Source organism: Balaenoptera physalus (genome assembly GCF_965194825.1).
Source record: "Balaenoptera physalus genome assembly, chromosome: 9".
In the NCBI taxonomy this organism is placed as follows: domain Eukaryota; kingdom Metazoa; phylum Chordata; class Mammalia; order Artiodactyla; family Balaenopteridae; genus Balaenoptera; species Balaenoptera physalus.
The window spans coordinates 58,862,662-59,355,385 of record NC_138888.1 but is presented as its reverse complement, the minus strand read 5'-3'; the positions used below and the strand labels follow the sequence as shown (position 1 = coordinate 59,355,385).

Genomic DNA, 492,724 nt, shown 5'->3' with positions numbered 1-492,724 from the left:
GGCAGGTGCCTCTAACTTAACTTCAAAGTAGGCTGAGAGATGTAGGGAGCATGTAGCATGACTGATTAACACTACTGTCTGCTACACTGCAAATCATAGTCAAGAAAGTTTGAAAGGCAATAGCTGAAGAAACACCAGGCCACAGACTACTTACAGAAGTTCAGAATTTCTTAAACTCTCTGAGTTTTTGGTCAGCCTGATGTCTTTCAGAAGATAAGGATACTGCAACAAAGTAGCATAGTTCAATGTTTTTTTCCTGTGTGCCCCTGTAACACTTGGTTTCTACCACTAGACTAGCATTCTGTTTCATAACTAATTCCGCACTCTTCTTCCCACAAAACTGTGAGCCCCTTCATTTTTGTATCTTCATTAGTTCTGGGCATAACACTTACTAGGCACAGCAGATACTGGTATTTGAACCTGACTTATACAATGGTGGTGGGGGGGGGGAACGGGCGCTGTGTGCTTAAAGGAAAAAGAATATAATATTATGGACAAAATTAGGTTGAAAAGTGAGTGCAAAAGAATGAAAGAAAAAGAAATCACAACAAAGTACTAGAGCCTTGGAGATGCAGGTCGCTTCCTTCTGTGAACTTATAGGCAATTTACCAGAAATGCTACATAGAAATGCTTCCTGTGTGCAGCTCGGTTTCTGCTTCCTACCCAGCACTCCAAATGTCCAGCAGCCTGCAGTGCACACAGTGGCTGTGCAAGTCAGGGGCATGAAGCTTAGGCTTCATTAGTTTCAAAGTAAATCGTCTCTGACGGACCCTATAAATGTAGGTTGAATTGAACTGACTTGAACCAAAAGCTAATTCATTTTAGGATATCTCTTGTGGAATAGAGCAATTTACAGAGGCTGTTAGAATGCCTAGATACCTCACCTTACCTGGATGCAAAAGATGATGAGCCATGTTATTTTGCTTTTTTGTTTTCTGATACTTTAAAAAAAACTTTTCTTTATGATTTTAGGAGTATTATTTCTCAGTCCTCGCTACCCACATAATTTAAACTCACTGAAATCAATCAATCTTGTCCCTTCTAATTTATGCTTTGTGCTTTTCACATAGGGATGTGAACAGTAAATTCTTGATACTAATACTGATTATCTTGGGACAAGAAAGTATTTATCATTTATCTTGCAGTGCTTTCTCCAGCAGCATGAATACTATTTCTTGGAAACTAGAGCCTAGAAATTTGGCAGCTTTATCAAGCTTACTTAGCTAGTTAGTGTCAAGAACAGCTAGAATACAGTTCTGATTCCCAATGCAATGAGCTTTTCACTCAACTATACAGCGTCAATAAAACTGTGATGACTAAAAGTACTGTAGACACATCATTCTAGGGGCTTCCCTGGTGCCGCAGTGGTTAAGAATCCACCTGCCAATGCAGTGGACACGGGTTCGAGCCCTGGTCCAGGAAGATCCCACATGCCACGGAGCAACTAAGCCCATGCGCCACAACTGCTGAGCCTGCGCTCTACAGCCCACGAGCCACAACTACGGAGCCCACGTGCCACAACTACTGAAGCCCACGTGCCTAGAGCCCGGGCTCCGCAACAAGAGAAGCCCCTGCTTGCTGCAACTAGAGAAAGCCCATGCACAGCAACGAAGACCCAAAGCAGCCAAAAATAAATAAATAAAATAAATAAATTTATATTTTAAAAAACCCCACATTATTCCAGGTTCCTAGTAGAGGTTTCTCTTCCCAAACACTATTATTGGAAACTATCCGCTCACTTTTAATTAAATTACTATTGTAATTTGCTTTGGTACTAGTAGTCTTTATTGTGAAAATGTCCTCTACTCTATCTAGTCATTCACTGTGCCTCCCTTTATTTTAATTCATGAATATCTGTATTTGTTGACGATGGCTAAACCTCTAACTTATGGTAAACATACTAGTTAAGAACTCAGTCTCTAAACTAGACTGATTACTTGAACCTTCAAGTAATAACTCTGCCACAAACTAGTTGTGTAACTGTCTTAGCTTTGACTGCTATAACAGATACCATAGATTGGATGGCTTAAACAGAGACATTTATTCCTTATAATTCTGGAGGCTGTGAAGTCCAAGATCAAGCTGCCAATAGATTCAGTTTCTGGTGAAAACCAGCTTTCTGGCTTGCAGGTGGCCACCTTCTGAGTCCTCCCATAGCAGAGGAAGAAAGGACACTGATCCCATCAAGGGGGCCCCACCCTCATGACCTCATCTAAACCTAATTAACTCCACAAAGCCCTTCTGCCAAATACCATCACACTGAAGATTAGGGATTTAACATGTGAATTTGGGGGCGACACATATGTTCAGTCTATAAAAGTAACCGTGGTCAAACTACTTAGCCACTCTAACCTCAGTTTCGTCATCTGTGAAAACAGGTTTAATTGTAGTTCCTAAGTCATAGGGTTCTGATGAGGTTTAAATGAACCTTAAATGAAACTAAAATAGTGCCTGGTACATGGTAAGAGCTCAATAACTCTTACCCTTTACCTTTTTTTTAAACTCAGTTTTTATTATTTAAAACAACTTTAGATTCTACAAGCTGGACTATAAAGAACTTTGTTTTCAGAGTTGGAAAATAGTGCTACTCTGATGCAAAGAAAGATGTACTCTATCTCTTAACACTAACCCTTAACACCTTAATGCATTTGTACTCCACAGGGAAAATAACCAAATGTGCTGATTTACAATGTGCCAGTTTACTCATACCATTAGTCATTTGTTCTGCCCTGTACACTCCTAGGTTTGGAATACCCAAACAATTTGGGGGATTCTGGAATTCAGTTAGTCTGATTTCAGTTAGTCTGGAATGGCTTTTGAGAGAACACAATGTGTCAGTTATAAATGTTAGAGTCAGAGCCCAAATATCCCTATTGTCTGAAAATTCCCAGGACCAGGAAATGGAACATTTCCAAGAAGATCATCCAGAACAAAAAATGGCTGAATAATTAATAAACATTTTAAGCCCAGTCAAGGTGAGCCAACTAGGGAAGCTTGTCTGGATTGTGATTGTAACTAAAAGTTTACACCAAGTTATTGTATCATTTTGCTTAAAAAAGAAGGTATTTAAGGAAGGGAAATTTGTGGAATATATAACTGGAGGTCAGGAAGATCAAATTTGGCAAGGTGTCTGTTTGTTTATTACCATAAACTTCGTGATGTAAATAACAACACGGATTTATTATCTTAGTTCCAGTGGTCAGAAGTCCTAAATTCATGGGTCTCACTGGGTTAAAATCAAGGTGTCACTAGGGCTGTGTTCCTTCCTAAAAGCTCTAGAGGAGAATCTGATTTTCTTGTCTTTTCCAGCTTCTAGAGGTTGCCCACAATCCTTGGCTCATGGTCCCCTTTCATTTTCAAAGCCAACAATGGCCAGTTGACTCTCACATAGCATCACTCTGACACTGACTATTCTACCTCCCTTTTCTACATTTGAGGTACCCTGTGATTACAACATTGGGCCCACCTGGATACACTAGAATAATCTATTTTATTTATTTTTTTTAATAAATTTATATATTTTTGGCTGTGTTGGGTCTTCGTTGCTGCACTCGGGCTTTCCCTAGTTGTGGCAAGTGGGGGCTACTGTTCGTTGCAGTGCGCGGGTTTCTCATTGCGGTGGCTTCTCTTGTTGCAGAGCACGGGCTCTAGGTGTGCAGGCTTCAGTAGTTGTGGTGCACAGGCTTAGTTGCTCCACAGCATGTGGGATCTTCCTGGACCAGGGCTCGAAACTGTGTCCCCTGCGTTGGCAGGTGGATTCTTAACCACTGTGCCACCAGGGAAGTCCCAATCTCTTTATTTTAAATTCAGTTGACTAACAACCTTAACTCTATCTGCAACCTTAACTTCCTTTTGCCATGTAACCTAACCTAGTCACAGGTTCTGGGGATTAGGATGTGGACATCTTTGGAGGGGGTGCGTTATTCTGACTTCTGCAGTGCCTTCAGATTGTTCAAAGGCTCTGGCTCACGGAGTTAAATATCTAGGCTCTTCAAGAGGTATGTGCTTAGAATAGAAGTGAATGCCTCAGAGTGATATAGCTTGATAGCACTAACTCCTATTGATCTGATTGTATACTTACCAAGCAATCTTCCAATAATAATTTGGCTTTTCACATGGATTTGCCTATAGAAATATAATACTCTGAGCAGTGAACGAAAGTATCTGATCAATTTGGTAATTATTATTATCCTCACAGATTAATAAATTTATATTGGCCTTTTAATATATGAATTTCTGTGTGTTTGATTAGTGTGTGTCCAAACCTAAGAGATGGTCTAGACTTGATAAGCTGGCAGCTCAGGTTTCTGAACCTGTAAGAATAAAAGGCAGATCCTCTGGGCTTCCCTGGTGGCGCAGTGATTGGGCGTCCGCCTGCCAATGCAGCGGACGCGGGTTCGGGCCCTGGTCTGGGAGGATCCCACGTGCCACGGAGCAGCTAGGTCCGTGTGCCACAACTACTGAGCCTGCGCGTCTGGAGCCTGTGCTCCGCAACAAGAGAGGCCGCGACAGTGAGAGGCCCGCGCACCGCGATGAAGAGTGGCCCCTGCTCGCCGCAACTAGAGAAAGCCCTCGCACAGAAACGAAGACCTAACACAGCCAAAAATAAATAAATAAATGTATAAAAAAAAAAAAAAAAAAGGCAGATCCTCAGACCCTGAAGAAATCCATCTGTCTCAGTGGTCTTCCCAAATGATTGAAATCTGACTTTAATATACTTTTCTCTTCAAACTGATACTCAAAATGGATCTCATTATCTGGCTGTGGACTGAATGCTCTCCTAACTGCTCCCATCACATCCTTTATCCCTGGAACACTGACCAATTTCCTTCCATCTTTTCAGTCATTCTTATTTCAAATCTGTATATTTTAATTAGATGCTTTTGATTGCTAATGTTACTTCCAGAAATTTACAGTTCACTATAAAAAGAAATATGGATTGACACTAGAATTGTAACTGGAAAACTATACAGGATTGAGGCATTTTTTTTATTGCCTTTTTGAGCTAAGTTTCATTTTATACTTTTCTAAAATTGAAGTATAGTTGATTTACAATGTTGTGTTAATTTCTGCTGTACAGCAAAGTGATTTGGTTATATATACATATATATACACACACATATATATGTGCACATTCTTTTTAAAAAAATACTTTTTCCATTATTGTTTACCATAGGATATTGAATATAGTTCCCTGTGCTATACAGTAGGACCTTGTTGTTTATCCATTCTATATATAAAAGCTTACATCTGCTGACCCCAACCTCCCACTCCATCCCTCCCCCAACCCCCTCCTCCTTGGCAACCACATATCTGTGGTTCATTTGTGTCATATTTTAGATTCCACATATAAGTGATATCATATGGCATCTGTCTTTTTCTGACTTATTTCACATAGTATAATAATCTCTAGTTGCATCCAAGTTGCTGCAAATGGCATTATTTCGTTCTTTTTTAGGACTGAGTAGTATTCCACTGTATATATGTACCACATCTTATTTATCCATTCATCTGTTGACAGACATTTAGATTGTTTCCATGTCTTGGCTGTTGTGAGTAGTGCAGCTATGAACATAGGGGTGCATGTATCTTTTTGAATTATAGTTTTGTCTGGATATATACCCAAGACTGGGATTGTGGGATCATATGGTAGTCCTATTTTTAGTTTTCTGAGGAACCTCCATGCTGTTCTCCATAGCGCCTGCACCAACTTAACATTCCCACCACCAGTGTAGGAGGGTTCCCTTTTCTCCACACCCTCTCCAGCATTTGTTATTTATAGACTTTTTAATGATGGCCATTCTGACTGGTGTGAGGTGGTACCTCATTGTAGTTTTGATTTCCATTTCTCTAATAATAGCAATGTTGAACATATTTTCATGGAGGCATACTTCTTTCTGTATGTTTTCTCTGTTTCCTTGTTCCCAGCTAGCCTGTATTATCTCCCCATTCTGTGTCTACTTCCTAGTCTCTGCTCATTGTAACTTTAATTTTTGTGCTCTTCAGCTTTTCTCTACATCATGAACTTTGAGCTTCACTTCCACTCTACTTCATTCTCTATTTCTTTTGTTTATTTGTTTGTTTATATCGATAGAGGTCACACACACAAAATATTTTTCTGGGACTCTACACAGCTAGGGGCAGTCCTGATTAGAATTACCATGATTGGCTTGGAGGATGGTCCTTAATCTTGACTGTATTTTAGAGTTACCTGGGGGGTTTCTAAAACATTGTATTTCTCAAACTTTACTTCCAGACCAAAAGCTTCTGTAGAACGAATGTACACATACATGTATTTATACTCCTGTGTACTTATTTATGTTTAAGCAAGCAGAAAAACGTGGAAGAATATGCATCGACATTAAAATGATAATGAGATTAGTGGGATAGTTAGAACAGGGCCACTGCTAAGATATGGGGTCTTGGGCAAAATTTTTTGTGGGGCCTCTTTCTATATTAACATTCTGATTAAAAGATGTTCTCCACTGGAAACTGTAAGGTTAAAAACAAAAAGAACTGTAGAAACATTGTACTCTAGTTTGTAAATTGGTTTCTCATAAGAATATAGGTTAACAATTCTGAACCCCTGCTTTACATGTATGCTGAGGTTGAACAAATAAGTAAATGGATAGCAGATAATGGGAGCCAGGTTTCTTACTGTCAGAGAAAGAAGTTACACACAATCAAGGGAGGAAGGCTAGACTGAACTCTATGGTAATGAATGAGAGTCAGAGATCACAGAATTAACTCTGTTTAGCTTATTATATAAACAGACAGATATATATTTGTACACATGGATTAGTATGCATATATATATATCTCCTAGTCTGCCTACTGAGAGAAACTAGAAGCAGTGACACTTCAATTGCAAGGAGCTCGCTCACACCAAATCTTGGTTTCTAAATACTATTCTCCAATAAAAGGAACGCAGGATCCTTGGAGAAATGGCTAATTCTAAGGCTGAGCAGGGAAAATACAAGATGATCCTGAGTCACACTACCAGTAAGGAAGGAAGTGCTCAAAAATACAGAAGGATGGAAATATATCAAAAGGACACAGGAGTCAACCTGAAAAAGACCCCAATAGCCTAAGGTGGAAATATTTGAGCAATAACAACAACAAAATAATGTACTATTATAACCCAAAGAATAAAGTAAATATCCTGAATCCATACTGATACAAATATTTACTTCAATAAATAAATGGGTAAAAAGAGATGTCTTCCTTAGTGAAGAATGTGTGGCAGGTGTGTTATGCTTATGAGGACAAGGCTGTCAGACTGAGAATGACAAAACCAAAAGACAGGGGAAAAAATTGGTTCATTGTGGAATTAACCCACTCTCAAGAACCTGCCTCCAGACTTCTTGTTATGTGGAAATAATAAGTCCCTTCATTTGTTAAACAACTTTCAGTTGCCATTTCTGATATCCACAGACAAGATTATCCTAATTGACACTGAAGGAGAGAGAAGGATTAGGACAAAAAATGTGGTGTGGCTGTAAGCACAGAGTTTCCCAGGGCAGGAGGAAATGGCCAATCTTGTACTGACTCTGAAATCTTATTTGCTCTGGGAAGACCTCCAAAACAAGTTCCAACTGTTGTTCAGATGCTCAGTTGGGCACTTCCATCACATTAAACTGCACTGATTTTATTTGTTCTACTTCTCAGAAAATAGAATAAAACTTATTTGTGACTTGAAATTAGGAGGCATGGATTATACTTTTTATATATTCTTTGAGGAAACAGCTCCAAAACTTTTCTGTTCAAAGACATTTAAAATGCTGAAAAGGGGAAAAAATAGCATGATCTCTTTAAATTTGCAACTTAGAAAAATTGTAGGAACTGAACTTGGAAAATAATTTTTTATGTTAATTATTAAAACAATGGGAGCAGGAAAAAAATGGAGAAAGAAAAACATTACCATATTTTTCTTTTCCTTTTTCTCTTTCTAATGTGATAGGAGGAAGGAAATCAAGGAATACAAAGCATAGTGAAAAGCTTTAAATGACCTTATGGAAACTATCTATTTAATAAGAGATGATTAGTGGCAACCCTGGAGGCAAGAGATTCAGGCATCCATGGCCAGTAAGAGAAATGCCTTGGGTAAGCTGATTTAAAAGTTTTCCTTGTGGGACTTCCCTGGTGGCGTAGCAGTTGAGAATCCACCTGACAATTCAGGGGACAGGGGTTCGATCCCTGGTCCAGGGAGATCCCACATGCTGCAGAGCAACTAAGCCATGTTCCACAAATACTGAGCCTGCGCTCTAGAGCCCACGAGCCACAACTACTGAGCCCATGTGCCACAACTACTGAAGCCCGCGTGCTCTAGCGCCTGCGTGCCTCAACTACTGAGCCCACGTGCTGCAACTACTGAAGCCCTCGCGCCTAGAGCCCATGCTCCGCAACAAGAGAAGCCACCGCAATGAGAAGCCTGCACACTGCAACGAAGAGTAGCCCCCACTCGCCACAACTAGAGAAAGCCCACAAGCAGCAACAAAGACCCAACACAGCCAAAAAAGAAGTTTTCCTTGTGATAAACCATAATGGAAAAGAATATAAAAAAGATATATATTTATATCTGAATCATTTTGCTATACAGCAGAAATTAACACAGTATCATAAAATATTTGAATTTGGTGAGCTCATGCTCTTTTGCTCTCTCTCCGTACACATTGTACATTTAATAATGATTAGAAACACTTAATATGAGCAGTCTTTTAAACGCACATTTTTGAATACAGAAATCCTTATTCAGCTGGTGGGTAATCAATTCTTGATCTTCTATCTCCATAAAATCAAATTCAGCTACCTGAAATCATAGTTAATAATAGTTACATGTACATATTTTACTTAATCCTATTAACATGCCTGTTAAGTAGGTATTATTATGCTCTTTTTATGGATGGGAAAACTTGGGCTGAAAGGTTAAACAATGAGCCCAGATCTACAAATGTGGTATGGTGGAGCCAGGCAGGATGCAATACCAGTCTGTGAGTCTAGAGTGGGTATGACTTCTGTATTATACCAACGGTGCCAAGAAGGAACAAACCAGAATAACAATACCTGCTGGGCCTACTTTCCAATGTTGGGACCACACATGGAGGCGGTCTTTGGAAAACGTGATTTGTTAAACAAATGAAAGTCTTTACAGTCTCAAATTCTAAGTTCAAAGAGGCCCATTTGATAGTGAACCCACTCCTTTGGAAAAGTCAGCTCAACTACTGCTACACAGACTTGATTATAGTGTAAACCAAGCTCAACAGCCCACCATAAACCTAGCTAATAACTTCATCCCTTCATTGGATTCTACTTCTCTGAACCTATTTCTCTGAATTTTTTATTTGATTCTATCATCCCTCCACACAAACTAATCAGCTTCTTTTCCAAAGTCATTTTCTGGAGCTGAAGAGAAGAAAGTATATTATGACATTTTGACATCTTAAAAAATCTTTCTGGCTGGAGAGAGACTGCCCCTATCAGGGCTAGCCAATTCTTAGAGAATGCAAAGGGTCCAACGAGATGCATGCCTCTGATATGTAAACTAACGAATCCAGAGCCATCCTACCTTTGCAATCTGGCCCATACACCCCTGGAGGCAATATTCCTCTGCCTTAATCCTCATAGGGCTAGGTGCCAGGCAACTAGGGACCACCCCTATGACAGGGACAGAGTAAAGGACAAAGTAGTGATTAAATAGTTAATCCCCCTAGGGAATCGTAAGTAAAGAAAAAAGTATGGAAGACCCCTGGAAGTTAATGATCACTCAAGAAAGCAGGTTTCCTTAACAACAAAACCAAGCAGACTCACTTAGCAACAAAACCATGCAACAGAAGCATGAGACATGCCCCAAAACAATAAAACGGTGGTGGCATGAGACCCCCATCCTGCCCAGCGAGGTCAGTAAGTTAATGATTCCTAGGACATGCTCCTCTGCGCACACTAAAGACAAAAATATAAGGGAGAGGTGACGTTATACTGAAATTTGAGATGATTTACCATATTTTAGTATATGTTACCGCCTTTTTGCTCATTTCCACTGCGCCATGACAGCCCCAGTTTGACCATGTAGGGACAAGAAAACTCCCCTGCCCAATGTGGAGGAGGAACTGATGATGGAAGCTTGATGTCTACTCAAGAATGAGGAGGAAGGTGGTCTTCTTCCCCTTCCCACTTTTCCTTTGGTTCTCAGGGCAGCACTCCATTGCCTGCCTGCTTGTAAATCTCACAAGTGTCCTATACTAATAAACTCTTTCCTTACCTGTCACTCCACCTCTCGCCGAATTCTTTCTGCACCAACACAGAAGAACCTACGCTCAAGTGAGTCCAGAAACGCATTCTGTGGTTTCAGCTATAGCCTAAAACTCAAGGAAACTATTCAAACTAGCCAAACCTAAATTGTTCACCCTGCCCTGCCTTACCTTTCTCACAGGAACCCTAATAAAAAGTCTGCCCTAAACATATTGCTCACTCCTGCCTTTGCTTCATGATCGAGATCTGGTGTTGCTTCTGTGGCCCTGTGTGGTGAGCCGCCCCTCTTGTTTCTAGGGAAATTGTGAGTAACATTAAACTTTTCTTTCAGTGGCACTGACCTCTCTGTGGTGTCACTCAGTCCCCTTTATAAACAAGACCTAGGCACAGAACACAGGCCAGCAGGTCTTCTCAAAGCCAGAAGCTAAAGTAGCTTAAGAGGAAGAAGAGTACTTAGTATTATCAAATAATGACTTCCACTTCAGGGCAAGGTTATCAGGATATATTTATTTTATGATTCTAATTCCTTTACTTGGCAGATTTTGATCTATGTTAAAAGAAAAAAAAAACAGTGCAGAGTTCACATGACTTAAACTCACAATGCTTCTTTGTGAGAAGGGAAAATAGGACTTGATGTTAATTAACCCCAATATTCTTTTTGTTTGTTTCTAATCATTGAACTGCTTGGGTACTCACCCCCCTTTTATTCACCTTATTTATTAAGTCTTTGTCTTCTTTGGGTGTTCTTCCATGAGACTAGAATGACAGAATATGTTTAGAACTTAAAAGACAATGCTGTCTCCTCAGTATGGAAAATATACTGAACATCTTAGTTCACTTAGGCTGCTATAACAAAATACCATAAGCTGGATGGCCTGAAAACAACAAACATTTATTTCTCACAGGTCTGGAGCCTGAGAAGCCCAAGATCAAGACTGGGGACAGATTGATGTCTGTTGAGAACCTGTTTCCTGGTTCATAGACAGCAGTTTTTCCCTGTGTCTCTCTTCACATGGCAGAAGAGGAAGGGGTCTCTCTGGGGTATCTTTTATAAGAGCACCAATCCCGTTCATGAGGGCTCCACCCTCATGACCTAAGCACTTCCTTAAGGCCCGCCTCCTAATACCATAACATTGGACATTAAGTTTCAACATACTAATTTTGGAAGGATGCAAACATTCAGACCATAGCACTGAATACCATGAGAAAGTAGGTAATTTGCCCATTGAACACATTAAAGAAGATCCCTTCAATCATCCCTAGAGACACAAGAGGGAGGGGATAGTTCTGGTTTTATCTCCCTGGTCCTGTTTTCCTTTCCTGTCCTTTTGGAGGTGGTCAATGGGAAGGTTGTTCAGAGGCGCTGCTCTTGATACCTGATTTTTTTTTCATTCATTCAACCAACTGGAAATAAAAGCTTGCTGAGGCCAGATGCCTCGTTTGTGTTGTTCACTTCTGTATCGGTACCTGGCACATGGGCACATAGTGGGCGCTCAACAAATACTTGTTAAATGAATGAACCATTCATTTTATTGAGCTTCTGTGTGCCGGTACCACTCTAGGAGCTACGAACAGGGAGGTAACGACTACACCGCGGTTCCTGTTGAGGCGGGCACTAGAGAACAAAAACAGACGCGCTAAGTGTTCTGCCTAACGGAGGGAAAGAACTCCGGGCTGAGACCAGCGCAAGGCGGCGCTGGGTGGCGTGCGCGTCTGCAGGGTCTGGCCTGGCGCTCCTCTGGCTCCAGCGGCGCGGACCGATCTGCAGCGCCAGCAACAGACCCGGGAGCTGCTTGACTGCCAGATGATTCCTCCCGACGGACTAGCGCCCGGGCGTTCCTCTCTCGCTCCCAGACGCTTCCCGGTGCTCCGGGGTTTGGCAGCACACACCTGTCGTCCCAGCTGCGGCTCAGGCCTGCGGGACTCCAGGGAGCGATGCTCCCGCCATCCCCAGGCTGCGAACCAGAACAGCGGCGGAGCCCCCAACAACCCCCCAAATTCTTCACTGCGGCCTCACCTGCTCCACTTTGCGGGTTCCGAGCCCTGGGAAGTGCGTGGGGCGCAGCCTAGAGGGCAGCGGCGGCTCTGCACCGCACCGCGCTTCTTCCCGCCGGCCCGCGCCAGGTGCAAGGGGCCGGGGGCGGTTGTGTTTCCGAGAGGTGCTTTCACTTCAGTCCGGGCAGGGTCAAATCGCTGCTGTGAGGCTTCCTCTTCTGGCCAGGGTTAGCTGGAGCCAGAGGAACCCTCAATGCTTGGGGGCCAGTCTCACGGGCGGAATTCCAGAGAGAACTTGAAATTCCTCTTGTGTCTTAAACCCTCAACAGCTGCAAGAGATCTGGAGGAGGAAGCGCGGCTGCCGCGTCGGAGCTGGCAGGGGGACGCAACGGTAGTAGCAGCAGCCAAAAGCTGGGCGGTGTGTGTGTCTCCTCCTGCTCCCAGCTTTTTGCCAACCTGCCCGTCCTCGGACACTCGGGAACGTACTAATCATCTTTTAATTAAGCAAAGAGCTCTGAAACCCTCTTACTTCTGCCCGACACCCCCAAACACTGCCAGCTCTGCCACTGTTGTGTAGTGAATTCGGGGGGGGGGATGGGAGGGAGGACTACCAGAAGAGTTAAACTCCCACCGGGAATACTGCATCTGTACCCTCTTGTCACTTGTGTCTTACTTAAGGATAATGTTGGACGTCACCTGACAATTTCAACATTTTCACCTACAAAATTTTCCAAAAGAAAAGTCTTCCGTCTTGGTAAGCACTCGTTCTTGTGTTTCATAATATACAGACTCATACTGCCTGCCCACTGTGGGCACAGGAAACCAATCACTACCTTTTACAATCACAGTTTCATCAATTTTCTGTATTTTCCCTTAGGATATGAATATTTATATCGACTACAGGTTTATTCAGCTGTAGTTGTAATTCTTTGACTAAATGGATTTAATTTTACATTCAAACTTTTTTAAAAAAGTAAACAACAATCATGACAAAAATAGTGTTTGGAGTCTTCCTGGTCTTCCTCCAGGCAGCACCAAGCCCTTGACTTTGGTCCATTTTTTTCGAAGTATCAAAACCTGGGCCAGACATGAGCCTGGGACCATGCAAGTGAATTGGACAACATTTCCTGTGCGTGATCGTGCCTTTGTAATGGTCACGAAGCTCTCCAGACATCGTGAAAACTGTCTGCGTAACAATTACCTTGCAGTGCTCCTGAAAAAGTGGGGAAAGATGATATTTGACGGGCCTGGGAGGGCTTAGCATGATGCTTGTCGAGCACAAGTAGAGCTGCCCCACGGTACGTGCTCATTACAGCATGAGTGGTGCGTGAATTAACCTAGGGTGTTCACACCAAGAGGACGGTTACTCCAACTTTTACAGACAAGTCTGAGCTCCTGCTTCTCTTTTATTATCATTTATGTCTTTATCAGTAAAAAGCATTTAAAGGAATTATTATAAAAGGCTTCCTACCTTGGAAGTCCCTCGCCAGCCCGGTACAGTCATGGCGGCACCTGCCTCGCTCCGATTTTGGTACCCAAGTCCCCCAAACCCCCTCTAACCTTCATGGAGCTATGCGACCGCGGGACCCCGAGGCCCGGCTCGGTGCGCCCTGCGCTGTACAGGTTAGCTGCGCTCGGGGCTGGGGAGCGTGCGGGGCGCAGGCGCAGAGCAGGATGCGGGGCGCGAGGGCCGGACGGTGATTCCGCTCAAGGAACGGGAGGGGTCCGCAGACCAGCTGCCCAGCTCCGCCCGCCCTCAGCCTGCAGCTCCAGGCCGCGCGCTTCCGCCACTGCTTCTGTTGTCGCGCGCGACTTTCCAGGAGCGCGTAGTCCCAGGGCCACCGCGACGGAAGCCGACCACTAAGAAGGCGTTAGGGCGGCGTGAGACGTCCACGGGAAGAGGCAAAGGTCCAGCGCGGAGGTCTGGGGTGAGGCTTTCCTCTTCGCCTGCACGGGAAAAGAGCCTGGCTCGCCGGCGGGTCCAACCCCAGGAGGAAAGCCGAAGGACTCCGGCGCCGGGTCCTTTCCAAGCCCCGGGAGGAGACCAGGGCGTTCCTCCTCCCCGGGGCGCCGGACGTGGGGCAGAGGCCAGACCTCCCGTTCTTCTGCGCCTGAGTCCGGCTGTCGGGTGGAGCCCTTCGGGTCACCAGGGATTGGGGCGTCCCTCTTCGGCGGCCGGGGAGCGGGCCTCGGCCGGACCCGCAAAAATCCCCAGCGTTCCTCCTCCCAAAAATCCCTCTGCGTTTCTGCCGATGCCCGAGGTCAGACAGTTTTTCCAGGTGGCTGAAGGACCACATGGGGGAATTGATGGAGTCTCACGTTTCATTCCACTCTCACGTCTGTGTTTGTCAAAGGGCGCATGTATAGAGCTTTCTGAACCGGAGCGTCACTTTGACGGAATAAAGTAAAATCTCATGCCTTGAGCAATAAATCATTTCTTGTCGGAGTTGACCCATTTAGTCATTGGAAATCCAGCTAAATGCATTGCTCCAGAAAGAAAAATCTTTTTGAGATTCCAGAGTTCACTGTAACATTTGGTATGGCCAGAATGTAGAATCGATTGTTTGAATATATTTTCTAAGAGTTGCAATGTTGTTACAAATTTCTAATTAGTCTTTGAAAGACCAAACAATGCCGAAAGGTAAATTAGTTGCAAGCACAGGAGGGAAACTACTAGTTAGAAAAATTAGTTAAAACAGCAAATGAAAACTGGTCCCTTTAATTCTCCCAGCAATTTTCTTTCTTTTATTTCAATCCCTAGTTTGCAAGAGGAAGAAGAAAAGCGGAATACCCACATCTCACGCTTAGATTACAGATGTTGGGACTTCCCTGGTGGCGCAGTGGTTAAGAATCCGCCTGCCAATGCAGGGGACACGGGCTCGAGCCCTGGTCGCAGAAGCAACTAAGCCCGTGTGCCACAACTACTGAGCCTGCGCTCTAGAGCCTGCGAGCCACAACTACTGAACCCCGCATGCCTAGAGCCCGTGCTCCGTAACAAGAGAAGCCACCGCCATGAGAAGTCCGGACACGGCAAGAAAAGTAGCCCCTGCTCTCTGCAACTAGAGAAAGCCAGCTCCACCCAACGCAGCCAAAAATAAATTAATTTTAAAAATTTTTGATAGATTACAGATATTGTTGTTAAGTTACTCAAACACCCATTTCTTTTTTCTTTGATGTGGAGGTCTAATTGCCTAGGCTTAAAAAGTTTGGCAGAAACCTTCCTTAGGACAGGACTTTTCAACAGTAGAAGCCCCGGTTCGTTAAAATTTATATATCTAAGCTAAACCTTCCTTGATTTTCTCAGATGGAACAAATATACCAAGCAAAATAGAACAAATCTACCAAGCCTAATTCGGAATATGTTTTGGAAGGAATAAGTTTATGATGCTGAGAGCAAAAGGTGTTCTTTCCTCTTCAAGGTAACACCATTTTATGCAAATATCTTCTTTTAAAAGGAATATTTTAGTTGGCCAGATCTAAATATCTTTAGTCTTTATTTGGTAATAAGTAAATTTATTAATAAATTTGATTATATTCTTTTTAAAAATATTTATTTATTTATTTGGCTGCACCAGGTCTTAGTTGCAGCATGCGGATCTAGTTCCCTGACCGGGGATCTAACCAGGCGCCCTGCATTGGGAGCACAGAGTCTTAACCACTGGACCACCAGGGAAGTCCCAATTTGGTAATATTCTTGATTTTGATTTTCTCCCATGTTTATTGTCTTGGGTGCTGAGAATAGGTTAGGGCTTTGAATAAATCGCAACAATCTTTAGTTCACAGATTCTTTCCAACTTGGAAGAGGGTGTAACTTTCTTCCTGAGATTAAGCAATATTTACTCTTCTTTTCCATACGTTATCTCCTTGGCCTTCCATTGTAATAATGGGAAGCCTTGAAAATTGATTCTCCATTATATAGACAGTATGAAAGAAGTAGGAATGGTTTCAGTGGTCAACACACATACTAAATTTACTTTATTTTCCTTGTAAATATTATATGGAGTCTAGTTAATCCTCCACTCTCATCATCTACATCATGTAAAATAATCAAAATTAGAATTTTGAGGGTAATGCTATCCAGCATTTAAACAATATCAATAATTTAAAAAAATTTTTGGTTACCTGGTCAATTTAGCCTTGACTGAGTAGCTATGGTTCCTTAAAATTGAATAAAATTCAAGAAAATGTACCTTGTATCTTCAGTATTTTCATTTGTAAACATTTTGTCACATTTTATAACTCTTTAAATATTTCAGTTGTTTTCAAGTTACACCTTTAAATTGTTTTTCTCTAAAACACACCAAGATCTTGAGGTGTTTCTATAGAGGGATATTATTGGAAATAATAACCTGCCCTGAATTTATGCCTGTGCTTTGATGACTTTAAAGTGACTTTGCATGGGATTCCCCCCGTTTTTGGTATAACTTATGTGTTGTAATGAGAAAGGAAGTATCTCTCTTTTGTTGGACCATAAAATATCAAGATCAAGGAAGATCAAATGTGCCTAGACAAGAGGAATGAAGAGGGGAACAGAAGTAAGAACCTCTCTCTCTGAGATGGTCACCCGTTCCAGTATCAGTAAGTATAAATTCAAGACGTCCTGTGGGATTTTATTTAATTCAGCAACCTAGAACCTAGAAGAGACCTATTTGTTTCTATATATATATCTTTTATTTTATAAAAGTATATGAAGGTTGGGACCTGGAATCTCTAGATGTCCCTTTGGTTCTGAGATCCTTGGCTTCATGAAACACAATACAAATGGCTTTTAGGAGTTGCCTAGTAACTACGTTATGTCAGTGTTTTGGTAAGGCTGTGTTAATGGTTGTGAGTTCAGCAAGGCTTGGGAGAAAAATTAATGATTGCTCAGAGGAAATGATCAGTTCAAACTAGACCATAAACTATCTTGATTTCAGACCCCAGAATCAAAACTCTTTATATGAATGCATCTAAAAGCTCATTTAGATCCTGGTCACCCAAATTGACTGAGGCCCCAGTGCTGCTTGCAGGAGAGCTGATGGGCCATGCAGGTCAGCCTCCGTCCCTACAGCAGGGGACTGCAAGGGATAGGGTCAATCCCTCTGACTTCCAAGAGGAGGCATGAGAGGACCAAGATGAAAAGGGGACATTGCTTCTCTCACCTCCTCCCTTTTACATTACACTGGAAGAAGCTTGGTGAGATGGAGAGGGCAGGCTGCACCTCTCATTGGTTATATGGCTTTGAGTAAGTGTGGCTACCTCCTATGCCGCGGTTTCCTTTTATAAAATAAAAGAGGTTGGACTAGATGATGGTTAAAGCCTCCAGTTTTGTGATTTGATGAGAGATGAGGAGGAATAGTATTAGGGATTGAATTGTTGAGCCTGTCTCCCAATATGCTACAAGTTTTCACGGATATATTATCAACCATCCTGATGTAACTCTTAATTAACTCAGCAGTTGTCCCCTCCTTTTTCTTGCACCATTAATATTTTCCTCTTTTGTGAATTATTACCATCATTGTACAAGCCTGCTGTAGTATCTACCAGCTGTTCCAACTGTTAAAAAGTCTTTGATCCCATATCCTCCTCCAGTTTCTACCATATTTCTCTGATTCCCTTTATAGCAAAAATCATTCTAAAAGTAGCTTATAATCACTGGCCCTGCTTCCTCTTCTCCCATTCTTTTTTGAACCCCACCCCATCAGACTTTCACCCCCACCAGTCCAATGGAAACTTCTGCCAAAGTCAGCGGTGACCACCATGTTGCCACATCTAATGGTCAACTCTTAAATCCTCAACTTACCTGATCTCTCAGCAGCATTTGGCAGAGATCATAATTCTTTTTTCTAGAAACTTCACTTGACTTCCAGGACACTACTCTTTTAGTTCTCCTACTTCACTAGGGGTTCCTTCTGTCTTCCGTGCTCACCTCTCTGACTTCTAAAAGTTGAAGTGCCCCATGGCCCAGTCCTTGGATTTTTCATTTCTATATGCGCTCATTCCTTTAACAAGCTCATCCATTATCATTATCATGACTTTAAATGCATACTGTACACTGATGACTTCCCCATTGACTTCCCAGTATCTACACTGACGACATCTCTAGCCTGACTGCTTTTCTAAATTCTAAATTTGTATATTCCAACTTTCTTCTTAACTTCTCCTCCACTTGGATGCTACTGGACATCTCAAATTTGATATAAACTCGTGTTTCTCCCCAAGTTTCTGCTCCTTCAGTCTTTTTCATCTTAGTAAGTGACAAATCCATCCTAACCATTTACTTATGCCAAAAACCTAGGACATACCCTTGGTTTCTCTTTCTTTCACATCCTAACCCAATCTTGGTGGTTCCACCTTAGAAACATCTCCAGAAGATTGCCTCTTCTCATCATCACCACCACCCTGGTCCAAGTCACCATCATCTCCCCTGGATGTTCTAAGAGTCTCATAATTGGTCTCTGCTTCCACCTTTGTCCCCTTTAGCTTATTGTCCATATTGCAGCCAGTGTGATACTTCTAAAGTAAAATTCCAGTTGTGTCACACCCCTGTTCAAAATCCTATAATGATTCCCCATATCACCAGAGAAAAATCCACAGTCCCTAACATGACTCAAAAGGCCCTATATGAATTGGCCCCATTATTTTCTCTCTAATCTCATCTCCTACCACTCTCCCCCTCACACACTCTGTTCCAGTCACACCAGCCTTGCTATACCTGGAGGTTACTAGGTACACCTCTACCTTGGGGCCTTTGCACATCCCCCAGATACCTCACATGGCCTTCTCCCTCACTTCCTTTGAGTCTCAAACTTTATCTTATCAGACAGACCTTTCCTAGCCATCCCATAAAATAGCACCTTCCTCCAGTAGTCTTTCACCATTTGCTTTGCTTTATTTTTTTTTCATAGCACTTATCATCTCAGATATTATTTATTTATCTAAAGACAGAACTGCTTTAAGATTGGTTAACTCAGTGTCTCAGAATGGCTTAATGATAAGTCTCTGGCCTCCTTACCATGTTGGTTTCTGTCCTCAGATCTGTTTCCTCATGATTGATTGTAACTATTCTAGGAATCTCATCCTCACGCATTCAAAGACAGAACTAATGGGGCTCTTACCTTTTGAACACCCTTTTTAAGATCAAGATACACCTTTCCTATGTATCTCTAGAAAACTTACCCTCATGTCCTTTTGGCCAGAATTGTTTCACGTGCACATTTCTAAACGAATCACAAGCAAGAGAAAAGGAACTGCCATATTTGATGTAAACTAATCTTGACTCACTCCAAGATTTGATGTAAACTAATCCCAGTTCCTGGGATTTGGAGGGACTTAGCATTCTATAAAGAACTTGACCACTCAGTCTCCCAAGGCAATAGAAATAAAAGCAAAAATAAACAAATGGGACCTAATCAAATTTATAAGCATTTGCACAGCAAAGGAAACTGTAAAGAAAACAAAAAGACAATCTACGGACTGGGAGACAAACATTGCTAATTATTAGAGAAATACAAAACTACAGTGAGGTACCACCTTACACTGATCAGAATGACCATCATTAAAAAGTTTACAAATAACAAGGGCTGGAGAGGGTGTGGAGAAAAGGGAACCCTCCTACAGTGTTGGAGGAAATGTAAATTGGTGCAGCTGCTATGGAGAACAGTATGGAGGTTCCTCAAAAAACTAAAAATAGAATTGCCATATGATCCAGCAATCCCACTCCTGGGCATATATCCAGACAAAACTATAATTTGGAAAGATACATGAACCCTATGTTCATAGCAGTACTATTTACAATAGCCAAGACATGGGAGCATTGTAAATGTTCATCGACAGATAAATGCATAAAGAAGATGTGGTATGTATATACAATGGAATACTACTCAGCCATAAAAAAGAATGAAATAATGCCATTTGCAACAACGTGGATGGACCTAGAGATGATCACACCAAGTGAAGTAAGTCAGAAAGAGAAAGACAAATACCATATGATATCACTTATATGTGGAATATAAAATATGACACAAATGAACTTATTTATGAAACAGAAACAGATTCACGGACATAGAAAGCAAACTTATGGTCACCAAAGGGAAAAGGGGGTGGGGGAGGGATAAATTAGGAGTTTGAGATTAGCAGATACAAACTAATATATATACATATATATATATAAAATAGACAACAAGATCCTACTGTATAGCACAGGGAACTATATTTAATATCCTGGAATAAACCATAATGGAAAAGAATATATAATACACACACACACACTCACACACACATATATATAACTGAATCACTTTGCTGTACACCAGAAACTAACACAACATTGTAAATCAACTATACTTCAATTAAAAAAAAAAAGACTGAAAGAATACATTTAAAAAAAAGTACTTGACCATTTTTATACTCAAAAGTACTTGACCACTTTTTTTTCTTTTTTTAAAAAAAATTTTTATTTATTTATTTATTTATTTATGGCTGTGTTGGGTCTTCATTTCTGTGCGAGGGCTTTCTCTAGTTGCAGCAAGCGGGGGCCACTCTTCATCGCGGTGCGCGGGCCTCTCACTATCGCGGCCTCTCTTGTTGCAGAGCACAGGCTCCAGACGCGCAGGCTCAGCAATTGTGGCTCACGGCTAGTCGCTCCACAGCATGTGGGATCTTCCCAGACCAGGGCTCGAACCCGTGTCCCCTGCCTTGGCAGGCAGATTCTCAACCACTGCGCCACCAGGGAAGCCCGACCACTTTTTTCTATTAGCAAAAAAGAAGTAGAGGCAACGGCTGTCGGGTGGACATCTTAATAGTGTTTTCCACACTTGTGATCCACCAAAACCCTCGTTTTGTTGGCCATCTCTTATAGGTTGTGCTCTCACATTTCTAGGCAGCTGATCATTTGACTCAAGGCAGTTCCCCCATTTGTCTCTGTTGTATTTAATTGTATTCACTTACAGGATGTTTATCTATTATCTGTTGCTGAATAGCTAACAACCGTGAAACTTAGTGGCATAGAACTACTGTTTTTTTGCTCTCAGTTCTGCAGAATTTGAGCTAGACTTATCTGAATGGATCCTTTGCTGGTGTCACCTAGGCTTATTCAAGTGGCTGTAATCGTTGGTGGGCAGCTAGGGGCTGGGTCTCTCTCTCCACGTGATCTTTCATTTTTAAGGAAACTAGATCAGCTTCCTCACATGGTGATCAACAGTGCACCAAAAGGGCAAGCTCCAATGTGCAAATACTTACCAAGTTTCTGCTCGTGTCACATTTGCTGATGTCCCATTTCACAGAACAAGTCACATGGCCAAACCCAGAGTTTTTGTGAAAGGACACTATTCAAGAGTATGGATACCAGGAGGTTTGGTTCATTGGGGATGATGACGTAACAGTTTAGCACAGGAGATGAACCACTGAAGAGAAAAGAAACATCACGGAGGAATTGTGAAAATCCAAGAGCCATTCTTTTGGGTCTACTATACAACTTCTCTCAGCTGTGACTGAGTGAAATGAGAGGGCCAAGTCTGTAGAATAAAACTTTTGCTATGTATGCTTTATTATATATTTTTAAAATTAATAAGATTTAATTATCTAAAACTGAATTCAAATATGGATGAAGGCAATAGAATCAGGGACAGGATAAAAATGAAGCATCTTCCTAGATATTTTACATGTACAAAAGCAACCAAGCTTTGTCCTAATTTATTCTCTGTCTATTGGTTTTATTTTACCCAGAATCATTGGGTTGTGAAAATGAAAGTCAAGTCATTATTAAAACAAGAACCAGAAAATTGTCTTCAATTTGTCAACTTCATTAATAACCTGGCTACATTTACTAAAAAGACATGTCCTTTCTGCTCTGGTATAATTATGAGGGAGTAAGCAGCTTCTGATTGCTGTTCTTTTGTTAAACCACTCTTTTTGTGGCCACTGAAATGTCTGTTAAGTCACCATAGAAGAGAAAAATATTTGCTGAATTATATTTTCCTTATGAAGTACTAAATCCAGATGCTGTCTTGGCAGAATCCATCTCTCCCCATGTTTTCAATCTTAGTAATCAGCACATCATTTCATCTGTCTCTGTTGTTCAAATGTAAAGAATTCTTTCTAACAGCATTTCTCTCTCCATCCCTCCCTCCCTTCTCTTCCTTTTCCTCTCTCCTGCCCCTTTATCATCTACTTCTCTCTCCTAGTTTCTCTTTGTTATTATTCCTCTCTCTCAAATCAACTCAATTCTTCACATGATTTAAAGTGAAACAGCTGAAATTAAATAAAGTCCTCTGTTGTCACCATCAGTGGTAAATTATACAGTTATGTCCTTTGGTTTGATCTTGGAAACCAGTAAGAGTATCTCCTTCATTGTTCATTGATGGGAACCTGTTTTTACGTCCTGCACTTAACACAGTTTTGCATTTGTTGCTTTTCCCTGAGAAGCCTAAAATATGTCACACAGCTGTTTGATGTTAGGAATAAATAAGTAAATTTTGAAATATAAGAAACTGAGGAAGATAGATGCTGTGCAAATAGTCAAATGTCTTTTATTAAACAGCTACTAAAATATATTTAAACTTTGGCTCAGCTGACAATGTGCATAATTTATACCACAGACCAAAAATCCATGAATGCATGGCAGTATGGTACTGGATTCAAAGGATGTCTTAATTTAAAAAAATTAAGTGGCAGTTTTCAGGAGAATGGTTCCTGTTTTAAAATAATTTGAAGTTTTGTTTTTATTGTCCAGGTATTTTGAGTAAAATAAAATCAATGGTGTTTCAGTTTAAAAGTTTTATTTATTTATATATCTCTTGAATATAAAAATTGACCCAAATTACAAGTAAATCTAAAAAGGCAATTCATTGATAACAAACACACACACACACATACACACACACACACACACACACACACACACACACACACACAAGCCAAAGCCCCAAAGGAGACAAACCAACATCTTCCAGTTGTCCGTAGTACCACTGAGGAATTGCTTTCAGCTGTGAGTAATAAGACCCTCTTCCCTTCTCCTCTTCCTACTCCTCCTCTTCCTCCTCCTCCTCCACACACATCCAAAGTAATGGTTTAAAGACATCAGTGTTCATTTTCAGCTAAATGAAGTCCAGACATAGGTAATCCAGGTTTGGTGTGGTGGTTCCATTAAGTCATCTGGGATCCTGCTTCTTCTATGTTTTGTTTGGGCACGCTCAGCACATGGCTTCCATACACAGGGTCATTTCGTAAACAAAAATGGCTGCTGTAGTGCCAGCCATTGCATCTGCATTCAGGCATGAGGAAAGGCAAAAGGGGGCTGAGTTGTCTTCTTAGTCTCAGATAACACTCTGCTTACATCACATTAACCAGAACTTTACATAACCACATCCAGCTACAAAGAGGCTGGGACACACAGCCTTTGTGCCACAGCACTGTAACCAGCTGGAATGGAATGTAATCAGAGTTCTCTTAGAAGATGGGGAGAATGCATACTTGGGAGACAAATAGAAGACTTTGCTACAATGAATAAGGCAATGTAGTGAAATTGCTTATTATTATTATTACCATTATTTTTTCTATCAGAATCTATGACTGGGAATATCCTACTTTGTGACTCCATCCTTTCCCTGTTTGTAAGTCGAAACACTTTCTCAGCCTTCTTTTTGCATCTAGGGCATAGCAATGCAGCTTAGAATCTAAGTCAGACACCACCACCCAGGACTTTAATTTGAAAGTAAATAATGTGTAAAAGCCAATGCCTACGTGGAATCCATTTTTGTGAAGGTAGCAGCAGAGAGCACACTTCCTGAGGCAGCGGTGGCAGAGGTTCACACCAAGAGCTGACAGCACAGTTTGTGGGGCCTGTGTCCTGTGTATGGGCTGTTGTATCTCCAGTGGAGCCATCCAGTGGCCTAATTTGGGTAGTTTTCCTGGGGAAGTAGCCTCCAAGTTAGGCTTCTGGTATTGCTTAGAATCAAAACCACCACATATCCTTTTCTGCTTCAACCACTAAGACACGGTTTCTGATGTTTGTACCTGGATTGGTTTGCTAGAGTGGTTGTAACAAAGTACCATAAACAGGGTGGCTTAAGAAACAGAAATTTATTGTCTCACAGTTCTGGAGACCAGAAGTCCAAAATCAAAGCGTTGGCAGAGTTGGTTTCTTCTGAACAACCCTGGGTATGAGGGAAGGATCTGTTTCAGGCCTTACACTTTGGCTTGTAGATGGTTGTCTTTATGTTCATATGATGTTCTCCCTATATTCATGTCTGTGTCCAAATTTCCCCGTCTTATAAGGACACCAGTCATACTGTGTTAGGGCCCACCCTAATGGCCTCATTTTAACTTGATTACTTCTGTGAATTCCCTATCTCCAAATAAGGTCACATTCTGTGGTACGTATGAATTTTGACGGGAGCAATTCAACCCGTGACAATACATAAGAACCTTCACTGATGAAGGTATGCCTTAGGACATCACGTTAGGGGCACAGTACCCCCAAACTCAGTAGTAGTACAGAAGACTCTCCTCCTCCCTGCTGCCTTCTTTCCTTCTATTGGTCTCCAAAACAGAACTGCAAGACTTCAAAGGTCAAGGATGGATGTAAAATAATTCCACTGATTTCTTTCATATTTTTAATTTTTTTCTGGCTGTGTTGTACCTTTGTTGCTGTGCGCAGGCTTTTCATTGCGGTGGCTTCTCTTGTTGCGGAGCTCGGGCTCTAGGCACGCAGGCTTCGGTAGCTGTGGCTCGTGAGCTCTAGAGCGCAGGCTCAGTAGTTGTGGCTTACGGGCTTAGTTGCTCCGTGGCATGTGGGATCTTTCTGGACCAGGGCTTGAACCTGTGTGCTCTGCATTGGCAGGCGGATTCTTAACCACTGCGCCACCAGGGAAGCCCCTGATTACTTTTAAGGGAAGGTATTTGTACCAATAGAATGAATGTAGGCCATTTATAATTGACTGAAGTGCGGAGCACATTTGGTGGTTTCTGTTTTAACTGAGAGTAGGAGAAAGAGTTTTATTTAGTGCCATGGGATTAACATTTTTGACTGTGAGAGCTTTGGACACTGTGCCTGTGGGTTCCTTAGGCCTGGTGGGGCACCACTGTAGCTGTGAAGATTCCAGATGGCCATTTAGATCACAGACTCTGCAACTCAACACATTCCCTCTGGCTCATCCCTCGTACAGCTTCTTAAAAGATCACAGAACCAAAGAACCTATTTTTTTCCCCACGGATTTCAGTGGGCTATTAGCAACATATACATACCCATCGCTTGCCTCTGATCTCTTCTGCCCTACTGTTTTTTTTTTAAATTAAATCTTACTTTAAAATAACATTTTATTTTGGAAAATTTCCAGCACATACAAAAGTAGAGAGAAGAGCGTCATGAACCCCATGTTCCCATCACTCAAATCCAGCAGTTATCAATTTATGGCCAATTTTGTTTCATCTATACCCAGTGGTTCTCCCTGGGGGTAGTTTCGACCCTCAGACATTGCCAGACATTTTGGCAATGTCTGGTGTCATAATTAAGGGAAGGATTCTATTGTCATCTAGCAGGTAGAGGCCAGGGATGGTGCTAAACATCCTACAATGCACGGGACAGCTCCCACAACAAAGAATTATCAGTCCAGAATGTCGATAGTGCTGAGATTGAAAAATCCTGGTCTATACCTGTACCCGCTGCCCCCAACCTTAGAATTACTTGAAGCAAATCCTAGACATCATATTTAATCTTTAAATATTTCAGTGTGTATTTCTGAAAAATAAGGACTAAAAAATTAAACATACTACAATTACTCTACTTGTAATTAACATTACTCTCTCATATCATTAAATATTTAGTCAGTTCTAGGATTATCAGGGTGGAATCTGCAATGCCTTTTATGGCCTAGTCTTGAAAATCACACACTGTCACTTCATTACAAACGAGTTACTAAATCTGACTCACACTCAAGGCTCCACCTTTAGAGGGGAGGGTTGTCAAAGAATCTGTGGACATATTTTAAAACCATTATATCCTTTAAGTCTCTTTAAATCTTTTTACTCCCCCTCTCTTTCTTATTTCCCCTTGCAACCTATTTGTGAAAAATAAAAACAGGTCATTTGTCCAGTAGAGCGTTCCACAGTCTATTTTTCTGACCGTATCCCCGTGGATTTGTTTATCAAGTTCATCTGTCTTCTCTATTTCCTATTATCAGAGAAATCAGATACAGGTTTAATTTTGTTTGCTTGCTTGCTGGTACTGACAAGTCTGTTTCACAGGCGTGTTGCATATTTCCATTCGGAGGCTTGCTCTTTGTGATGCTAGTCATCATTGAAGATCATTGCCTGCATCCATTATTCCATGAAGGGTTGCAGAACAATAATATTTGAATTCTTGAACTCTTCATTTATTAGCTGGAATATGTCTATAAAGTGAGGCTTCCCCTCATGAATTATTTGTTGCCCTGAGATATGCATGGCTATATCTTATGTGACTGCCTGCCTAAGTGGCCTCTGGTGTCAGAAGTCCTGCTCCATTTAATATATCATGTACAATTCCCAGCCTAGCAGTACAGTACCATAAGTATCATTAAAAAATATTACTAACTAACATTCTTGAGTACATCCTCTGTCCTGAGTTCTATGCTAAGCACTTTCCATCAACATCTCATAATCTTCTCAACAACGCTGTGAAGTAGGTCTCCTTATTACTCATATTTTACAGATGAAGAAACTGAAGAATAGAAAGGTTCCTTTTGCTAAAGGTCACACGGTTAATAAGTGTCAGAGGCAGGATTTGAATCCAAGCAGTCTGACTCTAGAGCCCACTCTCTCAATCACTAGGACATCCCATGATAATTTAATGATCCTCATGGAGAAGAGCAGATATGTGATGTCAGTTAAAACTTCTGAATATAATGTGGTCAAGTGAAAATAGACTGGGCTTTGAACTCAGAAGGTGTGGGAGGAGTTCTGTCTATTATTTGTCATGTGACTCTAAGCAAGCTGCTTAACCCCTCTGAACTTTTCTCATTGGTAAAAGATAAATAATAAAATCTACCTCACAAAAAAAATCTAACTCATAGTGTTGTTATGATGGTTAAACCTAACAGCCTGTTTTGTGTTGGGCATATAAAAAGTTATAAAAATGTATGTGTGCTCAATAATAAAAAGACAACACAGTTAAAATGGGAAAAGGATTTGCATAAATATTTCTCCAAAGAAGATAAACAAATTGCAAGAAGGACATGAAAAGGTGATTGGGCATTAGTCATTTAGTCATTAGGGAAATGCAAACCAAAACTACAATGAGATTTCACTTCACCCCCGCTAAGATGGGTATAGTAAAAAAAAGGTAGATAATAGGAAATGTTGGAGGATATGAAGAAACTTGAACCCTCATATACCACTGGTGGGAATGTAAAATGGTGCAGCACTTTGGAAAACAGACTGTTGTTCAAAGAGTTTAACATAGACCCAGCAATTTCACTCGGGTACATATCCAAAAGAAATGAAAACATATACGCACACAGAAAGCTGTGTGCAAATGTTCATAGTGGCATTATACATAACAGCAAATTAGAAACAACCCTAAGGTCTATCAGCTGATAAATAGATAAATAAAATATGATATATCTATACAATAAAATATTATCCATACATAAGGAATGACATACTGATGCATGCTACAACATGGATGAACCTTGATAAATTATGCTAAGTGAAAGAATTCTGTTGCAAAAGACCACATATCATATGGTTCCATCTATATAAAATGCTTATGCTTACAGCATAAGCAAACCTTTGGAGACAGAAAATGCACTGGTGGTTGCCTACACCTAGGGAATTTGGGAACATATGGGGAGTGATAGCAAATGGGTATGGGCTTTCTTTTGGGGAGGGGAGATGAGAATGTTCGAAAATCAGATTGTGGTGATGGTTGCACAATGCTGTGCATATACTAAAAAAAGAACAACCCACCAACATTGAATTGTACAATTAAATTAAATTGGTTAATTGTATGGTATGTGAATTATATCTCAATAAAACTGTTTAGGAAAAATGTTTTGTATATATGTATAAAAACGTACCTTTCGTAACCTTACCTAATTTTTATGTTGTGATCATATATATATTTGAAAGCTTTTCTGAATGTGAATCCCTACCATAAAATGAAGTCCCTACTATAAAATTCAAACATGCTTTCAGGAAACTAAAATGTATCACCATTTGGTCATGGACACAATAACGTGAGCACGAATAACACAAGTGATGGCATCGCATTTTCAATCAAACACATAATTCGTGGTGACATTAGGAGAGTACACAGGATCCTACTAGTGAACCTACTAATTGTTATTCAGAGATGCTGGTTATGAACCTGAGTTTGATTTTTAGTTGTGACATTGAGCTGGGTATTTAAATTGTTTTGTTCCTATTGCTATCATAATGACCACTTAATGAACTTCCATCACTCACAGGTTGTCCTAGAGATTACACAGGTACCTGCTAGGATAGCTTCCTCCCATTATGCAGCACTGGGTCATGGGTTAAAGGAATATTCTGCGTCTCCTGATCATAGATTTACGTGTTCTTTCTTCAGGAGGCGGGCTCGCTTGGGGAGAAGGGGTTTTAGGCCTGTGGAGGAACTGAAGAGAGAAAAAATGTTTGACTTATGGCTCACCAATGGGGATTGTTCATCTGTCACATGATCATCTTCTCGGCCCAGACAGCCTCCTTGTAATTGGAGAACACACCTTCCCACCAGGCAGGGAGGGGAAGTGTCCCTAGAGATGGTGAGTTTGGGAACCTAATTTTGAGTAGAAATTTCTTACAAAAACCACTAGTTATTATTCCTTCTTGAGGTCCACACATCAACTGTTTTTCTTTTCTCCCTCTTTTTTCTCTTGCCCCACACAGATTTTTAAAATATTAAATCTCAAAATAATTTTTAATTGGAAATACATTCTTTTTTCTTGGGGGGTGGGGGGAGATACATTCTTATGGTACCAAAATGACACCTAAAGTGAGAGGTCCCCATCTGTCCCCGAGCTTAGAAACAAGGAAATTCAGATAGTCCGTGTTCCCCTTCACTATTCTTTTGTGTAGTGTTCATCTGTCATTTCTGGCTTCCCTGCTCCTCAGGGGCTAAAAGAGGCTGTCACTGCTCTCTTCTTAGACAACTGTCCCAGCCTCAACTCAATGATTTTCAGCTTTTAACAGGCCTTGTCTCCTTCAGCCCAGAAACCCAGCAGCCACCTTGGAGTGGAGATTTACAAGAGAATATACATCTATATACACATCTGAATGTATAAGAATACTTATCATTATGCCTGTGTTTTAACATAGTGTGTGTATATTTTACACATACATCAGCAAATATTTTCATTGACTTATTTGGGTGTGAAGTTCTCTTTAACATACAAAAGAAGATACTTTTGTTTCTTTTGACTTTTTCCCCCTATTCAAATACCAAATTGTTCTTATTATTGCCCCAAGAGAGGTTATGTTCTTTGGGGGTGGGGATGGGAGGCAGAGATGAAGAGAAAGAAAACCGAGCTCTTCAAGGGCGGGGGGAAGGGGGGAAAACCGTCTGGGAATCTCAAGAACATCTTTATTTCGGCTTTTAACTCTCCGCCTTACTGATTAAAGAGTTCAGACCCGCTCCCCCACCCGCGTTCAATTATCCCCCAGCATCTTTTCTCAGAAGCTGTCACCACCACTTGCTGAACCACAGCCCCATCCTGAGCCATTAGCCCGGTTCTTTTCCTTTTCGCTTTGCTTTCCTCAGTTTCTCCCTGCAAGCTTTATAAATCTCCTTTGGAGGAGGAGTGTCCAAGCGGGTGGAAGTCTGAACACAATGCAACCTGAGAATTTCTGTCACTCTCTGCATATGCTCCTAAGTGCTTTAATCCCAATTAGGGGCGGCTGACACACGGTCCTATTCATTCCCATCAGCTCTTGAATACATTTGCCTAGAAATGAACTTCACAAATAGAGGCGCTCCTAAATGTGCCCAACAGCAAGGAAAATCGAATTGAGTGCGGGCTCATTCGGCAGCGGCAGGCAGAGGAGCGTTGAATGTGAAGGTGCCCCGAGACATTGCAATTCAGCAACACAGCTCGCTGACTTTTCTTTGCACCATGTCAACCGAAAGAACCAAGAAATAAGTTGGGGAACTCCGGTTAAAAGGCAACTTGAGAGGGACTCTGAATACTTTTATTGAGCCGCTTCCAGTGAAGGACTTAAAAAACAACAAAAAAGACACCACAAAATCCACCAGCGGCGTCCCGGCTGAGTCCTGGGCGCGCGTTTGGAGCCTCCGGGCCGCGGCGCACCCACCGGCCTCGCAATTAAGGGGAAAATGGCCCCGTCGCCGGCGTGTCATCTGGTGGCGTTCCCAGAGCCCGTCGTCGCCGCCGCCCTATTCAGACCCGGCCTTAATGTCCCACCCGCGCCTCGGGGGCCGCGCAGCTGGTCCGCGCTGACCCGCCCGCCCGGCCGGCGCGGACACCCTCGGGGGGCGCGGCCAGGCCACCTCCGGCCCAAACTCGGTGGAGACCTAGGCCTCTGCCTCCGCCCGGGTCTCGCCTGCTGTCCTTGACCCCGTACCGCTCCCTCCATCCCGTGGTTCGGGACTCTGCGCGCCGGCCAAGGAGTGGGGTGGGGTTGGTGACTCCCTAACACCCGAGTCCTTAAGGCCAAGCGCCACGGAGGGGGTTGAGCAGCCAACTCCAATGCCCTGGGGAGCCGAAGCCCAAGGACTTTGAGCCCGGGAGACCTGCAGCTCAGCGAGAAGTCCTGCGGGGCCTCTTTCCCTCTAGGCGGAGCCCAGCAGGGTCACACGTGCGCGGCGCGGCAGCGTTTCCAGCCCGGCGCTCGGGCGCCAGCAGGCGCGGGCGGGGGCCGCCCCCTGGCGCAGCGGCGAGGTGGGACTGGGCTCCAGGCGGGCTGCCCCTGTGGCGGAAGGGCCGCTGCTCTCCCGCGCCTATACCTGTTTAGGGGCAACCTGTTACCCGCGCGGCGGCGTTGGCCGCGCGGTTACGCGGTGGGCCGCCCCCAAACCCTGTTGGCCCCGCACCTCGGCACAGAACGGATTTCGCTTTAACGGGGCCTCTGGACGTCCATTTTCAGTCCATAAAAAAGCCAAGAGGAATGTTTTGATTGAGTCTCAACATTGTCTTTGAATAAGGCTGAGACCATGTAATTAATGTGTCTTTTTAATAAGGGACAATACGGCCGTTCAAGCTATTTAATTTCATTTAATTTTCCATCCCATTTGCTGCACAGTCCGCTTTTACTTTTAACACCCAGCCTTTCACGGCCCATCTTGCTCCACTGGGCACATTAGATTGGTTTCACCCTTGCTTTTTAGGGGAGAAAAAATAAAAGAAAATGTGTTCCTTTCCTCCTTTGTGGACAATTTATTTCACTTGGGGAACTTCAACTCTGAGCCACAGGACAGAATAAAACTGGGCGAGCTGGTGTGAATGCCTCTGGCGCAGTCCCTTTCTTCTGGTGGGGCTGGGAACCAGCCACAATTGGCTATATTAATAAATAACTTTCCTCACAGTCGGCCTTTACATGGTCCTATTGACAAAATTGTTCGCGTGTCGTTCACGCTTTTTCACTCATTAAGGAGGGCCGGGGAGGAGCCCCGAACCCAGGCCCCGCGCTCGCCCCTTCCCGCTCGCAGTGCTGGTAATTTAAACTGGGTGTCATCCTGGAGTCGCCAGGCCAGAGGTTAGAGGGACATGTTCATGGCTTAAATTTATTGCCCTCCAACTCTTCAGAGCGGCTTCCTCTCCTCCCCTCCCCCGGCTTTTGCCATTCATGGGCAGCTGGATCAAAGGCTCCCTCCTCTCCGTCTCAGGCAGCCTTCGCGGCCCGAAGAGAGGCAATTGGAGGGTTAAGAAGAAAAAAAATCAGTGGCAGCTCCCTCAGAAAGTGGCCCTGGGCACGGTGTGGATGCACGGATAGAGGGACCGCAGCGTATGGTCGCCCGGACCCGCCGAGCGGCTCTTTTCTGCTCCAGCTGCCGCGCCTACACAGGCCTTGGAGTTACCACCTAGTGGCCATCCGTGTGTCACCGCCCCGCCTGACTTGTGATGCTTAGACTTGAGACCCTTGACCTGGCTTGGATTCCCCTATTAGGCAAACCGCGAGTTTTGGAGCGCCCCTAAATTCATTCGCTCTACAGATCATTGCTGTTGACCTTCGCACAAACGCTAGTGAATCTCAGAATGGAAGCCAAGAGTCTGCATCATCATTCCCATTCTACGGATTAGGAGACTGAGGCTCTGAAGTAATTCCCCGAGGCTTGAGTGACGGAGCACAGACTGAATGACCCCCATTCTCTTGACTTTGTCCAGTACTGCGAACGCAGGTCTCCACCGAAGGGTGCCACACGTAGCTTCTCTGAGGGCTTCGTGGGACGAACTGCTAAATTACAGGTGTCGCCACCTTGCGTTCTGCCGCCCTTGTTAATCAGAGTTATCCCCTCCAGTGGCCTAAGAACCGCAGTTTCGCGGGCAGAGCCTGGTGGAGATTTCGGCGTGGCGGCAGCGGGGAGTCCTCTGCTCATCTGTACAGTGGTTGGGCCTCCAACACCAGGCCCGAACACAGAGTCATTCAGTCCTCTCCAGGAATACCACGTCGGGCTCGTGTCCCGGTCCACTGGATTTGGGAAGTGGCGCTCGGGGTGAGCAGCACGTGGCAGGTGAGGGCAGAACTGTCACAAATATCTAATGAATTTGATCACTCGGCTAACTTATGAAAATAATTGTCCCCACGCAAATCGGAGGTTTCCCTAAAAGAAAACGAGGAACATTCTAGTTTAGCTCCAAAGTACTCGTTCTCCTAGCTTACGAACTGGGCTAAAGGCAGAGGTTATCAACGCCCACCTCGCCCTCTTTTCTGTGACCTTTGCTATAGTGCTTTTCCTTTTTTTTTTTTTTTTTAAGAAAAGTCTGGTGTGTTGGTTCTGGGGAAATTAGCCCCAAGGAATTCATCCTCGTTTTAAACTTGAAAAGCGTGCAGGACTTAAGAGACACCGATGTAGAGAACAAACGCATGGACACCAAGGGGCGGGGGGGACAGTGGCGGGGGATGGTGGTGGTGGGATGAACTGAGAGATTGGAATTGACATATATACGCTAATATGTGTAAAATAGATAACTAATAAGAACGTGCTGTATAAAAAATAAATAAAATAAAATTCATAAAAACAAAAAAAGCGTGCAGGACTTGAGTCGTCGGTTGGCGTGCAGGGGAGACATGATTAAAAACCCAGCCCGCAGAACCCCTCTTCAAACCTCGGGTGCGGTCAGGGCACGCGAACCCCCGCAGCGTCCGCTCCTGCGGCCTCTTCCCATTCTCCAGAGAAAGTGCGGCCCTGGGGTGCACCCGGGAGCAGAGATGAACAACTGACCTCGTCTCCCAAAACTAGTCCGGACGCTTCATACTTCGGGGCGAAACTGGACAGAGGGAACGGTAAAGCGGTTCTAAATAGAGGACTGGCCTGAACCCAATCGCCTGAAATGGTAATACGGCCGTTATTTAAAAAGTGTAGGTATTTTCTGGTGTTTTCCCATCAAGTACCTGCCTAATTTCTGTATGGCACACGCCAGAAATCAATAGAAGTTAACAAGTCCTCCAAACAGTCCCCATCTCTTTGTTTAATCTCCTTTACAATAAAGCCAAGGGGAGAGAATTAAAAATCTTTGAAGTAGACCAAGGCTCAAAGGAATCAGCCAAGTAGACTTAAAGTAGTCACTTATTTCCCAAAACTGGTTTGTCGGTGAACAATAAAAGGAAGTAAAATTTATGGAGAAATTATACAGTGGATTTGTCACTTAAAATATCGTAACTGTCTCGAGGACAATGCCCCATGCTGAGGATTAATGGTCACGCCGGACCTTTGATTCACCAGCGCCTTTTCTTCGCCCTTGACAAATTGGATTTTTAGGAATGGGAAGGTCGCCTGGACCATTGTGCGCCAGCCATTCAGAGGCCTCGATTATGCAGGGGGCTGAGGGAACCACTCCATGTGACCTTCTCGGGTAGGACTCTGCAGCTGCTCTGCAGCGCAACTCTCTCACCAAACTCTGCGCCCTTGCGCTAGCGGTGCCAAAAGGCGCCCGCCCAGATTGAAAAGGCGCAGTGCATGCCCGGCCGCGTCACTCCGAGGGCGGAGAACGCACGTCGGGGCGCGGCTCGCCAGCTAGCGTGCGGCTCAGGCTCTGTCGCTCGCGCCCTGCCGAGGACCCAGTGCGCCCGAGCGCCTGCCTGGCGGCGGCGGCGGCAGCAATGCACGGAGCCGCTCGCGCTACGGCCACCAGCGTGAGTGCCGATTGCTGCATCCCGGCCGGCCTGCGCCTCGGGCCGGTGCCTGGAACCTTCAAGCTGGGCAAGTACCTGTCAGACCGCAGGGAGCCCGGGCCCAAGAAAAAGGTATTAGCCATTCCAACCTCCGCCCCCTGCCGTTCGTTCGCCTCCCCTTATCCCCTCCAGGAAATGGGTGGATAGGGCTAGCGGAGGAAAGGGGTGACTGAGTCGTTACCTGCCAATTCTGTCAGTTGGAAGGGGACTCCGATCATTTCCCACAAGTCGCACTAGCCGAGAGCTGGACGTGGGCCGGGCTAGGGGAGAGGACGTGGCTGAGAGCGGACAGTCCCCGGGTGGGATGCGTGGGGCTCTTTACGTGCCGGGACCACTCGGAACCCCCGATTTCCCCGGAGCGTGGGGCGTTCTTCGCAGAGGCGCCCCCCTCCTCCCGCCGCATCTCTCCTCTCTTGGCAAATGTGCCTTTTCTCTTTTATACAACTCACAGGCGCTGAGGACTTTTCTTACCTTCTGCCCTTCAATGAGCTAATTTGAGGCTTAAATTTGCCTTCAAATAATTTGATCTCATCGTCTCCGAAAAATTTATCCTTGGGTACTCTGTTCCTAGAACCTCCCCAGGTGTTTCCTTCCGTGGGTGTCTGCTTGCGGGTTCGGGGTGAATGGAGAGAGGGTGCGCCAGGTGTTGGCTCTGACGCAGACTCCGAGGACGAGGAGCGCCCACCCGCGAGGGGCACCGGGGCTGAGCGCCTGCAGCCGGGCTCGGAGGGGCCAGAATCGCAGTTGGGAGGCGTCAGGGCCAACCCGCCCGCTCCGACTTCCCAAACAGCGTCGCGAACCCCGACCAGAGAGAGGTTCTAACGGGCCCCCGCCCGCCCCGAGGCGTCTCAGCGGGCGAAGGTCGGCCAACTGCCACCGGGAATGAAGGCAGGAGTCCGGTGGCGTGGGCAGGGGTGACTGGGAAGAGGACCTTAGACTACAGCTTTCTTGTAAGGAACTGCTCCGGGCCCGGTCGACGGGACCCGCATCTGGCTCCTCACGCAATCATCCTCTTCCCCAGAGTAGTATAGCCGGGCTCGCCTTGTACCGCTCCTTCTTCTTTAAACGCGCTTTAATTGCTTTTAAATGGCCGGCCAGCGCGCGGCCGCTTTGTTCAGACAGTTTCGCCGCGGGGCTCGCGGGCACCTCCGCGTTTTGGTGCGGTGCCGCTGGAATGCGGAGGCAAGAGAGGGGGCGCGGGACACCCTGCGTTCTGGGACTGACTTAGAAACGTCTCTAGCCTGGTATCGGGGCTGCCCTTAGAACCGCGAGACGGAGAGCTGGGGTGGGGGTGGGAGACGTCTTGGCACGAGATGTGCTCAGGCACTCGGGCAGGATGCTTTCACTCCTCGTGCTGTCAAAGTGGGACAAGACGGGCGGGGTCGGGGGGGGAACTGTTATACTAGTCAGCCTCCCCTCTTCCTCCCTCCCCCAAGCAAGGGTCCTAAGGACTTACTCTCCTCCCAGCAGCCCACAGCGGTCTGGCCAACATGAGCACAACCATTTTCCTGAGTCGGCTGGGGGTGGAAGATACACTTGCCCTCTGGGTTGTGGGCCTGGCCGTGGCACGCGAGAGAACGACCACTCCTTGTGTTGCAGGTGCGCATTGTGAGAGGGGAGCTGGTGGACGAGTCGGGGGGCTCCCCCCTGGAGTGGATAGGGTTAATCCGGGCAGCCAGGAACCCCCAGGAACAGACTCTCGAAGCTATTGCAGACTTACCCGGAGGACAGGTACTGTGGGCTCCCCCCCCTCCACTGCCAATTCTATCTACCAAACTGTCACTGATATTAAGAGCAAAGCACTTTAGCTAGAGGTCTCATTTAAACGTCCCAATAACCCTATAAGGCAGATACTATTATTTTCCCGGTTTGAAGAATGAGGGAATTGAGGTTCAGAGAGGTCCAATAGTTTTCCCAGCGTCACACAGAGTCAGGGCGGGGAATCGAACCTTTCCTCTCAGTTGTTTTTTGACCGATTACCCAGGAAATGACAGCAAGCTGTACTGTTCCTTGCGTCCCAGATCTTCTACCGAGCGCTGCGAGACGTCCAGCCAGGGGAGGAGTTGACCGTGTGGTACTCCAACTCCTTGGCGCAGTGGTTTGACATCCCCACGATTGCAACTCCGACGCACGACGAGAAAGGTACCGCCTCTGAGAAAGCCGTCGGGTGAGCGCGGGTAGGCGAGAGTCCAGCCCGCCTCCGGTCTTTGGGCCCGTCCCTAGACTTGAAGGGCCTTTTTCCTGCGCTGTGTAAAACTGAATTCATACTCCCTGTCGGAGTGGGCAGGGGCGAGGTCATCACTACCTCCTTTAAATCAACAGTAAATGATAAAAACAGACCATAATAATCTGACTCTCGATGGCAGGGAAAAAATACTCTTCGTGAATTTCATGCGGGTCATCCTTTCTGATTGCATACCCAAAGAGACAGTTATTTACTCACTTAAGAATCAATAAAGATGCTTTAACGTAGTATTAGGGTAACCACCTCATGAGCTCCAAAAAGTGTAACTCAAACCTGGAATGCTTTTGAAGGCGAGGGGCATCTCTTCACTGGTTTGGAGGAAAGTAATGTATTTCTACAGCATTTTAGAAGCATTACGGTACTTACAGCTGGTCAGTTGGCAGGTACTGAGGCCCTTCCATTTAAATGGTATTTATTCGTTTCCCTCTCCCTACTTAAATCGAAACTGGGATGTATCCCAGTTTCTTCTCAGATTTATTTGACCCCTTCCAAAGCCAAGAGCGGATTTATGCAAATTAAGGTGCAGTAACTAAAGAGAAAAACATTTTCAAACCTTCCCTAGAACACTGAGGAACACTTGCTGTGGAAAAAGGCTGGGAGGTGCTAAAATAGTTAAGATCTTGAGACTCCTTGTTATTGCACAACACTTCCATGACTTTCTTTGTTCTTTGCCAGTTGTTTTTGTTTGTAATTTCTCCTAAAGACACAGTTATATTTAAAGTCAACATCATGGATGCCGTGAACTATTTTAACACATTCTCCTGAATTTCCTGCTCAATCTCATTCCTTTAGAAATAAAGATCTTAATACAAGTGTGGGACTTAAACAATTAATGAATAAGAGAATGAAGTTAATTCAAAATGATGAATCACTTCACTTCAGAGTGTCACTGTCTTCTGTAAACTAATTCTATTGATTTTGTGGGTAGATCTGTATGTACAGTATTCATAAAAGTTATCTTAGTCTGTTCCTTGCATCACATTACATCCTCTTGTCAGCTTCTTCCAGTAAAAGGGAAACATGACAAAAGCCCCATAGTGGAAAACTCTCAAATCTGCCAATATAGAACAATTCCAAGGACTCTTGGCCTTTGGGGGCCAGGAATTTTTGCACAGAACACCCTTCTTTAGACACTCTCAAATAGTACAAAAGCAACTTTTTTGAGTGGTGGCCCTCATGTTTTCATTTCAGTCAATAGAGCCTATAAACATCATATGGTCACAGATATCAAAAGAGACACCATTTTCCTTTTGGGGAATGTGTGGGTTACTTTGAACCCTGACTTCCACAGCTTTGAGGTGCTTGAAATCTTGACCACCTTAGAGTTAACATCCGGGAGAGGAGGCAGAATCACTTATGAAGTGTGTTTGGTACTTTTGGCATAGGTTGGATTTCAGAATCCAGAGAACATGTCAGTTCATTAGGATAAACAACAAAAAAAACCAAACACAGTGAAACAGAAAACATACATTTGCTTAAACCTTGAAAAGAGGAAGAAATAAGTAGGGATGGCTGCTATTCTTCCAATATTGACTAACCCCAGTGGGTTTCAATTCCATAGTAAGATTAACAAAAATACTCTTTGTTTTAGGAACAAAGCTTACTTGGCTTTGCATTGAGCTGAGTCACTCTAGGGCAGCCTCTGAAAATGCCCTCTTTAAAAAGGGGTGATGAGAGGGAGCTTCTGAACTTAGCAGAAAGAAGGTTACTTAAGATATTAAATCAACATACCCACCAAGAGAACTCAGGAAGTCTCTTCTTTCTCTCTTTTTATGAAGATTTATTTTACATGGCTGTTCAATACAACAGAAATATTGAATTGATTTTTATTTAAGTCTTCCATAAATAATTAGGATAGGGCACATAGGCAAATCCTCTTCCCTTCTTCTTTTTCATTCTGCTCTACCTTGGCTTCAGCTGGAATAATCTGCTCCTTACTTGAACTTCCACCTTAGTTATCTGGGAGGACTACTTGCTTTATACAAATTCAGAAGCAAAATACATGAAGGGAGGAATATCTGAAAATTCCCCCCATTGTTGTTTCTGTAGTAATGTTTTAGAAGTTTAAGCTACTTGTGTGCAAGGAGGAAAAATTTAAATTTCCCATTACATTTAATGAAACTGACATTTACTTTGGATACTTCCTTGTGGCTCAACTAACTTCTTTCTCATAGACATCCTTCCCTTCAGTATTATCGATCAACCACAACACTTAAAAAGACACCCAATTGCAAGTTCGCTGTTCTCTGTAGGGATGTAACATGACCTTTTTGAGAGAAAATTAACTTCTACCATGTGATCAAAATCTGTTTCATACATGTGTCTTTTGATTGTGTTCATAGACCCTAGCAAAATTTAAAAACAACTAATGTTAATAATATTAAACACACAAAAAAGGTTTGATGCCAAAAGCATGTATATAGTCCCTGATATAAAATAGTGCACTTATCAAAAGCTGAGTATATTATTCACACACACACACACACACACACACACACACACACTATATTTTCCAAGGACTTTACTAAGCTTGGATTTGTGCAGCTATCTAGGAGTTAATTAATTACCAGGTGGAACAACTGACAAGATAATGCAACATCATCCTTCTGTTTTTAGAATATCGGGACATAAGACTTTTTCTTTTCTCCCATCAAATTAAACGGGGTTAAAGAGGAAATAAAGATACAAATAATTTTGAAGAATAGCAAATCATAGTCCCTATGTGGTCCTTCAGTTGGTCACGCTCCAGGAAAACCTCAGGCAAAGTGTTTAAGGCTGGGAGGGGGTGGGGAGGGTGGTTAGTGGACATAAAAGACATTGTTCTATGAAAAGGAATGATTACATATGGCCCATACATACAGGATATTGTCTCGCCTGGTAATGAGGCGCTCACGACCATTAGATTGGCCTTTGTTCAGTTTACCCAAACTCCTTGACATACGCCACCTATTCTGCAAACGCCAACAGATGGGCCCAGGCCCAGCACAGCCCCAAACACTTGATTTAAAGCAACAGCTGCTCTCGGCTCTTCCCTGGCCAGCCTGCCTGAGCGCTGCCCTCCCAACGAAGATTTGCTCGCATGGCCCGGAGGAAGTCTTCGTTGGAAAGGCCCAGGTCACCCCTCTCGGCCCCTGAGTAGTCTCAGAGGATGGAGATGGTGACAAAGTTGGCCATTTGGGGCTTCTCGGAGTCCTCGCTACAATGGGGCTACCGAACTCACTTATTCGCCGGAACCCAAGAATACTCCTGCTTCTCCCCATACCGCTGGTCAAAACCTGGGCTTTGCCTTGTGCGCGCTGGCTCTTTCTTTCTCTCTCGCTTGCTTGCTTCTCACCGGGTCGCTTTTTCACTTTTTCTCGCCCAGGGGAGGAGCGCTACATTTGCTGGTACTGCTGGAGGACGTTTAGATACCCCAACAGCCTTAAGGCGCACCTACGTTTCCACTGTGTGCTCAGCAGCGGCGGGGCCCGCGCCTACCTGCACCACGAGCACACGGCTCGCCAAGGTGCTGCCCCGGCCGCGGATGGCCTTCGCCTCTCTCCGAAACCCCCGGCGCCAGACTTCGCTGCTGCCGCCCCGGCGGGCACTCTTCGGGCCCACCCGCAGGTCCCGCCGGCCCTCCAGGCTTGCGGAGCGCGGGAGAGCATCAAGCGCGAGGCCTCCTCCGCGCCCTCGGCCACCTCGCCACCCCTGGCCAAGTGGGGGCCGTCCAAGAAGGGCAAGGAGCAGCCGGAGCGCATCCTGGACATGAGTGGTGCCGCCCGGGGACACGGCCACTTCCTCGGCATCGTGGGCGGTTCCCCAGCGGGGGGCGGCGGCTTGTCTTTCTATCCTGGCGTGCGCTCGGCTTTCAAGCCCGCTGGCTTGGCCAGGGCAGCCGCGGCCGAGCACTGCGACCCCTACCGGGAGGAGGGCGGCGGCAAACCTGGGGCCAGCCTGGCCTTAAGCAGGCTGCTGGGCGGGGGCCGGCCGGGCGGACGCCCGGGAAGCGGGGAGAACCCAGCAGCGGGCGAAGCGGGCCACCACCATCACCACCACGGGCACCATCACCACCACCACCACCCCAAGTGCCTGCTCGCGGGGGACCCGCCACCTCCTCCTGGCCTGCCCTGCTCCGGGGCTCTGCGCGGCTTCCCTTTGCTCCCCGGGCCCCCGGAAGAAGCTTCCGCCTTCAAGCACGTGGAGCGCGCCCCGCCCGCCGCCGCCGAGCTGCCGGGAGCGCGTTACGCGCAGTTGCCCCCGGCGGCCGGGCTGCCCCTAGAGCGCTGCGTGCTGCCCGCCTTCGACGCGGGAGGCCTCAAAGGCTACCCGGGTGGCGAGTGCAGCCACCTGCCCGCCGTCATGCCGGCCTTTACCGTCTACAACGGGGAGCTACTCTACGGCTCACCGGCCGCCGCCACTTATTACCCGCTCAAACTGCACTTCGGCGGGCTGCTCAAGTATCCGGAGTCCCTCTCTTATTTCAGTGGGCCCGCGGCGGCGGCGGCGGCGGCGGCGACGACGACTGCTCTGAGCCCGGCCGAGCTGGGCTCCCTGGCTAGCATCGACCGAGAGATCGCCATGCACACGCAGCAACTGTCGGAGATGGCGGCCGGGAAAGGCCGCGGCCGCCTGGACGCGGGAACATTGCCCGCGGCCGTCGTGGCGGCGGGTGGCAATGGGGGTTGCGGCAGCGGGGGCGGCGGCGCGGGCAAGCCCAAGACGGGCCACCTGTGCCTCTACTGTGGCAAGCTGTATTCGCGCAAGTACGGGCTCAAGATCCACATGCGGACGCACACGGGCTACAAGCCGCTCAAGTGCAAAGTGTGCCTGCGGCCCTTCGGCGACCCCAGCAATCTCAACAAGCATATCCGGCTGCACGCCGAGGGCAACACGCCCTACCGCTGCGAGTTCTGCGGCAAGGTGCTGGTGCGCCGCCGGGACCTGGAGCGCCACGTCAAGTCCCGCCACCCCGGCCAGAACCTGCTGGCCAAGGCGGCCGACGGCCCGGGCGCGGAGCCTGACTACCCCCCGGAGCCGGGGGAGCCCAAGAGCGACAACGACAGCGACGTGGACGTCTGCTTCACCGACGACCAGAGCGACCCTGAGGCCGGGGGCGGTGGCGAGCGTGACTCGTAACGAGTCTTCCCGGGAAGCGGGGAGTGTGGGGCCGTGAACAGAGAGAAGAAGGGCTTCTGTTCTGGGAGAAGAGGAACTGCTGGTGGTGAGAAGAAGGGCCCAGCGGACAAAACCGGTTTGTTTTGGTCGGGCGCCGCATTTGGAACGGTGAGAAGTCGCTGGTCCGATGCTGAAATTGTGAGCAAAGGTTTCGAGGTGGCTTGAAAAAATCTTGCCTTCCGAGCATCCCGAGGGCCGCGGGTCCCAGCGCGCTCCAGGCCCCCGGACTCCGCGGATAGGCTCCGTCACCCCCCAAGCCAGGCGGTCTGCTCTCGAGGTTTAGGATCACATTAATGTGAAGCCACAGCGCCCTCGAGGGTGCCGAATTTAACCGCCACGTATTTTTAAATTGTTCTTTTTTGTGGAGAAAATTGTGCCTTTTGAAACGACGTTTTGTGTGTGTATTTTACATTAGCATTTCACTGCATAGGCAAAACAGTAGTCGCAATTCGGTAGATGTGACATCCATACACTTGTTTCCATTTCATCTGTTTTCGTGTCAAAGACTGCGCCTTGCTGCATTGAAGATATAGTGGTAGCAGGTGTACAAATTGGTCAAGTTGCAATTATTTATAAGAGAATAGTGACAAATGTAAAATATCTAAAGCATGAATCTAAGAGCACGCAATATATAATTTTAAAGAAGATGTCCTATTTGGTAGAGTACAAATGTGATGTATGTTGTTTTATAATGAATGATGTACAGTGGATTCAGTATTTTCATCTTGGTTCCAGTTTGTGCAATCTTTAATAAAAATAAAGATAAGAATGAGAGTTTGTTCACTTAGCAATTTCAGCAGATCTTTTAAAGAAATGGCTTAATTTGAAAACGGTTTTCAAGGAGACTCCATAATACAATAAATCAGAGGACACTTGAATACTTCAATTTTTCATTAAATAAATTTTAAGTACTGTTGTAATAGGAAAATATACAATTTTTAATACGTGCATTTCACAGGCACCCAGCTAGCAGGCAAAACAATTGTTTTCTGAAACCATTGTTAATCATGCTAAGTGTTTTCATCTTTATGGAAAAAAGCTAATGACCTTCAAGGAAAAACACACCCACACACAATATTTCTCATCAAAAAGAACTGTGGAACTGTATAATCACTATTTCTTGTTACGTACACTTCGACAGAACTTCCCATGGGAAGCAAGAAAAGGAAACTTGAATAGTGCTTTTATGATTTGTACACTTTAATATTCATTCAACAAATACTAAAGGAGGATCTATTTTGTTGGAGGTGCTGATCTATCTGCTTTATGTAGGTCCCCCGCCTCCCATGTACACCTTTCAACAATCTCCTGCTGTCTGAATGGGTCCCATTTTACAGAAGAGAAAATATACTCTTCAAGGTCACTACTGGGAGGCCTGTAATTAGAAGGCAAAGTTAGAAGCAGTGACTTTATTTATGGGTATAAAAAATTAATGGTAACTAATGGAAGGATATCACAAAGAATATAATTTTGTGGGCTAAAATTGGAAAACACCTCCTCTACCTCCCATTCCCTCTCCCCACATGCTCTCTGGGGTTTCACTGCAGTTACTAGGAAGAGGAGGACAAGTCACACTCCTCAGCTAAGGGTAGGTACCCTAACAGCCCAGGTCTGCAGCGCTCTTCCCAGAGGTTGGTGGGAAGCGTCTAGTGGGTCACCAAAGGGTCTTGGATATGACCCTGATGATTTAACTCAGTTAAAAATGTCCTTTATTTTCTGCATCCTGAGTACTGTGGCAGTCTCCAACCTGCTGTCTTCCATTTGGGAACACGGCCTCAGTCACTGGGTGGCAGGCAGGGACTTTCTCTAACCCATCGCAGCAGGAGGCACGGGTGGGAGATGAAGGGCATCTAAGTTCTATGGGCTGTGATCAGCAAAAAAGATTTCTTCTATGGGAAAACTTATGCTGGGAATTATAGGCTTTTTAGTGTCAGCTGACCTGAAAATGTTTTGCTTTGTAAAAGAAAGCCCAAAGAGAAACAAAATATATGTGTGGATTAACATTTACATATGGTGACAATGATACTACCATTGATCCTTATGCTATTTGCAATTCTTTCTTCTCTGCAGAGGAACAAGGTTTAGTGATGGCCTTGCCACACAGAATTGGAAGTGAACCCAAGCATCTGCCAGTTCAGCCTGGGCTCCAGGAGCCCAGGGCTTATCACTGCCTACTTAGTATTATGGTCCTGCCCTTTGAAGCAAAGCTTAACACCAAATCCACACTTACAGAGAAATATTGGAAAACTTTTCTGAAATCAGATCGTGTAAGTTCTCAAGGAAAGTGAGAAAGGCTGCCCAGATTTGAAACACAGGAAATTTTAACAGCTATAAAAGTCATGTTTCCTTCTCCCATTTCTTAGCTCAGTACTCAGTCCTATAACTTGTGTGAAAATAGCCTTTAAAGAAATAAATTAAAAATAGTTTGGAAAGGAAATACATTTAAAATTGATAAATATTTAATAAAACAACTCCAGCCTTCTGTTTTCCCCTTTATAATTGATATCTACTATGTTATTAGAAAAAATTCCAATATAAAAATGAAAATTGAATACAAATTTGAAAGGCTCTCAATCGTAGATAATTCATAATTCTCCGTAGGTTGCCTCAGATAACCTCTGTATTTGTCCGCGGGTGTGCACACTATCATACATAATTAATGCAATTATTTATTTTAATGACGAAATCAAATCAGTGATATACAATCAGTAACAACATTACTTATTTTAAGTGGTTCAGTTGACAGTGTTTCTCAGGTCACTTCCTTCAGTCTCCTATCCCTTTCTCTCCACTCCCAGCCCGTAACCCTCAATCCTTCTCATCCTGATATCCGCAGCTAACTGTGAAGGTTACACTAAAGCCACTGGAAGTTCCTGAGATTTTAACTGAATATTTTGTAACAAAAGATTTTTTTTAAAAAAATTATTTTTGACTGCGTTGGGTCTTCGTTGCTGCGCGCGGGCTTTCTCTAGTTGCAGCAAGCGGTGGCTTCTCTTGTTGCGGAGCACCGACTCTAGGCGCGCGGGATTCAGTAGTTGTAGCTCGCGGGCTCTAGAGCGCAGGCTCAGTAGTTATGGTGCATGGACTTAGTTGCTCCGTGGCATGTGGGATCTTCCCGGACCAGGGATCGAACCAGTGTCCCCTGCATTGGCAGGCGGATTCTTAACCACTGCACCACCAAGCAAGTCCCAAAAGATTTTTTAAAAAATAGGAGAATTCATACCTTTTAGAAGTGAAAGACTCTAGGTTGCTTAGGTCTAGTTAATTCAGACATGAAAATGTTTTGCTAACCTGGATAAATTATCCAGACATGGGTTCTCGGCTTGCCTTCTCTTCTCACTTGCTTGGCATCTTGGGCCAATCTTTCTCAATTTCCTCATCTGTAAAACAGGTTGAAATGAGCCATAAGGTAGTTGTGAAGACTGAATGAGTTAATTCAGTTAAATTCCTTTTAGAATCAAGCCTGACACACAGTGAGCTCTCTAACAGTATTTACAAACCTCTAGCAACTCTTTGTGGTTTTATTTCGAAGACATCAACGAACGAGATAAAGGGAGATGACCTTTCATAAGCATTCGCATCTTTTTGCAGCGCACTCGCTATCCCCTTTGTTCACTTCTAGCCCCGATAAACTCTCAACAATTTCAGTAAAGGGACTTTCACACTTTTGCTAAAGAGAAATTTCTTCAAGCTCCTTATTAATCCATCTTTCCATTTAAAATTCAGAAACTGGTTCAAATGGTTCATAGTGGTTACGTGAACGGGAAGAAAAATGTTCTTCGTCTGTTGTCACTAATTTTTGAAATGCTTGGCTGTGCTTGCGGTGAGCCATGAGTTTTAGTAGAAGAATGCAAAGGAGGTGACCGTGCGTACATGTCCCCTCCTGAGCGGAGCAGAGAGCGGAGTACAAGGCAGGAGCTGCAATTCCCCAAGTTTCTACTCTGGGGAAAGTTTATTTACCGTCTAGAGTGAGAGACGAAGGCGGGCACCGGCGGGCCTCCAGATTAGAACTGTAGCTCGCGGTAGCTGGAGGAGAGCTTAGTGGTACTGGTTGCGGGGTTCCAGAGCCGAGAGGGCGGTGATTGGCTGCTCCCGTTAGTTCGAGCGCTCCCATTGGCTCATTCCTTGGAGCCAGGGTTGCTATTGGTAGCGGGCTGGTCGCGCGCGAAGATCCGGGCAGGCTCGCGAGAACCTCGGGCCCAGTGGCCGTGTCTCCGCTTGGGTGAGTGTTGCAGCGTCGGGTTTTGTGTGTGTGTTTGTGTGTCTGTGTGCCTGTGTGTGTGTGGCGCTCTTGAGACTTACAGCTTCGCTGTCCCTGGGAACGAGGGTTTCCAGGTCTGGGTTCCGGGCAGAAGGGTGGGAGTCTCGCCGCGTTTAGGTGTACAGTCCGGGAGCCCAGAAGGGAGAGAGACGCGGGAAAACCCCCGCGGCGCCCAGCAGGCGGCCGAGGGAGTCCCAGGCGCCGAACTAGTCCTAGTTTCGGTGTCCCTGGCCTGCGGTGGCGGGGAGCTGCGGCACCAGCGCTGCGCGCCCTCGCCATCTGCTGCTTCCCCAAAGGGAAGAGCGAAGAGGCGCTGGCGCCGTCGGGAGGTCAGACGTGACCCTTGGCCACCCAGGTGTGGGTTGTGAAGGGGAGGACTCAACAGACGGCGGGGCCAATGTGTTTAGTTCCAGAAGGAGTGTGGCACTCGCTCTGGGCTGGGTGACCTTCCTACAAAAGATGAAAGGAGCGCTTCTGTCATCTGCGACTGTAGTTTAATTCAAATTAGGTGTAACCGTTGTAAGACAGACAACTTGTTAATGCCTTTGCCTTGCAAACGATCCTAGGGCCCTTCAAAAAGTGACCGAGATTGGGTGGTCTCTATGTATGCGTGTAAACCCCTTAAAGACACTGATTTTATTTCAGTATGTTTTAATAATTTCAGTTTTAAGCATTTCATGTAAGATTAAAAACTAAAGCACAAGTTGGTTAAACAATATAAAAGTGATAGCATAAAAGATTATTTTGGTAATTCGAATCAAATAGATTGAGAGGAACGTTTTCATATAGAGGAAACTTTATTAAAAATAAAATATATCTGATATCCAAATATCATGAATATTCCTCTCTTTTTTTTTTGGTAACCACATACACTTTTGCATAATTCAGTATTGTAGGAAATGGTTTTCTATACCTATTTCCTATTTTTGATGTTGGCAGTACAGGAATGTTCCTGGAGGTTAGGTTAAGTAGAGAATGATTTAAAATCCAGCTTTTCATGGCAAGTTGTATTTGAATGGGAAACACTCAATTCCAGTGATTTGAGTAGAAAGCCTTAGGTGGAAATGTTTTATGTGACAGGAGATACAGTGAAGAGAGTTGCAATAGCAGATGGCTTTACATAAGAACGTAGTGAAGGTCAAAGATAGTTTTTAATCCTTTTTTTAAATATCCCTGACAACCAGCAGAAAGATAAGATTCTATACTTGACACTGAGCAGTTGATTCCTGAATTATCACCTTAAGGTAAAATGAGACATGACCAGGTCAGGTTTAAGCTTACTAGAGTGCATTGGACCATAGCAGAACACATCTGTTAGCAACAAAATGCTTTCAGGTATGCTAAAAGTCAGTCCAATGAGAAATGGGTCAATGCAGGATGTCGCATTTTATAAGCTTATTTGTGATTTTCAGAAAGCTGGAGAAAGAAATGCCTTAGCAACCAAGAAGACACAGAGAAAAGAAAATCCATTAGGGGCTTTATAGGGTAGGCTTTCTTAATTATTTAAAGTTAACATGCTGAAATGTGAGCTCAGGCTACTGGCTTTGCATCTATAGGTGCTTATATATATACTGTGCCTTATGTTTGTTTCCAAAATCAATGTGTGTATTACTGTCGTGAATTGGTAGCTTGGGACTTCCTGATATACATACTGGCCAGTAGTCTCCTTATAAAGTGAGAAAAAAAAAATTAGCTTTGCCTTGAGAATGTTTTGGGAGAGAACTCATTTCATTACATCTTCATTATCTCATTTAATCTTTGTAGCAACCTATTTTACAGATAAGGGAAATGAAGCTTATGTTGTTCAGCCAGCTAGAAATAGTCGTAGAATGCATTCCTAGGCTTGTCGAATCCAAGCCTGACTCTCAGCATTCTATATGTCCTCTTTAAGACACTGTCATCTTCTGTAGGAAGTGTCCAGAAATTCAGTTTGAACCCTTTAACTGGATCCAGTGAATGTTTTACTAGGACAGTGATGCAGTGAGCTGAAAGAACAATGGTTCCTAGACTTTTTCAGCTGGAACTAGAGTTAAATTAGAGACCATCTTTGCCTTGTTATATATTTGAAATTATTTGAATTCTGGTAAATCCCTATAAGTCTGGGTTCAGTTTAGTCTAACCTGGCTTGGTCTTGTTAAACACAGAGATGTATCTGTAGGGGTGAGTCTGGAGTGTCCCACCTGTGATCCTGAGGACCCTAGAAAGGAAGGTATGATAATTTGATTCTGTTGAGAATTTCAGGACCAACTATGCATTGCCAAAGAATCACCCAATTCCCAAGTAAGTCCCTCAATTTTTCCCAGTCTCCTAGCATCCCTTGGGACTGATCACCTCTGGTGTACTTCAGTCAATTTTCAAATTTTTCACATGTAGCAGGCTAGATTCCTGGGAGTCTAGGCCATGCAGGGTGCAGGGGTGGAACTGGGCTGCCCTGAAGCTGCTCTGCTGATGGTAGAACCAAGGGTGATCAGAAAGAGAGAAATACAAGGGCAAAATCAAAATAGACTTCCAGGCACATTACCATCTGGAAAGAGCCAGGCTGAGGCAGAATCTCAGTAGATACAAGGCAGCAGAATGAAAAGCAGAATGACACCAAACTAGAACAAGAAGGTTGGGATAGAATGAAGGAGGTGGAGAAGGAGTGAGACCTTGAATGACTGGAGCCTGGATATAGGTATTTTCTAAAAAATTAATTTTGGTTTTTAAATAGGTAATATGCTCACATGTTCAAAGATAAATAGGTATAAATAGGTTTATATTTAGGAGTCTTAGTCCTCCCTCATTACTGTGCACTCCAGTCCTAGAGGTAATTTCAGGGGTAGATTTATTGTGAAGCTCGCTGGTGCGAGCTCCTTCCAAGATTTGTACCTAATTTTGTCTTCTTTTTCTTAAAGTGGTCCCCCCCCCCAAAAAAAAGGTACAAAATCTGGATCTTTACTTTGTAACTATTTACTTTGATTTCTTGTATACTTCCAGTGTTTCTTTTATAAGTATAAACACCCAAGAATGGATGTATTCTTATCTTCCTCTCTTTCTTAAGCTTAAGATTTTTTCCCTGTACCTTTTGGTTTTTTTTCTTTTAGTAGTATACTCTGAAGGTCTTTCCATAGCAGTCCAAAGAGAGCTTCCTCATTCTTTTTTCTTTTCTGCTGCGTAGTATTCTAGGGTGTAGACATTCATAGATTATTCAACCATTGTTTTGTTGATGGACAAGTGGGCTGTTTTCTATAAAGAATGCTTCAGTGAATAACTTGTGCTAAGTGATTTTGTAGGTGTGATTCAGTTATTTTTCAGAAGGTGTCACTACTCTGATTATAGTGGGGAGGTGGTCAGTGAGGACTGAGCTGGCCAGGATAGTATCAGAACCAGACCAACCTCTAGGAGATGACTGACTGGCTGATTGCTCAACCGGCTCCTTTTCTCCGTGGTTAGAAAACTCAGAGTACCTTTAGCTCTTGACCATATTCTTCAAAGGGAGACAGCAATGGGGCTTCCATCCCATTCTTGTGTTCTCTTGGGAATTTGGCAAAGTATCCTTGGGAGACCTTAGCTATAGGACTGCACTTCTTCAGGCCAGGCAACATGGAAATCCTAATGTTAAGCTAACTTGGAAAACATGTGTTTGTATGTACTTGCATTTGAATCTTTAAAGTTCTTTTCTATCTACACTACCCTCAATTTTTTTTTTTACCCTCAAATTTTGATTTCCCTATGATGTGTATTATTTAAAAACACCTTGTGCAAAACCATCTTTGGGATTATGATTCACATCTGTAACTGGATGACTGGAGTGTGGGCCTGTGGTAAGTAGCAGGTACAGAGCACAACCCACACCAGCTGTAGAACAGCGGCAGGCACTCCAGTAGGGAAACAAACGAAGGCAATTGAGATGCACTTGGCCGTGGAACAAAGATGAAAATGACATTCACTTGTAAATGAGTTTTCTGTGTTTGATGTAAACAGAATGACATGTATTTTGCAGGAAGACATCTATGACCTTAGGATAGTTGTTGAATTCATTACCTGGGTTTGCACATGTTTCTGACATTTTATCATTATTGGTGTATCTCATGTTCTAACAATCTCTAGGTTTTTAATTTATTTAGAAACCTTTCCATGATTTTCTGTCCTAGGAGATGGTCTGAGAGTTCTGTGAGATGCTTATCACCAAAAGGCTAAGTGCCTTGCAATAAAACTTGAATCTGGCATCTTGCGCTTAGGTAAGGGAATGGTTGAACTTACAGAGCTGAACTTAGAGGATCAAGAGGAAGAAGATCATCTTCTCAGCTTTGTCTTTCATTGCTAGCTGTGGTCCCCAACCTAGACATTTCCTCAAACATTAGACTTAGATGATTGCTATGTGGCTTTGCTTTCTGACCCTCATTCATCTTTCAACCCCTATTTAAAATCTCCCCTGTCCTCTGTAGTTTTCTCTGACTGTCCCAGCCCATGGTGGTCTTTTCCTCCTCGAACTTCCACAGCAAGTGGTCTATGGGACTTATGTGTCACTTATTTTGTCAAATGCATATATTGCACACAGAATATGTCATTTGCTTTATTTATTTATTTATTTATTTATTTATTTATTTATTTATTTTTGGCTGTGTTGGGTCTTCGTTGCTGCGCACGGGCTTTCTCTAGTTGCGGTGAGTGGGGGCTACTCTTCGTTGTGGTGCGCGGGCTTCTCATTGTTGTGGCTTCTCTTGTTGCGGAGCACGGGCTCTAGGCGCGCAGGCTTCAGTAGTTGTGGCACATGGGCTCAGTAGTTGTGGCTCGCGGGCTCTAGAGCTCAGGCTCAGTAGTTGTGGCGCACGGGCTTAGTTGCTCTGCGGCATGTGGGATCTTCCCAGGCCAGGGCTCGAACCCGTCTCCCTTGCATTGGCGGGCAGATTCTTAACCACTGCGCCACCAGGGAAGCCCTCATTTGCTTTTTAAAATATCCCTGGTATAATACTTAGGCATAGATATTCAACAAATATTTGAGAATTAATTGATTAAATACTCTGAATTTCTCATTCTTCTGAACACTGTGTTGAAGCACTGAGCGCCTGCTACATACCAGGCATTGTACTGGTTGGGGACATAGGATGGTTAAGATTGTCTCAGGCTGCTGGTGGTCTACTGGAGGAAGCAAAGGCAGGAACAGAAATTGACAACACGATGTGCTGGGTATAATGATGGAGATAAGCACAGTGGGAGGACACCTCTTTGATCAGATAAAGAAGAGGGTAAGGGCGGGAAAGGAGTTAAATAGGCAAAAGCTTCCCAGAGGAGGGGGCGCCTGAACTAAGTCTTAAAAGATGGGTAGGAGTCATATAGGTCAAGTGTAAAAAGAGATGGAAGGACATTTCCAACAGACAGAATAGCATGAGGGAAGAGACTGAGTGGAGAAGCAGCACGGATGGATGTGAGAAATTCCAGGCAGTGCAGCGCTGCTGGTGGGCAGAGCAGCGAGCAGGCAGTATTGCTGAGAGACGAGGATCCATGTGTGAGGACGTGTGGTGCAGTGGTCAAGAAGGTATTTCTGGGCTTTGGAGTTAGGCAGAGTTAAGTTTGCAATCCTGGCTCTGTATCTTCCCAGCCATGGGGACTTGGTCAAATGATGTAACTTCTGTGTGCCTCAGTGTACTCATCTGTAAAATGGGAACAACAACGGCATTGTGTGTAAAGGCTTCTTGTGAGTGTTAATTGAAGTAATGTTTGCAAAGTGCTTAGCACAGGGTAAACATTCAAAGCGTGTTGGCTTATTGTTTTTGAGAGACTGGACAGTTGTGCAGGGGCCATAAAAGGAGGGTCTGTGGAAGATGTAAGGCATGCGGACAGATGGTTTGCATTGCAAGAGAACTGTGTTGGAGGCAGGGAGACAAGTTAGGTGGCAGTTGCATTCAGCGTTTCAGGTGACAGATGATGTGGGTCATTGGGAAAAGGGATGGAGAGGAAAGGATAGAGTTAAATATCTAGGAGGTAACATTGGGAGGATTTTGTGACTGGATGGGGGAGTGTGAGAAAGAGAGAGAGTCAAGAGTATTCATGATAGGACGGTTACAAAGTGTTCAGTAGTGTCACACTGTCCACGGGCTTTTGGCAAATGCACTTTAGGTCACGATGATCTTAGAGGTGTTCTGTTTTGTTGACAAATAAAGCCTAAAAAAGAAAAGAAAAAAGACCGATGCATTTAAATATATAAATTATTATAAATAAAGGCAGCAGTTGTAGTCCAAGGAAGATATTAGTTTTCCCAATAACCGAAGGTAATAGCAATATATAAATAGCTCATTAAAATTTTTGAGAAAGCTTCATGATTCCAGTAATTAAATCGCAAATGATAAGAATTAACCAAAAAAAAAAAAAAAAAAAAAAAAAAAGAATTAACCAAGTTTCTGGTAAACAAAGATGTACAATCATGTTCTTTTTCATAGAAATCAGACATGCACATGAAAAAATCCTTAAATATAAAAATTAGATAAAAATTTAAGAAAATGCCAGTAATCTTCTGAAATTGATACAAGTACATTTTACTGATGTCACTAAAGCTGTTTGTCCAGCAATGTGGATAATTTGCCAGGGCTATGTATCGATATATGGAATCAGAACTCATTTCTGAGGATTTATTCTAGAGGAACAGTTTAACAAAAGCATGAAGCTATATATGCATGTGGTTTTTCACTGCAGCAATAAATCCTATAGAAAAAAAAGCAATGAAGTATTCAAATTAAGATATGGTTATTTAGGGAACATCAATATGACATATTATTAAGTAATGTTAAAAAATAATTGTTAAGATAAAACAGTGGAAAACTCTTAACGAAAATCTCAATATTAACTGAGAAAAGCTGAAGACGATTATGATTGCAGTTATTCCAGAATATGCATTTGTTTAGATAAAGACTGGAAGTAATATGCAAAATATGAAAGTAGTTGTGCTGGGCTTATACATATTCTCACGTGCACTACCCTGACTTTTCCAATTTTACTTTAGCAAGTCTAGTTCTGTGACGTTATTTAATAATTGTTAACATGTTGGTATTTTTCATTGCTGAAGTAAAGTCCATTATAGTTATCATGACATATTACCCCTTCATAGTTTAGTGTGCACTGAGAACATTTTCCTCCATAACTGTACTATCATATCAAACAAGGTTAATTCCTTAATATCTAGTACTCAGACACGTTTATTTTCCCAATTCATATTTTCTTTTTAAAAAAGAAATAACTTGATCAGTCTGCTCCGTCCAGTGGAATTGTTCACTGCTGATTGGAGAGTGGCTGGGTCCCAGGCCCCTGGTGCCATGGCAGTGAGTGTCCCCAGGCTGGCGGGCTCGGGGCGATGAGCTAGCTGTCAGCCCTCTGGGCCTCTCTGTGTGGAGCCCTAGGAGGAGGAGGACAGCTGGCTCAGAGAAGGTCGGCTCCATCTGCAAGTAGAGCTGCCTCTTGTTTCCTGCCCTCTGCTCCCGGGAGCCGGGGGCACAGGCTCTGAGACTCTTGCAGCCAGCTGGCAATGAGGAGTGGGAAACCAGCCAGCAGGTCTGTGCTCAGGGTGGGAAACTTTGAAACATTGTCTTCGTCAAGGCAGTTGTGGAAGGTCCTAAGATTTCACACAACCCTCCCTACTCTGCTTGCTGCTGCTGGCTCTGAAACACCTGGCTGAGTTGCTGATTTACCTTCTCTATGGTTTGTGCAAAGAACTGTCTCTTTTTTTGATTATCTGGACCTTCTGAATTAAATCAGGCCTTAAAAAAATGACGATGAGGGATATGACTACCTAATAAAGTTATCAAGGCTGTACGGTAACTTGATAAACCCCAAACAAACAAGCAACCAAAAAACATTTCACTATGGAAGTTTTCTAAAATTTCCCAAAGTTGAGGGAATGGTAAATTGAGCCTTCCGATGTTTTACCAACCTTGTTTCATTTGCTTTTGCTTTGAGTATTTTAAAATAAATTCCCAGCATTGTATCAGTTCACCCGTTAATACTTTACACCCACCAGAATTGACAGTTTTCCACTAATATCATCTAATACCCAGTCCATGTTCAAATTTCTCCAGTTTTCTGAAAGATGTCTTTTTAAGGTTGAATATGTTTGAATTGGGATCTGAACAAGGTCTACTCATTGCATTGATTTATGGTTTTAAGGTCCTATTACATTTATAATGGCTCTCCCTCTCTCTCCCTCACCCCCACTCCATCGCTTTCATTTGTTGAAGAAATCAGGTCATTTGTCCTTTATAATTTCCCACATTCTGAATCTGCCTTCTGCCGGGTTGTTTCCCCAGTGTGTTATTTAACACCTTCCTCTACCCCTCATATTTTCTGTAAACTGGAAGTTACAGCTAGAGGACTGATTAGATTAGGGTCCAGTGTTTTTATTTGGGGGAGGGGGCAAGAATAATTCGTAGGTGATGCTACATACTTATTGTATCACATCAGGGGGTGTGGAATGTGTGCGTGTCCCACTTTCAGTGATGTGAAGATCGCTGATTGGATTTAGGTGTAGCCATCATCTTTTTTTAAAAAAAATATTTATTTATTTATTTATTTGGTTGTGCTGGCTCTTCGTTGTGGCAGGCAGGCTCCTTAGTTGCAGCATGTGGGCTCCTTCAGTTGCAGCAGGCGGGCTCCTTAGTTGTGGCATGCGAACTCAGTTGCGGCATGCATGTGGGATCTAGTTCCCTGGCCAGCGATGGAACCCGGGCCCCCTGCATTGGGAGCGCGGAGTCTTAACCACTGCAGGGAAGTCCCAGGTGTAGTCATCATCTTTCCAACTAATGGTTTCGGCAGCCATTGATGAAACTTGCTTAGATCCATTCTTCTGTTAGGGGTGCAAAATAGTGGTTTTCTAGTTCTACCATTCCTTCTGCATGTGCTATTTCTTATGTTATCTTTTAAATCTCAGGTCTCTGTAGCTGATTGCATTAGCCAGTTCACTCACACTTCCCCTAGGAGCTGTGGCTAAGTTCTTGGCACAGCTGTACGCTGGCTGCTGTAATTCTGATGCTGCTTTGAGAAATAGCCTGGAGTCAGAGGGAGATTTCCTCCCTTCCTCCTTTCTCACTGAAAACTGTAAACTTTTGAGGTAATGACAATTATGAACAGTGTCAGCTTCATGCCGTGGCATAGTTTTGATGTTCGTGTGGCACGCTTTGAGAAGAGCTGAAAGGACGGCTTGATGAAAATATTCTCCTCTTCTCTGGCTCTAGTGTCTGACACCCCCAACAGTGGTATTCTCCCGTAAGGGCCTTCTGCAGACTCGTGAATGGTAACCAGGTTAAGGTATGACATTACCTGGGAGTGAGGATGGGACCAGCACATGAATGAACCTATTGGCAGGAATTTGTTTATCTTATTGTTAGCTGCTTACCACCTGTCGTCTCTGTAGTTGAGTCTGGAGCACATAGCTGGGGATGGAAGGAACTATTAGCTTGGGTGAGGGAAGGAGGTTTCTTTTGGTACAGATACTGTGCATACCTGGGGCTTGGTTCAGGTTTTTCTGTGGGGGTCTCCAAGGATGAAGACTGTTGAGGGGGTTGAAGGCAGGGGAAGAAAAAATGTTGAAAGATGTGAGAAAACAAATCATTGCTTTGTACTTTCGTTGAGGATGACTCTGCTTAAGCCCTTGAAATAGCCTAGAAAATAAAAGCAAGACTCTGTTTCCTATTCTTTTCTTGACTACCATGTTGTCTGGAAAGCATGAAACAGAGGGATACTAGGGTCTAGGGGAGTTTTCCTTACAGGTAAGCAGTAATAAAGAACAAGAAGTTTGAAGGCGGAATTTAAGCAAGATGGAGGGCTTGAAAGAATATGTGAGAAATGGGAGGAATCACTTTTTCAAAGGTGGAAAATAGCAGATTGATCCCTTTTGCCGAAGAAGAAAGTTCAGTTTGCTGTTTTAAAGAAATGGACCATTTTCCCTTTCCACCTATTCGACAACCAGTTCTAAAAAGGAAGTTTCAGTATTTTTATCTTTATGATAATTTCAGAAACAGTAGCCCATTTATTCCTAATAATGTTACTGAAAAATACCAGTAATTATATAATGACTGCAGAAATCACATTTTTAAGTAAATGAAGAGGGAAATGATTTTTCTTGTTATATGTCCCCAATTTATTTGTAATTACCAGCTATAAAAGAACCTTCCTGGTATGCCTAATAACCACCTTTTGTCCTTGCATGAAAAGTCGAGGTTTTTTTATTCCAGGTTTTGTTCTGCTCAGCTTATTTCTGGCTGGTTGGGGAGACAGAGGCAGCTGTTTTATGACACGTCTCACAGGCCTTCCTCAGACCAGGGAGCGTATTGCTCTGGAAACCAGCTGGCTGTGTTCTTCGCCTGTCAGACCCAGTGCAAGCAAACAGAATTTGGGCAAACTAGTGGAAATCTGTCTGTACATGGAGAAGTGGCTCTTGATCAAAAAACGTGGTATCTTTATACAAATAAAAATTGGGAAAAACACCCTGTGCAAAAAACAAACAAACAAAAAACAAACAAAACACTGTATCTTTAAGCCAACAATTTCTAATTACCTGCAACTCTTCTGATTGGCAGATAATAACACATCTTATATAAACATGTACTTTTTTTCCCCATTAACTTTGGCTTCATTGGTTATTTCCTCCTTTATAAAACATCCTTTGAAAACAAGGCAGAAGGGCTTCCCTGGTGGCGCAGTGGTTGAGAATCTGCCTGCTAATGCAGGGGACACAGGTTCGAGCCCTGGTCTGGGAAGATCCCACATGCCGCGGAGCAACTAGGCCCGTGAGCCACAACTACTGAACCTGCACGTCTGGAGCCTGTGCTCCGCAACAACAGAGGCCGTGATAGTGAGAGGCCCGCGCACCGCGATGAAGAGTGGCCCCCACTTGCCACAACTAGAGAAAGCCCTTGCACAGAAACGAAGACCCAACACAGCCAAAAAATAAAAATAAATAAATAAATAAATAAATTGAAAAAAAATTACAAAAAACAAGGCAGAAGACACAAAACAGAGTTTTTTTTTCTGTTCAGTGACAGCATCAGGTGGTTTTATGTCTACTGTCTATACATAGCAAGAGCAATAATAGAGTAATAATTTTCCTTTTATTTAAAAACAAACTTATAGCTTTTTCTCCTTTCATAGATTTATTATCTATAGCTAGCTAACATAATTTATTTTTGTATTTAGTATGTTCAGATATCATATACCATAGTATCTTTATTAAATTCTTCCTAATATTTTCTAATTTTTCACGTGAAATAATATTGATATGTGGGATATTATATATTACAGTATCTTTGCATATGTATATGCATTATTATTTGTAAAAATAAAAGCATGTGTACATGTATTATAAAGTCTGACTTTCATTCATCTGTGGATTCTTCTGTTCACTCACTGATTCACTCATTCATGAAATATTTGCTGAATGCCTGGTTAATGCCAGGCATTGCGCAGTCACAAAAGCTACAAAGACATGGATGGTCAAAAGATCACCTTGGCTGCTGAGTGGAGACAGTATTGTGGAGTGAGGCAAGAGTGGAATCAGGAAGGCTATGTGGGAGGCTGTTAAGGAGTACACAGTTTGGGAGAGGACCCAGGCAGGTAAACGACGATTTCAGAAATACGAAGTCTCACAGGAGTACAAAAAGAAGGAGTGATTAACCAGTTCTCAACTCAGTGTTGATACTGATTTATTTTCAGAGTGAGATGAGGGAGGCTTTCATTTGTTCCACGTGTATTAGATGGCAGGATGGATCCCAGGGGTCCAGCATGCTTGTGGAGACAGTGCTTGGGAGCCTGGGCAGGCACACATTTACCTGCTTCAGTGTGAAATGAGTAGGTGACCCAGAGAGGGTTCCACTTGGTCTCTTGTGTCCTTGGACACAACATGATGTCACTGAGGCACCTCATTACTGGGGAAGGAGTAGGACTGGGTTTAAAGATGGCAAGATGAGTGGGGCTGATGGGGAGTGCAGGGAAACTGAGGCATGGACTGATATTTGCTAATGCTGTTACCTCTGCTTCACATGCTTGTTCCTTAGTGTGGAAGAAAGGTCCAGCTCAAATGTCATCTTTTTGGTGAAGACTTCCTGGATTTTCCTTGCAGTAGTAATTATTTCCAATGCCTTTTGTACATATCTGTATTACAGTATTTGTAACACATCTTTTTTTTTTTTTTTTATAAATTTACTTATTTATTTATTTTTGGCTGAGTTGGGTCCTCGTTGCGGTGCGTGGGCTTCTCATCTCGGTGGCTTCTCTTGTTGTGGAGCATGGGCTCTAGGCGTGCGGGCTTCAGTAGTTGAGGCTCACGGGCTCTAGCGCACAGGCTCAGTAGTTACGGCACACGGGCTTTGTTGCTCCATGGCATGTGGGATCTTGCCGGACCAGGACTCGAACCCGTGTCCCCTGCATTGGCAGGTGGATTCTTAACCGCTGCGCCACCAGGGAAGCCCCGTGTAACACCTTAAATCCTCATTTATGAACCTGTCATCTTTACTAAAATGTGGGCTCTTCTAGGACTGAAACTACCTATTGTTTTTTATATCTGCAGTGGCACTTATAGCAACAGAAAGATAGTAGGCAAGTAATACATATTTTAAAAATGAAATTAATGAGTCAGTATGTGGTTATTCTGGCAAAGTTTTTTCTACTGGTTGGTAACTCTTTGTTTTTGTTATTTCATTTAACAAATCATCATAATAGCAAACAGTGTACCAGACACTGTTCTAAGCCCTTTATACATATTAACTACTTTGATCCTTATAATTATCCTGTGAGTTAGGTAATGTTATTATTCTCCACTTTGCCGATGAGAAAACTTAGTAAGTCATAAATTTATGTTTGTTTCAGCTATTATTTCTTCAAATAACTTCTCCTCCCCTTTCTCTCTCTTTTCTTCTTCTGGGACCCCTAGAATGAGAATGTTAGTATGCTCAGTGTTGTCCAAAAGTTCTCTTAAACTGTCCTCATTAAAAAAAAAATTTTTTTTTATCTGTTCAGCTTTGGTAATTTCTACTACTGTCTTCTAGTTCACTGACTGTTCCTCTGTATCTAATCTACTTTTGAGTCCTTCTAGTTTTTTTTTTAAAACTAGTTATTATATTCTTTTTTTTTTTTTAATTTTTATTTATTTATTTTTGGCTGTGTTGGGTCTTCATTTCTGTGCGAGGGCTTTCTCTAGTTGTGGCAAGCGGGGGCCACTCTTCATCGCGGTGCGCGAGCTTCTCACTATCGTGGCCTCTCTTGTTGCGGAGCACAGGCTCTAGACGCGCAGGCTCAGTAGTTGTGGCTCACGGGCCCAGTTGCTCCGCGGCATGTGGGATCCTCCCAGACCAAGGCTTGAACCCGTGTCCCCTGCATTAGCAGGCAGATTCTCAACCACTGCGCCACCAGGGAAGCCCTAGTTATTATATTCTTAATCTCTGTTTGGTTCTTTATATTTTTTAATTCTTTGTTAAACTTCTCACTGTATTCATTCATTCTTCTCCCAAGTTTGTTGAGCATCTTTATGATCATTACCTTTAACTCTTTATTGGGTAGATTGTTTCTCTCTACTTTGCTTATTCCTTCTGGGGTTTTATGTTGTTCCTTTGGAATATGTTCCTCTGTCACCTCATTTTACCTAATTCTCTGTTTTTATTTCTGTGTATTAGGTAGGACGGTTATGTTTCTCAATCTTGGAGAAGTGGCTTATATAGGAGATGTTCTATGGGACCCAGCAGCACACTCTTCTCTAGTCACCAGAGCTATATGCTCTAGGGGTATGCCCTGTGTGGGTTGTGTGGGTGCCCCTGGCCCAGTTGGCTGCCAGACCCTTCCTCCTGCACAGGCTGCCGGCCTGCTGGGGTGGCAGGGCCAGGTCCCTGTGTGGCTGGCTGTGAGGCCTGGGGGGTCCTTAGACTGTTGCTGACTAGCTGGTTAGGGTGGGTAAACCCCCAGTGCTAATAGGCTGGAGGGAAGACCCCAATATGGTGCTGACTAGCACCAGTGTCCTCATGGTAGAACAAGTTCCCAAAAATGGCAGTTGCCAGCACCTATGTCCCCAGGGGGGAGTCCTAGTTGCCTCCTGCATCTCTGGGAGGCTTTCCAAGATCAGTGAGTGGGCCTGAGCCAGGACCCTTTCAAATTAGTGCTTCTTCTCTGGGTCTCAAAGTGTGTGAGATTTTGTGTGTGTCCTTTAAGAGTGAGTTTCTGTTTCCTACCTTCTTCCAGCTCTCTTGTATGCAGGCCTTGCTGGCCTTCAAAGCCAGGCATTCTGAGGGCTTATCTTCCTGGTGTAGGACCCCTGGACTGGAGAGCCCTGTGAGTGGCTTGGACCCCTTGATCCTTGGGGAAACCTCTGCAGTCTTGATGATTTTCCCATTTGTGGGTTGCCTATCTGGGGGTTTGGGTCTTGTCTATAGTGTATCTCCACCTCTCCTACCTATCTCATCATGGTTCCTTTTTTTATATCTCTAGTTGTGGCAGATCTTTTCTGCCAGTCTTCATGTTGTTCTCATTAATAGTTATTCTGTACATGGTTGTGATTTTGGTGTGCTGACGGGAGGAGGTGAGCTCAAGGTCTTCCTACTCTGCCATCTTGGCCATGCTTTGGAAAAGTTTTTTTTTTTTTTTTTAAATATGGATATTGAAGTCCCAAAGAATGACGAAAGGAGCCAAGGCAGAGGAAAGAAAGTAACCAGGTGCCAAGATCGTGGGAGGAAAGATCTGGCGGTTGGCAGATGACACTTAGGAGGAGATTTAGAGGGTGGTACTGAGGCATGGCATGGCTTTCCAAGAGTGTGGAAGTGGAGTTGACCTGATGCAATCCTGGAGAATACTGGAGAATGCTGTCCCCATATCCCTAGAAAGAGGGAAGTGATTGTTCTACAGTAGAGAGATCCAGGGTCTAATCAAGGATCACGTATAGAGCAATGGAGAATAGAATGCCCAGAAATAACCATCATGTATATGATTTTGACAAAGATGCCAAGACCTCTCAATGGTGAAAGGACAGCCTCTGCAACAAATAGTGTTGGGCCAATTGGAGATCCACATACAAAAGAAATAAGTTGGACATTTACATTACACCATATACAAAAATTAACTCAAAAATGTATTAAAGACCTAAACATAAGATGCAAAACTATAAAATTCCTGGAGGAAAACAGGTGAAAATTTCTTCACTTTGGATTTGGCAATGATTTCCAAAAAGGACAGACAACAAAAGCAAAAATAGGCAAATGAGACTACATCAAACATAAAGACTGCTGTGCATCAAAGGACACAATCAGAAGATTGAAAAGATAATCTATAGAATGGGAGAAAATACTTGTAAATCACATATCTGATAAGGTGTTAATAAAACATATGAAGAATTACTACAACTTAACAACATTAGCAAAATAACCTGATTAAGAAATGAGGGAGAGGGAGGAGGAGGAGGGAGGTGGTGGCAGCGTGGCGGAGGAGCAGGAGCAGGAGGGGGATGGAGAGAAGTCTCCTGGGTGGCATGGTGCTCCTGCTCCTCCAGGTGCTGCCCAGCCCCCTGTCAGCCAGGGCTGAACCCCCGCAGAGCCTGTGAGCCACAACTACAGAGCCCACATGCCACAAATACTGAAGCCCGTGTGCCTAGAGCCTGTGCTCTGCAACAAGAGAAGCCACCGCCAAGAGAAGCCTGTTGCACCACAACAAAGAGTAGCCCCTGCTTGCCGCAATTAGAGAAAGCCCGCATGCAGCAACGAAGACCCAACGTGGCCATAAATAAATAAATAAATTAAAAAAAAAAAAGAACGAAGGTCTTGAATGGACATTTTTCTAAAGGTGATACACAAATGGCTGATAAGCATACGATAAGATGCTCAACATCACTAATCTTTAGAGAAGTGCAAATCAAAACCAAAATGAGCTATTACCTTGTACACATTAAGATAGCTGCTATCAAAAAAAAGCAGAAAATAACAGCTGTTGGTGAGGATGTGGAGAAATTCAAACCCTTGCATGCTGTTGCTGGGACTGTAAAATGGAGCCAACCACTATGAAAAACAGTATGGCAGTCCTTTGAAAAATTGAAAATAGAACTTCCGTATGACCTAGTAATCCAAATCCTAGGTTCATATCCAAAAAAATTGAAAGCAGAGCCTCAAAGAGATATGTACAAACCCATGTTTATACCAGTATTATTCACAAAAGCAAAGAGGTGGAAGCAACCCAAATGTTGATCATGAGATGAATGGATAAACAATATATGGTTTATATACACAATGGAATATTATTCAGCCTTTAAAAGGAAGGAAATACTGTCACATGTGATAACACGGATGAACCTTGAGGACAATATGCTAAATAAAATAAACCAGTCACAAAAAGAAAAATACTTATGAGTCTACATATATGGGGTATGTAAAGTAGTCAAATTCATAGAAAAACAAAGTAGGATGGTGGTTATCAGTGGCTGTGGGGAGGGAATAGGAAGTTGTTGTTTAAAGGATATAGAGTTTAGTTCAGCAAGATGGAGAAGTTCTGGAAGATATGCATGCTATTTATTGTATAACAATGAGAATATATTATACTTAATGCTATTGAACAGTAGAATAAAACTTGATTATATAGTACATTTTATTTTATTTTCCAACAACAACCACAAAATTTAAAATGTAGACAAACAAAGAAACAAAAAACCCTCCAGTCTTTCTCTGGGCAATATGATCTTGGTACAGGGACCCACCTTGTAATAAGAGTACCACCTTGAGTACTACAGTATCAGTTATAGTTCAGGAAGACCACATGAAGTTTTTCTTTTCTTAATTTTAAGAAAAATCTTCTCCCCATTTAATAATGGAAAAGATGCATCTGTCTTTGAGATAGAATATTTAAAAAAAGTAATACCTGATTTTTTTTTTAAGATTATGTAGTGGTAGAGAAAATGAAGAGATATTAGGGAGTCCAGGATGGGTTCAGATATCTGGATTAGCAAGTTGCAAAAAAAATTTAGTTATAAAACACTGTCAGTTACTTATGACATAAAGAAAAAAAGGAAGCTAATGAGACATGGATATTTTCATATCCTTAAAAACTTCATAATACAATTTCTTATGATTATCAAAATATCTTTAAAGCTATTTATTAAATAATATGCATATCTTCCAAAATGGAATTTCCTTGATTTATTTCATTGATTCAGTTAATAATATAGAGAAGATTTTCTACTATGTACCCCTTGTAGTCCATATAGCACAGTCTAATACATCTTTAAAAAACATTTTTAAAAAGCTCATTCTTTTAAGTCAGAAAAGGAGTACATATTCATTGCAGAAAAATCAGAAAATTCAAACAAGCAAAAAGAAGACAATTAAAAAATGCCCACAGTGTCACTTTACCTGGTGAAAAACAGTGTTAATGCTTTGGTCTGTTAGTTTCCTGACTCTTCTCTGTCATGTATATGGACAAATGTGATTTTATATAAAAATAGACTTTATGTACTTTTGTAATCTACTTTTTAAAAACTTAACAATAGAGTTGGCCCTCTGTATCTGGGGGCTCTACAGCCACAGATTTAAACAACCAAAGATCAAAAATATTTGAAAAAAAAATTCCAGAAAGTTACAAAAAGCAAAACTTGAATTTGCTGCACGCTGTCAATGTCAATTATTTACATAACACTTGCATTGTGTTAGGTATTATAAGTAACCTAGAGATTATTTAAAGTATACAGGGGGAGAGATATACCATGTTATTGGATTGGAAGAATCAACATTGTGAAAATGACTGTACTACCCAAAGCAATCTACAGATTCAGTGCAATCCCTATCAAACTACCAATGGCATTTTTCACAGAACTAGAACAAAAAATTTCACAATTTGTAGGGAAACACAAAAGACCCCAAATAGCCAAAGCAATCTTGAGAAAGAAAAACAGAGCTGGAGGACTCAGGCTCCCTGACTTCAGACTATTCTACAAAGCTACAGTAATCAAGGCAGTATGGTTCTGGCACAAAAACAGAAACATAGATCAATGGAACAGAATAGAAAGCCCAGAGATAAACCCACGCACATATGCTCACCTTATCTTTGATAAAGGAGGCAAGAATATACAATGGAGAAAAGACAGCTTCTTCAATAAGTGGCGCTGGGAAAACTTGACAGTGACATGTAAAAGAATGAAATTAGGACACTTCCTAACACCATACACAAAAATAAACTCAAAATGGATTAAAGACCTAAATGTAAGGCCAGACACTGTAAACCTCTTAGAGGAAAATATAGGCAGAACACTCTATGACCTAAATCACAGCAAGATCCTTTTTGACCCACTGCCTAGAGAAATGGAAATAAAAACAAAAATAAACAAATGGGACCTAATGAAACTTCAAAGCTTTTGCACAGCAAAGGAAACCATAAACAAGATGAAAAGACAACCCGCAGAATGGGAGAAAATATTTGCCAACGAAGCAACTGACAAAGGATTAATCTCCAAAATATACAGGCAGCTCATGCAGCTCAATATCAAAAAAACAACCCAATCCAAAAATGAGCAGAAGACCGAAATAGATATTTCTCCAAAGAAGATATACAGATCGCCAACAAACACAGGAAAGGATGCTCAACATCACTAATTATTAGAGAAATGCAAATCAAAACTACAATGAGGTATCACCTCACACCGGTCAGAATGGCCATTATCAAAAAATCTACAAACAAATGCTGGAAAGGGTGTGGAGAAAAGGGAACCCTCTTGCACTGTTGGTGGGAATGTAAATTGATACAGTCAGTATGGAGGTTCCTTAAAAAACGAAAAATAGAATTACCATACGACCCAGCAATCCCACTACTGGGCATATACCCTGAGAAAACCATAATTCAAAAAGAGACATGTACCACAGTGTTCATTGCAGTACTCTTTACAATAGCCAGGACAGGGAAGCAACCTAAGTGTCCATCATCAGATGAATGGATAAAGAAGATGTGGCACATATATACAATGGAATATTACTCAGCTATAAAAAGAAATGAAATTGAGTTATTTGTAGTGAGGTGGATGGACCTAGAGTCTGTCATAAGGAGTGAAGTAAGTCAGAAAGAGAAAAACAAATACTGTATGCTAACACATATATATGGAATCTAAAAAAAAAAAAAAGGTTCTGAGGAACCTAGGGGCAGGACAGGAATAAAGACGCAGACATAGGAAAAGGACTTGAGGACACGGGGAGCGGGAAGGGGAAGCTGGGACGAAGTGAGAGAGTAGCATGGACATATATACACTAACAAACGTAAAATAGATAGCTAGTGGGAAGCAGCTGCATAGCACAGGGATATCAGCTCGGTGCTTTGTGACCACCTAGAGGGGTGGGATAGGGAGGGTGGGAGGGAGACGCAAGAGGGAGGGGATATGGGGATGCATGTGTACCTATAGCTGACTCACTTTGTTATACAGCAGAAACTAATACAACATTGTAAAGCAATTATACTCCAGTAAAGATGTCTATAAATAAATAAATAAATAAATAAATAAAGTATATGGGGGGATGGTCACAGTTGATATGCAAATACTACACCATTTTATATAAGGTACTTGTAACCAATCCCTCATGGACACCAATGGACAATTGTATATTGCTGATATTTTTGAGTCCTAGCAGTTCTTTCAGCAGACGTTATGAGCCTTCTTTGCCAAGTAAGGGTAGATGGGCACTGGAATTGTGATATTCAGACATCTTAAATTGATCTTTGACCAAAATTCATTCACTGACGACTTGTCTTTGATGGTGTTTAATCTTATCAATTTCAAATGCTTCTGGCAAGAATGCATAAGGTCTTAGTGGTCCTATAGGATTCACTGTGTCTCATTTCTTTACTCTCTCTCTCTCTTTTTTTTTTACTAAAGTCCTGATTTTCTGCCCCCAAATGTGCTCCTCCTGCATTTTTACTTAGTAAATGGCATTTCTTTCAGTTACTCAGGTCAATATTTGGGGGTCATCCATAACTCCTGTCTTTCTGTCATGCTCCAGATCCAATCTGTAAACAAATTATGCCAGCTTTCCCATTTCTTTTCTATGCTAGAAAGCGGTTCATTAATTTGGGCTCTGCTATGAAAATTTCTGAGAAGTTGTAGCAGTTTTACTGCTCCACACAATCTCTGTATCTCATCAGATCACACTACACAGTTTTGTTGGGAAAAGGATGATGGGAAAGACCAAAAGGGCCAGGCCGAAGGATAAAACCACCAAATAGCTTTACAGAGATGTCAGCTGAGCACACACGTAGGAGCATCAGGCAATGGACGTGACATTCCAAACGACATGTCATTTTCCCCCTCTATGCACTGAAAATGCTTGTTTTAATTGATAGAAGATAAAAGGTGAAAGAATACAATGCATAGTAACTCATGTTAAAGCTTATAGGTAAAAGACTGAATTCTTGTGTGAAATAAATGGCTTTCCACTTAATAAACTGGATTTGTTCCAAGGACGTCTTTTCATTGACGGAGCAGGTGCAGATGAAGTTTTGAGAAACTTGTGCAGCATTTTTTAAAATAAAACATTTAATTAACAAGCTTGAAAACCGTGGAGCACTTGAAGTGGGAATAAAACAATTGTTTTATATCAAACAGTACAAATCCAATTTGTGAATACAACTCTGTTGAAAAGCTTTAAAATATTAATAAATTGATGCGGGCTTTAAGAAAGAAGTTTTGATTTTCTTTCAAGGTTTTCCCTTGAGACAAGTTCTAAACCAGAAAAGATGTTCAAAAGAAAGCAAAAAAAGTATATTCTTTCTGAAGGTCCAAAAGCTAATTTAAAAGAAACAAGATGAAAAGGATTTAGAATATTTATAAGCACCAAGAAATATCAAATAATCAAATGCAAACATATCTCTAAATGTGGATTTCTTTTGTTAAGGTTGTTTGGAATTGCAGTTGCTGTCATGACTCTTTAATAACTTGTTTCTAGCATTTAAACACAACAGATTTGAAAAAATAATGTAATATTAAAGATACGTGTTGTGTCCCAAGGGACTAAACCATAAGGAGATCTGTAAAAGTTATGTAATAAAAAGAACTTTGAGAAAGATACCATTTCAAGATAGGAAAACTTCAGTTAAAGGTTTAAAACTCCTTTACGTTAAATTTTCCATAGAGCAATTTTTTCTGATTCCAGCCTTTTCTGTCAAAGGCTCTGATAACAGCATGAATTGTTGGTCATACCAGATTTTGCTCTGTGTCATGGTGTTTGCTGGACTCTCAGGTATTGGTTCTTTAATGACTCTGGTCGGGTTACCTGCCCTGCAGAGCAAGCTGGGTAAACCCTCGTGGTGATAGCCAGGCCTTGTGGCAGAGTGTCCAGAATTGACAGGCCAGCAGTATGTCTTTCCTTTAAAGCATCTCCTGTTGGAAAAACACAGCAAATAAAAATCACTAAACAGCTTCTGGGAAAGTCTGTCTGCACTGTGGGGACCTAATGAGATTAAAGAGAAACTTGATTCCTTTCTCCAGGCTCATTCCCCAGAAGTGATCCTGAAATTACCAGAAGAAAATTAAAGGTACATAGGATGATGTTTCCCAAGGCGCTCAACAGAAAAAGGCGGAATAGCGGTCACCATCTATAGAATCCTGGGTATTCAGTAGTCCACAAACCTGTTGAATAGCTCTTCTCACTCTTCATAATATCAAATAGGTTAAAAACAGATAGTGGTTGAATAAGAGATGATGTTCTGATGTTCCTTTTACAAAAACTAAGAATCTTGATTCCAAATGCTTAATTTTCCATGTCTTGAAATTATAATACTCGACTCAGTGTATTAATTTGTTTTTGTTTAGAAAAAGAAAACAACCATCAAAGAGGAAAAACAAAGCCATGAATAGAAAATAGAGGAACTAAACAGCTCAGCACATAGCACATTAAGCATTCTGTGCTAATAAATTATGTTACACCATGCTCACACTTAAAAAGTGCTTCATTTTCTCCACTGCATGCTGCTATTACTCCTCTAAATCAGTGCCTTATTAAGCTGCTCAGTTTCACTTCCCTTGTATTTCACATGGGGTTTAAATCTTTTGATCTTTCTGTAGCATTTTGCCTTCTGATTCCTGATCCTCTTCATTCAACCTGTTGGCTTAATTATTTAGCCTTCTTAGTTGTCACCCTCTTCTAGTCTCAATCAGCCTTTCATCTTTTTAGGTGTCCTAAAACATCTTAATTCTTCTCACTAACCTTTCACTGAGTGGAACTTTTTATATATTAGCGGAAGCCACAGAGATTAAGGATAATTTTTACTTACCTGAAAAAAATCACAATATTTATCTTTTCTTTTGGTATGTCATTACCAGGTAATGCAATACAAATATCACGTCACAGTTTCACGTGTCATTGTTAAGTCTTTGCTAAGGATATTATCCACCATGTGGAAGAAGCATAGAGAATTTTAGAAATTTTGCAACTCTTAACCAGAAATTAAGAGAGAGACCTTATAAGGCAGTCTCCTTATGGACCCTCCATCAACAGGACTTATTTACTAATGTTTGAGGATGTGATGGAGGTCTACATGAGGCATCTGGCAGAACTTTCATCGCCAGGGTTGATTTGGCTGAACCTCTCCAGGCTATTAAAGGCGACAATATTCAAAGATAGAAGAGAACAGCACTTTGGTCAAGCACAGATATATGTAAATACTGGAAAAGAATTGTAATAGAGGTAATAGAATATCGTAGTAAATATATATAAACTTGACAAATTATACTTAACCTAAGTCCCAGTTTCCGTACCTACAAAATGAGAAAGTTGATACTAATAGCTGTCTTATAAGGTTGTTGTGGGAATTAAATGAGTTGTTAAATATTAGTGAAATATTTAGATAAATGGAGCTTATTGTTAAATATTAAAATATTTACAAAATTCATCATCATGTCTTCTTAAACACAGTAGGCAGATAGAATCCTCCCTCTTTTTTTGTGGTTGAGTTATAATACATAAATAACTGTGAAACCCTTAGGAACCTCTGAAATAGGTTGAGATGTATACTCAAACTTTAAATGGCTCCAGATAACTGTGCTTAGTTGATTTTTTTGGTCTCCCTCAAGTTGTAGATGTCATTTTTGGTTGCTGTCAGTATTCTCTTACTGCTTCTGCTATGCTGCTGTATGTTGTATATCATTCATTCACTCTATAGACTAGTCCTGTCGAATAGCCACATTTGTAATTTAAAATTTTCTAGTAGTCAAGTTAAACATAGTAAAAAGAAACAGGTGAAATTATCTCTAATGATTTATTTTATTTAACCCAATATGTAAAAAGTATTATCATTTCAACATGTAATTAATGTACAAATATTATAATGTATTTTATATTAGTTTTTTCATACCAAATCTTTGAAATCTGATGTGTATTTTACTCTAATAGCACATCTCAATTCCAGTGCTAAATTTTTATTAGATACTTTTTCTTTACTTAGATTTCATAAACTTTAGAGTTAAAAAATAGATTCACTTAGCCAAATACATTTAAAAGTTTCCCAATGAGCAAATTATCAGTTTTTAATTAAAATAATTAAAATTAAATAAAATTGCACTAGGCACATTTCAGGTGCTCAGTAGCCATATGTAGTTGTGACTGTCACATTGGTCAACACTGCTTAAGATGCTTATGGAGCCCCTACTATGGTGTATAAAAGGCATTAGACTAGAGACAGGGCTATAAAACATGGTGCCCCTGCCTACCTCAATGTAAATCAACTCTACTCCAATTAAAAAAAAAAGGAATAAGGGAGTTGAGAGGAGTACAAAATACAGCAAATGGTCTGAGAGTAGTAGTTCTTTGCCTCTTCCTATAGAGTATTGTGACTTTATGGCTGAAAGGACTTTTTGGATTCTTTTTGACTTAGTATCCATGACCAAGGTGACTGAGGTTCCTGACAATCTGACTTCTCGATAGTGAGGTATTATTTTATATTTGTGTGTGTCACATATACAGGGCTGTGCATGATTGTTATAATTAATATACTTTTCATGTTCAAATAAAGCATTTTCTATTTAAACTGTGGCTTTAAACAAATAGTCCAGTATTTCCCAATGTGCAGATTTTCTAATGTCAAAATGTATATGTTTGCCAGTTAGTCAATCTCCCTATCTATATTGTTGTTAACTTCAGAGTCCTATTTCATTTCATCCCTTCAAATAACTAGCTTTTCTCATTATTTTCTGCTATTGAACCCACTGTTGCACAGAAAAGTTGATTTGTTAATTAGTTTAATCGCCTCTTCTCATAATGGCGGGGTAAGATTGGCGGAGGAAGCTTGTTATCAATCCATGCTACTAGTAAGCAGTAATTATAGATAATGATGCTTTTGTCTTGTCAAATTCTGAGGATTGTCTTGGACTCCTCCTCACTGAATTAGCAAATGGACGGTCATGTTGAATTCTCCTCTGGTTTCTTCCCCTAACTCATCCCTGACTCTCCCCCAATGAAACAAAATTGCAGCTTGTTAGGTGGAAGCTCATTTGAAGTCTCAATTTTCTTGAGTATTTAGCTCTCATAGGGAAGTGCCAGGTGCTCAGTCGTGGCCACCGCACTTGCCTTTGGCTCAAGGTTCTGACTCAACCGGCATCCTACAAGTCTTTGATTTTCCTTTTGCTTGAAGAGGCAGCGGTTGTCTTGACAGCGGAGCTAAAGCTCTGACCTTGTACTTTGATGCACATTGTGGTACAATCTAATAATCAAAGTCATTTGTCAAGAAACGGAGTGTTCACACTTTTCTATGAAGAGATTGGAATAAACAGCAGATTTTTTGTGGATATGAGCCAGAAAAGGCAGCCACCGTCACTTTTGAAATGTGTCTGGAGTGCAGAGCCCAGAGTAGGTCTTAACCAAGACCATATCTTTATATTAGTGCTTCTCAACCAGGGACAGTTTTGACTCCCAAGGGATATTTGGCAATGCCTGGTGATATTTGTGATTTTCATGACTGGAGAGGGAAGGTGCTACTGGCATTTAGTAGGTAGAGGTCAGGGGTGCTGCTAAACATCCTGCAGTGTGTAGGACAATCCTTCACAATAAAGAATTATCTGGCCCCAAATGTTGATAGTGCCATGGTTGAGAAACCCTACTTCATATGATTATGAAGGGACCACTGTGGCATATTTAATCTTCTCCCTCCTCAACAGTTATTTATATGGTTTGGAGAATAGTTGATTCAGTAGAAAAATTGGTATTGCAAAGAGAATGGATTTTCCATGCCCTGCTATGGGGACTCTTTATGGATAAAAAATAAGGAGTAAAAATGTAAAACAACCCGTCTTCCTATAATTAAAGTAGAAACTCATTTATTGCCTAGTGTTGCAGAAGTGTAATGGAACTAATATGCTAAACTCTGACATGCTTCAGAATCACCAACAAATTCCTTAATAGATCTGCGTTCTTCACCAGCAGGGAGAAATTACATGGTCCATGAATGTTGTAACTAGGTATATTTTGACCAAAGGCTGCTTACATCTTTCACTTCTTGAGATTAGATTACATCTGGGGAAAATCCTAATGTTTTGTGTGACACCAAACTCAGTCTAATTCTGAGCAACTTGGAGAAGTTCAGATACGAATTTATCTCATGATAATAATGAGTTTGTCTGAATAGACCCAATTTCTAGCGGTCTCTTGGACTGAGGTGGATCTGGAGCTGTGTGCTAGGATCTCTTTGGAACTGACAGTTACTATCCAATATATTCTGCTGACCAGTGCCATAAACACCAGCTTCTTGGCACTTACCTGTCATGTGCAAATGGGATGACGTAAATAAAAATATTATATATCTTCATAGATCAATTTAAGAGAACAATGATAACTCCACAAAGAAGACATTTCTAACAATTTGAGTCTTTCTCTTGAGAGATGTAACATTTGATTTCTCTCACTGAAAATTTTCTGGCAGTGGCTATATGATCATATGTGGGTATTATTATTGCACTGAGTTGAAAATTGTAGTACATGATTTCTGAAGTCCTTTATAACCCTGAGGTTCTCTGATTCAATGGTTCTGTGAGTTTATCCTTAAGAACTTACAACTGTGCTGCCTCTCAATTCCCAACTCCCCATTCTTCTACATACAGTTCTTCCTAATTTGGTCTCATCTATTGCTGTTTCCATAATCCACCAAATGAAACCTCTGCTAATATCTTTTCTGTCCCTTGCACATGCCATGCTCTTTCAGTCTCTCACTCAGAATGTCAGTCTCCCACTTGGAATGTCTTCTGCTCTTCCTTCAAAGCTTAGCTCAAATACTACCTTTCATGAAACTCTTTCCTATTGTTCTAGCTTAAATTTATTATTTTCTTATTTCTCCTACATTTGCAATTTGGATTCTAGAATATGGGGAAATATATCAATGTTTTCATAAAACTAGATGTATCAGCAGTTTCTACTGTAACTTCTGTAGAAACTGTTGGTATATCTAGTTTCTACTGTAACTTCTGTGGTTTCTATGTTTACTTCTTAGGAAGGAATTCCTCACCTTTTCACAGGGAATGACGATGAGACTATTTAGCACTTGACTGTATGTTGTCTTTTATAAATTCTTGACTCTAACTAGTCTCTAAGTTTCCAGAGCCTATGTTTGCTTTGGTTCTCCTTTTGTGCCTTTTACAGTGCTGCAGTCATAGTAAGCAGGTAATAAATGACTACTAAATTAAATGAAAGACAGTGGAACTAGGTGACCTGGTAAGCATGATTGGCCAGTGATTCCACAGAATAGGGTTTTCTGCTAGAATAACACATGCCAGCGTGCTTTTGAGATGTTCTGTTCCGTTGTATGGGTAATTTGGGAGAAGATTATGTTTTAGTTCTCATTTTCATTGTCTTTTAAGAGCAGAATGGGAACAGTAGAGAAGGAAGAATAGAAATGGTTTAGGAAGAAAAGAACAGGGCTGTCAATCTTTTCTGAATCATAGCAACTTTTCCCCCCTTTTCTTTCTAAGAAATGAATGGCAATCTCAAAATACCAGCCTCTACCTCATTTTTCCTGCCTCTGCCTTTTGATATTCTCAGAGCTAGGGCCACTGATGCCTCTCAGTTTTGTGCTGAGCCTTAACCACGTGAGCCTGTTCTTCCAGAGACAAGGAATGTCTATCAACAATGTGGCCGTGCCATTGTGTGCACCTTCCTGGCTTTTGGATTTAGTGACTACTTTGCTGATCATCTTTATGACTTGGCATCCTAACCATGAGCTTTGAGTGCCAATTTTGCCTTGTAGATAAAGTTCTCTCCTACCCAGTGTTGGTCATGATTTCTGATGAGTACCATGGTTTCCCTTGTAGAATTGTAACTCAGCCCTAAAGCTTAGCCTGGTGACAGGGACCCTGTTGTTCTTTACCTTGTCCTTTTGGCATTGGTTGTCTTTCAGGCTTGGAGATTTCCTTTGTATCTGACCTAATTATTGTTGTCTAGTGTACAGGGAGAGTCACTTGAGGTCAGTTCTGCATTTCCCTTTTCACAAATGTTACCTGGGGTCTAGATCTCCTTCTGCCTCTCACAGTTAGACATAGTGTTTCACTGGCCTCTTTAGCAGCTAAGTCAGTTTCCCTGAGTGCCTGAATCTGGTGCATAAGTTTCGAGTTGGTGCATAAGTTTCGAGTTATGTCTGTGGTTTTTTTCCCCTAACTCTGGTAACTCAATTATTTGCACACAGCACCTGGCTTGAATTGTGCTTTGAATCACTTACTAAAATAAGGGGGAATTGTTTTAGTCTGTGTTATCCAAGATTTCGTGGGATGTTAATAGATGTTATTTGACAAAAAAGTTTCCATGGTCAAATACTTTTGGGAAACACTGAGTTAAACATAGTTAGATAGAATTCTTAACTGAAATATGATTTTCTAAGTGGAAGGAGTAGCAGCATTTTCCAGTTTTTTTAACCATGGAGCCATTTCTTTCAGGAACATCTCTTAACAGCTCAGGGAATACCAATGATCCTTATAACACCCATTTCAGTTTGGACTGTTCCTTTAAAGAATAATCATAAATTTGGTGGTGGGATGAATTGGGAGATTGGGACTGATATATATATACACTAATATGTATAAAATGGATAACTAATAAGAACCTCCTGTATAAAAAAATAAATAAAATTAAATTCAAAAATTCAAAAAAAAGAATAATCTTAAATTTGGGCAATAGCATTATACCATATTAGATCATATTAGGTTTTATAGGCAGAGAGTAAAGCTGGTTCTGTGTAAATACAATGGCAATCAAGAACAAATTACAATTCCCTATCAAATTACCCATGACATTTTCCACAGAACTAGAATAAATAATCCTAAAATTTATATGGAATCATAAAAGACCCAGAATTGCCAAAGCGATCCTGAGGAAAAAGAACAAAGTAGGAGGCATAACCCTCCTAGACTTCAGACAATAATACAAAGTTACAGTAATCAAAATGGTGTGGTATTGGCACAGAAACAGACATATGGATGAATGGAATAGAATAGAGAGCCCAGAAATAAACCCATACATCTGCAGTCAATTAATCTTCGACAAAGGAGGCAAGAATATACAATGGGAAAAAGTCTTTTCAGCAAGGGTTGTTGGGAAAGTTGGACAGCCACATGTAAATCAGTGAAGTTAGAACAAACCCTCACACCATACACAAAAATAAACTCAAAATGGCTTAAAGACTTAAACATAAGACATGACACCATAAAACTCCTAGAAGAGAACCTGGGCAAAACATTCTCTGACATAAATTGTACCAATGTTTTCTTAGGTCAGTCTCCCAAGGCAATAGAAATAAAAGCAAAAATAAACAAGTGGAACCTAATGAAACTTACAAGCTTTTGCACAGTAAAGGAAACCATAAACAGAACAAAAAGACAACCACGGAATGGGAGAAAATATTTGCAAATGCTGCGACTGACAAGGGCTTAATCTCCAAAATATACAAACAGCTCATACAACTCAACAACAACAAAAAACAACCCAATTGAAAAATGGGCAGAAAAATAGACATTTCTTCAAAGAAGACATGCAGGTGGCCAATAGGCACATGAAAAGATGCTCAATATTGCTGCTTATTAGAGAAATGCAAATCAAAATTACCATGAGGTACCACCTCACACCAGTCAGAATGGTCATCATTAAAAAGTCTACAAATAACAAATGCTGGAGAGGGTGTGGAGAAAAGGGAACCCTCCTACACTGCTTGTGGGAATGTAAGTTGGTGCAGCCACTATGGAAAACAGTATGCAGCTTCCTCAAAAAGCTAAAAGAGTTGCCATATGATCCAGCAATCCTACTCCTGGGTGTATATCCAGACAAAACTATAATTCAAAAAGATACATGCACCTTTATGTTCATAGCAGCACTATTCACAATGGCCAAGACATGGAAACAACCTAAATGTCCATCAACAGATGAATGGATAAAGATGTGATACATATATACAGTGGAATACTACTCCTTCATAAAAAGAACAAAATAATGCCATTTGCAGCAACATGGATGGAACTAGAGATTAGCATTCTAAGTGAAGTAAGGCAGAAAGAGAAAGACAGATACCATACGATATCACTTATATGTGGAATCTAAAATATAACACAAATGAACTTACCTATGAAACAGAAAGAGACTTACAGACATAGAGAACAGATCTGTGGTGGCCAAGAGGGAGGTGGGGTGGGGGAGGGATGGAGTGGGAGTTTGGGGTTAGCAGATGCAAACTTCTATATATAAAATAGATTAACAACAAGGTCCTGCTGTATAGCACAGGGAACTGTATGAAATATCCTATGGTAAACCATAATGGAAAAGAATATAAACAAAGAATGTTTATGTATGTATAACCAAATCATTTTGCTGGAATTTACACAGCATTGTAAATCAAATATACTTCAATAAAAAATTAATTAAAAATGAATAAATCACAATTAAGCTTGTTCTATGAAAATAACCTCTGTTAAACAATATACATATTTGTACTTTAATAATCTATACTTAAGCTAAGTATAAGAATCGATTTCATCATAGCAAAAATGCAAGGAAAAAATCTCTAAGTCAGCTAATGTCTTAAAAATATTAAGACCAGAAACTCTTTCTGTTTTTGATCCTTTTGTTCCTCTGACATAGGAATGAAAGCCCCCAATACTATTTCTCTCTTAGAAGGTCCTAAAACTAATCAGGGGTGCTTCCTGATGGAAGTGATTTTAGTACCCTAAATATCCATCTTTAATCTTTTAATTTAACTTTCATTCAGCACTTTTTTTTTTTGGAGATGTCTGCTCTGTACCAGCCCCTCTTGCTTCTGTTTGAGCTCTGATAAGTTTGCTATTAACCTAGATTTTTTTTTTGTCTCTTTCCTCTTGAGAAAGGGACAATACATGTATTTTTTTTTCTTTATGAATCTTTACTATATAGGTGAAAATTATAAAACAACTAATATTTACTGATAGTTCGGGACAGTGGTTTTCCATGGCTAATGATTACCATGGACAAGTTATGTGTCAGAAAAGAATATTAGGACAATTACATTTAAGTGAAATATGTATCATCTGTTTTTTCCAAAAACTGTGCTTGCTGGGTGGGGCACAGAGATGAACAGAGACAAGGAGAAGTAATTCCCTCTCTCCATCTATTGAAGAAATCTGTAGCCAAGTGGGAAGACCTTCCTTCTCAGAATTAAAAGAGGAGATATCAATCACAAAGGCTGGAAAACAAAATACATCAATTGGTTGTAATTTAAAAGAGTTGTCTTTCGTGTCTTTATGTGACCCATATGGCAGAAACAACGCACATAGGAAGAAGAGATTGATGACAATCTGCGTAGATTAAACATTGTATTTCAAAGGTGGAAATCAGTCCTTGTGTATAATATATTCTGTATGTTTGTTTGAGGGCAGAATTGTTCACAAATATGCAAAAGATTGTGCTTGGGTAAGGTGAATAAAATAAAAAGATGATATAGGACATTAAACCCTTTTCACGTTTATGGTCAAGTTAGAGGTCTGAGGAAATTACAAGAGAGCCCAGCATTAAGCTTTCCAAGTCATGTGTCTCCCTCCTCTAGCAGGACGGAGATGATGAAGAGCTCGCACCACACTCCTAAAGAAGCTTCCTGAAGCTCAGGAAGGTGCTCAGTCAGTGAAAGGCTTGGCCCCCACCTCTCAGGGTCAGAATTTCAGTGAGCTATTTACACTCTACCCTGTGACAAAACACGTACTTTGTCTTAACACGATGATTTGACACAGTTTTTTTTGATGAGCAACTCTAACGTCATGCATTTTTTTTCCCTTTTGTGTAGAGCCCTTCCGTTAAGCCTTTGAGTTTTCTGTGTAAAGGGGCTTTGGAAGCAGACAACGTGAATTCCATCCCTAGCTCCACTGCTCTCTGGCCATGGGACCTTGGGCAAGCCACTTAATTTCTTTGAGCCTCAGTTTCCTCATCTGTAGAACTTAGATAACAATACTTTCCCTACTTATTTCATAGGATTGTGTAAGGATCAGGGATACAATATGTAAAAAAGTGCTTTGTGAACACATTTGAAGTACAATTATGACGTTAGAACTGGAGAAATTATATAGAATTCCTCCATCATATGTCTCCTAAGGATCTCTTTTCTCTGTCTCTCCAGCCCCTACTTTAGTCAAGCCCTCATCATTTCTACCCTGGACTGACTATTAAACTAAACTCTCAATTGCTTATTTTGTTTTCAGTTTGGTTTCACTTAAATCTATTTTTTAAACTACCACCAGAGCGATCTAAAACGTAGATCTCATCATCTACTTGTCTGTAGGGCCCCCAGTGACTCTCCAGTGCCTGAAGCGTAAAACTGAAACTTCTCAGCCTGGTGGACCAAGGTCTTTGTCATTCTTTTCAACTTTATTTCTATTCACTGCCCCCAGTGCTCTTTTCTGCTCCAGCCATACATAACTTCTTGCAGCCATGTGTAGCTACCCATACCTTTCTGTCTTTGCACGTGCTGTCCCTCTGACTGGATGTCCTTCACCCATCCTACATCTAACTGTTGGGTTCTGACTTACCCCCCAGGTCTCAGCTCAAGGTATATCTTCTGGAGGTTTCCCTTGTCCTTCCTCTCCTCCAGGAAGAGCTGAGTGATGCCACACTTAACCTGTCACACCACATAGTAATAACATTGTATTCATGGGAATAATGATAGTACCTGCTTCATAAGATGACTGTGCATTAACATTTGTGATCCTGTCTGTAAATATTTGCCATTATTATTAAGAATTATGGCTATCATTTTGGGGGGAGAGGAATGATACAGATATACTGGAATCCCATTCAGAAACCTCTTTCATTGCATTTGGAGAAGGCTTCTGGAATTTGGTTTTTATCAGAAGTCCGTTGCCAGTGACAATGGCACTATGTTAGTGAAGCACACACTATATATACCAATGGAAGTTAATGCTCAACTCAAGTAATAACATATATTTAGTTATATCTATTATTGTATTTCTTGTCACAATAATAGAAATACTTCCCCTCATGTTACTTTTTCTTTTTTCGTTTTTTCCCCTTCTCTTTTAGATGTCAATATACAAGTCTGTTTTAATTCTCCTGGGTCTAGTGGGAGGCTTGTTTGTTTCACGGTCCACACCACTGGAAATGTCAGAAGACAGAAAAAAAAAAAAAAAACCAGAAAGAAGAGAGGGAGGCAGCAGATTTCGTAGGTAATTACTACTTTTGTGATGCTGTGTGGCTAAGTGGTACATCTATTGCTGTTTCCCCTGAACTCCCCTACTTGGATCCACGGGGAGTTATTGTTGTTTGCAGGGAGCTACTAGACTGACCACTTCTTAGTTCTTTCTTCTTTACAAAATACAAGGAGATGATGAGAATGATACTCAGGTGTGGATGCTCTCAATACAGTGAGAAAAAATGAAGTCGACTATAATGAAAACAGATGTGAATATTTTTCAGTTTTGTTTTATGAGAAAATACAGGTAATACATCAATGAATCAAATAGATTACATATTTTAAATCATTACTAATAGATAGCAATGTTATTATTTATTAAAATTATATTCTTAGAATTGAAATCATAATCATAGAACCCCTGGTATATGAACTTTAAAATATTAAGTTTTATAGTAATGAATAGAGAGCTTGCCAGGGAAACTACATTTCAATCTTCTCCCAACTTTGTATTTTTAATGAAGGGAGCACTGATTGTCAGTGTCTATTTACATGTCTTACCGTCAAATGTACTTATGCAGGCAACAAGGATTGTCTTTCTGATTTCTGAATACTTGGTTCCGATCACTCTGCTGGACACAATGCGTTTATTGTACTGATGATTGTAAATGGCAACATTTTTCATTTTTTCTAATGTTTTTGATAAGATTTCTAAAGACAATTTTTATTTTTACCTCCCCTTCTTAACAGAGTGGAGGATATCTCTTCGTTATTGTTTAAGTTGATGTGCTGAAAATTGTCACTACCTATTCTTGAAAAAAATTTATTTATTTCATTACTTTCATTAACCTAGGCAAAACCAATCCAGCCATTTCTCTAAACTATTATGTATTTCACTCCAAATATCACTTTTAGGCTTAACTGGAAATCTTGTCTCATTAGTCTTATATAAAGCCATGTTATTGTAGTTCCTGGCCCACAGGCATTACTGTATATTGGTAGCATTAAATCATAAAAGTGTTCTTCAATTGAATGACGTAAATGGAACCTGCTTGAAAAAATAAGGGCTTTAAAATAAATCTTTAGTTCTTGAATATTACTGCTGAATAACTTCAGAAGTAGCTGGATTGTGGTGATTTATATATATGTATAAACATCAAATTGTATGGCTTAAATATATGCAATTTAAATTTGTCAATTATACCTCAGTAAAGCTGGGAAAAAATCTAATTAAAAAAAGGATCATATACACGACACTCAGAGTATGTACAGGCATATAGGAGTAGGCTGGCAAAGAGAAAAAAAAAAAAGCCTTTCCTCTTTGAACTGAAACATTTATGCTGAGAATATATTGAAATTATGCTGCAGTGTGTTTTGTATATATCAGTCTACACTAGTGGACACTAGAAAGCAGATGACTTTCTTAGAGACATTTGCTTTTGGGCAGAGCTTCTCAGTGGATAGGAATATAGTGATTTTTAGTTTCTTTCCGTATCACAGATTTTGACCCAAGGTCATATGCCTTAGAAAAACTTAGAAAAATTTTGGAAGAACTCCCCAAATCCCTTTTAAACCTCTCTGAAAGGATAATATATTTACATTATTCCATCTTAGGTGTCTGCAGGCAGCTTATTTTATGGGAAAAATTGTGTTTGGGAGTAGATTCTTATTTTAATCAGGCTATTTTCTTAACCTCAGATTAAAAAAAAAACTTTAAAATGAGCATTATACTATTTATAGCAATGGTATATTTTGTTTGAAAAACTGAAAAGTTATACAAATATAAAATAATAAAAAAATTGTCATCATAGAAAATTTCAAACATGTGCAAAAAAGTGGACAAAATAGTATACTGAAGCCCCAGGCCTTCATTTCCTAGCTTCAACAATGACAAATTCATGGCCAATCTTATTTCAGCTCTTTAAGTCATTTTGAGAAAAGGGTCTCTTTTCTGCTATCCATTCTTTCTTTACTTGTTTAGCAGTCACAATTTAACAGTGATTTAAAAAAATGTACTTTGTATATACAATGGAATATTGCTCAGCTGTAAAAAGGAACGAAATTGGGTCATTTGTAGAGACGTGGATGGACCTAGAGACTGTCATATAGAGTGAAGTAAGTCAGAAAGAGAAAGACAAATATTGTATATTAATGCACATATGTGGAATCTAGAAAAATGGTACAGATGAACCATTTTTTCTGCAAGGCAGAAATAGAGACACAGACGAAGAGAACAAACGTATGGATACCAAGGGGGGAAGCGGGGGGCGGGAGTGGTGGTGGTGGGATGAATTGGGAGATTGGGATTGACATATATACACTAACATGTATAAAATAGATAACTAATAAGAACCTGCTGTATAAAATTCAAGAAAAAATGTACTTGGTGAGGCAGCAGTAGAGAATATTTTAGGAACTTTCTCTGTCCTTCTTGTCCTCAGTTATTTCAGGTGACAATTCAGTTTTCTTGTAAAGCTATGGTTCAGCTGGGGGTGTGTGGCCAAAACCTTTCTTGTGGCTCTTTTGGTTCTCCTTTGCCTTGATGATGTCCAGCGGCTGATATCCAGCTGTTTTCCAAAGGGCATGATTTAGGTCTTTAGGTGACACTGAGCTAAGATACAGCCTTACAAAAGTCTTGGCTGTCCTTTCCCTAGTGCCTGTCTTTGCGCAGAGAGTGAAGACTGGTACCCATGGGGCAAGTTTGACCCTCAGAAACAAATGTACTGCCCTTCCAGGAGGAAGCATAGGAGCATTTTGCATCAATCCTCTTTCCAACTTTTTGACAAAAATAATGAACAGTTGAGGGCTTTGCTCTTAAGGAGACACTTCCTTCCTAAGTACTGTCTCTTTGTGTCTTTACTGTCTCCGTTGTGTGTGCACAATGGAGAGAATAGCTCAGGAGACCCTTTGCCTAGCCTATTATGCTGTTATTCCATCTGTCTGTGGAAAACCAGAAAAAAAAAAAACCAACAAAATAAACTGTGTTAGGTCTTGCCTTATGGCAAATTCTGATCCACAGTTGCTGTTTTCCCACACTTACTTAAGCTTCTTTGCACATCTACTGGCACAAAGGCCTGAGGGCTTCCTTCTAAATGTGAGATACTTTTATACATCCGGGCCCTCTGGCCTTGCCTCTGGCAGATGCAAACAAACAAAAGGCTGCTTGGAGCTGACTTCCAACAGTAGAAACTGGTTCCTGGCCAGAACAAGAGAGCCATATTAGAACTGCAAGTGTGTGCAGCTACTCATCTGGAGATTGGCAACATTTTGTAAATTTGGGGGTAATATATCTATTTTTATGTAATCTTTTGAAATGAATTAGCAATAAAGAAAGAGCCTCATTGGGGAAAATGACTAATTTTTATGAACGCCTATTTAAAAATGTAATGTGATTTGAAAATTGATGAACAGTTCCAATAAATTTGGAGGAGGTACTGCATATTATCATGGTACTTACAGAATGCAAAAAAATACAGGTTAATGTATTACAAACAATGCTTTATTTTAAGTTACACCGAGTCTAATTTTGGCTTCCACTGATGTAGTGTTGTAATCATCTTAGCTCATGTATCAACGACCAGATTGTGCCTGGAGAATAACTTCATGGACAATTGAAATTTTAGGAAAAATGGAATATGCATATGGCTCTGGGTTATCCATGGCTTCTATTTCTTTTGGCTATCCACCTTCCACCCAGACATAGGATGGGCAGTCAGCTTCTAGTTTGAAGCTTGATAAAGAATAGAAGAAAACTGAAATCAATGGTTATATTTGAAACTTTTGGGAAATTGAGTTTGAAAAATTTATCTGTTTTTAGAATAAATAAGAAACCAAATCATGTAAGAATATTCCCCTCCCCCATGGCTAATAGTTGTGAAATGTATCTCTTTCTACAACTCCACATTTTTAAGATACTAACCCTTTATTAAGGGGAATGAGAAAACTGAGAATTTCATTATACAAAGTGCATTAACTGAACATTTTGAATAGAGGAAATCAGTAGATGTGGTTGAGAATTTCTAGACTTTGAAGAGAAATAGGATAGAGTAGAATGGTATAATTAGGTAAATCTTTTTCTCTATTCACGCCTGTATTCTTTCAGTTCACATAACTTCTCTCAAAGTTAGAGGTATTTCCATTAAGAAGATCGGATTTTCCATCCGAAAGATGAGAAAGCAAGGGGGAGTAAGCTTTCCATCTTGGCCTGTCTTCACTGTGGCTGGTCTACAGATGGCCACCTTTGAGTTTAGCTCCATCTCCAGTGCATTTAGCCGTGGCCCGTGTGGTAGGGTCACTTGCCCTGCAGTGTGAAGCAACTTGTGTGCGATCAGTCGGCAGTGGCTGCTTTTCTTACAATGGAGCTCTGTGTAAAGCAGGACCCAGAAAATTAGTGGAGTCCACTGTGGTTTGTCTCTTACAGCTTTATCTCCAGCTCCTGTTGGCTGACTTTCCAACCTGTTCTGCAATTGGCTGTGATTTTTCTAGTGCTGCTGCTTTTCCTTATTTTTCTTTCCTCCAAATTAATTTATGTGCCCAGAATTTTTAGAAGATTTTCCTTAGGGCACTTTTGATCCATAATTTCAATTTAATTCCATTTGGAATAAAACTAGATGAACTATTTAAAATTCTGGTGCAGTCTTGCTTTCTTTTGATATTTCAATCTAGTGAAAGGTGGGTGACTGGATAATAGATATCTGTTAAGATTTCCTTGGCAATATTGACATGTTAGTGTGTTTGATTGCACTACTTAACTTCCCATTCCTCCTGCCCAAGGATGCAGGTCACTTGATTGCAGCTGATTCTTCTTGGCAACTGCCACTCTGTGGGGTTTCTGGGAAGCTGGGAGCAGACCATGCCCAGGGTTATCATGTATTGTAAGGGGACTGACAGCTGTGAAGCCAGCATATGGTTTCAGAGACTGGTATCTACCATTTACATCGTGGGTCGCTAGATACTGGCCAACTAACTGGTTCAGGAATATCCAGTCACCTTTCAAGAAATTTAGCCTAGGTTTCCCAAAGTATATGCTATGAAAAAGGGCTTTCAAGTAAGTTGACAAACTACTGCATAAGATACTATCCTGTTAGAGATTTATAATGAATGTTAACATAATAACTACTCTGAGAAGTCCTTCAGTAAAGAAGCCTGTCTATCTGTATTTAATTCAGTATTTTTGAAATTTATTTGACCCCAGAACCCTACAGGTAACCCTTATTTCCTAACATCTTCTGGAATTTGTATTCAAAAGTAATACATTAAAAAAATTCTGAGTTAGCTATTTCTTTTCATGATAAAATACATTTTGCAGGGAATTCTCTGGCGGTCCAGTGGTTAGGACTCAGTGCTTTCACTGTGGGAGCCCGGGTTCAATCCCTGTCAGGGAACTAAGATCCCGCAAACTGCGTGGTATGGCCAAAAAACCCCAAACAAACAAAAAGACAAAACAACAACAAATACATTTTGCAAAGCAAATTTTCTCTCTGTTGTTATGATGAACCTCTTGTACTGGGTGCTAATTAGTCAGCAAAAAGAGTTCATAGTCGTGGAGGTAATGTAAGTTGTATGTTATTTCTGATTTAGGTTGTCTTAATAGAGATCTTGATACTTAATGCTTTGAATTTTTTCCAAACTTTATTCTGCCCGTTTTACGCAGAAGTAAGAATGTGACTATGGCGGTGAGTAAAGGTGGTGGTGGATGAGTGAAAAATGAGATGCTCTCATTCTTTCCTGATAAGCCAGGACTTTCAAATGGAAAATCACCTGGTTGAAACAGGAGGGAAGGGGGCAGGGCACAACCTTTGAAAGAATGACATAGCCTGAGGACATGACATAAACTGATTAGAACCAAATGGGTCCAAGATGGCAGGCAAGTCAACTTCCACTAGACCTTGAGCCTCAGTATATGCTCATTGTGGCACATCAGCAAGCTAAATGACACACCCACAGGCACCATGACAGTTCCAAGGCCGAGCATAAGGATCAAAAAGTGGGCCGTGGCCTGATTCCTGGAAATCCCCGCCCCTTTCTGAAATAGCTGGAATACTCCTCCCACTCATTAGCCTATGAAATTACCCACCCCTATGAAAACTGACAACCCCATACCCTGGTGCCTCTCTGGCCTTCCGGGATGGCCCACACTCTGTCTGTGGAGTATGTTTCTCTCTAAATAAATCCACTTCTTACCTATCACTTTGTCTCTCACCGAATTCTTTCTACAATGAGACATCAAGAACCTGAGCTTCATTAAGTCCTGAAACCAGGTGTGTGATCTCAGTCAGAAGACTGTGAGTTTTGGCCGGGTTTGAGTCCCCGCACGTGGGTTCAAGTTCCAATCTGAGGTACACAGTTTCACAGTTAGTAACAAAAGTGCCATTACCAGCAAAATGTGCTTCAAGATTCAGATTCCACAGTGTTTTATTGTGGCCCATCCAGTCCAGGGGTCTTTCTTGGCAAAAGTATGTCTTTTTAAATTTAATTAATTAATTAATTAATTAATTAAGTTGCACTGGGTCTTAGTTGCAGCAGGTGGGCTCCTTAGTTGCAGCTCACCAGCTCCTTAGTTGTGGCATGTGAACTCTTAGTTGTGGCATGCGTGTGGGATCTAGTTCCCTGACCAGGGATGAAACCTGGGTCCCCTGCATTAGGAGCATGGAGTCTTAACCACTGCGCCACCAGGGAAGTCCCAAGAGTATGTCCTTTTTGACAAGTTAGTTATATAATCTGAGTGACCATCCTAACCTCCTGTTAGTCATGAATTTTTCTGAATTGGTTTATATTTTCAGTCTGTTTCTTAATGTGCTAGACTGAGCTCATGCCTTCAATGGATGAAAGTCAGGGCCATGTCTTCTGTCCCTCTTCCTCCCCCTCTTCAGAATCCCACTGCCCCCTGGGGCCTTCAGAACCTTTTTGACCTTGCCCTGCTTCTTCACAGTTTCACTGTTACCCATGCCCTGCTGCTGCTCTAGACAAATGTTAAGTGTATTGTCCATGGATATTCCCCTGCCTTATTATCTCTGTGTCTTCCTAAGCAAAAGTTATTGGGCTGGTCAATTCATTACACGTTTATCGAGCACCTACTTTTTGTTCAGCATTGTGTTAGGAACTGAGGAAATTAAGAAGAGTAAGACATAATCCCGGCACTTTCAGAGCTAATAATCTAGGGGAGACAGGCAAATACATCATTTTAATATAATGTGATGTGTGATGATAGAGGTAGCACAGTGTACTATGGAAGTATAGGGAGGGTTGCCATACCTAGCCTAGTGTAGTCAGGGAAGGCTTCCTGGAGGAAGTAATCTGAACTGAGACTTGAAGGACAAGCAGGAAATAACTAGATGAAGAGGGACATGGTATTGAGGGCAGGTTTTCCAGGCAGAGGAAAGAAGGACATAGGCATGGAGGTATAAACTACAGGTACTTTGGTACTGCTGAAGTATGAACTTTGAGGCCAAAGAAAGGCTGAAGATACATCTCTGTATCCTGTTCACACATAGACTCAACTCAGGCTAGATGACTTCCTGGAAGGTGGTAGGAACAACTTATCTTTGTCAAGACCCAAGGGTGGCAAGGAGGAAAATGATCTTGTTGTTTAAAATGATCACAATACAGAAAGTTGAGGGGATGTGGGTGAGACTCTCCATTCCCCTGAAATTTTCCTGGCTTTCGTCTATATTTGAATAAGGTATATTTCCTGGTGATGATTCGTCCTACTAGATATTAAGCTAAGGAACACCTGGAAGGCATTATCTTATATCCAAATACTGGACACAGATATCCTGATGGTAGAAAATGAGGATTGAGGTTAATATGTCATTTACATAGTTAAACCATTTATTCAGCAAACATCTTTTTTCATGGGCAGGCATCGTCTTTGGGGCTGTGTGTATGTTGATGAACAAATCAGGTGATTCTTATCCCGTTTCCCCCTGGGAGTTTCTTATCCACGAGGGAAGGAAGAAATTATAAAGGTAATTATACTTGTGTTATGCACAGTAGGGGATTCTAACTAGGATGTGAGTGAGAGTGTGCTTAGCAATGTTATTCTCAAATATAGTGGCGGTCTGAGCACTCGTACACACAAGAGAAGACATCAGCTGAGTGTTACCCTTCACACTGGAGTAAAAGCTAATAACTCTGAGGTCACACTCATTAATGTTGGGATTTCCTAGTAAAATGTGGCATATAAAAGACTATCGCGGAGCAAAATCAATCTTAGAAATGATCATTTTATGAGTCAAAGCAAGTTGCTAATACGAAAACCAGACATAAGTCTTTTTACCAAAGCCCAGGAATATTTTAACCAAGGGCTCCATCTGTCAGTAGGGGAACTGCAGTGTGGCATCTAGGAGGTTAGGTAATGTCGCCAGAAGCTCACTGTGACAAATGACTGACCCCTAGGGCCACCAACCCTGGCTGCCTGGTGCTCTGCTTGACCCCTGCCGAGTGGCTCCTATTCTCTCACTTCCGACCGGACCACTCCTCTAGCCCGAGGCAGGTATTTTCATTATGATCTATAATAACGTCGAATGGACTTTATAATTGAATGAGGATCATACACTGGAGACTTTTGATGGGCTCAGCTCATCAGGATTTGAAGAGGACTGTACGAAGGAGAGTGGATGGTGGGGGACGGGTCTGAGATGGCAGCCGTGGACCGCACTTGCTTGCTTCTCGCTCTTCTTCTGCGGCCATTTGCTGAAGCAAATCAGAAGCAAGGGGTCTTATCAGTTTTACTGCGGCATGGATTATAAACAAAAATTTGTGTGCTTAGTGACAATGATGAATGAAAGCAGGAAAAAATTCCTGGTTGGAAAGAGCAGCTTGCTGTGTGCACTATGTATAGAAGTCAACTCTCCTTGGATCTCAGGATTCTTCCTCCTGGTCTGTCATGGACACCACGATCTGTCTGGAAGCAAGCAGTGTCTGCCTGGGTAGGGAGTACTGGTGTGAACAGGGAAAGGGTGAACCTACATGTCCTCACCTTCTTCCCCTAAGCTAATTATTGCTTACATTTTCTGTTGATCGAATACTTACCCTATTCACCAATGAATGCTGAGGTACTTTCCAATGAGGCTGTTACATACAATATTGTGAACAATGAATAAGGTTTAATGAATTGCATAGTTGAAGGGGAGGGGAGAGAGAAGGGTTGAGCAAACGGGTGTGTATTGGGTGAGGTGAAAGAATTTGTCATTGTTCGGTCAACGTAATTATCTTCTCTAATAGACAGAGGCTGTGGAGGCATCATCCCAAATGGAGGAAGAAACTGAGGGAACTCCCTGGTGGTCCAGTGGTTAGGGCTCTACACTTTCACTGACGAGGGCGCAGGTTCAATCCCTCGTTGTGGAACTAAGATCCCGCAAGCCGTGTAGCGCAGCCAAAAAAAAAAAAATTGTATCTGATATAAGATGTGGGTTGTAACTTGCATTTCATATGTATCTATCCGGATTACTGGGAATTAACAACATCATACTTGATTCATTCAGTGCCCTCAATACATGTTTGTTAAATTACTGGAGTGCCAGCAGAAAACTAATTTCTTGGCTACAGCCTAGTTTGAATATCAGACACGTGCAACAGTTAGGAAACCACTGCACGGGAGATGGTCCGAGGCAAGGTATGGAGATGGAATTAGGAAGTATGTGGAGACTACACGAGGAAGCAGAGGATTCCTTGGGAAGCAGTGCCTGCCAGGAAATGGCAAGCGTGAACTCTAGGACAGTTGGGAGAAGGCTTCAATAGTAGACAGCTCCTTCAGGAAATAAGGAGCTCCTGCAAGCCCTTGGTCAAGGAGTGACACAGTAGAGTAGAGCATAGAGTTTGCGGCCTTTGAGGGCAGAACAACATTGACAAGATGGGGACAAGATGGAGACTCCATCTCCAGAGCTGAGATGGTGGGGTCAGAACGGGAGCATGGCTACAAATGTGAGATAGGTTTCAGATGAAGTATTGGAAAAACGTGGTGAAGCATTAGATGTGGGGAGGACGGGAAAAATGCGAGTCAGAAATAACCACCAGTTAGAAATCATGGGGTTACAATTATAGGGTTCCAAAGAATAAAAAAACCCTTCAGTGAGGGCCTGTGTAGGAATTGCTAAGGGGGTTTCTCTGCAATTAATGGCAGTTCAGATTACGATAAGAGAATGGAGAAGAGTGGCCTGTGACAGCGTTTTTGTGTAGGAGTCTTTCTTGCTTTGGGTCTGTAATGGAGGCAAGAAGTGCTCTCCTTTAACTTAAAAGAGCGCACACAGAATGATTCCTACTTATACTGGGGCTTTTTCTTCAAAATTTAAAAGTGTTTCCTCAGGAGATACAGAATTGTAGAAACAAACTTTGGAGATTTCTCAGAGTGGTGCTAGGAAATGACAAGTGAAAAAGTTCAGTGTTTAACCAGTTAGCATATTTAGTATTCATATGAACGGTTTTCCTTTGGAAATCCCTGGTTGTGCTCCCCTGGCAGCAGGACTGTTGACGTCAGCGCTTGTCATTCGAAAGCTGTGCGAAGTAGAGAAAGGACTTGAGGACACGGGGAGGGGGAAGGGGAAGCTGGGACGAAGTGAGAGAGTGGCATGGACATATATACACTACCAGATGTAAAATAGATAGCTAGTGGGAAGCAGCTGCATCGCACAGGGAGATCAGCTCGGTGCTTTGTGACCCCCTAGAGGGGTGGGATAGGGAGTGTGGGAGGGAGACGCAAGGGGGAGGGGATATGGGGATATATGTATACGTAGAGCTGATTCACTTTGTTATACAGCAGAAACTAACACACCATTGTAAAGCAATTATACTCCAATAAAGATGTTAAAAAGTAAAATAAAAAAGATAAAAAAATAAAATGCAAAAAAAAAAAAAGAGAAAACTGTGCGAAGGATCCATAGGAACCCGTTTAGGATCATCAGTTCCTAAGGTCTGGGTCAGTCTAGGTCACCTGCTCTTCTCACAAGATATTCGAGCTTTTTCTTGAGGTTTATATGATTTGTCACGTTATTAATTTATTATTGGGTAACTGGGAAGTAATTCCACCATGTATACATTCTATTAATTCTGTAATGCCCTGTAAACCATATCGTGCTTTCACTGTCATTCGTCTGAGGGAGCAGACAGAGTGTCGGTGTGGTTACACAAATAGTTACAACACGCACGGTGTGCCTTTTAGTCTGGGTGTTCCAGAATAAACGGAAGAGCAGGTGGTGATTTTCTTATACAAAATTTAGTAGCCAATTTTGGTACCTATTCTTACCAAAACGTCTCCAATCATGGAACTCTTCTGATTCTCATTGCAATGTAAATTCATATATTGTAATATTTGTTTTGAAAATTTATATACTGGCTCACCATATGAACATGTTCTCATTGCCTACTCAGGCCTTTGAGCAATTTTCAGTCTTTTGTTAGCAAATAAAGGCCCTCAGACCCTCCTATTTTGAGCCCCAAGTTTACCAGCTGCTATCCACTACTGGGCCTCATTAGAGGCCTGCTGCTCTGCTGAGAACCACACCACATGCTACACCCTCTCTTGTCTACATATTAGCCTGTTGCTGCTCCTTAAATTACCTGGTACAAAAGCTTGCTCTATTTCTCCACAGAGAGCTACCACTCCTATCCAGTTTGAAGAGGTTCTATATCATGATCTCTCAAACTAATTAAGGTTCGTGGGCAGGCCACAGGTTGCTACAGAGGAACTTTCCTGAAGACTGATAGCTATGAGGCTTTTTTTTTTTTTTTTTTTCTTTTGGGCAAAAGATTATTGCTACTGTAGCTTATGTTCAAAAGTCTCTTTTGAAAATAAAAAAAAATGCTTTCTTGTTTTTAATCTAGGTAATATAATTAGTTTTACATTTCAAAAGTTATTTCCTAAAGGAAGTAGACTGTATTAATTAAGAACATAGAAAATAAGAGATTTAAATTTTTTTCAGGTGATGGAGCTAGTAAATATACTGGAAATGTATTTCCATGAAGATTTATTGGAAATCATAGGTTGCATCTGGTATTTATGTTAATTGGGCAATATTTATTTTTTAAAATGAAGAACATTACATCTTTCTAACTTTTAAGAGGGATTGTTTGTAATTCAGTGGTTTAAGAAAGGGATTAAATAGTGTCAATTTCCTTATGTCAAATAACCAAAAGAAAATTTCAAAAAAATTTCAGGATTTCTGGGAAGAGAATTTTGATATTTTGGTTACAAATTCAGAGAGAATAGTGAAATTACAGGTGTTCTAGAGTTTCAGCAAAATGAATTGACGAAAATGTGTCAGCACGGAAGATAAATTGCTGAGTGATTCTTTATTAAAAAATTATAGTTTACAGAAAGGACTACTTTAGGTGGTAAACTCCTCTCATACATTCATAAATAATGCAATTGACAGAAATTCTACTCACACATTGATTGCGTTAGGTAGGAAGGTTTGAATTAGGAAGGCCTGGTGTATCAACCTCCTTTACCTATTGACATGTCTTTCAAAATAGTATTTGTTTTTTGGCCATGTGGCATGTAGGATCTTAGTTCCCGGACCAGGGATCGAACCTGTTCCCCCTGCAGTGGAAGTGCAGAGTCTTAACCCCTGGACTGCCAGGGAAATCCCTCAAAATAGTATTTTTGACCTCATTTTGTTGATCATGAGTTCTGCTTATTCATTCTTTACTTCCTCCTTTTGTTTCTTCCGTCTGTCCTTTGTCTTTCCATATTTCTGGAGAATCATATTTCTTGCTGAAATAGAGCTCTTATATTTCCTCACCTGCTAATTTTTTAGGGGAATTTCATTATTGACCTATTTCATCTCTCTTTTCTCCCTTATTTCATCTCTTCTCTAGTAATGCCTTCCTGGTCAGCCAGGCTGGTCTTTCTGGACACTCTCTTAGCCACTATAAGGGAATGAGAATACCCCTGGCTACCCAACTGTGAGTGTTCCAGGTAACTTTTTGAATGAAATATGTGTACTTAAGTTGTGAGTATGTACAGTAGGGATACAGTATTTGACTATGAACACTAAATGAGGATACAAGCACCAGGCATTATGTCATTACAAGGGGGAAATGTCTGGTTACTCAGCCTATATAACTCACTTACGGTATAAAGAATTCCTGAACCTAATTAATTTACATGTGTAAATGAGCAGATGATTGTGTCTGCCTACCACTGTCCTTAGAACTTCAGAGAGATAGTAAATGCTTTGGATGAGCAGGAGAGTAAAGAATATTTAGGTTAATCAAATCACATCACGCAAGCTTTTTCTATAGCTGCAAATAAACACTTTTTAAAGTAACTTGTGGGCAGGCACAGGGATTGTGGCAGCTTCACCTGTGACTTCAGTGCACACAGCACTTTGACAAGCATTTGTTGATCAGAAATGAACTCTAAGGGGCGTGTTTATGGAATCTGATGTGTCTTGTGGCATGGATGGGTAGACAAGGAGAAGCGATGGGGCATCCTCCCCTTGGAAGATGATTAATTAAACAGATATTTATTAAGTACTTACTACGTGGCAGGCATTGTATTAGGTGCCAGAGGGACAACAGCAAAAAGACAGACATGGTCCCTGTCCTCATGAAGCTCCCGGACTGGTTGGGGAGAGAGACAAATAAACAGAAGATTGCTCTGTGCGTTAATTGGAGCTGTAATGGCAGAGAGCAGAGTGTGCTGAGAGCACAGATTGGTCCTGCAGGTAGTAGAAATCATCCAAGCGTAGGCTCGACTAGAGAAACAAGCCTTGGGTTTCTGGCCTTCACTCTCCTACCGGGGGTTTTGGGGTCTGGAAACATCAACATTCGTCTGCAAATCTCCTAGAAACAACCACTGTGGTAGTTATTTCAGGCAGCCACATAGGGACTTCTCTGCTCTTTTTAGCTCACCAAGCCCTAGGGCAATTTTATCTGTTTGGTGTGTGAGTGTGTGGTGTGTGTGTGTGTGTATATATATATACGACACATGTATTTTGCTATGCCACTTGAAAGTAAGTCATAGACATCGTCCGACTTCAGTATGCATCTCCTAAGATTTATTATTAAGGTTTATTTTCTACATAAATCGTAATAACATCATCTCTAAAAAAATTAACAGTAACTTGATGAAATTATGTAGCATTCAGTCCATGTTAAACTTCCCCTAGTTGTTCAAGAATGCCTTTTATGGCTAATCTTTGTCCCCAACCCTGAACAAATATCCAATTAAAGTTTACGCATTACGATGAAAAGTGTTCTATCTTTCTAGTACCTTTCTGCCCAGCAAGTAATCAATATCTTATTTTTTTTTACCTGTCAGATCTATGTTTTTTCCTTTTGCTATATATGTTATATATCTAAAATAATATATAATACTGTTTTGTGTTTAAAATTTTACTTAAGTGGTATTATAGTTTATGTATCGTTCAACAGTTTTTCTTAACTCAGTGTGTTTTCAAGATCTATCCATGTTAACACACAGACATCTAATTCATTCATTTTTAACTTCTATAAAATATCATAATTTATCAATTTCTCTATTGAAAGACATTTCGTTGTTTTCGTTAGCAAAATTATTTTACCTTTTCTTTTAGCATTAAATAGAGTGTCAATTATAAAATTAGAAAGGCATTTTTGTAGGTCAGTTAACTTCTCAGTAAATCTCTCCCTTTGCTCAAGCCCTTCTGAGTCTTCTTCTGCTGTGAACTTGTTTCGAGTTTTAGAACCCGATTCCTTGGCAGCCCTGGCGTCAGATGGCAGCACAGCCTTCTTTGCCTCCCAGGGACCTCTGCAACCACATTTCTGCTGATGCTGTAGACCAGAAGTTCTCAAGTCTGGCAACACATTAGAATTGTCTAAGGAGGTTTAGAGTAGACTGATGCCTACGTCCTACCCCCAGAGGTCCTGATTTATTTGATCTGGGGTGGGGCCTGTGCAGCCACAGTTCAGAACCATGGTTGATCATTATGGGAGGCACACAGGGTCTTACCGCAAGAAATTGGACAGCTGGGCTGTATCTTAGTTCTGGTGCCTTACATTACACTGATGTTGTTGACACCTAGAACCAAAGAACGCTGCAGAAGATAAATGGCTACGTTTCCCTCACCCACTAAGCTTTTGGTTCTATTCCACAATTATTGAAACTCTTCCATTGGAATGTGGCAGACGGAAGAACTAAATGTCTGGTTTAATTTAATACATTTTAATCTAATGATTTATCTCAGGGTTCTAGGATTAAGGGAACGTTTGTCTCTTCTGAGATATTGATATGTTCCTGTTATTAGATAATGAGAGAGATATCATAGTTAATTATTATTCCCTTTTTGTCTTGGCTCTCAGGAGATTTTCTAGGAGGGAAAACATTTATTGAACCATACAGTGTGGCCTGCGCTTTATCTACATATCTCATTTAATCCTTTAAGTAACCTTTTGATGGTATTATCCCATTTTACATATAAGAACATGGGGGTTCAGGGAAGTTAAGTAATTTGCCCAAATCTGTAGAGATAGCAAGTAGAAGAGTCTGGGTTGGAAACCAAATTTGCCTGATTCCAAAGTGCAGGTCCTTTCCATGCTTCCACTGTACCCAGGAGGAAGGTATGTAATGGTTTCCCACGGTGTCCTTTGCTCTGGCTGATCAGTGCCCCAATCAAAGCCCAGATTCCTGATTTCCAAGAGTCTGTGCTCCAATCTGGACAGCATGGGGGGAAAGGTCTCGAGAGCAGAGTGTAGTTGGGGACAAGGACACCTGCTGCCACACCTCGGTGTAGGGTCCCCCGGGTCATCACCACAGTTCCTCTCCTGCACGACCCTTTCTTTGCTCTCTCCAGCAGAACTCCTGGGGTGTGTGTGGCTTTCTCCAGTACTGCAGGCTTCAGGTCTCTTCCTTTTCCCCATGGCTTTGTCCGTGAGGCCCTCTGCTGTAGGCTTTTTTCCAGTGCATATTGCATATTTCCCTTGCATTTTAGCTTTTTCAAGATATTACTTGGTGGGATTGATTTAGACTAGGAGTTTGGGGGAACTTGGGAATACAAAACGATTGGGGGTTGTTGGCTGCAGGAATGCCAGTGGTCTTGTAAAAGGGGAATATGTAACTTATTATGTCAGTCTGATGAATGAAGGACCAAGGACCCTTTTGTGGCAGTAAGTGCTACGAAGGAGAAATCTAAGAATTAGCATATCTGAAAGTAGGGATTGAACAAGGTTGGGCAAGTCCTTACATGAAGGTACAAACTTGTGCAGAGTTGTTTTAGAAAAAACTCTTCTTACATTTCAGCTGATGTGAGAAGGTAAAGCACGATGCAGGTAGGTCTGACAGGCTTCAGTGGTTGGTTTAGAGCTGACGATGATGCCAGCTTAGCCAGTATGTTTGATTAGATAAGACCTTGGAGTAAAGTAAGTTCTTATAAAGGATAGGGAAGTGGAGGGCTTAGGGGAGTGTGTCCCTGGAAATGTAACCTAATTTAAAGTGGCAAAACAATGCCACCTTAATTAAACCATCACAGTTTGTCTCTCATTGGCAGACTGATGAGAGAGAGAGGGTAAGAGAGGGCAGAGTGCTGTGATTTGTTTAGGTGCCTAGAAAATTTGGAATGGGACAAACCAAACCACCTGTGAACAGAATGCCCTGCTTGTTCTGGCCAAACCCTTGAACAAGATGTTGGCAGGGAATCCAGGTGGAGAGAACAGGTATGGGGGCCATTCGGGGGATTGTGGGGTGCTGGAGGGTAAACCCTGTTGTTGCTCGTGGCAGGAAGTTTCCTGCGTCTCTCCCTGTTAATGCAGATGGTACACAGAGGGGTTTGTATTGACTATTTGCAGGGTTGTTTGCAGGCAAAGATGTGTTTTCTCTGCACGCCTCCCTTCTCTGCGTGGGATAAGGTGCTTCAAGCAAAGGCAGAAAGACATTGGTTATCCAAGCTCTGGCAGGTTCATTGGGTTTGGATGGGAAACTGCACACCATATTTTTGAGACTTTCCTTTTTAATCCTTCTCCATGGAATATTCTTATTTTCTTCTAGGCAGAATATCTTTTAGACCTGGTTTGATTTCTTGGAGGCCTGGAATCTTTACTACGGAGCTAATTGAAGTGAAGCATTCTACCACCCTTGACTTAATGCCTGACATTTTTTCAGGTCTGTGGAGGGAGGTTGACTTGTCAGACCAGTTCCCAGAATGTTAGCTCATGATGTAGGATTGCTGCGTATGGCAGCTGTTATGGGCTGAATTGTGTCCCCCTCAAATCCGTATGTTGAAGCCCCAATCCCCACCCTCGCTTCCTCATAATGTGTCTGTATTTGGAGATAGGGCTTTAAAGACATGATTAAGTTAAAATGAGGTCATTAGGGTGAGCCTTGATCCAATCTGACTGGTGTCTTTATAAGAAGAGGACATGTACTTACTGCTATGTTTAAAATAGGTAACCAACAAGGACCTGCTGTATAGCACAGGGAACTTTGCTCAATACTCTGTAATAACCTAAATGGGAAAAGAATTTGAAAAAGAATAGATCCATGTATATGTATAACTGAGTCACTTTGCTGTACACCTGAAACTAACACGTTGTCAATCAACTATGCTCCAATATAAAATAAAAATTAAAAAAAAAAGAAGAGGAAGTTGGGACACATGGAGAGATACCAGGGATGCACGCACAGAGAAAAGGCTGTGTGAGACCAGAGCAGGAAGGCATCATCTTCAAGCCAAGGAGAGAGGCTTCAGGAGAAACCAAACCAGCCGACACCTTGCTTTTGGACTTTTAGCCTCCAGAACTGTAATGGAATAGATTTCTGGTGTTTAAGCCGTCCGGTCTGTGGTTCTTTGTTACGGCAGCCCTAACAAACGAATGCTGTAGCTTATGTATTGATTTTTTACCCACCTTTGAAAATGAGTCATTTCCTTATAGGCTGCTGGTCAAATTCCATCTAACACCTTGTCTTGCCCAGTCTTGTCTAATTTCTATTACCTTAGTGAACTAGGGCAGCTAAATTGTTTGTTTTTTTTTTTTTTGGTTTACTAATATTTTGAATTAGGAAAACATTTAAAAATGTTTCACTGTAGATGACTCCAAGCATATACAAAAGTAGACAGACCATTATAACGGATCCCCATGCACTCACCACACAGCTGCAACAGCCTGCAAATCACAGCCAGTCGGCTTCATCCACCACCGCGTCCTTCCCCCTCAGATCACCGGAGAGCACGTCCCAAACGTGATACTTCCTCATCTGCAGATATCTCAGTACATATGTGCAGAAGACAAGAACTTAAAAAAAAAAACAACCAAATATCATTATCAACAGCTAACATTTTAAAACGGTAATTTCTTAATATGATAAACATCTATCCAGTGTTTAAAATATATTTCAATTGTCTCATAAATGTAATAATTAAAAAAAAAACACTGTTTCTTTGAATCAGGATCCAAATGAGATCCATATGTTGCAATTAGTGGATATATCTCTTAAGTCATTTTTAATCTACAAGTTTCCTCCTCCATTGCTTTTTCTTCCTGTAATTTGTTGTTTGAAGAAACTGCTTTGTCCTATAGACTTTCCCATGGTCTATATTTTGCTGGTTGTGTCTCTAAGGTGTTAAGTAGCTTGTTCTTCTTCCTCTGTATTTTTGGTAAATTTTGAAGTTATATCTAGAGGCTTGATCAGATTCCATTTCAATGTTTTTTCTTTGTGACAATACTATTTCATAGAGGTGTTCTTCCATTAGGATGCACGTGATGTTTGGTCCTCTTGCTTTGTAATATTAACAGCTGTGGATGATTAATGCCTAGGTCATTAGTTCATTAGGGATTGCAAAGTGGTGATATTCTAATCCTATCAATCTTTTAAAAATTAATCCATTAGGGGAATTATAATTGGGTCTAATACTTTTATAAAGAGAAACTTCCCCTCCTCTACTATTTGGTACCCAGTGTTGAAGAAATTATTATAAGAAAGGCACTTGATTCTTTTCCAATCGGTTTTTACAGTGATAACCTAGAATCCTCTAAAGATGACTGATTTAAAGTATCATTAGGAATTTGTAATTCTAAATACATTTGATGTGTTTCAATCTATTGCAATTATTATTCTTATTGGTGTTCAAATTGTCCCACCTTTGGCCAGTGAGTCATTTCAAGTTGGATCCTGAGTTCTCTTTACGTGGCCCTAGTAGTGTCTGATAGCTTCTCTTCTATCTGGTAGGACAAGAGATTCTAGACTTATCTTACATTTTTTTCCTGCCCTAGACTTGGAAGGAGTACTGGATTTTTTGTGCTACTGGTTTGGTCATTGTTTTGGGGGCTCTAAGAGTGTTTAATATTTCTTCTCTGAGACATCAGTAACAGAAGCTTGTATTATGAGCCCAGGCATTGTGAGAGTCATGTGGTCCATATTCTGAAGTTCTAAAAGCCCTGTTCCTGGGGTAGAGCCAGGGCTGACGCTGGATGTTCTATCCCTTTTGTCTGTTATTCCAGACAAATCCCATCGAAAAAGAGTGACTCTAATTACCTGGGTGATCATGAACACAATTTGCCCTTACATTTAGTTTCTTTCATGTCTTTCAGAGCATTATTTGGTGATTTCATATGCTGCCTAATCTAGCACAAAATATGTGTGATCATTTGGGACTAGTTTTATCATCATAGTTTAAATAATTAGGTCTAATTTTTTCAACCATACTGTCATAGACATTTGGGATACAGTGGTTACCATATATATTTCCCATTCCAGAAGTTCACTATGTGGTGAGGAAACAAACATTAATGACAATCACAATACAAAGTGGGACTAACTTATGTACACATGTATACAGAACTGTCAGATCACTAAGGAATAAACACTCAGCACTGCCTGGGATGGGGTCAGGGGAGGTTTGCCAAAGGAGTAGCATATGTGCTGTGTCTTAAAGGATGAATAAGAATTTTCCAGAAGGAAAATCAGGGAAAGACTATTATAGGCACTTGTGGTACATGCTGTTGTTGCTTATTCAGTAGCCATTCTTCTTCTTTCCCTCTTCCCATGAAAGGCTGGGAATACCAGGAATTTACTTTCTCATATTTCCTTGCAGCTGAGGGTGGCCATATGATTCAGTTCTGCTCAAATCTGCTGGACTGGGGTGAGGTGTGCTGCTGGAAAAGATAGAGAAATGCCAAAGGGAGGCTCCTTCTCTTCCCTTCTTTTTTGGAATGTGCCATGTGAGTTCATGATTTGGAGCAGAGGCAGCCACCTTGTGGCCATGAGGCAGCAAACCTGAGGCTGGAGATGCCTGCTGAGGATGGCAGAAAGTGAGGAAGGAGTAAGCCACCTACTTACAGCCTATTTGTGAAAAAGTTAAATGTGTTTCCTGTTAATCCACTATTGGCTAGGTATTTAGTTACTAGCACACAGAGGTAGCTTATGTGATTCAGTGTGGAAACTATATTGTTGGTTACTGAATTTGCCAAATAAGTTGTGTGACTGTGGGGCGTACAAATAGAGACTAAATGTGGGTTAAAATATACAGGGGCTTCATCTCAGGCTTTTCTTCTTGAAGAGTAGTTCTCTTCTATACTAAGTGAAGTAATTTCATGTCAGATTTGCAGATATCTCAATCCTCTACTGTAGAACATTTCATTTCCTGAAGCTGAAAACTTCCAACATGTCAAGATATTTCTGGGACAAACAGTTTTTGGAGTTTCTCAAGTAGAAAGGGATGGGAATGTTGTCATTCTATATTGTATCACTTTGAAGGGTGAAAAACTCTAAGGTTTAGAACTGACTTGGGATTTTCAATGAATATTGCCAGCCCTTTGCAACTATTTCCCAGAAAAAAAAAATCTTTTCTTTTGCTTTAGCTATAGTGATATTGAAGTACTAATGAGTAGTTTGTGTGGTCTTGAATATTAGTCCTCAGCTTTGCCAGTAACTGAGGATGTGGGTAGTTCGCAAGTGTGAGTTAAAAATTTGAAAAACGAAACAAAACAAACAAAAAACCAAACAAACTGGTAAAGGGAAGGTACACATCAATAAATAAAAACAAACATTGTTTATCTAATACATACTGAGCATTTAATATATGCAAGGCACTTTTCTAAGCTCTTTATAGGTGTTAAGACATGTAATCCTCACAGTATTATGAATTTTCACTAGCCCCATTTTATAGATGCAGAAACCGAGGCCCAGAGAGGTTGACATGTCCCAGTCACACAGTTGTCAGTGGAATAGCTGGAATTCAAACCCATGCAGTCTAACTCAAGAGACCATATATACAATGGAATATTACTCAGCCATAAAAAGAAATGAAATTGAGTTATTTGTAGTGAGGTGGATGGACCTAGAGTCTGTCATACAGAGTAAAGTAAGTCAGGAAGAGAAAAACAAATACTGTATGCTAACACATATATATGGAATCTAAGAAAAAAAAAAAAAAGGTCATGAAGTACCTAGGGGTAAGACGGGAATAAAGACACAGACCTACTAGAGCATGGACTTGAGGATATGGGGAGGGGGAAGGGTAAGCCGTGACAAAGTGAGAGAGTGGCATGGACATATATACACTACCAAACGTAAAATAGATAGCTAGTGGGAAGCAGCCGCATAGCACAGGGAGATCAGCTAGGTGGTTTGTGACCACCTAGAGGGATGGGATAGGGAGGGTGGGAGGGAGGGAGACGCAAGAGGGAAGAGATATGGGAACATATGTATATGTATAACTGATTCACTTTGTTATAAAGCAGAAACTAACACACCATTGTAAAGCAATTATACTCCAATAAAGATGTTAAAAAAAAAAAAAAAAGAGAGACCATGTTCTCAACCTCCACATTCTTTTTTTGTTGTTGTTGTTGGCTGCATTGGGTCTTCATTGCTGTGCGTGGGCTTTCTCTAGTTGAGGCGAGCAGGGGCTACTCTTCATTGCGGTGGCTTCTCGTTGTGGAGCATGGGCTCTAGGCGTGTGGGCTTCAGCAGCTGTGGCACATGGGCTCAGCAGATGTGGCTTGCGGGCTCTAGAGCGCAGGCTCAGTAGTTGTGGCGCATGGGCTTAGTTGCTCTGCGGCATGTGGGATCTTCCTGGACCAGGGCTCGAACCCGTGTCCCCTGCATTGGCAGGTGGATTCCCAACCACTGTGCCACCAGGGAAGCCCCTACATTCTTTGTCTAAAATTTATTTTACGGAAATATAGTTGAAATCAATGTTGTGTTAATTTCTGCTGTACAGCAAACTGATTCAGTTATATATATATATATATATATATATATATATATATATATATATATATATATATATATATATATACACACATTCTTTTTCATATTCTTTTCCATTATGGCTTATCACAGGATATTGAATATAGTTCCCTGTGCTTTATTGTAGGGCCTTGTTGTTTATCCATTCTATATATAATAATTTGCATCTGCTAATCCCAAACTCCCAACCGTCCCCCACCACTCCTCCCCCTTGGCAACCACAAGTCTGTTCTCTATGTCTGTGAGTCTGTTTCTGTTTCATAGATAAGTTTATTTTTGTCATATTTTAGATTCCACATATAAGAGGTATCATATGGTATTTGTCTTTCTCTTTCTGACTTACTTCACTTAGTATGATAATCTCTAGGTCCATCCATGTTGCTGCAAATGGCATTATTCATTCTTTTTAATGGCTGAGTAGTATTCCATTGTATATATGTACCATATCTTATTTATCCATTCATCTGTTGATGGACATTTAAGTTGTTTCCATATCTTGGCTATGGTAAATAGTGCTGCAATGAGCATTGGGGTGCATGTATCTTTTTGAATTATAGTTTTGTCTGGATATATGCGCCAGGAGTAGAATTGCTTGATCATATGGCAATTCTATTTTTAGTTTTTTGAGGAACCTCCATACTGTTTTCCATAGCGGCTGCACCAATTTACATTCCCACCATCACTGTAGGAGTCAACCTCTACATTCTTGTGCCTCCCAATATGGATTTATATTTAAGAGAAAAGGATATATATTTAAGAGAGCAGGAACAAAGAGAAACTCAGCATTTAAGATACAGTCTATGGTTTGGGTTTCCAAAGGGTGTGAGGGAGACCTGTTTTTCTTGAACTCCCCAAACCCTTTCATTTTGTTATGGCACTATTTTATTAATAACTGCCTTAACACTTGGGCCCTCTTTCTTGAGCTGTACAGTGGCACAGCTGTGTAAGAAGAGCAATTAGAGTTTAACAAAGAGATGCTAATTGTTTACAGATACATCAGAAGAAAAGATTTTAGAAGTTATTGTCATAGTTGCTGAAGGCAGGATGAGAGTGGCGGCATATATTTGTAATACTTTTATCTGGTATCCCAAAGCAAAATGTACTATTAATTGCAATTGGCTGAAAATTCTCTGTATAATCTTGTTTTGCTACAAATTCAGGCTTTTTTTTTTTTTTTCTGTGTATGCAGAGTGATCAACTTTTCACAGCTCAGTGAGAGCAATAAAAATTTGGCCATCCTTAGGGAAGATGGGAAGATCTTGTATCAGAATTGAATTTTCTATGTATGAGGGGTTTTGTTTGTTTGTTAGCTAATAACTGTCATGAAATAGATTACGTGGCAATTTAAAGATTGTCAGTCATTTCTTAAGCAAAATTAATGTTCTCTTCTACCTATATTTGTCAGAGATATTCTATATATGATATATTGAAAGAATGGAGAAGAACTTGGAGTATTTAATTCTTAGCATGAGTGGTTATTCTGAGATTTTTTAAAGAAAGGGTAATGGTTCTTAGGACCACTTCAAGTATTCACAATACCTTTGTGTGTGTTAAAAAAGGTGTACCTTCTGAGCTCACAAATTATATAAAGGTTCCTATTTAGGAGGATAATTAGGAAAAAAGGTGCCACTTCCCATCAGTGATGACACAAGGCTTGCAACAGAGTAAGGACTAGATTTCACTTCCCATCAGTGATGACACAAGGCTTGCAACAGAGTAAGGACTAGATTTCAAAGCACTTCTGCATGGGCCGCATGCCTTTGTTGAAGATGCAATCAACACAGCTGTATGTGATGGCCCTGGTAATCTTGCAGACAGACAGTTCAATAAAATTATGAAAGGGCATGATTTTATTTACACTGACACAGTTATATGATTTTACACTAAGATAAAATTATAGATACTACATATGTCTTCCAGTAAGTGGGCACCTTTTGTTACAGGCACACATTTATAAGACTGGTCAACTTAAAAAAATGCACAACGTGAGATTTGTGAGTTAAGTTTTATTTGGGGCAAAATGAGGACTGCAGCCCGGGAGACAGCATCCCAGATAGCTCTGAGAAACTGCTCCAGAGAGGCAGTGGGGAAGGTCAGTATATATGTGATTTTGATGAAGGGGGGAATACGTGCAATCAAGCACATATTTTTTACAGAAGGTTTCTGCTAGTCTCGTGCAGGTTACTGCTAGTCACGAGGAGCTGACGTCACCATGAAGGATTTTAGTGCTTTTCTAGATATGAGAAGGTGCAAGAATTGGGCTCATAAAATTGGCTCCTGAAAATGTCTAACTATCTGAAGACCTGTTCTGCCAGTTTTTCCCAGAGCACAGAGTGCCTCATTTCTGCTCACCACCCTGAGCTCCTTTCAGGGGGTGTTGAAAGTCAGCAGCTGCAGCAGCACATGATTTAATCCTTGTAGAGGTAGATGGCACGAGCCAATGGAAAATGCCAATTCGTAGCTGACAGACTTAATTCTTTAAAGCACATTTAATAGCAGTGTATAATTTCTCAGATTTGCCTTACGACTCACCCTTTCATATACGAGGCATGTTTTTAAGAAAAATGTGAGTAACTGGGTAGCTCTTGTACATAAGGTATTGTTCTAGGTGTGGAAATTTGGGGGCAGATGCAAATTAATGAACTTCATATAATTATTTTCCTTAATTGTTCCCTATAGCTCAAGATGCCTTGGTATCCAAATGCATTTTATAAAATTGAAAAGTTTTTATCTTCTTCACAGCTCTTGAATAAGGACTGGGGTAAGCTTGGAATTATTTGGGATATCATGAATTATTGTTAGTGGAAAGAGAATATTGAAACTAAAATCTCAGTTTAGCAAAAGCTTTCTGCTAGACTTTTCTTGCTCCATGAAACTTCATTAGAGCAAGATTTTCCTACATCTAAGATTTCATATACACATAAACATGTACCTATGTATATATACTTATAAAATATGTATAACATATAAAACATATATATGTCTGTCATAATTGAGTGGTAAAATTCTTTATTTTTAAAATAAATTTATTTATTTATTTATTTATTTATTTATGGCTGCACTGGGTCTTCGTTGCTGCACACGGGCTTTCTCTAGTTGCGGTGAGTGGTGGCTTCTCTTGTTGTGGAGCATGGGCTCTAGGCACGTGGGCTTCAGTAGTTGTGGCATGCAGGCTCAGTAGTTGTGGCACACAGGCTTAGTTGCTCCGTGGCATGTGGGATCTTCCTGGACCAGGGCTCGAACCCGTGTCCCCTGCATTGGCAGGCAGATTCTTAACCACTGCACCACCAGGGAAGTCCCTAAAATTCTTTATGTATTCTAGCACAAGCCCTTTACCAGAATGTGTTTTGTAAACACTTGCTGCCAATCTGTGCCTTGTTTTGCGTTGCATTCTTGCATTTACAGTCTAAGTATATGGTGTGTTACAAATAGAAGCTGAAGAACATTTGCATGATACTGGCATTCATTTTAAAAATGTTTTATTATGGAAATGTAAAAATATACATGAATTTAGAGAGAATACAGTAAAATTCACCCTTAGATATACAGTTTGATGAGTTTTAACAAATATAAAGTCATATAATGCATTTAAGATATGGAATAGTTGCATCATTCTCAAAAATTTCTTTGTGCCTTTTTTGTAGTCAGTCCTCTCCCACTTCCCCCAGGCTCTGGTAACTGATTTCTCTCCTGTAATTTTGTTTTTTTCCAGAATGTTATAAAAATGGAATCAATCCCTTTTTGGTGCCGGAAACTTATTTTATTGAAGGGTAGTTGATTTATAATATTATATTGAGTCTGTATTGTGAGCCAGAAGCTGGGGATACAGTGGTGAGTAAGAAATAAGTGAATAAGTGAATATAATTTGGAGATACAGTTGACAGGACTTGATGTTAGATTGGATGTAAAGGATGAGGGAAAGTGAGGCGCCAATAATGACATGAGAGAAGAGGAAGGAGGGGGAGTCAATAAATAGTGAGAAGGCCGTGGGCCAATGGATTGATCTGCATGTGGTGGGAGAGTTGTAGAGAAGGGCCCTATATCAGAGTGAGCTAGAAATGACTGGTTGTGGTCCAAGAGAGTAATATTTGAATTGAGGTTTTTGGAGGTGGTGCAGTTTCTGGTAATGACAAGGTCTGGAGAACAGCTGTGGGCATGTGTGGCTGAGAAGCCAGAGTGTTTATGGTTCACCCAAGTGGGTGTTGAAATCACCACTGATGATTTCAGAAGTGAGGTTAAGAGAGGAAGAGTCTAAGCCAGGAGTGAACATCTTTTCTGAACGGGAGGATTGAATGGAAGGTCAATCGATAGGGGCAGAGCCGAATACTTTGGGTGTTAGAGAAGGAGTTTGCAGGGGTTGGGGGTGGATGACCTTGGAAGTGACATTTAGGAACGAGGAGAATCCTTCCCCATACCTGGTGCCGAGTTGTGTTCTCCTTAGAGAACAGCAACTGCATGCTTGGGAGGGCTGCGGGAGAGACAGTATCCTCAGAAGCAGGCAGGTTTCAATGAAGGCAAAGGGGCGAAGGGAGAGACTTTGAGGAATGGTTGGGAACCCAGTGAAATCTAAGTTGTTGTGTGATAGATGAGTCTCTTGCTCTTGTGAAAGGTGGGAGCTCATAACACTTAAGTGTTACAAACATTTTCGTTCCATGGATTAGAGCAGTGCCCTGTTTCTGACGTCTTGGGCTTGGGGGAGTCAGGCGAGAGGCAGAGAGCCAGTCCTGGACCCAGTTGTGTTTCTCCTGAAGCAACAACGCTTTGTGCAGGCCCCGCGGTATGCATTTCTGCACCGCTGGCGCGTGCCACCTGAGGTCAAAAAGGGCCTTCAACAGCACGGCGCTGATATGGGCTCCAGATTCTACCACGGCTGCAACAACCAGGTTGCTAATTAGGCCCAATTGTGAAGGTAGTTTTTGTGCTTTGGACACCTGTCCACTAGGAACTGGACTGAGACCACCAACTCGTTTCCCACAGGTCACGGAACAGCTGTCAGATGGTATAATTTGGTCGAGTTCATTTGGAGCTGCTTGCAGAAGCTCTCTGAGGCATTATGCTCTACATAATGTGCATGATTAATGCTTGTTTATTTGGACAATCCTGTGTTGTAACTAAAGTGGTGGCCTATTTTTTGCCAGTTATAATATACCATTCCATTCATGGGATGGAGTTCCATTGAGGGTATGAAGTAGAGTGATAATGTTCAATCTATTTATTAGGGAACCAACTAATTGCAGCCGTTCTGCAAGCTGCTTGCTCATTCGAGTGATGATTCTGTGCTTAACTCTTCCAAGGAAGGGATCTGGGCTGATTTCCATTCTAAAGGGTACGTGGAAAACATATCTGAAAGCAATGGTCATTTTGACAGCAGGGATGTCTTACTCTAACTGCCTTCTGTAGGACAAAGAATGTAGCATGTTTTCTGTCCTTAGGGGAAAGATTTGCTGCCTGTCAACCTCGGCCCTCATTGCCAGCCAAGCACACGTTGTTTGCAGCGTTAGAAACCTTTGCTTTGTACACTCCAGAAGCTGTACCACACCACTGTCCCTCTCCTTCCCCGATGCATACACACAAGCTTTTTTTTTTTTTTTTTTTTTCAAACAAAAAGGGCATTGAACTGGAAATCCTAATTCAGGTTTGGCCTCTGCCTCTAATCAGGTGTGACCTTGGGCAGGTCACCTAGGCCTTTTATTTTGCCTTCTGCACAGTGTTGGAGCTGGTTAGGTGGTCTCTTGGGTCCCTTTCAGCTGCACCCTCTTGTGGCTCTGTGATTGTATTTAGTTAGTTGTGTTTTAGTTAGTGATTGTATTTGGTTACATGGCAGCAACTTTCTGGATGTTGGTGCTGACTCAGTCTTTTCTTCTCATGTCTTATTCCATTAGACTGCTTCCTGGGTGCGAGGTCCTCAGGTGCATGCTAGTTCAGACGGGGGAAGGTATATTTATGTTATTTGCAGATATTTTGTTTATCCTGAATATTCTTTAGACAAGAGTACGTGTTTGGCCTGTTTTGTCTTCACTTTTGAGCCTTTTCCTCCCAATGAGTAATATCTTTATCTTTTAACTTTCTGCTTTCTTTTCTTTCAGGAAAGTTGTGATATCAGTTAATTAGACCATAGTGAGAATTTGAGTTAGTGTGTTTCTTCTGGGGATATATATCTATGTGCATAAGTTTTATACACACAAGCGTTTGTAATCTGTTGAATGCTGATTATATGCCTAATCACTGTTAGCCACTTCCATTCGCTTAATGGGTATAACAATCTTGGGAACGAGATCTCATTTTATAAATGTAGAATCTGAAGCTTAGATAGTTTAATCAGAACCCAATTCTGACTGACCGCACGTGACTTTAATGGTGGACAGAAAGACTTTGGTATTGTTAAGGGGCTTTCAGACAGCACACAGTGGCAGGGTCTCTGGAACCCCTGGCATTAACCCTATAAGCCACTGTCTCTTGAATACTTTTGACTTATGAATCCCTTTCACAGTCACTTATCATCTGGCAAATCCCTTTAAGAACTTCAGGGTTTTTTTGTTATTATTACATGGATATTCTACAGAAAGGATTTTAAGTGAAAATGTGTTAATTTTGAAGAGTATATTATTTAAGATTAGATTATTAAGTTCATTTATAACTTAATCCTAATGACTATGTTATGTAAAGGAAAAATTTGACATCTTTCTTCTTTATATGTGGTACCTGTGTATAAATTTACTTTAAATTAATCATGTGACAAAAGGATGATTTATTGACCAATAAGTGACATACTACTTTTGGCTTAAGGTATTGAATATGTATTTACTTGTATATGAAAATCTAACTTTATCTTAAAGCATCAAAATAGTTAAAACTGGGCATATATCTGGAGAAAACCATAATTCCGAAAGATACACGCACCCCAATGTTCACTGCAGCACTATTTACAATAGTTAGGACGTGGAAGCAACCTAAATGTCCATTGACAAGAGGAATAGATAAAGAAGATGTGGTACATATATACAATGGAATATTACTCAGCCATTAAATAGAATAAAATAATGCCATTTGCAGCAACATGGATGGACCTAGAGATTATCATACTAAGTGAAGTAAGTCAGAGAAAGACAAATATCATATGATATCACTTATGTGGAATCTAAAAAAAATGATACAGATGAACTTATTTGCAAAACAGAAACAGACTCACAGACTTAGAGAACAAACTATGGTTACCAAAGGGGAGAGGTGTGGGGGAGAATAAATTAGGAGTTTGGGATTACCATATACACACTACTATATATAAAATAGATAATCAACAAGGATCTACCATGTAGCACAGGGAACTCTGCTCAATGTTCTGTAATAACCTAAATGGGAAAAGAATTTGAAAAAAATAGATACATGTATATGTATAACTGAATCACTTTGCTGTACACCTGAAAGTAACACAACATTGTTAATCAACTACGCTCCAATGTGTTGGGTTGGCCAAAAGGTTCGTTCAGTTTTTTCCATAAGATGGCTCTAGTAGCCCTTAGGTGTCTTTAACTTCATTTGAAACAATTTTTGTAGATTATATTGTGACAGCTGTCATATCAGCATGCATTTAAAAAAACTTAACAAAATTGGTGAATTTTTGTGTAGCCATTTTAATATTGAAGATGGGAAAAAAAGCAATATTTTCAGCCTATTATGCTATATTATTTCAAGAAAGGTAAAAACGCAACTGAAATGCAAAAAAAGATTTGTGCAGTATATGAAGAAGGTGCTGTGACTGATCTAACGTGTCAAAAGTGGTTTGCGAAGTTTCATGCTGGAGATTTCTCGCTGGATGTTGCTCCACGGTCAGGTAGACCAGTTGAAGTTGATAGCGATCAAATCGAGACATTGAGAACAATCAATGTTATGCCACACGGGAGATAGCTGTCATACTCAAAATATCCAAATCAAGCACTGAAAAATTATTTGCACCAACTTGGTTTTGTTCATTGCTTTGACGTTTGGGTTCCTTCTTGACCGTATTTCCACACATGATTCTCTACTTAAATGTAATGAAAATGTTCCATTTTTAAAACAAATTGTGACGGGCAATGAAAAGTGGGCTGTACAGTGATGTGGAATGGAAGAACTCGTGGGGCAAGCAAAATGAACCACCACCAACCACACCAAAGGCCAGGTTTCATCCAAAGAAGGTGATGTTGTGTATGTGGTGGGATTGGAAGGGAGTCCTCTATTATGAGCTCCTTCCAGAAAACCAAACGATTAATTCCAACAAGTACTGCTCCCAATTAGACCAACTGAAAGCAGCACTTGACGAAAAGCGTCCAGAATTAGTCAACAGAAAATGCATAATCTTTCATCAGGATAATGCAAGACCACACGTTGCCTTTGATGACCAGGCAAAAACTGTTATAGCTTGGCTGGGAAGTTCTGATTCATCCGTCATATTCACCAGACATTACACCTTCGGATTTCCATTTATTTCGGTCTTTACAAAATTCTCTTAATGGAAAAAATTTCAATTCCCTGGAAGACTGTAAAAGGCACCTGGAACAGTTCTTTGCTCAAAAAGATAAAAAGTTTTGGGAAGATGGAATTATGAAGTTGCCTGAAAAATGGCAGAAGGTAGTGGAACAAAATGGTGACTATGTTGTTCAATAAAGTTCTTGGTGAAAATGAAAAATGTGTCTTTTATTTTTACTTTAAAACCGAAGGAACTTTTTGGCCAACCCAATAAAATAAAAATTAAAAAAAAAGACTTTTAGTGGATACCCTAGAGCAGCAGCCTGCAAACAACAGCCTATCACTTTTTTGTACAGCCTGTGAGTAAGACGAAGAATATCTCATGACATGAAATTTATTGAAATTCAAATTTTATTATTTATAAGTAAAGTTTTATTGGAACACACACACAAAATAGATAATCAACAAGGACCTACTGTACAGCCCAGAGAACTCTACTCAGTATTCTGTAATAACCTACATGGGAAAAGAATCTGATAAAGAATGGATATATGTATATGTGTAACTGAATCACTTAGTTGTACACCAGAAACTAAGACAACATTGTAAATCAACTATACTCCAATGTAAAATAAAAATTAAATAAAAAAACAAAATAGATAAAACTCCTTTTTTGACTGTTAAAATTCTTATATTTTGGACTTAAAACTATTTAACCTGTATTTAATAATTTGAATTTTATTTCTGAGAGATAAAATAAGAGAGAATGCTTTAGCCTGCTTTCTCTAAGTTTTCCAATTCAAAGAGCACATTTATGGTGTGACTAGTCTTTATTTCCTACAAATGCAAAGACAAATTGATAGTTACTATGTTTTATCCCCTTGACATTAAAAAAAAATTTTATAGACACCTTGATGTGCTTTTTGAGAATTATGAACAGATGGTTGCAACTTATTTATTGGGTAAAAATCATCTTTGTACAATTTCGCTTTCATTTTTATGCTCCTTATATCAACTTATTGTATTCAATGGCAGTATCCTTTACACTTGTTATTAATGACTGGTTTTTATTTATAAATTAAATAATATGTGACTAAGATTGAAAGTATCTAAAACTGAGTAATAGTCAAAACCTCAAGGTAGCAGTTGGTGTTTAGCTACATGATAAATGGCTAACTAGGACTTTAGCAACAGTATTCACTATCCATCTTCCTCATTTGATGCATACTCACAGGCTCTCAAATCATTCTGTTTTATTGGGGAAACGATTTAGATTAATATTTTATGTATTGATATTCTTGCAAAATAGAAACAGAACTGATGCCGTTATTGTCTTTAAACTCTAGGGGTTTGAAAAATATCGGCTGGGAAGCGCCACTGTAGTCGGCCTGTATTTTACTCAGGTGTAAGGTAAGCCTGCTGTGCAGGTGGATGTGAGATGAAGATCTGGATACAAGCGTGGAGATTTCCCCACCTCCCAGTTTCATTTTTCTCTTCCTCTTTCTTAATCGGCTTACATCTCCCAGGGCGATCAGGAAGAGACTAGTGAGGCAGGGCCAGTTGTAGTCAAAGCCTCTTTTCCTTTCCTGCAGCGCAGGGAGCCCAGGTTGCACTCTGCTGCCCCAGTGCCCACTGGCCTGGCCTCTCAGGCAGCCCTTTCTTCTGTACATCCTCTCCCAAAGTCCTCTTTCTGCTTTCCTAAATGAGAAGCAATCAGTCAGGTAAACTGATCCTAAAGAAGGTACTTATAGCCTCAACACATGCTATCTGAGGACAATATTTTAATCCAGAGAAATCTCTCCCAAGGTAAGAAGTGCGTGTCTGTGGCCAGTACTGTCCCCAGACCATAAGGAGAGGATTCTGTACTCTGCATCTGTTGCTTTAGATAGCCCTGCTCTCGTCCTCCTCTGGCCTTGTCCGTCCCCGCCAGGATGAGGAGTTTTGCGGGGGCCAAGCAGATGCTCATCCAGCCCCTGGTTCTCTCAGGAATTTCCTTTTTAAATAGCTGGGGCCTACTTTTAGGGTACGTACAAGCCTTTACTTTGGTTCATTCTACCAAGGGGGGTCCCTGCTGTTATGTAGTCCGAAGGGTGGCCAGGTGACTGTGTGGGGTGATGGAGGTCAGAGCCTGGACCTTGTATATGTGAGACCTGCCCGGTCTGGGTGTGTGGAGGGGCGAAGTGTGGCGAAGAGGAGGGTGGGCTGTGGGCTGGGGGTCTGCTCTCCTTTCAGCACCACATTCTGGTACAGAGTTCTGAGGAGTCTGAGAATTCTAAATTTGAACTTGGCCTTCCAGGTTGTTTTGCTGTTACATTTAACTAGATGGGAATATAGAATATATTTAATTTTAGCAATGTGTTAGCATGACTTAAAAGTTTTAAGTATTTGGACGTGTGGTATGTGGGCCCCCATTTGTACTCTTACCCCGGAGCCCCACAATGTTAGGGGGGAGCCTGTCTGTAGAGACAGGGAAAGGCCAATCCCTGTGGTATTCCTCACCTGTCATCACCTATACATCTCCCAGGGGAGGGCAGACCCCTTTCTTCCCATAACGGAAAGCAGCTCCACACACAGACCTAGGTCAGGACAGGGAATCTTTGGTAAGAAACTGGAGAACTACTGAAGGACAATGATGAATCTCCTTTGTTGCTTTTGGAAAAATATATGCATTTCAATTTAAGTGAAAATAAACATATTTTGATATCTTTTAAAATGTTCATTTGCAAAAAATATCTGTTCTGAAACAACTACAGATTTATACAGGTCTTCCCTGACTTACGATAGGGTTACATCCCAATAAACTCACCATAAGTTGAAAATATTGTAAATTGAAATGCATTTAATACACCTAATCTACTGAACATCATAGCTTAGCCTGGCCTACCTTAGATGTGTGCAGAACACTTACATTAGCCTACAGTTGGGCAAAATCATCTAACACAAAGCCTATTTTATAATAAAGTGTTGACTAGCTCATGTAATTTATTGAATACTGTACTGAAGGTGAAAAACAGAATGGTTCTACAGGTACAGCATGGTTGTAAGTGTATAGGTTCTACAGGTACAGCATGGTTGTAAGTGTATAGGTTGTTTACCCTCGTGATTGTCTGCCTGACGGGGAGCTGCGGCTCACTGCCCCTGCGCAGCATCACATGAGAGCTCTATACTGCATATCGCTAGCCCGGGAAAAGATCAGAATTCAAAATTTGAAGTATGGTTTCTACTGAATTCGTATTGCTTTCACACCACTGTAAAGTCGAAAAATCGCTAAGTCAAACCATCTTAAATTGGGGATGGTCTGTAATTTTTTTTTAAAATTAATTAATTAATTAATTAATTTGTTTTTAGCTGTGTTGGGTCTTCGTTTCTGTGTGAGGGTTTTCTCTAGTTGCAGCGAGCGGGGGCCACTCTTCATCGCGGTGCGCGGGCCTCTCACTGTCGTGGCCTCTCTTGCTATGGAGCACAGGCTCCAGACGCGCAGGCTCAGTAGTTGTGGCTCACGGGCCTAGTTGCTCCGCGGCATGTGGGATCTTCCCAGACCGGGGCATGAACCCGTGTCCCCTGCATTGGTAGGCGGACTCTCAACCACTGCGCCACCAGGGAAGCCCCCGTGGTCTGCAATTTTATTTTATTTCTCTGATTAAGTTTCATGGTTTACTTTCTTGAACTTGTGGCTGTGTTTTTGAGCATGTTAGGTATGAAAGAATTGAAATTTGAATAGATGTGGTTTTCTCTGAGCTAAAAAAATTTAAATTGTTAATCTAGATATTAAATGGTTTCCCATCAAAAATTTGATGCAAAATATGGTGTAACAACCATAAAAATGTTAAACCCTTTTTACTCAGTAAGTCTCATATCTGAAAATCTAAGTCCATTTGGGCTGCTATGATAAAATACCAGAGACTGGGTGTCTTGTAAACAACAGAAATTTCTCGCAGTTCCAGAGGCTGGGAAGTCCGAGATCAAGGTACCGGCATATTTGGTGTCTGCTGAGGACCTGCTTCCTCTTAGACCATCTTCTCACTGTATCCTCACATGGTGGAAGGGGCAACAGAGCTTTCTTGGCCTCTTTTATAAGGGCACTAATTCCATTCATGAGGGCTCTGCCCTGTGACCTAATGAGCTCCCAAAGGCCTCGCTTCCTAATACCGTCACCTTGCGGGTTAGTATTTAACATATGAATTTTGGGAGGACACATTCAGTCCATGGCACTATCCTAAGCAAATTAAATTTGTAATTATCACTTGATTATTGCTTGATTTGTAAAATAACTTGAAATTGTTATTAAAAGAATGGGAAGAATGTATTAGAAAAAAATTTCTCAAAATATTTTAAGTAAAAGACAGTACAAAATTCATGTGCGTGTGAAATATGTGAAAAATATGAGAATATATTAAAAAAGGCTGGAAGGAAGCATAAAATACAGTGATAGTTGTCTTTGAGTTAAAGAATTATGTATAGAGATTTTCTGTTAAGTTTTAAAAACTAATATATATCAAAATTTAACACACGAATAGATTAAACATTCAGAAAGTTCTGCAAGGTTTATTAAATAAAACATCAGTTCCCTTCAATCTTCCCCCCTCCCTTTTATTATCCTGTTGTCTGGAGGCAATGACTTCGTTGTTTTTTTTTTGATATTTACCTCTATATCTATGAATAGAATCCTTATATTTCAGCTTAAACACTGTCTATAGTCTTACCAAGGAGGAATAAAAAAATCTGGCCAATTAATTAATTAAATTTTGTGAATGGCCGCCCCTTCAGCTACTTACCAATCCCCCCACTCCCAGCCCCAACGTAGTCATTTAAGATTTTTGGTTAGGCCAGCATTCACTGTTTATATTGTTATGACCACGTAAACAAATATTCTTCACAGTTGAGCCATGACATGATACATGGTATCGTGATTATATTTCCTTTTTGGTTGTACTCTGTTTTTCTTGGAGTTGATCATTGTTCTCTGTTTTCATTCATTTCACTGTCTGTGTACTCTTCACTAATTTATGCCTAATCCCTTCACCGTAAGTCTAAAGTTTCTCTCAATACTTTCAAAACACATCATGTGTTTTCTCTGTTTTGTCTTCTTGAAGAACTTCTCTCCTAGGACCTCTGTACTGACCTTAGGCCTGTGTGCAGATACCTCTTCGTCCTCATCTGGGGGACTGCCTCTCTTCTTTCTTGAGGTGGACTTCTCTTTCCAGAAGTGTATGTCTTCATTTTGGAGGAGCACATCTCTCAGCGGCTTCCTGAGAAAGTTCATGGGAGGTTTATTTTTGAAAGCTTGTATATATATATGAAAGTATTTTATTTACCTTTCCTACTTTATTGATAATTTGGCTGAGTGAACCTAGATTGGGACTGTGTTCCTCTTAGAAGTTCAAAGGCATTTCTCTATTACTCTATAGCTTCCAGTGTTAATGTCAAATAAATCTAATGCCTATCTAATTTCCTCTTCATGCTTGTTTAATCTTCTTTTTGTTCCTAGTTTTCTGAAATTTCTCACTGATATGCCTTGAGTTTTTTTTTTTTTAATCCATTGTGTTGAGCACATAGTGGGTCCTTTCAGTATGAAAACTTTTATCCTTCAGTTTGGGGCGTTGTTCTTGAATTATTAATAATAATTTTCTCCCCCTCCATTTTCTATATTCTTTCTTTTCTTTTTGAAAAATTTTATTTATTTTTGGCTGCAGTGGGTCTTCGTTGCTGTGCGCGGGCTTTCTCTAGTTGTGGCGAGCGGGGGCTACTCTTCGTTGTGGTGCGTGGGCTTCCCATTGCGGTGGCTTCTCTTGTGGAGCACGGGCTCTAGGAGTGCGGGCTTCAGTAGTTGTGGCACACGGGCTTAGTTGCTCTGTGGCATGTGGGATCTTCCCGAACCAGGGCTTGAACCCATGTCCCCTGCATTGGCAGGTGGATTCTTAACCACTGCGCCACCAGGGAAGCCCTCTATATTCTTTCTGAAACTTCCATTATTTGAATATTGGACCTCCTGGACTAATTTAACCTAATATTTTATATGTTTGACTTTTTGTTCTACTTTCTGGGAGATTGTCTAACCTTTGAGTCTCAGTCCTATTGAAAATTTCATTTCTGCTATCATAATGTTTAATTTCAAGAACACTTTTCTTGAAATTTCTTTGAATATTTTTTTTTATAGCACGATGTTCTTGTTCTGTGGATACAATATTATATTCTCTGACTTCTCGGAGGGTACTAAAGATTTATTTTATGCTTACATTTTTAAAAAAGAATTCTTTAGTGTTGTCTGTTTCTCCTGAGTTCCTTTGGTTTCTGGCTTTCCTCAGTGTTAGATGGTTCTTAACAGTCCTCTCATATTGAAAACAGGGCCACCACAAAGCTGACCAGAAGCTCTGGGTAGGGAGGAAGAAGGGCTTGTGGCTGTGTGGGCTTGCCTTCTGGGTGATCTAATTCAGCTTTTTCTTGGGAGGAATCTTTGGCTGTCAGTATCTTTCGGTCTTTTCTGTTAGGTTGCTCAGATTCTCTGGAGAAGAACCTTCCTGTCTCCTGCCTCAAGGAGAGAAACTTCTAGTTGTTAGCATTTTCTGAGCTGAGTGGGGGAAGGGGCTTGGGGGCTTCACCTTTCAGTATATAGACTTAGTCCCTCATTTCTAATAGATATTTCTGTCCGCAACTCTGCCCTGTGTCCCTCAAAGCAGACAGAGTCCCCCGGTTCATCCTCTCCATTCTTCTACTGGGATGGGAGGGGGCAGCCCTAGCTGCAAGGAGTGAGAGGGGAATCCAAGGTCACCTTCTTCCTAAACTGACTTAAACCCACTATTCTGGTTTTAGCCCCTCTTCACTCTTCTTTCATTGGTATCTGTTCCTCTAATTCCTGAGTATGTCTGCAATTCTGTGATGCAAATCTGTGTACATTTTGGTTTCTCCCTCTGCTAAACTAAGTTTCAGCTTTCTCCAGTCGAATAGGTCAGTTACCATTCATCCATTCACTCTCCAGCTTCCAAAATTTTGTTCATGTTCTATTCTCTTTTGTTGCCTTTGTTTTGTTGGGTTATGCTTTAAAACATCTCTTTACTCTCATTTTATAGGGTTTCAGATAGAGTGGGGATAAACGTATATATTCAAACTTCCATCTTTAATAAAAAGTCTGTATTTTTCTTTCTTTTACTACTGTGCAAAATTTCTAAAATATGTTTTAATTTTATGTGTTTTATATTTTTATCTTTTTTTTAAGAGAGGTATTTTAATTAATTAATTAATTAATTAATTTATGGCTGTGTTGGGTCTTCGTTTCTGTGCGAGGGCTTTCGCTAGTTGCGGAAAGCGGGGGCCGCTCTTCATCGCGTGCGCAGGACTCTCACTATCGCGGCCTCTCTTGTTGTGGAGCACAGGCTCCAGACGCGCAGGCTCAGTAGTTATGGCTCACGGGCCTAGTTGCTCCGCAGCATGTGGGATCTTCCCGGACCAGGGCTCGAACCCGTGTCTCCTGCGTTGGCAGGCAGATTCTCAACCACTGCGCCACCAGGGAAGCCCCTATCTTTATCTTTTAAAAGTAATTTTATTTTCAATGCGTAATATGGATAATACATTCACATGACTTGAAATTCAAGATATAAGAAGATACATGGTGCAAATCATCCCTGACCTCCAATTCTCCTGCAAGGAAATACTAGTGTAAATGTTCTTGGGTACGCTTCCAGAAATATTGTTTATGTATATGAGCAATTGGCAATATTTTTATATATTAAATTCCTCTTCAAAAGTACAAAATTAATGCTTTTTTTTTTTGGCCAGGGACATGAAAATAATACAAAGTTTGACAATGAAGGAGGTTCTTAAGAATGTATTGGACACTTCTCTGCCTCCCCCCTGATTCCAGCCACTGCCGTGCTGACCAGCTCTGAGTGGGCGTCAGCCAGCCTCACTCGGGTGCCTCCCAGCAGTGCCTCACCTCAGGCCTGTGCAGTGAGCGCCTCTTGCTTCCTGTCCGGGGTTTCGCTGACACCTGCAGGTGGGAAATCTTAGGAAATCCTGTAGGCGCTTGTAAGTGTCCATGTGCAGGTACAGGAAGCCCTTGGGGGCAAACCTTGACCAGGAAGGATGAGAGCTGATGGCTAACTACTTCCTTCTCTCATCTCCCAGCCTGGTTCTCACATGCTCTTCATAAGGCTTCTTAGACATTCCCACAGGGTCACGGAGGACAGTGGTCCAAGCCGAGGCCAACTAGGAGCTCATCGTTGGAGTGGCTTCCCGTCCTGTCCTTAGCTGCCCTCTCCTGCGTTCTGCAACCTGGGATCACCTCCTAATTCAGCTGCTTACACTTAAGCCTTTGTTTTAGGTTCTGCTTTCAGAAGAACCCAGGCTAAGACAAATTAAAAACTCTTTATGATGCTACTTTTTAAAATTTTAAACAGAGTGTTTTACTTTATTTATTATTATTGTTATTATTATTTATTTTTGGCTGAATTGGGTCTTCGTTGCTGTGCACGGGCTTTCTCTAGTTGTGGTGAGCGGGGGCTACTCTTCGTTGCGGTGCGCAGGCTTCTCATTGCGGTGGCTTCTCTTGCTGTGGAGCACGGGCTCTAGGCACGCAGGCTCAGTAGTTGTGGCTCGCGGGCCCTAGAGCGCAGGCTCAGTAGTTGTGGTGCATGGGCTTTGTTGCTCCGCGGCATGTGGGATCTTCCCAGACCAGGGATTGAACCCGTGTCCCCTGCATTGGCAGGCGGATTCTTAACCCCTGCGCCACCAGGGGGAGTCCCTATGATGCTACTTGTTATGAGGCACTTTAAATAGAAACCAGTACAAAACTACTGTGAGAAAAAACTTTGGCATGAGATGCCTGGGGTTCTTTCTCCTATCAGGGAGGCCTGTGCTAGTACATGTGCAACCACACTGGTCACAAGTTATCCCAGAGTAACTTCCAACAGTTTTTAAAAATAGGTAATATATGTCCATGGTACAAAGTCTAAAAGTACAAAAGTAAATGTAGTGAAAACAAAGTCTCCCTCCTTTCCCCTCTCTCCTCGCCCTCCCAGTTGCCCTTGTCAGAGTGCACAACTGCCTCCAGTTTGTTACGTGCCCTCTCAGAGAGATGTTCTAGGCACATGGACACATGTGTATTCACTGGACAAGTATTTATTGATTGAATGAATAAATATGTATATACGAATATATGTTATTTTCTTTGTAACTCTATTCTGAAGCTTGCTTTTTTCACTGAGAAATACCACCTGAGTCATTTTGATTACTAATAGCTGATAGGCAGAGTTCTCTGATGCTAACAGTGGTGACAGTCAAATAATTACAGCCTTGGGAAACCTCTATCTTTCCAATACTTATCTTGCTGAGGGGGCTGAGATGGGAAGGGAGACTACCAGGGAAACAGGAGAATAATTTGAGGATATTGGATCTCAGGTAGGGATTAGATCCCAACTTCCTTTAATTAGGTGCACTTAATGGGACCCCCCAGCCCCTTGATCAGTCCATTCTGTAGGATTCACCTTAGATGGGACCTAAACCCCAAGCCTTGGAAACCTTCTCATCCACCCACCCAGCGAGCATTTGGGTATGGGCAATATTTCTCTCTCCTTTCTTTCATCCTCTTTAATCTGTGTTGCCACTCTTCCAATAAGGACATTTGTAAGTCGAAAATTGGAATTTCATTAATAGCCAAGACATGGAAGCAACCTAAATGTCCATTGACAGAGGAATGGATAAAGAAGTTGTGGTACATATATACAATGGAATATTACTCAGCCGTTAAAAAGAAATAATGCTATTTGCAGCAACATGGATGGACCTAGAGATTATCATACTGAGTGAAGTAAGTCAAAGAGAAATATAGTATGATATCACTTATGTGAAGAATCTAAAAAAATGATACAAATGAACTTATTTACAAAGCAGAAACAGATTCACAGACTTAGAGAATGAACTTATGGTTACAGGGGTGGGCTGGGGAGGGATAGTTATGGAGTTTGGGATTGACATGTACATACTGCTATGTTTAAAATAAATAACCAACAAGGACCTACTGTATAAAAAAATGGAGAGGGAAAAAGAGAATGATCTAGATGAGATGAGATTGACCATGTGTTGATAATTCTTGAAGCTAATTAATGGATTCATGGGGATTTATTATACTACTGCTTCCAAAAAAAAAAAAAAAGAAAATTGGAATTTTGGACCTGTATAAATAGTTGCTTTAGAATTTTAATGCATTGACTAAGCAAGGAGAATCCAACTGACTCTTCCACTTCCTAGAACTTATAGAAACTTTAAAGGTCATTTGGACTCCCAAGTAAGGCAACTCCCTCATATGCGTCCTGTTGATTTAGCAGCAAATCTAAGACTTGCATTTGGGTTCTACTAAATTGCAGGAAAGGAAAAGATAGAAATAAGGCCAGGTGATTTTTTTTTTTAGAAATGGGACAAAGGAAATGTATTAACCTTTCTTTTAAGATTTTGGTATTAAATAATGTCCCACTGGTCTTTGAGTAAAGATGCCTTCTGTGCTATTACGACTGCCTTAGCTCCCTCTTAATTAAAGTTCACTGTGCCCATTTCACCCCATCTTTAGAAATTAATTCCTGTAGTAAGCTGAAATAAAAGATATAACATTTTATTATTACTATTATAATAAAAATAACTAACATTTATATGGTGCTTTACAGCTTATAAAATGAATGTGAATGATTTCATTCAGTCCTTATATCAACCTTGTATGGCATGGCAGGTTGTATTTTCTGAAGATGGAGAAACTATATCTCATCCCTCATGCTCTTCTTATAATTCATTGTTGACATGTCTCCATGAGTCAGTGGGGTAGAGCTTTGTAACTACCTCTACCTGTAGCATATGTGGAAGTGACATGATGTGACTTCCAAGGGCGGATCATAAAAAGGCAATGTTAAGAACACTGAGATTCAGAGGCTGCCTGAAAGTCTCATCAAGGGGCAGAGTTGGGTCACATACTCATGTCTTTGGCTTTAACTCCCATGATACTTGTTCTTCTCTCTGCTGTAGGTTAAGGCACAGTCACACACACAATTCATATTTTCTCCCTTGATTTTAAATAAATTCGAGGGTGGGGGTGGGAGCGACTTCTTTCCTTCTAGAGCCCTAGGATTCTTGTCCACCCCATACCTCTACCTGCACCATAGCTGGCACAGCCACTGTTGCTCTGCTCTGTGACCCTTCGTCTCTCATTCTTACAATATTTTCTTTGGCTCCCCCATGTCTCTGGCTTTAATCAAGCTTCAGAAGTCATGTGGTGACACTACTTTAAGGCTGTCATGGGGAAAGATCTTCCTGAAGGGGAGAGGAACATTTTGCTGTATTATGTGGGCTGCTCATTTAGACCCATGATAGTCTGGCACCTGTGTCTTAGTGAAACAATTCAGTGAGCTTGTAAATGGGCAGAAAGCCAGTCTAGCAGATGGTCACGAGAGAAGGGACCACGTACTGTGTGATCATCAAGTGTGCTTGCCCAGGGCAGGAGTCCCTGCCAGAAAGGACCAAATGCCTGCCCTTAGAACTGAAGTCTTATTTTTATAAGAATGCCTGAAATAGAAAAAAGGTGCCTGGAAAAAGATGAACAAGAACTACAATTGTTTTTTAAATTTGAGCTGGGAACATGGAAGAGAGGTGAGCTACAGTAAAAGAGATCTTTTGGGAGTTGAAGTGCTTGGTCATAAGATACTCACCGTGGAGCTCTCTTTCCTGGGTTGACAAGAGCTCACCATGAAACAAGAGAGTGTGGATATTCACTGCACATGCACAGAGTTGTACCCCAGGTCCATAGCTTTACCAATGGGATGATTCTGGAAACACCTGAGGCAAGAGTAGGCCAATGTCTGTGGCTCACCTGTCTGCAAACAGGAGTTGTAGTGGATTATCAGGCAGTTATGCTGGGAGGCTCATTGAGACCCTGGCGGTAAAACACCCACCGCCAGAGCCCCCTTCCCTTTCCTCTGTTCTTTAGCAGTCCAGAAGCCCCCTAGTTCAGATCTGCTTAACCCTCTTCTTTCCAGAAAGCTGAGCCCCCTGCAACAGTTTTGAATGTCAAACACCCATGATACCATAGACACTACCAATGGATTTTTCTTTTGGAAAAGTGTTTATCCCCATTTAATCTGCACTTCAGTAGGTATTCATTTATTCCTTCCCTTTTCCAGAAATTATTTATGTATCTTCTCTCATATAATAAGATAATATGCTTCGTGGTGGTGGAGATATAAAGAGATGTAAAATCCATTTTTAGACTTCAAAGACTCTTCTATTTAGGAAGGAAGTAAAATCATATTGAGGTATGTATAAAGCAGGATGTGAAAGGGCTATAAGAAAGTTAGAACAAAATACAAGGGATAGTAAGAGGAGAAAAAGAGGAACAGGTCACTTGCCCTGTATTAGTTTCAGCCATGCCTGTAGGAATAGACAGTGTTTACAATAGACAGTGGCTGTTAATTGCGATTTCTCCTTATAAAATACATGGGCATTGAATATTTAGAAAACATAAGTAATCAAATGGAATGAAATAAAAAATTTCCTTTAACTTCATCATCCATAGACAAACACTCTGCCTGTTTTGATACATACATTTTAGTCACTTCTGCGTGTGTGCACACAAACACATATACACACACACACACACAAAATGGGATCATATTAGGTATTCTGTTTTGCATTTTTCCCCCAATTGTGTCCACCTTTCTAGGATATTAAACATTTTACAACATAATTTTAAGTGATTGCCTAGTATTCCATTGTATAGACGTACATCTAACGAATCTTCTGTTTTAGGGCTTTTAGCATGTTATCCTGTATTCCCTATTTTAAACATGCTGAGTAAATGTACTGGTAGCTATATCTTTGTGCATATCCATGATGACCTGAGGATAAATTCTGGGAAGAGGAAATTTTGGGACAAAGCAAATCTACATTTTCAAGGCTTTAGATACTTCTGCCAGATTGTCATCAAGAGAGGCCACCTTTAGTTGCACAGAAGTCTGATGTCCCTACATTTTCAACAACACTAGAAATTTACCACAAACTCTGAACATTTAGTAGGTAAAAGATGCATTATCACTTCTTTTCTTTTATTGAAAAAATTAATTAATTAATTTTTGGCTGTGTTGGGTCTTCATTGCTGTGTGTAGGCTTTCTCTAGTTGCAGCGAGCGGGGGCTACTCTTCATTGCGGTGCGCGGGCTTCTCATTGTGGTGGCTTCTCTTGTTGTGGAGCACGGGCTCTAGGCGCTCAGGCGTTAGTAGTTGTGGCACTCGGGCTCAGTAGTTGTGGCGCACGGGCTTAGTTGCTCCGTGGCATTTGGGCTCTTCCTGGACCAGGGCTGGAACCCGTGTCCCCTGCATTGGCAGGTGGATTCTTAACCACTGAACCACCAGGAAAGTCCCATCACTTCTTGTCTAATTTACATTTCTTTCATTACTAAGAAGATTGGGTAAGATTTCCGATAGATTTTTGTAAAATTGACATAGTTGCACTTAGAAACAGGATCAGTGTTTACGAGGCATCAGTAAGAATGCAGTGCATTAAAAATAAGCTGGGGCAGACTATTTCATTTAACTTTGTTAGAGTTAGTAGATAAATTGGTCAGAGAAAATATGGCAGGTATAGTCTAATTGTTTTCTAGCCTGGCACTTGACATTAATATATCTTTAAAAAATTCTTGCTATCAAAAATAGAGAAATATGGGTTGCAGGACATTTTCATTTATTGGACTTTTACCTGCCTGGGTGTCTACCTGTCCACTACAGGGAGGTCTCCAGGGGCAAGCGTCAGGACTCTGTCCTCAGACCCATCTTTTCAGTAGTTCTGTCATTGCCATGACGAAGTCATGCTGATTAAAGTCAGAGATGATGTAAAACTGTCATAACAAAATCAGAATCCAAAAAAAGCATGACAGGGAAAAAAAAAAAAAGAAACCCTTAGCACCCATTGCGCTTAGAGGATGGGAGTTGAGTATTGTGGTTTGGTAGCAGCATGTATTTTTAAGAAGTCGGCATTTTAGTGAAATCAGTATGTTTTGAATCTGCAGCGTGATGTAGCTGGGAAAAAAGTGAAAGTAACAGAAGACCGCATTAATAGAAATAGGAATACACTTACTTTTAGCAAGTGGGAGGAGAGAGCACCTTACCATATGGCCCTGGCCAGACCCCATTTGGGAGAATGTCTTATATTCCAGTTTCCACATTTTCAGAAGGCTGTGTGTCCCTCTCTCCTTTCCAAATCTCAGAAGCTTCCGTGCAGTCATTCTGTGTGTTTGGGCCCATAATTCAATGCCCTTAACGGGAAAACCTAAGGGAAACCACAGATAGACTTTATAATTTTGTTATGCATTTCAAGGTTTCAAGGCCCATCTTATTTGTTAAATAGGATATGTACATGATGATTGTTTTGTATCTTTTAATTTCTGCTACTTCCAGGGATCTAGAGATTTTTTTTCTTCAAGAAGAATTCCCTCTCAATGTTTATATATGTTCATATAAATATCAAAATGGTAACATTGTTTCTGTGGGGCATAGGGACAGAGAAAGAACAAGGAAGATGATTAACTTTTACTTTATACATCTTTGCTTACAATGTGCATGTATTAATTTCCTTTTTGGGGGAAAAAAAAGATTGATGAATTACTTTTTTGAAAAAATCACAAAATTATAAAAGTTGGAAATATAGTGAAAATAACTTTTTAAAAAAGTCCTGAACCATTTGAGAATAAGTTGCCAAACTGATGACCCATCATTCCTGAATACTTTAGTGTGTATTTTCTATAAATAAGGGCATTTCCCCACATAACCACTATACAACCATCAATATCAGAAGATTAACATTGATAGATAACAACATTGAATGTTCATACAATATTCAAGTTTTAGCAATTGCCTCAATAATGTCTTTTATAGCAAAAACCTTTGGTTCAGAATCACATGTTGCCTTTAGTGTCATGTATCTTTAGTCTTCTTCAGTTTGTAATAGTTTTTCAGTCTTTCCTTTCATGACCTGAAACTTGTGAGGATTATAGGACAGTTATTTTGTAGAATGTCCCTCAATTTGGATTTGTCTGATGTTTCCTCATAATTAGATTCAAGTTGTGCATCTTTGGCAGAAATATCAAAGATATTCTTTGAAGAACGGTGACAGTGTTCTTCCTACTGCATATTATTGAGCGACACACAATTTTGATTATCACTGGTGATGTGCTCTTTAAAAAATTTTTTTTAAATTGAATTATAGTTGATTTACAGTGTTGTGTTAGTTTCTGGTGTACAGCAAAGTGATTCAATTATATGTATATATATATGTATTCTTTTTCATATTCTTTTCGATTATGGTTTATTATAGGACATTGAATATAGTTCCCTGTACTGTACAGTAGGACTTTGTTGTTTATCTATTTTATATATAGTAGTTTGTATCTGCTGATCCCAAACTCCTAATTTATCCCTCCCCTACCCCTTGTCCCCTTTGGTAACCATAAATTTGTTTTCTGTGTCTGTGAGTCTGTTTCTGTTTTGTAAATAAGTTCGTTTGTGTCATATTTTAGATTCCACATAAGAGTCATATCATATGATAGTTGTCTTTCTCTGGCTTACTTTACTTAGTGTGATAATCTCTAAGTCCATACATGTGGCTTCAAATGGCATTATTTCATTCTTTTTTTATGGCTGAGTTGTATTTCATTGTATATATATACCCCATCTTCTTTATCCATTCATCTGTCTATTGACATTTATGTTGCTTCCATGCCTTGACTATTGTAAATAGTGCTGCTATGAACATTGGGGTGCATGTATCTTTTCGAATTAGAATTTTCTCCAGATATATGCCCAGGAGTGGGATTGCTGGATCATATGACAACTCTATTTTTAGTTTTTTAAGGAACCTCCATACTGTTTTCCATAGCGGCTGCACCAATTTACATTTCCACCAACAGTGTAGGAGGGTTCCCTTTTCTCCACACCCTCTCCAGCATTTGTTATTTGTAGATTTTTAATGATGGCCATTCTGACTGGTGTGATGTGATACCTCATTGTGGTTTTGATTTCTATTTCTCTAATAATTAGTGGTATTGAGTGTCTTTTCATGTGCGTATTGGCCATCTGTATGTCTTCTTTGGAGAAATGTCTATTTAGGTCTTCTGACCATATTTTGATTGGGTTATTTGTTTGTTTTTGTTATTGAGTTTATGAGTTGTTTGTATATTTTGGAAATTAAGCCCTTGTTGGTCACATTGTTCGCAAATATTTTCTCCCAGTCTGTAGTTTGTCTTTTCGTTTTGTTTATGGTTTCCTTTGCTGTCCAAAAGTGACATTCTCTTTGATCACTCAGTGATGGTGGTGTTTGCCAGGCTTATCCATTATAAAGTTACTCTCGTCCCCTCTGTGATTAATAAATGTTTGTTTGGAGGTACTTTGAACCAAAGTAAATATCCTGTTCTTCTTCAAACTTCCAACTTATTCATTCATTTATTTAAATATGTAGGAATTTTTAATGTCTTATTATTTAGAAGGCTAAAATCCCGTACTATCGTGATTTATTTTAATGTCCAAATTATATCTAATTTGGCCAATGAGGACCCCTTCAGGGTCGTTTCTCCGGTCTGCTGACATTTGAATACAATATTTCAAATGTGTAGACAATGCAGGAAGGGATTGAGGCTGGAGATTGTGGCCTCCTGAGTGACTAGATTGGAGCTCATTATGCAAATGTGCGACTTCTTTGGGGATTCAAGTTTTAGAGCAGTGTTTCTCATGGATCACCTGTATTAGAATGGCCTTAAATCGTTCTTAAAAATGGAGCCTCTGTTACATCTAATACCTCTGATTAGGAATCTCAAGGGTAGAAGCAGGGACTTGAAATGAAAATTTTAAACAGTTTTCTCAGGGCTGTCATAAACATTCTCAAGTTTGAGACACTAAGAAAGGTAAACAGCACAGCCAACTTGCGTAGAGTATTTTTTTCTTTAAAATCTTGCTCTTTTACATACTGTTTTTCTTATGTTTTGGTTATGTGTTTTTTATTCACAAAGAGATCTAATTTTGACGATAACAAAGAGTCTGCCCTCTGAGTGTGGTACCAAATTTGAAGAGCTAACTTGTAAGCATATGGCTATTCGACCCACACTGCCATCTAGTGACAATTCTTTCAATTACAGCTAGCTGCAGCACAAGTATTTGAACTTAGGGGAGTTTATGGCTAGGCAATTCGTCTTATTCAAATGAATCTGCTTGCTGAATAGATGCTGTTTTAAGTGTAAAATCCTTTCCATTCACAGTTACTAGTCTCACTGTCAGTGGACCATGGCATTATGTTACAAGGTTGCTTAGTAGGTATTTAGACTTTTTTGATTTTCCCCCTTCGTGTATGTTGTATCTGTCTGTTAGGCCATTCTGGTGGTGATTGATTGTAATTTGCTTAGAACATCTTGAATATGAACCCTAGGTGCTTTCTAAAAATTTTATCTTTAGTAAGTGTAATGACTTTTCACTGAAATCAAATAACTTATAAGAATAAATCTTTAGATACTTTTTATTAATTTAAGGGGGAAAATATTATGACATTAGGAAAATTTTGAGGGACTACCTACTAGATTTTAATAAAATTGAAACATATGAATTAATATTAACCTTTATACATTTTACAATAAACTTAGAATAGTTTTTATAAAATTGTCTATACTCTTGCAATATTAATATCGGTCTTAAAAACTTCTAAGGTATGTTAGTGGTAAATTAAGGGGGTATTGAAATATTACAGACCCATAAACTTAATATTATCTTGTGGTTATGTAGGTGAAAATACCTATGGTTATTATTTAAGATTTATTAAAATATTCACAGATATGGTTACATAGTCATATTTATCAATCTTAGTCATCCTATCACTTTCATATAAAGTATTTCTAATGAAATCTCAAGTGTATTTCATTACTCATATAATTGCATTTTCAGATATTTACTAACAAAACTGTTTAAGTTTTGGGTGATAAAATATTATGCAATCTTTTTTTATAAAATTGTTGGACCTAAAAGAGATTTTTAAAAATAAATTTATTTTATTTATTTATTTTAGTCTGCGTTGAGTCTTCGTTGCTGTGCGTGGGCTTTTCTCTAGTTGCGGCGAGCGGGGGCTACTCTTTGTTGTGGTGCGCGGGCTTCTCATTGCGGTGGCTTCTCTTGTTGTAGAGCACGGGCTCTAGGCACGCGGGCTTTAGTAGTTGTGGCTCGCCGGCTTTAGAGCGCAGGCTCAGCAGTTGTGGCGCATGGGCTTAGTTGCTCCGCGGCATGTGGGATCTTCCCGTACCAGGGCTCGAACCCGTGTGCCCTGCATTGGCAGGCGGATTCTTAACCACTGTGCCACCAGGGAAGTCCCTAGAAGAGATTATTTTAATGATGGCTTCTATTATTAAGATTTGGCCGTTAATTAGTCTAATATTAGAAAAAAAGTTTTGAACAACAAAAAGACAAGGGTAAAGGAATTTCAACAGGAATAATGAGATGAATGTTTATTACTTCTTTATTTTCGTTTAAAAAAATTTTTTTAATTCATTTATTTGGCTGCACTGGGTCGTAGTTGAGGCATGAGGGACCATCGTTGCGGCATGTGGGATCTTTCGTGGCGGTGCGCGGGTTTCTCTCTAGTTGTGTCGCGCGAGCTCCAGAGCATGTGGGCTTAGTTGCCCCGTGGCATCTGGGATCTTAGTTCCCCGACCAGGGATCGAACCCGCATCCCCTGCAATGGAAGGCGGATTCTTAACCACTGGACCACCAGTGAAGTCCCTTTATTTTCTTGTAATAACTGAAATTCCTAAACTTTATTTTTATTGTTTCTTTTGATTTTAATAGTAACATAAGATCATGACTTTGTATTGTTCACTGCTATATCCCTGGCACCTAGAAAATTACTCGGCACATTGTAGGTGCTTAATAAATATTGGTTGAATGAATGAATGAATCACAAATGTTCAAGCAGTATGGAGTAGAACTCTTTAATTTAATCCCATAGAGATAATCACTGGTAACAATGTATTGTATATTCCTGTAGATTTTTAACTCATACATTTACCTGTATATGATTTTTTGAAAAGAGACTACACTCTGTGTATTTTGTGCAACGTTATCTTTCACTTAACAGTATATCTGTGCCCGTACATTTGGTTTGTTATCAATGTTTTTCTTTGCAAATATGGACTATGGTGCAACAAACATCTGTGTATATGTATCTGTGTATACAAACATCTGTGTATATGTGTGTGTGTATGCATGTATGCAATTGTTCAGCTCAAGGATATATTCATGGAAGTGGAATTGCTGAGTAAAAAAGAATGACCATTAAAATAACCAATATTACTAAATTCCCCTCCAAAATTTTGTAACAATATGGCAGTCTTTTCCCCCCAACACTTTTGCCAATAATGAGTAGAAATTTATCTTAACTGAAATAGAACTAAATGGAATAATTATTACTTAATCTGATGAATGACATCTCAACTCTGAACATTCCATGTTAAGAAAAACATTTCTGATGGCAAGATGCTTAGCTTCCTTCATAGGGGTTTATTTTCTATGGTGGACTAACTAGTAAATTTGTATTTATATAAAGTTTTACATTATCAAATAGTTTTTGATTGTTTAAGCTTTAACGGATATAAGTTTAAAAGCTCCACAATATAAAATAATAGTTCACAGGGCTCACATAGTTTTAAAGATTATAGTAATTAATTTTGCACATCAATTTTGCAAACTCAAACTCTCAGCATAAATGTTATTTTGCAAATGACATTTATTTAATTCTTAGATTATGTAATTTTGAGGAAGAAAATTTTGCATTTTTATAAAAATAGTTAATTATTAAGAAAGATATCAGTCTTACTTTTCAATCTTACTAAAAATCAGTAACGTTGGTAACATTTATACTTATTATTCCTATTTCCTGTTTTCTAAAATATTGAGCAAGTAACACTAAACTGTAAGAAAAAGGTACAGATAGAACTAGACATTTTTGGTGTGCTTATTTTCCTGGCCTTGCAGTTCGGTGAGAAGGGCGACTGGAACATTTGCATCTTGTACTGCATAATGAGACCAACGCAAAATGATTGCAGCTCATGTAAAAGACAGGGTGGCATGTTTTCAGTTTTAATGGGGACACATAGAAAAGTTCCAATTCTTCCTGACATTTCTTATAGCCAAATAAACGTGGTCTAGGTTGGAGTGTCTATTATGAAAATAAGAGGGGAGCAAATCAATTATATTTCAATGACTGAATAGCCAGGGGTCCTCATTAAAATGATGAGAAAGATTGCAGTGTTGCTTTCCTCCGTGTAGCTGATGATTAAGTTGTGTAAGAATGACATGGCCTTTTGGAGCACAAGCCAGAATGTGCCTTAGTATTTGGAGCCAGAAATTGCTGACCCCTCCCAGAGTGAAATGTGTACCACCTTGAAAAAGAAAATTATTTTTTCTCTTATTGGATGATGGACTTTGGAATGATGTTTGTGAAACTTGTTAAGGTTATTGTATAAAACTGTAATTTGTGTTTTTCTGTAAGAAAGATACCCTTTAATAAAGTAATGATAAGGATACTTTATGTTTTCTTTGGTCAATCAGATCTAGTTTACTGGAGCAATGTTTATAATGGAAGTAAATGAATGTGTTTAAGAATATTTCGTTTATAAATCCACTGCTATTCTTTTCCTTTTATTGTTATTTTATTGTTTTTGGGCCACACAGCTTGCGGGATCTTAGATCCCCGACCAGGGATTGAACCCAGGCCCACGGCAGTGAAAGTGCTGAGTCCTAACCACTGGACCGCCAGGGAATTCCTATTCTTTTCCTTTTAAAATTGTTACTTTTTTTGTTTTTTTTGAGGTGGGGAGGTATTAAATACTCCAGGGAAAATTGCTATCCCACTTGCATGCAGAGACAATATAGCTTAATGTAACAACATAACTTAAGAAGAACAAAGCCATTGCTTAAGAGAACAGACCCTTGCTTGGTTTTTATATTTTTTAACTTTTGAATTTAACAGCTTCAGATTCTAAGACAGGTCTCAGAAATCAAGATACCAATGTAACCAAACTCCTCAAGTACATGTGTTGCGTACATGTTAAGATACATAAGCCCCCAAACCTTCATTTAATTCAGTTTCTAACATTGTGTATTTTTTTTTAAAATTAGAGATGATCTACAAAATTTGCAACAAGACTCAAGCTCATGAAATAAAGTGATTGTGTTTTTAATTCCTCAATAGCAACAAAATGAACAATGATTGCATTTTCTAATATTATCTATCTTTTCTCAATCAATGAATTGTATTTTAATCTATTACCTATGGTTTGCATATCATCCGAAAAAAGAAAGGTGTCAGTATTAGAAACATAAAGAGCACTAAGACATGTTAAAGCTACATCAACCTCAGTTGGGTGTTTCAAATAAGTGGAAAAAATTCTATCTACAGTCAAACTAGATAAACAGTGAGCTTAGGATTTTTTTGTGTACATGAGTGCATAGACTTTCTCTGTCTCTCTGTCTCTCTGTCTCTCTTTTTTTTTGCTAACTTGACTGGTGAACCCAGTAAAAATGGTAAAAGCCACTTATTAATCTAGATGTGGCAAAAAAAAAAAAAAAGAACTGTCGCTGAATTTTATTCTCAATTAGGTTTCAAAGTATCATTTCTCATTAAAATTACCTAAGATAGATGTTCAATATTTAATATTATATTATGAACGTCTTCATTACTTATGGTGGTGTTGGGGGAGTTATAAATTTCAACTGATTTAAGTTTTGGGATTGCTTTTCCTGGTTCAAGTCAGGACTCTTTTATATTGTACTGTTATAATTTCACTTCTATTAAATAACCACGCTGCAAAGTTGACTGCACTATCAAGCACGTTTCAAAATAACAGAGAAAAGCAGGGTTATCATGATGGTTTTTTTTTTTTTTTTGGTGGCTATTCTCACGTGCAGTTCACTGTGAAAGAAAGAACACAATGGATTGCAGCCTGGATTGAAGGAACCCAATTATGCGCCTCTCAAATACACCACAGAATTTAGCAGTGCACAGATTTTATAATATTACTCTGTCGTGTAGTTTTCATCAAATTTATGCCTTGACCAAATAAAATCTGAAAAGTGTATCTCTTTTGTATTCAAAGGCAATAAAATATTTATGTAAAGCATTAAAATAGGTTCCTTTTCATGACTACATTGCTTCTGGTTTTAAAATATAGATGCTGTTTCCTTTACTGAGAGAAATGGCATAGAATCAAGTAAATTGATATAGAATCACTGTCACAAAAGTGCTGGTTTAAGGGTAGCAAGGACAGATGCAAAATCTGTGTTTCCCCAAACCACCCACAGTGTGTATTATACACATACACACTGTGGCGGATACAGCCATATCTAAAACAGGTCCAGCCTCCCCTGGTGCGGTTCTCAAGCTGTGTCTCACAAGGGGAACGGTGGGGTAGGGGGGAGGGATAAATTATGAGTTTGGGATTAACATATACACACTATGGTATATAAAACAGATAATCAACGAGGATCTACTGTTTAGCACAGGGAACTCTACTCAGTACTCTCTAATAACCTATATGGGAAAGGAATCTAAAAAAGAATAGATATATGTATATGTATAACTTTGCTGTACACCAGAAACTAACACAACACTGTAAATCAACTATACTCCAATATAAAATAAAAATCAAAAACATAAAATAGGACTGATAAAAACCCCAAAAAACTACACAAATTTTGATTAGCATGTGAATGTATTTTTCAACAGCTGAGTTCATGTGTGACACTGTCCTGTGATATATGTAAGGAAGGAGCATTGAATTGAAACAGGATATAGTGTGGTATGCAACTTGCTGTGAGTAAGGGTAAGAAGCATGGTTCAGGGTCAGGCCAGTGCCGTGTTCATCAGGACACGTGAGAACCTTGCCTTGTGACCATATGATAGAGGGTCAGGGCAGTAGGTATCTCCACCACAAAACAAGAGCATCCAAAAGGAATAAAGTAATACAATGCAATAACTGTGAATGCATGTTTGGACACTATAGATAGTATGTTGCGTTAGTGATGGTTTGTAATCACTACTGTCTTGTTTTCCTGCTCTTTGAGTCAGCCTTGCTCTGTGCTGCATATCATTTTCAAGTATTAGAAACCATTTTGATGGGAAGTGTTCTTTATAATGATACAGATAATCCCTGACTGACGATGGTTTAACTTAATGATTTTTCGACTTTATGATGGTGTGAAAGTGTGCATTCAGTAGAAACCATGCATTCAGTAGAAACCATGCTTCGAATTTTGAATTTTGATCTTTTCCTAGGCTAGTGATATGCACTGAGGTACTCTCTTGTGATGCTGGGCAGCAGCAGCGAGTCTCAGCTCCCAGTCAGCCATGTGATCACTGGGAGGGGGCTGGGGGAGGAGGTGGGGTGGGGAGGTAAACAACGATACACTTACAACAAGTTTGCTCCCATGCAGGTAAACAGTGGGTACACTTAAAACAATTCTGTTCCCGTACAGCCATTCTGTTTTTCACCTTCAGTGCAGTATTCAGTAAATTCCATGAGATATTCAACACTTTAATATAAAATGGACTTTGTCTTAGCTGATTTGGCCCAACTGTAGGATAATGTGTGTGTTCTGAGCACATTTAAGGTAGGCTAGGCTAAGCTATGATGTTCAGTAGGTGAGCGGACTTAAATGCATTTTCAAACTACGATATTTTCAATTTACAACCGGTTTCTCTGGCTGTAACCCCATTGTAAGTTGAGGGAGATCTGTATAGTCAAATAAGTCTTGGAAACAAGTAAGTTGAACAGGTTTCTTTATTGCAGGATTTCCTAACTTTTTAAGTATTCCAACATGCCTTTTGATTCTGGGTAAGGGGTTTCGATTTTCTGAAATTATTTAGGCCTAGACTCCTTCTTTTAGGAACAAGTGGTTTTTGGTACACAGTTGGGGAACTGATTAGAAAAGACTGAAGTCTCTCCTCTTCTCTCCCTCTCTCCCACTCAACAAACAGCACTGGTTGGGGGGGAAACTAACATTCTCCTGGTATTCAATACTTAACAGTGGTTCTCAACCCTGGCTTCATGGTAGAATCACTTGGGAAGATTTAAAAAAAATTTTTTTTTATTGTAGAAAACACATATACAATTTTTACCATCTTAACCATTTTTAAGTGTACAGTTTAGTCGTGTTCACTATGTTCACATTGCTGTGAAACAGATCTCCGGAACTTTTCATCTTGCAAAACGGAAACTCTATACCTGTTGAATTACAACCGCCCTTCCCACCTCCCCTCAGCTCCTGTTATCTAGGAAGATTTTTAAAACAGATCCCAAGAGCCTCCCACCCCAGAGATTCAGATTTAAGTGGTGTGGGCATAAACATTTTAAAAGCTCTCCAGGTAATTCTATCGTGCAGCTAGATTTGAGAACCATTGACTATCATGTTTTTTAGGTGTTTGTTTCATTTAACCCAAATACACTCGTGTTAAGAGCTGGAGTGCTGGAGTTAGAGCAATGAGTAAGTCACATTTGTTGCTGTCTGGGATACAGTCCACCACGGAGACAGGAAGGCAGTTGGTGACAATCTCGTGCTAAGTGCCACAGTGGGCGGTGAATAGGGACCCCAGGTAGTATCCAGGAGGGACTGACCATCCAAAACAATTTCTCATTGTGCTAGTATTTACAATAACCTGATGCTGAATATGGGCAGAGCCTAGGGAAGGAACTTAATACACCAGGGTCACTGCACAATTTAAAGTTTGAGATGAAGGAAGACTATACTTATAAATATATTATCTCAGTTTTAGACACAGCATTTTCTACCTCTGATACTTATCGTAGGCTTTCTAATATGTGGTAATTTAGTGCTTTTTCGAATTTGAAAACACTTCCTAAATTTTTTTTAGTATTTTTAATGCATTATTTTAACATACACACACAACTTCAAATCCATATTGAGAAGTCAACCATGGATATGATTATTAAGTTGAAAACTTGTCCTTTGATGTTGAGTTTCTTGAGTCATACTGATGATGAAACTAGAAAAAAAGGAAATATTCTAACTTAATCCGAAATTTTTATTATCTATTTTTGTTTTACTATCTTACTTTCATTTTATGGATAATATTACATTTTCCTCCAAATGTTAAAGATTTAAAATACAAGGATAAATCTTAGCATATGCAGTTACATGCCAAATATTTTTGCTGGGAAATTAATTTACTATAAAAAGGAACCATAACTATCTCAAAATGACCTAATGCCAACATGAGCTTTCCACCCTGGGTATCCTCAGAATAATTGGCCTTTTAGTTGATTTGACTAACTGACAGCTAAGCCAGTAATAATTACCTATGGCATGCTTTACTTTTGATTTTATATTAGAATACTCTGCTAATGAATGAATGTATAGTATCTTTAAACAATTATATTTGACTATATTTAAATGCTTTTTTCTTCATTTAAATAATTCTCTATGGAAATATGTTCACACATCAATAACTACAGAGGAGACTTTTTAATTTAATTAAAAGAAGAGCAGCACACCCATGAGCCCTCTTTATGGTTAAACAGTTGTGACTTAAAACTGTATATTAATTTTGTCAATTTATAAGAATATCATTTCAACTTTATGACAAGCTTTCAGGTTTATTTAGGGACAGTCACTATCCGTAATACTATACTCTTAATAACTTGTGCTTTATGGTATTCTCCAGTAAACAGGGAATTCTAACCATTTGGAATCTTTTATTCATTTATAATAAGGGTTTTTAGTAGTAATGTTTGCTCAATAATCAGTAGATCTAAACTGAGCCTCGTGATTGGTCTTAGCTCAGTAGAAATGCCCTGCAAGGTAATCTGTGGACTTACTATATTGTCTAAATCAGAAGTGAGGTAAGTTGCTTTGAACAAAAAAATATTGGGCTGCTATTATTCATAATGATTCTATTTTATTATTTTATTTCATCAAAATGTTATTGCAGTTGGGTATTTAATAGTGCTTTAATGTTAATTTGTCACAAGTGATTTTTATGTTAAGTGTAAGTTTAGAAAAAATGGTAACTGGAAAGAAATTTCAGATCTTAGGAAATGTATTGCTTACTTCATTGAAATCTAGTTCTTGACAGTAACTGTGATGGTAGATATAAAAAGACAGCATTTCTATAGAAATTTGAATGTTACTGAGAAAGCAAGTAACGCAAGACACAATTTATTGAGTTTAAAAGTCACAGGAGGGTTCTATATAAATGACCACCATGTTTGTTTTATCTAGTTTTCCCTTAGGAGTGGTCATTTTAAATTTATTTATTGATTATAACAAAATATATACTATTCTAGGATATGAAGTTTGATAAATAGGAATTAAATGATCATATTGTTTTGAGGCATTCTTTGCTATGAGTATGCATAGATTTATAGATTTACACAAACATTATTATAGTTATATTTCTAAATGTGTGTGTATTATACATACCTTAATATTTTTAGTGTATTACTAGGCTGTGCCTTATGACAATACATTTTAAACATGTTCACCCTATCATTTTATTACAAAGTTGTCTTTGAAGATGTATGTAGCTAGAAAAATTATAATATTCTTTATACTTATTGATTTAATTTTAGATATTTAGAATGTGTAACAATGTTCTCTCTATGTATTTTATATTGTCTTATGAATCATAGGCTCTTGGGTTTGAAAGGACATTTCCAATTACCCAATCCAGTGGTTCTCATTTAGGGATGATTTTGTCTCCTGGGGGACATTTGGTAATGTCTGGGGACATTTTTGATGGTCACATCTGAGGGGCTGCTACTGGCATCCAGTGGGTAGAAGCCAAGGATATTGCTAAACAACCTACAATCCAGAGGGCCACTCGCACACAATGATCCAACCCCAAATGTCAATAGTATTGAGATTGAGAAACAGTGAGCTGGTCCAGCTACCGTCTCTTATGTAGTTCATCTTTCATGTGAGAAAATAAGTTCCAATATTTAGGAAATCAACAAGTCATAGTTATAGAATATACCAGAGGATGTTTATCTCATTTTCCTCTTCCTTAATATATATAAATAAAAAAGTGTTATGCATTTGTTTGAGATGGAAGGTAATGAAATTTCAAGACAAGATTCCAGATGAATATTCTTTTCAAGGTGACCATTTTAGGAAGCTAAAAACTTATTCTAGTGATGCAAATATCTCAAAATGTTTCTAGAAATGCCTGAAAACAATTTTAGGAAGCACACAAAAAATCAATGATATCTTATTTCAGTATAAAATTTGGTACTGATTTGACAACTTGTTCCATCAAATTTGGTTGTCAAAGATGTGTGATTTTCTCTAGACCAAATCCTCTTGCAAAGACTGAGATTTGCCACTGTTGAAGAGAGGGAAGAATGTTCCAAAATATTTAGTGCAATGGCAAATCACTGCAGTAAGTGCAGCCTCCTCAGACAACTTTGTGTAATGCTAACAGAATTTCTATTGTGCAAGTTCTGAGTATGATTGGTTTTTAAAATCTAATTCTATTTTGTACTTTTTGTATGTTCAAATATTTTTTATATAAATACATAAGGCTGTCTATATTTATGCATATATTCTATTTTTTGCTTACAAATTCAGTGTTGTTTTAAACCTGCAAATCAAAAGTATGTTATTATTATTTTTTAAAATAAAATTACAAACTGTGTGAACCTAACATATATAAAGATCTTCGATATAAAAATTTAATTGTTAGGATCTCAATCTCATAATCTTATGATAGAACATTTTTCAGGGTGATAATGTTTGAGTTTCATGTATCCTATTCTTTAAATAATATATTTAAAAATGTACTTGGAAAAAAATAACTTCTTATGGAATACTTGAGAAATATAAATAAAAATAAATGACGTTAGTTTTAAAATTAATTTCATTTATATTCTTATGATTATTGGTAACTTGAGTAATGTTTCTTAAATATATAATTGTTTAATTTATTATTTTCCAAAGTCATCAGGTTATGAATCTATATACTGGTGTTCAAATATGCAAGGAAAGAAATAAGAAGTTCTGAATCTTTTGCCTTATTCACTAGGATGTAAATTCTTGAATTGGGGATGAATATAAAAAGTATTCAAATTGCTACATAATGATCATTATCTATTGGTATCTGAATGTGACTAAATTTTTCACTTTTCATTAGTAAGCTCTGGCCTTGAAAAATAGTCACTGAGTTTCTTGACAACTTTCTAGAGGAAAAAATTCTGTGGTAGTATTAGTGGGTAATTGAATCATTTTCAAATAACATAGGATCAGTATCTGAATGTATTATAATGCATTCATATGCTGCTCCTAAATACGAATGTTATCATCTTATTGTAGTCTTCTTGGTTTTATGCCTAAAATTTTAAAAATAGTAAAATTATTTTAAGTGCCTTTAGTGTACAGTAATTTATGTCCAAGATTATCTAAATATATAGCTTTTAGATGGTACAACGTCTGTTTATTAAGAATTCTTCACAGAAATAATGGGTATGAAAGAGACATGAAATAAACATTTTTTTGTTGACATAAATATATGTGCAATGAACGTTTCATGATATTAAAATACAAGTGCATATTTGTATTTCTAACATCTTACAGTGATACATAGAAGTTATTGGCATTTCATAGCAGTTCATAATAAAAATATGAGATATTATAATAAAAATTTTCATGAAAATTGTCTTTGAAATAAAAATACCAATGAATTGATAAGTTTAAAAATGAAACCACCTCTAAGTATATAGAAAGCCAAACTAATTAGATTTTTGACACATTTTCTTAAACTCTCAGGTGGCTTTAACCCTTCCATGGGATTATCATATGTAAAAAATGGCAAACTAGAATTAATTTAGCAGTTTTGACTTTGACGTGTGAGATGATTCTAGGAACAAAAGTTTGAGAAGGTGTGATAGAGAGGAAACTGACAAGTTATAAAGTGAAATGTTAAAAACAAAATCCCCAAATCATTATTCACATGGGGAGAAATTTCTGGAGAAGTGGCCTACGTTCAAAGGCCAGCTAGAAAAAGAACTAAATCTTTAGATGATCAGTTGAATCAGTCTTGTGCGCCAACAAACTATCTGGGCTGAGTGGTTACCCTTTCCCTGGTTGTAAGTAAACAAGGTGAAAGGTGAAAAATTCCATCATAATTATTTTCAAGCAACTGAGATCTTTGGAGTCAGAATCCAAGGTGATTATGCTTTTCACTTTATATCAACATGCTTTTCTTCTAGTGTAGATACAAATATCCTTTATCTTGACTGTCTATCAGGACTTACTTTTTTTCGTGAAAAGTTGAGTTTGGGAAAATGTGAGAATTTGTGGAATCATAGAAACATTCATATTATATGAACTAAGCTGATGTTAGGTAATCAAAGCAATTTTGGAAATAATTATTTAAAACGATATATCAGAAACTGACTTACAGTGTTTGTAAGGAAACATGATATATTAATTCCAGTTCTGTTCAAGCTCCATTGGTGCAATAATAATCACTTTCCAAAACCAGTAAAAGAGGCAGGCTTCACTTGTTCCTTGTGTGATAGCAGACCATTTACCTCATTCACATGTAAATTCGTTTAGGTCAGTATCTGCAGGTCAGAGGTCTGCTCTCACAGTGTATTAATGTATTTCTGACACCATCATTATATGTTATCATTGTAAAATGAGAAAAGATCATATTTATTATATTATTTCCCAAATGTGTACGATTAATATCAAGAGCTTAAAATAGAAGACCATTTTCAGATTTATCTTCTTTCTAGAAAAGTTAGAAAATTGAGGCAACTTTTGCATTTCCTAAAAATGAAAAATATCTAGACTTTCAAAACCACAAAAGTTCACCTTTTCATACCTTTATTTTTTTATTTTATTCTATTTTTCATATCTTTAGACCTTTAAGAATCTTAGAGCAACAGATTTACCGAGTTTTAAGGGATGTGATCCAATTCCCCATCTGGTGCTTACATCCCCACCACAAACTTACAGTTAAGGGGTTGTCTGATCTTTGCTTGAACACTGCCTGTGAAAGGGAATTCACAACTTCTTGATGCAGGTCATTGTATTTGGGGGCACTTCTTATCATTATCATTTTTCTGACTAAATCCAGAATTATCCAAATGTTAAGTATGCAGTCTCAAGAAACTGACATTTCTAGGCAAAGGAGGTCCTGAGTGAGGGAATATGATATTTGCCACATATGCAAACAACTGGCAATCAGGCTGCCAGTCATGATTTCCATTTCCAGAAACTTCATGAAGGATTTCTATCTAGACTGAGTTATTTTTCTGAACAGAATTGTAGAAATGGCATAGCATTTTTTGTGTACTCCAGTGTTGAGCTGTTATTTGTGAGTTATCTTTGATAATTTAATAAACGATTGTGAACATTAATATATGGAGAGTCGCATCATTATCTTGTTTTTAGTAATTTATATCTTAAACACAGCATATGATACATTTGCTCACTCATTGTATATTTAGATATTTTAAACAAAATTCAAATTCATTGCACATTAGCCTGAAAATTTATGTGAGACTATCAAACATAAATTTTTATGTTTGTACATTTCACAGTGAATGTGGAGAATTCTGTAATACATTTTTCTGACCTTTATATCCTTTCCGCCACAGACTATTTTATGCTAATGTTTGTCTACTCCCTTAATTGAAATTCATTTTCTGTAGTAAAAAGAATTCAGAAATTTTATCCCTGCATTCTTAAATAAACTGGAGTAAATAAACTGAAATACGACTTTATGGCTAGAACTGTACATACAAAGCAAATATATCTGTACGTACTGCTTACCAGCAGCATTGATTACTATGCAGAAAGGGAATACACACCTTGAGGAATATGTGCATCTCTATCCCCACACTGGCTCTTGCACTGCTGTGTAGCTGCACCAGCATTGTGGTGTGACAGAGATGTACAAGGTTGAATACTATGCCTCATCTCTCTCTTCTCCCCTGAACATTTGTTGTATAAAACTGCTTTGTTTCATGGTTTGATCTAATCCTAATTTTTAGACTATTCATTGAAGAACATCTGTGAGTAATACTGATTTCTCTTAGAAAATTGATCTCTGTTGGAATAATGTTTGTAGTATATTATATATAGTGTATGGTAATTTCATAGCAAAACTAAAACTAAAATTCAGTACAAAAAACTGCACATGGCACAGAGTGAGATGGTTACATCAAGTTTGGAATTCGTTATCAAACTCCATCAACAAATGTACACATAGCAGTGTGATACTAATGCAGCAGAGGGAAGACAAAGGGTACAAAATTTTTAACCTCAGATTTTTTTTCACCAGGCATATGTAGTACTTATCAGAAAGTATGCCAGAATTGTTCATGAATCCTCTTATTTGTCATGTAAGCAGGAAACTTCTTGTAAATCTTGTCATTCTATATAAGTTAAAATTAGATTTAATAAAGATAGAATATTTTTATTTCCCTAAGTTTTTATTTTGCGAAATTTCAAATATAATGAATAATTGAAAAAATGGTAGAATGAACACTTGTATTCACCTAAATTCAACAATTGTTAACATTTTGCTACATTTGAGCATTCTGTTTCTGTATTTTTCCCTCCTCCTGTCTGTCCCCCTCTGCCTATGTCCCTCTTCTTCTCTTCCTTCTCTCTCCCCCTATGCCCCCTTCTACCCTCCTCTCTATATATTTAAAGTAAGTTGCAGACATCATGACACTTGCATCTTCTCGGAAAAAAGAAATTCTCCTAAATAACTTTAAAACCATGATCATACTTAAGAAATGAACAGTAATTCCATAAAACAATCTATTTCGTATTTAAATTTCTCCCAATTAACTCCTAAATATCTTTTATAGCTATTTTAACTTTTCCCTGACCCAAGGTACAGTCAAGGCTCATGCATTGCAAGGATAGACTTTTTTCCCTTGATTTTTGTTGAGAGAAGAAATAATTTTATGATAAACTCTAAGTGAGATGATGTTTTGTTCTCAGATTTTGAACCAATTACACATTTGTACCCTGATTTTTGTAATACTGTGTGAACTTTGACAATATACCAAGATTTTGCTATCTTTCATAACATCTTTAGCCTGAGCACAAAATTACCCAGCAGAAGGGTGCCGCATATGGAGCCGATCACAGAACAGTGGCTTAATAGAGTTAGTCGTGTGACCTGCCAGAAGTTGACCTCATTTCAGAATTCCATTGGAGCATGATACATCCAATTCCACATAGAATTTGAAAAACATGCTAACATTTATGGTAGTTCTCATTTTGACTTTGGTTCAAATAATCGAGTATAATGATTTTATACTTTTCCAGATACTATTTCTACTTCTACTACTACATGCAAAAAAAAATAAAAATAAAGAGAGAGAGAGAAAGAAACTGTTAAACATACAGGTGAAATGGCATTTATTTTGTAATGAATTTTGCCACAATGTCTGGGTTCCATTCTCCCAGAGATATTATGAAAGGATCTATATCACTTTTTACTTTCTTAATTTTCTCAGTTACCTTTGCCCCACTTCCCCACACCTGTTCTCTAATGCCTGTCTTGAATGCCGCATCTTTCACAACCATGGGTGTGGTTTTATTTTATCTTCCAGTGGACTTAGACAGTGCTTGATCTTTATTTCTGTTAGGGTTCCATCACATCATCTTCCGGTTGTGTACATAGACTTTATCAAGCTGTTTCTTGCTCTTATCTCCCATATTGCCTGGTGAAGGAATGAATTCACTAAGCATCTGCTCTTTGCTAGCTGCTGCCCCTTCATTCTACGTCCCTGAATAAATCTATGTGATGTAGACCAGAGCCCTCCTGTTCTACATGTAGATGTATTTTTGATATGTTCATGGTGGGAGGTGAGTTCCATTTCCCCTGCTCTGCCACCTTTATTGATCCTCCTAGGTCTCTAAATTCTTGAATTCCAAAAATATTATGATTGCGGAGGCTTGGCTAACCCAGAATCTGATGGAGTAGGCTGGCAGGCTGGAGATTCTGGGAAGAGTTGCAGTCCAAAGGCAGTCTGCTGGAAAAATTCCCTGTATATATGAGTTTTGTTTTTTTTGTTCTGTTTCTTAGATTCTACATATTTGTGAAATCATTTGTCTTTCTCTGTCTGACTTATATCACTCAGATAATATTCTCAAAGTCCATCCATGTTATCACAAATGGTAAGATTTCCTTCTTTTTTATGGCTTGGTAGTAGTATATATGTACCACATCTTCTTTATCCATTCATCCATTAATGGACACTTAGGTTATTTCCACATCTTGGCTATTGCGGTTAATGCTGCAATGAACACAGGGGTGTGTATATCTTTTCAAATTAGTGTTTTTGGTTTTTTTTAGATAAATACCCAGAAGTGGAATAGCTGGATTATGTGGTAGTTCTGTTTTTAATTTTTTGAGGAAACTTCATGTTGTCTTCCATAGTGGCTGCAGCAATTTACATTCCCAAAAATAATGTACAAAGGTTACCTTTTCTTCACAACTTCTCCAACACTTGTTATTTCTTTTCCTTTTCCTTTTTTTTTTTTTTGATACTAGCCATTCTAACAGGTGTGAGGTGATATCTCATTGTACTTTGATTTGCATTTCCCTGATAATTAGTGATGTTAAACATCTTGTCATGTGCCTGCTGGCCATCTGCATATCTTCTTTGGAAAAATGTCTATTTAGATCCTCTGCCCATTTTTTTTTTTTAAATTATTTTATTTATTTATTTATGGCTGCGCTGGGTCCTCGTTTCCGCGCGAGGGCTCCCTCCAGTTATGGCAAGCGGGGGCCACTCTTCATCGCGGTGCGCGGGCCTCTCACCACCGCGGCCTCACTTTGCTGTGGACCGCAGGCTCCAGACGCGCAGGCTCAGTAACTGTGGCTCACGGGCCCAGCCGCTCCGCGGCACGTGGGATCTTCCCAGACCAGGACTCGAACCCGCGTCCCCCGCATCGGCAGGCAGACTCCCAACCACTGCGCCACCAGGGAAGCCCCTCTGCCCATTTTTTAATTGGATTGTTTGTTTGTTTGCTTGTTTTGCTATTGAATTGAATTCTTTATATATTTTGCATATTAATCCCTTATCAGATATATGATTTGCAAACATTTTCTCCTGTTCAGTAGGTTGCCTTTTAGTTTTGTGGAAAGTTTCCTTTTCTGTGCAGAAGATTTTTAGTTTGATTTAGTCCCACTTGTTTGTTTTTGCTTTTGTTGCCTTTGCTTTTGGAGTCAGATCAAAAAATTCAGTGCCAAGACCAATGTCAAGGAGCTTACTGCCTATGTTTTCTTATAGGATTTTTAATGGTTTCAGGTCTTACATTCAAGTCTTTAATCCATTTTGAGTTAATATTTGTATATGGTTTAAGAGAGTGGTCCAGTTTTGTTCTTTTGCATGTGGTTGTCCAGTTTTCCCAATGCTGTTTATTGAAGAGGCTGTCCTTTCTGCATTGTATTTTCTTGGCTCCCTTGTTGTCAGTTAATTGACCATGTATGTCTGGGTTTATTTCTGGGCTGTCATTTATGTTCCATTGATCTATGTGTCTGTTTTTATGCCAATATTATACTGTTTTGGTTGCTGTCGCTTTGTAGTACAGTTTGAAATCAGGGAGCATGATATCTCCAGCTTTGTTCTTTCTCAAGATTGCTTTGGCTCTTCAGCGTCTTTTGTGGTTCCATACAGATTTTATTTTTTTATAATTATTTAAAAAAATATTTATTTATTTATTTTTTGGCTGCATTGAGTCTTAGTTGTGGCACGTGGGATCTTCGTTGTGGTGTATGGGCTTCTGTCTTGTTGTGGTACGTGGGCTCTCTAGTTGTGGCACACAGGCATAAGGGATCTTAGTTCCTCGACCAGGGATCAAACCAGTGTCCCCTGCATTGCAAGATGGATTCTTAACCACTGGACCACCAAAGAAGTCCCCACTTTTAGCCACTGAGTGTTATGTTAGCTGTGGGCTTGTCACATATGGCCTTTATTATTATGAGGTACGTTTTCTCTATACCCACCTTGTTGAGAGTTTTTTTATCATAAATGTATGTTGAATTTTGTTAAATGCTTTTTCTGCATCTATTGAGATGATCATATGATTTTTATCTTTCATTTTGTTAATGTGGTGTGTCATATTGGTTGATTTATGGATGTTGACTCATTCTTGCATCCCTGGAATAAATCCCAGTTGATCTTGGTGTATGATCCTTTTTAATGTATTGTTGAATTTGATTTGCTAATATTTTGTTGAGGAATTTTGAATTTATGTTCATCAGACACATTGGCCTGTAATTTTATTTTTTGTGAAGTCCTCGTCTGGTTTTGGTATCATGATAATGCTGCCCTCAGTAAGTGAGTTTGGAAGCATTTCCTCCTTTTCAGTTTTTGGGAAGAGTTTGAAAAGGACAGGTATTAAATCTTTAAATGTGTGGTAGAATTCATCAGTGAAGCCACTTGGTCCTGGACTTTTGTTTGTTGGGAGGTTTTTGATTACTGCTTTAATCTCCTTAATAGTAGTTGGTCTATTCAAATATTCTATTTCTTTATGATTCAGTCTTGGAAGATTGTATGTTTCTAGAAATTTATTTCCAGAAGTTCTTAATTTTGATGAAGGTCAGTTTATCCATTTTTTTCTTGTATGGATTATGCTTTTGGTGCCTTATTTAAGAAATCTTTGCCTGTACAGAGGTCACAAAGATTTTTCCCTCTATGTTTTCTCACAGAAGTTTTACAGTTTAAGGTTTTATATTTAGGTCAACAATCCAGTCAGAGTTAATATCTTATATGGTGTGAGGTATGGATAGGTATGGATTACAGTTCATTTTTGCATATAGATGTCTGATTGTTCTATTATAATTTGTTGAAAAGATTATTCTTTCCCACTGCATTTCTTTGCACCCTTGTAAAAACTCAATTGTGGTGTGGGTCTGTTTTTTGATTCTGTATTTCATTCCATTGATCTGTCATTGTACTATCTTGTTTATTGTATTGTTGTAGTAAATTTTGAAATTAGGTCATGTTAGTTCTCTAATTTTGTTCTTTTTCAAAACTGTTTTGGCTGTATTATGTATTTTGCATTAATATGAATTTTCGAATTAGCTTGTCAGTTTCTACAAAAAAGCCTTCTTGGATTTTGACTGGGATTGCATTAAATCTATAGATCAATTTGGGAAAAATTGACATTTTAACAATATTGAGTATTTCAACTTATGTACATGGTGTAACTCTTTATCTAGGTCCTCTCTGAGCAATGTTTATAATTTTCAGTGAACAGGTATTGCACAACTTTTGTTAGATCTCTCCTTTAGTATTTCATATTTTTGATGGCATTGTAAATGACAATTTCATTGTAAATGAAATTTTTTTCATTGTAAATGAAATTTTTTTTCAGAAAAAATTTAATTTATCTATTATTCTTTTGCTAGTGTATAGAAAGGCAATTAGGGCTTCCCTGGTGGCGCAGTGGTTGAGAGTCTGCCTGCTAATGCAGGGGTCACGGGTTCGAGCCCTGGTCTGGGAGGATGCCACATGCCGCAGAGCAGCTGGGCCCTTGAGCCACAATTACTGAGCCTGCGCGTCTGGAGCCTGTGCTCCGCAACAGGAGAGGCCACGATAGTGAGAGGCCCGCGCACCGCGATGAAGAGTGGCCCCCGCTTGCCGCAACTAGAGAAAGCCCTCGCACAGAAACGAAGACCCAACACAGCCATAAATAAATAAATTAATTAATTAATAGAAAGGCAGTTGATTTTTGCATCTTGAACTTGTATCCTACAGCCCTGCTAAATTCACTTATTAGTTCTAACAGCTTTTTTGTAGATTCCGTCTTATATAGGCACTCACATTGTCTGCAAATAAAGACAGTTTTAATTTTTTCTTTCCAATCTGGATGCTTTTTCCCCTTCCATCTCTTCCTCCCTTCCTTCCTCCTTCACCTTTTTTTTTTTTTTGTCTTTTTGTACTGGCCAACACATCCAGTACAATATTGAATAGAATGGGGAGATAAAATGTCTTGTGTTATTCCTATATTTGGGAATAAACATTTAGTCTTTCACCATTAAGTATGATATAAACTGCAGGTTTTTCATGGATGCCCTTTATCAGATTGAGGAAGTACTCTTTTATTCCTACTTTTTTGAGTTAAAAAAAAATAAGGAATGGATGTTTTGTCAAATGCTTTTTCTATATTTATTGATATATATCTATATCTCTATCTTAGTGTAACTATATACAGTTTATTAATATGATGACTTTTATTAATTTATGAATGTCTAACCAATCTTGCATTCATGGAATAAACCCCATTTCATCATGATGTATTAACATTATTATATATTGTTGAATTCAGTTTGCTAAATTTTTACATCTCATTTGATGAGGGATATTGGTCTGTGATTTTCTTTTTTGGAAACGTCTTTGTCTGGGTTTAATATCAAGGTAATGTTGGCCTCATAGAATGAATTGGGAAGTATTACTTCTTTAACAATATTCTGGAAGAGTTTGTGTTGAATTCTTCCTTAAAATGTTTGGTAGAATTCACCATGGACCCTGTCTTTTTAGGAATATTTTAAACTACAAATTCACTTTTGTTAATAGAGATAGAGTTATTCAGGTTATCTGTTTCATCTTTTTTAAAAAAAAATTATTTATTTATTTATTTTTGGCTGTGTTGGGTCTTCGTTTCTGTGCGAGGGCTTTCTCTAGTTGCGGCAAGTGGGGGCCACTCTTCATCGCGGTGCGCGGGCCTCTCACTATCGCGGCCTCTCTTGTTGCGGAGCACAGGCTCCAGATGCGCAGGCTCAGTAATTGTGGCTCACGGGCCTAGTTGCTCCGCGGCATGTGGGATCCTCCCGGAGCAGGGCTCGAACCCGTGTCCCCTGCATTGGCAGGCAGATTCTCAACCACTGCGCCACCAGTGAAGCCCTGTTTCATCTTTTAATCATTTTGTTCTCACACAAGTTTTTAACTGATACATAATTCACATACTATAAGTTTTACCTTTTTAAAGTATACAGTTAAGAGGATTTTAGTATATATACAAAGTAATACAACCATCATCATTATCTAAATCCAGAACTGTGATTATTACAAAAAGAAACCCCATACCCATTAGCTGTTAGTTCCTATTTCCCCCTTCCCCTCCAGCCGGTGGAGACAACTAGTTTACTTTTACTTTCTGTCTCTATGGATTTGCCTATTCTAGAGATTTCAAATAAATGGAATTATACAACATGTGACATTTTTGTATTTGGATTCTTTCACTTAACAATGTTTTCAGTGTTCATTCGTGTTATAGCATATATCAGTACTTCATTCCTTTTTATATCTGAATAATATTCTATCATATGGATATGCCACATTTTGTTTATCATTCATCAATTGATATGCATTTAGATTGTTTCTTCTTTTGGGCCCTACAAGTCTCAGAGCAGACTCTGTTCATTTTTCTTCATTCTCTTTTCTTTCTGTTCCGTAGACTGTATAATTTCAATTGATGTAACTTCAAATTCATTGATTCTTCTGCCTGTTGAGCTCTTTTGGTAAGTTTCTCATTTCAGTTATTGTGTACTTTTCAATGACAGAATTTGTATTTAGTTCTTTTAAAAAGTAATTTCTACCTTTTTATTGATATTCTCTCTTTGGTGAAACATCATTTTCATACTTCCTTTAGTTTTTTTAGACATGATTTCATTTAGTTATTTGAGCATCTTTAATATAGCTGATTTAAAGTCTTTGTCTAGGAAGGTCAATATCTGTGCTTCCTTAGAGACAGTTTCTACTCAATGCTTTTTTCCCCCCTCCGTGTGAAATATTTCTTGTTTCTATTGGATGTCTTGTAATTTGTTGTTGTTATTGAAAATTATACATCTTAAATAATATAATGTGTCAACTTTGGAAATCAGATTTACCCCTGCCGTGCCATCAGGGTTTGTTATTGCTGCTTGTTTAATGACTTTTATGAACTAATTCTGTAAACTCTGTATTCTTTGTCATGTGTCACCACTGAAATTTCGACTCAGCTTAGTGTTCAGCTAGTGATTGAATGGTGTTTTCTTTAAATTCCTGGAACCAATAAATCTTTGTCTTTCCTGAGGGATTCTGTGTGCATGTTGGGGCATACCTTCAACACCCAGGCAATTTACAACTCTGCTTTAGCCTTCACTTCTTGCATAGAGTCTCAAGGACAGCTAGGGACGAGAGCTTATGGCCTTCTCAGGTCTTTCCTGAGCATGTAGACAGCTCTGGGCATGTACAGAGCTTTATACATGTGCATGGCTTTTCCAAAGCCCCCTGTATTAGTTTGCTAGGGCTGCTGTAACAAAATACCATAAAATGAGTTTCTTAAACAACAGAAATTTATTTCTCTTAGTTATAGAGGCTAGAAATCCAAGATCAAGGTGTTGTCAGGTTTGATTTCTCCTGGGGCATCTCTCCTTGGCTTGCAGATGCCTACCTTCTTACTATGTCATCATATGACCTTCTTTTCTGTGTGTGCGCATCCCTGGTGTCTCTTCCTTTTCTTACAAGAACACCAGTCATATTGGATTAGGGTCCCACCCTTATGAACTCATTTAACCTTAATTACCTCTTTTTAAAGGCCTTATGTCCAAATAGAGTCACGTTCTAAGGTATTGGGGGTTAGGACTTCAACATAAGAATTTGGGGGGCGGGGCTCAATTCAGTTCATAACATCCCTTATGGACACATCATTCCCCAGCTTTCCCTTTTAAGTGTTTTGATTAACATATTGCTTGCCCAACTGTAGTCTAACTTCATCAGGCAGCCATGATGTCAAACTATTGTCACTTATTTTTCTCAGTAAATACCCCTGGTAAAAAGGCTGGTTACAGGACAAATAAAGACAAGATCCCTGTGAGTGGGGTCTTCCAGTGAACCACCAGACAGGTAAAATAATTCTTGAGAATGAGGCTTTGGAGGAACTCCAAACCTCTTTTGTCCCCCTCCACTGACTTCCAGGTGTGATTGTGGGCTGTTAGTTTTCAAGGCTACTGGAGAGAGGTGGAGGGAAATACAGCAAGTTAAAATGCTGCAAAGCTCACCATTCTTACTGATATTCAGCCATTTGTCTTGAATAATTGCTCTGCAGATTGCTACAAGTCTTTGGTTAATTGCCAGAGTTCTGAAATGTTGATTTTTGTGTGTTCTTGTTGCATTTACAGAGGAGAGAATTTTGGAGGTCCTTGCTTCTCCATTCCCACTAATGTCCTATTTCTTTTGAGTGAGCTTTTGTAATTTGTGTTGTTCAAGGAGTCTGTCCATTTCATCCATGTTGTTGAATTATTGGCATAAAGTTGTTCATAATATTCCCTTATTATCCTTTTAGTATCTATAGAATTAGTAGTGATTTCACCTCTCTCATTACTGTCTTTTGTATTTTTGTTACTGATCAGTCTGGCTAGAGGTTTATCAATTAAGAAAATATTCTCAAAGAAGTAGCTTTGGTGTCCTTGATTTTTTTCTATTATTATTTTTTGTTTGGTTTATATTTTATTGATTTCTCTCCGATTTTTATCATTTCCTTTCCACTTACTTTGGATTTAATTTGCTCCTCTTCTTCTTCTCCTTCTCCTTTCTTAAGAAACCTGTCTTATGAGATCTTTCTTCTTTTTTCCAATGTAGGTGGTTATTGCTTTAAAATTTCACCTAAGTACTATGTTAGCAGCATCCATAAATTTAGAAATGTTGTGTTTTCATTTATATTTAGTCTAAAATATTTTAAAATTTCCCTCTTGATTTCTTTGATCCATGGTTCTTTAGTGTATTATTTAGTTTCCAAATATTTGGGGATTTTTTTAGACATTTTCCTGCTATTGATTTATAATTTAATTCCATTGTTGTTAGAGAACATACTTTACTTGATTTGAATCCTTTTATATTTCTAATACTTGGTATGATGGCCCTGAATATGATTTATTTTGGTAAAAGTTCTGAGTGCACTTGAAAAGAATGTGTATTCTGCTCTTGTTGGGTGGAGTGTACGGATGTCAGTTAGGTCAAGTTGTTTGCTAGTATTCTTCAAATCTTCTATACCTTACTGTTTTTTCTGTCTACTTGTTGTATCAATTATAGAGAGAAAGGTTTTGAAATCTCTGATAGTAATTGTTGGTTTGTCTATTTCTCCATACAGTTTTATCAGTTTTTGCTTCATGTACTTTGAAACTGTTATTAGGTGTATAAATATTTAGAATTTTTAATATCTTTTTGATCATTCGACCATTTTATAATTATGAAATGACCCTCTTTATCTTTGGTAAGATTCTTTGTCCTGAAATTTACTTTGTCTAATATTAAGATAGCTACACTAGCTTTATTTTGATTAGTGTTATCATGATATATCATTTTCCACGCTTTTACTTTTAACCTATTTGTGTCTTTATATTTTAAGTTTGTTTCTTGTAAGCAGCATATAGTTGGGTCTTATGTTTTTATGTAATTCGACAATCTCCGCTTTTAAATGGGGTTTAAACTACATTTAATGTGATTATTGATATGATTAGGTTTAAATCTATCTTTTTAAACAAATTTAAGTTTAATTGACTTACAATATTATATTAGTTTAGGTGTAAAACATAGTGATTCAAAATTTTTATGGATTATACTCCTTATAAAGTTATAAAATATTGGCTATATGCCTTGTGCTGTATATTATATCTTTGTATCTTATTTATTTTATACCTAGTAGTTTGTACCTCTTAATTCTCATCCCTGTCTTGCCTCTCCCCCGACTGCTTTTCCCACTGGTAACCACTAGTTTGTTCTCTGTATGTGTGGGTCCGTTTCTATTTTGTTGTATTTATTCATTTGTTTTATTTTTTAAGATTTCACATATAAGTGAAAACATATAGTGTTCGTCTTTTTTTGTCTGACGTATTTCACTAAGCATAATACCCTCCAGGTCAAGTCTACCTTTTGCCCCATGTATGTTTTTTTCTTTTTTTTAAAGATTTTGCAACTTGCTTTTATTTATTTATTTATTTATTTATTTATTTATTTATTTATTTATATTGAAGTATAGTTGATTTACAATGTTGTGTTACTTTCAGGTGTACAGCAAAGTGATATATATATATATATATATAGATATATATATATATGAAACTTTTTCAGATTCTTTTTTCTTAGAGGCTCCATGTGTTCTGTATTCCCTTTTCCCTTTTTCTACTGTCTTCTTTTGGATTAAATTAAATTTCTAAATGACTCAGTTTTATCTCCTTTGTTGGCTTATTAGCTATTGTTTTTTTGTTTTGTTATTTTAGTGGTTGCTTTAGAGTTTACAGTACACATCTTTTACTTATCTTAGTCTACCTTCAAGTGATATTATGCCACATCATATATAGTATAAGAACCTTGTAATAGTATACTTCCATTTTTCCCCTCCTGATTCTTGTGCTATTGTCATAATTTTACTTTGACAAGTCTTATGTGCCCCAAACTACTTTGTTATTATTTTTGTTTGAACATTCAATTATCTTTTGAAGAGATTTGAATAATAAGAAAAAAACTTACACATTTATCCATGTGATCACTATTTCTGCTGTTCTTTATTCTTTGCATAAACCCATATTTACATCTGGTATCATTTTCCTTCTTCCTGAAGGACTTACTTTAATATTGCTTGTAATGTGGATCTGTTGGTAGTGAATTCTTTTAGCTTTAGAATGTCTCAAAAATTTTTTTTCCCTTATTTTTTGAAAGATACTTTCATTGGGTATAGAATTCTAAGTTAACAGCTTTTCCATTTCAGTGTTTTAAAGATGTTGTTCCACTGACTTCTTGCACATATTGTTTCTGATGAGAAATCTACTGTCATTTTATCCTGTTTCTCTGTATGTAATGTGTCTTTCATCTCTGATTGCTTCTATCTGATTTTCTCTTTATTGCTGGTTTGGAGCAATTTGATTATGAAGTGTCTTGGTAGAGTTTTCCTTATGTTTCTTACGCTTTGAGTTTTTTGAGCTTTTTGAATATGTGGGCTTATTGTTTTCATCAAATTTGGAAAAATTTTTGCTACTAGTTCTTCAAATATTTTTTATGTTTTCCACTTTGGAGTCTTAAATTATGCATATATTAGATTTATTCTGACTTTTCCACAGCCAACCAATATTTTGTTTATTTTAAAAATTCCCTTTTTGGGACTTCCCTGTTGGCGCAGTGGTTAAGAATCCGCCTGCCAATGCAGGGGACACGGGTTCGAGCCCTGGTCCAGGAAGATCCCACATGCCGCAGAGCAACTAAGCCTGTGCACCACAACTACTGAGCCTGTATGCCACAACTACTGAAGCCCATACGCCTAGAGCCCATGCTTCAAAACAAGAGAAGCCACCGCAATGAGAAGCCCGCGCACCGCAACGAATAGTAGCCCCCACTCACCGCAACTAGAGAAAGCCTGCCCACAGCAACAAAGACCCAACACAGCCAAAAATAAATAAAATAAATTAAAAAAATAAATAAAATACATAAAAATATAAATATATAAAAAAAGAAAAAAATAAAATTCCCTTTTCTGTTTGTGTTTCATTTTGGATTATTTTTATTGCTATGTCTTCAACTTCTCTAATCTTTTCTTCTACAAGGTCTAACTTATCATGATTCCCATTCAATATATTTTTAAATCTCAAACACTGTATTTTTCATTTCTAGAAGTTTTAATTTTGGCCTTTGAAAATATCTTCCATTTCTATAAATCTTTTTGAACATATAGAATCAGGATAAGCTGTATAATTTGTGGGTCCTAGTGAAAAATGAAAATGTAAGTCCCCTTGTTCAAAATTATTAAAAATTTCAAGATGGTGACAGCAGAGCATTAAATGAAAGGTAGGGTCTTTCTAACATGAGGTTGGTTCTGTGTGACTGCACAGGTCTCATGGTCATGAATGTGGCCCTGTGTGGAATAGAGTTATAAGAACTGATTTAATGTTCTTGTTTGATCATTCCAATATTTGTGCCAGCTCTGGGTTGGTTTCAATTAATTGATTTTTCTCTTCATTTGAATATCTGGCAATTTTTGATTGAGTACCAAACACTGGATTTTACCTTGTTGGGTGCTGAACACTCTTATATTCCTATAAATATTCTTGAGTTTTGCTTTGGGATACAGTTAATTTACTTGGAAAGCGTTTACCCTTTTATATTTTCCTTTAAGATTTGTTTGGTGGGAACAAGGATCCCACTTGTCAATGAAGGAGTGGTAGCAGGTGTCAGGTGCTCTAAGGTTATTTACTAAGATGAAGAAGGTGTAGCTCCACTGTAATAATATGGTGGAGTAAATAAGAAAGCATAACTAAAATACAAGGCAGAATACAAACAAAATACTATGGAATATCAAAGAGAAAGTTATCAGTTGGTGGGATTAATGAAAAGTGGACATTTGAGAATGACTTTGAGGGATGAGTAAGGTTTAGTCAGATGTGGCTGAAAAGGGTAAAGGAGGTTCCAGATGGAGGAAACATTACAAGCAGACACAATTTTGGGAGGTAGTGTATAGTCCAATATGGCTAAAGTATGTGTATTCATAAATACCAGCAAATAAAGACTCTAATCTTTATTAGCCTATCTTTCAATGAGTGCTGAGGCTAGATTTCAATGTTCTTCCTGTCTGGATCTTCATTATAGGCTATTTTGGAGTTAAAAATCAAGACATTATATCATTATGACTGACAATGAGTGCTCTGGAGCTGGATATCCTGTGTTGAATTCAAATCCTGGCTCCACATTCATAAGCTGAATTCTGGTTAATTTGCTCTATTTAAGCCTCACTTTCCTTACCTGAAAAAAAAAAAGGGTATCATTCAGTAACACTCAGGGGTTTTGGAAGATGAAATCAGTAAGTAACTATGCAGGTAGACTTTACACATGCTTGCACCAAATATTCTGTATAACATTATTTTGTCATTTGCGTATGGTAGCACTAATGGCAATTCTGTTTGAGTTGCATGGTGTCATACTAAACTTGCGCTTTTGAAAGTACCTGTGATGGGAGTGTTGGGTCTATTCCTGGGACTTGATGCTGACTCGTGGCAAAGTTTCGTTGCTGCTACTGTTGTCTACTGATGCATGTGATGAAGATCAGTGGAAAAGGTCATATGAGCATCTGTTTGTCCTTTTCATTTCATTTTTTATTACCAAATAGTAGTCATTGTAGAGATTCATTAACTGAGTTTATTTTCAACATCAGTAAATTCTGCAATTTACAAGAGGCTGTGTTTAAACCAAACGTGTAGTAGCTAATGTATGTGATGATTTCCTATTGTTTGGATTATTTTATGTTTTACTTATGTTTTATTGCCATTATTTTTCAAAATTGTTTCTAGTATTAAATATACTGACTAGCTTGTTTGAAAGCTCTTAAAGGAACACCCAGCCTTTTCTCCATTTGGACCTGTGAGGTGGCCATGAGAAGAGGCATTTGCTTCCCCTCCTGTGGGCATGGGAGACAGGCCTTCCCACTGAGTGAGATGTGCAGTGAGTCTGTTCTGGTTTTGGTAGGCCAGAGTTGGAGGGGCCCCAGCTTCTCTTAGGAGATTGCTGGACCTCAGAGGGACCTGTATCTGTTGTTGAGATTCAACATCATCACTATATATTGATTTATATTAAAAAAAATCTAATCCCATTACCCTAAAATAAATTCTGGTATTTTTGGGAATATTTCCTTCTAATTCTTTCTCATATTCATATTTGAAGATAATTTATTATTTTTTGATTTCCAAATAATGTAAATTAATTGAAGAAAATTTGGAAAACAAAAGCTCAAATAAGAAATAATACATATATGAAGTATAATATAAATTAAGATCACTGTACATACTAACTTGTAACCTAATCTTTTTACTTTATATGTTGTCATTTCTCCACTGTGTATTATATACTTTATGAATTTAATGGAAAAGAAAGCAAATATACACTTTTGTATTTTTCTTTTTCAATAAAAAAATATGGTTTCTGGGTAAACCATATTTCTAGGTTACTTCCTACTCTTTATAAGGTGTAATTAATGCTAGTAATGCAACAGAATGGCTGTGCTATAATATACATAAACATACTCCTACTACTTAATATTTAGGTTCTTTCTAATTTTATGTTGTTTAATAAAATAAATAACAAAGCAAAAAGTTTAGATAATATCACAGTTGCATATATGCTTTTTATCTTTAGTTCCATTTTCATATGAAAAGAATGAGAGCTTCGTTGTTGGTTGCTAATCTGCATTTTAATAGACAGTTTTTAATTTTTAAACAGAAAGTATATATGTCAAATGTTATGTTGACAATTTAATTGACCATAATTGTCAAAATTGCTGGTTATTAATTTATTTTCAGTTTTTGTGTGTGAAAATGTAAACCTGCACAAGTGCCATGGTCAATTACGGCACGTTTGATGTGACCTAATTAGTATTGTGAGGAATCAACACATGGAAAAGCAAATGGGGACACATGCTAGGGACAGAATTGGATGTGACATGAATACTAATTTTGGCTTTATATTGTTTTATTCGTTAAAAATCCCTCTTCTATAAAAGAAGAGGAAACAGAACCAGACAGTTATTGAATCCTTATGTGGCAGGGGCTGTGTAAGGTGATTTGTGGGCATTTATTTAATCCTTATGAGTCTATGGAGGCAATTATCCCCATTTTACAGATAAGGAAATAGACTCAGTGAAGTGAATTGAACTCCCCAAAGCTATATATCCTGTATGGAACAGCTAAGATTTCAATTCATCCCTCTGGCTACAAGGTAACCTCAGTAATATTTTTTTCAATATTAGTTTTAATGGGATAATTAATTCCACCCAAAAATTTTAAAAAGGAAGGGATTTTCATAGGAGAAAAAAACATATTTTTTAAGAACCCAGATATTAGTAGATGAGATATTGTCCCTGATCCCTAGATGGGATATCATGAAAATAAGTCATAGCTCTTTGAGAAAAGCTTCATATTCATCAGAAAGACTCAAGTTTTCCTCTAAGTGACAATTCCTAGTATGATACCAATACCACATTTAGACCTGGGCAGGTGGGATCCCTGCCCTTGGCCCTTGGTCTCAGAAGGCCTGCTGCTTTGGTGTGCCTCCCTGGAAATTTTCTAAGTCCCCTTCCAGGTGACTCTCGCATGTGCTCTGTCCCATTTCTTCCTTCAGGACACTTTTTAACCCTTTACTCCCTCTCCCTACACCATCTACATATGAGGTGACCAGATGTCCAGAGGAGCTCTGGGACTTGCATCTACAGGGTCATCTCCAGGCCCTGGGGTTGGGCCTTTTTCCAGGAAGGAGGCCTGGCTAGTGGGAACTAATTTCCCATCTTCCTCTGGCTGGTATGGTATTTCTTTCACAAGGTAGTGCTCAGTGGGCATGGAAGGAGTTCAAGACTCTGGACTACTGATAGCCTGCTGCCAACTCTTGGACATGTATGGACCCATGTGTCAGTCCTCATCTGTGTACTGATTGCAGTGCTGTCTTCGGGCTACATCACCTGAGGAAAAGGGTGGCAGGGGTAGTGGGGTAGTGGCAGGTATCCTATAACATATCTGTTCCCTGAACCTGGCACCCAGGTGGTGACTACATTTTCTGCGGGCTCTGTGCTATGTGTCAGGCTGTCCTCCTGGGGGTGATCTTGCCTATCTCCTTTCAAGATTGTAACTCTGCAGTGCTAACAAGCCCTTCAGGAACTCTGTTCCTTTCATGTATGCTTGTTCATTTTTTTTTTAGATTTAACATATAAGTGAAATCATGCAGTATTCGTATTATTTCACTTAACATAATACCCTCCAACTCCATCCATGTTGTCACAAATGGCAAGACTTAATTCTTTTTTTATGACTAATATTCCATTGTGTATATATGCTGTATCTTCTTTATCCATTCATATACTGTTGGGCACAAGATATGGGTTGTTTCCATATCTTGGCTATCGTAAATCATGCTGCAGTGGACATAGGGGTGCATATATCTTTTCAAAATAGTGTTTGCATTTTCTTTGGATAAATACCCAGAAGTAGAATTGTTGGATTGTATGGTAGTTCTATTTTTAATTTTTTGAGGAATTTCCATACTGTTCTCCATAGTGGCTGTACCAGTTTACATTCCCACCAACAGTGCATGAGGGTTCCCTTTTTTCCACATTCTCACCAACACTTGTTATTTGTTGTCTTTTTGATAATAGCCATTCTGACAGGTGTGAGGTGATATCTCATTGTGGTTTTGATTTGCATTTCCCTGATGATTAGTGATGCTGAGCATCTTTTCATGTGCCTTTTGGCCATCTGTATGTCTTCTTTGGAAAAATATCTATTCAGATTCTTTGCCCATTTTTTAATTGGGTTGTTTGCTTTTTTGATGTTGAGTTTTATGAGTTTGTTGTATATTTTGGATATTAACCCCTTGTCAGATATGTCATTTAAAAATAAAATATCTTTTTTCAATTTAGTAGGCAGCTTTCATTTTGTTGAGAGTTTCCTTTGCTGTGCAAAAGCTTTTTAGTTTGATGTAATCCCATTTGTTTATTTTTGCTTTTGTTTTTCTTGCCAGAGGAGACATATCCAAAAAAATATTACTAAGACCAATATCAAATAACATACTGTGTTTTTTTCTAGAATTTTTATGGTTTCAGGTCTTACATTTAAGTCTTTAATGCATTTTGAATTTATTTTGGGGCATGTGTGAGAGAGTAGTCCAGTTGATTCATTTGCAAGTAGCTATCCAGTTTTCCTAGCACCACTTATTGGAGAGACTGTTTTTTCCCCATTATATATTCTTGTCTCCTTTGTCATAGATTAATTGCCCATATAAGTGTGAGTTCATTTCTGGGCTCTCTATTCTGTTTCATTGATCTATGTGTCTGTTTTTGTGTCCATACTATACTGTTTTGATTACTATAGCTTGGTGGTATAATTTGTAATCAGTTTTTTAGTCTCTATTTCATTTATTTCTACTCTGATCTGAAATCTTTTCTTACTAACTTTGGGTTTTGTTTGTTCTTCTTTTTCTAGTTCCTTTAGATGAAAGGTTAAGTTGTTTACTTGAGTTTTTTTTGTTTTTTTTTTTTAGTTTCCTGAGGTAGACTTGTATTGCTATAAACATCCCTCTTAGAACTGCTTTTGCTGCATCCTGTAGATTTTGGATCATTGTGTTTTTATTTTCATTTGTCTCCAGGTATTTTTTTGATTTCTTCTTTGATTTCTTCAGTGATTCACTGTTTAGTAGCATATTGTTCAGCCTCCATGTGTTTGTGTGGGGTTTTTTTTGCCATTTTTTCTTGTCATTGATTTGTAGTCTTGTAGCATTGTGGTAGGAAAAGATGCTTGATATGATTTTAGTTTTCTTATGTTTACTGAGACTTGTTTTGTGGCCTAGCATATGATCTATCCTGGAGAATGTCCCATGTGCACTTGAAAAGAATGCATTCTTTGGATGGAATGTTCTATATAAATCTATTAAGTCCATCTTGTTTAATGTGTCATTTAAGGCTAATGAGTCCTTGTTGATTTTCTGTCTGGAAGATATGTCCATTGATATAAGTGGGGTGTTAAAGTCCTTTACTATTAATGTGTTACTCTTAATTTCTCTGTTTATGTCTGTTAATATTTGTTTCACATATTTAAGTGCTCCTCTGTTGCATACATATATATTTATAATTGTTATATCTTCTTCATGGATTTATCCCTTAATCATTATGTAATGTCCTTCTTTGTTACAGTTTTTGTTTTAAAGTCTGTTTAGTCTGACATAGCATTGCTACCCCAGCTGTCTTTTCATTTCTATTTGCATGGGATACCTTATTCCATCCTCTCACTTTCAGTCTCTGTGTTTGTCTTTAGATCTGAAGTGAGTTTGTTGTAGGCAGCATATATATTGGTCTTGTATTTTGTTTCCATTCAGGGACTCTATGTCTTCTCATTGGTGCATTTAGTCCATTTACATTTAAAATAATTATTGATATGTGTGTACTTATTGCCATTTTGTTAATTGTTTTCTGGTTGTTTTTGTAGTCCCTTTTTATTCTTTCATTCTTCTTTTGCTCTCTTCCCTTGTAACTTGATGACTGACTATCTTTAGTGTTATGTTTGGATTCTTTTGTCTTTTTTTTGTGTGTGTATCTATTATAGATTTCTAGTTTGTAGTTACAGTGAGGTTTATATATAGCAATCTGTATACATAATTATTTTATGTTGCTTATCTTGTAAGTTCACGTGCATTTTTATAACTCTGCTATTTTACTCCCTTCTCCCCATATTTACGGCTTTGACATAATATTTTATATCTTTTTGTTTTGTGTATACCTTAACTTCTTATTGTGGATATAGATGATTTTACTAATTTTGTCTTTTAACCTTCTTTCTAGTTTTATATATGATTGATTTACAAACTTTCAATGGCATTTATTTTTAATGGAATACAATTTGGCAATTTTAACTCTGGCTTTCCTTTTTTTTCATGTTTTCATGAACAGAGACTTTCCACCCATCATTAAAGTAGCATTTGTTGTCCTAGATGGAGGGTGGATTCAACCCAGAACTAAACAGTATTTTCTAGCTCTGTCTGAGTTCCAAAAAAGCATTTAAATGCCCACAGCAGAAATAACAGATGGAAAGCCAGTGTACTATTGCTTTACAAAAGTCAGGTCCTTGAGAGAGAAGAGGTCTTTAGAATTCTGGAAATTTAATCTTCAAATTGAGCAAATTCTATTGGACTCAAAAGAGATGAATTTCTTCAGTGAGTGCGTGAGTGGAAAGGTTTTTTTTTAACTTCTTATGAATGGAAGGCGTTGTGTTGTGACTAGATATTAGATACCAAAGGACAAGAACTCTGACTCCACAGCTTGGAGGATGGAGGAACAGGAGGAACTTTCAGTCATGGGGAATGTTACTTGACCACCCAGGATATTGCCAGTGTCAAAGGAAAATTCAGAGAGCTTGACTTGATATAAATATTTTATTGAGTGAGAAAGAAACTGTTTGTGAATAGAGAGACTTCAAACCTGAAACTGTTATGAAGCTCAGAGGCATGGTGTTACAGGATGGCTTAGAAAGTGAAAATGAAGAGGTCGTTTAACCTTTACACTGATTGGTTATTACAGTGAGTATTTCCAGATGACAGAGGATCAGTTAAAAGTAATTATACAATTTTAGGAAGATGACTTAAGTTTTGCTTATGATTATCAGAGGCATTAATACAAAATAAGTTTTACTTATGTTCATGAAATAAGCTAGATTAAGATTCGTTTATGTAGCTTTACTGGTTTTGTCTGCTTGGGGATCATCAAGCCTCGTCTCCATTTAATTTTATGTTAACGCAAGCCAGGGAAAATCTGATGTATTGAACACCCGAATTTATCTCCATTCTTTCCTGACCACATCTTCTTTCCCTACCTTCATGACATTAATGAGTAAAAGGGCATAAACCCACAAATACAAAGAGACAGGGAGGATAACCATAATATATTGAGGATCTCCAGTGGAATATCCGGAAATTTCAATGACGCTTGTCTCCAGACATGGGCTTTTAATTTAGTTTTAAATTATCTCTCTCTTAAATATGGATATCCAAGAATCAGAGTCATTTGAAGAATGCCTCTAACATATATGACAGTGCCAAAACATGAAAAAAGAAAAAGGAAACTCTGAGGAGAAAGATAGTGCAGAGGACAGAAGAAAACTTAAAAACAAATTATAATTATTATTCTCAGAGAGATGATATTTCATCACTGAAACAGAACAAGGTGCAATTAAAAAAAGGAAGATTCACTAAAAATATAATACAAATGAACTTATTTACAAAACAGAAACAGATTCACCGACTTAGAGAACGAACTTATGGTTACCAAGGGGGAAGGGTGGTGGGGAGGGATATATTGGGAGTTTGGGATTAACATGTACACACAGCTATATTTAAAATAGATAACCAACAAGGACCTACTGTATAGCACAGGGAACTCTGCTCAATACTCTGCAATAACCTAAATAGGAAAAGACTTTGAAAAAGAATAGATACATGTATATGTATAACTGAATCACTTTGCTGTACACCTGAAACTAACACAACATTGTTAATCAACTACACTCCAATATAAAATAAAAATAGAAAAATAAAAAATAAAATCCATGTACTTTGAATGGAAAAAAAGGAAGATTCAGAGTATAAGAAAGAGTTCCCATCAGTTAAAAATATTATATAGATATAAAAATTTCACCAGGCAGGTTGGATGATGAAGTTGAGTATGTCTCCTGATAAGGAGAATAAAAAGACAAAAGAATCAAAAATTGGAGAGAAAAGAGTAGTAATGGCTGGAAACATGTATAGACAAATAGGCCAGAGGACCTCAAATTCCAGTCTCTCAAATACTAGTGTGTGGGGAAAGCAGCTAAGTGATCTTCTGTCTCCTTCCACCCCAAAGACTGCTGTGGGAATGGCTGAGAGAGTCGATACTCCCTAGTGGGGAGCTGTGTGGTTGGAAGGAGTTGGATGAAGGCTGTGTGGACTGATGCCTGAAGGTTGTGTCAGGATTGAGGACATTATTAAAGATGCTATGAGCAAAGATGCTGTGGTCCAAATCTAATTAAGACAATCAGTGGAGGTCAGATAAAACAGAGGTTGGCATGGAACTGGACATCCTTCCCTCAGCCCCCCATATGGTAATGTCATGGAAGCCACTCCACTACCCAGATGCCAACAAGGAGAAAAGAAAGAGAAGGAACCAGCGGCTGGGTGGTAGTAGTAAAAACTTTAGAGGCCAAGTTTAAATGGGAAGAGATTGGGTTACTTTGAATTGGCCAGTATGTGTTTTTCTGTTATGAGGTAGAAATGGGGGCTAGAGAACTAAGATAATAAAATTATAGTGGTGTACAGAAAGTTACTCTGTCTCCACCCAACTTTTGTACTTGAAGACCATACTGATGACATGGTCACTAAGGAAAAAGAAAATAATGCACATGGGTATCATGCATGTATAATTAGTAGAAGATAATCTTCCTTTGTTTCTAATAGCAAATAAACATTAACTTTTTTTTTCTAACCAGCATTCTACCTCAATATTAACCAGTCCAGACAATTATTTTAATATTCAGAATACACAAAAGCACATATATTGTGCATCACACACGGCTGATGGTGTAGTTTTTATTGAGTCGTTATCATGTGCATGTAACATCGTAGTTACTGAAAAATGGAATTAAATGATCCTGGTTTTCAGGAATGTTATGACCAAGAAGATAGGCAGTAACTTGTGTTAAACAAGAGTTGCACACAGTAGGAATTCAGAGGAAGGAGAGAGTTTCATGGGCTTGGCTATTCAGAGAAACTTAATAGGGGGCAGGGGACTTGAGCTGGGTGGATGTGGAAGACCAGGGAGAACCCCACAAGGAATGACAAATTGGCTTCCACCAGTATGGCAGTCTGGAAATCTTTGTTGAGACACATTCTGGGGTGAGTCTGGTCTCAGTGGGGAGAGTGCTGTGGGGAACTAGTGATGTCCTCTGGGTGGGATAGGGGAGATGGACGGGTACGAGCATGCATTGGCACCTGTCCTTGGGATAGGCAGAGAGGTGAGGGCCAAGCATTCTGTGCAGGTGATATTGCAGTAGCAGAGGTGCTCATTTCGAAATATGTATAGTGTATCCTGGAACCGTCAGAGGGTTTTCCTGGGTGGAGTAGTGATGCTCAGTGAGAAGGACCATGTCAGGGCCAGATGGAAGGTGCCTTTGAAAGCCAAGTCAAGCAGTTAACCCTTCATTATCTCTAAGTGATGCAGAACCATTAGGAGAATGACAGGATCAAAATGGGGGCAGATAGGATGAATGGAGTTTGAAGATCTGAAAAGAATTTGAAGCAGTAAGAACACTCAACTTGGGGAACGAAAAACTGATAAATTTGAGTTTGTCTTGTATGTCTTTGTGATCTTTGTCCTTGAAGTGTTCAAAGTTCTTTAACACCAATTTGCTAGAAGTTCAACTTATCCCTCTTTAGTGTTTGGAAACAAATTTCTGCTCCTAACTAGCTGTGTGACGTTAAGAAAATTGCTTAATCTCTCTGGGGTTTAGGTTAAATGAGCTGGTAAAATATAGTTTCTAGAGCCTCTCCTAGTGTTAATATTTTATCCAGTAACATTGGTAACTGGTGACTTGGTTTTCTTCCCCATCTCTCCTTCAGAAATAGTTTTCTCAAGAATCAATCTACTCATTTTGACCACGAGGAGGTAGGTTTATTTGCTTGTATGTGCTCATCTCAATTAGCATTTGTGATATTTATAATTGAATCCTTAATGGCAATCTAAATCTAAAATGGTAGTAAACATCTCTGGTGATAATGTTCTGTGCATGTATATATGATGAATTTCATAATTTCCAAACAAATTTGAGAAACATGATTTACTGAGTCCATGATCAGTGTTTCAAACACAGCTTCATTTCCTGGCACATGAAATGGAGAGCACATTGTTTCCCCTGCCTTAGGTACCCCATTTTCATACCTCTATTACTACAAAAGCGGAACCATTTATTTTGCCAAAGGTTTCTCAGAGAACTAATTATAACATCAAGTGAGGTGGTGTTCAGAACAGGCTGAATGATAAATAATGAGAAAAAATAATCCAATAATTATTTAAAGTAGTGGGTGTTAGCTTCCACTCACTCTGATCTGATGATGGTGGTAGCTGGGAAAAGCTTCAAAGTAACAATACACATTCAGCCATTGATGATATTTTATTCTTCCATTCAGAGTTTATTTCATTACAAAAGTCCAGTGGATTTCGTCTGTTTTTCGATTACCCCGGCCACTTACTTGCGGGTATTGTGCACGGTTGTTTCACGTGTGCTGCAAGCCCTCTGCACTATTATCCCGGTTAACAAAAGGCAATTATTAAATTCTAAAAAAGCTTTAGATGAAACTGCCATGACAATAGGCATAAGTAATCAGGGGTATAATCACGTTCTGCTGGAAAGCTGCACCCGTAGAATGAACAGGAACACAGGGTAGTCTTTGAAGTCCGTTCTCGTGTAAACATCAAATGGCTCTGTAGGGTTTTTCACCACAGGTTTGAAGTGTAAATGTGCCTCATCAGGTCTGGGTCAAGAAATGACTTAACGGTCCTCAGTTTTAGTGGGAATATATTTGCAAAATACATCATTTTCCAGCTTTAAGGCCAAATCTATTAAGGATGTTGGAATATTATGCCTTTTCTGTTTGTCGAATAGAAACGCGTCACAATATTCCTTGTGACACAAACGGGTTTAGTGCGAATTGAATCACATGCTCAGAAACACAGCAACTCAGAAAAGGAGCCCGATTAATAGGCAGTGTCCATCTTGTGTCCAGACGTGAGCTGGACATGGGTTTGTGTCGCTGTGTTTCTGAGGAGAAGCATTTTTAGAAGCAGCTGTGTCGTGATACTGTTAATGCCTGGGGAAATTCCTGTGTTCGGTGAGAGGGTGGGACTGGAAAGTATATGCTCAGGTAACTTGAAGGCTGCTTTTTCTTACTAAAAAGCAACCGTGGCAGAGTCTAGGCTGTGCCCTTATTGCCGGGAGTTACGATAGGCCTAGATAAGTGTGAGCTGGAGGATGCCACAAACCTCGACTGTCTCATAATGCCTCCTTTTGCCTGCCTGACACAGAGTCTTCTACCTCCACTGGTGGAGCCGTTCCTTCAAGGCAGGGTTTCTCGGTGTCCTCATGACGGACAACCTGGGCTGGATCCTTTGTCGTGGGAACTGTTCCGCGCACCGTGAGGTGTTTAGCAGCACCCTTGGCCTCTACCTGCTGGATACCAGCAGCAGCTCCCCATCCCACCAGCTGTGAACAATCCTATCTCCACACATTGTTAAATATCCCCCAGCAGGAAAATCACCCTGGGCGAGCACCACTGCTTTAAGAGAATCTCAGGCACTCGAGAAAGAGTCCCTGTTCAAATGCAAACATGTCACATGGTAGGAAAATCCACTACTCCAGCCGAAAACACCTTAACACCCATTAGCTGCCTGATATTCTAGCGTAAGAGCCGGGCCAGGAATGGGATGTGAGTCAGGCTGACGAATGGAATCAGGAAAGTCCAGGGCAAGGAAAGCGTGGTGGTGGAACACTGCTCCAGGGATCTTGTGCAGCCTAGAAATTTCATGCCAAAGTGAGAGAAGTGAGATGGCCAACGTGGGGAGAACGGCATCAAGAGAAGTGAGGAGTCAGCCTGCCGAGGGGCCCTCTTTACCGCAGACCCTTTACAGGCAACGGAACAAATGTTGGTCAATTTGCAAAATTAATTTCTGCTGCCATTTATGTTGCTGCTTCCCAGACGAAGGCAGAGCTGAGTAGATGCAGCAGCCTGCCGTTCGCCCTGAGTTGGAGGGGGTCGCGCAGTTTGAGCTGTGCAGGTGCTAAAGAAAGAACTCCTTTACCCCTGAAGAATGCAGGAGCCCAGGGTCCGGACTTTCATACTCGAACAATTCCCTCCACCTGCTGCGGGTCCACGGAGCCTGCAGTCAACACGGCGGGGGCAGATCTGTCCTCTTGAGTGTGCTGATTAAAACCCTGGTATTTGAAAGTTTACCAGGGACACACACTTACACAACAAAGAATGAGAACCACTGGCTTCGGGGCTGCAAGGTAAACGGTGACTATTTCAAAACGTGGCCCGGCTAGACGTGCCTGGGACATAGACTAGCTCGGGGTTTAAATGAAAACAACTGAGAAATTCTGGATTCCCCCTCCATTTTTCTTCCTTCTAACCGCTAATAGAGTTTTTCATTCTATTTTCAATGGTTTCCCCCTTACCAACCTCAGTATTTGGAGTATTTTAGAAAGTATAGAAATAAGCAATTAAAAATACATACTTGTGTTCTGGTCTACTCTTCTCTTGTTCTTACCACCATCATTTCCAGTCTCTTTTTTATTCACGTTTCCTCTCTGTTCCCATCTCCTCTATATTGTCAAATTTTTCACTGTCTTCTGCTGTTTCCTTTGTCTCTACTTTTCCAAAACTTGAAATCACTTAGTCTCCATCCATATGGAAACTGGCGGCCCAGGTTTTTGGGGACAGTCTTAAGTTCAAATACCATATTATTCCTATGAGTACCTTTGTACCTGTCAACCATGGTCACAACTTCTTGTTTGGGACATGTTGTCATTGTATCCATCTGAAATGTAAAGTACAGGGGAAGGGGACTGCCAAGTGTCATGAGGAAACTCTTCGGGAATGATGGAAATGTTCTATTACCTGATTGTGTGTGGTGGTGGTTATACAGCTGTATACATCTGTCGGAACTCATCAAATGTACCCTCATTTTTATGAATGAATTTTTTTCCACATCCATTATACTTCCAAAAAAAGTGACTAAAAATATAAAACTAGAAACAACATGTTGATGACCGTGGCCACCTTGCCACTAAAAGTTGCCAGGTGGAGTGATTTTCCTTTGTGCATTCTCATCCTTTCAGGCTTTTCATCTTTTCTGAGAATTAGTGTGTGACCTGTGATGTCCTCATTTTTCCCCCGCCAGCTCAGAGAGCAGGCCCCAGGACATCTGCATGTCCCTGCTTTCAAAAGAAATCAGAGTGTATGCATCAGAGTGGCAAAGGATAAAACAAAAATGCAGTGATTTCTGACCAAGGCCTTGTAAATAATAACGTCTTTTAACACAAGTGTCAGTGATAAAAATATCCTCAGTAATCTTGACCTGCAGTCAGATGCTCTACCACTGAGCGATACCCCCATCTTGATCTTTTCAATCCAGCTTGACCAGCTGCTGAAAGGTTGTAGCAGCCCACAGACAGATTCTGCGATCTGGAGGTGCTAGGGTCCCCTCTGGAGCCAATCACAGCCCTGGCAGCTCTGGTTATAGAGCTCCTCCTCCCCCCACCCCCCCAGAGGAACCTGGAGAATCTCCTCCCATCATTAAGGCTGTGTGTACATATAAACTCACTCATGCATTCCAGGGACAAGTGAACCGCACTAAAGGAGGAAAGAAGGAGGGATTACTTAGCACCTTTCCCTTAGTGAACCTCCAGCCACAGTAAAGAATGTCCATCCCTTTTCTTTTCTTTTAAATTTGTTTTCTCCCCAGCTTTACTGAGACAGAATTGACATATAACATTGTGGAAATTTTAAGGTTTGCAACATAATGATTTGATATATGTATGTGTTGCAAAATGATTACCACAATATAGTTACACCCATCACTTCACATAGTTACCATTTTTGCGTGTGTGTGTGTTGAGAACATTTAAGATCTTTTAGCAACTTTCAAGTACATAAAATACAGTATTGTTAACTGTAGTCACCAATGTATTATATCCCAGGAATTCATTCATTTCAGAACTGGAAGTTTACCTGGAAGGGTACCTTTGGCCACCCTTACCTGTTTCCCCCATCCCCTCGCCACTGGCAACCACCAACCTATTGTTTCTATGAGTTCAGTTTTTTTTTTTTTTTTTTAGATTCCACATAAAAGTGAGATTATACAGTGTTTGTCTTTCTCTTTCTGACTTAGTTTACTTAAATAATGACCTCAAGTTTCATCTGTGTTGTAGCAAATGGCAGAATTTCCTTCTTTTCTAAGCCTGAATGATATTCCATTTTTTGTGTGTGTGTGTGTGTGTGTATGTCTCTGTGTGTGTATCACATTTTCTTTACTCATTCATGCATTGGCAAATACTTAGGTTGTTTCCCCTGTCTGTACCTTTTCTTTTCTTTTCTTTTTTTTTTTTAACTTTGGGTTTATTTATTTATTTATAGTTGTGTTGGGTCTTCGTTTCTGTGCGAGGGCTTCCTCTAGCTGCGGCAAGCGGGGGCCACTCTTCATCGCGGTGCGCGGGCCTCTCATTATCGCGGCCTCTCTTGCTGTGGAGCACAGGCTCCAGACGCGCAGGCTCAGTAATTGTGGCTCACGGGCCCAGTTGCTCCGCGGCATGTGGGATCGTCCCAGACCAGGGCTCGAACCCGTGTCCCCTGCATTGGCAGGCAGATTCTCAACCACTGCGCCACCAGGGAAGCCCTGTACCTTTTCTTAAACCCTAACCCTTTTGGTCTCTTCTGTTGGTCTCTTTTTTTCTCCCCCTTTTGAAGTTTGAGTTTTTTTCTAACTTTATTGAGGTATAAATGATGAGTAAGAATTATGTGTATTTAAGATGTAAAACTTGATGTTGATATATGTATACACTATGAAATAATCACCACCATCAAGCTAATGAACATATCCATCATCTCTGTGTGTGTGTGTGTGTGTGTGTGTGTGTGTGTGTGTGTGGAGAGAATACTTAAGATCTACATTCTTAGCAAATTTCAAGTATACAGTACAGTATGATTAATTATAGTCATATTGCTGTACATTAGATCTCCAGAACTTATTCATCTTGCATAACTGAAATTAAGGGGGAAATGGGGAGATGTTAAAGCTTGAATTTTTACAGTGCCATGAAAAAACAAATCCTAGGGCAGGGATTTTAAGTAAGAAGGTCATTGCCTATATCATTTAATCTGGTATTTATTTATTCCTAATGAAATACAACTCTGTAACAGGAATGCCAATAACTTTCTAAATACATTTTTTATTTTCATTAAGAAAGCAAATAAGTCTCCTTGTAGAGAATTGGGACATAAAAAGAAGTGTAAAAAAATGATGAAAACCACCTGTATCTCACTATCCAGAGACAATCAATGTCAACATGTTGATATCTTTCCAGGTTCTTATTCCGTGCACATGAGTAATTTTTTTTAAAATTAGGTAAAATTAATTTTGTATTTTATTTTTTTTCCTTGAGCATTTTCCCATGTCATTAAAAAATCTTCAAATATATACTTTTTAATGTCTTCATGTTATTCTACTGTATGAATGTATTATAATTTATTTAACTACTTTTTTATTTTTAGATATTTAAATTGTTTCAAATACATGAATGTAATGAATAGTTTTTGGTGATTTGTTTTCCTTTTATTCATGTAGGTGACCCTTTGGTAGGTATTTATTTTTCTAAAAACTACATTTTAATGTCTACTTGTACAGTATACTTCCAAAACTTATTATAAAATGTCACCTTGATTTAATTTTTGATTTCAGGATAAATATAGTTTGTTTTTTATAACATGGAAATTGAGATTAGTGCAAGGAACAAAAAGAGAGGTACATGCTGTTAAAGATTATATGATTTAATATTAGAGCTCCACCTACTGGTAGATTTTAAAATGGCATAGCACAGACCTTTAGCTCTCATTATCTATGAAGTTACTCGAATATTAACTGTTGCTTAAATTCTTTTAGTCTGCAGTAAGGCGATTGATAACAAGAAAAATGTCATAGCTTTAGCTTATCATTGTTAACTACCTGTATAAATGAAAATATCAATATTTTCAGTATTTTAACAGGCTAAAAAATGGAACATGTTTTTAGATATATAAAATGAATAGCTTAATAGACAAAGAATAAACTGAAAATAATTTGAAAAGTTAGTAAAATATCTATGGTGAATGAAGTCACCAGGCAAAGATAACTTTGTGGGTAAGTTCTAACAAATCATTAAGGAATAGATAATTCTATGGTATTTAAACAATTTCATAGCATAGAAGTTGGAAATTAGCTCGCTGATTAAACTGTAATATCAAACTAAACAAAGGTATACCACAACAAAGAAAACTCTGGGCCACTTTCATTTAGGAACATAGTCCTAAAATTAAAAAAAAATTGATGTATGGAATGTATTGATAGTGGTATTTAAATAATAATAAGTAATTCTATCTGTTATCTAATATTTCACAACATACCACCCCAAATTTAATTAACAATCACTAACAAGCTATTAATTCTGTGGATTGGCAGTTTGTGCCAGGATCAACGAGGCGGTTCTCTTGCTAGTTTGGCTGTGGTCACTCACGTGGCTGCAGGCTTCTGGTGGCGCACCAGGGCTGGTGGCCCAAGGTGCTCTCCATCACATGTCTGGCAGTTGGTGCTGGCTGGCTGTTGGCTGGGTCTCTCTCTCCATGCGGTTTCTCATTCTTAAGGGGGCAGCAAGAGGGTGAGAACAGAAACTGCAAAACCTCTGGAGGCCTAGATTTGGAAGTCACACAATGTCCTGCTGCATTTGGTTGGTCAAAGCAAGTAAGAAGGTGGCCCAGTTTCAAGGGATGGAGAAAGAGACTACCTCTTAATAGGAAGGATGATAGTATCGCCTTGTAAGTGGTGTACATGTGTACATATAGGGATGGGAGGAATGGTTGCAGCCATCTTTGAAAACAGCCTACCAAAATCATTAAATGAGTTAACCTTTGTAAAGCGCTGGCACGTCATGTTACATAAGTATTTGTCACTGTAGTGATCAATACAGTTAATTCCAGGAATGCAAAGAAAGTTCACCATTACAAGAATCCACTAATTATGATTTTTCTGAAAAAAAATCTACCTCTTAAAAAGGAGCTAATATAGGTAATATAGGTAGGTATCTTCCATGAAGGAATTTCAAAGAGAAAAGAAAATCCACTACTTCCCCAAGTTTTTGAGCTTTGAAAAATTATGGTGACTTTCAGTCGAGATGGTGTATTGCATAATTCTCTTTATTCCACAGACACAGGAATAGTTGAAAAAGATACTTTAAAAATTACAAAGTACATACACAGGCTTAAAAACAAGAGGAGGACAAGAGGAGAACTCAATCCAAGCTTTCTCAGGTTAATAGAGCTGAGAACTGGACCTCATTCCCAATTGGAAAACTGGAGCTGAAATCATTATGCCACATTACCTGGGTTGCAGCTAGAAATGGACCCCTGCCTATAGCTCCCATAGGCCAGAGAGGCATCTGAATCAAAAGGGGGAGGACGCCTGCGCTTCTCGTGTGAAAAGCTTTTGAGATTGCTTTGTCCATAAATGGGCAACATCTCCAACCCTGTAACATGGCCTATGCCTGGGCAGCCCAGTGGGCTCGGCTGTGGCAACTCGAAATCCAGAAGAAAAATTTGAATGGGATAAAAATTCCCATGTAAGACAAGAACGCAAAGCAAAATTTCAAAGAAATCCGTGGTCATGAGGTATTACCATGGCAGTAATTTTTCTTAGGGATAAATTTCCTTCTGATGACAACCTAAAATTATTCATTTACTTATTCAACATACGTTATTGAGCATCTACTATGTACCAAGTACTGTTCTAGTGGCTGGGAGTAAACAGTGAACAAAATACACAGAAACCTCTCTCTTCATAGAGTTTAGATTCTAGTGGGAGTGCTATGAGGAAAGAAATAGTTCAGGAGTAATGTGGGTAGAAGGGTAGATAGTTATAGATGGACAGACAGATGGCTGGGTCGGAGATTCACGAATCTCTGAACCCCTGAATCCTGTCCTGCTCCAGATGCTTCTCCACTTAAAATCCTAAACACCAATTATTTTTTCTTTCTTGTTCAACTACACCAGTAAAATGAAGATGAAATAAAATATAAGGAAAAAAATGTGCTTAGTATCTTGATCTCTGTTAAAAAGAACAAGCTGACAGGACTGAAAGTCAGGAGGGGACATGGTTTGAGTTATGTAAGGAGAGTAAGAGACCCCTAGGGTGGGCCAGAGAAGGAAAAAAATTAATAACCCTTTAGGCAGTTTAGATATTGGATAGAATTGGGGGGTTCGTGAGTACAATTTCGTCAGTTTGTAGCAACTGCAAATTTTTCTAGTTTAAAAAATACTGTCAGGCTCTTCAGTTTTAAAAGCGACCCAACCTGTGTTCATGAGTTTTCCGTTTTGCTCAGACTCAGTCCAGGTGTGCACTGAGCAATCACATTTTCCTTTTCTAATTATATATGAACGTGAAATAGGGTGGACAGAAAGTGGATGCAATGGTAGGAAGCTGCCGTGCCCTTTTCCTTTTCCTTTGTTATCTCCTTGCTCTAAAGTTTTTCCGTTGGAGGAATTGCAGTTTAATTATCTCCTAACATTATTTTTTGAGGGAAAAATTGTTGAACTTCATTTACTACCATGATGCTTACTACTCTATCCTGATTCTCCTCTTATGACTGAATCTTCTTAATGGGCAGCTCTTAATTTTTTGGGGGGAATCAAATACCCCATTTTGAGAATTTGATTGCATGTATGAATTCACAAATATACATACATGCATATAAATATACATATTTATGCATACAATTTTATTGTATGCTGCCTAATGAAATACATCCTTAGGAGCTAAGGGTATGAACCTCTGTCTTAGTTCCTCTTCCTTTGTTCACATATATTAATGTTAAGGTTCTCAGGGAGAAACCTGTTATTGACTGTCTCTGTTTCCAGTTCCTCTTCCTATGTGCCTTTACTCCTAATGCTTCTAACTCTCTCCTATAATATAGACTTCCAGATTTACATTTCTAGTCCTGACATCATCTCGGAGCTTTGGAGCCCTCTATCCACTGCCAAACCAGCATTCCCACCTGGTTGTCCAGTGTGCAGCCTGATGGATACATCCTGTTTCTTCTCAACCTGTCGGCTGGCACCACCATCCCCTCCAGAATCACCCAAGCTGGAAGCCTGGATATTGTCATTGATTCTTTTCTCTGACCCCCAGTGTCCAACCAGTCGCCAAATAATTTTGATTCTAGCCCCTGAAGATCTCTCCATCCACTCTTTCCTATTCCCTTCTACTGCCATTGCCTTAGTTCAGGTCCTCAGCCTCTCTCCTGAATTATTGCATTCAGCCCCTGGTCTGGCCCTGTCTCCAGATCTCCCTCCACACTGTTGCTAGAATTGTCTCTAAAAATGCAAATCCAATCATGTCACTCCCCTGCATAAAATCCTTAGTGGTGTCCCATAACTTCTCTGATGAAGGGAAGTTCTGCATCTTGGTAGTCAAGGCTACCAAGCTTAGCTTGTCTTGACCTGTTCAAGCCCACCTTTCATTTCGTTTTCTTTCCACCCTTCCCTTTCCTGGGCAGCCTCCCCAGCATAGTCTCATCAGTATGTGAGTATTTGTAGACCCCTGAACAGGCTGGGTTTTTTCACACCTTTGGGCTTTTACACATCCTGTTCTCTTTGCCTGGAATCTGAGCCCCGTCCACATGTATCAATTTTGCAACTTCTTTTAGAAGTTTCAGGGCTCAACTCAATCTCCTTTGAAATTCTTTCCCTCTCTCAGGTGGAGTCATATACGTCTCATCTCTGCTGGCTCCAATCTTGTACATCATTTTATAATTTTACATGTATTGCGGGGACTTCGCTGGTGGTCCAGTGGTTAAGAATCCGTCTTCCAATGCAGGGTACGTGGGTTTGATCCCTGGTCTGGGAACTAAGATCCCACATGCCACGGGGCAACTAAGCCCGCGTGCTCTAGAGCCCATGTGCCGCAACGAAAGTTCCTGCGTGCTGCAAGGAAGATCCCTCGTGCCGCAACTAAGACCCGACGTAGCCAAATAAATATATATATAAGAAAAATGTACGTATCTTGCATTGTAATGATTTCCTTACTCAATGTCCACCCTATGAGACTGACAGCCTCTTGAGGGCAGAAACTGTCCACCCAACCTTTCTTCCCCAGGACCAGGCACCATGCAGGAGTTCAGTAAATATGACCTTGAATTGAACAGCTAGCTCTATAAGATAAAAGTTCCATGGGATGTCCCTTATACAATGTTGAAGTACAGCTCGGTCCCTCAGTTAACCCCCATAAGAGCAAAACCAGTTTCTATGTAACCCTATCTATCACTGTTGGTACAAGAACAGATAGGATAATAGACTAATTCGTACACTCCAGTCAACCACTCTGTGTGTCGCTGACAGGACAACCTGCCCCTTCTTGTTTCATTTTACGGGTGTTATCATAGCTAAATATTATGCAGTTGAGGAGAAATCACTTCAAATAGCCGGAGAGATAAGGCTTGGTAATTTTACTGAAGGATTTATTACTTGAACTATGCAAAACTACTATGAAATGTTAGCAAATAACTGGGCCTTAGGGGTGATAATTACTTTCATTCTACAATTGCAGATTATGTAAAATAAAAGCAGCAGAAATTGCAGTTTCAGATACTAACATAACAAATAGGAAGCAGGGCTAGGTAAATAAGTTTCTGCCCTCAAAAGCTAACGGTTGGGGATAGTGATAACAGTATTTTGAACTGTGAGCCAATGACTTTTGGCATACCTGCTTGACAAAACTCCCCAGCAGAGCATACCACTGACGTTTATCAACCTTTTAATCTATCCCTGTAATCCCATCTTTGAAGGCTTTTAAAAAACACTTTATGACCAATTTGATATTAAATGTTATAGTCTCAGTTGAATCTAGCCTGTCTCACCACCCAGCCCACTTGTTATGTCTATCTGTGTTAACTTCTGGAAATCTAGGAGTATTCTGTTTTTTTCTTTAATATTTCAGAGTTACAATATCCTTTTGGATTTAATAATAAGTTTTTCCTCCCATGTCACACTGGTAGTAAATGAAAGCAAAGCTAGGCTGAGTGTGAGTGAAAAGACATCAATGTCTTACAAGGAGTTTCTACCCACACGTAAAAGTATTCTGTTCAAGGAGACTATGAAGGTGTTGTTGAACTGTTGATACACTGCAAGAATTCTCTCTTTTGGAGTCTGGAAGATTCTATAGTTGTAAGAGGAAAACTGTAGTGAGAATGAAACATCTGTTCTGTCCTGACTCCTCCACTCCTTTCCTATTAACTCCTCTCTGGAAGGTTCTTCTTGTCAGTTAGTTACTGAAAGTCTCTGCCTGCAGCAGAAACCCCGAGCACCCTCCCCTGGAGAGTCTCAGTAAAACCAAGAAAAACGGAACAGAACCAAGAAACAGATGCTTGCATACTGAGGGGACACATCAACTGCCTTATGACAGTGATCTCAACTCTAACTTCCTGTCCCTTAAACAAATCAGTTTTCCCAACCTGTTCATTGACATTTATTTTCTTCTTTGTTTCTTTTCCTTCCCTTCCTTTACATTGTCAGTCAGTTAACTTACTGAACTGCCATCATCATTTCTTAGTTAAATACCACCCAGAGAATTTCCTGGTTCATCCTGAGAAAGTTGGTCCTCTGTCCCTTCTCAGGCACAGCTGAATCTTCTCTCTTGTGACAGGCTCAGGCCACAAGTCCCAAGAAAGAATACTTTGTTCCTGATGACTCACCTTTTCCTCGCATGTGATCTCTGATCTTGTTTCTTCCTTGGGTAATTTTCTGGGTAAGTTTTCTTTAGGACCTACTGATATTCATGGTCATTTTATTACATCTGAGTGATTTTTACTTATATGTTGGCAATTTTGACTGCTTACCAGACATAGTGAATGAAGTGTTTGGGGGTGCTGAGGGTTTTTGCATCACTTTGAATATTTTTGGGCTTTGTTCTGAGATGCAGTTAAATTACTTGGAAACCATTACATCCTTTAGAACCTGGTCTTTAAGGTTTATTAGGCTAGTCTAGAACAGTCTTTAGTCAAAGGCTAATTGGGCCCCACTACTGAGGTAATACCTGTTGGAGGACTTCACCTGATGCCCGTGTATAGGAGGTCTGTCCACTCTGGCTGGAGGTGGAGGTGGGGAAGGGGAGAGCGCGTGATCTATTTCCGGTCCGTGTAAGCTCAGGGAATTATTCTGCCTACTCCTTTCGAGTGGTTGTTTCCTGGCTTCTGGGAGTTTCTTCCCACACCTAGGCTGATCAATACTCAGCCGAAGCCTCCAGGGGGACCCTCTGCAGATCTCTGCAACCAAGATGGGGAGGGGCCGCCCTAGAATGGGGGAGGGGCCAGCATGGGGAGAAGGGTGCTACTTCTTGGCAAAGGAGATCTTCATGGTGTTGTTCTGGGTGATCTTGAAGACCTGCAGGGTTTTGGGAGGGTGCCGAGAGGTAACTTTGGTTCCTTAGAGTTGAACAAATGGCACGACGGGCGGGCTTATGAAATCAATGAGGTGAAGACACCCTGATGATTTTTGTCTGAGTCATAGAACTTTTAACCAAAATGAAAATAATAATTTTGTATAGTGAACTCAAAACTATATTTAATATTGTAAATGAATAGCGTAATTTAAAGAAAAAAATTTCCACTTACATATAATTGGTATCTCACGTATTCATTTCCCCGCCCCCCCCCCACCCCGTTTTATTATGCTTTCTCAGTCTTTGTTTTCTTTCTACTCAGAGACTCTGATTCTTTCCTCTCATATGCTGACTCAGAGGAAGTCCCCCGGGACTTATCCAAGGCTTTGCTCTCTGACTTGGGCACAAGGCTGCTTTATGACAAACAGGGATCTCCACTGTTGTGCCTCCTTCCTCAGGCTCCCTAATTCAAGCTGCCACCTCTCAGGGAAGAAGTGCCCGGTTCTGCACGCGCTGTCACTTCCTGTGACATTCTTCGCGCCTGGTCATTTAACACCTCACGCTCTCTCCCCATACAGTCACTTTGTACACAATCCCGACAATCGGACTGACTCTCACTACTATGAAAGTAATTCCAGATGAAAGATTTTTGTAATTAAGAACAATAGATCCGTTAAGTTGCTCAGTGTAGTTCATTTTTAAGGTTCTGATCTGACCCACTTTTAGAATTCTCATTTAAACCAATTTGTTACTTTACTTTCTTGGCTCTTCAGATTTTTCACAGAAACTCAAATTCCTTCCATATAGTAGTACTGATTGTCCAAGGTCTTGTATCTTTGCTTGACCTCTGTTATTGTTGACTTGCTCTCTGACTTTCTGATTCTGAGGCAGCTACAATACATTTATCCCCTACAATACATTTATCCCCTTCAAAAAGCTATGTTGAATTCCTTTTATTACCTTTATAAGATGTAGGTTCTCTTCTTTCTCATACATTCTATTTTTCACAACATTACCACTTCTCTGCTGATGGAAACTTTAAAAAATTATTTTTAATTTTTATTTTTTCCATCTTGTTGAAGTAAAATTGACAAATAAAAATTGTATATATTTAAGGTACACAGTGTGATGTTTTAATATATGTATGCATTGTGAAATGATTACCACAACCAAGATAATTAACATATCCATTACCTCATAATTATGATTTTTTTGTGTGTGGTGGGAACATTTAATATCTACTCTTTTCGCGAATTCCAAGTATACAATACAGTTTTATTAACTATAGTCGCTGTGAGGTACATTAGATCACCAGAACTTATTCATCCTGCATAACTAAAATTTTGTACCCTTTGTATTTCTGTGGTATCAGTTGTAGTGTCATCATTTTCATTTTTAATATTTATTTGAGTCTTCTATCTTTTTTTCCTAGTTTAGCTAAAGGTTTGTCAATTTTATCTTTTTAAAAAATCCAACTCTTAGTTTCATTGATTTTTTTTTTTCTAGTCTCTATTTCACTTATTTCTGCTCTGATCTTTATTATTTCTTTCCTTCTGCTAACTTTGGGGTTTGTTTGTTCTTCTTTTTCTAGATCCTTGTGGTATAAAGTTAGGTTGTTCAATTGAAATTTTTTTTTTCTTAATGTAGGCATTTATTTCTATAAACTTCTCTCTTAGGACTTCTTTTACTGCATCCCATAAGTTTTGGTATGTTGTGTTTCCATTTTTGTCTCAAGACATTTTTTATTTCCATTTTGATTTCTTCCTTGACCCACTGGTTATTCAGGAGCATGTTGTTTAATTCCCACATATTTGTGAATTTTCCATCCTATTATTGATTTCTAGTTTCATAACGTTGTGGTCAGAAAAAACACTTGCTATGATTTCAGTCTTATTGAATATGTTGAGACTTCTTTTATGGCTCAAAATCTGATCTATTCTGGAGAATGTTCCATGTATACTTGAGATGAATGTGTAATTTGATGCTGTTGGATGGAATGTTCTATACACATCTGTTAGGTCCATTGGTATATAGTGTTGTTCAAGTCCATTGTTTCCTTATTAATTTTCTGTCTGGATGATCTACTCATTTTTGAAAGTGAGGTATTGAAGTCTGCCACTATTGTTGTCACTGTCTATTTCTCCCATTAGTTTTGTTAATATTTGCATTACATATTTAGTAGCTCCAATGTTGGGGGTATATATACTTAAAATTGTTATTTTCTCTTGATAATTTGACTGCTTTATCATTATATAATGACCTCCTTTGTCTCCTGTTACATTTTTTGACAAAGTCTATTTTGTCTGATATAAGTATAGTCACCCCTGCTCTCTTTTGGTTACCATTTGCATGGAATATCTTTTTATATCCCTTCACTTTCAGCCTATGTGTGTCCTTAAATCTGAAGGGAGTGTCTTCTAGGCAGCATGTATTTGGATATTGTGTTTTTATCCCTTCAGCCACTCTGTGTCATTTAATTGGAGAATTTAATCTACTTACTTTTAAAGTAGTTTTTGATAGGTAAGGTCTTACTTTTGTGATTTTGTTCATTGTTTTTTGGCTGCTTTGTAGTTGTTGTTGTTTTTCTTTTCTTTTCTTCCACTCTTGCTGTCTTCCTTTGTGATTTGATGACTTTTTTGTAGTGGTACACTTTGATCCTTTTCTCTTTATTTTTTGAATATCTACTACAGGATTTTTCTTTGTGGTTACCATGAGGCTTACATAAAAACCACCTTATAGTTAAAATAGTCTGTTTTAAACATTAACAATTCAATTTCTACTGTATACAGAAATGCTACATATTAACTTCTCCTCCCCCACATTTATGTTATTAATGTCACAATTTACATCTTTTTATATTGTGTATCTATTAACAAATTATTATAACTATAATTATTTTTAATACTTTTGCTAGAGTTAAAAGTGATTTATGTACCACCATTAACAGTTTTAGAGTATTCTGAATTTACTTTTAAATGTTTTCATGTTGTCTGTTAGAGTCTTTTTGTTTCAACTTGAAGAATATTCCTTAAACATTTCTTGTTAGACAGGTCTAGTGGTGATGAATGTCCTCAGGTTTTGTTTATGTGGGGAAGTCTTTATCTCTCCTTCATTTCTGAAGGACAGCTTTGCCAGGTATAGTATTCTTAGTTGGTAGTTTTTCTTTCAGCACTTTGAATGTATCATCCCATTTTCTCCTAGCCTGCAAGTTTTCTGTTGAGAAACTGCTGATAATCTTATGGAGGTTCCCTTGTATGTGACAACTCATTTTTATCTTGCTGTTTTCAAAATTCTCTTTTTTGTCTTTAACTTTGAGAGAATTTGATTACAGTGGTCCCTTGGTACCCATGGGGGATTGCTTCCAGGGCCCCCTGCAGATACCAAAATCCATAGATACTCAATTCCCTTATGTAAAATGTCATAGTATTTGCATATAACCTATGCACATCCTCTTGTACACTTTAAATCATCTCTAGATTGCTTATAATACGTACTGCAATATAAATGCTATGTGAATAGTTGCCAGTGTGCAGCAAATTCAAGTTTTGCTTTTTGTGACTTTCTGGAATTTTTAAAAAATATTTTCAATCTGAGGTTGGTTGAATCTGTGGATGTGGAACATGTGAGTATGGGGGGCTGACTGTATAATGTGCTGGTGAAGATCTCTTTATATTTAACTTACTGGGTTCTTTTTGGGCTTCCTGGATCTGGATGTTCATATCCCTCTACAAATTTGGGATGTTTTCTGTCATTATTTCATTAAATAAGCTTTCTTACCCTTTCTCTTTCTCTATTCCTTCTGGGACTTCCCTAATGTGTATATTGGCTTACTTTGTGGTGTCCCATAAGTCCTATAGGCTTTCTTCACTTTGTCATTCTTTTTTGTTTGTTTGTTTGTTTCTCTGACTGTGTAATTTCAAATGACCCATCTCTGAACTTGCTAAAATTTCTTCTTCTTGATTGAGTCTGTTGTTGAAGCTCTCTATAGAAATTTTCAGTTCTGTCATTGTGTTCCTCAGCTCCAAAATTTGTTTGGTTCTTTTTTATGGTTTCTGTGTCTTTGTTAAATGTCTCATTTTGTTCATGCAATTTTCCTGATTTCATTTAGTTGTCTACCTGTGTTCTCTTGTAACTAAACTCTTTAAGACAATTAGTTTGAATTCTTTGTCAGGCAGTTTGTAGATTTCCATTTCTTTAGGATTTGTTCCCTCGGTGGTGTCATGTTTCTCTGGTTATTTGTGATTTTTATAGACTTGTGTTGGTGTCTGTGCATTGAAAAAGTAGGCATCTTTTGCAGTCTTTACAGACTGGCTTCAACAGGGGGAAAGGGAAAGCCCTTAACCAGGTAGTGCATCCAGAGATTTTGGCTGGGCCACCTGGTTGGGTGAGGGTCTGAGGGTCTGAGGGTGGGCTTACTGATGGAGTTCTTGGATGGGCTCGCCTGGTGCCTGAATTAGTGGGTGGATGGGCCTGGTGCTGCGGTCCACTGGGGTAGGCCTGGTGACTGAGTCTGTGGGGGTCGACCTGAAGCCTGGGTGCACAAGGCCTGGTCCTGAGTCTGTGGGGGCCAGCCTGATGCCAAGGTCCACCAAGATTGGCCTGGAGCCTGGGTCCACAGGGTCAGGGCTGGTGCCTGGGCCCAAGGGAACAGGCTTAGAGCTGTGTGGAGGGGCAGGCTTGGGTCCTGAGTCCACAAGGGCTGGCCTGGAGCCTGGGGCCATGTGGGCTGGCCTGATATTAGGGCATTCCTGGAGTCTGGGTCCATAGGGGATGGCTTAGAGCTGGGCTGGGCTGGTAACCTGGGTCTACAGGGACTGGCCTGGATTCTGGAGCCACTGGCATTCACTGGGGAGGGCCTAGAGCTAGGATCTGCAGCAAAATTGGGTGCTCACTTCACTGTCCTTCCTCTTGGGGGAGAGTATCTCTTTCTGTGCTGCACTGTGCAGGCTTGGAGGAAAGGTGACACGGGTAATGTGGCACTGTCCTTCCTATCCTCTTCCATGTGTCTCTTCCTATTTCTGTGCTCTATCCAGGTGTGTAGTCTCTCACCTGGCTTCCCCGCCTCTTGTGAAGGTGTTTTTGAGAATGGGTGGTGGTTTAAATTGATGTTTCTATCGGGGAAAGAGCTCTGATACCTCCTATTCTGCTGTCTTGCTGATGTCACTCTGAAGAAGCTTTCTCTTTTCTCTTATGGAAAGTCTTTATCAAGGGTCTAATCAGTGATAAAATACTTTCCAACCCTGAAGGAAGCTGAAATTGGCAAATTTCTACCTCTCTGCCTAAGGACTTGCAAGGAAGAGGAGAAATAAATATTCTTATGAAGCTTTATCTACAGTGTAGCTTTTTTCTTACTCAGTTACTCTAAGGTACTCCACAGTAGGGTCAAGAAGCCAGGTGGGCATACAAAGAAAGAGAATATTTCCCATGTGACTTTCTTCTTTAGGACTTATTTATTTCTCTGGTGGAAGTAGTTGCATAGTTCACAACGTCCAGTAGCTGAGTGTGAAAGTAATATTTGGTTGAAGCCGAACAGAATGAACTTCTGGGATGCAAAAATAATTCTGAAATTTCTTAATAAATATATTTACTATTAAAATTTTATTATTAAGAACTTTGGTAATGAAAATTAAAATCTTTGACATTAACATGCAGGATAGCCATTTATCTGCTGTTAAATTGCTTCTGCAAAAATTTTTTTTTGTAATATATAGACTGTCACATCCCAGTGAGGCTGGTAGAAGAGAAGAAATAATTTTGTAATCCCATTTTTCTCTAGTACTTTCTTTCCTTTCCTTTTTTCTTCATGTTCTTTATAGTCTTTATGATGTCTGGACCAAAAATAATTAGTCTGGATGTTGTCATACATGACTTTGCAGTTTTTTCTCCTCATAAAATTTTGAGGTAACAAAGTTATTCTGCTCCAAGTTTATTTTTACAAGATGTGAGGAATTCTAAAAAGCACTTTTTGTTAAGAGACTCATGAGTTAAGTAACATTTTAAAAAGTATAAATTTAGTATCTTTCTTAAAATGCATGTTTCATGTTATTCATGCTGATATACCAAACGATTAGATTATATCTTATATCTACTATTCAGGCATTCATTATTATTTAAGTTTTATGAATAGTTGTTAGCTCAGAAAAGATATCATATTCTTACTAAATTATTTAGTTAATATACTTTCTTAATATTTACATTAACTATAAATCAATTTCCTTATCAATTTTGATATTTGAACAGTTTTAATGATTTTTATGCATAAAATTAACAGCCTACTCAATTTTCATTAATTATTGTAGAATTTTATTTTTACAGCAATATACATTTTTGATTCAAGTAGGTTGAATTTCAAAATATAAATCATACAAGATATTTTCACTTTGATTTATATCTAAAAAGCTTATCTATACTTGAAAGTAAATACACAGATAATAATGATAAATCAGAATGACATGCCTTGTAGCTATTACTGATGTTGTCATGATGATTAGATATATTAACCTATGTCATCTTGTGATCATTGCCCAGGCACAAATTCAGGGATAATTGAAATGATGCTCAAGTGGGCATTTGGCTCTTCAAACTTCCAAAGCCTGCAGCCAGAGCTGAAGCCAACAAGCAGATTTTTGGCTGAATATCAAAGATGATTGGTGCATCTCTACATAGATTGCAGATCATGTATCTGAATCAGGTTGTTCAGCCTGAAATACTCTGATTGCATTTGTTAAGTAAGCCAGAAATAATTTTCACTTCCTTTGGAATAAAGAGCTAGAGCAGTCTATTTTCTAAAGGAAACACTAGTAATAGTTTCTGGGTTAGGCAGTGCATGAATTTAAACGCATGGTCAAGTTTAAAGATTAAGTGCTTTTACCTGCTTCCTTTGACAACTAGCATAATTAAATGCAAAGTGATTTTGAAGAACTGGTATTATCCCTTCCATAACATAAATCTTAAAACAGTTTCTAGTCAGAAGACTTAATATGACTTTAAGATCAGAGTTACTACAGTTAGATATATGGTCTCCTCGTTATTTAGAAAAATGCCTTTAAGAATACAAATATTTACCTTAATAAAGTCCCACTATCGCAAAGTCTTAAAATTATTTATTGAAATTTAATATAATCAAAATTCTTCTACTATCATTATAATCAGCACATGGGTATAAATGACCAAAAGAACAATGGCAAATAAAGTAAATTTTTTTTTTTAAAGTAAATTTTTATTTTTTTGCTTTTTAAGTATTTAGATAGTGTTATAGTTAGTTATTTTACATTGTATAATAAAAATAACTTAAAAAATAAACATTTATCATGTGACAGGTTTTTCGTAGGTCCTTAACAAATATCAGATTGATAAATTTGACTAGTATCAGTGGGTCAAATAGTCTCTGAAATTGCTGTTTCCGTGGAATGGCAAATCCTATCTACCATTTACTATTTGATAATTAAAGTGGTTTATTTAAGGGCAACTTCTGGATTACTAAATGAGAATTAGCTCCATGAAAAACAAATTATGACTGAAGTTATTAAGTTATGAAATAAAGTCATTAATGGGAATTGTTCAAATTTTTAATAATCACTGTAGTAAGATCACAAATGCATAAAATAACTTTGGTCTTATTCCTCAAATCATTTTGGCATACATAAGTTGACTTGAATAAAAATAGTAAAGGAGTTATATTTATAGAATTCTTATTTATTTTTATCTATGAATATAGAAACTGGGAAAAAACCTAAATGTCTAACAGTAGGGTATGACAGATATAACTAGCTCTTTACCCAAAGTTATCCTTCTCAGTCATAGTATAGAATTGACTCTGGGTTATTGTTATTCATCCAGGGACTACATTTCCCAGCCTTTCTTGCATCTGTATATTTCCACGTGACTGGTTCTTGCCAGTGGAACTGATGTATGTTACTTCTGGGCCAAGACTGATGAAGTGCATGTGAATTCTCCACACTCTCTTTTCTCCTTCTGTTGGCTGGATGCAGAGGACTTCAAGGCATCTGATCCAAGAGCCACTTCATAGCTGGTTAGCAACCTCTGTATTGAACTGGTAGAAAAAGTTGAACTGGGTCTATCAGATTCTTCTCTTTGGAATCTAAATGAAAAATACAGAAAGAATCAGTCATCAACACTAGAAGCTGAAGTTTCTAGAATGCAGTGATTATTAGTACCTGATGGGTTGGTATCTGAGTCTCTGAGGCTAAGATTGAGGTCCATCTGAGTTAGCTGTGAAAGATACCAGAGCCAGATGCAGCCTTGGGAAAAGAAAGCTGGCTGAAACTGGAGCTAGGGGTGAGGGCTGTGCTCTAAAAGGACAAAGTTCAGGGCCAGAGGGAACAAGGCACCACAATAGAAGGCCATTCAAGGTAAGTGGTCACACATAATGGACTTTTTACATGGGGCAGATGCAGACCGATAAGCAAAAGGTACTCAGGGAGACAATATAGTGTAAAATAAAGAGCATTGGCTTTAGGGTCAAACTGCCTAGCTCTACAATTTACTAGCAATGCAGTCAGTTTCTTAATCTCTTTTTAAGTTTCCTCATCTGAGGAAGCAGAGGTCAGATCATACAGAGCTCTGTGGACAGGGTCAAGAGTTTGTATTTTCTCTTAGAAGTGATGCAAGACGTTTGGAGGCTTAGACCTTTGGAAGCAATATGATCTGGTTTAGAAAGGTTGCTGGTGCTTCTGTGTAGTGGATGGAGAGTAAGGGGAAGAGTGAAGTCAGGAAGACCACTTAACGATGGAAATCCAGATAGCAGAGTGTGATGGCTTGGATTTAGGTGGTGGCAAGGGAGTTGGTGGGATGTGGTTGGATTTGGGCTGTTTTGGGATTAGAGCTGACAAGGGCACTGAGTGCGAGAGAAAAAGAAGAATCAAGGATGCATCCTGGTTTTTGGCCTCATCAACTGGGTGAATGTTGGTACCATTTACTAAAGCGTAAGCTCTCCTTATTTTGTACCTCAGGTACCTAGAACATGCCTGAAAAAGATGGTAGGCGCTCAATAAATATTTGCTTAATAAATGAATGGGGAAGGCTTGGTAACGGCAATATGTATGTAGCTATAGCTTTATCTACATCTATTTCTTTACCTGTATCTGTATTTGTATCTGTATTTGGCTCTAGATCTCGGTCTGTGTCTATATTTTCATGTGGGAGAGTCAACTTTTCTGTTTTATCTGTGGTAAGTTTTAGATACTTATTAGGCATCCAAATGGATATGTTGGGCAGGCAGATGAATACGTGGGTCTGGAGGTCAGGAGAGAGATCTGGAGAGGGTGATATAAATTTGAGGATCATTAGCATATAAATGATATCTGAATCCATGAAACTAAAGGAGAAAGTATATATAGAGAAAGAGCCTGAGAACCAAGCCCTGGGGTCCTCCACCATTTTGGGGTCCAGGAGTCCAGCAAAAGAGAATGAGAAAGAGTGGCCAATGAATGAGAAGAATAGAAGATCCATGAGGCATCAGAGAAGCCTAGAAAAGGAGTGGTCAATTCTGTAAACTCTTGCTGAGAAGTCAGGTCAGTTGAATACTAGGAATTCAACATTGAATTTGACAAGGTGAAATCATCAGGATAGTTGTTAATTGAAGTCATTTCATTGGGATGATGGAGACAAAGGCCATATTTCCTAGTCGGAGTAGGTTGAGGGAAAAATGGGAGGTTTAGAAGGTGGAGAAGCTTCTTTGAAGAACTTTTGCTTTGAATAGATGCAGGCTGGAGGGGTTGAGATTGTGTCTTAGAGGTGGGGTTGGATTTAGGAGCAGGGTCACTTCTATTCTAACACAGAGGAGAGTCAAACCCGTGCAGAAAGACTGGTGATGTTGTGAGGATGATTACGAGGTGTGGTTAGCAGTGGGTTGGTGATTTAAAGAAAGATGAGGGTAGATATAAAGAGCTTAGAGAGAAGAAGAGTGAATTACTAGGAAAATGCAGTAGAACTTTTGGCAATTTCAAGCCAGTTTGAGATTTGTGGGCAGAAATCTGAAGTGAGTTCAATCAGCACGGTTGTGTGACTCTCCAGCAGTATTTGGCTACTCAGATTTAAGCAAATTATAGACCCACCAAACTGCAACCACTAGTGAGGAGGGAGCTCCCAATACACTGCTAGGCTGGTTATCCGTGTCTTAGGATGTGGCTGGAGTTGTCATGATGTCTCTGATGATGGCTAGGCAGATAGAACCATTGCTAAGTTGGTGACCACTTAGCACAGAGTTCAGCAAACCCCATGGTGGGGCAATGATGTCAATGAAGTGGTCTGGGTTAAGACAATAGGGAGTGGATGTTGTGTTGCAGACTGGAGAGTGCATCATCTCTCTAAGGACCAGCTGCTTCTTAGCTTAGCTCATCATTGCCATATGCGTATGTGAGGCCAGCAGATCAGATCCTGGTATTATTCAACTGAAGCTGAAAATACGGATTTTTATTTGAAATGCTCTGATTTTAGAAACCATCTGCATGCCAAGGAAAAAAAACCAGTCAATGGGACATGAGTTTTCAATCTTTGTCATTGCATAACTTTTAAGTCCTCTGTGGATTAATCATAATCATACATTATATCTTACAAAGCTACTATAGAGTGTTTTCATATACGTTGCTTCCTTTAACCCTTAAGAAAATCTAATTTGGTAAATATTACTGTCTTCATTTAAGAAACAAGGGAACCAAGGCTCAGGAACTTGTGCTCTTAGGACTGCATGAGAGCTCCTGTATGTTGAAGTTCTGTCCTTCCTTTCCTTTCTGTCTCTTCATGCGTCTTGTGCTCAGCTGAACTAGCAATGCTTCCTTGAACTTGCCAGTGTGTTCTTGCTACACTGCCCATGTGGTTCCCTGTGCTTTGAATCCCTTCCTCTCTACTCAATTTCCCTGCTTTATTACGTCTTCTCTACTTTCTACCCATGCTTTAAAGCTAGGCATAAATATCTCCTCCACATGAATGAATGTCATCCGCTGGCTTTGTGCTCCCTTCTTTATTGGTAATGTATAGATGGAATTTTTGCTGGGATTTTATTTTATTTTTAATTTGTTTTTATAAATTTATTTATTTTATTTATTTATTTTTGGCTGTGTTGGGTCTCTGTTGCTGTGTGAGGACTTTCTCTAGTTGCGGCGAGCGGGGGCTACTCTTCGTTGTGGTGCGCGGGCTTTTCATTGCAGTGGCTTCTCGTTGCAGAGCACGGGCTCTAGGCCTGCGGGCTTCAGTAGTTGTGGCACGTGGGCTCAGTAGTTGTGGCACGCGGGTTCTAGAGCTCAGGCTCAGTAGTTGTGGCGCACGGGCTTAGCTGCTCCGTGGCATGTGGGATCTTCCCGGACCAGGGCTTGAACCCGTGTCCCCTGCGTTGGCAGGCCGATTCTTAACCACTGAGCCACCAGGGGAGCCCTGCACGTGTGTGTCTCCTTAGCCAAGCTTTTGAGGTCAGGGAGCAAGTCTTATTTCCCTTTGCAACACCCTATGGCATCCTCATAAGTCTCTACAAAAAATAGATATTCAATAATATTTGTTGAATTAAAATTTCTGCCTATTCTTAATGGCAGAATGAAAGTTATACTTACTGTGTAGCCTATGATGTGAGTAGAGCCATAAGTCATATTTAATAAGCCCTCTGAATCAGCATAATAAGGAAGCAGATTTCTATCTACAGAAAGGGCAAAGGCTTATCCTGTGAGCTAGAGGACAGCTGTGGTGGAGGCTCAGAGCCGGTATAAAACAATGACAGATGATGGTTAGACCACATCTCATTCACAATAGCTGGCCAGTGATTACCAGTAACAGATTTTCCTATGGCTTAGTTCCTTTCTTCAAATGTAAATCAAGATTTTCAGAGAGTTTATTAAATAATTTCTTAAAGAGTATGTTATAACACAAAGAGGCCTCAGCTGATGGAACATTTTATTTAAGTTCTCGAGGAGGTAAAGAGGTAAAATGCAGTCAGATATTTTCATGCCAAGAGTGAATCAGAAAAAAGAAGCCACTGTCTCTCTAACAGTGAGATGAAAGCAGGTTCATCCTTTTCTTAATTAATTAATTAATTAATTTTTAATTTTTCTAGTTGATTATCCTCTAAGTAGACAATCATTTGAAGTATAATAGTAATTTTCTCTCTTTCTTTACAATATTAATTCCTCATATGTTAAATATATGATGGTATTAATTTTGTTCTTATTCCTGACTCTTTAGGAATACCAGTAATATTTCACCAGCTTTTTTAATATTAGCTGTTTGATTGAAATAGAAGTCTTTATCAGGCTAATGAAGTGGTTTCCTGGTTCAAGTACACTAAGCATTTTATTGAAAGTTGTTGTTGAATTATATTAAACATATTCTGGGCACTAGAGATGATCATGTGGCCTATTGTTATAATAAATTATATTAATTAATTATATTAATTACAATATAATTAATTAATTATATTAATAAATTATATTAATTAATCCAGATTTCTCATATTGGATCATTTTCTGCATGAGATGTATCCCATTTCATCATGGTGGATTTTTTTTCCCCCTCTTTTAGTATAATAATGTTGAATTCAGCTCCTTACATTTTATTTAGGATAATTGCATTTATATTCATGAATAAGATTGGACTATAGTTTTACATTTTTAAATTCTATCTTAAACAGCTTCAAAAAAATATTATTCCATGCTCTAGATTAGTATAGAGTGTAGGAGTTGCCTATTCTTTGAAGGTTTGGAGGAACTCACCCGTAGCACTGTTTAGGTCCCAAGAAAGCAGGTTCATCCTTTAACTGGGGCTAAAGTATGGTGTGGTATTTACTTCTATTAGCTTTGATTGAGAATGAGCACAGAGAATGTTCAGAGTTGCATGTCTTAGTTATTGCTTTCTTCTCATTTTCCAACTGCTTCTATTCATTTCTGTGGGGCTGGATATTAGATACTTAGGCATGCTAATTTAATGCTTTCTTCCCCCCATTTTTTTTGACGTGTGCAAAGAACTATAGGTGTATTTTGCATAAATGTTGTTAACTTGAACTAGTCAGGAATTAATAAAGAAGGCTGGTAAAAAGGCAATGTTTCTGTTTGAAACAAATTCATGTTAATTTATGTGCTTCTGATTGTTTAAAAGTCCTTAGTACATGTATCGTTAAAATAAAAATTCATGAACCCAACAGAATTTAGACAGATGGATGAATCGAGAGGAGAGATGGTGGGAAAGTTGCAGATATTTATAATAATCAACGTAATATCCTGGGTTGAGAGATAATTTCTGAGTGAGCCAATTATTATTGATTAGCTGGTAAAGATTTATCTTTTGAGCCTTAGCTGTCTTCTGTCATTTCTTAGGCTGTGCTCAGTGTCTCAGTGGGAAAAAGAACGTTCCTGGTAGAACAAAGTTCTCCCTGACTGTCAGATTAATTGGGGAGGGGGCTGATTCTTGAGAACCAAGGACATTTTTTTGGTAGCTTGAAAGCCAATTGTCGTAAACAACCAAATGCTAATGAAAATCTAAATTATTGGGTTCTTCCTAAGCCTAGACACGGAGTTAAACTGAAAAGTCGAAGGCAGATGTTAAAGATGAAAACATGATGTTGCCCTTCATAACCGAAATGGGACCCTCTTCTATTTCTGATAAGGTTAATTAATTGTCCTTTAATTCCTTTCTTGTGCTGTTTTTGCATCGGAAAATGCACGTTTTGGTGAAATAATATAATTGCATTGGAAACTTTCTACAAGCAGGGGAAGCAAGATTAAGCATATTAGGTTCCTCTAAAGATGTGGGATAACGCCGGGCTGCTTTATGATCACTGGGCTTTAACCGCTCTTCTGTGCTCTCCTTGCAATGCTGGGGCTCAGTCCCTGCAAACTTCTCCTTTGCCAACTGGATCCGTGTTACACTTTGTCTAAAAGGGACCGGAAGTCAGGACTTGCTTCTTCATGCTCCTGTCAGTGCCACCACAGCAATGGTTCTTCACTCTGGCAGTGACAGTTGATTCTAGTAATAGTGGGTCCTTCAAAAGCAGCCTCAGCGCACCCCCCTCAGAGATTCTGGCTCAGCCGGACAGCACCCCGTCCTCAGAGGTCTGGGTGCCAGCTCTGTGGGGTCCCTCCTTCAAGCTTCTGGGTTGTAATACTGTGATACTTCCAGCCTCCTCCCTTTGCCCCCCTGCCCTAGGGGTGGCCGCTGCTCCTTGCACTTACATCTCTGTTTTACCTCAGTGGTGTCCCTCTGGCATTTCTAATTCTCCAATGCCTGGTTAACTATTCTTTATGTAAAATTGTCTTCACTAAAATAACTAGTCTATTTGTTTCCTGACTGGACCCTGTCTAATACAAGCATCAACACCAGGCTGGCTTTGTTACTTCTTTTACACTTTTATTTTATGTGGCTGTTAGCTTCTTTAGTGCTTCTCAACTAGTGGGGGGGTGACCACTGTTGGGATGCTAGATTAGCGTAACGTTTGCTAATAATTTAAAATAGAATTCACGCCTGACAATACTCCAGAAATTTGTATTTCTGTAAGGTTTTCTATATATGTAAACTTGTATATTGTATATAATGATACAATACCCATGAACAAAAATCCCTTAGGAATGAGTAGATTTTTGTTTCTTTTCCAGAATAACTCCATGTAATATACAAAAAGTCACTTTCTAAAGGGCATGCCCACAGTCCTCAGATTCAGGTTTTTCCACAGCCTGAGCCTGTCCTAATGCTCTTGTCCTATCTCCTACCATGTTCCTGGTCCAGCTAAGCAATAGGTATAATTTCTGGAACACACCCTATATATTTGCTTGTACTGATTCCTCCGCTTGGGATTTCCTTTTTCCTATTTGTACCTGACATAATGCTACCCATTCCTCTAGGTCCAACTCTAATATCACCTCCTTCTTAAAGCTTTCTGTCACTTCCTCCTCTGTTTGAATATTAACACTCTGTTAAATGTGGCGAGTACAGCCTTTGCTGCATTTAACAGTTGTAAAGACTATGTATAGACCTTTTTATCTAAGCTAGGCTTTAAGCTACCAGAGGGCAGAGCCCTACCTTAATCATCGGTCTATCCCCAAGTTTTGGCATAGTGCCTGCACATATTCATTAGATGTGTGAACATAGTCCTGCCGCTACAGCTTTCTTCCTGCTGATCAATTTTCCTGGAACTCCTCCTACTTTTAGCCACTCTGGGTCTCTAGCCACTCAAAGACCTTCAAGGATCCATTATGATTCTCATTTGTCAGACAGTTTCTCCTTAACTATAGTAATCTTCTTAGCTGTGAATACATATATTAATTGTTGTCGCTATTATACTTTCAGAATTTCACAAATTGCTACTTTATTATTTTAAATGTTTGGGGTATCATTGGGGTGGTGAGCAGGGAGGTCACAGTTTGAATTCAAATGGGGTTCAGTTGTGTCCATGTAAATCCCATGGAGACTGGGGGGTAGATATGATTATACCAGAGGTCTATTTACATGAGAACTGAAGTTCTTTTGGGTGAGACCTCATCTGAAGAAAAAGGAGATACTGAGCTTGACCCAATAAGAAAGGTTCAGTTGTCAAGGGCTTCAGCTTGATTATAGCTTGGGCGTTATTTCAAACCACTGTGTGGTTCTTTGAGGACTTTATCCCTGGAGGTGTTCATTGGAGCAGTGGAGTCCAACAGGCAACCTCTTAAATAACAAACAGGTACCTTATCCAGGGCTGGGGTCCTGTTTTAACAGGTGGGGAAACTAGTGAAATTTGAGATGTTACTCTGCATGCTCTTTATATGACCTATATAATAGGCTGATAAAGCCTGAGAAAGTCAGGTTGTGTTTTGTCTTTCTACCAACACAGTAAATTTCCTCAAAAAAAAAAAAAAGAAAAGGGATCAATATATTCCCTCCTTTCCATCGCACTGATGTGGGTCTGATTCTGGCTTCCACCATTTCTAATCTTGATGACCACAGTAGCCTCTGTTTCCTGGTCTTCAGTCTTACATTCATTCTCTTCACTGCTGCCAGAGTTCTCTCTAAATAAAGAGCAACTACTCCCAAATCAGCAGATGGCATCAGCACCGACCTCTTCTCTCCCCACATTACCTTTGAAATGACAGAAAAAATATATGACTGAAACAAACCTATCACAGGAATGACCATAGGAAGAGAAGAAATGTCAGAGAAGAAATGTTGAGGAATTTCTGGAACATATAAGGCAATCCATTCAGAACTGAGATACTCTTGATACAACACAAGCAAAGGAAGGGACTCCTGGAAAATTGTAACATAGGGGGAATTTTCTAAAAAAGATGACTTATCTTTTTTTCTCAGGATAAAAATTAAAAGTCCCACTGAATTTGCTTGGTTTAGAATGTACTGTTTTGAAAAAAATGAGTCAGAGGTAATTTTGTACTGGTTATCATAACCTGGTCACATAAAATATTTTGAGTCCTAGTATTATTTAAACTTTGCCTCCCTAAGTAAAATAAAGCAGTTGAGCTAATAATATTAATCAAACTCCTATTTTTCTGAGTGGGTCTTAGAAGTCAATGTACCAATGAAAAGCCAGCTTCCATTATGACATGTGTGGAGCTTAGAGAGTTTGCCCTTCTCTGATGTACTGTGAGGAAGGAGAAGGAACCCTAGAAAAGGACTGAGTGCTCATGTCGGGGGAGATTGCTGTTGTGGTTCATGCCTTGGGGTTCAACCCAACCCCTCAGCCTTTTACCAGTTGGGGAGAGAGATGTCTGGACTCTGAGGGTGCCCTGCCCTGGGGACCAAAGATTAGAATGGAGGGATAGAGGTGCCATTTTATTTTCAATCCTCCATACTTCATGAAGAGCCCCCTTTAACTTTTTTTTTTATGATGAGTAACATTTGATGACATGTATAAGTGGAAGCATTTAAAATTAAGTAAATCAAGCATAGTACAAACAAAGTAGTCAATATAATTTCAAGATATATAACCTCATCTATTTAGTTGAGATTTTGACTGTAAATACACTATTGCATTGTGCTTTCTTTACCTAACATTTGATCATATACATTTTCCTGCATCACAATGTATATGTGTGTAGTTTGGCACACATGACACACATTCTAACACATGTACACTCAAATACAGGGGAAAAGGAAGCTTCTCAGAAGCTCATGAGAATATCAGTCATTTTATGCTTTTTTTTTTTAAAGTCCTGGATTTATTTTATTTTATTTATTTATTTTAATTAATTAATTAATTAATTTTTGGCTGTGTTGGGTCTTTGTTGCTGTGCGTGGGCTTTCTGTAGTTGCGGCGATCGGGAGCTACTCGTCGTCGTGGTGCGCAGGCTTCTCAATGTGGTAGCTTCTTTTGTTGCAGAGCACGGGCTCTAGAGCACAGGCTCAGTAGTTGTGGCGCACAGGCTTAGCTGCTCCGTGGCATGTGGGATCTTGCCGGACCAGGGCTCGAACCCGTGTCCCCTGCATTGGCAGGTGGATTCTTAATCACTGTGCCACCAGGGAAGTCCCTATTCTTCATGCTGTATACTTTTCAGTATTTTCTGCATGTATTTTCCAATCAGGAATCAAACATTACAAAGTAATTTTTACAATAAAAGAATTGGTTTTCTTCTGAACATTCTTCTGAATGTTTTTTCTTCTACATTTTTGCATTTACATTTTTTTTCTAAAATAACATCATTCTATTATGGAAAAACCTTATTTTTTAGAGAAAAAACTAAAAATAATTTATTGTGTTAAAAGTTCATTCTCATGAATATCATTGGTTTTTTTCTCACCTTTTAATTGAGAGAACAGGTGACCTTTTTCTTATGCATTACTACACTTCACAAATTTTCTAAAATAGCATAAAGTACTTTCTATGGATAAAAACTTATTTTTTTAAAAAACAACCTTTTCAACTAAAAATAGAACTACCATACGACTCGGCAATCCCACTACTGGGCATATACCCTGAGAAAACCATAATTCAAAAAGAGTCATGTACCACGATGTTCATTGCAGCTCTATTTACAATAGCCAGGACATGGAAGCAACCTAAGTGTCCATCGACAGATGAATGGATAAAGAAGATGTGGGACATATATACAATGGAATATTACTAAGCCATATAAAGAAACGAATTTGAGTTATCTGTAGTGAGGTGGATGGACCTAGAGACTGTCATACAGAGTGAAGTAAGTCAGAAAGAGAAAAACAAATACCATATGCTAACACATATATATAGAATCTAAAAAAAAAAAAAAAAAAGGTTCAGAAGAACCTAGGGGCAGGACAGGAATAAAGACGCAGATGTAGAGATGGACTTGAGGACAGAGGGAGGGGGAAGGGTAAGCTGGGACAAGGTGAGAGAGTGGCATGGACTTATATATACTACCAAATGTAAAATAGATAGCTAGTGGGAAGCAGCCGCATAGCACAGGGAGATCAGCTCGGTGCTTTGTGACCATCTATAGAGGGGTGGGATAGGGAGGGTGGGAGGGAGACGCAAGAGGGAGGAGATGTGGGGATATATGTATATGTATAGCTGATTCACTTTGTTATAAAGCAGAAACTAACACACCATTGTAAAGCAATTATACTCCAATAAAGATGTTAAAAAAAAAACCTTTTTGGTGTCTCAATTCTTTACTACAGCGTTTTTAATTTGTTTACTTTCTATTTTTAGTTTTCATTTTTAAACTTCTGGTAATATTTGAAAAAAAAGTGTTTTTTTACTGTTTGCATATGTTATTTAATAAATAAAAACGTTGCTCTCCATCTGAACCCATACAAGTACGTCGAATGTATTTACTCATACATGGAGGTTTTGTGCCCTTTGCTTTTCTGTTTTTGTTTTTAACCAACTTTTAGTTTTAGGACAGTATTAAACTTAGAGAAAAATTACAAAGTTAAGTACACAATGTTCTTATACAACCCATGCCCCGCTTCCCTTATTATTAACGTTTTGTATTCATATGGTGTGTTTGCCAAAATTGATATATTATTATTAACTAAAGTCTATATTTTATTTAGATTTCCTTAGTTTCTACCCACTGCCCTTTTTCTGGTCCAGGATCCCATCCAGGGCACCACACTACATTTAGCTGTCACATCTCCTCAGGCTCCTCTGGACTGTGACAGTGTCTAAGACTTTTCTTGTTTTTGATGGCTTTGGCTTTGACAGTTTTGAGAAGCATTGGTCAGGTATTTTGTAGAATGTCCCTAAATTGGGATTTGTCTGATTTTTTTTCATGTCGACTGGGGTTATGTGTTTTGGGAAGAAGGCCGTTTTCATCACATTGAATCAAGGCTGTCTATATGACTTATCTGTGTTAATGTTGACCTTGATCACATGGCTTGCAATAGTGTTCACCAGGTTTCTCCAGTATTAAACTATACTTTCCTTCCTTTCCATACTACATTCCTTGGAGAGAAGACCCTTTACACAGCCCACACTTAAGGAGTGGGGAATTATGAAGGAATATAGAGAGCTGATTGAATGTATGACTCAGGAAATCAAGGTGCATATGTATAGGTCAGCAAGCCATTGTGGATACTCAGTCATGCTGAAGAGGTTGAGACCATGGAATACTTCAATAGCAAAAAACTAAATAACCCAATTAAAAAATGGACAAAATTCTGGAATAGACACTTTTCCAAAGAAGACATACAAATGGCCAACAGGTACATGAAAAAATGCTCAACATCACTAATCATCAGGGAGATGCAAATCAGAACCATAATGAGCTATCACCTCATACCTGTTAGGATGTCTGTTATTAAAAAGATAGGAGATAAGTGTTAGTGAGGATGTAGAGAAAAGAGAACACTTGTATGCTGTTAGTGGGAACGTAAACTGGTGGAGACGCTATGGAAAACAGTATGGAGGTTCCTCAAGAAATTAAAAATAGAACTACCCTACAATCCAGCAATTCCATCTCTGAGTTTATATCCAAAGGAAATGAAACCATTATCTTGAAGAGTATCTGTACTCTTATGTTCATTGCAGCATTATTCACAATAGCCAAGACATCAAAACAACCTAAAGTATCCATCAATGGATGAATGGGTCAAGAAAAATGTGGAATATATGCAATGGAATATTATTCAGCCTTATAAAGAAGGAAGTCCAGTCATTTGCAACAACATGGATGAACCTGGAGGGCATTATGCTAAGTGAAATAAACCAGACAGATAACTGCATAGTATCACTTATACGTGGAATCTAACAAAGTCAAACTCAGAAACAGAGTAGAAAGTGGTTTCCAGAGGCTGTAGGGGTGGAGCAAATAGGGAGAGGTTGGTTAAAGGGTGCAAACTGTCAGTTAGAAGAGGAATAAGGTCTGAGGATCTAACGTATAACATGCTGACTATAGCTGAGAACACTGTATTTTATAACTGAAATTTGCTAAGAGAGTAGAACGTAAATGTTCTCACACACACGGAAAAAGGCAAATATGTGAGGTGATGGGTATGTTAATTAACTCGATGGGGGGAATTCTTCGACAATGTATATCAACCATTCACTTTAAATGTCTTACAATATTATTTTTCAATTATATAAATTAAATTAAAATTCAGTTAAATATGGGCTTCCCTGATGGCGCAGTGGTTGAGAATCTGCCTGCCAATGCAGGGCACACGGGTTCGGGCCCTGGTCTGGGAGGATCCCACATGCCGCGGAGCAACTGGGCCCGTGAGCCACAGTTACTGAGCCTGCGTGTCTGGAGCCTGTGCTCCGCAACAAGAGAGGCCGCGATAGTGAGAGGCCCGCGCACCGCGATGAAGAGTGGCCCCCGCTTGCCGCAACTGGAGAAAGCCCTCGCACAGAAACGAAGACCCAGCACAGCCATAAATAAATAAATGAATAAATAAAATTAAAAAAAAATTCAGTTAAATAAAGCTAAAGAACTGAAAACTTAACAATATAAAGGATGGCATATACAAATTGGAAATCATGTTTCATGTTCAAAACTGCAGATAAGTGAACAATAGCTCTGCTGCTGAGTTCTTACGCCCTCAAATTTCATAGAGTTATAGGTAACCATGTCGTAGATTAAAGTGAAAGAAAATATTTAATAAAGCAACTCCCCAGAAATTAGTGTTTGCCCGACATGTCCTGTGACTGAAGAATCGCAATTTCCTATGTTTCAAATTACAGAGAATTTTAACCTTGCAACATCAAGTTATTAAGTCATTCTTTCCATTTTATACATATCTGAATTAGAGTTTTCTTGGTCAGAATTTCTGACACACATAATTTATCCTTTGAACTATGTGAAGAGCATTTTTCATTATAAATAAAAATATTTAAATACAAATATTTAAAAACTACTTAGAAAAAAGATTTATAGAACTAAAATCTTATTTTGGATAGTATATTTCATAAGCTTGTTGTTTAGCAATTATGATATGACCTTTCAGTGCACAAAGATAGAAAATACTTGAAAAGAAATGTCTTCTCTGATTCAAGTGAGAACTTAGTAATACTTAGTAATGCTGGTTAAAATTTTTGTTTTAGGTTTAATATAATAGTCTGTCTTTAAACTTTTTCTTTTTTAAAATAAGTTCTAAATTTTAAAACAGAAAAAAAAAAAAAAAAGGCTTCTGTGAGCAAGAAAGGGCCAGTTTCAGCACACCACTGGACTATCCCAGCCAGCTGCATCCTGTGAGGTTGACTGGCGTAGGATCTGACCAGGGTATCGCGTAGCCTATGGCTGTGACGAAGAGGTCTCAGTGACCTCAGTTCACGTCCCTGCAGCCACTGTGAGGCACAGCCCTAAAGGGCAGCCTTGAAAACAGCTTCCACCATAAGCAATTTACATTTGTTTTTGAGAAATCAACTTTTCCTCAGGGCAGCAGACTCTGGGAAGTACATCTGTACGGCAAGTGGTCTTTCTTTTTGCTTCTTTACCACCACTTACTACTTCATTCTGCCTCCTATGATTTGCTGGCTGGCAGTGTAGCACAGAGGAGAAGGCATACTGGAGTCCATTCACACAGTAGTGTTGATTTCCAGGTGCCACCTGAGAGCTGTGTAATTTTGGGCAATCCACTTAATCTTTCTAAACTCTAGTTTTCTTATCTTTAAAATGGAGATGTGATTTACACTAAAGTGTCGTTGAAAGTATTGATTAGGATAACACACAGGGTGGGCGAGATGGGTGAAGGGGGTCAAAAAGTACACACTTCCAGTTATAAAATAAACAAGTCACGGGAATGTAATGGACAGCGCGGTGACTATGACTATAGTTAATAATACTATATTGTGTATTTGAAAGTCACTAAGAGGGTAGATCTAAAAAGTTCTCATCACGAGGAAAAAAAATTCTGTAACACATGGTGATGTATTGTGGTGATCGTTTTGCAATGTATACAAATATTGAATCATTATGTTATACACCTGAAACTAACAGAATGTTATATGTCATTATACCTCAATTTAAAAAAAAGGGATAACACAAAATACTGAGCATGTAGGAGGGAGTAAATAAATGGTAACTCTTATTCAATATTCCTAATGTGCCCCTGTTTACTTCCGGGCCTGATCATGCTTCTCATGCTTCCCTGTGCTTGGTGTGTCTCTTGGTTGGCTTCCATTATTTTTGTGTGAGCATCTTTCTCCTGCATTATGGAGCAGATCTTCCTCGAAGAAGGCCTTAGAGCATCATTTGCCAAAGTATGTTTCCATAGCACATTAGTCCTAAGAGCTGCTTTGTGATAAAAGGTCTATGTTTACATGTTCTTAATGATTAACAAAGCTGATTATATTCTATTGGTGAACACTCATAGTACACATTAGCATATTAAATTCTCTGAGCAGTCCTGCAGCAAAAAAAAAAAATCCATTGTAGCTTTATTTGATCCAGCATTTCTCAAAATTATTTGTCTACACTCCTTTATGTGTGCATGTATGAGGATAAGTAAAATAACTGTTAACATCCTGAGGCACCAGGGTTCTGCAGAATGCACTTGGAGCAATGCTCTCTTGGATGATTCAGAGTAGGGTGAATGTCTTCCCAACAGGTAGGGCACACGATGACATGTAACAGGTCTCTCACCGAGAAAACCTTTGTTCCTCAGAGGGACTGCAGAAGTGCTAGAAGGATGACTAACATCCTTCTAACTCAGGGAGAAAAATCAATACATTTGGTGGATTTGCCTTCATTGGAACAAACTGAAGCATTTTTACTATGTTATCTCATTGAACTATTATGTATTAAAATATGTGTGATATCAAGGGAACTTATATTTAATTTGTAGTTATACCATTGGAGTTCCAAACACCATAATCACGAGTTTATTAAGGAATCTAAATGCCATTGAATAATTATCTTCTAAGAGTGAGCTTCCAAAAATATCAGCTAAGACCTATAAATGCAAGAAGTCACTTAATACTAATTTCTTAAATTTGTAGGTGACTGCCTCAGTTTCAGTTTTTCTCAGTTGTCAATGAGCTGCAAATTTTGTTGATGACATATGCAGTCTGATAATTCTGTCCATGTTCTTTTTCTACTAGGCACAATTGCAGTGCACCTGTGAAGCAGTTTTTATTTCAACAAACCCAAAAGTAATTAAAAATTGGAAAGCTATAAAATTGGAGTTTGAAGAAGTGGGCTATGCTTGGAGTGCTGTTGTTAGGAAGTGAACATCCCATGAAAGGGACAATTAAGAAGGAATTGATTTCGTATTCCTCAAGGTAAGAAAAAAACACATTTTCTTCCTTATAAAAAGATATTGGATGGTAGCATTTTCATGTGTGAAATTTGAAAATACTTGTTAATAAGCTTTTTGATTTCTGATTCAATAGACTTTGAAAAAATGTAATGTCCACATTTTCCTTCTTGGTTTTGCGTTTATTAATGTAAAATAATGTGATATTTCTTGCTTGGAGGATCCATCAGTGCTATTCAATGTAAGATCAAAGGTCAAAGTTCAGATGCAAATTGTGCTAAGCAGTTTGGAACAATTTTGAAGAAGTGAATGAGCCTTATTTTCATGTGTAATTAGTAGATTTATTGCAGTCCAGATTCTAATCTAGTTTCAAAAGTAAATAAATTATTCATTAAATGCAAATGGTTGTATTGTGCCACTGTTTTTTTCCCTTACTATGCCATGGTTAGAGAGAGGAAGCATTAATTTTTTTTCAGTTACTTAAGAATATTACCAAGATGTCAGCCTCTGAGCGATGCCTGCTGGCGGCATGCTGAGAACTAGCATGGAGCTGTGACAGTCGCCATGGCCAACAATTTAAAACTTGATTGAAAAACTCGTAGGCATGGCTTACCGAGAAGGAGGGCCTTCTGGGAGTAGATGGCAAGGCGGAGCTGGGGTTTGGAGCCATGTGAGTTCCGCAGAGTGAAGCGGGTCAAACAAAGGAGGGTTTTATGATTGGAACAAGGAGTCATTAAGATATGACATCTGCAGCAAACAAAGGCAGTACAAGGCTGGGTGTCGGGATGTAGGTAGGGAAATTGATCGCACGGCAGGACAAGGAGCGCTTGCAGGGTCTGGGAATCAAGAATCCTACAGTGAGTCTGGACTGTGTGGGTCACTGGCCTGTGTGTGGTCACAGCCATCCCGTGCCCTTCCCCAGCTCTGCTCTGTGTCCCAGGGCCCACCTGCTCAGACTTCCTTGATCACTGGCTTCTGGTAAGGCTTGGCCAATGGGAGGAAGTTGAGGGAGGTGGGAGAGAAAAAGCTATTGGTTTTGTCTCCTTTGTAGTTCCAGGCACTGCTGGCGTCCCTCATTGCAGGTCCAGCTCCCACCCCCAGGTCCAGGCTCTGGGGCTCTAGTAACACCGCCTCCCTTTGCTCTCAGTCAGATGGGTGGTAGCAGCTTCTTGTAGTGTTTAATTTCTGGGGTGCCTTATCACCCCATGTTTCAGCACTCCTTACTGCTTATATCTGGCCGGCTTCAATCATTTTTATTATCTACCTGGACTTCAAAGGCACTTGAGTTTCAGATTCCTGGTCTGAGTGCATATAAATGTTTGAAGGGCTGTCTATGTTTTACTTATTCTTTTAAATTGAAGTATAGTTGATGTACAATATTGTATAAGCTACAGGTGTTCAATATAGTGATTCACAATTTTTAAAGGTTATACTCCAATTATATTTATTAGAGAATATTGGCTATATTCTCTATATTGTACAATATATCCTTGTAGTTTATTTTATACATAATAGTTTGTATCCCTTAATCCCCTACCCTATATTGTCTTACCCCTGTATCGTCCCTCCCTTCTTCCCTCTCCTCCTTCCCAAACTAGAACCACTAGTTTGTTCTCTATATCTGTGAGTCTGTTTCTATTTTTGTTATATTCACTAGTTTGTTGTATTTTTTAGATTCCACATATAGGCGATATTATACAGTATTTGTCTTTGTCTGACTTATTTCACTTAGCATAATACCCTCCAAGTCTATCCATATTGTTGCAAATGGCAAGATTTTCTTCTTTTTTATAGCTGAGTGGTATTCCATTATATGTATATATACCTCAGCTTCTTTATCCATTCATCTGTTGATGGACATTTAGGTTGCTTCCATATCTTGGCAATTGTAATTAATGCTGCTATGAACATTGGAGTGTATGTATCTTTTCAAATTAGTGTTTTTGTTTCTTTCCGATATATACCCAGGAGTGGAATTGCTGGGTCATATGGTAGTTCTATGTTTAATTTTTTGAGGAACCTCCATACTGTTTCCCATAGTGGCTGCACCAATTTACATTCCCACCAACAGTGTACGAGGGTTCCCTTTTCTCTACATCCTTACCAACATTTGTTATTTGTATTCTTTTTGAAGGAAAACACGACAATTCAAAACCTATGGAATGCTGCAAAGCAGTTCTAAGAGGGAAGTTTATAGCAATACAAACTTAGCTCAGGAAATAAGAAAAATCTCAAACAAACAGCTTAACCTTATTGTCTTACTTATTTTTAAATTTCCTTGCTTAGCAGTGCTTGGCACACACATGAGTTCACAAATGTTTGTTTAAGGAATGAATGGATGAAGCGGGTGTGGGTGGAGGAGCCATAGCGACCTCTGACTGCAGGTCAGGCCTTGGGTTTGGGAACGCTCAGGTCAGAATGGGGTGTGCAGGGCACTGGGGCTCAATATTCTTTGAAGGCTGCTTGAATTGATGCCGGGATGGGGCAGCTTGGGCATTGCCTGCTCAGAAATTTTGCGTCTTTTCCTCCAAGGCAACTCAGGGGAGTCACTGCAACTTCATGAAACAGTATTAACAGGTGACTGGGGTAGAGCCAAGTCGTCACATGACTGTAGTGACACAGACTGGCTCCAATCCCAGCTCCCATTGGGGATGCTGCATTAGGTACTTCTCTGAACCTCTGTCTCCTCTTCCGTAAAATGTGGATGATTCTACCCATCGAATAGAGCTATTTTTAAAAAATATATATATATATATATATATTTTTTAAAAATAAATTTATTGTTTATTTTTGGCTGTGTTGGGTCTTCGTTTCTGTGCGAGGGCTTTCTCTAGTTGCAGCAAGTGGGGGCCACTCTTCATCGCGGTGCGCGGGCCTCTCACTATCGCGGCCTCTCTTGTTGCGGAGCACAGGCTCCAGACGCGCAGGCTCAGTAGTTGTGGCTCACGGGCCCAGCTGCTCCGTGGCATGTGGGATCTTCCCCGACCCGGGCTCGAACCCGTGTCCCCTGCATCGGCAGGCAGATTCTCAACCACTGCGCCACCAGGGAAGCCCTAATAGAGCTATTTTTAAAAAGTATATAAAGTGCTTAGAACACGTCAGATGTTTAATAAGTAGTAGTTTTTATTATCTTCTTTCAAAATAAATTGAAGGTGTCAGATCATGAATCAGTGCCCTGTTACAAAGGCAAGTTCTAAGAGAAGGCATTTGTTTCATGGAATAATTTCAGTATTTTTATTTCTAGTGTTACCAGAAAGGACAGTATTATTCTAAAATATTAAAATACATGCATGCACATGAACCTGACTACCTATAAATAGAACTTCATTTGGTTAGAAACATGTTCCAAATTGCCATATAATACATTACTTTTAACAACTAGACACAAGATTATTCAAAAATGCACATTTTTTAATCTGACAATCTTATTTCAAATTTCAAATCATTTTTCATCTTATTTTTGATATTGTTTATTTCAGTATTATATTTCTTTTACAGAAACTCAAAGTGGTTTACACGTTGTATCTTATTTTAGTGAGTCTGATGTACTATCTGTATAATGCCATTTCTGCATTTTTAGCTCCAATGATGTTTTGCTTATATGGTTTGTTTATATGGGTATGTATAAAATGGTTCCTCACAAAAACTTGTAGAAGAGATATATATACAGATTCTTATCATTTTAAGAATCAGCCCATTTAGCAAAATGTTGCCTTTGTTATAAATCTTTTTATATATATGCATATATATAAACACACAATTTTTGTGTATATGACAGTGTTTATATATAAAACCATATATATATATATATATATATATATATATATATATATATATATATATATATATATTTAACACAATGGCATGTTTTTTCTGAATGCCAGGACAGTAGGTTTCTGTTTCAAGGGGAATTGAATAAAACATTTGGATATGTGAATGGCAGGAAGTCCCTCCTTCCTTTTACCTCTTTTCTATTTCTTCATATCCCCCAAAGGAAGTGATACACTGACCAGATTTCAGGACTCTGATTGGGCTGCATTTAGTAGGGGAGCCAGGCAAACAGTATTGAAAGTATTGAAAGGGATGTCTCCCTTCTTTTCTTCTTGCCTCCAGGCCTGAGAGGATACTTAAGATGAATCATGGACTCCTTTGGGCCTTACTATTGTGCTTTTTTCCCCTCTCACAAAAGCACTTAGGTGCTTGGGAATTTTCGTTGTTTCAGGCTGTGCTTGGTGAGAATACTGAGATTTAATAGCGACAGAGAGGCTCTGCTCTGACTCAAGGCCTAGGCTAGGCGCTGCAGTCTAGATTTATCACAGATGCCTGTGCTGGAAGGCCTGTGCCCCCAGCTAACCAGACGGTGGCAAGTGGATTTTCCATGAGCCGTGACCTTACGTGGTAGCTCTTCCAGGAACCTGGGGCGAGAAGAGCTGACCTGGCCAAGGCAGGGTTTGGTCCCCACCCTTGATGTGTAATACTGTTGAAGCCTCCTTTGTGCTTTCAGCTGAACAAATTAATTTTGCTCATCTGTTAAAATTAAATTCTAAGTGTCAATTTTGGTGAAAAATCTGATTAATTCTTTTTGGCTAGATTATCACTATAGCTTAAATTAAATATCTCAGATAGATGTTAAGTAGTACTAAGTACTAAATGTATATGGACTTAAGTACCAGGGTAGATGTGCTCAGATTTATCCCTTGACATTGGACAATTATTATTATTATTTTTTTAAAATTAATTTATTTATTTATGGCTGTGTTGGGTTTTCGTTTCTGTGCGAGGGCTTTCTCTAGTTGCGGCAAGCGGGGGCCACTCTTCATCGCGGTGCGCGGGCTTCTCACTATCGCGGCCTCTCTTGTTGCGGAGCACAGGCTCCAGACGCGCAGGCTCAGTAGTTGTGGCTCACGGGCTTAGCTGCTCCGCGGCATGTGGGATCTTCCCAGACCAGGGCTCGAACCCGTGTCCCCTGCATTGGCAGGCAGATTCTTAACCACTGCGCCACCAGGGAAGCCCAGGACAATTATTTTTTCAACCTTGATGTTGCAAATGTCTGGATTACTGTGCTACAGAGATGAATTGACTTGGTTGCTGTCCATTGGATTGTTTCCTATGATTTTATAACCATAACCACTGAATAAATATTTTAAGAAAGTGAACAATAACTTCTAATTCTGGCAATATAATGAAACAGCTTGAAAAACTCTTCAACTATAAAGTGCTGTAAACACTGGATAAAAATATACAAAATGTAATTTGAATGCATGTCTGAGACAGCAAAAAATTAAGAGGAATCCTTAGAGTGAAAACTTGAATCCAAAGAAGTAAATGACTGCAGAAGGTGGTGGTCCTGAATGACCAAAGGCTTTGGGTTTAGCCACGATGAGCAGCTGAAGGCCAGAGGTCAACAGGAACTTGGGTTATGCAGGCCAGATGCCCAGTCCTGATCTTTTTACTCTTTTCTCTTCCTCATCTGTCCTTTTCATAGGCAGTGTCATTTTACACTGATTCTAGATTATTAGCCCTCAAGGGATCTTAAAGATTACTTTTCTGTTATGTAGGAGGGGACACTGGGGCTCATAGAGTTTCAATGGCTTCATTGGTGGCAAAACCAGGACAAGAACCAATTTTCTTCTATTTCAGAGTCCATTCTACTCTACTACTTTGTCTCTTTCTATTTTTTCATTCAAAAATGAAATGTTGTGCGTGTGTGTGCGTGTGTGTGTGTGTGTGTGTACAGATGAGTCTTTTTGGACAGAAGCTTGAACAGATGATATAGGACACATTTAAAATATTTTGGGCTCAAAGTTGATGTGGTGGGAGATGGAGGAGGGCCTTAGGCTGCTGAGGTTGTTACTTCTTTCCCCAGTTCTCCCATGTCTATGGAAGATACTCCTTTAACTGGTCTCCAGGAGGTGCAGGCTGGAAGAGTTGGCACTGCTCATTTTGCCAGCATGCTTTGGGCAAATGGAGTCCTGGGCATCTATTCATAGTTTATGAACCACCATGAGATCATAAGGCCCGATACAGAGCTGTGGCTACCTCTTACCAGCACTACCCGATCGACGGTGGGTCCTGCATTAAGTGTGACAAGATCCCTAGTGGTCTACTCTAACTTCAGGGGAGCTGAAGGATTCCCCAGTCCCATTCCACTTCTGAAGGGTAAGTGTTTGAATATGGGTCAAGCAGGGCTGAACAGAGACATTTGAGCCTTCTGGTCAGGCTAGTAATTTGATGTCCTTTCATACTGAGATCTAAAAAGTCATTCAGTGTTTATTAAGTGGGAATAAGAAAAAACAGATTTTCTATTCAAAAATAGCAGACTCACTTGTTAGCTTCCACTGACCAAAGCAGAATCAATATTGTTAAAATATTCACCCAAATGTTTAGTCTTTTTCTCTTTCCAATTTAGATGAAATAGGTCACTTGTTCTTCGTAAATAGCAGTATGATATGCAATATTTGTCTTGGGATTTTTACCTGAATACTGATTTTTAATATATCATGACCCTTTGGGTTTACCGCAAAACTACCCAACAGAAACAGTTTGATTCAGCATGGTCTGCTTTTATTTTTAATTTTAAACATGGATTTAATTGTTTTCCCTCATTTTTTGGTGCTGCCTACTTTCTTTGGTAACTAGTGCTTTGCAGAAGAGGAAGAAGAAAATGAGGTAAAGGAAAAAGGGGCTTTAGAACTGTCCACAGGTGATATTTTGAGGAGTGAAGGGTCTAAGATATGTTCAAGATGCCCAGCCTGGTGCGTTCTATCAGGACGGAGCCCGAGGTTTGAGGAGGTTCCAGGAACCAGGGAAAATCTATAAGGCAAGAAAGAAAGAATACCCTGATAGATTACATATTTCTTCTAGACACAAACTTCTTCCTAATAGTAAACTTTAATAGAAATGGATCCTTTTATAGGGACAGTGAAGTTAATATTTTTGAAATACAGTGGACAAAATAAAGCTTTTTCTAATGGTATATAGAAAATTTAGAAACTTCTTTCACGTGGCCATTTCTTATATTAGACAAAAACTGAGAGCATAACATTAAAATGTAATTTGTTGAAGATGTTTCTTATGGGGATCAGTCCTAGAGACTACCATGTGTAGAGCTTAATAGTAACCTACCTGGTATGAAGATAGTTCTAGAGAAATGGATGGATAGTTCTTTATATTCTTTTCCTTCTGTGTTGCTGGCTTTGAAGAGGACCTGGTACTAAACAATAAAGGTTCGTCTTTCTCAGGTGTTATTGGAGCACTGGTGTTCTGAGGTGCCTACTGAAAAAGACCCATATATTTTGTAGACCAAACAATCAGATAGAGAGAGCGTATTTCACTGAGAAATCTTCATTCTTACCAGATGAATCCATCTCTGCAAAACAGGGTCCACAGGACTGGTTGGTGAACATGATTAACTTCCTTATCAAGAAATAGCTTTGAATCTATTTGGAGGAACACTTGATTTGTCCCAGAATATGCCAACAAATATAGCCTACCTTATTTTTGGCTGTAAAGCTATAGGATGTTAAACTCTAGAAAATATTCTTGTAGTACATTCAGTTAATCTTGCACTTACCACATTGCCAAACTTAGACATGACATATAAATATTTAAGAGGTTACTAACATGGAATTTGGGATAATCTGGACAAGGACAGGGCATACCGTCATCTAAAATTCATCTATGATCTCATAGTATTAAGAGTGACAGGCATATTTTAAATATTACGAAATAAATTGTAAATACCTTCAAATTTTATATACCTACATTTTATACCAATAATTAACATACCTCTCCCTTAACTCCTCCTTGGAAGTAAACTATGTACAAATTAGCAATAAATGGTTAATATGTTACACATTTGCCTTATGTTTTCATTAAGCAGGTTCACAACAGATGTCTATCAGGCAACATCTTTTTTTTTTTAACCTTTGATAATTGACTTCATTTGTGGAGTTTTTTGTATACACAAAAATTTTAATTTTCATATATTCAAATATGCCTTCACATTCTTACATAGCTTTGGGGTTTGCAGTTTTAATTAAAAAGACATTCCTAACTCCTATATTGTACGTGTAGTTTTTTAGATTTGTGTACATTTAACTCTTTTTAATTTTTTTAATTAAAAAATTTTTTAACATCTTTATTGGAGTATAATTGCTTTACAATGGTGTGTTAGTTTCTGCTGTATAACAGAGTGAATCAGCTATACATATACTTTTATCCCCATTTCTCCTCCCTCTTGTGTCTCCCTCCCAACCTCCCTATCCCACCCCTCTAGGTGGACACAAAGCACCGAGCTGATCTCCCTGTGCCATGTGGCTGCTTCCCACTAGCTATCTATTTTACATTTGGTAGTGTATATATGTCAGTGCTACCCTCTCACTTCGTCCCAGCTTACCCTTCCCCCTCCCTATGTCCTCAAGTCCATTCTCCACATCTGTGTCTTTATTCCTGTCCTGCCCCTAGGTTCTTCAGAACCATTTAAATTTTTTTTTTCTAGATTCCATATATATGTGTTAGCATACAATATTTGTTTTTCTCTTTCTGACTTACTTCACTCTGTATGACAGTCTCTAGGTCCATCCACCTCACTGCAAATAACTCAATTTCGTTTCTTTTTATGGCTGAGTAATATTCCATTGTATATATGTGCCACATCTTCTTTATCCATTCATCTGTCGATGGACACCTAGGTTGCTTCCATGTCCTGGCTATTGTAAATAGAGCTGCAGTGAACATTGTGGTACATGACTCTTTCTCAATTATGGTTTTCTCAGAGTATATGCCCAGTAGTGGGATTGCTAGGGCATATGGTAGTTCTATTTTTAGTTTTGTAAGGAACCTCCATACTGTTCTCCATAGTGGCTGTATCAGTTTACATTCCCACCAACAGTGCAAGAGGGTTCCCTTTTCTCCACACCCTCTCCAGCATTTATTGTTTGTAGATTTTTTGATGATGGCCATTCTGACTGGTGTGAGGTGATACCTCACTGTAGTTTTGATTTGCATTTCTCTAATGATTAGTGATGTTGAGCATCCTTTCATGTGTTTGTTGGCAATCTGTATATCTTCTTTGGAGAAATGTCTATTTAGGTCTTCTGCCCATTTTTGTATTAGGTTGTTTGTTTTTTTAATATTGAGCTGCATGAGCTGCTTGTATATTTTGGAGATTAATCCTTTGTCAGTTGCTTCGTTTGCAAATATTTTCTCCCATTCCGAGGCTTGTCTTTTTGTCTTGTTATAGTTTCCTTTGCTGTGCAAAAGCTTTTAAGTTTCATTAGGTCCCATTTGTTTATTTTTGTTTTTATTTCCATTTCTCTAGGAGAAAAGGATCTTGCTGTGATTTATGTCAAAGAGTGTTCTGCCTATGTTTTCCTCTAAGAGTTTTTATAGTGTCTGGCCTTACATTTAAGTCTTTAATCCATTTTGAGTTTATTTTTGTGTATGGTGTTAGGAAGTGTTCTAATTTCATTCTTTTACATGTAGCTGTCCAGTTTTCCCAGCACCACTTATTGAAGAGGCTGTCTTTTCTCCATTGTATATTCTTGCCTCCTTTATCAAAGATAAGGTGACTATATGTACGTGGGTTTATCTCTGTGCTTTCTATCCTGTTCCTTTGATCTATATTTCTATTTTTGTGCCAGTACCATACTATCTTGATTACTGTAGCTTTGTAGTAGAGTCTGAAGTCAGGGAGCCTGATTCCTCCAGCTCCATTCTTCTTTCTCAAGATTGTTTTGGCTATTTGGGGTCTTTTGTGTTTCCCTACAAATTGTGAACTTTTTTGTTCTAGTTCTGTGAAAAATGCCATTGGTAGTTTGATAAGGATTGCATTGAATCTGTAGATTGCTTTGGGTAGTATAGTCATTTTCACAATGTTGATTCTTCCAATCCAAGAACATGGTATATCTCTCCATCTGTTTGTATCATCTTTAATTTCTTTCATCAGTGTCTTATAGTTTTCTGCATACAGGTCTTTTTTCTCCTTAGGTAGGTTTATTCCTAGGTATTTTATTCTTTTTGTTGCAGTGGTAAATGGGAGTGTTTCCTTAATTTCTATTTCAGATTTCTCATCATGAGTCCTTAGGTAGGTTTATTCCTAGGTATTTTATTCTTTCTGTTTCAGTGGTAAATGGGAGTGTTTCCTTAATTTCTCTCTCAGATTTTTCATCATTATTGTATAGGAATGCAAGAGATTTCTGTGCATTAATTTTGTATCCTGCTACTTTAACAAATTCATTGATTAGCTCTAGTAGTTTTCTGGTAGCATCTTTAGGATTCTCTATGCATAGTATCATGTCATCTGCAAACAGTGACAGTTTTACTTCTTTTCCAATTTGGATTCCTTTTATTTCTTTTTCTTCTCTGATTGCTGTGGCTAAAACTTCCAAAACTGTGTTGAATAATAGTGGTGAGAGTGGGGAACCTTGTCTTGTTCCTGATCGTAGTGGAAATGGTTTCAGTTTTTCACCATTGAGAAGGATGCTGGCTGTGGGTTTGTCATATATGGCCTTTATTATGTTGAGGTAAGTTCCCTCTATGCCTACTTTCTGGAGGGTTTTTATCATAAAAAGGTGTTGAATTTTGTCAAAAGCTTTTTCTGCATCTATTGAGATTATCATATGGTTTTTATCCATCAGTTTGTTAATATGGTGTTTCACATTGATTGATTTGCATATATTGAAGAATCCTTGCATTCCTGGGGTAAACCCCACTTGATCATGGTGTATGATCCTTTTAATGTGCTGTTGGATTCTGTTTGCTAGTATTCTGTTGAGAATTTTTGCATTTATGTTCATCAGTGATATTGGTATCAGGCAACATCTTGAATTAAAGTATTTTCTTAAACTAACAAATGACTGTAAATACTTTGAAGTACAAAATTAGTGATTTAAAAATATACAATTCAAAAAAATACACAATTAAGAGTTTTTACTTTTTCATGTATTTTTTAAATTAAAAATTTTCCTACCAGTACTTTAGTTCTATCCTAGAAAATTTATTGTCTAAATTCTTAGAATAGCCTTCCAACTAATCTCTCTGACTTCACTGCCCATCCCAATATAATCCATTGCAGTATTACTACTCACAGAGTATGACTCTCAGAATTTTTCTTGAAAAATAATTGAAGTACAAAAAAACTATACATATTTAAAATTTGATGAGTTTTGACATATGTGTACATCAGTGAAACCATCACTACAATCAAATAATCAACATATCATCACCTCTAAATATTCCTATGCCCTTTGTGATCCCTCCTTCCTGATTTTCCCAATCCTCACACCCCTGACATTTTCCCCCACCTCCCAGGAAACCACTGATTTGCTGTCTTATGTCACTCTAGATTGGTTTGCATTTTCTAGATTTTATAAAAATGGAATCATACAATATGTACTTTTTTTGGCCTGGATTCTTTCACTCAGCATAATTATTTTGAGATTCATTCATGTGTTGCTTGTATCAATAGATCATTCCATTTTATGACTAACAGTTTTCCATTGTATGGATATACCACCATTTGTCTATCCAGTTACCCGTTGCTAATCATTTGGGTTGTTTCTAATTTTTGACTATCGCAAGTAATGCTGCTATCAACATTTGTGTACAGTCTTTGATGGACATATGCTCCCATTCTTTCCTCTATTTTATTTTGTTCTCAATCTACTTCTAAACAAAAACGGATACGTTTATAAGAATCACTTTTGCTAGTAATTTATCCTGTTGGAATTAGCTAATTGATGGAAATGGACTGTTAAATTGGCACTGAGTAGACTTACAGGGGTAAAAAGACTAAGCACCCAAGCTCTATCTGTCAATCGCATGAAATCTGTGAATGCAGCTCCTGACAGAGAAAATTCATTTTCTACTCTCTTGCACAGAATCCACCTACATTTTTCTTCTTTATGAATCTTGTACATAATTAGTAACCAAATTACCTCTCATCAGGAAAATCTTTTACATGCAAAGTTATTTTTTTTTTAATTTAAAGAAACATGTTTGGGTTTTTATATACCATAATCCCTCTAGCCAAATGTTTGACATGTTATTTTTACATATTTGTGAATCTGAGTTTTCTTCTTTTTCATAGCAAAGACCTAAAGAATTTCTAATATTGATTTTACTGGTGCATATTTAATAAATGTCTTCAGTCGCTTAAGTAATGTTAAATCTCAGCCTTTGTTTATATTTCATGAGGGAATGATGCTTTGGTGTGTTTTGCCTACTTAACGAATAATGGCTGAGATAGTTAAGCACATGCCTTTTAACGAAAAGGAATTGCATTTGGGGATTTTAAGATAGTGTTTGATTTTAAGTGATGTGTAATTAAATTAATAATTAAAAAGTCCACAAAATTTACCTATGAAATGAATTTATTTTTAAGTTACATTTGTGGTTCTGTAAAATCTGAGTTGCCAAGAAGAAAAGATCAAGCCAACTGGCAAAGTATTCTATTTCAATATATTTAAAAATGAAGTCTTTTTAATATTGTACAAATATAAGTGAAAGTAGAAAGGAGATAAACATGGATTCAGCCTATAGATCTATCTTATTCTTCAGTCCTCAGCTTAACTATTTCCTCCTGAGGCTTTGCCTGAGTTTCTTTTTACTTTTTTATATAATTTTAAAGGTTACTTTCCATTTACAGTTATTACAAAATATTGGCTATATTCTCTGTTTTGTACAGTACATGCTTGAGCCTATCTTACACCCAATAGTTTGTACCTCCCGCTCCCCCACCCCATATTACCCCTACACCCCCTCTCCAGTGGTAACCACTAGTTTGCTTTCTATATCTGTGTCTGCTTCTTTTTTGTTGTATTCACTAGTTTGTTGTATTTTTTAGATTCCACGCATAAGTGATATTATACAGTATTTGTCGTTCTCTGTCTGACTTATTTCACTTACCATAATGCCTTCCAAGTCTATCTGTGTTGCTGCAAATCGCAAAATCTCCTTCTGTTTTATGGCTGAGTAATATTCCATTGTAAATATATACCACATCTTTTTTATCCATTCGTTTGTTGATGGACATTTAGGTTGCTTCAGTATCTTGGCAACTGTAATTAATGCTGCTATGAACACTGAGGTACATGTATCTTTTCAAATTAGTGTTTTTGTTTTTTTTCGGATATATGCCCAGGAGTGGAATTGCTGGGTTATATGGTAGTAAGTCCCTTCCTTTATTCTGTACCACAACTCTCTATTCATTGCTTTCATAGCATTTTTTTCAATTTTTGCAATTATGTATATTTTTAGTTTGTTGCTTGTTTATGAGATAAAATCTCACTGTTGGCTTTTGGAGGTAAAATGGGCAAAGATTTGTCATTGAATCTAAATTATATTGGGTACCCAATGTGGGTGGGGTCAAATGGGCATTTACATCAGAAAGAGTATTTGGGATCAAAGAGTTACAGAGACCAGAGCTCTTGGCACAGCTGAGGCACTTGGCATCATAGATGCTGCTGATGTGTAGATTATTGGGAAGAGAGATTGTACAAGTAATGTATAAGCCTTTTCTTTTTTTCTCTTTTTTAGAAGGCATTTGGGATTTGGGAATGGAATAAATTTTGATACTCAATTTTATTTTCTCCTTTATCCTTTTTTCTTAGTTAGGATGGAAAAATCAGTCCTTTAAAGTATAAAACAGCTAGATCCCTTGTGTATGAGCAAGCACCGCTATGTGAAATAATTCACATTTAGGCACAGGCAGAGGTGGGCATAGTGAGGCCTGGGTAGCTGCACTAGACTACTTTCCCAAATTGCTCTTCTTTATCTTAGTTTAACAAATTCCAGGCCAAAGAGGCACTTGGGTTCTGATCTGTCCAAAGACTTCTGGAGTTGTCCTGACCTCCAGTCCCATCTGTTCTCATATTGACTCTGAACTGTGGGTTGTGGATTTCAGGAACTCAGACTGTGGATTTAATCACTGAGGTATGGTCGAATCTTATTAATAAAGAGATAAGGAGGAAAGGGGATTCTATAGCAAAAATGTTGATTCTTGGGTCCACGATAGACAAAAGTCTTAAAGAATTTTACAAACCCGAGGGTTAAGAGAAAATTTAAAAGGCCTGTTTATGAGACATTGTCTACAGGAGTCAGGTTTATTCAGAGACAGTGACAATAATGACACACTTATCAAGAAACAACACCTTTAGGTTTTGCTTCAAGAAAAAGTGGAAGATGACAGAGAAGATGCATTGATCGAGACACAATGAAAAGATACACACTCTCATGAAAAGAACTGTGATTTTAGAGTCCAGGGTAGTCGCAAATGAAAGGGAAAAGAAAATGTATGCATACCAAAATGTTCAGAAAGCTAGAACCAGGAAAGAAGATTCAAGATTTTAGAGGATGACCTAGGAGGACTTCTCCCCCGCCTCAACCCTTTTCCCCCACCCCTCCTGCACAGAGGGAGCCCGGAACACGGGAGACTATTGAAGAATGCTCTTGAAATCTGCAGGCAGGGAGTCAATAATAAAAAAATTGGAGAGCCTACCCTTAGTGACTGGGACAGCCGCTAGAAGTTATATAAGTTTTGGAGAATTTGATATTGGAAGGCTGGGAAAGTCAGCAGAGAATATGTCAGTCATTAACAAGGGAGTTCTAATGTGTTGTGGTTAGTACATGTGGGGAAGCAGATTTGGTTCTTGCCATGAGGGAGCATGTTTGGGAAATTTATGGTGACAGGACTCTTAAAAGAGATGATGAGATGTATTAAATGGGAGTCAGACAGCATTTCAGTACAATGAGTTCAGGCATGGATTAGGGAGGGGACTGATGGATGGTGTACTTGTATGTGAGAATTACCCTTTCCAGGGAAGGGAAGGTGGACAGGATTTGTTTTGGTAAATGTGGAACTCATTCATCTCATATCACTTTCTATAAGAAATTGAAAAATGTGGAATCTGGAGACAGATGTTAGGAAAACAACCATTTCTGGGTCAGAAAGCAAAGGTCCCGGGGAAGGAAGGAAGAAAGGCATTCTGATCCAACCAACAATAATAGAGCTACATAAATCAAGAAAACTATGCCAACAGCTAATTTTAAGATTCAGCTAGGTGTGCCCGGAAGGACTCTGAGAACAGCAGAGGAAAAAGGGACACTGGAGGGAAAATGTGGCCAAAGGCATTTAAAGTGTAGCCACTGAAAGAGTGATGTATTCTGGGCTCTGAATGTTCAAAAATGGTAGGAAGACCTGGATTTACTGGGCCCTAGAAACCCAAGCTAGGGGAAATAATAGACACGATGTTCGTCAGAAATATGTTGTTTTGTGTGGCTACCATAACATTACCACAAACTGGGTGGCTTAACAAACCAGAAATTTATTCTCACAGTTTTGGAGGCCAGAACTTAGCTTAATTACATCTGAAGAGACCCTGTTTTTTCAAATAAGGTAACATTCACAGGTTCCAGGGATTAGGAAGTGGACAGGCCTTTTGCGGTGGTGGTGGGGGGGGTCACCATTTAACCTACTACAGGCCTGAGGAGGACTTGTACTTCTAGAGTCTACGTGTAGGCTGGTTCTTGTTGTTATTGCTTTCTCTAGTGTGGTAAGCACATCTGATCAGGGTTGGCTTTCTTGTGATAAATTCAGCTATCCTCCACTGTCTTTGTTTCTTTTCTTTATTCCTGACTCTTCATGGAGGTGATAGATTAGGTCAGCTTTTGTACCGTCAAACTGGCCATCTTAAAATTAGGAGGGAGGGAGCCTCTACGGGAGACAATTTTACATGGGTCTTTGGCGTGTCTGCACCTCTTGCAAGAAGAGGCACTGATATTTTTAAGGATATTTGTATAGTGAAAAGCCTTAGAAGATAAAGATAGTGCCTTCCTCTGGAGCAAAGGGAAGCTTTTTTTTTTTTTATTCCCTAGTATAGTAAAGATAGTCTCCTTTTCAGGCAAAGTTCAGGCAGGTTTACTTGCAGCCCTTATTAAAGATTGGGATCCCCTAAGCTTGAGTTTCCTCAGCTGTGATGCGATCTACTGTGTGAGCAGCATCTTTCTGGACTGCTTGTGATGTCCCAAGGGATCTGGGGACAAGAGTAACTCACATGACCATGACCAAGTTACTCTTGACCTGGGGACAAGAGTAACTCACAAACCCTGGCTGTTTGCTGTGCAGTGAAGTAACACATCTTTTGTCTCTAACATAAGAATCTTGCACATTCTGCCAGCATCCATGACACTGTAGCAGGCTAACTTATTAGCTTGCAGGTTGGGTAAAATTCCAGAGCTTTCACAGTTCTTGATAGCCTCCTTGAGGCCTCCTGGCTTCAGCTGAATTCACTCACTTGACTTGGATAGGTACTGAGTGCGTATCCAACTATTGAAATAGTCAAATTCTGGTTCCCTTTTTGGCTATGGTTCCTACTTGTGTGCTTCACCTATAGAACTCCAGGGGAGGAAGGGGTTAGTGGTAGGGTTTTGGGTGACATCTGCTGTTGCAGTGTGATTGGAGCTGGGAGAGTGGGCAAAAGATTAATTGTAGCAAGTTTAAGGCTGAACAGGGAGTTTATGCAACATAAATAAAACTGTGATTATGTGAAGACATATGTACGAGTGAGTTTATTGCAGTTATAATAGTGGAAATCTGGAAGCAATCTGAATGCCCATCAAGAGGGTTGAATAAAATATAGTAGTACATCCATGCTATGGAATATTATGCAGCTATTAAAAAGAAAGGAGTAAATCTGTATATTTGGTCTCAGAAGATAACCTCAACACTTTATTAAATAAAAAAAAGGAAAGTTGTAGTAAAATAAGTATAGTCTTTTCCTTTAAAAAAACCTCTATATATTTGTATAAACAAAATAAAGACTTTGGGAAGATACATACTAAATTGTCATAGTTAGCACTTATTACTTTTATAATCACAGTACTCAGTAAAAGTGTAAGAAAAAAGTGTTACTAGTATTAAAGTGAGTGGAGGCTGTTACTAAGAGGGGGAAGGAAAGAAACAGGGTGGTATATAGAGTTCAGGGAAGTTGGTAATTTTATATTTTTAAAGATGGGAGAGAGAAGGAATTTATGGGGAAGTAGGCACTAGACCAGGAAATCCATTCTTCCATCTGTCCTCTCATTGTCCTTTCACCCATCTTTCATCCTTCCGTCCCCCTTTGCATTCACCCTTCCTCCCTTCTTCCTGTGACATTTAAGGAGGACGAAAACAGTGCAGGTGATACAGTGATGAAGACACTAAGTCTCTATTCTTGTGCAGCTCCATTCTAGTGGGGGAGACGAAATATACAAGTTGCCAAATGAACGATATAATTGTAGGTAGTAACAAGGGTTGTGAAGAGACAATAAAGCAGACTGAGGGTCAGTTTATTTTAGGGAGGGCAGGGTGGGGTATCTTAGATAGGATGGTTGAGAAAGGCATTCCTGAGGAGCTGACATTTGAGCAAAGGCCTGAATGACGTGATACGCAAAATCTGATGGAAGAGGTTCCAGGCAGAGGGTCAAGCAAGTGTAAAGATCCTGACTTGAGAATAAGCTTGTCACAAAATGATGGCAGAAGAGAGAGTTGCAGAGGTGGGCAGGGGCCGCTTCTGGGGTAGGCGATCTAGGTTGCCTTATGGAGATGATCTCCTTGGGTTGGAGTTAGGCAAGAAGGGAAAACTGTGCTTTTTAATGGGGTGTAGTCAACATTGCTGACTCATTCCATAGGAATCTTTTGTTAACTGGTGACAAAGTTCTGGAAATGGGTTGAAAATCCATCCTGTTTCTACAGCACATTTTCTCTATGTGATCAAAGTAAATGTTCTGTCTTGGCAGCCATTTTTTCTTTTGCTCCATGGCTGTTGAAAGCAAACTGTATAAATAATATTGTGTCAATTTTATTTTGGTCATCTCATCAGGATTGTCTTTTTTTTTTCTCAGAAAAATTGATATGAAAAGCATGTATTATAATTTAAATGCAAATATCTCCTTGGGTTCTGATACATTTTCCAAAGTTTGCAAGTGGAAATTGCTTCCCAAACAAAGCCAAGAGTGTATTTAGGATTAATGTGCACATGTGGAGTTCATACAACTGTATCAGCATCATTGCTTTGAGCTTCATTAAAAATGGATTAATCTTCCAGGGTGTTTGAGATTGGTTTCTACCGAAGGTCTGCATAGTTCGTGGTGTTACACACTCACCTCTGAAAAATCTGATTTTCTTTTTTATTGGCACTTAAAAAAATTGTAATTTCCGAGTGGTCATCATGAGAACAGTGTCTTATAATAAGCAGGGTTTCCACAATGCTCTGTTGTAAACAAGGGGGGCCTGGTTGGAAGGACACATAGTTTGTCCAGTGCCGAGAATGATACACAGCACGGGGGTGGGTCGACGTGAAAGCTTTTACATTCAAATATTGAGAGCCCAAAGTATCGATTAACCCAGGGATGGCTGTGGGAATGTTATAGACCCTCCAAATGCCTGACTGTTGGGAGTTTTTCTTTTGGCTGCGGTCTGGATTACAGGTAACTTTTAGGAGTATTTACTGTTATCTATAGTTTCTCAAGCGTTATTATTTCAAGCATTCTTGTAACAAAATGGCTGACTTATGATGAGAAGTCTCTTTAACATGAGCTCTGGTTTTTATGCAGTATCTTTCTAGGTAGGCAATCCCAAGTGCATTCTCAATATAATGCCATTTGGACGTACAACACTCCAGATGATACCACTGGAGATAACATTCACAGTTATCCTGCTTTTTGAGCAAGACCCATACTAGGCAAAAATACTTAGGAGTTTTCTTTTCTTTCTTCCTCATATGCGATCATACTCTTTCGTGCTACTACCCAACACCACATGCTTTGTATCTCCTGGTGGGAAGAGCTAAATTCCATTTGAAGAGAACCTGCAAAGTTTCACATTATTGTACAAAAGCCTCAGCTGCATGGCAGCCTCCAAATAGGGTCTCTATATAGGGGGTGCTCTTAACCAGGCAGGAGGTTTACTAGAGCGACACAGAAGTTTCACAGTCTGTAGAGAACCCAGCCGAGAAGCTACCCTTTCCTTCCCAAACCCAGGATTTTATGGAACTTCCACTGAAACACAAAGAAGACCAGGGCCCTCCCAAAATAGGGGCACTGAGTCCAGCACAGCACACCCAGAGGCTGCATCATGGAGTACCAGAAGGTGAGCAGACATTCTGTAGATCCCTGCAATAGAAAATATGGAACTACCAGAACCACACTGAACTTAGAATATGGAATTTGAACAAACTCAGGTGGAAATTCATATTTGTATATGTGAATCTTACATGAGATGAGAATCCTTATACAAATTCTCATTCATAATAACTGCTAAAATATCCATATATAAGGGAGTGCTCAGTGCATTGCAAACCAGAGTAGACTGTGGACTGCCTTCAAACACAGAAAAAGATAAGTGGAAAATGAGAATTCAAATGGCAAAGGAAGTGAAAATCTGGACAAGACCAGAGCAGAAACATTTTCCTCAGTTGTCTGGCTAAGAGTTTTACAAATCCTTGTTTTATGGTTTATTGTATGTATAATTGTGCTAAAGTTAACTTTCACTGTATTGGATTCTTCCATAGTATTTTTTCATATATTTTTAGAGACCCTGTTGTCTTTACAAAGTGTCAAGTTAAAGCACCACTTTAAAATTTGTTAAAGAATCTGAATTAGGTGGATTTTCAGGTCCAGGAAATCAGAGTGGGTCTACATCTCTGGGTTAATTAGTTGAAAACAAATCCTCTGAAATTAATTTGTCAACAATTAGTTTATCCAAAGACATTTCACCAAATGATTAATTGGCAGGGAAAGAATGTCAAAGATCATATAAAAGATGGGATGGTTTTATTTCAATTCGTTTTTAATCCAATCCGCTGTCTTTAACGTCTCTTAATTCACAGATTTATCAACTGCTTTAATCAAATGAATGTTTTGCATATGTTTCAGCATTGTGAGAGTATTCACTGTCTGAATTGTCAGTCATACATCTAACTGCTGTTCCATGGGTCAGCTTGGGTGACCAGTGGAGGTGCCATAACTGGGACAGAGAAGCTGAGTAGAGGTTGGTTGGGGAGATTAAGGAGTTTAGTTCGTGGTGTAATGAATTTGGGTTTGGACAGAATGAAGTTGGTTTTATGCTATTACTGTGTAGGACTTTTAAACTTTATTTTGTGCTAAGGAAACACAAAGATGTAATTTTCAAGATTTTTGTAATTTAATGCCTTCTTGTATAGAGGGCAAAGAAATTCCATTTTCCTCTTTTTGAAACTCTTGGAGTGTATCATTTTTATTTTTACTTTCTTTTTTCTCATATGAAGAACTATAAATCTTAATAAGAAGTAAACCCAAATGTATATGTCATTGCATTGTTATCTACCAAATTTTGCCTGAAATGTTGGAGTGTGTATTCTCCTTTCTCCTGGGACTCAAGTGAAAGTGCTTAGTAAAATGTAAGGTACTATACAAATGTGATCTATAATTACCTTAAATGTTATCCAGATTTTATTTTAAAAATTTAATTTATTTATTTATTTATGGCTGTGTTGGGTCTTCGTTTCTGTGCGAGGGCTTTCTCTAGTTGCGGCAAGTGGGGGCCACTCTTCATCGCGGTGCGCGGGCCTCTCACTATCGCGGCCTCTCTTGTTGCAGAGCACAGGCTCCAGACGTGCAGGCTCAGTAATTGTGGCTCACGGGCCTAGTAGCTCCGCAGCATGTGGGATCTTCCCAGACCAGGGCTCGAACCCGTGTCCCCTGCATTGGCAGGCAGATTCTCAACCACTGCGCCACCAGGGAAGCCCCTATCCAAATTTTATAGTTACCAGTCAATCAGGTAATAACAAGCATTTACTAAATTCTCTCTAAGTGGAAAACATTATATTAGGTAGTTGGGTGTTCTGAGGAACAGACAGAGCACAAGACCTCAAAGAGCATTTAGAAGTGAGAGGCAGAATAAACAAACTTGTAACCAAATAAATTATTCTGTGTCTAGTGAGACCTGAGTTATGGTCACCAGGTAAGTGATTTACATGGAACTCAGTAGAGTTCTGGGAGCACTTCCTCTCCTTTTAACATTCAGAATGAAATGTTCAGCTGCAAAACAACAGCTGGAAGTCGACTGTACTTGGATACCTGTGGGGTGGTGTGGCTGGATTGAAATGAAAATTCTGCTAGACCCCAAGGATGACGATGGTAAACCCCCCTTAAGTATCTGACTGAAGTTGCAGTCTAGACATTCATCTTTAAATCTCATTTGCAGACAGATTTTGCTAAGTGCTACCAGATACCCGTGTTAGAATGATTAAACATCTGTTGATAAAAATAAAGATGCTGAAGGTCAAATTATATCAGATTATATCATTGGTATCTGTCTAGTTGATTAATGCAAAGCCTCTAGAATGAGATGACAATATAACAGAGGCCACCATGCCCTTATGTAGAGTCACGTGCTCTGCAGATCACTCAGAATGACTTCTGGTGGACCTCAGGCAAATGTTTTCCAGTAAAAGCTTTTTATTTATTTGAGTTGAGCATCTACTATGTGCCAGGCACTGTGCTAGGTAGTGGGGCTGTGAAGATGAATATGTTGAACTCCTGCTTTTGGGAGGTCACAGTCATGTGGGAGCAGCCACTGATAAAAATAAGTACCAGAGACAGTGAACAGTGCTGTCACAGGGACACGGACACAAGGCTGTGGAACCATGGCAACTGGAAAGACTGCCTGGGACATTCGGGAAGTCCATGAGGAAATGATTTCTAATGATTTCCTTAACTGTATTTTCCTCTGTTGCCACATTTGGGTTGTTTCTGGGGGTCTCATATAATAAAGAAATATTTTAACATATTCATGCATAAGCCTCTTAAAAATGTACTTTGGATTATTTCTTTAGAAAATATCCCCAGAAGTAAAATTACCAGACTAAAAGGTAATGAAAAAATCAAGTTTCTTGATACACATTTTCAAATTACTTTTGAAAAGGGTTCTATCAGTTATCACTCCCATGCAAGTATGTAGGGGAATACACCTTTTAATGAATTCTTACCCACATTGAGTAGTATAAATTTTAAGCTTTGCCAGTTTAATAGGTGAAATTTTTAGTTTAATGTTGCTTTTAAAGTGTTTCTTTAAAGTTTGTGTGCAGGAGTATTTTAAATATCTTTATTAAATAACTTTCATGTCAAAAACTCACCAATTTTAAATGTACAGTTTGACAAATTTTGGATAATATATACAGTCATATAACTACTACAACACAGACTTAGAACATTTCTGTTACCCTCAAAAAGATTCTTTGCATCCTTCAGAAGGCCTGTTCCCTGCTCCTGGTCCCAGGAAACCACTGGTCCCTTTTCGTCACCGTAATTTTGCCATTTCTAACATTTCATTTAAATGATATCATATTGTATGTAGCCTCATGTGCCTGTTTCTTTCACTTAACATAATGTTTTTGAGCCAAAATAGTTTTATTGTGCGCTTCTTTAATTATTTTTGGAGTTGAATTCTTCATGTATGTTTAAATAGGTTGTTTGGAGGAGATAATATTTTGAACTATAATATTAAAGAATGACCAAGAATTTCTTATCTGAAAACTGGGGGAGAGGATTCAAGGTGGTGGAAACTATATTATACAAAAGGAAACTTTGTAAAAGGCTTGATATAACCAGAGAATGGTAAGGAGTTCAGTGTCCGGGAGTTTAGAGGGTGCTTATCGGGAGATTTGGAAGAGGCAGCTACACTGGATGGGAATGGATTGTAAAGGGCCTTAAGATGATGCTGGTTTTCTTTCTTTTCTTCTTGTTTTCTTCCCCTGTAGGCCACTGAGGTTTCACAAAACACTTAAGGAGGGCACTAACGTTTCCCCTTGGTTTGAGAGAGACCATTCTAGTAACAACGGAGGTAGAAATGGATATGGAGAAACATGAGTCATACAGAACAAATTGGAGACTGTGTAGAAGAGACTTTATTTGAGGACCATTTACAAAATCGAATCAGTACAATTTGGAAATCAAATGAATATATCAGGAGAAGGGGATAAATTAAGAATGATATTGGTTTATCTAGCTTGGTAGACTGGTTACATAATTAATTTATTAGTTGTGATAAATAATATTGGATGCAAACCCCATATAGGAAAAAGGATAACTAGTTCCATGTATGCGTTGAGTCTGTAGTCTGCGGTAGTTGCCAGTTTGAATTTTGAGTCTAAAGCTAGAGCTACAACTGTGGGCCGGAGATGTAAATTTGAGCCATTGGTAAATAGGTAGCAGGGAAATATGTAAAATCATGCAATCTGAATAAAGTGAAAATAGAAGACAACAGGCTAGAATCTTGGGGCAACTCCATCACTGAAGAGCCTTACTGATTTAGTGTAAGCTGTTTACTTGTGGGAAGATCCTGATTTTATGTTCCAGGGCGGCCTCCCCTACATGACCCAAGGGTAAATCTGGAACAACCTAAGCTTATCTGGGTAGTTCCATTCCCCTTACCAGTGACTGCTTTAGGGTAGAGCCAATGAGACATGAAGAGTAATTGCATGGAAGCTTCTGGGAAAGATTTCCTCATTCTTATAAAGGAACATAAGGAAAAGATAGATCTTTGCTAGATTTTGCTGTTTGTGGATATAATGATTACAACTGTAGCAGCCACCTTGTGATCATGAGGGGAGATAGCAGAGACACAGCTGACATCAAAGGATGCAGAACAGAAAGATGAAAAGACTTGGGTGCTTTATGGCATCCCTTGCATCAGCCAGTTGTGGAGCTCTCCAACTTCAGGACTTGTCAAGTGGGATATTTGGTTTTCGTATTCATGGAAGCCAGTTGAGTTGGAATTTCTATTAGGTGAATTTGAAAATATTTGAAAGGATACATTATTCTAGGTAATTACATATTTATTATGTTGGTAAAAATTTATACCACTGATGCACAGTGCTTAGAATATACATAAACATCTTACAAGTAAGATAATACTGGGAAACATCAGGACTGGGGGTAAATCAAGGCATACTACTTGACATCTTTACTTCTCTAAAATTGCATATATAAAGTTATTTTTAATTGCATTTTTATTTTAAATTAGTAACATCTACATGTATGAAAATAATTGCAGTTCTTAAAAAAGAGGTAATTTCTGTGGATACATTTTCATCATGAAGGAAGAGGAATGAACCCATTCACTGATGTGTCATTGTACTTCTTGTTTTGTTCCTCTGATGAGGTATACTCTCAAGAATTGCCCGGGGTGTGGTGTGGGTATCTTTGCTTGAGTTAAAAGTACCACACTATAGGCTTCATTCCGGTATGTAGAATCCGAGTTTCCTGGATGAATAGATACTATCAGTCTTGTTGTAGAAGACTCTAGAATGCATATCCAGGACCTTCTTGAAGAAGTTTCCACGCTGATATGAAGTAAAAAAAATGGGTGGAGTGAAGAAGATTCTATCAACAGCAGCTGCGACCTAATATTAAGTCTCTGAAACAATACCTGTACATCCTTGTTGAACAGGCTAAAGGGGGTTCACTTGATAATCCTGTAAATATGGCTGTAGCAAAAACTGTAAGCACAAATTTCTGGAGGTATGAGCATCACTCAATTACATCTATGCTAATGTACTTTTTACTAGAAACTTTCCTACTTTGTAGAAATCAAATCAGAGAGATATTAGGACATCAAAGCAGCCCACCACTCCAGATGGTTGATAAAGTCCGAATGCAGTTCTTTTCACCCTGTAGTGCCATTTTCTGAAACTAGCCCTAACTTAACAGCTGTACATGATCAAAGCAACAGAAGGGAATACTTGACATATTTATAAACAGAAAGAAAATATTTCTGAATGCCCAGGGGCACAAATGAGCATCAGAAAACTAGTGTAATGTCAGATACCGGGACAAAAGCCAATGCCAGGCATTCTATTTGTCATTCTCACTCTTATAGACACAGTATATTTTGTAACTGCACAGTAATTTTTAATCAATGATAGGCTCCAAAGGTAGTGGGCTCACTTAGATTACAGCAGAGGTGAGATGCTGATTTTGATTGTGATGCACTCTCTGGACCGATTTTACTGGTCACAGTATAATCACTCAGAGGCCACCATGTCCACATTCCCTCTCATTTCCCTCTGTGGTGTTCAGACCAATTAAGCCATTAGCTGTCAAATAAAGGGTTCTGAAGAAAGTCCTTTTAACAAATGAGTTTTCTCAGATTCCTGTGCAGAAGTAGCCAGGGAAATTCTGTCCAAATGCAGAAAAGAATTTCAATGTATCAAAAATGATAAAGATTATTCGCTCAGACTTGAATTGATTTCTTGGGCAGGTCAAAAGAAATACTTCTAGGAGGAAACTAGGACATGAAGAGAGGTAAATGAGGTCCGGAGAAATGTGGCAAAGCGAGGGTAGTTGTGGGAAGGGCATGGAGAGGGAAGAGCGGGAACCCTGGACCAGCTGTGAAAATCTCAGCATCAGCGTTCCAGTCCCTGACTCCCTTTCTCTATCTTTCCTGCTAATTCCCTCTAGAACTCGGACTCTAAGGATTAAAAAAAAAAAATATAGCAGCTCCTCCAATCCATTGATCCTGTGGGGTGCTGGTAGATGTTTAACAACTGGCTCTCCAATAAAAGTGCCTAGATTCATAGCGTTTGCCAATTTCTGTCATGTAAATACTTCCTCCATGGCCAGTTTCAACTACCAACCTGGAGTCACTGAAGACAGGGTTGGGAAGAGGTGTGGCTCTCTTGAGCTGATGTGAGCCAGTTATGGCATGTTACTTCAAGGACACTATTACCTTTTCAGTGTCTGTCACCTCCTGGCCCCCTTGACCTTGCTGCCTCCCTTACCTGGGTTAAACTTGGAGACCATCAATGTAATCATTCCTTTGCACGCTTCCACTTCCATAACACTTTGCATATTCCTCTTTATTGAACTCAGATCATTGTATTTTAGTTGTTTATGTGTCTATTTTCCCATTAGACAATACATTTTGAAGAATGTATCTCTTAATCTTCAAGGTCTCATTGCCTACCACATTGCTGAGCATATAGTGATGGCTGAATATATTTTTATTGAATAAGTAAGTGACTCAATTAGAAAGGTAGCTTAGGAAGAAAATGCAATGCTCAAAAAATGAAAAATAGACAGTAAAATACAAATATGTTTCAATTAGGAGAACAAGAGAATATGTATATGGGCGAGGGGAGGATGGGAAGAGAGAGTGCCCAACTGTTCACGGGATGGAAGGATGCTCACAAAACTAATTGAAAATATGTTGGTAAGGACTTGTAGGAGTACGGAGAATCTGAAAAAAAGGGAAGGAATATTCACATTGTTTTAGGTAGAAAATAAAATGTCAAATATTTCCTCCCATTCTGAGGGTTGTCTTTTTGTCTTATTTATGGTTTCCTTTGCTGTGCAAAAGCTTTTAAATTTAATTAGGTCCCATTTGTTTATTTTTGTTTTTATTTTCATTATTCTAGGAGGTGGGTCAAAAAAGATCTTGCTGTGGTTTATGTCAAAGAGTGTTTGTCAAAGGATTAATCTCCAAACTATGCAAACAGCTCATGGAGCTCAATATCAGAAAAACAAACAACACAATTAAAAAATGGGTGGAAGACCTAAATAGACATTTCACTAAAGAAGACATACAGATGGCCAAGAGGCACATGAAAAGATGCTCAACATCACTAATTATTAGAGAAATGCAAATCAAAACTACAATGAGGTATCACCTCTCACTGATCAGAATGGCCATCATCAAAAATTCTACAAACAATAAATGCTGGAGAGGGTGTGGAGAAAAGGGAATCCTCTTGCACTGTTGGTGGGAATGTAAATTGATACAGCCACTATGGAGAACAGTATGGAGGTTCCTTAAAAAACTAAAAATAGAACTACCATATGACCCAACAATCCCACTACTGGGCATATACCCTGAGAAAACCATAATTCCAAAGGGCACACGTACCCCAATGTTCATTGCAGCATTATTTACGATAGCCAGGACATGGAAACAACCTAAATATCCAACGATAGATGAATGGATAAAGAAGATATGGTACATATATACAATAGAATATTACTTAGCCATAAAAAGGAATGAAATTGGGTCATTTGTACAGATGTGGATGGACCTAGAGTCTGTCATACAGAGTGAAGTAAGCCAGAAAGAGAAAAGCAAATATCGTATATTAATGCATATATGTGAAATCTAGAAAAATGGTACAGATGAACCTATTTGTAGGGCAAGAATAGAGACATAGGTGTAGAGAATGGACATGTGGACACAGTGGGGGAAGGGGAGCGTGGGATGAGTTGGGAGATCAGGTTTGACATAAATACACTACCATGTGTAAAAAAGATAACTAGTGGGAACCTGCTGTATAGCACAGGGAGCTCAGCTCGGTGCTCTGTGATGACCTAGGGGGGTGAGATGGGGGATGGGGAGTGGGAGGGAGGTCCAAGAGGGAGGGGATATAGGTATACATCTAGCTGATTTACTTTATTGTACAGCAGAAACTAACACGACATTGTAAAGCAGTTTTACTCCAATAAAAAAAATATAATGTCAAAATGATTATAAAAATATGAGAGTGAAACTTTCAATTTTTAATTTGCCCTCTATTACCTCTTGGTAATTTAGCATTTTAAAAATACTTTGTTGACAGTATCATCATGATAATTAAGTTTGCAGATGATCTGAAAAGAGAATGGATGGTATACTGGAGCATAGAATTCAATATGTGTTTCAACATTTTTGAAGAGTGGGCTGATCCAAAAAACAAGAAATTTTTTAAAAAATTGAAGTATAGTTGATTTACAATATTGTGTTAGTTTCAGGTGTGTAACATAGTGATTCTTTTCTTTTTTTGCAGATTGTATTCCATTATAAGTTATTACAAGATATCGAGTATAATTCCCCAAGCTATACAGTATATCCTTGTTATTTATCTATTTTATGTATACTAGTGTATATCTGTTAATCCCATATTCTTAATTAGTCCCTCCCCACCCTCCCTCTCCCCTTTGGTAACCATAAGTTTGTTTTCTATGACTGTGAGTCTGTTTCTATTTTGTATATGGATTCACTTGAATTATTTTTTAGATTTCACATATAAGTGATATCATATAGTATTTGTCTTTGTCTGACTTATTTCACTAAACATTATATTCTCTAGATCCATCCATGTTGTTGCAAATAGCAGTATTTCATTATTTTTTATGGCTGAGTAATATTCCATTTTATGGCTGAGTAATATTCATATGTATATACATTTACATTATATAGATATATGTGTATACACACATATGTGTACACATTTATATAATATTATATATATATATGAATCACACATCTTCTTAAGCCAATTATCTGTTGATGGGCACTTGCGTTGCTTTCATATCTTGGCTGTTGTAAATAATGCTGCTATGAACATTGGGGTGCATGTATCCTTTTGAATTAGAGTTTTCATTTTTTCCAGTTATATACCCAGGAGTGGATGCAAATTTCAAAATTTGATAGCCATGGGCGATTGTTTGCTATCACCATTCACATTGCTCTGGAGGTTATAACAAATATAATAAGACTTAAAAAACTGAAACAATTTCAGTCACCTATTGTTACATAACCAGCAACTCCTAAATTTAGTGTCTTAAAACGACAATTCATTCCTTCTCACAGTTGTGTCGACTGGATGGGTAATTCTTTTTATTGGTCTTGGGGAGAAGATGTGATTGCAGGGAGGTGGCTCTATATCAGAAGTTACAGGTAGGACAGGGCAGGGCAGGATGTCTCGGTGCTTGTAGAATCCTTCTTCACAGGGAGACAGCATCCACTTCCCTGTACTTGGGAAGAGCCACAGGCTGCCTGACAGATGAAATACTTTGTATAGTTTTTTTGAGCCTTAGTAACACTTTCTTTTTCCATGAACTACCATTCCAGGATGTGCGACCCAAAATTCATCACTGATGCAGTCTGTGGCCCAAATTATGATCCCAATGAGACTGGAGATAAAAACCTGAAGAAGCAGCTGATAGTGTTTCACTTTACAAAATGCAAACTGAGCATGATCAGAATGACTTGACAGGTTCTGACTTGTTACAGGCACAACAGGGAAATGCTGCAACCATCAGCAAAGATTCATCTCCCCTTCCTCCCAGACTTAGCAGCTGTTGGTCATCATTTTCTGGTCGGGTCCCGCGACAGTAAAACTTTTAACATTTTTCTCCAGATGGCTTCTGTAAGTTTGGGTGGAAGAAACCTACCTCTTTAAATTCTGCTCAAAGTGAGAAATTCAACCAAGAAAGAAGTCAGGGCAACAGTGAAGGAGTGCCCAAACTCTCTCGGTGCTATTTTAAATCCTGTGGTCCTTCTGATTTCAACCTGGACATCAGCTATCCTCCGTTAACTCTTTAACTTACTTACTCAACATTTATTTATCAGTTGTCTACTTGGTGCCTGGTGACGGTGTTATGTACAGGGGATGTGATGTCAGCGAAACCAACTTTAATCCCTGGAATTTACAGTTTAGTGTAGGAGACAGATAATTAACCACTCAAATAAATTTTACTCAAAGTTGTGAAGAGGACGTCAAGGAAGTCTTCTTTAAGGAAGCAACTTTCTGTTGTGCTTTCAAGGAAGCTTAAGGGTTAACTAGGCAAAGAGAAGAGCTAAAAGGGTTTCTGGCCTCTGTGCAAAGTTTCTGTCATTGGAGGATGGCAATACCATTGTGGGACCCATTCATGGAAGAAATGGAGAAATGAAGGCAGGGTGACCTTGGTATGGACTGAAGCTGGAGAGGCACTGGGACCTGAGTATGTGCGGCCTTACAGGTTAGGTTAAACAATCTTGTCTTTTTTAAACGTTGAATTATGGTTATTTTTCAGAGTAAGGAGTTTGTGACCTAGTTGCATTCGTGTTATCCATGGGAAAGGGCTGTTTCCCTCCCTCTGTTGGAGGGAGAAATTTACCCCTCTAGCCCCCTTGAGTTCTTGTGGCCAGGCTAGTAATGAAATTGACACAAGACAGATTAACAGGAGAAAAAGAAACAAATTGTAATTTGTGCGCACAGAGGTCCCATAGAAATGGTACCTAAGGAGTGGCCAAAGCGGGCAGCTTTTATATTTTTTTTTAGATAGAAAACCAATAAATCTGTGAGGAATTGCCAGGACAAAAAACATAGGCTTTTGGTGCTCAATTAGTGAAGAATCTAAACAGAGTTTGGGCTTGGGGCAGTCAATTAAAGATGTAACGAGGTTTGTTTATACAGGCTTCTCAGCCCCAAATTCCCGTCTCTGGGTGATAAGGGTGTCCTACTTCCAGAGGCAGGGAGGGCACCTTCCACATGGGATATTGCTTTCCCTTTTTCAGGGAGACAGGAGGCTCAGAGTGTCCCTCTTGCATTGGCCGTTTCTTAAGTAACTTTAAATCAAAATTATTATTTTGCCATTGAGTCATATTTTGGGTGGCCTGCCCTGAGTCCCAACACCTCACTTCCTCCCTTCCTCCCTTCCTCCCTCCATCCTTCCTTCTTTCTGGTGGCAAACTTTCTCTTTTTCCTTTGGATGCGTATGGACTCATGGACTTTAAATATAGTTAGATTGAATCCTTGTGATTCTGACTTGACCAAACCAATGGTACAAATTGCTTTTAGACTATCAGGGAAATCTGATTGTGGACTGGGCATTAGATAATAACAATGAATTATTAATAATTTTATTAGCTGTGATAATGATATTGTGTTTATGAAAAAAAATCTAACTTTTTAAAAGAGATTCATCCTGAAGTTTGAAGGCATATGTGAGACTTGGGATTTACCTTAATTACTTCAGTAAAGAAAAAAGGGGAGATAGAGAAGCAAGTATGGCAAAATTTTGACAATTTTTAAATATGGGAGAACAGGAAATGGGGTTTTATTGTGCCATTCTCTTTTGTGTATACTTGGACATTTTCATAATACGATTTTTTAAGTTTAGATTAAAAAAGAAATCAGCTCAGTCCATGTTATTAATAAGGAAAGATCACCATGATATATTAAAGGGGAAAGAGAAAGCACTGTAAATTTAAAAAGAGGAATAAATGTGGAACTAGGTTTTTCTGTGTGTGTTTGGGGGCAACCGGCAAGAAATGAGCTGCTTAATTAAAGCATATCCTTTTCTGAGTCGTGGCAGGTGCCTCGAAGTCCAGGCATCCAGCAGATGGCGCTCTGAGCCCATTTTACGTGAGGAAGGAATGTTCCGAGGCTGCCCGCTCCTCAAGTGTTGACGCAAATCCTGAGCACCCTACAATGTCACAGTCAACACTTCATGTTTTCATAATTGGCATCTGCCTTTAGAAATGACCCAACTGTCTTTTGGGTTTGGAGTTTATTTTCTTCGGTCGTGGCTCAGGTTTTGGTATCTAATCCTGTTAACAGGCTTCACTGGAACTTGGGCATGAGTGTGACAGTGGGAAAAACTCTGGCCTGAGAGTGTGGAGCTGTGTACTTGGGAGAATTTTGTCAGTTGTTTCTGCTCTTAGAGCCTCGATTTCTTGCCTTTAGACTAAGGTTGTTGGACCAGATGATCATTAAGATTCATTCCTTCGCTCACATCCTACGATTCTGCTTCCAATTTTCAGCCTTCTCTGGGGAGGTGACGTAAAAGGCACCACAGAAGTGTCCTTAATAAAGCAAGTCAGAGAGAGGATCGCAAACCAGATGATTTGATAACAGAGAGAGGGAACAATTAAGTGAGAGGAATGGGAAGGAACAAGGAAAGGGAGAAGTGGTGCAACCCCGGGGATTAGTCTTGAACTTTATAAGCAAATGTGGAGCTAGCTGTGGCTTCATTCAGTGGGTGGCAGAGGAGAGATTCAAGGCCATTTCTGTCTCTAAGGCCCAGGGCCTTTCCCCACAGCACAAAGCCCCTCCCGAGCCCCTCCCGCCTGCCACCTTCAGGGTATGCAGGTTTTGTAAAGTGAACTGAGGCCGTGGGAACAGCAGGGCAACACAGCTATTGCTTCTGGCTGCCGACAGCTCTACTCGCATCTGGAGCCCCCTGGAGTCCAGTTTTAACTGTCTCCTCTGGTTCTGTCTTCTACTATCCATCCCTCATCCAGCCGTCTATTCCCCTGTCATTCTCAGAATAGCTCAGATTTAATTCTCAGCTCCTTATGTTGAATTTTTCTCCTCCCTTTGGCTCACTCTTTCTTCTTCTCTCCTTTGTACCATTGTTGAGATGGAATGCCAAAATGGATTAAACTAGTGTGTACCAGTTAAGGGATGGGAGGTTTAGAACAAAGTGAAGGGATTCTTGTGGGGTGGCAGTGGAGTGTCATCTTGACTGTGTCCCCATATATGGTGATAGCTGGTGTCTAGGAGCATGCTAGGGGGCATCTCGAAAAGTTGGAAAACTTGTTTATTGGAAATTGGAAAAATGTTTCACTGATCAAATTAGATCCTGCTTTCTCAACTTTTGTAATGTTTATAGTTTAAAGAAAAAACCCTCGGTAATTATTTTAAAAATACTGTTTACTATTTTTTCACGTTTATGTCTCATGCCATCAGCTACTCTGTGTGCACCTCAGGGATGGAAATTCCATCTTGTTTATTTATTGCTTCATTTAGCACAGTCTTTGCACACGGGAGTGCTTTTACTCTTTAAAGACATGCATACTTGGATGTACTCCACTCTAACTTTATTTTAGCCTGCTTTTCCACCTGTGAGCGTCACTTTAAATTCCTGGTTACTCTAGGACTGATCTCAATTTGATTATCCATGTCCTTGACTCTTTTTCTTCCCAGTTTTCACTGTTTGCTTTTTAACTGTTTTGCAGCTTTCCCCAATTTTCTTCACATGATGAAGTTGGAAATAAAAGGAGGTGAAACCCATTCATTTCTGTTTTGCTGCTTGTAACCGGTAGAGCTTGTAGGGTTGAAGTGGAGGTTGGAGAAAGAGCTGGCAGCTGGTGAAAATGAAGTTTCTGAATAATTTGGGTTTTGTTACTCATGTTTTTTTCGTGTTGACTAAAGAGGAATGGATAAAGAAGATGTGGTACATATATACAATGGAATATTACTCAGCCATAAAAAGGAATGAAATTGGGTCATTTGTAGAGACGTGGATGGACCTAGAGAGTGTCATACAGAGTGAAGTAAGTCAGAAAGAGAAAAGCAAATATTGTACAATAACGCACATATGTGGAATCTAGAAAAATGGTATAGATGATCTTATTTGCAAGGCAGGAACAGAGACACAGACGTAGAGAACAAACATATGGATACCAAGGGGGAAAGGGGTGGGGTGGGAGGAATTGGGAGACTGGGATTGACACTTATACATTACTGATACTATGTATAAAATAGACAACTGATGGGAACATACTGTATGGCACGGGGAACTCTACCTAATGCACTGTGGTGACCTAAATGGGAGGCAAGTCCGAAAGGGAGGGGATATCTGTACACATAAGGCTGATTCATTTGGTTGTGCAGTGGAGGCTAACACAACCATACTCCAATAAAAATTAATTAAAAAAATTTAAAAATAGGTTATGATTCTATTATTTCTCATTATACACCAGGGCATATCTACCTCTAAATGCAGAACAAAAAGTGTCGTGCTTTCATTGTCATTCTTCATTGAAAGGAGAGGCCACTCTCGGAGCCATATCCCGGATGGAGAATTTGCCTCATGGAGCACCCAGCATCTTAGTGGGTGTCCAGGGTGATGTGTCCTGGTCAGGATGGGTCAGAAGGCTGTGCAGAAAAGGAGGCAGTTGTCTAGGAGAAGTCTGTGTGGTATGAGATTAGGTTTTCTGTTTTGAACCTGCACAGCAAGTTATCTTGAAAAGTCTCCCACTAAGTAGCAGTCAGAGGGCAGCAAAGGCAACCTTATAGTTTTTATGGGTCTTACTGCTGGTGAAGTCGTAGACCTTGACCATTTCTAGCTTGAATGCCAGACCCAGAATTTTAGGGCAATTACTTTTTGCCCTGTTTTCTCTTCTACTCAACAAATATTTGCATAACCATGAAACCCAAGAATCAGCTCCTTCTCGCACTTTGGGAAAATGATGTCCCATGCCCATGCCTGGGTCAATTCTTTAAATCTGAAAATATCACTTACTGAGGGCTGTGTCTGGAGCTGAGTTCACTAGTGGGTTTGAAGTCACAGAGGGCAGTTACATCAAAGAACAGTGTCAGAGCATACGGCCACAAAGGAGTTAATTTTGAAATTGAACACTAAATACATTGTCCTCTGCTCACTCCTTTTCCCTTGGTACCCTTTCTCCATTGACCCCTTACCTGCCACCATACTATTCTTCCCCCATCTCTCTGCTCTTTTCTTTGGAAGCCCTGCTTCCATTTCTGGGTGGTGACCAGGAACTTCAAAATGCTTTTCATTATGCAGAGCAATTTCATTCTCTTTGTTTCCAAATTTCCAGAAGCTCATCTTTTTGGAGGCAAATGGTGCAGTGAAGTGCTTTGTTAAGTAAAACGCCATCTCCCCCAGACGAAAATGTGAGGGGGTAGAAGTAGTTGCAGTTAATTGAGCACATGTGTGTATGTGTGTGTGTGTGTGTGTGTGTGTGTGTGTGTGTGTCCACTCGGCTACACTTACTAAGTATAAAGCCCCGTGATGGATATTTTAGAATATCATTTTCTAACCTTTTTGGAAAGGTTTATGTAAACTACAGTAAGGAACATATTTTACTTCACAATCTATGAAATATATATATTTATATATACATATTTATGAATATATATACATATGAGTATATGTGTACAAACATTTAATATACATACACAAATACACATATACATATATTTTACACAAACAATGCCTTTATTGGAAGGGCTATGTTCTAATATTTCATATACTATTTTCTATTTTCTTTATTTAAAGAAATGCAAGTCTTGACCCTCTGACTTGATTTCATGACCCCCAGAGAGTCATTATCTGAAATTTGAACAACACGGCTTTGAGATATTCTAAGATCTGTAAAACTGGGACTTCTGTTCTCAAGCATCCCCATAACAGCTGCATTATACTTTGCCAACTTCCATGCTTTAATTTGGCATGAATAAAATTCCATATCTTGCATTTAGAAACTCATCCTAAAAAGCTGGCACAGCCCTAAACATGTGTGCTCTACCTGTACTGTCCTCATAAATAACCTAAATCAGCATTTGAAAACTTCAGTGAGAGCTTTTATTCTGGAATATCTCAGAATAGTGTTTAAAAAATGTTTTAGTATAACATGGTGGAAAATTTGGAAAGTAGAGGCCATAGAAACATAGTCTGTACTTTGTTAACATCTTGTGGCATTTCACTGCAGCCTTTCTTGCTATGCATATCCAAACTAACCTTTTATTGTAGGCCCTTTTTTAAAAAACTGGAAAACCTGTTATTTTTCCTCAAATCTCAAGTAAGAATGAGAACCCACACATAGCACATAGGGACTCCATGTACGCAGACAGGCTTGCTGGCACGGGCACTCACACACATGCACACACACACACACTCATAGAATGGAGGAGAAAAAAATTTCACTGCTTGACTTTAATATTAAATCTCACTTTTCTCACATTTCATACGTTTTCACGCCTAGTGTCTGGCTAATCTATTTTCTAGGCAACTGTCAGTAGAAAAAAAAATGTGAAAGTGATAGCTGGACTGTAATGTGTGAAAAAGCTCTCAGCACAGATTTGAATATATTTGGGAGGGGTGAGAGTATCTTAGATTGGCAGAAAATTAAGAGATGTGTTTTAAATAATGACTTTCACATACAAGCTTTTGAGAGTCTCTCCCAAAACTATTACAATGGCTCAGCTGTAAAGTGGGGGGAAAATATTAATGTTGTATCTGAGGATAGTATAAGTCAGAATTAGGTGAGATTTCTAGAGTCTATCTAAAAATTGAGGCGAGTTGGATTTGCTCTGGGATTATGTAATGTTACAGTCATGCATCTAGCATTCTTTATCTAACGAATAGAACCACTTACTAATGACCTACAGCCCTGTTTTATAGAATGTTTTTCACCTTCACTTAGTTGATATATATGTTCTTTGTAATTTGCAGCATGTGTCTTCTCGATCTTTTATACTAGATATGGGAGAGGGGTTTTATTTCTGGGGAGTGATCCTCACTGCTTGGAGGTCTTAAGACACATACCTATGAGATGAGATTGAAGATTGTAATCACAAGCTGATATAAAAGGGATAACATTGTTGCAAGTGTAAAATGATGAAATTTCCTACTTAAAATATCTTCTTCTTGCTCTCTTCCATTTTTAGTCTAAGCCATGAAGCTTACCCTTCTGTGGTAGGAGAGGATAATATAATACACAAGAAAGTAAGATCTTGGTTGAATGAGAGAGATAGGGAGAAGGAGAGGGGGTGGGGAAAGAGGGAGGGAGGGAGGGAAGGAGGAAGGGGAGGAGAGAGAGAGTGGGGAGAAGAATTATTTAATCTTTATTTTGGTCTCCCTCTTTAACATATCAAGAACCAAGCCTGAGGGACCCGAAAGTAGAGATTTAGAACACTTCTGTAGGAGTAAACAGGAGGAGAAAGTGGGAAAGGCCATCCCTCCTGGACCCAGGAATAGTGAGAAACAGAAAGAGATGTAGAAAGAAGACAAGAGAAGGAAGACGGCTCTCTGCCCCAGGCTTTCAGCCAGAGCACAGATGATGTTTTTCAAAATTTGAGGAAATACCAAAGTTAGGGATAATATGCTCACCTTCTCATTTGGGACCCCATGAAGAGTGCCCCCTACCAATGTGTGGCAGCCCGATAGGACAGTGTGGCCAGACAGCAAGTCTGTTTCGACTTTTGAGTCTCCCTCAATCCCCGTGTGGCATAGACTTCGAGTGAAGAATCAGAGTGCCTGCCTTAGACAACACACCTGTTCAGGGCCATGGTGACCTCACAGTAGAAGCTGAGGGTGGAGCATACAAGCCTGGGGGACCACACAGAGGATGCACCAGAGACTTAGAATGGGGCATAGCCATTGAAAGCCAAGAGAAAGGAAGCTGAGAGTTTAAAAATGTAGTGGGTTAATAGAAAATTTGAGACACAGTACGGTCAGCAGATCAGGAGACCATAGCCATTGAAAAACTAATTTGTTGCTCACAGCTCCTGAGAGGAAGGGGCATGCCATGGCGGGGGCAGCTACATGGGGAGGCAATGAGGCTGGTCAGGAGGTGCGCTGGGGGTAGCGTGGTGAAGGCGGGGGTGGTAGGGAGGCGAAGGGAGGGGGAGGGGAGTGGAGAGGAACTATGGGCAAGAGTCTTTTTTTTTTTTTTTTTGTGGTTTCTGTGGGAAGGAACAGGCGAGACAGGGTAAACAAGCTTAGGATTGGCTAGTTTGAAAAATTTCAGCAGTTCTGCATCATAGGGGGATGTCTCTAGTTGTCTGATACCTGGCCCTGGGGTGATTAGGGCAGGTATACCGTGGGCCTGGAGTGTGAGAGCCTAACTGAAGAGCCTAATAAAGGTTGCAGGTGTGGACTCCGGGTTGGCTTGTTTGTATTTGAAAAGCCCTCACTCTACAACCCCAGAAGGAGGACTCCCCCCTCCCTAGGAGGGGACTAGTGACAAGGGAGACTCAAGCCTATTATTGTGTTGTCTAGAACAAGGTGTTTCAGCCTATACGTATAGGGCAGTTGTTGAAGCATCAAGTTTACAGAGGCTAGAAAGATGGTTAATATACGGAGTCAGCAGTAATCTTCTACCAGGCCCTGGCTAAGTCAAGGAAGAAAGTCCACAAATTTACCGCTGCAAATGTCAGCATGGAGATCAGCAGGATGCCCACAGGTAGACCAGGTCAACTACATCCGTTACGTGTGCCAGACCAACGATTCCACAGTGGGACCTGCAAGCGTTTGGAGGTCACCATGAGGATGTGACGGTCCCTCCACTCTGCCTGCATGAGGTCATTCATTCACCCACTCATTCAACGGCTACTGTGAACGCAGAGGTCAACTTGGAGAGCAGAGTGGTGTGTGTACATAAGAGAAAAGGCAGGATTAAGATAGACTGAATGTTTTACCCAAAAGGTGATACCTAATAAATGATACCTAATAAAGGATTGCTTCGTTTATTAGATTGGATGATATATTAAATGAGGTTAGACCATTCCCCACATGGAGGAATAGTACATGGAGGCTTGCGGAGGGGGGGCGACCATTTCAATTAGAAACTAACATGCTCTGTGTTTTTGCCGGATAGTGAGGTGGTCATGAGTGAATCTGCAGTCCCATTACAATGACTGCATCTCTTTCTCCCAACCCCTTGGAATATGAAAGTGGTTTGGGAATTGTGTTGATAGAGAGTTGAACAAGAGGAAACTGAAATGCAGAACTAGAAAAAGAAGTCTTTCCTCTTTCCTAAACTCATAAAGGATCATTTTAGACTTAGGCAGACGATGTTCATCCCTAGCTCCCACTGTGCTGTGGGGCTCGTGGTGCGAGCTAAATCTCATAAGGTTCTGTGAGCTTGACCAATACTTGGCCTTCTTTTTTCAAGTAACTACAGGACCCCCAAGGCCCTAAACACTGAAAAGAGACTCGGGACACTCGTTACATTATTAACTAAACAGCAGCCTCAGTTCAGTCTTCCCAAGTTATTAGCCACTTTATTATTTAGGTTGGCAAAAGTCGAACCAGTTTCGCACAGTCAGATACTGAAATTAAAACATTTCGCCTCCTTTCTTAATTACCTTCAGTGAATATTGAGTGCCTTTTATGGGCTAGGCATCGCGTTAAGTACTGAAGATGCAAAGGTAAAGAAGACATGGACCTGCCCTCGAGGAGTTTATAGTATAATGAAGAATATAGAAAAGGCAATTATCAAAATGGTGACAGAAGTAACTACTGGGTTTTAGGGGTGCATTTTTGGAAACTGGGGAACGACTTTCTGGAGGAGAGGGTAATTTAATCTGAGTCATAAAGGGCTAGTAGGACTTACTAGGTAAAGCGTGAAAAGAAAAATGTGGAAAGACCTAAGAAGAAAGGATTTAGTTCATCTGGACCGGTGAAAGGAGTACTTCTAAAACTTGTACCATGACACTAGCACTAGTAAACCGGCTTCCATAGGCTGTAGTGTTGCCAAAGATATCCCCCAAATCTTGTGTGTGACTCACTCAAGCATCTGTAATTTGGGGACAAATGGACCTAGGCTGATACTTTAGCTCTGAGACGTTAACGAATTTATTCAATATCTCTGAGCCTCTTGTTTCTTCAGCTGTAAAATGAGTATAATAACTTCTTTGAAGAATTATTATGAAGATTAATTGAAGTAAGTATGTGGGTATCATGCATACTTCCCTTTTTTCTTTACTTCAAACAATTGATGGAGTTTCTCAGCTTTTATGACATTTTTCCTAATTAAGAGATATTACTAGGTTTTATCCCACTTTTAAAGCTTAGAGCAATTAATGGGAAGGGGTTTTTTTTTTTTTTTTTTTCTCTATGATTGCTAAAGTAAACTTTAAGAGTAGGGACCAAGGGAATGATAAACTTCCTTCACAAATGATTCTTATCTAAGACAAGAATGTGTTACCTCAGAGGATTAAGTCATCAAAGGACAGAAGAGCTACTCTGGAAAAAGATCAGAAGTGACATAATGAGCAGAACTCACATTTGACACATTCTTGGCATTTCATGACCAAGGAAGACAGTGACAAATTAATTACGACACACTCTCCAAGCTGACATGAGGCTTCAGAGTCCTTCTTAACACTGTGTTCTTCAGGGAGAAGCTAAAGAAGGAAAGACTTCCTTGGGGAAAGAAAGATTTCCACCCAGAGGTGTGTTCTTGAGAGGGTCCCTTCCCCCTCATAGAGTTGGAGTTAACTTCCATGGAGCACCAGCCAAGGGGCCTTCTTCTGGGTTGGGTTGCTGTGTTGTAGCCTTGATCAGATCAATGGTTGGAGCAGCTTAAGAAGGGCTTGTATTATGTCATGGGAATTTTTTGTCATAGTTGTTTTTTTTTGATTTTTATATACCAAAGCCTATTTTTTCTGCTGCCTACTAAATCAAAACCTGACTTACAAATAAAGGCTTGAACAAATGTAAGAAAATTATAAAGCGTTACAAAGTTGGTATCACGTTTCAAATCATAATTTGCTAGAAGAAAATTTCCTAAGGCAGGATTCCTTTTTTCTTTCCTATTGATCTATTCATTAAAGTAACTATCTTATAATTGCCTTTTTTATTCTTCCATGAGTGATTAGAACAGATGGCAAAGTGGTCATAGCCTGACACCAATTTATAACCTGTAGTTTCAAATGGATGTGAGTCAAAACAATTCAATGATGATTCCTCTACTATTCCTCGCAGGGCAACTACCAAGAAATTTTATAAAATCAGAAAGTGATAGAACCTCTTGCTAGTTATTTAGAGTCTTCATTTTTTGTCTTTAAGGTTACCCGAAGGAAGCTTGTAGTTATCATTCCCAAGTGTATACATTGAGAAATGTTCCCACGAACAAATCAGGAACTTGGGCTACTCAGAGGAAGTGCTGATCTTTTTTCCTATTTTTTGTGGAATTCATCATAATTAAATATTTTTATATACTGAGAACAAGTGTAACATTCCTATATTATGATATTCTAATGATATGCAGGGTACATTACCGTGCTCTCAGAGTCATCATTTGCCTGATCTCCCATTTGCCAGGTCTGGGATGTGGCAGGATGCTTTGTAACAGGTGCCCAGTACAGCACACGTGCTTTGCACAATGAAGAATTCAGCCCTGATAACGTATCTGTTTAGTGTCACAATCAAACTAGGCAACTTGCCACATAAAAGATAGTATCTAGCCTAATAATTCGGATTAAATAAGATGTGTAATTTACCTGGCAAATCTGAAAAGGTTTTATTTTTGAGAAACGCTGGAACACTTACAAAATCAACCTGATTATTACATTTTTCACACATACCAGTTGCAAAGATGTTGATATCCTCCAATGGAGGAATATATCTGTGTGTATATACTTAGGACTCATACCACTATTGCACGTTAATTATATTTTAATTAGGTTTATAACTTTGTGTCAGAGTAGAAATATCGATATTATTTAATTTTGCTGATTTTTTTTCTGAAAATTGTCCTCCCTGTTGTTATACTACATTTTTTTTTTTTGTCTATAATTGTGGGAATATTAGCATAGGTTGATTTCTTTAGTTCCCTCCCTCCCTCCCTCCTTCCTTCCCTCCTTCCTCCCTCCCTTCCTTCCTTCCTTCGTTCTTCCCTCCCTCCCTTCCCCTTCCTCCTTTTTCTCTCTCCCTCTCTCCCTCTTTCTCTCTCTTTTCCTTTCTACCAACAGAGACTTATTTAGCTTACTCTTTCTCTCAGTGGGGCTATAAAGATGAATAGGTTGACATGGGTACAGACTGCTATAATGTAAGCCATAAAGTGATGACTGCTTTGAAAGGGTTAATGTAATGTGCTTCTGTGATTCTCCGTGTAGCAGGGTTGTTTCAAAATAAGCTCCAAGCCAATGTTATTTAGATTATTGTCCTGGTGCCAGATTTCGTGCCCTGAGAGTTAGATGAAACTCTCTCCAACTTAATCACGTTCCAGAAGCAAGGCTGATGAGCTGGTGGCTTGGGTCCCAGTGTGTGCAGAGCAGCTCTGGGGGGCTGTCCTCCCACAGAGCGGACAGCGGGCTGCTGGTGGTGAGAGCGGGCAGCTTGGGAAGCCCAGCGACAACCATAGTGCTATGAAGCAGGTCACGCACTAAAGGGGGCAGGATGCCAGACTTCGCTTAATCTCTCAGACTCCGATTTTCTTCATCTCTCAGCAAGATATACTTTTCTTTCGTATCACTTATCACAGCTATACAGTTAACTGTGTGATATTTAATAGTGTTGGTCTCTTTCACTAAGCCATAGTCTCCACGTATATAGGGGTTGTGTGTGTTTTTGTTCATCTTGTGTATCCCAGTCCCTAGCACAGAGTTTTACATACAATAGGCAATCAATAAATATTTACTGAGAGCACAAATAAATGAACAGTGGAAAATTATTCACCTGAAAGTGTTTGTTTATTTATTTATTTATTTATTTATTTATTTATTTTTGGCTGTGTTGGGTCCCCGTCTCCGCGCGAGGGCTCTCTCTAGTTGCGGCGAGCGGGGGCCGCTCTTCATCGCGGTGCGCGGGCCTCTCACTATCGCGGCCTCTCTTGTTGCGGAGCACAGGCTCCAGACGCGCAGGCTCAGCAGTCGCGGCTCACGGGCCCAGCTGCTCCGCGGCATGTGGGATCCCCCCAGACCAGGGCTCGAACCCGCGTCCCCCGCACTGGCAGGCAGACTCTCAACCACTGCGCCACCAGGGAAGCCCTGAAAGTGTTTTTATGAGGATTAACAAGTAATAACTATTGATATTTTTGAAGGAATGCACGTATAATATAAGATACCTAGATGCTCCCTGGCTTGGAGTGGGTACTTAATAAGTGGTAAGAATTTCAGGTTAACTCATGCATGAATTGTTTAAGGGCAAATAAATAAATTAAAGACTTTTAAAACTTTTGATTACTTTTTGTCTGATGTCAGTCAGTGACATATCCATGTCATGTCATAGAAACCAAAATTTTCACATGTGTTATCATTAGGTCAGTATTTATTTTGAGAAACCAGGGAGAGTTTTTAGGGGTATTTGGTCTTTGGCAGGTGTAGAAATGATATGGATTAGAAATAGAAATCCTTCTTTTATGAAGACATAGATTGACGTCAGATATTCCGTAAATGAATCATTTTACATTTCTAGTTGAACAACTTGCAGCCATGAAAGCCCAGATTCCTGCTGTATGGCTTAGCAAACAACTGGAAAATATGTGTTTAATGCAACTTTGGGGCATCAACTTCTATGTACCAAATCCCATGCACTTAGACTGAAAAATCAATTCATAGATAGAACCGTCACATAGAACATTGAAGCATTCTCTCACTGGTCTAACAATCTTTTGATAATGATGATTGCATAGAAGATTCCACAGAGGGCTGTCAGCTGACGTCTTTCAGCTGTCAGGGCTCTCAGCAGCTGTGGAATAAGCCCTTCCATCCAACAGCAGAGTCTGGGTCACTATTGGAGGGTAGGACGGCAAGATGAAGGGTAGTTGACTGGTGTGCCTGGTGGGTGGGTGGTGACTGGCAGTGGCTGGTGGCTGATGATGGGTGAGGGTGCACTCAGCCACTAAGTCTTTGCTTAGTGCCACCTAAGAGAAACTAGAGTAGGTATGACTCGGAAAGACATAGATCCATGCACCCAGGCTCAAAGGAGCCATCTTTATCTTCACTCTCCTTCTTATGACTGTTACCATCATGTCTTTTTCAATGACTGGGCCAGGATGGGGACTGGCCTGAGCCTACACACCACTTGACCTGTCCTTTACTCTCTAATCCTCTCTCACAGTTGGTTTCCTTTGCGGTGGCTTTTTTTTCCCCTCTTAAGTACAAAGGATTCCCATGCAGTATTTTCTCTGGTACTTCTTTTCTGCATTCTCCCTTTCTGGGGGAAAGTATTATTTACTCAGGGACTCCTGATTCTGTCTGAGTCCCAAGAGAAAACCAAAGGCATACTCAAATTAGGATAATTCTAGGAGAGTTTACTAGAACTCATTATATACGTGTGAGTGGAGTCTAGGGGAACCTCAAGGGATGGTACAGGAATATGGAGCTAGCATATATTTAGCTGTGACCCCTTAAGCCTGAAGGGAGAGGGGTGGGAGAGGTTATTGGAACTCAGAAAGAAAGAGGGGAGTATGGAGGAGTGAAGACCTTCTGTGAGGGGCATGCCATGGCCGGCCTGAGATAACCTCGCAGAGAGGGAACCTGGGGAATAAACACCCTGACCTCGCTCTCCCTCTTTTCAATCTCCCGCTGACAGAGCCCAAGGGGAAGCCAGAGGGTACCATGGCCCATGTTCATCTGCACAGGTTGGGATCCTGGAGCAAGTCGCAGGGTGGAAAAGGGTGGGGAGTGGATCTGGAGGAGCAAACAAGGTATCTGGCAAAACTTCCACATCGATAGTTCTAATCTTAACTTCTTTCCTGAGCTTGCAATCCAGGACACCCAAAATACCCTCCTCCTGAAACTAACCCTATTCACAATCTTCTTGTTTCTGTTAATGGCATCTTAATTTCCACAGTTCCTTAGGTTCATAACACCAAGTCTTCTTTGAGGTCAACTCACCCCTTTCACTAAATGGTGAGCGTGAGGGCACAAGCTGTGCTTTTCCTGCCTTTGTGTCTTCCATAGCATTAAGCAATGTTTGAAAATAGTATCTAAGGTATATTTGTTGAATTTTCCTGACTCAGTGACTTGGGCTTTATCGCTAAGTAGAATAACTATAACCCTGGAGGTTTTTGTTTTTCTCTTGATTATTGCAAGGTTGCAAAACTGGCAGTTGCAACAAAAGGTGGCAGTCCAGACCACAGTGTCAGGGAGAACACAGAGAACTGCCGCTGCATCAGGGTGGAAGCAGAGAGGAGAGTGGGCAGGCAGAGGTGCTCGGAGAGTGGTTGGAGAATGAAGGCTTCCCCTGGCCGGTAACACAGGGGGAAGACTATTTGCTCTTTTTAAATGATTATTTGTGCTTTTACCTTAGCTTTTGTTAATATTTTAAGTACCTTTAAAACCAGAGGAATCTCACATTGGTTACCCCAGGGCAGTTTTGAGATAATTAGCTGCCTACATTTCTTGCGTCTTCTCTCTCCCTTCCCCGCCACATCCACATTCCCTCAAAACCTTCACACTGTGCAGCCCCAGCTGGACCCTCCCTAGGGTCAGTATGCTGTGCCATAAACTGCTTTCTCCACTCCTACAGAAGTTTAGATTCAGTGACCAATTCCAATGCAGGCTTGCCCTGGCAGGGGGCACACAGGTGGGAAAGTAATTTAATAATGTCTGTTGGTTTTTTTTTTACAGTGGCGCAATACCTACCTCTTTAAGGCTTTAGTGACCAGTAACACCTCAGTGTGAAATTACTCTCCCACAGAAAAGTTGAGCAGATAGTACAGACAGTTCGCATATATCCCTCCTTCCCGCCCAGAGTTTCCCTATTAACATCTTGCATTAGTGTGATACACTTACCACAGTTAATGAACCAACATTAATACATCACTACAATAGAGATACGTTGAACCAATATTGATATAGTGTTACATTATGTTGATACACTGTATACAATATTATACACTGTTACATTACAGTATAGACACGTTGTGCAAATATCGATACATTGAACATAATTGATATAGCGATATACTGTCCACATTTAATCAGATTTCATTAGTTTTTACCTAATGTCCTTTTTCCTGTTCCAGGGTCCCATCTAGGATCCTGGACCCAGGACCACATTACATATACTTGTTAAGTCTCCCTAGGCTTCTCTTGGTTGTGATAGTTTCTCACATTTTTCTTGTTTTTGATGACCTTGACAATGTTGAGGAGTACTGGTCAATATACATTGTAGGATGCCTCTCTATTGGAATCTGATATTTTTCTCGTGATTAAACTGGAGTTATGAGTTTTGCGGAGGAAGTTCACAGAGGTAAAGTGCCCCTTTCATCACCTTATATCAAGGATACATGCTATCGATGTGATTTATAGCTGTTGGTGCTGACCTTGATCACCTAGTTTATCAAGTGAGTCCCTTTTCCCCCTTTTTCTTCACTGTATTCTTTTTTTTAATGTTTTCTTTTTGACATTAAACATTTTTTAATTTTATATCGGAGAATAGTTGAATAACAATGTTGTATTAGTTTCAGGTGTAAAGCAAAGTGATTCAGTTATCCATGTACATATATCTATTCTTTGTGAAATTCTTTTCCCATTACAGAATATTGAGCAAAATTTATATACATGCTGATAGTAAGATAACTTCTTCCTAAATTTTTTGAGAGTAAAACTCTAGATAAAATGAAAGTTGACATTTAAAAACTTCATTTTATTGGTGGTTTTTCTTTGTCACTGTCCTCAGTACAGGCCTAATCTGCTTGGGGGGTAGCTCAGCACTGGGCCTACTTTAATGGCCTCCGAGGAAGAATGTGTATCATTTAACTACTATATTTGAGTTCTTAGAGGGTTGAGACTGTGTCTTATTCATTTTTGAGTGCCTCGCAATGCCTATTAACAAAATTTATTGACTGAATGTATATATGCAACACCATTGATTCTAATAATTTGCTTCTGAGTTTAAAAGTAAAACTCTCCATCTTTCAAAACTGAAAAAAAAGGGCCTCCCAGTGAATGTTTTTGAATCAGTCACTGTTTTATTGTTTTGCAGTGCTAATATCCTGGGAACGAGGCCATGGTCTTAATGATACAACTGTGATTCATCCTTCACCACAGATTAATTTCTTTTAGGAGATGATAGTTGGGTGTTTGTTGTCAGGGAGAGTGGAGTAATTGGGAGGTCAGAGGAGAATATATTCATTGAGATAAATAAACTTCAAGTTGTACAGGCTCTTAAAACATGCTTTCTGAAAAAGACCATGCTGGCATTTTTCCTCTATTTGTTTTCAGCTTCTATATTCTAATTTACTGAAAATGTTGCTAGCCAAAACCTGGTTCTACCCACTGGAAAAACATTGCCTTTATAATGAAAAACATTTTTTTGCCAACTGTGCCTTTTAGATTTTATGCATGCTGTTTATCTTGATGCCCAGCATTAAAATTGGCTTTTAACTTTTATTTGAATTTGTACTCTTGTACGTATACCATTTTTCTTTTTTATAAAAATCACAATTTTGTTTTCTGAGAAAGCCACTAGTGGAAGAGAAATTGCTTTGTAAGTATTTTGATATGAATCTAGGTTTTGTAAATAACTTGTCTGAGTAAAAATGTACATTACTAGTTAGGCTTCCTCCTATGTTTATTTTATTTTATTTATTTATTTTAATACTTTTTTGGCCACACCACATGGCATATGGGGTCTTAGTTCCCCAACCAGGGATCGAACCCACACCCCTTGCATTGGAAGCACGGAGTCTTAACCACTGGACCACCAGGGAAGTCCCTCTCCTATGTTTAAATAATCTTTTGTATCCTGTATTATCTGTGTGCCTGCAGCCTAATGTTGAGCAGTGGTTCACTAAATCCAGACTATAACAAAGTTTTCATTGACTCTCAGTAAAATTTAGCAACTATAGAAAATATTGATTTTTTTTTCCCATAAGGCTAAATTTAGTCAGTGTAAAGAAGTATCCATTATTCTGTGATTTTGATTAAATGTCCTTTGTTTCACAAAATATAGTGATAGGAGAATGGCAACTATTTTAAAAAAATGTTCTTATTTAACAAAACAAAAAGTTGGAAGATTCTTTTCTGTTTGTGTTCTAGGCCATGAGAACCCATGGAAATTACTGTAATAAGAGTGGCAGAGACTATTCTTGATCCTAAAATTAGCAGTTGCAAAATAAAAACTGATTATTCTCTAAAAGAAATGTTTGACCAACCATATTAGTCTTGGGCAAGCTGAAATAGCTGGTGGCCGCTCCATTCTTCCTGTATGCTGGAAATCCTCCCCAAAGACTGAGGATTAAACCCTCGTGGACATAAGCCCTGGCCCAGGCTGATGGGAAGCCCGGTCCCAGCTGGGAGCATGCTCAGGATTCACTGATGCTGAGGAAGCAGAAAAGTGGACCATATGTGCAACACAGGATCCCCTACTGGGGAAAGATGAGAACTTCCTTGAAGAGGAAAGCACGTTAGTTATTGGCGGTCAAGTGATATTGGAAAAGACAGGCCACAACTTTGTGAGCTGGGTCTTCTTTCACGCTGGCCCAGGACCTGGGCTGGATGAATTCCCTACATGTGACACTTCTGGCAGCCCACTGGCCTCAACAGTAAACAGAGTAGTGGCAGGCCATGACCGGCATTATCCACGGAGGGCAATCTCCTGCATCCAATTCATTTTTTGCTGCAGTTTAAGTCCTCCTGGGAGCTGATGGGTGATTGGTGAGTAGAAGTGTAGAAACATTTCTTGTAGAAACAAGAAATTGTTCAAACTTTTAACGTTTGATTTCTGATAAGGACTTTGTTAGCACTGTTCCCCTATTAATTTTCTTGCTTTGTCTCGATTTGTGGCTAACTCCTCGCACAAAGCCGGCTCCCACGGAGGGGACAGGCTTCTTTCCAGCACCCAGCAATACTGCCACCCTCAGCAGGCATTCACACAAACACACTGTCCCATAATGACAATGTAGTGAGGAGGGGTCGGAGGGCAGTTCAGCCCCCTGTGAAAAAGCCTAGCAGTTCATGCCTGTTTGGTACTATGCTGAGGTGGGGATGGCAGGGGACACGGAGGACGTTTGGTGCTTCTTGTGGTTCCTCCATTCTCTTCTCAGATGTTCCCCCTGTGGACCTACTGATGAAGTATCAGCTGTTCCAGTGGCCTGTGGTTATCTAGAAGACCTTTTATATCACAATTCCCACTTCCCTTTGGCTCCACTTCTGGTGTTCTCTAAGCCAAATACCCATTTATGATAGAGACTAATGCATTGATATAACCATAGGTTCCTCTCTGTCTTAAGAAGCTTTCTCAGTTGGCCAACCATTTGCCTGTGCTTATTCTTGGTAAAATGGGATCCATCTGATTAGGTCGAGGGAGCCAAATCCTGGCCATGAAGGCCTGGCACGACTCCCTGTTGCATACTGTAGGAAACATGCCCTCCCATCCACCTTCCCCCACAGCAGTCAGCAGAGGAGTGGTCGCTGACACTCCATTGCCACAAGGAGCTTCCATGACAGCACCCTCAGCTGCTCCTTTCTGCAGCAGGGCCAGTGACTTATCTGATTGCTGAGTCCAGGGGAAGAAATGGAAATTGCTCCCTTCAGACCTCCCGAGTGCCCTCAAAACTACTGGCCTACCTAGAGAGTATATTTGGGCTTGTCCTGGGGATGTGGAAAGATTACTGGGCCAGTTTGGCATAAAAAGGGTGGCCTGTGGTTTCCAGTTCAACCTATGATGGGATAGGTAAGAATGTTTCTGAAGGTAATATCAGGATAGCCGTGAAGACCACTGGTTTAAAGCCATGGTCTGCAATCAGCTTTACTAGAAGTAAAACTGACATTTTAATTTCCATCTGTCTGTCTCTTGGTTCTTTTTTCTCAGTTGGTTCCAAACTTGACAAAAGGGTGTTATTTAATTGGGCCCTTAAGTCCTAGCATATACTCCCAAGAAACTTAGTGACAGATGCAGAAACCACTGTTATTCACATGGTTCAATTTCCACATCATCCACATCCTGGAATTCTTATTTAAAACCTTCTGAACATATATCTTTGCCTCTAACCATCCTGCGGGGGTCCTGGGTCTGCTTTCTACAACTGAGCTACTATATGACCTAGATCAGTGTAAGTTAATATGGACACCTTTAACCTGAAGGCCTAGAGCTGTTTATAGGTGGCCTGGTTCAGGGGCTCATCTGGTCCTGGCAAATATACTCACAAAATGGCCCGGATCTGTGACCACAGCTGACCTAGCAGCTCCCTCCCTCTGTGAAATCTTCAAAATTTATAGCCTGAAAGGTTTCTTTTGAAAGCTCCACTGATAATTTTATGAGGATTCCTTTGTGCAGGAGCTTTTCTCTTGGTGATTTCAAAATTCTCTCTTGTTCTTTGACTTTTGACAATTTGGTTATAATGTGTCTTGGTATAAACTGCCATCCTTATTCTTAGTAGCCCCCAGGAGTCTAGAGTATGTTGGGTCTCGAAAGTGCTCTGAGACAGATGAGAAAGAAGCCAGTCTTTTCTGTAACCCTTGGAAAAGTTGGAATGTTATCTGAATTCCCTCCCCATGGAGAAGCTGGGAGCTGTTTTTGTTTTTTTTTCCCCCTGCCCATTTGCACTGCACTGAGCTGAGGAGAGGAGCTATGGTGAATTCTCACATGCTAGTTGAAATATTGCAGTCTTTGTTGATGACTTTTCTGCTCTTACCCTCAGGTAGAAGTAGAATTTATCTTCTGTGGCCCAAATCACCTTGAATTTATCTCCATTGTATAGCACAGGCTGATTAATTGATTGATTGATTTTTATGTCCCCTTTTGACTTTGAGAGCAGTGACTTATTATCTTTGGATTCCAGTGCTTAGAACGGTCCTTGCCATGGAGTCAAGACTCAGGGCATGTTTGTTGGAAGTACTCAGGACACAGTTTCTCCATTCTTCTGCTACTTTGGGGTAGAGAAAAGTCTGAAATGACCGAAACCTAGGGCACTTTGCCTTTCTCTTGGAGAGTTCTGGGAGAGGAGAAATTGTGAAGCCATTTACTTTCAGCTGGCAACTTTTCTCTGATTAACTAAAATCTCTCATGCTGGAATGGAACATATATTCCAACCTCAATATATTCCTCTTGGAGCTTCTTCCTCTTTTTTTTGGTTATTCTTTTCTGAACCCTATAAAATAACATTGTTAAGGGGAGAAAAAAAAAAGTGAGCATGATCCTGTAACTCTCTTGTCGGAGAAAGGGCTGTGTGTAACACTGGGGCCAATCGTCTGAGGCCTGTGCAGGGCAAGGGGATTACCCAGAAGCTCCACTAAGGTAGAGAGAGTGGAGAGCACTTTTTCCCAGAGTAAATACTCCAAATGAGTGCAGAGGTGAAATGTCTCAGCAGGATGCTAACACTTCACTTCGGCATAGCTGCTGTGTCATCTTTGCTTTCAGAGAACAATGCCTGTATAGTGCAAGCCAGTGGGACTTCACATTGTAGAGCTGAAGATCAGCTTACTCTAGCCCTGGGTCAAGGTGAAATCAGAGTCCTGTGTCTGTCAGCCTGCCTTCAGTGTTCCCCAAAGTCTCGCATAGTCTGTTTAGGGAGGGTTAACCTTTAAACAACAACAACAACAATAGCACAAAACCCCAAATAAAGCAAAACAAAGCAAAAAACCTCCTTGAATTCTGAGTGTACTGCAAAAAGAGAGGATTCTCTTTTTTCTATTCTATGTATTCTTAAAGAAAAATTTTATGCAAAAGAGGAAACATCACTATAGATAATAACTAAAGCAGGATTCACAAACTCAGATGCCTTCAGATGACAGATATGTGACTTACAAAGGTGAAGCCCCAAGGAATAATACTAGCAAGGGGTGAGCTCTGAGGGAACTGGTGAATGTGTGTCCTACTTAAAGACGTTCAGTTCAAACTTTTGAAAACCACCTTGTGGGCTATAACCCACAGTCTGGGAGTTTGGGATTTGCAAACTAAGATGATGCCCTTAAATCAGGCATATGATCATAAATATTACCTGAGGTCTGGTTAAATGCAAGAGTCCCAAGGCTATCCCCAGAACTTCTAAACCAGAATCTTGAAGAAAACGTCCTGGGAAGCTATCTGTCTATCTACCTATCTATCTATCTATCTACCCATCCATCTACCTTCCTACCTACTATTTATTTATCTGCTACCCAGATGATACTTGGTTGGGAAATCTTGGGACACTCTGAAATTCAATGTATAGTCTGGTGCTCTATAACCAAATGCAGAGCTATTCGACTTGGGGAGAGGAGTGCTGAATGATGGGCTCACTTGGGATGAGTGTTAAGAGAGGACAGTGAGGTCAGGGAGGACATCCTGAGTGGAGAGATGTTCATGCCATGAATGGCTGGAAGGCAGTCAAGGAGAGTGGTTAGGGCTATGGTAAGATCCTACATGTGAGCCAGTGGGTTTACTAAGATTTCCACAGTCACAGCAACTGATTTGAGATGTTTGGAAACCTGATAAGGGGAAATGTCTTTAAAATGTATTTTGTCCCTACAGGAAACATGTGTTTGGGAGCTTTGCTGATAGACCAACTGCTTTTTGAATGCCTCAGTTGTCATAAGGTCTATCTGCCATTTTTCTGGATCAAAAGATTCCAGAAGTTGTCTAATTTTTATTTTTCATTTATAAAGGTCACTGGCAATAGATCACTTGATCTGCCAACTTTTGAAGGCAAAATAAAATTCCATCTTGAAAAATCGATGACCTTCTCTTGCCTTACTGAAATGTCATGTAGGTGTTAAGACCACAATTAAAAATGCCCCTACTACAACTTGGCATATCAAAGGTAGAACAATTGTTAAGCTATAGTCACATGTCACTTTGCTGCAGAAAAATAAAGTAAGCCCTTGATAAATGGAACAATCAAACAAATGTAGCATGGTAAATAAAAATATTAAAAATTCTTGTTTTATAGGTTTCATACAGTACATAAATACAGATATTGGCTGATCAAGCTTGAAAAGTTAAACATTTTGTTTTGACAAGAACATAAATATTAGATAGTGGAAATAGAGTTAGAGAGATTCAAGCTCTGGTTTATTGTTATTAATGACTAATTGATAATGTTTGTAACAATATGGTGATTAATAATGTTACTCCCCTTTTTGTTAATGGTAAGAGCTACGGCTATTGAACACTAAGTATAAGTCAGCTATTGTTATAGTCACTTTAATATTTCTCTCCTTTTTTTTTTTTTTTACAGCAACTGTCAGGGTAGGTATTATTACCTCCATTTTATAGAGGAGAACTGTGACTCAGAAGGGTAGAGCTAGGGTTTATAACAATCCACCTGACCCCAAAGCTCATGTTTTTAGCAACCGACTGCCGAAATAAGCAAGTAATTTATTAATTGCCCACTATGAGCAAGGCAGTGTGCAAGTGTCAAAGTATAAAATAAGATTCTGGGAATATGAATATGAGTGATGACAAATAACAACCCAAAGTGGCATACAAAAGCTACGCAAGCCATACAGACAATAAATGATGGGAAAAGTCAGTGGAGGGAGTTATCACGGAGGAGTAAAGACAGACTTCACTGACTCATTCTGGAGAGAAAGGCAGAATTTGGACAAGTGAAAAGACCAAAGGGGTGAGTGGGGCTGTGATGTGATTTTTGAGGATTAACCTGACTGCAGTGGGAGAATAGATTTTTCCTTCTGGAGCAGGTTATGCTCCAGAGTGGGGAGATGCTCGAGGGAGTTTGTTCCTACAGCCTCCTTCCCATGTCCATGTCACGGGCTGATGATGATCTGGAAAAGTGAAAATGGAAAAAAAGAGATGTGGGAATATAAAATTATAAGCCTCATATACTTTACCCCAGCCTTGTCTAGAAAATATCTTAGAGCAGAAACGAAGATCCTTAGTTAATGGCCGTAAATGAAGAACCTCAGACAAATGAGACTGTGGGCTTGTTGGGAGAACAGGCACACAGCTAGCCATAATATATTGTCAGATAAGAGCAATATTAGTGATTTTTGCACACTTGTCACTAAAAAGTTTAAATGTGATCAATATTTATTTGTATCCCATCACTATAAAGTTATATTTCTCTCTAAACTTCTTTTATAATCAGACGAAAGAGCTTTCTTGTAACAAAGATTTTTAAATAGTTCTCCAAACTGTTGACATATAACCTTTAGACTAGAATGTTTGTTATAAGAAACTACGTTTACTAGAACATTGTTATATAAAATTGTGTTCACTTGGGTTTTATTCATCACCTTTGCCATTTATTAATTTACTGTGGCATTACTAGCTTTGATAAACTCTACCTGGATAAAAACTCTGTGATAATTCTCTTAAAAATAGGCAGAGAGCTGAGGGCATTTATTCCCCTTGAAAATGAATTCACAAGTAAAATCCAGTGTCTTTCAGACTGACTTTCAATCACAACTCAGAATTTGTTGTCAGGGTAGATTCCAAAGACCTAGGAAGGGTGAATGACTAGGGTGTGTGATCAACTGACTCTTGAGCAGAACATGCCCTGAGAGAGTTTTCTGTGTGTGTTAGCACGTTCCCAAGATCTTTATCCACATGCTTGAGGCAGAATGAACTGAGTCGGGACTTTTGGGTTCTGGTCCTGACTGCTCAACTCATCAATGTGGGTAAATCTTTGGATAAACCTTTAGATAAATATTGTAATATCTTGAAGAGATTTCTGAGGCCCAATGAAGTTCTAAAATGCCATAATTCATTGATTCTTTCATTTTCTTCGGACTGATAGAATATATTTGCAGCGTGGTTGTTTGGGGTTTGAGAGCAGCCCACTGCCATGAAACAGTGCAACTAATTGGTGCTTACAGAGAATGAGACCATAATTCTGTCACCGTGCTCTAACGGATTGCTTTCAAATATATCTGACAGTTCAAAGAAAGGCACTAATTTGTTCTCAAAGTCGTAACATAATCTCTGATTCCTCAGGCAACAATACTGTGAGTTGCTGTATTTTAAAACGAGGCAGGCAAAAAGATGCCTTTGGAAAATGTAGCACTGTCATTTTTATCAAACTTAAAAAAAATTTTTTTTTAATGGTATTAGATTTACCAACTGAACGTTTCATGCTCAACTCCAAACACATTTAGACTTGGTTTCAATAGTTTCAGGGCCCACATGTGTCTCAGAGATAACTTAATACCATATTTCATTTAATGTTCGCTCACACGGTCTGATTTTGCCACACTTCCAAGTTAGCGTTCTAAATTGATTTAGAAGAATTAATCTTCAAACACTCTTGCCTCTTTCTGCCAGCTGGTCCCTTTGTAGGTTCTTTGGAAGATACTGGGTTGGTAAAAAATAAAGGTCTTACTTTGTTAAGTGGTTATCCTGTCATCAGAAGATCAAAACAGACTAGTCAATTTTTAGACCCATCAATTGAATCTACTTGGGTATAAATGTGCAATATGATAGCTATTTGAGAGTTATAAAACTAAGGAATAATTTATTTGGTTAAAGTTTCTTGTAAAAATGATTGTTTCTTATAGTATTTAAGACTTAGGCTATGTAATCAGGATGGTGTGTTTAGATGCATTTGTAAGATAAAGTTTTGCTCTGCTGGAAAAAGAATCCTTCTAAATCATCATGAGTAGAAGATACTTAGCATTAAGCATTCAGCATGGGTATTCTTCTCTTTTCTCTTTCTTTAGTCAGAACTACCATGCTATGTCATGTGGAAAAAATGTTCAAGATCTTAATGGTACTCTAAGTGGCTCCTTTGAAGTGATTGAATATCTTTCTTTTAGTGGAAAAAAGTTAGCATGAAGAATAATTCATTAATTTGCCACCAACAGGTTCTTCCTGTCATACTATTGCATATAATGGGAAATATGAACACTTGTACTCAGATGCCAAATTTTCCTCAGAGAAAGGATTTGGAAGTGATATAATAAGGGCAGGCTTAAGGAAATGTGCCTGTCCCCGATTCTATAAAAATTTCATAGAAGTCCTATGAATTTGAACTAAACATTTACTTTGTAAATTAATAAAATATGAGGAATAAATGGGGGAAGATGAGCAATGAGGGTAAATATTGCCTGTATTAATTAGGTCCAGTCAGAACAGAAACCAGTTTAGGTATTTCAAGTAGAAAGGAATTAATTCAGGGAGTTGGCTACAATTCCAAGTTAGAAGGATGGAGAAGCAAATCAGAAAAGGGCATGTTACCCAGAGATCAGCTGCCACCCGTGTTACTGCTACTGCAGCTGCTGCTGTTGGAACCCCGATGCTGAACTGCCGCTGCTGATTCCAGAGATACTTACTACCGGGAGGTAAGAGGAGATGAGGCATCCTAGTTGAGCATCCAGAGATCCACGGGTGAGGCGTGTGAGCAGAGTGCGTTGCGGGAGTGCTCTGATGTTGGACTAGGGCGTGACGGCTCTGTACTTCTTGTAGATGAGAGGTGCTCAAGGAGCTAGACTTAATGGTGACTGAGACATAATACATTTTTCCCCAGAAGTGTTGAATCGAGGATGTTGGCCACCTCAAGAATTTGGGAAATAGATTTGGATATGGTAATCAGGATGTTCTGTTTCACCATCGTGGGAGTTATAGTTCCTTTAGTTACAAAATGCAAGCTCTCTCACGTACCCAAAGTCTAATCTTTTCTTGGAGTTTCTCTCTTTATATGATTCAAAGCATGACATGACTCACTGGTTTATGAATTAGTCCTTCTTATTCATCTGCTGCAACGGTTCAGGAGAGAAGAAACTCCAACGCATCCTTGGAGACCAACAAACACATCTTTGAAGTCCTCATAACTGACTGGGAAGCCCTGCCTGCTGGTCCCTTCTGCCTCTAGTACTGTTTTCTATGGAAAGCTCTCCTTTCTGGACTATTCCTTTTTCTGTTTTATCCCATATATTGGTCCTGAAAAAATTGGGCAAACACCACATATCCCTGCTCCCACTCTGGTAGAAATGGACCTAATACATTGACATCAGAGAAAAATGCTATGAAATTGAACCCTTTCTTTCATATTTTTTGGAGGAGGCTGAACGGCAGCTCTGTGTAGAACAAAGGAATCAGCCATTTAAACTGGCCTGACTAATTAGTTGAGCCAAATAACTAGTTTATTTTACCTTTGACTAAATTGACCAGATATTTGACAGAACTGAATGATAAATTCAGTAAAAATGGCCACTGCAACTCATAACTTTATTCTCCCCATTTGTTACTTGAAAAGTCTTTTTATCGTAACCAGTGAATTACTGGAAACTGGTTTGGAAACAATTTGCTTTGTCTGAGAAGATAACCACCAGAGCTTAATATTTTTCCAAAGATTCATCCAAGATCTAGGGACTGGCTTGAAATGCAGGTCATTGGTACCTACATTTTCTTTATACCCTTCGCTTATTTTTCACTTCTTATCAACTCTTCTAAGTGCAAGCTTTTCCCAGTATTTGCCCCCAATAATGTCTGTGTCTTCCTTCTGTTTTTACCTGGCTCTACAGTTTTATTGGATGCTTATCTGCAGGGCCTATCTATGAGCACCTAGATCTGTTCCTCATTACTTTGGTGGTGGGGGAACAGGACTTTGGGTCTACCACTATAGGAAGTAGGAGCAATCCCATTCCCATGACACCCAATTAAGAAGCTCTTTCTTTTGTGCAGTTAGTGGGGTTGGTTGTAGCCTTTAAGGTCCATCGCAGTTGAAGGAATTACAGAAAAATGCTGTGTGTGTTTAATTGTGTTCCGTAAGCATACTACCATATAGTCAAGTGATCACACTCTGCCTGCCCCCCCAAGTCTCTTAGGAATTGTCAGAGTGTCTGTGTGATTTGAGGAAAACTTCCAGCTTCATTTGGACTAGTCCGCAGGATGGAGTTAGCTGTACTTGATGAGTCTTACAGTTATTCAATAAAGTTCGTAACTTACCGTGAGACTGCACAATCAGATGCATGGCAGTGATAGGCTGGGATTTATTGTTGACACAGTATGTGATATTACACAAAGAAGATAGGGAGGGGAGGTGCAGGGCTTCAGGTCCTGTATTTTTGCTGTAAGCAGCTTTGTTTTAGACATCTTTGCTGCAAACATTTTTGCCACATAACTAATCGGCTGTAAGTCAATTTTGCCGTGAAAGATAAAATAACTGTTGACAGTTTTTGGTTTGACAGTTTGGTTTCAACTGGTTGAAATGAGTTAGCATTTCTTCAAGTTAGTGACGTTATTAATGGCTTCACTGAAGCTGACAGATAACGATGACTTGACCCAAGAGTTGGTTTCGTATTTTGAAACATACTACATTGGAGGAGAAAGAGACCAAGGTCCTCAAAGTTGAACCCACATTTTCCATAGAACTTTGGAATGCCTATCAATGGACATATGACAATATGCCAAGAATAAAAGACAATGTATAGGCTTTCACAGCACAACACAGAGCTCAGGTACAAGTACACATCCTAGTATTTGGAAACTGATACCTCTCTTAATGAAGGAAGAAATTTCAGCGAAAAAAGAAAAAGCATCATGTTGAACAAGGAGACAAGTCAACAAGCAAAAAAAAAAATGTATAATACATTGGGTTTTGGTGATAGGGACAAAATCTTTTCTTAAATAAATGAGAATCTGTCATTATCTATCATCGATCTATCTATTCTCTAACTATTTAATCTATAAAAGAATGTCTTTCAAATATATTTGCTTTTGGCCTAGAATAAGAAATACATTTTATATCACACACTACTGTATGCATGTGGGCACAGCACACACACATATATATACAACTGTGCTGTTTTCTAGTAACCAAGGGGAAAAAAAGAGGAAAAACAACTGGTCAAGAGCTGCTAACCTGGTTTCATGGCTCTCTGGTTATGTACGACCTGTAGCTTGAAAAACACTATTAGTACATATCCTAAATAAACAGATAAACATTAAAAAACCTGTACACCAAAACCCTTTATAAAAATACTTTAAAGCAAAGCACAAGACTCAGAGAAGTGTTTAACTAGAGCAGAGTTCTTTTCTGTAGGGACCCAGAGATGGTAGTAAGTTCACCCTAATTCAGCACTGCCTCCCCTATGAGGTTACTGATTGAATTGTCCTCCCTTTATTGCTGTGAGTGATATAGAAATTAACAGACTAATTCCTGTATCTAGTCTCTATGTTATTTTTTTGACAAACAACAAGGAGATTATTTTAAAATAAGTATTTAAAGAGATTGAAGTTATTTCATGTGTTTTTGCATCCATATGCACGTTTGTACTAGAAAATAACTGCACACTCAGTTCTGCATGCCCCACCCCCTTCCATTGCTCTCTAGGAATTTAGACGATGGTCTTTTTTCTCAGTCACGGTCTTGGGAGTATTTAGACATTTGCTTGTGTTGGCAATGGGACATTTCCCCAAGTCAAAAAAGAGAATCTCTCTGCCCGTTTGCTTAGCTTTGTTAAAATGACTAGCCAGATTTGTGGAAATAGCATTATCTTATACCTTAGTGATCACCTACACAGAAATTAGCTACTATCCTTGTTTCCCCAAGTTAGGGGGTCTAAACACTCGTACAGCTCATACTTTTACTACATGCTTTTTGGAACTTAAATTCTGCCTTCATTTTTCAGGAGCACTCTGTATTCAAAATCTCACACTGTTTCATAAACCTTTCAGCAAGAATGTGTAAGAGCAGTGACATGCTGTTTTGATTATGTCTCAGCTCATCCATTTAAGATGGCTGAAAAGTTGTTTCAGCAGATTTCCTGCAGGTGTATCTGATTACCTGGGCTCCATTGTTTCAGTAAGATAAATGGAAAACTTAGATCTTCATGAAATAAGGGCTGGAGGGAGAAATTCTTCAATGAATTGTCTTAAGAAGCAAAGAGTTCCCCCTCCCTAGAAATGTTTAATCATAGACTTGGTGATTGCTGTTGGAGAGATTTTTGGAGAGGATGCTGATGTAGGGCTGAAAGGTTTATATGCTTGTAAGGTCTTGTCCAGTTGAGAAATTTTCAAAGTCTAGGTTATGTGAAAAGACAGACATAGGATCTATTGAATTTTCAATGACATTCACATGGGCTGGCATCCATGTAAGTCTGGCCCCCAGTGTTCTAAGTTATCACTGATAAAGTTCGGGTCCATCATGACAGCAACTTCAGAAAAGTTTGTGCCGAATTTATTCTTCAACTTAAAATCTTCAGTCACTATTCTTTAGCCCAGGGGTCCCCAACCCCTGGGCCATGGACGGGTAGCGGTCCACGGCCTGTTAGGAACACGGCTGCACAGCAGGAGGTGAGTGGTGGGCGAGCAAGTGAAGCTTCATCTGTACTTACAGCTGCTCCCCATCGCTCGCATTACCGCCTGAGCTCCACCTCCTGTCAGATCAGCGGCGGCATTAGATTCTCATAGGAGTGCAAACCCTACTGTGAACTGCACATGTGAGGGATCTAGTTTGCACTGTCCTTATGAGAATCTAATGCCTGATGATCTGAGGTGGAGCTGAGGCTGTGATGCTAGCGCTGGGGAGCGGCTGCAAATACAGATAATCATTAGCAGAGAGGTTTGACTGCACAGAGACCATAATAAATCGACTGCGTGCAGACTCATATCAAAACCCTATCAGTGAGTGGCAAGTGAAAACAAGCTCAGGGCTCCCACTGATTCTGCATTATGGTGAGTTGTATAATTATTTCATTATATAGTACAATGTAATAATAATAGATATAAAGTGCACAATAAATGTAATGCGCTTGAATCATCCCAAAACCATCCCCCCGGCCGCCGGTCCGTGGAAAAATTGTCTTCCACGAAACTGGTCCCTGGTGCTAAAAAGGTTGGGGAGTGCTGCTTTAGCCTATTCTTCCTTTTCATGGGATGTCAAACTCTGGATTTGAAGAAAAGTTATTAAAGTTTAAAGATTGGAGAATCCTGTTGGTCTCAGACACGAACATTCTTTGAAGAACTTCTAACGATTTTTAAGCATTCTGGAATCACAGATCCTACCCAGAAAAGTGCACATTAAATCTTATAGGCTCAGAGGATTACCCCCAAATTAAGCATCCTTGTAAGAAAAAAATGTATCCTCTCCAAAGTCTCACATTCTCACGTCTTAGGGATTGGCAGAACACACCAGTTAGTCTTCAAGTTATTCTCATGAGGCACTGAATCTCTTGGTGGAAATTAAGCATATTAACAGGTGTAAAATAGATAACTAATAAGGACCTATTGTATAGCACAGGGAACTCTACTCAATACTCTGTAATGACTTATATGCGAAAAGAATCTAAAAAAGAGTGGATATATGTGTATGTATAACTGATCCACTTTGCTGTATACCTGAAACTATTATAATAGTTTCACAACACAACATTTTAAATCAACTCTACTCAAATAAAAGAAACATTAAAAAAAAAAACTCTACCACTTAAAAAGAACACATTAACAGAAGTAATAAATACCCTCCCCCACCCAACAATAATGGTGAATTATGTTTACACTGAAAATCATCTCAGAATTGAAAAGGAGTTCATAAAGCATAAAAGCAACAGAAGAAATCCCTTACAGAAGTGTAAATAGAAATAGAATAAGAGAAAGTAAAAAGGCCAATGGGTGACTACATAAAAGTGAAAGATGGTTCACCAAAGAACACCATAAACAAGATTAAAAGGAAAATGAGAAATTGGGGGAAAGTAATTGCAATAAACATTTAGGATGTAAATGGGTTTTAGAAGTCAGCAAGAAAAACATTAAAAACCAATGTAACAAACGGTCAAAGAATATGAAAATACCATTCTTTCTACAGCAGTTATTGAGTGATTATAATGTGGCAGACATGGGGGATCTTGGGACAAACACCTCTGTCCTCAAGGAGCTCAATTCACAATAAATGAAAAAAAAAATGGCCAATTAACATGTGAAAAATGCCTAACTTCACTTCATAATCAAAGAAATCACAAAACCATTCAGAAACAACTTTGGCCTGTCATATTAGCAGAGACAAAAATAATATTACTGGATATTATGAAGGAGATTGGAAACAGATGCTCTTATCTATTGCAGGTAGAAGGTTTCATGGTGGCAAGTTTTTGGAAAGTATCTTTGCAGCACGTGTTAAGAGTTTTCAAAAGTAAGTGCTTTTTTGATCTATTTATTTTCTTCTACACATCTGTTCCAAGAAAAGTAGTTAAAAATTCAGACAAATACTTACATACGAAGTCCATTGCAGTATTAATTACAGTCTCAAAAAACTGGGAGTAACCTAAATTCTATTTAAAAATATATACTACTGTCCAAATTGTAAGATAACTTACATACATAGAAAAAAATTAATATAGAAAAATTATATTTTGTTTTATTTTTTGTTTCTTTATTTCTAAATTTTCTATTTATATTATTTTTCTAATGAAATGTTATTATAATAAAATATCAGTGATAATTATCTTGGACTACTGAATTTGGGATCATTTTTATTTTCCTCTGAAGAAAATTACTTGTTTTTCAAAATCTCTACAATGAGCATTTTTATATCTCTTATAAACTTAGAGAAAAACTGAGCATTATTTAAAAACACATCTTGACTGCAAGAATGTATTTAAATCATCAAGTTATCAAATTATCATAATTCTAGGGAAGCAAGAACTTATTTATGTAGAGAAGATACCAGGTAGAACTAGCTGTCTTTAGAAACTGTGATTATTTGCTTGATAACATTTATGGGATTTTGATTTATTGAAAAAAAAAAAAGACGGAACTGAGTATTTTCCACTTGATACCTGATGTAATTGTATAATTTTGAAAAGGTTATACTTTGAACATTCAAATGATCTTAAAATGTAATAGGCATTTTTGAAGTTTAGAAATTGGTTTACAGGGTGCAAGCTTTCAGTTAAGTACTTGTATCCTTATTAAATATCATTCTCATAGATTCGCAGTAAGGCATTTGAAACAACATTAAATCTTTTAATCTCTTTTTAAAAAATATTTTTCACATTAAATCTTGAGGAGTGCAAATCAGTTGCCTTTTAGAAAAACCTTGCTAAGACCTAACTAAAGATAAAATGTCTGCAAGTACCTTAACACACAAGTGATGTGCCAGTGCTTTATTACTACATTCAAATAAGGAAATGAATTCTTGCTTTTTCTTGACTATACAAAGCATGTGGATGAGCTTCTTGGGTTGCCAATATTCTGCGTATTACCACACATTGATGCCAGGAGGGAAACACATTCTTGAGGACACAAATTTTACATTTGGAACTCTCTCAGTTCTAAATTCTGCCCTACGTATCTCTTCCTTTGGTTCTAATTTGGATCCTTTCATTATAATAAAACTATAATCATAAAAAGAAATGAAGAGTTTTAAGGCGATTTGTAAGCCATCTCAATCACAAAAGTCTTCTTATAGTTTACTTGAGAAATCTTCCTATTTGTTAACATCTAGATATGTATCTTTCCACACTATGACTATGGATATAAATACAAATATATATACACGTAACACATGCACACAGACACACATACAGACACACACATACACACATACCCTACATCCCTTCAAGTAGTCTCCTTTCTCATAAATTACTTCATTTATTTATTCCATGAATTGAATGTTTCTTAAGTACCTGTAATGTGATATATACTTAAGCACCACCAGTACCAAGATGAATCAGACACATCTAAGGGGCTTACAGTGTCTGAGGAGCTCACAAAGTAGTGGGTAAGACAAATACACAAATGCTCTTGCTGGTTATGCTATAGTAAAGGAGCCACAGAGTAGTAAGTACCAACACAGGGATGATTAATTTGGCTTGCTTTGACAAACACATGAAAGGATGCTCAACATCACTAATCATTAGAGAAATGCAAATCAAAACTACAATGAGGTATCACCTCACACCAGTCAGAATGGCCATCATCAAAAAATCTACAAACAATAAACGCTGGAGAAGGTGTGGAGAAAAGGGAACCCTCTTGCACTGTTGGTGGGAATGTAAATTGATACAGGCACTATGGAGAACTCTATGGAGGTTCCTCAAAAAACTAAAAATAGAACTACCATATGACCCAGCAATCCCACTACTGGGCATACACCCAGAGAAAACCATAATTCAAAAAGAGTCATGTAGCACAATGTTCACTGTAGGTCTATTTACAATAGCCAGGACATGGAAGCAACCTAAGTGTCCATCAATAGATGAATGGATAAAGAAGATGTGGCACATATATACAATGGAATATTACTCAGCCATAAAAAGAAATGAAATTGAGTTATTTGTAGTGCGGTGGATGGACCTTGAGTCTGTCATACAGAGTGAAGTAAGTCAGAAAGAGAAAAACAAATACCATATGCTAACACATATATATGGAATCTAAAAAAAAAAAAGGTTCTGAGGAACCTAGGGACAGGACAGGAATAAAGACGCAGACGTAGAGAATGGAAAATAAGAGATTATGATCAACTAAGGTACACAGACTATTTCTATTTGTTTCTCTCTGTAAAGGACCCCAAATAAATGTTAGCCAGTCAGGCACTTAATCTCTTTTAAAGTTTAAGAAAGTAGCAGGAATAAAAGAAGGATGATATAGAAAATAAATAAATAAATAAATAAATAAATAAATAAAAACAGCTATATTGAGATATAATTGAAAAAAATTGGCTTGCTTTAGTGTGAGTGTATAAAGAAACAACATTTAAATTGGGTCTAAAGAGTGGGAGTTTGTGAGGTGGAAGGGAAATGCATTTCTAGGTAGAAGGAATCCATGCACATAAAAAAGCATGGATTTGTGAATGTCTACTCCATGTGTAGGACTGACCAAATGAATTCCAAGTGGGGAATGGCTGCTGGGGTTCGATGGTGAAGGGCCTTGTACTCCAGGCTCTATTTAAGTCCCAATCACGGTGACCTGGGACCATGACCATTATCAAGCCCTTCAAGGCCAGAGGTCATCTTGTTATCTGCCTGATCAATTACCCCAGAGTGTTCTGTTTGGGTATGCAAATAAGGCCCCTCTGGTGCAGAAGGCAACCCTCCATTCCTGCTGAAGGTTTTGCTTAATAAGCCCATTTGTCTCTTCAAGTGTACTTCGCTCAGAATCAAATAGTAAACAACATCCAGAATGCTTCATAAGACCTTTGCCTTTGCAATGACCTAGGAAACCCAAGCTCTGCTAATTGGCAGCGGCAGTGGCAGCGAACACCTACTCAGGCTGGCAACTGGGTCAAAATGTTAATTACTCCCCAATAGCCACATTTTTTTTTCTCTCTTCATTTGCTCTTTCACCTCTTCAGAGACTACTGGAGTTTGAATTTTCCTTACTGCTGAGACTACTGTGATGTTAAAAATAAGTTAGCCCTTTACCTGTCTCCCGGGCGCCTAAGATCTCAGGCGTCCTTGGCTTCTTTCTCTTTCCAAGTTAATTATATTCAGTGTGAGCTTGAATTTTCAAATCCATCTGTTTTCTTCATCTCTGTAGACAATTTATTTATATCTACTCTTTTAAGTAAAAAAGAGATAGAACAACAGTTTCCTCATACTTTAAACCTTTTGAGTTCAATGCAATAACTGTTTCTTTAGAATAAAATCAATGGGAGAGAAATTATTTCACAGCTGCTCTGTGTCTTAAGCATTGACGAAAGTGTTAGCATTTTTAATGCTAGCTGGATTGTAAACTTTGCAAGGGCAGGAAAATGTTTTGTTTGTCAATCTATATCTGAAACTTAGTATATTACTTGGAATATGCTACGTGCTCAATAAATATTTATAGAATGAAGGAAGAAAGGAAGGAATCAAGATTCATAATAACTGTAACACTTCAGAGACTCACAATTGTTTTTATCACCAAGGACCAGCTTATTAATTTTTACTTTCATGGATGCCATTTCATTTACCTGTTGCTGCAGAACAAATCGCCCCAAAGCTAATGGTTTAAAACATCAACGATTTATTATTTTCCACAATTCTGTGGATTGATTGGGTGATTTCTCTGTTGCTTTCACCTGGGTCACTCACATGACTATAAATGCTGGATAGTCATCTGGGCTGTCAGGTCCAAGATGGTCTCACTCGCTTCTGGAAGTTGGTGTTGGCTACCAGCTGGAGTGCCTCAGTTCTCCTCCAGGTGACCTCTCATCCTCCCTTAGGCTAGACTGACTTCCTTACACAGTGCAGGATTCCAAGAGGGCAAAGGTGGAAGCTTCAAGGCCTCTTGAGGTCTAGACTTTGGAAAGCTTTTCCTCTAAGATTCAGTACAAGGCAAGGATGTCCACTCTTGCCAATTCTGTTCAATGTAGTACTGAAAGTCCTAACCAGAGCAGTTAGGCAAGATAAAGAAATAAAAGGCAACCAAATCGGAAAAGAAGAGGTAAAATTATTTCTTTTGACAGATGACATGATCATATATGTAGAAAATCCTAAAGACTCAACAAAAAACCATTAGAACTATTAAATGAATTCAGTAGTCTCAGGATACAAAATCAACATACAAGAATCAGTGAAATTTCTATGCACCAACAACAAACTATCTGAAGAAATTAAGAAAACAGTCCCATTTACGATACCAACTAAAAGAATAAAATAGGAATAAATTTAACCAAAGAGGTAAAAGGCTTGTATACTGAAAATCATAAAACACTGATGAAGGATATTAAAGGAAACACAGATAAATGGAAACATATCCTATGTTCATGGATTAAAAATAGTAATATTGTTAAAAATGTCCATGCTACCAATGTGATCTATATATTCAATGCAATCCCTATCAAAATCCCAATGACATTCTTCACAGAAATAGAAAAAACAATCCTGAAATTCATGTGGAAATACAGAGGATCCCAAATAGCTAAGGCAATCTTGAACAAGAAGAACAAAGCTGGAGACATCATAATTACTGATTTCAAAATATATGAAAAGCTACAGTATTCAAAACAGTCTGGCACTTGTATAAAGACAGATGCATAGACCAATGAAACAGAATAGAGAACCCAGAAATAAGTCCATGCATTTATGGTCAACTGATTTTTGACAAGGTGCCAAGAACACACAATGGGGAAAGGAGAGCCTCTTCAATACATAGTACTGGAAAAACTGGATAACCACATGCAGAAGAATGAAATTGGGCTCTTATCTCACACCATATACAAAAATCAACTCAAAATGGATTATAGATTTAAATGTAAGACCTGAAACTGTAAAACTACAAGAAGGAAACATATGGGAAAATTATCTTGACATTGGCCTTGGCATTACGTTCATGGATATGACATCAAAAGCACAGGTAATCAAAGCAAAAACAGACAATTTGGGTTTCATCAAATTAAAATGCTTCTGCAAAGCAAATATAAACAAACAACCCCCCACCCCCAAAACAATAGAAGAAACAACCTATTAAATGAGAGAAAATATTTTCAAACCGTGTATCTAATGAGGGGTTAATGTCCAAAATATATAAGGAACTCAGACAACTCAAATAACCCAATTAAAAAATGAACAAAGGACCTTAATAGACATTTCTCCAAAGAAGACTTACAAATAACCAAGAGAAAGGAAAAGTTGCTCAGCATCATTAGACGTCAGGGAAATGCGAATCAAAATCACAATGAGATATAACTTCACACCTGTTAGAATGGCTGTTATTGAAAAGGCAAAAGATGTGTTGGCAAGAATGCGGAGAAAAGGGGACCCTTGTGCACTGTTGGTGGGAATGTAAATTGGTTCAGCCATTATGGAAAGCAGTATGGTGATTCCTCAAAGTATTAAAAATAGAACTGCCATATGATTCATCAATCCCACTTCTGAGTATATATCCAAAAGAAATGAAGTACCCAGTATTACTTAAATTTATTAGCAAAAGATAGATATTTGCTTTGAATGTTTTTCAGAGAAATAGCAAATGTATTCAGTTTTGTAAATTAAGAAGAACAACACATTTTGTTTAAGGTGGTACAGAAACAACTGTATTCTCAGTAAAGATCAGGCAGTATTTTAGAAATTTTTTTTGCTTTTGATTAGGGGGAGACTTTACACTTTTCAATAGGTTTCTGATAGAAAAGAATACCTTTAAAGCTGTATCCCAGAATTACATTCCCAATAATAGTATGATGAAGCCTAGGATAGCTTTGCATCCTCAAGAAATGCAAAGCTTCATTTTCAGGAAGCAATGTCAAGTTTTTCAGTTGTTAAGGTAGCAAGTACTTGTGGCTTTGTTGCCATAGAAATACAATTTATTTCAAAATTATTCACAGTTTTTTCTCAATCCTGTGCCTGAAAAAAAGTAAAACATTTTGTGAGATGTTTAATCAATTTTGATCCTTTTATATGATTCATTTATGTGTTTGGATTGGCGTTTATTAGTAGCGAGGAAATCACTTGGTGGAGAATTCTTTCATTGCGTGATAGAGATGAGTACATTTAATCTTAGAAGAAAATGCATCAATGAATTGTCAATATTGTTTTTTTCCTCAATTCTGTGATGTGCATTTTCCCACGTTACTGTTTCTGAAATTAGGGTACATCTTAATAGTAATGTGAGTGTTTAATGCTGTATTTTAGTTTCCCATAGGCAGTTGTTAAATCAATGGTGCATTTTACAATCAATTGTATTTTAGAGTTGAGGAATCACTGTAGATTTTTCTCTGGTTCACCCAAGAAGATAGAGCTGATCTACAGGAAACACAGGAGACACTGGATATTCAGTTCTTGAGACTGGGTGATGTCTTAGGCAATTAAGAAAAAATTTCAGTGGAGCTCAGCATGGGGGGTAAATTGTGCTGTAAAAGCATATTAAGTGATAAATTTACAAACACCAGAAATCACAATACCAATTTAGCTTAGTGTTTTGAATGGACTATAGCTGTGTCTGAGCTAATTGCTGAAAGGGCAAAGGAAACAATTTGCTGCTATCCCTGTTGGGTGAAGTCATAAAGGAGTCATAGCTGTAGGCTGTTCCTAACATTAGGCTAGAAGAAACTAAATTCTAAATTCTTCGCATAGAGAGGTGTCAACAAAAAACTGGGGAGAGTAAAAGAAAACATTGTTAAGTTCTATGTTTTGCTTTGGGCTCATTCCATTGAACTCTTTGAAGTGAATGGAAAATTAATCTCTGCCATCCTGACAAGAAGTCCAAGCCAATTAGGAAGAATCAGTTATTTTTTAAAAAGTCTACAACTTTGAAAACATAGTTCTATCCAATCTCGATTTACTCACTAAAGTCTCAGCAATTTGTTAAGGCTATTCAGTATCAACTTTAATTTTCTTACAAGCTGTAAGAAAAACTCAAGGCCGGTTTCTCGCTGCTCGCATTAGGTACAGGTCTCCGGACACACACTGGACTGTGTTAAAAATAATTTGATCTAACTCGGGTTCATTTGATAATCTCTAAAATGTCTTTCAGGTCCAAGGTTCCATGATCCCTGTGGCATCATACCTTTTAAAAGTGGTAATTCCTGGGACTTCAGGTGTAATACAAGTGGCTAGGTTTCTGAGAATCTGGTGTGATGAGTGCCTTCAGACGATTAGCCATATTTAGGACATATTTTACTAATTCTTTTTTTTAAAAAGTTTATAATATTTTAAAAAAAATTTATTTTATTTTTGGCTGTGTTGGGTCTTTGTTGCTGTGGGCGGCTTTCTCTAGTTGCAGTGAGCGGGGGCTATTCTTCCTTGCGGTGCGTGGGCTTCTCATTGTGGTGGCTTCTCTTGGTGCGGAGCATGGGCTCTAGGTGCACGGGCTTCAGTAGTTGTGGCATGCAGGCTCAGTAGTTGTGGCTCTCAGGCTCTAGAGTGCAGGCTCAGTAGTTGTGGCGCACAGGCTAAGTTGCTCCACGGCATGTGGGATCTTCCTGGATCAGGCCTCGAACCCGTGTCCCTTGCATTGGCAGGCAGATTCTTAACTACCGCACCACCAGGGAAGTCCCTTTACTAATTTTTTTTTTTTAACATCTTTATTGGAATATAATTGCTTTACAGTGTTCTGTTAGTTTCTACTGTATAACAAAATTAATCAGCTGTATGCATACGAATATCCCCATATCCCCTCCCTCTTGTATCTTCCTCCAACCCTCCTCATCCCAGCCCCTAGGTGGTCGCAAAGCACCAAGCTGATCTCCCTGTGCCATGCGGCTGCTTCCCACTAGCTATCTATTTTACATTTGGTAGTGTATATATGTCAATGCTACTCTCTCACTTCATCCCAGCTTACTCTTCCTCCTCCCCGTGTCCTCAAGTCCATTCTCTACATCTGTGTCTTTATTCCTGTCTTGCACCTAGGTTCATCAGAACCTTTTTTTTTTTTTTTTTAGATTCTCTATATATGTGTTAGCATACAGTATTTGTTTTTCTCTTTCTGACTTACTTCACTCTGTATGACAGACTCAAGGTCCATCCACCTCACTACAAACAACTCAATTTCATTTCTTTTTATGGCTGAGTAATATTCCATTGTATATATGTGCCACATCTTCTTTATCCATTCATCTGTCGATGGACATTTAGGTTGCTTCCATGTCCTGGCTATGGTAAATAGTGCTGCAATGAACATTGTGCTACATGACTCTTTTTGAATTATGGTTTTCTCAGGGTATATGCCCAGCAGTGGGATTGCTGGGTCATATGGTAGTTCTACTTTTAGGTTTTTAAGGAACCTCCATACTGTCCTCCATAGTGGCTGTTTCAGTTTACATTCCCACCAACAGTGCAAGAGGGTTCCCTTTTCTCCACACCCTCTCCAGCATTTATTGTTTGTAGATTTTTTGATGACGGCCATTCTGGCTGGTGTGAGGTGATACCTCACTGTAGTTCTGATTTGCATTTCTCTAATAATTAGTGATGTTGAGCATCTTTTCAAGTGTTTGCTGGCAATCTGTATATCTTTGGAGAAATGTCTATTTAGGTCTTATGCCCAGTTTTGGATTGGGTTGTTTGTTTTTTAAATGTTGAGCTGCATGAGCTGTTGTATATTTTGGAGATTAATCCTTTGTCGGTTGCTTCGTTTGCAAATATTTTCTCCCATTCTGAGGGTTGTCTTTTCGTCTTGTTTATGGTTTCCTTTGCTGTGCAAAAGCTTTTAAGTTTCATTACGTCCCATTTGTTTATTTTTGTTTTTATTTCCATTTCTCTAAGAGGTGGGTCAAAAAGGATCTTGCTGTGATTTAGGTCATAGAGTGTTCTGCCTATGTTTTCCTCTAAGAGTTTGATAGTGTCTGGCCTTACATTTAGGTCTTTAATCCATTTTGAGTTTATTTTTGTGTATGGTGTTAGGAAGTGTTCTAATTTCATTCTTTTACATGTAGCTGTCCAGTTTTCCCAGCACCACTTATTGAAGAGGCTGTATTTTCTTCATTGTATATTCTTGCCTCCTTTATCAAAGATAAGGTGACCATATGTGCGTGAGTTTATCTCTGGGTTTTCTATCCTGTTCCATTGATCTATATTTCTGTTTTTGTGCCAGTACCATACTGTCTTGATTACCGTAGCTTTGAAGTATAGTCTGAAGTCAGGGAGCCTGGTTCCTCCAGCTCTGTTTTTCTTTCTTAAGATTGCTTTGGCTATTTGGGGTCTTTTGTGTTTCCATACAAATTGTGAACTTTTTTATTCTAGTTCTGTGAAAAATGCCATTGGTAGTTTGATCGGGATTGCATTGCACCTGTAGATTGCTTTGGGTAGTAGAGTCATTTTCACAATTTTGATTCTTCCTATCCAAGAACATAGTATATCTCTCCATCTGTTTGTATCATCTTTATTTTCTTTCATCAGTGTCGTATAGTTTTCTGCATACAGGTCTTTTTTCTCCTTAGGTAGGTTTATTCCTAGGTATTTTATTTTTGTTGCAGTGGTAAATGGGAGTGTTTCCTTAAATTCTCTTTCAGATTTTTCATCATTAGTGTATAGGAATGCAAGAGATTTCTGTGCATTAATTTTGTTTCCTGCTACTCTACCAAATTCATTGATTAGCTCTAGTAGTTTTCTGGTAGCATCTTTGGGTTCTCTATGTATAGTATCATGTCATCTGCAAACAGTTACAGCTTTACTTCTTCTTTTCCAACTTGGATTCCTTTTATTTCTTTTTCTTCTCTGATTGCTGTGGCTAAAACTTCCAAAACGATGTTGAATAAGAGTGGTGAGAGTGGACAACCTTGTCTTGTTCCTGATCTTAGAGGAAATGGTTTCAGTTTTTCACCATTGAGAACGATGTTGGCTGTGTGTTTGTCATATATGGCCTCTATTATGTTGAGTTAGGTTCCCTCTATGCCTACTTTCTGGAGAGTTTTTATCATAAATGGGTGTTGAATTTTGTCAAAAGCCTTTTCTATTGAGATGATCATATGGTTTTTATCCATCAGTTTGTTAATATGGTGTATCACATTGATTGATTTGCATATGTTGAAGAATCCTTGCATTCCTGGGATAAACCCCACTTGATCATGGTATATGATCCTTTTAATGTGATGTTGGATTCTGTTTGCTTGTATTTTGTGGAGGATTTTTGCATCTATGTTCATGAGAGATGTTGCCCTGTAGTTTTCTTTTTTTGTGACCTCTTTGTCTGGATTTGGTATCAGGGTGATGGTGGCCTCGTAGAATGAGTTTGGGAACGTTCCTCCCTCTGCTATATTTTGGAAGAGTTTGAGAAGGAAAGGTGTTAGCTCTTCTGTAAATGTTTGATAGAATTCGCCTATGAAGCCATCTGGTCCTGGGCTTTTGTTTGTTGGAAGATTTTTAATCACAGTCTCAATTTCAGTGCTTGTGATTGGTCTGTTTATATCTTCTATTTCTTCCTGGTTCAGTCTCGGAAGGTTGTGCTTTTCTAAGAATTTGTCCATTTCTTCCAGGTTGTCCATTTTATTGGCATATAGTTGCTTGTAGTAATCTCTCATGATCCTTTGTATTTCTACAGTGTCAGTTGTTACTTCTCCTTTTTCATTTCTAATTCTGTTGATTTGAGTGTTCTCCCCTTTTTTCTTGTTGAGTCTGGCTAATGGTTTATCAATTTTGTTTCTCTTCTCAAAGAACCACCAGCTTTTAGTTTTATTGATCTTTGCTATCATTTCCTTCATTTCTTTTTCATTTATTTCTGATCTGATCTTTATGATTTCTTTCCTTGTGATAACTTTGGGGGGTTTTTTGTTCTTCTTCCTCTAATTGTTTTAGGTGTGAGGTTAGGTTGTTTATTTGAGGTTTTTCTTGTTTCTTGAGGTAGGATTGTATTGCTATAAACTTCCCTCTTAGAACTGCTTTTGCTGCGTCCCATAGGTTTTGGGTCGTCTTGTTTTCTTTGTCATTTGTCCCTAGGTATTTATTTATTTCCTCTTTGATTTCTTCAGTGATCTCTTGGTTATTTAGTAGTGTATTGTTTAGCCTCCATGTATTTGTATTTTTTACAGTTTTTTTCCTGTAATTGATATGTAGTCTCATAGCATTGTAGTCGGAAAAGATACTTGATATGATTTCAGTTTTCTTAAATTTACCAAGGCTTGATTTGGTCTATCCTGGAGAATGTTCCATGTGCACTTGAGGAGAAAGTGTATTCTGTTGTTTTTGGATGGAATGTGCTATAAATATCAATTAAGTCCATCTCGTTTAATGTGTCATTTAAAGCTTGTGTTTCCTTGTTCATTTTCATTTTGGATGATCTGTCCCTTGGTGAAAGTGGGGCATTAAAGTCCCCTACTATGATTGTGTTACTGTCGATTTCCCCTTTTATGGCTGTTAGCATTTGCCTTATGTATTGAAGTGCTCCTATGTTGCGTGCATAAATATTTACAATTGTTATATCTTCTTCTTGGATTGATCCCTTGATCATTATGTAGTGTCCTTCTTTGTCTCTTGTAATAGTCTTTATTTTAAAGTCTACTTTTTCTGATATGAGAATTGCTGCTCCAGTTTTCTTTTGATTTCCATTTGCATGGAATATCTTTTTCCATCCCCTCACTTTCAGTCTGTATGTGTCCCTAGGTCTGAAGTGGGTCTCTTGTAGACAGCATATATATGGGTCTTGTTTTTGTATCCATTCAGCCAGTCTACGTCTTTTGGTTGGAGCATTTAATCCATTTACATTTAAGGTAGTTATCAATATGTATGTTCCTATTACCATCTTCTTAATTGTTTTGGGTTTGTTACTGTTGGTCTTTTCCTTCTCTTGTGTTTCCTGCCTAGAGAAGTTCCTTTAGCATTTGTTGTAAAGCTGGTTTGGTGATGCTGAATTCTCTTAACTGTTGCTTGTCTGTAAAGGTTTTAATTTTTCCATCAAATTTGAATGAGATTCTTGCTGGGTAGAGTAATCTTGGTTGCAGGTTTTTCCTTTTCATCACTTTAAATATGTCCTGCCACTCGCTTCTGGCTTGCAGAGTTTCTGCTGAAAAATCAGCTGTTAACCTTATGGGGATTCCCTTATATGTTATTTGTTGCTTTTCCCTTGCTGTTTTTAATACTTTTTCTTTGTATTTAATTTTTGATTGCTTGATTAATATGTGTCTCAGCATGTTTCTCTTTGGATTTATTCTGTATGGTACTCTCTGTGCTTCCTGTACTTGATGACTATTTCCTTTCCCATGGTAGAGAAGTTTTTGACTATAATCTCTTCAAATATTTTCTCAGACCTTTTCTTTTTCTCTTCCTCTTCTGGGACCCCTATAATTCGAATGTTGGTTCATTTAATGTTGTACCAGATGTCTCTGAAATTCTCCTCAATTCTTTTCATTCTTTTTTCTTTATTTTGCTCCCTGGCAGTTATTTCCACCATTTTATCTTCCAGCTCACTTATCCGTTCTTCTGCCTCAGTTATTCTGTTATTTATTCCTTCTAGAGTGTTTTTAATTTCAGTAATTGCGTTGTTCATCACTTTTTGTTTGCTCTTTAGTTCTTCTAGATCCTTGTTAAATGTTTCTTGTATTTGCTCCATTCTGTTTCCGAGATTTTGGATCATGTTTACTATCATTAGTCTGAATTCTTTTTTAGGTACCTTGCCTATTTCATCTTCATTTATTTGGTTTTGTAGGTTTTTACCTTGCTCCTTCATCTGCAACGTATTTTTTTGTCATTTCATTTTTTTTTTTTTTGATGGTTGGTGCTGTATTCCTGTCTTACTGGTTGTTTGGCCTGAGATGTGCAGCACTGGAGTGTGCAGGCACTTGGATAGAGCTGGGTCTTGGTGCTGAGATGAGGACCTCCAGGAGGCCTCACTCCAATTGATATTCTCTGGGGTCTGAGGTTCTCTGTTAGTCCAGCGGTTTGGATTCAGAGCTCCCACCACAGGAGCTTGGGCCTGACCTCCAGCCTGGGAACCAAGATCCTGCAAGCTTCATGGTGTGGTATAAAAAAAAAAAAAAAAAGGAAGAAAGAAAGAAAAAAGGAGCAGTACAATATCAAAGAATAAAAAATAAAATAAAATTAGAAAGATAAAAAATATATTAGGAAAAGTAAAACTATAATTGAAACAACTGCAACAAGGTAAAATAAAACCACAACAGAAAAAAGAAAAGAAAAAAAAAAAAAGTTGGGGGGAACAGCCCAAAGGAGAGATCACTAACAAAGTATAAAGAATAAAATAAAATTAGAAAAATAAAAGATTTATTAGGAAAAATAAAAATATAAAAGAATCAACAACAATGAATCATCAAGGTAAAATAGAACCCCAATCTAAAAGAGGAAAAAAGAAAAGAAAAAAAAAAAAAGTCTTGTCTATGGGGGCAGAGTGTAGGCGGGGGGGTGGAACTTAGGCAGGGTCAGGGTTTAGGGTGGGGTGGGACCTACGCGGGTTGGGAGGGTGATGTTTGAGCATGGCATGGGGGCCTAGGCTCAGGACCCACACAACGGAAAAGGCCCTGGGGGCGGGGCCTATGTGGGGCGACTTTTAAGTGTGGGGCGGGGCCTCTGATTAGGCTCTGCACAGAAGGGGAGAGGCAGCGCGTGGAAAGGAGGGCGTCTGGAGTGTGGAGTTCTGGAGTTTGGAGGTGGGGCCCTGAGTGAGGGTGTGTGGGCGGGGTTTAGGTCCTGCCCGTTGGAGGGGGTCTCCATGTGTAGAGGTGGGGCCCTGGGTGGGGTGTAGGGGCGGGGCTTGGGTTCTGCACGGCAGGAGGGAGGGTCTGAGGGCAGAGAGCCCAGCAGGCTCCCGGGTGCCTACGTGGACAGGGAAAACACTGGCCCCGTTCCCTTACTTCGCACCCCTCCCCCACTGTCTCCCCCAGGGTCTCCCCCGCCCTGTTGGACCCCTAACCGTGGGTGGGTCCCACTGGGTGTAGGAACTCCTCCCGTCCCCCAGCAGCCCCTCAGGGGTGCCAGTCCTGGAGGTCTGGCCTTTACTTTTGTTCCCCCTTCCCTCCCTCCCACTCCCTCAGGACCCGCCCGGCTGGAGGGGGCCTCGGTGGGCAGAGGGTCAGGCCCAGGATCTCAACAGGTTCCTGGGGGTCCAAGTGGGCAGGGGAGACCTGGCCATGCTCCCTTTTGATCCTCTGCCCTCCCAGTGGTCCCCCAATTTCCCCCTTCGGGCGTGGGATCCCTTCCCATCCCCCAGCCGCCCCTCAGGGATGCCAGTCCCATCACACCTCCACTTCTCCTCCCCCTTCACTCCCCACATGCCCCATGTCCTACCCAGTCACTGGGGGTTCCTCCCATCCCTAGGTGTCCGTGGTCCCCCACTGGTGCCTGGTAGGTACCCTAGTTGTGAGAAGATGCGAATTCTGCATCCTCCTGGTACGCCATCTTGATTCTGCTCCCCCTTTACTAATTCTTAAATCTTTAGTCTTTGTTCAGGACAAACTATATTAAGGAAATATGAAATAGTATTCTATAAGAAAACCTTAAGAATAGAAGCTACAAGCTAGAAATAAATTAATATACAAGCAATTTTTATTCATTGATTTATATTAATCAATCAAAATTTAAATGAGTCACCTAAAATTGAATAAGCATAGAGGAGGGATACAGTTATGAGTTTACATAATGAAAACTACCCAAGTATTAATTAGATATATGAAACTGATCATTAACTTCTCTTGAAAGTAAACATGTATACATATCATGAGCAAAAATACAAAACACATAGAGAATCTCTGACAAACCACCTCTGCAAATCTGCATATATATGCTTATGCATAGAAAAGCTATATAAAGGCACTAAAATAAACTTAATAATCACCCTTTTTCTTTTATACTTTGATTAAAAGCTAACTTTTTTTACAACTCTTAATAAATATAAATTAAAATAATTCACTGACCAATTTATATACTGGAATTATTTGAGGGCTATTGGAAATGTTATTTAAAAAATGTCTGTTGCTTTAAAACCATTTAAAATTTTAAAATCATAATATTTTCCATATTAAAAAAGACAAAGGAGGTAAACTCTTCCATTTCTCTTCAATTATCAAATAATAACTTCTGTTTATGACCCATCGTGTTGGGTCTTCAGATGTCAGGGTTATTCACTGAACCCTGACTGTTGCACCTTAGAGTAGCGAGAATGAAGGCCCCTGGAACTGTAGCCATGACACAGCTTTTGATGGAAACTGTAAAGGAGCATACAGCCTCTGTGTGTAGCTCTCCAGACCTCAGTTACAGAACTGAAATATCTCAGTTGTGCCCTGTCTCAGTTTGTAGTTCTCATGCTGTTTACACAACCTTTCATCCAGATACGAATTTTGATATTACCTTGCTCCAAAATGGTCTCTAAAAGATCTAGAACCAAATGCATTGGGTTAAAAGTCATTTGTCTTGACAACTGAGATATAAAGATGGAGATCAGGTTATTAGAAACCTGGTCTCTGTGACTCTTTTATATAAAGGGCTGATGAAAAATCAGTTTTATATGCCCATGAAGCAAGCGGTTTTATATATTTAAATGAGGGAGGTGGGTTTACAGATTCATCCCCAAACAAAATAAAATATTTACCTTTGAGAATATAGACTTTAAAAGCATTTTTTCCTTACTATATCAAAGTGAATGTTTTATACAAGCCACAAAAGGCAAAGACATAATGAACATCTGTGAAAGTAAAAGCTAATTACTTTCTGCAGCCTTGACTAAACATCCACTGTAACCTAAAGAGAATGTGTCTGAGTGTACTTGACATCCTGAAGAATACTATTATACTATTAAAATGCAGATGCTGGTTTCTGTCATTTGTAGGTGTGAGAACAAAGCTAAATGCAAAAGAATATGCATAAACTTATTTCTTTAAGAATATGAACTCATTTCTTTCAGACTTTAGTTCTTTTCCTGTAGGGGTGTAGGAGAAAGCAAAAATCCCAACAACAACAAAACCCAATTATTGGCTCTTTTCAGTATGATAGGTACAGGTTGCCAAGGGGCTGTAGTAAAAAGACAGAAACAGGCAGACCTGGATTTCAGCCCAGCTCTTATGTAGCTGTGCAGTGTTAAGCTTATCACTTAACCTTTCTGAGCCTTAGTAAACTGGGGTAATACTTACCTCGAAGGTTTGTTACATATAATCTTACATGTTGTATGTGTTCAATACATGCTAATGGTCATGCTAACAGATGGAGTTGATTATTGAAGGCATTAAATTAGACCCTATGAAACTGACATTTTTGTAGATTAAAAAATGGCCATACTTAAGATCTCATTGTAAGGTGGTACCCTCTTAGGAGCCTCAGGGGCACTGTTACAGTGAGGCCACAGTGTAGACGGCAAGGTCAGATTCCTTGGTGAGTTTTCAGTTGATGGTCAGGGATGGCCATATTCATCAGTGACTAGTTTATAAGATGCTGCAATAACATCCACAACCATGGAGCTCGGGTCTCTTCAGCTATCCCACTGCCTACTGCCTACACAGACAAATATTTTATGTTTCACTAAAGTTAGCATATTAAACTCCCTGCATTTGAATGGTTACAGCACTGTTCCAGAGTCACAAGGGCACAACAAGAATGGACACCAGCACACCGTTTTGCCTGCCCTTTTTAATAACATCAGTAACGTAGGCAAGCCTGCCTAGACTTTTGATGATCCATGTACTCTCCTTAAAGCTCTATTTCAAGGTGCTTTCCGTATTGTTGATTTCCTTCTGTGTCACTCTCCTTTGCCCTTGAGGCAGGCGTTTCCGGGAGTTTCCACTCAGCAGGATGTAGAGGAAAGGGTTGATGCTGCTGCCGGCATAGCTGAGACAGATGGAGAGGTAACAGCCCACATAGAAAGCCAGTGTGGGCTGCTCCGTCTGTAAGTTCACCAGTTGTATCACGTGATAGGGGGCGGCACTCAGGATAAAGACCGCCACCAGCACCAGCACCGTCTTCGTCAGCTTCATCACTCTCTGCCTTGCAACACTGGGATTGTAGCTGTAGTGGAAACGTTTGGAGAGACAGAACACAAACAACCATAGAAATTATGGGGCAACAATGTCCCAGAACTTTTTGGACGGTTCAAAATGGCTATGTAGTGAACTATGAAGCTCATTTTTCTTCCTACTTATTTGGAGCACTGTGAAAATACTCTTTTTCAGCCCTGTGAAAAATTGCCCAAATTTTCCAAAGCTGGAACATTTTGAGAAACAAAATAAATAACATAGTAGTGAATTATAATCCAAAGTATCAAATAAAGATATATGAATCTGTACTGATATAAATGATTGAATAACATGGGAGAGAAGCGACAAACCTTCTTTACAGAAAAATTCCAAATAATATATGTTGATACTCCCCTTTCCAGGAGACAGAGCTTAATTCTCACCCTCCTTCTTTCCCTCTTGAGGGTGGGCTATACTTAATGACTCGTTTCCAAATAATGGAATAGAGAAAGGGATAAGTAGTAATTTTGAAGTGAAGAAACCTCGTAAACACTACCTTAACCTTAGAGTCTAATCGTGATACATTATCAGACAAACCCAGACTGGGGGACATTCTACAGGATACCTGACCAGTACTCCTTAAGTACAATACTTAAGACTATCAAGGTTATGAAAAACAAGGAAAGAGTGAGAAACTGTCACAGACCAGAGGAGACTGTGGTGATGTGTCAACTAAATGCAGTGTGGTCCCCTGGATTGAATCCTGGAGCAGAAAGAGGACTTTAATGGAAAAACTGGTGAAATCCAATATAGGGTAGAGTTTAGTTAATAGTAGTGTACTAATGCCATTATCTTTGTTTTGACAAGTGCAACATGGTAAGATGTTAATGGGGAAACTGGAGTGAGGAGTATATGGAAACTTTCTGTACCATTTATGCAAGTTTGATGTAAATTTAAAATTATTCTAAAATAAAAAACACTTAAATTTCCCAAATTTCATCATGTTATGTCATATTTAGACATTAACTAGAAATTTCTCTGGGACATGGCTGAAGCAGATGAATAAGACTGGGAAATGGCAGCTGAAAATCACTCTAAGATAATGATTCTTCTGCAGTTCGTCAGAGTAGGCACCATCATTCCTCTAACTTATTGCATTTTTAGGGATAACTGGACAATATGAACTTTGTTTCATAAGATGCTTTTAGCATTTCTGAGAAAAGTGTTGGGAGCAAAGTGATCTGATTTGGAGAACTGTTTTAAAAGGGTTCAAGCATCCTCTCCAGCTGTCGATGTCGTAATATTCCATATGATTCCATTTCAACCTTTTAACCCGTGATACATTTAGAAGCTAATTTTTGTCTATAACTGTGGTTGCTTCTCTTTCCCATTCTAAATAGGCCACTCTTTAATAATGTAATAATTCCAAAGAATTTAAAGAAGTCAGAAAAAATGTCATGGGCCAATAGAACACCTAAACCTTTGGTACCAGGGTTTGCCACAAATTTTGACTAATGGTGGTTACATTTTTCACATATTCTTTTTTTTTAAATCTTCACAGTGTTACATATGGTGTGTGGGGAAACCCCACAATCTTGTCTTCTCAAAAATATACAATAATCTATTCTAAAGACAAATTTTAATAATGATTTTTTAACCTAACATGTTGTATAATCACTGACTCATTTGAACAACTTGATATGTACAATTTCAAGTAGAAAATAATTTAGATTTATTCATATAGTTTTAGAGACAAGTATCTTTAAAGGTCCTTCCCAAGTTTATTGTCTTTAGGTAAGTCTTTGGTTTTATTTAGTCCTAGTTAACCTTGTTCTAAGTATTCAAATATTAATGAGATCCTCCTCCCCTACACTAAAGAAAACCCCACAAAAATGAAAAGGTTATAAAATATACACAACATCTAGGATATTTACATATGTACACAACTCTGCAAAATGTACAAATAAAACATTTAACAATGCTGATGACAAATACAAAATTATTCTTTAAACAGAGTCTTGAGTTCTGTTTACATTTTTATGAAACCATTACATTAGTGATTACAATATTTATCACTGAGAGATCCTCATATAGCTGCTTCAGAACATGACTTATTTTCAGAAAATGCCTTATATAGACATTAATGCCTATATGTCTGAGCTTGGCATGTTTCAAGTGACTAATGCTTAAGCTTCTATTGTAGATATCTTAGATCTCTGAATTGTTCCTTTAACAAATAAAACAAAATAAGGCATACACTTACCCATCTGGCAACCTTATTCTGTTGATACATCTCCCAGGTATAGCATAAAATTAAAATATAGCACACCAAAATCAAGGGCAAAGGGAAAAAGAAAGTTGTTATCATCAAATACAGAGCATACCTATAAAATGAGAGAGAAGACATGACTGTTACATTCACAACGCTAGGAACTGACTTTTACAGTTTATGATTCTGTGATTTTTCAGGGCCCAGAATAAAAGTGCTTGGGTGAAAAGTTAAGGCTCTCTGGGTACTTTCCCATACAGAAGGTCTGCTTTTCATTATTCATAGACAATGACTCTTCTCTAGCCAGCTCTTCTCAGTAGCCAATGCTACTGAGTACTACAGAGTGGGTGAGGATGCTTATTATCATTATATTTAGTGTTATTAACAACAAGAGGCAACAGGTGGCATTTGTTATGTAGTAGGCACTATTCAGGGTGCTTTACATATTTTTAACCCATTGAATCTGTGCATCCCCAGGAGTACAATGCCATTAGCATCTTCATGTTATGGAGGAGGAAACTAAGGCACAGCGGGGTTGAGCGGCTTGCCCAAGGTTACTCAGCTAGTAGGTGGTAGAGGTGAGATTTGAACCTAGATACTCAGGCCAGCTCCAGAGCCCACGCTTGTAACTGAGACTCCAGATGGTCTCTCAAAGGGCACAGAAGAGGACCTGTTGTCAAATCAGCTGGTCATTTCCTCAGTGCTCCGCCAGGGGGAGCCCTTGGGTGGGCCAAGTCCGTTTCTGCCCAGACACCGGGTATCCTCCTTCCCGGCAAAACCCTTGTGTGGAAGAAGACAGCCGGCATTGGGTGGGTGGGGGCGGGGTGGCAGAGAGAGCGCTCCGGAGCCAGAGGGTCTCTGAACGAAGCACACTAGTCCCAGTCTCCGTTCACCGTAAGGATTTAATTCTGGCAGGAACAACAGAGGCCAGGACCTCAGAATATCCCTTACCATAACCAACCGAAAAGAGCAGAAACAGCTGTCGATGCAAAATAGTCTTTGCTTATGTGACAACAGGCCAAAGTCATGTAGTCATATAGTGAGCTTCAGGTCCTGCCCTCCTTTCAGACAGGGTGCGGCCAGGTTAATTTATCAGCCCGCGGTGATTAACTATCATTTCACCTTTAGATGAGCTGACGCTTTCTGTCTGTGAGTGGAGCCAGTGCTGTTGTGAGAAATAACGAATAAACGATCATGGTATCGATGTTGCACTCCTCTGGAGATTTTTTTTGTTGCTGGATTCGTAGCCTTGCTGGGCCTCTACCTCCATCCCTCTCAGACTGTGTCTGTGTGATGCAGAAATGACTCATCTATTTGACAAGTGGTGGACTGGGAAAAAGGGATCTGCCAGACTGACTTGCCATAATGTAGGTAAAAAGCACCTAGCACAGCACCTGGCCCTTAGCAGGCGATTGAAAAATCTTAGTCAGAGATTCTAATGCTGTGTTCAAAATTTCAATTAGAAAAATTTCGACTTAATTTTTCTTTTCAAATTAAAATGTAATAAATGACTGTGTTGGTTGCTGTATTAGTTTCCTAGAGCTGCTGTAACAAATTACCACACACTGGATGGCTTAAAACAACAGAAATGTATTTTCTCACATTTCTGGAAGCTGGAAGTCTGAAATCAAGGTGTTGGCAAGTTTGGTTCCTTTTTGAGGTTTTGGGGAGGGAGTATGGGCTCCAGGCCTTTCTCCTAGCCTCTGGTGGTTTCTGGCAATCCTTGGTGTTCCTTGGCTTATAGACACATCACTCCAGTCTTTGCCTCTGTCTTCACATGCATCCTCTCTGTGTCTCTTCAAATCTCCCTCTCCTTATCAGGAACCAATCATTGGATTTAGGGCCCACCCTAATCCAGTAAGACCTCATCTCAACTTAATTATATGGGCAAAGACTATGTTTCTAAATAAGATCATATTCACAAGCACTGAGAGTTAGAACTTGGATATATCTTTTCGAGGGACGCGACTCAACCAAACTCCAGCTGCATATTGATAAGGTTTGAGTCTCATAACTCCTAGACCCTTTTGGAAAGTCTGCCCCTCCCTTGATTGCTGTGCTCCTATTGAATCTGGCTGCGATGGATCTTTAAAATCCATATTTAAATATATTTGCACCCACTGAGGTTACATGATTAAACTCAAAATCTTCTTGTAAAGGTTACCCTCTCCTTAAAATCAAACTATCAACTTGATGGTGGGAAGCAGAGAACTAAGTGGGGAGACTGGCCCGAAGAGTATCCCCAAGGACACTCTGCGCGGTTGCTCACGTGTTGACAAAGAGGATGAAGCACTTCAAGACTTAATTCAACTCTTATTTTTCTTAAATTTTAACAACCTACCAGAGTACATTGTCAGGGGATGTTAAATCAAAAGTACAACTCTCAACGCTGTCTTTAAATCTGATGACCTTCAAGTAGACCCAGACAGGCGACGCAAGAATAAAGGAAGCTGCCCAAAGGCCCAGATTGATGCAGATCGTCTTGTACCTTGTTCTCCAGCTCGTCAGTCAAAACGGTTGGACGAGAGCCAAGTACCTGCAAAGCCGGTTGAGAAGGGTTTGGGAACAATCAATAAAAGCAGTGAGCTCCAAGGATGAAAGGTTCATGACAAGAGTAAATTATTAGTATTATTATCCTCCCTGAAGCACACCTCTATCAGGGTGAAAGAAAGTTATATTTTTTTAAGAGCTGGCTGGTACCTGTAGAGAAAACAATTCTTGACCCCGTAAGTCTGAATAAACCACTCACTGATACACAGCTGTCACTTAACGTGAAGACCCTGAAAATGGTAAAATTCTGCCGTGCAAACGTTTTCTTTACAGAGGTGCTTCCCTTGCACAGGAGGCTCTGGAAAACTTTGTCTCTGAACGGGGATTTCCTCCAGGAGGGCAGGACAGGAGGGAGGGTGCACCGATGTGGGACAGGGGGCACAGTGGCTGATGTAGGACAGGAAGGAGGAAAGTGCGTTGGCTGGTGGGAGAATCCCCAGCAGCATGAGATTCAGGCACCTGGGACAGACATTTTGCTCAGATGGCTTTAGAGGTAGGTCCCCAGGCTCTTGGAGGCTCAGTTCACAGAAATCACAGAATTAACAAACGTGACTAGCAGACAATACAAATTCCTCAGGAAACGTAGGCTGGAGGGGGGATGTGGACTAATTTCATGGAGAAGGGGTTTTCTCTTTCCTTTTCTTTTTGATCCAGAAAAAAGGATAATCATTAATCAAACTTGAAATCCTGATATATCAAACATATTTGGTCCTCCAGCAAATCCAAGAATAATTTTTCAGACACAGCTGAAAGCTAAAGCATGAAAAAGAGAGCTCAGATCCAGAGGAGGTATTTGAGAAAGCACAGTTTTGCTGGGGGTCGGGGGGTGTAGGAAAGCAGCATTAGTAGGCATTAAATAAATGTCAAATGTGGTCAATGGTCCTTTAATTTTCTCCAAGATTTTGTAGAGCTACTTAATGAAGATTTATGAAAATGGCAAATTCTCTGTCTCCTTGCTCTTTCAATTTTGCACAAGAGGTAGGACGTTTTGCACTCGGGGGACCCCTTGCCATGCAGGGACAGGCTTGTGACCCCGGGTGCCTCAGCCACCTCTCCTTCCCCACACTGCACCTGTGTTACCTGTCGCTAAGGAGAGAAGGCTCCCTTCCCTTCCTGCTGAGGAAGGGAATGAGGTAGTGATCGTACAGCAGCCCTGCCATCATTCTGTCTGGGATTAAAGATGATGGAGTCATGGCATCAATCGGTTAGGGAATCTTCTCTCATCATCTCCCCAGCTGAAAACCCTTCAATGGTCTTTCTTTGTCTTTTAGATAAAATTCAGAATTCTCACCATGACCCTTGATGTCTTTCTCCCTCCGGCCCTCCCTGTCACTCAGGCTGAAGTTTGTGCCAGTCTCTCCCTGGCCTTCCTTCAAACAATGTCTCTTTCAGCGTCAGGTACATGCTGTTCTACCCGCCTGGCAGGACGTGCCTCTCCTCCTCTGGGTCCCCATTTAGGTCTCCCTCTCGGAGAAGCTTCCCCTGACCACTCACTCTATACGAGGGCCCATGACTATAAATGCGGATTGTGGGGCAACTCTACTTTTCCTTCTAGTAGGTATCATTGTGTGGAAATACACATTTCCCCGTGTGACTCTTCACGGTGTAATGTCTGTCTACACCTCTGGAATGGGAGCCCCATGAAGGCAGGAGCCTTGGCTATTAGTTTAATGCTGCTGTATCTCCTGTGTCTGGCATCGTTCCTGGCATACAGTATGTGCTCAATAAATATTTGTTAAATGAATGAATGGGGAATTTTGGCTCCTACTTACTGACTGTGTTGTTGTTCTAGAAAATTTACTTACGAAAGTAACCACTAATGAAAGTCTAGGTAGCTTTCACCTGGAGGCAAATATTTTTCATATTTTGGATGTTTACAGAATTTTTTTGTATTGCTTTAAAGGTAGGAACCCTCTCTTAAAATATTCACACACTTGCAGTTATTAATTAATCAGAGAAAGAAAAATGAAAGTTATGGGAAACACTTGAAATTTATGATCCATTAAATTGACAATTCAAATAACTTAAATGTATAAACAATAAGGCATACTGGTGGCACTGACATTTAGTGCTGGCATTACAGAGAAAACTTCATTTCTGTTTTACAAAATTATAGATTTTGTTGAATTTTTGTGAATCTAGTAGAGTTAGAACTGCAAGAAATGCCAGGGGCTGGGGGAAAGGTTCAGTTTTACAAAATCTTTATTTGTCTCTGGCCACGTGATCCTCTAAAGTGAGGGCAGGGAGAAGGATAAAGGCCTGAGTGTCTTAATTTGAAAGTAAAATTTTAGCATTCTGTGTCCATAAGGTTAAAAATAATACACACTATTCAGTTGTGTAAGATACACATGCACACACACATACACTCAGAAAAAACCTGTGAACATTAGGAAATGTTCTGTGGTCTGTTCTAAGGCAGACAATGTGCTTTCACTTTATTTGCAGTAAGAGGTTTACAGAAGGGGTACAGTTTCCCCTCTTTAAAGAAAAAGCCGATACTCTCCTGCCTTCATGGTATGTACATGGTATGAAGAAGCTTCTCTCCTTCTGAGAATGGGATCACGATGGTGAGGACTATACTTTAGGTAGCTTTTCTGCAGTGGTTCCTGCCCCGCGCAGGGCTCTGGTGTTGGAACCCTGGCAAGCTCCCCAGGCTTTACTCCACACACCATCAGCATTGGTGGCATCAGCTGAACTAACCAGATCGACCTACCCAGCGCGCAGATTAAAAAATGTGAAGCTAATTATAAGTTGAGAAGTATACTCTACATATTTTGATAATTCTTTTGTAGAAAAGCAGCAGGATATAAAAACTGCATTAAGCATTACCATCATTATTCATGTCTGAATAATAATGATCCAGGGAATGATTTATATGAACCCTGCTATTCCTTTGTTTATCCAACTGCTCATCCCTTCCCGACCCCAAAGGCCCACTTGGAAGGGTAAGAGAGGCAGAGCTCAGGAAAGAGTCCTTGATGGACTCAGGGAAATTTAACACAGCCCTCAAGACTGACATTCACTCATTCATTGATCAGTAGTTTTTGAGCCCCCGTGTGCCAGACACTGTTACACAGACACTAGTGTAGTGACCAAAGACCCTGCCTTTGTGGAATTTACATTTGATGGCTAGGGAAAGCTAGACAAAAACAACACACCTGCATATCTTTGTGCACGAAATATATTAACATATGTAATATATTCGAAGCAGGGGAGAAAGAAAAAGTAGATCAGAGCAAGGGGGACCACGTGTGCTGGGTGGGGCTTGGGGTGGGAAGCAGGTGGATAGAGATTTCAAGAGGGTTGCTCTGTTGTGCTTTCTACTGTTGTCTTCAGGGCTTGTTTCTGTTTGGGGAATGCTGCTAAGAGCTGGTGTGAAGGCCCTGGCATCTGGACGATGCAGGGCACATCCTAGCTTGCATGCTTCCTAAAGAAGCCAGATGGTGAGGTAGTTGCCAGCTATCTGCCATCTCCAGAGTTGGACAGCCTGCCTCTGAACTGGGCTCCATCACTCACTGGCTCCACAGGCTCTGGCCATCACCATTATCTCCTTGAATAACATTAGCTTACATGGGTGGAGAATAGGGCTTTGGCATGTTCTGGGATACAGTCCAACAAATTTCTAATGATGTAAATGGTGGTATTTGCATTAATCAGTCATAATGATGAATATAAAGGATGGTCCTCCTGGTACTCTGACTTCTCTTCATAGCTGTTTAAGAGCCCACTACTCCACTGAATCCTTTAAGCTGCTAGGTGATAACAAGGGTGTGTGAGACATTGAACTTACCAGAAAGAACCCTAGACAAGGAGTGAGGAGACCTACTTCAGTTCTCAGCTCTGCCACTGACTCTCTATGTGCCTTTAGCAAATCCCCTCACTTCTCAGGACCTCTGCCTCCTTCTTGCAAGAATGATGGGTGGTGGTGGGGCCTTCATTCTGGTCTCCAACATTTCATGATTTTATGGTCTTTTTTTTCTTGCAGTCAATTGTAAATAAAACTGAGATCGAAAAAATGATTGGGAAAAAGGAGATGTTTAGTGTTTTAAGTTTTCCATGAAAAAATTGACCTCTGTGAAAGTTGGAAAAATATTACCTGATCTTTCCTACAATGAAACAAACAAAGGAAGAGGAACTTTGCTATTACAAACCGGCACTGACATTGCTTAAGTTGGGATGACCTTGGGGAAGTACAGGCACCTCTGAATTATGTTAATATATTTCATAGTCTCTTCACTTACCTGTCCACACTCATTACAGTCATGATGGCACTACAGGCAAACTGGTTGCAGGTATCCAGGGATGTGATGATGGTGCAGAGAGGCCCCCCAAACACCCACTCTCCTCCCCGGGCCCACTGGTGAATAAGAAAAGGCATTCCCATGATGTGGACCAGATCAGCCACAGCCAGGTTGCAGATATAAACGTCAGGAATTGTTTTTTTCCTGGACCTGAAAGAAATGGAGGGAAACCCGAGGATTGACATTGAAAATACACACCTTTAATTTATGCCATCTCTTACAGATTTTCAATTGCTAAAATTAATTTTAAAAGTTAAAAGGGAACCGTCACAAATGCACAATGAATGCTTGTGTATATTCAGACGTTTTGAACTATTTGTCTGATAACTAACTGCAGTGGTTTAAAGATATGTCCACAAGTTCTTTGATATTGCTTTCAAGAGCGGGGGCCTAATTCCCTCCCTTTGAGTGTGGGTTGAACTTAGTAACTCACTTCTAATGAATAGGATGTGGTGGAATTGACAGTGTGACATTCAAAATTTGGACCTAAAGGCATGGTGGGGTTTTCTCCTTGCTCTCTCTTGTATCACTTTCTCCGGGGGAAGCCAGGTGCCATCTTGTGAGGTTACTCAACAGCACTGTGAAGAGGTCCATGTGGAAAGGAACTGAGGCCTCCTGCCAAAAACCCGTACCAACTTGCCAGACCTGTGAGGGAGCTCCCTTGGAGTAGATGCTCCAGCCCTAGCCAGGCCTTTAGATAGTCCTCTAAGATGGACAGACAGCTCGACTGCAACTTTTTGAGAGACCCTGAGCCAGAACCACCCAGCTAAGCTGCTCTTGGATTCCTGACCCTCAAAACTGTGTGAGAGGGACTTCCCTGGTGGCGCAGTGGTTGGGAATCCACCTACCAATGCAGGGGACATGGGTTCGAGCCCTAGTCCAGGAAGATCCTACATGCCGTGGAGCAGCTGAGCCTGTGCGCCACAACTACTGAGCCCATGTGCCACAACTACTGAGCCCATGCGCCACAACTACTGAGCCCGCGCACCTGGAGCCTGCTCTCCGCAACAAAGGGGGGCCGCCACGATGAGAGGCCCACGGACCGAAGCGAAGAGTGGCCTCGCTCGCTGCACCTGGGGAGGGCCCGCGTGCCGCAGCGAAGACCCAATGCAGCCAAAAATAAATAAATAAAAATTAAACAAACAAACAAAAAACTGTGTGAGATAACAAATGTTGATTGTTTTAAGCCACTAAGTTCTGAAGTAATTTGTACATAGCAATAAATTATACCAACTCGAAACTCACTCAGGCAAAAGACTTTGTCTTTACCTATACCTAGCACCAAATATAGCTGAATAGGGAAAATAAATGTTTCCATCTTGCAATGCTTTTTCTTCCCCCACTGAAGCTGTAAGTTCAAATCCTGAGGCCATTGTTAAAACAAATTTCAACCATTACTTAGAAATATTCCAATAAAATTTAACTCAATAGAAAAGACTATTAATTAAGACCCTGAAATCCAGAGTGTAGAGTAGAAATCTGAAACGAGTGAATTGGTGGAGGGCACTGAGAAACATCTCCTGTCATCTGTTGGGGGAAGTGAAGGCAAAATAATTTTCTGAGAGCAGAAATTTAATTTAAAATTCAGTTGCTCCCTATCTTCAAAGAGTTGGGGCATTCAATAATAAACAGGTATCATCTTTATCTGGGAGATGCTATTTATTAATTCAACAAACATTTTATTGAGCACCAATTATATGTCAGGCATAATATTGTGCTTTGGGCTACAAAGCTAAATCACCTAGAGACTCTAACATCAAGGAGCTTATAGTCTAGACATGTGTAATAAATGATCACATTATAACGTGATGAAAGAAAGCTAGAGAAAGCACAAGGAGCGCATAAAAATGGGCCTCTACCCCCTCCCCTGGGGGCAGTCAAGGCAAATTTCTTGGCAGAAGTGACATCTGTATTGAGGATAGATAAGAATTTAAGTAGCACATAAGAATTAGCCCTAAGATTGTGCCACCATTATTAGTTCACCCTGGATCCAGGTCTATTGCTCTGTTGTTTGGAAGCTAGTGTGTGTCTTCATTATTCAGAGACTGCAAATTCTACAGCCTGTGAACTTCATATTTAAGCCATCAAAGGCTCGTGTGAGGGGTCAGTTGGGGCCAGGATGTTTTACCCAGGCCCTGGCAGCACACACTATATGGGGGAGTTACTGGTGTGAGTCCTTATTCAGCAACCACACTTCGGGCATTGTTGATGCCACTAATACAGCAGGTTGGTTCCTTGTCCCCAGGACGTTGGTGGCTCATATCAGAAAGACCAAGAAGGAGAAGAGACTTGAGAAAAAGATCATGTCAACCAAAAGAGATGCTAAATGACTGTCCTTGGTCTCTAATCCTCGTCCTCACCAGACCATTGGGAGTAGGAGATGGAGAGGGCTCAGGGGAGAGGAACTGATATTAGAGGTCAGCTGGAAGGAGTTCCACGCTAAAAAACAAAAACAGAAGCAAAGGGACTTCCCTGGTGGCGCAGTGGTTAAGAATCCGCCTGCCAATGCAGGGGACACAGGTTCGAGCCCTGGTCCAGGAAGATCCCACATGCCATGGAGCAACTAAGTCTGTGCGCCACAACTACTGAGCCTGCGTGCCACAACTACCAAAGCCTGTGCGCCTAGAGCCCATGCTCCACAACAAGAGAAGCCACTGCAGTGAGAAACCCACGCACTGCAACGAAGAGTAACCCCCGCTCGCCAGAGCTAGAGAAAGCCAGCACACAATGAAGACCCAGCACAGCCAAAAATAAATAAATAAAAATAAATTAAAAAAAGAAACAAAGCAAAAAACACAATAATAAAAAACCCTATAAATCTTTGCCTATTAAGTAGATGTTATTTCCATTTGAATTGGAGTATAAACCACAAGTGGTTGCTTAGGTCCTAACTGCAGCAATTAGATCCATGGCCCTTGCTCTCCTCCAGGTAGGCACCCATCATTTACTGATAATGAATTATGGAAATTCCTTTGTTGAGGACAGTGCATGCCATTAACTGGAAATACAGAAGAATTAAAAAAAAGTGTTTCTACATGATACTCTGTATAGCAAAAGAGAATTCTGAAGCAAATGATATATTTATCTGGGCATAAGGTACTAGGGTAATAAAAATAACACATTACATTTATTATTACTTTTTTAAACTGAAAGTGACTGCATAGAAATTAAAAATAATTAAATAGAAATGGTAAAATTTCTAACTATACCACTTGCATTCTTTTCTTAGGTCTAATTTATCTTCAGATTTCATGTTGCCAGACTTCATCAGATTTCTGTCTTTCATGAACCAAACATTAAAAAAATATGTAAATCAGTGATCATTTCAGCTAACATGTCTTTCATATGGTTAATATGGCCATATCTAATGCTATGATAAATTAAGGTATACCACCATCCCATACAATAAATGATAGAGTTGTTACAAATCATACTTTGGAAGAATATTTAATCAAATGGGAAAGTACTTATTAAGTAAAAAAAAAAAAAAAAAAATCAACTATGTAGGTAGTATGACCCCAAATTTATTTAGACGTTTGTTTAAAAACATGCTGAAATAATATGTCACAGTAATCCAAGTGATTATCCACTTGGTAATAGTAGTATGACTGATTTCGACTTTATTCTTTGTATTTTTTAATGTTTAAAAAGATTCTATTAAAAACATGTTTACCTTTTGCAATCAGAAACGACAATATGTGCAATGGATTAAATAAAACTAAAAAATATATATATATAACGCCACACAATCAGGATGATGCCTTGCTGATTGGCCTACTCTCAAGCCCACTTTTCACCCTTCTGCACTTTGTTCCTAGGTCTTCTTTCCAACTGGCTTTCGTTTTGTTTTGGCCAATAGGAAGCACTATTGGAGGGAAATTGGAGGGGAAGATGAGAGGAGAGGCCAGGGTATTTCCTTCCCCTCTCTGCTGTTGGCATCTCTGGTGACTGCATCCCGCCCACCTTCCTCCTGCAGTTCCCACTCCATGGTCCCAGATCCCACTGTGGCTACAGCTCCCACCAGGCAGCCCAAACTTCCAAGATCTGTAAAACCACTTTTTTTTCCCTCCATTCAGCTCAGGGCCAGGAGAAGGGTGGTGGTGTTGGGGCAGAGGATGGTGGTAGGACATGGTAGTACCTTCCTAATTTTGTTTATCTCTGGGTCGCCTCACGAGTCCCTGTTTGGCATTTAACTCTAGTTAAATTATATTCCTATTGTGAGTGTAAAAATTAATAAACAGAAACCTCAATTAAAATGGAGTCGGGAGGCCAGAAGTGGGGAGCTCTCATGCCCTACGATAGCAGAGCTCAACAGAAGAAAGACTTCTTGCCTGGCAGGAGCTTAGCCAATGAGAGACTGTCACCACTCAGCCAGTGACAAGCCACTATATTTTGAACTCTCAATTTCTCCAATGGACTCTGTTTACTACAGCCCTCCCAACTTCCTTTTCCCCCTCTGTAAAAGAATCCTCCTCTCTCTGTTGGGTGGCACTTGCATGTGGCTTGCCATAGTTGCAGATCCCAAATTGCAATACTTTGCTGATCCTGAGTAAACCCATTTCTGCTTCAGAAATAACCGGTAGTTCATTTGTTTAAGGTCAGCATGAGGCAACACCAATGGATTAGTAGTGATTTCATAAAGCGCTGTGCTGAGAAGAATTGTCTGTCATCACACAGGCACTACTAAAGGACAGACCTGTGTGATTAGACATGACTGCCAAGGGTGGGGGAGTTTAGAGTAGAGTGACGTATTTGCCAACCCTGCTCTAGATACACAGTGTAAGATATATAAAGAACTTAATTGGAAATTCTAATTTCATTTCTGTGCCCTCACTTATTGTGTCCTTGGGGAAGACATTCAACCCCTTTATACTCCAGAGCTGTCTTGGTGCATTGGACCATAGCAACAAAGGTCTCCAATCAACTTTCCAGTTCATTTGAACAGATGTGACTGGGAGGCTTTGTAGCATCTAAAGCATAGGGTATGTGTACAGCAAGGGTGTGGGTCAACTCCAACTCCAGCTGGCACCCTGAGAATGGTAGAGGGCTGGGTCAGAGGGAGCACTAAGCTGAGTGGGAAAAAAGAAGAGGCCTTGTTCTAAGCATTTCCCATCTCTGTCTTAGCAACTGGTGTTCCATCATTAGACCATTAGTATTCCTTCAGGAACACTCACTCTTCTTGTAATCTCTGTATAAAATGTAGACACCATGGTGGGGGGTTAAAAAGTAAGATGTTTCAGTAATTCATGATTTAGTGTAAATTAGTTGACTTGACAGCCAGTTGAGGGCAGGGAATGAAAGAATGGGAACGTTTTGTTTATAGGGAGCCAAGGCATCCTTTAGAGAGTCTCTGCCCACTCAAAGCCGTCTGTCAGTAGACAGGAGAAAGATGTGTTCAAAACATGGGGGTGGGGGACCGACGGAGAGAAACATCATCGCCTTTATTGAAGGAGTTTCCCAGGACCCACTGTGGCCGTGGAGAATAGTTGAGTAATGGGGCTGAGTTCATAAGTCTCTCTCCCAAGAACAAAAGGGGAAAATTTTATGTTTTACTTGGCCCAGTTTTCCTCCTACATTTTAAAATCTGGCTTCCTTTTGACCTGTTGTGAATTTAAAGTATGACTGAGTAGTAATGATCTGGCTTCACTACTTTATATTCACCCTCCTAATGCACAAATCGATTCTTTAAAAAAAAAAAAAAGCCACATAGGACACCTTATTTTGGAAGCTCCATCTTCCGTAAATCTATTTTTTCATAGATTTTTGTAGTCTTCCTTTGGCAAAGTCAGAAGTGAGATCATTTCTTGCTTTCCAGAATCACTAATGATCTTACTATTGTTCTATTCATTCTCTTTTGATACAAGTATTTATCATAAATGGGAAAGTCCTAAATCTTCTTTATATGTATCTAGTTCTCCTTATTTTTAGCATAGTCTTCATAGTTTGAGCCATCTGTCTGTTAAGAAGGTAACAAATAAAAGATCATGGAAAGGCATCATAAAAATATTAATATAAATTGTCTTAAATTTTTTGGAGAGCAATTAAAAAAACTGTTAGATAAATCCCAAGCTGAAAAAAATTAAAACTAATTTACTTTCAAATGACTTTTGAGAGATTAATAAATTTTTGAAGAGTAATTTGCAAAGAAAAATATCAACATCCTAGCAATAAAAATAAAAATTAAGTTGCTTCAGATGTTTTTTGAAAGATTAAACGATTCATCTTAAAAGCTCCATTAACATATATATCTTCTCACTTATTATCTATAAAATTGTAATGGTATGAAGAAGTAGCAGATTTTTCACAATCATTGCAAGTAAATTTGTCAGTATTATGGCTCAGGTTTTCTCTCTTTTTTTTCCAGTTTAATGACTATTTGCTTTATGTTGAGAATCTGTTTCTGGGAGTTATAGCTCAGTATTGACTTTTAGAAGAATTCACATTCCACATTTCTTTTTTTTTTTTCAAGCTTTGTCTCCATATGAGTGGGTGGAATCAGGCCATTGTCTTTTGGTGTAACTTGAGGGGGACCAAGAAGTTTCTCTGGCTCCAGATATTTCAACAGCCTGTCACAGGGCCTGAATTTCACGCTGAAGAGTCTTTGCTTATAAAAGGTGTCTGTAAAAATGCAACCATTTCTGGAGGGCTACACCTTCTAAGGACTTGGTTTCTCAACAGTGGGACCAAGGCTCTCAGGCATGAGGCACCCTGCTTGTATCTTTAGGAGGGGACAGCAAAAATACTGAGGGGCAAGAGAGAAAGATGGAAGGAGAAGTGAGCAGGTGCAACAGACAAACAGGGTGAGCTGGAAACATTCCCAGTCTCTGACTGTTAACTTTCGACTTCACATTATTGCCTCCTGAGGCTTTCTGAGAATATTTGATTACTTTCATCTCCCTTCCTGGAACTTGTTATTTGAACCACCTTTTTTTTCACCCACTTGTTTTTAATATCTTGTATTATTTTTCAAATGAGTTAATGTATTTAAATCTTGTCTTCTCCAGTAAACCATGAACTTTTTAGAGTCAGATGCTGCCATATTTCTTTGGTATTTACATAACGCTTAGAATAGTTCTGGGCATGCAGTAGGTATTTAGTAATACATATTGAGTGGAACTGCTTCTAGCACTTAAGAAATAATTTTAAATGCTTGATATTCACAAATGGTTTTACAGCACACAGTAAGGAATGTCTGAATTCATTAAGAGTAGAATTCCAGTATACCAAATAAATCTTCAATTATGAATGTCATAAAAAAATACTATCGATACACTATACTTAACTACAGAGATAATGACAATAAAAATTTGAGAAGCCAGCTGGGGAAAGTGACAAGTGATGAGCTTTCTCAGGGATAGTGAGTGTCATCCTGTCACTCTCCCGAGGGCTGCTCCTGTTTTTAATTGGTCCTGTGAGGATTCTTCCATCCACATGGTAAATCCAACCATCTTTCTAGTTTTGATGATTTGTTTGATGTTATTATTGTGGAGGATATAGCCTGGGATTTAGAATCATGGGATCTGAGTTCAAGTGCTAGGACTGTTACTTACCGGCTGTGTGATGCTAGACAAATTATTATCTCTCCTGAGCCTCTTTCCTCAAATGAGTATTGCCATTTTGAGGAGTAAATGAGTTTACAACTGTGCCCTTTAAGTGTAATATGCTACACAAAAGTTTGTTGTAGTTATGTGTTAATATAATGCTGAAAACACCTTTTTGGTAGTAATTTAGAATGTGTTTTATAATTTATAAATATGGACAAAAATCTTTTAAAATCGTGGCTGTAAGTATGATCGGAAACCAGGACAAAATTTTTTTTAACACCTTATATGTATGAAAACAAGTAAACCTTAAATGTGAAAATAATCGGGATAGCAAAGGTATCATGTAGTGATGGGGCATGTGTACACTAACTCTAAATTCATTTTGTCAAGCCAGTAGAGGACAAGTACAATGGTCCCTCAGTATCCATGAAGGATCGGTTCAGGACAGCTGCCCCCCACCCATATCAACACCCACAGATGCTCAGGTTCCTTATATAAAGTGGTGTAGTGTTTGCATATAACCTATACACATTCTCCCTAATATTTTAAATCATCTCTAGATTACTTATAATACCTAATACTATGTAAATACTCTGTAATTAGTTGTAAATACAATGGAAATGCTATGGAAATAGCTGCCAGGGCATGGTAAATTCAAGCTTTGCTTTTTGGAGCTTTCTGGAATTTTTTGCCACATATTTTTGACGATGGCTTGAATCCCCAGATGTGGAACCCATGGATACAGAGCCCATGGGTACTGAGGGCTGACTGTAATCTGTTCTTATGCTCCAAGTTAAACCTTAGGCTCTAGGTTTGAGAGGAAGCAGGAAATTAGCTGAATGAGGTGGGGGACATGAAGCAAAGGCGAGAGGTACTAGGGAGCAGGTGCCTCTCAGTTTGGCCTGCACTGGGTGGTCCATATTGAGGGGAGCAGCCCACCACATATGACCGCCTGAATCTTTGGCAGTAGATCAGGTAGAGTATCTCTCTTGTCTAAGTGAGTGCAAAAGAGTCTCTTTTACCAGTCAGGCCAGGTCAGCCTCTTAGGGTAGCTCTTATTGCTGGAAAATAAAATGGTTGCCTTGCAGTTTCAGTTCTTGCCTGGGCTCCACTGCCAGAGATTCTGAGTTAATTGGTCTGGGGTTAAACTCTGTATTAGGATTTTTAAAAGCTCTGTGGTGATTCTTTTTTTTTAATTTTTAAATATTTGTTTATTTTAGGCTGCATTAGGAGCATGTGGGATCTTTTGTTGTGGTGCGTGGACTTCTCTCTAGTTGTGGTGCACGGGCTCAGTAGTTGTGGCACGCGGGCTCAGTAGTTGTGGCGCATGGACTTAATTGCCCTGCGGCATGTGGGATCTTTGTTCCCCCACCAGGGATCGAACCCGCCTCCCCTGCATTGGAAGGCAGATTCTCAGCCACTGGACCACGAGGGAAGTCCCTGTGGTGATTCTAATATGTAGCTAAAAATGAGAATCACTGCTCTAAAAATTCACTGACTCAACAGTAAGCACTGTCATTTTGACATCTGCGACTCAGATGTTACTTAATACACGATGAAAATATCTGTAGAACTTCTTTAATTATCTTAAGCAAATATTTCCAAAACCTGATTTCATTAAGAAAAATCCTACAGGGGGAAAAGGACTCATTGAAGGAGTATAGCATGCCCCTAAATTACGGAAAAGAAAAAGAAGCCCTTACCTTATTATAGTGAATACAATGAGGATGTTGCCAACCAGCCCCATTGAACAGATAATCCCAACCATGGAAGGGAGGATGGCTGTATCCACCATGCTGAGGGTTTGATAAGCAAACTCTGGATTCCAGGATTTGTTCAAAAGTTCAGCAGAGGTGTTACAACAGGACGAGGGAAGTGAATTCATTGTTTATGAACTTCCAGTGGTTAAAGCTGTGAAGGAATAAGACGTGATTTATTTAATGAAAATTTGAGGCAATTCCTTCCATTCAGATTTTCTTTAACTTAATTCAAAAAATATTTATTGGGGCTTTCTTTGCACCAAGAATTCATGCAACGTAAGATTCCAGGGTGAGTATGATTGCTCCCTGTCCATATGATGTGACAGTTTACGCAAATTACTGAACAGTGTGCTCTGATAGTGTACACATGTTCTCCACCTGATTGTAGTACACGCTTCGAGCATAGCTAATATTTACTCAGTACACACCAGTCCTGGTTGATTACAGCTGGCCTTAGGTTGTTAAGTATACCTTCTCTGTCTGCTATAAAGTGCATGGGGGACACCAACTATGATTGTTTAGGAATGCAGTGGGATAAGACTTCCTAAGATGATTCCTGGTCTGTCTTGAAGGATGAGGAAGAGTTAGATCAGGAAAGGACACTGTGGGAGGGAAAAGTGCTGTAGAGAGTCAGGGGACCATGCACAAAGAAGAATGATGGCACAGGAAAAGATGCCCACCAACCAACCTAAAAATAAACAAGTAAACAGACGAAACCAATGGAACTGGAAAATTATTTGCTTGGCCAACCATCTTGATAAAAGACATTTAAAAAATGCCATCTAAGTCTTGTTTCTGGTAATGGTAAACTGAGTAACTGAGATTAACCCTCCCCCTGAAAACAATAAAATATTATGAGCAAAATTTATATATGGGTATGTATCAGTGTGTGTGTGTGTGTGTGTGTGTGTGTGTGTACACAGCAATTTAAAAATATTCAAGGGACTTCCCTGGTGGCACAGTGGTTAAGAATCCGCCTGCCAATGCAGGGGACACGGGTTCAAGCCCTGGTCCGGGAAGATCCCACATGCCGTGGAGCAACTAAGCCCACGCACTGTGACTACTGAGCCTGCGCTCTAGAGCCCGTGCTCCGCAACAAGAGAAGCCACTGCAATGAGAAGCCTGCGCACCGCAACAAAGAGTAGCCCCTGCTCGCCGCAACTAGAGAAAGCCTGCGTGCAGCAATGAAGACCCAAAGCAGCCAAAAATGAATGAATGAATAAATAAATAAATAAACAATTTTTAAAAAATTTAAAAATATTCAAGATCTGAAAAGTTAGTGGGCTCTCCCTGGCCAGTTTTTGGATGAGATCCAGTAACTGCGAGGTAAGCAGACTATTGAAGCATCAAGGCTATCTTTATCCAGAAGGTACTTGTTGATGCCACAACCATTTGAACACTTTTTCCATGTCTGTATCATGTTCAGAGGGAAGTCAAAGCCCTCAGCCTACTGAGGGTGGGGAATTTTGCAGAAGAACCCTTCTTCTGAGCTGGAGCACCAGGCGCAACATCCTTAGGCATGAATGAACCTGATTTAAATCTTCCTTTCCTACCTACACAACTGTTGGGAATTCTGAGAGAGCTGCCTTGGTGCTGTTGGAATGGAGAAGAAAGAGAGAAGGAAAAGAAAAGCAGATCTTTCCTGGGAAGGTTCAGAAGAATCCTTTCTCAGATTTGTACCCTCAGTAGGCAGGCCAGGGACTTTCAAGATTGGACCTTAATCTTAGGCGATCCAGGCCTGCAAAACCCGCTATGTAACCAGGCAGATGCAAATGCAAATCCTTTTTGAAGGGAAAAACAGCCATTCTAGGCCTCAGAAAATCCTCAAACTATTTTTGAAGGCAATGGCCAGCAAGAAGTCAAAGATACAAGCATTGCATGTATGCTGATTGAAATGGATTAAAGACTTAAATGTAAGCCCATACACTTTAAAACTACAAGAAGAAAACACAGGGAAAATGCTCCTTGACACTGGTCTTGGCAATGACTTTTTGGATATGACATCAAAAGTGCAAGGAACAAACACAAAAGTAAACAAATGGGACTACATAAAACTAACAAGCTTCTGCACAACAAAAGAAACAATCAGCAAAATCAAAAGGCAACTTATGGAATGGGAGAAAATACTTTCAAACCATCCATCTGATGGATCCATCCATCCATTTGGATATAAGCAATTTATATCCAAAGTATATAAGGAACTTATACAACTCAATAGAAAAATAGAAACGGTCCAATTAGAAACTGGGTAAAGGACTTTAATAGACATTTTTCCAAAGAAGACATACAAATGGCCAACAGGTATATGAAAAGATACTAACCATCAGGGAAATGCAAATCAAATCCCAATGAGATATTTTGTCATACCTGTTTGGGTGGCCACTATGAAAAAAATAAAAATTGTTGTCAAAAATATGGAGGAAAGGGACTCATTTTGCACTGTTGGTAGGAATGTAAATTAGTGCAGCCACTATGGAAAGCAGAGTGGAGTTTCTTCAAAAAATTAAAAGTAGAACTACCAAATAATGCAGCAATCCAACTCCTGGATATACAACTAAAGGAAATGAAATCAGTGTATTGAGATATATGTACTCCCATGTTCATTTTAGCATTATTTACAATTGCCAAGACATGGAAATAAGCTAAGTGTCCACTGATGGATGAATGGATAAAGAAAATGTGATACACACACACACACACATACACACACAGGAATAATATTGAGCCATAAAAAGAAGGAAATCTTGCCTTTTGTGACAACATGGATGGACCTTGAGGGCACTATGCTAAGTGAAATAAGTCAGAGAAAGACAAATACTGTATGTTCTCACTTATATGTAGCATCTAAAAAGGCTGATCTTATAGAAACAGAGTAAAACGGTGGTTACCAGAGGCTTGGGAGGTGGGGGGAGAAATGGGGAGATGTTGGTCAAAGGGTATAAACTTCTAGCCATAAGATGAATAAGTTTTGGGGATCTAATGTACAGCATGGTGACTTTAACAGTATTGTATTATATACTTGAAAGTTGTTAAGAGAGTAGATCTTAAATAGTATTACCATAGAAAATGGTAATTATGTAGGTGGATGGAGGTGTTAACTAACCTTTTTGTGGTAATTGTTTTGCAGTATGTACATGTATCAAATCATCATGTTGTATACCTTAAATATGTTATATATCAATAATATCTCAATAAAGCTGGAAAAAAAGAAATGTGGTATATACATACAATGTAATATTAGTCAACCATAAAAGTGAAGGAAATCCTGTCATATGCTACAACGTGGATGAACCGCCAGGACGTTAGGCTAAGTGGAATGAGCCAGTCACAGAAGGATAAACACTGCACGATTATACACATATGCAATATCCAGTGTAGTCAAACTTACCGAGAGTAGAAGGTGGTGGCCAAGGGTAAGGGTACGGGGAAATAAGGAGTTGCTGTTCAGTGGGAATAAAGTTTTAGTCATGCAAGATGAAAAAGTTCTAGAGACCTGCTGTACAGCATTGTCCTTATTCAACATTTAGCACTGTACTGTTCACTCCAAAATTTGTTAAGAGGATCGGTCATGTTATGTGTGTGTGTGTTTCTATCAGAATAAAAAAATGTACGTGAAGACAAAATGAGTGCTTGAAAAATGTGGCAGAGTGAATGTTTCATGTTCTAGATGGAATATTCCAGTCAGTAGCCTGTTGGTAAAATATGTTCACACACAAAAAAGTAATGTCAAAATTGAAAAAAAAGGGGAGATATAATTAAGATAGTAAAAAAGCAAGGCTCACAGGATATTTCTAAGACATATAACCAGAAAAAGGCTCTTGTTCAGAATATATAAAATATGTATACAAATCAATCAGAAAAATGTAGACAGTTCAACAGAAAAATGGCCAAAGATTTCAATAGGCATTTATAGGTATCCGACGGTGAATAAACATTTTCTAAGGTACTCAATACACATTGGTGATAAGGAAAAGGCAAATTAAAAAACACAATATACCCTCAGATTGGTAAAAAAAAAAAAAAAAAAAGTGAAGTTTGAGAGTTCCAAGTGTTGGCGAGGATATGGAACTGCAGAAACTCCTACCACTGGTGGGGGTATGAATTGTTATACCACTGTGGAAGACAGGGAAGCATTATTGATTAAAGTTGAATAATTACATATTATCCTATGACCCAGAATCTTCCCCCTAGGTGGGATATAACTAGAGATAGACATGTTTATATGGACCAGGATAAGTGCTCCAGAATGTTCACAGAAATATTTATTTAAAATGTCTTAAACTGAAAATAATAAAAATGCCCATTAACAATGGGATGGATAACTAGACTGTGATATATTGATACAATGAAATACTGCACAGCGCTAGAAGGGAACAGACTATAAAGACACACAGTAACATGGATGAATCTAATAACTTAAGGTTGGGCAAAAAGTAAAAGTTCATGAAGTATGATTCCATTTAGAAAGAATTTTAAAACACAGGCAAAACTAATCTATGTTATTAGGGATACATATAATAATGATAAAAATATAAAGAAAAGCAAAGAAGTGATAACTGGAAAAGTCAGATTGATGGTCACCTCTAAACAGAGGGTTCTGTGGATGGCTCTGCAGGTTATATTAATAGAAAAATAGTTTTTAAAAAGCAGTCTAATACAATTTTATGAATGGTGGGTGTGAGACTAATTATGATGAGCTCAGGTGTGTGTACTGTAAAGCAGGACATTGCTACTTGAATAAGCAAAATTGCATCTAAATGACAATCCACACAATGAATAGCTAGTGGCCATAAAACGTCTTCCCTAATCTTAAAAATAAATAAATAAATAAATAAATAGCAGTCTAACATCTGACCACGTGGTTTCAAGGCAATAATCTAAATTTCTGCTCTTCCTTCTTTATTAATACTTATTTTCCTCTTAATTTTCTGTTCTTTTACTTTTCTATTCAGTTACTTCAAACCTTAAAAATCAGCTAATATAAATGTTAACTTTGTGTTTTTGTTATGCTGAAATTTGATGCCAAAATGTATATAAAAAATTAGCAAAAAGTTATTTTCAGGCAAAACAGCTATACATGACTGACGGGTTGAACTCACTGAAGAATTTCATACGGAAAAACAATTACAGTCACTGACCTCATGTTTGTTTTTTTTTAAAATTTTTAAATTTTATTTTATTTAGTTTTTTATACAGCAGGTTCCTATTAGTTATCCATTTAATACATATTAGTGTATATATGTCAATCCCGGTCTCCCAATTCATCCCACCTCATGTTGTTTTAAAAAAAACAAACGCCGGCTATTTGAAAAAGTCAAGATGATTAGTTTATTTCAATCTTCATTCTGTTATTTAGATCATGAAAAACCATGATGTTTAAGACTGATTTTGGGGGATACACAAAATCTAGTGTTCAAGATAAGAGGTGAAAATTTAACCTTTATGACAACTGTTTTTTAGCATTTCCACAATTTTCAAAAAGAAAATATGGATTATATATTCAAATTAACAGGTTTGGCGAACATAGGCACTTTTGGAAATGATTTAAGTTTAAGACAGGCAAACGTTTTCCAGTGAATTACATATAGCAATCCATTATCTCCCAAATCATTTATGTATTTCAGTATCTCTTCTCCAAATATAATCTACAGGAATATAACTCCCCAAGGTTTAGCCAACATTTCGCTGTGTGTTTCTAAGACTTAACAGCCTCACATCTAAGATTTGGGAGTATAATCTACTATATGGCTATATGTTAATTTTTTTTTAACATTTAACAAATGTTAAAAATGTTATTGACGACTCCTGGGCTGTTTGAATCTCAACCCAAATCTCTTCAGCCTCACCCTTCCATCTCTCTGTGCCTCTTGCTTTATTTATCTCCCAGCTCTCAACTTCTCCGAGGAAGATGGGAACTTCAGAGAGTGGGAAAGGAAGTTATCTGTAAAATAATACTATGTGTGGAAAGAGCTCTGAAAGTAAGCTGTAACCTTTAATCTAAAACCTTTACTCATGTCACTAAAAACCTGACAGAGTAAGAGCCCTGTTACCTTGGCTGTGACTGTTTTTCCTGGTATCAATCAAGACCTCATGCTTAGCATCTGCTGTAAATGTTAGAATTAGAAGTAAAGACAAATTGATGCATCTATGAAAATTCTGTCCAAGTAAAATTTTGTGAATCCCTCTGTCATATTTATAAGAAATTTCTTATGTTATCAGTTCACTTAATTTCAAATTTGAGAAATTAATCAGTTGAATAATAAATCCATGTCAAGGAAAATAATCTCCTCATTCTTCATCTTGTCTTGTCAGCTGTGGCAGGTAGTGGCCTGCTTGCCCTCCAGGTATATGACTCCTAAACATGAAAAGCTAGTGTCCAACAATATTTGGTGTTTCACCAGGTTCACAAAGTACTATATACCTATATTTCTGTCCTTAATAGACACTACTTATTAGTTAAATATATAGGAACAAAATATTAATTCACTGATGGCTGCTATATATAGCTGTTGAAAAGTTTCAAGCATTATTATTAAATTGTTCATATTTTAAATGTTACTAATATTTACTCAGAAGGTTATTTTTAAGAATCTTTTAGATAAAGAATGTCTCAATTGTTAAGTATGATTTCATTATATCTAAGGGCCATTTTCATCCAGGTCAACTGCCCTCTAACTTTACAACAAAAGCCAATGCTTAAATAAGACTAACTTAATAAATACTCTTTTGCAGGAAACCCCCTGTGCTATCTCTGTCTGTCTTCAGGTGATTCCTCTGGAGCGAACCCATCCACCCAGGTAATAAATACTTTCCCTTGAAGTTTTCTGGGTATAAAACTATTTCTCACTTATTAAATTGCAAATTTTGGCACTTATTTGGAATATAACCCCAGAAAACTGGTCTTAAATAGTTGAGAATGCCTTTTTGTAGGAACGTGTTTTTTTTCTTAAAAAAAGGAAATTTATGCTTGTGAGGTTGGTGTTGAAAGAAGACTGACAGTGTCAGTTTAATGTATTGTGCTTCACATCGTTTATATACACTGACGCCTTCATACATACACAATTTATTCATGATGACTAGGACAAGCAAAAGGAGGAATGAATTTCAAGGAAATTAGATTTTTTTTAAAGAAAAAAGAAAGTGTTAAGGAGTCCGAAAAGTGATAAGAAAACGTATATGGCAAAGAGGAGCAGGATGCAGAAAATAAATCAAAAGAACTAACAGATGATGAGTGTGGTTACATCAGAGTGATAATATCACACAATTTTGATATTTTAAGAAATAAATCCTAAAATAATAATCCTTAACTACTTTTCAGTAACCATACCCATGATGATGGAATTAAATGAGCCAGATTTAGGGCTACTTGTCTTATTACTGTTTTCAAGTTAAATATCAAAAAAAAAAATCATCTGGGGAAAAAAGCCTGCTGCTAATAACTAGTAAAGTCATTAAGGATGTTTCAATAGCCACAAAGCACAAAATATAACAATTATATATACCTGCCTTCACCCCTGCCCATATATCCACACACACCTATGAGTCCCAGTTGTATAGATTTGCTCTCCAAGTTATGGCCCAACTAACTGGAGGATCTCATTATTTTTCACCTGATCCACCCATCTCCTTCCATTCTACCAAACCTCTCTTTGGGGAATCTCTATCTTAATGATCTCTAGTCATGCTCTACTTTAAGTCATTCATTCACTCAACAAACATTATAGTGTCTATAGCAAAGAACAAAACCAACAAGATTTCCACCTCCTGGAGTTACATTCTAATATTTAAGGGTTTATGGTTATGTAAGTGTACCACATTCTGCCACTTGCAATCTGTAACTTTGGTTAAGGAATCTAAGTCTCAGTTTCCCCATTGGTAAAACAGTAATAAGAACAGTACCTATCTCAAAGTATGGTTTTGATGATTAATGGGATAATATGAACACGTGCTAAGAATAAGGTGTTCTAGTAAGTGTGCAGTTAATATCAGACATCATCATCATCATCATCATCACCATGCAGGAGAGTTTGCTTACTGGGGTGTAGGACACTGGGATGGGGATAGAGTGGGAAGAGTTGTAGGAATACGAGTTGTGAACCAAGACAGGGCTGAGGCTGCCACTTTCAATCTTTAATCTACAGTGAGTGGGTTTAGAAACTTAACAGGTAAACTGAGGCATATTAACATTTTTTTTTTTTTCAAGAATTTATTTGAGCAAACATCGATTCAAATCAGGCAGCACCAAACCGACAGTGGTTAGGAGTGCTCCATTGACAGGAGCTAGGGTTTTTTTTTAATAGAGAAGATGCAGAAGCAAAGCAAGGAAATGATTTGATTGACTATAGCGGAAGCGACTGCCTTATTTGGGAAAGCCCAGTTGGCTATCTGTGGCTGGTTGTTTCATTTTCTTGGATTCCAGTGCATTAACTCTGGCTTAGTTTTTGGTCTGCTTATATGTAGGCTACCACGGCATTAGAGCCACCTCCTTGTTTGATTACTTTAACAAAACATAGTACCATCTTTTAGCTCAAAACACCTCAGGCAGTCGGGAGGACCAGAAGAAAGAGAATCGCTCTCATGACCCCATCTCTCTCTATTGATTGTCTAGACAGCAGCTGCAATAACCCCATGTAGACATGGGAAAACCAGGCTTGGTCACCTCCCACAGGTAGAAAGAAAACCTCCTGGGGATCACTCTACCTCTCACTTCACAGTTTTCAATATACCTCTGAGTGAAAAGGAGAAGTTGGAGAGAAGAGACTAGTGAAGTTTGTCTTGATGAATACACCATGATTGGGTGATGGTGCAAAAATAGGATCAAATTGGCTGGGAGAGTGGTTTTTTGTTTTTTTAATTAAAGTACAGTTGACTTATGATATTATATTAGTTTCAAGGGTACCACATAGTGAATTGATTTGCTATTTTTACGGATTGTACTCCATATAAAGTTATTATAAGATATTGGCTACATTCCCTGTGCTGTACGTTACATCCTTGTAACTTTATTTCATACCTAGTATTCTGTACATCTTAATCCCCTTCACCTACCTTGCCCCTCCCTCAGCCCCTCTCCGCTAGTTTGCTCTCTGTAGCACATGACCCTGCAATTCCACTCTTGAGTATTTATACAAATGAAAACACTAATTTGAAAGGATGCATGCATCCCAGTGTTCATAGCAGCACTATTTACAATAGCAAAGATATGGAAGCAACCTAAGTGTCCATCAACAGATGAATGAATAAAGAAGATGTGGTATATATATACAATGGAATATTACTCAGCCATGAAAAAAATTTTGCCATTTGTAACAGCACGGATGGATCTAGAGTGTATTATGCTTAGTGGAATAAGTCAGACAGAGAAAGACAAATACTGTATGTTTTCACTTATATGTAGAATCTAAAAAATGAAACAAATGAACAAATATAACAAAACAGAAACAGACTCACAGATACAGAAAACAAACTGGGAGTGGGTTTTAAACATACCCATCAGTTTATTTCTGCTGCTCACCCATTTCCTTAGGATAAGTAGTAGCTGAACACTGTAACTGGTGTAGCCTAAACAACTGAGCTTTATGCTCGCCTTTGATACAAAGGCATTTCACTTTTAATCCCAGACATTCACAGCATTCTTCATTTAAATGCCTTTGCTAACTAAGCAGAGAGAAGTTTTTCTCCACTGAACAAATGCAGGAATTGGATCTTACATTTGGTGGGGTGTGTAGACAGTCAGGAGCAGATGCAGGAGATTTGTAGGTCCTTCAGTTTATACAATGGGGGAGATGCTCTTTAAGAAAAACACAAAGTTACAAACAACTGCAAATATTTATTTAGAATGAGAAAAGACAGGATAGCACATTATAAATATTGAATAGCTAAAAATACCCCAAACAGAAAATCCAGGAAAATAATGTGATATTTTTATTCATTTCCTAACAAACTTCTAAAATACTTTTCTTCTGCATGTTTTGGTAGCATAAATTTAATTATCTCTTCAAATGACAATGCTTATAATCTATCATCTATTCTCCGAGTTGAGAATCTATAGCCTTAGGAAACCATGTGATTTTTCACAAGTCTCAATCTTTTTATGTCTGAGTATTTTCAACCTATATGAAAACAAGCTATAATCTGGTGGACACCAACTCTGTGTGGTTTTGGGGCATCAACAAATGGCATTAGTGCCCTAGGAGATGAAGCCACTGCTGGTGATTGATGGGGTGAAGGGGCAGGGCTGCTGTAGGCTCTGCTTGTGTAAACAGGGCTGCTCTGCAGCTCAGTCCTTCAAACCACCGCCTACTCAGGCCCTTGTTCAAAAAACGCTACTGCAGAGTGCCTCCTGCTAACGAGCCAAATCTGTCAACTTTAAGGAAGCCTCACCTGTGGCTTTCTGACAGCGCTCCCCAGCTACGTCATGTTTGCCGACGCACCCACCTGACCTCCAGGTGTCTTCAGGCCCCTGTGTCTTACTTCAGCTCACCTTCTGGCAGTTTCTTTTACACCAGCACCTTCCAGTCTCTGCACATGGACTCCTCAAGCCTTGCTAAGGTAAGAGGTGCTGGCTGGGATCAGGGCGTGTTGCTCAAATTCCAGTTTTGCCTTTAAGAGATTTGCCTCCTTCTTGCCTCTGACACTTGCTGGCTCCTTGCCACACACATTTCTTTGTTAGCAACTCACACATTCCACTACATCCAAAGCGATCTTAGACTTATAGAGGCCATAGTGCTGATGCTTACCTGACTTGTTGATTTCCTTCTGACTTTTTTGAATCATTCTTTTTTTTTAAAATTAATTTATTTTATTTTTGGCTGCTTTGGGTGTTCGTTGCTGCATGGGCTTTCTCTAGTTGTGGCGAGCGGGGGCTACTCTTCATTGCCGTGTGCGGGCTTCTCATTGCAGTGGCTTCTCTTGTTGCGGAGCACAGGCTCTAGGCGCACGGGCTTCAGTAGTTGTGGCTCACGGGCTCAATAGTTGTGGTGCACGGGCTTAGTTGCTCTGCGGCATGTGGGATCTTCCCAGACCAGGGCTCGAACCCGTGTCCCCTGCTTTGGCAGGTGGATTCTTAACCACTGCGCCACCAGGAGAGCCCCTCCTTTTGACTTCAATTTCACTTTTATTATGAGATTATATTTTGGTGATTTGGTTTGATGTAAGCAAATGCTTAACTTCTGATAAGCAACTAAGGTCTGGGATACAGTCTGACACGTTTATCCCACTTATTCATGAATCACTCTCATAATGTGTGAACAAAAATTAGTTTTCCTCTGCTCAAGCAATATCTCACATTTTAATTAGCACATTTGAAATCTCCTTTGACCTTGAACTATGTAAGCTGGAGGGCATTTTCTTTGCAGATTTGAAAGCAGGTTAGAGAGCCTAGATCTCACATTCTAGGCATTCTTTATCTATCACTCTTTAGAGTCTTAGGAAAACTCCAGCTTATCATCTTGCTAAAGAAGTTTTTTTACAATAGTTGGAAAGAAATCCTGAAGGAAATATACTCTTTGCTTAGGAAGAATAGTGTATTTGTGAGACAGTTCCTGGGAGTTGTGGTATTGTCCGGAGAAGGGCTGCATCATTAGTTTCATGGGTCTTAGATACTTTTACTTTCATGAGCCAATTCCTCCATAAAAAATATTAAAAATTATGTTTTACAATTGTATTGGTATAAAGTTGAATGTAATCTAGGTTAGATTATATTTATTTTTCCTCCTCAATTTAAAAGAAATTAAAACATTTTCATTGGCCACTAAAACTATCGTGGGCCCTGGGTGCTGTGGCTTCTTTGCCTAATGGATAAGTCAGTTTCACTTACCCTTACAATTAAAAAAAATACAGCAAAGTATTGAATCAAAAACCCAAAATTTCATACTATTTCCTCAGCTTTGGAATGAAGAAGGACTCACTTATTTAAAAACAAGGCTATTACCAGTTAATTAAAACACTTGAAGTGTTTTACTAGATGATAAGTATCATTTATCACGCCAATCTTAAATCAGGGGCCATAGCATTACTTTCCTGGAAATAAATGTAAACAATGTAAATATTTGTAATATGTGGTTAAACTCAAGGATTACACCCACAAATTGAATAGGCAGGGAACCTATTCTGTTCTTGATTCTTCAAGAACACTTGAAGAATCAACTTTAGCAGAGATTTCAATGTTATATGGCAGAGGTATGGAGAAATGTGAAAAAAATCACAGCTGATAGGCCTGTCTGGCAGAGTCATGACCAAGGCAAGGTAGGTTTCCACTTCATTAACAACATTTCAGTCACGACAGGACAGGAAGATGCCCTTCCTCTTACTTGCTTGATGATGCTCGAAATTAATTTAACTGAGAATGTAGACTTCTATCGCATGGTATGAATGGTGCTTATAATGTGAAAACCCCTTAGAAAATGAAGTATTGTATTAAATGTGTGATGCAGAATTCAAGACTGCCATCTGAACCTTCTCTGAAAGCAGGTTGTGTTAAGGGGGGATGTCCTGATTCTGACCAGCTCTTAGAATCTACAGGAGGCTATGGGAGGTCAAGGTAATTCATTAGAAGTATAGGTTATCCATTGGCCTTTCTTGAAGAAGGAATGTAGCACGTTGCGGGGTTATGTGTGGAATACAGATAAAGGAGGCCAGGATACAAAAAAATGTACCTTCTTCACAATTTGTGCTAGCATCAGGCAATGGAATTTGTGAAGTAGTATTACAAAGTCCTGTTTTTCTGATGTTGGTTGGAATGCAGGCAGGGATGGAATTGGGAAGAGGAGAAGTGCCATGGCCAGAATTAGGTTAAGGGAACCAGCAGGGCTTCTGGGACAATTGTACAGGTTGTGCACTGATCAAAGGTGCTGCATCTAAGGAAGGGTTGTTCATTTACTTTGTAGGCATCATAGGTTTATATATTTATTAAAACATTTTTCTGGCTGATGGTAGTAGAGTATCTTGTTTTAATAAAATTAGCATATTATGTCCATTTTCTGACAGATGGGAGTCAAGTTACTTGGGGAAGGAGAGAGTCTCTAATTTGCAGAAAGGTACAAATAGGCTAGTAGTCCTGGACCCGCTAGGAAGGTTCCCAGCTCAAAAGAATTCCTGCATTTTGCCCTCATGTTTTATTCATCATTTTTTCCTATCACCTAATACAGTAGCACAGTATGCATGTGAAATTGACCTTTCCCTAGCACCACACAACCACAAGCCACATGTGACTTATTGAGCACTTGAAATATGGCTTGTCTGAATTGAGATGCACTGTAAGTATAAAATACATACCAGATTTTGAAGACTAAGTATAAAAAATATAAAATAGTACCTTAATTACAAGTTTATCTTGATTACAAATGGAAATGATAATTTTTATATAATGGGTTAAATAAAATATATTATTAAAATTAATCTTACCTGTTCCTTTTTACTTCTTTTTTTAAAATTTATTTATTTTATTTATTATTTATTTTTGGCTGTGTTGGGTCTTCACTGCTGCACATGGGCTTTTCTCTAGTTGTGGCGAGCGGGGGCTCCTCTTCGTTGCAGTGCGTGGGCTTCTCACTGCGGTGGCTTCTCTTGTTGTGGAGCACAGGCTCTAGGTGCGTGGGCTTCAGTAGTTGTGGCACACGGGCTCAGTAGTTGTGGCTCGTGGGCTTTAGAGCGCAGGCTCAGTAGTTGTGGCGCATGGGCTTAGTTGCTCCGCGGCATGTGGGATCTTCCCGGACCAGGGCTCGAACCCATGTCCCCTGCGTTGGCAGGCGGGTTTGCAACCACTGCGCCACCAGGGAAGCCCCCTTTTTACTTCTTAAATGTGGCTACTAGGAAATATATATGTGGCTTGCCTTGGTGGCTCATTTTTCTGTTGGACAGAGCTGCCTTAGAAGGCTGATTAGAGAAAATGTCCTTGATAATTTATACAATAGTTATTTACATTGTTATTCATTTAATGCCTTTTAATTAATATAATTCTGATCTACCTCATATCTGTTTTAAGAATTATATGGGGTATAATCCTAAATAGGATTAAAGAAGAAAATTTCTGAAAAATTTATGTTCCTTCTTGGCACAGACAGTTAAATTAAAAAAATAATAATTTTTTTATGACTTGGCACTTCACCCAGCTGATCTATAAGCTTTTATTTAGAGAAGAGAGTTTGTTGCTGAAAATCTGCTAGTGTTATTTAAGTAGTCTCATATGAACATAGTGGCTTATGTTTGGTATAGATTTTGATTAATTTGATCATTTCAATTTATATACTGATTATTCTGTTTTGCAGTTTATCTGTAAATTAATGAGAAAGAAAGCATTCTAAAAGCACACTGGCAGGCTTTACTCAACCAACTGTGGAGCTTTGTGAAATACTTGTTTCCAGGTAGATGACTTTTCCTGGCACCACAGACTCTCCCATGCGGATGAGTAAGAAGGACCAAAGGCAGGTCAATATATTCCATCATACTCCATTAAATCTGGACCGTTCCCATGATAAGGAGAGATCACCTTACCTGGGAACATCTGGTTGCCAGGGCAGGGCAGGGCACGCTGAAACTGAGGCTGCTTTTGTATGGAAGTGTGTTGGGGGGGGGGGGAGGGAGAGGGAAAGAGAAAGGGAATTTTCTGATATAAGATTCCCAAAGACTAGACAGTACCACCAATAAAATACCATCTACATTGGGATTTTCAGGGATGAATCAAACCCTGGCTGACCTAAAAATTGGTAGTTAGGTATATAGTAGCTATGAGAATGTGGAAAACTTCTTTATTTGTCAATATTCAGTGTTCCACTGACAGGTACTGATTACATAAAACTAATTTCCAAAACATCAAAGAAAAGATATATCAATTCAATATTAATTCAGATGGTACAACCCCAGAAGGGATGCATGAAAAACTAGTATTCATTTATGCTGCAGGTTTTATGATAAAAAGTCATTACGTATTTGAGTGGATGTCAAAGGAAACCCTTAGATAACTTAACGCTTCTCACAGATAGGTCAAATGCTCATAAAATAAGAGACATTTTAGTTTGACAATCAGCAATCCACTACAGTGAAAACAATGGTCTTCCTAGCTGCTAATCCTTAAGTTAGTCATCAAAGATAATACTTCATTTCCTTATTTACTATCATCAATATTATTTTTAATATTCTAAGTACAGATTGTCCTAAGCTGTGGTCCAAATAAAAAAGTTAGCAATTCATGTATCTATTACTTACTATTCTATATTGAAGACAAAAACAAAGATGTTTTATTTTTTAAAAAATCATGGGCACCTGACCACTTCCATCCTAGGCGCTTGAGCGCCCATCCTGGAAAGAAAAAAAAAAGTTGTTTGTTGCTGAAAATCTGCTAGCATTATTTAAGTAGGCTTATATGAACATAGTGACTCATGTTTGGTTTTTGTTTTTTTTTGTTTGTTTTGAGCCCGTACTTGGTTTACATCCCAGACTTCTTAGGACTTGACCTTTCTCTCTCTAGAGTGAATTGAATGGTGCCCTCTGATAAGGAGTGTTTGTGGGAAAGAATGTTTGATATGAACCCAGCCATAGCCCAGAAAATATTCCTTAAACCACTAACATATTAAAAAAAATTCACAAAGGAATTAAGAGGACTTAGAGGTTTGTGTCATGATTAAGAGTGTAGGCTCTGGAGTCTGAATGCCTAAGACTAAATCCTGGCTCTGACATTAGCTGTGACCTTGGGCAGGTCACTTCATTTTTCTGTGCCTTAGAATATTCATCTGAAAAATGGGGGATAACAGTACCTACCCTCATAAGGGTTGTTTTGAGGATTGAATGAAATAATGCATGTAAAGCATTGTGCCAGACATATAGTAAGTGCTCATAAATAATAGCTATTACTTAATTCTACAGTGCCTCACACTTCTGCGCCCATAGTCTTTAGTATTATTTTTTTTATTGTATTTTATTTTTTGGCTGCATTGGGACTTCGTTGCTGCCTGCGGGCTTTCTCTAGTTGTGGTGAGTGGGGCTACTCTTCGTTGCGGTGCGCGGGCTTCTCTTGTTGCGGAGCACGGGCTCTAGGTGCTTGGGCTTCAGTAGTTGTGGCGCACAGGCTCAGTAGTTGAGGTATGCGGGCTCAGTAGTTGTGGCATGCAGGCTCAGTAGTTGTGGCTTGTGGGCTCTGGAGCGCAGGCTCAGTAGTTGTGGCGCATGGGCTTAGTTGCTCCACGGCATGTGGAATCTTCCCGGACCAGGGATCAAACCTGAGTCCCCTGCATTGGCAGACGGATTCTTAACCACTGCACCACCAGGGAAGCCCAATGTTCTTATATTTTAGATACTTGTTTTGTCAGCTTGAATAATGTACCGTTCGACTCCCATAGATGACACATGAGGCCATAAGTGAATTTACTCTACCTTCTACCTTCTTTCCCTCTTTCTCTTCTAATTTTTGATAGGTGTGTAGTTAAAAATGTTCAAGGCATATAACATGCCATCCTACCCTCTACACTTGCTTTGGGATTGGCTCTACAGTGAAATACATGCCATGCTCACCACCCTTCTTTTTGCTTTAGGTTAAGGAATTTTCCAAAAGTTACACAAAAAGTAGGTGGCAGAGCCAGTATTTAAGCCAAAGTTTTGTACAAAATTTCATGTTTTTATCACTACATCATGCCTCTTGAAAGTAGAAATACACACACCCATACTTAAAAGATAACCTATACTGAAAGCAAAAGAGATCAAGACAGTACATGGAAAAAGTAAGCACAAATATAAAAAGAGGTAAAAAAAGAAACATAATAAAATAGAAATAAATGGATAAATATGTGAAAGAGACTGAAAGTCACTTCACTGGCATAAAATATGCAAAAGTAAAAATGATTTAACATTTTTATGTGGGTACAAAAGATTATATATTTCTTTATATTTACAAGCCAATAATAAATAAAATGAAGTAAGAGTTTAACAAGCCTAGAGAGAGTTAATCTTTTTTTTCCAAAAGGCATTAAAATAGACAGCAGATTAGGGTAAAAATCATTAATCTGCATTCCTTGAACAAAGGCAGCTATAGACCCCAGCAGAATATTGAACCCATTTGATCTCTCAAGGGTAGGTTTCTTACAAGAGATTTCTGGTTTGGTTTTGTTTGGCTGATGTGGAAAATCATTTGAGATGCTTTTAACTTCCAGTTTGAGAAGAGCCAACCCTAAATAGCTTAGCCCTAACAGAGAAGTCCAGGGATAGGGTGGTGGTTCCAAGATTGTTCATTTCAGTGGCCTAGTGGTGACATCGGGCTCCAGGTCCTTTCCATCTGTCTCCACTGCAGCCACCCTTGTCAGGTAAGCGTTTTCCAAGGCTGGTCCCTTCAGGGATACAAGATGGGAACAGCAGCCTTAAACACCACATCCTTACATACCCACAACAAAGGCCAGAAAAGAAACCATTCTTTTTTTGTAGACATTTTAAAGAACGTGCAATCCTTTCTGAGCGGCCTTTCCTGCAGACTCCCCTCAAGAACTGACGGCTGGAAGTGCTACATGCTCATTGTTAAACCAATCAATGCTAAAAGGAGTACTAATTGCAATTCAGCGATTGGTCTAAAATCATCTAGATTTCCCCCTGCCCACCCTGGGGCTGGGGTTGGATACATTGTCCCCTGAGGCACACAGCCACCCAAACCCGATGCCAGGAGAAGGGACTAATCAACCAACAGCTCTTGTCATAGATGGAGACAGAACAGAAATACTTCACCCTTTACTCTCCACCAGCCCTGCCTCTCACTTTTGACTTTTAAATGCCAGTGAGGATAGGATGAAGACACAACTCCATTTTTTTGCACATACCTTGTAACAGCTGATTGGGGCACGAGTTGGTACCATTAGGTATATAATCTTTCCCATATAATGAATAACACACTGGGTACCTCTTCAAGAACAGCCATAATAAATATTTGCCCTTAGCTAATGTTAAATTTTCAAGGTATTTATGAGTCAATGAAGAAATCAGGCTTAATGTCTCCATAAGCTAGATGGTATTCACACATACACGCATAAGCGGTAACACTCACAAACACACCTGTGACTCCCAATGAGAAAAACAAACATGAAACACATGTTAAAAACAAGCATTTCCAATGGTCGAAGAGGGTCCAGGATCATATGTGCAGAAGTACGCCCTACATTTTAAATGACTGCGTAGATTTTCATGAAAAAAGGGAAGCCAAAAACCAACATAGACAAGTAGAGTGTCAATTATCATAATAAACAAAATTCGTAGAATACTCTTAATGTGCCAGTTACTGAACTCAGCTCCTTATGTACGTTATCTCATTTAATTCACACATAACATTCATAGGCAGACATTACTATTATCTTCATTTTGCAAATGGGGATACTGAAGCTAAGAGAATGAGGGCATGGCTCAGGTCACCCTGTTGGTGAGTGGTAGGGACAAAAATTAAACCTAGTTCTGTCTATCTCCAAGGCTGTGTGGTTGACCTTTGACCTCTACCCTGAAAAGATGGTGGAAACAATCACACATGGTCTCCCTGAAATGTTTCCTCTCTCTTTAGGGGCCCAAACTGCTCCTAAGAGCTGCTTGGACTTTGTGTTAATAGACTATCATTGTTGCTTGAAAAGAATCTAGACATATTTTGAGAAAATCACATGTAGAAGCTCTCTATAAAGAACAAACCGTATAAATTCCCCTTCTAGATCTTGAAAATATAAAACATTTTAGGTGGAATTTATGCAACGAAGTGCTTTAATAGTATATAATTTTATACTATTTCTATTTGAAAAAATGTTTTTATATGTGTTCTATGAAATAATCAGCACCAAAGAGAGCAGCTTCTCTTAAACTTCTGAAGAATTTTGTTGGAGGAAAGAGTCACCTAGACTTTAAAAAAGAATGGCAATACATATTTTCTTTACAGTTTCAAGATTATAGGACATTTTTCATGCAAGTATATTTGCAAGTTCATAGGCTTAAAAAAACTGCAAAACTAAGTTCCATCTTAGTGAAACTGAATGATCAGAGTATTGTAAAATGAGTAGCCCATTATTTAGACGGTGTGGGATGTCAGGTTTACTTAGGACAGTGTGGGACCCGGGTGATGAGACTTGAGTGTTTTCAGTGCTTTGCAACCCAGTGGTAATTAACTTACTTTGAAATTGGGGTAATGAGCTGCTACATGTATGAGACTAGAGTTCAGTGTGACAAAAGCTCTACCAATGTTTTACATGCTTAATATAAATACTCAAGGATAAAATTCCTTTTTATGAAGTATGGTTTCCATCCAGGTCTCTCAGAATGTCGCAGGACAAACACACTATTTACTCTGTGTGTGTGTGTGTGTGTGTGTGTGTGTGTGTGTGTCTGTGTGTGTGTGTTTATTGCAGTGAGTAATCATGCCAAATACTGGGATCCATGAGCCACTCTATTAGACTTGAGTATACAGAAAGAGTTAAGAGTTTTATTATTTTAATTAAATAAAACATACCAAAGTTATTCTGAAATTTAATGAAATAACACAATTGTTACTGTGCTGTATGGTAATTAGCTGTGTCACAGGAAATTTTAAAAAGACTGTCATTTTTGTCAGTATTAATTTTTACACAGTCAAATCTAATTTTTCAAAACTTCTCTATATTCATAAAGTTTTCCCTGCGTAAGAACCATTCTCTCTCTCCCTCTCTGTCTCTGTCTCCTTCCTTTCCATTTGTTCCTTCCCTTTCCAAAGACAGAGGGACCCCTGAGTCTGGCTAAGGATTCCCAGTCATCCCCCCTCTCACCGTTCCCACCCTCAGCAGGGGATCCAGCTGCTTGGAAGCACCAGGTCCTGGATTCTGCAGACCTTGAAGCCACACTTAGTTTGGGCCCTTAGATGTGCATCTCCTGCTTTATTTTGAGGGATCTTTATAACATCCCCAATTGTGTTAGCGTGGGATAGAAAGAAGAAACCCAGGTATGGGGCAAAAGGGTGGTACACCAGGGAGAGAAAGGATATACGCCAATGGTTCTGGAACCCTAGCATTTGGTAGTTTGGGGGCAGTGGAATGAGAGAATGCAGAAATGGAGATAGAGGATGTGGAAAGGGGGGGAGCAGAGCCATCCCTGGGGTCCAGCACCTCTATAAGAGACGCCAGGTGTCTGTACCTGCCCCTGGGGCACAGCTTTTGGCAGTTTTATTCCAAGCTCCCCCTCCTCAGGAAAGCTAGGAGCTAGACAGACAGAGAGAACAGAGGCACATGGGCTTTCCTCACCGGTCCTCACAGGTCAAGCACGCCACCTTCCTGGAGGAATCAGACAGCTTAGGGCCTAATCTGAGCCGTGTCACTTTCTAGCTGTGTGACTTCACGTAGTCACTGACGTCTCTGAGCCTCATTTTTCCCACCCATGTTTTCCCCATTGGTGAAGTGGGAATAATACTCTCTACTTTACTAGTGCTTGTGAGGGTTTAATGAAATGAAGCACTCAAACCTTGTGTAAAGCAGAGTAGGCTCTTTTTTTTTTTTTTTTTTTTTAATTTATGGCTGTGTTGGGTCTTCGTTTCTGTGCGAGGGCTTTCTCTAGTTGCGGCAAGCAGGGGCTACTCTTCATCACGGTGCGTGGGCCTCTCACTATCGCGGCCTCTTTCGTTGCGGAGCACAGGCTGCAGACGCGCAGGCTCAGTAATTGTGGCTCACGGGCCTAGTTGCTCCGCGGCATGCGGGATCTTCCCAGACCAGGGCTCGAACCTGTGTCCCCTGCATTGGCAGGCGGATTCTCAACCACTGCGCCACCAGGGAAGCCCCAGAGTAGGCTCTTGACAAAAGTTTTTTCTTTTCTTTCCGTCAGCCCTGAGGCATGAAGAAGGCTTCCCCCTTTTCCTTCCCCATCTCCAGCTTTCTTCAATTTCCCCCACCTGTATTTGTTTCATTTCACTTCTAAGGATCAGAATGTTAAAAATAAATGCACAGGGGGTTGGGGGTGAGTAAGTCTGAGACATAAAGTAAGTGATAGCCTTGGTTCCCTCCAGGTGGGTTGCAGGAGGGGGTGTCCTGGTGACAGGCAGAAGCATCCCGTTGTCTTCAGGGTAAGGGAGCATTTCCCATCCTTGGTCTTTTGTGGAGTGGGAGCTGTGACTCTCCTTCCCAGGGCATCTAGGGCCTCTGACCAGCCACTGCCTTGACCGTTGGGTCTAGTGGGCTTTCAAAGGTTCTGTAGAGGGAAGCCCCATATCCTAGCCTGGGACCAACCTAGTTAACTGGAGAGTTTGGGGTGTCTGGTAGGACAACTGCTGCACCTTGCACATTTAGCCTATCACTTGTGTTAAGAGATACAGGCTCAACTCTCAAAATAGACACTGGACTTATAACTATACTGCAGTCATCCTACCCCCAAATCCATTTCTGGTGTTTGAGGAAAGCAGACTGACACTAAACATGAAGTTGGTTCCCTCATAGCATGTTGGACCCATAGGACTATTCCTGACTCCTCTTTAAACTGCCTGGTGGTTTTCCTTCCCTACTCAATCTCTGTTTAACAATCAACATTAATATTTCAGAAACATTAGGTGGCCTGTGCATTGATGTACTTTATTCCCCAGGCTAGAAAGACTATTTTCTTGGAATTGGATTGCTTTGTGCAGTTTAACAGCCTGTGCTAGGCTAGGAGTCAAACAATACTGTCCTCGTAATTATCTTACCACAACCACGAGACAATAGGTGAGGACATGTCTGCTTGGCAAGACGCCAATTCAATTGTGACGTGAAACAGATGTCATGATCCGAGTGAAAAACAAATGATGGGCTACCAGTCCAGTCATATCCAGCCAGTCGGCACCCCCTCTCCACATCTTTACCCACTAAGTTATATTAACAAACAGGTTAAGTAGAAAATGCAATATTAAAAAGTTAGAAAACATTCACCGAAAACACCTGGCCCGCAAATTTGCACTGAGCTAATTTCAGTGAAATTTCTCTGCATACAGGAAATGAAAACAATTGCATGTTCCTGCCTGTTTCTTTAGTAGTAGATGCAGGGGCATTTTAATAAGAAGATTCCACTACAAATAAAGATATCAGACTTTGGAGCAAAACCTTATTAAGAGGTATAAGAGAGCTGATTTCTCTCTTATTGCTAAAGAAAGAACTTTTAGAAAGAGTTTCTCAAAGGCTCTGAGAAGCCCCGGGCTGATGTGCAAAAGCCCACATTCCCTTCTCCCCGCTCTCACCAGTTCCCTGACAACTGCTGACTTCCTAAGGGCATCGGCAGAGTTCAGACGACCTTGCACGCACCATGTGACAGATGAGTAATAGAAGGTTAACCAAGTGCCCAAAGGCGTGAACACGGGATGGGGGCTGAGGGGGAGAGGGGCATCAACTTGGGTGAGGAACTGTATTTGGCTTTTCTAGTTCAGAAAAGGCACCCGGAACCCCTGATTAGGAAAACGTAACCCAGTGATCCATGCCTCGCCTTCGCCACTCTATTTAAGCATTCTTCCTCCTGGAAAGACGCGGGATGCGTGAGCTCTGCGCGCTCCAGCTTTCTGAGGCGAGGCTGCTGCTTCCCTGAAAGCCATCCTGCCTTTCTTTTCCCACCTATGTTCCCATTTTCTTTACTGAGTATGAAACCCGCCGGCCACCCGCCCCGCTCCGTCCCTCCGGCGCCTCCGCAGAAGCCCGCTGTGTACCTTCCGGCGCTGGAGAGAAGATGCTCGCAGCGATGGGACACCTGTCGGTGAACCCGCCCCCTGGGAGGAGCGGCGGGTGGAGCTGGCACCCGACGGTCCCCCGCGCGGTCCCCGGACCCCAGGAGGGCCCAGTGTCGGCGCCCCGGCCCTCGAGTTCCGGCCCCCGGAAACGTCACCTGAGTGCTGTCCTCCCCCCGTGGAGTGAGGGACACGGCGGCCAGCGGCCCGAGCGCCCTTCTTCTCTGCAGGACTGGAGTCCTAGTAGACAAGCCCAGGTGGCAAAACCGCGCGCAGCTGCTTCCAGCTGCGGGGAGGTGGGGAGGAGTGGGAGGGTCTGGGTCCCGGTCCGCGGTCTAAGACAGGTAGGAAGCCCACCCTATCTCCGTTTCCAAAGGGAGTGTCGGGACCAAGAAGCGGCCGGAGGCCCAGAGGGCCGGCTCGCCCTTGCCACTTAAAGCAGGCTTCATCCAATCAGCACATCCTTACTGAGCGCCGGCTGTGTGCCAGGAGCCCTTCTAGGAGCTTGGAAGGCTGTAGCGAATAAAATGTTAAAACATCTCTGCTCTTGCGGAGCTTGTTTTTTTGTTTTTGTTTTTGTTTTTGTTTTTTTTTTTTGTTTTGTTTTTGTTTTTTAAGTCACTGATAGCCACATAAGTTCCTGTGAACATTTATAGGTGTTTTCAGCTAAGGAGTGAAGGAATAGTTATTCGAGCTTCTTTCTATTTCAACAAATGTTTATTGATGTCCCAAGGATTTAAAGGAAAGAAGGGAGGGAGGGAGGGAAGAAGAAACTTGTAGTACCACCAACGAACTAGTTTCTTTTTAGAAACTTTGGCTTAGCCTGTTTAAATCTCTTTGGTATTCCAAAAAAAATCAAAAAACAAAACAAAACTATTAATTCAGCCCAGAAAAACTGCTCGATAGTGACATTGAGCTTCATGTTTTCTCCTTGATTAAATCGGCTGGCCTCAGTTGCTAGTTTGCAAATAAGGTGACATTTATGGAGCTGGAGCTGGATCACTTCTTCTTGCCCAAGGGAGCCTCATGGGGTTTCGAAGATAGGCAGCCCTGATTCCATCCCAGCTTTGTCATTTACTCTTAGGCAGGTTCCTTGAGCAGGTTCCTTAATGTCTCTAATCCTCAGTTGCCCCTTCTGTAAAATGAGGATTGTAATAATTCCCTCCCATGGATGCTGGAAAACTTCCTTGGGATGACATATGCAAAAGCATTTGAACCAGACCTGGCTTGTAGTAAGTGCTCAATAAGTGATATTGATAATGGCAATTACAGCGCCTTTTAGAATCTTTCCTCCTTCTATAATCTGGGTGGCCAGAGTGGCGTGGTGAAATGTCATGTGTTTATACCTTAAAATAGAAAAATCAGAAAAACTTGAAAGATTGGAGAAATTGGCTCAGAAATTCATCAGATCAGACTTTTAAAAAACAAGTGTACTATCATTGGTTATACATTTAGAACTGAAGTTGCCTTAGAGTTATCGGTGTATGCAAAAAGATACTGCCTTTAAATGAGTACGTGCTCTAAAATCTCTCACAGAAAAACCAAGGGAATGAATACGGGAAAAAGAATTTAAAGAGAGTGTAAAGTGGGAGACTTAGTGGCCAAGATCCTAGAAGCGTGTGAGGATTGTTAGTAAGTGTGACAAGTGAGATTTCATCACGACACCTTTGAGGAAAGAGAAAAGAAACCAACCAGCTCATCCATGCCTTAGGTTGATTCTTACCTGTTAATCGAAACTTCTACCACAATACCCTTGTTGAAAAGCATTTTCTGTTTCTCTGATAATATAAAAATGTAGTCCACTATGAGTTCATAAACCTTACATTTTCTCCAAGTTAAATTCTTGAAGTTTATTTCTCTGTTCAATTTTTCTATCCCTGACAAGATTTTGAGTCTTTCCCACGTAAACTCAAGGGTAGCTTGTCTTGTAGTTCTTACGTGGAGGCATCTATCTTAGAAAAGAAGAAGCCTCTGCAATAATAATATTTGCCACTCCAGTTCTTTGTTCCAATGATTGATAATGATGATGACAATCAAATTCTAATTGCGTACTCTAAATGAGGGATGAAAAAATCCTTTTTGTTGTTGCCATATTGTAAAAGCGAAGAAACCATTGTTTTTTAATAGCCCAATATGTTGCATTGTGTTTTACTAGGTGTTGGTAGCTAAAACGCTTGTGCGTGAGACCACTTAATTGCACCCTTGCTTATGTTTGACAATTTCCGTAGATGTTGATGGTGGATATAAGGCCTCATCTTACATTATGGTGGCATTTATATATATATATATATATTTTAAGTGTCTTTACATATTTATTTTTGTAATAACTCTGGAAGGTACACAGAATGGGTGTTATCTCGTTTTTACTAATAAAGAAAGTGAGGTAAAAGTTAAAATAGACAATAGGCAGTGAAGTAGAATAGAATCCCATCCATTTCTTACCCTACACTGTGAGGGTTCTTTTGAACTGTGTGAGTCCTTTTGATGATGTCACCTGCTTTAGAGAGCACTCTGGAATCCAGAGTTAAAACCTCGCCCCGAAACATTAGTGCCTTTTTTTCTAAGCTGGAAACTGGGCTGGTGGTGTCTGTGGGAGCTGCTGCTGACCTGGTTTATCCCACTCTGGACACAGACTTCTGACTATGCTTATCAGATAAACTTTCATCTGGTTCAAGAATTTTTGAAGGGATTCATTGATTGTGGTCTTATAAAAATAACAAAAGGAATGAATGAGATGATGGACCACACGTGCTGATTCAAATGAGGTTCAATTTGTTCTACACATGTGCATACATGGATGGCAAGGGCACACAAGGGGTCCTGGTGTCTATTCCTCTACATTAAAGGACTATTCAGGAACATCTCCATGCTGACCTTGTGTGGCTTTCTTCTCAGGACCCTAGCCTGGGCTGGGAGGTCACTTCTCTCCCAGATCCACCTGCTGTCAACTTGGTCTTTGGCTCTGCACTTGCTCAAGCACAGCTTCTGAGAACTGAGTCGTAATCAGCCACTCCTATAGAAGGATCTGCCTCCCTCCAAAAGGCTTTATAATGTTCTGGCTGGGGCTGTTGAGAAGTGCTCTCTCTCCAAACTGAATGCATTGTGTTCATACTCACTCTAGGGGTTGAGTTCCTAGTGAGCTGTGACGATAGGAGGGATTTAAAGTCCCGTTAGGTGGAAGAATTTTTTTCTGTTAGGAATCTAGCGGATGCCCATTTAGATTGTGAGTTTTAAAAACATCTCTCAGACTGCTGCATCTCAGGATGTTGCTGTTTAATGTTATTTTGTTCCCACTAATATGAACATTGCACAAACACCAGTGAGGTATAGCAATGTTTCTGAAAGTGTGTTCCATAGAACCCTAGTGCCATGAGATGATCTATAAACAAAGGGTTCTATGGTTATGAGAGGTGGGATTATTGGTTTCAGTTCTTTTATTCCTCCTTGGATCTACTTCCTTGAAATGACATCATTATGGACAGAGCATATTTTATCACTCCTCCACTTTGGTCATGTGACTTGCTTTGTCCAGTTGAATGTGGGTTAGAGAGACAGTGTGACAATTCTAAGACTTGGATTTAAGAGATAGCACGCATTTTCACTGCCCCTTTTGTACTTCTGCCATTGCCTGAGAAGAACATGTTTTTGGCTAGCCTGCCAGGCTGAGGAGAGCGAGAGGAGTGTGGAAGACCCTGATCCACAGACCTGCAGCTTGAAGCAGAGCTCTTTCAGTCAAACTGCTGATCTGTGAGAACAAATGATGGTTATTTTAAGCCACTGAGTTTGGAATGGCTTGTCGTCCAGAATTATTGTGGAAATAGATAACTGGTATAATGGTCAAAAGAGTTTGGGACACACTGTATACTCTGTAACTCCCTCACTCCTTCTTTGAGAGTCATAATCCACTGTGATACATTAAAGGCTCTGAGAAGGACTGCATTAACCCATGTCTTTCCAAACTCATTTCATTTTGGTACCTTTATATCATAATAATATCCTATAGAACATATACCTTGGAATTTTAAAAATTTATTAAGGGCAATTTGTGTAAATCCTAGACTTGCTGTTAAGAAACCTGAGATGAACTCTTAGAACAATTGACAGTGATTTTCAAGTCTTACCAATCAATTAAACTCTCTCAAACTTTGCTTATTAGTAAGTCCCCATTTACCTTCTCATGGCTGCTGAATTTCACATCAATGACTTGTATTGTATGGCTCCAAATGTCTAAATGATTAAAAGTTATTTTCCACTGCTGATGCCAGCCCTATTTTAGAATGATTTTATAATCAGTATAAGAACATTTATTTTTAAAATAAATGACCAATGAATGAAACTGATCAATTTAAATTACTTTCATTGGTTTTTTTTCAAACATCACATATCTAATATTTACCATTAAAGTTACTGTTAAAGTTACTCAGAAGCCATGTTGGTGCCCAAACCAAGAATGAATAACCTGAAATACTCCTCATTTTCTCCTCAGTTTTGAGAAGTGTGGAGCACACACAGTAGAGCTCTTTTTCAAGCTTAGTCACAATGCCAAGCACCAAAGAAAACACAGGGGTTCCAGGAAATATGTAGGAAATGACTCCCTTTTGATTTATTTTGGGTACTCGGAGTCACTGTTGACATTTGTTTATATTCTTTAAGTGGCCTTGGCATTTTCATTCATTTCAAACACTCACAGGTGCTTATGTTTAAAACTCACGACTGGCAATGAGGTCCATGCAACAATTTACACTTTATTTTTTTCCAACTTTTTGAAGAATAAACATAGATGATCATGTATGCTGTCTTAGCAACTATAAATCATTATGACCGAGAATGTCTTAAAACAAAGTGAAAAATCAGTTGACCTGTTATGGCTTTTCCTTTTCTTAGGTGAAGTTCTTTCTTTACACTATATTTGCTCATAACTGGTTGGTCTATGGTAAGGTGTTATCTGTTAGAGTGTTAGTAAAGCTTCATTATCCTTTTTAAGTGGCATTTAAGTGGTATTTTTAAGAGCGTGCTTAAAGACATCCATTTCCAATGACAAAGTGGTCAGAGACTTGAAGAAAGTAGTCTATAAGGGTAGAAAGACAAGTGATGAACTTGACAGTATTGACAGTATTCTGCTCAATAATCTCTCAATCATATTTTTGTGTGCAGTTGGCAAGCCTTGGCAAACACTCGTGGGGATAGTCTATGCCCAAATTGGGATTTTTATACCTTACGGGAATTATAATTTTCTGCTTAACAGTGTTATAATGAGCTACTTAATTTCCTTTTCTTGGGATTTTGTGGTATAATGAAGTTGTACTAATATAAAGTTTTGGAAATTTTTAGAATGGACAATTGCAGAAGTTAGTTTTAACTATTTAGGAATTTCATATTTTATTAAAGGAGATATTCGTTTTAACTTGAAATTCTATCTGTAACATAAAAATCATTCCCTAGAATAATTCAGAGGCTAATGGGTTGAGTATTTTCGATTTACCTTGAAGACTGTTTTACTGTCCAAACTAATTCACTCATTTATTTGATTCAACAACCAGTCAGCCTCCTAGATATCAACCAACCTCCCATTTAACCACTTGGCCAACCAACCCATCCACAAATCAGCCAGATAATTAACCAATCAACCAATCAACTAATTAGCCAGTCAGCCAACAAGTCAAGCAATGAATTGGAAACCAACCAACCAGCTAACCAACTAACTAGAAAACCAGCCAAGCAGCTAATCAGCCAGCCAACCAACAAACCAAACCATCTGCTACACAGCAATAATTATTCCAGGCATTGGGGGTACAAAGATGGACAAGATGTCATCCTTGCCAATGAGGAGAGATGTTTGCAATATTGTGGGGAAAATGAACAAATATAGTACAGTGTGAAATGGATGTGTGATATGCATTTCCAGATAGAAGTAAAACATGTTAATTCAGTATTTTTGAAGGAGATCTACTTTAATGAGTTTGCTCATTTGGGGGACCAGGATTTTGAATGATCAGTGAGGTAGAGAACACTCAGCCTAGCTTTCATTCTTTGCTCTCATTTCGGTTTTAGAAAAGACAACCACAAAGACTCACTGTGGACCACTGCCTTTAATCTTTGGAATGAGAACTACATACTGTGTACTAACCAGTTACTCTAAGCATAATTTTACATAACAAACCATATATAATATAGAAAGAGAAGGTAGATGTTAATATCCAACTCCATCCTCAAGAATTTGTGAAAAACTTTGACAAAGCAAATTTAAGTGAATTGACTGGTTTAATCCAGTTGATAGTTCTCCTGTTGCATCAGGTTCAATAACCCTCTGCTATGTCTCCAGTGCTTCTTGGGCTGAGGTAGAAATGCCGGAACCTTGTTTTCAGTTTCAGCTAATTCACTTGCACAAGTTTTACTTTGATTTCAGTGTTTGTAGGGATAATAACCTTCTAAAATGATCTGAGAAGTGCATGATGCTTACTACTCAGGTTAACATATATCTTAGTTTGCTTGGGACAATTTCATTAATGCCTTTGTCCCAGTGTGATTATCAATCGTGTCTGCTGCCAGTATTGTTAGCCCCTGGGGCATCCACCTATGTGCCCTACTTATCCTATGGGGAAGGAATGGGAGTGTTATGGTCTACTCCCTTTGCCTTCAAAATTAGGTATAAACTAGAAACAAAGCAGACATGTGGGTACCATGATACTTCCTGTGGGACACGATTACTATCTCCCTTGGGGGCAGTAGCTTAGAATTCTAAGGTTTTACCATTTATCATTTCATTTCCCCATCAAATGAGATTCGTGAACACACACACACACACACACACACACACACACACACACATTCTTTGAGAGCATAGAAAAAAGCATGACTAACCACGTGGGAGGGCTCTGATAAGACTTGGCCGTGATGGTTAGAGCTGGGTTTTGGAAGGTGAGCAGAGAAGAGGGTAGAAAAAAACCCATTTTATCTCATGGAACGAATGTATGCAAGACAACCATTTGGTTGTGTTTCCTTAACACAAGTTGGAACATGTATGTCACTGCTTATAAATCATAAATGTGCAAACTTACAACTGGTCAAATAAAAATATACTAGCAGACATGCACTCATTGGTAAAGTTAGCAGTCTGGATACCCAAAAGGATTCTCTGCAGGTCCAGCCCAGTAAGTCCATCATCAGTGAGAACAACCTCACTCCTCCAGGCTTTGGGCAGACAATTGGAGCAATCATTTTGCATGTGCTCCATTGAGTAATACCTCTCCAATCTTGGTTTTTTTCATGATTCTGTTCTTAGAAAGAACATAATTCTCAATTTTGTTGCAGTAAGCTATACTGAGTTCATTTTTAAGAGAAATTATGAAATGTTTAAGGATCACATTTTTATATTTCCAGCATTTTTGTTTTTAAATTATTATTTTAGTAATTTATAAATACCCTTCATTTTTGATACAGATACTCAGAAAGTGATTTAATTTATTCCAGTTTTAGTAAAGAGTCACTCTAAAGCCAAGGGGGAGACTGACTCACTGGTTTACAATTTGTTTCTCAGTCCTGGCAAATTTCATCTCTTCTTACTTCAAAGGTACACTGTGTCCTTGTGTACTGAGCAAAAATAACTCCACTGTACAGTAAAAATGTCATAAGACACTTGACAAGTTCCAGATTACAAAACATGTTTATAGCAGAATTGATATTAAAAATTAGAGGAGCATCTAAAACCAGTCTTAATAAATATAATCTTAAAAAAATTTATAGGAGCTGCACAATAAGGAAGGCAGATCTAAGTATGAGTCTAGATGTGTACTGGAATCAAGTCTAAGGACCCCTTTTACAAGTTGTTTGCTTTGTGGAAAGTCATTTAATGTTTCTGAGTCTCAACTTCATCATGGATAAAATGGGGACAATAAAACTTGCCCTACCCGCTTTACAAGGTAAACAAATATGATTAAATATAGGAAAGTACTTTATCAAGTGGAAGTACTTCACTTCCTTCAGTCTATTTGGAGGTATTATACTCCTGGGAGAAATAAAATATATCCACCTGCAAGGCTGAGCTTCTTAGTCTGTCTCTCTTTCCTTTGACAACTTCACTCCCTCTTTGCAGACCAAAGTCAAATAAGTTCAGGTCAACCAGAGTTTCTCAAGAATCTGTCAGGATATAGCAATGAAGGTGAGGTGGCCAGGGGTGCTAGTCAATGGACACTTCAAAGATGCTAGTCTTTGTCAATTCTACACCACTGTGTCCTCCTCTTGCCAGTGTCTGGTTTTTTGTTGGGCACAGAGATAAGTAAGACATAGTTCCTGCCCTAAGGAGCTCACAATCCAGTGAGGGGGACAGACACACAGCTAGACTAGTTAGAATATAATGCAGTGAACAGTATAATAAAGAGACAGCCACAGAGGAATATGGAGGCACTTAGCTAAGTCTGACTCTCATTAGGTAAGTTGAAAGACGTATTTTAGGTGCGAAGGATATCGTGTGTGTCAGAAAGCCTCTGTAAAAATCATTATGGCAGACTTTGCAGGACTTACAGTTGGGACAGAGATTACAACTCCTTGCTTGTAGTGTAAAAATAACAAGCACGGGTTTTGTGGTAGGACGGACCTGTGCCTAAAACTGCATTTGTCAATTACTTGTTGTATTTCTGAGCTTCAGCTTCTTTATCTGTGACCCAGGGGTAATAATATCTACCTCAGTCCACTGGAATGTAAGCTCTATGAAGGCAGGGATTTTGTGTTCTTTTGTTCATTACTGTATCTTCATCACTCAGGAAATGGTAAGCACTTACCTGGCCCATAGTAAATGCTCAGTAAATAATTGCTGAAGTTGTTGAGTAAATGAAGGAAGCTATTCAGCTTCCAGGTTTTACTTTTCAGCTAGTTTTATTGAAAAGCCACAATAAAGTCAAGGAGAGGTTGGAGAGGACCTAGCACCAAATGCAGTTCTCCTCACTGGCCACTTGGTGGCAGTGGCAACTAAGCACCAACTGAAGAGGTCAGGGTACACCCAAATGTGTGATCCCTAACTTCTCTTTATCCATTCAAATTTTAGGACCTACAAGAGGTATTCAGTCAGTCCCATGGGTTAGAATAAACTTTGCTAATTGAAAAAGAGACTATAGTGAAATTTTTAATAAATTTCTTACTCTAGTTTATGACAATAAGACAGGCCCCATGGTTAGATGACACCCGGAAAGGCGAATAATGAAAATTTCCACAGTGTCCTTTAATAAGCTTTCCCTTCACTCCACATCGGTCACACGCTTTCTGGGCCATATCCCAGAACTAGTCATCACACTGAACTTCTCCACTTCTGAAATCTGAAACTCTGCTTTCTGATCACACACGCCTATTTTCTGCTTTTCACTGTTACAGCAACGGCTGTATATTCTCTCCGAGACCACAGTCTCTCAAGTCCTTCTCTTTACTTCTTGATTCAGTCCAGGCTCCAGGGTCCATCCTGCAACCCCTTCCTACATTAACCTCTTTGTCCTTCTTTGATCCCCTTGTAACATTGTAGACCCCCCTCCAATCCCTCTCCTCTTCTATATTTTCTAGTGTCCCTTAGCAAGGGGTGGCCATAGGACTAAGTTCTCACCAATGATTGTGAGTGAAAGGGATGTCTGCAGACCCCACCTTTATTTTTAAAAAGAAAATTTCTTGCGCTAGACTTCCTCTCCTCTCTTCCTGGTGAGCTAGAACGTAGATGAGCCAGGTAACTGACTTAAGACTGCACAGATGAGGACAGGATGGGGCAAACCTAGGTCCCCAAGAAACTCGAGGGCCTGAGCCTCCTGGACTTTTTATCTTGTGACTATTAGGTGTGTCAGACTAAAGATTGGCACTTGTCATCTACCTCTACAAGGATTAAATCGCAAGCTGCTGAGACCACTGACCTTCAACACACCCTGAAAGGAGTTCAGGGTGGAGATCAGGAGTGAGGCACTCTGCTCTGGGAAAAACTGTCAGAAAGAGCTACAGATAGTTAGATGTTTTCAGAAGAAGATTTTATGAGCTCCATTCTTGCATCTTCTCTATCTAGGAAAGCACTAAAGTCTTTCATGGTGACATCTGCTCCTCGTGACTAGCAGTAACCTTCTGCAAAAATGTGTGCTTGATTGCATGTACTCCCCCTTCACCAAAATCACATATAGACTGACCTTTTCCCCTCTCTTCGGAGCAGTTTCTCAGAGCTATCTGAAATGCTGCCTCCTGGGCTATAGTCCTCATTTTGCCCCAAATAAAACTTAACTCACAACTCTCAGGTTGTGTATTTTTTTTCAGTCAACAGGTGAGAAAGAAATACACTTCTATTTTATGTAAGCCACTGTCCTTTGGGGTCTTTTTGGCATAGCTGCTTAACCTTTACCTTAACTAATACAGGATTCACTTGGAGGAACCCCATGCCTAGATCAACCCAACTCTCCAACTCCTCCATGTTTACAGGCTGAGCGCTTCCTGGGATGAGCAGCCTACCCTGACTGTCTCCACTACATATGAATGTGGACTTTCCTCTCCAGGTGGGCCTTCACACTGCCCAATGGTCTCTTTTTCAGTTCTTAGTTGAATCATATTCTCCCTGGTAGCTTTTTCAACTCTTTCCTGAAACCATCTCCTACTTCACAGAGAAAATAGAAAAGATCAGGAAGTCCTTCAACTTCTTGCCCCAATCTATATAACTACTTGCAGCTGTCCTAACACTTTAACCTCCTGTCATAACGGCATTGCTTCCCTTGCCTTCCCCAAACCTCATCCTTCCACATACCCTGGGCCTCATGCCCTTCTACCTCGATGGGGACTTGAAGCCATCAGTTTTCCTTTGGCTTCCCTGCACCATCAAATATTCCGTCTCTATTTACTCTTTCTAATTGAAATTTAAATATGCTTATTTCCCAATTCCTATTTTAAAACAGCAATTCAAGACTTGGCTTTGATCATATCAAGCTAATGCCTATCTTCTTCCTTTCATAGTCATGCTCCTTAAAAGTCTTGTCTACACTGAATATCTATATTTTTAAAAATATACTGATATTTTGAAGAATGTTATTTAGAAACCAAAATCTGGGAGCTGGGTGCAGGCTTTCTTTCGAATAATTGAAACTCAATAAATGCTTCCAAAGATGACTTTTTTGGTACTACATTCACAAATATTGAATAGTTTGATGATAGGTTTACAGCTGATTTTATACACACACACACACGTGTTTTTTTAAGAATGAGCAAATGGGGAAAAGTGGACAAAAATCTTCTTTACAGAGGACCAAATAATGTATGTAAATACCAGCTCCCTTCCCTAGGAATTGGAGCTTAGTTCCCTTCTCCTCAAGTATAGCCTGGACTTAGTGACTCGCTTCCAAAGAATAAAGTATGAAAAGAAAAAAAAAGTAACTTTATAAGAGGGAAATCTGGCAAACACTACCTCAAGCAAGTGATCAGCATTAACATTACTAGTGATAAATCATGTTGATGTCACGTGCTCTCTGATACTATAACATGTGATGCAAAAGCACTTCACATCTGTGACATTCTTCCCTACAACCCATAACCCCAGAGTAATCATAAGGAAAACATCAGGCAAATGAAAATTGAGGGGTATTTTATAAAATATCTTACCAGAACTCCTCAAGATTGTCAAGGTCATCAAAAACAAAGATAGACTGAGAAACTCATAGACCAGAGGCAGCAAGGAAACATGAGGACTAAATGTAATGTAGTAATCTAGCTGACATCCTGGAGCAGAAAAAGGACATTAGGGGAAAATGGATGAAATCTGAATAAAGGGTGGAGTTTAGTTTATAGTAATTGTTATGATTAAATGCTCATGTCTCCCCCACAATTCATATGTTGAAACCCTAATCCCAATGTGATGGTATTTGGAGGTGGGGGCTTCGGGAGGTGATTAGTTCAGGAGGGTGGAGCCCACATGAATGGGATTAGTGCCCTTATTAGAAGAGGCCAGAGAGCTAGCAAGCTCTCTTTCCACCACATGAGGATATAAGAAGTCAGCCCTCTGCAGCCCAGAAGAGAGTTCTCACCAGAACCCAACCACGCTGGCACACTGATCTCAGATTTCAGCTTTCAGAACTATGAGACATAAATGTTCGATATTTAAGTTCCCCATCTATGGTCATTTGTTATAGCAGCCTGAACTAAGACAGTAATGCACCAATGTTGATTTCTTAGTTGTAACTAATATACACCAGTTATGCAAGATGTTAACAGTAAGGGAAACAGGATGAAGAGTATATAGGACCTCTCTGGACTACCTTTGCAATTTCCTGTAAATCTAAAATTATTCTAGAAGAGAAAGTTTATTTTAAAAATCTTGTAACATGAAGGACATTGAAATTCATTCCTACAAAACCAAAGAGGAATTTGTGTTCTCTATGGAGAACACAAATAGTATGTACAGGTATACATTTTGAAATTTATAGTTGAGCTTTTGAATATCTTGACTTGTGGAAAGAATATTTTGATGGAGTGCCTATTTTTTGGATAAATTTTGGATATATTGGATAAATTTGTATTGTCAACTGGAACCGAAGATATTGAGAAAGCTTAGGTTTCACAGTATTTATATATTTGGCAAAATATTCAAAAGAATAATAAGTAGAGGCCACATTTTTCACAAGTTGTTTTCTTCTTGCAAAAATCATTTGTCAAAGAGCTGCACTCTGAATGGGGCTAAAAAGCAGTGCCTGTGACAATATTTGTGGTGAAATATTTACACACTTCAAGTAGAAAACACTGGAATTGAGAATATTCTCTATAGTTGGCTCTGAGTTTACCAGGTACCTCAGCATTTGTGGAGAGAGCATTTTATCAGATGGACGTACAGAGAACTGTCAATTTCAAGTGTCAGCAATTTCAAATGTATTAATGACAAAGGAAAATTTTGAAGATTACAATTGATAAAAAAACTAAAAATAATAAAATCATAAACACATTCTTCAAGAAAATACTAGTACAATAATATATTAAGACAGATGCAACTAAGCAACTGATAGAAACTCATGACTATGTACTCCAAATAACTGTTGTGTTTATTTCATTTTTAGAGCATTCAGATAGTCAATATGACAGTCTTTTTAGAAAATTCTTTCAAGTGCATAGATGTAATGTCATTTTTAATTTTTAGAAATGATTTTATTTTAAAACAGTTTTTTTAATTAAAAAATTTTATTTTATTTTTGGCTGCGTTGGGTCTTCGCCGCTGCACACGGGCCCTCTCTAGCTGTGGTGAGTGGGGGCCACTCCTCGCTGCAGTGCGCAGTCCTCTCATTGCAGTGTCTTCTCTTGTTGCGGAGCACGGGCGCTAGGCGTGCGGCCTTCGGTAGTTGCGGCACGCAGGCTCAGTAGTTGTGGCTCGCAGGCTCTAGAGTGCAGCCTCAGTAGTTGTGGCGCACGGGCTTAGTTGCTCCGTGGCATGTGGGATCTTCCTGGACCAGGGATTGAACCCGTGTCCCCTGCATTGGTAGGTGGATTCTCAAGCACTGCACCACCAGGGAAGCCCTTAAACCAGTTTTGAATAGAACTACTAATGTAATAAAATACAACCACTAATGTAGCAAAAACAGTTTGCTTTGCTCAATAAATATTTTCAAAACGATAACATTTTAGTTGTTGTTAGCCTACTCCCTTTTGCTCTCAGAACATGCTTGTGTGGATAAATTCTCCCTCAACATACAGATCTCCCTGAGCAGCCTGCAGGAAGGCATTAGTTCCTTACTCAATGTTGTGTCTCAAGCATCCAGCCTGGGGATATTTAGTACACGCTTTCTGGAAGGATAAATGAATGAATGTACACGTTTGGCCTGTGGAATATTCAATGGTGCTGCCACTAACGAAAGGTAAGCAGTAGTAAAGGTTGACATTAAAGCTTTTCCTGTTTGCGGTATAGGGAATGTAACATCTGGGTAAGCCCTGTCCAAGTGCTTCTGGAGGAGATGCAGGCACCGGGTGGAGCCCCTCCTCTCTCACGCTTTCTCCCTTCTTGGGTTCCTACCTCCTCAAATGTTTATTTTGAAGTATTTAAACCTACAAAAAAGTTGAAAGAATGATATCATAAATACTCATGTTTCTTTCACTAAAGAAAATGAATAATAATTCCATATTGTGGAAAATGTACTCACAGTTTCCCAATTGTCCCCCAAATGCTTTATTGTATAGCCTTTTAAAAAATCCTGTATCTAATGAAGCTTCATGCACTGCATTTGTCTGTGTTGCTTTTAGGTCTTTTAATCTAGAACAGTCCACTGCCTTCTTTTGTTCATTTTTTACATTATTGACTTTTTTGAAGAGTCTTCCAGAATGTTCTACATTCTGGAATTGTCTGCTCTTCAAATTTTTAAAATGTTATAAAGTGAATTAAGAACATGTGGCCGAGGTCCCTTTTATTTGACCAAGATGTTTTAGAGAACTGGGCTTTTAAGCATAAATGCCAGTCATAATGTAGAGAGATTTCATCCAGCATGAGGACAGAGCATCTCCTTTCCATACAGTCAGGGAAAAACCCAGTTATTTTCATGAAGAAGTAATCATTTAGAATTTGTTGATAATTTCTTCTTTTCAAAAAATATTAGGTAAAATTCCCATTAATTTCTGAAGCACAAGAAGTAGATTTGAAAAGAAACATTTTATACATTTAAAGCACATTGCTTTTAGTTAACATTTTCAACAAACATTACACCTGTGCACATTTGGAATAAAATGACCTGTTGCCAGGTAATGCTAGTTATAATTTATGCTAATAAATAGCCAAATAGGGTGATAAAGAGGTATTTTTAATTTTAGTCAATATTCCTACACAATATAATTTTTGGGGGGTCACTCTTGGTAGATAATTAGCTGCATTTTTTTTTTTTTTGGCAGAGAATAAAGCAGGCATAGGCATCAATCCAAATCAATTCTTTCATTTAAACTGACTGACTTGTTGTATTGAGTCAGTGAATAGCATTTGTTTGGTTTTACTGCACTAGGTGTTGAGAAAAGATAAAGAGAACATAGCTGGTATGGTTCTTGCTTTGGAAGATATTATTTTCTAATGGTATAAATAAGAGAAACACACTGATATATGTTTTTCCACTTTCCATTTTTTGCTATATATGTATTATATATGTGTGTGTGTATGTATATATATATGTGTATATATACACATAAACATTAACTTTTGGGAATATTCAATTTTATTTTAAATGCTTCATTTCCATGGCGTTAAATCAACCATCTTTCAGCATCTTGTGCAGAAGATGGTAGGTGCTGAATTAGTGCCTTTTGCACAAATGAACTCAAATTTCTTCCGTGCATATTGCTATTTTCAAATTGCTGTCACACATGGTCTGGGTGAATTTCATCTGCGTTGAAATTTGGAGGAAGCTCTTGACAGATGACAGGGTGGGTCCCTGCAGGGTGAGAAGAGAAGCCGTGCCAGCCTGGAGGAGAATAACGTGACCTTAGAGCTGACCTTGAAAGACAGGGGAGTGTGTGGCTCGCGCAGCCTCCCCGGCACCTTGGCGCAGGGCGGTGTGTCCCTGGATGTACATGGGAGAAAACAACAACTCCATTAGCACCCAGAGGCGTCCACAGCCAAGTGCTGCCTACTCCAGTGTTGTCTACAGACAGGAAGCCTGGGGATCTTTGGAGAGATTTTACGATAATTATGATGCCAGTTAGATGCTCTTCCTTCTCCACAACACTGCTCATGAAGTAACCACCTAACCCATTATGCTGTGGTTAGAGGGTGAAAAAAAAATTAAAATTACCCAATTTCTTTGTTTACTTGGAAGTCTCACCCAGTAGTATACATTTACATTCGTTTAGATAAAATGTATCCCTCTGGTACTGAATGGTATTGGATCAGTCCCTTCACCCCTCTGAGATTTAGTTTCTTTATAAGCAGAGGGGGAATAAAAATATCCACTCTGTTCATCTCTCAGAGTTGCAGAATGAATGTGTATGAAAATGCTACAATATCTATTATGACCCCTCTTACTGCCCCACCCTATATGTATTTGACCCACATAAACGTATGGAGTGTGGCCATCAAGGGTGTCCACATTCAAGCAGAAACTGCGGTAGAGAGTCGGGGTGAGCAGAACAGAATCCTGGGGGTGCTGAAGGATGAACGTTTATTTCTTGGGCTCAGAAAGTTTCCCAAAAAAGGCCTGGGACTCTTTAAAGCCAAGAAAGAAGACTATGCTGATGGCTTCCTTAGAGGAGCTTTCTTACTCTCTCCATCCATCAAAGCCCAGCTCAGCATTTCCGCATCGGGGTCTGCGGTGAGCATCCCTGCCAGAAAGACATTATGGTGTGGTGGAAAGACTGTGAACCCAGAAAATGAAAAACAGGGCTGGAATCCCAACTCTCCCCCTAATTTGGTGTGTGACCTCGTACACGATACTGAATCTCTCAGAGTCTTGTTTTCCTCATTTGTGTGACAGTCTTAGTATTGTCGTGACAGCTGTGTAACATAGAAGGTGTGAAGCAGCACATAGTGGGCTTTCAGAAATTGTAGTTTCCTTCACTTCAAATCTTCAACCCACCCAACCTGAATGTCTCCATTTTCAGAATGGGGATAATACTTATCTTATGGAGGTGCTTTCAAATTCATGAGGCAATATTTGTAAGACCCAGCACACAGTCTGACACATGGACTGTAATGAATTTATTCAGGCTCCAACCTATGATGGTAATATAGTGAGAAGGGTCTGGGGAGGAAAACTGGAGGGACTTGTACCTTAAATAGAGGCCCAGATCACGAGGGAAGTAATCTGAGTTATGTGTAAGAGTCTGCATGATCAACAACTTCTGGGTGTGACACATACATTTGGTTTCTCACTTCTTTTAAAAATGTCAACATATGCCAATCATTAAATATTTTGACATATGACTTGTCTGTTGATACTGCTGCCTAGAAGGGATTTGTACTGAAAAGCAGAGAGGCCTGTTTTCTGGTGGAAGTTGGCTGGGAGCTGAGCCTGCCACTCACAGTGTTCTCCTGGTCTTTACTTTGTCTGGAGAAGAACTGGAAGTGGGAGAGACTTGGTGTGTTCGAATCTGTTTTTCATACTTAAAAATTTAACACATAACCCCCTATTCCTATCCCAATATAGCATAAGTCCTCTTGACTCTACCTTCAAAATATATTGATTGTATCCACCTATTTCCACTTCCATTGCCACCATCCCAGGCCAACCCACTCTCCTAATTGGACAATGGTGTCAGAAGTATTCTATCTGGTTCTGCTCTTTTCTCTTTTCTTCCTTGTAGTGGATAAGGTGATTGTCTTGACAAATTCCAGTCACCTCTCTCTACTGTGACAGCTGTGTGGTTTGTGTGCAACTGGCCCTACCCCAATCTCCAGGGCAAGCCCTGATGATTCAAAGCCTATCAGAAAAATCCAAGACCTATTATAACAGTACTTGGTTTGGCCAACCCAAAACTAAACCAATCAGCCACCACATCTATCTGGCCAAGGGACTGGTTCAAGATGGTCCAATAAGCGCAAAGCTTAGGGCATTTGTCCTATGGTTGGTGGAAGCCATCCTGTTCTCTCCTTCTGCACATGAAGGAGGTAACATGAGGGGGTATGTGGATTGGTGGTCATCTTGCGCGGCCAGCCTAGGATGAAGCCACCACACTAGAAGGCAGAGCTGTCGGAATCTCGGAGATATGGAGTAACATCCCCTATCAAACCCTGCCTGAAGCCCTTTCTTCCTCTGAACTTTTCAGTAACATGAACTAATCAATTCCCTCCAAGCCATTTTTGGGTCTCTTACAAAGATTCCTACTGGCTACATTCCATATAGGCAGAGGGATCTCTTCAAATGTAAATCAGACTATGTCATGCCCCACTATGCTTGTCCAGTTCCTTGGTCTTTTCTTTTTCATTAGGTTCTACCCTGGTTTGGCTGGTTGCACAGAGTAGAATTTGAATGGCGCCCCTGGAGGTTTTCAAGGCCCAGGCCCAGGTCTGATCCTGCCTCCTACTTGGTTGGTTCTCACCCCTTGGCTGGAAATGTCCTCTTTAGTCCAGCCACTGGCTGGAATATGGACCCAAGGTGCCAAATCACTGGACCATCATGAGCCATGAGGCTGCTTCCAGCTTGTCCTGAGCACAGCTCCTGCCTTGGGGATCTAAGTACAGCTGCTGCCTTGTAGCTTTGCTCAGCTCACTAGATGAGCTCCCCTTGGACTCTGTCGTCTGCCTAGAAAAAGTCAGAATGTGCCACCCCTTCCGCCCACCACACCCAGTGTACACGAGAGCTTCTTAAACTCCCCCTCCTTCTGTCCTGTTGTGGAGGAGCTGATCCCACTTCAACTCGGGGGAGTTCTTGGCCATTCTCCTCTGGGATGTGTTGTTGTCAAAGGGGACAGAAGGGTAAAGAGCCAGGCAGTAGAAGGAAGTGGATTATGGAGTGAAGGAACCTTCAGTTGTGAAAAGAGGCAAATCCTAAAGGTAGGACAGTTACATTTTCTGTTAACCATGGACATAAAAGAAAGACAAGTAACCCGACTTTTCAGCTGTACTCCCCTTCCAGCCCCAGGCCTGCCTTTCTTTTTGTCGTCACTCACACACGGCATTGAGGTGGACCCAAGATTAATGGGAGCAGATGTGTGGAGAAGCCCTCAGTTCAGAATGTCCTGTCTCTTAAACCCCCGAGGATTTATACTGTAACATGTAATCGGGAAACCAGTGAGAGGGGGGCTTACAATCGTCAGATGAAATGTCATTTAGAGGAAGGAGTAACATTACGAAAAAGAAAGTGGGTTGACTTGGAATCTAGAATTTCAAACACTCAGGTCTTTCCTTGGATAATGAAGCGGAGAAATGTCTTTAAGTCTGGATCTTCCTTTTAAATATCCCTACCATTTGTTTTGATTTCTGAAATAAGTGAAGTCCTTTAAAAGCAAGACTTTAGCACTATGATTTAGATTCATCAAAGGTTTGGTAACAAGTGAACAAAAAGCACTATCACCTTAAATCTCCTGACTCTCCCCATGACTCTTACATGACTGGGAAAGGACATTACCACTTGCAGGAGGCCTGGGCTGGGACTCCCACGCTCCACTTCCTGGTGACCTGGCACCAGAGCCGTGTTCCCCTGAGCCTCAGTTTACACGTCTGTGAAACAAAAGATGGCTGAAAACACTTTCAACTGTCTCTATGATTCTAACTTTATTTGGGGCTCTGTTTGGGAGTAAGTTCAGAACCAGGGTGGTGGTATCAATGCTTTTACTCTACCAAAAAGGCCAAATGCAGATGGACATTTCTTCTGAAACTTGGTCTTTATTGGAGTGCAGGCTAAGTCACTATTGGCGTTTTAAAAGTCAGATTAGTCCATAGAGCACTGCTGATTGCATTTCTCTGATCACAGGGTCTGATGATGGCAGTAGGCTATACAAAATGCCTTCTCTGTAATAAGGAATCTCCTAGACCTATAAAATGCTGATTTATGAACTTCCATAGCTATGAGGAAAGTTACTACCAGAGCAGAAGTGTGCCAGTTCCGCCCAATAGGTGGGGTGAGTGGATGCTTATAGACTTTTGAACAAAAAGGCTTAGGAATGATCTTTGAGACTTTAATCTATTTATAAATATCTGGTTCCAGTTCAATCTTGTCTAAAATCATATTATACAAATATATCTAAATTGGACCTAGGTGCCATAAAATGATATGGGGGTGTCTCAGGGCTTCTCAATGGGATTTTTCTTAGTATGATAATATCATTTTAACATTTTAATTAGTTTCTAGGAAGAGTAGACTCTCACCTTACTTTGCTGTGGGAGGTAAAAAGTTAACAATATATTAGTAAAAAGATGATTACACATAGCCTGGAACTTATTTTTACAACAGAAGAATATTCAACCAGGAGAACTTGTGAAATATTCATCCTTCTAATGAAGATTCTGAAATTTAGAAGAATTTTTAAAAATCTATAGTTATTTTCCAGTCAAGCAAAGAGCTCCTATGGCTTTCCTACCAAGGGCTGGGAGTATCCTAATGCACTCTCAAAGATCTTCCTCATTGGCTTACCTATTATTCTCTTAGGAGGCATCCTTGAGTAAAGAGTAGAAACCTGTCCTGCATAAAGATGCAGATGTAGAGAATGGACTTGAGGACATGGGGAGGGGCAAGGGTGAGCTGGGACGAAGTGAGAGAGTGGCATGGACACATATACACTACCAAACGTAAAATAGATAGCTAGTGGGAAGCAGCCACATAGCACAGGGAGATCAGCTCAGTGCTTTGTGACCACCTAGAGGGGTGGGATAGGGAGTGTGGGAGGGAGACGCAAGAGGGAGGGGATATGGGGATATATATATATACATATAGCTGATACACTTTGTTATAAAGAAGAAACTAACACAATAATGTAAAGCAATTATATTCCAATAAAGATGTTAAAAAAATAAGTAAAAGTTTAAAAAACCAAACCAAACCAAAACAAAAAACAAAGAAACAAACAAAATAGAGTAGAAACCCTAGAAGGTATTCAGCCCTGTGTAAAAAGATCAAGAAATGGTCACACTGTTTTATATGATGGCAAAGAAATGTTTTGGTTGGAAATTTCCCATTGATGATGTCCTAACTCAGGTCTTGGGCACAATGAATAGTGATTTCTCTGGGAAAACATACAACAAGTGAGGAAGGAGGAAGAACAGGAGAGACCTGGGGTGAGGGAGTCGGGGAGAGGAATGAAGAAGGAAGAACTCCCCAGGCTGCACTGGGCTGTGGAGTGGGGCTCTCCTTTGCTGAACTGAAACAAGATGAACTGGGAAGAGAGTGGCCCCAGAGGAGCATCACTGCTCTAGATAATCTGAATTAATTCTGTTAATAAGTGTTTCTTAAAACCTATTTGTCTCTGAAACGTGCACATGGACTCCAATATGCCATACACTTAGGAAAGGCATCCTGGTAGTACCAGGGTCTGGTGACAGAGAAAGAGCCATCATGGGAATAGAGGAGCTAAGAGGTTGGACAGGAGTCAGAGGACAACTCCAGCAGAAGGATAGAGGCCCACAGGAGGAGAAAGAAATCTCAAATGTCAGCTGTGCAGATCACAGGGGTGTCCCCATGGCCCCCAGCCACTCTGCTGGTCACTGCCAGCCTGTGGTCTGGTGGGGTTGTGCTGAAGTTACAGGCCCCTTAGTCCCTTGTAGGTAATAATGGGCAGTTTCACCAGTATAACCCATAACAGTCAGATCTGTGGTTTGAACTCTAATAATATAAATTAATTATTTATGACAGAGACTGTTAATATCAATCACAATGTCAACAAGTTATTTTTACTAATGACTTTTTGAGATCTGAAACATTTATAACATAGAAATCATTTAGGCAGAGCTAGCTATGTATGAAAAATAGCATATAAACAATTTGAGTAGTGTTGGGTACCTTTGAAAACCCTTCATATATGCTAAGAGCATAAAATTTTATATTCACAGAATGATGCTTTATAGATGAGTCACAGTTTCAGAGAAGAACGTAGTAAAAAGGTCAATATTAATAAACTTACCTTTTCATATTTTTTCCAGAAAGTATCTTGAATTTAAACATCATCCTAATAGAAATTATATTCTCAAGATTACCCACTCCCCTTCCTTAAGTTTTAAGGCTGTATTTTCTAGTATTTGAAAAAACAAGCACATTACACATATTACACATTTTTAGATATTGTTGTTTCTGATAAATTTCTGCGTATTGTCTAATTCTGCATATTGCTTTATGATAAAACTCTTGTATTTCCTTTTAGTTCAGTCAGCAGACATTGACTAGACATACAGAAAATGCAAGGCGGTATATCTGCCATAGAGGTAGCATGTGGGCATGCCGTCCAGGCAACCGGGGGGGAGAAGGCAGACTCCTGTCCAGAGGCTGACTCCTCCCCCACCCCACTGACAATCAGTGGGCAAGAGCTTTTAAAGGGGCGTTTCAAGGGTGTATAAGTGGAAGGAGGGGCTACGGGCGGAAGCAGCATAGTCAGCTCTTACAGTTGTCTTGAAATTGGTCATGCAGTGGTCTGATCAGCGTCATCTTGATTGTTTTAAGTATAGGTAATCTTCAGTTCCACGGTCGGTTTGTTTCCATTTCTTTGAGGCCAGTTCTCAGAATTGTGGCAGCTTATGTCACGGCTACAGTCTGGTCATCGTGTAGTTAACTTCTTCCACCTGGCGGGGGTTTCAGTATCTATAAGACAGCTCACAGGATATGGCTCAGAATATTATCTATAGCCCTTGAGGAGGAAGTAAATGTCCTTGACTTTACTTAATGACTAAATTATTATTGTTTTGTCCTGTTTGACTGCTTTCCTTTGCTTCAGCATTTTCTCACTTTTCTGATTAAACTTATTCTTTGGCTAAAGCTTTCCTACAGACAAAAGGCAGATGGAGGACATAGGCGGAAGGACCGTAGGGTCCTGCTGCATTTCAGAATGATAGTTGGTACCTCTTCTAACCAATATTCTTAGTATTGGTTTCACATTGGTTTACTGGTGGGAGGAAAAATGGATTTTCAATGAATAAAAGTTACAAATATCTTTATGTTGAAAATTCAAGATTTATTATAGTCACTGAATATAAAATATATACATTTAATTATATACTTTAAAATGTATATTTAGAATAGTCTTCTCAGTATTTCTATTACTTCTAACTGGATAGTGTGAATCCCACACAGTCACTAATGACAGAGGCTTCTCAGCTGGATATTCTGCATTTGCTCCTCCATATCCACTCACCACTCTTCACCTTGCTCTTTGCTACTGGAGGCTGTAGGCTGCATCGTGGGCTCCCTTGTCCTCTGGCTTCCAATTGGATGCAGACAATCGGGTGATGGGAGGCCAGGAGGAAAGATTGGGGTGTATATTCCTCTAGGTCCTCCCTGCAGATTGACTTCTTGCTTCTACTGGGTTCTGAAAACTACTCTCTTCCATTGTCCATGCAGGTCTAGGAGTGGTGAGGGGCTCACTGAATGGCACAATCTCTTTTTAGCTTTCTTAATCCCTGCTCACAACTTTCTAGACGTTCCCTCTATTAAATTCTACCAGTTTAAGTGTGCTGTCTCTTTCCTGATGGACTCTAATTGACGTAATGCGTTTCATTACCTTATTTAGGAAGTCGTTTTCAAATCCCATTGATGTTTAAAACTTATTTTCTTTGGATTCCATTATGTAAACATTTTTCTATGTTTCTTTAGCTCTTGATTTATTCAGTATTTTTAAGAATACAAAACTTCTAAGGAAGGGTGGTAAAGACTTTAAAAAATTTAATTTATACAATAAATTACCGGTAAATAACTTAATGTAATACATATGATTTGGTTTCAAAATTTCAATTAACTGCAGCTATTGACTTCAGCCAATGTCAGGCTGAGTATAGAAAGTCTCAACATTAATGTCATAGCCTGTGACTCTAGCCAATGACTTGCCCAGTTTCCGTAGAGGTAGTTTAGTGCCACCACCTTCCCTCCCAAACTCAAGGTGCCGTTGCCACCATACATCCAGTAGGAAAGACTTGTTTCTTATAAGTATGTGCATGAAGAAACTAAGTTATATGATACCATCTTTTAAATTTATTCCAGTGATGTTTTAGTTTCCCGTAAAGGCTCATCCCTTAATCCAGTTCTGACACAGCATCCTTCCTCTAGCTCAAAACAATTTGGGTTCAGGTTGGAAAGAAAGAAAATGTGGCAAAATTTGAGACTTAGTCTTTGGAAAGAGCTTGGGAAAGGAAGAAAAAATGAATGATGATAGCAAGTGGAGAAATGTCTTAATCACAAACATAGTCATAAGTTTTGCATTGGGAGTTCTCTCATGTCACAAGAGGGAGACATTACAATTTTATTGGCTTCATTTTACCTTGAATATATTTGACTATTGGAACAAATTAACAAGGTGAGAATTCTGGCACTGATTCCGCAGTGACCTTGATACCTGACAAACATAAGCATGTTTTTCTGCTGGCTCAGGCTCGGCAAACTTATTGGTAGATTTGGAATAGCAACTGTGGTGAAGTAAATGTGGTGAAGTTACCACATTGTTGAGGTAACTTCAATTAAAGTTAATTATAAAATTCCATGAATTAGATTGGTTCAAGATGGCAGAGTAGAAGGACGTGCGCTCACTCCCTCTTGTGAGAACACCAGAACCACAGCTAACTGCTGAACAGTCATCGACAGGAAGACACTGGAACTCACCAAAAAAGATACCCCACATCCAAAGACAAAGGAGAAGCCTCAATGAGACGGTAGGAGGGGCACAATCACAATAAAATCAAATCCCATAACCACTGGCTGGGTGACTCACAAACTGGAGAACACTTATACCACAGAAGTCCACCCACTGGAGTGAAGGTTCTGAGCCCCACATCAGGCTTCCCAACCTGGGGGTCTGGCAATAGGAGGAGGAATTCCTACAGAATCAGACTTTGAAGGCTAGCGGGATTTGATTGCAGGACTTTGACAGGACTGGGGGAAACAGAGACTCCACTCTTGGAGGGCACACACAAAGTAGTGTGCACATCAGGACCCAGGGGAAGGGGCAGTGACCCCATGGGAGACTGAGCCAGGCCTGCCTGCTAGGCGGGGGGTGGCTGTGGCTCACCATGGGGACAAGGACATTGGCAGCAGAAGTTCTGGGAAGTACTCCTTGGCGTGAGCCCTCCCAGAGTCTGCCATTAGCCCCACCAAAGAGCTGGGTAGGCTCCAGTGCTGGGTCAAACAACCAACAGGGAGGGAACCCAGCCCCACCCATCAGCAGACAAGCAGATTAAAGTTTTACTGAGCTCTGCCCACCAGAGCAACACCCAGCTCTACCCACCACCAGTTCCTCCCATCAGGAAACTTGCACAAGCCTCTTAGATAGCTTCATCCACCAGAGGGCAGACAGCAGAAGCAAGAAGAACTACAATCCTGCAGCCTGTGGAACAAAAACCACATTCACAGAAAGGCAGAAAAAACGAAAAGGCAGAGGACTATGTACCAGATGAAGGAAGAAGGTAAAACCCCAGAAAAACAACTAAATGAAGTGGAGATAGGCAACCTTCCAGAAAAAGAATTCAGAACAAGAATAATGAAGATGATCCAAGACCTCAGAAAAAGAATGGAGGCAAAGATCAAAAGATGCAAGAAATGTTTAACAAAGACCTAGAAGAATTAAAGAACAAACAGAGATGAACAATACAATAACTGAAATGAAAAATACACTAGAAGGAATCAATAGCAGAATAACTGAGGCAGAAGAATGGATAAGTGACCTGGAAGACAGAATGGTGGAATTCACTGCTGCAGAACAGAATAAAGAAAAAGGAATGAAAAGAAATGAAGACAGCCTAAGAGAATTCTGGGACAACATTCGCATTATAGGGGTCCCAGAAGGAGAAGAGAGAGAGAAAGGACCCAATAAAATATTTGAAGAGATTATAGTCGAAAACTTCCCTAACATGGGAAAGGAAATAGCCACCCAAGTCCAGGAAGTACAGAGAGTCCCAGGCAGGATAAACCCAAGGAGAAACACACCGAGACACATAGTAATCAAATTGACAAAAATTAAAGACAAAGAAAAATTATTGAAAGCAACAAGGGAAAAAAGACAAATAACATACAAGGGAACTCCCATAAGGTCAACAGCTGATTTCTCAGCAGAAACTCTACAAGGGAAGAATCTGAAACCAAGATTACTCTACCTGGCAAGGATCTCATTCATATTCGACGGAGAAATCAAAAGCTTTGCAGACAAGCAAAAGCTAAGAGAATTCAGCTCTACAACAAATGCTAAAGGAACTCCTCTAAGTGGGAAACACAAGAGAAGAAAAGGACCTACAAAAGAAACCCATAACAATTAAGAAAATGGTAATAGGAACATACATATCAATAATTACCTTAAATGTGAGTGGATTAAATGCTCCAACCGAAAGACACAGGCTCACTGAATGGATACAAAAACAAGACCCATACATATGCTGTCTACAAGAGACTCACTTCAGACCTAGGGACATATACAGACTGAAAGTGAGGGGATGGAGAAAGATATTCCATGCAAATGGAAATCAAAAGAAAGCTGGAGTAGCAATACTCATATCAGATAAAATAGACTTTAAAATAAAGAATGTTACAAGAGACAAGGAAGGACACTACATAATGATCAAGGGATCAATCCAAGAAGAAGATATAATAATTATAAATATATATGCACCCAAATAGAAGCACCTCAATACATAAGGCAACTGCTAACAGCTATAAAAGAGGAAATCAAGAGTAACACAAAAATAGTGGGGGACTTTAACACCTCACTTGCGCCATTGGGCAGATCATCCAGACAGAAGATTAACAAGGAAACACAAGCTTTAAATGACACAATAGACCAGATAGATTTAATTGATATTTATAGGACATTTCATTCAAAAAACAGCAGATTACACTTTCTTCTCAAGTGCACATGGAACATTCTCCAGGATAGATCACATCTTGGGTCACAAGTCAAGCCTTGGTAAATTTAAGAAAATTGGAATCATATCAAGCATCTTTTCCAACCACAACGCTATGAGATTAGAAATCAATTACAGGGAAAAAAACCTAAAAAACACAAACACATGGAGGCTAAACAATACATTACTAAATAACCAAGAGATCACTGAAGAAATCAAAGAGGAAATAAATAAATACCTAGGGACAAATGACAATGAAAACACGATGATCCAAAACCCATGAGATGCAGCAAAAGCAGTTCTAAGAGGGAAGTTTATAGCTATACAAGCCTACCTCAAGGAACAAGAACCTTACACCTAAAGGAACTGGAGAAAGAAGCACAAACATAACCCAAAGTTAGTAGAAAGAAGGAAATCATAAGGATCAGAGCAGAAATAAAGGAAGTAGAAACAAAGAAAACAATAGCAAAGATCAATAAAACTAAAAGGTGGTTCTTTGAGAAGATAAGCAAAATTGATAAACCTTTAGCCAGACTCATCAAGAAAAAGAGGGAGAGGACTCAAATCAATAAAATTAGAAATGCAAAAGGAGAAGTTACAATGGAAACTGCCGAAATACAAAGCATCCTAAGAGACTACTACAAGCAACTCTATGCCAATAAAATGGACAACCCGGAAGAAATGGACAAATTCTTAGAAAGGTATAAGCTTCCAAGGCTGAACCAGGAAGAAATAGAAAATATGAACAGGCCAATCACAAGTAATGAAATTGAAACGGTGATTAAAAATCTTCCAACAAACCAAAGTCCAAGACCAGGTGGATTCTATCAAACATTTAGAGTAGAGCTAACACTCATCCTTCTCAAACTCTTCCAAAAAATTGCAGAGGAAGGAGCACTCCTGAACTCATTCTATGAGGCCACCATCACCATGATACCAAAACCAGACAGAGATACTACAAAAAAAGAAAATTATATTCCAATATCACTGATGAATATAGGTGCAAAAATCCTCAACAAAATACTAGGAAACAGAATCCAACAACACATTAAAATGACCATACACCATGATCAAGTGGGATTTATCACAGGGATGCAAGGATTCTTCAATGTATGCAAATCAATCAATGTGATACACCATATTAACAAATTGAAGGACAAAAACCATATGATCATCTCAATAGATGCAGAAAAAGCTTTTGACAACATTCAACACCCATTTATGATAAAAACTCTCCAGAAAGTGGGCATAGAGGCAACTACCTCAACATAATAAAGGCCATAATACCACAAACCCACAGCAAACATCATTCTCAATGGTGGAAAATCTGAAAGCATTTCCTCTAAGATCAGGAACAAGACAAGGATGTCCACTCTCACCACTATTATTCAACATAGTTTTGGAAGTCCTAGCCACAGCAGTCAGAGAAGAAAAAGAAATAAAAGGAATACAAATTGGAAAAGAGGAAGTAAAACTGTCACTGTTTGCAGATGACATGATACTATACATAGAGAATCTTAAAGATTCTACCAGAAAACTACCAGAGCTAATCAATGAATTTGGTAAAGTTGCAGCATATAAAATTAATGCACAAAAATCTCTTGCATTTCTGTACACTAACAACGAAAGATCAGAAAGAGAAATTAAGGGAACAATAGAACAATCCCGTTTACCATTGCAACAAAAAGAATAAAATACCTAGGAATAAACCTACCTAAGGAGGTAAAAGACCTGTACTCAGAAAACTATAAGACACTGATGAAAGAAATAAAAGATGACACAAACAGATGGAGAGATATACCATGTTCCTGGATTGGAAGAATTAATATTTTGAAAATGACTATACTACCCAAAGCAATCTACAGATTCAATGCAATCCCTATCAAATTACCAGTGGCATTTTTTACAGAACAAGAACAAAAAATCTTAAAATTTGTGTGGAGACACATAAAACCCCAAATAGCCAAAGCAGTCTTGAGGGACAAAAATGGAGCTGGAGGAATCAGAGTCCCTCACTTCAGAGTATACTACAAAGCTACAGTAATCAAGACAATATGGTACTGGCTCAAAAACAGAACTATAGATCAGTGGAACAGGATAGAAAACTCAGAGATAAACCCACGCACCTATGGTCAACTAATCTATGAAAAGGAGGCAAGGCTATACAATGGAGAAAAGACTGTCTCTTTAATAAGTGGTGCTGGGAAAACTGGACAGCTACATGTAAAAGAATGAAATTAGAACACTCCCTAACACCATACACAAAAATAAACTCAAAATGGATTAAAGACCTAAATGTAAGACCGGACACTATAAAACTCTTAGAGGAAAACATAGGAAGAACACTCTTTGACATAGATCTCAGCAAGATCTTTTTTGACCCACCTCCTAGAGTAATGGAAATAAAAACAAAAATAAACAAATGGGACCTAATGAAACTTAAAGGCTTTTGCACAGCAAAGGAAACTATAAACAGAATGAAAAGACAACCCTCAGAATGGGAGAAAATATTTGCAAATGAATCAATGGACAAAGGATTAATTTCCAAAATATATAAACAGCTCATGCAACTCAATATTAAAAAAACAAACCCCATCAAAAAATGGGCAGAAGACCTAAATAGACATCTCTCCAAAGAAGACATACAGATGGCCAAGAGGCACATGAAAAGCTGCTCAACATCACTAATTTTTAGAGAAATGCAAATCAAAACTACAATGAGGTATCACCTCACACTGGTTAGAATGGGCATCATCAGAAAATCTACAAACAACAAATGCTGGAGAGAGTGTGGAGAAAAGGGAACCCTCTTGCACTGTTGGTAGGAATGTAAATTGATACAGCCACTATGGAGAACAGTATGTAGGTTCCTTAAAAAACTAAAGATAGAATTACCATATGACCCAGAAATCCCACTACTGGGCATATACCCAGAGGAAACCATAGTTCAAAAAGACACGTGCACCCGAATATTCATTGCAGCACTATTTACAATAGCCAGGTCATGGAAGCACCCTAAATGCCCATCGACAGATGAATGGATAAAGAAGATGTGGCACATATATACAATGGAATATTACTCAGCTATAAAAAGGAATGAAATTGGGTCATTTGTAGAGACATGGATGGACTTAGAGACCATCATACAGAGTGAAGTAAGTCAGAAAGAGAAAAACAAATATCGTATATTAATGCATATATGTGGAATCTAGAAAAATGGTACAGATGAACCGGTTTGCAAGGCAGAAATAGAGACACAGATGTAGAGAACAAATGTATGGACACCAGGGGGGGAAAGTGGGGGAGGGATGGTGGTGGGATGAACTGGGAGATTGGGATTGACATATGTACACTAATATGTATAAAATAGATAACTAAGAAGAACCTGCTGCATAAAAAAATAATAAATACAATTCAAAAAAAAAATTCCATGAATTAAAAAAAGTTGTCCGCCATCTTGTGAGAGATTTGGTTAACAGGAAACGTATTGAATAGACATATTACTGAAAATCAATGTTGTTTAAAATATGACTACTTCACACCCATTAGGATGGCTGTGACACACAAGTCATAAAAATACAAGTGTTGTCAAGGATATAGAGAAATTGGAAGGCTTTTGAATTGTGGTGGGTGTGGAAAATGGTATGGTTGTTCCTCAAAAAATAAACATAGAATTACCACATGATTCAGCAATTCTACTTCTGGATTTATACCCCAAAGAAGTGAAAGCAGGAACTCAGACAGATATTTGTACCCCCATGTTCATAGCAGCATTATTCACAACAGCCAAAAGGTGGAAACAACCTAGGCTTCCATCAAGGTGTGAATGAATAAACAAACAGTATATCCGTTCAATGGAATATTATTTAGCCTTAAAAAGGAAGAGAATTCTGACCTATGCTACAACATGGATGAACCTTGAAGATATAATGCCTAGTGAATAGGCTAGTCACAAAAGGACAAATACTGTATGATTCCACTTACATGAGATACCTGGGGTAGCCAACTTCACAGAGACAGGAAGCAGAATTGTGGTTTCCATGTGCTGGGGGATGGAGGAATGGGGAGTTAGTATTTAGTGGGGAAAATGGAAGAGTTCTGGAGATGGATGGTGGTGAGAGTTGCAGAACTTTGTGAATGTACTAAACTCTACACTTAAAAATGGTTAAAATGTTATATTTTATGCTATGGATATTTTACCACAATAAAAAATAAAGCTAACCATGATTTACTGGGGGAGGGCTATGCATTTTTATAGGCAGTAATTCAGAGTTGTTCAATACCAGGAAAAGAAAGCCTGATAAATGGGGATAAATGCAGCAACAAGCCTAAAGCACCTCGAAATGCAGGGAATTTCAATATTTCTTTTAAAAATATCAATTATCTCACTGGCTTAAAAAAATGTAACCACAAATTAGATATTGTATCCAGCAAAGTCTTTGGGTTTTTAAAAAACATTTGAAAAAAATTTATGTGCCAGAAATTTTATTAAATAAGAAATTAGAGGGCTTTTCCACCAAGTTGTTTATGCTGATTTTTCCTTTCTGAAATACATGTGAGCTTCCTAAATTTTTAAAAAATATAAGGTGTCATAAAATCAATTATTCTAAGTAGGCACAACTTTGTGATTTTGGAAAGAAAATGTTAGTTCAGAGGAAAGAACGTAACATTTTCCTTCTTTCTTTCAATAACAGGAACATCCATTTCCTCAGTAATTGCCCTTCCAAGATGCTATCTCACTTTCTTGTTACCGATCTTTTCTGAGGGTGAATTTTGTGACATCCTCCTTAAAGGTTCTGAAGTGGAAAATTGTTTCTGTGTTTCTGTTTTATAAAAGTCAAAACCCAAACAGAAAAATAAAAGAACATATTATTAATGTTTCCACTAAACATGTTGTCCTTCTTTTGAACATATATATTTGCATATTCTACAACTTCATTAGGTAATGAATTTGGTTAGCCTTTAACTTAGAAAATATAAGAAATATATGAAAATAATCAGGAAATATAAGTTATCTTTTTTCATCTGACACCCAGATTTCTGTCTTCTTGTGCAATATCTATGCTTTGTTACCCCACCTGGCTTCTTTGATAGTGTCCTTAGCCCAGGGTACTGCTTCCTACCTGGCACCAGGGCCTGACCCCAGTTTATCTGAGCATCATGATCTGATCATGAAAGCAAGGTCCTGGGAAGTTATCTAAACCATGGTATGAAGAGTGCCCTGGAAGCTGGAAAGAGATTAGAAACAGAAACACCAATCTATTGCAGTAATCTAGATATAGAGCATTGAGTTACTGCACTCTTTTAAAGACATTTTTGATAAAAAATAAATCGGATTTAAGAACACATTGGATGCAGTAAGTGAAGGAAAACTAAAAATTGATCCCAAGTGTTTAGTTTAAATGACATGGAAAATTATATTTTTACTGAAAAACATGAGGAATTTGAGAGGGAGAATAAGAGGAATTTGCTGACGAACATATGATATTGAGGTGAGAACAGAATATTCCAATGGAGTTATCATGGAAGTAGTTGGAGAAATGGGGCTCTAGGCTTGGTGGGTGTTCAGAGCTGTAGAGATGGAGCAGGAAGACCGAACAAACAGGCCAGTGTTGAAACTTTGCTCATGAGTGAACTCTCCAAGGGAGAATGTCAGAGACAAGCAAAGGACCAGTAACAAAAGTTAGCAGTCAGGAGGAAGTGTCTACAGAGAAATCTGAAGATGTAGTAAGGTACCAATATAGTATATGATAATGGTAGTTGAGAAAGAATGATCATTTGCCAAACTTTTCCCCCCAAATGGAAAATATAGGCTTCTCAGGGCTAGAGATTTTGGTCTGTTTTATTCACTTCCACATCCCTAACCCTTAGAACAGTGGCCCACACAAAGTTGCTTCCCAATACATATTTCTTTATTGAATGAAAGAGAAAGGATAAAGAAATGATCATTAGATTTTGTAAAGCATTCAATACCAGTTGTTTCAATCGAGCAGCTGTGATAGAAGCCTTATTTCAGAGGTTGGAGCAGGAAACAGAGATCAAAAGGCAAAAGAGCAGAAATAGACTGTCTGATAAGAAGGCTTGTGAGGAAAGGTGAGTGAATAACAGAATTGTAGGTGTACTTTATGATCAAAACATGCACGCTTCTTTCATTCATAATATAGATTCAGTGCCTCTAGCCTCATGGAGTCACCCTTTTACTTTAGTTTTAAAGTAAAGCTGGCTCAACTCTATATACGACGCGCAGCAGAAACCAGTATTCCTTATTTCACCCTCTTCTTTCCCATATAGAACACCTCTGGGGATTTTCTGAATTTGGCTGTGTCCTGGTGTCTTTTGGCTCTGCAATTCCTCCCTCGACTGATTTCAGAAACCCATGCCTTGCCTTCTCCAGCCCCTTTATTCTGTCTGCTCCACACTGGCCAACATGGAGAACATACAGCCCGGACTTCCTCCCAGTGTGGTTTGCACAATGTGGTCAGGTGTCGTAGACTTTTATCAAAGTTCTTCAGGCAACCGAAGAATCCGCCCCCAACTCGCAAGCGTCCCTATTATTTTTCTTTTTTAAATTATATAACAAACATTCAGAAAAATGCATAAATTATCACTGTAAGGCTCAACGAATTTTCACACACTAATCACAGTTGTGAATGACACCCAGATCTGGACATAGCACATTACCAGCATTCTGAAATTCCCTCACTGTGTCCCTTTCAAGTCAAAAGGCTCCCAAGGGGGCTTCCCTGGTGGCGCAGTGGTTGAGAATCTGCCTGCCAATGCAGGGGACATGGGTTCGTGCCCTGGTCTGGGAAGATCCCACATGCCGCGGAGCAACTGGGCCCGTGAGCCGCAATTACTGAGCCTGCGCGTCTGGAGCCTGTGCTCCACAACAAGAGAGGCCGCGATAGTGAGAGGCCCGCGCACCGCGATGAAGAGTGGCCCCACTTGCCACAACTAGAGAAAGCCCTCGCACAGAAACGAAGACCCAACACAGCCATAAATAAATAAATAAATAAAATTAAAAAAAAAAAAAAAAGGCTCCCAAGGATAATCACTACCCTGACTTTTAACACCAAAATTAGTTTTATTTATTTTAACCTTTACATAAAAGGAATCCTACAGTAAGTCTTCTTCTGCATCTGGCTTCTTTTGCTCAAAACTCTACTTGTGAGATTCATTCTCATTATTACTTGAAATTGTAGTTTACTCCTTATCATTTTTGTATTTGTACTTGAATATTTGTAGTATTCCCTCATGTGAATGTAACACATTTTTATTTATTCTATTGCTCTATGGGCTCATGGGTAGTTTCCAGTATGGAGCTATTATGGTTATAGCACTATAAACATTCTTATTTATGTTTTTGATAAACACAAGTACTCATTTTGAGGGAGTACAAAAACACCCCTATTCTTAACGATCCTAGGAATCTGATACCAGCTGACTTTGACATCATGTTTCCCTGGACCCTCAATTCTCTCCCTTACATCATTCTTCTCACTATTCCATGAGTTTCTTCACTTCTCCCACTCAGGGAGAAGAAACTCAATCCCCTTTATCTAATATGCCAAACAAGGTAGCTATTGCCGTTAATGAGCAATAGCTCAGTGAACACACCTCTGCATAGACAAGACAATGGGTTCCCATTCATGGGCAATGGACTTATTATTAGAATATGCCATTTTCAAAGAAAGCTGTCATTTGAAGATATAACTGGCTTTCTGGTAACATTTGAAAGATAGAAATAAACATTTCATAACATCTTTAAAAAATACAAAATGAAAAAAAAACTGGCTCAGTTTTTTTTTCTGTATATTTGAATTATTTTATTTAAAAGTAAAGTAATACACATATGTAAGTGTGAGTCTACTTCCAATAATTTTTCAGGGAATAAAATGAATCATTTCAACTGACACGTTTAGCTAATTTCTTTCAGTTCAGGGATCCTTCCCTTCAGTTATATCTTTCAGCGTTATGTTGTTTTCAAACGCCCTAAATTCTTCCTTTGGAATATCTATCACTTGGAGACTGCATCTCTGTTGCCTGCCCTTCTCAGTATTGTTCTCTTTCTCATTTTGCATTTTTAATTCCTTTTAGTTCTTCTTTACCTCACCAGATCCTTTTTCATTGCAACATATTGTCTTTATAACTTACTGTGTTGTCATTTTATCTACATGTTATCTTTTCGTGGCTTTTTTCTCCTGTTTTGGAAAAATCATAAAATCTTACACCTTATTGATAATTGATAATTAATGCTTTTAAAAATACCTTCTGGTTACATTGTGAATTATTTTAAAAAGTATGCTTTTACACTAAACTTTTAGGCTGATCTTCCATTTTTCCTGATGCTCCACATCTTCATGATTCCATGTTATTTTCTTTCCATTTACCCACTCTGAAATGATGTGAGGTCACTCTAATTCTGGTATTTGCCGATAGTCAGGGTAAGTGGTTTCCACTTGTCCTGGCTCTCTGACTGTTTGGGCCTTGGTAAAACCCCCTTCTCAGATCTTCAAGTGGAAGACAGGTTGATGTTTTAAAGTTTCTCTTCAAATTCCCACCCTCTAGCAGGCTTCTCTTTAGGTGGTTCTTTGGATTTAGTGAGATTTTCCCCTGAGAGGGGCGCCATAACTTTCCATCTCAGTATATGCCATTGCCAGGTACTTCCTGTTTCTGTAGCTTGTTGTTATAATTCTAACAAGTGAAATGTTGGAACTCTCACATGGTGGTGTATCATTGCTAGCTCTCTTCACCTCTAATTTCCTGTTATGTTGGCTTCCAGAAACTACAGTCTCTGAAGAGAAGTAGAAAAAGAGGCATTGGGGTGTTTCCAAAAATATCCTGTTTTGAAGGATAACTGCTGAATTTCTTGTTGCAGTGGCCTCTAAGTCTCTGTGAAGAATTTAGAAAGTTATGAGGGTACAGTCTTTTCCTCTCTTTGCTTTTAGCTAGATAGGTATGGCAGCAAAATATGCACAAGGCACCATGTGGGATTCTGAAGTCAGCTCCATTGATCATGTGGTGCGTAGGAAATCCTCTCATTTCCTGGCAATAAGATGGCTTTGAGTCATGATTTTCTGTTATGACTTGTAACTCTTTTCTGCCTTTTTATGGGTTTATTAGTGAGAAACTGAAAGTGAGCAAATCTGAAATGAAAAGCTATGTCCTATACTTTTGAGATATGAAATTGCCATGAATATTTCAGTTGACTGACCTGAATAGAAGGAAAATCTGTGGCTTGGAAGTACTCAGTGACTTACTTGGTCACAAAGTCAGAAATAAGAAGAGTACAATATTCAACCTCAACTTACAGGGTAATTTGCAAGAGAAATAAGTAAAATAAACCCAATTATGAAGAAGAGTTGACTGTCCTATAGGTCAGGCAGGCCCTTACTTTTCTTAATGTCCCGCCAGCCCCTTGTCATATTCATTTTTATTAACACTTAGAGGGCAGAAAGAGGTGACATTTCAATCTGTCAACTTCACTGCTCATTAGCAACTCATGTAAAGGGTGGTAAAGGGGAGGATCAAAGGCTAAACTGAGGTTACAAGTTTTCTGTGGCTCTCACTTACCCTGATGTGCCATTAGCACAGATAATAGAGAAGAAACTGTATTAAGGTATTAAGGTTCAATGGAAGGAATGCATGATGAAAATCTGAAGACAGGTTGAGAAGCTAGGTGTGGTAATTCTATCTGAGAGGGATGGGAGCTTCAGGCATGCATAGGAGTTAAGACTCTGTGCAATGTTGGTACAGATGAGCATGATTAATGGTCTTCGTGTGGTTGAGAAAAAAAAGATATACTAGTAGATGACATTTAAAACCCACATCAAATGCTGAGGTGCTGAAAGAAGACAGAGGTCATTTTAATTCACCTGTGAGAAGGAGTATGTGTAGATCTGTGCGTGGAACATATTTGAATAAAGTAGGACTGTTTACCATAGAACTAACACTACTTTCTGGTAAGCAGAATGCACTCTTAATTATTTTTCACTAGTTCTTATAAATTAGAAATACTAACGGTACAGTGCACAGAATTTAAACTTAGCTTTGGATTGATTTTTCCTTTGATACATTATGCATCTTTCATCAAGTGTTATTTGATAATTTTGGTCTTTTCAAGAAAGTATCAATGTGAGAAAAAATTGTGGGCACTACAAAGATCAAATTAAGTAATTTGAGTGAAAGGACTAAGTAAACATTAGTGTTCTATATAAACATGAGAAATTTTGCTTTCATGATAAATTCCTTAACTCAGTATCACCTATTATTGCTATCAAGATTTAAATATATAACACAGACATTTTATTTTCTTATCTTCCATATCAGAATTTTGAAATAATTTTACATTTGCATTATTTGTAGACCACTGTCAAAATGGGATGCTAATGAAAACCAATCAATAAATATTTAAAAATATAAATACCTTTATTTTATTCCAGTCAATGTTGGGAATACAGATGTGATCCTTTTTCCTCCCCTCAAGTCACAAAATAGTTGAGGAATCATAAAAACCTACACAGAGATATGAGACAAACAATGTGACACCAAATATAACGTAATAAGATTTCAAGTAAGAGCCAGAGTAGCTCTTGGAACTTGATACAGGCTTTGAAGGATGGGCAGGACTTGAAATTTGGCTATAAAAGCAGTTTTCCCGGGCTTCCGTGGTGGCGCAGTGGTTGAGAGTCTGCCTGCCAATGCAGGGGACACGGGTTCGAGCCCTGGTCTGGGAGGATCCCACATGCCGCGGAGCGACTGGGCCTGTGGGCCACAACAACTGAGCCTGCGCGTCTGGAGCCTGTGCTCCCAACAAGAGAGGCCGCGATAGTGAGAGGCCCGCGCACCGCGATGAAGAGTGGCCCCCGCTTGCCACAACTAGAGAAAGCCCTCGCACAGAAACGGAGACCCAACACAGCCAAGAATAAATAAATAAATAAATTAATCAAAAAAAAAAAAGCAGTTTTCCCTTTAGCAATCTGAAGCCTCATCTCATGAAATGACCTGCCTTTTTTTTTTTTTTTAACATCTTTATTGGAGTATAATTGCTTTACAATGGTGTGTTAGTTTCTGCTTTATAACAAAGTGAATCAGTTATACATATACATATGTTCCCATATCTCTTCCCTCTTGCATCTCCCTCCCTCCCCCCCTCCCTATCCCACCCCTCTAGGTGGTCACAAAGCACCAAGCTGATCTCCCTGTGCTATGCGGCTGCTTCCCACTAGCTATCTATTTTACATTTGGTAGTGTATATATGTCCATGCCACTCTCTCACTTTGTCACATCTTACCCTTCCCCCTCCCCATATCCTCAAGTCCATTCTCTAGTAGGTCTGTGTCTTTATTCCCGTCTTGCCACTAGGTTCTTCATGACCTTTTTTTTTTTTTTCCTTAGATTCCATATGTATGTGTTAGCATACTGTATTTGTTTTTCTCTTTCTGACTACTTCACTCTGCATGACAGACTCTAACTCCATACACCTCACTACAAATACCTCCATTTCGTTTCTTTTTATGGCTGAGTAACATTCCATTGTATATATGTGCCACATCTTCTTTATCCATTCATCCGATGATGGACACTTAGGTTGCTTCCATGTCCTGGCTGTTGTAAATAGAGCTGCAATGAACATTTTGGTACATGACTCTTTTTGAATTATGGTTTTCTCAGGGTATATGCCCACTAGTGGGATTGCTGGGTCGTATGGTAGTTCTATTTTTAGTTTTTTAAGGAACCTCCATACTGTTCTCCATAGTGGCTGTATCAATTTACATTCCCACCAACAGTGCAAGAGGGTTCCCTTTTCTCCACACCCTCTCCAGCATTTATTGTTTCTGGTTTTTTTGATGATGGCCATTCTGACCGGTGTGAGATGATATCTCATTGTAGTTTTGATTTGCATTTCTCTAATGATTAATGATGTTGAGCATTCTTTCATGTGTTTGTTGGCAATCTGTATATCTTCTTTGGAGAAATGTCTATTTAGGTCTTCTGCCCATTTTTGGATTGGGTTGTTTGTTTTTTTGTTATTGAGCTGCGTGAGCTGCTTGTAAATCTTGGCGATTAATCCTTTGTCAGTTGCTTCATTTGCAAATATTTTCTCCCATTCTGAGGGTTGTCTTCTGGTCTTGTTTATGGTTCCCTTTGCTGTGCAAAAACTTTTAAGTTTCATATGGTCACCTTATCTTTGATAAAGGAGGCAAGCATATACAGTGGAGAAAAGACAGCCTCTTCAATAAGTGGTGCTGGGAAAACTGGACAGGTACATGTAAAAGTATGAAATTAGAACACTCCCTAACACCATACACAAAAATAAACTCAAAATGGATTAGAGACCTAAATGTAAGGCCAGACACTATCAAAGTCTTAGAGGAAAACATAGGCAGAACACTCTATGACATAAATCACAGCAAGATCCTTTTTGACCCAACTCCTAGAGAAATGGAAATAAAAGCAAAAATAAACAAATGAGACCTAATGACCTGCCATTTTTAAGGCGCCATTCATACTGGTTTCATTAAGGCGCTTTTTGAGCTCAAAGGCGTCTCAGAGAGAGGCAGCAGACCTAGTAGTTAAAGAGCTCAACTTCTACAGGCAGCATGGAGACAAGTTGCTTCTGCTGTTTAAGGTTCCATTTCTTTCCTGTTGTACGATGATGCTACACCATCACATCTTCCTGGATTTTTGCACTAAGTTCCTCAGTGATCTCCCTCCTTTTACCCTGTTCCTTTATGATCTATTCTCGACACTGCAGTTGGAGAGATCTTTTAAAATCCTAAAGTAGATCTTAGTTTTGTTCAAAACCTTTCCAGGTTGCCTATTTCACTTAGAGTCAAATTCAAAATCCTTACACTGGCCTAAAAGGCACCCCTTACCCCTATGACCTCATCTACTCTTTCCACATTTGCACTCCTTATGGCAGACTTCAGCATTCTTGCTGTTCTAGAGCATGCCAGGCATGCTGTCTCCTTAGGATATTTTTCTAGGCTCTTCCTTCCTTATGTACTCTTTTCTCAGATATCAACAGGGTTAACTTCCTCATCTCCTTGATGTCTTTGCTTAACTGTTATCTTTTCAATGATAATTACCCTGACCACCATATTTAAAATTGCAAAGGCTCCTGTTCTATCTTATCCTATTCTACTTTTTTGTGTCCCCATAGCAGTTACTTTCTAACATATTCTACAATTTGCTAATTTACTATGGCCATTTTTTAGTGTCTCTCTCCCTCCAGTAGAATATGGTTTGTTCACTGTTATATCTGAAGCACCTAGGATATTCTGAAATATTCTAGCCACTTGATAAATATTTGTTGAATTGGATGAAAAAGATAAGCACAGGGCCTGGCACATAAACACACATTCCATAAATGTTAACTATTATTATTAATCCAACCAGAACCCCACTAGAATGTGGTTCCATGTAGGCAGGGATCTCTGTTTTTTGTGGGGGTTTTTGCCTTTTTTTTTTTTTCTGTACACAATAAAGAAACGAACAAAGGAGATAACGTGAACATGGCTTGTGAGTTGTGCAGAATGAAGGTCTCTTAGTAGACCAGAAGGTCCCTATTGAGTAGTAGGACCTTCCACCAGAAAATCTGGTGGAAGGGCTATGCCTGAGAGCAGAGGGAGGGTGAAAGTCAAGGATGGAGCCATAGGATGTCAAGGATGTTCTGGAAGAGGATCAGCTTAGAGGAGGGTTTCTGAATGCAAATGTTTTATGTATTTGGTAACATGAGAATAAAATTCAGGTACGATGTCAGGGATGAAGGAAAGAATCAGAGGTTTTTTCTTAGGGGAAAAACTTGAAGCCATAGGAAAGAGTGAGGAATGGAAGGAAATGAGAAAACAGATGACTTAAAAATTTCTTGAGGTCTGAAGATGATGGCTCAACAATGGGATATCATCCTACATATGTGGTAGGACATAAAATAAAACTTAATTTTTGTCCTTAGAGCAGTGCCTTGCACACAATAAGCTCAAAAAATATATATTGAATGACTGTGAATACCTGGAGGAGATAAGATTTTGTCTAAAGATGTGAAAAGTTTCATTATAAACTATTTAAGAGCAGAATGGTTTCAAGTAATAAAGGTATATGTTAAAACTAAGATAAAATTCAATGAAGTCAAGTAAGTTCATGATAACGTTATGAAAAATAACATGAAAAATATGAATCCAAATGAACACGTTCTTTCAAAATTTTATTGTATCTGATTTTTTAAAAACATGAATGACTTGGATCTAAATTAATTAAGTACTTATGGTTTGTATGTTTGCATTTCTTTAATGTTTATGGTTTCTCATCAGCAAATTGCAGATCTCCTGAAGGCAAAGACCCTATCTTTTGTTTAATTTGCATTTTTTCAGGGGGCCTAGAATTAGGACCAACTAGAATGATATGTTGGCAGGGATAAAACAAGAGAGATTGCCTAACAACTCTCTTCATGAGTATAAAAAGCATCATTTTTATACATTCAGTTGACTGACTTGACATTTATACCTTAACATTTTATGAGCTGATATATTTAGCACAAAATATGTGATTTTAGTTATGCTTATCTTAATTCATTTTTGGTTATAAAAATGCTGATAGTTGCCTGCTTTACAAAAGGTAAACAGTTTTTGTGGCCACCGCATTCCTTTCTGATTTAATTCTGCTTCAGTAGGTGCCTTCCAAACCTATTTTGAGTGTATGCATAATTAATTCGAGAAGGTGATATTTAAAACTCTGTTCACAGGTGGCTAGAACTTTGAGATGTCAATCACCATCAGAGCATGGTTAGAGGAAGGAGTGGTTGATAGGGAACTAAAGTCAAGGTTGAACTCCAATTATTTAAAACCTTTAAAATAAGGGCAACCCCATGCTTGTTTTACATTAACATATTAAGCATACAGATTTATATTGAGATTCTAGAATCTCAATATAAGTCAGGGCAGAAGTCTTCCAAGTTTTAACAGATCTAAACCAAAGAACCTGGTTATAGTAAATAGTCTGATTTAGATGATTAGTTATAGTCTTTGTGTCAGATTTTGAACATAGATTATCCAATACTGTAAAGAGCTTATTTTTTTTCAAATGTCAATCAGTCACTTGGAATCTACGTATAAAATCATAAAACTAAGAACTTTGCCAAATCACGTCCCTACCCCAATTACTCTCATACTCCCTTCCATATCCTTTCCAGCATGATGAATGTCTGTACTTTGTTTCACTCTTTTTCAAGAATGGCCTCTTGTAGATTCTCTGAGAAATTCTATTTCAATGTTTAACTATCATAATTGTCTAGTAATGCTTCTGTACATAGTATAAGCTAAGATCACCTTCCATTACATACATAAACACATGCATATATTCCTGAAACAAAATCTAAAGGGATGCGTTTTTATTCAATGACCATCTTGTAGCACTGGGGATTTTAGGATTTGAAAGTCCAGGAGTTATCTGGGTTTGAGGGGGTCACATAAAATATCCAGCTGATCTTAGATTTCTTATTGTCATAAGAAGGCCACCTTCACTGGTAAGTGAAATAACTAATCCCACTCTACAGGGACCAGTAGTTGCTTCTTATTATTCATTTTCCCCGTTTTCCTTTGTAACATAACCTTGAAGAATGTGGCCAGTTAAAGGCTATATTTCCCAAACACTCGTTCAGCCTCATGTGTCAATGTGATTAAATTCCAGTCACTGAGATATGTGGAAGCATGTAGGACTTCAAAGACCTTTGAAAGGGTAGGTAATAGCCTGAAATATAGACATAAAGGCTGGAGCTCTAGCAACTATCTTGGTCCTGGAGTGTCCTTGAATGTAGAAGCCATGCACAGAAGATGGCAGAACATAAAGATTGGAGCCTAGGTATGTGATAACACAGTGGAGCTGCTAAACCAGCCCTAGAATTTCTATCTCTGGACTTCATTTAGATGAAAATGAAATAAACTTCCCTCTTGTTTAAGCTACTGTTACTTTTTCTTTCTGTCATATACAGCTGAATTTATTTTTAACTAATATATAAGGGCTACGATTTGACTGGTTGGAAGGGTGGACTAACCCCAAATTTTCTGCTCAGACAACTTGCTTTTATGCCTAAAATTCTCAATATTAAAATTAAGTTCTTCTTGGGTTAAAGCATTATTCCTTTAAGCTTTTATTAAGAAGTATATGTTCCATAAGGGATGAAAGAAGTAAGTTTCCTTTATGAGAAGTTAGGAATAGAGCTCTCAGAGTGAGGAGATGGTGAACAGGAATAAAGATGGTCCCACAGGCAGCTGAGGCTCTGTCTGGAGTGAAAATAGGAAAGCACTGGGTGTTGCAGATATGTTCATTTACTATTGTCAATGAACAAACATGACCTCATGGAAAATATTTTCCTTAAAGTAAGCTTTGCTTTAGAAATGATATGAAACTCAATCATCTTCAAAATTATTATATTAGGGAACTTTAAAAATAGCTCAATTCTTAATATTTATTTAAATAACTATATTTAAACTCAATATTTCTTGATATTTAAAATTTAAAATTCACATTTAATATTTCTATTCTACTTATGTCATTGATATCTTGTATTACCTGGAGGATCATACTTTTCTCTTTTTTTTGAATTTTTGAATTTTATTTTATTTATTTTTTTTATACAGCAGGTTCTTATTAGTTATCCATTTTATACATATTAGCGTATATATGTCAATCCCAATCTCCCAATTCATCATGCTTTTCTTGTAGCTAAGTTTTACTAACTGCAATTGAAAACCATGTTCTAAGGCTTGTTTCAATTTACATTTTTTTTTACATCTTTAAAAAAGTTAGTTAACTCAAAATTTAGAAATGAGACAGTGTTATTACAAGTGATGCTGCAGAGTGATGGATGGAGAGAAGAGGCCAGGCTCTAGAGACTGACTGCCTGGGTTTGCAAACTGGCTCTTCCATTTACTAGTTATACGACCTGAGACAAGTTATTTAACTCCACTGTGCCTCAGATTTCTCGTCTGTAAAAAGGGAATGATAATAGTACCTACCTCATAGGTTTGTAATGAGAACTAACTGAGCTAATTTTTAGAAAGCATGTAGAGCTCTGCCTATATGTTTATTAAATATATGAAATGTAATTTCAGTTAGTACACAGAATGTGGGATTGAAACACGGGCTTAGGATTCTAATGTGGATTCTGCTACCTCCCAGCTGTGTGATCTTGATTTGCTTAAATTCTGAGACTCAACTTCTTCACTTGTAGTTGGGGAAGATAAAACCAATTTCATAGGGTTTTTATGATGAGTAAATAGGGTTGCTGGATAAAATACAGAACGTCTAGTTAAATTTGATTTTCAGATAAACAATGGATAATTTTTAGTATAAGTATGTCCCATGAGATGTTTGGGGTATACTTATACTAAAAATTTTCATTGTAGTTAAAATTTAACTGGGCGTCCTGCCTTTTTTTCCCCTAAATCTGGGACCTCTGTGAATAGATGAGTGGCTAGTCTTTACATTTTTCATAAGAGGACATCAATCCTTTATACTTCTTGAATTTCTATTGAGATAATAACACTTTCATAAAATTTTTGGTGCAGATTAGGAAAGCATTTATTGTAGTTATGTGCATAACTCTCCCAGTTTCCTGATATTTTCTTTTTAACTAGAGATGGGTATTATACCATCATGTGGATTCAGGCTACAAACATCCCCTGTGGTCTTCATTACCTTTCTTTGCCGTCTAGAATATATCTGTGACTTTATGCATTCTATAGCACTCAAGGAAACTTTGAATCCAGTTCTCTTAAAGGATAATTATACCTCTACCAATAACTTGGTGCTAAAAACAAAAAAGACAGTTAAACAAGGTTATTTGTGTTTTGAAAGGACAATTTGCCCTGTACCTCATACCTAGGGAAGGTAGAAGAAAAAAAAATGAGGAGACTTTGAAAAGTGAATCCGGATAATTTTACCATCAACCAACAGTAAGCTATTCTTAAATTTAACTTCTTATATCACTGGATAACAATTTATTCTCCCTAAAACAACAACCTTTTTTTTTTTTTTTGCTCTTAGTAGTTGCTATTCTAAAGCATAACAATGTACAAGTGAGGATGGGAAAATTATACAGTGAGTACATTTTTTTGGATTTCTTTTCTCAAAACTTTTGAAAGTTGAAGAATGTATGAGAAGGAAAATATATATAAGTAGAATTTTTAAGCATTAAGAACTATGCTTTTCTTGTGGAAATTTTCTAGATATTTATTTCATGAATACAAACGGAAATATTAAGATTTAATCACAGTGTATTTACTTACCAACTTGAAAATGGGCAAACATACTAAAAGTAATGTGCCAATTTTTCTCTCTTGCTTAATCAACTGAAAACGTTTCTTAGTGATACATGGCTTAGAAAAAAATACTGGCAAAAAAGAGTTGAACACTTTTAAAGAAATGCTCTTCATCAGCGCTTTTGATAGCACGGAGATGATATTCAGTGGAAAACAGCGGATCTTTGACTCTGGGTAGAAAGGCATTTAGAGCAGTACTGCCCTTCAACCCACCTGGAGGGGATCCTGTTAAAGGTCGCTGCCGTGTAGAGGGCTTCATAGTTTGAACATATGGAAACTCAAACATATTTTATTTCTTTTACATTTTGTAAGAAGTTTTTAGAAAGTGTGGCAACTGACTGAGCATTCAGGAATTGTGGTTGGTGCCCCCAAACTTCCTAGAAAAAAATGGGGTGGTTGGAGAAGATCATGGACTTCCTCTGGGAAACCAGAGAAGAGTGGGGACCTTGGTTCCAGTTGGTCCCTTCTCACCACGGCAGAGCAGGATCCCAGAAAAAGTGTGCCCTTCCTCCCCTCCACTGGGTCGTGTGCTTTGGGAAGGTGCTGACAGCTACCTGGAATTCTGAGTTAGAAGAGTGAGGCTGGGGAAGGGGAACTTGTTCTTTCCAGTTCCTGGGGACCTGACCTGGTTCTGACAGGTCTGGGTCCAGTTTCTACCCTGCCCTAGCTTAGTAATTCCTCTGGTTTGCAGGAGGCAAACGTGGTCTGGAACAGGGAGTGCTCCTTCAGCTTTGGTATGAGGGTAATCCTTTTGGGAGCATTTGGTCTGGATTGTGGGTGTAGTTTAATTTATGACTTCCAACTATTTAGAAATGTGGCATTTGGACCTTCAGTGCTATTTTTCTTTGAATATTTGTACTAATCCAACTGCCGATGATCTTTCTCCCAATATTCCTGTTTGGTGGGATCAGTTTTCTTCTAATTTGGGGATGGGGTTAGGATACCTGAAAGCAGAGAGGTATGTAGCTCCAAGAAAGTCCAAGAGTGACTGCAAAGGTATTTGGGAGGTATCAATTTTGCAATGAGTATTAAACACATCTGCAATTTCATATTTCAAGGACTGTATTTCACTGGTGTTATGGAGTCAGACAGGCCTGGAATCCAGGCTCTGCCTTTTACTGGCTGTGTCATATTCAATAGTTTATATAACTGCTTCTTTACTTACAAAATGAAGAAAATAATATCCACTTTAGTAGTTTGTTGGGAGAACTAAACAGGAAGACTTATGAAAACACCTAGCACAATGCCTAACATCTTGTAGGTACTCAATATGTTCATTCCTTCCTTTTTTTTCTTGCCAAAAGATGAACTGAAACAAGTAGAAATCTTAACCTTTGTATGAGGCATAAGGATGGAAATATTCAACACAGCTGGGCTGTGTTGAAGAACCTCTTACAAGAATGAAAGGAGATATTTGGTGTTATTACTCAAAGGAAATGTAGATCATGATGAGATTGCAGCGGCTTCACTCAGTGAAACACAGGTGTCATGAGAAAAAAAATTATTTTTATTTATGCCATAGTGAAACATTTGAGGAGATTTTATGAGAAGGAAATTGAGTTGTTCTGTGTATTTATCAAGGACCAAATGACAGGAAATAGGATTAATGTAGGGAATAATTTGATTGGAAATAACAACAAAAAAGTCAGTGAATGAACAGCAAAGAGGAGTTGCATCACGTCTGACCCTTAGAGGTTTATGAGGGCAGAGAGCTCTGAGTACTGTAGGAATTTTATGATAAACTTCTTGATTTATGAGACTTTGATTGCAATTTTTTCACTGCTTAATAGCCGTTGATGTCCATGATCACAATATTTAAAGGTTGGTTAATTTCTTAATGTGTTCATACCCAACAGTTCTTCCATTATTTTTCTTTCTTCATTAAGAAACTGTGAAATATAGATGTAGAATATTTCTTATTTGGATTAGGCATTTTAACATCAGATTAATGAAAGGGAGAATTGTTAACTGCTCCTTCCACACTACAGGTGCTGAAACGATAAATTCAAGCATTATACTACACGATGCCATGCACACGTGATGGAGTGTAACGTGGGGCATGCTGATGGAGTGGGCTTTGTGCTTAATTTTTAGGTACAGATCAAGGCCAGAGGCTTCCTTCCAACTCACCAGTTTTGATCATTTCAGGTGACCTTCTCCTCTATCCAACAATTCAGAAGTGGGGAAACTATAGATGTTATTATTTAAAATCAAGATATAATAATGAGGATATAACTGTTCTCAAGAGTATTTTAGTTCTGGAATTCTATACTTAGCAGTGTGCTTGTACTTTGATATCAGTGTCTGGATTATCTTGGTTTGTTACATGGATTAAATACATTTTTTTATCCCCACATGATTTCAACAAAAAGAATTTTCAAATTAACTCAGATCTGGAGTACAACTTATGACTATAAATGTATCTCAAATCAGAAAATCAAATTAGTGAAAAATTATGTATACATATACACATATCACATAAACTTATGTATCCTTTAATTACTCTGGTATGTTAAAAAGTAATGTCCTAGCGTCATAACTGAATTCTTTGTTCTTTTATTATACAAGTACTACAGGAATTGATTCTCATTATAAAATATTCAAACAATATAGAATACTTAGAAAAATGAGAATGCTCCCCTTCGCTTGCTTTTCTTCCCAGTTTCTCATCCTTCCTAAGAGGTAACTAATGCTAAATATTTGGTATTCCTTTTTTGGGTTCCTTTTCTATGTGTTTATACACATATATACCAACACATTTATTTTTAAAGAAATTACGTCATACTATATGTGTTATCCTTTGTGTTGCTTATTTTTACCTAATAATGTATCTTGGAGAGTTTTTCATATCACTACAAAAAAATTGGCCTTATTCTTTTTAATGGCTCCATAGTAATAATAGTTTACTTAATCACTCCTTTACTGATAGAGGTTTAGCTTTCCTTCCTCCTAGCTTTCACTAGTTTCATTTCACTAGTTTGCATCCTATTCATTGCAAACAACGTTGCAATGAATGTCCCTGTACATATATCTTAATATATGTGGGTAAGAATTACTGTGGGATAATTTCCTAGAAGTGGAACTGCTGGGTCAAAGGATATGCACATATTCAAGATGGAAGGATTCTGAGAAATTGGCTTCGCTGAAATCTCCTGATTGAGTCCTTGAGTGCAGATTGTTGACATTTACTGCTGCTATCAACGTGCATTACTCTCCCTAATGGAGATGGATTATATGTGTCTGTGATGAAAGTTTAGCATGCTTAGTATCTTTAGAACTCAGGGATTTGTAACCCGAATCCACTACCACTGAACTCTTAGGACAGGTGGACAACCAAATGAAAAGAGTAGCGGTGTGAAGATTACATGACAAATAGTACTGTTCACTGCCTCAAACTCTTACATCTTTCTGAGATTTCCGATTAGTTGTTAATTTCATTTTTTTTAGTTATTTTTAAGTATTTACTTGTCCTATAACATTCAGGTCTATTATTATTATTATTTTACTTTTAATACAACATTAGAAACACATTTTGTTTATTTGTGATTCTTATTCACTAATTATTTGGCACTTTAAACTGTAGCCAAGGCTGAGCTGGGAAATACAAATGTACAAAACTGAGTTACATATTGGCAGAAGATGTCATAATCTTTCAAGAAAGATTTCTAGCTTCAAGAAATCCTATGCAAAAGGACCTTGGGTTAGGGAGGCATTAATTACTTACCTTGTTGCTACTTAACTTTCCTTTGTATGCATGCAGCATCGATCTTAATAAATATCTGTACAAGATCAACAAACTGTACAGCTTGTATGGGCAGGTTAGATCAATGATAAATGGTCATATATACTTTAGATATTTAGGATATCTGTAGAAACCTGAGTTGACTAGAGATTATGATTCCATATCAGATTCACCCTGTCATTAGGGATGTCTTTGACAAGTTAGTCCAACTACTTACCTCATGTTATCAATGAAGGAAAAGATCTTAGAATTTACGCTGAGACTGAATGGCTGGCCTTGCTCTAAACTGCTGCAAAGAACTGAACCCCATACTGGACCAACCAGTTCACAAATGATGACTTTAACACAAAGGGATCCTCACCTGAAATACTTTATATGTAAAGACATAGGACAGCATTGCAGGCAGACATCCCTAAGTTTAAATCCCAGCTCTGCTGCCTACAAGCTGTGTGATCTTAGTTAAGTTACTTAACCTCTCTGAGACTCAGTTTTCACATTTGTAAAACTGGAATAATGCTATATACCTCAGTATTATTGTAGGAACTAAATTATATAAGATAAAATATGTAGAGCATCTGATATGTACCCAGCACATAACAGTCTCAATAAATGACAATACTGAGTATAACTTCATATTTAATTCAAAAATCAGAATATTATTATTAGTTTGGATTCAACCAGAGATACTCTTCATTCAAAATAATGAATATTTTTGATTGGTTGGCTAATAAGTTTAATTATTTAGGCTTTCCAAATGATGAATTCAAATCCCCACATGACAGATATGATTAAATTATTGATTCTCTAAATTTAGTGCCAAAAATATTCACTTTAGTGATTGCCTAGAGTCACCAGGAAAGATACTAATTTTTTTACACTGTTCCACTGTCTTTTTGATGTGACAGCTGATAGAAATACCTAAATACATAATGAGTAATTATGAATGTGAAAAATGTAATGGAAATTTCTGCATATGATATAGGATTATGCAAGCAATTTTTGTGTGAGTGATGAACAAAGAAAAGCATTAAAATTGAACACAAGTTATGCCAAATGAAGCTTACATTTTGTATTTTTGGGTAAGTATTCGAACCTAATCAATGAACACAAGTCAAATGGCTAATATAATTTCTCTCTGAAAAGTTGCACAATTTATGTTCAGAAAAGTTTATTTTGGGGGCTCATTTGCATCTGTAAATAACATTTTGCTCAAGCATGATTTTTCATTACTGAAACCACTAAGTTGTGACAGACTGGAGGCTCCCATATGAAGAGGCCATATTTCATATTATGAAACTCCCATTAACATTGCTATCTGATATCACCTCAATGAGAACAGGGCTCTTTTGGTGCGTGGGTAGCAGTTTGGCATCTCATTATTTTAAAAATTAGCAAAACCTCATTAAACAGCTGCTTTTCTATTTTTTGTTGACTTGTGTGAGATGCTAAATGACTCCATTCTTTGCCTAGCAGATTAAAATTTTTCAATCTGGTTTATATTGCAGGCTTAATTTTAATGTATAATCATCCATGTAAATAGATCCTAGAGATTGGTGGTGTTAAAAATAATTTAAAATATGCAGAAGGAAATACATTCGTACTTAGTACTAGCAATAAAATAGTAGCCCTAAGGAATTTTGTGTTTTTCTGCAACTTATGTTAATTTTAATCTGTCTGTAGTCCATTTTTTTTTGTGGACTAGTTTTAAGCACTTGGCAGTAATATTCAAACAGATTTTTACCTACGCAAATATTTCAGGATCAATGTAAAAATAATGAAAATAGACAGAATTCTCACACTTTCAAACGTATGTATACCAAAATCTTCGTAAATCAGAGTAGCCATAGCCTTTGTACTGAGCCTTTATGAGTGAAATGGTTGTTGGGAATTTAAAGGCATTCAGTAAATGGTAACACTCTTCTCCACCTGAATTGAGAACTATTTAATGACAGACAAGGAGCAGAGCATATGGGAGATCAAAATATCACTGTGTTACTGATAAAGTTCGTTTTGGAGTAGGTTGCCTGTATTTGTGGAATTCTGAGCTTCCCAAATATGAATCTCAGAATTTGGCAGATCTGTCTTTCTAGACAGAGGCAGCATTAAACCACCAGAGGGCAGGAACTTTATTTGTAATTTTACCACACATCTTAGAGCCACCTAGATTACATGAGCTCTGCTGGCAGCCTGGATTACTGGAGAAATGCAAGGGGAAGGAACTGGAATTTGCATGCTCATTTTTTTCCTGCAAACTCACCAGTCAGATAAAGCATGCCATCCCTCTGTGATAGGATTACATGTGGGAATAGAGCAGAGTCAGGAGTATTATATCCCTATAGGAGGAAGGAAATGTCCAGAAAGGGGGAATGTATGCGTCCTCCACTAACTGTGTTCCCCCAGACCCATTCCTCTTAACACTTTGGGCTTAACCCTTAAGCCCATGGTTAACCTAGATCCATTTCCCTGGAGGAGATCAACAACTGATCAAGGCAGTCCAGCTCCCTGTTAGTGAGGCTGCTTCACAGAACTTTGAGTGCCCTAATAGGACCAACAGGGCACAGTACTCACAGAAGGCACTGAGATGAGTTTCATTAATAAACTCTACTTGAATTTAAATATAAATTCATAGGAAGATTACAGTCCAAATATTAAAAATGGCCACTCACCTGTGGTCAAAATGGTGTGGAAATGGACAAATTAGGAGTGTAGGATTAACAGATGCAAACTACGGTACATAAAATAGATAAGCAACAAGGATTTACTACACAGGGAATTATATTCAATATCTTGTAATAACCTATAATAGAATATAATCTGAAAAAAATATAACTGAATCACTTTGCTGTGCATTTGAAACTACTACAATGTTGTAAATCAACTACTCTTCAATTTTTAAAAAATGGCATGGAAAAGCCACCTTGGACTTCGGCGACTACAATGGGAAAATAAATATCATATTTCAAGTCTTGCCAAGGCCTGAAGCCACCTGCTCCAGATGCACCAGCAACCTCAAACACAGGGAGCATCATGCCCCCCAAGTCCATTCCTTGTCTTTATCTTGTGATTCCAGGCCAACACATCAAGTGAGTGTTTGGGGGTGTCATAAATGATAAGTTTGTCTGAGTTCAGGAGACATTATACAGGGAATTACACGGGGCTTACACAGATGAGGTACATCTGTGAACATACACTTGGCCCTCTCTGCTGTGCCATATGCCACATTCCTACCCCAGGATTGTTCTTCCATTTGAGCACTGGTTTCTACCTTGTTCACCAACTCCAACAGTTCTCTTTTTTCTCTTTTGCAACACCAATTGCCTACTCTCTGTTAGACATTACAATTATTCTTGTTACCTTAAAAAAATCCAATATTTCTTGATCCTTCCAGCCACTGGCTCATTTCTTTCCTTTCCTTTACAACAGAATTTCTTGAAATAGTTGTCTGTACTCTCTGTCTCCAATTCCTTTTCTCCAATACTCTCTTGAACATCTGAGGGATTTTGTCCTCTCTACCCCATCAGAATTGTACTTGTTGAGGTCCTCCTGGCTAATGTATTGCTAAGTCCAACTGCCACATCTTACTTTTCACCTTTTTTGATCTTCTACTAGCATTTGACCCATTTGATTGCTGCTTTTTCGTAAAACGCTTTCTTCAAGAACACCTGATTTTTTCATTTCTCTCTTGCCTCTTCTTCTCAGCGTCTTTTTCTTGTTTCTTCTCAACTTCCTGACCTCTTAATGTTGAAGTAGCTCAAGGCACAGACCTTGGACCTCTCCTTTTCCCTATATACATTATTCCTGTGTGGTTGCATCTATTTTCAAGACTTTAATTACCATCTATAAACTGATAATTTTTATTTCCAACCCAGACCTCTCCTCTGAACTCTGGTCTCATATCCAACTTCTTATTCAACAGTTCCATTGGGAAGTCTAATAAACATCTAGAACTTAACTGTTCCAAACAAACTCTGGCAGCCCTGCAGTCTCCTGTGTCTTGGTTGATCACATCTCTGTTCTTCTAGTGTCTCAGTCTTTAAAACTGTGGAGTCATCCTTAAATCTTGCTTTTCTGCCACACTCCACATCCAATCTGCTAGGAAATCTTTCAGGTCATATCTTGAAATATATATTGAAGATCTAGCGACTTCTTACTGCCCTCTCTGCCTCCACCCTTGTGGAAGCCCCCATCAGCTCTCTACTGGATTCCTGCAGGAACTTCCTAATTGGTCTCTTTGCTTTGTACTTTGCCCCGAGCTAGAGGGAATTCTGCAGCAGACTATAGCTGTGACATTGGCTTCTTCCTGGGTCTCCAGCCAGTCATCCCACCCTACATATTTTGGATTTGACAGCCTTCGTAAATTCATGAGCCAGTTGTTTAAAATGAATGTCTTTCTCTGTATATACACATCCTCTAGGTCTCCTTTCTCTGAAGAACCTTGACAAAGACACCTATGAAGCATCCATGTGAAGTGAGTAGGCAGTTGGACACAGGAGTCTGGAAATCAAGGAAGAGGTCAGGATGGAGGCATAAATTTGAGTCATCAGTATATATGTGACATTTAAAGATACGGAGCTAGGGACTTCCCTGGTGGTGCAGTGGTTAAGAATCCGCCTGCCAATGCAGGGGACATGGGTTTGAGCCCTGGTCTGGGAAGATCCCCCATGCCGCAGAGCGGCTTAGCCTGTGCGCCACATCTACTGAGCCTGCGCTCTAGAGCCTGCGAGCCACGACTACTGAGCCCACGTGCCCCAACTACTGAGCCTGTGTGCCTAGAGCCCGTGCTCCGCAACAAGGGAAGCCACCACAATGAGAAGCCCGCGCACCACAACGAAGAGTAGCCCCTGCTCGCGGCAACTAGCGAAAGCCTGCGCGCAGCAATGAAGATCCAACGCAGCCAAAAATAAACTAAAATAAATAAATATTAAAAAAAATAAAAATAAAAAAATAAAGATATGGAGCTAGATGAGATATTTAGGGAGCAAGACATGGAGAAAAGAAGGGGACCTAGAACTAAGCCAAGAGGCTCATAAAGGAAACTGAGAAGACGCGATAGTCAATAGAAACATAGGGAGAGTACAGCATCCTTAGAGCCAAGCGAGGAAAGCCAGGAAGGAAGTTGGCCAAGAGGCTGGAGGAATATGAAGAGCAAAAACTAACCATTAAATCCAGCAAGATAACGCTTGGCAGCCTTGACCTGAATCCTTCTAGTAAAGTGATTTGGATTAAATAAATGGAGATAATGAGTGTAAGAAAGTAAGATAGCTGTAGAAAGATAGTATAGAAACCCTTATGAGGAGTTTTGCTGAAAAAATGGAGTTGGAGGAGAATTTGGAGTCAGTAAGGGTTGTTTGTTTTTTAATGTGAAAATTAGTGCATTTTTATACTGCGGGAAAGAGCATCAGATAATTGTAAGAGGAGAAAGCAGGTAATTGCAGGATCAATGTCCTTGAACAGATAAGAGAGTATGCAGTATGCACTTAAATACATAAGGGGAGGTAGTGGCCATCACTAACAATAGGAGGAAGGCAGAGTTTATGGCAACATAAATGGGTAGGTTAGTAGGTTTGCTGGTAGGAAGATGAGGTACTTTGCTTCTGATTGCTTCTACTTCCCCAGTGCAATGAAGGGCAAGGTAATCAGTTGAAATGGAAAAAAGAGAAGAGGAGATTTGAAACAGAGAAAAAAGTATAAAGTTGTCATCTTGGATTGAGAGTGAATTTTCTAGGATTGCTGAGCAATGCTGATGTCCTACTTTAGAGTTTCAGTCATACATTTAACGTATGACCAGTTAGCCAATTGTGGTAAGTCATGGAGTAGGGGGACAATTGGGTGAAACTTGAACCTATGTTTTGCCAGTTGAGAAAGTGTAGAAAGAGAACAAGGAAATGGAGTATGTTTGCAAAAGAGCAATTCTGATGAGGGACTACGGACTCTAAGCCAGGAAGGAGAGATATGAGAACGTGAAGGGGGGAATGGGCAGTGTAAAGTAGTGAGATCAGTGGACTCCAAATGCTGTCAGCCTCATAGAATTGCATGTCTGCACTATAGTAAGGAGGCTGGATAAAGAGGAGAGAATGACATAGTTGGGATCTATAATACCTGGGCTTCTTTGTATAAGGAAAAATAGTTTACTTTCTTGGGCCTTCTTGCTATTTCATCATAAATAGCAGGGCCATCCAAATGATAAAGAGGTAATTTTATGCAGTGAGTTCTCCTTTCAGGACGTGGGCTAATCCATTATTTGGCTTCTCACTGTTTCCCCTTCTTTTTAACTGGTTGTTTTGGGATGACCCTTAGAGCAAATTATTCTTTACAATTCTTTGTACAGTTTCTAGTATTTTTGGCATTTACAGTTATCAGTTTACACCCTTTGTTTCCTACACAGATACATACAAATGTGGCTGTATTGGCTGAACCATATGAAATTGCCATTTCTGTAAGTCAGAATGGCCAAAAGTTGGCAGTTTCAGGTTTTAATAATGCATTTCTTAGACAAGCATATAAGTATAGAAAAAACAACATCCACGTATACAAAGGCCCCAAATTTAAAAAGAAATTTTTTTATTGGCGTATAGTTGACTTACAATGTAGATGTAAGTCAACTATATGTAGTTTCAGGTATACAGCAAAGTGATTTTATGTATATATATATTTATATTTTTTTCAGATTCTTTTCCATTGTAGGTTATTACAAGATTTTGAATATAGTTCCCTGTGCTATACAGCAGCTTCTTGTTTGTCTGTTTTATATATAGTAGTGTGTATCTGTTAATCCCAAACTCCTAATTTGTCCCTCCCCCCTGTTTTCCCCTTTGGTAACCAGAAGGTTGTTTTCTATGTCCATGAGTCTGTTTTAGTTTTGTAGATAAGTTCATTTGTATCATTTTTTTAATATTCTGCATATAAGCAATATTATATTTGTCTTTCTCTGTCTGAATTACTTCACTTAATATGATAATCTCTAGGTCCATCCATGTTGCTGCGAATGGCATTATTTCATTCTTATTTATGGCTGAGTAATCTTCCATTGTATACATATATACCACATCTTCTTTGTCTATTCCTTTGTTGATGGACAGATTGCTTCCATGTCTTGGCTATTGTAAATAATGCTGCAATGAACATTAGGGTATGTGCACATTTTCCATTAGAGTTTTCATCCAAATTTATTAAAATTAAATTAAAAAATTAACCATGTCCTATTCTTGCCACCTTTCTTTTTATTATAACTATTTTAAAAATATTAACTTTTTCTTTTTGAATGTCATTATAGGCTAACGGTTTTTTACAGATTTAACTTGCTCCGAACACTTATTATGATATTAAATTGTGGTAACAGTTTTCAAGAGCAGCTTTAAGTAGCTGCTTTGTTTAAAAAGTTTAAGCACTTTTTCAAAAGTATTCTTGATTTCTGGAAACAACAATATATTGTAGACCTATCTAGACTTATTCTTGACCCAAGACATGGATTCAGCTACTTTCACAATCGTCTGGTTCCTTTGGATGAAGAGTGGTATTGGAGACTAAAATCTGGGAGGTAGGATGCATGTCAGATTGTTATAAATGAAAACCAGTATTAGGCAAAATACTGCTGTTGTGAGGTCATTACTTAAGTTCTTAAGCCCTTCTATAATCCTTAGACATCTAATTAACCACTTCTTTAGTGACAGTGGAAGGTTTGACAAGATTTCTGTTGTGGCACAGTACCCAGTGATATTACAGCATGAGGCATGAGTCTGGGAAAGTGTGGCTGAGGTGAGTGGAGGGTAAGATCCTTGAGATGGAAGATTTCTATGAATGGAGAGTCCAGGGTGTTGAATAGATGATTTGTGAGACATCAAGAATGATGACAGGTTAGTGGTAGATGGTGAGCCAGGAGATAAAAATTCAGTGAGTTAAAAGGAGTGACTGGTTTTCTGTAGATGACTATAAGAAGATGGAAGAGTGAGTTGTATTGATTTGTATAATGTAAGTCAAAGGATTGGGGATTATTGAGGAAGGAGGGAATAGAATGGAGCTGGGAAGAATACCTACACATCGTCATCACCAATATGATGCGTGAAAGCTGATATTTAATGGTTGTGCTTATACTCATTTCTTTGATCAATAGTGAAGCTTAAAATATTACTTTGAATTTTCCATCCTTTTGTGAATTGCTGGTTTATCATGTCCTTGGTCACTTATTTTTCTACTATTGATTTTTAAGAACATTTTTGTATATATTAGCATTGTTCAACTTTGTCTGCCATCATAAGTTCAAATATTTTTCTGAATTCTGTGTGTGAGTATGCACAGGAATTTGTTACTGGGATTTGACCTTATGCAATTGTGGGAACTATTTAAACTGTTTCTGTAAAGCGATTGTCTTTGGGTCTGAGGCTGGAGCATGAATATGAGGTGGGACAGAGAAAGAACAAGGTAGAACTCACAAACAAACTCAGGAGCTGGCGGGGACTAACCAAACCTGAGTCAGTTCTAGCTGCATCGTACAGTGCTAGAACTAGGGTGAGGGAAGTAGGGCTCCTAGAGGGCCAACTGAAGCAGGCACGCACTCTCAGTTTTGTGCAATTTTAAGGCGGTACTTGCACGAATCTGAGAGTGAGCACCCCTTAACATTGGAGCCCTAGGTGCCTTGCTTTCCTCACCCTAGTGCCGTCCATCTCAGATCTTGATGGCGTGGTACCATGCAGAAGCTGGAGACCTTGGTCATGGCCAGGAAGTCACACACACCTGGCCCGGGAGTCAGAGAAACTGATGGAGGATCCGGGAGAAGGTGGAACAGTTGCAGGTCCAGCTGCCTCATACCAACAAAGGGAGTCAGCAAAGTAGTTATAAAGTATGTGAGCGTCAAAATGGTGGCTGCTTCACCTCCACCTTCTAAATCTCACCCAAGGAGCTCTCTTGTGACCCGCTCTACTAGGAAACACACGGGAAATGGAATTCTTTTTTTTTAAATATCTTTATTGGACTATAATTGCTTTACAATGGTGTGTTAGTTTCTGCTTTATAACAAAGTGAATCAGCTATACATATACATATATCCCCATATCTCTTCCCTCTTGCGTCTCCCTCCCTCCCACCCTCCCTATCCCACCCCTCTAGGTGGTCACAAAACACTGAGCTGATATCCCTGTGCTATGCGGCTGCTTCCCCCAGCTATCGGTTTTACATTTGGTAGTGTATATATGTCCATGCCACTCTCTCACTTTGTCCCAGCTTACCCTTCCCCCTCCCCGTGTCCTCAAGTCCATTCTCTAGCAGGTCTGTGTCTTTATTCCTGTCCTGCCCCTAGGCTCTTCATGACCACTTTTTTTTTTTAAGATTCCATAATTCAAAAAGAGTCATGTACCACAATATTTATTGCAGCTTTATTTACAATAGCCAGGACATGGAAGCAACCTAAGTGTCCATCAACAGATGAATGGATAAAGAAGATGTGGCACATATATACAATGGAATATTACTCAGCCATAAAAAGAAACGAAATTGAGTTATTTGTAGTGAGGTGGATGGACCTAGAGTCTGTCATACAGAGTGAAGTAAGTCAGAAAGAGAAAAACAAATACCGTATGATAACACATATATAAGGAAATGGAATTCTTGGATATGTAGTTTGACCTACCCAAGTTGACACATCATGAACAACCACAGAGGGCAACAGTTAATTCTACTTAAATTTATCTACTCATTCAATTACAAGTCCAAAAATTTTTTTGGAACTTGACTAAATGTATCTATAGTTCATTTAGAAGAATACATGAGAAGAACTAGAAATGTTCTTTAAATATAAGAAAGTGATCTTTCTTCACTAGATAGCAAAACAGATCATAAAACTACAGTAATTAAAACTGATGTTCCTGCTATAGGAAGAGACAGATTAATTAAATTATAGAGAGACTATGGAAAGATAACCATGTATATATGAGAATCTTGTATATAATGAGAGGGTGTTTTAAATAATGGAGCAAGTGAATGATTTTTTTTCACTAAAGGATATTGGGACGATTGTTTAGCCATTTAAATTAAAAAAAAAACTTGATCCCAATCTTTATCCTCATATAGAATTCAATCCCTTCATAGATCCCAAAATTTAAATTCGAAAAGTAAAATCACATAAAATTATTAGGGCTGAGTATTTTTCTAAATATATCATGACATGGAATCCAGAAGTGTAAAGTTGACTATATAAAATTTTGACTATATTGGTTACAAATTTTGTACAGTTAAAAAATACTGTATGCAAAGTCAAAAGACAAACAACAATCCAGGAAAATATTTGAACTAAACATGGTAGACAAAATTGATCATCCCTAATAAATAGTTTTAAAAAAAGCTCCTTAAAATCAATACTAGAAAGATAGATGACCAAGGACATAATAAACTGACAGTTGACAAAATTAAAAATTCAACTTACTATTTTAAGCTTTGCTATTAATCAAATAAATTAATATAAGCAGCAATTAAACATCATTTTCACCCAGCAAATTGACAATGATAAAAAGTTGATGGAAGTTGCTGTTTGCAACAGTAAGTTTAGTCTTAGAATAATAAATGAACTTGATCATGCATTGTTTTGAGAGTAATTAATAAAGATCTTCTGGAAAGCAGTTAGGTAATATGTACCAAAAACTTAAATGTACAGCCTTTTCATTCCAGGAAATCGACTTCAAATAAATTTTTCTTAAAGACTCAATTGCACAAATCTGCCAACACATATGCTGAAGGTTGCTTATTGAAGTCTTATTTACAATAGCCAAAAATTGAAGATAACTTAAATATCCATCAACCTAAATGTACATATTCAATAGAATTCTCTGCAGCCATTAAAAATGTATTTGATAACATTAAAATATTTATACTCTATTATAGAATGAAAATATATTGCACAATATGATCCCATTTGTGTAAACTTGGACACACAATTTTACATGTACTTATGTATGTAAAGAGATAGAAGGAAGCTTACAAACAAAAAGTAGTTGTCTGAATGAAAGGCTGTCAGTGATTTTTACTTTGTTTTTTGTAATTTTCTTAATGTTTTTATTGAACAGTGAATATGTGTAATTTTTATAATGAGCAAAACAACACATTATTTTCATTTCTAGTGAAAGTGCAGCTACACTGAAGAATTATGGTTGTTATTTTTATTATTGTTGTTGTTATTTAACTTCCTTTGGCAGATATTCAAAGCTATAGATACTGTTTGGGGACTGGTAACATCTCTATTGGGTCATTTATGCCACTTCCTGGGATTGTATATATTCAGTCCCTATGGCTTTCAAAGAAAATATGACCTGTCATAAACACCAAATGTACAAAGGCAGGATAGATTCTCCAGTATCTTCCATGAAAGAGCATCAAAAATAGATTTTGATTTGCCTGTCACTATCATGAAAAGTAAAATGGAAAGATTACTTGGTGTTTAACTTCAGACATCTGATATCAATTGGGCACAATCCATCTCTCAGTTTAGAGTAGTTCTCCCTCAGCCTGCTTTCAGGACTAATCCCTTAAAAAAAAATCTTAACAGTTTCCAGAGTTTGGTCTTTTTTCAATTTTCAGGGCATAAGCCTTTGGGAAAACTTTAGATCTAATCTTCCCTAGTGCCTTTCCTTTCCCAAAAAGAACAGAGAATTTCTTCACATGTGGGATTTTTGTGGTTATCATTTATCACTTTAGGCTTTCAACCACAAATTCATCCATTATTTTGTAAACTTCTTAGTCTTAATAGGAACATTCTTAAAATAGTTTTCTAGACTGGTGCAACCTAAAAGTCATAGAAAAAGCTCTTGAATTATTAAAAATGATCCAATGATCCACTCCAATGATGTAAATAAACATAAACTATTAGTATCAGACATGGTTCTTTGGGCATGAGTCATGTTGTAAAATATGGCATTCGTGCTATGTGAGAGGTGAGCTGCATTTAGACCCAGGAGAAGCAATAGGCATACCCGGACTGATTTTAATAAGGGTTTAGATTCCCCCTCATCACCAACACTTACTCACCTCCTGACAGTCTTGTCTACAAGCTAAAAAGATTAAGTCTAGACCAAACTACTGTTAGTGAATACAATAATAAGATGAAAGATCACCCATTAGGAATGGCTTCTCAGGAGCCCCTCAAGGGCTCATTGTATTGGATAGCTCTGACCTGGATGAAGAAATTGAGATTTCATCACGTCTGCTCATGATACTAAATTAGCTAGGGCAAATAACACCTCCTAGAGTTTCCTTGATATGTTAGAGAATGGTTTTTAGACCCCATTGCAAAACAGTTCACTTAGGGACTAAAACAAAGTCAGACAGCTCTGGGATGGAGAAAATCCACACAAATATAGCCAAGTTCCGAGGGTCTTATCAATCACAGTGAGCACAAGGCTAGATGTAGCTTTTATGAAAAAATAGAAGGTAATATTTTAATGTATCCAGAAAGTCATTCACCATTGAATCTTGGCACTGGTTTCTGTATTTTCTTTTCAGTGCAGGAATGAGAATGAATCTTGAAAGAGGATTCAAGTTGATTTAAAGATGAGAAAAATAGATTCTCTGAGAAGAAACTAATAATTTTGCTTTACTTGGATTAAAGACTGAGAAGATAATATCTTTGGAAGATATTCATTGTGTCAAGAGAATTTGGCTAGAATTGGCGAAAAGCATTAATCTAAATAAATACTGGAACAGGCCAAAAGGGATGATTTGGAGTATTTCTGTCCTTTGAGATCAATTAAATATGGAGAAGTAGTTATTTGTTTTGAGTAGCTTAGGTACCCCTAAACCGGAAGTCAAAGAGGAAATTGACATTTTTTTCAAGTTCATTGCCTGCTCGGAGATTCTAGCAAATAATTTACTTATGATTGTATGTAAGATGGAAAAAGCCAATGAACTTTTGAAAATATAATACATATTAAATTATGTTTATAGATAACATTCTTTTGACAGATCACTGGGTTTGACAGATGTCTATTAATTTACAATGATCAAGACACTGTATTATTGGTTTTGTGAGCTAAGAATGTGTTAAATTCATGGTCACTTTCCTACAGGAACTTAAAATTTAGAAGAGAACGTAGGGCTTATATACCAATACTAATGTATCAAGGCAGTATGTGACAGATGTGTTTTCACAAGACAATACCTAAGGATATTAGAGTATAATGAAAAATAATAACTTCTTAAATGATAATGATGATATTAATAGCAAATGGTTTATAGGTTGTGCCCATTGTTTCTCTAGGGTCTTTGCACAGATTAACTCATATACTCTTCATAACAATCCTACAAGTTAATATTGTTCCCACATGGGACAGTTAAGCAATTTGCCCAACTTCATACAGCTGATAAGTGAAAGAACCAAATGGAAACTCAGACAGCGATTGGTCAACGTGAAAGAAAACTGGCAGGGATTTTGAGGAATAAAGTTGGAGTAAGATAAGGAAGGAAAGAAGGCATTTCTGATAGAGCTCATCAAGAGAAGAGAGTGTTGTTAAGAAGAACGAGTGTTAGGAAATGAGTGGTGTCAGTTGGCGGGGAGTCGTGTTCATGGTGGGGAATAGTGGCAGGTGAGACTAGAAAGAGAGGCCAGGCCAGATGGTGGTGGGTCTTGGATGCCAGAGGAAGGACTTTGAACTTAATTAAGTAGTCTTTGGGGAAGCACTGTGGACTTTTAAACAAACAGGTACCATAATAAAAACAGGGCTTTGGGAAGACAGCATTGCGGTGGAATGTAAGGAGGAGAAAAATCTGAATTACTACTCATCTATGGATAAAACTATAGAAAATTTATTCATTCCAGAGGCACGTAAGTATTTTTTATAATTTGCATAATTGTTAAGAATTAGGAGAATGGAGCACAACAGAACATTATTCCAGAGATGAAAAATTAGTTTTCCTCTGTCATTCCAAATTCGATTAGTTTGTAGTGGATGTGGGGAGGGTTGTGTTGTGAAGGATTCTGAGGCCACATCCAGGAATAGCAGGAAAGAATGCAGTGTCAGACTGGAGTAAGCCAGCATAAACGTCAGCTATATGTCATTCATGCTCTTTGCCTTAATGCCTAGAGTTGTGATGGGCATGGAAGATTTATGAGTCATCTTACTCAAGGCTGTGCTCAGGTCAAAGCTAACCCAAAGAGAATGTAGGACATAGAAAGATGACCACTATAATGAAAATATCACCAAACAGAGCCTCAAAAGTCCTGGATTTGAATTGAACTTGCTGCTTACTACTTGTGTGTCTCAGCGTAGGTACTTAACCTTCTGAGGTGCAAGAGTTGTTTTGTGAATTATCTCAAATGAGAACTACATAAAGTTTTTTGTAAAATGTAAAGCACTATTGAAGTAAAAGCTTTAGATAATAATTTGCCAGATTAATTTAAATATTGTTATAAAATTTGAATTTGGGTGTTTTTGAGAATTTAGCTACTCAATAGCATGTTAGGCTTCAGCACACAAGAGTCCTCAGCTTTAGACCTCTTTTTGCAGAATTAGGTCATATGAAAGAAAAATCTATCCTTTCCTGAGAGGTAAGCCCTACATTTCCATAATTTAAAACTCTGTACCCTTCATAAACCCAATGCCTTGCCTAAGATTAGATGGCAATCTCTAGCTAAATTGCACATAGGTGACATATTATCATTTCTCCAATAGAAATGCCCTTTTTTAGGGTCAGAGTATCCTTTGTTAATAAAACACTTGAGACTATATCTATGTAATACCAATACCATTGGCAGTTCTGCTTGGGTTTAAAAAAAATCAAACTTACTAGGGGGAAAACAAAACTGATTTGCCAGTTGAACAAACATTTAGACTAGTAGCCCCAGTTAGGCAAGTCCTAAGCTTATTCTCTCATTCCCAATATAAACAAAATTGTAGTTGCTTCACTTACTTCCTTAGCACTTGGGTAGTGATGAAAGAGTCATTTAACATCAGCAGTGACCTAGGACAGCGGAGGGAATTAGCTGTTCCCTGATGCCATATTTGGCTTACTTAATGAAATATAAAGACGTGGTCCAAGTTCTGGGGGCAAATAAGATATTCAACCTGCCAAGCATGGCTCAAAGCTTCTGCATCTTTAATGTCTATTTGAGACGTTGTTATTAATACTCTATTTTTAGAGACTAACAAATCCTAAATAATTGTGATTTGCCTTATTTTTCTAGAGGTTTGTTACATATCCTCTAACTCCAGTATATTTTACCTGTCTGCACATAACAGGCTTGACAGAATTTAGCCAATGAGCAGAGGCAGAATAGAACAGGGGCAGTAAGAGTCCATCTGTAGGCTTTTTGCCTCTAAGATCCCAACAGTTGAGTAGAGTCTGACTTTTCCCCTGAACTTACTGGATTCGTGCAGGTTTAGTGTGGTATAGGTGCAACCTAAAAAGTATGGAAATTAAACAAGATTTTTAAAACTTAGGTAGGCAAAATTTTAAAAAATCTTCTAATATTGCAACAGGATAGAGAGATTGTGATTTTCATTAAAAATGAATTCATTTCAAATATTTTTTTCTCTGTAATCTCTTCTTCACCTAATGATATTCTTTACTTCTTAACAATCTTTCCTTTTCTTAAGTAGCAACCTAATCATCATGTTTAATGACTGAATAATGTTCCATTATATGTAAATTCCATTTTATTACATTCCTTATTGTTGGTTGTTTGTGTCCAACTTTTTTGAGTCGGTAACAGTCTTGTTCCCACAGCTTTACATCAATTTCTGGGTTGTTTATGCTCCCACTGGTAGGATATGACCTTCCACATGCCAACCCCAAGACTACTTATAATCATTCTTGTTAATCTTTGCTCTTCTGATAGATCAAAAGTAATATCTTGTTGTTTAAATTTCATTTGTTTCATTACTAATAAGTGTGTGAGCATATATTCCTGAGAATTCATTTCATTCTTGACTATTTGCATATTTGTTTTTTTATTTGTTGGGTTGTTGATTATTTTTTCTTTAACAGTTTGTAAGGCTGTGAACCCTACTTTTAGAATGTAAACTCCATAATGGTGGAAACCTATCTGTTGCTTCTTTAGATATTCAGTGCCTAAAACAGTGTCCACCACACAGTAGGCATTCAATAAATACTTATTAAACATGTTACAAACAATTTTCCCTAATTTTTATGTTACATTTTATGTAATATTTTGTTACATTGTTAATTGGTAACTTTGGAATTTAGAAAAGTTTTTTTTTTTTTAGAAAAGTTTTAAGTTACTGTTTCTCAACGTCTTCAAACAAACTCTGCTTCTGAAAAACATGAACATCTCATTTCTACCTTTAAGATTATTTGAGAATTTCAACAAAATTTAAACAGCATAACTAATGTTTCTGAGCTCTGGCTCATGGGGGAAGGGGACATAAAGGCAGACTGGTCTCAGCTCCAGGTTGCCACTTATAAACAGGTCAAATTATTTCACCTCTATGAGCCTGAGATTTCTTACCTGAATATTAGAGTAGTAATAGCTTCTACCTCATAGAATTACTGTGAGAATTAAATGAGACTCTTTATAAGGAATTTAGCACAGTATTCAGAATATGCAAGCTGCTAATCGTGTTACTTGGTACTAATAACTTTTCTAAATTTCAGTCTTCATCTGTGAAATGAAAATAGTGATAGTGATGCCCACTTCATATGATCATTGCCTGGCACATACTAAACACTCAGTTAATGACAGTTAAAAAAATAAAAGTTACACAAAGTGAGAGTAATTTTAGAATTCACACACACAAAGATTCTGATACGCTTCCATCCATGGGAAAGAGAGGGCTCACCTTCTGATCATCAATACCTCCTCTCCACTGAAAATGACAGATGATGGTTTTAAAGTTTATATGATGAAACCTACAAATTTTTTTCTTTGGAGGAATCTGCCTTTGAAGTCAAACTTACAAGTCTGTAGTCACACCAAATTAAAAATACTCACCAATCCTTCATTCTAGCTTTATAATCTTATTTTTTATATTTATCTTTAATTCAGCTAAAATACATTTGGTATAAATTATGAGGTGGAGATCTTAATGTTTCCAGTTGATTAGCAAGTTGTCCCAAATGCCTTTTTTCTTAAATGATTTTCAAAAATTATTGTAGTTATTTTCCATGTATTTTCTGCATTTATTAAGTTCAATTTAAGTATTTATTTTTGTGTTATTATGAATAAGGCTTTTACCCATTATATTTTGACTGATTATTTTTGATATTTAAAATATTATTGTTTATTTTTTAATCTGTTGTCTTACCCATAACTTTTAAAAAGTTAGTTCTTAACTAAATTAATTAAACATTAATTTTTTTCAATTGATTATTTGGTACTTTTCAGGTTTGTAATCATATTACTTGCAAACTACAATCACATTTACAACTTCTTTTCTTAAATGACTTTGACTTGAACTTGTAGCATTTTGTTAAATAATAATGATGATAATAAATATTCCTGATTCTCTTTTTACTGTCTTATCATTAAGCATGACATTGGCTGTTGATTATAAATGGATTTCCCCCCCTCCTCTCCTCTGCATTAAGGAAATATGTCATATTCTTATTTTAGTGAAAACTTTAATCATAGATAAATGTTAAATGTCATCAAACATCTTTTTTGAGGTGTATCAAGATCTAATTTTCCCTTTTTGTACTATATGTATAATGATATATTTTCACTTTGCTAACTAATGCTAATATTAAACAATGTTCACAGAACTATAATATACCTCCTGTGGTGATGCAGTTTTATTCTTTTGTTATACTGCAGGATTCTTTGCTAATATTTTGGAATTTTTACATCTATATTTAAAATACTTATTTTTTGCCAATTTTTTTGATTGCACATCCTATTCAAAATTGAGACTGGTCTCTATCTGCATCCTCTATTTGTCAGGTTTTGAAATCAAGGTTCTAATAGCTTATTTTAAAAAAAAAATACTTGAAGTTTCCTTTTCCTCTCTGCTCTGGAAGTATATAAATAGTATGAGAGTTATTGTTCCTTATGGGTTTTAATGAATTTGGACAAAAAAACTATCTGAGCCTAATGCTATGTTTTTAATGTTTTTACTTCAAAACTGTCATTTTACCCTATCATTTGTTAGTGCAAGTTATTTTCTTCTTTTTACAAACAAATTTTTATAATTTATATTTTTCTTGGAAATGTATCCCTTTCATTCAGATTTTCAAATGTAGTTGGAAACAGAATGTTAGTAGTGTGTGTGTTGGTAACTGGTTTCATTTAACAAGGTTATACAAGAAACAGAACACCACAGCAAGAATTAGAAGGTTTGCAAGAGAAAGGACAGGGAATAGAGTCAGTCCAGAAATTTGAGATTTAGAGGGATTGGAAATGCCAGCTGCCTGTAGGTCCCTGAGATGGATTGAATATTTGTGCCCCCCAACCCCAAAATCATGTATTGAAATCTAATCCCGAAGGTGATAGTATTTGGAAGTGGGGCCTTTGTGAGGTAATTAGGTCATGAGGGTGGAGCCCTCATGAATGGGATTAGTGCCCATATATAAAGAGACAGGAGAGAGCTTCCTTCTTATTTCCTGTACAAGGAGAAGATAGCCATCTGCAAACCAGGAAGCAGGCTCTCACCAGAACTTGACCTTGCTGGCACCCTGATCTTGGACTTCCAGCCTTGTAGTCTGTGGTACTTTGTAATAGCAGCCTGAACTAAGACAGCCTCAAAGGGAAGAAGTAAAATTTTAAAAGTCTTTAGGTAACAAAAGCCTATTAATACTTAGCCTTGTAGAAAATGTCATATTAAGGATCTGGCCTTTTTTCCCAAGTCTGATGATCTCAAGAAAGATACTTTAAGTTGAAGGGAAGAAGTGTGAGCACGAAGAAGAAAGAAGAAGAAAAATTGAGCTTGAGAAGTATGTCTAGCAATTGTGTGGGAATTATATGACCTTTCTATTGCTGTATAACAAATTACCACAAACTTAGCAGCTTGAAACTACTTTTATTATGTCACAGTTCCATAGTTGAGAAGTCTGGGCATGGCATAGCTGAATCCTCTGCCCAGGTCTCATGGCTGACATTAAGGTATTGGCTGGTACTGTGGTCTTACTTGAGGTTCAAGATTCCCATGGGGTGGGAATCTTGAGGACCATCTTAGAATTCTGCCTACCACAGGAACTGATGAGAATAAACAGGTTTGAAGTCAACTAAAGTTTTGAGGGAATTTTATTGTCAAAGAAACCACAAAACAAAATAAAACAAAAATTAAAAAATAACTTTTGAGCCTACAAATCTGCATAAGCAATCAATGCTGGATGTCTATGTTGAGGACCATGCTGTTGAAGATAGCAGAGCCTCAGTCAACCTAGGTCTCCCAATGTCTGCAGGGAGCTGGTGCACAACCTCCCCCTGCACCCCTCTGGTCACCCTCCAGACTTTATGTGAGTGAGAAATGGTTGTGTGGAGCCACTGAGATGCTTGTTTTATCTTCTAGATGTTAGCAGCACCTTAACCAATACAATACTGTGGGGGACCCTAAGTAGAAGGGGCTTTGGGTCCCCAGATGACCCAGTGGAACCAAAATATATATGTTCTCTGGACTACCTTTTCTCCAAAGTCTATCCTATTTGAGCCTCTGAATTTTTAGGTCTCTCTTTCTTTCTTTTACAGTAGCTTAGTCTATATTCCAACTAATAAGTATATTCTTTCCTAAGTAATTTTTATACTCTTGTATTTGTACCATTCATTCAGGAAATCTTAGGTACTACCTTTATCCCTGCCTTGAACTGTTATTTACATTTTTTATACTTAATTAACTTTCTGAGTGTTTATAGCTTTTCTTTCCAAAATTATAAGCTCTTTAAAGAACTGGGACCATCTCTCATCTCTCTAGTTTCTTATAATTCAAGTTTCTGTCTCAAAGATACTATATTTTCATTTCTTAAAACAGCAAAAGAAAACAACATGTTATTAATTGAAATTTTAAAAAAACCTCTTTCTCAGTTCTCTTGGCCTCTTTACGTTATGAAAATAATATTTTTGCCTTAGGTAGTGAATATATTATAAGCTTCTCCAGCCACAAAAGTAGTATTTTGTGAGTAAAGACAATCCTAGAGAAATTCCTAACAGAACAGCACCTAATTATTTTGAAAATATCTTTTCCTAGTCACTCAACAGTGTCTAGTCACTGTATACTGTAAGAGAGGGTGGGGCCTGACAGAGGATGTTTAGGGAGGACAAACTGACCCAGTAAAATAGCACTTTTTTTCTCTCAGATGGACAAAAACAAGCTTACATTTATTCTGTGAAGTCTTTGGTCACATGAAATCAAATATTCACAGGAAGTTTTTAAAAATCAATTTTATTTCAATGTTAGGCTTGACTCTGTGGCTTTGGGAGGGAGTTGTCTAAGGCCTCCTGCTTGATATCATATGAGTAGATAGCTCTGAAGGACAGAGGACATGAATTTGGAAACTAACCAAGAGCTCTCTGGATGGTTCTGGATTCCCGCCAAGGTGGAGACAAATGAATCACTCACTCAGGGGACCAATACCTTCCAGGTACTCTGCCAGCATTCTTCATTTGCAACTGGTTAACAAAGACTATGCATGGTCAATAAAATGCTGCATTTATATATATAAAACTCACTTCAGGCAAAGATTCTAAATTTGTAAGAGGTATAATTTACTGAGCTTATTGGATGTAAATTAGCTATGTGCCTATGATCTAAATAGAAAAAAGCAATAAACCATATATGTAACTTCTCATGTAACTTATTTTTTCATTAAGGGATATTTTGTTTTGTTTTCTGAGAAGAAAAAAATTATTCGTTTGTAAAATTTGGTGGACAAGATGAAACAAATTTAGGCTTTATCTGGAATAATAAAAAAGTTTTGAATAATTATCTCTGGCTTAATGAGATGCTGCCTTCCAGTGAGTACTGGTCTTATTTCAACTGGGGGGAAGAACTTATCTTTCTGATCTATTAGGTTATGTGAGTTAATTTAAAGTTAATTCATTGACTGCATAAGGTTTACTCACTTTATTTAGTAAGCACTAAAAGATTTTGGTATTTAATCTTTTCTTAAATATGGATTTATTATAATCTTTTGGTTTTCTTTTTTCTGTTTTGCCATCTCTCATGAATATCTTAGCTGCCTTTTATCTGAACGTTATTTCAAGCTATAGTGCCACCTAGTGTTTATACACTTCCTTTCTTTCTAGACCTTCCTTTCTACGAAGAAAAGTGATAAAGTCATTGTTACATTGGTGAATATTTTAAAGTAGAAAAGCAGTATCCTTCATTAAATTTTTCATACCAGTGGGCTGTAAATAAATCAAACTTATGTCCTAAATTAAACTAAACTTCTAACTTAAACTAAAGAAGCCAGTCAGTTATTTTTAGTAAGCTTCACATAGGTCATGGCTGAGATGCTTAGTATTCTACAGACTTCACTGAAATGTTTGGAATTCACAGAGCCTCACACAGTGTCAAGTCCAAAGCAGCTGCTTAACAGATGCTTAAAATCATAGACTGCTAGAGCTAGGATGTCCTAGTTGAGTGATTGGGGATAAAGGGCAATGGTGAATAACAAGGATCATTGTAAATACGCTGTAGTTTGTTTTTGTTTCATGAGTTTCCTCATCATTAGTTCACAAGATTTCAGATTCCAGAACCATAGTCAACTATTCAAAAGTTAAGGAGGACAGAATTTAAATAAAACATTTACCTGAAGCCAGGGCTGTGTCTAAGAAAATAATTGACCCTAAAGTTAATTCCTCACACATATCATCCCTTTAGAAAGAGATGCCAGAATATTTGCTCCTGCTTTTTTAGAAGAAAATTTGTCACTTAGAATTGATAACAACCTTCGGCTCAATTTTAGATGTCATCTAAAGCCATAAGATTATTTTGGAAATGTCTGACTATAGTTTTGGTAACTCCCACCTTCCTTGAGGTCGATACTTCTTGATATTGTTTCTGTTGGAGTGTTTTTGTAGCAAGTGTAGAAAACCCATATAATCTATTGTCCATACAGTAAAAATCCACAGGGTTGGTTTGATCGTGGCTCTGGTTATGTTTCTCTAAATTCTCTCAGCCTTGTTGTAGGCTTTGTCCTCCAACTGGTTTCCCTCATGGTGGTAATACAATCAGTCTATCAGACCTACCATCGCTGAGTACCTGGGAATCAGAAAGCTTCTCTTTCCTTTTCCCTGAACAAAGCTCAGGCAGGGCTTCATTCTGGTTGGACCAAATCAGATCATGCCTTTTATTCTGGGACAAGGTCAAGAGAATGGGATTATGCTGAATGGTTTGAGCCAATCAGAAGCTGTCCTTGGAGTAGAACTGGGGTCAATTATAACCAAAATTCATGCCCAAGAGACTCAAGGTTCTGTTGGGAAGAGGGACATGTACTCCACTCCTTTCTAAATCTCTGACAATCCTACTGAACTGTAGATAGCTCATTAGTTCAATCACGGCTTGCTCACTATATATATATATATATATATATATATATATATATATATATATATATATATATATATATATATTGGAGTATAGTTGATTAACAATGTTGTGTTAGTTTCAGGTGTACAACAAAGTGATTCAGTTATACATATACATGTATCTATTCTTTTTACGGTTTGTTCACTTTGGTAATCCCAACACAGGGCGTGATATAAGGTAGGCATTCAATAAATGTACATTTTAAGGTTAAAGAGAAGTTAAGAATGAATTCAATAATGGCTTATTTATATGATTTTAAATAAATGATAAACATGTTGGTGTGAAAATACCTTCCTAAATTAATTGATTGAGAAAGTGGTCATGTTTGAAATGGAGCACTTGGGGGTTATCTTTGCTATTGATTGTGTCAATGGCTACCATATGTTGTTATTACCCTGTACAACCAAACAGAAAGTTAGAAGGTTGATGCATGGAAGAAGCTGTGCCCTCAATTTGGAGATTAAAGTATAGGAAGTGGAAGACAGCATAAAGTGTTCATGTCATTACTTTTCAAAATTTGTTTCAGATGTCATCACAAGAAGTCAAAACAGTAAATCTGGATATATTCATTGAAAATATGGGACTAAAAACATGTAGTTGACATCATTTAGCTGAGTCAGTGTCAATAAGTAAGATAGGAACCCAGGACTTTTCAGATTTTTGCTGTTAAGTCATTGCCTTTTTGGCAAGCTGCAGTGAATAAAACCAACCACATCTTTTCATTCCAGTCCAATGATAGGGCCACATAAAAGAGACTTTCTGTTAAGTCCCCATCTAAAATATCATACAGTCCATGTCCTCAGACACAAGACATTCTCTTCATCAACTGTTCTCATTCTAACCACCAGCCAACACTTTCCCCACTGAAGTGTCTTTTGGCTGTTGACTGCTTTAAATATGAGGGAAGTACACACTTGGGTAAAGATCAGAGTTTAGTTTTCTCCAGAAAGGAGATATCCATCTGTGTAGGTGGAGCCCTGAAGTGGTTTCCAAATTTGTTCTTCAGAGACTCAGGGTTTTGCATGGCCTCAGGGAGAGACATGATGAGGAAGTTACTAGTAAGATGTGTTTCCAATTCCTTACCTCTTTTATCTGTTTATAAATTGGGATTTTATATATTGAGAGTCTGTGTTTGGTTTTATTTGAAAAAAGAAATTTGTGGCTAAAAAGTTTGGACAGCCCTTGCCGTTAATGGTAGTCGGGTATCCATGCCTGGAGGGCATAGCTGCAAACACTGATGGGACCATGAGGTCTGAGTGACACATGGATGCTACAGTCTCTCTGCATCCTAGCAAAACATCTGACTGAAAGAGCAATTTCAGCTCATTATCTAGATGGGTTATTTACCACTCAGATATATAACTGTATATTACTCTAAATTCTCAAACAAACAAATAGAATATTAAGTGATTTCTAATATGCAAAGCCATATGGAGAAATATATTATTACAGATCTGCCAGTGATTTCTGTGGAGGACAACAGAACTTCTCAAAAGAGCTGAATGTATGGGAAGGTGATTCTCTGTGGCATTGTGATTTAGGAGATTTAAGTTCTCCTAGTGACTTGCGATTTGTTACCAGAAATTCTTTCCGTTAAAAATCCACTTTTCTAGATTAGGGCGTTGCCTTCTGTTAAAATGCAAATAATTCCATGTAGAAGATATGATCTTTTACAAAATACACACTACAGTTTCAAAAATATACTTTAAAAATATCTGGAATTACATTCATTTTAGTACACAAGTCCCCCCCCCCCTCCTTTCCCTTCAACAGCAGAAAATTGAATTTTGCCAAATCAAGGAAACTCAGTCACTTCTGGTTTAAACTCAGTCTTTTGAGGAGCTCCCTAGTCAGCCATTCAGGATTCTTCACCCCCTGCTGCTTCCTTTCTCTTTGGAAGAAGCTGGGTTTATGGAGGCTTATTTAAGAAAATAGAGGTGCATTTGAAGGATGCGTGTCTGGTCAATGATCTCCGCCCTCAGAGGCCCTCACGGAGGTGTAACCATCTCACCAGGTCTTGAGTATTGACTTCTACCTCTTCTCCATCTGCCGCTGATGCTTGCCATCCTGCCATGTCCTTCACTTGACTGTTCCGTGCTCAAGGCATCTCCTTGATTCAAGCAGAAGGGTTTTTAAGTCTTTCAGTCTCCTCAAACATTTTTCTGCCTTTTAGGGACCAGGAAGCCCTGACTAGTTTCTCCACCCCAAATGAAGCTGAGTAGGACTCTGGATGGCTTACCTCAGGCTTATGGCTTTGACCAATGCTCTAAAAAGTGTGGTATATGGACATGGTAATATACATAAATTATTAAAATTTTTTGTAACTAGTTCTCAATGAGATAGGTGCAGAAATTGGGAGTAAGAGTTTAGAAACTTCTTGTAGCCATTTGAATTTGATAATTAAAACTTGGGGCTTTATTTTTCATGTCTTTGGATTTTTTCATTTCGTATATCTGGCCATTCATTTTTATCATTTTACTTTGTTATTTTACGTATAATATTTTATTTTTATTACAAAAGTAACTGCTCCTTCACCACAGAGTTTGAAAAGCCTTGGCCTGGACCATTGCTTTTTCCTGCTGAAGCACCATGTTGAGCCTGACACGGGGCTTCTCTGTGAGACTTGGGAAGCTGTGTCTTCCAACCCAACCCGAGGCTGAGAGTGCCACTGACTCACTAAGGGGAGAGCCGCAAGCAAACCAAGAAAGTATCTTAAAATAGTATCTACCTCACCATCTGGATTTCCCTTGACAGAAACTACCTGAAAGTAGAAAGAGCTACATAACCTTGAAAAGTCATTTTACCTCTAGGGAGCCTCATTTTCCTCAATAGTAAAAAGAGAAAAGGAAATCTCATCTCACTGATTGTAGTAAGACATAAATGAAGAAACATATGTAAAATTCTTAACTCAGGGCCTGGCACAGAAATGTTAACTCCTTGTAAGTAGAATTTCTAGAACATATTGCATTTCAGCAGTTAAGTTCTCTACCTACGTATAAAACATAAATATCCATTCTTATTAATCTTTATGTTATTAAGAACATTTAAAATTGATTAATTACATAGGGCTATAATTGTAAGAATCACAATAGTCACTAGAATTATACGAACAAAATATGAGAACAAATGTACAGTAGTAGTTAAGCCAAGTGCCTTGTGTATAGTAGGTATTTAATGATAATGCCCCCATACACACACACACAGACACACACGCATGCACACACACACACACACATTCATTCACCAACACATGTATACACATAACTACACATTCATACACACCTACCATACTCAATACAAGGTTCAGAAGCTGTTTATATTCACTCAGCAAAATAAAAATGCAGCAGACCTGGGAATCTACTGTGGATATTTTATTGATATATTTGATTTATGAATTTATTAAGTTGAAACAAGGCAAAAAAATGACTGCTGCTTCCTGACGATTTTGTTCCTCAGCTTTCAGATAGTGACTCCACAATTGCATCTGTTTTGGTTTTTTCCTGTCTTGCCACAGTGTGATTTTTGCAAAGCAATTATACTAACAAAGGATGGTTTAGACCTGAGAAGTGAAATATTTATCTTAATGACTGCTGTTTTAATTAAATGTAACCCTAGGAGAACAGTGTTTAGTTGCACAAATGAAATGGGCTGAGCCTTGGAGCACTCTGAATCCAGTAGAGGAAATTGAACAGCAGAGTCAATTGGGCACAAGCTATGAGAAGAGTGAAACAATTTATCAGGCAGACTGGAAGTTAATTATTCAGTGAAAATATAATACGTCATAGTATGTCAAGTGCCCAAGCCACGTGGGACAAATACGTAAATGTGGTGACTATTGATTACTGCCAAATTAATGCTTTGGTTATTTAATCAGTTCTGTATTTGTTTTTAGCACTTTAAAATCAGTTAAATCCACTACAATGAAAAAAAAAAGAAGGTTGGAATTAATACAGACCAGAGCCACAATCAAATTTCAAAGTAAAAGATTAAATTTGGGTCATAATGTCCCAGAAAGCATGGATTTACAATTACTATTTGGGCTGAGTTTTTCTCAGTGGCATAAATAAGGTCCACACACAAAGTAACAAGGAGAGTAATCATCTTCCCTTTATACATCTCTTGAGCCTCAAATCCAAACGTGGTTCTGGACAAAATATACTTTCACATAATTCTGGGAATAAAGTGTACCAGGAAATGAAAATGATGGAGACAAGAGAGTCTTACATTATTAGAAACCTGTTTTAAAATGTTCCCAGGAATTGTTCTAATTTGTTTTATGGTGAGACATGCAGATATGGAGATGACTAGCATGAAGGAACAAGTTTTCTACTTACAGATCCTTAGACGCAAGAGGCCAGGCATGACATGCAGGGCCACATGAGGAAGCACCAGGGTCAGTCAGGAGGCAGAGGGAAAGCAAGGAGAAAGTGCGGGCAAAAACCTTTGTTGTGGTGTCTATGGAAGGGAATGGGCAAGGCAGGGTAAGCAGGCTTAGGATTGGCTGCTTTGAATAATTTCAGTGATCTCTGGGGTGTATGGGATGTCCTTAGTTGTCTGATGCCTGGTCCTGAGGGGATTAGGGCAGGGAGGGTAGTAGCTTGATATGTGAGAGTCTGGGAAAGGAGGTAGTTGGGGAGCAAGGGCTCTGGATGTTCGTTGGTATATGAAAGTCACGCTTGCAGGCAAGTTCTTTACAATCTCTAGGAATTGGCCATCCCGGGAGGGCAAGTCCCTCCATGGCATGTGAGGCCCCAGAGCATTAAGAAATAGAGAAAATACAAAAATATGGTTAATACAGGACCTTTCATCCTCTGTGTTCTGGGGATATTCAGACTCATAAAAGTATTGGAAACACCAGGACTGGCATCACTCAGTACGTCACTCAACTGTGCTAAGGGCTGTCTTTATTTTTTATGCTCTGTGAACCATTCAAATATGCTATCTGAACTGTGCTGATCCTGACCATGCATTCTTCTAAACTACAGATTATTTTGCAGCACTTCTGCTAATCATGTTTTTTCCAACACCAAGAAGGCTTAAAAAGTTAAATAATGAGAAAATGGCTCTTTAGACACCAGTGATTCTGCTGAAGTTCTCTTGAAAACTCTTCATTTATGGAGAAATGCTTAGGAAGGCTGTCCACTGAGGGTGTCAGTAAAGGTATTAAGAGATCAAGCATTGTTGAGGAAAGATGAACATCCCATTGTGACACAGACAGAATACGTTCTAGAAATTAAGGTCTTCACACTTCAAAGAACTGAAGAAGTAATATCTTTAGATTGAAATAGGTGGAAATGGTTTTCAGATCACTGTTTTATACTTCACACACAGAATAAATTATGAGCCAAACTGTAACTCAATTTATAATATCAGAGGTGTATTTTACTTTCATTTATTTAATGTGATCACTCTAATGCCTATGGTTACATTTGTGCTAAATTTACTGTTATAAAATTTGATTTTCAGCAGATTAAGTTTAGCAATAAAATGTTCTCTGTACCCAAGAATAAAAGGAATGTCCTCAGGCAATAAGGCAATGGTATTTATCCTTAAAATTTGTTTTTTTCAGTTTACTTAAACTAAAAAAAAACCAAACAGTTTACGTATTTCTTCCACCCCTCAACCCGCACCTGTGGCAACCACCAATCTATTCTCCGTATCTATCAGCTTTTTGAAAAAATGTTTTTAGAGTCCATGTATAAGAGAGAAAATACAGTATTGTCGTTTTCTCTCTGACTTATTTAGCATAATGCCCTCAAGCTCCACTCATGTTGCTACAAATGGCAAGATTTCATCCTTTTTTTAAGGATGAATAATACCCCATTGTATATCTATATCACATCATCTTTGCCATTCATTCACTGATGAGCACTTTGGTTGCTTTCATGTCTTGGTATTGTAAATAATGCTGCAGTGAACATAGGGGTGCATATATCTTTTTAAATTAGTGTTTTCATTTTCTTCAGATAAATACTCAGAAGTGGAATTGCTGAATCGTATGGTAGTTCTATTCTTAATTTTTTGAGAAAGCTCCATACTGTTTTTCATAGTGGCTGTACCAATTTACATTCCCACCAACAGTGCAAGAGGGTTCCCTTTTCTCCACATCCTCACCAACACTTGTTATTCCTTGTCTTTTTGATGATAGCTGTTCTGACAGGTGTGAGGTGATATTTCATTGTGGTTTTGATTTGAGTTTCCATGATGATTAATGATGTGGAGCATCTTTTCGTGTACCTGTTGGCCGTCTGTATGTCTTCTTTGGAAAAATGTCTATTCAGGTGTTCTGCCCATTTTTAATCAGATTTTTTTTTGTTATTGAGTTGTATGAGATCCTTATATACTTTGGATGTTAGCCCCTTATCAGATACATGATTTGCAAATATTTTCTCCTACTCAGTAGGTTGCCTTTTCATTATGTTGGTGGTTTCCTTGCTGTGCAGAATATAGTGTTTTTTTGAATCATTGTGTTTTCAAATGCATTTGGTTATAATAAACTCAACCACACATGGTAAAATATGACAACTACTTTTTCACTGTTAGTATTTTCATCTGTAAGTAAGTTTGACATTTAGCCAACAATTGTTCTTGTCAAGATGCCGAGAAGTGAAAAACATCATAAAAATGGTTTCTTTCTCACAGAAAATAACACTGTGTTGATCATGTTTAAACTTCTCTGAAAAGATAACAAAGAACCAGTCCTGCGTTTTCCAAGGGAACAAATCCTGGTGCTTCCCTCAAATGGTGGCTATTCCTTGTCCCACCGCTGTGTGGTGCTGCTTACTTTTAAATTGTGTGTGTGTGTGTGTGTGTGTGTGTGTGTGTGTGTGTGTGTGTGTCTTTGCTTTTTACATTTAAGAAGCCTGATGTTAAAAGCATACCATACATTCTTGTTTGGAAACATCAAGTGCTGGGATTCTACTTACTGAATCTGAGCACTCTGTCTGACTATGGAGATTCAACTTTGCCAAATGATGAATAGTTATCTTAAGTCTGAAATAGCATGTATTTCCTGCTAAACAAATGCCCAGCATGATATGGTAGCACAACTCAAAGTAACCATATTGCTAATTCATCTGATTTCACACAGACATAGATTTGTTGTAGAAACATGACAAAAAGAGGCCTTTCAAAATCTGGAAGCATTTAACTTTGTTTCTTCCCAACTGAGACTCCTTATGTTTCACTATTTTACTGAAAGAATGATTAAACAAACAAATAAGACTCTTCTATATGGGTGATAATGTAGACTTGCTAGTTAGAGTTTGGTTAAAAAGAAAAAAACCCCCACAAGCCTACCTGAACTGGCTTAGGCAAAAAGTGAGGGATTTAAGGGCTACAGGAATAGGTGAAGGAATCAAAGGAAGAAAATACAGCCTCCAAGATGGGTGCTGAGAATCAGTCCTCAGGAAACAGTGGAACTGCTATCTCTATTGCTCCGAAGCCATGTAGCCTCTTATCTGTTTTTCTCTCTGAACTTCTTCATTTACTACTCAGTGTGGGTTTTCCCATAACATTCAGCTTGCTTGTGGCTTTCACTTGCTGTGTCACTAAGTCTGGCTCTGCTTCTATCTGACCTTTCAGCTCAACCCTCAACCCCCAGTTTTTTTTAGTGTACCCGTGTCTGTGGTCAGTTTCTTGGTGGAGAGAATCTGGCCAATCAGCAGATTGATAGGCCTATGTGACATGTCCATCCCTGGTCCAGGAGCCTTGGTGGCCGGGGGAGCAACGAGGCCACCTTTCTGTTACATAGTCATCATGAGACTCTTAAAAATGCTAATCAATTAAGCAAAGTTCAACAAAAAGTATTAAGCCGTCAAATTGAAATGAGGAAAAAGACATGAGTAGTATTAGAATACTTTTTAAAAAAAATAAATTTATTTATTTATTTTTGGCTGCGTTGGGTCTTCGTTGCTCCGCACAGACTTTCTCTAGTTGCTGCGAGTGGGAGCTACTCTTCATTATGGTGTGTGGGCTTGTCATCGCGGTGGCTTCTCTTGTTGCGGAGCACGGGCTCTAGGCGAGTGGGCTTCAACAGTTGTGGTGCGTGGGCTCAGTAGTTGTGGCTCACGGGCTATAGAGTGCAGGCTCAGTAGTTGTGGCACATGGGCTTAGTTGCTCCGCAGCATGTGGGATCTTCCTGGACCAGGGCTCGAACCCGTGTCCCCTGCATTGGCAGATGGATTCCTAACCACTGTGCCAACCAGGGAAGTCCAGTATTAGAAGACTCTTGATAATATAGTTCATCCCCTTATGCTAGAATAAGATCAATCCCAATATGCATAAATCCAGATAGTCTATTCAGAGTGCGGCATCGCTTAATGTAAAGAAATGTATTAGGGAAACTCTTTAGTTTTTACCTCATGGGATTTTTAATTTTTTTACATTTTATTTATTTTTATTTTTTATTTTATTTATTTATTTATTTATTTAACATCTTTATTGGTGTATAATTGCTTTACAATGTTGTGTTAGTTTCTGCTCTATAACAAAGTGAATCAGCTATATGTATACATATATCCCCATATCTCCTCCCTCTTGCGTCTCCCTCCCACCCTCCCTATCCCACCCCTCTAGGTGGTCACAAAGCACCGAGCTGATCTCCCTGTGCTATGTGGTACTGCTTCCCACTAACTATCTGTTTTACATTTGGTAGTGTATATATGTCCATGCCACTCTCTCACTTCGTCCCAGCTTACCCTTCCCCCTCCCCGTGTCCTCAAGTCCATTCTCTACATCTGTGTCTTTATTCCTGTCCTGCTCCTAGGTTCATCAGAACGATTTTTTTTTTTTTTTAGATTTCATATATATGTGTTAGCATACAGTATTTGTTTTTCTCTTTCTGACTTACCTCACTCCATATGACAGACTCTAGGTCTATCCACCTCACTATAAATAACTCAGTTTTGTTTCTTTTTATGGCTGTACCTCATGGGAGGTACCTTATTTAAATACAAAAAGAAAGGGAGGGAAGCATTTCTGCAAAGGCAAATAACCTAGAAAGGACTTCATGATAGGGAAGTATTCTTTGGCATCAGAAATTTTATTCCCTATCTTTGGGAAGAGAGCATGGAGGGGGCATCTAATGATTGGAATGATTGGGTTATTTGGCTATTTGCCTTAGGAGTTTGAACTAAGGATTTGGGGACAGAGAGAGGATTCGTTTAAAGAAAGATACCCTACTTTACAAGAATTTCCAAAGAAGTGCACCATGAGTATGGCTGGGTCCAGATGGTGAATCTGGCGCTGCCTTCTTCTCTACATCCCCCCTTCTCCAGGTTCTGCCCTGGTCCCACTGGCCCGGAAGTGGGGATGTGGGGAGGAGCTGCTTCCTCAGTGTTGGGATGACAGAAAAGGTCAGGGACTACGGTTGCTAGTTCCTTCTTGACATTTTCTTTACCCTTGAACATCGGTGGTAGAAAGAAAGGAAAATATATACAATGTTATTAAAAATACAAGCCCATTTGAGAGAAGCAGGGCTATGGCCTTTACTTTAGATACTTTCACTTCCACGAGAGAAGAGGCATTATCCACTTCTAAGAAGAATTCTAAGAAATCGGTGATTCTAATTCTATCCTGTCGCTAACAAACGTCATGAACTCGGGCAGGTCCCCTCCTCAACCTGGGCCTCAGTTTTCTTTCTTATTAAAAAAGAATCAAGTCGCTTCCGGCTCTAATCGTCCATGTTTTTATACGTCTTGTTATTCACATGGTGCTCTATTAAAGTGGCTGAACCCATCCCAAAGCAGATGAAGATCGTCCATTACCAGCTCAAATCAGGATGGATAAATTCTGAGGAGAATATGCCAACTTTAGATTTATAGGAACCCATAAAACAAACAAACAGCATCCGTCTCTCGAATAAGATGTGCTTTTGTCAAGCATTTGTTTTGAAAAGGGGGAAAGAGAATCCAGGCAATTACTTGCTATTCAATGGAGCCAAACCATTTCATCACCCCCCTTCCCCCACATACACACGATCCCAATCAAATTTTTGCACATCCAAAGCCTATATTTAGAGGCAGGAGAGCACAAAGACCCTGGAGCCAGGTTGCCTAATGTCAAAGCCAATCTCTGCTATTTGCTACTATACGACCTTGGGCAAATTACTTAACCTCTCTGAGCCACATTTTCCCATCTGTGAAATGGGGATAATAATGGTACTTTCCTCAAATGGTGGTTGTGAGGATGAATAAAAGCACTCAGGATAGTGCCTGGCACATAGCAAGTGCTCAAAAGCATTGCTTATGCTTATTACCTATACGTACGGGTAAAGATGGGGTTAAGAATCAGTGGGCTTTGATATGGTCTGAGAATGCTTTAAAATGAAGAAAAATAAATTACAGACAAACTTTCTTCAGCTTCCTGGAGGCATCTTTTTTTCCATGGTGGCATGCCCCCGAAGTTTGTTCTTGCCACCAAAATATCATCTGAGTCATAAGTAACCTCTCCTCTTCAGTAAGTTCCAAGAACCAAGGATGGAAGGATCATTGCAGGCAACCCCAGTGATTGCCTATGCAGGTGGGCTGCTCAAGATTTTATGGATCCCCCGGTTTAGCCTCTCGTTTTATAGATGATTGCCCACCCACATTGGAGAAAAGGATAGGAAGATGGCTGAAGCAGCCCCTGTGCAGGGCAGGGCAGGGCAGAGCATGGAGAAGGCTGTCTCAGAAACTCAGAGGCTGGGGGAAGAGAGAATACAGGAGAGAGCACCGTATAAGCAGGGTAGAAGGAAGAGGCAGAGAAACAAAGAAGTTATAAGAATTTTCGACAAATAGCTCCCACAACAGGTTGTGGTGCAGGTTGTGAGCTGAGAAATGTCTGTGGAGCTGGGGTCTGGCATGTTCTCAGTATTCCCAGCAGCTCAGATGGACGGTGTCCTAGAGACCCAGAGAACCGCACAACTCATAAGGGCCTCACCAGGAAGATGCCCAAGAAGGCAGAAGATATGGGTTGAGATGGGTTAACGTGTTAACGGGGAAGGAGATGTGAAAAAAAATTGCAGCCGCCAACTGCTGACTCACTTACAGATACTGTAGTTTGTTCGGTGTTTTATTCAGTGTCTAATAAAGCTGGTTATCATTTTGTCCATATCACTTCGGAGTTATTCTCAGACAACATCTTTCTGTTAAAAATCCTGATGGAAGTGCTCTAATTAGTTTTTGAAGGAGAACTACCTGAATGTGGAGGGGTCTCTAATGATCAGCAGCTGGTGGCTCTGCTGGGGCCTGGAGAGGTCTGCCCCTAATTGCATTTACCTGCGTGATTTTGTTATCAGAACAGAAGTAAAGAGCTGTTATCAGATAAATATGTGAAATAAGGCCAGGTACGCATGCACAAGAGACACAGTCAAACATAAAAGCTTGTGCCATCAGTTGTATTTATAAAGTTATGATTTTAACATGTAAGGCTGGATAGAGTTTTAGTGATCACCTAGCATAAATCCTCATTTTTTATTGAGTTATAATTAACATACAATATTATATTAGTTTCAGGTGTACAACATAATGATTTGATCATCACAATAAGACCAGTTACCATCTGTCACCATACAAAGTTGTTACAAATTTATTGACTATATTCCCTATGTGTACATTACATCCCTGTGACTTATTTTATAGCTGGAAGTTTGTACCTCTTAATCCCCTTCACCTATTTCATCTGTCTCCCCACAGCCCTCTCCCTTCTGGCAACCACCAGTTTGTTCTCTGTATCTGTGAGTCTGTTTCTGTTTTATTTGTTTGTGTGTTTGTTTTGTTTTTTAGATTCCACATATAAGTGATATCATACAGTATTTGTCTTTCTCTGCCTTATTTCACTTAGCACAATACCCTCCAGGTCTATCCATGTTGGTGCAAATGGCAAGATTTTATTCTTTTTTATGGCTAAATAATATTCATATATTATATAATATTCATGTATATTTATATATATATAAAATCTTCTTTATCCATTCATCTATCAGTGGACACTTAAGTTGCTTCCGCAGAGGTCCAGAGTAGTTCAACGCTTGCTCAACGGCACTGAGTCCAGTAGGCTGTCTGTGTCCTACTCAGGGTCCCTTTCCACCTTAGCCCGCTGCCTCTCCCGGATGCCATTTAATCTGTGTCTTTGGCAGGAGGGAGTTATCTCTCTTTGTTTTTACTGTGTAGGCTGGAAGACTTCATTTTAGTAAAACATAGTAATGAAAGTTACTGTTGGCTATTTCCTAAACAACAGTTCTCTTAGAAAGAGGGTTTCAAAGATAATCTGCAGTTTGTAGAGTTCTTTATTATTATGTGTGAGTCAGACGCCCACTTTGAACATCCCAGGAATCATTTCTGATGGAGAACAGAGGCCGTGGGTAAGGAAGCTGAAGCAAAAGTGATGACATTTCGTCAGAAAGGAAATATGTTGATGAGCGAGCTGGTGCAAATATATGAGAAAATGCACACTTAAAATCTAGAGAAGAGAAGGTGGGTTTGCTTGTCTAAAAATGGCCAAGTTAAGTGTACGAATAGGCCAAGTTACTTATACTTGTCTGAGAGAAGAGGTAGCTTATCCACCTACTTCCAGGGCAGCAGTGTCTCAGTGCTCTGTGACCCTTCAAGTTTGTTCAAGTTTCTAAAATAGGATTACCAAGGAGTCTGACAGCAGTGGGAATAATGAAGTGCCCCGAATAAGCAGTGAGGTGCCTTATGTCGTGTTGTATGCAGTGTCATGGATAAGAGGTGATTTATCCCTTTCATCAGCCGGGCTCTTCACAGGCAAGGAAACGTATTCAAACTGTGGCCACATCCTAGATCATAAATGAAAGTCCCAAGCAACAAAAAGCACCCTTGACCAAATATAACTTAAAATTAGACTGCATTCATCTGACTTTAAAGGTAGGGAAATGATTCAGAAACTTTTTTTATACATAGTCTATCAATAATATCATGACCTTTACAAGTTTGATAGTTAAAATTCAGTTGACGGAAGTGTCATCAGATTCCCCCAGGGCTTTAGGGGAACGTGAAGAGTATGGTAAACCACTTGAAGCCAAGGAAGCTTGAGAAAGCGTGGGAGAGTTGATGTTTCTCCAGCTTTTGGAGGAAATGTAGGAATGGAGTCACTGTACGACGGAAACAAAGCAATGCATATTTTTAACAAGAAAATGATGTGAGCATTCCTCATTTAAACATCATCTTACTTTTGAAGGGCATCAAGATCCTGTTATTTTTTTTTCCTGATGCAAATCTGCTTGTGCATGAAGAGTCTATGCAAGCCTCCCCTTTACTGCCTACGGGGATGAGTAAGAAACACTAAATGGATCATTTTGAGGTGAACAAAAAGCCTCATAAATTAGGCTTTTATTATACCGTCACAAAATTCCTAAGAGGCTTTATTTATTATTTATTTTTGTTACAGAAAAATAAAAAGATATTGCATGCCTGTCTTTACCAAGAAAATCTCTTAATAAGATCATTAAAACGACTTCCTAAATCCACTGTGCTTATTTTTTTTAAATAAAATTAAGAGAAACGATCTCATAGCCACCTCTGCCCTCTGCTGTAAATTGACCTTGCACATGCCTGCCTGGTATGTGAACCGTGAAAAATTGGGGGGAACTCTTTCAACCCTATCTCTTTACCCGCTGTGGTAGTTAACATCTCCAGTGAATGATAACTCTGTACAAGGCACACTGCAGCGCCGCTGATTCATGAGAACACGTTTTAGAGATTCGTAGGTAGATGGAGGCGATGAGGATGCGTAAGGGTAAGTTGAGGACAGCAGGTCTATGTTGCTCCCATTGTTCTTCATATGACAAAATAATAAGGGACGTACTGCCACTGCCAATAAAACAGTGTTCTAGGGATCTCTTTTCCTAGCTCAAGGATTAGTTCTAAAGCCAGCTATTCGCTGTTGCCAATATTATAAAACTACTAAAAAGTTTAATAATTTCTTCCTTAAGCTTTTTTTTTTTTGGTAAGATTTTTAATGGAGTAGCGAATGAATGCATCGTTCAACTGCCAGGTCTTTCTCTCCATCTTTCTTTTTTTTAAAAATTAATTAATTAATTTATTTATTTTTGGCTGTGTTGGGTCTTCGTTTCTGGGCGAGGGCTTTCTCTAGTTGCGGCAAGCGGGGGCCACTCTTCATCGCGGTGCGCGGGCCTCTCACTATCGCGGCCTCTCTTGTTGCGGAGCACAGGCTCCAGACGCGCAGGCTCAGTAATCGTGGCTTACAGGCCCAGTTGCTCCGCGGCATGTGGGAGATCTTCCTGGACCGGGGCACGAACCCGTGTCCCCTGCATTGGCAGGCGGATTCCTAACCACTGCGCCACCAGGGAAGCCCCATCTTTCTTTTTTATACCTAAAAATTAGGCTGCCAACTTGGTTTATCTAAAATCAAAGTCTTTTGACTTTTTAGAGATTGTGACTTTAGATGACTGTTTCCTCATCCACTATAGCTTAGAAAAACACAAAAATAAAACTGAGCAGATTCTTTTAGAACTTCCCTGAAATGAATTTCGGTGCTGTAGACACCAGAAGCCACCACTCAAAGGACAATATGAGCCAAGGTTAATCGTCACCAGAAATAAGAATCTTGAAATGGAACTAGAATAAACAACCGATGCTAACAGGATGCTCTTCCCTCTGTGGTTGCCCACAGGGTGCTTTCTGGTGTTGGACTCCAGGTGTTTGAATTCTGATCTGCCATTTCCTACTGTATCACTCTGGGCAAGTTGTCCCATCTCGTTAAGTGTCAGAGCAAAATGGAATAATAAGAGCAACTTCCTTATAGGGCTGGGAAGACTAAATGGGATGAAGGCTCCAAAGCTTCTAACCCAGTACCTGGTTTACAGTTACCATTATGCTATATTATTATCTACGGTTGGTGATAGAAATTCATATGATGAAGTTAGCTGCTTATCTTGAAATTCTTATTATTCTATCTGTATCATACTTACCTTGTAAGTCATATTTTATTTCTGTTTTCAAATGAAGAAGAGAGGACAAATAACATGTAATTAATTAATTTTATCATTGAGTTAAATCTTAAGATATGTTTTAAAGTGTTTCTACTTTTGGGACATGATAACATGATTTGGAATGTGAATCACAGTATCTGTTATGTCTTGTGACTTAACCTGTCAAGAAGCTCAACAACTGCATTTTCCCCTTCTTTTATTTTTAGCTTTGCAGAGTAAGTTGAACATTTTGCTTTTAAAATTTCATTTGAAAGAAAAATGTCGATACTATGCTTTTTGCAAAGATTTGACCTCTCTCTCGTATGGTAAAATCTATTCAATTCAGCCAATTACTTTATGGCCAAACTATTTCTCCATACTGGCAAAATACATGTTGAATCAGACATTTATACTGATAATGATAGCTAAGCTAAGTTACAACTGCTAATAGCTAAGAGTAGCTAAGTTACAAGGGCTTGGTTCAGGAAGAAGAAACCTAGGCAAAAGAGGAGGTAAAGAAATCCCTGCCAGAATGAAATGGGGGCTTATTCCAGTGGATTTTGCATTCGTTTCATCACTATTTTTGCGTTGCACACATATAGAAATGGAAGTGGTTGATTCTGGGAAATACCACTCTGTGGAAGGGATGAAGATGGGCATCCACTGCCTGGCTCCTCCCCAGTGCCTAGAACTCTCTGAGCAATGCCACTGGTCATTACTAGTAGTGCTTAACCACTCTCCAGCAAGTACCTCTCTTTCTCTTCTCCTTTTTTTCCCCTCTCATTCTTCTATGTCCTCGATCAATAAGTACCCACTCTCTAAATGGGAGGGTCCAGCTCCCGTCCTCAAAAAGCTTCTTATTGAATTAGATGTTGGGCACCATAGACTCCTCCACGTGGCTCTCATGTCCAATCAAGATAATCTGGGGCTCCTCCACCTAAACTACATTTTATGGGTCTTATAAGTACCCACTGGGTAGTACCTTTGTAGTATAAGAATATGCAGAAAGAGAACGCATATTTGTCCCATGATTACATTTTCTAAGGGAAAACTAAAAATATGCCATTTTATTTTCTTCTGTATAAAACAATGTTTCCGATGGAAGTGGATTCAGCAATCCAAGAGGGTGTTTGTAAGTGCCAACAGAGTTCCAGGTTGCTTGGCAATACACATGGAGACCAAAAAACCACATATGGCTGTCATTCCGGGAGATGCTCTGTTCAGAGCAGCCCAGAATAAAACTTTTGAATGAGGGGTGAAAAATGTGAGGGCGCCACTGTGTTTTATTCTTTAAACAAAAACAAAATAAACAAAAACCGAGCCATAAGTGTATTATTTTCCCTCAAAAGGGGAAACACCAATAATGGGGTTTAGGGTCGTGGTGCCAAGTTCTCTCAAGTTATAAACTACACTGATGCAAAGCAGATGAAATTTCATCTGTGGCTTGCAAATGAAAGCTTTTTAATGGGGGAAAGGGAACCATTTCTGCCCCATAGTTGTGCTGAGGCCTCAGGTTCAATAGAAGTTCAAGTCTTCCTTTTCTCAGCATGCCGGAAGCAGGCATCTTGGTAAACACTACGCTTAGTGAATTCACGGGGAACATACTAAAGGGTTAATGAGAAGGGCTTCTGAAAACCAAGAAATACAAAAAAATCCTCCAAATGAACAGTCTACTGTATAAGTTTATATTTTTAAAATACATCAATCTAATGTACATAGAACTAAAGCTCACCAAATGGGGACTAGTCAATAAAGAGTACCTTTAGTAATACATCTCATCGTCTTTTCATTTGTAGATGATAATGAATTTGGCAACCATCCTGCCCCTTTTCATAAATCTAAGAGTGAGATCCCATGCATCCTTAACTCCTCTGTTTTCTGAGCAGGGGATTTTTAGACCACTGTTGTCCTAGTTACAGCTTTGATGCTGAAAGAATTGATAGCATTCGGAAGAGTTGGAAAGGTTAAGTTTTGTCATTCTCTTTCTGTGATTATATCTGTACTTTTAGTTATTTATTAGTTTCATGTCAATTTCAATGAAATAGAGTCCTATCTTCTTTCTCCAATGATTTTATATTGCTTATGGGAGGTGAAGGTGAGGAAAGAAGAGGGAACTGCATGATAAAGTTCATGTGAGTCCAAGCACTCACCAGTGAGGAAAATGTGAAAGACCACCTCAGATCAGTGCTTGTGTCACCTGATTCTGAAATGTATGGCTTAAGAGTGTAAAGTGCCATTAGCCATCAAGATGTGTGTCTCCATGTTCTGCAATATCCCAAATGGGAGAACTGTAGTTTACTTCAGTTTCTTTATGGAATAAAAGATACCACTGCCAGGCCACTCTTGCTTGGTACGATAAATCTCCAAACGGCAAGGAAGAATCCTCAAGGTGGCAGCACCTTCATAGCTTTCAAATCCTCCCCTGCTGAGGTTTTTAATTAGAAGTAAAGATACGGTAACTACATAATAACAATGGATCCAGAAATAAACATGTAAATGACACCACCAACCTGGAACTCTGCAAGAAGTATTAAATTATTAGTGATCTCTTCTAGTCTTGGATTAAATATTACTTGTTTTGGCTTTCCTATGAAAATACTCCCTTCCAAAGAAATATTGCAAGTTTATAGACTTGAAAATAAAACAAAGCGTAGAGTTTCAAGAACGAGGCTGTGGCCTGAGACTTCCACGCTAACGTAACACTGTGTGTCGGCCTGTTTCTCATCACTGCCTGGCCTTTCCCGTCCTTCACACCAGCCATGCTGTTCTGCTGTGACCATTGCTCTGATTTCCATGTCCCTGTGCTTAAGAAAGAAGCTATTATGGGAGCTTTGAGCCAAAGCAGTAACAGTAAAGAAATGATTTAAAACCAGGAGCAGGAAAAGAGAAGGAGTGACAGCTCTCCTGAACGCTATGAAGGTGAGCAGAACTCCCCTGATGGAAGCAGCTTATTATGTTCAGGCAAAACCGCATGCTGTTCAGTGAAAAGCTCTCTTTATTTTTGGCATTTGCAAATGAGCCCATGGAAAATATTGACTCACTGAAAACATAGCTCAATCAAGTATCTTTTCTGTAAAAGAAGAATACGGAGGAAAGGTTAGTATGTCTCACAACCCCTAATATGGCTCCATCTTTCCAAGTTCATGAACCTAGGTTGCTACAACATCAAAGCCAACTAGGCAAGAAGGGAAATTTTTTTTTTTTTAAATAAGTTTCTTGGTGGCTTTAGAGGAAACATCTGAATTACTGCATTGATGAAACATTTTACTTTTTTTTTAAAATTAATTCATTAATTAATTAATTTAGTTTTGGCTGTGTTGGGTCTTTGTTTCTGTGTGAGGGCTTTCTCTAGTTGCGGCAAGCGGGGGCCACTCTTCATCGCGGTGCCCGGGCCTCTCACTATCGCGGCCTCTCTTGTTGCAGAGCACAGGCTCCAGACGCGCAGGCTCAGTAGTTGTGGCTCACGGGCCTAGTTGCTCCGCGGCATGTGGGATCTTCCCAGACCAGGGCTCGAACCCGTGTCCCCTGCATTGGCAGGCAGATTCTCAACCACTGCGCCACCAGGGAAGCCCAAGAAGGGAAATATTTAAAAGCTAGCTGTCTCTCCTATGTACCACTATACTAACGCGTATGATTTTTTAAAAACTGGTTTTACTGAATTAAATGAACTGACCTTGAGAGACCATAATTTCAATTTTGGGTCATCTCCGAGACAGCTAAGCCACTTTGTGGGTGACACTACTGTCTGTCATTTACTGTCTATCAATGTCTCAGTCACCCAGGCTCACAATCTGAGCTTTACATATTGGCCATCCATTCAAACACCATCCACTGAAAAACCATTATCTGTCAGACACTGTCCTAGGGCCTGATCTGCAGCACTTTATTTTCCTTTGAACCCTATCATAAATCAGTCCTTCCCTCACGTTCTCAGTTTTGTTTTTCCTGTCTAGTCCCATGGACTCCACCATCCACTCCAATCCTTTAATGAATCTATTACTGCAAAAGCTCTACCCTAAATTTTCAGGTTTGCATATGCTTAATCTTTGAGTTTATTCTGTGTGCCACTGCCATTTGTTTGCATGATTCATTTTCACTGCCATAACTCTATTGTCTATGAGCTCAGTTGAAAAGTTCCTTTTTCTGGGATTGAAACTTTCTTATCATCTAACCCCTCCTCATGGTAATAACTTTATTTCCCAAGGCTCTTCACTATGTTCTATACCCGCCATGCTCTTTTGCACACTGGCATTTTGCTCAGGTTGGTTTCCCTACCCTCTTGCCAAGCTCCAGACCTCCCCTAACATCCCTTTTCCTTTCATTGCAATCTCTCCTGTAACATTTGTTATTTCTACTCCATATTCTACCTTGTCTTACTTTCTAGTTTTTAAACCTTTGTTGTTTTCCCAGAAAAATTATCTTCTTCTGAGAGGTAGATTCTGGATCTTTTATTCATTTTGTCTCACTGTGTTCAGTGCATAGTAGGTGGTCAAGAAATGCTTAGCAAATGGAATGATTTCTCTATAACAACTGGAAATTATTAGATTAGATTTCTCTAATCTCAACTAGAGATGTTCATCATGGTCATTAAACCCCCAAGGGAGCACCTTTTAGAAAGACTAGATGTCATTCTACTCAAGAAAGGAAAGATTCAATTTAAGAATGTTCCTAATATGTACTAGAAAATGTTGAATCCTTCATGTTGTAAAAGCCACCTTTAGAGGATTACATGATTGTTAATGTAACAGAAAAAGCTTATACTTGATTTTCATTTGTAACAGGAAGGTCAGGTTACTGCAACATCTTCTGTGTTGTTATGACATGTTAATACTGGACAGCCTGACCTCTTACTCTAGCTTAATAATTTTATTTTCTCTAATAACACGGTCTCTATAATGGTGAATTATGATATTTAGAAATGTTTTGAACACTGCCTGGTATAAAGTGGGTAATTCTGACCACCAAGGACACTTCTCTGCACTAACATAAAAGATCGTAAGACAGTTGCCCTTTGCCATCATCCCAGCTGACTTTGGAGAGCATAGTGACACAGCAAACAAGCTTTCCTTCATGGGACTTGTTAAATGTGTATCTTGCCTATATCTGAGTGTCTCCATTACTGATATTGCCTCAGCCTCCTGGGACTCGGGAGAAAGGGGAGAGAGAGGATGATTCGGTTAGTATTTCCAGCTTCACATACAAGTGGTTGCTTTAGAGACACATTTATTTCTGAAGTCGTCTCCTGAAGAAAAAATAGATAGCATAATTAATTAGATATCTTAGGAAAAACATAGGATATTTAGGAACTAACCTTTTTAAGGGTGTTTGTTCTGTTACCACTTGTGTCTATTATATATTTCATACTTGGTATGACTACCTTTAATTATAGGCAGCCTTCAAATTTACAAAGGTTACCTTCCACAGATAAGGAAGTTAACATAGACTGAACACCTGGTACTGCACTGGGATTTACAAAAATGGTCCACAGTGAAAGGTAGGAAAAGCTACGAGCAGAAAAGGCTGAAACTGCCCCAATTCAGTTTTTCTGCCATCTTGACTAGATGGTCTGTTTTGCATAACTAGCATGTTCTGTGTTTTCTCAGCATTAGCAACCAGGAAAATCTTTGCAACCTGCATTTTCTAGCATTCGTGAGAAGTATTCCCTGTTTGGTGAGCTTTAATGACATGCTTGTGCAAGGCTTCAAAGGGTACGCAAGATAGGAGGGGCCTTCCTCCCACTCCTGCACCCTCTTCTTGGGGGCGATGGCAGGAGGGGGCTCACCTCTCTCCCTGAGCACTGCCCGTGCCAAACTAGAGCAATAGAGGTAGATATTTGACACAACCGAGAAAAGGGACCGTGTAATAATGATGTCCTGGCATTATGCTGAAAGAAGTAGTCATATTGTAAGAAATACTGGTGTGTCTACCTATAAATATTTTACTGCAAAGTACCTGAAGAACCTGCCCTCAGCCTTCCCAGCTCTTTGAGAAGGAGGTGGGAAGTGAAGACGGAGTAACATAACTGAAATCCAATACCCTGAGGTGGAGAGATGAAAAGCGTGTCTGGTATTTTCGCTATGAACATCTTTGCTGCAAGCTTTTTTCCTGCACAACTAATTGGCCATAAGACAATTTTGCTGTAAAAGATAAAATAATGAAGGACTTCCTGGTGGCGCAGCGGTTAAGAATCACCTGCCAATGCAGGGGACATGGATTTGAGCCCGGGTCCGGGAAGATCCCACATGCCGCAGAGCAACTAAGCCCGTGCGCCACAACTACTGAGCCTGCACTCTAGAGCCCGGGAGCCACAACTACTGAGCCCGCGTGCCTAGAGCCCGTGCTCCGCAACAAGAGAAGCCACCGCAATGAGAAGCCCACGCACCACAAGAAGAGTAGCCCCTGCTCGCCACAACTAGAGAAAGCCCACACATGGCAACGAAGACCCAACGCAGCCAAATAAATAAATTTTTTAAAATATATAAAATAATGAAAATAAAATAGAAGAGAGACATTAAAAAGGACGTAACAAAACATGAAAAATTGATAATGAAAATTTCAAAAGATCTTATTGTGAAAAATGAAAATACAAAAAATATTTGAATACACTTAAAATATATGTAGATTCATGATTATAGTTGTATTCAAGTATATCTTAGGAAAGCAATGATACTTCCTCTCTCAAAGTTGATCATTAAGGATTCAGGATCTAACGATAGATGTAAGTTCTTTACAATATTAAAAAATCTGCTTTAAGTCTCTTTAGATTTCCCTGAAGTAAAATGAGCAGAGGAGGGACGCTGCTGTTTTTTATCTGTATGTAACGTGTATAATTGGTAGTACGTATCTGGACTACATTTAAACGCTCCATCACATGCCCTGTCCCTATATTTCACCAAATCGTCTAAGCCAGATTCTGTGCCAAATACCAAAATTCTGTCTACACGATGGTCTCCACTGTCAAATAGCAAAAAATTTTCACCATTTTCAAGAAACTTGTACTTATCAGGAATCAGTAACCATTTCTTTTTTGGATTATAGGAGGAGCTTGATTCTTCTTTTGCCCCCAACTTCTAATATTGTGTGATAAATTGGGTAAAGGTGGCATTGGAGGGCAAGCTGCTGTGTCGAAATCAGCCAAAGAATCAGTAATTAATGCTCTTGAAGACTGTTGTGAATTACTAGCTGCCTCTTATATAGTTTTTATAGTTCTGTAAACTTTTGGTTTTAATGGGTGAGAGGGATTTGCTCACTGAAGGATTTGCAAACTGATATGTTATTTTCTTCTAGTCTAATGGAGTATGCAGGCTGGCTTTACACTAGTATTTCACAATTCCAGTACGTTTTCTTATCACTGTGTTTTTATTAAGTCGATATAAGTAGTTGTTATCCACTATTGGAAGACTGTCATGTCTCCTCGTCACTGTCTTGACCATTATGAGGCCTAAAATGTATACAATATAAAAAATGGGAGTACTGTATTTATGAAGACATGAAACCAAACTGTCAATCAGTTGCAACCAGACTGTCAAACCAAACTGTCAAACCAGTTATCTTCTCTTTTACAGCAAAATTGCCTTATGGCCAATTGGTTGTGTGGTGAAACTGCTTATGGCAAAGATTCTCACCGTAAGGATACCTAGAACCAGTGAACAGGTGGTCTGGACTATCAGGGGAGATGAACAAGAGGGAAGGAGACAGAGAAGGAGAAAATCCTTGACACTGAGCTGAAATGACATCACTTTGGAGTGATGGGCAATTTAAGAGGAAAAATACAAAGTTGTTTTGCTCCACCCTCTAACTAGATGTAATCTTGTTTATCTAATAGTATCATCTCCTGTCTGGCAATGTATTCTCCATCCCTTCCAAACATCAAGGTATCAAAAATACACACACAAAAAGAGAAACACAACTCATAAAGTGGCCGGTCACTGGAAGACACAATCTATGAATGAAACGTATGCATTTTCCACAGATGCACCTGGGTGGTATTTCACTCACAGCACTACCTCTTCTTTCCTTTCCTGATGCCATCGCTCAGAACCCACTCCTCTTCATGACCCCTTTCAGGAGCTCTATACTCTACCTTGCACACTTCCACTATGGCAGTAGTTGTATGCTGAGGGGTCCCAGAGGAGCCGTGTGTGGAGGAGAGTCTACCCATTCTCTCCTAATCGTTTCTACCTTGCTGTTCCTCTGCACCCTCAAAGTCTACAGGTTCTGCAAAGTCTTTAAGACGTAGAAAAGTCATGTATTCTTTCTTCTAAAAATGTTTATTTCAGAAAATGTATGTTTAAAACTCTCTTACCTGCTCTGTAGGCTGCCTGGGGAGATGAGCAAATAAAAAAGTGGAAAACATACCAGAAAAACTCAACAGACAAGGGCAATAGCAGCAACAGCTTAGTTCTGCAGAAGCTGCTAGTTGTGAAGTTTTTCGTGGCTCTGTCTCTCGATGGGGGCCTGAATTGCTTTCTGATGTCTGTCTGAATTAACCCCTGGTTATTGAAAGTCAAGACCCATTTGCATGAGTCAAGAAAGAAGTTATTCTCCTGAAATTGTGGCGACCTTCAACCATGCAGGAGCTGCCCAGAGTTTCTGGTGAGGTGAGAACACTGATTTTCCTGCTGCTTGTACAGCTCACCTTTTCACACTCCAGAAAACCTGGCAGAAAACATGTTGGTGCTCAGGATCAAGTGACTGAATTAAGGTTTCCATGACTCCCTACCTACTTTTGATGCCATTTTCTATCACTGGTGTAAGTGGAGAAAAAACTATGTGGAGAGAAAGCTGTGTGACAAAGAGGGTGTTCTAGCTTGACTCATATGATGTGAAAAATGACCAAGGATTGCATTTAACTCTGCTTTATAAATCCCATATTAATTTTCAAATGTGTATTCTACCCAAATGACGGTACTTGAAAAATAAAATTTGCCCTCTAAACCATTTTGGAAGCTATTTCCTTCTGATATTAAACGCTGGAAGACAGAATAGAATAGACTAGTAGATGACACCCACTTACGTCTGGGCTGGTACCCACTTACCTCTGTGTGACCATGAGCAAGCTATTTAACCACCTTATGCCTCTGTTTTACCATCCATAACATGAAGAGAATAATAAATTCTACTTCATAAAATTAGTGTGAGGATTAAATTAGTTAATCCATAGCAATCCAGTAAGAACAGTGCTTAGGACATGTAAACATTCAAAAACTATTAATTTATTTGAAGGAAATCTGAGACCCATTGGGGCAGAGGTGGCAACATGATTTTTGGATCTTCCCAGATGCCACGTAAAAAAGAAATTACTAGATAGCAAGATAAAAAACCCATGAACAACCCAAAAAGGTGACAAAGTATCCCCATCTGGGATAATCTGGGAACAGATTACCAAGAGCCACAAGACCTAGATGTTTTTGGCTTCCATGTCGGGAGAAGCAGAGGGAAACAGCAGATGTCTCTCAGACCTGAGAATAGGGGAGTCCCCACACCGTCAACAGACATTCGCTAAAAGTGCAGAATGCCCATTTGAGAAACTGAGAGAGACTGTGCCCAATCCAATAGTAGTGCAAACAGCCTGCGGATAAAGACCGGAGGGCCTGGAACGGACCAGCCCCCATGAGCTCTCAACATGGACTAGTCATGACTCCATTTATAACAGAAGTGAAACAATAAGATATGAATAAAAATTGAGGACCGAGACAATAGAGATGAGGGAAAGAGAAGGTCCAGATAAAAATGGGGGAGGAAAAAGAGCTAGAAAATCTCAACAACAACAAAAAAATCTGCCAATTTTTTTTAACACTATACAAGAACATGAAGAGAATCTGTGCAGTTATTAACTCTGTCTTGAAGCTTACTTCTTTTTAAACATTCAGGAAAACTAAATTTACATTAAAATGAGCAATAGTAAGTTAAATACTATATACACATTTAGAAGCAAAAAATTATACTATTTCAAAAATCTTTTAAAACTTGAGAATATAATACAAGAGATAAATGAACAACATAAGTCAGAATGGGAAAAATTTAGACATGAAGTGACAGAACTCAAAAAAATGATTAGAAATAAAAAATAATTTTTTTCTTTTTAAAAATTTTTTTGATTCTTAAAATTATAGTTGTGTATAGTATTTTACAAGTGTACTGCATAGTGATTCACATTTTTAAAGGTTATACTCCATTTATAGTTATTATAAAATATTGGCTATATTCTCTGTGTTGTACAATATGTCCTTGTAGCTTATTTATTTTATACATAATAGTTTATACCCTTAATCCTCTACCCCTATATTGCCACTCCCCACCTTTCCTCTCCTCGCTGGTAACCACTAGTTTGTTATCTCTATCTGTGAGTCTGTTTCTTTTTTGTTATATTCACTAGTTTATTTTTTAGATTCCACATATGTGATATAATCCAGTATTTGTCCTTCTCTGTTTGACTATTTTACTTAGCATAATACCCTCCTGTCCATCCATATTGTTGCAAAACACAAATTTCGTTCTTCTTTATGTCTGAGTAGTGTTCCACTGTGTGTGTGTATACATATATATACACACATACACACATCTTCTTTATTCATTCTCTGTTGATGGACAGTTGGGTGAAAAGCTAAAAGCTTTTCCTCTAAAATTAAGAACAAGACAAGCATGCCCACTCTTGCCACTTCTATTTAACATAGTATTGGAAGTCCTAGCCACAACAATCAGACGTAAAAAATAAATAAAAGCTGTCCAAATTGGAATGGAGGAAGTAAAACTGTCACTATTTGCAGGCGACAAGATACTATATATAGAAAACCCTAAAAAACCACTCCACAGACACAAAAAAAACTATTAGAATCAACAAATGAATTCAGTAAAGTTGCAGGATACAAAGTTAATATACAGAAATCTGTTGCTTTTCTATACACTAATAATGAACTATCAGAAAGAGAAGTCAAGAAAACAATCCCATTTACAATTGCATCAAAAAGAAAGTACCTTGGAATACACTTAACCAAGAAGGTGAAAGACCTATACTCTGAAAACTATAAGACATTGGTAAAGGAAATTCAAGACAGTGCAAATAAATGGAAAGATATCCCTTGTTCATAGATTGGAAGAATTAATATTGTTAATTTGTCTATACTACCGAAAGCAATCTACTTATTTAACACAATCCCTATCAAAATACCCTTGACATTTTTCATGGAATTATAACAAATAAAGCTAAAATTTACATGGGACCATAAAAGACTCTGAACAGCCAAGGCAATCTATAGAAAAAAGAACAAAACTTGAGGTATCATGCTCCCTGACTTCAGACTACACTGAAAAGCTACAGTAATTAAAACAATATAGTACTGGCACAAAAACAGACACATAATCAGATCAGCTTCTCTTAAATCCATTGTTCACAAAGCTGTGCTACTTGAGCCTCTATTCTGTTTCCTGATGGTCGCTAGCTTGAGCTTGAACCCAAACCAGCATTTCTCCTTAAGGATTGTACCTCTCTTCCTCCACTCTGACAACAATAGCAAACACCTCTCAAATTATTCTAGATAAGTTTTCTAGGCTCCACACTATAATAACTCAGAATTAAACTCCCTGGGCTCTTTGGGGGCTGCTCACAGGATCTGTCTTTGAATCTTGTGAGACTTGGCCATGAATAATCTAACGGATCCTTTCGCTCAGTAGTTGCCCAACTCACCACTGTGCTGCAGCGTCAAGTCCAATGTGGTCACAGAGATGCACCCAGCAGGCCCGGAGGAAGCTGGCCAGCGTTTCATTTTCCAGCTGGATGATTTGGATCCTCATGCATCACATCCCTCCTGCCGGGCAATTTGCATAGCACCATGGAGCTCTGGTTATTTTTTTTAAAGCCTTTTGGATATCCTCAGGAGCTGCTGTGGAAGTTTCAGCTGCACAGGAGATGAGTCTGAAACATCAGAAATAAAAATACAGGTTGAATGACTAGAAAAATCCAGACTCTAGTTCTTGACCTGGTAATAGTGTAGAGGGAATCGTGAAAGTGTTAAGTGGGGGCAGTGATTCTAATCTAAAAGGAAAGCTTTCTTCTTTATTTCCCATGGCCTTGAAGCTGTAGTTAAGGAACAACTTTGAAATGAATTGCTTTGGTTATACGATTGCATTCTTCTTATGTGCTTGGCCAAGACACCGGCTGGTCATTCAGAGTTCTAGTAGGTGCTGGAGAGGGCACAGAGGAAGGAAGGAAATTAACATTTATTACATGCCCAACACTGTGCTAGACACTTCCCCTTTACAGATGGGGTCACTGGGACTCAGACAAGTTACCTCATTGCCGTGCTTTATAATGTCAGAGCCAGGTGCAAGTGCAAAGCCTATATTCTTTCCATAACAGCATTTTCTACTCTTAAGGAATTTTAGAGGCTCATGCTTGACCAGCTCTGCCCAAGCACCCTAAGCCTCCATCTTAAATGTGAGCAAATAACCTCAGATCATCAAAACTTAAGGAAAAGCAACCACAACAAACCATGTGAAAGTGTTAATAAAACTCAGAGGAAAGGTGAATCTCGGAGACAAATAAAACTTCCCTAAAATTTACCAGTATCCTCAGAAAAATAAGATTCATGCAATGCATGAATAAATGCCATAAAAAGAACTTTCAGAGAACTAACTAGAATTCTTAGAAATTAAAATTGTGACGACAGAAATGAAAGGCTCAGAAGAAGACTTACGAGATAATGTTCAGGCAGCCCCCAAAAAGTAGAACAAAAAGACAGCAATAGGAAAGAAAATACAATAGAATTAGAGGATCATGCAGGAGATCCCCAAATCTTTAAAATACGAGTTCTAGGGCTTCCCTGGTGGCGCAGTGATTGAGAATCTGCCTGCCAATGCAGGGGACACGGGTTCGAGCCCTGGTCTGGGAAGATCCCACATGCCGCGGAGCGACTAAGCCCGTGAGCCACAATTGCTGAGCCTGCGCGTCTGGAGCCTGTGCTCCGCAACGGGAGAGGCCACGATAGTGAGAGGCCCGCGCACCGCGATGAAGAGTGGCCCCCGCTTGCCGCAACTAGAGAAAGCCCTCACACAGAAACGAAGACCCAACACAGCCATAAATAAATAAATAAATAAATAAATAAATAAATAAATAAATAAATAAATAAATAAAAAAAATTTAAAATACGAGTTCTATAATGGGAGAGCAAAGAAAATAGAGGAAACTAATTTTTAAAAATGTGTCAGAACTAAAGGTCAGGAGTTTCATAACGGGAAGTGTCCCCGGAGTGTCCAGCCCCAGGGGTGGAAACAGACCTCCCCTGAGGCACGTCAAGAACCCACTCTCTGACACAAAATGGAACGTGTTAGATCCGGATAAAGAAGAATGTCTGCAGTTAGCAACACCTACCACAGTGTGCCTATCGTTATTACAGGTGTTGCTGGGTCCTAAAAATAGGTATGAAATGTAATTTTACCCTCAGAGAAGTTTCTCTTGCAACAGAGATGCTAGCAGAGAGCCGGAAGAAACAAGGAGAGACTGGTAATCATCAGGTGGGGAAGGGCAGTGCTAGCAACAAGTGTTTCATTTCAGTTGCAACAGAACTCCAGCTCCAAACAGAAAGAGCACAAAGGGAAGTTCTGGCCCGTGTGACTGGCAAGTCCGGGGGTGGGGGGGCGCTGCCATGAGCACAGTATGAGGCAGGAACTCGGGTGCCATCAGGATCTGTCTCTCTTGCTGTATCTCAACTCTGCCTTCTCTGTGTGATAGCTTCATTCCACAGGTAGAGTCTCTTGATATGGTGGAGAGATGGCTGAGGGCATCTATAAGCCTACATTCTCACAACGTATGATTCAAGGGGGAGAGACCTTCTATGTCCTGGTGTCCTTAGAGCAAATCTCACGGAAGACCGTAATTGGCTCTGCTTCATTCCACTAAATTACTGTGCTGGGCGAGTGGCTAGTCTGATTAACCGTCATAGGTCAAGTGCATCTCACTGTGATGAAGAGACGTCATTGACAGCCCCACTTGGACCACCTGGACAGGGGAAGTCAACTTTGACAAAGAAAAGAATGCTGCTGGGGAAACAGTATATATCTACCAGGGAAGAAGAGGTGAGGCTACAGACAATATGTAAGGTACAAATGTAAGTAATGACAATGTAAGAGAGATTTGTTTTTATTAACAATTCCCTGCAGCTCTGCTCGATATTTCAATGGAGCACCACAGTGGCTCTAACCTGTCCCCTCCTCTACAGCTTTTAGAAGTTGGGTTCTCTCCCGTATCTCTCTCCCTAACTGCGACTGCTCCAACCAGCAGACTGTGGAGGAGGACAGAAAGGATAAAGAGTTGCCATGTGGGGAGTCGATGTTGCATAACTGAGAATAGTCTTTCTCAGGTTATCCTTCAGAAGCATTCAGTTGCTCAGAAAAGAATTAAGTACCCACTCTGTGCTCAGGATGGCCATAGGCACTGAAGATACCAACGAGAGCAAAGGAACAGTTTCTGTCTTCGAAGGTCTTAAACTTTAGTTGGGGGTTGCTATGGACTGAATGTTTGTGCTCCCCAAATTTGTATGCTGAAGCCCTAATCCCTAATGTGACTGTATCTGAAGGTGAGGCCTTTGGGAGTTAATTAGGTCATGAAGGTGAAGCCCTCGCGATCATTCATGAGTAAGAAGGGATACAAGAGAAATTCTCTCTGTCTGTCTGTCTCTCTGTGTGTCTCACTGAGCGGTTATATCTTCTGCATGTGAAGTTACAATAAACCAGGAGGAGGGCTCTCACCAGACATCGAATCTGCCAGCACCTTGATCTTGGACTTCCTAGTCTCCAGAACTGTGAGAAATAAATGATGTTTGTTGTTTAAGTCACCCATTCTATGGTAATTTTTATTGCAACCCAGACTGACTAAGACAGGCATGAAAAACGTGTACAGAAAACTAGAAATCAATTTGAAGAAATTTATAGAACTGTGGCCAGTGTTCCATAGCCTATAACTAAGTAAGGGCTCTTGTCAGTGGGAAGACTGAGAGACGTTATGCTTCCTGGGGAGCTGGTGTGCCGAGCGTTGCCTGCTACCAGTGCCCAGCTCTGGGGCATCGGTTGAAGTTACGCAGTGTTTGACAACGCCCCTAGAATATTTCGCTTTTATTGCAGATACAGCATATCTGTAAAGCTACAATTCATCTGTGTATTTTACTCCTTTCAGTAAAATCTATCCCCCTTCTGAATTTCTACCTTGAAAGCCTGTCAAAAGGGGAAGAGACCATCTCTGCCCTAGTCTTCTTGTGTCAAATCTCATGCATGGAGGTTAAGATGGAGACTCTGGGGCTTCCCTGGTGGCGCAGTGGTTGAGAGTCTACCTGCCAATGCAGGGGACACGGGTTCGAGCCCTGGTCTGGGAAGATCCCACATGCCGTGGAGCAGCTGGACCCGTGAGCCACAATCACTGAGCCTGCGCATCTGGAGCCTGTGCTCCACAACGAGAGAGGCCGCAATAGTGAGAGGCCCGCGCACCGCGATGAAGAGTGGTCCCCGCTTGCCACAACTAGAGAAAGCCCTCGCACAGAAACGAAGACCCAACACAGCCATAAATAAATAAATAAATACTTAAAAAAAAAAAAAAAAAAAAAAAAAGATGGAGATTCTGCAGGCTGAATGCCTGGCTCTAATCCCGGCTTTATCACTCAGTTGCTGTGTCAGTCTGAGCAAGACAATAATTTCCCCGTGCCTCACCTGTGAAAGATAGATAATAGTATCTACCCTTAGGGCTGTTATGAATATTAATTAATGTAAATAAAATGACAGAATCACACATGGCTAATAGCTGACACTGTATATTAGCTAGTATGATGATTTTCCCAATTATTCCAACAGTACAGTGATTCTCTCAGTCTTTTTGAATGACTATATATATACATATTTTATTGAGTTCTGTCATGCCCTCTTTCACAATATCTCTGTCTTGCATTTAATAAACTTTTATTTACCATATAACATGTTCTAGCCAAACTGTGGAGATTAAAAAACAGAACCCTCTTATGAGACACTTCCTCTCCATTCCTATGACTACAGCTATGAAGTTTGGACTGCCATAATCAGATCAGCTTCTCTAAAATCCATTGTTTACAAAGCCATCCTACTCAAGTCTATTATGTTTCCTGATGATCACTAGCTTGAACTTGAACCCAAACCAGCATTTCTCCCTGAGAATTCTACCTCTCCTTCCACCACTCTGACAACAATGCTGGTCCGATGCTGTCTCCCAGCCATCAGTAAGCATACCATGCTTCTTTCTTTCTTTTTTTCCCTTTCTCTTCAATTAGATTCTAAAATTCCTTAAGAGTAGACAGTGCTGTTATGGAAAGAATATGGGCTTTGCACTTGCACCTGGCTCTGACATTATAAAGCACGGCAATGAGGTAACTTGTCTGAGTCCCAGTGACCCCATCTGTAAAGGGGAAGTGTCTAGCACAGTGTTGGGCATGTAATAAATGTTAATTTCCTTCCTTCCTCTGTGCCCTCTCCAGCACCTACTAGAACTCTGAATGACCAGCCGGTGTCTTGGCCAAGCACATAAGAAGAATGCAATCGTATAACCAAAGCAATTCATTTCAAAGTTGTTCCTTAACTACAGCTTCAAGGCCATGGGAAATAAAGAAGAAAGCTTTCCTTTTAGATTAGAATCACTGCCCCCACTTAACACTTTCACGATTCCCTCTACACTATTACCAGGTCAAGAACTAGAGTCTGGATTTTTCTAGTCATTCATCCTGTATTTTTATTTCTGATGTTTCAGACTCATCTCCTGTGCAGCTGAAACTTCCACAGCAGCTCCTGAGGATATCCAAAAGGCTTTAAAAAAAATAACCAGAGCTCCATGGTGCTGTGCAAATTGCCCGGCAGGAGGGATGTGATGCATGAGGATTCAAATCATCCAGCTGGAAAATGAAGCGCTGGCCAGCTTCCTCCGGGCCTGCTGGGTGCATCTCTGTGACCACATTGGATTTGACGCTGCAGCGCAATGGTGAGTTGGGCAACTACTGGGCGAAAGGATCCGTTAGATTATTCATGGCCAAGTCTCACAAGGTTCAAAGACTTCGATCCTGTGAGCAGTCACCAAAGAGCCCAGGGAGTTTAATTCTGAGTTATTATAGTGTGGAGCCTAGAAAACTTATCTAGAAAAATTTGAGGAGTGTTTGCTATTTTATTAATATGAGCCAGAAATGCCAAAAGAAATACCTTTCTGAGATGTATTTTCATGAGCTGAAAAGACCAGATATGAGGCTCAAGGGAGGAATTCTTTGAATCGAATATATTGAGCATCATATTAAAACGTATATACAGTAATTTTAGCATATATTGATGTAAAAATGTATTTTGTATCTTACCTCATGTAACAACCTTGATAGAAAGTATTACGGAATAACAACATGACACATAGATGGACATAACATGTCAGTTACTCTTGAATTAGCCTTACTTGAAGTTACTGAGAATAAATGACACAACATCTGATGTTTTACTCTAGATGTTATTCTACAGAAGAGGTCCTTTCACTTAACATAACCCAAATTCAGGGTCATACCATTCACAGGGAGACTATATAAGAATTTTTTTACATATACACACTATTATATATAAAACAGATAACTAATAAGGACTACTGTATAGCACAGGGAACTCTTCTCAATACTCTTGTAATGATCTACATGGGAAAAGAATCTAAAAAAGAGTGGATATACGTATATGTATAACGGATTCACTTTGCTGTGCAGCAGAAACTAAAACGACACTGTAAATCAACTATACTCCAATAAAAATGAGAAGAATAGATTTTTTTTCATTTAACGATAAATCTATTTTATCGTAAAAGGAGATTCAGGAGTGAATCCTATGAAGGCAGCGTTGAGTGACAAAAGCAAGTGCTAGAGGACATCAGAAGACAGGATATCCTTTCCAAAAAGCAACTAAACTTAAACAATATATCCTTTAGGCCTATGCATGATAAAAGGCCTGAGGATGACAGATAATGACAAACTTCAGGAAAGTAGCTCCTGTGCATTGGAGCCAGGGACTGGAGCACGCGGGTTGGTCTAAGTCATTAGCAATGTTCCAGGGTTTGTGTGGGGCTGTGCGCTCACAAGGGCTCACTCTGTTATTGGATAAATAAACAAAGGCATTAAAATGAGACTGTGCAGGAGCCCGATAGTGACAAATGTGTTTCAAACTAAGAATTTGGATCAACCCAATTCAGTACACCTGAGGTTCATTTATAAAAAACTTTAATTTTTTTATGAAATAATTCAGGAGGAAGGCACAGGGATTATATATTTTTTAAGTTCAGAAAAAGTTGTCAAAGTTAGCTACACACATCTCCATCACTAGCTCTGAAATCGTATCAGTGAGGTAGAAGATAATTCTCCTCAAAGCAGCCAGACCTGGACCCACACCCTGTAGTGGGGGGTGGAGGTGGGGAGGGGCTGGGAGGGAGAAGAGGAGGATAAAGTAAGAGAGAAATGAAGTCTGTCCTTATAGATAGGAAAGTGTCCAGAATACAAAGGCACAAATCGAAAAGATCCATTGGTTGACAGTGGTCTCATCGGCAAGGCCATTGCATAAGACATACATCTAACATGAATATGCAGTTATTTACTGAACACCTATTACGTATGCTAGGAAAGAGATATGGTACCCTCTCAAAGAGGCTTACAGCCTGATGGTAAAAGGCCTAACAGATTATCAGGTTCAAAGAGATCATTACCTTCCCCCGTCCGAGAAAAGAAATAGGGAATAAATGGTGAACATATCAGCAAGTGACTCTCAGCAAGTGATATTTGTTTGGCATAAAGACACCAGACAGATGTCTGGGAAACTTGATTCCATTTCCCAGAGCAAAATAACCACCTTTTCCCCCTGCTGGTCACAGGTCTTTCTCCCCCGTAGTTTGGAGGCACAAACTGAGCCACAAGGCTGATAGAACGCTCTTTGAAACGTGCACTTTCCTCTTCATGTCTATAGGATTTGTGTAGCTCACATCACTGGGCACCTGCTCTAGCCAAGGCGTAGAGTTGTAGATGAAGGCTTTCCAACAGGCATTGAATGAATATGGAGCCCGTTTTCTTTGTTTCTTTGTTTTTTGTTTTTCTGGAGACTACTGTCAACTAAAGCAGTTTTTAAAATCCAGTCTGTCTGATTTCATTCCAGCCAGTCACAGCATACCCCTTGTGAACATTTAGGTTTGATTTTGATTTGTGATGCCTTGCTAGGAGCATCTGTCCTTGCCGCTTGTGGGTACCCTCCCCCTTCGGTTTGTCATATATACTACTTAGGATCGGGCCTGATGGACCTCTGTAACCAGCACTTTTCTGTTCACACACGGCATCTTTACTGGAACCGCAATCTGTTTTGCAATAAAACTTACTTTCTGGTATTTACTGACTTTAGCCTGAAAACCAATTCCAGTAATGAGGCTGAAACCATGGCATGATTGATTTAGAGGGGCTGATGTTAGCTGCTTAGATCGGCACGTTCTAGGGACCTTACATGAAATAATTTTTCTACCAACTGCCATCACTTTATGGAAGGTGAAAAGCAAGGTCCACAGAAGCCCTCTGACATACTTCCAACTTTCGATTATTCATGGTAATGAAGAGCAGGCAGGCTGCCCTGCAGTTCCCAGTGGAGCATCAAGTCCTGATGGCCTAGAAATAACAGCAGTCTCTGGGTCCGTGTACCCAGAGGTCAGTTAGGCATTTGTCAGGGGTACTTTCTGCATTTCTCCAGGGTAGTAGGTGGGAGCTTAGAGTAGTAGCCACTGCTGAACTACCCATTCATCCCCACTGGCCTCCAAAGATGTCAAGATTCTAAAGGGCGCTCCAACAACCACTTGGAGTTCCAGCATGGATGCAGCCCAGATCGTCTGCTCTGCGGAAACACCCTGGCATCTTGGATGCCTGGCAGCCCTGGCATCCAATCCTATCCAAGGGAGGCCTTCCTCCATCCTCTTCTGCAGCCTTCCTCTCAAGGGGAGGCAGACCCACTGACGATGGAGGCCCTGAGGAGTGGTGGAGCAGCTAGCGGCGGGGAGAACCTGCTGTGTGAGGTGGGGCTCAGAAGGTCAGGGATGCAGCTGGCGAAGGGGATAGCTGGGTCATCCCAAAGGGAACGAGTCTGCTGGCTGCGTCCCTGGGGGAAGATGTGGAGAAAGTACTTTCTCTTCACTTGCTTTTGCTTCTTATTTTGTAGTGTCTCAAAGCACTGTCGTGGCCCAGGACATGGAGCTAGCACACTTATTTAAGGATTCCTATTTTTGTTTTCTTTTGGAAAAACCATGAAAAAGGTTTTGTGTCCCACAGTGGGTTGGATGTTGGGACAGATGCGTAAAAACCACTCAGTGGATTCAGGAAAGACACTGTGCCTGGGAGTGAATAACATGCCAAGAGGTGGTCCTAGATTTCAAATAAAAATTGAGGAAAACACTTTTTCAAGTGAAAGCTTATGGGAAACATCCTATTAATTAGTGCAAATGAACAAAGTGATCTGGGTCATTGACAGTGAATTAGCAATGCCATCTAAGCTTGCACAGGCATGTTTTCCATTGATCGTTTGATCCTAAAATGACCCTTGTCAAGTACGATCGACAAGGTAACAGAGAGGTCGTGTGACTTGCCCAGGTCACACAGCCAAGGAGAGAGGCCTGGGGAGGCAGTCTACATGGTGAAAGGGCACTGGTTAAGAATCAGAAGATCTGTTTTCTGATTTGAACGAACTAATTAATTGTGCACAGTAAGCAAGTAAATCACTTAACTGCTCAAGAGTTTCCTCACTCATAAAATGAGGAAGTTTGTGAGAAGATTAGTTGTCCTCAACCCTATTGGCACTTGAGATCTTTCCTCCCCACTAGAGATTTTTTTTAAATTTTTTATTGGAGTATAGTTGCTTTAGAATGTTGTGTTAGTTTCTGCTGTACACCAAAATGAATCAGCTATACGTATACATATATCCCCTCTTTTCTGGATTTCCTTCCCATTTAGGTCACTGCAGAGCACTGAGTAGAGTTTCCTGTGCTATACGGTAGGTTCTCATTAGTTATCTATTTTATACATAGTATCAATAGTGTACATATGTCAATCCCAATTCATCCCAACCCCCCCTTTCCCCCTTGGTATCCATATGTTTGTCCTCTATGTCTGTGGTTCTATTTCTGCTTTGTAAATAAGATCATCTATACCAATTTTTTCAGATTCCACATATATGCGTTAATATACGATATTTGTTTTTCTTTTTCTGACTTACTTCACTCTGTGTGACAGTCTCTAGGTCTATCCACATCTCTACAAATGACCCAATTTTGTTCCTTTTAATGGCTGAGTAATATTCCATTGCAAATATGTACCACATCTACTTTATCCATTCCTCTGTTGATGGGCATTCAGGTTGTTTCCATGACCTGGCTATTGTAAATAGTGCTGCAATGAACATTGGGGTGCATGTGTCTTTTTGAATTATGGTTTTCTCTGGGTATATGCCCAGTAATATTTTTAAAAATATTAAATCCCAGACATTAGACTTGACCCTGGATCGATTGAATCTAAATCTTTGTGTGCTGAACCCTTAAACATTGTTTGTTTGTTTGCTGGTTTGTTTGCTTCCAAGCTGCCCAGGAAAACTCCCGAATTGGATGATTTTTGAGGTGACTTCCAGCTCTTACATTTGACATTAATCTGTTTCCCAAGCCCCCTATTTAGGGCCAGGTACTTTTATTTACTTATTTATTTTTTGGGGGGGTGGTATAGTTGTTTTACAATACTGTCTTAGTTTCCACTGTACAGTGAAGTGGAGTTCCCTGTGCTATACAGCGGGTTCTCATTAGTTATCTATTTTATACATATTAGTGTATATATGTCAGTCCCAGTCTCCCAAATCATCCTACCCCTCCTTTCCCCCCTTGGTGTTCATATGTTTGTTCTCTACATCTGTGTCTCTATTTCTGCCTTGCAAACTGGTTCATGTGTACCATTTTTCTAGATTCCACATATATGCATTAATATACAATATTTGTTTTTCTCTTTCTGACTTACTTCACTCTGTAAGACAGTCTCTAGGTCCATCCACTTCTCTGCAAATGGCCCAATTTCATTCCTTTTTATGGCTGAGTAATATTCCATTGTATATATGTACCACATCTTCTTTATCCATTCATCTGTCGAAGGACATTTAGGTATCTTCCATGTCCTGGCTATTGTAAATAGTGCTGCAACGAACATTGGGGTGCCTGTGTCTTTTTGAATTATGGTTTTCTGTGGGTACATGCCCAGTAGTGGGATGGCTGGGTCATATGGTAATTCTATTTTTAGTTTTTTAAGGAACCTCCATACTATTCTCCGTAGTGGCTGTATCAATTTACATTCCCACCAACAGCACAAGAGGGTTCCTTTTTCTCCACACCCTCTCCAGCGTTTATTGTTTGTAGATTTTATTGATGATGGCCCTTCTGACGGGTGTGAGGTGATACCTCATGGTAGTTTTGATTTGCATTTCTCTAATTATTAGGGATGTTGAGCATCTTTTCATGTGCCTCTTAGGGCCAGGTATTTTTAAGTCCGTCTGCTTCTCATTGTGTCAGTTCCTACAATGTGAAAACTTGGTGAGAGACTCAGTGGACTTGTTTACTCACAAAGCAAAAATGGGACAGGAATGCTTGGATGCTGGTGCTTACCCCATGCTATTATTTCCTCTAATATCCCAAAGGCTTCTGAAAATGTCAATCCCATGTAAAGTAAGAACTCACCTATGTAAGAGGAAAACAGTAAATTTTTGCTGAAACATAATATCAGTTTAAGGAAAAGTCAAAACAGAGCAAGGAACAACTGTCATTTTTAGTTATAAGTATGTATTGAAAATTTTCTGGCAAGAAGGATGATCTCTAGGAAGAAATAGAACTTAAAATGGTGCCAGCTCATTGAGGGAAGAAATATTAATCCTCACATCCCTAGGAACACTAGTGTTTTCAACAAGAAACTAATAGTAATTTTAAGGATATATAAATTTGATTTGTAACTTATTGAAAATGCTAAAAGCCCGGGGAACATTTCATTGTTGTACTTTTTCTCAACACGCGAATTTTAACCGTCTGGCATTATTTGCTAGATATCAACAAGAACATTTTCTGAATGGAAGAATATGCCATTTAATGGGGAATCTACATTGTATTTTAAAGTTAGCACATAATTTGCTGGTCGGAAGGGAGCTCTTTTTGTGCTCTATTTTTAACATATAGTAATTACACAGATACTGGTAAACGTGCTTTAAGCATTGAAAAAAAAAAAGCAGTGTTTCTTGAAATGTGTTTCTTGGAATACTGTTTCCATCGGGGAGGAAAAGTTTTTCTGAGTAGCTGTGGGAAAATCTTGAATAAGTTATACAGGTTACTTTACAGCAAGTCTACTCCGTCTGTACAATACTAACGCTCCTTGGACATCTCCAGTGATGAAAATGCAATGCACTGTTTTCTGATCTCAGAACCATTTTTCTTTTGTGAAGTATCCTACAGGCTTGGGATACTTAGAACAACTTTGGAAAACAATGAACTAGAACTAGAAAGATGGATCCCTCATAATACTTATATGGAATTTTTCCATTGTAAAGCATCTATGTTGAATTTTGATATTAAATGTTTGCATAAGGTTACAAAGATTAGAGCAGAATAAGTCATTCTCTGTCTACTTCCAATGTATTGAATGTCTTCCACAGAAACTCTCAGAGGTGATAACCCTAAACACCTGCTTAACAACTGAGATGTCATGAAGATAGTACAAATCGAGAAACAAAAAGAGCACAGTTTCAGAAGGAATAATGGATGCAGTGAAAGTTATCGGTAAGTCACTTAGCAAGGGGCAGATAAGTCAGCCTCTTATCAGTTAAAGTCAGAAGTAGTGTGCCATCAGAAGACTGAAGGAATACTCAAACACTCGCTTAATTTAGGGAATGATAATTATCTATTCAAAGAATGCTCTGTATTTATACTTAGCTGTAAAACAGTTTTGGGTGATGAAAAATATATTTGTAAAACTAAATTGAAACTCAGTTTTGTTTTGATACCATTACCAGTTTAATTAACGACTACATAAGTGATGAAATTATGGGCAGCATATTTAAAATTAAGATTGCCAACCTAAATGTTCGAGAAATAAACACAATTTATGCTTGTTCAGATTTGGCAGGAAGCATTTGAAGCTGGTCTATGTTTTGCATGCAACTTTTCCCCAGCTCACAGAGTTCTTCCCTGGGGTTAGGAATCACAAGGATGAGTGAAATCTTCAGATAATTCAAAAGTTTAATTTTAGTTCACAGTTCCAATTTCCTCCTGTAGTAAATCATATCACTGCTGCTAAAAAGTAGGAAACATGACTAATTTTGGTTTTGTTATTTTTCCTACTCCTGTTCATACATTAATTTAGTGAGCAATGAAAGTCCATAAAGCAGGGGCACAGGGGAGAGAAGTTTACACACACACACACGAACATCAGGGAAAAAGGTCTACTGGCTGAGCAGTGGTTGCCTGAATTAAACAAAAGAGTACTGGCAAAATTAGAAATCAAAAACAATGTTGACCGACTGAAATGCCCCCTTTTGATGGTATTATTGAAATACCTAATGAAAGAATGCCCACTTTTTATTCACAGACCCGGACTCTTAGGAAAACACACGCACACTACTTAAACTAAGAGAATCAATCAGTTTATATGTGTTAGTAACAATATTCTGTGCGTGGGGGGCTCTGGATCATTCTTTACCTTAAATGAAAGGAATTGGAGGATTCCAGAAGAGCACTCTGAACCCAGAATCATATTGCCAAGCACCAAGTAGGTCTATGGCAATTGTCACTGCGTGGACAAAAGGATGACAAATTGATATTTGTCCGAAATGGGGATGTCCGTTTCAGCGTTAGCCTAGTTCTTATTTTTAGTTGTTCCATTATGCCTGACTTCTTAATTTTGTGAACTTCCAAATACCTCAATCCCTCTAGGACTAGGATCTTTCTTCCCTACCCTCTATCTTGTCTTGCCCCTGCTCCCTACTGATGGAATTCCCTGATGCCAATTGCTTTCCCAGCTACCTGGTTTCCGAGTCCTGCCTACTCCTGCATCCTCTTACATTCTTTCTTCTATCATCCTCTGACCACCGTGTGTACAGCCGATCAAATCCATAGCCACTGATTTCCTGGACACCCCTCTAATGTTCTCCCACTTCCTGCTGGGTCTGGCCCCATAGTTCATCTCTGTGGCTCCAGCTTCTCTGTACACCCCCAACGCTGGAGTTAACTGAACACTTGCAGGGGTCCTGTCCCAAGGTATCGTCATGAATGTGAATTTATTTAAACGAGGTATTTTAAAATAAATACTAATGGGTTGTTCCTCTCCCCCAGCCCCAATGCCATAAGCACCAAGACAAGTGCGTGGACGTACTCATGGTCCATGAAAAGACTCTTCACATACACCCAGGCCATATAGCCAAGGGAGGAGCTCTGTGTAACTGCAGGTTCCTAGAGGTTCTAGCTCAGGATATCTGGTGGGAGGTTTCTGATGCACAGCCAGGCTCAGGAACTCCAGGGCTATGGGTCATATTCTTCACATTGAATTGGCTTCCAGACACCAGCTGTGATTCATCTGACTGAAGCAGCTTGGATCTCAGAGCTGCAGTTTCCATTATATTTTACTTCAGGTATTCTGTTACATCTTAGACTTTCAGAAAAAATTTTGAAAAGAATCTCACTTTCGAATACAAAATGGTGCAAATGCTGTGGTAAACAGTATGCCATTAAAAATCGAATTACCATATGATCCAGCAATTCCACTTCAGGTATATACTCAAAAGAATTGGAAGCGGGGTCTTGAATAGATATTTGTACACCCATGTTCGTAGAAGCACTATTCACAATGGTCAAAAGATGGAGGCAACCCAAATGTCCATGGATGGATAACTGGATTAAAGAGAATGTGGCATAATACAAAAGAACATTATTCAGCCTTAAAAAGGAAGGAATTCTGATATATGCTACCACATGGATGAACCTTGGGGACATGATACAAAGTGAAATTAGCCAGTCATAAAAAGACAAATACTGTATGATTCCATTTATATGAGGTACCTAGAGTAACCAAATTCATAAAGACAGAAAGTATCAATAAAATGGTGGTTCCAGGGCCTGAAGGAAGAGGGGCGTGGGGAGTATTGTTTGATGGGTATAGAGTTTCAGTTTTGCAAAATGGAAAGAGTTCTGGAGATGGATGGTGATGATTGTTATGGCAACAATCTGAATGTACTTAATACTAATGAACTGTATACTTAAAAATGGTTAAGATAGTAAATTTATGATAGTAAATTTAAGATTATAAAAAATGTTAGTGTGTATTTTACTGCAATTAAAAAGAAAATTTAAAGATGCTGCTTACCAAAAAATATTTTTAAATGAGAGAGAAAAAAAATCCCACTTTCCTGGGTTTTGGTTCCTAATTCCAAGATATTGTGTTGCTATATATACAACTTTCAAAGTCAAAATGAACCTTCTAAGCTAAGAGACTATATTGTTGTCAGGTCTTGCTCAAATAGTACGACATTCAATTGAGCAACCGCCATATTCAAGGCACTCTGTTGGGTACTGTTGGGGGCAGGGTACTAGACTGTATAGGAAACAGTCTCGGGCATGGGGAAATTTAAAGTCTACTTGAAGGGATAAAATATATACACTACTAACTACACTGTGGAATTGGAGGCTGTATGAGAGAGAAAATTAAATGCAATGGGAGAACATAGAAGGAAGAGGTCACAGTCAATTTGGGGGATAAGAGATGGCTTCATGGAGAAGGTGACAGCTGATTTGAGCCTTAAAGGCTGGGGAAAATATTCCCAGGCAGAAATGGGGGTGGTCTTTCCAAACAGAAGGAGCAGTCAGTGGAAAAGAGTGGGCAGCATTCTGAGGACAGGGAATTGAAGGCAGTCAGGCACGGAGGGTTGGATCCACTTTTGACCGAATTTGAGGCAGTAAGAAACCGTTAAAGTTTTTTGAGTTAGAAGAATCACAAAAAAATAAAGCTCTTAAAAAAATTTTTAAGGTGTAATCTGCAGCCATTACCTTAGCATGAATTTGAGGAAAGCAGGTGGGCTATCAGCCAGTAAGCTATTACAAAGACTGTGAAAATTGAGACATCCCTGGAATAGAGTGACTGTAGACATCAAAATAAGGGGAGGGGATGAGCTATCATGAGAGGCATCAGAGATAACCTGGAGGGGTGGAGAGAGCACTAGATTGGGAGTCAGGGGTCCTGGGTGTAATCTCAGTTTTACTAGCCCCTTCTTTGTATAAGCTTGAAAGGTCGCTTCACATCTCAGAGCTTCAGGACCTAGAGATTGTCATACTGAGTGAAGTAAGTCAGACAGAGAAAGACAAATACCATATGATATTGCTTATATGTGGACTCTAAAAAAAGGGTACAAATGAACTTATCTGTAAAACAGAAAATAGAGTTACAGATGTAGAAAACAAACTTATGGTTACCAGGGGGTAAGGGGGGCGGGGAGAGGGATAAATTGGGAGATTGGGACTGACATATACACACTACTATATATAAAATAGGTAATTAATAAGGACCTACTGTATAGCACAGGGAACTCTACTCAATACTCTGTAATGGTCTATATGGGAAAAGAATCTAAAAAAGAATGGACATATGTATATGTGTAACTGATTCACTTTGCTGTACACCTGAAACTAACACAACATTGTAAATCAACTACACTCCAGTAAAAGTTTTAAAAAAACTTGCGGAGTAGACAGGATAATTTCAATGGTTAGTTCCAGCACCAAAGTTCCAGGATTCTAAATTGAAGTTATGGTTTGGGGGAGTCATCTCAAGACGACTGGTGCCTGCACCCTGATGTCAATAAAATCAGCAGGGAGGAGAAAGTCATCGAGGAGATATGAACCATCATTGAAGACTCTTATCTCCCTTCCCTGGATACGGTAAACAGGCTACATCTCAGCACGATTGTGCTGACAAGGGGAAATGACAGATGAAAACAAAGAGAACGGGCATTTGGGTTGGGATTCCCACGCACGATGCTCTCTAACACTCAGGTTACACTTCTTCTCCCACGGGAAGTTAATGAAACTGTCTGATTGACCCGATTTATTTTGTGTCTCTCGGGAAGGTCTGTCTGTCTCTTGTGATGCTCTTTGTGTCCATACCACAGTTGTGAGGCAAATGGGACTGGCTGTTGGTCTGGCAGGAGGGCAGCTCCAGGGAGAGCAGCTGAGCTAGCAAGGGCGTGTGTCTGTGCTTCATGGCCCCGTTCCTCCTGGCTGGGATGATGGCACCACCATCACGCTGGCAGGTGCAGGACCATTGTTTGCGTCGCCCAGCTCTGCAACAATAAAAGCTGGGCCAGGGAAATGGCAGCTGCTCAGCTGAGCAAGGCCCTGGCAAGGGATTGTTTCTAGATGACTTTGCAGCTGACATCAGACACAAATCATTATTGTTTATGAAGAAGCTTTCTCCTGTCATTTGGCATTCCACTGTTGGACAAAAAGATTAAAGGACCAAATGAACACAGTATTTGGTTTGGCGCGCTGTTCTTACCCAGAGTCTAGAATTTCAAGAAAGTGAAATCTGGAGCCAGCTAATTCGTGCCATGTATTGCTGCTTTTAAGCTTCCGCATTAATGAACTGTCTTCATCCAACTACTAAAGTGGGTCCAACTGGCCAAGACTTCCTTCTTTGAGCTAACAAAGTATTTATATACATTAATTTCACCCCAGTGGCAGTAACACCCTACCCTATAATAGTTTTTCACTGTTATTAAAATATTGATATGGGCCCTATTTCTTCTCTCAAGTAGGATCTCATATCTATTCCAGTGTAACAAAAATGTCATTCTTAGTAGATCTCAATAAAAAGTCCATTTATTTCTGCTATTCCTGAAATCCCTTTCAGAACATTAGACTTAGGAGGTTATGAAACTGGCAGTTTGGGTTAAAGAGGATCTGCTATACAGTAAATTCCATAAGGGCAGGGAATCATTTTCTATTTTGTTCATTAATGCCTAGAACTGGGCCTGACACATAGTAGGTGCTCAATCATTATTTGCTGGATGAATAGACTAGATGGATCATGATGGTAACCTGACCTTCACAGCAACCTGATTACAGGTCAGAAACTTTTAGAAATTTATTAATATTGCTAGACTAAATACTCTATTCAGGACATACTGTCTCTTTCAGAGCTAAGGTTCTCTGTCAGCATCCATAGTTGTGGTCCAGTAAAGGCTTGTTTCAAAGGAAGCCTCTAGTAGATCTCCTAACTGTATGTTCGTGATGACAATGATGTAGAAAAACTCAAGGGAGCTCAAAAAGCTTATCATAATATTTATATCTAGGCACAGCTTTCCTGGTGACCTCACAGAAACACAGTTGAGAATGAGGCCTGGCATACTTTTGTGTACTTTATGTCTAAAGATAACAATGTTTATATATATAAAAAATATATAAATATACGTGTTCATATATAAAATAATGTACACCCAAAGAGTTCGAATGTCCATTTGTCCTAATATTACTTAGCTACTTAACATTCTAAATTTAGTTATATAAAAGATAAAAGCTATTGATAAGGTGATTCGTTCTGCCAAAAATGGTTTTTATTGTATTGTTTTAATATTTACTTAGTTTAATGTTAGCCTATTAAGTTCTATGTCTTCCCAGCACCCAGAAGTCCAGATCCAGAAGGAATATTTTCACTCAAGTATATTTAGCAACTGATTGAAAATCATCTTTTCCAATTTCACTGTTAAGTAGATTAATATTAAATGTATATATCAATTTGAAGACCAGCTTAAATCTGTTCTTCAAAGTCACACTTATACAATTCAGAAAATATTGCAGTGGATGAAGTTTCTTTGATACAATAATTTTTAGTGGGATATACAACCACCCAAAGTCTTTAGTAGAAGTACACAGGTGTCCAGAAAAAAATAACTGGTACTTGATAAATTAGCATACAAGTCTATGCAGAGACGTTTCAGGTGGGATAGAGAGGATCATAGTCTTAGAGGCTAAAATATACATGTTCTTTTCTATTGTGGAGAATCAAAGCACAAGAGATTCCAGACTGTAACAGCACAGTCAGCAAGGTAACCCAAGGAGGAAACCCACTGAATGCTAGTAAAATGGAAGAATTGAATGTGACTTACAGGAAAATATGTGGAGGACAAAGAGTCCTACCAGTATAACCTCTACAGGATGAGGAGGGACAATATGGCAATGAATAAAGCCAGAGCACTGAGTGGAGTGTCCATGTGTCTGAAAGTTGGATCTGAGGGAAAATGTGACACGAGAGCCATCACGTGAAGTCATCAAAGGCAAAAAAAATGCTGACGGGTTTCTTGTACTACAGATCTCTTCTGTTCAGCTGAGAACCTCTTGATAAATCAGTGTGTGATTTCATCCATATAAAACTGTGAAAATCTTATCCTTGGAGGAAGAGGTAAGAATTATAAGTATGGAGATTTCCAAGAGTGAGGAGTATTTATTAGGCAATGGGCGATGGAAATCAAACCTGGTATTTCTTAGGCAAGTTCTGGGTCATTAAGTTGTCCTTTTACACTTTTCTTATTTCTCTCTGTGTGTGAAACTGCTGAGTTTTTACTTAAATGGTTCATTTGGTACTTTACTTTTTCATTACCACTTGAAAGAAATGGAAAGACTCTTAAATTTCAAGGTAATATACCCCAGCCTAAATGATTATTACTCATTGCATCAGAAAACAGTGGAGATCCAGATGGATTAAAGAACAACGTAAAAGTAAGTACATACATATATACATAGAACATATAGATGAGGGACTTCCCTGGTGGTGCAGTAGTTAATAATCCGCCTGCCAATGCAGGGGACACGGGTTCAATCCCTGGTCCGGGAAGATCCCACATGCCACGGAGCAACTAAGCCCGTGAGCCACAACTACTGAGCCCACGTGCTGCAACTACTGAAGCCCGCGCGCCTAGAGCCCGTTCTCTGCAACAAGAGAAGCCACCGCAATGAGAAGCCCGCGCACTGCAGCGAAGAGTAGCCCCTGCTCGCCGCGACTAGAGAAAGCCCGAGCGCAGCAACAAAGACCCAACACAGCCAAAAATAAAAACAAACAAACAAATAAATAAATACACTGCAAAAAAAAAAAAAACATATAGGTGATATTTTTGTGATCTTGGTTTACAAAATTACTTTCCGTGCCGGGTTGAATAGTGTTCTGCAAAAATTCATGTCTACCCAGAATCTGTGAATGTGACCATATTGGTAAATAAGGCCTTTGCAGATATTATCAAGTTAAGATGAAGTCATGTTGGATTAAGATAAGCCCTAAATCCAATACGACTGGTGTCTTTATAAGAAGAGGGAAATTTGGACACAGACATCGACATAGCTGGGAGAAGACCATGTGGAGATGAAAGCAGAGGTTAGAATTCCATATCCACAAGCCAAGGAATGCGACGGGTTGCAGGCAATCACCAGAAGCTAAAGAGAAGAATGGGAACCGACTGGATTTATCCTCAGAGTCTTCAGAAGGAACCAACCATACTGACACCTTGATTTGGACTTCGAGCCTCTAGAACTGTACCAGAATAAATTTGTTATTTTTAAGCCATCCAGTTTGTGGCAACTCGTTACAGGAACCACAGGAAAATAATATACTTCCTAAATATAAAAGAAAAAAACACAAAGAGATTGGTTATTTGACTTGATAAAAAATTTAAACATCTGCATGTAAAGAAAGGAATGTGAAAAATTTAAAACGAGAACAGAGAGAAATATTTGAAACAATACATGTCAGATAAAGGGTTAATATCCTTAGTATACAAAGAACATAAAATGAGTAAGAATAATCATGCAACCATTAGAAAGTTGTGCTAAAAATCTGAATAGACAATTAGTGAAAGTAGAAACAAAAATGTGCAATAAATGTATGAAAATGCATTCCATATTACTAATAAATAAATATGAAAGAAAATGAGACACTATTGTAATCTCCAAAATTTGCAAATAATAATAGCAAGAATGTGCATGGTATTGCTCTAAGTACTTTACATATTGCTAACTCATTTAATATTTATAGAAACCCTGAGAGGTAATAGGGTTATTGTTAGGTGATATTATTATATTCATGTTATAAAGAAAAAAACTGAGCCGCATGAATCTAGCAAGGATATACTGAAATGGCCATCCACATATATTACAGATTGGAGGGTAATTTGGCAAATTATGTTTTAAAGATAATCGTTATCTTTTGATGCAGGAATTGCACTTTTAGGAATTTGTCCTTAAAACAATAAAACTGGAAAAGAACAAAGTATTAAGAGGTATTATCTCTTTGTGATTAAAATTCATCTTATACTTTTCTGTATATTCTTTATATTTGTTCTGTATTTTCCAAATTTTTTATTTCTAACATGTAATCTGTGAAATATTATGCCCTAGTTTACCAGTGGAGAACTTGGCGGCCCTGATGATTTTTAAAAAGCAGATGAGAATTTCTGGCTGTAGATAATTGACAATCTTCCTTGTGTTACTGAGAAATCAGACTTGGCAGATGGGAGGTCTGAGGGGGATGGGACAGAGGTAAGCTTTATGGTATGATGCTTTGTCTTCTCTTTAAAGGAGTCACAGTCATATAAAGAATTATTTGATATTATTTCTCTTTACCCTAGGTAAGTATCTGGTAAATATTTTTTTTTATCAGTTTTTGGTGGGGAAAATGAGGCATAGGTTGTCTGCCCTTCCTAGTATTCAAAACTGAGCTTAGAGTCAAATCGGTGACCTGTTTCTGGTCAGAGTGTGTGCACACATGGCATACATTACCTTACGTATCTTTTTCCAACTTATTTCCTTATCTTTACTTTCTCTTTGAGCTTTTCCTTAATTTTTTAAAAATTTATTTTATGATACCATACTGTATGCATCTTTATAGGCTTCTTAAATCTTTTCTTTAGACTATAGCAGAGTATAAATAAAAATGTATCATATTAATTTTTGGAAAACTTGGATCCAATGCTTATTAGTAAAACTGTGGAGGAAAAAAAGAGAAGCCATTTCTTTTTAAACATCTAGAATTTAAAACTAGAAATAACGTAAAAATATAAACTAGTTAATAAAATAAAATAAAAACTAGTACAAATGACTTTTAGATAAATGTAAAGTCAATGTTTTAAGTTAAGTGATCACCAAGTACCAAGGAAAGGCGAATCGTGTCATATTTCGTGTGCCATTCTGTCGTTAAGCCCTATTAAAATCTGCGTCCCTAGGGTTGCTCCTTTCTTTTAATGGCTACACTTTGGAGACAGGTGATGGTATGCTGAATCTCCATGGCTAAGTGTTTGATGTATTATTGATTTGGGAATATTCTGTGTATGAAGTCAAAAAAGGAACAAATGAAACAATGACATTTGGAAAGCAGTAAAATCTGAGGGTAAGAGTTCAGAAGAAATTAAATATGCCCTGACAGCCACTAAAAACAAATAAAAATTAAAATGCGCAAGTGCATTTCAAACAGTTCAAAAAGTAGAGTTTCACATGTCTGAAGAGGAAATAAATCATTTTATTCAATATGGGCTACATCAAGTGGCCCAGGGTATCATATATAATTTTACACTTACCAAAGAGAAACATCAATACCTTGGCTAGAAGCCAAAGGAACCCGAAGAGGGCAACCAAGATGATAAAAGGGTAAGAGGATTGAGTCTGTGAAGAGAGATTAGAGAAAATTAATGTGTAGAACAAAGAGAAAAAGAAGAGAGACAACTGAGAATTGCCCTTAAATATTTGAGAAAATGTACCAGAAATGAACAGTTGGAGCCTCAGACAGGAGCAGGACACTACCTGGGACTGCCTTATCTACTAGGCTCAGTAGGCATTGAGAATGCCTAGGGCCCAAGATACTTTTAGGACCCCTCAGAAACGTTTTAATTTCTTTCAAAATTCAGAAGAAAAATGAATATTATAATAATGAATATATAAAAATGGATCAAGCCTGGATTGTACTCATCTTTATGCCAGCACATTCATAAAGCATACTTTTCAATATGCTTTTACAGAGGAAGGAACCCATGGGGACCAAAGTGCCCAGGGCTTGTGAAGGTCAGTGTGGAGCCCTGGAGCTAACCCAGGACATTTTAGAGAAATATTGCATCAAAGTAATTTCCATGGAAGGTTGTTAGAGTGTTGAATGTTTTGGGGGCTGGCAGAGAGACACCCTGAATTGAGAGGAGGAGGGGGAAGAGGCTCGCTTTCTGCATCTATGAAAATCCAATGGTGCTCTCTTGAGGATGTCTTTCCATGTGTAAAACTCTCAAATAAACAATGCTGACAAGCTCTGAGGCAGAATTTGTTATCCCTTTTTGACAGATGAGAAAGTTGAAGCTGAAAAGATGCCACATCTTGCCAATGCTAAGTGGTTAGAGACAGAGCTATAGTCACACCTGAATCTGTGACTCTGAGTAGCTTAAATCTTTTTTCTTTTGCCAAGTTAACATGGTGTCACAATGCACAACTAGAAAATCAAACGGGCGTCATTTCCACCCAACCTACACCCCCCTTAACCCCTACTCCTCATCACTCCACCAAGGTCCTTCTTAGATTCATAATCCAGTGCTCAGTTAATTTTGTCAGTTACATCTTACATATGTAGTTACACCTTTAACACCCATATTTGCAAGTTCAACTTTTCTTTGGTATGGTCTGTTACAAGAAGAGAGGATCTTTGAACAAGTTATTTCACTGGATGAATCTGCTCCTTTTAAAGGTTTGGGTCCCATTGATATGAACTTATGAGATATACAATCTTCTGAGACTTTTCTTCTAAACAAAAGTATGTATTCTTGGAGAGCAGAGTGGGGGAATGATGATGGGTGATAAAAGGTCATTTTCAATCAAGGGTATATACTTAAAATCAGGTCTTCTACATAGACCAAAACATTTGTGGCAATTTATACTTTGAAATTAGAATTTTCTGGAATTTATTCTAGGACAGAACTCTCCAGGGAGTTGATAGATATGTTTGTGGACTGTCACATTCCTTAGCATTTCTTACTGTGTAGTTATAGGCTATTTGGATTGCTGAATCAGGGAAAGTGACTCTTCTACTAAAATAAATAGAGAAATTTATATTCTACAGAATTCCTCTTAGGAAGAACATTGCACATTTTTAGGGAAAAAAAGCAGTTGGATGGACTTCTTTGTATGGAAGATGAAATCCTAAAGGGTCAGTAAATTGCCTTATAAAGCAGTAGGTATTGTTACCTGGAGGGCCCTTTGGCTGAATGTCATGCTGCGTTTGAGTGTGCCATGTTTGGCATGGAAGATGGGCAGAGTTGAATGGCTCTGCACAAAAGATGGGGAGGGTAATTTGAAATTTCCAGGTGAAGATCCGGAAGGAGAGTAGAAAACCCAGGCAGATGGTTAGAAAAAGAGAAGGGTAGGGGGTGTCCAAGAAGAGGGCTGAGGGGAAGATTTTGTATTAATTTTAAGTTGATTGCTACTGAGTTTGCAAAGCACATCTCCTTTCTTTTCCCTCAAAGTCTTCAATAAAGTCTATATATCTCAATAATGCTTTTGGGAGGGTGGATTCTTTTCAAGGAACTCCAAAAGGTGCTTAGTTATGAATCAGGGTTGGCCTAAGGAAACCCAGAGACCCCAGGACTGGAAACAGAAGTTGGAGGGCTGAGGGCAGAAACATCTGGGTCCCATTTAAGCTTTACTCCAAAGTCAATACCACATGCTGGGAAAAGTGAGAGCATCCACACCCCTGCCCAGCACTGAATACAGAAGGAAATTAGTGTTTCTGACAGGGAAATTGTTTAAAAGGTCAGGATACCTTTTTCTCTAAAATTCTAAGCATGAAAACTTATACTATAGAGATTCACTTTCCATTAGTGTTTTTATTTTTAATCATCAGTGTTATAATCATATAAATCTTGTTAATATCACTTCATTTTGATATATCCAAAGATTTGAACTGTAATAAGATTGATTCAATGATTCAAATCAATATTGTCAATGAATACTGATTTTTCTCTTATTATTATACTAATTTTACCCTTATTGTCATTCGTGTAATAATGATGATGATATGTATCATTTAACTATCAGTCTCTTGGGGAAATAACTACTCAACTAAATGCCGATATGGCTGGGACAGGTGACATGATAATTCCCCTCTGAGCATCTGAGTTACATTCCTTGCTGCCGTGCACAAATGTTTTCCACACTAGCTTCTATCTTTTAGCAGTGTACTTTCTATACCAACGGTTTCATAAAATTCAAGTTGTTTATTTAGTCCTTTATGTTTTTCTTAGAAACTCAGCAGATTGCTTAGAAAGCATTGGTAGGACCACTCTAAGTAGGTTTATGCAGGCAAAGTAAACAAATCATAGAGACATATAATCTTGGTAATCCATGTGATCCCAGCGCCTTCTTTTTCTTCCTGTAGCTGGTCTTGATGAGAATTACTTTAGATTTCCACTTCCTTTATTTTACAAAGCAGTCAAGAAGATAGTTGAGTTTTAGCATGTAATCCCTGGAGCTTTGTTTGCTTTCCTGCAATGACCTAGAACCATGGGGTCACATCTAATTAATATGTTGTTGTCAGAACACACTAAACAGAAGTTGTCAGAACCAAGTGATTAGAGATTGAGATTCAGAGTTGAATTACATGTGCTACTTCCGAGTTACTGCAAGTAGAATAGAACTGCTTCGAGCTTACAAGTTCTAAGGCTATTAAAAACACAAAACCAAAAGTTAAGTAGTGGATTTTAAAAAAATCATAGAGTATGTTGCCAGCAACTTTTTCAAATGGAATTCCTTTTAATTTGGTCAAGTAACAAATATTTGATGTTTCACAAATTTGACACCTCTTCCCTTAAAAACCTAGAGGTGTGAGTTGAAATATTTTTCCCAATAATTTTGACACAAAAGCTTAGATAAGAAAAGTGAACTTTGGGGGCCTATATTATTCAAATTGACTATCATCATTCATGAAGTTCACTGAGTAAGCTGGGCTTTTTCACTTTTCCGATGTAGACATGCTCATTGCCCAATATCTTTGCAAATTTTATACTATATCTGCCAATCATAAAATCTCTGCAAACATTGGACAGGATCGCCTCTTTCTTCCTGGTAACAATGTTTATCAATGTATTTATTCAGATAGGATGGCCAAGTACATCTAAAAATATATTTCTTGAAAGAAAGTTCAGAAATCTTTTGGGCAACCTGAAATCTTCATTCCTTGTTCTGTGTGGGTGCTGCCAATGGCCAGATTTACACAGGAATAATGAAGAGAGGGTCTGAGTCAGTTAGCCATATAATTGTTTATTGTCAAAGTTCATTTCTTCAGAATGCTTACATAAGATACTTTAATATAACTGAGTCCAAAATTTTTTTAAACATCTGTAACTTTCTGATTCACAGAAGGCTTTCAAAGTGTCAACATGATCATTTTGTTTTAATCTCTCACATTTTTCTCTGCCCACTGCCTGAGGGACTCTGAATTCCTCCATTTATTTAAGGTTCATGTGAAGCAATTTTGCTCTTGACTCTGATGCTGGCTCTGTGGGATGCTTTGATCTCTTAGGTAGTGGAGCTGATTTGGACTCTGTTCTAAGACAATTCCACGAGATTTCACCAGGGACTGAAGTCCTGCTCTTCCACTTGCCTTCTCCCTGGCCTTTAGCTGTTTGAGGTCTGAGCTGGGGACCCGTCCTATGTGATTTCTCAGAATTGCTCCTCAACCATGTTCTTGTGAGCAACGCTTCAATCCAGGCCTCTTCCCCATATAGAGTGGGTACCTCCGCCTCTTTCCTACATGAGGGGCCACAAGACTCAGAGCTCAGCCCGTGTTCCCGCTCCCTTAACGTGGTCACTGACTGAGCCCTTGGTGACAGATCGAAGTGGGTCCAGTTGAATGCTCTTCTGTGAGCTAAGTGCTGCAGGGTATAGATTCTTCCTTTGATTCTGATAATATCCTTCCCTAATCCAGGATCAAGTCAATTGATTCATTCTCTATTTTTACTGGTATTGGAACAAACAAACAAATAGAAAGCTCCTCTGGTACCCAGTTCAAAGGTTTATAAGTGGTGAAAACGATATACTTGCCATCATGGAATTCTAAAGTATAATAGGAGAAATAGAAATGAAAAAAGTTTTTAAAGTCCAAACTATTGCTTATGATACATAATAAACATCAGCAACTTTTAGGAACTTGGCAATTCCCAATAAATGACCATAGCAGATGGTTTTATAATTTGGTTAGTCACTTCTGGTAATGTTCATAGTTGGCAGCTAATCTGGTTATTAATTAAATTTAACTTTGCCGTCACGCCATTGTATTACATAAAGAATACGTAAACATATTTACATTTTCTCTAATTCATGACCACATGGCTATAAATATTATATTCATATGTAACATTATCAAAAGCCAGAATAATTCAAGCTTAGAAGTAATCAGGCAGAAATCCTACTTAATATAAAACAATGGTTTTGACAATTATTTAAATGATTTCTTCTTGAATTAGACCATATATGTTCACAGAAGTCTTCTCATACAATTTGTTGAAGCAGATAACTTCATTATATTAATCTAGAAATAAGCAGGAAAAGGAGGGCAAAACTGCCAATTGATGTGTTGTGTGGAAGCATTGCAGAATTTTTGCATGTATTTTTGTCCAGTAAAATATTTTGAAGTGTTTTCTTTTTTAAATGCCTTAATTTGTGACAGAGAAATGATGTAAATTGTTTCACATCATGAAATAGTATTTCATACATATTTTTAAAACAGAATCTCTTAGTTGGAAGAAATTATAAACGGCATTCAATTACCTATCCCAACTCGGCCTCCCCTTACTTTTCTTGTTCCTCTCTTCTGAATATATTCTAGTTTGTTTTTGTCTGAAAATGTAGAGACATTGGGCTCAGAACCTAGCCCAATGCTCCAGGTGCAAATTGGCAAATGTAGGGAAGCATTGACCTATTTCTTCCTTTCTTCTTTCCTCCTTTCTTTCTTTCCACCCTCCTTTCCACCTTCCTTCCTCCCTCCTTTCCACTCTTTCTCTGGTGAATACTGAGGGCCTAATCTATGTCTAGCACTGTATTGGGTGCTGGAGATAAAAACGAGCAGAAGAAAACATGGTCCCTACTTTCATAGAGCTTACAGTCTAGTGACTGGATACAGAGAGGAATCAAATCATCACACAAATAAATGTAAAATCACATCTGTGACAAGTCCTAAGAAAAGGTATACAGTCTTAGGAGAACCTGTAACAGGAGAATGTGAACTAATCAGGGAGATCAAAGAGGCTTCTTTTTAGCAGAAGGCTGAAGGAGGGTAGAGGCAATAGGGCAAAGAGAGGACAGAGAAGTTTCTTGGGCACAGAGAAGGGCATGTGCAGTGGGGGTGGTAGAAGAAACCCTCATGAAAGTATGAGGGATGGAAAGAAGGCCAACGTGAATGGAGCAAAACGAGGAAGTAAGGCGAGCCAGAGAGTAGAAGTTGCCAGATCAAGCAGGATATTTGAGGCCATTTTTTATCTTCAGCCTAACACAACAAATGGGAAACCACGCAGGAATTTTAAACAGGAGGGAGGTGGGATTTTATTTTTTAAAAGCACGGATTGAGGAGACAGCATATACACCAGTATATGCATGTGGATCAGTAAAAAGACACTATGGGAACGCGGGTGAGAGAAAATGGCAAGGTGGCCTGATGGAGCTGCAAGAAAACCATGGAGTAGAGAAATATTTAGAAGAAAAATTGGTAGAGTTTGGTAATGGATCCTGTAAGGTGGAGGAAGGAAGGGGTGATAAGGGTGAGGAAGGACTTATAGCCCCGGTCTCATGTGACTGGAAGGGTGGTGTGCCATTCACTGAAGTGGGAAACACTGGAAGAGGGCCAGATTTGGGAAGAGAGATGATGAGTGCAGTTTTGTAAGAAGAGTTGTTGAAAAGTCCACGAGGAAATATCAAGCAGGAAGTTTATGGGTGTCTGGAGCTCAGAAGTGTGTTCTTGGGTAGTGATGCAAATTTGTGAGTCTTCTGCACATAGATGGTAATTGAATCAGTATAAAAGAGCATCAAATGAAAAGAGGAACGGTCAGAGCACTGAACCTAGAGAAACTCAATAATTAAGATAGCCCTTGAGAAGAGGATGCAAAGAAAGAGAAAGGAGCAGCCGGCAACATAGGAGGAAAACTTAGAGGGTGCTGGGTCACAGAAGCCAAGGGAGATCAGTGTTTCTATTCGGAGGGTAGAGCTGGATGTACATGGGTACTGCCTTGTGGCAGACAGCAGACAGACAAGAAATAAAACATGGGGGTGCCTAGGTCTTGGTAACTTTAGTGTATCAAGAAATTAGGGTTTGGGGGCTTTCCTCGTGGCTCAGTGGTTGAGAATCCGCCTGCCAATGCAGGGGACACGGGTTCGAGCCCTGGTCCAGGAAGATCCCACATGCCGCGGAGCAACTAAGCCCATGAGCCACAGCTACTGAGCCTCTGCTCTAGAGCCCGTGAGCCACAACTACTGAGCCCACGTGCCACAGCTACTGAAGCCCACACGCCTAGAGCCTGTGCTCCACGACAAGAGAAGCCACCACGATGAGAAGCCCTCGCACTGCAACGAAGAGTAGCTCCCGCTCACCGCAACTAGAGAAAGCCTGCGTGCAGCAACGAAGACCCAACACAGCCAAAAATAAATAAATAAATTTATTATTAAAAAAAAGAAAGAAATTATGGTTTCATAGGTATGGAGTTTCGGTTTGGGATGTTGAACAAATTCTGTAGATAGAGGGCAGTGATGTTTGCAAAACAATGCGAATGTACTTAATGTTACTGAACTGTACATTTAAAGATGATTAAAATCATAAATTTTATGGTAGGTATATTTTACTAAAATTTAAAAAGAAAAGAAATTATTAGCCTGGAGCTCAGATGGTAAGTCCTCACGACATGGCTGACATGTCCCATGCCTGTTACCCTCCTTCCCCAGCCCCAAACTGTACGAAGGCAGTACGCTTAAAGTTCTGGGCTCCTCCAACCTGGCAGAACTCTCACTTACTTCCCATAATCTGCCGAGACCACAGGATGAGCAGAGAAATCCCAGCAGTTCACATCTACTTGTTTCTTCATGAATCCTTGATCCGGGATAACTTTGGCTCTGCTCGCTGGCTGAAGGGATGGCAGACTGATTAAAACTAGCCTTGGCTGAGTCCAAAATATCATTCTCACCAGTTCTCACCTAGACTTGCCTTGGTAGTCAGTCTTCCGTACATAGCTCGGGGCTCGCCTAGCTTTAAGCCAATGATAATTAAAAGAATCTAATTCACTCTCTTTGCTCTTATCATAACTACTTTGACTTTATATGATACGCATACAGAATTTAGATATCACTCAGGATTTATAAATCAGCCCAAATAAGAATAATCCACTTTGTAGATCTCATTAGAAATCAATAATTTGATACCTAGGCTGTGATACATGTAGTGATTTGTTTCAAAAACGTGTAAATCTAGCCTTGCTTAATTTGTGCAGATTGTTGAGCAAAGCAAAGTGAAGTTAAAGCCTTTCAGATAGCATGCTTCAACATCTGTCTCATATACTGAATGTAGAGGATGGTTTCTCTCTATGGTAAAGAAATACTATGCCCTGTTCTCTCACTGTGAGGATGATATACTTGCAGTGTGATGGATGTAGTGTGTAGTTTAAACCTGTAATACTGCTAATTCTATAGATCTTTTATAGGTGCGCTAACATCTCTCTTGGAAAGGCGAATAGAAGTGAAAGTCTTTCAGACTACATGAAAAGGCTTTCTTCCTGTATAATCAGCATACATGATTTTTGCAAGCTAGGTGAAAAAAATTTATGCACAATGTTCTTTCAGTCTATGGAACTTGTACCCCGAATTTGGAGTATGTAGTAAAATGTTTGAAAGACCTGGGCACATACAGTTTCTAAAGTTGATTTTAAAGCTATGCTAGGCTTTGTGTTCTAAGGGTGAATAGGAATGAAAGACTTTCAGACTGCATGCAAGTGCTGGTTCCCATATAAGAAATGTATGTGTATTTTATAAGATAGATGAAAGAAGTTTTTTAGCACAGTGTTCTTTCAGTAAATGGAACTTAACCACCCCCCCCCCAAAAAAAGAAATCAATAATTTGGCAATCTGATTCAGACATCACTCTTGTCAGGGAGAGACCTGAACTTTCAGATGTGCCAGCCATCTGGTGTCTCTGGTCACAAGGACTGATCAGGCTGAGGCCGCTGTGAGGGGCAGCCCTGCACCCAGCTGACCTCCCCAGGGGCCATGCTTGTTCTATAACCACCACACCTTCCGGCCACCATGTCTCTGTCTTGTCCATTTGATACTGTTGTCAGATGCTTTGTTGAAGTTTGGCCATATCATGTCTTCTAAATTTCCGTAAGCATTTAGAGTAGCTAAACATTTCGAGTAGCTAAATGCTTCCTTGCCATCTTTTTATTCCTCTTTGGCTTCAGTTGCTTTTTTTCCAAGATTTTTTCTACCCCTTGCTCACATTTCCCAACAGCTTTGCAGGGAGGTGAGGCCAACTGACTAGTTTCACCAGTTAAATGTGAACGGAAGTGCACTGTGAGATTTCTGTGCTGAGGCATTTAAGAACTGCTCTGCCAAAGCCACAGCCTCTCCTGCCTGAGAAAACTGAGGTCGAGGTCCCTAACTAACTGTGGGGAGCAGAGCTTCCTGCTGACCTGCCTGGGGCATGAAATGTTATTGTGTCGTTCTGTTTCCACAACTTAGCCACGCTCAGCAAGTTTCTCTTCTAAGGCAACCATTGTCACATACTTCACAACATGCACACCTGGAAGAGTCTATATTTTGTATTATGACCAGTAGTATACAAAGTGATGGTTTAGCCAAGTGTAGATTCTGGAGTCAGAGTGCTGGTGTTTGAATCTGGACAACACTATTTACTAGCTGTGTGATCTTGGGCAATTTAATAACCTCTCTGAGCTTTGCAAAATGAGGATGAGAATATGCTCTACCTCTGAAGGTAGTTGAGGATCAAATGAGTTAAAATACTCAGAGTGGTGCCTGGCACATAGTAAACATTTGGTAGATGTTTGCTATAACTACTGTTAAGTACCAGGACCCTCATGAATATTGCTAGGATTAAAATGTGAAGAATTTTGACAATCTGATCTATGTGAGCATTTTTGTTGCAAATCAAGATATATATTAAAATTCTGATCATGGATGCTTAATTTTATTTACCCAAAAGAAAAAATATTAGACCTAATCATGAAAGAGCTTATAAGTAATTTCAAAGAAGTCAGACTCCCGCATCCCAGATAATGAGCGGCTGTTCCCCATCTGTCGTCCTGTTTTGAAGTATATATGTGTTTAGCAACTCCGCACAATAAACAGTTTTCTCTCTGACTCTTGTCTTCGCTAGATTATGTTACGGGCAGTCTTTTGAGCTTGTGCATGGACATACATTTCAAGTAAGCATGATTCCATTTGACTTTAAAAGCTGATTTGATTTATGATTTCTCTTATTTTTTTCAAAAGATACACAGTCAATAACCAGCATCTTATTAGCAAGAGTTGAATTTCCATTTCTTTATTTCCTTTATGAAAGGACTAATGAGGAAATGTATAGCCTCATTATATTTTAATCTTTGGCTACTATATTCTACTAAATTTATTGGCTACTAAATCAAAGGTATGGTCCTAATTTTAGGTCTATTGAGTTGCCTTTGCAGAAGTTATTTGCTGTACAGAAAAGTGTATGTTAGAACCACAGATTAAAAGAAAATATCTACCTTTATAATGCTGATAGAATGTTACATTTCTCTCTTCCAGATACCTACCCCAGTCTGAATGCCTTGCCGGTTGCACACTTGCACCTCAGTTTCTCACCATTGTAGTGGTCACTGTTGGTACCTACCCAGATCCCCTTACATGGCTGGGACACCAGTCCTGCAGTTGCTGTGACTGGCAATGTTTCAAAGATGCCCCTTCTCCAGGGAATTACCTGAAGCCAAATAGAACTTCAACCCAGAGTACACCCCTCCCACAGTCAGTGCTGGATTGACACAAGACTATAAAAGTCTGGTCTCCTTGCCTTTAGGTAGGACCATCTCTGTGGTGCAATTTATGCCACAGAGCTAGCTTCCCATGGGATCAGGCTGACCTGTCCTCCAGCTGAGTCCATATCCTTGTTTGCCTCCTTTCCTTCCTCTATCCTGCTTCCCTCTCTCCCTTTCTCCTGACGGCTCCCCCTCAATAAATCAGGGGTACATGAACTTCTGTTTCAGGCTCTGCTTCTAGGGAACCTGACCTAAGACAACCATCATCTTGGGAATTCCTTTCACCTTCCTCTTGAGTTGGCTGTCTCATTTCTGGAACTGTGTCTTTCTCCTTCTTGGTTAAAGGCATACTTCTGTAATTTCCTAAGAAAGTTGCATGGGAGATACATTTTTAGTTCTTGAATGACTTAAAATATTTTATTCTACCCTCACACATGATCAATAGTTTAGCTTAGTGTGGAATTTTATATTGAAAAAATATTTTATTCTACTCTCACACACGATCAGTAGTTTAGCTTAGTGTAGAATTTTTGTATTGGAAATCATTTTCCATCAGAATGTCAGAGGCAGGGCTCCATTACTTCTAATTTCCAGTGCTGCTGCTGAGAAGTCTGGGGACTTTCTGATTCCTGAACCCTCTCTCTGCTACTTTATTTCCTATTTGGATCCTCTTAAGAAATATTCTCTTCCTGAGTGTTCTGCAGTTTCTCAGTGATGTGGATTGATGGGGGTCTACTTTTATTCACTGTGTTCAGTATACAGTGAGCTCTTTCAATCTGGCAACTTCTGTACTTTAGTTCTGAGAAATGCTCTTGAATTATTTCTTAGAAATTTTTACACTCTTAGTTTGTTCTCTTCTCTCTTTCTGTAATCCCTCTTATTTGGAGGTTGAAATTCTTGGATTGAATATTTAAAAAAAAAATCTTTTCTCTCACCGTCTTTTGTTCTATCTTCTGAGAGATTATTTTTCAATGTTATCCTCCAAGTTTCACTGAATTTTTAATTTCTGCAATCATATTTTTAATTTTAAGAGCCATATTTGCCTCTGTTCCATTTTCATGGTATCCTTCTTGTTTCAGGAACTCAATATATTTATCTTATTTATCTGAAGAATTAATGGTAATTTTTTGATTATTTTCTTGCACAGTTTCTGCTTTCTCCAGAATTTTCTTGTTGTTACCATTATTATTTTGATTGTTGTCTCTGTCTTTTATGACAAGTCAAAGATCCTCAGATTTTTGGTGATCTTGGTTGACCTCTTAACTTCAAGAGTGAGGCTCTAAAAAACTGTTTGTTATCTTCATGTGCTTGGGCAAGGCATTCAGACGGGGGCAGGTCTGAAGGTTCTGGGAGTGATGTCTTCAAGAAGATAAATGGGAGGGAATGCTTAATGTGTTTGAACATATTGAGAGGAAGTCTACACAACTGATTGAAAGTTTGGGGGTAAATTAATGATAGGCATATAGAGAACTTTGCAAACCTAAAACAATAAAGTAACTCCAGGGAAAAAGTTGTACAGGAGGAGATATTAATCAAAAGGTACTCTATGGCTCAACCATGAACAGCATTTCAAATGATAATAATGAACACAATAAATGCTGATCTAACCAAAGTGTGAAGTAACTACCAGGAAGATGGGGCAGTGGAGTAACAGAGTACTACAGGGTTGCCTACTGGTGAACCCAGCTGTTCTTCCTGGTTACCTGGCAACGAGTTAACGGGGACGCATGCTCCCCTCTGCACAGGGTCTATCAAGACTGGTGTGTGACTTCCGGAGGCAGCTGGCATGGAGCTGCAAGGTGTGGATCTCCACTGCATACCACGTTCATCTGTACAAACCCCATTGTTATGTTCTCCCCACAAGGCCCCCGCACAGAGAGAGCAACAGGGGCAGTGGAGGTGTCCCTCTCCAGCGCACATCCTTGATGTGTCTGGCCACGCCTGCCTCAAGCACACCTCTCTGCACGCCCTGCCAGTCCTTCCACTTGTGGGTTCTAGCCTGCACTGTTTGACGCTTCTGGCATTGCCTGAGCCCTTTTCCCAACAATTCCATTGCCAAAGTCAATAGATAACGCCTAAAACCAAAAACTCAAAGAGTAGTAGTGGGCTTCCCTGGCGGTGCAGTGGTTGAGAATCTGCCTGCCAATGCAGGGGACACGGGTTCGAGCCCTGGTCTGGGAAGATCCCACATGCCGCGGAGCAACTAGGCCCGTGAGCCACAACTACTAAGCCTGCGCATCTGGAGCCTGTGCTCCGCAACAAGAGAGGCCGCGATAGTGAGGGGCCCGCGCACCGCGATGAAGAGTGGCTCCCGCCTGCCGCAACAAGAGAAAGCCCTCGCACAGAAACGAAGACCCAACACAGACAAAAATTAAAAAAAAAAAAAAAAAGTAGTAGTACAAGTGGTTGTTTAAGACTATTTAGAGATATTGAAATAAATACCAAAAGAATCAGTCAGTGCCTCTGGGAAGCAGGAAATGGGAAGCTGGGATGAGGGATTGCTATTTTTCCTAACAAATATAGAACTATGTGCATATATAACTTTCATAAGGATAAAAATATTTTTTGAAATGGTTAAGCAACTTGCTTTATTGCTGTACTTCTCAAATGCTTAGTAAGTGGAAAATTCCTAAGGGCAGAAGAATGTAAGCAGCATTTCCCAAACTTATGTGGCCCTAGAACTTTAAAATTTATTTCTTTAAACAATCACTTATTGACATCTCCAAAGGCACAAATGCTGCCATTTGATAAATACTATCTTACAGTAAAATGCACAGATTTATAGAAAGCAGACTATACTTGAGGTCTATAGGGGAGACATTGATCTGGCACTTGCTGAGCGCCCACTCTGGTCCTGGGCATTGTGCTAGATGTCTCACGTGTGCTTCCGCATCTAACTGGATACTGATCAGATGTGATGCTTTAATTCTGAGTTGGTCTCACAACTCATTCACTCGAGAAATTCAGTGAGTGTTTACTATGTGCCAGGCACTTCTGAGGGGAAAATATATGAGATACATACTGTTCCTGACTTCACCATGAAGATTCCGAGGCACTCTAGAAGAAAAAGAGAATGGGTAGATGTGAGGGATTCATTCTCTCCAACCATTCTGCATTTCATTTATGGGGATCCACTTCTGCATGTTTGAAAGTGACTTCTACGTTGATTCTTCAGCTGCCACATGATTTGCTACAAGCTGGCTCAGTCCAAGAAGTTTAAAGCCAACTGCCCGTCTCTTGATTCAAAAGGCATGCCCATGTTCATCCTTCACCTCGGGCTGCAGCAGTGAGGAGTCTCTACAATTTAAGCTGTTTTCTCCTGCTTTTGGTCTTTGAAGTACAGGAATCACTGCTATGCAGTAATGCAAAAGAACTGATTCTGCAGTGGAAGCTCACCAAGGTAACAATGAGATTTCTTCAGGACATTCGAACTTTACCTTTTCCCAGTGATGGGCCTGGGCCCTGTTTTTGCGTAGACTTGGAAGATAGTTTATTGATAGCTTAAGACACAAACTCTTAGTTTATACTGAACTCCTGAAACCTAATGAGAGGCATGGACTCAGAATGTCCAAACCAGAATTCCTTTTGCTTTTATGAGATAAAGTTTATTCAATTATTTTTTTTACCTGTAAAGTTATAGGTATTCATTTTAGAACATTTTAAAATTATGGCAAATGCAATTTAAAAAAATCAACCATAGTCCTTTACCCCAAAACGTCCATCTTACTGTGTTTTCTTACAAGATTTTTAAAAAAGCTTTTACCCTATTGACACTGATCTTAATTTCTAGTATATTAATGGAACCATGGTGGGTAGGAAGCCACTGGTGGAAAACCTGCATGTACACCGACTGCTTCCGCAGGCCCTGACTCACGACGCACTTGAATTCCAGGGAGCAATGCCGGTTCCTTGTGCCTCGCGGCTGTGTCATTAGAGGCTCTGGACCACTTTATCGCTCTGAGCATCTTCCTTTTGGATGTAAGTACTGAAGAGAAACAAATCATTTTAAAAAGGGAGAGACAAGGAGATGTGAGTTTTGACTGCTAAAACACACAAAGGACATGGATTGCTGGCAGAGAAAGCCTGCGTCAGCGGTGTGCTTTGCTGTATAGAGAGCCACTCTCCCCCTGGAGCTGATGGAGTTCGGGGGCGGAGGCGCGCAGGACTGTCAGCTGTCTGTCAGGTGGGGGAAGGGTGCGAAGCTATATAGATTCCTCAGCTAGGGGTCACTAGGCGCCCTTCATATGCTGCAGGAGAAGACCGTTCAGCAGTTGTAAACAGCTCTACTGAACAAATGCCTTTCCATATACTAGCTTTTTGGCTTTTCTCTTGTGTTTAACGCTCTTAGCTCTTAGCGTGCCTTTTACTGTACTGACTTGTTAAAATCTTATTCTTATTATTCAAACTACAGGTCAAGGGTGTTCATCACAATTTGTGTTAATTTCTTTTCCTTGGCTAAAATAACTCACCAGATTTTTTTTTTAAATAAATAAGGGTGATGTTTTGAGTTATTTTTTACATTACACATTTAAAATCATTATAAATGTTTTGTATCTCCTGCTAGTTTACATTTTTTAAAAAAAAAAAAACTTAAATAGCCAGGACTGGGAATATAAATATTACTCTGAGAACTACTTTACCATTTAAAAAAAATCAGCGCCAATTTTCATTGAGTACTTGCTGGATGAGTCAGCTCTTCTTAGCTCTGGTTATAATATCATTCAGCTAAGTCTTATGCCTCAAATGGTTTCATTTCCTGTACTTCATCTAAAGGTGGTCCGAAAACCAAGACTGAGAAGGACAAATGATTTTGGCTTGGTTACCATAGAGTTGGGAGGGGTACCTGGGAAAATCCCCCTTGGGGGACTGTGCAGCGGGCCCACAACAAATGCTACTTTGTAATAAAATTTATTTTTTTAGTCAGCAAATTATGGCCTCATTAGATGAAGCCTGCAGACCTTGCATATAATCTAACTAATGCAACTGGATGAAAACGTTGCAGTTTGAATATAGACATCAAGGCCATGCTCAAAATGTAAGAGTGGCTTCTATCAATATAGTGTAAGAGGATTGATGGGTTCCCTCTGCCTCAGTGGCCAGGTTCCAGAATGCTTGGCCACCTCCGCAACATGAATTGGGTGCCCTGAATGGAGAAGAGCCAGTGACCATCTCTCCAGTGCAACCTGAGACAATAGCACACACACATGACTGCATGTACCAAGGTCTATGGCAGAAGGGCTGTTCCCCCACCGGGACCCACAGGTTCTTGGAGCGATGCCCACATCCCTTCTCCACCAGGAGTGGGGTGCGTCCTTGTTCAGAGTCGCCAGGTAAAATACAGGGCATCCAAATATTTCATGGGACGTACACACCCCAAAAATTATTCTTTATCTGAAATTCAAATTTAACTGGGTATCCTGTAGTTTTCTTTACTAAATCTGACAACCTTATTATGGTAGTAAAAAGAAATTACTTGCCTCTCTGGATAGGAATCCTTCGTTTTCTTTTTCACTAGGTTTAGGGAAAACAGGAAAAGATATAAAATTTTTGCTTGTGAGTCTGTGTTCTGTACTTGAAGGTTGACTCATGTAAAGAAAAAAAAAAAAAAAAACAACCCTAGAAAATTAGTGTTTGGTCAGACTAGTCCAGAAGTCTCAGAAGTCAAAATAATTGCTGTAGTCTGAAGTCCCAGGGTTATATATTCCCAGCATCTACTGCCATCCATGCAACTGTTACTAACTAAATCAGTATAACGTCTCAGGCGAATGAGAATCAGGAAGGTTCCATCTTTGCTTTGATTGTACTCTTTTAGAAAATAACTTCCCCATGCTTTCATTTTATCCCTAGGGATTTTAATGGGGGAAGGGATACTATATTGGATAACAGTCTAAGATAGACTTGGTTTTATTTTTAAAATCTGACCATGATTGAGCATCTCAAAGATAGGTAGTCTTAAATAAATATGTAATATTATTCATATTGTAAATGTTTTTCCAAAAATTTTTATTACCTTTTTCAGGTCAGGCATGTTCATAACTGGAAAAGTTGGTTGTTTAAATTATCTGAATTAAAGAATACTTGGAAACTCCTTTTATGTTAAATTATTTTCTCTCCCTAGATGCTATAATACTTAAAAGATCAGCGTGCAATGTTCTTTTTTAGCTGGTCTCTTTTTAAATCTTCAGAAAGGGATTATTAACGCACTAACACTTTAAAATAGACCGCTTTACCGGGAGACTGGGCTTCAGACAGCATACGCAATAGGACTCTGAATTGGAGACACTGGAAAAAGAATGAGGTGGTAGTGGTAGGAAATGGGGATCATACCCAAGAAAAATGTCAACTCCCCATACATGTGCGTATGGCTGGTCCTGACTCATGCTCTTCCTCTCCTCCCAAGTGTGTCTTGTTTTCAGTTGAAGAGAGGGCTGATTTTCTTTAACCAAATCCCCTTCCCTCCTGCTCTCTGAGTGGGACCTATTCACCCCCAGCACCCGTTTGGTCTAGCTTAGGGTGCCAAACAAGCCCAATTCAAATAACACAGTAGGATTCAAAAGAGCTTTTCCTGTTTACCACTAATTTGCTGTGTGACCTTAGGCAAATCACTTAACTTCTCTGGACCTCAAGTTTTATCATTATAAAATGCCAGAGTGGTGTTGGTTGGTCTGTCAGTCTGATGAAAAAAGAAAAAAACTTTCATCACCGAGGCCTCATAATTTATTTAGCAGAGAACATACATTGTCTCATCCATCACTGTTCTACATCTCACTAGCCATATGTTCTTGGGTAATTTACTTCATCTCTCTTTGCCTCTGTTTCTTATTTATAAACAGGGAAAAATAATACCTACTAGGTATTATGATGTTATGATAATAAAATGAGGTAGCACATGTAAAACACTTAGAACAGTTGACGCATAATAATTGCTTGATACATTTTAGCTATTATCATAGTTAACAATAGCCATTAGTCCCTTTAAGAATAATTTTTATTTTAAAGAAAACATTTAGATATATCAACACTCCCCAAATATTGCAAGCTCTCAAGTAAATTATTGTTATAGTTGGCATCTTCATGAAGACATAATTATTTTTGCTTCCCATTAATAATGTCTAACAAAAACCTTCAAAAAGTAAAAGTGCATATTATCAACACCAATTGCTCAGAATTCAGAGTGAATAAAGATATTCTTTTCACATATGTTATATTCAACAAACTGGAAAAATAATCTTAATTCCCCCTCCCAGGTGACTCCCATACTTCAATATCTTGCCATAAAGCGGTTCTTAATATATTACAAAATACAAAGGAAATCCACACATCTACAAAGAAATGATTTTCAAATTAAATTTTTGAAATGCCAAATTAAAAATTTTACTTCACTAAACTAACTTTCAGTAGAAACCCATGTTATTTAATGGAATAGATTATAGAGATCTGAACAAGGATTTCAACCAAACGCCCTTCCTTCAACTTCTTTATGAAACCTACCGTCAGCTGAAGGACCCTGTCCTCTCCTGTTACCTCTCATCTCTATCATAGCATTCCTGGTGCGGTTCCTGAATTCATCAGTTACTCAGTTTCTATTCATGCGAGTTTCCCCAGAAGCATATTAAAACATTTCAGTGTTGTTCTTAATAAGAAATGATTAAATCATTTATGACACTAATCCTGTCCTGTGTTGCAATACATTTTCATTTGTCTTAAACATACATCTCCCTCGACTGTTGCATTTACATTATTTCATGTTATCTTTTTTCTTTTTGGAATGTAAAAAATGTTAGCTCTGGAAGTGGTTAATGTGACGAAAAACACGTTATAAAAAAAAAAATCCACCTCAATCCAAAGTGATGGCATTAAGTGGAATCCAGTGTACCATGGAATGCCTAATGCACACAAGATGTGGAGCGTGTCCCCTGGTCAGAACTTTTAAATACTAAGTAGCAATGAATGGGAGAAATAAATCAGATGGGAGGAGAGCTGGAATAATAAACAATGAAGATGCTTCATACTCACACCCCAGCAAAGCAATATGAAAAAGTGATCCCGGCTGTCATGAGCTACTACTAAGTGAAGAACTTCTTTGTAGCCCATCTAACTTAAAAAAAAGAGGCAGAAACTATACTGGAAGAAAATAGCTTCCATTCTTTGAGTCTCTCAGATTAGTTGTCAGCGAAACAAACTGCTATGTATCATCTGTTTAGTGACAGAAAAAATATATATTGAGATCAAAGATAATCAAAGTACACCTGGTTATTATTTGTAAAGACTTAACAGTAAGTTTTTAATGATTAATTTATCTGCCACATAACGCCTTAATAGATCATGTGGAACATCAAGGGAGGAATGTGGTACTGCATTTCTAAAGCCTCTTTCTATGTCTCTGAATGATAATAGGCATGGAAGCCGTCATTAGTCTTGTTAGACGATGGTTCCTTTAGGAATCTCCTATGTGTTACCTTTTAGAGGGAAGGTCAACGAAGCTGCCCCCTGGGACTCCCCTGCAGGATACAACCAACACAAGCATAAACTGTATGGAAATGGCTAAATTATCTTTACTGAGACCTTGGTCTTTCGCATCAATCAAGTCCTTCTGAACTAGTAAAACAGATAAGCACCCCACTGGCAAAAGTGTTACTATCCTTGTGCTTGTCATGACTGGCACTACACATTTAACAATAAACAGGCAGTTATTTGTCTTACTTCTTTAAAAAACAAAATAAGCGTGCCGAAAGACGTACAGTTGCAAGGACGATTCATTTCAACGGGGAGCAGAATGAAGAAAATTATTGCTAAGTGGATTCTGTGTCACCCTTTCTCTCAGTCCCTCCTGAAAAGACCCTTTATCCAGGAATCCAATCATAAGTGCTATGAGAACACATGGAGAAGGTAATACGCATCTGACAGGCCAAAACAAAGCAAACCAGGACCCCAAGGCTGCCATGTGGGAGGGGCGGCAGATTTATCCACCCTCACGTCCCAGCTTCCTGAGAGTGGAACTGTGTCAATGCCTCATCCTGACACCTAACTCATGGGGGAATTATAAGTCATCAATACCAATGACTGTAAAACACTTTGTAAATAAAAATGGCTTAGAAGTTCCAATTAACAACGGAAAGTAACCCCTCGGGGAGGAACCACAGAGAAATAACTACAGCCATAAATAAGCAATGGTGAGTTTAGTTTCACCTCCTATTTCAATGCCATTAAAGATGGGCCTCCTTCCCATCTCCAATCTGGAGACCTAGCTATGATTTCCTTTCTTATCCACACTACAAAATGTCACGGCTTATGAGAGAAAGGGTTGATGAAACGCAGGATTGAGCATTCCCTGCTGTTTTAATGTGAGTTCTCACATATTTGCACACATATACCAACCTCTCCCCATGAGACACAACAACAAAAACCTGGGGTGATATAACTTAACTAAAGTAGCCAACTGATGACCACGACGGATGTGCAGCAAAGAGGGCTCAGAAGCAAGAGTCCCAAGAAGTTGCTATCGGGCATGTCTTTAGTGTACTTTCATGCTTGCCCCATCTAGAACCTTCATGGGCACGCACAATGGATTATAAGTGTGGTCCAGGAAGTGTCCGTGGAGCCTGCAGTATGTTCCACGCATTGTACAGGTCACTTCCAGTATAGCTCACTTGTACCTGTGGGGAAACAGGCTTGGGGAGCAATTTGATATGACCTAATTGAAACTAAATGAATAGCCATACAATACTTACTATGTGTCAGGCATTATTCTGTGCATTATAAACATCACCTCTTTATTACTCAGAATAACCCTGTGAAGGGCACGCTATTATCATCCACATTTTTTAGATGAAGAAACCCAAACAGAGAGAGGTTGAATAACTTGCCCAAGGTCACAGCGATCTGAGACTTGGCGGTTGGCCTCCCGAGTCCATGCTTTTAACCACTTCTCAAAGCTGGAACAAGAGCTCAAGCTCCCTGCTCCACAACTCGGTGTCTACGGTCTCTGCTTGATTATAAAAATTAAAAAATAAACGAATAAGATAAGACAGGGCTGTGTATCCTGCGGGTGCTCGAGTATTTGGGCAATGACAGACAGGCAATCTCTACAAGGTGATGGGAATCATAGGAATGTGAAAATAGTTGGGAAATACAAATAAAGAGCATTTAAATCAGACTGGGGTCTTAAGAGAAGTCTTTTTCAAAACGATAATAAATTTTGGTTTCCATTTTCTTAGAAAACCTTGTTGTTTGTGCCCCTGTTTATTGCAAGGCTTCTCGTAACCTTTGGTGTAACTACGCACGGCATGTCTACAAGTGTAACTTCAGATATCAAATGAAACCAAATTAGCACCGCCCTTAGCTTCCATTAAGGCTACTGCGAGATCAGAGCGCACAGCAGCAAACACAGGCTTTCGGAGCTTGTCCAGAAACCAGGGCCAATCCCGGGGGTCCAGCGGCCTCTATGAAATGGCTTTAACTGTCAGGCCCCAGGCATTTCCAAAGCAGCCTCAGGGGGACGATGGGTTTGGCTGGCTCTACAATCACCGCAGAGGTCCTGGCAGACAGAGGCACAGACAGAGGGCAAGGCAGTGCTTACTCCCCTGCAGGGACCACCTCTAGGAATAATGTCACCTCCAACCTAGGAGAAAGGTCCAGTCACAGGGAAAGAGAAGCCATTGTAAACTTACCACCCAAAATACAATGGAATCGGGACTTTCCTGGTGGTGCAGTGGTTAAGAATCCGCCTGCCAATGCAGGAGACACGTGTTCGAGCCCTGGTCCAGGAAGATCCCACATGCCACGGAGCAACTAAGCCCGTAGTACACCACAACTACTGAAGCCCGCGCACCTAGAGCCCGTGCTCTGCAGCAAGAGAAGCCACCGCAATGACAAACCCGCGCACCGCAGCAAAGAGTAGCCCCCGTTCACCACAACTAGAGAAAGCCTGCGTGCAGCAACAAAGACCCAACGCCGCCAAAAATAAATTAATTAATTAAAAAAAAATAAAATGGAGTCTATAGGCATTTCTAAACTTCATATTTCTCCGTGGAATCCTTTTTTTGCCAAAGCATCACATAGGACCAGAGACCAGTAGAACACACTTAAGATAATGCTGTTTTAAAGTATATTCTAGAAACACCTATAAACACATGTACTGTTCTCCTCGAGATAATTTAGAAATGATTTGGCAAATATAAATGTATTATTTTCACCAACACTAATGTCAAAAGCAGTAACATTAGTGAGGACATTAAATCAATTCCATCAGGTTGCCTCACCAGAAACACCAGAGTTTCATTCCAACGAATAAATGTCTGAACTTCAACTAAAATCTGTGAAATCACTTTCAAGTCAATGGGACCAGTCTGTAAACAAAATAAAATGTACACCTGTTACTGCCATTCATTTAAGTAATCACAGTTTATAAATTTACACACCATGAAAAGCTTTATTCATGTTCATATGGTGTGAAAATTGCAAGAAAAACTTCAAATTAATTACCTTTTTTAAAACAAAGCAATTGAATTTTATCACAGACAGAAAGGGAATTTATTCACATGCCATAAAACTTCTGGAAATACAGTCATGAAATATGACTTAGGAAAAGTGGCTCATGCCCTAACATGTCCCCAAGATGCAGAAGCAAATTCACAGGCCACAACTGCAATCTATGGTCTTACAGCTTTGGATCTGGTCCTCTCCCCAGCTTAGCCTTTGGAAGATCTCAAAGGTAGATTTGACCCAACAATATGTTCTTTTTTTCTGGGTTTACTCAGAAATATCCCCCAGGATCTACATAATCTGGTGACTCTTAGACCAAGAAGTTGAGCAGTTAAGGCAGTTCATCACACGTTTCCCCTCACACAACAGGAGTAGACACCCATTGAACCACATCTCAGAATCCATTTGGCTGAAGGTGAGAGGGACTTCTGGGACTGAGTCACTTTTTTTTTTTTTTTTCTTGGAAGTCTCTTTTTATTTCACACTGAAATAAGCTGATTAGTATGTAGAAAAGCAGCAGTCCCTTGATTTTCACAAATGTGTTTTGATTTTTTTATTCTGGGCTTCAAGTCCCTTCCTGCATACATTTAACTCCAGCCCACTCCGCCAGGGGTACATGTATTGGGTCGACGATTTGGGAGGGAGATGTACTTCTCCCTGGAATCTTGCTTACATTTGCATCTGAAAAAGACAAAAATGCTTTTGAGTAATTAGTCATCTGAAATTCTGCACATGAGGAAAAAATTTGCTTTTGGATATTTATGGGGAGAAAAAAATCCATATGGACAATGAATACAGTATTGATGTGTTGGGGGGCAGGGATGGGGGTGTAGCACATTGTGTTGAATTTCATGCAAACAATGCTAAAAAGTAATATGGCCACTTTCTCATAAATAGTAGCTACTGTGGAAAAATAGCACAAAGCCTTTTTTTCCACAACTTGAATTTCTTATATTAATTCTGTGATTTTAAAAAAGCCCTTTCTTTTTGACCTGATATTTTCATGCCATATTGAAGAAACTCATGATCAATATGTATTGATTTGATCACTAATTGCATTAATTTTGCTTTAGAAATTAGAAAGGCCCTAATGAGAATGTGAAGTCGCTTCAAGATAGTACATTACGGGCGGGCTAATTTAGCTGGACTCTGTGCATCAGATTATTTCATTATGACCTGTCAATTACCATACAAACGGATGAGATAAATAGCTTTTTTTCTGAGCAGATTTACATTTTTGAATGCATCTATAAATTTCAAGAGCTTAAGTTAATTTATATCCTACAACCATATTTAATATACAAATAGTTCAATCATGAATGCATTATCTGCATAAACCTTTACTCCAGGCTTTCAGATTATGCTTTGAACATGGGAAAACAGTTTTTTTTTAAAAAAAAGTGTGCTCCTATTGCATTTACTCTCTTAAAGAAAAATACGAAATGAATATTTTTCTAAAATTTTACATACCATTGCTTAGCAACTGGTACAATAAAACCAAGAGACCAAGATGTATAATGTTATTCAAGATTTATAAAATCATAAGAATATGAAATAGTCAAGCTGATTTTGAAATTGAGCACAGATGCTAAAATAACATCCCAAGAAACAAGAGACCATGGAGGCTTTTAAATTCTGTGAGTGTATTTCTGCTGTTCTTAGGAAACTACCTGTTCAATTGAATTAAATGAAAAGACTCCAGAAGGAGAGTTCTCTATGGTAAAATTCTATCTAATTTGGTCTTTGGGAACTTGAGTGGGGTATTGGGGTGTTGGGGTATATGGGAGAAATGTGGTGAGAGGCAAAAGTGGAGAAAATTTTAAGATGTCCAGAATTCTGGGGTATTTTGAAGAGAATCAATGCATCAAAATAAAATCCATGAAACATTTCACATATAAATATTTGAAAGCTCATTCTATTCTCAGGATGTGTATCTATCCACACCAAAGAAAATGAAATAGCAAACACTAGTGGATCCTTCACGCAGCCCTATGAAGTTCTGAAGCGGTAGTGATAATGAAGATGCTTATCTACTTTGTTGAGATTTAGTATTTGATGATAAAAATCATGGGCACACAGCCTTGGCACCTAATTCCTACATTTATTATTATTTTATAAGTTTTTAAACTTTAGAAAATAGTCCAAGGGCTGAATTTAGTCCTCATTCATTATCTTGTTCACTGGCGTTGTAAGACCCTATAACATGATATGCAAAAAAAAAAAAAAAAATCAATGGATTGTGAATTTATACATAGTTTAAGACAAAGTATATTTTACAAGCAAAGCCCTAATGAGACAATTTCAAGTTGACGGGCTCACTAGAGATCAGCTAGCTCCTGGGTACTCACTATGTGGTCTTGGATCCGCACCTAGGAGCCTATGTGAGCACTCTGTCCCCACTGTAGACTTACTGAATCCATATCTGAATTTAATATGATGCCCAGGAGATTCGTGTGCCCATTAAACTTTGAGAACACACATCTAGTCTTTCATCATCTTCTTACAAACATGGCAACGAAGGCAAGGAAAGCTTAGGAATTGTTCAAGGTGACAAAAGCCAATCCTCATAGGTCTCTAAGGCTGAAAGCTCCGGTGGTTAACGTGTGATGCTAAGTAAACCCAGTCATGGATCGGGTCACAGTTCACTTTGTTGATGGTTGGATGCTGGCTGAGCTACCAGGCAGCTCTGGGAATTGCTTGCTGTGGTTATAAAGAGCGTGTTTGGAGTATGTTGATGCATTAGTACTGGGGTAGCACCACGCCAAGCACAATCATTCTGAATTTCTGCTCCTCAGAATCATTTCATCAGTCCAGCCCATAAGTATCCCCCCAACTCTGAGCCACTTTCTGTGTAGAAAATTCAAAACAGGGGAGAATAGTGGCATCCTCAGTTTACCTACTCACAGAACAAAGTGTGACAGACAATTGTGACATATTTGTCAATATTTCACCACGTAGAAATGAGAACAGCAAGGGATGTAACAAGTGGAGGAATTTTTAGTGTGGTTACCTACAGCTGAGTATGTGGAAGGCAAGTCAATAGTGGCCCAGTATAGACACAGCTGAGGGCACTTAATTAGTCACAATTACAACATTGTTCTAAGCTGCCTGCAACCTTGCTCTTTCCCTTTAGATAAACTCTTTTGAGTAAATACAATGTCAAGAAAATGGACAAGCCCTTTGACTTGCTAGAGCACCATGAAAGTGGTGTATTCTTCTTTCAATTGAAACGTGCTTTTTTCAACTGGACTTATTAAGGGGAATTAGACCTAACATTTACTAAAAATTCATACAGCCTACCATCCATACATTATTTATATTAGTTATGTAGTGTTAAATATGCAGCAAATAGTCTTTCTGTAAAAAAATTTATGCTAATAATTATACCAAATCTTACAGTTAGAGCCTTTCAGAGAATAAATACCTATAAATATGTTTTGAGAAATACATATTTATGTACATCACTATTTATACCAACTCACTGATGTTTAATCATTTATAAAGGAATAAAACAATCTGGTCCGGCTCACATGGATTAGATATGATGTAGAGATTGTAACAGATTATACATGCATTTTGCATTTAAGGTAGTGTTCCTGTCTGACATGAGAAAATGTATGTTAAAAAATGATATTAACAGGCAATTGAAGTTGTGGGCAGGAAAAAGTGTCTAAATGACTTGGAGATAGGGCAGTCAGTTTCATAAGCTTTACAAAGAAAATTCAAACATTAGGGTTAGCATAACTTTTATTATTTTTTTAAAATTATTTATTTATTTATTTATTTATGGTTGTGTGGGGTCTTCGTTTCTGTGTGAGGGCTTTCTCCAGTTGTGGCAAGCGGGGGCCACTCTTCATCGCGGTGCGCAGGCCTCTCATTGTCGCGGCCTCTCTTGTTGCGGAGCACAAGCTCCAGACGCGCAGGCTCAGTAGTTGTGGCTCACGGGCCCAGTTGCTCCGCGGCATGTGGGATCTTCCCAGACCAGGGCTCGAACCCGTGTCCCCTGCATTGGCAGGCAGATTCTCAACCACTGCGCCACCAGGGAAGCCCCAGCATAACTTTTAAATACAAAGGAATAAAAAGTATGTAATTTTAATGAAATTTGGCGGAGAAAGGAAACATCAATGTCATAAGTAATTATCTTTAAAAACATTTAAAAACTGTACTTTTTCCATTCTGCCACCTATGAAGGCTTAAGGCAGTATAAAGACTGTTCTCAAGAAACCGAAGCCATAGCAATTTTCTTTTCTAATTTTGCAGCTCTCATTTATTGCTTCACAGTAGCAAAAATAAATGCTATAAATTTGCAATTCCACGATTTCCCAGTGACAACCTGATAATTCTGTCTTTCAGAGATGAAGTGGGATGTGTGTTTTCTGTTCCCGTACTGGGACTGGAGTTGGGTTTGGGGTTGGGAAGAGGAGATTAATTTGCTCTGATCCATTCACCTGCTCTCACCTAGTTCTTTTGAGACCTGTGGTACAAGAAGGGCTCTAACTCATACTGGTCCCTCTGCAAGGTGTTCTAGCCAGCTCCGCTAACCAGTCTCCATCAATCCATCAAAATTTATCAATTCCTTATTTTGCCCTTAACTAAACATTTTATGTTTAGTCGTATGTATTTTTCAGTGAAAAAAAAATGTCTGGTTATCTGTTAAAGCACTTAGTAATCTTCACCTGGATGTCTTCACTATTTAAAAAATACATATAAGGCATTGCATTCACTGAAGATGATTAAAAGTGTGAACTGAATGGGAAGTATAGGGGACACGTGAACTCTTCCCCATGCCATCCCTCCATCACTGTGCCTCCGCTCCCCCACTTCCTCTTAGCTGCCCTTTGAGACACCTCTCAAATGTCCTTTTCCCTGGGGAGGCTGTCTAGATGGGTCTCAGGTAGCACTGGGCGTTGCCTGTTCTAAGCTGCCATGTTGCTTTTTACACACATATAATTAAGCCCTCAGCACGCTGGGTTTAATGATTTAATCATTAGAGCTGCGGTATCTGAACCATCTCTGTATTTGCAGTACCTCACAGCAAGACATTTTTATTAAATGAATGAAAATGTTGTAAAGGCCCTACAAAGGCATTTCAGATATTTGGATCTCTGTAAATCCAAAGATATTCATACTCTAATCGCTAATATGGTCCTTGATTGTTCTGTTTTGGAAAGGTGGCTTAAAATACAGTTTCAGCAGAAACAGACTCACAGATATAAAGAACATACTTATGTCTGCCAAGGGAGAGGTGGGGGGGGGGAAGGATGGATTAGGAGTTTGGGATTAGCAGATGCAAACTATTATATAGAGAATGGATAAACAACAAGGTCCTACTGTACAGCACAAGGAACTATACTCAATATCCTGTAATAAACCATAATGAAAAAGAATGTATTTATACGTATAACTGAATCACTTTGCTATACAGCAGAAATTAACACAACATTGTAAATCAACTATACTTCAATAAAATAAATTTTAAAAAATAAAATAAAATACAGTTTCAGGTTAGCAGAATGAGATTCCATTTTCCTGGTACCACTGCCCCTTGTGGCCAAATCATGTCATAAGAGAATAATCAAAGATATTGTAAATAGGTTGGGGCACAGTCCTTAGCCAGGCAACTTTGAACAGTAGTTTGATCATTTTAAGCCTCAGTTTTCTCATCTGTGAAATGGGGATAAATAACTGTGACCTACTTCATCAAGTTGTATAAGTGAGAAAGTATTTGTAAAGCAGAGCACAGTCCATGACACATTATAAATGCTTAACGTACATAGCTAACATTATTAACAATATTTTTATTGGCTAAAGGCAATCCATAACTTCTTGTATGCTTTGGATAAGTCTCCAGTGAATACCTTTATTCTTTCATTCAACAAACATTTATTCAGAAGCTAGTATATAACTCTTCAGTTATTCAACAAATAATTGGTACATACTAGGTGCTCTAAAAACTAGGACATTGTTTCAGTCCTCAGGGAGCTTATAAGCAAAAAGGTCGATATGGAAAGTACACAAATAACTGTCATACAAGGAAGAAGGCAAAACAGACCATGTGACTGACTTACAAGGCTAACTACATCAGTCCTGCAGCCAGCATTGCTCACAAGAGACAAGGGCCAGGCATTTTCTTCTTTCTACCACCTGCATCAACACAGCACCCATGTCACCCAAGGAAGGGAGGATGGAGAGAGCAGCCCCTCCACCGCCCTGCCTCCTGCAAAGATGAGCAGGGATGCAAACACTCTGACCAATGTATGTCTGGTATTTGTTGCCTTTTGCAGGAAATGGGGTGTATGTAAAGTGAATCTGCTTTTATTTGGGGTGTTAGTCATCAGATGTGGGGGAGTAGAAAATGCTTGACCTATTAAAATAATAAGTATACAGGGACTTCCCTGGTGGTCCAGTGGTTAAGACTCCACACTTCCACTGCAGGGGGCGCAGGTTCGATCCCTCGTCGGGGAACTAAGATCCCGCATGCTGCTCGGCGTGGCCCAAAGAAAAAAATAAAATAAAATAGTAAGTATACAAGATAATTCCTTCCCAAACTACTTCCAAGCTTCTTTGATTTAACTTGGCACAGGATCCCAGGTCACACCAGGCACACCCGAGAACTTGAAAATAAATGCTTTGCTGGTGGTGATGACTCCCTCGTGGTCTCACAGAAGAAAGGCATTAAAGCCCAAGAAAGGCTTTAGGACTCAGTGTTTATTTTTATGGAACTAGATTCAATCAGGGTAGTCATTTAATGAGTTCAGAGAATAACTGAAATGACTTTAGGCTAGAATGTCACTGCCCTACTATCGTATTAAGAGATGAACATTTTCTGCCTTCTATGGACTGGAGATAAACCCTCTCCCACCAGTTATTAGTTTGAGATTACAATCAGCTGCCAAAAAGCGGTGCTCCAAATAAAGCTACCTAAACTCTTCCTTAACGGCACAATCTCACCATCCACGAAGCTTTCATGCTTACGACAAGCCCTGAGAGCACTTCTCGAAGCCCCGATTCGGCCCTAGGTTACCTGTGCACCTGGAGCCAAGCCGGGCCCTGAGTGTCTGGAATTCATCCTCCGCATTGCACCTGTACCCCTTGGGGCTGAAGTGCTGATTCCAGAGCTCCATCACGGGCGGGGCAGAGGATGAAACTTTCCCTCCACAGGTTGTCTGCTCGATGCCCAGTACCCGCTTGACCGGCTTCCTCCTCTGGCTTAGACGGGAATCTGTAGAACCACGTCTGGCAGGTTGCTGTGGAACTCTCCTAGCAGGGCAGCGTAAGAACGGTGGTTTTTCACATTCCTCACAACCAGCAGAGGGAGTGAAGGTCCACAAGTCAACTGGAACAAAATAGAGACTGTCTTTTAAATTCTCGTTCATCAAAATAAAATCCGCTGGCTGTGTCTGGGTGGAGAAGTGTGACCTGGGTGGTATAGGTGCTTGCGGTCTGTTGATGTTTTGCGGGGTGAAGGTCCAAACTGAAAAGTCACGGGAAAGAGAGATAGTCCAAGAGGAGGCAAAGGGGCCCGCGGTGGCGGCGAAGAACAGGGGATCAGGGCCGCGGGGAACAGAACTCGGGTCTCCCTCACGGGACCCCTAGTTTATTGTTTCCAGTCATTCCCCCGAAAGCAGGCTGGGAGATAATCGATAAGCTTTCAAGCAGAAGAAAAACAGGTTAACCAGGCGTGTTCTGGGTCCACCACCACCACCAATTCTTCCCTACAGCTAGCTCGCCCCCATCCCCACCACCCACCCGCTCAGCTACTTTCCCGGGAGAGAACGTGCCCCCATCTCAGAGCCAGAGCTGAACCTTTCACGCAGCTTACAGCAGCAGCCCACCGTCACCTCGCTGACCTCCCGATCAGAGGCTCTGTCTTCTCATTCTTCTCCAGCCCCACTGGCTTCCTGGCCATTCCTCAAAGGAGCCAAGTTTGTTCCCACCTCAGGGTCTTTGCACTTGCTGTTCCCTCTGCCTAGAACATCACTCCTTGAGGTACCTGCAAGGCTCATTCCCTCTTCTGTTTGCCCCACCAGTGTTAATTTCCTTGACGACCTTATTTCAATTGCAACCCATCCCGTTTCCACTGTCCCTCCTGCTTTATTGTTCCCCATCTACATACCCTATTGTAGGTCTTACTATTTGGTTCCTGTCCTCCTAAATGCAGGGATTTTTGTCATTTTGCTCGCTGCTGCTGGATAAATGAATACGTGAGTGAATGAATGAATAAAAGAGTGAATGAGTTGGAAATTCAGTTATATATGCAGCATTCCAAGAAAGAAATGCAAGTTTTTTCTAATGAAAGAGACATTATGTGCACATTGAGATTCTTTCAGCCTTACCTAAAAATGATTTGCTTCAATCACTAGCATCCGGGTTGCTGTATTGATTGAAGTTCTAATTATTTGGCTCTTAGAGCAAGTGGATTCATAATTTTACCATATTGTCACAAATATCAGTTCCTCAGTAAGATAATGCTCTAGTCACCTCCTTCTACCATAACGTCTAATTACCTCTCTTGGGGTCTCACATTCTTTGTGAAAAGCTAACATAGCTGATATATAACACTCACTCACAGTCTTTGTATGTTTGGTATGTGTGACCAAATGCCTTTTAATATGTTCCATACTAATATTACATGAATATTAGTGAATAGTCTAGTATAAATTTCTATGGGACCACTTAAGTAAATATGTGTTTAGTTGGTTATGTTTTATGCATATTTAGAATTCGTTTGCATTATCCAACTTCACATGTATTATTTACCTAGTGGGAATATTCAGCTTTCTGCCACTCTATTTTACCCTATGGACAAATTCACATATGTTTTACAATATGCATAACATTTCCACTAAATCATCCTGATGTCTGGTATATTTATCATTTTTTATGAGGTGCTTATCTACGGCTAGGCATTTACTTAATCACTCGTTTTTTGCTTGTTTTCTTTTTGCTTTTCCTCACTGTAGACAAGTATCTGTTGGAAAAAAAAAAAAAATGTTGTGAGAGTCCCCAGAAAGCGAGCAAGCTCCACAAAGAAACTTTCGTAGCAGATTTCCTGAAGAAAAACTTAATATGTCAAAAATAAGTAAAGCATAATTAATTTCTTGAAAGTTTTGTTTCCTTCTCCAGCTCATAAAAAGAAACCTCTCTTGAATAGTGGTCAGAGTGAAATCTAATTGCATAATATTTATTATTTCATTCTCAATTTTAATTGCCGCAATTAAAATTGTTAAGTGTTTAATGGCTTTCCATTTCACATTTTAAAAATCTGGTCATTTATTTGAAAAGGTTAAATCTGAAGAAATAAAATTGAGAATAATTTAGAAGCTAAGGGCGGGGGGGTGGTGGATGAATAATTTGGTTACTTTTGTCTGTTCAATCAGTGCCTCATGAGAGTTTAGGAATAATTCTATTTATTTGTCTTTCTTATGTGAAGCTAACAGAGGTGACCTACCGCAGGCCCTTATATCCAACTAGTTTGCTGGTTTGTTTGCAGACTATTTGATTATGTTCTTAATTTTTTTCATTAAAACCTTTATGAAGGCTAAGTGGCAATTTCATGTTGGAGAAATAAAGCAGTGAAAATTACTGTCATATATCTATCACCTAAGTGGAGTACTTGGGATGCCATGCTTCAGTACCACAGCTTAGTATGTCAATGCTGCCAAATAATGTAAAAATCTTTTAATAGACACTTTGGACAGGAATTTCTCTGCTATGTTTAACCTAGAGGAATACATGTGATTGCAATTAAAATCGCAGGAAAAAAAAATTTTTTTTTTTTTGGCTGCGCAGTGCAGCTTGAGGGATCTTAGTTCCCTGACCAGGGATCGAACCTGGGCCCGGCAGTGAAAGCCCCAAGTACTAACCACTGGACCACCAGGGAATTCTCCAGAAAATTTTTATATCTGTTTGGAATTCAAAGAAATTTATTTTTATGGATTGATTCTCTGTCTTAGAAGACAGATATTTAGAATGTTTTCAGTTTTATTTAGAAGTTGCCAGAAGAGAGAGGTCTTGTGTACCCTTCACCCAGCTTCTCCCGTGGAAAAATCTTAGATAATTATAATACTTTAATAGATTTTAAAAGTGAAGATACTTTTGATAGGCCTGTGCCTTCTGAGGCAGGACAGTTATAATGACACAGAATCAAGCCCACTAATTATCTCTGAGAACCAGAAACCAAATGCCATGATTCTTGGGGCAGCCCCAAGAATTCAGCTGCAATGCTCTGTATTTCCATCTGGTTTACTTAATGAGTCTAGCCTGTAATTTGACCTATTAGCAAAAGAGAAAAGCAGAAAGAATAAAGCAGAAAGGAACACACCTTCCCCTTCCCCTTCCCACCCATATCTGCTCCCCTTGCCAAAAACAGTATTCCTGGAGAGATGTTTACGAAACCTGTGATTTCTGAGGCTTATTCAGCTTTGTAAGTTTTGGGGTTCTTGTTCTCACTGTCATTTAGAATGGACACTCCAGGAGGATGAGAACCAAGTCTGTCACAGATCTGTCCATCACCTAACCATTGTTTTGAATTTTATAGTCAAGTATTATGTAGCCATTTCTCTATTAAAGACTGCAGATTAAAAAAGAATCTCCTGTTTTTCCTGAATAGAGTAGAAAGTTATTCTATCTGAAAAGATGGATTCTACCTTGTCTGATGAATTGCTGGGGGGAAAAATGAAGTTGATTCAAAAGTAACCTTGCTGCCCTCTTTTATTTTTGCTCTTTGGTTCTGAGTCCAAGAACCTTTAACCTTTCTAGTCTCTTGGAATGAATTTGGTCTCTTGTCTCATTCTGTACGTAAACCCCTTGGGTAGTTCCCTCCAGGCTTCAGCATCAGACATGATATCAAAACCTTGTGACTAGAGCAATTAAAAACAAGGTAATCTCAAGGAAATATAAATTAAACTACATTCAATATATATCCACCAGAATGGCTAAAATGAAAAAGACAGAAAATGCCAAATATTAGTGAGGAAGTAGAACATTTGGAACTCTCTTATGTTGCTGGTGTGAGTATGAGTACATACAACCACTCTGGAAGCTGGCTTATCTGCTAAATCTGAACATAAGCACATCCTATGACCCAGAAAGTCTACTCCCAGCTTTATATCCAACAGGAGTGTGTGTGTGTGTTTGTGTGTGTGTATACTTTCACCAAGAGAGATGTACTAGAATGTTCATAACAGACTGTTCACAATGACCCTCACCCCTTCCTCCAAAAAGGAAACTATTCAATTGCCTGTCAGCAGCAGAGTGAATAGATTGTGTTGTGTTCATCAGTGGAACACGGCACAGCAGCAAGAATGAACAGACACAGTGTATGATAAATGCGGATGAATCTCATAAACAAGATGAAGAATGAAAGGAGCCAGACCCAAAATAAGACGTCGTGTATAATTCCATTTACATAAAGTATAGAAACAAGCAAAACAGGAGAAGAGCTATTCTTGGTGAGGAGGGTTAGTGAGAGGAAGGGGCCACAAGGAGACCTTCCAGGGGCTGGTCATGTTCTGTTTTCTGATCTGGGTACCAGTTACACAGAGGTGCTCAGTTTGTAAAAGTTCATCTTCTTATACACTTTACTTCTCCAAGAATATCACCCTTGAATAAAAAGTTAAAAAATAAAAATAAAAACAAGGTGTCGTCTCCTGCTGGCTTCCCCTGGTTTCTAGCCCTCCTTCAGACTGGCGCCCAGCCTTCTCCTACTTCCGTTATGCTCGGAGCAGGTGCAGCTCAGTGCTTGTTTTTTCCTTCCAATTGCTGTTCCCCTGCTCAACGTGACCATCTGCTGGCCGGAGAAGAGGGCAGGGCCACTGGGAAAGCAACAGGGAAGGGGAGCAGGGACCTTCCCTGCCCAAGCGGGAAGGTCTCCCCCGACCCTCCAAAGAGTTATGCAGACCTGACAAGGAAATAGAAAAGTCCTTCTGCATGTAAGGTTTAAAATATTGTTTATGAGAATCTGCTTCAAAATGAAATTTCCCCCAGTGTAAGTCACTTATCCCAGTTCAAAGGCTAAAAATAATCTTTACTAAAAAAGTCATTTAAAGTCTCCTTAAAATACATCTTTTAACTCTTTAACCATATCAGCAACACCATCTCCCTTTTCCTTTGTTTTCTCCTTCTCTCTTTAAAAATTATACTTTTAAAATGATTTTTCTCCATGTCTTTTCAGGCATAACAATTTTAAGAAGTCTCCAATTTTCCTTTAAAGCAGTGACTACAGATAGAACAATTGAAACTCTTTTACCCTGGTAGGAAGTAGTGGCTTGTAAAGGATTTTCCAGCTTCATTTGCCTGGGAGAAGCCCCTTCCCCTCCAATTTTGTACCAGTTCTGTATCTTTTCTCTGTGACCTTGGCAGTAATGGCAAGTTTTTAACACATATTCAGCCAATATTTTTTTTCTGAGCACTTCCTTGGGACCAGGCACCATTGTAAGTACTGAGGACATAGTGGTTACAAAAGAGATAATTAAGCAGAGCTTACCATTGTAATTGGAATGAGTGGAAATAAACAGGTAATTGACAAAAAGAAATATACTATCAGAAGGAAATTGGGATCATGAAGAAATGGAATCAGAATGATACTAAAAAGCATATGGGGACAGGGACCAGAGACTCCTTGAAATGAGTGCAGAGGGAAGGCCTCCTTGAGCATGGAATGCCCAAGCTGAGTCCTAGGTGACAAGAAAGAACAGCCATGAGAAGATTATATTTGAGAGAGCATGAGAAACAGGCTGCAAAGAACATCAACTAGCTGCCTCCTTCATTCCAGCCATTTCCTCCAAATACAGACACTAGAGCATATTGTCTTGTTGACTACTTTCCAAGGAGAGAATTTTGCAATTTTATGTCCATATCTATATTTATATAGATCTATATAAATACAAATATATATGTAAACCCGTGAAAATACTTCTGAGAGACCAAGATTTAAAATAAGTTAAATTTAAGGAAAATATTGGCGTAAGATATGAGATAATAAAAAAGTTAAAATAACCTTATTTGGTTAATACTCTATTCCTATATTAAATGAAGAGAAAACTTGTTTCCATTTATAATTATTAGGTACATATACATAAATACATAGAAAGTTATAAGCTATCTCAGTTCTATTAACTAAGGAGAATTCTTGAGGGCTGTATCTGGATAAAAATACAAATTCATGAACTGGTAATTTTTATAATTCCCCATCACAAGCAATAACTCAGCGGATCTACATGGGGCATCTGGTAATCAAACTAAACACTCCCAGTTCCAGATGCAAGACATAATTAATTGGTTAACTGCCTTAACATTTTAGGCCTTAATGTTTATTAAAAATAGATGGTGATCCATTTACAATGCTTGGTGTCAGTCTATTTATCTCTTGTAAAAATAAAATACAGTGTGTGTGTGTGAAAAGAAAAATAGATGGTGAAAAAAAGGAAAAAAGTTAAAAAAATTTTTTTCCATTGTTTCTGAAAAATATCTTTATTATCACTATATTTAGCAAATTTGATTTTAAAATCACTTACTTTCTCTAAGTTTTGAGGTGGAGAAAATACAATACTGTAGTATCATGGGGAGGGGGAGGATTTCAATGTTGGCCAAGAGAATTTTGAAGCAGTGAACTGGGATAAGAAAGGAAGTGAGGGGTGAGTGAAGGTCTCAAGTCAAATGGGGCAGAAGAAAGGACCCAGGTAGTTGTGACAAATAGAGGGAGGGCAGCTGCTGACCAGCCTGGTGACCTTATTTATTACATGCAGAGGAGAGCTGGCCAATGACTGAAAGGAAGAAAACCATATCCTCCCTTGGGGACAAGGTATAAAGATCAAGGGATCTGTGAAGTCTTGTGTGTCTCACAATGATGATGACGGTGATAATGACCCAGCAGTCCCTAGAGTGTGACACCACAGTGAAGGGGAGGAAAAACATACCCACAAGGAAATGAGGAGCGTCTTGCAGTAGATGGAAAGGCTGCATTTGATTTCAAACACTTTTGACAAGGAACCCACGCCTCTCCCAGATTAGAATTGTCTCCCTTCCTGTCACATCCCTTGAGTAGAACAAAATTTAGGGAATGTCCATAGGGTTTTCTTTAAGATTCTTTGTATTAGGGAATGGGGGGGGGCACCCATGCATTGGCAGCTCTTCCCTTCCTCCTGTGAAAATGTACCGTATCCCCCTCTTAATAAAAAAACGGAGGAGGAGAGAAGAAGGTTTAGACAGAGGTTATTACCATAATGCAAAAATTATTCTGAGTAAAAGGAAAGATGACTCTAGAAGTATGCTGTCTCTTAACAATACAAGGAGTCAGAGGAAACAGATGTTCTGGCTGTTATTCAGTCTTACACACTCACTCTTTCCTCATCACCTTCTCCATCACTTCTCAATCATGAATAAGTTATAGCATTGACCACATTTTACTGTGTTTTGAATTCATTTTCATGGATCTTTCTATCCATTTGAATAAACATGCCCTGATAGATATCTCACAAAGAAAAGACCTTCTAAAAATGTAAAACCTTAAGCACAAGATGAAGAAAGGCATAAGGAGAATTTGGGTTTCAGGACTAATGCTATTTTTGTGGATTCTTCCAAAACAAGTTGAAGCATGCACATCACCAGATAAATTTGGATTTCATTCTTTTTGACTATCGCCCAAAAAATTAATCGTGAAACTGCATAAAAATTATTCTCTTATTTTGGAAGCAGTAACACTCAGAAAGCATGCTAAGTGTGGGTGACAGAAGGCCACCCATGCACTGATGTGTAATGTGAAATGAGGACCCCACAACAAAGTAGAAACTCTATACACTGAAACCCCACCTCACATGTAAAAGCATAAATAACAACTGCTGAAAAACTCTCTTCTCTGCAAGGTTTTTAGGACCCAAGATACTACTGAGATGAAGAGTTAAGAAAAGCGGTCACAGCCAGTGTTAGATTGCACATAGCAGCTGCCACTGAGTCTCTGCCTGTGAAAGGTGTGAAAGCAAAGCTCACACATTGGTTCCCACATCTACAGCCTCCCTTAAGGGCAGCCGTTGGCAGCAAGAGTCAACTGTGCAAATGAAGTGACTCACACTGAACAGAAACAGGCAACCAGGGCAGGAAGCCTGTGACATGTCATCACTACCTCTCAGATGCCCTGGTCTCCTTCTTCTTCCTCCCAAGGTAAACCATTTGGAAAACTCTGAATTTTTTCTCAGTATGAATTAATCTCAAAAAAATAGAAATTTTATTGATATTTCTCGAATCATCATTCCACTTACTCGTATAGACTGTTATTTTGGAGGCTACATTGCTAAAGCAACTGAGAGTCCCCAAATAGAGAATGATTTGGAAATAAGGCTAATTCTGCTTAAGTACCATTTCATTTCAATTGAAGAAGACACAAATAAATGGAAAGATATTCGTTGCTCATGGATTGGAAGAATTAATATTGTTAAAATGTCCATATTACGTAAAGCGATCTACATATTCAATGCAATGCTTATCAAAATTCCAATGGCATTTTTCACAGAAATAGAATAAACAATTCTAAAATTTGTATGGAACCACTAAAGACACTGAATAGCCAAAGCAATCTTGAGAAAGAAAGACAAAGCTAGAGACATCATGTTCCCTGATCTGAAGATATACTACAAAGCTATAGTAATCAAAACAGTATGGTATTGGCAGAAAAACAGACACATAAATCAATAGAACAGAATAGAGAGTCCAGAAATAAACCCACACAAATATGGCCAACTAATTTATGACAAAGGAGGCAAGAATATACAATGGGAAAAGGACAGTCTTCAAAACATGGTGTTGGGAAAACTGGACAGCCACATGCAAAAGAATAAAACTGGGCCATATATCTTACACCATATACAAAAATTAACTCAAAATTAAGTAAAGACTTGAATGTAAAGCCAGAAACCATAAAACTAGAAGAAAAACAATTTCCCTGAGATTGGTCTTAGCATTGTTTTTTTGGATCCGACTCCAAAAACAATTGCAACAAAAGCAAAAATAAAGAAATGGGACTACAGCAAACTAAAAAGCTTCTGCACAGCAATGAAACTATCAACAAAATAAAAAGACAGTTACTTAATGGAAGCAGATATTTGCCAACCATATATCTGATAAGGGGTTAATATACAAAATATATAAAGAAGTCATACACTCAATAACCACAATGACAGCAATAACAATAACAACAACAATCTGGTTAAAAAATGGACAAGGATCTGAATAGACATTTCCACATCACTAATCATCAGGGAAATGCAAAACAGAAAACGATTATGCTTCTGCCTCAAGGATCTTTGCATTTGCTATTTCCTCTTCCCAGAATCTTCCTCCAGATTTTCGCATAGCTCACATCTTCACTTCCTTCAAAGCTCTGCCAAAGCCTGTATAAACTATCACCCACATATCCCCATTCCTTTCTAGCACTCATCTTTCTTTTTTTCATAACGCATATCACCAACTGTCAAAGTCTACATATTAATTATTTATATATTTATTGCTTGTCTTCTCTCCACAAGAGCAATGTGTGTGTGTGTGTGTGTGTGTGTGTGTGTGTGTGTGTGTGTACAAGGAAACAGACTGCATTCTGTGTTTGGGCCAATGCAATGCCAGGGTGGGGGTAGAGAGAGACAAGCCATTGTGGGGGAATAGGGCAGTGGACGCAGGACATAAAAGCCAAAGTGGACCCTGAGTGAGTGAGCCCCTCAGGAATCAGTAAGAACTTTCTCGAAGACTTTGGGGCCTGACTCACTCCTCCATCCTCCATCGTACTTGTGGGGTAGAGAGGCTTCAGTGGCGCCCTCTGTGTTACTTGACCAAACTTGCCTTGTATATAAAGCCTCTTTTAATGCTAACCTTTACAGAAATGTAGTGACTTGAAGACAAATGTTAAGTTACTTATGAACTATGTCCAGGCTAAAAATAAAAAGGTAATTTCACCATTGTCATCTAGAAAATTATTTCTTCCTTTCTGTTAAAGAAGTTTTCTTTCCCCCTCTGTTTTTGCTTCAGTGCCTTCAGATTTCTTTTATTTCCCTTAAAAACAGAAGAAATCTAGAGTTAAAGTGGGTCTAAAACTGAGTAGTGAGGAATGTTCCTCATTGTCTACATATATTCATTCTATTTAAAACATAATGAACTTTATGTACATTAAACACGGACTTATCTTGCCAGTTCATATGTAACTTTAAAAAAAAATTTTTTTTACCTGGACCATTATTAAAGTCTTCACTGAATTTGTTACAATATTGCTTCTGCTTTTTATGTTTTGTTTTTTTGGCCAAGAAGCATGTGAGATCTTAGCTCCCCAACCAGGGATCAAAGCCGCACCCCCTGCATTGGAAGGTGAAGTCTTAATCACTTCACCGCCAGGGAAGTCCCCACATGTACCTTTTAGTATTACTCTGATTATTAGAATTTCTAAGTTCAAAGAATTATTTTTATAAAAATTTGAAGATGCAAGCCATATTATTCTTGCTACCCAGTCCATAACAATATTTCCTGGTTAGTATCTTCATATAAAGTACATAGGAAATTTATCAGACCTTATTGCAGCAATGTCTAAGTTACTGTTCAAAGCCTTTCTGTAGAAATGTGGTAGGAAACATTATTTGAAACAAGCATGGCATTGTCTGGAGCTCAGAAGTCTATTTTGAAACAATAGACTTTCATGTAAAAACAATTTGATACCCTAATGGGTTTGAAGTCATAGTTAAATACACTTAACCCATCACACATCCCAGAATTAGTGTGCGTACACCACGATTATGCTATTGTTGAAAAATACGTAATGCAACTTGCAGATCTGCGAAGGTGGTCTAGAGGAGAGCCCCCTCCCTTTGCACTGCTCATGCTGTTGATCAGCTGCTCCAGTGAACCCAGAAAAGTTGACAATTAATGATAGGGACCCCAGGGTTTCACAAGGGTTTGCAGCTGTGATTCTCCTGGGTTCTGGCAGTGCCAGGCTTAAGGCCTATTGGAGCTGCTGATCCTGTGCTGTCTTGTCTAGCATCCTGGAAATGAAAAGGAGATAGAAATTGAAGAAAGGAGGGCTTGTCTCAGATAGTAACTCTTACCTCCATCAGCGGAAGTGAGGTATCTTCCCCAGCCCCTTCATTGAAATAACTCATTTCCATGACCACTGCTCCCCACTGCCAACCACTGACCCCTCTCTGCCACTCTCTTTTACATGGTCCTCCAATTCAAGAAATAAAATGTTTAGAACAATGACACAATCCCCCCACTTTCATGAAACTTTCTGCTTCATGTGATGCTACCCACTAGAATACCTTAAACCAAAGAAAGGTGATAGTTTGGATTACTCAGAACAGTATCTAGATTTTTCTCTTTCATCCTTATTCAGTACTTGGATTCTTTTCTGATCTGGCGTTGGATTGAAACTCCTGTCCACCAAATAAGGTTAGATTCAATCACAAAATTATGTGATATCATCATAGAAATAAGCACATTTGTTTCACAGGCAGGCTCTCAAAGGTCCAAATCTTAATCTGGCTAAATTGTATCTCTCTAATAAAAGTTTGTTGTTTTGTTTTAAATTGAACTGAATAGGAAATGCAAATGGTCTTTTACTTATCGTTGCTGTCTACAAACTATTTAGTCTATAACTGAGAGAAAGACAAAAAGACAAAACATACATGCATCATTCTTTTGTCCATTATTTGAGGGGCAGGAACTTTATTCATTATTAACTTTATTATTCTCAAATAGAAACACTTGAGTCATACCATACAAATACATTTAATCCCTCAAATAGACATTAATTAGTAGTGACAAAAGAAAACTCCATAATTTATAGACTCTGAAACTCTTGTAGTTATAAGTTCAAAGAAAATTTTTGTTAAAATAAGAAGCATAAGCAATATTATTTTTGCTGTCTGGCCTTAATTCTTTTAGGGCCACAAAAGGAGGAGCAGTCACACCAATAAAAATGGTCAATTTATTTTTGAAATATTTTAAAATGATGAGAGAATGGAGAATATATAATTTTTAAATGGAATACTTAAAAAAGAGGAATGTAGCTGTAGCAACTCAAGGGTAGTTTTTGCTTGGAAGCAGTTGTCGGGGGCAGTTTCTTCTGAAAATATGCAATGGAGTTTGCCAGGATATGCCAACCTCGGGAATAAAATTAAGAGGTGGCATAACAATAGTAATTATTTTTAAAACTTGTAATAATTTCTATACTTGCCAGCCTCACAAGTGAAATAACTAAAGCTTCAGACCCCCTTTTCCTTTTTCTTGTAAGTAGCTTTCACAATGAGGATCACCTATTATTCACTCTCTGCCCCTTAGATGCTCCAAGAACTGGCAGAGTGGCTTTCCCACTCATCACCTCTTCAGCAGCATCCTCTTCATCCTGTGACATCGCCCTTTGGTCCCTGGTATTATTCCATCTCTCCAGGAATGGTCCTAGACACCCTTCCTCTCCACTGGGCACTACGCTGAGGTGAAGACAAGGGCCTTTCCCCAACTAAGGCTGAAAGTTTCTTGACCAGAAAACAGTGAGTAGCTGAGCCTTTCAGTGTCCCAGAGAGGCTCCAGCATTAAAACCCTTTTATTTGATTCATTCTTTCCATTTATGGCAGCAAACCATCTCCCTTGGATATTTATATATTGATAGTTTTCTGCAAGGGTTATATCAGAGGATCATTCATTCATTCATTATTTAGAACCTACTATGTGCCAAAGCTTTGGTCATGTCATTGAATAAGACAAGTACAGTGTCTCCTGTAAAGCTTATTTTCTTTTTAAAAACTTTTTTAAAAAATTGAAGTATAGTTGATTTACAATGTTGTGTTAGTTTCTGGTATACAGCAAAGTGATTCAGTTATATATACATTTTTTTTTCTTTTTCATATTCTTTTTCATTATGGTTTATTACAGTATATTGAATATAGTTCCCTGTGCTATACTGTAGGACCTTGTTGTTTATCTATTTTATATATAGTAGTTTGTATCTGCTAATCCCAAACTCCCAGTTTATCCCTCCCCCATCCTCTTTCTTCTTTGGTAACCCTAAACTTGTTTTCTATGTCTGTGAGTCTGTTTCTGTTTTGTAAATAAGTTTCATTTGTATCATATTTTAGATTATACATATAAGTGATATCATATGGTATTTGTCTTTCTCTGTCTGACTTACTTCACTTAGTATGATAATCTCTAGGTCCATCCATGTTGCTGCAAATGGCATTATTTCATTCTTTTTAATGGCTGAGTAGTATTCCATTATATATATATGTATCTACCACATCTTTTTAAAATTAATTAATTAATTAATTAATTTTTGGCTGCATTGGCTCTTCATTGCTGCATGTTGGCTTTCTCTAGTTGCAGTGAGAGGGGGCTACTCTTCGTTGCGGTGCGCGGGCTTCTCATTGCAGTGGCTTCTCTTGCTGTGGAGCAAGGCTCTAGGCGCAAGGGCTTCAGTAGTTGTGGCACATGGGCTGAGTAGCTGTGGCTCACAGGCTCTAGAGCGCAGGCTCAGTAGTTGTGGTGCATGGGCTTAGTTGTACCACGTCATGTGGGATCTTCCTGGACCAGGGCTCAAACCCGTGTCCCCCTCTTTGGCAGGCAGATTCTTAACCACTTCACCACCAGGGAAGCTCCTACCACATCTTCTTTATCCATTCATCTGTTGACGGCCATTTAGGTTGTGTAAAGCTTCTTTTCTAATAAGGAGAGACAGGTAGGAAACAAATACTTTAAACTAATCCCAATAGAGGTATGTGCAATGTAGGAAACGAATCTAAGTACAGATGGAGAATAATAAGGGGGCAGATCTGTAGCATAGGTGGATGGGGAAGGCATCTCTGAGCCCCACTAGTGCTGCATGCTGGGGAAGGGCAGGTGGCAACGTGCTTGTTCTGTTTGAAAAACTGAAGGTAGATTCATGTGGCTGGAGAATAATATGGTGGGTAGAGGTGCAAAATGAAGTCAGAGTGGTAGGTCCAGACCAGATCATGTTCAGCCTAGGAGGTCATGGAGGGAGTTTGGTTCTCAGCTTTTCTCTCTCACTATTGTAAAAGAAGAGAAAGGATATCCACTAAAATCTATATGTTTATGTCACTAATTCATTTGAAAAGGGAACTTGCTTATAGGCTTATGTACCAATGCATAAATGGAGCTACTGCATTTTTAGTTTTTTATTTTTTATAAATTTATTTATTTATTTTTGGCTGTGTTGGGTCTGCGTGGATGTGTGCAGGCTTTCTCTAGCACGTGCTTCTCATTGCAGTGGCTTCTCCTGTTGTGGAGCACAGGCTCTAGGCGTGCGGGCTTCAGTAGCTGTGGCGTGCGGGCTCAGTAGTTGTGATGCACGGGCTTAGTTGCTCCGTGATATGTGGGATCTTCCCAGACCAGGGATTGAACCCATGTCCCCTGCCTTGGCAGGTGGATTCTTAACCACTGCGCCACCAGGGAAGTCCCTGCGTTTTTAAATAAAGAATGTCACTGGGCAAATTTTGTCCCATTAACTACTACTTATGCCTGTATATAAACTATTCTTCAAAAAGTTGGGGATAATTGGGGAAGGGAACCTAAATTTTCAATTAGTTTTTCCTCCATGACTTCATTGCCTTTTGGAAAGTCAATAAGTAACAACAAATACTCTGAGGTACCCTACTCTTGAGCTTTCCTACAATATTAAACCAATGGGTATTTAGAAGGAGAAATTTAATCCACATGTCCTGATTAACTGACAATTAACTAATCATTTATAATAGACTTTTTTTAACTTACAGTATTTTTATATGATGGACTATTACTTAACCATTATAAACAATACAAATGAGTATATACATTATCAGCTCAATTATGTAAAAAAGAAAGTACACAGATGAAAAAAAAGACTGGAAGTACATACAAAACAGTATTAAAAGTACTTAACTTTGGGTGGTAGATTGTGAATGTTGAAATTCAATGTACTTCTTTTTAATGTTGCCTACTTTGAAAATTTCTACCCTTAATCAGAGTCATTTTTATAACCCTCCCTCTTGAACAAACACCACCATCACTACCACCACCACCACAATAAAAGTTATTCAAAATCCACATGCAGGAAAAATGTCTGTAGTGCAGGCATTCTTTGCTATTGATTAAAAGGAGATCCGATCACCTCAGGTTTCAGATTTGCAGGTGGCAAGATGGCACTTAAAGAGCCTGAGATCTATGTTCCCTCCAGTGTGGGAGGGCCTCCTCTGACTCCACACGGAGAAGGCCTGCAAGAGAGAGTCTGCACACTTTCAATAGTAAATTTAGATTCTCAACTGAAGCCACAGAATTTTGTACTTAAAGCATGGAAGACAGAACCCTGGTTAGACCTTGGGGGCTGTAGTTCCCAATATGCCACATTACCATAAAAAGACCTCAATACGACTATTGGAGAACATTTGATTTTGAACAGGACCACGTGCATATATTTGATCACAAGAGATTTAAATCTGATAACTAAATCAGACAACTTCTCACTCCCTGGTGCTGGCAATAGTTTAACTGTGCTTCTCTATAGCAGGCGCTTTTGTCCTTCAGAGACCACAACTAGGAACGAATGACTGTATTATGATTCAGACAATGAATTTTCCTCCTGCTGATATTTCACTGCAAGTATGATTTTCCGTGGTCCGTTCCATGGAGAATTTTTCTTTTTGGAGTTCCATTGTTCCTCTAGGTCAGAATTTTAAATAACTATAGGCCCTGTGGCCCTCATCTGATTTGCAGGAAATAATTGAGCAAATTTAGGCCAAACTCAAGAATGGCAGGCTGATACCAAAGTACCAACGCTTTCTTCGTTCTTGCCTTCTCAGGAGCTACCCATCTCTTCTTCGTTTTTTAGATTTTCTAGGTGAGTCAGTTAATGTTCTGTGTCTGCTTGATTATAGGTGAACATATTAGACTTTCTGACAGTTCTCACTGAAATCACTCTCTCTTTTTTTTTTTATTGGAGTATAACTGCTTTACAATGTCGGTTAATTTCTGCCGCACAGCAAAGTGAAGCAATCAGACACATACACACATCCCCCTCCTCGTGGACCTCCCTCCCCGCCCTATCCTACACAGCTAGGTCATCACGTAGCACCGAGCCGAGCTCGGTGCTGTACAGCAGGTTCCCAGTAGCTATCTATTTTACACATGGTAGTGTATTTATGTCAAACCTAATCTCCCAATTCATCCCACTCTCCCCTCCCCTGCTGTGTCCACACGTCCGTTCTCTATGTCTGCCTTTCTATTCCTGCCCTGCAAATAGGTTCATCTGTACCATTTTTCTGGATTCCACATATATGCGTTAATATACAATATTTGTTTTACTCTTCCTGACTTACTTTACTCTGTATGACAGACTCTAGGTCCATCCACATCTCTACGAATGACCCAATTTCATTTCTTTTTATAGCTGAGTAATATTCCCTTAGATATATGTACCACATCTTCTTTATCCATTCGTCTGTCGATGGACATTTAGGTTGCTTCCATGTCCTGGCTATTGTAAATAGTGCTGCAGTGAACATTGGGGTACATGTGTCTTTTTGAATTACGGTTTTCTCAGGGTATATGCCCAGTAGTGGGATTGCTGCATCATACAGTAGTTCTATTTTTAGTTTTTTAAGGAAACTCCATACTGTTCTCCACAGTGGCTGTATCAACAGTGGCTGTATTTACATTCCCACCGACAGTACGAGGGGTCCCTTTTCTCTGCACCCTCTCCAGCATTTATTGTTTGTAGATTTTCTGATGATGGCAATTCTGACTGATGTGAGGTGATACCTCATTGTAGTTTTGATCTGCATTTCTCTGATAATTGGTGATGTTGAGCATCTTTTCATTTGCCTCTTGGCCATCTGTATGTCTTCTTTGGAGAAATGTCTATTTAGATCTTCTGCCCATTTTTTGATGGTGTTATTTGTTTTTTTGGTATTGAGCTGCATGAGCTGTTTGTATATTTTGGAGATTAATCCTTTGCCTGTTGTTTCACTTGCAAATATTTTCTCCCATTCTGTGGGTTGTCTTTTCATCTTGTTTATGGTTTCCTTTGCTGTGCAAAAGCTTTTAAAAGATTAATTAGGTCCTGTTCGCTTATTTTTGTTTTTATTTTCATTACTCTAGGAGGTGGTTCATAAAAGATCCTGCTGTGATTTATGTCAAAAAGTGTTTTTCCTATGTTTTCCTCTACGAGTTTTATAGTGTCTGGTCTTACATTTAGGTCTTTAATCCATTTTGAGTTTATTTTTGCGTATGGTGTTAGGTAGTATTATAATTTCATTCTTTTACATGTAGTTGTCCAGTTTTCCCAGCACCCTTTATTGAAGAGGCTGTCTTGTCTCCATTGTATATTCTTTCCTTCTTTGTCATAGATTAGGTGACCATAGGTGTGTACGTTTATCTCTGGGTTTTCTATCCTGTACCATTGATCTATATTTCTGTTTTTGTGCAGTACCATACTGTCTTGATTACTGTAGCTTTGTAGTATAGTCTGAAGTCAGGGAGCCTGATTCCTCCAGCTCCGTTTTTCTTTCTCAAGATTGTTTTGGCTATTTGAGGTCTTTTGTGTTTCCATGCAAATTGTATAATTTTTTGTTCTAATTCTATGAAAAATGCCATTGGCAATTTGATAGAGATTGCATTGAACCTGTAGATTGCTTTGGGTAGTATAGTCATTTTCACAATATTGATTCTTCCAATCCAGGAACATGGTATAACCCTCCATCTGTTTATGTCATCTTTGATTTCTTTCATCAGTGTGTTATAGTTTTCTGGGTACAGGTCTTTTGCCTCCTTAGGTAGGCTTATTCCTAGGTATTTTATTCTTTTTGTTGCGATGGGAAATGGGATTGTTTCCTTAATTTCTCTTTCTGATCTTTCATTACTAGTGTATAGGAATGCAAGAGATTTCTGTGCATTAATTTTGTATCCTGCAACCTTACCAAATTCATTGATTAGTTCTAGTAGTTTTCTGGTGGCATCTTTAGGATTTTCTATGTATAGTATCATGTCATCTGCAAACAGTGACAGTTTTACTACTTCTTCTCCAGTTTGTATTCCTTTTATTTCTTTTTCTTCTCTGATTGCCGTGGCTAGGACTTCCAAAACTATGTTGAATAATTGTGATGAGAATGGACAGCCTTGTCTTGTTCCTGATCGTAGAGGAAATGCTTTCAGTTTTTCACCATTGAGAATGATGTTTGCTGTGGGTTTGTCATGTATGGCCTTTATCATGTTGAGGTAGTTTCCCTCTATGCCCACTTTCTGAAGAGTTTTTATCATAAATGTTGAATTTTGTCAGAATCTTTTTCTGCATCTATTGAGATGATCATATGGTTTTTCTTCTTTAATTTGTTAATATGGTGTATTACATTGATTGTTTTGTGTATATTGAAGAATCCTTGCAACCCTGGGATAAATGTCACTTGATCATGGTGTATGATCTTTTTAATGTGTTGTTGGATTCTGTTTGCTAGTATTTTGTTGAGGATTTTTGTGTCTGTGTTCATCAGTGATATTGGTCTGTAATTCTTTTGTGTGTTTGATATCTCTGTCTGGTTTTGGTATCAGGGTGATGGTGGCCTCGTAGAATGAGTTTGGGAGTGTTCCTCCCTCCGCAGTTTTTTGGAAGAGTTTGAGAAGGATAGGTGTTAACTCTTCTCTAAATGTTTGATAGAATTTACCTGTGAAGCCATCTGGTCCTGGACTTTTGTTTGTTGGAAGATTTTTAATCACAGTTTCAATTTCATTACCTGTGATTGGTCTGTTTATATTTTCTAATTCTTCCTGGTTCAGTCTTGGAAAGTTGTACCTTTCCAAGAGTTTGTCCATTTCTTCCAGGTTGTCCATTTTATTGGCATAGAGTTGCTTGTAGTAGTCTCTTAGGATGCTTTGTATTTCTGCAGTGTCCCTTGTAACTTCTCCTTTTTCATTTCTAATTTTATTGATTTGAGTCCTCTCCCTTTTTTTCTTGATGAGTCTGGCTAAAGTTTTACCAATTTTGTTTATCTTCTCAAAGAACCAACTTTTAGTTTTATTGATCTTTGCTATTGTTTCCTTCATTTCTATTTTATTTGTTTCTGCTCTGATCTTTATGATTTCTTTCCTTCTACTAACTTTGGGTTTCCTTTGTTCTGCTTTTTCTAGTTGCTTTAGGTGTAAGGTTAGAATGTTTATTTGAGAATTTTCTTGTTTCCTGAGGTTGGCTTGAATTGCTGTAAACTTCCCTCTTAGGACTGCTTTTGCTGCATCCCATAGGTTTTGGATTGTCGTGTTTTCATTGTCATTTGTTTCTAGGTATTTTTACATTTCTTCTCTGATTTCTTCAGTGATTCTTGGTTATTTAGCTGTGCCCTGTTTAGCCTCCATGTGTTTGTGTTTTTTTACAGCTTTTTTTCCCCCTGTAATTGATTTCTAACCTCATAGTGTTGTGGTCGGAAAGGTGCTTGATATGATTTCAATTTTCTTAAATTTTCCAAGGCTTGATTTGTGACCCAAGATGTGATCTATTCTGGCAAACGTTCCATGTGCACTTGAGAAGAAAGTGTATTCTTCCGCATTTCGGTGGAATGTCCTATAAATATCAGTTAAGTCTATCTGGTCTATTGTATCATTTAAAGCTTGTGTTTCCTTATTTATTTTCTGTCTGGATGATCTGTCTGTTGGTGTAAGTGGGGTGTTAAAGTCCTCCACTATTATTGTGTTACTGTCGATTTCCCCTTTTATGGCTGTCAGCATTTGCCTTATGTATTGAGGTGCTCCTATGTTGGGTGCATAAATATTTTAAATTATTATGTTTTCTTCTTGGATTGATCCTTTGATCATAATGTAGTGTCATTCCTTATCTCTTGTAACAGTCTATATTTTAAAGTCTATTTTATCTGATATGAGTATTGCTACTCCAGCTTTCTTGTGATTTGCATTTGCATGGAATATCTTTTTCCATTCCCTCACCTTCAGTCTGTATGTGTCCCTATGTCTGAAGTGGGTTTCTTGCAGACAGCATATATAAGGGTCTTATTTTTTTTATCCATTCAGCCAGTCTGTGTCTTTTGGTTGGAGCGTTTAATCCATTTACATTCAAGGTGGTTATTGATATCTATGTTCCTATTACCATTTTCTTAATTGATTTGTGTTTCTTTATGTGGGTCTTTTTCTTCTCTTTTGTTTCCCGCTTAGAGAAGTTCCTTTAGCATTTGTTGTAAACCTGGTTTGGTGGTGCTGAATTCTCTTAGCTTTTGCTTGTCTGTAAAGCTTTTGATTTCTCCACTGAATCTGAATGAGATCCTTGCTGGGTACAGTAATCTTGGTTGTAGGTTTTTCCATTCCATCACTTTAAATATATCCTGCCACTGCCTTCTGGCCTGTAGAGTTTCTGCTGAGAAATCAGCTGATAACCTTATGGGGATTCCCTTGTATGTTATTTGTTGCTTTTCCCCTGCTGCTTTTAATATTTTTTCTCTGAATTTAATTTTTGTTAGTTTGAGTGATATGTGTCTTGGTGTGTTTCTCCTAGGGTTTATCCTGTATGGGATTCTCTTCACTTCCTGGACTTGGATGGCTATTACCATTCCCATGCTAGGGAAGTTTTCAACTATAATCTCTTCAAATATTTTCTCAGACCCTTTCTCTTTCTCTTCTTCTTCTGGAATCCCTATAATTTGAATGTTGGTGCATTTAATGTTGTCCCAGAGGTCTGTGAGACTGTCCTCAATTCTTTTCTTTCTTTTTTCTTTATTCTGCTCCGTGGCAGTTATTTCCACCATTTTATCTTCCTAGCTCACTTATCCATTCTTCTGCTTCAGTTATTCTGCTATTGATTCCTTCTAGTGTATTTTTAATTTCAGTTATTGCATTGTTCATCACTGTTTGTTTGCTCTTTAGTTCTTCTAGGTCCTTGTTAAACGTTTCTTGTATTTTCTCCATTCTATTTCCAAGATTTTGGATCATCTTTACTATCATTACTCTGAATTCTTTTTCAGGTAGGCTGCCTATTTCCTCTTCATTTATTTGGTGTTGTAGGTTTTTACCTTGCTCCTTCACCTGTAACATATTTTTTGGTGATTTCATTTTTTTTTTTTTTTTTTTTGATGGGTGGGGCTGTATTCCTGTCTTACTGGTTGTTTGGCCAGAGGCATCCAGCACTGGAGTTTGCAGGCAATTGGGTAGAGCCGGGTCTTGGAGCTGAGATGAGGACCTCCGGGAGGCCTCACTCCAATTAATATTCCCTGGGGTCTGAGGTTCTCTGTTAGTCCAGCGGTTTGGACTCAGTGCTCCCACCACAGGAGCTCAGCCCTGACCCCCATCCTGGGAACCAAGATCCTGCAAGCCACGTGACATGGCAAAAGAAAAGAAAAAAAAAGGAGCAGTACAATAACAAATAAAAAATAAAATAAAATTAGATAAAAAATATACTAGGAAAAATAAAAATACAATTGAAACAACTACAACAAGGTATAACAGAACCACAACAGAAAAAAGAAATTAAAAAAAAGGGAACACACCAAAAGGAGCAGAACAATAACAAAGTATAAAGGATAAAATAAAAATAGAAAAATAAAAGATTTATTAGAAAAAATAAAAATATAAATGAATCACCAACAAGGTAAAACAGAACCACAACCTAAAAGAAGAAAAAAGAAAAAAAGAAAAAAGGCCGGAAAAGGCCTTGGCTGTGGGGGGCAGAGCTTAGGCAGGGGTGGGGTTTATGGTGGGGGTGGGGCCTAGGTTTAGGACCTGAGCATCAGGGGAAAGGTAGCACATCCTGAGCCAGGCCTCTGGAGTGTGGAATTCCAGAGTTTGGAGGTAAGGCCCTGGGTGAGGGTGTGTGGGTGGAGTTTAGGCCCAGCACAGTTGGAGGGGGTCTCCAAGTGCCGCCTGTAGAGGTAGGGCCCTGAGTGGGGATGTAGGGGCGGGGCTTAGACTCTGTGATGCTGGAGGGAGCCTCCGAGGGCAGAAGATTAGGCCTGGGAGCCCAAGAGGCTCCCTGGTGCCCAAGTGGGCAGAGAAAGCACTGGCCACATTCCCTTCTGTTTCTCTGCTCTCCTGAGTGTCTGCCCTGTCACTGCTGAACTGTGGGTGGGTCCCACCAGGTGTGGGAACTCCTCCCTTCTCCCCACCGCCCCCTGTCGGGCCGGCCTTTACTTTTGCTCCCCCTTCCCTCCTTCCCACTCCCTCAGGACCCACACAGCTGGCGGGGACCTTGGTGGGCAGAGGATCAGGCCTGGGATCTCAGCAGGCTCCCCGGGGCCCCAGTGGGCTGGGGAAATGCTGGCCATGCTCCCTTCTGATCCTCTGCCCTCCCAACGGTTCCCCCCTTTCCCACTCCTGGCATGGGATCCCTTCCCCTCCTCCAGCTGCCCCTCAGGGGGACCGTTCCAGTCCCGCCTCCACTTCTCCTCACTGCTCACTGCTTCCCACATCCTACCTGGTCGCTGGGGGTTCCTCCCATCCCCTTAGGTGTCTGTGGTTCCCCCACCGGTGCCTGGTAGTTGCCCTAGTTGTGTGGAGACTCGAATTCCACATCCTCCTAGTCTGCCATCTTGACTCTGCCCACTATAATAGCCATTTGATGTCCAAAATGTTTTTTCAAGATCAATAATAACTGACATTTATTGAACACTTACTATTGAACACTTAACCACTATTTAAGCTTTTTACTTGTATTTACTCATTTAATCCTCCCAGTAACCCAATACTTAGGTATTATTATATTAGGTATTGTTATTCCTATTTCTCAAGTGAGAAACAAAAAGGTTAAGTGATTCAACCAAGGTCACACAGAAAGTAGCTGAACAGGAACCGGACAGACTGGTTGCAGATTTGTAAGATTTTGTATAAGCTTTGTTTCTTTGAAAGAAAAAGATCTATAATTGTAAAGAGTAAACAAAACTTAAAGGCACATCTACTTTAACACAAAAACAAACAAAAAACAAAGCGACAAAGGCAAAAGCCATTCAATAGTGTGCTGAACATGTTTTTCACTGTTGAACTCTCTCAAATTATGCAGAGCACTCCAAAAGGAGACAATATACTCACTCGAGAACTGAACCCAGACCCAGGTATGACTTACTGGGCAATCACATCTCATCCATTCATTTATGATTTGATGCATAGGACAAGGAACAGAAACATAACAGTTAAATGGCAAACAGCTGCTGTGACTGCCCCTCACCCCCAAATAACTACAGAACTCCTACTCTCACACCTTGCTGTGATCTTTGATCACAGCAATAAGACTAAGATATTTCTGACGGAGTTAAATTTAAATTTCCCAGACAGATATGTAGTAAAAATATAGAGTTCATCTTTCCTTTAAACTATGTGAAACAAAGTAGGACATATTGACTTCACTAAGCATGGGATTTCACAGTGGATAGGCCTAACCAACCCTAAAATGTAATAATCTTCTTCTGACCAGTTTACAAGCAGCAGAACATCTTATAGTTTGGTCCATAAGTGAACTTGGACAAAGAAACAAATACAGGGATATAAAACATATGAGCCAATTGAATCTTCTCAAACATGAAGATATGACTGTTAAATGTTTCATGACTCAACGTTTAGAATCTAATAATTGTATTGGTAAAGGGTGAATGTGAAACTTAACACTATTTTTTTTAAAAAGTATATAAAGAGATTTTTTTAAGACCAAAATTGTTATTGTACATACTGAAACTATTTGCAATCCATTAGAAATGTAGAAGTACTATCTTTGAAAATTATTATAGGACAAATTCTTATTCACTGTAGAAAAACTAGAAGATACAAATATATTTAAAGATATAAATTCAGATCACCTGCATTTCTACCTTCCTATAATAATTATTATTTATATGTATATATTTATATATATCTAGATGTTTTTCATGCATATTTATAAATGTATTTTTTCTTATAAGAGTAAGATGCTACTGTAAATGCTCTTTGTAATTTGAATTTTTTAATTTAAATTTTAAAATTTAAAAAATTTTATTTAAAAAATTGTTTCCTTTTGTCTTTCAACAAATGACTGCTGACTACTCCAAGTCAGGCAATGTGCTGGAGAATTGGGTAGATAAGAGTAAATAAAATAGGTATAATACTGTACTGTTGTTGCTTAGAGAATATCACACACACACACACACTCACACATGGAAAATTAATGCAACAATTATAAATTGGACTAACTGGTTTTAAAGAATCAAATAAGGAACTCACATGGGAAATGCAGGGGCTGGCGTGGAAATGATGAAGAGATCTATTTTAAAAAGAGATGACAGGGTAATAGAAGAACTCTTGTGGGTGAAACCCATACTGTGAACATATTTCCATATCAATAAACATAACTCTACAAGGCTGCTCTTAATGTTGCCCAGTAACTCGTAAAATTGTACAATGCTTTATGTGGTATCAAGGTGTCTCTGGCTTGTTCATTTTTGTAAACACATTTTGTGTGTTTGTCTGATCCTTTCCTTAGGGCAAATTACTTATGCTACAGGGTGGAAATTGCCTTACTACAACTTGGTGTGTAAAAACATACTAACTTTCTTATTTCTTACTCCTTATTAATTTTCTTCTTCTTATTTAACCTAGAATTGATATGATCTTGCTGAGGAATCTGTATTCCCACTCAGTAGTTGAAAAACCTTAAATTAGCTAATTAAAGATAATAACCTAGTCACTAGCTTAACTCAATCCTTTTCAAGCATAAATACACTCAGTTCAAAATTGAAGCCACCTATCTAGGCAATACAGTCTGCCCTCCGTATTCGTGCATTTCCCAGCCATGGATATGGAGGCTGATTGCCTTCATTGTACTGTGCATTTTATGTAAGGGACTTGAGCATTGGAGGATTTTGGTATCCACAGGGGTCCTGGAACCAATACCCCATGGATACCAAGGGACGACTGTACCTCTTCTCTTTTTAACTTAAAAAAAAATTTTTTTTAACTTTTTATTTTATATTGGAGTATAGCTGATTAACAGTGCTGTTAGTTTCAGCAAAATGATTCAGCCAGACAT

General features: G+C 39.2%; 2 protein-coding genes and 4 long non-coding RNA genes across 7 annotated transcripts; 3 read left to right on the top strand and 3 right to left on the bottom strand.

Annotated features, from left to right (window-relative positions):
* Positions 1 to 30,846: 30,846 nt before the first annotated feature.
* On the top strand, positions 30,847 to 42,059 carry PRDM13 (PR/SET domain 13). Its single transcript, XM_082475497.1, is given in 5 exon segments — positions 30,847 to 34,421; positions 34,424 to 34,638; positions 36,166 to 36,297; positions 36,588 to 36,708; positions 40,176 to 42,059. Coding segments are annotated over 5 exon segments (2,292 nt in total). The 5' UTR covers positions 30,847 to 34,351; the 3' UTR covers positions 41,930 to 42,059.
* Positions 42,060 to 42,112: 53 nt separating this feature from the next.
* LOC309667192 lies at positions 42,113 to 46,038 on the bottom strand. The gene is made up of 3 exons (XR_014267606.1): positions 45,929 to 46,038; positions 45,192 to 45,348; positions 42,113 to 45,110 (listed from the first exon to the last, which is right to left on the bottom strand). It is a non-coding gene; the product is annotated as an uncharacterized lncRNA (long non-coding RNA).
* Positions 46,039 to 46,141: 103 nt separating this feature from the next.
* LOC309667184 lies at positions 46,142 to 429,604 on the top strand. 2 transcript variants are annotated; one of them, XR_014267596.1, is made up of 6 exons: positions 46,142 to 46,190; positions 78,713 to 78,855; positions 199,678 to 199,857; positions 261,015 to 261,081; positions 303,347 to 307,165; positions 421,883 to 429,604. It is a non-coding gene; the product is annotated as an uncharacterized lncRNA (long non-coding RNA). The 2 variants fall into 2 exon arrangements; XR_014267597.1 differs by lacking the exon at positions 46,142 to 46,190 and having other exon boundaries at positions 73,787 to 78,855.
* Positions 272,004 to 491,335, bottom strand: LOC309667247. The gene is made up of 2 exons (XR_014267658.1): positions 489,166 to 491,335; positions 272,004 to 274,386 (listed from the first exon to the last, which is right to left on the bottom strand). It is a non-coding gene; the product is annotated as an uncharacterized lncRNA (long non-coding RNA).
* On the bottom strand, positions 275,080 to 301,262 carry MCHR2 (melanin concentrating hormone receptor 2). Its single transcript, XM_082475500.1, is given in 7 exon segments — positions 275,080 to 278,242; positions 280,454 to 280,455; positions 280,457 to 280,574; positions 282,801 to 282,967; positions 282,971 to 282,995; positions 287,251 to 287,460; positions 296,558 to 301,262. Coding segments are annotated over 7 exon segments (1,011 nt in total). The 5' UTR covers positions 296,740 to 301,262; the 3' UTR covers positions 275,080 to 277,935.
* Positions 342,461 to 356,605, top strand: LOC309667220. The gene is made up of 2 exons (XR_014267634.1): positions 342,461 to 352,397; positions 352,710 to 356,605. It is a non-coding gene; the product is annotated as an uncharacterized lncRNA (long non-coding RNA).
* Positions 491,336 to 492,724: the final 1,389 nt, after the last annotated feature.